This window comes from Bombus bifarius, unplaced genomic scaffold (assembly GCF_011952205.1).
Source record: "Bombus bifarius isolate JDL3187 unplaced genomic scaffold, Bbif_JDL3187 scf7180000008023, whole genome shotgun sequence".
In the NCBI taxonomy this organism is placed as follows: domain Eukaryota; kingdom Metazoa; phylum Arthropoda; class Insecta; order Hymenoptera; family Apidae; genus Bombus; species Bombus bifarius.
Window position 1 is genome coordinate 612,096 of NW_022884396.1, and position 419,166 is coordinate 1,031,261.

Here is a 419,166-nt window from a genome sequence, read left to right on the forward strand (position 1 = left end):
GAAAGAAAGAAAAGAAGAAAGATGGAAGAAAGGAGGAAGAAGATGAGATGTTGGATGAAAGATGAAGAGGAGGGTGGAGTGATATAAACAGAGCAAGAAGAAAGGAAGAAAGTCGAGGAAGAGAGAAAGGTGGAGGCGAGGCGTGTGTGCAGAACGGAGGCAATGTCACCGAACTTACATAATGTGTCCTGTTTCTTCAATTACACGCGCCGAGATATCGATGCAGCGTACATTTAGGTCGCTTGTACCTGTATATATATGTATATTCGAGAGACCTTTGCTCCTGCCATAACTGTGGAGGATGGAAATGGCAGTTGCAGAACAAAAAGAATGTGGGACGTTGTTCTTTCGAACGCAGATACGCCCGATGTATTTACTCTTTGTATTATTGTCTCGTTTGTTATGTACAAAGTGAGAGGAAACCTGATTCCTTTACGTCAAATCCTCCTCCGTTTCTCTAAACCAACGAGTCGAACAAATCTCTAGCCATCTTCTTTCTCAATCCATTCCTAACTAAAACCATCGTAACCATTAACCGAGAAACTTAAAACTTCCTCCGAGCGATAGAAACAAGCCAAATTCAGCGTTCTATGTTCCTTGTATCGACAAATCGGAAAAATCTCTAGCCACGTATCTTCCTACGCTGGTAATTTAATTCCCAATCTTGTCGCAATGATCACCGCTGTATCTGTAAACTCAGAGACCTAAAATGTCCTTCGGGAACAGTCAAAATCCTCCTTCTCAGCCCCATCCTCGCCTTGGATCTTCCTAAACCGACAAACGTCGAAGATCTTCGAAATAGCCGCAGAAAATGTTCGTTATAGCCCGTTTTAAATTCACCAATCGATGGAACCTTCGATGCCAACATAACGCAAAGGAACGGAGACACAGGGTAACCTACGATAAATGTCAGATCGGTGGCAAAGATCGTGGGACGAGGCATCGAACCGCGTTACGCCCGTTTCGGCGCGTAGTTCTTTCCTCGGCGGTCAGAACATCGGTAAAATCCAGCTATCGAAAGCAGATCGATCCACGCAACGTCGTCAGCTCCCTCGAGGTGTTCCTCGGCTGGCTAACTTTATCGGGCTCGCTCTACTTTCCATTTTAATTGCGAACACCTGGGATTCTTCGATGGAATCCGACGACTGGAAACGAATGGCAGATGCGACGTGTCCGCGCGAATGGTGGGATCCTACGTCTGTAAACGTCGCCGGCGACACTTTCCACTCGAATGGTTCGTCGACGCGACTGGCAGACGTTTTCTAGGTGAATGGAACGGGGATTCTGGATAGTCGGTTGATACCAATCGACGGAGAAATGGGAGAACGAAGGGTGATCAGGTACGGTTCTGACGTGTTTGAAAGTCTCATTACGTGGTATATGTTGTACCAATATCGAGGAGATTAGAGTGGTTTGCAGAGAAGGGCAAGAGGATGTGCTTAGAGATTTTGGAGTTGTATCGATTCGATTGGTTTCGATTGAATCTTTTATGGATACAACTAAAAGGAAGCATCCTAAGTACAGATTCGTTTCATCCTGTAAATATTATAACGTATTACGCGTATTCCGTATATTTTTCAATTTTGCCCAAACGAATAAACGTTCTGTCTATAATAAAATACCAAAACTGTACCGTTTGGCCAGTATGAACGAGCAGAATATAATCAGGAACGTTCCTGCGTGTTTCTTCTACGATATAAACTTGGCATTTGTTACGTGTATCGGTGCAGTCTAAATTTAGTATTGGAAGAAGGCTAAAGGCACCCTGTATCCTATCTAGACGACTGTTCGAAAGATAAATTATTTAAAAAGATACCGTAGCTGTACCATCGCGAGAGTCTTTACATTCCAAAACTGATAATTTTCCTATTATCGCAACTTTTACGATAACTTTTATTTTCCAATTTGCAAAATCGCGCTGTATCGTAAAAAATTCGCGAAAACCAAATGTTCCGTCTCCGTCACTCGTATATCGTGTAGCTTACCAAATTTCCTTGTTGTCAGAGGCGCGGCAGAAATTCCTCTCGCGGAGGGATGACCGATGCGTGTATTGGCGCGGGTGAGAGGTGGAAAGCGAGAAGAAGAAAGGTAAGAGGTGCGGATCCCTTCCCTTTCGTTCAGAAGCTTGGAAGAAGACTCGAGAGGAGATCGGTGTAGTCGCAGTGCATCGGCTGCTACACGCTGGCCGAACGTTCGACGTCGGACACCTTCGCCGGGACACTCATGCAACGTGCGACAAAATGCCGACCACGCTGCCCGTTCTGTGTAAGTGTCGTCAACGTGAACAGGAATCCGATTTCGACCGCGTTCTACCGTATAGCGTACGATTCGAGGCCGATTCCTCCCAGGCTACGCTCGACTTCGACAGAGTCAGATCGATTTACCTGTATGGGAAACGTAGGTCTTTTCCCTCAGCGACAGGTAAGAGCTGTCCATTGGTTAGCCCAAGAAGGTGTAGAAATCGTCCCCAAACGAAGATCGAATCGCGTGTTAACGGATGACCTTAGAAGGTGTTCGGTTGACGAGGGTTTGACGTGGTTTGACATGGTTTGAGGTGTCTGGCTCGTAGTTAATTCGTGGTGCTCGATTAATGGTGGGTTAATGAAGCACTTCGTAATTGATCGATGGTGTCAGCTCTATGGTTATTTAATTCGTAGGTGTTGGATTACAACGTGTACCTAATTTGTACAGCAGCGGTTGTTTGATTTGTGGTGTGCGGCTTGTGGTTGATCTGTTAGTCTGGGATTAAGGTTAGATATTTAACTAACGCTTGGTACAAAGTGTCCACAGTTGAATAGTGGTATTCGGTTTATGGTTGTCTGATTCATAGTTGTTGCATTGTAACGTTTAATTTGTTTGTATTCGATTTTCAATTCGAAATTAAAGCTACATGTTTGATTAACAGTTGGCGCCAAGTATCTGTAATCGAATCGCTATATTCGATTTATAGTTGTTTCATTCATGAATTATCTGATTCGTAGTTATTGGATCACACCGTGTTTGCTTCGTATGGTATGCTCATTTGTTCCGAGGTGTACAGTTTGTGGTTGATTCGAGGAGTCCCATTTTTTATGTACCAGCACATCTGACTTGCGATATCGTATTTATAGTCGGATTGAAGTCGATTTTTACTCGCGTTAACTTTGTGTCGTGTCTTGCATTAGCATGTATCGAAAGGTTCGACTTAAATCTTTATTGAAACGTTTGGCTCCTATCCGAAAGATGATCGAATGTAAGGAAAGAATGTCTACGAGAAGTGACAAGTATATTACAATGACGGCAATGGCTATATTTACGCGTTGGTTGATAGCTTTTGTGTCCTCAGTGACGGTCGAAGAAAAAAGCATAGCTATTGAGTAGTTTGACAGCTATATTTTTAACAGAAGTACGAAGCTGATGTTAGTTAAAGATAAGAGAATGTAAAAAGGGACGAATAGATACTTTAATACTAGAACTACCTTCGGTGTAAATGAACTATCTCAAGGAATAACGATCAAGTATCTCTGACAATCCTTTAAATCTTAATTTAAACCGTAATTAATAAAATTGGATAGTCAGATGCTTCCCGGGTACGATCGGCGCATATTGGGGCCATTTTACAAGACCACATTATGTGTCCGGTATTTTGTGGCTAAAACCTTATGAACGTATCACAAATTAATAAAATTAAAAATGTCGTCTATAGGTCAAGGTAGTGCAGCGATTAGACACAAAATAGCAAAGTTCACGATTCCTAAGTACAGTCATGCTGGCGATTTCTCACGAGACTTGCCTCGTACTGTTTATACTTTGTATCGTACGTAACTGCAGCTGTGTATCTCGCCAAAAAATCAACAATTTTCGGTTCGTCCCGAGTCACTTTCGCAGGTTTGCCTCGTACTGTCTGCACATAAATTTCTAGACGATGAATATTCAGGAATTATGTCAACATGAATATTCTATAAGTACGAAGCACCGAGTGTAAAGTAATTTGCTTCATTTTCGTCTAATTCTCAGTTCATTGATACTTCTTAACAGAATTCAGAAATAACGAGCTTTAGAGGGATTAATCTATTGGAAGATCATTGTTTCAACATTGCGGCTGTTGTGTGGGCGTAATTTATTTCGTTTGGCATTTACTTGGCGAATAAATTGGTGAAATAATAGATCTGCCTTCCATGATATAACAATGAACTCTGAGATATTTTATTTACACTTCCTCTGGAAAGTTTGCAGCGTGCTAAGAATCGAACGGACAGTTCCTTCGAGAAATAAATATTACGATATTATTCTTCTATAGTATCGAAGCTAATCGTATCTAATTATATGTGAAAACGAAAATTCTATAGTTACGATATTCCGATCTGTCAGAAAAACACACGGAAAGGTATGTTTCGTCGAAAAAGAAAAAAGTGTGTCAAACATTTGAACCTGATTGTGCATGCAACAAACTTGGAAATAATTTTCTTTAATCTGCGATATATGTTAAATCTGCAGTTCCGCCTTCGCGCGATACAAGTGAAATCCTGGTGATTCGTGAACTGCACGAGAGACAGGAACACGTAAATATGTTCTCACGATTCTACTCGGTGTATACAACGAAATTCTGTTACGATTGTACGAATGAACGAGAGATTCAATTGATCGGAAGTAACATGCAGATTGTCACGATAGATTAGATAAAATACAGATTGGAATTTTTGCTGTCGTAACTTCTTAAGAGTCCTCGTGCATCTGATCGAAGTTCCTTATTAGTTAAAGTATTATCATTCTGTCGTGACTTTTTCATTTTTACGAGTTACGCTCTTCGGATATATTTTAATTATCTTCTTAATTAAAAGTTCTTAATTAATGTCCCGGAAAAGAAGGTAACATTCTTTGTTAGCGTTTTTATCTTTCTTTTTGAGCGTTTCTTCCATTTTAACGAAATGGAACCTTTTCTATTTTAGGTGAAAAAGATATTCTAATTTGTCGATATATTTAATGGATCGCGTGTAAATTACGGAGGGATGATCTTGTAATTATTTCGCTCGTTACAGTTCATTCTTTACGTCGTCGAATATACATGTAGAAATTGCGTAACATCCTTTCACAGATAAATTCTCACCGTCAGCCGTGCATCAATCAGTAGCTGATCGAATTGCAATTGAATTTAACGTGGCTACTGGTTTCTTCGTGACGACAGTGAGAATGGAGCGTGAATGAAACAAAGAGCTGAATAGAACAGTAAAAGCAGTACAAACTTTGTAATAGTCAACTTCGATGAAGTTGAAACAAATTACACGCGAAGTGCCGAATAATTTCTTAATCGTAAATATTATTTGAGAAATATTAAGAAATTGAAGAAATTAGGTATTAGCAGAAAAATTACTGAATACTTGTACATCATCTAAAATATTATTTTGCGTTTTGAAACAAATAAAATCTATTTTAAGTAACATATTTGTTCTTTTTAAATTGGTATAATTTTACACGATAAAAAGTTGAAAAGTACAGAAAGGGTAAGAGATTGGAGTTAAGTATGAAAAAGAAGAAACAATCTCAACGAAATAAATTAAAAGAAAAGAATTCTAACTTTCGAAAAATTAACTGAATTACGTAATAAGTATACTAAACAGTATCTAGATGGCAACGAAACATCTGTAATTAAAAATGCAAACGAGTGACTTTTAACATGAAAACTTAACCGAATGACCTGGTCTTTCACGATTTACGGTATGCGCGGCTTCCAACTTCTTAGCCATCCAACTTCGTGACCTTTCTTGCGTTCATCTTTTTAATGCCAACATCTACCGCGAGTATAGAGCCTCGCAAGAAACATTTTTATCTCCCGAACAAGAGTATCAACCGTGTGGAATCCATGGAACTCTGATTCTGAACAATAATTGCCCCTCCCACGACACGCGATCCCGTTATCTCGCATTCTCAATGACATCATTGAGCGCTATACTTTTTTAATTAGGTTACACGCGAGAAAGCGTCCGAGACAAAACCTGAAACTGCTCTCCTACGTCTTTTTTTTTTAGATGTATTTTTAGACTGTATACATTTATAGATTTCTATATTCTAATGAATTAATTAAAGAATATCTTTCTATGAAACAGTATTATACTATAAATATTACGCGATAAAATTCCTTAATTTTTAAGTTAAGCCGCGAATTTTCGACCAAGCTGTAGTTATAATTATTTTATTTTAATTATAAGATTAGAAATTCTTTTTTTACTTTATTTATTAAAATTTACAATCAATTCTCGCATTGAGAATTTTCAGTAATTTTTTCTGGCGTGGCGCAGTGACATGGCTAATTATTTATAATAAGTTAATACTTATTATAGATTGGAAATAAAACGAAAACTATATCTTTTTCGAAACACGTATCAATAGAAATACCTACGTTAAATAAGAAGAAACACGATAAAAGTACAGAGAAATCTAATTGAGGAATCTAAATTGTCGTAAAAATGAAACTGAATTTTGAGAGAAGTACAATCTTTAAATTATATTTCCTTCGAATGGATCTACCAATTACGGCTTAAATATCTTGAAACAAAAGCAGACAGTTCTTTCACAAGATCAGTTTAATTAACATGTACCGCTGCGTTTCGTAAAAAGTAAAAAATTTGCGTCAAGATTCAGTTACCTGTGTAAATAAATCGAAAAGGCTGATTTTTCTATTCTTCTTGTCAAGTCTATAAAAATATTGTACGATATAGCCATTATATCTTAAATTATAGTCACTGGAGTACAGGTTAATGATGTACTCAGTGCGTCACTAGAATTTCGTCACAAGGATTCTTTTCGTAATAAAATGGAAGCAAATGTCTGTTGCAGTAACCAGAGTGTGCGTCAGAGACGATGGAAATTCAGTGTTCTGAGTTAATGCAACTCGCGGCCCGCAAATATGAATTATAATAGTTGCGACTATACAGCGGTGACGAAACGTCGCCAGAGATTCTACTGACAGAATCACGAATTACATAGAACGAAGAAGGCAGAAAAAAGACCAGCGATCATTAAGGAACAATAGGTGTTTCTCCTAAATTATCTTAAACGCTAAATTGTCAGGTCAAGTGACTAAGGCAGAGACTTTCGTGATAGACTCGTCGCAATTCAATTTTCTGTTTGTGTTCTCGAGACAAACAGCGAAAAGATTTTAGAATCTTAATGAATCACGGCCTTTTCACGAAATTACAGTTGAAACGAAGATTAATTGGACATTTTAACTAGTTTTTCGGACAAACGATAGCTCCAGCTCGAACAGTTAATTAAAAGAATAAATGTATATACAGGCTGGTTGGTAACTGGCGGTACAAGCGGAAAGGGGGTGATTCTACGCGAAAAAAGAAATCGAAAATATAGAATAAAAATTTTTCGTTCGAGGCTTTGTTTTCGAGAAAATCGACTTTGAATTTTCGCTCGGTACGCCTGCACTTTATCGCGTCTCGTTATAACGGATCTCACTGTAGATCGTTGTCTCGATGTAAAAATTAAAAAAAAAAAATTTTTATTCTATATTTTCGACTTCTTTTTTTGCGTAGAATCACCCTCTTTCCGCTTGTACCACCAGTTACCAACCACCCTGTATATATATCTGTATGCGTGTTAAAATTCTGCTTTAAAGTATTGGGTTGGCAACTAAGTGATTGCGGATTTTGTCAATACCACATAATGACAAAATCCGCAATCACTCAGTTGCCAACCGAATAACTTTAAATAGTTTTTGAGACGATTAGTAGCTTGTGGTCAGAGAGACGAGGAAAACGAGAAGTTAATATACGAGGATGTTACTAAATTGTATTGGTCGGATAATATTGGTTAACAAATTTGTTAAATAACTAGTGGCCTGTGGTTAGAGAGACGATGGAAGTACCAAATGAATATGTACGTGTTAGAATCTTAATAAATCACAGTCTTTTCGTTAAATTAACGTTGGAAAAATTCTGGTTGGTCGCCTTAACCAATTTCGTTTGAACGAATAATAGATTGCAATGGAAGGAGCAATGAAATTAAAAAACAAATTATTACGATCCTAATAAATCACGACTTTTTCATCAAACTGTCATTATAACCTGTTTCTTGAATAAATTGATCGCCACTTCTTTATTACGCATATAAATTTAGTAAACCGGGTATCGACGAAATCGAGACGAGCTGGCCTCGGTCAGTTTCTCAAAAACGACTGCGAGGACGAGAAAACAAATCGATTTAATTAATCTAATTGAAATAATTATAAACGACTGTCTAATCGATTACGAGAGACGCGAACGTTTAACGCTATTAATAGCGTTAAAAGCCCGTCATCGGATAACGCTAATCGGTCGTTTGTGCTCGCTAACATCTCGAAAATTGATCGAAATTTCCTACTTTTACTTGCGCCTTGGCAAACTTTCGAATTCGTTTCGCGACATAGAACGCCTTCTTTCTCTTACGACGAACAAAACGCGCCAGCTTTTTCAACGCACGTTCAAATATTCTCGAAATAGAGCGCTCGAGTACTGGTTCTAACGTATAAAATACTAAACGAGTCATCTCGAGTGGTTCGCTTTCGAACTCGATGGATGCCTATAACCGGATCGTGAGGCTATTGTCTCGCTCGACTTTGTTGTTTTACATGATTGGATGACAGTCGAGGGAAAGATGGTCATTAGAAGCGACGAGCTGTGAATGAGTGTATCGATTAGAGGGGAATCGTAAAGGGGCGATGTTATGTTGTTGCGGGGGATCCGGCGTTGGAGGAGCAGCGATGTACGCGTATATAACGCGAAGTAGAAAGTGGAATTCGCGGATCGGGAGGAGATGATAAGCGGCTACGCCATGCGTTTCCTTTGCAAGCGTTGGAAATGGAAATAAACGCTGCTGTATCGACCGAGACATTGGGAAAACTTGCAGATCCGAAGCTTGGGAATTCAAACGTTGAAATTAATCTTACGGGGTACAAGAGGAATTTGAAAAAGTTTGCAGATTAATCTCTCGAAGGACGCATTTTTTAAAGTCAAAAAGATATAACGTTTTTCCGAACAGGTACCGATGTATCCTACGATCGCGGATCGAGAGTATAACTGCTGCGATTCATCACGCGGAAGACGAGAAGAATTTTAAAAAGTTTGCAAATTAACCTCTCCAGAGAGGTATTTTTTAAAGCTAGAAAGATATTTCTTCGTGCAAAGACGTATCGATATCCTCGATGTTTCATAAAGTGAACATAATTCCAGTGGTTAACCGTGTTTTGCATATTATTTTTCTCAGACTACATACACGATTTTTATTCTACTTGGAATTATTATTATTATTATTATTATTATTATTATTATTATTATTATTATTATTATTATATTTTTAATCATTCGCCTATGTAACATCTCTAGTAGAGGCACTCCTCTTTGCACAGATCTCGTGACGCTGGTCTTATGCAACATTCACGGCAGTCTTGAACATGAAATTCCAAGGAGGAGCTTCCTGTCACGAAGAGCCATTGATGGTACCAGGGGGAGGTATTGCGTTCGTTTCGTTTCGCGTGTATTCACGCGGATGCGTGCGTACGATTAAACAAGCCTACGATGTCGTTTCAGGAAGTTCTTCGATCCGGAAGAAGAGGGAGCGTTCGACAGTTACGGATCTGCTGGTGGCCAGTACGATCCATACCAAGAGAAAACAGGTAGATTGTTCGTTTCTTGTCTTTTTTTTTCTATGAAATTCCTTACTAATTAACGCGTAGCGATTTTAATGATTTAATTTTATGCCAATTAACCGTAAAATCACGAAATTCGTCGAATCGACGAATTATCTTGTTTTATCGAGATGCAACGTACAGAGGAATGTAACTTGAAATTGTAATTATCTTAACTTTCGATCTCGTAAAATGATATAAAGTGACATGTAATCGAACGAGATGATATATATCGTTCGAATGATCATTTTTCAAGTATCTTATTTCAACAATGTCCGAGTCTATATCGCCGTGTGTTACTTAAAGTGTGAAAAATTTGTAACGTCTGGATTTAATATCGCTGCCAGATACTGTCAGCCATCGTAATAATTGATAACTGGTTGAACAATGCTACCTAACAAAGTCGATGGCACTGTGAATAGAAAGATCCTTAACAAGGAACGACGATAACTATCTGTAAAGTGATTCTATGAAAATAATCAGTCGGAGAATGGGGACGGGTCAAGGAGTCCCTTCGTTTTCTCGCAATTTCTAATATAAAAACTAAAATTGACTTTCCATTAAATCTCCACTGCGCGGATGAATTCTCGTTAACATTTCTCAATTTTCATCTTTAGATTTTATTTGCCTGCAATCACAGTTACTTTACTCTTATGTCCCCAGCAATTAATAACTCGTGACATCATTTTTATTCATTGACACGATTATTTAATACGTCTACAGTCAACAAAGAGCATTGTCATAGGAACGGAGGTGCGAATAAAAAGGACTCGCAATATGCTAATTCTCCGACGCTTAGGCGGTATGATGTTATTCATCTTGTTTCTTTTTCTTCGATTAATTACGCGTTGACACCGATTCCATCGATCGATGCCAGTGTTGTTAAAAACAGACACTCGTTATGAATGATCGATCATTAGAAACGAGGATTCGTGTTGCAAAATATTTCCAAGATTCTCGTTATCTTCTGCATTTCTGCAATTTTATATTCTCATATTATACGTATATTTTCAAGATTCTACGTGGCTTCTAAGCAGCCTCACGAAAAGTACAAAATTACTGCTCCTCTCGACAAGCGTAAGACTGTTTAACGCAAGGTACAATCAATCTTACACCAAGCCGAAGAACTTCTCACTACGACGATGATCTATCAAAACGAGGCAAATTAGTATCGACACCTTTAACATTAAGTACAGAAATTACGAGGAAATCGATGGGTGAATCTAAATTGCTATACGAAGGTCCTCCATTAAAGATATAATTGCGAGTTACAGTCTCTTTTACAGGTACGAAGGAAAAATCCTGATTACCGAGATTATTAATAATTTTTCTTTATTTTTCCATCTTCGCAAAGTATGAACCTACATAGTTAAATACCGAGTGATAGACGTTCCGTTGGATTAAAAAGCAGAGTCGTCGGACGAGGACATTATCAAGTGGCGTGAAAGGCGTTAGGTATGACGGATGATGGAAAAATCGCGCCATAGGTCACGTGAAACCTCTCGCGACTTACAAGAAGCAAACCGAAGAAATCACGTGTGGCGCTGTAAACGAAGCGAACACGTCCTGTTAAATGTCACACACGCTGGATTATCCTGACGAGGTGTTTTTCACGACCTTGACTCACCACGAGCCATTATGCTCCTTTATGTAAGGCCTGGCACGTGATGATTCAGTTTCTCCACGTGAAATCTGTGTTGGTCGAAGCTTTCATTTTAATCATTGTTTATTCGGTTTTGAATATTTCTTTTCTGGCTGAGCAGATATTTTACATTTACACTTTCTACGATTACGTATTATCTTATCGAATTATATATGAATAACCTTGTCCTCTTTAAATAAATTCTGTTGCATACTGCACGGAGAAATGAAAGAATAAAATTCAATCGATAATTTTCTCATTATTTAAAATCTACCATGATTGGATTTATTGTAATTTTACTTTATCTTCGAAGTTGAAGAATCGACGAAGAAATGCATATTGAAATAAATATTTTATGGAACATAGAACAAAGAGATTTAATCGAATTCCAATGATTCTTTACTTTTACGAAATGGATCACTTGTATAATTTATCTAAAGATCTGGTGGAGTACAAAAGAATTTTTTTAACGATTTTTCACTAAAAAGTCTAAGAGCCTGAAATTTGATATTTAGTTGTTGAAAAAGTGAAAGTTTCTATGCTTTGCAAGAAGTTGGAGTTTTAAACAAACGTAAGTGTGTTTGCTCGAACAAACAATTAACAGGCCATTCATAATCATCGTAACATTTACCATAATTCAGAATGTATACCTTTCGTTCTTAGCATATACGAGCACAATCATCGCATCGTTCAAAGTTCATTGAAATGCTCACAGTCATTCGATGATATTTATTTAATGTCATGCTAAGACGATCTGCAGATGCTTGCCATTCTCTCCAATTTGTTACTACAATATACGATGTAATTTTGGAATATCTTGTCGGTTTTATCGTCGATAATAACTCGCAATATAAAATCAATGGCATGGCTATCCAATTCATTTGGCTAATATTATTCACGTTTATTAATTCGACGCTTCTTGTTCGACTATTAAGCGAGCAGTGAATACTAAGCGATTGTATGTTCTTTTCATTTTTTTGTTTTAGATTTGTCAGACATTAGGAGGAACGTGCCAGGAGAACCAGGTATTGATTATCCGGCATACACGACGCTCCCTCAGACAGGTTTCACGTGCGAGGGACGCTCACGAGGTGAACTAAATTGCTCCTTTTTCTACCTTCGTAAAACTCAGTATATGGTTAATACATCATTCCGGAATAAAAATCTTTACAAGATAAGAGATTTATTCGCATAGAATTTCATCATAAAGTTGATATAATTCTTACTTACTATTTATATCGTTACACATAGATTGAATTATATTTTTGTAGTTAATATAACTAATTATAGTTGTAATCCAATTATCTTGAAACAAAGGTACTTTGTATAATATAACTGTACGATAAGTTTTAGAGAAATAGTTAGAGCAATTAATTGTTAATCTAACAAGCTAACAAGTGTCTTGTAAATATCTCGATTCTCGATGGATTTCCGATTTTTTCTTCTAGAAATAATATTTCTCTTTCTCTATTCCCGGAAGCAATACATCGGCCACGTTATTTTACAATTTTGCATTCGTAATTTTTCGCTGAAATACTTGGGATTTTCAGATAATATAAGACAAAAGATTTCTGCAGTGACTGATATATAGAATCGAAGCGAGTATGTTTCTAGATGCAATTCAATTCCTCGGAATAAAATCGAAACAGATCTACGTACACCTTTACCCTCAATTTCACTTCATAATGCTGCGAATTACTACGTACACGAAGAGATTCTGTTCGAACAGCTAATGCAACCACGTCAGAATTAGTCAATTTTCACATAGCAATCAATGGTATGACCGCTTGATCTTAACCATTCAGGTCGAAAGAAAGCGGTTGAAATTGGCATCTATATTAATAAAATTCATAGATTGCTTGAAATTGAACGTATTTGTCGTGAATATTTTTCGAATCAAATGAAAGAGAATATTCACTTCCTCCGTGAACAGAGCAGTAAAAGTAAGAAAATTCTCGATACAATAATATGCTTAATAATAATAATATAAAATCTTTTTTAAATCTCAATTTCCTTTTGGGATTCGTATGTTTAATTACATAAACTTTCTCATTTATGAAGAATATTAAATCAACCATATGAAACTGCAATGGTATGACCGTTTGATCTTAACCGTTCAGGTCGAAAGAAAGCGGTTGAAATTGGCATTTATATTAGTAAAATCCATAGATTGCTCGTCCGATTGTTCTGCCAGAGTTCGTAGAAACGAAATTGAACGTATTTGTCGCGAATATCTTTCGAATCAAATGGAAGAGAATATTCACTTCCTCCGTGAACAGAGCAGTAAAAGTAAGAAACTTCTCTATATAATAATATACTTAATAATAATAATAATAATTTCCTTTTGGGATTTGCATGTTTAATTACGTAAACTTTCTCATTTATAAAGAATTTTAAATCGATCGTATGAAACTACGATCTTCGGTATTACCCTACTAAATTTAAATCCTGCAAAACGACATTTAGTATACACCAATTATTAATAAAAAATATTAAAACAAACGGTTTTCAGAGTGTACGTATCCCATTAAAGATCCACGTGCATCAGCTTTATCCTACGACCGATTACCATTGATTCACACGTGTTTCACGCTTTTCCACGTGCAGTATCGATGTCAAGGATGTCTCTCACGCACACGATGCTAGCACGTGCGACCTGTGAAATCCATTCGCAGTATTTTCTTCGGTTTCGCAATAGGTCAGCGTTGCACTAGCCGTGGGGCGAAACTTGTCGCAAAAAATCGCACGAAAATGTTTGCCGATGTACATTTCAGCTGGAAAGGCAAACGTTCGCGTCGCCCAACGAAACGTATTTATCTTCGGCTACGCGTGTTCGTTCAAGATCTGGTATGAATCTTCTTCTTGCGTCTTATGAAAACTTTCAGCTCGTGGAACGTTGCCAGAAGCAAAGTAACGATAACGATTGAAACTTAGGAGATTGTTGGAATTGTTAGAAAATTTTTATACAGAGTCGAAGAAGAGAGGTTCGATCTCCTGATTTGGATTAGATTCGAGTTCAGTTTGGATCGGGTTGATAGAAATTGAAACTTGTCAAATCCATACAGTCGCTAAAAATCTTCCAGAGAACTGTTGATATAATCTGACTGATAAAAATTAGGGACTTTTAAACGTTCATACCGACGAGAAAATAATCTTTTGTCAGTTTCACGATTCTTTGCTGTGAAAATAACAGGTTCGTTGGCGATTTCGTCCACAGACTTAATTACAGTTATGAACAACGACCATTTAGATAAGTGGCGCGAATATGAACGAGTTTCAGAAGGCAAAAGAAAGTACAGTCTCAGTGTAATACTCTGTTATATAGTTTCTTTATTGAGCAATATCCTGATAATCTTGTACAGTTATACGATGTTCCTGCAGAAGCAACAGAATGTCGGCGAAAGCGACTCAACAATAAGATAAAGGCCAGACGGATAATCCAAACGATTCTGACGCGAGGCAATCGCCGTTCAGAAGCTTAGTATGCTGTTATTCAGCTGGTTACAAATCGGCACGGTGTTTGACTTTTGCCGATGGAAAATAGCGAAAGCTTAATATTTTATCTTACTGTATGGGAATTTTTCAGGAGGAAGATTTCAGTTTTTTCTTTCCTTTGAAAAGGGAATTACTTTGAAGTTTTTTAAAAATTAATTTTTTAATTCTGACGTTTGATTAAAAATTTGTATAGAAAGAGGAGTTGAACAGTTTCAGTTTCGAATATTAAATTAAATTTATTCTATATGCGTGTGTGTAAAGAAATTAGCCAAAACTTGCAACGTCTTCTTGCAACGCATGTAATTGGGATCATCGCGAACTTTACAGAACCTGTCATTCTTTTCCAAATTTATCCGTGTTTAATGGAAAAGTGTTCGATTTTTGGTCATTTATTTCGTCCTAAATTTATAGAATAAAACGTCACGCGATTCGTGTTCCTTTATTTCATCCTGTTTAGTCTTTCTCCAAGTTTTAACAGCTTCTAGCTCGCTGGATGTTGGCCGTATCAAAAATTTGTCCAGAAGATGGAAATTGTTTTTTTACTTATAGGTTTGCGACGTGATTTTTCCTGGTTGTTGGCTAGCTTAGGCGACAGACAGTACAAATATGATTACCCTAATATGATTACAAAAAGGAAATTAAATACTCACATCCTCGATCTCTCTTTCTATCGACTCTATTACGATAAATTGTTTGGTTTTCTCGTTTGGTTTCAATAATTTGTTGTTGGTTTCTAAAAAGCTAAATCACGCTATCTTATAGCGAAATTGAAAAAATGTCTAACACGTCCAACTGGCATTAAATCAAACGCAATTCTAAAATAAAAATCGAAGCCTCACGACTTCGACTTTTCCTTCTTTCCTGAAAGAAACCTCGGTAACTACTTTTAATGCGTCATCCATCACTGTTACGTTCGATACACACGATATCCATTTTCTTGTCGAAAGAAATCGTGGCGAGCATTCATAGAATGAAGAAAGCAACTTAATTGAAATTTCCAAGCAGCAGGTCATGTCGCGATGAACACTGGGGCGTCTTTTGTATCGCGAGTCTAAACTCGCGGAAGAAACCGCGTTATTAGATAATTCAAAGGAAGAGAGAAAGATGTCGAACAAGCATAGAAACGTCGTCTCGCGTCCCTTACGTAACGCGCATCGTACTTAAACATTGCTTATTGCACGATTATCTTAAATTGAAAAAAACTGAATAAAGGAAGATTTAGGAGACAGGAGCACGGATTGACCAAGTATCGATTGAATAACGAATCGAATTGTTCATATTTCGTTTTGGTGAATCGTTGAAATTCTTTTGGAAGATATAGTGTTATTATCAGAATGGAAAATAAAATACCCAGTTAGTCGTATTGAAATATCGAAATTCAGGGAATTGGAATCTAAATTTCTCTACTAACTAAGAGAAAAATAGGAAGAAAGAATTAGAAAAATTTTTCAAGTACGTGAAATGTTTCAGTCTCTTATAAAACTATGGATTAAAAATAATAATTGAAAGAATGATAGAGAGCTTTGGAAATGTCTGCCATCCGAACACTCGGATATTCAAAAAGTGGAGATATTGCAGATTTTGTATTTCGATATCGAAGGTTATTACGGAATCTCATAATGTAAAAAAATAAACATTTCTAATTTTCCTTAGGGTACTACGCGGACGAGGTGGCGGGATGCCAGGTTTTCCACGTGTGCCACGACGTATTGGTCTCCTCCTTCCTCTGCCCCATAGGCTCTGTATTCAGCCAAAAGCTGCTCACCTGTGACTGGTGGACCAAAGTAGACTGTTCAGCTAGCAGCAAATACATAGACGTGAATCGTAACAGTTACCAGCAAGATGACGACGAGATGATTCGAAACGCTTACGCAATGATCAGTCTCCAATCAGGAACAGACGTGACCAAGGATGGTCTGGTGGATCCTGATCGAACTGGAAGCGTGGTGGACTATCAAAGAGGTCCAGGAAGAATTCTCGACTATTCTTCAGTTGACACAACAGGAAACGACTTGAGGACCAATTTCGAAGACTATCGCAGACCTGCCAATCGAGATTTCCTGCCACCCTATCAGCTCAAAGACAAAAAGCCGGAAATTAGTGGAAATTATCAAGGCAAATTCTATTCTAGCGAGAAATCCAGGTCTCCCTACGAAGATTCGCCGATTATTCGAGTTCAGAAGATCAACGATCCAGGATATGGAAACCAGAGGAACAAAGATTTCCAGGAGACCTATCGAAGGCCCAACGAGTTCACCAATCAGTTCCAACCATCTTACGCACCTACTGTACCGACTGTCACCACTACAACTAGGAGATTTTACTCTCCAACTGTCCCTACCACATTCAAATCGTCTACTTTGGCATACAACAAGTTGGACCAGGCGATAGACAGCTCTGAATATTATCTTTCGCGCAGTAGGTCGAACAGCTTCGTCACTCCTCCTACCAGAGTCTTCTCGAACGACGACAAGAGTAGACAGGATTTAGGAAGAGACTTGAAAATATCTGAAGCTGTTTCTTTGAGGAAACCGAACAGGGATGACGATTATAGTAGACAGGAGAGTTACGAGTATGATTACGACGATGTCAATAGCGACGAAACGAAAGACGAACGTCCTAAAGAGAGATTTCAGGTGAGAGTTCTCGACGATTTTAATTACAATCGTACCAAAGTGTCGAACGGAGGAAGTTCTTTGTTTGATAGGGTCTACGCAGGATTCAACCACAACAGCAACGACGAAGAACCTCTGGACGACTTCGAAACGAGAGGTAGCATTGGTCTAGGCCACGCGTTTCATCAGTCGTTCAGGGGAATCTCCGTTGACGAACAGAATCCTGCGAGAGACGAAACCAAAGTTTATGGTGAAACTCAAAGAGGAATTAATTTCAATAAAGAAGAGATTAAATACACCTTGGTCAGACCGGAGCCTACGCGTTATCCCGGAGAAAAGAAAGAGGAAACGACTGAACAATACCAAAGAAACGATCAAAGAGACACCAAAACGAATAAGGAAGAATTTCTGAATAATTTCAATACTTTCCCATCAACGACCGCTTCGTCAATTATCGAAAGTACCATCAAAGCAAGCACGAATCTTCACGAACCACGTTCTTCGATATCAAATAGATCGAGTGATTTGAACAATTCTACTGACGTAAATTCCGAATTTTTTAATGAGAAACATTCCATCGATATAGAGGACAGTGGTTCTCAAACGCCTAGACCAGTCGAATTTCTAGAATCTCCTCAAAAGACGCAAAGTAAGTTCCAGATAAAGGTGCCAGATATACCTGAAGGATCCACTTTATTTAATCGTTACACGACTCAAAATGATGAACCTAGTTCAAGGACGACTGAGATACCGAGGTTCCAGAGCATTGGTTCTGACGATTATGTCGATCAGTCTACTTCTTTCGATAGAAACACAGGAGTAACGAGCAATTATGGAAACGTAGAGATCTCTGAAGACTCCAGTTTGCAGAATCATGGTAGTACAGTGGCTAGACCCCTAGTACCCTCCACTGGGTCGTGGTTTTCTTCCTCTTTTTCCGATCAATCGAATACCAAAAGTCCAACGAAAGATTACACCAGGCCCGAAGAAGGTGAATCTCCTCACACAAATCATTTTGATCCTTCTTTCAAATCTACGAACGACACTGAAGAGAAACTTGAGGATAATAAAAAGAGTGAACTTCGGTTTACCACAGATGATGCTGTTCAGAATTCCAGGACGATTTCTGTGAGTGCAAGCACCGTGTCTCCGCCAAAGATTATAAAAGCTATAACATCTTCAGGTTTCGTGAACTCCTCAGGAAGTGTTTCAATAATTAAAACCCCCGAAGAATTGTCGACACAGGGACCGATCGGAATTTCGACATCTCCCGTGACTAAATCTGTCGATATTGAATCTTCGGTGTCAACTTTCAGACCTGTAACGCATAGGAGCATAGAATCAGGCAGAAGCTTGGAAGAGAAGTCGAAAGATGACAGAGATAGCGTAGAAGCCTCGACCGTGAATGCTTTACTTGGATCCATCATGCCAGAAACTCTAAAGCACATCGAAGAAGCTATAGAGAAGAATAATTCGCCTTACCAAGTGACGTTGACGATGAACAAAGGCGCGGAGCTGATACCTACCGGACAAGATATAATTAGCAAACTGATAGCCCAACAGGGCAAAGAAACGTCGACTCTCAATGACGAGATACACGAACTAGAAATAATTAGATCTTTGGAGCCAGAAGTTCATAGAATGACAGAGTTACAGATCACTGCGGCGAATATTTCGGACGCGAGAAATGCGTCTAACTTCGGAAACGATTTTATCAATTCCGATCTAACCGATTTTAAGGCAAACAACCCGAATACAGTCAGTCTTCTTCAACTGATGTCGGAATTAATGAAGCATGACCGAGTTCCTCGACCATTTTCCCTGTCAGTCGCTCAAAATCCGGAGCTACAGACAGTAAATTCGAACGTGCAACAGCCGGATGAAGCGACATTTAGGTCTCAAGAGAGTTCTGCGCTGCCGAACTTGAAAACTTCTGCTCCTCGATCGAAAGAAGGGATTCTGGATCAGCTAGAGCAGCATTTCGGAGAACCTCTTTACAGAGAACAGAAAAAGATATTTGATCTTCCTGAGAAACAGAGATCGATTGATTTCCAGACCGCAGTTCTTTTTAGGAACACGAATAAATACGAGGAATCCAGCACCGATAAGACGATCGTGCCGATTGCTCAAACGAATTCTAAGATAGATATTAGGTCGACGACGACATCTACGCCGAAGACCACGTTTGCCACGAAATCCGAGAAGACTGTGGTGAAAACAGAATTTGTCCCATCGATTGGATTCTCTTTTGACACCGACGAGGGTAGAGAAGAATACGTTGAGGCTGTTTTAGGTGGCCTGATCGAGCCACAGGCAGCAGAAAGTCAGAAGAAAGAAATTATCTCGAAAGAGAAACCAGAGGGAGAGACGATTTTGAAAAAGAATGAAACAACAAAAAGTGTCCCAGAAGAGGTTTAAGGGTTGTTTCTAGGATGATTTTTCCAAGGATGAACTTAGGTTTAGAACGAAATCTGTGATGTCCTGCCGTTTCGTGCTTTCTATGATAGATCTTCTCGACTATCTTTTTTCTTCTCCCTTAATCGATATTTTTGAATATTTTCTCTTTTATTCTCGGGGGTATTACGAGTTCGAGACTTTTGTAATTAACGTCCCTTCCTTCGTGATTGAAAAATATAACGAATCATTGAATACAGAGGGATTATGGTATAATAATTTGAAATGGGGGATTAATAGTTTTTTTACCATTTATGTTGCGAGAGAATTAAACAATCGAGAGGATTACAAGTACGAAATTTGTATGAAATTAACGTTCCTTGTTTCGTGATTTAAAATTTCAACGAGCTTTTGATGGAAGTCTTGGAAGACGGAGATTAATATTTCTTGTTACCATTTACATCGTAAGCGAAGAAAAAGGGCTGATATATAATTAGTTTCATTAACTCTTTCTAGGATATTCTTACTTTTAATTAAAGCGACTAACATAACAGTGAGTTGGGTGTAAAATGTCTTTAAGGTTTTAAGATAGAACTAGACGTAACATGTATAAAATGGTAATTATATTATCGTTGTTGATAAGATCTATCATTGGTCTTCAGAAAAACAATATCGTTACTATTTGATAATACAAAATACGTTTTACTAACTTGATAACCTACCAATGACAAGGAACAGGGTTTCGATACTGTAAACTATAGATTCGTAGATGTGTGTGTTAATGTATGTACGAGTGTGCAAGAAGCAATAGTAATTATACGACTATTAAATTGTACCTTATGTAACCCAACATTCTAATGATTCTTAAATATATCCTATCGTTGCGAAGAAGAGCTTCTTTATTTCCTTTTGAAATTCCTTTAGACTTGAAAACGTTGAATCTTTTTAAACTTGGTTATTTAAAATTTACAATTCGATAAGTGTGAAATTTTTTAATATCCTACGATTCGAAATTTTGAAAACTCGAAAATCTGGAGTTTGGAAACTAAAAGATAAGAAAATTATTCGATTAAATATTTGTTAAATACAAACATTCAAGATTTAAAAATCAACGTTTGGAAATTCGCAAGGACTGCAAATTTCTCCGTTGTTAATTAATTGTATAAAAATACTTTTCTCTAGTTTGCCTCTATTCGCAAAACGTTGGTTATTTGCCATGGCAACATCGATACATCAAGTTTCGTAATTCGTACGCGTTTAATCGATTCATAGTGTACAGTGCTAGGTTAAAGTGCTCAAGCCTCCTTATAAACAGTCTACGAATCTTATCGAACGATTAAGTAGTCAAATAATTAACATTTTGAGTCAGAATTATTATAAAAGCAAGAGCGATGGCACAGCTATTTTAATGTACTAAAAGAATAAAGATTTTGCATGACACGTTGAAGTTATCAAACTTTTGAAAATTCTTTATGAGGATACCATTACGAAAGCTTTAATTGATCAAATTATGGCTGAGTCAGAAAGCGAATCTGTAAAACCTGACGTCGAAGGCGAAGACGAAGAAGATGAAGATAACAAAACGGATGCCCACAGTTTACCAAGTAAACAATCTTTGATACACATGGACTATCGGTAATAAAATAAATACACATTTCTACGATTTAATAAACACAAATGATTAATTGAAACAAATGATTAATTTTGATAGGATAATGTGGATACGGGACAGAGTGATGAAATTTTTGGGTATAAGTGGTCACGAGCTGCTCTTCTACAAACTTCTAAATGTAAATAACAACTTATATCGAAATTATTGAAAAGCAATCGAATATTCTTTAGATATTTCTACCGATCTGCAATAAAATAACATCTCGTCCTTTTCGAATCAAAGCCACGAATATGCAAATTCTAGAATGGTCCGTACAACGAAAACGAAATCAGTGCAGAGATTTATTTCACTCGAAAGAATCGGTATACTTGAAGACATAGAAAATCATTTCTTTTTAAACGATTTTTCATACTTTCTCGTCAACTTTCGCCTTTACCTCACCTTTGCCACGAGAGAGAAAATAAACGCGCGATTCGAAACTATAGGCAAACAATCGATACTTCGAGGACAAGCTACTCAATTTTCTGCTACTGGATCTCTATGGTGTGACCGATCTTGAGAGAAAGGTGATCTTTTTCTACTGCACCTATTCCACTGAAATCATCCACGTGGAAGTTCCGGTCTGGGAAAGTAAGTAGTTCATCTTTCTTAAACTAATTACAGCGAACACGAATCAGATAGATTATTGTATCGACTCTAAGGATATAAATTACTTTGTTATTGATGGATGATAGGCAAGCACGGTGTTGGTAAATTAGCCGCTTTGACGGCATTGTCGATGAAAAGGAAAAGTCGTAAGTTGAGAAGAAGAACCTTTGGTAAATTTTATCTTTAACAATTCAATTTTGTCGTGCACAGTTTGGTAGAATCCTGTTACATTCCATCCTTCCAATGGATTACTGGTTTGGTAAATCATATTTCCAACGATCCAAGTGACTTTTTTATCCACAATTTTCCACGTTCTGTTACGTTCTGTCCTTTTGATAGTTCACCTTTTTGGTAAATTGTACTTTAAACGCTTCAAACGAATTTTCTATGCACAGTTTGTTAGATTTTTTGTCTCTGTGGGGTCAATCAAAGCGTAGGATTGTCGTTTATGGATTTATGCTTCGATCAAAGTGCCAAAGCACGTGTTTGGTATTTACAGCTAAGCTACTGGATTGATAGTCGCGCGTCGAACGTACGACGAGTTATAACGTCAATGATAATCCACAGGAAAGGCGGAGAAAGTTTCACAAAAGGAAAGAAAGAAACGAAGAGTAAAGAAAACAAAAGCAAAACCGTCCAAGCTCGATCCGCTTGCTCTTTTGCGTCAAGTCGAGGTATCCACGATGACAATTCAATCGGAGCAAAAATCAATGATAAGTACTCGTATCGACGAGGACACGGAAGATACAGAAGACGAAGGGGAGGAGGACGAGGGAAGGGAGGAGGAGGAAGAAGGAGAAGAAGGCGATTCTCGAGAAGCGAAAGAGATAGGAAGTGGCGATACAGTTTTTAAAACGAAAGACCCGGAGAAAAGTGCTTCGATCGGTAAATTACACGAATGTTATTGCAATTATAAAATAAACATATTCGATGAAACGATCCCGATTCTTCTAATTTTTAGACACTCCAGGCTTCGTACCACCGCCAGGAGAAGAACACAAATATATTATGACCAAGGTACTCGATTACATCCGCGTACGACATTATCGTTCGTTGATTAAAACACGAATACATTTTAAATACGAAAGAAACGAAAGGAAAATCTGTTGCACAGAAACTAGTGGAAAAAGTACGAAAAATACCAAACTTGCACATGATATGCGGTAAAGTGGATGGTAGCAGAACAGACTTGCATGACGTTACTTTATTCTACTTCCTGAGGACTATCGACGAGGGTATACCAAACTTCGATTCTTACATCGATTGCGATGAACAAATAACGCAGTATTTGGTAGTTGGATCTCTACAGGGGAAATTTTTGGTTTCGTTGAACAGGATGCTCGTTGAGGTAGAAAAGTATATTTGCAATAATTTATATTTTTATTTCAGTAATTTTATTTCAGTCCAGATAACGCACCAGTGTATTTATTTTATACTTTTAAATTATACATCGACAAGATTCTGCTTGCGAAAACTTTTACACGACAGATTTTTATCTTGGACATTCTTTGTCTCGACGATATATGTTAAAAGTATACTTTGATCACAGACTTTTGACAGCCATTGTATATTTGTCTCTTTTTTCGTAAAATTCATATTCTTCTTCGTCTCGTAAACGTATTTATAGTTACGGAAATTCCATCTATTCTTCTTCTTCTGTTTTTTTCTTTTTTCAGGTTTTTAAACCATTGGTTCAAGCTCAATTCAGAGGACCACAACTTTCAGAAGCACTCAAAGAAGAAGAGCCTGATATAGACGAGGAACGTCCTCCAAGTTTAACGGACATCATGGCAGCTCGAGTATCTAATATTACTTTCTTTGATAAAAATACTGAATTTCGTCTAAAGTATTTAAAGATATTGTACATGTAACCTGTGCGTAATGTGACACTTATACGTAGCTCGTAACGAAAACGATTTTTATCAAATTGTTCAACTTTTTACATGATAACGGATTCCAGTAGTAAGAAATTAGATTTACAATATAGTGGAACCTATATGATAAAAAATGATTTATTAAAATTGTCGAACAGAGTTCAATCTTCAGAAGACCGTCAGAATTCCGCAGGATATCTATAGTCATGGCGAAGAAAGAGGCTGATAAAAACGCAGAGGACGACGACGATGACGATGAAATAGTAGAACCGAAACATTTTCAAACGATAGAGAGGGCGAAACTGAGACGAAAACGCATCAGAACTGTAGTCAATTTCGAAGAAGCTAGAAGCAAAACGGCGTCCAAAGAGCCAATTGTACGTGTGTCGGTCGATCAGAATAGAAACGATATCCTACATTATTTAGATAGATTGATATCTAACGTCGAATGGTTAGTAATTTCTCATTATTCGTCAATATACCGCGGTCAGTTGTCGATAAGCTTTGAATCCTTACGCATTTTTACGTATTTTGCACAGTCTACATATTTTTACACCTTGAAATTCCTTACAAATGCGTAAATATTCGGAATCTATTAGGAGAGAACATTTCGCGATTTATAAAATCTCGTGACGCTTTACAAGAATATTTGATTACAATTTATTTTTCGTCTCGATAAAAGTAACTTTGCAATTTTTACCAAGTTCTAACATAGAAATAAATTAAAAAAAAAAAGAAAAATGAATAAATTCGTGACTGTTCGTCAGGACATTGGAAAACATCGAAGGCGATATTTTGCTGACGATGCCGAATATAGCGGAACTCGATGATCCTAATGTTACTGACGAGATGTTAGAAAAGAACAAGGAAGTGATCGAGCAACTGGAAAATGTGATTATGCTGTGGGGAGTGCACATAGAAAAGGTAAATGAAATTCTTGCCAGACATTGATTTCAAGAAAATTAGACACCTTTTCAACGTCTATATCACGTTATTTAATATACAGGTGTTGGAATCGTTCCAACAAAAAGTGCCACAAGGTAGAGGTCCACTAGCAGAGTGTGATTACTGGAAGGATCGAGAAGTAGGATTGTTAATGCTGGTGGAGCAATTAAAAACTCCTATGGCCAAAAGAATGTTGAGCTTATTGAGCAATGTCCTTTCGCCAATCGCCTCGAACTTTGATTATTTTTATTCAGACTTATGGAGATGTTATACCGAAGCCAGGGATAATAATCGATTCCTGCAGACTATTTTAAGACACTTCAAGGTGAATTATGAAAGGGCATTATCGTGTAATTTTGATTAAAAGTTCATTCGATAACTGATATAATAACTAAGACGTATCGTAGTTGATGACAGAGTCGGATTGCTTCAAAACAATCAGTCAAGCCATTCCTCAGCTAATGGAGGGAATGAGAATGATTTGGATTCTCTCGAGTTATTACTCGTGCGAAGAGAAAATGGTTGGTCTGATGGAAAGAATTTCATGGCAACTCTGTCAGACTGTCATAAAGCATTTATCCATCAAAGACCTATTCAAGTAAGTTCCGCTTCAACGAACTTTTCAAATTATTTCCAACATTTTACCATATTTTAGCGAACAATACTCTGTGGATTATTTATACGTTTAACTCTTATTGCTATATTCTATTTTCTATATATACAGAAATACTCGTTTACAAATTTTCTTTCTCTCTTTTTGCCCAGTAGATAAAAATGTCTCGTCGTCGCGTCTACTTCGATTTAATTAATTTTGTTCCATAGCATAGACACAATGTTGAAATTGCGCTCTTAATATAGAAAACCTCAGAAAGTGATTCTACAACAAACGGAAGACGCTCGCGCGATGCTGAAGAGTTGGAAAGAAGCTTACTTGAAGAATCGAGAAGATATCGAAATCTCTGGCAGAGGAATGCGCTGGGAATTCGATCAAAATCGATTGTTTAAAGGAACTGAATACATTGCCTCCGTTTGCGATGGTTTGAACCAGGTTGCAAACGTTCTTCGAGACTTTCACAATATCTTTGGACCTGATTTAAAATCGATCATCAGTGATCCAGCTCAAATCGACACTATAATAAAACGTGTTGATAGATTGATCGTCCTAATATTGGACGCAGACTTCAATATTTTCGACGAATATAACAAAGAAAATTGGGAAGCTACTATGTCTTTGTTTTACGAAGAGGTACATTTCCTGGAGAACGAGGCTAAGTTCTTTATCGACGAGTGCTTCCTGGTATTGAGAAGCGCGGAAGATGCGCTTCATATGTTGCTCAAGTTCAAGGACACCAAGACTAGAGACACAATTCATCAGCAGCTGTTGAGAAAGTTTGACGTTATCATGCAACAATTCAGCAAGGAAGTCAGTATCGTTGAGGGGATATTCAATAGAGGCAAGATATTTATTTTGGTTTTAGCAAATCTTGAAACATATTACTGGCAAATTAGTTTGTAAACGTGCTATCAAATTTTATAGCTAACGTAATTTGAATAATAGAAATGCTATAATGTACTTTATGGATATGGAGTTTTATAAGGAAATAACGAATACAGAACATGTTTCGTTTTATATTATTTATCAAGATAAAAATCACAACGTTTGACAGATCAGGTTTCATGTTTGTACAAAGATGCGTTGTTGTAAAACACGTGTCTGTAAAAGAAAGACACTTTTCGGACAACCTAATATCAGCCTGTCTAATGCAAACTAAAATTTATTTGCTATAAAGAGTCGCTGTTGTATTTTTCGTATCTGATAAGAGAAACGCAGGAAAGTTTTTTTTGGATACAAGGAGATAATGCTATTTCTAAATCCTTTAGACTGAATTCTTTGTCATTTTATAACAAAGTTACACTGTCAAAGGGTTAATTGTCCCAAATTAACAGTTACAAGGAAAATACGGAGATACAAGAAATTGAATCATTAGCAAATTATTTCTAAATTATTTCTAAATTATTGATAAATTATTCGAATAAAAATTCTTTACTTCGTACGAAATATTTTTAACAGTGCATCGTATGGTATTATGTTTAGGGAAACAAAATCCTCCATTATTAACGTACCATCCTCCAATGGCTGGCGCTATATACTGGGTGAGACAGTTATTTCACCGTCTAAGAAGGCCAGTCTTGATAATCCAAAACATTGAAGAGTTGAAACACAGCAAGCTGAAGATTCTAGCTTTCAGTCAATACTACGAGGTGGCCAAACAAATGAAAGCGTACGAGGAATCAAAATACCAATCGTGGGCAGATAAGGCCCAGTACGTTGTGTTGGACACCATGAAGAGGAGTATCCTGAAGATGGAACGTTCTGAACCGGAACAAGGTTAACAATTTTACATAAACCAACCTGACGATTCGCTACTAAAATCGTCGGAGTAGCCGAAATAATTAATTCGTAATAACGAAGAAGAATAACGAAACCCTAAACGAGAAATTTTGATTGAAAAAGAATGATCACGCGCAGAAACATTTAGCGCGAAAAAGTTAACATGCAAATGAGTCAGGAGTTGAACCTTGTTGCAACAATTGTTAATTTTACTACGAAACATTTTATTATTCTGTATCTTCAAATCTGTTTAACGAAGAGAAGAATTTGTTACAGGTGTATTAACATTCCCAAATATCGAGAAAAGCACGAAGAATCTGCAGACAATTCACTTGCCAAAAGGACAAAAGAGCAGAGATTTTGGATCACCTGGATCAACTCCTCAGGGATCTCTTCAAAAGGCCGAACCTGTGATGTCGAAACCAAGCATCGGTGACAGAATCTTTTTTAATATTAGGCCATCTGTCGAAGATTTTCTAACAGTTTGCGAATCACTCTGACAGAGACGGCTAGTTCTGTGGGAACGAAAGGACAGGTTAAGTCAGACACGAGAGCCGAGGTGAAAGCATCGCTTCAATCCCACAAAGATCAAAAATCGTGGACAACCTCCTCGGAAAAGCAGGCTGTCCAAACGCAAAAGATTACTTGGATGGAATTTATGAGCGGATCGATTCTCGTCGAGTGTCAGCTTCGTTTCCAAGTGAATTTCGATTGGGAGTTCTTCGAAATTATTCACGAGGTATGCTGAGAAAATTTTCCCTCGCTTCCTGTTAATTGATATTTGATATTTTATATTTTCGATTACAGGCTGAGTTGATGGAGCAATTAGGTTTCGAATTAATCCCCATAGTGAAAGATGCTAGTATCCAGAAAAGTCGACTAAAGAGCGACCTCGAACTGATGGAAAAAGTGACCAACCAGTACAACGGGATGATCGATGAAATGGACAAAGCTGATGTACAAAATAATACAGAAATATTCATATTCGTTACGTTCAATGAATCTGTCCCACTTAGTTAAAATATCCTGCTTAGGATTCTTTCGTATTTAAGGATATATTGAAATATATGGATTAAATATTTTAAATTGAATAAAGAAAAACAAAGATGGCACAAAGAAGATGATAAAATTCTGGTTTTCTTCGATTTCGAAGTGGTGGTAGATAGGATTTTTTAACTAAGAAAGGCAGAAATGGTTTGCAAAAATCCACGAACGAATTATTTATCATCGCAGATACAATTATTGAGGAACACGTTACTAGATGTTGAGAAACATATTCAGCCTGGAGTAATGCGTTTTAATTGGAACTCTTTAAATATCTCTGACTACGCTCACGATTGTGAAAAATTATTGAAAAATCTAAACTCGATCGTGGATCAGGTGAACCACATGAAGAGCGATCTTGATAACAGAATAAATAACGATCTTCAGAGTTACAACCTCTTTTCTCTTCCACTGAGAATCTGCAACAGCGAAGAATTGTTACCTTGCAAGGTATTTTCTTATATTTCCTTTCATCTATTTTTCAAATCGTCCCCCTAGAATTTTATTCATCGCGCCCGATATTCCTCTCGGCACGAAACACTTTGCCATTCAAGCTACAAATAAAGTAAATAGGGAAGCGAAATATTGAAAACGTTTCTCTTTTTCCTATTTTTCGAAGGTTTATTTCCAAGAGATAGAAAATCGAAGAATCGAATTAATTGCCGCGATGTCCACGATATATCAGTCAACGAGTCCGATACTGATAAAATTGGAAAGTCTGGTATTGGAAACGTACACTGGAAAAAGCCCATCTATGCAGCTGCTTTACGAGAAATACGAAAAGAAAATATTTTGCTCTTTTATCGCGTAAGCCTTTGTAAACGATTCAACCGGTTTTTACTTGAAAGAACGAATTAAAATAGAAAATTATTTAAAGATAACTCGTTTCATCTTAATACAAAACAAAGTTCTTTTTTAATTCGTTGTTTCAGATTGCCACTTCTTAGCTTTGCTTCGAATCAAATTTTCTCAATCTTGGTTACATGTATTAGGTTGTCCGAAAAGTTCCTTTCGCTTTATAAGCACGACATTTTTTGTTTTATGTCATTTTATTGAATTACGTTTGATCCATTTTATTCTATTACTATAAAATGGATCATACACAAATCCATAAAATAATATAAAATAAAAAATGTCGTGTATCTATTATTTCACTTGTGAAACGAAACAAACTTTCGGGACGATCTAATATATGACAATCACGACGTGGAACTCTCAATAGAAAATTAATTTCTTATCAATGAATAAAAATTATCTTAAAAATGGTTAACTAAGTTAATGGTACATTATCTTATAGAATAAATCACGAGAAACGATCCCATAACAATATTATAAATTGCGCAGATGTATACTGAAGAACATAGAGACTTTCAACAGAAGTCTAATGGAATGCAAGCCGATATTTCAAGTGGACGCCATTTTAATAGCTTCAGAAGCTGTTATAAGACCATCTCCTGGCGAAATTTATGCTACAATACTACAGAACGTGAAGAATTTATTGGAGAAGCTGAAATTATTTCCTAGATGGATGAACGGGACCTGTTTAGAGTGCAAACCGCAAACGAAGAACGAGTACGAAAACTTCGCTACAGTGACATTCTTTGAGGACGTCATGAGTATTAAAGTAAGTTATTCGTGAAATTTAATCAATGGAATTTAATAAAATCAAACGAGATCAGAGCAGATAAAAATCCGATAAAGTAGAATCAGTACAGATAGTAAAAAATATAAATACAAATATTTAAGAACATAATGTCCCCTATATGATGTCATTTTTAAATTACAAACAATTCGATAATTTTCATTCGATTCGGTCTCCTCCAATAATTATATTCTCTACGATTATGATTGTTTACACTCTTGAAGTAATTGAGGAATACGCGGCAAAAGTACGATAAGCCGATTGTTGTTGATTCTCTGACTTCATAACCTTACAATTACGATTATACATTTGCGATTATCTATTTTACGGATTAAAATTTGCCAATGTATGAACTAACATTTTTGTTGTTTATGTCGAGTGTATAATCTTGTGAATACGTCTGCGTAGGTAGTGAATGATAATATACTAATGGTTCAAAGGTCGGCGCATAAAATAGCGTTGGAAGCTTGGCACTATTTGCACAGGTGGAAGAAGTATAGTAATCTATGGTCTTTCGACAAGAACTTAGCTGCTGAAAAGTTCGCAGCAACCGAACCTACTCTCCACCAATATGATGATAAGTTCTCTTTCTACGACAATATTCTCCAGGAATTGACTGAAATGGATCTTTATCACGATTTTTATTGCGTACGGTAATATCTGTCTCATAATAGATTACTCTAATTCTTAGAAAGTCAAAGGATAAATTCTCACACTAACTTGGTACGCTAGGAAAGATTTACTTTTGCATATTACGTATCTGTATTCTCTATATTTATATAGATAAATTTCCAAAAAATGCGTACAGACACGAGCAATCTAATTAGAAGCATTAACGTACTTGACAATGATTTCTGTTAATTAGCATCAATCTCAGTTTCCTGCTTTCTGGTATCAAACAACACGCTAACGAATGGAAGCAGGTTCTCGGTCATTTTCTGCTGCATCAAACGGTTCACGATATGAACAGCTTACATCTGATAATCGAAAATTACCGAAGCGAAGTGGAGCTCGTAATCACTGGATTAGATCGTTTCACATCTGTCATGCAAGCGATCTCCGACATAAAAAAGACAGCGATTCAAGCAGAAGTTCGTTATACGACCTATCAGGTTTGTTTTATAAAAGTGCCACTACAAAATTTCAAAATAGAAAGAAGCAGTAAAATTTGAATATGCGATTTGGTTCTGCCTTTGCATGCTAATTAGATTTCTGAAAAGTGTAAAAACAAATATATCCGAAGAAATAAGAGAATGGTCCCGAGTGTGATCTTATACTATCTGACTGGTGATTTTATAAAAATCATACTAAATGAAAATCGCGTAAGAACGAACCCGATTATGTTATATTTTATGATCGTATTATATGAAATTTACAGGAAACCTTTCGAACTTTGCGCAGTCACGGGATATCTTTCCCTGAGGAAGACGAACAATTGGCTTACACTCTGCAACGTGACTGGGAGTCTCTATATTTGGGCGCTTTATACAGAGCTTCCACTTTAGCAAGTACTTCTGATAGATTTTCTGACATGACGCAAGAGCAGATTAATGCATTCGTGAAAGAACTCGAAGAGTTCGCAGCAGACTTCGAGGCCAATGGCCCTGGCAGTGTCGGCGAGGATCTCGAACTTGGACTGCTCAAGATGGACGTGAGTTTCGTATTTTTCCTTTTTGTTCTTATCGACATCTTCTGTTTCGTATCAATTAAAAACAGAAAAGAAAGTAAATTTCATAGTACTACTAAATCGATACGATATTCTAATATTTTTCTTTTCTTTACGCTGTAAAACAGTCCGATCGTGTCATTTATAACTCAGATGTATATAAAATCTAAATCGCGTATTATTTTATTCGAAAGAGCTAACCAATAGAAAATTATTTAAAAATTATTTTATTCGGCCTTAAAACTAATTATTATGATTGCAAATATATTGATGAAACTAATATATTTGACATAGACCGTTGAACGAAACTCTTTGCGCATCCAATTTTCATCGATTTGCACTCTTCTATTTTTAAATTTCTAATCTCGAATTGCCCAGGAATACGGAAAACTGATCGCAAAATACGAAGAACGACGTCTTAGCCTGATCAATTCGGAAATACTGTTCGATCTGCCAGCCACTGACTATTCGGTTTTCTTAAAAGTCAAAAAGGACTACGAGGGCATGGAATTATTATTCGAATTGTATCAGGAACAGAAAAGTATGAGAGACGTGTGGGCGCAGACGCTTTGGGTGAACCTGAATCCTCAACAGCTGATGGATGGGATGGACCATTTTATCAGGGAATTTCGCAAACTTTCGAGATTCGTGAAGAATCTCAGCGTTGGACAGGCCTTAGATGCGAATATGAAGAGCTTCAAGAACTCTGTGCCACTGTTCATCGAATTAAAGAACGAGGCGATGAGGGAGAGACACTGGAAGCAATTAATGGAGAAAACTGGACGATATTTCGATATGGACCCAGACAGGTGCGGTGGTGGTGAAAAATAAATGACAAAATTGTGGATGGACAAGTGTCAAATTTGTGCGAAATATTTATGATGCTTTCAAAGTGGATTCCTGCGTGCGTGTGTGTGTGTGTGTGTGTGTGTGTTTTAAGTTATTAAGTGTTTTTAGAGGAATTTAAAAATAGAAGGAAATTTTGGATCAGATAGATAAAATAGGAAATCAGACAGCTTTTGGCTCTTTTGTACATTTTTTAGAAAGAGATAGAAGGAAGGTTTTATAATTAGGTTTAGGAAATAGTTTAATATTAAGATCATTTTATATGATCAATCATAATTGTATTTTGAGTATCGTGTTATGTATTACAACTGTAGGATTAGAAGTATTATTCTGAAATTTGTGTGGTAAAGAAGCTTAAAGCGACGCTTAATTCGTTTCTTTACAGAATTTTTGTTTTGCTAACTGTTCATAGTAACACAAGACCTAGTGTTTTTGTTACAATATATGTGAATCTTTTAAAACATGGGGGAAAAAGAAATAGAGATACTGAAAGGGTGAGTTCATCCCCAATGACGTTCCGATCGAAGGGAATTTTTGGTCACCGTTGGCTCATAATTTAAAATTTTAATTTGCGTATTTACGTTTAAGATTCACTCTGAAGAACATGTTCGCTATGGAATTAGGAAAATACCAAGAGATAGCCAAAGAAATCGTGACGAATGCCGTGAAAGAGCTCGCTATAGAAAGAGGTTTAAAAGATTTGGCTGAAGTCTGGAAAAACATGGAATTTACTGTACTGAAACATTACAAAGGTACGTCTTGTAAATCTTTGCTTTCAATATTATAGCGAGTGTTAGAAAATGTAAATAAAGTAAGGAAATTAAAAAAAGAAAATTGAAAAAGAGATCGACATAAAATCGTGCTTTGTACGAAACTTCGAGGATAATATGAGGACTAAATTTGAATGAAGTGATACGAAATGCACGATTTTTAGGTACCGAGGATCGAGGATTCATTTTGGGACCAATAGACGAATTAAATCAGATTCTAGAAGACAACATGATGAACGTGAATGGCATGGCAGCCTCTCAATTCATCGGCCCTTTTCTCAGTACAGTGCAAAACTGGGAAGTCACGATGCACACGATCTCCGAAGTTATCGAATTATGGGTGCAACTGCAGAAAAAATGGCTGTACCTCGAGGGCATTTTCGTAGGCGGTGACATAAGACTCCAATTGCCAGACGAAGCGAAGAAGTTCGACGAAATTGACAAATCTTTTAAGAAAATTATGACGGACACTTCGAAGAGGCTGAACGTTCTCCAATGTTGCATGATTAAAGGTGAAATTAAAGGAAATTGTTTTATTTGAATTGTTTTATGATTTTGAAACAAACTGCTCAGATTAATTGTAATTAGATTGTTTGGTTTAATAGAAAATTCTGCATACATAAATTATGCAAACGAATTAAAATTCTCAAGAAATTAAAATACATAATTTCAATGCTTTCGTCGATTTCGATCGATTACAATCACTTTATCAAAATAAGAACAACGCTTTAAAAAAATTAGTTTAAATAAATTATATCCGTGATCCAGGTCGACAAGAAGAGTTCGAATCGATGATTCTTGCACTGGACAAATGTCAGAAGTCGCTGACAAATTACTTGAACAGCAAACGAGCAGTTTTCCCGCGATTCACTTTCCTCAGTGACGACGATCTGCTGAGTATCCTTGGGAGCGGCGAACCCACCGCCATTCAAGAACACGTGGGCAAGATGTTCGATAATTTGGACAAATTCCGTTTCGAAATAAACAATACCGAACGCGTGATAGCCACTGGCTTGATCTCTTGCGAGAAAGAGGTGATGGACTTCAGAAACGTGGTTCTAGCCGAAGGAAAAATCGAAGAATGGATGGTGCTTGCATTGGAAGAGATGAAAAGATCGAACCGATTCTTGACGAAAAAGGCTATCTACGACTATGGGAAGGTGAGTCTACTTCAGCGAATTTACTACAGAAAATTAGGAATTTTTATACTTGTGCCAAGCTTGCTACAAGCTTTGGAAATACGACGCGTAGTAGAAATATCATTGTATTGAAAATATTTTCCTCTACTTGCCTGAAATTAAAACTAAGCTACAGTTATACAGTGGCTGCTTAAAGTATTTATACACCATTGTATTTATTATGGTATTCACGTACTAATTAATCGCATCCAAGTACATTAAATTCCGTATGATTTAGTGCTATCAATGTTACAAAATTATTGAAATCCACGAGGTGTACCATTTTCTATACAATTACCATACTGTAGCGTCGATTTAAGAAAATCGAATGGAATTCTCCAGGTCAGAAGACCTAGGACAAAATGGATGCTAGACTTCCAAGGAATGATGATCCTAGCGGCTGATCAAATATGGTGGACAGCGGAGGTGGAGAACGTGTTCGAGAAAATGTCTCGAGGACAGATGCGTGCAATGAAAGATGTACGTTTCTCTTTGAATTAAATTAATAAGGTTCCCGTATACGGAGGACTCGGATACATCGATCGTCTCGTTTACAGTATTTGAAGCAACTGAACAATCAACTAAACGAAGTGGTAACATTGATGGGTGGTGATACGCTGACGAACAATGATAGAAAGAAATTTGACATGGTGTTAACACTCGATGTTCATATGAGAGATATCGTGGAAGGTTTCGTCAGAGACAGTATCATGGATCCTTCGGAATTCGAGTGGGAAAGTCAATTAAGGTTCCTCCTTATTCGCTCCTATTTTTCTTATTTATTTTTATTCGTTATCTTTTCTATTTTATTTATTCCTATTAAGTACCAATTACGACGCTTAATATCTGTACAAATTTTTATCGCGTATCAGAAGTATAAATTTCTTGCAAAGGTTTTACTGGGTTCACGATCTGGATAATGTTTGGATGTACCAGTGCACCGGAACATTCGAATACGGCTACGAGTACATGGGACTCAATGGAAGACTCGTTGTTACACCTTTGACAGACAGAATATACTTGACCATCACACAAGCTCTCTCGATGCACCTGGGTGGAGCTCCTGCAGGTATAGCGATTCACGCGATGAAATTAAGAGAAACGATAACATTAAGATTGGAAAATATAATTGAACATTAATTAATTAATCATTAATAACTCAGAAAACAGAACTCGAAGTGAAAGACTTTGAAAAATTCTTTCAGATATATTCTAGAAGACACAGTGATTTCTAAAAGTATCTACTTACGAAATTATTTTTTAGCGGTTGTTAACAATCCTGATGTAACTTCTCAAATTTTTATTTCATAGACATAATTATTACTATTACTAACAGATTTAATTTTTTCTAGTAAGAATGGGGGATCAAGTACATATTGGTATTTACTTTAAAAAATACCCAGAATGTAGATATTTTTTTATTTCTCCAGGTCCTGCTGGAACGGGAAAAACGGAGACCACGAAAGACTTGGCTAAGGCGTTAGGATTACTGTGCATCGTCACAAATTGCGGTGAAGGAATGGATTATGTGGCGATAGGAAACACACTGAGTGGCCTGGCACAGTGCGGAGTATGGGGTTGCTTTGACGAATTTAATCGCATCGATATTTCTGTCCTATCGGTTATCTCTACTCAGCTTCAAACTATACGCTCCGCTTTGATGGCAAAAGCATCAAGATTTATGGTAAGAAAATATAAAGGAACGATATTGCAAATTCTCCGAAACTTCTTATCAAGTATTTTAGGTATTTTAAAAAACTCGTTGTCTGCATCATTTATCTATCTTCTTACGTATAAATCGTATACAATAAATCATCTTATTCTCTCTAACGTATCAATATCAATTTAATTTTTTTTAATTGAATCGCATGTTTTTACTGTCGCTATCTTATGTCACCTTTGGAGATAAATCCAACGATACGTATGACAAGTACATTCGAACAATAATTTGTCTCGAATATTTCTATAAAAAATTGGTAACAAATAATAAGTTCGCCCGGTATCTTTTACTCGTGGCGCGTGTCCCACGACGCGAAAGATAAATCGAATTAAATTTATTGAATCGATATGCCCCTGTTTACCGTAATGATTACCACGGTATGTAGATTAGCGCGTACATCAAACTCGATTAGTCACAGTCTAAAAATTTCATGACTATGTATTTCGATATTTATCACTATCCTTTCGTTGGCATCTCTCGTCACCAGTACCAATAAACCAAATTTACGTCTAATTAAATTTAACCACTCTCTGCGACCGCAGTTCGAGGGCCAAGACATAGTGCTCGACTCGAAAGTGGGCATATTCATCACAATGAATCCAGGGTACGCGGGTCGAACGGAACTTCCGGAATCGGTGAAAGCGCTGTTCAGGCCAGTGGTGTGCATAGTTCCGGATAACGAGCTGATTTGCCAGATAAAGCTGTTCAGCTCCGGCTTCTTGACCGCCAAAGTTCTAGCCAAGAAGATGACTGTTCTGTACAAATTGGCACGCGAACAACTGAGCAAGCAGAACCACTACGACTTCGGTCTGAGAGCACTCAAATCCGTGCTCAATATGGCCGGCCAATTGAAGAGGACTTCCGGTGACCTGGCTGAAGACGTGGTACTCATGAGGGCGCTTCGAGACATGAATTTGCCGAAATTTATATTCGACGACGTCCCATTGTTTCTGGGATTAATCGCTGACCTCTTCCCAAACCTCGACTGTCCGAGGGTTCATTATCCTGATTTTAACAATGCTGTTAATCAAGTACTGGAGGAGCAACGATATATTATCTTGTCTGAGCAGGTAGTATTTTTTACTTTCGAACAATTTCATTCGAAAAGCATACGAGTAAGAACAGTAATAAATTTATATTTGTCGATTTCATGATTTTCATATCGTTTGATGGCTAAAAGAGTATTTTACATAGTCGAACAAAGAAGACGATCTGCTATATGCAAAGTTACGTTACGGTTTGAAAATAAAAAAAATTAAAGTTCTCGATATACAGGGTGGTTGGCAACTGGATTCTACGCGAAAAAAGAAGTCGAAAATATAGAATAAAAATTTTTCGTTCCAGGCTTTGTTTTCGAGAAAACCGACTTTGAATTTTCGCTCGGTACGCGTGCACTTTATCGCGTCTCGTTATAATGGATCTCACTGTAGATCGTTGTCTCGATGGAAAAATTAAAAAAAAAATTTTTATTCTATATTTTTGACTTCTTTTTTCGCGTAGAATCACCCCCTTTCCGCTTGTACCACCAGTTACCAACCACCCTGTATATAGATATAGATATAAATCATTGGACACTTACAATCGCCTTCCTAAAAATTACCATGGAGCGTATTATTCCATCAGTATCGTAAATATTCCAATTGCGTAATATAGCGAATAATAAACATTCATGAAAGTGTCCCAACTGTACAGATTGACAAAGTGGTGCAACTATACGAAGTAATGATGACCAGACACTCGACAATGGTGGTTGGACCGACAGGAGGCGGGAAGACCGTCGTGATCGAAACTCTTTGCAAAGCTCAAACTCGTCTCGACAAACCTACCAAACTCTACATTTTAAATCCAAAGGTACTGCATCGCTATAATTAACTCCTCGATGCTCACAATCATAACACGAACACGTAATAGAAATATGCCATTTGTACGAGTCCGTGATATATTTAGGATCAAGATCGATACACCTGTCGTTTTATTTTCTACGTAATAAATGAAATTGTACTCAGGCGTGCACCGTGAACGAACTTTATGGTGTGTTGGATCCAGCGACACGCGATTGGACAGACGGTCTCCTAAGTTGTATTTTTCGGGAAGTGAACAGACCATTGAACTCGAACAAGGACGAGAAAAAATATATTTTGTTCGACGGTGACGTAGATCCACAATGGATCGAGAATATGAATTCCGTGATGGACGATAACAAATTATTGACTCTGGCCAATCAAGAAAGAATCAAGATGCAGAATCATTGTAGTCTACTGTTCGAGGTGATTCTAACTAAATCGGTCGATCGCGTGTTACTTTTACGTGACACGATTTAAATTAAATAGGATACAGAAAGAGAGAACTCGTTGGTCGCCTGAATAACGATTTTCACTGAAGTTTTTTTTTTATAAAAGGTAGGCGACCTGCAGTACGCCTCGCCAGCGACTGTATCCAGAGCCGGCATGGTGTACGTAGACCCAAAAAACTTGGGTTATCAGCCTTACATGGACAAATGGATACGGAGCAAGAGCGAATCGGACCAGGAGCTACTGAACGGAATGTGCGAGAAATACGTGCACGGCGGGATAGCTCTCATTATAGAAGGAATGCTCGGGTTACAACAAGTTACACCGCTTAAGATGATCATACCACAAACCGGACTCAACATGGTAGCAATTAAAGTTTTATACGCTAATTAATTCGTCCTTTTATGTGAATGCAGAATGTCGAAAAAGAAACTGCGATCTAGCCATTTGTAACTTATCAGAGAAAGAATTTGTACGATTCAAGATCGAGCATTAATGGACTTTAATCGAATGTTACGATTAATATGGAAAAAGAAAGAAAATTTGGATCGCAAGATTTAGGAGATGTAGTATTGGAAAATGACGAATAGAATCGAAGAATCGTTCCGAATAATTTCAAAAAATTTAACTAAAAATTTGCTACAATTTCCTAATTCTCTATCCAAAAGTTTCCTATCCTATCTGGTTCACGTTGACAATATATAATTTTTTCGCTTGATTACTGTAAATTATGGCAAAAATCAAGTATAGAATTACTAGTGAACGTCTTTCGTTCAGGTAATACAACTTTGTTACGTATTCGACGGTCTGCTCGCTATTCTGGATACTCGACCAACTCCTACTACCAAGACCGAGGAAGAGGAAGAAATAAGGGCAGAAGCGTTATTCTCCAGAGGGGAAATTCTCGAGGCGATGTACATTCAAGCTTGCTACTGGTCCTTAGGAGCCTCCCTGGTGACTGAAAACAGGCCTGACTTTGACGATTACATAAAGAAAACTTCTGGATTTATGCTTGTTCAAGATACCGTTGAAAAACGAGCTACTGTGCGTGAGTTTCGCAAACTAACGATATTTTTATTTCTATACATATGCATCGTCAGCCAGTCGATTTGTGTTCAAATTCCTGGCAATTTGTTTGAAACTATGAAAAACGAGCAGAGAACTCATTGGACAATCTAAGACACGTTGAACTCGATGCCATCGTAATTTATCATCTTTTTCGTTTAACTAAAATAAATAAACACAAAATGAATAAATTCTCGAATTATCACCAGGATACATACCCGTGACGGAGAAATTGTTGTACGATTATTTCTTGGATTTGGAAAAGAATATATGGATCCCATGGAGAGCTCTGGTCCCTAATTATGTCCATGACAGGGAGAAAAATTTCTCCGATATTTTGGTTCCCACCATAGACACTCTAAGAACTACGTGGTTCGTTAACATGATGAACGAACGAGATCGGCCAGCTCTTTTAGTTGGCGAAACTGGTACTTCGAAAACCGCTATAATTCAAGAATTTCTTCGAAATCTGAGCATCGAGAAATACGTGAGTTTTAATATATACGTAGGATTTAAAAACGAATAAAAAAAATCGGCAGAAAATTAATCAATTTAACGCGAAAGAAACAATATAGAGAAAAGAAGAAATTTATCGTGAAAAATCCAATATCAAGTATACATATATTGCCTCATCGTTTCACTTCTCCGATCTCTGATGCTATTTCCATTAGAATCAACTTCTCATCAATTTCTCATCGAGGACAACTTCGATGGACGTGCAAAAAAATATAGAGGCTGTTGTGGAGAAGAGAACGAGGGAAACTTATGGACCACCTCCTGGTAAAAAGTTGTTACTCTTCATCGATGACATGAATATGCCACTGGTGGACACTTATGGTACCCAGCAACCTATCGCGCTTCTCAAGTTTTTGTTCGAAAAGGGTGGATTTTACGATCGTGGAAAGGACCTTTCTCTAATGTACATGAAAGATATGTGTAAGTTGATTTACCGAGTTTTCTCTATCAACATTATATCGATTTAAAATTCGGATTACGAAGGGTTTATTATTTTACAAGGTTATTTAGCGGCTATGGGAAAGCCTGGTGGAGGAAGGAACGAAGTGGATCCAAGATTCATCTCCATGTTCTCCGTCTATAACGTTATATTTCCAGCAAATGAGACGCTTTGTTACATTTACACAAGCATACTGAGCGGACACTTGCAAACATTTTCAGAGGAAGTGCAAGCAATTGCGGAAACCCTGGTGCAAATTACTCTGGACCTCTATCAGGTATTTCTCCTTTAACGAAAGACTGACTTACTCTGCTCCTTTCTCGATTCTTAAAATTTAACCAGACATAATTTCTCACTTTCCTATTTCTTCAGAAAGTTACTGCGGAATTATTACCCACGCCGAATAAATTCCATTACATTTTTAATATGCGAGATTTGTCGAGAATTACGGCTGGACTTCTTCAAAGCCATCCTGATTATCTTCCAAAAGTGAAACAGATCGTTAGACTTTGGAGGAACGAGTTCGCCAGAATTATATGCGATCGTTTGATAAACGAAGACGTAAGTAATAGAGGAAAGAAAGGAAATCTTCGTATGTAAATTAGAATTCGATCGTAGGACGAGAGTATCGTAGCTACATACGTGAAAGAGAAGATCGAAGAACGTTGGGAGGAAGAGCCTGACGTTATCAAATATGTAATGAGGGATCCTCTGCTATTTGGTGATTTTAGAAACGCGATTAACGAGGGGGAACCACGATTCTACGAAGATTTGTTGGACTACGAGGCTGTCTACAGTTTGTTCCTAGAGGTAATTAACATTCCTTGGTAGAAAACAAAAATTTCCGTCACTTACTGTTATTTGGGCGAAACCAGATACAAAAAAAAAGCTTTATAAAGCATTTTTTGCTTACGCTTTTGCAGAAAATCACCTCGTTTTTCGGTCGTACTATTATTTTCACTCCACCTTGTATTAAACTATTTTCCACAAAATTGACTTTTCAGATCTACGAAGATTATAACGAGAGAAGCGCGACCACGTTGCAAATGGTCCTCTTCAACGATGCGCTCCAGCACTTGACTAGAGTTCACCGTGCACTCAGAATGCACAGAGGGCACGTTTTGGTGATTGGCATCGGTGGAAGTGGGAAGAAATCGGTGATCAAATTAGCAGCTTACGCAGCCAACTTCCAAATTTTCGAAATTAGTCTATCTCGAGGCTACAACGAAGCTTCTTTTCGCGATGATATGAAAACACTGTACAACAAGGTTGGCGTGGACAATCAGAGAATCGTGTTTTTATTTACATCTGCTCATGTCATCGACGAAAGTTTTCTGGAGTTGGTAAACAATATGTTGATGACCGGTGTCGTACCAGCGTTGTTCACCGACGAAGATAAGGACGAAATCGTCAATTCTTGCAGAAATCAGGCTGTAGATGCTGGCTTCGGTGTAACCAGGTTCGCTTACAGTTTTTCCAGTCGAATTCGTTGGGCGAGAAAATTTATGGAACAGAGATTAATACGAAAAGAACGAAATAGTTTCTAATTAATTACTTTGACTCCTCGATCGTGAAAAGACAAATAACAGAGGTATTCTTGCTGTGCTTCAGAGAAAGTGTATGGTCATATTTCGTGAAAACCAGCCTTCAAAATTTACGGATAGCGTTGTCGATGAGTCCATCGGGAGATTTATTAAGGACAAGATGTCGAAGTTATCCTGGTCTGGTGAACAGTACCACCATAGACTGGATGTTCCCTTGGCCTGAACAGGCTTTAGTTTCCGTGGCTAATGTCACTCTTAGAGACGTATGTAATTGCTTGGTCAATTTTGAACGACCCAATTCGAAAGATCTTTTATTCATAAATGCAAAACAATCCACAGTAATATCTAGAACGTATGAATTGTACAATTTTTTTCAGCATCCAAACGTATCACAAACTCACAGAGATGCCCTAGTAGAACATATGGTGTTCACTCATAGGACAGTCTGCGACTACACGGTGGAATTTCAAACGATACTACGAAGAAGAAATTACGTGACTCCCAAACACTACTTAGATTTTATAAACAATTATCTGTATCTGTTGGTAGAAACGAGGGATTACATAAATTCACAATGTGATCGACTTTCCGGAGGTTCGTAGCAAAGGCTTTCAACCTTTGCACCGCGTTTATTATCTGTTCGCCGAAGGATTAAAAATTAAAAATCGACGCTGAAAATAGTCGGAGAAATTAATTGATCGCAATTACATCGTAAAGTATCTTCAAGGGAATATTCTAACAAAATGTGAAATTGTATTATTTTGAATTTTAAAGGTCTGCAGAAGATCGCGGAGGCCTCGGTGACTTTGAACGAGTTAAATCAAATTCTGGCCGTGCAAAGGGTAAAAGTAGCTGATCAGACGAGAAACTGCGAGCGACTATTGGCTTCCATAGGAGAAAGTACGAATATTGCGATGGAAAAGAAACAGCTGAGCGAGCAGGAAAGACAATCGATAGAACAACAGAGGAAGATTATCGACAAGGAGGAAACGGAAGCTAAACAGGCATTGGCTGACGCGCAACCTGCCTTAGATGCAGCCAGAGCGGCCCTTGGGGAACTCGAGAAAGCAGACATTACTGAAATAAGGTTTGTTAACTTTTCTTTCTGTTTTGCAAATATATAAAAAATATATATAAAAAAGATATAACAGAAATTTAATTTTTTGCACTGTTGGAAAAACATTAGAGAAACTTGAGTAAACGTCGTTACTAACTTTAATTTCCCTTGGGAAAACACAGCTCTCGAATAAAATTTCTAGCAGAAATTCATTTCCTTGGAACATCGAAATAAATATAGAAACATGTGAAAAATATTAAACGCGTAAAAAATGTAAAAAATATTAAAAATATTTTTAGATCGTTTGCAACTCCGCCGGAACCTGTGCAAATCGTCTCGGAATGCGTGGCGATGCTGCGAGGCATAAAGGACATTTCTTGGAAAGGCGCAAAAGGAATGATGAGCGACCCAGCATTTCTGCGACAATTGCAAGAGATGAACTGCGATAAAATCACGTTGAAACAACAACAAGCAGTCAAAGCTCATTTAAAGAAAACTACTAAATTGGATCAAATGCAGCATATCAGCAAGGCTGGGTACGGATTGTACAGATTCGTGCTCGCTGTGCTAGATTATTGTGCCGTTTTCAGAGAGGTACGATATTTAAATTTCAACGTGTTGTAGGAGCGAGATAAATTTCTCTAATTCGTAATTCTAACAAAGCACAGTTGAAACGCGGAATTTTGAGAAAAGGAAAACTGTAAATTAGAATGAACAAGCGAAATAAATGTCTGAAACTCGCAACTTTAATGAAACACAGTTAATATCCAAAGTTCCAAATTTGAATAGAACGAAGTAAAGTAAAAGTGAAAATTTCATCTCAACGTTGAATTCGTCGTATTTCCTCAGGTGAAACCAAAGATAGAACGCGTTAAGGAATTGGAAGCTGAATCGGAACGAGCACGAAAGGCCTTGGAAAGGGAAGAACGAGAATTAAGGAGGCTCGAGAGAGCCATTGCCGATTTGAATACAAAATATGAGAATGCTATGGAAGAAAGACAAAAATTGCAAGAAGAGACAGACTTGCTTCAGAGGCGTTTAATAGCTGCTGATAAATTAATTAGCGGATTGTCTTCTGAAAATGAAAGATGGAAGAAAGATTTGGAGACGCTGCATGGTCAAATAGAGAAAATTACTGGCAATTGTTTGCTTTCCGCTGGATTTCTTGCATATTGTGGACCATTTTCTTACGAGTATAGGAATCAGATGGTATACGACGACTGGTGGAACAGTATAGTGCAAAAAGGAATTCCATTCACGGATACGTTCAAGATCCAGACGGAACTAAGCAGCGACGTTGAAATTAGCACGTTAGCAAGATACTTTTATTCTGCCTTTTTGCTATTTTTTATTCCACTCTTTTCTCTCGTCTTTTTATTTTCATAAATAATAAAAAAGTTCATTAGACGATTTATTTAAGATGGACATCCGAAGGCCTACCACCTGATGAACTATCCGTGCAAAACGGAATTCTAACTACGAGAGCATCGAGATTCCCAGTTTGCATCGATCCTCAGCAACAAGCTCTGAACTGGATCAAAAAGAAAGAACAGAAGAGGAATTTAAAGATCCTATCGTTCAGTGATTCAGACTTTTTGAAGCAAGTGGAACTTGCAATAAAATACGGTCTCCCAGTTCTATTTCAGGACGTCGATGAAATTGATCCTGTTTTAGATAACGTCCTATCGAAGAACATACAAAGTATTTCATGTGTATTTTATGTTTAAAAATAAATGGACATGGGAGATAAAATTTTATTGCAGATGTGGGAGGTAGAATGTTCGTGCTCCTCGGTGATAAGGAAGTGGATTATGATCCGAAATTCAGGATGTACCTCACTACGAAGATATCGAATCCCATATTCGATCCTGCTGTATATGCCAAGACCACCGTGATCAATTACATGGTGACCCTAGGGGTTCGTTCTGAAAATTTTTCTTTCATTTTCATTCCATCCATCTTAAATTAAAGCGAAACGATAGTTCGGATAGCTTAGAAAAATCTCTTTTCAAAAGACTAGTAGAATGTCTAATAAAAAAAGAACCTTTGCCGAAGAGAGTGCGAAATGAAACGATGGTTACCACGATTTAAAAGAATCTCTGCTAAAAAAACAAATATCTGACTACTAAGGAATTGTACGTACAAAAATAAAAGAATTAAAGAAATGAAACTATCAAATTCTAGGGACTGGAGGATCAACTACTATCAGTGGTCGTTCGAACAGAGAGACCAGACATCGAGGAACAACGAGAAAGCTTGATCATCGAGACCAGCGAGAATAAGAACCTCCTGAAACAGTTAGAAGACAGTTTACTTCTCGAAATTGCTACGAATAAAGGCAATATGTTAGATAACATCGAGCTGATCGAAACTCTGGAAAGCACGAAATCTAGCGCCGCAGAAGTAATGAGGAAGTTATATCTAGCTGAAGTGACAGCTTCTGACGTGAACAAGCTCCGAGATGGATATCGATCAGTGGCAAAAAGAGGAGCGTTATTGTTTTTCGTTTTGGCCGACATGGCCATGGTAAATCCGATGTATCAGTATTCTCTGATCAGCTACGTGGAGGTGTTCACTTATTCGCTGAGGAAAGCACTGCCGGATCCAACGTTACAACGTCGTCTGCAGAATATTATCCCAATGCTGACGAAGAACGTGTACGACTATGGTTGCACGGGAATTTTCGAAAGGCATAAATTATTGTTCTCGTTTCAAATTTGCACGAAATTGGAGCAAAGTATAGGGAACGTCAGTCAGCGGGAATTGGACTTCTTCATTAAAGGAAGTATCACTTTGGAAAAATCGCCAAAAATTAATCCTACGGAATGGTTACCAGCTGCTGGATGGGCGGATTTGTTGAAACTGAGTAACGATTTTCCGCACAAGTTTGCAAACATTGCGGACGAACTGGCTTCACACGCGGATGACTGGCAAGCTGTAAGTGGCGAGCAAACTTGTTTCTTCGAACGTTTATTCTTATAATTTTCATTGAGTCATTCGACAGAATCGTACAAATTCTCAGATTAATTAATACCGCGTTGCTACTAAATATGAAAATTTCAATATTACCAATTGATTTCAGACGCAATAAACTCAGTGTTACCATTTTAAAGGACATGTAGGTATTAAATAAAAATCTTTCAGTGGTACGACTTGGACGCCCCAGAGGCTCTGGACTTTCCTCTGGGCTACTCCGCCAAATTAAAACCCTTCGAGAAGCTTATGCTGATACGCTGTTTCCGCGTCGATCGAGTTTATCGCAGTGTGATCGATTACATCAGCGAGATTATGGGAGAAGAATACATCACACCCCCACATATTAGTCTCGAATTAATCTTGGAACAAAGCACGCCTACAATGCCTGTTATTTTCATTCTAAGCCCTGGATCTGATCCTTCCTCGGAACTAATGAAACTGGCAGACAAACACGGTTGTGGAGGCGGAAGATTCAAATATTTGTCCCTTGGACAGGGCCAGGAGAAGGTAGATTATTTAATTTGTTAATTATTTAACTGACCCCTGTAGGACCGAAGTTCTTTAGACTTTGAGAAAAATTGATGCATACTTTCTTCAATTTGACGTTTCAGACTGCGATAGAGTTGTTAGAAGTTGCAGTGTCTAGAGGGCAATGGTTAATGTTCCAAAATTGTCATTTACTGTTAAGTTTCACCAAAGAACTAGAGAAACTGTTGGACGAGGTTGGAAAGCCTCATCCCGATTTCCGGTTGTGGCTCACGACTGATCCGACTCCCACTTTTCCTATCGGAATATTGCAGCAATCTTTGAAAGGTTATTACAGAGTAAACAAATTCCTCGCCATTTCTTCCTTTCAATAAGCTTTTATGAAATAATGTTCAATTTCTGTTTTTAGTGGTCACGGAGCCACCTAGTGGATTGAAATTAAATCTTCAGAACACTTATTTAAAAATCAGACCTCGAATGCTTGAAAGTTGTGCACATCCTGCCTACAAACATTTAATTTACGTATTAGCTTTCTATCACGCGGTTATTCAAGTGAGTCAGGCCAGAATTAACCCAAGTATTGCTTAACCGAGTAAGAGCGAAGTCTCGTATATTACGATGAATTGACTGTTTGATTACGCCCGGTAGGAGAGAAGGAGATACGACAAGATTGGCTGGAATATAAATTACGATTTCAATGAATCGGATTTCAATGTATGCTGCATTATTCTGGATACTTATTTGACCAAGGCGTTCACAGCGAAAGACCCCAGGCTCCCTTGGAACAGCTTGAAATATTTAATAGGAGAAGTATGTTTTATGCATGACTAGCCATAGCTTTGTCTTTTACGATATTTAAGAAAGGTAGTTTAGTTTTAAACGAGATTATCTTGTTTTATCACCTGTCGTAAAATATTCCGAATATGACACGGATTTTCAAACTTTTCGAGTTAAAGAATCTGCAGTTCTTAGATATTTGCCGAACCTTGAAACATTTCACAATTTTAAGTAGAACTTCTTCCTCTTTACAACTTCTCAATGATTAAATTCAAAAATTCGGATTTTATACGAATTCAGGTAACTGTCTAAGAGAAGCTCTACTCTAAACATCTATTTTTCCCATCTTCAGCTAAGAAATTCTAAATTTTACGAAACTTAGGTAATGTACGGTGGACGAGTGATAGACAGCTACGATCGTCGAGTATCCGAAACCTACATGGACGAATACTTCGGAGATTTCCTTTTCGACAGCTTTCAACCCTTCCACTTTTATCACGACGAGGAAGTCGATTACGTGATCCCTCCGGTAGGCGAATTAGAAGATTATCTCGAGTTCATCGAGGGATTACCTCTGGTGAACAGTCCAGATGTCTTTGGACTGCACCCAAATGCCGAAATTGGCTACTTCACTCAAGCTGCGAAAGAAATGTGGAATAATCTTATAGAGCTGCAACCGCAAACTGGTAAGCACGTAAGCACCAAGGTAGTTTGATAATGATAATTTGTCGTCTGAATAATTGGAGAGTTCATAACAAAAACAAGCTTTGTCATTTTTTCTTTTTTTTTCTTTTCGAGCGAGCAAAAGAATATTGTAGATGTCTCGAACAATCCTACTTTATGTTACAATGTAAATTACCTGTACATCGTAGAGCAGAATCGTGTAATTGTAGATCTTTCGATTAAGATAAATTTTTGTACGAGCTACGTTCGAGTTGGATTAATATTATAAAATTGAAAAATTTCACAAGCTTTCGTTCGAAATTGTCCAATTCTCCAAATTTATCGTTCTGATATCGTGCTATAAAAATGTATTTCTCTCTAGTACGCCTGGATAAAAGGAGTAAGTTTTTTCTACGAATAACGGTCTACGAATAATTCTCTTTTTGACCGAATTACTAGAAACATTATTTTATTATTTAGAAGTCAGCGGAGTTGGAATAAGTAAAGATGAATTTATTGACAACATTGCGAAAGACATATTGAATAAAGTTCCTGTCGAGTATGATCTCGTTAAAGTGAGGAAACATTTTGGTCCAACGATAACTCCAACCACGATTGTTCTTTTCCAAGAATTGGAGAGATTTAATACGTTGATTAGAGTAATGAAGAGGACATTAACGCAGTTAAGAAAGGTCTATACTTCCTTCCTTCTCGTACAAGCGTAGATCAACTTTCAACATTTCAAAGCTTCCGCGAGTGCACGACTTTATTGATTTCCGAAATAAAAGAGACGCGCTAGAGTGAAATTTCTCCTGTGATAGGCCAAATGTGATTTACTTTGATAATCTTTTAAGGATTGCATATTTTTATCAGATATATTTATATACCGTTAGGCTATCGCCGGAGAAATTGGAATGGACACGACCCTGGAAAATATATCCGCGGCATTATACAATGGCGTATTGCCGCAAGAATGGGCCATACTAGCGCCAGACACGAGGAAAAATCTTGGTGGATGGATCGAACATTTCGAGAAGAGGATACAACAGTACACTAATTGGGTGAGATATTACAGTCAGCACAGATTTCACGATTTATTGATTTATCAAAAACATTGAAAATTACCGTTCATTGAAAGGAACCGTTCCTAATAGATTTTTCCAAAATTCTTAGTCTTCGACGAGCGAGCCTATAGTTCTCTGGTTAGCCGGACTACACATCCCGGAAACTTATTTAGCAGCTCTCGTGCAAATGGCTTGCCGGAGAAATAGTTGGTCCTTGGATCGTTCTCTCACGTACACAGCAGTATCGAGATTTACAAGACCTGAGAAAGTAGAGGAAAGACCCGACCAGGTAACCAATAATTCATCATACATCACCATCCTGATTTCAAAAGTTGAACGAATAGAAATACAGACAGACAAGCGTTTATAAGAATTCCGATTGATATTTTGACTGATTTATAGTAATGGTATTTGAATTTTGTCAAACTATACAGATAAATAATAATTAAATACCGTAGGGTTGTTACGTGAGTGGATTATATTTGGAAGGGGCTAGATGGGATCTACAAGAGCAATGTCTTAAAAGATCACATCCAAAAATTCTGATAGAAGAATTACCAATTCTCATCATCATTCCAGTAGAAGCTCATAGACTCAGACTTCAGGTAATGAAATGATTTTAATTTGCGTAAAATTGATTGAAATTGTTTAAATAATTAATATGTAATTTCGTGAATTATAGAATACTTTCAGAACGCCAGTGTACACTACGTCTAATCGAAGGAACGCCATGGGGGTAGGTCTGGTTTTCGAGGCAAACCTCGCCACCACGGAACACATATCTCACTGGGTATTGCAAGGAGTTTGTTTAGTGTTAAATACCGATTAAATGGCTAAGAATTATATACGATTACAGTAATAATTATTATTTTATAAGAAACGCAATATACAAAGACATCCCGTGTACAGTAAATATCTTTATAAATATATTAAATATATTGAAAGAAATCTTTCCAAAAATACCAACCATCACATTATATTTATGTAACTTTGTAATATTTTCTTTCTTATTTAAAATATCCCATACACCAATTTTTTTTCACAAAGATAATCCTTCAATAGAATTAAAATAGGCGATAAATAATTATGGAAAATGCAGATGTATTTACATGTATATACAGTATACTATTTATTGTATCCACTTATGAACTTGATCTGAGGTAAACAGAGATTGTAAAAGGAGCTGCCGATGAAATCATCCAAACGTTGCCATTTCACCCAACGGTAATTCTCTAATTGTTCTGTTCCTGTTGCTCGGCCAACGAAATGCGGATCCACGATTAACAAATAGGTGTTGTTTGCACCCTCGTGGATTCCTACAACGCACTTACTTGAACAATCCCTATCTCCTCCCATCATGATTGGACTACCGAATTCCTCGAAGTGACCCTTGATAACTGGAACTTGGTCCCGCAAGGCTCTACCATTTGGAACATGCACGATTTTACTGAGAACCTCGTACAAGTGATTCAATACAAGGCATACCTATAAGATAACTGAAATTAGCTTGTTTACTTCTATTTTTGGCAAAAGAGTAGATACTGCTTATCGGCCGTATCGCTAATGGACATATGGACATAAATGTTAAAAATGAAGTTTTCCGAAATTGCGTTTAGAACAGTTTAGTTAGCTGCAGAGTATATCAGAAATCGTGGTACGAACAAAAAGAAGATATTTTCCTGCAAGTACGGGTGAAAGATCTATCAAATTAGTATTATCTTTTCAGCTGTTTCTTATAAATAAAAGGTAAGTCAAGTGCGCTTGTATCACTTGATAAATATTCAGTAGGAATAAAAAAATGTTTTTCAGTGGAATGAATAAATTTGTATCTAATACAATTTCTGAATATAAAAATTCGAATTACTTCTGCAAGGAAAATCAATGCCTCTCTTATTTCATTTCATCAGGATTTATGATACAGGCTGTATAATTATTATATATATAATTATTCTGTATAATAATTATTCTTGCAAGATATCTTTTCGGTAATTCTTCGCACATAGGCTTACTTCGAAACTCCCTATCCACTCCCTCGATCCAATAAATGATTGTTCCTTATCATCCAGCGTGACGAGTGCTTCCTGTATACGTCTGATATTTGGGACGGATTGGTCCAAGTTCCGATTCCTTATAACCCACGAGCATATTGTTTGCAGAGTTCTATATCCACATCCCCAACCCTAAATTCAATATTTCATCGTTTTTCTCTCTTCTCCATTGATATTCTCCCCAAAAAATAAGTTCAAATTACAGACCTTATCGTTAAAACCATCGCAACCATAGTGCCAATACTCGTAATCCCCTTGAACGAAAAAACTTTGACCGACTTCCGGCGCAGGGATATCACGATGAACGTTTCTCAATAAGTCGCTCGAATAATCGACGGTCATCGTTATCTCACGAAAATCATTGGACAATTACCCGTTTCGTTCCATCCAACGAGCCACGTAAAGCCACTCTACTTTCGCGTCTGTCGTAACCGCTTCGAAAAATCCTTAAACAGACCGTGGTTCGTACGGAATGGTAAATAGAGCGCGAAGCTTCGTATTTCCCGGTTCAGCAGTAATTCGCGGCCATTCCGTGTATTTTTCCTCCAACAACCTAACCTATCCAACTAACTTGCTCACCGTACCGTCATCGTTGCAATAATGATTCAGTGAAAGCGACTGACGATCGAGAAAACCTTTCGTAATCTACGATCTACGCGTCCGCATCGTCGTTCGAAAGTCGTTGTTTCACGAGTAGAAGAGGAAGCGCTGCCTTTATGATAGGCGTTAAATCGTGGCGTCACCTGCGAATACCTTCTCTCGTTTCTCGTCTACTATCGTCGTTCTCCTCGTATAAACGTATATTTGATACGGACGTGAAATCACGTACTACGCGGTCACGCGCACTTCGTTACGCGTTCCTCTTACTGGTTATCAAATACACCGTTCTTGGTAGCTCCGTGTGGCGTTACTGCGAGCGAAAAAAAGAGAGGGACAGAGTGATCGGCGTGAAGCTGACTGATAGAATGGACACTGGGATTTCATAGCAAAATGCCAATCAGACCAGACGACTGTGTGTGGATAAGACAAACGGATAAATAAGTGCGGTAGCAGCGTAAAATAACTGCGCGAAATTATACACGCCGAACAACAATTCGAAACTGTGCGGTGCTAGGGGCGAGTTATAGTTTACCTCCGGAGAAGATGAGAGCGATAATATTATGCACCTAATGGGTAAGTCGCGTAAATCTTGCCCGTGAACCTTATTCAATTAGCGGTAATCTATTCGAATGTAATTTCTTGATTTTATACGCGGTGGCATCGTGTCAATTTGACAGGTACACAATAGACTTACCGTTTATCGATTTTCCGCTGATTAAACAATAAGAAAGAGCATTTATTTCGCGGGAACAGTTTCGGGGTTAGTTCAATGTTTATATGTCGTTATTTTGGTCGGTCATCGGTTTCTAGCAGGTTCGAAGGTCGTCACTTGGGAATATTGCCAAGTATTTTAGGTTATGTTTATTATGTCACCTTAATTAGCAAGCAATGCTTCAGAAAAGTTAGTTCGAATGCTTTAATGAGATAGATAGGAATTTCTAATTTATACCTTCTTTTCGATTGAATAAACATACGATTTCGTAAGCGCGATGTTCTTTTACGTTGTAGACGTTGCTTGTTGTACTTTACATTAGGATGACACATACTGTCACTTTTTTGTTTACCAGTGTAAAGTTGAGAGATGATTCAGATATAAAGTTTGTAACAAAACGAGAAATATGTATGGTGCAGTGCGCGAAGAGGTCTCTGAAAGTTGGTTACACACGTATGATCTGAGCAGTACAATGATTCCTAATGTTAGTTCACCAATGGATGATGAGGAGCATTTTTGCAAGATGATCCTGTATAAAGAAATCAAAGATTCAAGGTAAGTGTTAATTTAGAGATATTTTTACAGATCTCCTGTACCAATTTATTTTTTGTTTTCCAGAGTACGAATATGGGACATTGTCATATTGATACCAAACCTCTTGTTTCTTTTATTTATCACAGTGAGATTTAATAGAGCACGGCTTAAATTACGAGCAACGAGTAGTCCAATATTTTTAGCATTTTATGGACTTGTCATTTGTAATGTAGTGATTTCAGTGATAAGATGTATCGTTTCAATGACTGTAAATGCAGCAGCCACCGTTGGTGGCAAAGCAGACAAAATACTGTGGGTAACAGTGAGATTTTTCCTGTTGTCCACAGAGATGAGCGTGGTTATATTTGGTTTGGCTTTTGGTGAGTTGATTTTGCTTTTGTTATTTAAGATTGCTTATTTAAAAAACTCCAAATACATAACTATTTATTTGTAGGACATTTGGATAGTCGCTCAAGTATTCGTAGGGTATTACTTGCCACGTCATTTATAGCATTGGCTTTTACCATAACCCAAGGAACCTTGGAGCTAGTTTTACCAGATGATACATTCCATATCCCTAGTAGAGATTTTTATGTATTTGGTCACGGGGGAATGATGTTTTGGTTTTGCAGCAGTCTTGTTTTCACAATGGTAAATCTACAATGAAATAAGCATCGATGCATATTCACTGCAAACAATCCTAGTTATTATTACAATCTTGTTACAGATATATCTTTTTATATTAATACTGCCATGGACACGGTTACGAGACCGTTTAACCCTTCCAAGTATGTTGATCAACCTCATCATATTCGGTGCTTCATACGTATCTATATATCACAAAGTATCTTTTTTTTTGCAGCAAAAAAAAGTTTTTACATTTATGCTGGTACGTTAGCTATGCTCGACTTAGTACAATCAATTGGTGCAGGCTTTCTAAACTACACACAAAATCCGGTAGGATTATGTGTCGTGGATTTCACTGCTGCAGTTTATTTGACACTTTTTACACCTTTGGTTTATCATACATTCCTGTCTGAATTTTTTGGGTAAGTTACTACGTATGTTCAAAAATAATTTAATATCCGAGAAATTGCGGACAGGGACAAATGAAAAATTTTGTTACAGAGTTTCACAACCTTCGATAATGTTTTCATACAAGGCACAAGTAGACGATGCAATGGATGAAGACACGGTGTCGTTGCCGCATCAACAGAGCTTCTCCTCGTTAAAAACAGACAGCGATTATATTTATCAGGTCCATACTCCATCTATTCACATGCCCTTGTATGGTTCGCAAGTGTTAAAATCATCCAGCTCAAAACATGAAACCTCCCTGCACTCCTTAGCATCCACCAAAGACTCCAGAAGTGGTAGCGGACGTATCTACGATTCCCCAGCCGCTTTATATCGATCCACATCCGGCATCAAAAGCTTTTCCAGACGCCTGAGCACAGAAAAAAGCACTTCCGACCTCAAGAACTATCCCCTAACGAAATCCGACAATTTTATCGATTCCAAAAAGAGCTCGCTAGACCTAAAGTTGACTCACCATACTTGGGAAAGCAGGTCTACGTCACAATTCAAGTACGGTGGGCCTAGTAGCGTCTCAAATTTGCTTTTCGCGCCAAACACCGCTAGCAGCTTCTTGTATAAACCCCGGTTAAACGATAGCAATACTAATTTATTCTCCTTAACAAGAAAGGGTAGCTTGACGCACGAACGACAGAGATCTGAAAGTAACGTATCCAGCCAATTTTTTGAAATTCCACCGCTAGAAAATACGTTGCAATCCATTTTGGATAGCAGTACGCCTCATCAAGAGTCTTTGACGAAAGGCAATACTACTGCGCAAGATTTGCAAAATATACAAAAGAAAGAACCGACTCCTTTGAAGCAGTACACTGGCACTGCAATGTCTGAAGTCGATGTTGAAGACACATTGTCTGATTCAGCAGATACTTCAACCGTCACGCAACATTTATTATCTAAACCTGTTTCTTCAACAAGCGAAGAGGAGGTATACGAAAAACAAAGGAAGCAAAATACAAAGAAAAAGGAGTCTGGTGGACTGAGTGATTATTTATTATCTCTGACAACTTCGAACACTCAGAACAACGAGAAAAATATCGAAGTAAATCCTAGTCTTTCTCCCCCCCATTACACTAAATCTTATATGCAGAATGAATTGCTGTAAATATTTGTTTTAATAATCGGTGTAAAGTCTAAGTCACTAGTTTTATATAAGAGAATCTTAATCTTAAACTCAATTCGTTTGATCAATTAGAACAAAGTGGATTATCCTTTGACATGGAAGAATTATAACGCGTATTTGTTAAATAACAATATAGATGTATCATAGTGTAAAATAGAGGTGCGCACAAGATGCTTTATTATGTGTACATATATAGCATGTCTAGATTTAATTAAACTCATTAATGTAGCTGATGCACTTGGTTTTATTTATTTACACTAACTTGGCAGTGGATAACGCTAATATTTTTGTTTTGTGTTGCAACCAACATATTCCTCACATCAAACCCTATCGTTCGCTTTTTTTACCTTCAAAGAAGAAAAAAAACAGAAAAGACAAAGACACAAAAGAAAAGTGGGATATATGAATTATTTGCACTCAGCTTGAAAGTACACGAACCTTATGTTATGTATAGTAGTGGAAATTTTCACTGTATAATGTCTTTGCACGAAATCAAATTTTTATCAATTTTAAAGATTTTTAAAGTTTCTAGATCTTTTACGATCATCCAAATTTTGTTTATGATGAAACGTTCTATATTGTCCGCTGCCACTTCTCACAGCTTTGTTAAACGGTGCAACGAGAACTGTTCTTTTGTTCGCAGAATCACAGTGTCTATGACTCGACCCAGTTCGACACAAACTCCACACCGGTGAATCCACTGTACGCGGCGTCTCTGCAGAGTCCGGATAGCATAACCGGTTACAGTATAGATAGTCAAGAAGGCCAAGCCCAGGTGAACGGTTATCAACAGTGAACGAGCTGATCGTGTCTGGCGTGATTCGACTTACATTTACGGTCACGAACATGGATTCAACGATTAGTTCAACGATCGAGTTCAATTTCATTGAAAGTGAACTACTGCGCGAAATCCATTGAAAAAAAAACCGTGTTCCATCGTTCGATTCTCCCCTTTAAAGAATGAAACTAGAACGAAAGAACCCCGTACGATTTCACTGAAAGAATCTAGTCGCTACGAACATTTTTAGAACAGTGCAACGTTGATGAATCATTCTTTTGATTTCACTTCTATTTCTTGTGATAGCATCAAGATAAAATAAGCGGTCGTGTGCTATTTGAAAAAGGATAAGGTTGAGTTTCTTATTCTCCGTTCAGGCGAATACAGTTTCGTACTTAATCGATTAGATGATTCGTACTGTTAGGGAAACTGTTTAGACGATGTACGAAAGAAAGCATTTCATTATGTCGACATCGAAATGGTCAGCGAGCTGCTAACTTCTCGAGACAGATTTCATCAGTTGAATTCGACTTTCGACAACTTGCTTATCGTTTCTCCGTCCTCTTCACCAAAGACAGGCCTTCCCGGTCTCTCTGACTTTAGCGAAAGATCTGAGCACGATCCATGGTGAACCTCCCTCGCTATTTTCCTACTTTTGCAATTAAGAAAGCATTTTATGAACGACGAGCAAGGACAATATTGGAGAATGGTTCCCGTGACGAGCATAAAGATTTACTCGCGAGGATCGAAACATAAAAACTTAGAATTTTAAGGAGAACTCCTCGGTACTTCGTTGAAACTATTTACGAAAGACTCCATCCATCGTGTAATATGTATATACACCCTGTATTCTAGTGTAAAGGATCGTGCTATTTATATACTAATATATTATATATTATATATTATATATACAAGAATACATAACGTTATATTTATCGATATTGTATGTCCGTATTTGTGAACGTGCTAGTTCTGGCAGAGCCGCATCGGACACGACAAAATTCGTCTGCCTTTTTCTCAATTTGATACGTAACACGAATCATTCAGAAACCAGTGGCGATAAGTACTCATTGATTTTACTCTAATTAATATCCTCAGAGCGTAATGCGTTAAGACAATTGCGTTGATACGATATAATCGACATTTTGAGGCATTCCAAACGGTTCCTTTTAATCTTTCTTCCCCCTCGTATAGATCTGATCCCTTTACATTGCCATGTTTAACGCGAACCAACGATTTTTGTACCATTTTTAAATGTACTTTAGTCAGGAACCAAAGTCTCAAGATTCGAAGTCACTCTTCAAAAATGTTCGTTCGATGTGGTGATTTTAAACTCGTCTCGATAATTCGATTGCTCCTTTAGAGGATCATTGGCGGTTATGATCGAACAGCAATATACACATTACACATCCTTTCGCGCATTTGCTAACGTTCAGATCCGTACGGATCTGTGTAAATACCACGAACAGACTTATCAAAAGCTCTCTGGAGGCCGAATCTCTCTGTCAATTGCAATGTCGATTCATTCACACTTACACGTACACGTAATTAAACACACTAACTCGTTCTACTCTAATTCTACCAGGCGTTCTCTTCTAATTATGTCTGACCATCGTGATCAGGCTTTTTTTTGTAATTGTCGGGTGGAATGTGAAAGGCAATACTTCGGATCGCGTAACATGATTATATATTTAATGAAAATAAAATTACATTTCAATCGAACGCTTTCAGACTTTTCTTTCTCGTTTCTACGAATCCCATCCAGTCAAGCCTCGTACAAACAGAAATACGATTACCAGAAATACCGTATCCGAATTCAAATCAATCGATTTTTAACAAAAAACGAGGAAGCATCTTCTTTCTATACGATTGGCCAATTGTTGGGGTACAGTGTTTCTAGCAACTGTATCTCAGTCTATACGAGCCATTACGCATTAGAAAGAAATTGATATATTTTTCGTTAAGCTACAATTAACTTCAGTCTAAAGTTAGACCGATCAATAATTAACTAATAACCAAACCATCGTCCAGCGATAATTTTTACAAAATCATAGGATGACAAATAGAAGACCAGATTACTTGCGAACAGATCGATATCAATATTATCTTTCCACTGAAGCTAAAGCCTTCAGCTTCTATCCCTATTGCTATCTTTAGCCGAAGACTATGTATAGTCGTTGGAGCTAGAAACTCGTAACACCGATATCACTGAGTAACTTCACGGTGGTTTCCAGTATCTCATCAACCTTAACATATTTCTCCCTTTATAAACCTTGATCATTTTCGACTTAACCCTTTGGATCCGACGAAAAAAGCTGATGAGAGTTGGTAATTAAATTGATAACAATTTTTTGATATCGCGTTTTGTCAAACGAACGAGATTTTGTAACGACATCGACTAGAAAGGTTTGCAAGGTGGATAGACTCGAGCCACTTAAATTTTCGCTACACGATAGGATCGCGGCTATAAATACAAAGTGCATGCATGCGCATTATTCGCGCTCCAACTTGCACTACCTTTTCATGGACAAGGCTACCGGGCAATGATTAGTCACAGTACACCGATCATCGGCTCTTTCCGTTCGATTGAGCTCCGTTGCACAATATCAGAGTGCAGTCTTTCTCGCACGAGCCACGAAAGAGTGCATCAACACCCGTTGTTTACAAAAACAGGCAACAGGCTGGTGTTCCTTTCGTTTTATTTTAATCGCCAATCGCTGGGCGCTGGAACAAAATTTTAACGACGGTTTTGGAAGGAACTTGATATTACAAAGAAAAAGGTCGTGTAGATTTTTAACAACACTTTCTTCCTGCCAAAGAGCAATGAAATATTTAAAGAAGTCTAGCCAGTTATCTCTTCATTCAGTGGATGTATACTGAATATTAACGATGTATGGTGTTGAATAATTAAAAGAATTCTCGATTAAACAATTATCATTCTAGGCTAAATAATTGATAAAAATATCATGAAGGTATCTTCTACTAAGGGAAAACAGTTGATACATTAATAAACGTCACAAACTATTCGCAAAATATTCGACGTAGCTTCAGCCGGAAAAGAAAGCACGAAATTCCCCTTTATCACTGCCAGAATCGGTTTCAATAATTCACACCCCTAATCGATAATACCGAATTGATCGTAAAATATTCATAGTCTACGTACGTACAAAGTGATACTGCCCGAAAGGCTCAATGAACTCAACAAAATTTCGTATATTAATATTTCTCCCTATGCATGTATATTTTCTTATTATATATATAACATATATATAAACATATATATATATAATCTTTTTCGAAATTCTTTTTCTTTTCGATAAGTGAAATATTTGTTCCCCCTCCGCTAATGCCCGAGAAAGAGAGTTTTCACCGAGTCGCGAAATATCTTGCACGAGACTAAGTTCACGGGATATATCGTACATAGTTATCCGCGAAGGGGCGAAGAATTTGTTACGTAAATGAGTTCTTGACCAAGCAAAGGCGTGTTATCGAGATCGAGTAGAGCGCTGCTTCTCTCCTAATGATAGCGGCCTAATTAAGTCTTGCTTGATTTTAATCAACCTCCCGACGCTAGATGCCGAGCAGTTTAGACAATGTCGCCGGCTGCAAAAATAACAGGCAACTGGCCTAAATACGTCGTCAGTCGAAACTAGATAATTAACGACAGCTTTTATAATCTGCTGTTGGATGTTTTTCGCGAAAGACAGGAGGAGAAAGAACAGTGTACTATTTGGTCGAATCGATGAAACTGAATGAATTTTGCGAGGTGTATATAATATGCTAATGTTGAGATGATACGTCAATGGTCCTGCGACGTATTCAGAATCCTTGATACCGATCGCTATACGTTCGAGGATTCGTGCTATAGAGAAAATGCGGTTTTGGCCAGCATCCAAAAAATGGGATTGTATCACGTCGGGTGGCGTTTAATACGTGTCTACTTGAGTAGGATGTAACACGCGTGATATCGCGAAACATAGCTCGTTTCCCGGTACATACTGTAGGACGCTTTCATTCAGTGGAAATGTTCGGATTTATCGCGTAGAATCGTTAATTACAATTACTGCTGTGAAATTACGTATGGTTAATGTGAAGATTAAATTTCTAGGAAAGTAACATTCTGTTTATCGTAAAAGTGCGAGTCTTCTTCTTATAAAATCACCAATTATGTATAATTACATTTTTAAGAGAAACGTAGCTAAAGAATTCGCTTTACAAAGAATAACAAAACTTTGCTTTGAATTTCTTGTTCGTTACATAATTATAATTCTCGCGTAAAAGTATCAATTATGCTTAATTTTCTAAAAAAAAAAAAAAAAAAGAAAACAGCTAATATTCTACATATTAAATCTAAATACCAAATTATTGAAATTGAAGTAACGTTTAATTCGGACTTTTTTCTTTATTCTGATATCGTAATTTTGATTTAAATCGCAATCTGTTCTTGGCAAAATATCATAAGCTTTCCATTTGCAGTAGAAACATAACTCTTACAGAAGGAAAATAGAAGAATGGAAATGTTATTTTACGACATTGGGTGGTAAGCAAGGTTAATTGCCATGTGATGTTTCTTTATAGGCGACACTTGCCGTTTATTACGCAGTGAGACACGTTTTTCTCTTGCAATGCTCTTTTCTACTTAAAGAGTCGTACACGTTCCTCCACGAGCGCGGCAACTTTCTACCAGACTTTTCGTTCTTGGAAACTGGCCTGCACCCTCGAAAGGCTTAAGAGCGCGGAACAATTCTTCACACAGAGAACAGTCGGCTTCTTACGTACTTGAAAACAAGTTGCAACATTAGGGAAAGGCGATTTTGAAATATTATTGAAAGTGAAATCTAATGTTTATTTATGAATCTAATGAAATACGGGAAAAAGTAGTTCGACTTTCGATATCTATCGAGTCGAGTAAATTATTTTCTTCTCTGAATATTATTCCCAAGAGATTCGAATACGAATCTCTAACATGAAAATTATTTCGACACGGATGACGCTCTATTTGATAGCATATAAACCAAGAAAAACTACCGTTTCTCATTAACAATTCGAGATTCTATTTTCCCTGAACCACAGAAGAATTTTGAATAATATTTTATAAAGGAGATACAATTATTTTTTAGACATCAATTTTTTTATCAACTAGAATATTCAAAAAATAACGTAAATAATTCAATAACGACGATACTGTGAATTGACCCGAAATCAAAGGTCCTGTAAATCTTCCATTTCAATTCGACACAATTTTTAAAGAATTTCCAACTTTCTGTATAGCAACATCTTTCTCCAAGTTGATTTATTACTCCAAAAACCATGTTTCGAACATTGAAAGCCATGTCAACCGAACACCCTTCTGCTCGACGATTTCTATTCTGTTTTTCCCGTTTGGATGGTCTCTGTTCTCCCACGGAGCTTGCGACGTGTTTCTTATGCCGGCTAAACGGCGCCTGAGAACCTACTTCCCGACGTTCAAGGATACTTTGACGATCAAACAAGAAACCCACGTGGACGTCTGACGCACTCCTCCAAAACTTCGATTCTACCATTAAGTTGGACGTATGCTTTCAAAATAATACAAAGTTGCTTTTTCCTTTTTCTAGATATTACGTATTTCGTACTTCGTTCGATACAAAAGTATAACCGAATGCTAGTGACTTTGATTCTACGATATTACGCTTACGTACGATCTCAATACGTTTTCATCGCTAAGTCATTTTCTATTTCGAACGCATATTCTGAAACATTTACTTGCGTTACTTGCTCTTTTAACAAACCTGTGTCGTTCATTAAGCGCGTTTCGTAAAACTCAAGAATTTGAACAAATCTCAGCTTGATATTCTCTTGCTTTAAAAGACTCTTTCGGAGATTAAAAGTCTGTCGCGTTAAAGGAAACTGTCGTCGTACTTATACTATGACACCGATTTCAAATTAATAACAAAATCAACAATGCGGAACATACGAGAAAGTGATTCCAAAATTCTACATGATAATGTAACGAGTGAGTACAAGCCTAGTCGATGTCAGGGTAATCCAGGGGATTTGATCGTCCGGTAGAAAAGGGGATTTCATTGCTATCCGAATAGAACTTGACACGGGCATACACTTTCGGATAAACGCGTGTTCGCTCGTCTCCCATCATCTCAAATTGCAATCAATAGATAGGCGACGAGACGGCGCCGAAACGTGTCTTTATCCAACATGGTCAGAATACAAATAGAGGGTGTCCTAAAAGTCATGAGACAGGATCGCGCAAACTCCCACGTCCTGTTGTTCGAACCGATGTCACTTTCGCTACCATACAATGCTAACGCGGATGTGTTTGCTCAACCACTCGAATGTTTGACTTTCCTACACGCGGGTTGTTCCATGTTTTAAATTGATTCGAACCGAGATATTCGGTGATGAAGCTTCGTGATAACGTCGATCAGATTTTTATTTGACAATTTCTGCTTGATAAATTGAGCGAAATTTGTAACGGATATTTTGAACAAACATTTTTCAAACGATAATTGCAGGGATATTGGCATTTATGAAAGTTTTAAGAGACCTCTCGTTCTTTGTATTTCGATATCGAGAAACGATATTATTTAAATAACGAGAGATCGATCTTTGATTTCCTCAATTTATAAGATCCGGTGTTTGAGGAATAAAGATCCATGTATTTAGATATCTGTATTTTGGTATAGAGAAAAGATATATCTAAATAAGAAAATAGCAATTTTCAAGTTTTTAAATTTACGATATCAAGTTTACGGTAAAGACCGATTTTTGTGGTCAAATCGAACGCGGAAATATAATTGAAATAATAAGTTCTTCCGTATTTTTAGATACTAACATTCGACGACCGTGAATTTGTCACGTTTTGAAATTTATAAATATACAAAAATCGCAGGAAGAAGATATGATGAGCACGCTTTTGTCAATTTTTTTTTACTCAATATCGCCTTATGAACAAAAAGAGGTATTTTAATATATCTTGCAGATTGAAGAATAAAGAAATTTTTTGTCCAGAATAAGTAATATTAAATCGAACCTAGCCAGACACTAAATCTGTACGTTACTGCTATCGACACTTTGACTAAAGATTTCTGATTGATTCCGCCTCGCTGAGGCGGCTCTAAAGAAACTGTTCTCAATTCCTCGAGACGTTATATCCAGCTGAATCTCTTTGTAAGAAATTTTACAGCATTTTCTCACTCTCTAACTATCTTCGGAAAACATCCCATACTATACAAAGGGATATAATTTGTACTCTTAAAAAATTAGAAACCATCCACCGTCTAACGCATAATGCATCGATAATACCTCGTCTTTTTATGATAATAGCCTTCTCACGGTATTAAAACTCTTTGCTCGTTCGAACGGTAAACATAAAATGTTTAATAAAATCTCCTTGCAAGTACCTACACATACAAATTTCGTTGCTTTGCGTTATAGATAGTCATCAATCTTTTAATTAATAAACTCACGATATTTTCTCATAAAAATATCGTCGTAAAGGCTATGGCTTTAAATAAATCGTTTAGAAATCATTATTCGTTAATTTCGTCACTTTTTTTCCAAAGATAGTGATCGATCTACTATTTCATAGACACGTGTCTCTATACAGATATTATCAGAGGCGTTATGATTTTAGGCAAATGTCGTGAAACATTTCCATGAAGCATCGATCGATGTAATTTGAATGAAAGGTTCTCTTATTCGCAAGAGGAAATTCGTTTTTTTCTTTTTTTTTTTTATATCATACGGACAGCTTCGTAATAGCCAACGATGTTTCAAAGTATTCGCATTTTCCACCGTGAAATTAACATTAACTGATATAATTCCAGTGTCACTGTGGAAAACTTATTGTCGGCCTTTATGAATTCATTTTGCGACGACGCGGATTCTCAGGCGGATAACAAAATGCGAGCGACGCGACGTAATATCTCGGCGGCTTTTAAATTTGTGTGAACGGCGCGAGAACACCAGCCGTAATTTTCGTCGTCGTAACGACCGGTAGGCTCTCTGTATTTCTCGCCTCTTTAATTACTTCGATAAACAGTTGTCCCCTCGTGTGAAACGCGATCGAATAGGGTAACAGAGAGAAAGAGGAGGCAGAGGAGGATTAATGAGAGTGGGAGGTGATTTAAATACCCTCCACCGGGTTTCTTTTGTACTGTCGTGGAGGAATGTTTTGTTAAAAAAAGGATAGGGGAGTATCAAAGAATATTTCCACGGCTTCGCGATACGATAGACGAACTTTGTTAACGACATGTTTAATTAGAGGCGCATTTATTCAGAAAATTACAATGTCGGGCGCATAAGTAGAAAATGGAAGGATAAATTCGAAAATTCAATTAATCGTACGATGCAAAGTTTTATTTCTGCTTTTTCTTGGAAAAAATATTTCCACGCCCTCGCGATACGATAGACGAACTTTGTTAACGACATGTTTAATTAGAGGCGCATTTATTCAGAAAATTACAATGTCGGGCGCATAAGTAGAAAATGGAAGGATAAATTCGAAAATTCAATTAATCGTACGATGCAAAGTTTTATTTCTGCTTTTTCTTGGAAAAAATATTTCCACGCCCTCGCGATACGATAGACGAACTTTGTTAACGACATGTTTAATTAGAGGCGCATTTATTCAGAAAATTACAATGTCGGGCGCATAAGTAGAAAATGGAAGGATAAATTTGAAAATTCAATTAATCGTACGATGCAAAGTTTTATTTCTGCTTGTTCTTGGAAAAAATATATTTAGGATATATGTATTAGTTATATGCTACGTTAGGAAATACAGATATGTTAACAAATATTACGTCATATTATATTTAAGAGATAGCGAAAAGGACAATTTGCTAAAGTATATACTACGTAATCGAGACTACTACAAAAGCAAACATTTTCCTACCAGCAATTTCGATCAATTTCACCCTACGAGAGAACATTGCCAACCCTATCTAACTTTCACGTTGCAAACTTTCTTCGATTCTTTGCTGCCCTAAGCCATTAAATACCAATGTGGTATTAATGGAATTTTTTATTTGCAACTTCTATCTATTTAATTCGCGTTGTTCAATTCCGTAAACCATCGTAATCACGGAAGAAACTTTTAAAGACTCGTTTAATATCTTTTCTCGTTATTTCTTCATTTACCAGAATCTAACAATTTTATGAAATTATAAATTGAAGCACTTATAGTACTACGATAAATTATTTCAATTATAATACTTACGCCGCCATAACAAACCAAATTTTTCAAATCAAGGATATTCTTCATTTTTGTATCTCCCACTGATACAATGGCCTTCTTGATAGAACACCAAATTACTGTATTAGGTTGTCCGAAAAGTTTCTTTCGTTTTATAAGGTGATAATAGATGAACAACAATTTCTGTTTTATATTATTATATTATTTATATTATTTTCGTGCATAATTCAATAAACTAATATAAAACAAAAAACATTGTGCGTTCCACAATTTTTACGCATTATATCACTGCCTGGCTCTTAATAGGCTAAATCTCCTTGTAGCCAATCACTATACGCGTAACAACGTACATCGATCACGTATCGATCTTCTAACATAAAGACATTACATGTTATATACAATGGTCAATCCTGCGCTGGCCATCGGAAGGAATTCTATTTGATTTCAATCCTCCTTTCGCCTGATCAAATGCAAACAAAAAGAAATAAATCCTACCTTCCTATATATATATTCCAATAATCCTTCCGTGCCAAAGCTACCTATCCAAATTTCAAACTCTGCTAACAAACAAAATGAATGAAAAATATTTTCAATGCTCGGGGTCGTGGTGGAGGCGAAGCACCTGGCCTCGGTCCTTCCAAGCCCGGGAAATTAATGAAAAATATTTTCAACCCTCCACGTCATCGTGGATGCAAAGCACCTCGCCACGATCGTCGTCCTGGCTAGGTAGGATGGGAGGTGAATGGGCACGAAGACAAAGGCGGGCCACTCGAGGACGCAGGAACGCGGAAGCGGGCGCAGCCGCGGGTAAGTTGAGCGCGATGAGCGCCGACGCCGGCGAGGGCGACGCCGTGGACGCTGTGGCGACGCGGGGATGTCAGTAGAGATGCCGCGTCCGCGAGCAACGCGTATCGACGACGGTGTCAGTTAGCCCGACGGGGTAGCATCGGGGTGGTTCCAGGCGAAAGTACGGCGAGGGGCGCGTCAGGACGCGGCTGACGCTCACGCGACCGACCGAGCGTCCTGCGACTTCCGCTTCGACCGATTCGAACCCATTTTCACCGAGTTCTTCTTCTATTTCATCCAATTTGTCCATCGAATCGTTCGATTGTCGTAAACACGACACATTTAACGAGACATTCTCGTTCGATTGTTTCGAAGAATTTTGTTCATCGAGAAGAAAAATTAAGGATCAAGAAGAAACGAGTGAGATGAGAGACCAGAATGCCAGGAACGATGTGGAGGAAGAATTCAGAGATAAAAGGAGAGAAACGTACGATAAGTAGACGCCGTTCGGCGACGATCACCCTACGCGTCCCTTCTTTCTATCCCCCGAACGCGATCGATTTTATTCCTCGCCTTGGGATGAACGATTCTTCGTGCACGAGCGACTGATGGCTAACCTTTGAGCGCGGCTAACAGCAAGGTAAACATCGTTACTGCGGGCGACGATTTTTTAAACGCTTCAAAAGTGCCACTCTTCTTGTTGTTCCTAGCTTCTGATTAAACAGACTCGGTTAAGGGCGATGGAAAATGGTTTTAGCCTCGTTTCGCTGATCGAGGTGGCTGATCGTGATCGATCCGTTGATCCGTTGATTATTTGGTACGTGGACTGGCTGGGGGAGTAATCGGGTGTACGTATAGCCGGAAACTGCTATAACTCGCGAAGTTAAAAGGCGGGAACGACGATGCTGGAAAGCAGCCGCGAGCGTGGAAAACATCGGTGAATCGAGGAACGTGTGTCGCGGTTTACCGTAATCCGGAGGATGCCGTAGCTTTCTGCCGGGAGTTCGGTGAAGTAGCGAGCAGTTTTTGAATTTTTGATTCGCGTACTCGTTGGAGACGGAAGATTCCCTCGGAGAATGGCAGTTTCTGTTTCCTTCGGAAACGTATATTTTCCGAGTCGTATTCTTCTGGAAATACGAACGAAAGAAAAATTCTGTTTTTGATCGTTGCGATCTAGCATCGATTATCGAATCACGTTTCCCCGTCGAAGCAAACAATTAAATTCTTACAGCGCAAAGACCAGCATCGGGAAAGTAAGGAAGATCGAGGAGCACTCGTGAAATGGGAATATTCCAACTTTGATCGAAGAACACGTTCGAAAGTATCCTGGCTCGATTGTCTCAACGATGAATCGAGAAAACGAGGAAGTACGTTTAAACTTCTAATTTCAAGAAATACTTGGCAGAACGAGCATTCGAATTTCGTTTCTTTTAAACGTCCCTTTCTTAACTCTTCTTTGCTTTGTTTTCCCTCCAAGTTCTCAGTAATTTTATTACTTTTAACATGGTTATTAATTTTCACAACGTTACATTTTTTACTTTGTCATTATTTAGAAAAGAAAGAGAAAGATGAAAAATTGACGAGAAATTTATGCGAAATTAATGGATAATATCTAATTCACGTTCGGAAGGTTTTTAGAAATAATTGTCTGAATGATAATGTCTCTGTAGCAGCGACCAGTCTCGCAAACGCTTTGCGGAGTTTTGCAAAAAGAACCAAGTTGCAAATGTTTGGTTCTGTCCGTGTTAATATACGGATGCCTTGCCGCAGTGACGTGGTGTAGATGCGCGAATGTCACCAAGGTACGTCACTTCCTCTGCATTACGGAAATCCAATCCGAGCATTGTACTACGAAAATTTAACAATTCGATTCACTTGACCGTTCGTAAATTAAGAAAAGAAGGGACTTTGAGTGGTAATTGTTCGTAGGTGATAATCAATTTCTCGAGGTACCCAATTAAAAGCACGAGACACGTGTCTCCCTGTGACGATAGCTACATATACATTCTCGTAAGTATATAGGAAAATCAATTCGAAACATCCATATTTATCACAGAAAAATCGAATTTTTCAAATTAGTTTGTCATAAAAATAAATTTAATCAACCCTGGAATATTCGAAATCGAAACGTGGATTTTCATTTAAAATTCGTTAAAATTAATTCTTTCTCCTTAAAATAATCTGAACGAGCAGCTTTCTGTAATCTGTTAACCGGCGAACATAGTAAATTTTCATTCGCAGAGATTAAAGTCCATCTGACTAAAATTAACTTGTCTTGATCAACTTTGAATTCCATGAATTTTTCTTAATCTTAACTTTGCATTTTTTCCAAATTTCTATACTGGCTGTTCCAAGTTTCCCTAGCCAAACTTTGTCGGTATATTCCGTCTATATAAATACGTATAAACCAATAAATTGAATCTTTTATCGTTGTCAGTTTCGTATCGACAGAAACGGTGAATATTTTGGAATGGAATACGACCAGCCAAGGATTATATTCGACTTAAACTTATATTCGCGTTACAATATAATAACCACTGTGTATTTCACATTTTTTCTTATAATTGTTTGTACATTGTTCTTATAACAATCTATATTTATATAACGTTCTATAAAGTTAAAGTTTGGCCATTAAACTCTGCAGAATTTTTTCGGACTTTTTATTAAAAGATAACTTGACGGATTAAAATCCAGAAAGTATCGTAAAGTGGAAATTACGAGAAGGGAAGGCGACAGGATGAGAATTTACACGAAATATTTCATTCTATTGCAGGTGGCATTCATGGGGATGCTGTATTTGGTCTATTTGGTGGAATGTTATCATTCACCGATCAGGATCGATTTGTTACACGCGGAGAGCCAGGATAGCGTGTTATTGAAGATCTTGCAGCTAAAGTCGGCACAACCGACCATCTGGTGGAAAGCTGTCTCGTACCATTACGTGCGACGTAAACGTCAAATTACCCGGTACAGAAACGGAGACAATTACACGACGACGCAGGTAACGCATAATGCGCAACGTGCAACGCATATCTCGTGATCCAGACGAAAGGAAGTCGCGGGATGGTAAATCGTTGATACGCTTCGCGCGAGCCTCGCCGAACCTTGCTGCGAGGACAGATGGACCATTCGCTCTTTCGCCTTCTTTCTTTGCTAAAATTCTTGCTTAATATTTATTTCATCTGATATTACTAGTAACTTTATACGATATCAACTCTACACCCATTACAAATTCATAATTTAAGGTACAAAGAATTTCTTACGAATCGGCTGCCGTGACGCTTGAGCTGGTTCGGATAACAATTCGACGAAAAAATGTTTCAAGCGAAAATTCTTTGGCATCAAAGGAGTGATTCGGCGATCTATACTTTTGCTCAATGGCCCATCTATCCCCGATTTATCCCTCTTTCTGACGCTTTTCCTCTTCCAGGTCTACTACGAAAGGATAAACACCCACGCCGCCACATCTTTCTACTATTACGACTACTGTGGCGTAAAGGACATCAGCAAAGAGTTGATCCTGAATCCAAAAGTGCCGATCACGAAGATCAATCTCAGCAAAGGATTCGCCTTCTCGAACATGAGATCGGCGACAGAGTTTGAAGAGGCTAGGTCGAGATTCTTCGCGGAACAAGTATTGGATAAATTGGAATGAACCGATTGGATCGTGGATTTTTGTTTTTATTTTCATTTGTGCGAAATTTGAAATTTCGAAAGTAGAGTCCAGGGTATGGTACTTGAGTTTTACACTAAATGAAACGAATCTTTATCCAATTTCTATTTCTCTAATTAAGTCTGTGGAAGACAAATTTGCGTAAGAATCCACGGTCCATGAATGATTACAATTCTTGATTGACAATTATCCAGTGAACGAGTGCGATTCAACGAATTAAGATGCCATATTGTTCGAAGGAACTGAGAGACGACTACATGGAGATGAAAGAAGGTCTAGATCTCGGATATAATTCAAACCCCACGATGCTGGTGGCTGTTCTTGGCAACCCTTGGTTCACTAATCGCTACGTCTACTGGTGCTTGAGTGCTCTATTGCTCAGCTGGCCTTTGAGAGTGATCATAGAGTACAAATCGCAGTATGCTGACTATCAGGTGAAAAGCTACTCCATCAACTACTACTTATAGTCGTAGTTCGTCTGATCTGAATCTAATTTAAATCCCAAATAAAAATGACATTATCTCGAATGATATGAACAAGTCGAGGAACATTTTGATCGATATCATCGAGTTGTCGAGTAACAGAAACGGCATTACAATTCTCAGATCACCAAGCTCTTCGGAATCAACTACGACACACCAAGCGGAAGCGAGCCAATACACGCATCCATGAGCCAACAAACTATCAACCAGCCCGGCTCGTACATGCTGGCACCGAGTTACAGCGAAGCGCTTCTCATGGACCCAGCACCGGACCAACGACCAGCCGAGTCCCAAGACGCAAGTAGAATGGAAATGGTGCCGAGTTATTCGGAAGCGTTACTCTATCAGCGGGCAGAACAAGGCTGCGTCGTAACACAGGAAGTGAACGAGGATTCGAACCGTCGAGTAACGTCGCGCGAATGTACCTGTCCCTGCCACGCCGTCTCCTCTACCTTCGAAATGAACGCGCAGGAAGAAGGATCCAGACAAGACGAAGAACACGGCCAATCGGTGGATCAGGCCAGACAGCCATTGATAGAAACCGCGATCGAAGTACACCCTTCGAATTGCACTTTGGTCAGCGAGACAGAGACCGGCAAGTGTGGAAGCTGCGGGAAATTCTTGGTCGAGGCACAGCTGGAGAGCTTAGAGATGTCGAGAAGCGAGTGTAACGTAGAAAACCCTGAGACAAGTTCGATGACGGGGTTGCAGAACGTTAGAAGAGGCCCGAGGATCAGTATGATGCCTAGAGACATGTCTGAACCGAATCTTAGGTCCAGATCGGAACTGATGGAAGTTGACACGAGGTTCCTTAGATTGAACGGACAAAGCTTGAGGAACATTCTAGAGAGCGACCAGGAAGAAGAATTTGGTATCGAGGACAGAGTGGAAGAGATTAGTGAAGATAAGATGAGCGAGCCAGAAAGAGGAAGAAACTTCAGGTTATCCCTTTGTTTCCTCGACGAAGCCAATTCCAGGTCTACAGTGGCTGTAGACGCGAGTAGAGGCGCGATACCGAAAAGGATAGCCAGCAGAAGCAGAGTAATCGCGAATCCCATGTCGAACGAGACTTGCGGACTGCCCGATTCGACAACGTATTTTTGTCTCAAGTCGATTCTTAAACAGAATAAACGGAGATACACTCTGATTACCGCAAGGGAGCTTCAGAATCTCTCGGACAGGGAGGATGACGATGTGATCAGACGTTTGGAGAATCGATCGTCGTATCACGAAGGCTGTATTCCGAATTCTGCTTCGAAGAACAGTGCTGAAGAAAAATTCGATCTGTTCTCGAGATCGAGAGAAAGCTTGGATGCAGCTTCTGGAAGGAGGAAGAAACAGTTATTGGAGAATATCTCCACGGATAAGAATGAAGATGGATCGAAACGTGAAAGCAACAGGTAAGTTTTTGATTAAGAAATTTGTTTAAAATTGGGAAGAAAATTGCTTAATGGCTTAGTACCAAGGCTTTATTTATAATCTATCTGGTTAAACAAAACTTGGTTAAACAAACCGAGACAACGAAACAAAGCTCAAAGAATCCTCCCACGAATTGAAATTTTCCCCCACAGAACTCTCATCTTTGCGAGTCCGATACAAGAAGTTTGTCCTGGCGATCCTTTCGGAGGAAAAGACGTAGTTCGAACGCGACAAGAAGTAGATTCCACCTCGCCAGACGAGTCACCAAACCACACAGTTCTCAGCCAACTCGGACGATCTCTCACCTGTGACCGGAAATCAGCTCGACGTCGATTCCAAGAGTCTCGTAGACAACGTTACTCGGACAGCTCCCATCCTTCTTCCTTTTCCTGTCCACTTGATCGTCAACATCCCTATCCATACGCTTTCTCGGCGTCCACAGACGCCGTGGACAACACAGAATTCGACAAAAACGTTCGACAAACCTCAGCTCGCGTTTACCAACACGCAACGTCTTTTCCACCTTACGAAGGATCGATTTCCGGCCACAGCGACAAATTTACCGATCAGCAAGCTACGATACACAGAATTTCTCCGATGAACGTTCCTAGGTCATCGAACAAGGCAGAACTGACCCGTTCATTGACCGAAAGACGAACGAAAACGGTTCGAAACAACGCGAATTTTCGACGAAGCTTTACCGGAAGAGTAGAGGATTACAGAACGGAGAACAACAAATGGGCGAATCTGAATATGGAGACGTCGTTATAACGAAGGGACACGAGATGATAACTATAAATATCCGTCCTGCCACTTTTCAACATCCTGTACATACAGCGTAAATGCGATTTAATCGGCCCCGCCTTTGCATCGAGCCGGAAGTTGCTCTCGAGTAGGAAGAAACTGATCTTTTGGTCGAACTTTGTTTTGCAATGATACCGAGTTTTGTGAATTTCCTTTGCAACATATAATACTTTTTAATTAGTCGAATCCAAAAGTATCTTACTCTTAAGGAGCGGAGATGCTTATTTTAAATTCGTTGTGTATATTCCAAGGTTATATAACAAAATTCATGCATATTTTTTTCTTACATTCGTTCACGAAAATATTTCAACACTTGGCATAAAAATTTTCATGCCAAAAAGCTTTTCTTATCGAAGGAACCGTAAAATATTGCAATGAGGCGCAATTTGTAAAAAATTATTCGTTATACGTTTTGAAAAAGAGTCACGAATTCGGTGTGCCTCAAAAACAAAGTTCAGCCGACTGTTTTGTTTTGAAATTCGAGCGTGAAACGCTGTCGATCTTGTCAATAGGGGTTGTGCCATGGACTGGAAAGAAAATTCTCTGTTTCTTAGAGGGATGCACCTTGCTAATGGTCGTGAGCGCGATTTATAATTGATCCAGCGTCAATTATGCGTGCAGTTTTTGCGCGAGCTTCATGAAATGAGAGATCCTCGAAGAGCTCTACAAGATCTTTCAATATAAAATTCAGGGGTAGGAAATTTGAAAATGAGAGCTATTTGTATACAGGCGTTTTTATCCTGTTGTGTTAAGTAAGATAGCATGTTTATGGTTATGTCCATGGGGTTTCAATTATATTTAGATCGTATTGTTCCACAATTCTCCTCGATGAAGTGTTTCGATTTTCGGCTAGTAGGATGAGATTGAACTAATCCCTCGTTATACTAAATATATAGAGCATTTTATATAAAGTAAATTAATAGAAATTAATAGATCAATTACAAAACATTGGACTAGATTGTTCGTAAATTGTACGATTCTTAATGAACCACATTTAAAATATATTATAGCCAATATTAAGGCTGTATAAGGCTGTATATAAAAATTAAAAAGGAGAAAAAATATAAATTAATAGACATGAATCAAAAAATCACAGATGAAACTCTGAAAAATAATAACTGTCGCCAAAATATAAATAAATAAAAATTCATTGGCACGAAAACGTAAAGAAAATAAGAAGAATGTATATATTATGAGGGTTGGTTTATTCTTATCCTAACTTCAAAGTACCTCTATGTCCTTCAGAAACATAGAGTATGGAAACCATACCGTGAGGTTAATTCGTACGAACTTACTGTTCGTAAAAAATGTTCGCTCAAACATAAGCAAGGAAAAACACGTAGATTTTACAAACAAGAAGATATTGAAGCAAAGTAAGAAATATAGGAAATCGAAATAATAATCGAATAAATCGAAAAGGAAAAATCCGTGCCGAAAAACGATTGAAAGTTTTCGCTTCTCCGTGCACATAGAATTACGAAAAAAAAGTACATAAGTATATATATACATATATACAATATACATACACACATATATATTTTTGTCTACATGTTTGCTCGCTGCAACAGAGAAGAAAGAAGCTATCCGTAATTCCGATCATTTTTACCGGTCTCTCGAAATTTTGACCGAGAACTTTGTATTTATTAGATATATATATATACATATACTATTATTATCGTAATATTATCGCGAGGAAACAAAACGCACCGTTAATGCTTTTAGGAGGATATTTTTCATATACGAATAATGTGTATTGATGCCAATTGCTGATCGTGATAATCATTGATAGAAGTCACTATATTAAAAGAAAATAATCATGGTATGATTAAGGGACTAAAATTTTTCTTCCATTTTCCATTGTCTCTAAATGAACTAACAAGTCGACGGTGTATTCTTGAAAAGTATTTGATTATTATATTCTATATCTTTTACATAGTACATAGATAATATTGTTTAATATTCATTTGATGCATATGAGGCTAGTCAACGAAAGAATTAATAACCTTAATTATAGCATGATTATTTTTATCTAGAATAAATTAAACACACAAGATTCTGGTATCTGTAATATATACATGTGTTTGTACGTGTAATTTTACACGATGATTCGCCTTTAACGAAAAGCAAGATGAACTAATTGTAAGTGCTACTTATCAACCCATTCGATTTTAATCTATTTATTGATAGAAAAAGAATAACTAAATCTTTAATCGAAATTTGAATTCTTTCAAAAATAACGAAAAATATGTATGAAATACTACATGATCGTATAAATCTTTTTTCTAATGTAATACTCAATTTTGACATTTATTCTACAAAAAACGTATATTCGAATGGGTTGAGATTCGTTAGACGCATCGTAGAAATATCTGAAATTCGAAAATTCGAATACCGGTTAGCTGTTGAGTCTGTACTTACGATTTCCGGATTCTAATTACGAGAACACCGACAAAATTTGCTCCATAGTCACTAAATTTTCGTCCAGCTAACAAAATCTTTCACAAAATCACCAAAATTTCCAAAATATCCCGATATTTATTCGATTTTCGACGCTACCGGATCACACGACGTACACACGTTCGCATTTCGAACTACCAAATCACCGAGAATCACAATTACGATGCGAGAATCGCAAGAATATCGCGAGAATCGCAATCAAGTCTCGCCTGTCATTTTAGCGCGAAATTCAAACGAACAAAAGCGTAGTTGAACCGCTATATAGACGTAGGCTTATTGCAATTTGTTAAATGACGATCGACGAAGCATGTGATAATGAAATTCGATACTCACGATGTATGTATGTATAAATGTTAAGCATCTCAGGATAACGCGTGTAACTACTTTTTAAGTTTAAAACGAACAGCGTATGACGAATTTTTTGCTCTGCGTACGATAGAACGTTCGATAAATACGTCTGACCAAAACTAACTGCAAAGAGGCACTTTCCGTAGCAGCGGATATCATGACTCGAATACATAATGCAGAAACTAAACGCAAAATATTTAAAAATACAGTTACATCGTGTTGGAATTTGATGATATAATTAAAATATAAATAGTATAATTAATTAACACGAGAATTAAATTACAACTTAATAGCTGTAGAAAAATAATTTTATTAAATAGGATGCACATTGATTAACATCAGAATTAAACGTTAAAATTTGAAAGTGTCTCTTCCAACGAAATATTCGAGCCTTTAACGTTTGAGAATTCAACGTTCATCGATTCATAAGTTTATAGTGGCAGATATCTAGGCTTTAAGATGTAATCGACGATTTTGAACATTAACTATCCAAGTTTGAATAGTCGAATGGTGTTTATCCTTAAACGTGAATTGAACTTTGCGTTGTTACGAATCAACCATCCGTCAAAGCATTTCGATTAAAAATGAATATTACGAAAATTTGGCTATAGCAAGAAAGAAATTGTACGCCAAGAAGGCTTTCGCGGATTATTGCTTAATGCTCACACGATCTGAAACCGTGGTATTGGAATACTCATTGCCATGCAATGTTTAAGAACATAAACGTACCCATGCCGTCTCAAAAAAAGTGCTCTTCTAAATAAAAAATTGTTAATATGCGGTGAATTCTGTCCATTATTGCGCGATAATTGGGTAATGCGTTTACATGCGTTACGTACACGCATATTCGTTTGCGTAAAAAAGCCTGTAATTGTATACTGCTGCATATGTAATTATTATGATTATTATTAACGACGATATACAAATCATTCTTGTAAAAACAAAAAAAAAAAAAGAAGGAAACGATATGGTATAGTATAATAAACGTTGACACAAAAAAAGGAACTTGTTTCCTCGAAATATTTACTACTTTTGATTAATCTTTTACACACATATAAAAACCATTATGAGGAAAAAGTGAAATAGCGAAATGGTTTGATTCCAATGTATTTTTCTAAAACGTGGGAGAGTATTAATAAAAGTATAAGTACAGACACGAATGAGATAATAACAAAGATAGGGTAAAATCTTTATCATAAAAAAAAAATTATTACGCATAAAATGACCGATACATTACTGGCATATTATACAATCGAATATGACATTAATATATCGGACTGTTAAAACAATTATTCGTGATACACGGTTTGCTGTTGTTACCGACGTTTATACACTTTACTTTTTCGTTTTACTTTGTTTTTTATAAACATCCATGGGAAAGGAAAAGATAGGAACCTTTCTTTTTTTACTTGTGCCCACTTTGCTTGCCATATTAAACAATAAAGTGTCTTTACATAACCATAATAAATATATATTTGTGTTTCTTCTTGTAAACACTTGGTGTGAACAGAAATAACATATAGGACTCTTCATTTAGTTGGACTAGCAATATTGGCAAATAATCGCATCAGGCTAGTTCTCAACGATAGTGAATTGCGCAGTAGCTTTTTTTCTTAATAAAGCTAATTTTTCACATAACCATTTTGTGTGTAGTAGACTCGGTAATAAAGCGTCTTACTTCGCCAAAGTGAATATGTATTATCGAATTTAAGAAGATACACACCCTGTAATTGGAATATATAAGTACGATAATATTTACAAATATTAGATTTTTTCAAAGATATATTTTCATTTACCTGCCCTGGGTATCTATGACTTCCTGCGTAGACTTCTTCTTGTGAATCTCTCCTGAAAATCTGCAAAAACAATTAGCATAAAAATACTAGAACCATGGAAATTTTATTTCTATTTCTAAAGTTAAAAGGTAAACTGATATATTTACAGGTATTATCACGCTTATAGGTGGTGGCAATGGTTTGTAATCAGACTGAATTATACCATTTGTTACTCCACTTTCTAAATCATCTCTTGTTTCATATTCATCATCCTCTTCCTCTTCCTCTTCAGACTCACTAATATGTACTGATACTTGATTTGTTTCTGGTTTTGACCATTCAAAATATAGTCCAAAACCTATATCATAGCCATCCGTTGCAAATTCCCAAAATAAACACAAGCCATCTTCGTGCGTTGGCACCCTAACCGTTACGATTTCCCCATGACCAACTTTAATAACTGCATCACCATCTTCTCTCCTAATGAGTTGCTTGAAGGCATCTACACCCTGTCTAGTCCACATTTCTGGTGGAGCTATAGGTGGGTAATCATCTGGCAATTCATCAGAATCTTCTCTGTTCAATGTGGCCGTTTCATTTGTTTCTTTTGGCTCTTCCTTCTCAGCATTTTCTGTTGTGGCAGTGTTTATTTCTGGAATTTGATCTTCTATGACTAATTGGTTTTGATGTAATTGTTGCATGTACTGATGATAATGTTGTTCTTGCAACTGTCTTATTAGTACTCCTTGTTGCTCTGGATTGCCAGGATATTGTTGCTCCGCATACATTTTGAATTGGTAATATGTTTGTTGATTTAAGGCATCTTGAATTTGTCTCCTCTGTATTTCTTCCTTTAATCTAGCTTCCTCCTCTTTCTTTCTTTGTTCATCTAATTCTTTTAACCTCCTTTCTTCTTCTACTTTTCTTGCTTCCTCCTCCCTTTTCAACCTTAACTTCTCTTCGATGTCCCTTCTTTGTGCTTCTACAACTGTTCTAAACAGGGGACATAGCTTGTCTAGCAAAACTATAAATCCTTCCATTGCCTGTTCCTTGGATATGTTTCCTAGATTTTGCCATGCTAAGCGTCTGTCCTTTCCAATTACATCCAACACACCCAAAGGTGGTGCATTCTCTGCAGTACATTTGCCATGCGTTACTTGCTGGGTAAAAGCCACTAGCTTTAATTTGTCTTCATAAGACAAATGGACAGCTTTGCCTTCCTTTTCTACAATTTTTACACAATTTGTATAATTGACATGTTGACATCGAAGGAAGATAATATTATCTATACATTAAACTACCGATGGAAAGAAAACATAAGTTACAAAATCAACAGTAAACTATATACATATACACCAATCAACAGTGAAGTTCTCATGAAATTTTATACTTCAAACTTTAGACGTGTTGGAAATATATAACATAACAATGTAACAGCACGTATCCGCACAGACATATGGTTTTTCTAACATAACTCAAAGAAGCGAATAGCGATACTATTTTAATAAACTGACAATATGATTGACTCACCTTTATAAAAATTGACTGCGATTTTGTACAGTTCCTTAGTTTCGAAACCCCATAGATGAGGCTCCCACCTCTTTCCACTCTCCTTGTCATTTTTGTTTTTCGCCAAGTCCTCCGCAGATATCGCCAGTTTCTCGATTTTCTGCTCTACCGAGGAAATGTCACCATTGGTGTCCGCCATTTGCAGTTGCATTGACACGTCAAATATTGTTAGAAGCACCCTAACCTTCTATTTCTAACAGTATGAAACATTTCAAAAATCTTTATAAAGATCACGCAACTAGAAAACTATTGCACTTGTAGATACGTATCAGCACACGTTACATTTACAATAACGTTTGCATACGTATAATTTGGTACAATATTAATAGCCTAAACCCTTCCCTTTATTGGTCAATTGCCACATTGCCACTGTATTATACCGATTATGATATAGTATTATCAAAGTCAAATCGACTTTTATAAATCGGTTTCTACATAACTAGAGCAATTGCGAAAAGAAATGTGAGCAATTAAATTAAATAAAACTGTTTAAAGAGATCATTTTCTAATTAAGCCATGTAATTTTTGTAGTATATAAAGTTCGTACTTTAAAATACGATTTTTAAATTTTCGCGGGTAATTCAAATGGTCTAAGGTGTATATCATGATCTCTTATATCTTCTTAATACAGTTTCTAAAATAACAAAGCACAAAAATATATAGCATAAAATGATATAAAATGATGACAGATAAGATACAGATAAGGAAGAAAAAGTTCTTACATTTCTGCCTTATAAAACCACATAACATGCATATGACACTTTCTTGTTTCTAACATTTAGAGAATAGGAAATACTTAATAGAGAAATGACAGCATGTACGTAAAGTAAATAAGTATGTATGTAAGTAAATTACAGCAAGCTGAAGATTCGCTTTATACGCGTAACAGAGACGCGTAATTACCAAATAAAAGCGTACCTATAGTTGCCGGTTTAATAAAGGAAGAATTTTATATAACCATTGTCTCCACTATGTTCGACAATAAAAAAAAGTCTAAACATAATTTCCTCATTCTTCATATCGAATTGTGATTGTGTAAAGTGTAATCTTTTTTGAGGTCGGTATTTCAGAACACGTAAATACCATCCCCACAACTCATCCGTAATTCATTCAAAGCGACTTCGAAACCTACGATGGCGCTGCTAGTTCTCTTTTCTGCCTCCAGATGTCTCTGCAGTCGGGAGCAACACGTTCAGTCAGCGACCGAGTGTCGAGAGTGTAGCTCGTTAGTATTGTGACTGTGACTCGCTTATCTGAGCGTGCTGCTGAGCGTAATGTAGAGGCGCGGGAGAGGCAAAAGCGTACGGACGCTTTCGATTCCGTGGGAGATCTGGTCGGTGAGTGACGGACAGATGCGTGCGCGACGAAGTACGCTTCAGCGGCTTCGGTGTCTCGCTGATTTCGAGTAACGAAGTCGTTAAGAGCGCGTGCGGGCAGCAAATTGTGTGCCTCTTTTTTTCTTATTTTTTTTCGACATGGTAGGGATATACCGTTATTCACGAACGTTTCTCCGTTTCGATGCCTCCCCTAAAGCTGCATAAATCGACGGTATACCTGGTATACCCCGAACGCTAAGCCGAAGATCGATTAAAAGAGAAAAACCGGTTCATGGAAGTTTCCTCGTGGAGAGAGGACAACGCGGATAACGCAAGCTAAGAAGCTGTCCTGCGGAGCAAGGTTAGGTGAGTACACTTACCAATCCGGCACCGCTTTAGTCGCGTGGTACAAAGCGTTTCACGCGTTCCTCCCGCTGCATCGATTTTCGACCGCGTATTCCAGCCAGATTCTTGCCCTGTCAGCCCGTAGTTGGACCGTTTTTACGGTTTGTTGTCCCCTGTCGCGCGTTTGGCTAGCTTATAGAGACGCTCGTGTATATCGTACTATGTATACACGGACAAAGGCGTAACCTATTTACATGTATACGGGGTGACCTAGCAATCGTCGTACAATCGGCTACAGAATGACTCTACGTGAAAAGACAAGTGGAAAATGTAGAATACCATTTTTCCATATGATGCTCCGTTTTCGAGGAAATGGAGTTTAGAAATCTGTCAAATTAAACTTGGCCGATTACCATCTAGGTATGAGCAAATAATCGACAGCAGATTATTCTACATGTAAAAAGAAGTTAAAAACGTACGATAAAGTTTTTCCGTTGAAGGCCATATTGTCAGGAAAATAAAATTTGGACGTGTTTAATTGGAAACTGATCTAATAGATACACGCGCGTGATAAATTTTCATAAATTATTTTTCTCAGCAAAAAAAGTATTACACGAACAATTTTATTTTATATTCTTGACTTGCTTCTTTACATAGAATCGTTCTATCGGCAATCGTACCACGATTACTGAGACACCCTGTATTTACACGTACGGCCTCTGTACGCCGACTCCTACGTGTGGCCATATCTTTGTGGGGCACAGGTGAATGGAAAGGACTATCCACGATGTATGTTATGTGAGAGAAGTTCTCGAGGAAGCGTGACGTGACGCGGTTCAGTAGGACGCGATCACTTTGGAGGAGGAATTGATCGGGTCGCGTTCAGAGCAGCGGCCGCTACTGACACTCTAATAAATCTGCGGACCTTTAAAGGTTTAAAACCTGATACAAATCGATGTTTAAATGCATCGTGATTACCGCTCATTCTGCGAAGAGTTTCGCAGAGGACGCGAACTCCGTTTGCATACAGTACTCTGCAAAAGTCTTAGACCATTCACGATAGGAATCTTTTAATGGCGATTAATTGTGTTTTTAAAGAATGTCTTCGCATGATGTTTTACAGAGATGAATATTACCTGTTTGCCGTTCCTTCTGACCCATACATTTTTTAGAAATACTTGAGCAAGTAGGCTTCTACATTAGCAACGTCGTGTATCATATTGTTTTGTTTCAAAGCCACTTTGCATTTCCAATGTTTTTTAGTCATTGGTATTCATATTTTATATTCATTCATATTTTTCATTCATTTCCATTATATTCGTTCGTTCATATTTTTATATTTATATTTTATATTCATATCTATATATAATATTAATATTTTATATTCTTACCAACGCGAGATGCGATTAAAGTCAACCGCAAAGTGGTTGTTACACTCGCTGTATTCACTTATCTCGTCGTGTTTTTAAACCAAAGATTCCGTTAATTTAATTAGGACAAAAACGGAAATACCAGTCACGATTACGATCTAATTCACATGGAACTTTTTTAGAAATTATTTTACGTACGAATTTTCACTATTTCGCTTCCTTTTATCGTCTCACGGGCCTCATTTAATACTATACGACAAATATTATTTTAATATCTGTTATTCATGGAAATGTTAACGAAAAACAGGCGAGTTTTAAAATTTGGAGCAATTTACAACGTGAAACGTTTCACGTGGAAAAAAGTCGACTAATGTTTTTCAAGCTACCGACAAAAGGGATCGCGGGGGAAAAAAGGAATAAAAACGCATCAGAAACTCGTTACCAGCAGCCAGTCGGTAGTTTTTTTTTTCGTTTTTCTGAAAACGATTCCATTGTGTTCCACGTCGAAACGAAAATCCAGCGAACGCGCATCCTTTGTTAATATTTACGAGGCATGTAATTACGCCAGATCGGCCGAATTTCATTTGGCTCGGATTAATATTACCACGCCTGCATCGAAATTAGAATTCTGCGCTCGAGTCAATCGTATTGATACAATCGCACCGATCTTATTCCGATTAATATCGCAGAAGAAACGTAAAATTGGGTTTTTACTAAGACAGGAAAATTTTCAAAAATATTATATACAATGTCTTGAATTTACTTCGATGATTGTATACTTTATATATTTTTGCGAATCAAAGCTTCTTGGGATCGAATATAGTTTTTGTAAGGACTGTAAGAAATTTTCAAGATAAGAGATTTAGGAATCATGCACAAGAATTTCGTCGCATTAAATCGCTCGAGAAATTGAAATCGGTCTTCGTAAAGGTGAAAAGATTTAAAAAATTTGTTCGCGTACTGTCTCATCCGACATCGTTCTAAAATGGAAAATCACGAACGAATGTTCAGAGCAACGAATCTAAAGCCTGTTTAACATTTCTCACGTTCGTACCACGTTAACATCTTCTCCTATTTTTTCATCATTATTTAATTAATGCGCTCATGACACGACACCAGGAAATGATGGTTAATTCAATTTAAACGCGGCAGAATCTGGGTTAGTTCCAGATTAGAATTAGATTAAAATTAAGTTAAACCTCCACGGGGCAAACTGTCGCCGTGTTTCCGGGAAATTTCATTCTACAAAGATAACCTTGTCGGCAAATCGTTTACACGTCTCTCAACAACGATGGTATCGAAATTAACATTTTTATCGTATTCCTTTTTGATCTCCAACTAGACAATCTATATATATGATGATTCGAAGCAGTTGGTAGCGTTTGTGCATTGTCGACCCAGAAATTTTTTGGCACGGTAAAATTCGGACATCTACTTTGCTAGCGCACCAAATTTGAGGACACGAAACGCAACTTAAAAATACCCAACAATATGCGATCGTTTCTAAGTGACAGAATACAACATGAAAAGACTAAGTTGCCTAAAAGAAATAGATATACGTACATATACAAACTGTATTAATTCGTTAACTATTTTAGAGCTATCTAAATATTTGCTAATTAACATTACAAACTATGGTTACTAAATTAAACACGTAAATACCATTTAAATATTTAGACATGTAAGTAATACTTGTAATTATATTAATATCCTAATCACTAATACCCTACCAGCAGATGTGACGATAGACAATAAATAAAAAAAAAAAAAATTGCAAGCACAAGAATTGAGTAGGATGTAGCTTCCGTAGATAGAAACGAAAATTTTGAATTAGGTTTGCTATCGTATTATCGTACTATCGGGACTTTGGTAGGTTAAGCTTCCGTAATTTTCTTTCGAAGAGATCGAAGAGACGAAGAGCAAACCGTGAAACGTAGTACCGTAAGTTTCGCGTTTTAAACGCAGTCATACGTAGTGCAATTATTAATATTCGTTTTCTGTAAAAAGTTGGAATTATCTTTTGCGTCTGATAGCAGAAATGCAGGAATTCTCAAAGATAAAGAGACAATTATTTCCCAACTCGTTCGTTCCGAATTCTTCTTCATTTTACCACGCTGTTCGAAGGTCGATACAACGTGACTGATGGAAAACAGACTTTGTCCTATTCCGCGTATAATTGTTAAAACTATCCGATCTACCCTGTCAAGTTTTACACCAAGAAACACCATGACAAGATTTTATTTATCTAAACCATTGTTCATACCAACATCTAACGAGGTGCATTATCAACGTTGTATAATTAATTTGTCGATGTAACGAATCGGAATTAAACTCTGCAATTTGCGAGCTTTCAATCGGCGCATCTGCAACTCAGGACGTATTTTATAGCGAGGACCTCGAGTTTTGCAGGCCAAGCACCAGAAGACGGTACAGTCTGTTTAATCGAGTTTGAGCCTGTTGGCCAGTCACCTTCCAATTCCATTTACGAAGCAACGCGGCAGAGTCAATTCCCTTTAACAAAATCTTCCTACGAATGCAAGCAACGCGCAGTTTCTACGTTTCTTATCTGTCGACGAAAACAAGAAACGTTGCAGAACTTTTTATCTAAAAGCGAGGCTCTGAAATATGGTAACACCAATCCGGCGATCGTAGACGAACGCCGGTTACGTTTTCGTCATTTTTCGAACGAACAAGTTTAGAATAACAGGTTTCTTAGATAGAGGTTGACTCTCTGTTCTGTAACTCGCTGTATGGTAGGCATCGTAACAGTAGTCGAAGAATGAAGCTGAGTCGAAGTCCTTTCACATTGTTTGAAATATACACGAAGAGGGTGGATCGGGGAACTAGGCCAGGCTCGAGTTCCTTTCTCGGTGAATACGAAGGAAATTCGCAAGAAGGAAAATAGTATAGCTTCTTATGATTGTATCGTTCGTCGAGAGATGAGTTCTCGTTGGGCATCTTGAAGAGATCTCGGGAGAATAGAACCCTGCGGATCAATACAATTTTCGCTGGAAATTTATAATTTTTGTTTTATCCGCAATTTTTAATTAAAATGTACCTTATAGAAACTGATCTAACTTATAATCTTCTTTTTTCTTTCTTCCTTTTTTTTTTCTTTTTTTTTTAAGTGTCCCTTTATCGAATATTCCTAATTTTATACTTACAATTATTTGCGTTTATCTTATGGCAATACTTTAACACAATGCGCGGATTTCGACGTACTTTTCGATGCATTTATCATAATCGCTAGAGTAAATGTTAATGTTGTATCGGTATAAAATCAACTGTTGATACTTGGGTATAGGTAGATCCAAAGGATGTCTCCTTCAGAGGCTTCTGGATAAACCAAAGTAACAACTTTCGCAAGTTGGTTCTCGTGGCCTTTTATACCGTGTTCATGTGCTTTGGAATATCTTTTAATTTCCTGTTGGAATTTTTTCCTTGTGTTATCTGTTATCTGTTCCTGTTTCTTACATATCACGGTGCATTTAATACACTTCTTGGAACAAACGATCGCAGTAGACTGTCTATTTTCTTTACTTTAGGATATTTGACAGCCATGCTCCAGATTTGAATTCAATATGTCCATATAGGTTTGGCGATGGTCTTGTATTATAGATTCGCAGTTTACTGTTTGTATTCAGTTTGGAGTTGCTGGTTATGAAACAGTTCATAATTTCCCTGTTACTTTTTATTTCTTTCGTTTTCTCTCGCCTGTGTATTTTCCAGATTAGTTTGTTGTCCAAACAAAGACCAAAATATTTGAGGAAATTTGTTTGCTGGATTTCTGACTTACGAAAGTTGGCCCTTTTGTCTTTTCTTCCTTTAACGTAAAAGTCACGTGTGAGCATTTTATTGACTTCATTGTGATTTCGTTATCCTCCGTTCAGTCTTCCAACCTGTGACGTAATTTCTAATTTCGTAATCTGATTTATAATTAAAAGATCTGTAAAAAGAAAGGTGTTCTTCCTTAAGGTTCTTTCATTTCGAGAAATAAACCAGCGTCTGGCTGGTTTTGAGCGATAATATAAGTATATACCTGTTATTAGAATTTCCATATCTTGAAAATTAATGCTCGTAGAATTGTCAACTCGCCATAATTCTTATCGTAAATCTAAATTATGTTGAAACCGATAACCCTGGACAGTCTTTCGCAACATCAAAAAATGAAAAAACCAGCGAAGAAGAAAAATACACGGATTGATAAATTCTCTCTCCCTCCCCCTCTCTCTGCCTCCATTTCTCTCTCATGTAGCACATTCTCATAATTGTTCTTGACCACCCACGTAATATGGGACGATCGTGCAGCCACACAAGGAAGCAGTTCCGCGATGAGTTGCACAATTAATAACATTGTTCAAGGTTTTGAGGGCAATGAAATCGAGCGCAGTATCGGAAGAACGTACTTGGCCGGATTTATTGAACGCGTGCAGGCATGATAAAGTCTTTGACGCAGAAACTAGTCAATAGCAGTGATAATAGCTCCGTCGAAACTTCGTTTATCATGGTTGACTAATGAATCGCAAACACAATGAATTGCTCTCCTTTTACTTAGAAACGAAAACATTTATTTATTTATTATTTATTTAATTTGTCAATACTTATCTACTTATCTAGGTGGTTAAATCGTTCGGTAGAAAATTACAGAACAATATAAATCAAAGAAGATAGAATTCGGTGAATTTTTAAATCACAGTTACCCGTAACAAATAAACTTATCGTTAATTAACGACTTATTTACAATATTTCAAGCGTAGAAACGTTATATTCGCTTGCAACTATCTACGAAATTATTTGCTTTAAACGCAGCTTGATTATAAACGGGTTAAAGTTTATCATTATTTTAATGAATTTATGCTAACAGCAAATCATTTGATGACGCTTTAATAGCCATAAATTGCGTGCTTTTTAATTTCTGCCTGATTTATTGTCCAATAATTACCTCTGTAATATTTCTTTATATTTTTCTTCCTGCAAAAGGAATGTCTGAATTATCGATTCGCTTTTACTTCTATGCTTTATCATTACGAATTTAAATGTCGAATTTATTGCAATATCATTTGACTACGTTTTATCGTATTATTGTATTTCATTAATATTCATCCACTGTTTTATGCATTGTAAAATGTCCGGATATTGATTAGCGATAACGTATATGCATTCTCTGCACGTTTACGCCTTTAAACTTTTCATAGATGCATAAAACTCTGCAGTCTAATAATAATTAGCTTACCTGATCGTATTTTAACCAAAGAATAACGCGATACGGGAACCGTTATTTTTTCGATAATCGATCGAACAAAACTATTTGCTAGTAATTCGTGTTATTAAGTTCATCCCACGAGCATTTTCCAACGATATTGTTTAAAAATGGCAAATAATTGGAAATACTATAATACACGCGCCTTGGTGGCTACTTCGTTATTCGACGACTGGCCTTGTAGCTACCGAATGTGTTTCGCTTTTAAAGGAAATTGCAAAACGGTCTTGGTATAAATCGTGAGTTTATTATCGTTCCAGCGAAACAATTGTTCCATGAAACTTGAATGCCTTGGAACTTTGTACTATTTAATTTCACATCGATTCGTAATTTATTATCACGTGCTGTCCTCGTTATGACATTTCGCTTGTTTCTGTCTCTTAACGTTGGCTTGGAATTTTACTCGAACGTAATCTTCGGAAACGTGGAACTTGAAAATTAAAGGACCGATAAATAACTTCAATACATAAATTTGTTTATCCGTAGAAGATTAAAAACCCCGATTAAATATTACAGATAAATATTTATGGCACCTACCTTAAAGAACACAACATAGCTTCGATGTTTTTGTAGAAAAAGAGATACCATCGAGAGTTCTTCTCGCATCAATTGGCTTTTTATTTAATACCAATGAATCTTTGTTTGGGATAATTTTATCGTAGATAAACGATAAATAACATAGCAACAATTTGTATTTGTATATAAAACGTACGAATTGTTTGCAGAATATTTTCCCAAATGTAACAAAATAAGTAATTAAATTTCCTTTTTTAAAAAGTGGCCATTTAATTTTCGATTACGATGAATAGTTATCTGGCGAATTCGTGAATTATCCTTTCGATTGCAGCGATTTCGCGCGGCACGGGCTTTCCTTGCTAAAATAATTACAACACGGTTCTTTGTTAGTCGCTTTCACCGTTTCGAGGGCATACACGAGACGAGGAAACGGCTCGAGACGATCTTGGCTCGCGTGCCATTGTCTTTTCCGCTAGTACTTTCGTGGATCGGTTATTTGTTCAAGCAACTCGTCTATCTGAACCGAAATGGAACGAGTTTCTTATCCGGCTTGTGAACAGAACGCATGTTAGACCGACAAAAGTTAATTCGTTTCGTTTGCCTTCGGTTACTTCTTCTCGTGTAATTTTAATATATTTTACACCTCTGCTATTACAACCCTTAGAAATTAATCTCACAGAGAACAATGATTTCTGTGTAAATATTCTACGAAGGTATCCATATTTGTCATGGAAAATTTTACCACTTTCTTGTACCGCGTAAAACTTCATCGACGATTCAAATACGTTTTCTCGTAATTAGTTGGCTCGGCAGGAAAAGATTCGTCTTCGTCTCGCTGAGAAAATATTTGGCTTTTTCTTACTGTACAAACCGGTTCAACGTAAAATTCAGAGAATCAAAGTTCACATGGATACGTTTAATTTCACATTTTCTAGGTTTTGGCTTTTATGAAATTTCAGAATTTTTTTTTTTTATTTAATATTTCACATTCACAATTTGTCCAATTTGGACATTTGGTAGAATTTTTTAGCTGTTTGATTATCATATGGGTGGCTACCCCCAGCGGGGTACCATCTTCGTGTTTGTTAGGTTATATTCTTTATGAAATTTCAGAATGTTTTAGATTTATTTCAAGGTAATTTCAGAGGCATATCGAACCTCGCTTAGGTAACAACGATGACAATTTAAAAAAAATCCAATGGATTATTTATAAGAGAGCTGGAAGATAATCGTAAATATTTATTCGTCAGACGTTTCTGCGAGTATTCGAATACTTTCTTCGAATACTCTACACCTCGTGGCAATAATAATAATATCTAAACGTTCACGAAGATACTTAGATGTACAGAACAGCGTTCTTTTTCAAATAAGAGTGGACTAGAATAAAAGACAAGTAACACGCTTCACGAAGTCGCCTGAATCGAAAATATCCTATTAAGTGATAGGAGGAAAATACGAGAAACCAACGGAACAAGGGGTGAATAGGGTGGAAGTCTGTGAAAAGCCAACCGGTTTTCTCCGGTTCGTTGTTTAAACCCGAAATCCAGCGACGTTGTAAAACACGCGATTATTCTGTCGTCGAACGGTCGACGTGGATAATGAATCAGACGGTGGCACCATTACGGCAAGGCCAATTAATCGAAACATATTACGTTCCTGTTTGCAGTGCGTCAGAAATATACGCGAACTCGTACGACCTGTTTCTCGATTTTTCACGGCCTGTGAATATGCGTTAGACGACACGATACGTACATTCAATGGTCGATTATTGAAATTACGTTAATTATATTCTACAAGTAGAAAATATTATGCAAGTCTTCTATTTCATATCCTTTGGCTTGGAACGTTGGTAGAAAATTTCCTTGTTTACCGGAGTTGGAGTAACTTGACAAATTCCAAAGCGATACCGTAAATGAATTGTCAGATATACGAGAGACGATCGATATCTAAGTAAAGCTGAAATTATTCGAAAACCATAATCTACTGAAAATCAGGTTTCTGGGCTTATCGAGCCTCGTTTAGGTAACAACGATGACAATTTAAAAATAATGGAATGGATTAGTTATGAGAAAGGCGAAAGATAATCGTAAGTTACGATCGATATTGTAGCAAAAACTGATTGATAGAAATTTTTCAAATTTCCTCGTTTACCGGATTTGACAAATTCCAAAGCGATACCGTAAATGAATTGTTAGATATACGAGAGACGATCGATATCTAAGTAAAGCTGAAATTATTCGAAAACCATAATCTACTGAAAATCAGGTTTCTGGGCTTATCGAGCCTCGTTTAGGTAACGATAATGACAATTTAAAAATAATGGAATGGATTAGTTATGAGAAAGGCGAAAGATAATCGTAAGTTACGATCGATATTATAGCAAACACTGATTGATAGAAATTTTTCAAATTTCCTCGTTTACCGGATTTGACAAATTCCAAAGCGATACCGTAAATGAATTGTTAGATATACGAGAGACGATCGATATCTAAGTAAAGCTGAAATTATTCGAAAACCATAATCTACTGAAAATCAGGTTTCTGGGCTTATCGAGCCTCGTTTAGGTAACAACGATGACAATTTAAAAATAATGGAATGGATTAGTTATGAGAAAGGCGAAAGATAATCGTAAGTTACGATCGATATTATAGCAAACACTGATTGATAGAAATTTTTCAAATTTCCTCGTTTACCGGATTTGACAAATTCCAAAGCGATGCCGTAAGTGAATTGTCAGATGTACGAGAACAGATAAAAAATTCTACCAAATGTCCAAATTGGACAAATTGTGAATGTGAAATTTTAAATAAAAAAGAAAAAAAAAGAAAAGATATACGAGAGACGATCGATATCTAAGTAAAGCTGAAATTATTCGAAAACCATAATCTACTGAAAATCAGGTTTCTGGGCTTATCGAGCCTCGTTTAGGTAACAACGATGACAATTTAAAAATAATGGAATGGATTAGTTATGAGAGAGGCGAAAGATAATCGTAAGTTACGATCGATATTATACCAAACACTGATCGATAGACATTTTTCTTGGTACAATCGGTTTCTTTCCTCTCGAAGAAATAAGCCTTCGAAGAAGCGAAGCACGGGCTTACAACATCGCGGATCGTTTCACAGCTCGTTTTACGATTTCCTCTTTCGTAACGTTTCGTCGTGACAAAAAAGGTTGCTTTAACGGGCGTGAAATAATTTATTGTCACGAATGGCAATCCACTTTCGCAGCCGACCGGAAATCGTCGAACCGTTCACGAGGGTAGTTGCTGAACTTCCGACCCTCCTTCTTTTCCAACCGACAAGATCGGAAAATGATTACACGCCGAAACTTTTCTACTCTCGATCACGAACTTTTAAATAAGGTAGCCGTGGATCTCGTAAATAGTTCCATTCCAGATGATAACGAACGACCTACGATCAACTTACCATATCGTAATAATTATACTGATATTACGCGATTTAAAGGTTATTTAAACGCCTTTATACGTAGATATTAGAAATACGATACTTGAGATACCATGGAGTACACGTTACCCTAATTACAGAGGCTCGTGAAAGTATTTGAACTGTTGTTAAAACACTCGATGAACTACCGTTATGCGTAATACGAAAGATTTTGCAATTTTATCAGCTCTATAACGAGATACGACTATCATGATTTCACTCTATGCACAACGTACACAACTACGCTTGAATCACGAGGAAAATACACGGATATCGATAAAAAATAAAAATATAATCGAGACAGAAATTGAAGATAGTTTGAGACGATTTAAGAGAAACAATTTCTTCTTTTAATTTATCAGGTAGGATTTTTTAAATAATCGCGGTTAAGAAAAGAAAATAGAAAAACATTATTTATGCAAAAGACTTGAGCGTAAAACAAAGTTATATTAATACGTATCGTTTTATTATACGCTATGGAGGAAACATATGAATAAACAAATAAACTAATTTGTCGGTTAATGGCATTAGCTGTCTCGAGGGATTGTCACAAACTCCACGGTGATTAGTTTTATGCTAATTTTGCATACTGCTCGACGATAACATATCGTTTATCTTGGATTGCAATGTGTATCCGGTCCCGACGTCACGCGTTTCGGAATTCGTTGAATGAAATAACTATAGATAAGCAATAACTATCTGAAACACGGGAATACACTTCGAAATTAACTTGTCACCGCGTAATCACTGACATTAAGGAGACAATTTACATGCTTGTATTATAATTATAACATGTTATTTAGTCTCTGACTGATAAGCCAGATAATAATTCATTACACTTGCAATTTTAAAATGGAATATTATCATTTCGTTATATACTATATCGTTACTAAAATGTGCTTATGATTTTATGCTTTAACTGATATTTTATTTGCTTGATAAGAAATTGGGAATAGATTAAACTATCTTTCCTCCGCAAGACAAATATTTCTAGATAATTCGTCGGATATTCGTCGTTTGTTAATTTTCAAAAGGAACAAGTCTTACGCTCGAATCGAATAATGCATATCGCTGTTTTTATCTATTATCGTATCTATTATCAGAAGAGATATTACGAATTCGAATATACAGAATTCGCCGTTATTCAAAGCACGATATCGAGTCACTTCGTTTATTTATTATTTCTCTATTTCGTCCATTTTACCAAATTGATTTTCTTCGATTAAAAGAAAACGTTCGATATTTTCGTCGCTATCGGAACCTCGCGATATTTTCCTTAATTTTCTTTCCCTTGCTTTCACCATTGAAACTAAAAATATTCTTTTCGGAACGAGAATAAATCATCGAAGAAATGTGGCAAATCCAAATTCGTGGAATTTCTCGCCTCTCAGAGAACGACGTATTAAATCCTCTCGCTTATCGCGCAATTTTGTCAGATTGGTTTCCTTCGATTAATAGAATCGTCGCGCTGCACATTTTTATCGATATCCGAACCTCTGGCCAAAATTTCTTTCAATTCTTTTTCTCGTGTTTTCCTCGCCGACAAAAGAAATATGTTTTCATAAGCCGTTTCGAGGACTCCGACCAGCCGCGTTAACTAACACATAGACGAATTCGCGACACTCGATCAGCTCCGCGAACGACCATAAACGAAGGCGTAATTCATGCCCGCCTAAAGTGGTCTTTAAGCTGATCAACGATATGGTTGAGGACCACTAAAGTGGCCTTCACTTGCTGAAGGATAAGATCATCGATTTCTTGCGCTCTCTGCGTACTATTTCAGCCGATGAGAAGTTTAACGACGATCGCGATCTGTCCAACGGATATCGTTGTTTCTGTCTTTTTATTTACGCGAATTTACGCGATTACCACGGATTCACTGTAAACAGCTGCCGCGAATATATCCGACATTTAACACTGTGGATAGTTGGAACAATTAGCACGCCTGGTTTCTCAAATGCTCGTGTATTATATATTTCTCGCATTTATTTAGAGCAGGTTTACACGTTACATGAAAATTGATGAGAATTCGAGTTTCTAAATGATATGAAATGAGATATTATGCGGGATATTCTTTGGAATACGTTCGTTGCACGATGTTGCTGAATTCTCGAATCTCGGTATTCGATTTAATCAAACACAAATCAACATTCATCTAATCACATTATATTCACAGATAATAATTCACAGATGGAGTGTCACGGTTTCAGAAAAATCGAACCTGATTCGCGTACTCCATTTCGACCGTCACTGTTTCCTTTCTTTTCTCAAATAGTCTGAAGCACATCACTCGATACGTAATTTTTCATTCGTCGCAAACTCGATTAGAAATTTAATGTCATCCTGAATATTTATCTCATGGCTCTTTTCTTCTTTAAAAATCACAGGCGAAGATCGTTCTTGCCAGGCACGTAATTTCGAACCTATGGATTGCAATCTATTCTCCATCGAACGATTTCTCGTCTCCCATAAATTCGATCGCAAGATCGAACATCCACAGGTGCTTCTATTTATCTCAACTTCTTCCTCGAGACAAACCTCTTTTCTTCGAAGCCAAAAAAAGAACGCCTATATCTTCCTTCTAAGTAACTTGGAACATATCGATTGGAAACTACTCGATCTTGGTTCGATAAGTTCGCTCTGTTTTTTCAAAATTCCGCAATTAGATCTAAGCGTCCGATGCTTGCCAACTTACAGTTTCGTTGCTCGACGAATTCTTCTCTCGAGATCAAAAACGAAGACTAGAAACTTCTCTTCCAAACATCCTCCAACTGCTCCACTCCGAGTGTCACTCTTTGCTCGTCCTGTTCCTTTGGATCGTAACTTTCAGAAATTTCAATTGCACACGGTCTTGCTCGAATCTCAGTCTGATCCGTCGAAAAAGCTTCTCTTCGCGACGTTGTAAACACAAGGAGGCAAGGTTTTCCCAAACGTAGGTAGAGAAGTGGAGGCGCAAAAGTGAAAAATCAATGGACCTAACTTCCTTCTTTCCAATCCCTCGACGCTCCAATCTCTTTGCTCTACTTGAACACAGATACGCGAAGGAACGCGATCGATTCGAAGAATCGTAAAATTCTTCGGGATCAGAGAGGCGTGTCGGTCGCCGGTGTTACACGTAGCCGTTCGCGTCCAGCTTTAAGGCGGCTTCGTAAGAAGGCAATCCTTCGTCCGAGATTTCTTGTTCCGTGGCCTCGTTGCATTCCGTGGATCTCACGGTCGTGCTCAAGCTTAGTAACGTAGACACCATGGAAGGGATTATAATTCCTGGCGTCTCCGCACCTTCGGGCTTCTTGTCGATGAAGTTGGGCAGGCTTCTTGAGTCGAAGATCAGACTGTCGTAGGTCGGTGGTGGTCCAGGGCCAGAGTTTGGCGTCACAGGACACGAAGGGGGTCCGTAGGTGCTCTCGTCTAAGTTTCCCTCGCCTGTCGATTGTCTATCGCAGCACTGAAAAAACGAACATCAATATCGAGGAGTTTTAGAGTTTAGTTTTAGAACTTGGCGGAGATCGAAACGAGACGAGCCTTATTTCGTTATGAGAAACAAGTCTGCGATTCGAACGAAATAGTCACGAGGCAGGATGCTAATAAGCGTTTAAACGCTAGACGATTAATGTCCACGTGTCTAACAATGAACAATTAAAGCTTATATAATCGATACGCGAGTAATTATTTAATTTGTGCGAAATCTGGCCAATCGATGGTGGAATATTCGTCACGCATCAGGTAGATCTACCAAAAGAACGTTTATCTAATTTTCATCGGTATAGATATACATATATATACGTATTTTCGCGAATCACTTAAATTGTAAAGATCGTCTTTAATATCAAATTAACGTAAAACGTTAGTATTAAAGGTGAACATCGTGTTACGTCGCGTAACACTCTACCTAGCCGAGGCCACACACCGCGGGCAATATGGCAACCAGATGTCTTCGGATACTCGCAGCGTATCCTCCATAGTTTCAAGTACCTTCCATAAATCTCATAGATTTCCTAGAAAAGGTCCTTCAAACCAAACAAACGTCTGTTTCCGAAGAATTTCCAAAGACTATTGTCTACCACGGCTTAACTAGGGAAAGTTAGTTTTTCTAACGTACGATGCAACTTTCCTTCCACTAACCACTTTCTCTCGAGGGCGGTTAAGACCCTTCGTTTAACCAATTAACAACGAAGCCTATTTCCCTCACTCTCTTAACTAACATCGGCACCAACAAATCCGATGGTCCCGTGCGCTAGACACACCCATCCTTAGCTTTCCTCCGAGACAGCATCGTCTCCCAAGACAGTACTGATTTTACATCCTTCGAACGGTCAACATCCTTTAACCGGGTATACACACCAGTAGATCAGTCACTCACTCATCTCGTACATACGCACCAGCGTAACTGCCTTCGTTATAAGTTGTTGGAATAAACGGTGAAATATAACTTACTCTACTGCGTCATACTCATTTAACCACCTCTGTTATCTTAACCGAAACAGGGGAACGACTACTTCGCGGCGTCGATTCACCGAATCGTAGCGAGAATTTACGCCTCTCGCTGACGCGTTTTTCTCGCGACCGCGTCTCTCCGCGAACGGTCGTAACACATCGTATTAATTGTATAAGACGAAACATTCTTAGAGATATCACGGTAGGGATTCCTCGAGGATGACCTATTTTACTTTTACTTAAAATTTTCATCATTTTTTTTTTTTTTTACTTTTTTAACTTTCAGCTTCTCTAACTTTCCTCGTGAATTAATCTAAAAATTGTCAGTCTTTCGACAGAGACGTAACACACAGTTTTCATTGGATAAGAGCGCGGACGAAAGTCGAGCCAAGCGTGAAACGAAGATTCCTGATCGATAGGATCGTATTAGTTTAGCCAGGGTAACCGCAAACGATTTCACCGCAAATGATAGAGCATCGCGCGATTAGTCAGTTATACGGCATAATATAATCATCGCGTAATATGTTCGTATCGCGCTTAGCACAAGGCCGGATTAACCTGAACAGGGTTGGTTTTCGTCGAAAACGAGGCTACCGATTTTAGCTATAGTCTGTCGGGAAACACGGATAAGATATCCGTTTCTCGGAACGATCGAGTAGATCCGACCATCACCTAAATCCAACCCGATCTGATCGGGCCACGGAAACTTCGGTTCGCGTGTGCTATTTTAACTGAATCTTACATAACGTGCCTTTTAAGTGCACCACGTTCGTGAACGCGAATCATAATGAACACGGTGTATACCGTATTTTGCGTTGATAAATGCTTGAAATTACGACCGTCGTTTTCTCAAAGTGAGATCTTGCTATTGTTAACCCTTTCTGCTTGCCTTCGTGATATTTGCTCGAGTCGAATTGTTTCCAGCGGAGTGCACTAACCCTTCGTTGACCCGACTTATTTCTATTTGCCTATTTCTCGTCATTGTCGTTATTCTGAACGTCAGATGAGAAACAATGGATGAAGCTACGTTGTCAGATTTTTTACACAGGCCAATCGATCGATTACGTTAGCGAAATTATCCTTTCGTCTCTGTTAAATTATACCATTATATAAATGAAAATTTCACCGTGTGAGAAGAAAATTTTTATTTCACAAGAACGTTATAGTGGTGGTTAACGTGAAATGAATCGTCTATTCGTATAAAGAAGACGTGTCAATTAAGCTATTTGATGTGCATCATGAGAAAGGTTACTCACAGCAGCGTGCGCTTCCGTGGTGAAGACCTCGAGGCTATGCACGTCTGGCTCTGTCCTCCAGTATTGCGGGTACTCTTGCGGTCGGTTCTTCCGGATGCTCTTGTGACAACAGTAACACATCAGTAGGACGACCATAATCACGCCGCTGAGCATCGCCCTGCAAGAAAACAGAGCCCGTGCCGCGAGTTAGAATAACGTGAGCGTGTAGCCAAGAGAGAAATGAGACCATCGAGCGTATATTTATCGCGCGTCAACCTCTTCCCTCATAGTTGTGTGGCCGTTTTAAATCATCTTCAGCCACGGTTCATCGTATTATCGATTTTAGACGAGATTCGTAGACGCGCAGCTTCTCTTATAGGGTGAATTTTGTCGCGAATTAAACGGCGTACTCTTAAGACTTTTATAATAGAAATTTTGGTTGCTTATGAATGGGAGAATTACGTATGGTGGATTTAGAGGAAACGTAAATATGCAAAAGACGCGTAGAGTGCAGGAAATATAGCGGCGTATAGAAACGCGTATGTTAAAATGCGAGGTAAATTTCTCGTGAATTAATTATTCTGAATTGTTCGTAATAGAAAACTTGTTTACCTATACGAGGAAAGAAATTTAAATATGTATATAAGAATCTAGAAAATACATATAATTCAGAAACATAGGTATAAGATGAAGGTCAAAGTAAAGTATATACCGACAAGTTTTTGTTTCAACAGTTATGTAAATATCAATCTATTTGTAATGTTTTTTCATTTGTATATTTACAATAAAAATTCTCTACTGGCGGCAACATCGTGACAAATGAAGAAAATAGTTTTCAAGTAACGTATCGTGATAAACAGCTACGGTTAATCGAATGAGATATAAATTATGGGTTGACGTTCGTTCGTTTCGTCTTTATTCCTTATCCAACCACGTGTATGTCAGTATTTTAGAACATTTCGTTTAAGTCGATCGCTCTAATATCGTTTCAAAGATATAATATATTCTTAAAAACTTGTTTCGTAGTGCGATCGAGCGGCGAGTTCCTTTAAAAAGCTTTTAGCATCCCTTAAAATTCCACCCTTTCTGCCCGCAACATCATATCAAATAAAAAAGTACTAGAAATATTAACAATAATCGATTTAAACGAATCACCCTCTATATTGTAGGCGACAGAAATGAAAAGAAACTTCGAAATCGAGGTACAGATGTCAAAGAAGCTATTCCTCCGAAAAAAGTGAGTAAAAAAAATCTGTCGCTGATTGATTTAACACAAACTCAGACAGCAAAATATCAGTGTGGCTAATATTCGCTAATGTTAAACTTGGAGATTGTTGTTGCGAGTGCGATAATCGCTTTCACTAATCCTCAAAGTGTCCTTAATGGCTTTAACGCTTTTTGAAAGTTAGAAACTTGAGCGTAATGGCAGACGGTAAGCAACAGTCTCCGCCGTTGAGAGTCGTTTCACGCGGATAAAAGGACGAGTCTGCGATTTCACGGTTCGTCGAGACGATTTCTGCGACCACGAGCTTCACCATCGTGGCAAACCGGTGATTCGATGGCCGTTGTTTACGATACGCCGCGTATTAAATGATCACGGCTACTGTAATACAGTTGTTCCTGCAATTATTACGGTGACGAAGCCACTTCCTGTGCAAACCGTTCTCTTTATGAGTCACGAGCCAACTCGACTTATTTCTTCAATAAAAATCACGGAAATGCGATATTTTCAAAATTTGCGACGTCAGTTTTGATACAATTTGTCGAATTTTACAGTCGTTCGAGGATTCGCGAATTCTCTTTCCTTCTTTGCTACGTCTTTACTATATAAATAACGATCTTATTATAATAATTTTGAACGATTTAAATCAAGTCGAGCGTAGAATCTTCCTCTCTAAAGAATCTCTCTAAAGTTGCTTGAAAATTGATTGAAACGTCCTTCGTTTGTTCCAAATTGAAATTACGAAATTTATAAACTCGTCCAGAGATCCGACCGAGCATCTTCTCTTTCAATTTCCATCGAATTTTCTTTTCTTCTTCTTCGATGAGGTTTTAGTATTTCTACGATGACATGTTCGATATTGAATGAAAGTTTCGCGAAGTTTTTTAATACGAAGGCTCGCAGTACTAAGTACGGTATGTCCTGTTTACTTTCTTTTTCTTTTTTTTTTCAAAAAGTTACTCGCGCGTTTGTAGCGTAAGAAGTTGAAGAAGATGATGAAGTTTCGCTGCTTATGCTAATCGAGTTTGAGAAACACTGATCTAGTGGTTTACTCAGTAAATACGGTCTATAACATAGAAAGGAGGCTAAATCGTGCTTACCGGATGTTATCTTTTCTTTGCTCTGCAGGGAAGAACCGTATGAAAGTTGCGTGGACTTTAATCAAGCAAAGAGACGCCGTTAGTTGATTAATATTATAAATTGCAAGTGATTTAAAAATAATAAACCTATGCAAATTCATCTCTGGCGTCCTTAATTATTCCTTATCAGATTCTCTGTTTAATCATGTTACGAAGATAATTTAAAATTTAAATAAAGCTTATTTACGTCGTTCGTTGTTACATAACACCGATCGATGAGTTAATGAAGCCGTTGAAAATACAAATAGCTGGAACAACTCATCCTGAAACGTATTCCTATTAATAGCACTCGAACATCATAAAAATGGTTCAATTAAAGGTTGCTCGATCTAGAAGTAGTTGAAATAAATTTTCTACGGTTATCTAAATAAATAAATTGATTCCCGACAGAAATATTCAATGATAGAACTTTCCTAGAAATATTTCAGATAAATCGTTCGTAATTCCGTAGAAGAGTGTTTAATATAAATTCACAGAGATTTCGTAGAAAAATGTTCGAACTAGGCTCTCCGTAATTAATTTATTTCCATAAAATAAGATAAATATAAAATAAACTTTTTCAACCTTCTTTCTAATTAGATGAGAAATATTTAAAAGAAAATTTAGTATCGTGGAAAGATATTGGATGACGGGATTCCGCAAGAAAATATATCGAATAAATTCCATATTATCATAGCAGAGGAAAATATCTAAAGTAAATTTCTTTCTATAGACAAACGTTGGCTGAATTCCCCGCGATATTGTAAAATAAATACCTCACAGTCTTGAAACTAAATTCTTTGTAATATTAACGTAACGATATAGAAAAATATTCATCGATAAATCAATGATCAGATTCCACGGCCAAATATCTATAATCGGTTCACTGTTCATGACTCTGTAGAAAAGTAATTTTAAATAAATTCCCTGCGTTTATTTCTGCATAGAAAAATTTTTCATTATTTCATCGAAGAAAATTCCAGGCAAATTCTCCGCCAAGGTACAATAGAACAAAATATTACCGCGGGATACCGTTCGACTAAATCGAAAACACGCGTAGAGTTTCCCCGTGTGACGATAGAAAGTCGTTGAAAGCTGTGGATTGCGGGATTGTGTATCGCCGATCGTATCGATCGACCGGTATTGAGTATCGTGCATCGAAAGCCGGTTACTCACCCGCCGAGAAGAATGTTAACATTCCCATGCAAATCGGTCTCGAAGTGACTCGTCTTACTAGCCGCTCCGCTTGCTGTCGTGGTGACATTGTATTCTGGTAAAATGGCATCTTCATACATGTTCGTGATATTACGCTTGTTCGAAGTAGCTTCCATAGCGGCCAGCATTGTCATCGTTCGCCGAAACGCGGTCCTGAAACGTTCCTTTTCTCACATGGTTTGTCCACTTTTATGCCTGTTCTAAGAACCACTTTGCGTATCGTGTTTTACGATTGAATTCTTACGTTTTACATAACCTGAGAAACCTGAGAAACCTAAAGCATCGATGTTCGATGTTGTCTACAAATCTGTACGATTCGTCGATATTTATCGAAATTGACGAGCTTGAGATTTATTCATGACAAGGATAGACCTTAGTGTTTATTTACAATAGGTTCTTGTCATTGTTATCATTTATTAATAGAACGATTGTAAAGCCAAGATACACGCACAATTGTGTATATATCTATACATGATGCAAGAAATAAAGGGGAATAGAAAATACGAAGAGAGAAGTAGAAGAAAAGCAACGATAATAGCTACATAATACGTGTGTAGCGTAAAATTGGATATAACGTAATCGAAAAAATTCACCAGCTAAAAACATAATTTAGCGTGTGCGTAAAGCTGGATATATAAAGATTTCTTAGAACAATGACTAAAGAGAGCCACGGAACAAATCTATTTTATTTGCAAGCGTATTATTGGTTAGCTTTAATTTATTCGACTGTTTTTACAATTATAATAAAGATAGCTATAAAAGTTGTTTGAAATTTCCTAAAGGAAAAAGATAGAGAACTCTCGCTTTAAGCTTTCCTTGTGAATTCATTTTCGTTGTTGAGATTCACGATTGCCTCTAAGTCAATCGTTGAGACACGACTACTTTTTAAAACGATATTCGTACAAGAACCTTTTGAAAATGGTGTCGTGGTTTATCGATCATGCCCTTTGCGGAGATTCCAGCTAAAAGCCACCCCTTACCTTTTCACCGATGGATTCGAGCCGTAGGACATTTTGGAGCGTGTTGCTGTAGTCACGATATACTCGAGCTTGGTGGTACCGTCGTGTCGTTTCGATGCCTGCCTGACGCATTTGCATCGAATTATTCGGCCTTCGATCTTCCTGGCTTTCCTCGATCAAAATGCTCGTTTTTGTCGCATACCGCAGACTCTACCTGCGCAATTTTAATTCGTCTTTTTTTAGCCTTTGATCCCCTGTCCTCGCCTTCCCTTCCAACCTGTTGGTCCGCGTTCCTCCGCGATAGTTGACCTCGTATGGTAGCACGAACAGGAACAAACTGTTTTCTTTTATAGTTTCATTTATATCGAAAGATATTTTTAAGAAAGTCGTGTTTGGGATATTCTATGATATAAAATATTTCAAAAGATCCTAAGATGTGGAAGAACTTTTTTGTTATAAGAAGCTCAAAGCATAAAAGAAATTTTAAAATGTTAGATATATGTATGTGAAGTTACACTTTTAGCAGATATAGGATTCGTTTGTTTTGTCGGTTAAAATCGTACTTTTCTTAATGGTAGAATCAGTTTCGATGTAGATGATAATACGTTACTTCGATATCTTGTATATCAACAAAGCTGGAACATTAGCGTGCTGTCGATCGAACAACAAGATAATTTCCCGAAGCCTGTGGATCAACTGCGCTCCGCGGTTCGATTTTTTCACAAAGGAAAACGATAGAGTAGTTCGTTTGTTTCAGGGCAGTTTAAGGCTAAAACGAGAGAAAAATATAAATAAAATTATAAAACGCGTAGACTTTTTACAGAATGGTCTGTCGTTGTGACTCGTAATTGAATATGTAAACAGTCTCGTATACTCTGCTGCGATTTTAGATGTGTAATAATCTTATTAACAGCTTTAACGTAAGAGGATTATTAACATATTAACTGATTTTAAAGAATACATTTCCTAAAAGAAAAATCCTAAAAACTGTTGAGAAAACTAGTCTCTTATAATCGTAATATCCATCGTAATATTGCTAATGGTAGCTATAAAAGTTAATCTCACCTTCGATTAAATTTTATTCCGATTTTATTCCGACTCTGCTAATAAAAACGTATCGTCGAGGATTAGTTAGATGGAAGTTAATAACCTGTAATTGGTCAGGGAAAAAGTAATACGCGATCGTGACGAAAGAAATTAGTATGAAGGCGAGGTGAATGGAAAGCTTCGATTAAGATTAAATACAAGGAATTTCATATGGAAATTAAAATACGTCCTAGTTTTATAGACGCACATTGCCCCAATGGAAAACAAAGCGAATATCTTGAATACAAGCATGCATAATTAACTCCTTGACACGGTATTAAAATAGCCAATGGTGCGTCGTGTATATCAAGATTTCGTGCGACTTTGAATTTTTCATTCGCTTCTCTCTCTCTCTGTCTCTCTATTCTCTTTCAACGATTTTCATTCAGCGTATTTCAAACTTCTACTTTTAGATATTAGAATTTTTTTACACGACCACTTTATTTATTTCGGTTGATCTTAATTGCTCGACAAATTTTTTATTTAAAAATATATTCTTCTAGACTAATGTTCTATTTGTAGTTTTAACGGGAGAAAATGTGATAAGTACATTTTTGTTTATTTTCTGATTTTGATGACATTCGGTGACTAGAAAGATATGTATTTACCTAACTTAATGAATATTAACCTGCCTAACTAATGTCATTAATATCGTTACAAATGTCGAAAACGATAAGCGAAAGACACATACTTAATTGCAAAATCGAATGGAAGAGCAGCTTCGACGCGGAGAAGATTGATAACATAACGAGGTTCAAAACTGTTCTCTCGCAAAGAACAGGAAATGTGTTATTATGTTTTTCATCTATAGCCTAGATTTCTTAGGTTAGAAAATTGCGTATTCGATAAAAGCTTCGTGGAACTGGAAAAAGTATAAAAGAGGTATTTTGTTTCCTTTTATTGCATAAAATGTCTGATGCACGCGATGCAAGATAAATATTCGAACGAACAAAGCTTCTTTATAGTTCTTGCGCCGTTTGTTTCGTCCTTCACCGGTATACGATCGATTTATGCCAAGCCTACTCAATTGACGAAACTTTCAGCTTAGCCGACTATGAAACGATACCTGACGACCTTTCTTTTTTAATGTCGTATAAAAAGATACAAAGTTTATGATGTAATATGAAATCTGTAATTAAAAACGGATTATCACGCTAACTATTCACCCGTTAATCAATGTTATTATTAAATTGAAGTATTCCAGAATATGTACAACATCGTCAAGTACTTCTTTCTCTCCGCGATTTTTTCTTTTTCTTTTTTTCTTTTTAACGTAACGTGCATGTACGACAATCAATCGGTTGCAATCAAACCATCACGAATAATTACTATCATCGGTCTCTCATTATATCCGTCGCCAAGCATGCACCGTCATTTCGTATTCCGTCGTATTTATTTTTTATGCTTGAAGCCTGATTTACATCGATACAACATTTCAAATCTTCTAGCAGGAGCTGTGCATTGGGATCGCACTTGGTCAAGGATAATTTAAAGATAGTCATTCATCGTTGAAATGACTACATAACTCATCAACCTACTCGGTAGATCGAAACCTACACCACCGCCCTCATATTTAATCTCACTACTTCGACAAGAAAGATCGAGTTGCAAAGATATAATCGATGATACAACAAGCGTTACGATCCTTTTTATATTTCACAAAGTTTGTGCCCCTTTGTTTTCTTACCTACGTTGTCCTATTTTTCCATTGATTATTTTACTTAAAACCGTAGGACGCAATGGCGTTAGGCTGGAAGGCTAGCGGTTTATCGTGAAAAATTTACGAAATAAATTTTTTAACAGACATTGGCTTAGACTAGACCGAAGAAGAAGAAGAAGAAGAAGAACTTATGGCTAGAGTGCAGATCTTTATGCAATTTCATACTTTTATGAGTATAACTAAAGGAAAATGGGAATTTGTTTCCTCCATGAAATATCTAAATGAATATTTTGCTTCGAATATTTCCTCTATTTTTCCATATTATATGTAACTTTTTTCACTTTGAAATTTTCTATGATTACACGAATATCCGCAATGTACTTATCAATCGCCTTGGCATACTTGATTCGGCTAGAAAAAAGATTATGAAACTACTACATCATACTAACTCAAACTTCTGGTTTTTAAAGATTCTGTATGGATAGTTCAATATTTTTACATTCTATCCGCAAGTCTTTTTTCTATTTTTGATTATTTTACTGCACCATAATGGTATTAAACTCACACTTTGTAACCCAAAATTTTCTCACTTTCACGTATATATATATCTAATGCCGACCATACTTTGAAACCTCCAAAATACCGGAACATTCCTTCTATTCCTTCTTTTTCTTTCTTTTTTCTTCACAGAAAAGATCTAACGCTATCAAATACAGTCGACGTAAATTACCAAACGTATTTTCCACGATGGAAACGCGGCATAAAGCGTGCACGACGTGTACGTACAAGCGTTCCCTTGGTTCCCTTCGGTACTGTCGCGTGCCACTTCCGTTCTCCATCGAGCCCGATGTCGTCGACGACGACGACGACGAAGGATCGCGAGATTAAAAAAATGAAAAAAAAAGTGGGGAAGAAATGGTTGGACGAGGAACTCGATCCGCTCCCGCGACCGTTTCGTTTCAAACTATTACGCTGGTCATATTATACGCGTTGCCTGGCTACCAGTCGAGGCGACGCCGCGACGTTCGCCGTCGGCGCACGCCGCGAAGCGTCGTGACGCCTCGCGTGGCAGGACGAACCGATCCACTGACGTAGAACTGGGACGTGGCGGGACTAACAGGGCCAAGGTGTCTACATTCCACCTTTTCATAATCCTTCGTAGTCCGCGATATCCTCGAATTTTCGTTCCAATTAGTTTCCTTTCGTTTCGTCGTGTTTCTAACTTTAGCAACTTGTGGGATATGAGTATCTTTATAAAAAAAATTCTACGCCCTATTTACCCCTTCATGATCCACGTTTCCAAAAATCCTTTCTAATCCTAAGCTTACGCTTTAATAAAAAGTGTATTCTATCGAAATATCACGCTTCTAGGTACAACAATTTGGGCTGCACGTGGATGAGCGAGTGTCACTCATTTGTGTGTCACTTTTGCATTTTATACATGTAGATTGTATCGTATTATATCAGAATCTTGAGAGAGTAAGAGAGCGTATTCCACAGCCTGAATCGTCGCTATTCACATTGTTACACTTAGCATCGATACATCTAACGATACTTGTGGCTCAACATTGTTTGAGGTTTCCGGGTAAGTGGCGTGTCCAAAAGGAAGAGGATTCCAACGTTTCGCCCAGCATCGCAGTTGGTTACATGAAGATATTGGCACTGATACCGGTGACTACCAAGAACAGCGTGAACAGCGTATATTATATTATATTTCACATTTTATATTACGCATATACGAAATGTGTATGTCAACGTTCAATTCGTAATCAAATTAAAATTGATTTGATACCGTACTTGATACATTATCAGTTTGAAGATAATTCAATGTCAACACTTATCCGAACGTTATTGCGTCTATTAGAGTTTGAGGCTTCCCGAGGTTTCGCCATCCTTTCAGTTAGCTTCATCGGGATTCGCAGGACGCGCTATCAATCCTTCGTATTCAATCGTAACGCTGTTAAGTACAATAACGTTGTTAAGCGTGATAACCCAAGCTTCTCTTATGGCGCTTTTATGGTTCGGTATTTTCATCGAGATAACGACCATTGGAAAATAATCTGTGATAATAAAGGAAAAAGAGTTACATGGTAACCTGACGTAGAATCATGGGTTATAGAATTGTTGAATCCTCTAACGTTGTGAAACATAGTGTTTTGCTAATTCCTTAACATAATTTATCGAGTTAATGCAGTTGAATTTGCGAGCTGTTTAGTGTCATTGTTCGTTTGTTGTTCTGCATTTTCAATTTAAACGATATCCTGGAAAAATCGAACTGTACCATAACGATGAAGGCTTCCGGTTTACCGCACGTCCAAAGGCCTGCGAATTGTGGCTTCTTTTACTACCAGTGAGTTTTACTATTGATTATTTGATATATATCTCTAGACATAACGCGATGGAATGCTTCTTTTGTTTATTTAGAACATTTTATTAGTTTGGATACGGATCAACGGTTCTCACGTGATATCTCACGTGAACATGGATATCATTATTGATGCCAGGAGTCATGTTAACAGCATTCTACTCTATGATAGGGAATATCAGCTCGATCCGAGACCCGAGAAGTTCCCAACTGACTTACACACGAACGTATGACACGATAGATGTATGGTAGTATCATGACAAATGTATAGTAGACATGTACAATATCACAGGAGCGGCCTGCAACTCGAATTAGTAATGCAAACAGTATATGCAGTACATAAGATAGTTATACGGTATCTGGCAAGCAGATCTGATAATTTTTTAGATTCCTAGAACTTTGTAACGTTTCTGTTAAATTAATGTTATACTAACATTGTGAATTCGAAATCTCTAAATTCAATTGAACGTTAATTCTCCACCCTTGAAATTACAACTGCTTTTTACTTACTTTACTTTAAAATTTAGTTTACTTTTTCCCGAAGCGTTGCTTGTATACGATATCTCGAATAATCTTATCAACGTGATCAAACGTTCGTAAAAAATTCTAAGAAGGAAAATCTTCGAATGCAATAAAAAAGATATCAACGTTGGTAATATCAGTGTCGTCTAAAGTACTGTGTTTCCTTTCTCAAATCGTCTGTAAATAATATTCCATGCTATACTGCTTGTATTATAATTACAGCTCCCATTAAAAGAAGATTAACACGTGGCGCTCGGTTTCTTCTTAATCAGTTGTCTGGCCAGGAACGACGAATTATTTTCGTGGTGCACGACACGCCTTAGAAGGGGTCACGAGACCTAATTACACAAAAGCGTGGTCCCCAAGTGTGAGTCACGTGTTCCACCGACGCCGGAACGTGTATCGAGATGGAACAGCACGTCTGCTTGAAACAAAAACCCTTTGTAAGCACGAGAACTTTTCTGTTCGAAGAGACGTCCCCTTTTTAGGGACGTGCATTGCACACCTCGACTCGCACGCCCTTTGTGCTAAAACGTCCCCGTTTTGTTGGGCAATTCTACAGAAGCTCGAAGGTTTAAATTCCCGCGTTTAAAAAAGCAATTCGTTCAAGTTTTCCTTTTTGTCTTTCCTATCGTCGTACCGGTGAACGAATACTTGAACGAAGATTTTTAAAATGATAAAACAAAATTCTCGAAGGAAAAATCTACGATTAATTTTTGCCTTTCGTAAACAAATTATGAAAGATTGTTACCCGAAAGAGAAATATTCCTATTGATATAGCGTTCACTGTATATCACGAACGAAGCTATCGCTCGTTTAATCAATCAGAAACACAAAAGACAAAGGCGTACTTCGTACAACCGACTCTTTCTCATCGGTCTCCCCTGTCTTCAACCCCTGCACGACAATCGACGTGTCCGCATAAAATTACCGTGAAACTTTCGCCTGTCCTTCGACTCAATTTACCATATAGGTTTGTTCCAATCGATTCTCGGCCAGCGGTTGTTCGTTAACACGAAAACTTGAGCCTCCCGATACGCAATAGCGGTCGAGGCGAAGTTAGTCCACAGTCCACGGTTAGTAAAGGCGAAACTACGGAATAAGTCGCTACTCGCTGGTGCTCGATGCTTCAACATACGGAATACCGTTTCCCGTTTTCATTGAAAACGAGCAATTACTCCGTACTCGATACTTTCTTACGGAATTATGTGCGAAGGTAAAAAATAATTCCAGTCGATTCTCCATTCGTTTTTACTTCGATCGGTTAACGTCAGAAAGCTACCGCTTCGTTTTAAATACTCTGTCAGTTCAGTCATTTTCGACTCGCTTAGTCGCATCTTTTTCATTACTTAAAAATCTCTTTTGCAGAATGACTTGTCGAACGATGAATAAGTTTCTCTTAAATTTGTAAGTATATTTAGACCGCAGATTTCTATGCACTTGTAGGATATTTGAAGACGTAAAATTGCACACAATGCAGTTAATATGAAATAATATATAATATCCAGAATATTGGTAACGAAGGAGATCTTTCTTTTTAATTGCATTGTCAAAAACGTGAATTTTCGTAAAAATTCGTCTTAAAACGTTAAAAGTCTTGGAGCTTGTTGGCGCGATACACAAGAGATTCGAGGATCACGCTAGAATTAGGCAAATATCGAAGTATTTGCTACCAAGTGTCTTCTATCAAATTGCTGTAGTTGGTCAATCGTTTGATCTCTTGGTGCGAGATTAGGCTTGGAAACTCTGCCAGTTTTATTTCGGCTTGAACGTAAGCCGGCTCACCGAGATTCGCAATTTATGGCTTCGTTCATGACCACGGTAAATGAAAGTGTAATGGTCGGTCGATTCTCAGAAAATAAATCGCTAAGATTCGCTAGAAAATTATTTTAATAGGCAACGTTCCATCGGGTAATAGCTTGGAAGCAATTCAAACACTGTTATGTTTATCCATGTCACAAATGCGAAAGATACACTCGATAAATAATTTACATCCTCGACTATAGTGTAAAAATCTAAGTAATCTAAAGGAAAGGAAAAAAAATCGATATCAAAGTAAATATTATATAAAAGCAAATATGTACGATATATACAGTCAATATGATGCGATACCGCACTCTACCTTCGATAATTTTAGAAATCAATATTTCACGAACTCTCGTATTTCTCGTGCAAATAATCTATTAGGTTGTCCGAAAAGTGTCTTTCTTTTTCAGACACGTGTTTTACAACAACGCATCTTTATACAAACATGAAACCTAATCTGTCGAACTTCATTGTGATCTTCATTTTGATAGAACAAAATGGATCATACGTAATTCGATGAAATAAGATAAAACGGTAAATGTTGTGCATCCATTATTTCCTTATAAAACGTAAGAAACTTTTCGGACCATCTAATATAAAATATAAAAGTACTACTATTCATAAAATTTTCTGCTTGGATTATATCTTCCCTAAATATCTTTATTTATTTTTGTATTGGCGCGAGATACGGAGCTTTGCTAATTCGAAAAAAGTAGTTTTATTTCACCTATTATTCCGTAATATTTAATATTGATATTTATTGCAAAGATTATTTCATCGTGTTATTTATTACATCGCTGTGTTATAAGAATTGAATTGATCTAATTAATTTGCTTAATAGTATATATTTGCTCGTTAAGATCATTTTCACGGCTCAGAGAATTCGACTATCGTAGCTTTTAAAATTCTTCTTTCGGACACCAGCGATTAATTCGCATCTTGATTCCATAGCATAAAAAGAACGATATTATATATACCGCGAACCATTAAGACACCTACTGATATTTATTTTTATTTTACTTTCATAGTCCTTATTTTCCAGTTACTTGAAACATAACATAACGATCCACCTCTTCGCTAATTATTATTAATAAAACGCAAGAGGAAACTCGAAAAAATTCAATCACGCGAAAGTAATAACGAGTTGCAATTAATTTGTTTTACAGACTGTCGAGGATGGTGGGCAGCGTACCGAGCGGATGGATGAGGAAGATCCTCCTCTTCCTGGTCCTGACGACCGGGGTCCTCCTCATCGCCATGTACGCGCACGCTCCGCCGCTTGCTTCTCTCCAACCGTTCTCGTCACGACGGTGAGTACGCGATAATAACGATGCACCGGGTAGCCAGGCGAACGAGTCGATACTCGGTCCTATTATCGCCTATTAAGCTTCACATGGTCGCCATGCCGTTCTCGAGACGCCCGGATCGGCGCCATTCGATCGAACATTCTTTTACACGCCGACGACGATCTTATCGTTCCCAACAGTCGTCGCGAATCTAATTAGAAAGAAAGAATGCAAGGTTTCAGTCTTTTATCTTTTTTTAAATCTTTTTTTTTCCAGTCACGTCTCGTCCTTTTTATTTTCGTTTCTCGTCCTTATCGGTTCCCATTATTGATCCAATTATTTATATACGCGATGTTCGTGTTATTGGTTTTTAAAGGAAAATAGGAAGGAACGAAATTTTATTGTCTTTTTTTCTTATACGTAATACGATGACTTGATTTGGTTTCTTAATTTATCGTTGATTTCACGTAATGACGAAACCACGAATGTGTTTAGATTAACAGCTGTAATGTGATTTCTGTGAAGGGTTGTTGATAAGAACACGATAGGAACGCGTTATAAAAACGGTACATTTAGTAAATTTTTCTACTTAACTTTTCCTTTATAATAGAAAATTGTAGCTATCAGTTGGAAACAATTCGTGGCCTTCTCATTAAGCGATAATCATGACAAATTAAAGAAAGCTATCGAGGCCATCTTTTTTGCATGCGATACACAGTGAAACTCCGTCCTTTTCTCTTTTTCTTATCGATGGAAAAAATTGCTGATAGCGTGAAAATATTGCACAAAGTAACCCACGAAATTATTCACATAACACTTATCGCAGAAACTCTTTACGGATATGCATTATGCGAAGCACGAACAAATTTTAACTTATTACGATATACCGACAAAATTTCGAAATATTTCGTATAACCCGCGTAGTATATTCGGAAAAATTTTTCATGGCAAATGTTCGAGTAGTTTCGCGAACCACTTTATATTCCTTTGCTTCTTACGATTCCACGAATCCCTCCCATACCCCCCCAAAAAACGGACAAGCCGTTATTTATTTAATCTTTATTTGTACCTTTTGTTGCCGCATATCTCGTTTCGTTCATTACCTCCCGCACAACCGTGATCGACGTCAAAGACTGAAGGAGTTGCAACGAGGCTTGGTTACTTTCCTGGTCGGTAATGAAAGCACGAAGAAACCCGAGGAACGGCTCTACGAGTATCTGGAAGAGCCTAGGTAACGTCTTCCTGGACCCGGAGAGATGCCTGTATTTGCTAAAAAGCTTTCTCTTTTTTGTACCTCTGCCCAAGAATTTTGTCCTCCATCTCCAAACACCATCCGCGATTTTTCTTCTTCCCTCGGGGGATGATCCGTCATCCGCTTCATCGACTGTTCTTTGGGACACCAGCTGGCGCCCGTCTGCTTCTCTTTCGTGTTCTCTGCATGTTCATTTATCCGTTCATTTCAACCTTTGACTATTTCGTTTGAATAATCTGACTTGATCTTTTCATAGTAGTCGTCGTGTTCGATTATTATGTATGAAGGAGAAGCGGATTTTTAAATCTCTGAATGTAACGTGATTGTAGGTATTCGGATATTTGGCAACTGTTAATTCGTCTATGATTGTCATTATCGTAGATACGTTGTCAATTTTATTTGTACGAATAAGCAAATACTGCGTGCTTTACGCAACCAGGAAAAACTGCATACGTACATCGACGTTCCAGTGCAACGATTATGCAACTGCGAGAAAATGATTTTTCCGGAGACGAGGAAAAGTAATTTTATTTGACGAAAGTTGGAATTAAACGACGAAGGAAATGTTTTATAAGATTACGATAAACAACTTGATCTCACTTATCGTTATTGCTACGAAGTGCGATAGCCAACAAGGTTATTTATATCTCGATAACGACGTTACCGCGATGTGTAGTGGCCAGGAAAATTATGAAACTTTTATAGTAGAGAAATTAGATATGCGTGAGACTGGTAACGCGTTTATCTCGAAATTTTCACTTACGTCATTATTACATTGGAACGGCGATACGTATATCCTTAAAACGTTTAAAAATAGAAGAAAAAGTCAGAGATCAAAATTAGACGTTGTTTACATATTCAATATTGTTGCACTACCTTTACCTTCATACATCGATGCAGTTACAAAGTATAACAGTACCTTTTTTTAACATACTTGTTGCTGCTGACGCATGTGTTACGTCAATTCGGTTATTTCAGTTGGAAATATGTCGTGACAAAACTACTTGCAATTACAAAAGTAAACAGAATATTTATCGAACGACTTTACCCAATAAACATTAATTGAACGGTACGTTTGCGATAATTATTAAAATACGGACTATATCGAAATAGAGACTAACAAAGAGGATAAAATTCCAAGAATACAAGGTAGTTATTAGGTGCAACAATTATGTTAAGGGGAACCACGTATAATTTTTCTCGTACGTACAAATCAATTCTTTACATCGTTCTGTGTAATTATAGAAGTGTTACGGTTGCACGATATAACAGTAAAGAGTATTTAAAAAAACTGTCTCTCTTCGTGAATCGCAATCGTCTCTTCCGTTGCAACGTTCTCGTCATTTCCCAGCCAGGAAACGCAAATAAATGATCGTCATTGCGTGACTTGTTCCTAGACGGTTTATTTAATTGGAATCTGTATATACACGTATTTTTCAACGGTTGTGAAATTACAAATTAACAATTACACCCTTTAACGTTTCGCTCTTATCCACACGGATAGGATTACATCTTGTCGTAAATTAAGCCATAATTGACGTACTTCCATTTATACACCATACACGTTTCAGGAAACAGAATAATACTTGTAGGAATCATGAATAAGTCGTGAACACGTCGTTATCCAGCTTTTACGCCTTTTAATTAACGAGAGATTCTTTGAAAAATACGAGTATAATATCCAGGGTTCCTTTTTTAATATTATACCAAGACTTTCACGAATATTTGTAATTTCATAATTAAGCGTCTCATGAATATTTATCAGGCTGATGTTATCTGTTCGATGGTAACATATATTTCAGGTTGTGCTTCACACGCCACTGCCTCGATCCTCGTCTTCATTCGACTTGCATTTCCCATCTTCCGAGAATCTCCCGATCTATCCGAAACGTTTATCTAATCTTCGTGCTGGATCCTTGTTTCGGTTATTTTCCAAATATTTCTGTCTTGTCGTCTACCAAATTGAAGATAGATCTCTCAGACCTCGCGTTAATTTCGCAATCTCAAAAAATTAATAACGAACTTCGTGTATACGTTTTTATGTTTGTTTCTCTATGAATCCTTAGAATCAACGAAATTCCAGCGAAATAAACGAATTATCGTTAGCTCTGGAGTAGAAATGTATCTCTTCGATTTTGTAATTCTTTCTTAACGCGTTCACCGAGTTGAAGAGAAATCAGTTTCAGTTACACCGGTTTTAGTTTTTGCAAATATAATTGTGGTATAGTTACTTTCGATAAATATGAAACCACATTAAAGAGATAGAAGGTTTAGATAATGAAATTATGTCCAAGTGTTACCTCCTTCCCTCGGGTAACAGTTTTCGTTTTCAATTTTACTGAATTTCACTGGACACTCGAGGTTTATAAGAATCGATCGATCGGTTATTCGTTAATCATTTCTACGCCCGTAGATTTTAGTTCTCCGCCTTATGAATCTTTATCACGGTCTTTCTTCTCCCTTCTTCGATTTTCCTCCAGCACTGCACCATTTTCCTGTATGCACACGTCACCTGGCACTCAGTTCCTCGTGTTGTGTTTCTCATACAATTTTTACTGTCGGGGTATTTTTTCATCTCACTCGCAAAAAATATATATTTTTAACCGCGTCGAATAATAACACGCCATTTAACTCATCGCATATTCATTTGGCTTTGTTCGTTCACGTAACATTTTTTACGCGTTGTATCTTTTTCGCATAAATCTCAAGATCCTTTTGATACAAATGTTCGAGACGATCGTCGTATCTCAAAATAAATCGGTTTCTCCAATAAAGCTTGCGAACATTGTTCAGATATAATTACCATAATTTTATGAGAAACAGTTTTAGAGAACGAAGGAAGAAACGAGAGAAAGAAAATACCGACATTAAAATATAAAAGCCACCCTCGTGTACGTTCACCCCTACCATTGGACTCGTACCGCTTCTACCAACCCTGTCTGTTTGTCTGGCTATGTTTCATCGCAAATTATCCATTTGGTGCTTGTTAAAGTATCGTAAAATACGACGTTCCAAGGAAAAGTTAGGATAACAGGTGAAAAACAAAGGCAAATCGATGTCTTCTTTAAAATCTAACGATTCTTGTTGGATCGCAGAACGTTTCAGAGTCCGTGGTCCTGGGCCTGCGTCGCTGGAAGATGCGAGAGGAGAGCGGTCAGATCCTCGAGGACCTCCTTGGCCAGCTGTATCGCCCTCTGCGGCGGAAACACCAGGCTTCTCTGGCCCAGACCGACAGGAAACGTGTTCCTGGGCGAAGATAGCGTGATCATACACCTGCAGCAAATCGAATTCGTCACGGTGAACACTAGCGACCAGGAGACGAAGAATCTGTTGGAGCACGCCAAGGATGTTTTCATCGGTGAAGATTCAATTTTTAATTTTCACCAAATATTATTATATAATTTTATATTTTTTTTATCGACAAATTATGACAAAGAGTTTGTTCACGAATGGACTGAATTTTGAAGGATGTCCCCGATCGAAAGTCTCGGAACATTATTAACCATTTATTAACCATTTATTAACCATTTTGGGACCAAGGCTCGCAATATTGGACGCTTTGTGTTGTAGAACGATATCGTGCGTTGTGGCTGGACCTTCTTTTCGCGTCAAGTGCAAACAAAGCGACGAATGACGCAACGCATGACTGTGGATCGTCGATGATACATGACGTAATCACGTTTCGTTGCTTCGGCAATGAATTTATTTCACTTTTCTGTGGAAGCAAAATGCATCTAACGCTGTCGAACGTGTATTCGAAGCAACTTCTATACCCGAACTATTGTCATCGAAATGATATAATTTAGGTCCTAAATCAGTCGACTATGTAAAATACAAACCATCGTTTGCTCCTCGTAATCTTTGAATATCCTGCGAGTCGGATTGCGAGTCAGAAGCTAATTAGTATTTTTCGTTTCTTCTTTTTAAGCGAAGAATATCGACTCAGAGTCAACAACAATACGTTTATAGTCAACGCAAATATGCAGCCATGCAGACGTCTTTCGCTATCGGTAGCGGCGAAAAGTTTACAAACTACCCGAGTTAACTAAACTTCGCTACTGATAGATTTAGATAAATAACTTCATTTACCGCACGTTTGAAACCACGATATCGCTACTGACACTCAGGCCTCCTGTTTCAGGTAACATAAGAAGCCTGATGAAGGTGCCAAACGCTAAAAGCAGATCCGGGGTGGACATGTTCGTCGTCTACCTATCCGCCGGAAATGGCAGAGCGATAGGGCCGAACTTAGACACGGACGAGTCGTATACCCTGGAGCTGATGCCTAAGGGGAAGATTCTCGAAGCTCAAATAACAGGAAAAAGTTTCTTCGGCGCCAGACACGGTTTGGAAACGCTTGGCCAAATGATCTGGTGGGACGAGTCTGCTGGAAGGGAAGGTGCCTTGCGAGTGTTATCTCGCGCTTCCGTCGAGGACAAGCCAACGTTCCCCTACAGAGGTTTGCTGGTCGATACGGGAAGACAGTTCTTTCCCATCGAGCGACTGAAACGCGTGATCGACGGAATGGCGGCATCGAAGTTGAACACTTTCCATTGGCACCTATCAGACTCGCAGAGCTTCCCCTTCGATTCAGCCCAGTTCCCCGAAATGGCCAGATGGGGCGCTTATAGCGGAGATCAGATCTATACGCCCGATGATGTGAAGGATCTCGCGGATTACGCGAGGATCCGCGGCATCAGGGTACTCATCGAGATCGACTCTCCGGCACATGCTGGCGCTGGCTGGCAATGGGGTGAGTTTTCAACGGTTTTAGGGTGGAATTGTACGGCTGCAGGAAGGATATGTCTGGTTTGAGACGATAGGCTGCGGCTCGAATGCTGGTGGTTAAAAAAGGAGAAATAAAGGGTGGATATATAACTGTCGCTGAGAAATGTCTGCACGATTCGCCTATCTCTGACCGAATGTAATTTAATTACTAATGAGACTGCAGTTTTTTGTGCATTCATGGGAAATTCCAAGATGGGTATAAATATACAGAAGGGTAAAATTCAAAGAGCTCGATTCATTCTTTTCGTTGCATAAATATAAATTTTGCATAATTATCTAAGGTCTAGTAATCGATGTTTGAATTGAACCTAAAGGATTAACGTACACGTAAATTTGCCTGATTTAAAATTCTACCGTCATCTTTGTTCGTCTGTTAAACCTTTTTCTTTTTATTTATTATTAACTTAACTGTAATCGATATAACACTGTTCTTCATTATCGAAACGTCCGACAAAAAAAAAAAAAAAACACGTAATATCCTAAATGACCAAACCAGTCGGGCCTGAACGCATCATCAACTCATCTCAGGCCGGCGTTGATCTTGTTAATTTACTCAGGGACGGAGTACGGTTACGGGGAGCTGGCTCTCTGCGTTGATCAGCAGCCATGGTCGTCGTATTGCGGCGAGCCGAATTGCGGCCAGTTGAATCCCATCAACGAGCACACCTATCGAATATTAGAGGGGCTGTACAGGGAGCTTCTGGACCTGACCGAAATTCGGGACATCGTGCACCTTGGCGGGGACGAGGTGAACCTGGATTGTTGGGCACAGTACGGAAACATCACGGCCGCGATGCAAGCACAGAACATGACCGATCACCATGCTATGTGGGCCGAATTCGAAACGAAGATGTTGCAAAGGTTGGTGAAGGCCAACCACGATGAAACGCCAAAGGCTGTGATTCTGTGGAGTTCCCCGCTGACAAAGAGGCCTTACATCACCATGTACTTCGATCCAAAGATTCATGTGATCCAATCATGGGGAGGTAGCAACTGGCCGGAGACGCTAGATCTTCTAGAAGACGGTTTCAGGGTGATTCTTTCTCACGTGGACACGTGGTATCTGGATTGTGGATTTGGAAAATGGAGGGAGATCGGAGAGGCCGCCTGTGGCGAGTATCGTACCTGGCAAACTGTTTACAATCATCGACCTTGGAGAGATTACGCTCAGCAACATTTTAGCCTCGTTTTGGGCGGAGAGGCAGCTATCTGGAGCGAGCAGACCGGCGACGCGTCCTTGGGACCTCGACTATGGCCCAGGGCATCTGCTCTCGCTGAGAGATTATGGTGAGTGTTGGCAATCTAAAATGTAGATAAACGAAGATTCTTCTTTCGATAATTCGATTGATAAAAGAGAGAAATCTGTGATAAAAGAATGCCATATATCTAAAAGAAATATTGAAACTTTATATGTTCTTAAGTATCTCTGTCGAAAAAAGATTTAAATCAAAGGAGAACGTTACGTTGATCGATACCGAACATCGTTTTAAAGTCTTTTTTCTAAACTCCGTGATATTACAATTATCGAAACATGTTGTCTTTTCACTAGCTATTTCTTCAAATTTTATTCAATTTCGTATAACGATAATCACGAAATAAATATTTGTTATACACAGGAGCGACATGCCAACCAACGGTTACTCGACAGACGAAAGCGTATACACGAGGCTAGCCGCACACATGGAGCTTCTAACCAGCCGTGGATTGAAAACAGAAGCCATGTGGCCGCAGTGGTGTTCCCAGAATCCCGGCAAATGTCTCTGACCGTTCGCTAGCCCGAACATAATCGCCTTCGCCTGGAATTGTACGCGTAGACACGATAATTGCGTGAATGGAAGACGTTACACGAGGTGGTTCTGCCCGCCACTTTCGCTAGAACACGCCGAGCTTGTAGATCGTTGCAACATCACCGTCGATAGGAGCTCGTTGATCGTTTTAACCGTGACGAGACCGAGCCTCTCGAAACTATCGGTCGTTCGATAACGATTTTCGTTCTACGAACCGATCCACAAAGATGTGGACGTCACGTGAGAGACATAGGACGACCTAGTGCGGAGTACTCGAGAGAAGCAATCGTCGAGAGTGGAAGAAGACGATGAAATTCCTCCTAGAAGTCAAGAAGCCAAATTGAAAGTCCTTGGTGATTCCTAGTTGGAGAATTTATTTCTACAGAAGAAAGGGAAGGAAGTATTCGAGCGTTTCACTGGCTTTATCATTCTTGCCGGACGTTGAAGGCACAACGACACAAATGTTCTTGGGTTTCGTTTTTCTCCCTGGTACGAAAATGTTATAGGCAGAGTATTTGATATTTGTACGAGACTATGTACGACAGATTATACAGGAAGGTAAAATGAACAAGGTCAATTCAAAGATACACAGAGCGCGATTTTTTAACGTTACACGATGCCTGGTCGTAGCTCGATGCCATACTTTTCGTTCGAAGTGCCTTTCCAATTGTAATTCTACTCGTTGTTGTACGATTTCATGTGTAAACACCGAGCGCGTTCCTATTGAGAGATCTCGATGTCGGGCATCGAGATCGTCGCATCGTCCTCTCGTCTAATCCTACCACCTTTGAGTGTCTTTTCGATGCTGCGGAATTTTTCTAAGGTGCTTTTGACATTTAATTTTTCATTTTAGCGATTATAAATTACGCGTCTTATTTAAAGTGTTCTATATCGCAGGATAATTTAGAATATTGGAGGAATTTTATCCTAATATCAATTATCTTAATTATTATACATATATTTTAATTTCCTTGTTATGAGCTTAAACGATAAGCCGAGGAATACTCCTATTTTTCCAATAAAAATTTGTATATACAGAGTGAATTATAAACGTATGTCTGTATTTCAAGCAGGAATCAACACGCTAATATAAATAAAAAACGCCACCTGAATATATGTCTAACGTACATTAGTTTTCGAGTTATGGATGGTTGAAGAAGATTTTGTAAGCTTTCGCTCCTATATTCAACCTATACTATCTGATTAACGAAAACTCTCATTTCCTGTTGCTTCTACTAAGAAATTAAGTACGACAAAAAGGTCGAGGCAAAGACATACCATGGAATAAAGCATAGAAACGGCATTCAAGGTGGTAAAATTAGAAAAGACAGTCTATACACTCGGTAAACGAGAAAAAAGACGTTCGACATAAGACACTACCGATCCTTACGCCTACTTTCCTCCATTAAAGGATTCCTGTGATCAGGAGACTGGAAATATACCATTATTTGTCACACGATAAAGCGAAGCGTGGCCGTCAGAAACGGAAATCACGGCGCCAATCCGCATAGGCTTCCCTCTTTAAACTGCCAGATCTAGGTCCTACATAGAACAAAATCCCACAAATACCAAACCGTATTCCAAATGAAGGCCATAGTCGAGTAATAAAATGAATTGTGTAAGAGGAAACGTTCAAGGAATTCCATTCTTTGGCAGCATATGCGTATCCCTCGAAGCCAAAGAAACCATGATACTTTGTACGATAATTACCTTCCCGTTCGTAACGAGGACCGTGAAGAAGCCCTGTCAGATTATTATATATAAAAGAAGTTTCTTGACGAACAAACATCGGGAATCCAGAGAGTCGTTCAACAATTCTTGAAGAATTGTCGCGGATCTGTAAGACCGAGCGTCCAATCCGTGCTTCGTGTCTTTTCTAATTAATTGCAAACACGTTCGGAGGAGTTCGTCTTGATGTTAACGAGATACTATCTCCGAGAGATATAAAAATGGCCTATTGATGACGAATAGCCGTGAAAATTTGTAAATAATACGATCATCGTATTGGAGGTGGCTGAAGAGCAACTAGATAATTAATAGAATGATAACGGGAGGAAAAATGAATCGTATGTACTTACTAACAACTTACCGACATCGATGGCTGTAAAATAGAAGTGATTTTAAGCTCGACCCTGCTGGATCCGGTGCGCAAAATCATCCGCTGTGTGTGGCGTCTTGCGTGACGTTTGTTGGGTATTTTCGATCATTTAAAAGATTTGTAAAGGATTTTTAAAGGAAGAGAAAAATAACTTAGTACGTTGTATGTAAAATTGTTTCGGTGTTTAAAAAACGTTAATGGAGAAACGTTGAAAATTGCACGCGGATGATTCCCCAAGTTGATCTACGAAGGAATGCAATCTGTTGTAAAGTGTGATTGGTGTAAGTTTAACATAAAACAAATTTTGAATACACCGGTTCTCGTCGTTCTTTTGTACCCCGGAGAATTTTTCCTCCTCCATCTTGTCCGTCCTGGAAAATCCGATTGTGATTTCTCATGTAAGCGTAAAAATTATGCAGAGAAATTGTTTTGGTAATTATCGAGAAATTGTAAATTGAAATTATAAATTTCATAATTTTTACTCTGCTCCGATAGGAAAGACGGAATATCATTCCTGCGATCGATGAAAGTTTTATCTTTGTTCAGGTGTTGTTTGATTTCTAATCATCGCTAAAATAATAGCTTTAGTCTACCTATACTTGTGATACAATTGGATGATCGATTACTCCTTGGTGGTTCTATCAATATTGGCTGAGAACCTCGAGAGACTGTTTGGTCTATCATCGTCTTGATGGATGGTACATGTGATGGCCAATCGATTTGCTTTATTGCATTTATCTTCTAAATTGTACAACACAATTTGCAGTAAGTAGCGACATTTGTGCCATCGCCCCTTAATAAATACAATTAGTTTTTGAACAAGATATATTATTATCGATCAGACGTATAAGTTCAGCTAAATTATTTGTAACCACCATTTGAAGGTCACAGGTGAATTTATTGCCTATTTTCAGGGGACTTGTATCGTAGAATTAATCAGCTTTAGAAGTTATTCAGAAGTTATTTAGAAGTTAGTTATATATTAAAGAGCAGAAGATCGACAAAAATGAACTTATCGTATTTTTCTAGTATGATCTTTATTTTAGTTTTTATTTTGTATCTATATTTCTGCAAATAAATGGAAAGAGTTTAATAAACAAACAAGTCATTTGCCGGAGAAATAATACGTGTTAATTATTTTGAGAGAGGATTCGTGGATAAATATTCACAGTGAAGAAATCGAAGATACGTGGCTGACACGTAGCTGACTTATTCTACTTCCAGTCTGTCCCTCCTCCAGGTGACTATAGCAGTATAGCTATAGTAAGGAGAAGACAAAGGGCGAGGCATGATCGCAAACATCCCCGTAGCCATGTAATCCACGAGCTGGTCACTTCAATACCAGATTTCAAAAGGTTCACATCAGTGTTTCTGTGCTACTCATTTATTCTTGCCATTCAATACTTCAAAGATATATTTGATATCACAAAATTTTCCTAACGTTTCACCAAACTTACTCTGGACCGTCAACGTTTTAATCAATTTTGTCATCTCGAATGACATTAAGTGTACGAAATGACATCGACTGAAATGGAACCAGTAGTGAAGGTCAACGCAACGTCGAACATCGAACGTTTCTTCATCGAACAAAAACAGAAATGCGATGGATTGATGACAGAATGTAAGTCTATTAACGTGACTAATGTTTTTTATATTCATTTTCTTTTTTTTCCTATTCCAAGAATAAAAAGGAAACAATGAAAGTTCGATGAGAAAGACGAAAGTCGTGGGTATAAAAAATAATCTTTTAATCGTGTACATATCTTTAACAAATAGATCAGAACATAACGTCACAAAACGCAACGTTACAATTTCGCCATTGCCCGCCACATTTTGATGGGCTACTTTGCTGGTCGTATACCGAAGCCTCAACCATCGCCATTCTACCTTGTCCTCCTGAAACTGGCCTGATATACCAGTTAAATTCCGCAGCGAATAATCTGGAGTCGAATGTTCGCGTTATAGCGATGGCTACGAAAGCTTGTCTTCCAAATGGCCAATGGTACACAAATTACGACAATATTCCCGGGAGTAATTACAGTTTATGCGAGTTGTCCGATGAATTCACTACTCGTTACCTCATGGAGACCATCCTGGAAATAGATGAGATGACCGATCCTCGAGACTACAGGAACTTTGAATCTTTTCTCTTGGCTGTAAGAATTTTCAGCTTACACGTGTCTATTTAAAATGAACTTATTTGAGATTTTCTTGTCTATATTTTTATCGCGTAAAAGAAATTTTTGCCAACTTCCTCGCAAAAGAAGATTACATCGCTAAAATTTACAAGAAAGTGAAGTCATTCCTTTTCGTAACTTTGGGAATTATTTCTGCCATTTATACCGTGCACTATAACTTTTTAAAACATCTATTCTATATTTAATATATTTTATAGTTATATTTGACCGACGAATTTTATATTTAATAAAGTTATAAGCTTTTCAAAATGTAATTCTATAGATTTAATTTCTGCTTTTGTCGTAGAAATGGCTGCCTATCGTCAGGCTTGTCTCTCAAATCGGCTATACCACATCTTTCACTATGCTGGTTATCGCGATGATTATTTTCTCTCTACTCAGGTACTCGACTAATTGTGTTTCTTTCCTTGTCCCGGTTCTTGTTGTAACAATCGACTGCCTCGCTTAGAAAACTCAGAAATCCCAGGAACAGGCTTCACATGCATCTGTTCGCCTCTTTCATAATGCGGGCGTTCATGGCACTGATCAGAGACTGGATCTTCGTCGATGGCATTAGACGGACGGTGGACGTTGTTTATCTCGACGAGAAAAACGCTTTTATCAAGCAACGAAACGTAGGCATGTCAAATACTCGATTAAAAGAGATAGTTAAACTGGAAGAGAAATTCGATGGAAATCGATGTACAATTAAGATAATCAGTTTCAGACGATGATTTGTAAAGGCATCACGAGTGTGTGGCAGTATTTCATCGTTGCTAATTATTCTTGGATCCTGATGGAGGGTTTGTACCTGCATAATCTGGTCGTCTGGGCATTTTTTGCGGATAGTTCAGCCATTAATTTGTATATTTTACTGGGCTGGGGTAAGATTATACAAACGTAATTTATTAATTACGTATTAATTAAGTACATAATTATTTGACGATGTTGCAAGACCATTCGAGTACATTTCAAAATTAAGATAAACTGATTCGACGTCGTTGTAAAATTAATTCAAAGCCTTTGAAGGTGGTTTCGAAAAATTTACGTCAAATTTACATCAAAGTAATTTAGAAAGTCATTTTAAAATTGCATATTTAAAAATCCTTCGAATTATTAAAAAAAAAAAAAACATTCAAGGTCGTTTAAAGAACCCTGACATGCACACAGTGACATAACACGTGTTCGATAAAGATCGCGTAATACACGTTAGAAATACGAAGGACAGGAATAGGACGTGATTTTTATTTGTACAATTAAGGATTGCCCGTTTTCGTGGTTGTTCCTTGGGTAATAATACGAGCCACGATCGAGGACACATTTTGCTGGACCACTCACCAAAATCCTTCTTTATTTCTTCTTATAAGGATCCCCATCGTAATATCGATTTTGGTAAGTGACGTACCTTTCAACGAGGGATTAGGCTCGTTGATTTAAAAAAAAGATTCCTACAGAAGATGCTATAGGAAAATATCAGCGAATAAGAACTATGAATTAATAACGCGATGAACTATATGTTATTAGTTCAACTTTCTGCTGTTCCTCAACATTGTACGTGTCCTGTTCATCAAATTCAAGACGTCCGTACATTTGCAACGGAAAAAAATGCAGTACAGGTAAATTTATAACTCGTACTCTTTCCTTCGTACTGATTTATCGCCGCTCGATGCGCAACTTTTTGTATTGAAGATGAAAGAACGTACTTTTATTGCGATATAAAAGAATAAATGGATTATTACAGTGAAGAATATATAAATTTGTTTCTCTTACACAGTAGGTGGGCCAAATCTACTTTGGTATTGGTGCCCCTGTTTGGTGCTCATTATACTCTATTTCTTGGGCTCTCCTATCACAAAGATAACCGCGTGGAACTGGTCTGGCTCTTCTTCGATCAATTCTTCGCCTCGTTCCAAGTACTTCTATTGGCCTTAAAAGAAAAGAAGAAATAAAAATTTGTAAAGTAAAAGTACGTAAACTTAGAAAATAAGAAAATGCACCATTTCTTCAGGGTTCTTTCGTGGCGCTGCTTTACTGTCTGCTGAACATCGAAGTTAGAACGGAAATAAAACGAGCCTGGACGATAAGATGGTCGAAAAAGGCGAACCTCTGCTTGTCAACGTCTCGAGAATCGAGAAGAAGAAAATCTACTCGTCAATGCAGACAATCGAACGATTATGAACATCCAACGGTCACTGGTGCCACTGCGAGGAATGCATTACGATCGAATGATTATTGGCCAAATATGCTAGAAATGGAGACAAGATAGAAACAGCTTTAAAAAGAAACACTTTTATATCTGCGAATTTTATATCTTTATATCCAGCTTTTCGTGTATTTTATTCATTTGTAAATCTTCGGTAGATCGAGGTTCTTCTATGTATAATAATTAATTTCGTATTATAGTATAATTCTAAATTTTACAGTTGGGCGTATTTCGATTCTTTTCTATTTTTGTAATTAACAATTCGTAGCCTTTAGCTTTATATATCTTTATATCACTTCATTACAACCAGAAAATCTGATCGTTTAAAGAAAATTCCAATGTAATATTTTTAACGTTGAGGAATATGTATCGTAGAACTATGATATATTTTATGCAATTGGTAATACAATGAAAATAATTATTCCTATCATTGGTACAGTGCATATATCTTTATTAAAGCACACCTGTCCAACAAAATACGTGACTTTTTCAACCGATAACGACGACTGTACGTTCCTATGTACCAACAGGCACTGAAATATCGATCATACCGTTCCTGATGCCACCCTGTTCGTGCTGCACCCTTGCGTTTATCGCTCGCTTCGCGATATTTGTTCTTTCAAGAAACAGCTTTTTTAATTCAAAGATCTCACCAGATTTTGCCAATTAATTTCTTTTCTCTTCCATATTCGACTCCTTCGATATTTCTCAACCCATTGTCGTGTAACATCGCGTACACGTAATATCGTGTCACACGCGTGAGAACGAATTTTGACTACAGTCCAAAAAGGATACATTCAATTTGTTTATTTCTATGAAAAAATGTGTTCACTGACGCTTCGAAAATTTAATCCTTGTCTTTTATTCACCTTCTCCTTAATTGCTATGTTCGCCTTTCAAGTCGTCCGTCTCTTCGTTCAATTCTCTACACAGTTATACAATTACTCAGTTACAATCTATCCAGCACGCAAGAAACACCAAACGAGCGTATAATAGATAGATAGAGAGGAAAACCATAACAACCCCTTCTTTGAAATTCGTTGCTTTGAAAAGTCGCGTGGCAAAAGTCACGTGCCAGGAAGGGGTGAGGAAAGGCGTCGAAAAGACAGGGGTTGAGTAACGAAGCGTGAACTATGTCATGACATGCGCGACCAGAAGAAACATTAATCGAAAGCCGAACAATTCAAGTGCGGTTCGCCTCATCTCGTCTCTCGTTACGACGATGTAATCTGCAACACGTGTTGCATGGCATAATGTATATTATATCGTCGTGTGAATGTGATTACTCGCAGCACTGTTGAATCCTTTATCGTCGAGCCCTAGTAATTTGTCAGAAGAATTTGTGTAATTTCTACATTTGTATCTCGTAGTTGGATAAACCCTTTTACGTTAAAAATTTTTTATTCGCGTTCCTTTTTATCGTATTGTATAATATCTTCTTTGTCGACAAAAAGGAGTTTCCGATTTTCACCTGTTTCAATCTTGCTCTTACGTAAACGAGCGAAGAAATTTTTAATGATTCCAGGAAACTTTTAACATAGAATTGAGACAAGAAATAGCGAGTATCGATAATAATTTGATTATATTTCGCTCAGACTTGACATGTTTTCTTACGTTAAAGAGATACGGATGCATCGAAAGTGACGCAAAGGACGGAGAGTCAATGACGAAGATTGAGACTTTAAAGCGAACTTAATTAATAAAACATCGTAAGAGGAAAGAGAACGAATGCGGATTTTTGTAGAGTAACTGTCAAACGAAACACAAAGTGTCGCCAATTCTTTCATCGTGTACCTAAAAGAGATCGAAGCAAGTAGCGAAAGGAAAGGAAGAAACATACACTTTGTTGAAATCAATTTCTCTTGCCCCAGAGATATCAATACAACAATAAAACGGAGAAACAAACACAAAGCATACAAACTGCTGTCAAATAATTCAACGCTGTATGAAGATCACTGTGCCTCGCTTAAAATCCTCCGATCAGAAACGCAAAAATTGGACGATTCTGAAGAGAAGGGAGAAGAATGCACCTTGTTAAAATCAATTTCTCTTTCTCCAAAAAATACCAGATGAGAAGACGAGAAAACAAAACCAAAGCATACAAACTGCTGTCAAATAATTCAACGTTGTGTGACGATCACTGTGCGTCGCGTAAAATTCTCCGATCAGAAACGCAAAAATTGGACGATTCAGAAGAGAAGGAAGAAGAATGTACCTAGTTAAAATCAATTTCTCTTTTCCCCAAAATATACCAATATAAAAAGACGAAGAAACAAAACAAAAACAAAGAAACTGTTGTCAAATAATTCAACGCTGTGTGACGATCACTGTGCCTCGCGTAAAATCCTCCGATCAGAAACGCAAAAATTGGACGATTCTGAAGAGAAGGGAGAAGAATGCACCTTGTTAAAATCAATTTCTCTTTCTCCAGAAAATACCAGTATGAAAAGACGAGAAAACAAAACAAAAGCGTAGAAACTGGCATGAAATAATCGAACGCTTGCCCGACAATCACTATTCCAAATTTCTCACCTATAGTCCTCCGATCATGCACGCAGAAGCTGTACAATTCGCATGATCGATAAAATGGTCCATCCATTCCCGTACTCGCATCCACGAGGAGCAGAAGCGTCCCATGGCCCGTGACAGCGACGCGATGGCGACCGGTTTGGGGCGGTCTCACCCCCTGTTTCTCGCGATACCATTGGAGAACCAAGGGGATGCTGCACGAGAGAGACGAATGAACAGAGACCGAACGATGAACAACGAAGGGATGTTTTCAGGGGCGTGGTTTCAGCAACATCGAGATGATCCTTGAAATTGTTCCTCGGGGTGCATCCTGTCCACGCGACAGCCAGAAATCTTATCAGAGACATCGTCTATCTCGTCGAGTAATCGTGTTTGACTGATTCACAGGGTGAAAGGTATTTTTGTGCTTGGATGCCTTTATGAGAAAAAAAGTTTGGAAGATATAAAGCATTGAATACAGTGGCGTGATATGTTTTTGAAGTATGTAAAGAAATTGATAATCTGTGAGTGACGGTGGTCAGTTGAAGTCTCAAGTAATACAGGTGTAAGTTTCTAAATTAGTTTAAAAGTTTGATTAATAGGAATTGGTATGTTATATCAATAGGAAGAGAGAGAGAGAGAGAGAGAGAGAGAAGTAAACATATCGAGAAAACTTTGCTTTAGATTCATAAAGATTTTTGATGTGTCATCGAAGTGCTTTTTCAGTGAATTACTATGTTTACTGTAACATGGATGCGTTTAAAGATAATTTAAATAATCGTTCAATTATTAAATTTGTTAAATATTCGTTGAAAAATACATAGTGTGAGCGGAAAGGATAGTGTCGAGGTGTAAAAAGTGTGTTACAATATTCCTTTTGGCAGATACATTTACTCGATACGAGGTATAATACAATTATAAAGAACGAAATACTTTTACAGAGGGAAGACAGTAATTTTTCGACGTTAATTATCGACGAAGGAAAAATGAATTATTTAAAAAAATTGGAAGACTTATCGAAGACGGGAATAGAAACTGTGCAGTGATCGTTTGGTGAGTTTCTAAACTTTACTTTGCTTTTGCTTGCTTTTTAATCGAATGTCTAAAATTTAAAATCGATTTTAATTATAAAAAATGAAATAGAGCGAAGAGCCCGCAACTCGAGTTCCGATACATTCGTCGAATAATAAAATTTGCATGAAAAAGGTGAGAATCGAGGCGGGGAAAAGTTGGCAATAAAAGTGAAACGGCATCGAAATCTGGCAAATTTCATGAAATATTGAAGCAACCGCGAGAAAATGTCCATACGAATTGCCGGTTTACCATAAGAATCAGATTGAACGAGATCGGGGGTTGTTCTGTGTAAATAATTAAAAAGGGATGGGTTGCGTGTCATGCGAACCAGCCAAGTTTTCCTGAATAATACAATGACACTTTTCGTCGGTTTCCATCGAATTTCTCGGAATTTAAGAGCCCCCTGAGCATCGAAACTATTCTTTCTTTCATAGCATCCTGTTTACCTTTGGTTTTCCTCGTTTATTCATCCGTACTACGTCTTTTTCTTCGACCGATTTCCTTCGATTCTATACGCTTTGCATCTACGAGAATTTTAAAGTACTATTCAGATATTATTTTTTTATTTGATATTTCACGATAAAGAAAATTTATACGAAAGGGCGTGTGCGTTAGAGAAACGATTAACCCTTTCTATTGTCCGTTGCACTTGTTTTCACGCTTGTGTCGAATACGTATGGCAAATATTTGACCAACTTATTACGTTTCCCCTTTATTCCGAATTTTTCCTCAACGCTTATTCCCTTGAGATTCGATTACACGTCAACGGTTAACTCTGAACATCGTCGAAACGACGACAGAAACTGACAGATTATTTATTAATCTACGTTGAATCTACACGATCGAACGATATATATTACGTTTCAGGTTTAAAGCATGAAAATGGATGCTTCACTGGCAATATCCGTTCTCAATAATTCGAGCCTTTATCCGCGAAGAAATTGAATGTTAATTTATTAAGGAGAAGGAAGAGGAAAGGAAAATTATCTTTCTTCTGGCAAATTCCTATTGATCGAAGGCAAAATGGCGAATGGCGGTCACGGTGTGGTTGTAAACGGGGTTGGTGCACCTGGTGCTGGCACCCTTTCGAGGGAAGAAAGACGTCGACGCAGAAGAGCGACGCAAAAATATCGAACTGCACACGCCACGAGGTAAAAGTTGCGTAAACGTACGCGTAAATTATCAAAATACCTCTAATTATCGTTAATTGTCGTCATCTCCTATTAATCTCCTATATTTAATATATTTAAACTTTCATTTTTACACTTGCTGCGTCTCTCTGCATCGTCTAGATCGCTTAAAGCTTCCAGTTTTGATCGAAAGATTGGTATTTTATTAATTTTGACTAACAAATATTTTCTAATCTCGGAGAATGCTGCTTTGTTATATCATTTGAAGTATTTGTTGCATAAATGTACTGCATCGATCTTGCGAAATTACCGAAACTGCTTTAACCATTTAATTCCAACCGCTTCCTCGATTTTTCCTTCCTGAACAATCAAGATCTCAAGTATCAAATATAAATCTTCAATTGTTAAAATTAAAATAACGACAAATTTTCGACGAATATTTTGATATCTTCGTTGCAGAGTTGGAACTTCGCATGTTAATTATTTATTCGTCACAGGGAAAGGGTTCGAGTAGAAGCTTTCAATTTAGCCTTCGCAGAGCTTCGGAAGCTTCTGCCAACTTTGCCACCGGACAAGAAACTCTCGAAGATCGAGATCCTACGACTGGCCATCTGCTATATCGCCTACTTGAATCACGTCCTCGAGGCTTGAACCGACCAGGAGTCACTCTATTTTTGCAAAAACCTAATCCTGTGTCATCCGGCATGACACTTCGATCACGGCAGAAGAAAGTATAAACCTTGCCAGTTTTAATATTTTATTAATATACATATACGTAACTCGATCTTTTGTAGATAATCGAATTGATAGGAACTTGTAATAATTAATCTTATTAATACGATATTTATGCTGCAAATGTATATTAAATTAATACGAATCGCTTTATCGCTCTTCTTAAATACCATGAAAAGATTGCGATTAAGGAACACTCTCATAGAAACTGTGTTTATCCTAAAATATTTTATACGTTTCGAATATTCCAATCTCATTTCTTAATTTCCCAGGTAAAATAAAAATAACCAGGCATTTCTGTTAAAGCGTTAATAAGACTTTGTTAAATGATATTAGTATTTTGTTGACTGGCTGTTTTATAGAAAATCTAGCAACTTAATTTTATGCATGAAAACACGACGAGTTTACTCGTGACTGATCAACAATGCGTTAAAAGGCGATCATCTCGTTTATAGAACTAATTTCTTGTAAAGAAGAACCTGTTCCATGATAATTCCTATCATTGTCATTGTACTTCAATCGTTTCAAGTGTCGCATACTCGAAGGATATTCAAGTGCAACTATTCGAAATTGCCCGGAAGAATGCCCGAAACTCTTAAATCAATCTCGTTTCGTGAATTAACCCGATTCCCGAGGGATCTTCACGCCCCACGAGTCCACGTATCCTAAATTCTCCGTTCTGTTCGTATAGTCGTACAATCGAACTCACCGAACCTCCCTATTTACCGACCATCATCGAACGAAACAGACTTTTCCACTGTAACGCAACGAGACGAGCTGTAACTTCACGGCTCGTCGATTTCACTTCTCGTTTCTATTTTTTTTTTTCTGCAATCTATTTCCACGAGATTCGACGTGAGAATAATAGAAGTGGAATTTTTATGGAGTTTAGCTTGGTCAAAGTGCATTATGATAATGAATTGCACTCGATTTTCTTTGCAAGGGAAGGACCTCTCACAAGGTACAATGTTAACTTTCTGTTTTCGTATATTAGTATATTATTATATTAGTATATCCTTGGTTACTGTGTTGATCGTTAAGAGAATAATTAAATAAGAATAATAAATAATCAGGTGAGGGAACGAAGATGATAAAACAAAACGACCGTAAAAAGACGTTGAACCTCAGAGTTTGATACGAACACGTATCGATTGTCTCGTGAGAAATGAGATAAAAATAAGAAATATCCCATTATCCATTGTGGTTGTCTTTTACTTGTGTTAGTCTTAAACAAAGCTCTACAAATTTCATTTTTACTTTCTTACGAGTCTCATGTGAAAAAGTTTCTTTAACTCGGCGCTTTCGCCACGGCATCCTCGGAACTGAGAACGTTTTCGATACACAAGTTGAAACAATTTCTGTTAGTAAGAAAAAAATATACGCGTAAGTATTCCAGTACTTCATACAGATAATATACAGGGTGGTTGGTAACTGGTGGTACAAGCGGAAAGGGGTGATTCTACGCGAAAAAAGAAGTCGAAAGTATAGAATAAAAAATTTTTTTTTTAATTTTTCCATCGAGACAACGATCTACAGTGAGATCCGTTATAACGAGACGCGATAAAGTGCACGCGTACCGAGCGAAAATTCAAAGCCGATTTTCTCGAAAACAAAGCCTCGAACGAAAAATCTTTATTCTATATTTTCGACTTCTTTTTTCGCATAGAATCACCCCCTTTCCGCTTGTACCACCAGTTACCAACCACCCTGTACAATACGGTGTAGAACGTATGAATGAAAATAATGATTTTGTGTCATGCTATATTAGAGATAATTGAGGACATATACATATTTATGTACGTTATAAATAAATTAAATTAACTAAAATATAATATTCTGTATTCGATTCAATAGCAAAATCAAAAACATTTAGGACGTTGATAATTTTTCACGTATACCGGATACTATTATTTGATTACATATTAGTGCAATCTCTTGAAATGATCGTAAGCACTCGAAACTATATTAATCGATCATCACTCGCGTCTCGTGCATAACGCATAAGGTCAAGGCAAGTTAATACAATTTCTTCGTTATAATTCTCTATTCATGAAGCTCGTTCTCACTTTTAATAATTACATATCGAGAAACGAGTCACGTTAACGTCGCGCGTATATATCGATCGAAAAATTAAATAATTTTTAACATTTTCTATGTTAATTTCTACAAATAGATTAAAATAAGAACGAAGAATTACGTGGCAACAACAGAGAAAATAACCATATTGAATCACATGATTGCACTTCCGAACTTCATAGATCCAACTGAGCATCGATTCAGACTTATATGCAGCTGACTTTGAAACACGTTGCTGATTGTTGTGCTTTCTGTCATTGCAATTTGTCGACAAATATACGATACAACACATAGCATGGAGTATAACATAGAAAGTGCCATAATCATTGTATGCATAATCATAGCGATCGTTGGTCTGTACCGATCTAAGGTGAATACGTAATGGATCTTTTTTTGATTATATAGTATAAAGCATCACACTGTTTCTTTTGAAAAATAAAAAAGTATATTTGCTGGTGTGTTTATTATTTCATATTTTAAGAAGTAAATAAATAATATAAATCAGCGAAGTATTGATTTTTAAAACAATTGAATATTTTAAAAATTATCTTTAAGAGAATTTAATCTATTTACTAAAAGAAAAAGATGTTTATTTATTTGACATATCTGAAACAATGAAAATCTATTCATCGAATATTACTGGCTAAAGCAAGTATAAAAATATAGAAATGCAAAATGAAATTTTCACTCAAATTGTACACTGTAATTACTTTCGTTCTTTTCGTTTATCATTCAGAATGCATCGTCTTATCGTATAAGACATATCCGATCTCCATATGTCCAATACGTGTCCATATGCAAAAGAACTGATAACAAACATCAAGACGTGCCCTTTTCGACGCCATTCAACTCTTACTTCAAACGTTTTTCTCGTGCAGTAAATAATTTTATTATAACGTGAAGTAATAAAGTAAAATGCTTCATGCTATTTAAAATGGGCTATATCTATGGCTTTCCTCCATAATATCACGATAATTACTTCCTATCTGATCACGAAATTTAAACATATCGTAAATAATGCAATTGGAAGTGTTAGTGGAAATTAACATCATTTTTCGAGAGAAAGGTTTAACGCGACCTATAGTTCTGTAGTACAGAATACGACGCAAGCAGAAAAGATGTTAACCTTTGGTCCTTCAACTTCAAGATCAGGTCGAATTTTGTGGCAACCTTTCACGTCAGGCTCCACTATACTGAGAATGTACAATCACTGTACTGTAGAGATTTTGACTCCAATTTTGTTTCATACCATACGCCATACCTAAAGGATAAATTAAATTAATTAGAAAATATTCTAATATTCCATGTACGACGCAATATCAATTGAAACACACCTAGTACATCACCGATTTTTCACATATGTTTAATAAAACAATTAGTGCAATCTTCTGAAATGATCGTAATCGTTGGAAAGAATATTATTCGATCATCACTTACGTTCCGACGATATCTTATAAGGTCACGTCAAGGTAAATTATCCACTTTTCCTCCATCATAATTTCATAGATTACATTATATCGAAAACATGAAAACTTTTCTTATATCTAATAATTGAATATCCGATATTCAATATATCCGGGAATCGCTAGCACCTTCAGTTGCATAGAGGAATGAGTCACGTTAATATCGCGCGTAGATATCGCGCTGTAGAACGTTGAACAATTTTTAACATTTTCCACGTTAATTTCTAAAAATAAATTGAAACAAGTATGAACAATTACAAGGCAACAACCAAGATAATAACCATATTAAATACCATTGCGATACTTCGAAACTTCATAGATCCAGTTAAACATAAATTCAGATTTATATGCAGCTGGATTTTGACTACGTTTCTGGTTGTCGTTTTTCCTCCCATCATAATTTACATACAAATGAACGATATAAAACAACACATGGCGTATAACATAGAAAGTGTTACATACATGTTCCAATATATCATCCATGATCTTGGATACATAAGCATAGTGATCATTGGCCAGTACCAGTCTAAGGTAAATTTTTTCAATTACTTTGTATAATTTGTTTCCTACGAAAAATGAAAAAGTATATTACTAAGTATATTTATTTCTTATTCTGTATTTGTTAGCAAATAAATAATATAAGTAAACGAAGTATTAAGTTCTCAAATAAGATGAACTTGATTTATTTGCTAAGAGAATGTTTATTTACTTGACACATCTGAAATAATCAAAATCTATTCACCGACTATTACTGTGCAAAAACTCGAAAAGGGAAAATTACATTTTTACGTACATTAAACGATTCAATCGCCTCTAAATTTGTCGTTTATTATTCAGAATGCAACGACGTTGATAGAGCGCATTGACAAAGTGGACAAAATTTTCAAGGAACTAGGAATTGAAATCGAGTATCGCAGTTTGTTTCGTCACATGATGATCGTCGGATCCTTCTGGTTATTAAATGCGGTCATAATATTTGCACTTTTCATAAAGATGTTAATACAACGCTCCGCACTGTATACCACAGCATTTCTTATATTCATTTACTGCTACATTACGAACGCCCAATCAATCATTTTATACGACTACAACACTGCCGTATAGTACGTAAACGATCTTCTTTGATAAAATCATTTTCCGTGCACCTGGAAGTTTAAACGTTGCTACTTTTCGAAATTCTTTTGCTATTACAGTTGGCTAGGATCGCGATTTAAAAATATAAATCAGCTCATGGAAACGTTTATCTTGAAGAATTCTCAAGTAGAAACAGAGGATTCCGATACGGAAATCATCTTCGAACCGAGTCATAATTTTCGAAACAGATTCGAATTGGACGATTGGTTGTCCGAACGAACTGTAAAAGTTTTACAAGTAAATTCCACTAACAACACTCGGAAGTTAAAACAAAGGTCACTGTCCGACGATAAAATTCGTTTACTTCAACGAATCAGGTAAATAAACGTCGAATCAATAACAATTACAGCCACGGATAATGGCAAGTATAAAAACACGGAAAGAAAATGATAAAACAATATTTCTAGACGAAATTGTCTTTGGCGATTAAACCTATTGCACCATTTGAGCTTTTCTTTTAAAATTCTGAATCGAGAGTTCGAGAATTCTTTTGTAAAATGTATCTGTAATTTACACTTCCTCTTGTCTTTTGTCACTACATATTGTTATGAACTTTTGGACAAATAAAAAGATTTGAATATTTGCCAACTTGAAGATTCGCGCATCTGCAAGTGTGCAACATATCGAAGATGGTGAACCAAATATTCAACACCCAAATATTAATATACACGACAGTGATACTACTAAATTGTAGTATATCTGTCTACTTCTTGTACATGCAATTCTCCAGACCATCTAATAGCATAATTTCGATAGAATTAATAATGATGTACGTGCTGAACAACGTCCTTGCTGCACTGAAAATCCCTCTAATGAGCTACGATTGCGAAAATACAATGAGACAGGTGAAAACTTTGTTCTTCACTTCTTTTAATCCCACTGCGTGGGCCAATCTTCAACAAAACGTATTTTCTTATTATTCTGCAAAATGTCATTAATTATGAATAACAGCGTATTGCAATTGGTATATTATCGTTAGAAAGAATGCTACTAATTTATTTCCTTCGAATACTGTCGATAATATACACTATTATTCGTGCGTTAATTTAAAAAATTTTCCACTATTTATTTTTCCAATAAAAGCAGGTTTCTGCAATAGAAACAATTTTCATATTCTTGTAGCGTACGTACCAGACGGTGAAGTCATACTTTTGTGAAATCTTTGCTTAATTAACCCTTTGCTTGAGCTCATCAAGTTGGATTACTTTTTGTGAAAGGAAGTAACAAGTTTCACTCGATCGATTTTCAGGCTAACAAAACGATAGGACTCCTCCACGCATGTCCTGTGGACGGGAGAAACGCAGAATTAACAGATGAGGTAAAAAAGTGGAAATTTTATTCATTTACAGATTAAAATGAAATTATCGTAAGTAACGTAGAATTAATCTATTGGTAGATCCTCCAATTTTCTTGGCAAATATCTTACACGCAACTTGAAAGAACAAAATCGGTTCATTATATATTAAACTATGGGTCCGTTCGATACGTTAGTATACTTCTTTACATGGATATATTTCTCCTTGAATTTATTACAAATTTATTCGTATAATTTTTACAGTGTCTCAACTTCGTAATATCTTATTTGGTGATTATGATACAATGGAGCCAGCACTTGATAAAGAAGGATTCAATAATAATCACAAACAAAACCACCACCTTTCAAACGTTACAAGAGAATACGAGCATAGTAATATAATAGTATAACGTTGGACACTTTTCGATAGCGTCTTGTTATGGAATTATAAAAGTCGCACATGAGAACTGTAATTAATCCTTAATAAACTGCACCTCATAAAAATGACTTCTTTCACACAATCACCTTAGGATTTTAAATCGTTAAAGGTATGTTGAGGTACGAGGTACAAGATATAACGTGATAAAATTTAATGAAAAGAATCTTTGTTCTTCGACCCTTCAACATTTCACGATATAATGGTACATAAAAATTGAACATTTTTGGATGCTTTTTATTTCGCTATGTCGTTGCGAAAGCATAATTTATTAAAATATGCCCGAAGCAAATTATTTCTTGGCACGAGCGTGTTAATATTTTCCTATATAAAATAACGAGATGCATCGAGAGAAGTGTTTGTATATCAAAAAGTATATATATTTCCCAACAAAATTAATAACAACAGAGCATTCCCTCTTCAACGTCATTTCACTATTGCTTGATAGCTTTTTGTCAGGTAGTAAATGATTTTAAAGTAATATAATGCGAAAACATAAAGTAAAAAGCCTCACTCTATTTTGGAGTATTTAGGAATAATTTCCTGTTTTCTCATTAATATTATGTTATTTACTTCCTATCTGACTGCGACATACAAACATATATAATGCATCAATGCAAACATATTCATGCCACGCAATACCAATTGAAACATCTCAAGAACATCAACAATTTTTCAAGTACATCGAATATAGCAATAAAAACAATTTCCTAAAGTGATCGCGATCATTCGGGATTATCATCATTATTCTACCAAGAAATACCATTTGTCGATAAGGAATGAAATCAAATTAATTGCTATTTCTACTTTATAACTTTCTACGTTCCTATGACATTCTATTAATGAAACTCTGCCTTATTTCTAATAGTTGCATATGCAATATCTGAGTCCCTATCAACTTTAGTTGCACAGAGAAGCGAGTCACGTTAATGCCGCGGGTTAATATCGTTGAAGAAAAGTTAAAAAATTATTCACGTTTTCTACTTGAAATTTAAAAAATAGATAAAAGCAAGAATGAAAAATTACGAGACAACAACGAGGATAATAACCATATTGAATTACATGGTGGCACTTCGAAACTTCATAGACCCAAGAAAACACCGATTCAAATTTATATGTAGCTGGATTTGGAACACGTTGTTAATTGTTGTGTTTTCTGTTTTCGCAATTCATTCACAAATACAAAATATAAAATATTAGGTTAAGTAAAAAGTTCTGAGCGTTTTTCGCTAGATGTCTTTAGTGAGCCATATCTCACGATGTGCACATCGCATCGAGTCATAGTATACACCGATTTCAAGGTGATATTACGCATCAAAAAGGTTCTTTGTCAGTTTTGTGTTCGGTGAAGCCAGTTGTGTGTTACAGCGTTCGAAAATGGAGATAAAAAAAGAGAAAATTCGATACATTCTTCAGTACCACTACGACCAAGGTGAAAAGGCGGAGCAGGCGGCCAAAAAAATTTGTGCTGTTTATGGACCCAGTACAGTATCGAATGCAACAGCAAAGCGGTGGTTCCAACGATTCCGTTCTGGTAATATGGACGTCGAAGATGAGGCACGCTCTGGTAGGCCAATCGTCGAAAATGTGGATAAAATCATGGAAATCGTCGAGTCGGACCGGCATGTGAGCACTTATTCCATTGCCCAGGAACTGAAGATTAGCCAGAAAACCGTTTGGAACCATTTGCATAAGGCTGGTCTCAAGAAGAAGCTCGACGTATGGGTGCCACATGAATTGACGCAAAAGAACCTTTTGGACCGAATTGATGCCTGCGATTCTTTGTTGAGACGTAACGAAATCGACCCATTTTTGAAGCGGATGGTGACTGGCGATGAAAAATGGGTCACATACGAGAACAACAGCCGAAAAAGATCGTGGTCCAATCGCGGTGGGCCGGCCCAAACGATCGCCAAGCGTGGATTAACGGCCAAGAAGGTTTTATTGTGTGTTTGGTGGGATTGGAAGGGAATCATCCATTATGAGCTGCTCCCATCGGGGCAAACACTTAATTCGGACCTCTATTGTCAACAACTGACCAGACTGAAGCAGGCGATCGACCAGAAGCGGCCAGAATTGGCCAATAGGAAAGGTGTTGTGTTCCATCAAGACAACGCCAGGCCGCACACATCTTTAACGACGCGTCAGAAGCTCCGAGAGCTTGGCTGGGAGGTTCTATCGCATCCGCCGTACAGTCCAGACCTGGCACCAAGCGATTATCACCTTTTTAAGTTTTTGCAAAATTTTCTTGATGGTACAAAACTGGCCTCAAGAGAGGCTTGTGAAAATGAGCTGGTCAAGTTTTTTACCAATAGGGACGAGGACTTCTTCAACCGCGGAATTATGAAATTGCCTTCAAAATGGACAAAAGTAATCGAACAAAACGGCGCATATTTAATCTAAATCGAATAATCTTGACTATGTTAATTTCATCGTCGAAATAAAGCGAAAAAGCGCTCAGAACTTTTTACTTCACCTAATATCACATGGTGTATAACATAGAAAGCGTCACATACATGTTCCAATATACCACGCATGTACTTGGATACATAAGCATAGTGATCATTGGTCTGTACCAATCCAAGGTGAAAACACAATGGATCTTCTTTTAATTATATAGCAATGAAATTTTTACGCAAACTTAATAACTTCGTTACTTTTGTTTTTACTCGTTTATTATCCAGAACGTATCGGCGTTGATAAAACAGATCGACAAAGTGGACGAACATTTGAAGAAATTGGGAATTGAAATCGAGTATCGCAGTTTGCATCGCCATATAACGATCGTCGGATCATTCTGGTTACTAAATGCGGTCGTAGAATCTGCAATTTTCATAAAGATTTTAATACACAACATTTTACAGCCTCCGGAAGCATTTATTACCTTTGTTTTGTATTATATAACGAACGCCCAATCAGTCGTATTATACGACTACAACACAGCGATTTAGTATGTAAACAATTAAAAAGCAGATATTGTTCATCATCTGTACCATCATGCTTCATTGGATTATATTCGATATTTTCATTACATTTTACTCTAAAATATTTCAATATAATTCTTTTCCCTATCTTTCAAAATTTTACTGATATTACAGTTGGCTAGGATCGCGATTTAAGATGATAAACGAGCTTCTCGAAACGTTTCTCTTGGAGAAATACAAAGTAAAAGCAGAAGACTCCAATACGGAGACCATCTTTGAACCAAGTCATAATTTTCAAAATAGATCTGAATTGCACAATTGGCGGTCCGAACGATCTTTAAATGTTCCAGAAGTATCTACGACGAGCTGCGTTTCGAATGTAAAACAAAAGATCGTCCAAGAAAAAGTTCATATACTTCGGCAAATTAGGTAAATAAAAATCGAATTAATAACAGTTACAGCAACGGATCTTTATCAGTTTTTTATGTTTTCCATTGAAAACATAAGATAAAACGGCGACGAAAGACAAAGCTACTTTATAAAAAAAAATTTTATTCGTCCAATGAACCTATCGTATTATTTGATACACCCTTTTAATTTTGCGCTGAGAATTTGTAAATTTTCTTGTTTAACGCAACTCAGATTTAAACATTCATTTGGTTGTCAGTATATACTATTTTACATATTTCGTCAAATATATAAAAATATGAAAATTCGCAAATTTAAAGGTTCGTGCATCTACAAGTGTGCAAAGTATCAAAGATGGTGAACGATATATTCAACGTCCAAATATTAATGCATACGATCACGACACTGCTACATTGTACTATATGTGTCTACAGCTTCTACATGAATCTTCACAGAGGGCTTAATTTTATAATAGATCAATTGGATATGACATCAATATATATGTTGGACAGCGTGGTTGGAGTCTTGAAGATCGCTTTAATGAGCTACGACTGCGAATATACAATGAAACAGGTAAAAACTATATTTTTAATTCTTTAACTCTGCTGCGTTGGTCATTTTTCACCAAATCATATTTTCTTAAATTATGAATAATAACTTGCTATTTGGGAATTAGTACGTCGTTAGGAATAATACTAACAATTAATTTTGATTCGTTTCAAAGACTATGATACATACCACCATTCGTTCATCGATTTTAAAAGGCTTTCATTACTCGATTTTCCAATAAAAACAGATTTCCCTGCAGAACAATTGTCATATTTTTGCAGTATACGTATAGATATAGTCATATTTTTATGAAACGAACATGTTGTATGTTATAAGATGTTTACGTTCTTTAGCAGGAATGAAATAAATTTTTCCACTGTTTTGGAAAAGCAAGTAACAGTGCTTGACACGATCAATCGATTTTCAGGCTAACAAAACGATAGGAAACATCCACGCGTATCCTGTGCACGAAGGAAACGCAGAATTAACAGATGAGGTAAAGGATGGAAATTTTAATCATTTACAGATTAAAATGAAATTATCGTAACTAACGTAGAATTAATCTATTGGTAGATCCTCCATTTTTCTTGGCAAATATCGTACACCCAACTTGAAAAAACGAAATCGGTTGATTATATATTGAACTACGGATTCATTCGTTACGTTAGTATACTACTTTACATGGATTTATTTCTCCTTAGATTTATTAAAAATTTATTCGTATAACTTTTACAGTGTCTTAATTTCCTAATATCTTATTTGGTGATTATGGTACAATGGAGCCAGCATTTGATAAAGAAGGATTCAATAATAATCACAAACAAAACCACCAGCTTTCAAACGTTACAAGAGAATACGAGCATAGTGGTATAATAGTATAACGTTGGACACTTTTCGATAGCGTCATATTATGGAATTATAAAAGCCACACATAAAAACTGTAATTAAAGATTAATAAACTGCACCTCATAAATAAGACTTCTTTCACACAATCACCTTAGGACCTTCAATCGTTAAAGGTATATTGAAGACGAGGTACAAGATACAACGTGATAAAATATAATCAAAAGAATCTTAGTTCTTCGTTCCTTCAACATTTCAAGATACAGTGGTACATAAAGATTGAGATTGTTTCGATGCTTTTATTTCATTACGTCGTTTCGAAATCATAAATATCGAAATATCGAGATGCATCGAGAGAAGCGTTTGTATATCAAAAAATATGTGTTTCGCAACAAAATTAATAACATCAGAGCATTTCCTCTTCAACGTCATTTCACCGTTGCTTCAGAGGCTTTTGCCAGGCAGTAAATAATTTTAAAGTAATATAATGTGAAGACATAAAGTAAAAAGACTCATTCTATTTAGGGTGGTTAGGAATAATTTCCTGTTTCCCCATTAATATTATGTTATTTACTTCCTATCTGACTGCGACATACAAACATATATAATGCATCCATGCAAACATATTCATGCCACGCAATATCAATTGAAACACCTCAAGAACATTAACAATCTTTCAAGTATATCGTATGCAGCAATAAGTACGATTTTCTGGAGTGGTCGTAATCATTCGGGACTATAACAATTATTCTATCATGAAGTACGATCCGTTGATAACGAACGAAATTAAACTAATTGCTTTTCCTACTTTATAACTTCCTACATTCCTATGACATTCTATTAATGAAACTCTGTCTTACTTCTAATAGGTGCATATGCAATACCTGAGTCGCTATCACCTTTAGTTGCACAGAGAAACGGGTCACGTTAATGCCGCGGGTTAATATCGTTGAAGAAAAGTTAAAAAATTATTCACGTTTTCTACTTGAAATTTAAGAAATAGATAAAAGCAAATATGAAAAATTATGAGACAACAACGAGGATAATAACCATATTGAATTACATGGTGGCACTTCGAAACTTCATAGATCCAAGAAAACACCGATTCAAATTTATATGTAGCTGGATTTGGAACACGTTGTTAATTGTTGTGTTTTCTGTTTTCACAATTCATATGCAAAAACATAATATAAAAAATCACATGGTGTATAACATAGAAAGTGTCACATACTTATTCCAATATACCACGCATGTACTTGGATACATAAGCATAATCTTCATTGGTCTCTATAAATCCAAGGTGAAAACAAAATGTATCTTCTTTTAATTATATTAATAATGGAATTTTTTTTTTGGAAGTAATGGAATTTTTACGCAAATTTAATAACCCGACTACTTTTGTTTTTGCTCGTTTATCATTCAGGACGTATCGGCGTTGATAAAACAGATCGACAAAGTGGACGAACATTTGAAGAAATTGGGAATTGAAATCGAGTATCGCAGTTTGCATCGCCATATAACGATCGTCGGATCATTCTGGTTACTAAATGCGGTCGTAACATCTGTAATTTTCATAAAGATTTTAATACAAAACTTTTTAGAGTCTCTGGCAGAATTTATTACCTTTGATTACTTTTACATAACGAACGCCCAGTCAGTCGTATTATACGAATACAACACAGCGATTTAGTATGTAAACAATTAAAAACAGATATTCTTCATCATCTGTACCATCATCCTTCATTTGATTATATTCGATATTTTCATTACATATTTACTCTAAAATATTTCAAAATAATTCTTCTCCCTATTTTTCAAAATTTTACTATTATTACAGTTGGCTAGGATCGCGATTTAAGATGATAAACGAGCTTCTCGAAACGTTCCTCTTGGAGAAATACAAAGTAAAAGCAGAGGAATCCAATACGGAGACCATCTCTGAACCAAGTCATAATTTTCGAAATAGATTTGAATTGAACAATTGGCGGTCCGAACGATCTTTAAATGTTCCAGAAGTATCTACAACGAGCGGCATTTCGAATGTAAAACAAAAGATCGTCCAAGAAAAAGTTCATATGCTTCGGCAAATTAGGTAAATAAAAATCGAATTAATGACAGTTACAGCAACGGATCGTTATCAGTTTTTTATGTTTCCCATTGGAAACATAAGAAGATACGGCGAAGAAAAACAAAGCTACTTTATAAAACAAAATTTTATTCGTCGAATGAACCTATCGTATGATTCTACACTCCCTTTTAATTTGGTGCTGAGAATTTGTAAATTTTCTTGTTTAACGCAATTCAAATTTAACCATTCATTTGTCTGTCAGTATATATTATTTTACGTATTCCGACAAAAAAAAAATTTGAAAATTCGCAAATTTCAAGGTTCGTGCATCTAGAAGTGTGCAAGGTATCGAGGATGGTGAACGATATATTCAACGCCCAAATATTAATATACACGATTACGACACTGCTATACTTTACTATATGTGTCTACAGCTTCTACATGATGTTTCACAGAAATCCTAATGATATAATAGATCGATTGGATATGACATTGGTATATATGTTGGACAGCATAGTTGGTACTTTGAAGATCGCTTTAATGAGCTACGACTGCGAATATACAATTGGACAGGTAAAAAATATAATTTTAATTCTTTAACTCTGCTGCGTTGGTCATTTTTCACCAAATCATATTTGGGAATGATGTTGGGAATTAGTATATCGTTAGGAAAAATACTAACAATTAATTTTGATTCATTTCAAAGACTATGATACATACCACCATTCGTAGATCGATTTTAAAAAGTTCCATTATTCGATTTTCCAATAAAAACGGATTTCTCTGCAGAACAATCATATTTTTGCAGTATACGATATGCTCATATTTTTATAAAACGAACATGTTGTATGTTATAAGATGTTTACGTTCTTTAGCAGGAATGCACCAAATTTTGACACTGTTTTGGAAAAACAAGTAACAGTGTTTGACACGATCAATCGATTTTCAGGCTAACAAAACGATAGGAATCATCCACGCGTATCCTGTGCACGAAGGAAACGCAGAATTAACAGATGAGGTAAAAAAGTGGAAATTTTATTCATTTACAGATTAAAATGAAATTATCGTGAGTAACGTAGAATTAATCTATTGGTAGATCCACCATTTTTGTTGGCAAATATCGTACACGCAACTTGAAAAAACGAAATCGGTTCATTATATATTGAACTATGGATTCGTCCGTTACGTTAGTATACTTCTTTACATGGATGTATTTCTGCTTGAATTTATTACAAATTTATTCGTTTAACTTTTACAGTGTTTCAACTTCGTAATATCTTATTTGGTGATTATGATACAATGGAGCCAAAACTTGCTAAAGAACGATCCAATGATAATCGCAAACGAAACCACCACTTTTCAAACGTTACAAGAGAATACGAGCATAGTGGTATAATAGTATAACGTTGGACACTTTTCGATAACGTCATATTATGGAATTGTAAAAGTCGCACATGAGAACTGTAATTAATCCTTAATAAACTGCACCTCATAAAAATGACTTCTTTCACACAATCACCTTAGAATTTTAAATCGTTAAAGGTATGTTGAAGTACGAGGTACAAGATATAACGTGATAAAATTTAATGAAAAGAATCTTTGTTCTTCGTCCCTTCAACTTTTCATGATATAATGGTACATAGAAATTGAACATTTCTGGATGGTTTTATTTCGTTATGTCGTTGCGAAAGCATAATTTATTACAATATGCCCGAAGCAAATTATTTCTTGGCACGAGCGAGTTAATATTTTCCTATATGAAATAACGAGATGCATCGAGAGAAGTGTTTGTATAACAAAAAGCATATATGTTTGCCAACAAAATTAATAACATCACATTATTCCCACTTCAACGTCATGTCACTATTGCTTGAAAGCTTTTTGCCAGGCAGTAAATGATTTTAAAGTAATATGATATGAAAACATAAAGTAAAAAGCCTCATTCTATTTTGGGGTGTTTAGGAATAATTTCCTGTTTCCCCATTAATATTATGTTATTTACTTCCTATCTGACTGCGACATACAAACATATATAATGCATCAATGCAAACATATTCATGCCACGCAATATCAATTGAAACACCTCAAGAACATTAACCATTTTTCAAGTATATCGAATGCAGCAATAAGTGCAACTGTCTGGAGTGATCGTAATCATTCTGGATATAACTATTATTCTACCGTGAAGTACCGCTCATCGATAACGAATGAAATTAAACTAATTGCTTTTCCTACTTTATAACTTCCTACATTCCTATGACATTCTATTAATAAAACTCTGTCTTACATCTAATAGTTGCATATGCAATACCTGAGTCGCTATCACCTTTAGTTGCACAGAGAAACGGGTCACGTTAATGCCGCGGGTTAATATCGTTGAAGGAAAGTTAAAAAATTGTTCACGTTTTCTACTTAAAATTTAAAAAATAGATAAAAGCAAGAATGAAAAATTACGAGACAACAACAAGGGTAATAACCATATTGAATTACATGGTGGCACTTCGAAACTTCATAGATCCAAGAAAACACCGATTCAAATTTATATGTAGCTGGATTTGGAACACGTTGTTAATTGTTGTGCTTTCTGTTTCCTCAATTCATGCACAAATAGAAGATGGAAAATATCACATAGTGTATAATATAGAGAGCGTCACATACGTATTCCAATATATCACGTATCTACTTGGATACATAAGCATAGTGATCATTGGTCTGTACCAATCCAAGGTGAAAACACAATGGATCTTCTTTTAATTATATGGTAATGAAATTTTTACGCAAATTTAATAACTCGATTACTTTTCTTTTTACTCGTTTATCATTCAGAACGTATCGGCGTTGATAAGACAGATCGACAAAGTGGACGAACATTTGAAGAAATTGGGAAGTGAAATCGAGTATCGCAGTTTGCATCGACATATAACGATCGTCGGATCATTCTGGTTACTAAATGCGGTCGTAACATCTGTAATTTTCATAAAGATTTTAATACAAAACCTTCTACTACCTTGGACAGCACTTATTGTCTTTATTTACTGTTACATAACGAACGCCCAGTCAGTCGTATTATACGAATACAACACAGCGATTTAGTATGTAAACAATTAAAAACAGATACTCTTCATCATCTGTACTATCATCCTTCATTTGATTATATTCGATATTTTCATTACATTTTACTCTAAAATATTTCAAAATAATTCTTCTCCCTATTTTTCAAAATTATACTGTTATTACAGTTGGCTAGGATCGCGAATTAAGATGATAAACGAGCTTCTCGAAACGTTCCTCTTGGAGAAAAACAAAGTAAAAGCAGAGGACTCCAATACGGAGACCATCTTTGAACCAAGTCATAATGTTCGAAATAGATTTGAATTGAACAATTGGCTGTCCGAACGATCTTTAAATGTTCCAGAAGTATCTACGACGAGCGGTGTTTCGAATGTAAAACAAAAGATCGTCCAAGAAAAAGTTCATATACTTCGGCAAATTAGGTAAATAAAAATCGAATTAATAACAGTTACAGCAACGGATCTTTGTCAGTTTTTTATGTTTTCCATTGAAAACATAAGATAAAACGGCAACGAAAGACAAAGCTACTTTATAAAAAAAAATTTTATTCGTCCAATGAACCTTTGAACCCAACGTCCAATGAACCCAATTATTTGATACACCCTTTTAATTTTGCCCTGAGAATTTGTAAATTTTCTTGTTTAACGCAACTCGGATTTAACCATTCATTTGTTTGACAGTATATATTATTTTACGTATTCCGACAAAAAAAAAAAATTTTGAAAATTCGCAAATTTCAAGGTTCGTGCATCTACAAGTGTGCAAGGTATCGAGGATGGTGAACGATATATTCAACGCCCAAATATTAATATATACGATTACTACTCTGCTATATTTTACTATATGTGTTTACAACTTGTACATGACTCTTCACAGAGGGTCTAATGCAGTAAAAGATCAATTGGATATTATATTGATATATATGTTGGATAGCGTGGTTGGTACCTTGAAGATCGTTTTAATGAGCTACGACTGCGAATATACAATTGGACAGGTAAAAAATATAATTTTAATTCTTGAACTCTGCTGTGTTGGTTATTTTTCACCAAATCATATTTTCTTAAGTTATGAATAATAACTTGCTACTTGGGAATTAGTACGTCGTTAGGAATAATACTAACAATTAATTTTGATTCGTTTCAAAGACTGTGATACATACCACCATTCGTTCATCGATTTTAAAAGGCTTTCATTACTCGATTTTCCAATAAAAACAGATTTCCCTGCAGAACAATTGTTACATTTTTACAGTATACGTATCGATATGCTCATAGTTTTATGAAACGAACATGTTGTATGTTATAAGATGTTTACGTTCTTTAGCAGGAATGAAATAAATATTTCCACTGTTTTGGAAAAGCAAGTAACAGTGCTTGACACGATCAATCGATTTTCAGGCTAACAAAACGATAGGAAACATCCACGCGTATCCTGTGCACGAAGGAAACGCAGAATTAACAGATGAGGTAAAAAATGGAAATTTTAATCATTTACAGATTAAAATGAAATTATCGTAAGTAACGTAGAATTAATCTATTGGTAGATCCTCCATTTTTCTTGGCAAATATCGTACACCCAACTTGAAAAAACGAAATCGGTTGATTATATATTGAACTATGGATTCGTCCGTTACGTTAGTATACTTCTTTACATGGATGTATTTCTCCTTGAATTTATTACAAATTTGTTCATATACGTTTTACAGTGTTTCAACTTCGTAATATCTTATTTGGTGATTATGGTACAATGGAGCCAAAACTTGATAAAGAACGATCCAATATTAATCACAAACGAAACCACCACCTTGTACGAGAATACAAGTATCGTAGTATAACTATGCATAGTGCTCGATAGAATCGTATTGTAAAATTATGAAACACGTAGGTAAAGTCTGTGAGTGTTAAATATTAATACAATGCGTCTCGTAATTAACGTTCCTCTCGCAAAACCGCCGTACAATTTGCAATCCTTACACATAAATATGTTGAGGTACAAGGTACAAGACATACAACGCGACAAAATCTAATTAGGAAAATCGTCATTGTTCATTTCGTTAACGTAACTATAAAATATACATCTAATAACGTATAAGAAATGATAGTATTTGAGGACTTTACGAGACGTAGTGTATGTGTACTGGAGCTTGATTCGGTGTAAAATACCACAACTCGTATGTGTCGTAACAAATATATTTAAAGGAAAAAACACTTACGATGAAATAATATTTTTATTCCCGTATGAATTACAAAAATATTCTTATCTCTTCGTTATTTTACCAAATTATTGACATTTTACCAAATTATTACCCAATTATTATCATCAGTGTCATTTGCACACCTTGGATTCCAGGTGCTCCACATTATTCTCAAAAATCGGTATAATTCTTTTTATTCTCTAATCAAACATGATCCATATTCTTAGAAAAACCTAAGGAAAAAAACATTGCATAAGATCATATCCTTCACTTTCCCAACAGTAATATTCTTACTTTTGCGATATTAATCGGACAGTTCTACTATGCGCAATTTCATCCTATAGACTCGTCATTAACTGTTCCTCATAGCAATTTCATCCTCGTAACGATATCGATCCAGATACGAGCAGGCAATTGTTGTGCTCGTTATTACTTAGCAGTCTATTTAACATTCGTGACACGATAATGATCCTTCAAAACTATTCCGAAAGGATGGCAAAGAAGTAGAGTGTTCAAGTTTATCCACTGTTAAAGTTCTCGCGACTTTGATCCGCGATGTTCAAACCGAAAACTCTCAGGCAAACCATAGTGCCGTCGTTAGTGATGAATTTTCTTTTCGGGATGGGCATCAGTGACGTTTTTAGCAAAAAACCATCGAAACTGATAGAGTACGCGTACACCCTGTGTGTTTTGATACTGGTTAATGTCGTTGGTATATTAATGGTACCTTATTTCAATAAATATTATATAATTAGCATGCTCAGCTTAAGTCGAGTCGCGTTCAAATTACTGATTTATGCGAATCTTTGGACGTTAAGCACGTTGATCGCCGCCAGCAGATTAAATGCGCAGGTAAATTGAGCGCTTTGTTTCGAAAAAGTTTTATTTTAAATACAAAGACCACAGGGGAAGACACGATACACCTGTGTCATATTTTTCGGATGTTATGGGGCACCAGTTTTGAAATTCGGTAGATTATAAACACTCGATAATTACTTTCAGATTGACCGTGTTATATTTTTATTTTGGATTAGATATATATCTAATATATCTATATTTCTTAATTGAAAAAAAAAAGAAAAAATAATATGTACAGCAGTAAATTTTCATCCGAGATAGTTTTAAAGAGTCGAAGTTCCAATACCATACGACCGGTTAATTTATTCGTAATTTTAATACGTCTTTCGTCTTCTAGAAATTACGTACTTTGATCGCACTTGTAGAAACGAACGATCAAGCAATGGAAAGAATAGGATTGCCACGAATGTATCGTACGCTGTTCATGTATCAGATAAAGGAATTCGTGGTTTACGGATTTATCACAGTCGTTTTCGTCGCAGTCACTTCCAAATGGCATTTTGCAACATCCACGCCAACGATGATGAAACTGTGCCTTTCCTTGGTAGCCCACGTTCCATTCGTAGTCATCTACGTTTCCAGCGCTACCTTCGGCTTTTGGGTCACGTATGAAACCAAATATTCAAAAACGATTAATTATTCAATTATTCAAATATTCCAAAATATTTAATCACGGTAGAATTCCATTTATAGAAATGAAATTTTAATCAGTGCTCGATTAAGTGAACTCGTTCCAATTATACTTATGCGTTATCGTCTATAAAGATGTTCTGTGAATCATCCGCTAGTAACGAGAACCGTGACAATGATGAACCATTTACTACGCCACAAATTACGATAAATAGAGTTCTACTATGATAGTGTTCCAATGAAACCATAAAAAATACAATGTATAAAATGTAGGTGCTTGAGGTTGAAGCTTCACCAACTGAATCAATTGCTTCATAGTATGTTGGCCACGATGACACCGGAATCGTCATTGCATAAAAGATTTCTACAGACGAAGAACGATTTCGAGAACAATAAATTCTGGTCGTTTAGGAATGAACAAGGGAGCCATGGAAACACGAACAAGATAAGATCAATAAAGTGAGATTCTGCGTTGAGCGGAAAACCGCATAACGTTCTCTGTATCGTTTCTCATATGTTATACGTTAATCTGTCTAGCGTGGCAAGAGATAGTAGAAAATTGTTTAATAGGAATATTTGATATAACGCGTGAGAGAAGATTGGAGATTGCGCGTTTGCATTTTCGCAGCGATCTTACAAAATTGTTAAAAATTGTTAAAATCGATAAAGAACTTTTCGTTCGAAATATTTGAGGAGAAACGTTTCTGTCGAATTGTACAGTTGGAATGTATCAGGAAATTTAACTGCACTGCGGTAAATATATCGTCCCGAAATTCTTCAAATTTAGTCTTTACAGCAGACAGATAAAACCGTAGAAAAGAAATAGATTAGGTTTTACTTCGATGGATAATTTAATATCGAGGAAAGTATTAAACGTCAATTTTTAAGAACGAAATATAATATAAATTTCAGTTTTTTTAAGACGAGACTGTGCGATAAATAGTTTTGACAATATTAAATTATTCATTCATACGAACATACATTTTTTTCGAAAAGGCAAATGCATCTAAAGATAATCAAGATCGTGAAAGTCGTGAATGACGCGTTCGGCATGCAGATTCTGTTGCTGATGATCACATCGGTTATCTTCACCATTACTTTCCTCTACATATTGTACAGAATTATATGGCTGGATCTGACCATGGATGAACTTATAAAAGAACTGGTCTCCGTGATTTGCTGGTTCCTAGTTTACGCGTCGCAAATCTTGCATGTGAATCACGTTTGTGCTAAAACGAACTCAGAGGTACAGCATTTTATCAGAAGAAACTATCGATACACGTCGATAAACGTTTGAAAGCTTAAAGATGTTAATGAACATAGAAGAATATTAAAAAAAAAAAGAGAGAAAAGTATTATTTAAATATGTTTCTCAAAATATATATCTAAAATCGTGCAAGATTAAAATAGTTGAAAGAAATGAAAAAACATGGAAATTCCTATTATTAATTGTTCACAGGTAACAATTATGGGCGATGTTATTTGCGACCTGTACGAACCATCCACCAGCAACGAATTTCGAGCAGAGGTAAATATTCAAGACATATATAAAAAGGTATGTTGTAAGATTATAAAAAAAAGCACATCCACTAAATTCAGATGAAAAATGACATTTTTAGATTCGAAATTTCACCCTACAACTGATACAAAATCCGGTGGTATTCACGGCTCGTGGATATTTCAACCTGGACCACACGTTTATTCAAGCAGTACATGGACCTTTAATTAAATAAGAAATAGAATTTAGAATTTACAAGCTATAATTTTAAATTTCATTGCAATTTTAATATATAGCTGTTAGTGAGTTATATCATTCTTTAATTAACATTTGTTTTTTCAGGTCATTGGAACGATTACCACGTATCTGATAATTATGATACAAGTGGGCGATGTGACGAAGTCACAAACCGCGAAAACTCTAAACAATGAATCCGATGAGATTTTATTCTAAGAAATGTATTTCGGTGGAAATTGTACTCGACTTAAAGTTAAATCCAATTTCTCTCAGTTCTTTTATTAATATCATATAATATCAATTAATAAAGTTACGAATTGTTTTCATCGATTATAAATCGAATTGTAAGTTGAATTTTCCGGCAAAAAATGATAAATTCGTCGAAAGCACCAAAATAGTATCTTGAACTCAAATTTCTTCACCAAGTTACTCGGATATTCGCCCTGACAATTTTCCGCCAATTAGAACGTGGACAGGGATGATACCTCAATTACACTACCCCCTGGTACGCCCTATACGATTCCAGATGGAGGCGTTAGCCCGTGAAATTTGGTAATCTTGAAACTGGATAGCTCGTAATTCGGTGAAAATAGCTACTTCTTCGAACAACCCCTAACCGATTTTTACTTAGCGAAAATAGCGATTAAACAGTCTTGGAAATCTGAATTAAATTACTCTTCGAAGAATCTAAAATGATATATTCAGAGATGAAACTAAAATGTTTTTCTACTGACTTTCAAATTTTCGAAACTCTGCGTGATTTTAGTAAAAAATGAAAGCTTCCAAAATTGTATTACCACGTAATATTTTCAAGTAATTGGATAGGAGGAAAAGAAAAGAAATTTGCATTAACCGTGTAGTCTAGTTTCGATCACTTTCGACTCAAACAAACGTATTTTTCGTCAGAAAATATCCGCAATTTAAACACAATTTCACGTTTCGATTTTACGTTAAACATCTTCCTAAAATATCACAAAACCTTTTTCTTCGATAAAATGAAAGCAGTTGGTAAATTATATTCCAAACTTTTCTGTCTGATCTCTGTACTCCTTTGTTAATTCTCGTTATTCATTCGTCGCGATATAGCTTTTCTTTCTTTTCTTTTTATTTTGTGTGTATGTGTTTATGTAGTTCATTTTAGTATTGCAACTCACGCGGCACGGGTAAAATACACGTTTACAACGGGTATAACATTAATTGAGAATTAAGGGTGCGAACGAGCGTAGCCGTCAGGAGCCACCTGCTACCGTGGAATACTGGTGGGGCTAGGAGAATTGATATATTGTACCCAAGGGGACAGAGAGACCAGTTTAGATGGGTGCAAGTACCGTGTCATCCCTAATCCTCTCCCCTCTCGTTAACTAACATTCGTAAGAGATATCTGGGCTTTGTTGCCGATTAAATTATTCCAGTCAATGCGATCGAATCCACGATAGTGTATGTCTGCATGTATAATATAATGTACAAAAGCGTATCATTAATTTTAAATTTCGAATTTTATTCTAACTGACAAATATTACATTGTCTTCCTTTCTACTCTACATACATGTATGTATTTTATAAAAAATATTATAATTTCTTTAACGTCAGTTTTAAAAGCAAATTTATTCTTTTTATATAAATTTAAGAAATATAATTTCTTAATAATAATTTTGCAAAACAATATAACAATAATAATAATAGTGTTAATATTTGTTTAATATCGATGGCTGATTTTCATTGAACGGAAACAGAGAGATAGATTTTCTTGACCAAGGCATATGGTATGGATTAAGATGGAGATTTTAGAAAAGTAAACTCAAACAGGCTGCTACGATTCTAATAATCCGCAAACGTCGTTTATCATGTCGAAACGGATTTACCCTAACAACAGGACACTCCTACTTGAGGGTGCGGGTATTCGATCACATCGTATCCTCGCCAAACGTTTACCCCGCATGTTTATTGATATTGAACAGGGCGCGCACGGCGGCGTAAGAAAGCGGGGAATATAAAGATAGTCGATTATAATAACAAATTATATGTACATATTTATATTTACAATATGACATAGTTATTGTTTCTTCTTTCCGTATTTCAATTTGTTTTTCAGTTTCTTTGGATTTATTCCATATACCTTTAATCTTTCCGGATTTAATGAAGCAATGTCACTACTAATTTTTTCGTCCTTTGCCCCATTCTTCTTCTTCTTTTTGTCGAGCTTCTTCTTCATCATCTTCTCCTTTAATTTTGTTTTTTTCGAATGTTTGACATTTGACTCGTGATTTTGATCACTAACTTTCTTTCTAGATGAAAATTCTTTATCGATAGGTTCGTCTGTAGTTTTTTCTTCTTCGTGAATTTTATTTTCGGTGGAATTTATAGATTCTTCCACCTTATTAATCTTTAGCTTCTTTTTCTTTGGCTGCTCACGCTGTTCCTCTGGCTTCCGCTTTTCACATTTCACATGTTTCTTTGATTTTTCTTCTGTTACATTAACGTTATTTTTTATTTTTTCATCACTTTCATTAGATTGTTTGTTATATTTAGATGTTTCGTGATTAATCTCGACAGTGGCTGAATCGTTCTGATCGTCTTGTATCTTTTTCTTCTTCTTTCGTCTCTTCTTTTTTGTTTCTATGCTTTCATTAACGCTGGTAGTAGTTGCGATCTCTTTTTTGTCTCCCTCTTCGTCATCCTCGGCTTCCCTGAAAAATGTTAAATACAGTTTGTAGTAAATAGTACAAAATCAGTTTAAAAAATTTCCATCCTTCTTGCCTTACTTGTATAGACTTGTAAGTATCTTTCTTTTAAGTGCCTCGTTCTTGGCCTTCTGTTTATACATTTGGACGTCATTTAGTTCAGCATGTTCTGGTCTGTACTGAAGAGCTTTCTTCAAGGAACACCATTTATTCAATTCTTTATCATCGGCCATCAATATCTAATAAAAAGGACGTAGTAAGGTGTCTTACAGAAAAATAAAGTCGTTAAAAATAATATTAATATTTACTTACCTCTTCTATGCTCAAACCATAATCGTTTGGCACAACTTCTCTGTATTTAAATCTACATGGTATGTCACCAATCATATCTTCGTAATCCAATGAGTAATACTTATCGAAATATTCTTCATAAGATTTATGTTGTTGGGGATCAAATTTCGGCTTTTCTTTTGCTATGAGTTCTGCAAACTTAGACTTTCGTCTACGTTTTCTTCTTTTAGAATCCATTTCCATTTCTTCCTGAACTCTTTTCAATGGATTATAATCCGCATCCATCTGAAATTATATGTAATTTTGGTTTATTTTCTTGGAATAAAAATAATTAATATAAATCAATTACATTAAATTCTGGATCCTCGCAATGCGGTCCTTCATATCCATCTTCATCTGCCAAATTTTCTGTATTTGGATCATAATTATCCCAGGTATCCTCGATTCCTAGTTCCTCGTCAATATCTTGAAACTCGGGCTTAGCATTCCCCTCGGGAACCGCATAGTAATCGTCATTAAAAATTTGATTCATTTTTTGATCATATTTGGCAGGATCAAAATCACCCTCCAAATCAATATCATTAAATTGAATATCGTCATTCCCTGTAATTTCCTTCAATTTCTCTATTTTTTCTTCGATTTCTTTTCTCTTTAATGCTTTCAACTGCTTAAGTTCCTCTTGTTTCCTTAATTTCTCATCTTCTTTCCTCTTTTTTATCTCTGCTCTCTTTTCGGCTCTACGAGTATCTTTCCTTCTTAAAGAATTCTCCATGCTACGCGGATACCGTTTAATAAATTCCTGATCAGGTTCTTCAAATCTAAAATTATATTTAAGCTCAAATTCTTCTTGCTTTTCAATGTTTTTCTCATCTTCTGACAAATTCTCATCACTGTCGTGAATTACGTAGTTTCTGCCTTCATTGTCATCTTCGTCGTCATCCGATCCCGTATTTTTATCTAGATATTTATCATTAAGCACATAATCCCTTAAGAATTTCTCATTAGCATCTAAATTAGAGCTAGACCAAAAATCACGCAGAGGTTTAAGTACCTGCTGCTCATTTTCATTTATATTTGTCCTTTGTCCTTTCAACCATTCCTTGTAATCTGCCTCTTCCTAAATAATAAACATAACATCAGTTTTGTTACAAAAAATAAGAAGTGATCAAGGGCAGCTTACTTTTGCTTTTTCACTTTCAGATTTGGTTTTCGGTTTTAGCAAATCATCTTCCTCTTCCTCGTCGTGCAATGCGCCTTTGAAACTTTCTTTTAGTTCTTTTTGCTCTTGTGCATATGTGATTTGTTTAGTTTCTGCTTTATCTTTTTTGAGTATACTTTCATCCTCACTGTCGCTAAATTTCCCTTCCCTTTCCACGATAATGTTCCTTTCATAATCTCTCAGAAAAATAGCTTTTTCTTTTTTAGTTTTTTGCTTCTTCTTTTCAATATATACTTCCTGTGCCTTATTAGTATCATCAAAAAATGTTACATTTTGGTTATAAATTTTTGGGTCTTTATTTTTTAAAAGAGCTAGTGTCTTATAAAAATCTTTATCAAATTGCTGTGTCAGCTCCTATGAAAGAAAAATGTAATTAATAAAATAATACAGAATTTTGTTATATTTGTAAAATATTGTATTATACATTTTCTTCTTCTTTTTCAGAAGAACTCTCACTGTCAGAACTCTCATCTAAGTTTGTATCGTCATTAACGTCTCCGTATTTTGTTTTTACTGAAATATATTGGATTGTTAGACAAAAATATCCATTAATGCATGAGGTTATAAGTCAGTTATATGTACTTACACTTATTTAATTCTTCCTTCTGCCGCCAATTGTTATAGTTTTTAGCATAATCCGTATTTATTTTTAATTCTTCATCAGAATCAGAATTATTACCGTTAAATAAAGTAATCATTATGTTAAGTATTAGAAATTTAAGTGAACAATTATATATTATACATTCGATTTCTATAACATACAATACTTCATTAATTCTTGATGTAAAATAATTATAAAAAAGTGTTACTTTCTTTATAAGTGAAATTTACCAAATTACGAAAAATAAAAATTGTTCTTCTGACAGCATATACAATATACAATACCAGAATACCAGAATACCAGAATAAAATGGTATGGAGGTTATCTTATCGAGAAACGAAAAGCCATATGTCGCCTTCCTCTGCTTAGGGACTTAATAAAAAGTTTTTATTCTTGAAATAAAATATATTAAATCATTATCTTATTGAAAAATAAGTAAACAATTTTTATATCAACATAAGAAAATTTTATAAAATTATTATTTTTTTTTTATTCTATTAATTAAGAGGTTATATGTTCATTAAAACTATTCTAATCTCCAAAATACTTAGTCATATATATATTAATGTTATAATTTTTAATTAATTTAGTTATTTAATGTAAATATAAACATATATATTGACAAATATAATTAAAAAAATCAGTTTTATTTGGAAAATACATAAATGTACATAAAAAGTTAACGCTTTTTAAACATTTGCTGTAAACTTTGTACACAGGTGCTCTTTTAGGTATTTAAGTGACTATACATAGTATATACATTATTTTGATCTATCAATTAGCACAGACTAAAGTTACATATAAATTTTATTATATACACATATATACAGAATACAAATGGAATATTTAAACAATATTACAATAAATATTAAAAATCTTTAAAATACAAGTGAAACAATAATGTTTTACTTTATCATATGCTAACCAAGATATATTGTTATAAATATCATGTTATAAATAACATATCTCATCTAATAATCATATCATATATTTGCAAATTTGTTCATACGGTAAATTTTTTACAATAATGTCATCCCTTTCTAATTTTACATCAATACTGTAACTTTCAATGTGAAGTTTATATACTACACCCATCATGCCTTTGTATTTTCCCCAAAGAATCATGACCGGCTTTCCAAAGGCGGGTATTACGGTTTCTAGATATTCCTGATCCAATTTTATAACGTGATTCTCGACTTCTTCAGGCGATTTCAATTTGACCTTCCCAACAAAGTTGGATTTTTCAACAGACTGAACTATTCCTTTAGACTTGTAATATTTGTCTCCAAGAGTCTTAGTAATTACTTTCACCATCAAACCCTCTCTTAACCATCCTTCTCTACTATCTTCATCTTTGCTATATTTAGATGTATGTTTTTCTGATTTTATTGACCTTGTTTCTTTGTCCATATACCCCTTACTTGATTCCTCGGATTTTATATTCGAAATCATAGAGACTGATTCAGTACTAGTTGAACCTTTATCTGCTTTTTCTATTTTTATAATAGGAAGCAGTTTTGGCTTTTTATTTATTTTCATGTTAAGAACTAGTGGTGTATCATTGTCAACTCGTGTTAACGGCTCTTTAACAGTTTCAGATTGTCCGTTACTTTCTTGCTGACCCTTTTCTACTTGTTTTTCTACGAACTCCATCATCCTTTCTTCGTCATCTTTATCCATTTTTTGCTTTTTAGCTTTCCTTTCTTGAGCTGCTAATGTTTCTGGATCTCTGTCGATATATGTTACATACCAACCTAAGGACAGAGAAATCAATGATTAGAAAGAATAATTGATATTTCTTGTTTTTTACAGAACATATAAAATATCACACTTATTAAAATTACCCTTTTCTGTTTCATCAACAACACATTGGCCAGTACGTCCAAGCCATTTAACAAATGCAGTTAACGTAAGCCAGATTGTAGCATTCATATGTATATGTCCTCTATCTGAGATATATTCTTGATAAACTCGATTAGCTGGTACACGTCTGGTACCAAATTGTCTTTTCAACAAGTTTAAGTAACCATGAGAAAATTCTTTTGAGAATTGATCCATATACCGGGATGCATTGTCAGCAAATAGTAATAGCTGTCTATGATGAGATTCTGACATGGTATGACACTTGAATCCATTTTCGTCTCTGCACTGTTTCTGACACATTTGACAATACCATCTCAATTTTTGCAAGCCTTTTGCCTTAATTTTATTAGCAATGTACTTTGGTGTTCCCACTTCGTGTTTACCCATTTTCTTAATCGGCAGTGAATTGATCTACTATAACTGATTAATTGACGAAGTTCAATCAAACTGTATCATAATTATAAAAAGAGTTTTGGAACACGATCATATAAACAGGTTTTTACACCGATATTCCAAAAGCAGCCGGATACAGAAGGGAAATGTCCGACGACTGAGTCATGAAAAATCAAAATGGAAGACAATAAGATTCTCGTTGTGCGCATGCGTCACATACTATCAATGTCTCAGACAGAGACAGAAATGTTTTACTTATCTCTGTCTATCACGCAGAACGAAAAGTTCTGTTGCATTCTATGTTGATTTTTCACGATTCAATTTTCGGACGGTTTTCCCTAGGGAGTGTCAGAACCTGTTTATATGATCGTAGTCTGTATCAGACTGTACTATTAAATTAAAAACACTGTTTTGCGAGGAAAAAGTTGTTGCAGATTGTAGTTATAAATTCTAATATAATATCATTACCCTTGCTTTTTCAACAAATTGTTAAATGTCTTTCATATTCTGTATATCGGAAAACTATGCAATATTATAACATTAAGAAAAATATCTTTCACATAAATATAAAAATTTATAATAGGTTATTTAACACATCTCCATAATATTGGTAATTTTTGGAGCACTGTTAAAAATGCTATAGAGACATCTATACCACAGACGAGGTACTTAATCAATGTTTTAATAATTTACCGACCGTAGGTAACATTTGTTATTATAAAATGATTTGGATAATAAAAGAAATGTATTTTTAAGAAGTATATATTAATAAAGATATAATTGAAATTAAAGAAAAAAACTTTAGGTTAATGAAAATGTTGTATTAATATAGTGGAATAATAAACAATGTAATTAAAAAATTAAAAGTGCTGTATTTTGTATATTTGGAATTTTTTACTCAATACAATACATATACATATGTACATAAGGCTGTAAATCATGTTTAAGTCTTGTACTTCTCATCTGAACATCTTTAAAGTTATAAAATAGGAACCATCATCTAAGGACTCTACTTAATTTATACGCAATACACGCCTACGATTAATCGATTCTAGACTCGCCAATTTCTAACATTCTCGCAGGAACGTGTAAATTTAATCGATCATTAAGTAACCACATACTCGTAGTAACACGTAATCTGTAACTTCGCTCCTGGTACTACGCCACCCGACTCTAAGTTCAATTTCATATTGCACTTTGGCAATAGACCAGACACAATGTGCTATGTACGACGCGTAAATGTAGACATGCAAACAATTCTTCACGCATTGAAGTACAGTACATTTCATAGGATTGGTAGCAAATCACTGTCGAATTATTTCCGAGTCGAGAATGATAAAGAACTTGATGTCTTCACGTAGTCATGGATCGCATACTTTTTTAAATACCAAAAAAGGAAACTTTCAAATTTTATTTCAATATATCGTACAATATTTTTAAGTTTATTATACATAGATACTATAAAAATTTTATCTACTGATGAGATTATGATCGTATCTACTTTATCGACATGATCATTGGCATAACGTAATTGAGGATTACAGGTGAAAGTCACGTTTTTGTCTTTTTCGAATATGGCGCGTTTTACGATCCGCGTATTTTGGCGCTACACACTTTGTAGCAGAAATGTGCATGCACGTACACATGTAATACGCTCGAATTCGAAACTTTTGATCGTACTTCCGAAGGCCGAATATAGAGCATCTATTTCGAACCAGCGCGAACTTGAACTTAACCAGTCGACGTAATCTTGATTATAGCGGCATGATAGCTGGGAAATTAGCAATTATGGCAGAGAATGATAAGACACGCTTCCTGCACGAAGTTTAACGAATCCTAAATAGGGATCTGGTTGAAATTGTTTCATACGCAGATTGCGATACAATTATAGTATCTAGTCTTAACGTCGAGTGTTGTAAACGTACTTGTAAATTTAATCGATATTTAAGTATAATTATAATAAAAGATCGAAAAAAAATAAAATCCTTCGCCTGCTTGTTCTACGATGGTGTACGACGAAGATTCCAATACTTTTGCTACGAAGTATTTTCACTTTCTTGCCTCCGAATGTTAAACAGATCTATTTACAGACATTTATATGTTCTCGATTATCCGTTCCGATCGAACGAAAATGGCACGAAACGCATGCAAAGATCGGTAACTACGATAAAGTCACCAGATAACACGTATGCGAGACGAACTATCACGTTGCACGTGAAAACATAACCGTATTCTACGAGAATGCACTCGTGATGCGCAATGTGCATACATACAGGCGTTATTCGAGTTCGTCGAGGATTTCAGTAAGCGAATGATCTTCAAATATGAAGAATATATAAGCGATTATAAGTAATATGAAATGCTTATTTATTTCATGGGGAATTATTTGCGAGCGCTACTATGTTATTCTTGTACGGCGTATCGAATAGATGCAGATTTTAAATAATTATCACAAATAAAAGATGACTTGTTATGAGGCTGCGGGCTTTTATTGCATTTATGGGATATTTAAAAATGTAGAAATGTACACAGTACATGTAATATACAGAAATATGTAAAATATTCAAAGTAGAATATTTATTATGATATTTAGCGTATAATATATACTGTGTATAAGTTCCATTTATTTAATTATCGTCATAAAGATATAAAAGCGCACGAAAAATTCGCTAATAAACTATTGTTACGTGATTTTGTATAACTCGTCAAACGTAATAATTGGCGAACTATAGTGGAGTTAACCGAAGACTAAACTGATTAATCTGAGGCACGAATCTCGTTTCCAGCGAGCGGATCAAGGATTTTCTCGTTCCTTAATAGTTGACGGAGGTGTTAGATCAGTCGGGCCTTCGAATTCTCGAGTTCATGGCCCGCTCTTATGCATATACGTATCCGTTAGCTTGGTGGGATGGTAAGCTCGTGCGCGGCTCGATGAACCGACTCGGCCAAAACCTACCGGAATTATTAACTCCTGTCAGTCTGGGTAGCTCGATGCAGCAACGAGCACTTGACTGCTTTCTCCACTTGTTAAGATTATTTTAACAAAGAATATCCATCGATTTCACGCATATCAAATCCTACGAGAAAGACAAACGTTATTTGGACCAAACAACGATTCTTCTTCGATATAAGTAAATAAAATGTTTATATACAAGAAAAGAATAAGGCGTTTGATTCTATTTAGTGGATTGTAATCACGTTTCATTTATAAAATATAGAGACTACATTCTATGTAGCGGATAGTAATCATGTTTCGTTCGTAAGATACGCAGATTGATGAATTAATTGTTTTACGATTGTTATCGTTCTACATTCGAGCGAGCTCACATTCCGTAGATTATGTTAAAGTGTTTGTAGAAGTTTGATGAACCTTTAAGACTCGTGAGTGGATTTTGAGAGAATCGGAAGACATGGAGGAAACAGAGGAAATCGAGGAGAGTACCAACTCGTGTTCGACGTCCACGTCGTCCTCAGCGACGACGGTGCGTGGCAAGAAACACTGTACGGAAATGCGATCTGAGAAACCCGTGTACCTTCGACAGAAAGGTACTGTGAAAGGATATAATGATTGTTAATAACGGTTAGGGAATTTTTAATTACTTAAAATTATTATAATTATTATTTTTAATTATTTATGCAAATAAACGTTGCTTATTCGCACGTACAATTTTTCACATTTTCAATTCCAATTTTTTAGCATAGCTCACCTTCACCATTATCCGAGTCTGACACTTCTGAAATCCAATTTCGCACATTGACTTGATTGATTAACGATGCAGTCATGTATCATTGTCTGTAAACTTTCTTAATTGCACGTGTTAAGATAGAAAACACGGTCACGTACACTTTCGTATAATTATTTGTACATTTCACTTAATTATTCGCGTTATTTAACACTGAAGCCTGCTCCGTGGTCTTTGAATTTTGCGTCTCGAAAGACACTCTTCGTTTAACAAGCAGAGAGATTTTTAACGTTTCAAGAGATCCATCAACAACGTTCCTTTCATACTCTTCTCAAATTCAAGAGATTTGCTAAGAACGAAAGAAAACACGATTGAATTTAAAATAATCCAAAGAAGATGGCATTTTTTAATTGATTTTACAGAAAATCGTATCCTTCGAAGGTACAAATTTCTTATCGGTAAATCAAATGTTACGTTGTACGTTTCATTTTGCCGGTCTCGTTCAACACCGGAAGAAACGAGCGAATCACGTTTTTTCTCTGTGGTATTGCGAAACAAAGAAGCACAGTTTTATAGAAGAAGAAGTAAACGGAAACGTTGCAGAGCGATGGAGAGCTTGACGACGAATGAATTAAATTTCACCTTCCATGGGCCAATTCGTCGATGCTTCGCCAAGAATCGTCAAGTGTTAGCTGACGAATTAGATCGATGGATCGCGGGTGCAAATTAAACCGCATTATATCGGTAGGTGTAATCGACGAATGCAGATGCCTGTTCCGACGTGAATTCGTAATTCGATAGACTCGATTACACGCGAGCACGCGATTCTGAAAAGTACGTTCGAGACGTACACATACTAGAGAACAGCTCTCCGTTATCCCTTAATTCGTAGAACGAATAATCACGTGTTATTCGCTGTTAATAATAATAGAGAATATTATTTACGTAGAATAGAATGTATAGGTATGTCTTTGAAAGAGAAAATAAATTTCTGTAGACTCAGTTGTTTAAGCATCGAACAATACGAAGCAAGGAGTTACTATAGACATTAAGTAGGAATAAGTAGAATGAAAAAATAAGTAACTATGAAAATGAGGTTTATATGATTGTGTTTGAAACGTGCGCTTTTTACAGTAACACGCGTAATTAATCAAGTCATAGTTTTAATTATTCTCATTTCTGTTGGAGTTATCTAGGTCTCAGATAAATTCGCTCAGATAAATCTTTCTATGAATATCTTATTTTAATTATAACAATTAGATTTTCATATTTTCTCGAGATCGTCAGTGTCTTTTATCAGGAAAGCTCCTATTGTATTTTGTAGCATCGTGTCATTTTGGATGACATTTATAAGCCTCGTGACGCGAAAGCCTGTGAGACCAAAATTTTCATAAAACTTTATATAAATCCCTGAGATTTCAAAAATTGATTTTTTATCGATATTGAAATGGTTCGTCCTATATGTATATATCGATTTCCGTGAAAAATGTATGACACGTACTTTTTATTATGATACACAGTGAAGGTCATTGCTTAAAAAAATAATAATAATAATTACAATAGAAATATTTGAAACCAATCGGAAAATGTATATCCGAAGAAGTTGCAAGACATTTATTGTAAACATACGCTTAATGAAAATTTAATCTTACTAACATAGGCTTAACATTTAAGCTCATTAACATAGTCAATAATTGACTCTTCAAATACTTTAACGATTGTAACTTCTATATATATATTTTTAGGTCCATTTAAAATTTTGTCAATATAATCGAGCCGTGTCTCGCCATTGTGCTAATGAGTTTTTAAAAAGTTTCCTGTATCATAAAAAGTTTCCAAGAGTGTTTGAATACTTTCGTGAGCCATTATACGTGTATATGTTAATACGTGAGTATATTTCAAATCTAGAAAATCCATTTGTCTAAAAACGATGTTTCGAGTAACGGGGATCGCAGACAGGTACCAGAACTATTATTAGAGAACGAAAATGAAGCTCGTAACAGCGTATAGGCTAAAAAGGATCCGATCCACACGTACATACGTTTTTTTAAAGCTCGCGTGCCACGCGAAACGATTCGCGTGAAACAATAATACACGTCGAGTAAATGGCATACGTGTAAAAAAGGAACAGTGAAATGGTAAATGAAATGAGGTACGGATTACTTTACGTTATAACGCGATTACTTCGGTGAAACAATATCGCTCATTCTTCTTCTCGATCTTCGTTCGCTCTAGATACAAGATTGCGGAAGCTAGCTTTACATCCAGTGATTCGAGTAATTGCAACAATTGCATTAAAAATTTAGCCCTATTAGTGTCTCTAATTTTGTGGTAAGCTACGTAGGTTTCCTATTAAATCTAATACACAGTACATAGTCCGATGTCTGATCAATTTTAACTGTATTTCTTTAAACAATGATCTGCACTTTTTATCATAATAAAAATTACGTGTAATAGATTTTTCAGGGAAATCGATATATACATATAGGACGAACGATTTTAATATCGATAAAAAATCAATTTTTGAAATCTCAGGGATTTATATAAAGTTCTATGAAAATTTTGGTCTCACAGGCTTTCGTGTCACGAGGCTTATAAACGTCATCCAAAAGTGACACGATGCTACAAAACACAATAGGAGCTTTCCTGATAAAAAATATTGAAGATCTCGAAAAGATATGAAAATCTAATTGTTATAAATAAAATAAAATATTCTACCTCGTTCTTCGCATATTATTCAATTCCAAACGTACTAATGTCCGTGTTATCAATTACATCTCAATTGCCATAATCTGACATCTACGAATCCAATAGAAGCTGCACGTGTTTCAGACCGCAAGTTTCATCCTAAAACAGATGATTAAGTTGCTTGCGTGGCACATCGTACACCTGGTAGAACGACAGACAGACGTTATTAGGGCATGTCTATCGCTTATCCTGGCGAGTAAAGTGTCTTTGGACGTCCGAATTGACGAGTTTCGTGCGGCCAAAAGTTTCACGGACTCGTCGCGATATCAAGCTGGGATCGGCGTATATAAAGGGACCTGGAATTCGGCACGAATCCCAATTGATATTCGATTGCTTGGTGTGTCGGCTGTGCCAGTGTGCAGCGGGTGACAATCGTCACAAGTTTCCTTTCACCCTTCGGTTATTTAACACTAGAACTACCAGAGCGGACAAACTGACAATCTATAATCCTCGAAATAAATAATCTTTCTAGAAATAAGTTTTCATTCTATCGTTTCAAAATCATTCCTATAGGAATATTTTCTTATCATTGAAGTTCTTATCGAAATTTTAGACACAACTTTGCGAACGAGGATTTTTGGAGGCTTTGAACGCTTTTTGGTGAAGTGCGAACTACACAAAGTGTAGTGAATTAGATGCATCAACAAAGTTTTTGGATGTTGAGCAGTGTAACAGTGTTACCAGAAATCGTAAAATAAAATTAAACGCCTGCAGAAAGTTCTACAAGTACCGAAATTTTAATGTCAAACTTTTTTGGCCGTGTTCTTTTGATTCTCTTTTTATCTTGAGCTCAAACTTTATGTATTTAGTAATATGAATGGTGCTACCAAAAATCGCGAAATGAAATTATCTCGTAATCGTCCTTCTGCAAGAATATTTCTTCCTACTTTTCGTTTCGATTTCCTCGGTACAAGCTTCGTGCTTTAGTGATTGGTAGTTCGAGTGTTAAATGTTTCATTTTCGAAAATCTCTCGCTCTTCACGATTTAATCCCCTATTTTATTGTTAGAATAAATTTGTTTGCTATATTATGTAAATTCGTTTATCGTATACTTCGTAAATGATTCCAGCGTGTTCGTTGATGTGTGAGATTGAAATTTAAGAAATATGTTGCTGTCTGTTAGAGCAGCCAGGTGTGCGGCTCTGATGGGAGAGCCTGACGAACTGTATCCAGGTGGAGAACTCGAAGGATTATTGTGCATGAAGCAGGAAGGATCGACGAAGATGATGTTTTGAGCTTTTTCTGTTACAGAGAAGATCATTTATCCGAGAAGCACTAGGACGTTGGTCAAGACTGCTGTGATTGGAGGAAAACCTATCGAAGAGAAGATTTGCATGGTAATTCGTTAAATGAAATCCGAATTAAAATAGAAAGCAATTGTTTGAGATACTCCTCCTGGGTGATAGACCCTTTTTTATTAATTTTTATCATTTTTATTAAGTATATTCTTTTTTTTAATGTTATCGGTCTTATTAATTTTGGACAGTAAGATGTGCATTTAAAAGCATGAAACTTTGTTAGAAATTTAAGCATTCGGAAGATTTTTCGCTCCTTTATACGTATATGTACAATTTTGAGCCGTTTTGACAGAAAAATATTATTTTCTCAATGTAATGTCTGTCTTTCTTTTACGTTTTGTATTATAGACCCTGAGAACGTTGGTTTTCGGAAGTTGTGCCAGTCCACCGAGACCGGAATGGGCAAGAACCGGATTCACCCTACGACCTTACGGACAAAGCTTGGCATTTGGATTGCGAGCACCGAGAAATACGACCAGGGGTCTCGTAACTGTTGTACAGGCTACAATGCTCAAGCATTTCCTGTTTAAATGTAATAGACAAGACACTCATGCTAATCCAGAAAGGTAAAATCTGTTCAACGTGTAGTACACCAAAGTTCCACCTCTAGAACCACTATATTCCTTATAAATTTAGGCATCTTTAACATTTGCATCCTTTAAATTGTATTTTACGCGTTAATATAATAAACGCATAAGAATTCGCATTCATCGGTTATCTGTAATTAATCATTTTCAAATTTCTGACCGAAGAATACTTTAAATAATCTTATTTCTGTACAAATTAGCATGCTGAAGCCATCGTACGATAGACAGATCGATGTCTTGACATTGACGATAGCAGAGATCATTTGGCGTTGCGCCGGTGGATTCGCCGTGCAAAGTACTGGTTATTCGCCAAATCAGAGTGTCACGGGAAACGCAAATGCGCCCAGGGCCGTGGTAGCTTTGCCGCAAGAGACGCCCTATGTGCAACATAGCGTGCAATACTTCCAGGATGGTCTCACGGAGACCGTACGTGAATAAATAAAGAATAGAAAATGGAAATTTTTTCCTGTAATTGAATCATAACGAATGTCAGCATAGTGGCCAATTACGTTATTAACGATTACGTTTATACACGTTACGTTAATATGTATTAATATATTACTAGAATGTGTTAATAACGTCGCATTAGCGGGTCATTGGTTTCTCGATAAAGTTGTAGTTTGCGTTGGATTATTGGCACTGATCCAAACAATGGCTTTATTCTCTTCCACGAATTCATAAGACAGTTCATATATCTTGAAACCTTTTATTTATAGCTGCACCTGTTCGAGTTTGATTCTTTGGGAGACTTGGAGATATTTATTAAAAGATATTTATATTTGGTAAGCTTAGGTAAATATTCTGTTAGTAACGTGTCAAGAACTTTTATAATTAAATTGTTTCGTGTGACATTACTCTAGTTTCAAGACGAGGGTGGCCCTGGTGCTAAATTATTATTGTACAGCGCTGTGCTTTCCAGAGGACTTTCTAAGTAAACTTTTACACATCTATATACATTACATTATACATCTATGCATATATTTATTCTATACCATTGCATATTTTAATAAGTTCACGTAATAAGTATCATAATTAGAATGTTTGTTTAAAAAGATTGCTAACTTGTTTAACTTTTGAGTATAAATAATAATCTCTCTATTCGTAGACTTCCTACTTTTTAATTCGTATAATGTTTCATAAAAATAAACAATACCATGGCTGTCAACCCGATCAGAGTTGATTTGTACCTTGTCGATCGTTAATTTTACAATTATAAAAGCTATGTTTAAGAAACGATCTATTTTTACCCGTACAGGGTACAAGCCGATCTAGAAGATCCAAAAGGCTCGATACTAAGCGGCTGTCCAGAGGAAGGTCCCATAAGCGTTGTAATTCTCTCATTAACTGGTCGTGCTTCGCCTCATCTGCATAATGGGGTGCTACACGTTGGGGATGAAAACACATACGTGAGTAGTTCCTTTGTTCCTCGTTCCCAAGCTTCATTTTGACATTCCGGTGTAAATGTCAAGGCTATACCACAATGGGGTGTCCTTGTGAGGAGCGAAGTAGGATTTCTAGTGCACGAGGGTGATGGACAATTGAACAAACAACCAGGATCTCGTTTGAAAACCCCGAATTTGCCAATTTGGGTTACTCTGTGTCACGGCCATCACGGTGTCTTGTTCAATACCAACCGGGAATTACTTAGAAATTATCACGCTGAACGACGGTATGCTATTTCTTCTTTTTTTAATCAAAACATTTATCTGATTATCTATGGTAATTGATAGAAAGAATAATATTGTATCGTAGAAAGAAATATATATATAGTTGATTATCCGACCACGGATTTTTATACAATTTTATATTTCTGTGAAAATGTATATTTCGTAAATTAAAGAAACGTAATTTGAATAGAGATTTGTTTCACCCTTTAAGTATTACAATAAAATTTTATTTTACAAACTTTATATATCTTCACATATTATGCACATTCTTTTACGTATTTAAATTTCTCATAAATGTATACAATTTGCAGTTCACTGATCGCCTTATATTCCTCGTTAAGTAATTTTTTTCATTTACTTGTGCAAGTTTCGAGATTCAATACTTCACATGCGGTGGCAGCCACGCCATTTTGACCGTGGACACCAGGTCGAATTCCGGAAATGATTCAGAGTTCGAGGGCCCAAGCAAAGAATGCATGGACATTGCTGCAACACCCTTGGAGAAACTTATTCGTTCCAAGTGAATAATTACTGCAATTTCTATTCATTTCTGAATACTTCTCATTACACAGTGACTCATAGAAATGTTTGAACATATCATAGAAAATTTTTATGAATATTATATGTATTGGTTTAGATTTTACCAATGTAATCAAAGTCCTACCAGGTCGTATGCCATACAAAATCTTTCGTATAACACACGTAATATATCCAGGAAAAGTTTCTATACACGTTCAAACCTTTTGTCTTTTTTTTAGATGGCAGGATGCTTGCATACAGTGGAATGGAACACCCTTAATGTGAATGCATCAATATGTGTCTCTATAAATTTAGTTGAAAAATAAATATAACGTTCTAGGCTCTTTGTTTAGATCGTAGTAGATTATATACATTATAGTTATGTTTGTAAAAATTTCTGTGCTTCGAGAAAAAAGATTATTCCCATCGATCTTCTACTTTTTACTTTTACTTCGGGCAAGAAGATCCTCCTAAGATATTACTCAAAAATTTTATGAAACAGATATCGACGTTTCGTGCATTCATCCAACACTCTTCAACACGCGATCGCGTGAAGCTCAACGCCTTCTCAATCACCTCACGATAAATTCCTCTCTATAAAATCTTGCATACAGCCAACTTTATCCTCTAACCAACTACTCTACTTTTACCTAATAAATATTTTTTCCATTCACTAAAAGTCCATCATCCGCGCTCGCATATAAAATTCAACGAATATGTAAATTCTTGCATACAACCAGCTTTATCGATTAGGTATACGTGTTATTAATTCTCTACTTTACATATTCTACTTTTACGTAACTTAAATATTTTTCCATTCACTAAAAGTTTACCACTCACGTACATACGTACATCACGTATTTTCAAGAAACCAATGAATTTTCTGCACTTTGTCAATATTTAAGACGTCCATCCCTTCTTCATCCCTTTCATCATCAACCCTATTCGCAACAATTTCCATGGCGTTACACACACTGAAACCAAACGAGACACAATTATCCCTTCCCCAGAAACATTCAACGGTACAATTAAAAGTACATATACTGTACAGAAATGGCAGAACAATGGGCCGTGCCCCATAAACAGTCACCGTTCGAATCGTTCCATCGTTTTCCCAGACACAAAATTTTCGGCTTTCACGTAAACCAGAAGAAGGAAAGAGAAGGAGCAGTTGCATGTGCAATGGCAGACACGTAGTCGTCCAATTTCCTGCCAACGAAAGTAAACACCTGTTCGAAGCAGGGCCAGGAAGGCGCTCGGTTGGTCGTCGATTCCCCCTTCCTAACAATGGAGAACCGACTTCCCGAGTGCCGGTCTACCGCGTCTCTTTGCTCGTCCATGTTTCGTAGTAGCGAGTTCTGCCGGTCGAAAGCGAACAGGTGCTAGTTTTAAAGCATCCTCTGTTACTATTCAAATTAATATTTAAAAAATATATAGTACATGTAGGAAACTTAATATTGAAACAAATATTCAAAGAATCTACGATATCTGGGAAAATAAATATCGAAAGCAGCAGAGTCCAATTTACGGCTCTTCAAACGTGAAAATCGAAGAAATAGGAAGGAACAGGGTGAAAGAACTCGAAGATTATTCCTTCGATACTTATTTGCGGATATTTGTCCGTGGTGTATTTTTGAAAAATTCACACGTGATATGTAGTTAATATTTTTTGTTTAATTCACATGTAACGTAAGCTATAACGATTGTTTAAAGAAGACGACGCGACGCTGACGGTGTTTTCTTCGCGATGTTACCGCAAAGCTTTAGTCTGTGATGAAATGATTGCAAGAGGGGTTGAAAGTATCATTTTTCAAAACGTTATGTTGACTACAGTGAATTGTTAGTGAAGAACGATGATGATTTGAGAGGAATGCTCGCTGCCGATCGTTGATACGCGAAACAAGCGAGACGGAACTGGAAGTTTGAGTGGTAGAGAGTGAAATAGTGCCACTGCTGATTCTGATCGTCTAATAGGATTCTTGTGGTAAGTGGTCGGATCTTATGCAGAGGGTGTGGATGATGAAGCAGCTCGAAAGTTAGACTAATTGCTCGATTGTTTCCAATACAAAACGCTAATTATACGGGTCAACAATATCTATTCGATTCATGCATATGAAATGTTGCTTATACGTATACTTTTATGATCGATCTTTTTAACATTAAATGTACGTAATTCACAGAACGTTTCTTTTCTGGTTGATAATTAAAGATAGGATAAAGTCTCCGCAAAATTTAAATTTAGAAAGAAATATATTTTATACGCAGTAACCTGATGTATCCCCTTAATTAAAATATCATGTCTAACGCTCTTTCATTTTTCAAGATATATTGAAATATTTGATATTTCCTGTGCCTTTATCTTTCAAATAAAGTTATATCGTGCAACCTGTGTTAAACAACGACTAAACATTCTTAAATTGGACGATAGGAAACAAAAGTGGCATAAAGAGAATAATAAAACTATTCTGTAGTTTCTAAATAAAAGATAAGCTATTTTAATTAAATAAAGCAGAATAGACAATCGCTAAATTAGAAAGAATAATATTTTATACGTGCAATAGAATAACCTAAACAAGACGAAATATTTCTCCTATTGAAATTCTCCCCAATATACCACGTCTCTTCATTCCGTCAAAATTTGAATGCTGCTTAATTATAGATTGATGTTCCACTCGTTTTTCCTATCCAAAAAAATAGATTCGTTTCCGTACTTTCGATCGTGAAAGTGGCCGTGTCAAGAGTACATAGTTAGAAGCACAGACAGAACAACAGTACAGTGATTCATCGAGCTGTTTCTTGAGTTAGCGGCTAGCATCGAATCGGTGGCATCGCGGATCGTGAACAGGAGGGAGGACTTTACGCCGGTTGCCCATGGCAGTGCGTTTCAGGTTACGGTCGGTGAATTTGAGGAGTACCGTGGCCCACATAACCGTCGTATCCGGCTTGTGTATACCGTATAAATCATTTGGCCCTACCTGGATCCATTTTTTCCTTCGATTTCAAGGATTATTTCCGCTTACTCTGCCGAAGAATTGCTTTTACCGCTTTGTTCCAACTGATAGGAGACGTAATTGCCGGCTTAAGCGGAGATACGTCGATTACCTCGACTCGCCACGATGACCATAATTCTCTTAACCAATGGATTTCAATTTCTCGGAGGTTCTGATCGATGATTCTGTAATTACTGATTGTGAAGGATCTTAAAATATCGTGAATGAATTATTGCCAAACATTTCGTAGGCAACTTAGTTTTCAAAAATAAACTTTTAAATAGATCTACAAAATTTTAAGATCGCGTTTCGTGTAAACTAATTATCACCTCGTTTAATCGTAGTTCGTTATGAATGACTAGAATCTTTTCCAGCAATGGATATCAATTCTTTGAGTGTTTTGATTATGTGATTCTGAAATTAAACGAGTGAAAACGTTAAAATTAGTCTCTAGATAGATTGACAATTTGATAGACCGTGTCTCGTGGAACATACTTACCTTCTTGTTTTATTATCGTTCAGTATTGATGACTAGAACTTTTTCAAGCGACGTATTCCAATTCTTTAAACTGATCGATGATCCTGTAACTATTTATGGAAAAGAACATAAAGATAAATTGTTTTTACAGGTCACATTCGTTACAAGGTATTTAGCTTCCTGTTTAATTGTTATTCGTGTTTCGAAATAGTTCCGTATAAGGAGACTACGCCGAAATAAGGCGAGGAAAAAAAATTGTCGAATCGAGGAAGCGGTAATCGCGATTCTCAAGCTGCCGTGAACTTTTTGCAATCACGAGCCTACTTTTACCTCCTGGATTCGATTCACTTTGCCCTTCTTTGGTTTCGAACACGCAGAATCGACAAACTATCGCTCTCGCCACCCCCACTCGCGATGCTAATGTCGTTCCACGTATCTAGGTTTCACGTAATAAAGCAGTTTCTTCGCATGCTTTCTAACCACGCGTTATGTTCTCCAGTTGCGAATGCACATGGTCGTTTCTTTTTTTATTTCTTTATTCTTTGTGTCTTTTCGATCCGCCACTCCGTGGATCCAACATCGATCAGACAAATGTTTGCGCTCGCTTTTCGTTTGTAGGAGATCGTCCATAGTCACGCTACTTACGCGAAACGAATCTTCAATGACGTTAGAACTATCGATAACGATCAGATATGAAATTCGTGTCAAAGAAAATCAAAATGACAGGGAAATATATGAAAAGACGCAAATATTTCTCCGTATTTATTTTATCAAGAATTATTCAAATTCTCCAAAATGCACCGTTCGTAGAACTACGCCTGAAGCATGCTTACAAGAATTACTTCGAAGTATTCGTATGAAAATAATTTCCACGAAGGGTGTTAACATCTGATGATAAAATGATAAACAGCTGCAAGCTAGATTAGTAAAAATAATTAAATACGACTATATATCCTAAAGATTGTATGTAATTATATCGAATCACTATGACTGACTACGAATGACAGTCACCTTTTTCGCTGAGCTTCTCATAATACGTAGTTGTGTCTCATATGAGTAGCTAAACGCTGCTATAAATGAATGATTACAAATGACTATAATTAGAAACAATTATGACTAATTATAGTATAAGTAACTACATATGATTCTAATTGTGATTAACTGCAAATGGTTACAAGTAACTGTAAACGGTCATGGCTAGTTAAAAGCAAATACGAATGTGTAAACAACGATTGTCATAAGTGACCACCATCACATCGACTATGTCACGTTAGCGACTCTAAATTGCTATAAGTGGCCTCGAGTAGCTGTATGACAACGTGGTTATCACTAGAGGTGGGTCGAAATCTGATTTTTAGACTCGTGATGCTCGAATCTGAAACTTTGTGAGATGTCGCAGTTCTCGAAGCTTCCGAAAGTCCATATGCTTTTCTTCTCTTTTTTCTAAGGAGTATCTATTTTTTCAGCAACCACAATTTCAACAAATGTTTCTCACAAAATCACATTATTTTTCCTCGATATAAACGCTGATAAGAGATCGGTGGAATCATGCCGATTAAAACGGATCTGAAGTCTAAATACAAACTCCACTGGATTATCATTACTTAAATAAAAATAAATTCACCTTCGTTGCAATATTCTCATAAGCTGCTTATACAAATTACTATTGACTTGTAGTTCGAGAAACATTTCGTATTGTTTTCTAAATGTTTTCCGAAATTTCGAGGTTTCGGAGTTTCGAGGTTTCGAGGTTTCGAGTGATCCATCTTCATTTATTACTATTACATTTCAACATTACAATATCATGATTCACTCAAGTAGCAAATTTTGAATACAGTCTTCGATTACAAGGTACGCTGTCTAACTTTCAAGCTGTTTGTACACTTATTTGCAATGTGCAACGCGTAATCATAAATTTTGCATCAATTTGCAGATGCATCGGCCGTTGCCTGGATCGGTGAAGGATGTCCTTGGATCGCCATGAAACACAACATTCTGAAGATCCTGCCTATCCTCTTCTGCACGTTGCATTTACACACCGGACAATGTGGGTCTTCTTTTGACTTTTCTCACGCCACCTGCTTTCGCCCCTTTCGTCCCTTCTGTTCCGCAATTCGTCCGCCATCTACCTTCTTCCTCTTTCCATTTTGGTCGCGACCTTAATCGCGCCGCACCGTCTTCCGTTTCATCACACGGTTGATCGCGTGCGAACACGAAGGAATTGCGGTTGCAAAAGGAAACTGGACTGTTTGAATTCGACGTATACGAATGTTCTCGGTTTTAGAACTGCTGCTAACGAACGAGTCAATATTTCTACGACTTTACAGTGATCACACTATGCGATTCGATAGATTTTATATTTCTTAAATTCGATGCAGATGAGCGAGTTTTGTAGCGCGAACATTCCTCGTGCGTTTCAATGGTACGATAGAATTCTATTTGTTTGAATTCGACCTAAAATTAAGTGAGATTTTTATTATTATGAGATTGAATATGTACATGTACATACTAGTTCGTTATAGGTTAACTTCCTAATGATTTGTCAAGTTTTTCTTTCTTCTTCTGCTGTCTTACTTCGTGATCGAGTTTCTATGTAAACTATTTTTTATTTTATAATAAATAATACCTTTATTCTTACTTATTTTCTCGCGAATACTTATTTTCCTCGCGTTACATTACATCATTAGAAATACAAACCTCTCGAATCACATAGCGTCACCCACGAGAAACGACAACAATATCGCGTTGCTTGTCCACGCCGTGCCTCGTATTTCTAATGACGAAATCCAGGCAAATGTAGAATTTCTACATCGAAAATAAAAATTTGGCGGATCCAACGAGGAAATCCACACGAACGTACGATTCTTCTATTGCAAGTAGAAATTTGTCCAATCAAAAAATGTCACTAATGCGAGGACGTAACGACGCGTTACATCGCTTGTCCGCAACAAGCCTGTTCGTTTCCCTTCGACGATTCTCGCGACATGTCCAGTCGTGGATAAGGATCGAATGACTTAGAAAGCCGTTGCATTGCGACAATCGAGATATCCTAGTTTTAATGTCTCCGTTTCCCTTCCTCGATGGACATTCGTAGAAATTGCCAGCCATTTTACGCGCATGGTAATTAGGCCGTAATAAAAGAGAACCAGCGATACTTTCGAAACTCCGTTTTGTTACGCTCTTAACTTTATAATTCGATTCGTTTTTATCGACCGGAATAACCAGATTCAATTAAAACTTGCGAATCAGCAATAGGTAACCGAAGAGCATTCGTTGGAATGGTAAGCATAGGAACACGTTTAATTAATTTCTTCGTAGAAACAGCTGTTTATTTGTACCATGACTGAACCTTATCTTGTACAATTGGGTACAATTAACGATAATATACGTGAGTTTTTCCTAGTTACAACCGTATACAAGTTTACAGTATGTTCTTACAATCAGTGGCTTGTAGAGAAGGTTGATACGTTCCATCGTGCAATCATTGTCTCTCATTTACATGACAATTCGTTGTTATCTCGACAGTCAGGAAGTTTGTTGAGACAACGCTTAAACGAGCGTTTACTTTTTCCCCTCGCATAATCGTGCGAACTGGTTTTATTTTTCTGCTTTTTTTATCCAGCGCGTAATAGAACGATGAACAGTCGCAATAAAGTAATTCGTTCCGATTTACTAGTTCGACCATTGACGCGTGTCTGTGATGATGTCGAAGGAATTGATTTCTAATTTAACACAGGAAAGTTATTTGCTATAGCTCGTATACAAAAAGAAATACAAAAGAAAAGAAAAAGAAATATTGGAATTATTAAAAAGGAGTTATTGGATTTTAATTATTGGAATAATTGTAAAAGGAAATATTTCTTTCTTCCCTAACACTAATTTTTTCTTTTACAAGATACAAAATTAGCTTCTCTATAAAATTTTTGAAGCTTTGTGTATTACGACAAACAATTTCGTAAATCCTTAACTTTGAACGCAATGTTTTTAAACCATAAAAATTCTATATACTCCCTTCAACGTGTCAGAAGCAATACCATGGTTTTCTTCTGGAAAAGTCTCTAACTGAAAAGGGAAAAAGATTACGAAAGGCAACGCCGGAACGTTGCATCGTCGTCGATACGCCGTGAGTTGGCAGCAGGCGGAACTCCGCTCCAAGGGAGCGCACACGTCCAATTCCTCGTGCACGCGCTCCTGTTAAATGACTTCTATATACACATATTTTTCGTAGCACTCACATATTTCCACTTATTACCATGTATTAATTCGGCTTTTTATCCGTGCGAAGCATTTGCAAATGTGGACGGCCACATATACCAAATGTATAGACGATAGACACGATCACGTCTACCAAGTTGACCATCGAAATGTAGGTTTCTACTATGACATGTTACGGTCCTTTGATCGAGAACAAAACAAGTGTAGTTCATTGATATACGAATGTCGATGGATAGAATAAAACAGAACTTACATGTTGATTCTAGTAAATCGAATATCGTAAGATTTTTATAGAGCCAGGGTGGATCGTATCATCTCGTATAAGAGGAACATTATAGTTTTTCTGTTCCCTTTTAGAGGATTCATTTAAGAGATCTAGTTATCGACTGGTTGTGTGGTTACTTCGGAAAATAGAAAAGCATCACGCATAATACAGCTAAGTTGGAAAAATAACGGATAACAGGGGCTTTGATGCACAACGAATTAGAGGCAATGATCGCTTTACACTAACCGTCTCGATCTTATTACGAACGGTTATCTTGATCGTTTTTTACTTTTCAAATGGCTACTACAGAAATTCTTCTTTTCCTTTTACTCAACAAAAGCGAGGAAATTAAATCGTTCTGTTCCAATCAGAGAACTTCTTTGCATTTAATTACGAAAACAGTTAGAGTTAACTAAGGATTAAACGTTTCATTTATAAATTTAAATATCTGTGAACATTCTTCCAATTCTTTTGTTTAGAATTACTCTTTTAATAAACTAATTACTCAAATGTAATTTCTAGATCTACAATTTAAATATTTATACAACGATTCTCCTTATATAATTTTTCTTACAATCTTTTTAAATTTAAATCTTTTACCTTTATAACTATCTTTTTAATAAATTACGACGACGAAAAATTTATCGGTAGGAAGACCAGCGGTAAACCGCTTCTTTAAAAAGCCCGGAAACCCGAAAACCACACAATAGCCGTATATGGATCAAAGGAACATGATCGTTCTTCGTTCGAAGCAGCTAAAGAAATGCATATTAACTCTCAATATGGTAGAACCTGTCTCCAGCTATCGCTATATTTTACATGTCACTTCCGCTTTGCAAGAATCCTTCTCTTCCTGTTAATATCTTCCAACGTATCGCATATTATTAAAATTCAATATATAATTAATATAAAAATTTGATGTAAACACGTATATAATTTATAACATTTGACACTTTCAAGAAAATTTGCATGTAGAAAAATTCGTAAATAATCGAATTACTTTAGTATGTAATTAATATGTGTATGTGTACGCGGATTCATAATCCAAGCTAAAAATTCTATTCTTCTGTCTGCTTAAATTAAATTTAATATCCATACAAATTTCTGATTCATTTTCTTTATGATGATCCAGTACAATTAATGGAATTAGCATGGTATTTATTTAAATATAGTGATCCGTGATGCGAGATGTTTTCTGGAAAACGGTGCCACCGCCGCACATCTCTTCGTCAGCGAAGATTTGCCGGTCGGTGACACCGTGGGTGTACTCGGAGTGCTGGGTGATCCTGGACCACAGGGTGACATCGAACTCAGACTCCAGGAGCACGATAGTCCAGTAACTTTCTCAGCGTATTCGAAGAATCTAACTCTCATCAGGCCACTAGATAAAGAAGGCATCGATGGACCTGCCAGCGTTTACGTGAACGTAATTTGCGAACGGAAACATACATTAGATCCTGTAGGTTTAACATATCCTCTTTACTCTACATACACAATTAACATTTTAAGGAACGTAGTTGTTCTAATTACTCGCATTTGTTGCAGGGTTTCGTGATACCAGTCAATATTCGCGTGACTGATGCCAATGATAATGCACCTCAATTTGTAAATGCGCCTTACGTTCTAAATATCTCTGAGGTGAGAAATTAGATATGTTTGACAGACAGAAATTTTCTTTCATTCAGAAGGAATACTTTTTTTTTTATTTATTGACGACAATTTTTGACATATAGGTCACGGTAGTTGGCACGAGGGTTCTTCAAGGTGTGAGAGCCGTGGATGCTGACCAACCAGGGCCATTTTCTACTGTACAATATGCCGTTTTGCCTGGACCGCATTCGGTAATTTTTTAATTCCCTTCTATTATATCTTATTCTTTTGTTTTACATAGAAGAAATCTTAACGAACTTTTGTAGGATTACTTCGTGTTCGTGAATGCTTTAGAAGGCACCCTAGTTCTAAGGAAACCGCTAGATTATGAAACTCTTGCCAATTTTTCCGTCGATATCCGTGCACAGGTAAGTAACGATTCCTTAAATATAAATATTAATTCTCCAAAAACTCTGTTAATGCGCTTTAATGTTTTTTTCTTTTTTTTGCTCACAGGACCAGGGCAATCCACCCAAATCATCGACTACAACCCTTTATGTTAATGTTATCGACGCGGATGACCAAAATCCTGCCTTCCAAAATGACCAATACAAAATTCTCATCCCTCGAAATATTAAAACGGTAATTTTGATAATAATTGAACATTTTTTAACAAGTCGATGTTACGTTATACTTTTCCACTGAATTGTTAATGCATTATAGATTAAAAGAAGTAAAGATACGATGAAAAGTAAGCGATTCAAAATAATATGAAATAGTACATGATTCATTCTTTCAGAGAAGGATACTGAAAGTTGATCCAGCGCCAATAAAAGCAGTAGATCAGGATGTAGGAATTAATGCTCCGGTTCAGTATACGATTCAAGGAGGAATTCTACCGTTCCTTACACTGAATCCGGAAACAGCTGAAGTCGCCATAACACGACCATTATACGAGCATGAACTTTTATCACCAGCAACTATCGTGGCAAAGGCAAGCATTGTGACAGTAGAAATTACTTAATAAAGTATTATAAATATCTGCCGTATATGTAAATCTGTTACTAATTACTTGTTGTTTCTATTTATTGATACTTAATAATTCCTTATTCATGTTCTCAATAATTACAGGCTACGCAGATAGACAATCCAGATAAATATGCTCTTTCCACTATAGTCGTTTCTCGAGAGTCGGATTGGAACGTGGAACCCACTGCTGGTAGGTGATTTTTTAATCTATTCTTAAGATCTCAAGCTCTGATAAGGAACAGATCTAGAATCTCGTGGCCCATCTCGTCGTTAAGAAAATAAAACGATTAAATGGAAATGATATTAATTAGGTGGCAGATTACCAGTGAGATTCATACGAAAGGATCATGAAACTAGTATTCCAGAAAATACCCCTCCAGGAAGCGTTTTATTAACGACAGGAGTGAATAAAGTAGATTCAGTAAGTCAGAATCAGACGCGGGAATTTATTATACCCATAACGCAAATGTAAGTCATTTCTCTGCTTTTAGAATTTAAGATTCTGGCTTGTGGGAGCGATGGAAGATCTGGAAAGATTCTCCATCACTAATTCCGGTGAATTGATTTTAAAAGGCACTCTCGATTATGAGAGGAGGGTCCAGCATAGTTTTTTGGTTCGTGTCACTGACGGCCATCATGTACGTTTAACAACAATTTAATCGTTAAAATAAAACTCGACTTTTAATATTGGAATATTTATCGTTGTAAATGAATATACATATATGTCACAATATTTAAATACGATAGTTTCAATTAAGATTGGTAATAAAATATTTATTATTAATTATTTTCTACTTTTATTATTAAATTTATTATTAAATGTCAACACTATTTAAATATGACATTACAGAACGACACCTCACGCGTCAATGTTTCTGTTGAGGATGTAAATGAATGGGAACCCAGGTTTCGTCATCCCAGGTACGAATTTCACGCCGCAACTTTGAGAGAAGGATCCATCGTCGGTGAGTTAACATTCTAACTAATATATATATATACAATAATAGAAATTTTTATTTTCATCTTCATTTATGTATATATGTTTCTTTAACTATATGATTCTTAGGAAAATTGGAAGCTGCTGATGGTGACAGAGACGACAAAGTTAGTCTATCTCTTAGAGGTCCAGATGCAAGGTACGATAAACATTTATTTTTAAATAAAAAGCAAAACTTATTTCAATTTTACAACAATAATAAATATTGAATGATTATACAGATCCTTCGAGATACGTGATAATGGAGAATTAATTCTCAGATCAGCAACAACCATTAATGGTACTTTGGCCAGGTTAGTGGCTGTTGCCTCTGATTCTGGTCGTCCGCCGAGGTTTGTAGAATAAAATAAATGTATTTACGATTTGATACGATATAATTCGTATAATTATTTGAATTTTTTTCTTTAAAGGTCTAGTATGATCCCAGTGATCGTGCATATACCAAATAGTGGCTCGTTGCCAATTGCTGCAAGAGCTGCACCTGCTTGGTTGGGCAGCAGTGTTCTCCTGGTTGCTGTTTTTGGCGCTGTCTTGGGTCTACTTGGTGTTATAATACTTGTTTTAATTTTGTACATATATAAAAAGTAAGTAAAGCTGATTACTTGAAAGATTATCTTATTTCTTTCCTTTAATATTTTCCCCGACCATAACAGGACGTTCTCATAGGGCATTCTCTAAAATGTTTATTAAATATTCTCTTCGGCTATTAAGAATTATTTTCCACGTCAACCTATAGACACTCAAATTAAAGAAGAAAGCTGTAAACTGATCATTATTTCTACATTTTTATATATAAAAGAAATTGTGTATATCAACGAACAGTATTCTTAAACTAACGATACGCGTGATTCTAGATTTTTAAATCCTTACAACGTGTTGCAGTAAAAGGCCAAAAGCCAGTGGTTCAGTAAGTTCAGTAGGAACTGGCTACAGAGAAAAATCACCAGTTCCCTCTGCTCTGAACCCGACTCCTCAAGTACTCGGGGCAAATATGCTTCAAGATGCCTTGGAAGTACCTCGAAGAGGAAATCGAATCGAGAACGCGCGCAATATCGATGAAAACGAGGAAGAGGCTGAGACTGGAGACGACCTAGAGGAAGATGATCATGTTGATCAAGAGATTGTAGACGACAGTAACAATAGTGAATCTCGTGAAGTCAAGAATGATAACAATGACGTCGAGAATCCGGTTTTTGCAGCGAGGAACTACAATGCCACTATTAAAAGTAATTCGAAGCAATGAATTAAGAATTACTCGGAATACTATTAAAATTTATAATTAAAAAAGAATATATTAGCCTATTAACTTATTAATTAGCGGCGCGCCTATTTTAAATTCGCTTCATTTTAAAATTCTTATAAATTTCTATTCTCATACAATTATTATTTATTTACGTAAATTAGGTGTAACATCGGCTAGACAACTGCCTCTTTACGCAAGACATAAGGTGGCCCCAGCTCCAAATCCTCCAGGTTTATCAGCAACCTCCAACATCCCCAATATCGGCGGTTTAGTTCAGAACATGAACGACTTAAGTTTAAAAACTAATCTAAATGCTGACTCTTGCAAATCTTCCAATTATTCCGGAGATCTCCCAGATTCTTTGGTACCTGCGTGGCCAGCTTGCTCCGTTTCACAGAGAGTCAAAAAATTATCGTGGGACGATGACGATAGGGTATCGTATCTTTTATTATAATAAATATTTAGATATTTCAATGAATACATTTTACGTAGAACACAATTAATTTGATTTGTTACAAATAAAAATATCAGTAGATACTAGAACATAAGAAGAAGATAACAAAAAATAACTAAATTTCTCTAAGTACGAAATTATTACGTGTAATAATATTTTCTCTCTATTTTTTAGACAGTGGATAGCGTAGAAGTGGCAGCAGAAACAATGTCCAGAAACAGTCAGGTCGGAAACGAACGACTTAATCTCACCGTGTACTTTTAAATCACGCGAAAAATGAAAGACTGAGAAATAAAATGGTTTCAATGACTCCATCGTCTGTCAAACGAAAAAATTACCAATAGACCACTTCGATAAATAATTCCTTTATAAATAGACACTATTAAAATGCGCTATATAATTGCCAGATACTGAATCAATTCAAATAGAATGTACATACAAAATGTATAGAGAATTATACTATATAGTTACAGACGAGTTGCATTAAACGATAATGCAAGTACGTTCTTTACTTATAGTTATTTTATTAAAGAAATGCAAACGTTAACAGGTTTTCTAATGTTCTAACGATGCTAATACCTTTAATTTACATTTAATCCGACCAAAAGAAATACAGAAAATTTTCTAAATAAATTAAACTTAGCAGAGGAAAATTTTTCTCTGTGAAAGACGTTCGAATAACGGAGGCCAAGTTAAGAAAAGGACAAAGTTCCGTTTCACGCGAAAAACCGTGTCAGTAGGACGATCTGGAAGAAATCCCGCGTTCCTCGCGATTCTGCCTAAAAAGTATGTAAAAAGCAACAAAAAAATTTCAAAACATACTTGAAAATCCTCATTTTATATTTAACATCTAATAATTTTTTAAAACTACATTATGCAGCAGTTTTTCAAAGTTCTCGAATATTTTCGTTTCATTTTTCATTGTATAATTCCTTATCAGCTATAGGTATTTCTAACGATTACAAAATTCGATATGGTTTACAAAAAAGCTAGTTAACTTTTACCTACAAGACGAAATTCGATTGAGATAATTAGTAGATAATTACAACTTGATTGAAATAAGAAGCAAATGAATAAGAAGAAGGAAAATTTGTGGAAGAAGTAATCGCAAAAATACGAGGACACAGCCAAATCAAACGAAGAAAGTGACTCATTCTTCCGAAGAGGAGAGAGAAAGTGCCTCGCAGAAGAGTGCACGAGCCTCAGCTCTCGATAGTTTTACGTGACTTCTGAACAGAAACGGATCGAACAGGTGAACAGCATTTAGGAGAAAACAAGAGTGGCATGATAATAACTAAGAGGTCGTTTTCATTTTATAGATATTACGTAAGTGAATTTTCTTTACTTACATTTTTTCTAGTGTATATAATATATTATTTTTTAATATATCTTTTATATATACGTATAGCAGATGTAAGTATACATTAAAAATTGACAATTCTAGTAGTTAATGATTAAACTGCGGATGTTTACGCACTTTTGGGAAATTACTTAGAGATGTAAAAATCTACACAATGAATATAACATATAAAAATAAATAAAATATCCAATGCGAAAAATACTTAGTATAATGTTAAATGTATAATTTAATATTAGTATTAATATTAAATATATTTATTTCGTCTCTATTTCTTTAATTATGCTGACAAAAATATAAAATTGAGTAAATATCCGCAAGCTATTAATAAATAATTCACTTAAGAAAATAATCGTTCACACCGTCATAATTTATATATAATATTTATAGAATATATAAATACGATTTTCTATTTAATTGTGAGCGATTAAAAATTAATTAAAATACGTTAAGCAAGAAACGATTTGCATGACGCAGTCAATCGTCCCGGCTACTTAAACTTTCTTAAGGAAAGTTAAAGATAGTCTTCACAGTCGAAATAAAAACGTCAATCCGTATTTCCGTATCCGTATTTTTCTTAATTCGTTCCCTACTTTCAGGTTTATCATGAAGCATAAAATGTCTCTTAGTCTATTTCTTCTCATAATTTTACAACTATGCCTCGGTATAGAAATTCCAGGTATGTGAAAAGAACTAAATCATTTATATAAATGAAAAAATGTCCTAACAAAATTATTCGTGTATTTTTAGACGATATGTACTCGATATCTGCTCTAAATTCATCTAATGTTTCGATAATCAGACCACCAGAACTGTGGAGCGAGATTCTAGAAAATTGGATTGTTTCTGATTCGAAATTAACGAGGATGTCGAAGGTGATGAAACTAGGAGATAAGAGCCTAACTATAACGAGTAAAATATCGACGCCAAATAAACGAGAAGTCTCTGAAACCGACCTCTATCTACTCGGTAAAATTTTAGTATTAATGTAATTATTATCCATCCGTTCAAAAATTATATAAATTATTCTCCGTTATATCTAGGTGCGATAGAGAAGCTCGTCTATAGAGTGGATTTTCTAGAAAGTCGTCTCAGAAGAGCGGAAGAACTCCTGTATTATGTGATTTCCGGAAACATCAATAAAAAAGGTAAATTACAGTGTTTTTGCACAATAATTTATAATAATATTAATTAATATTACAAATTACCAGCTGCAAATTATAGATTTTTTCTTTAATAATTTATCATAAAGTAGAATAATTCAATAATTTGTAATTTTGTACAATTTACTTGTAACACTTGTCTTACTATCAAACTTGTTAACATTATGCAACGATATTTATCAATACTGGTAACTTGTAACTTGTAGAATTTCGCTAATAATATTAATTCAATTGTGTAAAAGAGCTCAGATTTTCTTCACTCTATCTCTTCATTATAAATTCATTATCCTCTTCAGAGCCCTGCCCTACTAATTATACCAAAATTGGTCAAAACTGCTATCACTTTAGTAATCGTGATTTTGACTGGAAGTCATCAGCTAGTCTCTGCCGAGGAATGGGCGGCCATTTATTGGAATTCGACACGGAAGACGAAAAGCGCGATGTGTTAGCAGGCTTGCAAACAAATTCTAAATTAAAAGGGAAAACCTTTTGGACAGGGGGATTGAATCCAGGTCTTCTTTGGATTTGGGCTAGTAGTGCAAAACCAGTTTACCAAAATACTAAACAAACTGTCCCTGGTGATGGCAGGTAAATTTGTTTGTTAATTAGTTCTGTTAATTAATATTAATGATTAATCGCACTTATCGTAGTTTTAATATATATTTGATACTTTCAAATATTTGTAATTCTGCGATTGTATATTTAGGTGTTTAAAATTGTCTTACAATACAACGTCCAGATTATACTCTTATCAAAGTGATGATTGCGGCGCTAGACACAGATACGCTTGCAAATTATCAAAAGACGACGAATCAGCAAACAAAATTGAGAAAACTGCAAGGATGTTAATGAACGAATAGCATTAAGTATAGACTGATATGTAGTAACGTGTAATTAGTTTTATTTATTTTATGTACATCTATTTAATTCTAAAGGCTTAAGATATATGTACATATTTAATATAGTTAAAAAATACTTACTATATGCTTCTATTTGGTATAACTGAAACACCTTTTTCACGTTAAGTATGTTAAATTTCTTAAATATATATTGTTCAATTGTTCGCGGAGAGACACGATCGCGAAGAAACAAGAGTCATAAATTTTCGTTACGATTCGATTCGACGCCGCGAATTGGTCGATCCCCTTTTTTTGTTTAGGATAATAGAAGTGGTTAACTGATTATAACACTGAAGTAACAGATTATAATATATACTTTATTCCAACAACTTTGTAGATATAAATAATTATGCGACGTGCGTACAGACGTATTCTCAGAGACGTGTAAATAGTAAGTTACAATTGATGACTGATCATTGAACAAAAACCAGTCAAGACATTGACTGATCAACAGATGAAAAACCAGTCAAGAGATGTTGACTGATCTAAAGCAGATAAACCAATGAAGTTCGGTGACGATGCTGTCACAGAGGAAAACTATTGCTGGATGTTGATTGCCCCACCACCGGTCGCTTACGGGTGGAAATGATCGTTGAACATGGGAAAACCCATCATTCCCATTTTTTACATGATGAAACAATAACCATAAAAACCAAAATAAATAACCATAGAAGTCAAAGAAGAACAATAACCGTCTCGACTTGAATATATTTTATAACAATTAATTATATGTGCACAGCCAGTGGCCGCTTCGACCGAGGGATGGATTCTGGTTTGTATAAAGTCACCGGACGTAACGCATATCTTAAGTACATACATTTTTATAACCATCCACCGTTTCTCTTTGTACATTGGTACATTAAGTTCAACTAATATTATAAATAATGCAAATTATGTAAGTACAATAAATTAGGAATGATTAATCAAGCTCGTATGAAACAACATTTCCTGAAAAAGAAATATTTTATTGTTGAAACAAGAAAATTAAAAATAAATTTCAAATCATTTTCATATTAAGTACAAACCTTGTTTCCGAAACAGCCCGTGCTTTTCTCAGTCAATTATAAAATATTATCTTTCCAGTTCTGCAGAATTTTCAATTAATGTCATAGACTTTGCAATTTTGTGGGCCAAGACGAGGCTTTTTTTTCCTTCATTTGTCATTGCAATAACGTCGTTACTGTTAGTAATCAGACCACCATTCTCAAGAATTAATTTTTTAGTCTCCTCAGTATTAGATTCTGCAACACCACAACAACAGTCGTCGACTACAGCTATCGCATAGCCTAACCGAAGACCGTCTAAACATGTGGATTTTACACAAATGTCGTAAGCGAGACCACATACGAAAACATAATCCACGCCCTCTTTTTTTAACATTGCGTGCAATTCCATTGATCCCTTAAAATTATTATCGAAAAATACGGAATAAGCTTCCATATCCGGGTTTTGACCCTTACGTATCTAAAAAAACAAATATAATTAAAATGTTAATAGTTTATTTTCATTTTATAATAAATTTTAAATTAGGATATTTTACTATAATGGAAGAGCGAAGATATACATATACCTGTATGGAACCTGGTGCAATCACAAGATCTTTGTGTAATTCTGCTCCCCATGTGTTCATCACACAATGTTTAGGCCAAAGAATCTGTTCCAGATAAGGATCCGCAAATATGACTGTATCAAATAACTTAGCATCTTCTCTTTTCATCTATGCATAATTAAAAACTTTTAAATTAAAAATTTTTAACATTTTAATGAGAATAGAGTTCATGCAAAAGAAATATAGAAAACTTCGATTTTTTATAGCAAAATAGTAAATATAGTATGTAAAATACACAAATACGTGAAATATGATTCGAACGAAACACAATAACACAATTGTATGAATAAAGATAACCTTTTTCTGGAAGAACCGCTTTTCACAGATCGCAACACGATAGCATTGTAATATATATTATACTATTATCTACTATCTATATATATTACCTATATTATAAAATTGTTTTACATATGTATTATATGTTATAATAAGTATTATAATTTAGATATTTTATATATTTTGCACAAAAATTCACAGTCTAATTATTAATATTATGATACAATGTTGTTGCAATAAAATGATAAATTCCAACTTTATACCTTTGAATTAGGACATAATTCCCGTAAATGTAAGTTTTCGTAAAAGCTGATATGATTTTCCGGATGCCAATCTAACGAGTAAATAATTTTATTGAAGGATCCATTTTTCAACAAATTATTAATTGGCTCCACCACATCAGCTCCATCCTGTTTGGCTTCGCAAGTACGAAGAGACAAAGTCCCATCGATAAAATCATTTTGAACGTCTACTATCAAAAAAGCGGTTTTAGGCATGCTTAATTTTCTTGTCCATTCACCAAATCTGTTAATTGAATAAAATACATAATTTTATCTAATTCAGTGTTAAAACAGAAAAACGAATATTATCTTGGTCCATAAGTTCTTGCAGTTTACATTCCCTATTGAATGCACATAAACCATAACATTGCTTATTTGCTATATTCGACAGCTTTTGTTTCCTTCTTTTATGACAAATATAAAACTTTATATGAAAGTTTGACCGAACTTCAGTTTAAAGACATAAAATTATTACCTTTTTTATTTGTCATTTAATAATCTTCGTCACGCAGAAGAATCCGCACGTAGAATCATGTAATCACGTAGAATACGCAGAAATGCAGGTCGTAACTTTATGAAAACGCTAAAAACACTCAACTTTACATGCGCATAACTTTTAAATTCCTAAAGATAAGACTCGTATTTTTGGAGTCTATGCGATAATCTGGATGAATGGTGGATCATCTATCGCCTTCTTCAAAAAAAAATTACGGAACTGCAAAACTAACTCACAGATTGGTTTGCACCAAACAAAGGAATTCTTTGAGCAAAAAATTAAAAATCTATTAAAATATTGTAGAGAAACTGTAAATAATACTGGAAGGTATGTATCCTTACAAAAAAATATTACTGGTTGGTTGTTAGCATTCATAATAGTGAATCAAGTACTTACTAAAGTATAAGGGATAGTATAATTTTTTGTATTTTAATAAACTACTTCAACATTTATTTATTAAAGATGTTGAGCATGCAAAGAAATGCGTACCACAAATTTATAATCATACATGCAAGATACATTAAGATTAAGTTTGGATTAGATTTATTTTAAGTTATGGACATAATATTTCAAATAACAATAGAACGTTTAAAAAAAAGAAGGACAGATTGTTCTGTCTTATAAACAGTAGTGGAGTCTGTTCAACCTGCTTACGTTACAGATACAAATACATTATAGTGCAAATAACCATTTCACCTGATAAAAACAGTGCCATGGATTAATGTTTTATTATGCTATTTACATAATTCAGTACTCAGGATTGAACAAGCTATTTCATATATTATAAAATTACTATATAAGAAATATATTATATATAACTAAGTATATTATGGATTTCAGCTTTTTGTTATTATTTATTATCTAAAGTTTCAACTGTTAGCTGTACTAGTATGTATTTTAGTAATTTCGTTGACAAAACTCTGTCACTTATTTTTTGGATCTAAATATATTTGTCATTAGTATGTACATGTGAGAAAACATAATATGATTTTCATTATTAAAAGATACTCATTAGTTGTTAGTTAAATCATGATTACTTAGTACTAGTATTACTGATCAAGTCACAGGTTTAATATGTACATATTAAATATAATACATTATTTTATTGAAATAGTGGCAGTATATGCTTGCAGAAGTTCTCACCATTTTTTAATGCTATTTCAGTGTTTTTCAGAATTATTTTGTGTAAGGTATAATTACTGGGACTTATGAGTCAACTTAATATAACTCAATTCCAATAATTAATTTGTATTTTGTCCCAATTATTCCTAGATGCTTTGAATTATAACAACTATTATTATTATACGAATTTATGAACTTCATCTAAATGAACCAATTACGGCATAGCATGTATGTAAGTATATATATATACATACATATATTCTTCGCATTACAAAAAAGAAAAAGATAACAACATAAATTCATATTTACCTCGTTAATTCTTCTTCTTTCAACACGCCGTCTTTATCTAAATCAAATAAGTCGAAAATCTCCCGAATCCTCCATTCATCTTTTCGAATATCATCATCCTTAAAAACTAATGAACACATTGCACGAAAATTTGCAAAATTAAAATCACCCTCTGGATCTTTCAACATATACATCAAAGGATCCATCATATTAATAACACGTAAAAAGAATACGTAAGAAGTTTATAAATAGGGGTACTTGTCTACTCTTGATATATGTTATATATTCTATTTATTTCTTTCCTAGAAATACGTCTGTAAAGGTTAGTTTCCAAATATCAACCACGCGTGACTCATAGCATTTATGACCAATACAAATGAGGATATCCACCGGATATTGAAGCAAATGGCTAATGCTAATTCTGAACACATTTTATTACCCATAATCGTTTCTTTACGATAACAGTTTTCAAATTTCTTATTTAAAAACCTTTTCACCTATCATTCACGTTTAGAAATATACTTTTAGAGGTGGTAAAATCCAGGGTTTCTCCTTAAGTGAAAACAATATATTTAAAAGTATGTTTTATGTGATATTAAATATGCTATTATTATAGCTTACAGATATATAGATGTGTAAAAATCTACAGAATACGCACAATATGCACAAATATAGAAAATATTCAAATAACTCCTTATGAAATGTATAGAAGAAAATAAATTTCTATACTGATTTCATTTCTTCAGTTATATTCATAAAAATATAAATTTGCATAGACATATTCTCAACAATAAGACTCGTTTTTTTAGTATATTTTCGCAGTTTACTAAAAAATTTACTTATTTTTAAATGCAGTATCGATAAGTAATTCACGCAGTTGTTCGAGTTGTTAACGAGATTGTAAATTTCAAAAACAATAGAATTAATAGAGAGGAAATAGAGAAGTCTCGAATCGTTTTAAAGTCAATGATCTTCGTTTTATATGTACCAAAAAATTTCGGGCAACGAATTTTAAGAGTCGCAGATGTTATAATAGAGTTCCTTGGAAGGATCTAGCCACAGAGTGGTGATCACCTGTTTTTTCATGAATGTTACTGATCCTTTTCGGTTTGGTAAAAATGAATTTGTAAGTCTATAAAGAGTTTGAATAAAATACGAATTGTCGGACAAATAACAAAAAACAATAACAATCATTATCGATATAATTATATCGTCCAAATCAAGCAAAGAGAAACTTAACCCTTTGCATTCCCAGCAATTTTTAATATGACCTACCAGAAACTCTGAATCATCTTTATCATGGGCTACCAGCTACCCCGTATTGTACAATAATTAGTACAATTTATTTGCCATTCATAGTAGATTAATGGATAAATTGAATATATGATAAGCTTAAGGTACAATTTTTTTTATTATTTGGTATTAAATCTCAAAGTATCTGTCACAGTGATCTAATACTTTGTAAGTTTTATTAATTAAATTTGCTATAAATATTATTATTTAAAAAATTTGTTAATAAAATATTTATAAAGACTCTTATTTTCATAGAAAATAAAGAAAAATACTGCTATGTCAATAATTGGAAATATATTTGAAATAGTAGCTCTAAACATATTTATCTTCATTTTCTATGAAAATATTATATTATTATATTATAGCTATTAAATACAGTTATGAAATTTGTGATGTTTTGCTTCATAACAAACAGATAAAACTTTATATTGAACTAGTAGAACTGCTAAATAGAGCCTGCCTTGTTGCAGTAATTTCAGATGCTAGTTTCTTGATAAAAGGATGTCCTATCTTACCATCATTTGACAAAAAGAATTCCTCCAACTTTCCAGGAATATTATCTCTTTTTTCATACTCATATGCTTGCATAATTAAATCTAATCTGTCTAAGTCTTTAACATATTTTGCTTCTGGGGTTTCTTGCTTCTCGTATTCCTGTAACCATTAACAATATAATAAGATAACTTCCAAAACATATTGGAAAAACCCCCAATACCCTAGTCCAGACTTTTACTATAGCTGCCCTTAAGCAATAAAAATAAGAAATAGTCTTAATGTTCCAATCTGACTTTATGACGATGGGTTTGGGCTCGAAGTGACAGCCACTAGACTAGACGTAGCCGTAGTAAATGATTATATAGCTCTCCTTAAAAACAAAAACTGACCCGAGAAACGGGGACAGGAGTATATAAGGGCAGCCTCTTTTGGATTAAGGGAGTTAGTTTGTTAGTTAGTCGTTGGACGAATTTGCCGATTGAGTTATCGGGAAGTTACCCGAATCGAGTAGCACGTTGATACTTGTCCTCCCGTGGACCGTGGATACGTCTAGTGACCCGCTATGTCACTTAGAGCCCAAACCCATCGTCATAAAGTCAGATTGGAACATTAAGACTATTTCTTATTTTTATTGCTTAAGGGCGGCTATAGTAAAAGTCTGCACTAGGGTATTGGGGTTTTTCCCAACATTCCGGACGGGAAATCCCGCAGTCTTTCCATCTCCGACATATATATATATATATATATATATATATATATATATATATATATCAATTTTTCATACACGAAATATTTCCAATATTGTAAGTCCTCTGTCTCCAAGGAGTTCACAAATGTTTTCCATAGCTTCATCCTCTAATTTATGTTTTACATCAGGTGGAATACCACAATGAGGTGTTATATCTCCCACAATACACTCTGCCAAATCATGTATTAAAGACATCTGCATGATTCTACATTTGACAAAAAAATAATTTATAGAGATAAAACCTTTATCAACATAGTTGCTAACTGCATGATATAAATAATACCATTTCATACTTGACTGTATCTAAGTTCTCATCATTATTCAACAGAAAGGAAAGCATGGCCATCCTATACATGTGACCTGCGATTGTTTCTGGATCAGACACATTCTTATGAACCCATCCTGTTCTTTTCATATGCTGAAATCATAAAACAAAAATCATATTAATCTTTGATTTATAATTAAAAGGCACATGATAAAAAATTGAGATTATCATTAAAAACAGAAAAATGTATAAAGTGAATGTATAACACATAAACATTTAATTAAATTAATAAGATAAGATTAAGATGATAAGATTGATAAGATGTTGTAAAATAAGAATGATTAAAGAATATATGACAACTTTTTACTGTTTATTTTTTTACATTTTATATTATTGTATATATATATATATACAATATATAATCAATATATAGTATTTAATATATTGGAAGAGGTATAATTTAGTACAAAAGTATGACATATAGCTAATTAAGAATGCCAAAAGTGGCCACTTGTGTACAACATACACTAAGTCTTAATTAGAATTGTACACCTTTTAAAATTGAATAATATTCTTAAAATTGGATCAACGGCTAGATTTTTTTACAAGTTATTAAGAGATAAATATTACGAGATAAATATTACAACGTTCGACAGATTAGGTTTCATGTTTGTATAAAGATGCATTGTTGTAAAAGACATGTCTGTAAAAGAAAGACACTTTTCGAACAACCTAATACAATAAATGACAAGTACCCTCGGCGTCGCAGCCGCGCAAAAGGTAAGAGAGCCCGCTAGCTTTTGTTCTAGCGAGGGAGAGATCATAGCTTTCTGCACCCTCCCATAGTTACGCTGCCTGTTCCTATTATAGAATTAAGGTAATTGCAATCGCAATCGCAAGATATTGAGACTGAGCCTTAAAGTGTTGATATCTGTTTTTCCATAGCCGAAGGTAATGAAGGACAGGCGGTCGCCCCAGACGTTCGAAGTTCGCCTTTTTTCACATATTCTATTTTAAAGAATACGCTAATATCTCTATTCGTAACAGTATGTATACATCAAAATGGTAGATTTATAGCTATTTATCACAAGGACACTTTACAAAAATTTGGATTTTGATTATAGTAATAAATTTGATCTTACCTTCAATCTGCCTACCAGTTCCATGAATTCTTGCAATTTCTTGATATCCATAATGTATTATTTACAAAGCAAAAATTTTTTTCACTTAGATTGTTCAGTCATACACGTCTATCACTAGTAATTATTAAAACGGAGATTTTATGTGTTGTTAAAATGTTGATCAATTTCACAAATGATTGTCAAATATCAAAGCAAACGATCATAGAAAGACAATGTGATTAAAGAATTACAATTAGTTATTTCTTCCGTTCCTTCCACTACAACGACCGTAACCACAATACTACCAACCATACTACCTCACTGACTACAGTTCTATGCATAATATACTTACCCACGCGTTAACGGCAGAGCATATACATATACACACGAACGCAAACTCATCGTTGCCTAGGTTACATAATTTTCTAGTAAATGAATGTATTAAAGATGACAATCCATAGATATAATGATATATAGACAGTGCATTTTAGATTCGCGCGAATCAAAGAAAATAGAAGTTATGTATATTTTTCTTTTTCTAATTGTACAATTGTTTTATTCGTATATCTTCAATAATTTAGGCTAGCATATTTAAATAAAAATAAAAGTACTAAATCTAAATATTGATTTTTTTATTAAAGTACAAAATAATACTATATATTTGTTTTTTCTTTGTTTGTTTTATAGTGTAGCTTCGTTGAGAAAAATCTTAAACAGTTCATGGCTAATTAGATTGTCTTTAAAAGAAAATGTTGTAGAATATATATAATCCGTAAAAATTATAACAATCTGATAATAAATATTGCCTTAGCCTGGTAATTTCTAATTTTAATCACCTTTCATCAGCACTGTCTGGCACTCTTCAAAGGTGAATATCTACATACATACATGCATATATAAACAGAATACAAATTATAATTGTTGTGCGCGTTATATGGATATGTGATATATTAGCTTGAAAATATATAATTTCCTTTAGTTGTTCAAAATAATACCTTTTTAAAAATATTCGATATGTCAAAATCAACGCAACAATACGCGCATTTTTAATGGTACAATTACTCTTTATTTTTTTCTCGATATTATCCATAATTTTCTTTAACGATATTACAGTCTTATTATACAATATTATAATTCTTTTAAAATATTAGATGTTCTTTTTGTTTAAGCAAGAATAAGATTGGGGTTATCAAAGTGAAGTAATAAAATAACAATCGAAAATCGTGGTAAAGATAATAAAAATTTCGTTTACTTGTGAATGCTACCTTTAACCGAAGGAGCGAGCTAGATAATTGAAAACAGGCACATCGTTCAGTCAGCTGACCTGTCTTGTGATAGCAGGCTCGATTGTGAAGCTTGACTCGCTGTAGTAGGCTGGACTTACCTCGATACGTTTCTCGTCTCGTAAGTTTCTTACTGTCATTTAGTTTCGTTGATTGTAGATTACCATGCTTCGCCTTGATTCACTATATAGCCAGAGCGATTATAATGATTTCGTACTATATAGAGGAAACCAAAGATTTTTGCAGAAAAGACTGGCGCGTATAGTATCGATCGTGCCAGTTTGAATGCGCCATCGTTTTTCGATCCGGACATGAATTTGTATGTTTTAATCGATGTCCACGATTAAACGGTATCACCGATATCGTATATAATTACACGAAAAACGAGCTAAGCTGTTCTATTTGACGACAAAATACATCAATTGGATTCGACATTCTTATTAAGTGAGCAGACGTCTCGCGGGCTTAAAGAGGGCTACGCCTACTTTTTAAATGAACTGCTCACGTGAATTTTCTGATGAATGGATGCGTTAGCTGACATCAACTTTCTCGCCGATTTTCGTCGTCGTAATTGACTTAGGCCGCGTGTAAGAGTACTCATTTCCGGAATATACTTATTGTTCACGAGCGTTGTCTTTTTATCCTCGTTTTTGTCATATTTTTGTCGGTGTGTGATTAGTTGCTGTTGATTACATGTCAGACTGAAATGATATCAACTTAATCTTATGATCATATCTCACAAATTGAACGTAATTCTGTAAAATTGTTTTTAGATCAAAACTTACACTTCCTTGGAATGATTAACCATATATACTTTGCATTTTATTATAATAATATTTTTTTTTATAGAAAATGCATAATGAATACTATTAATTTAACTTTCGCTCAAATAAATGTTTCTCATTATATGCTCAGTATGTAGGTTTATTTATATTTTATAATGCAAAATATTTTCAGTTGTTCGTCGATTTTACTTGAATAACAATTTACAATGTCGAACCAAGGGTTATCAAAAATTAGTAATGAAGAGAGAGAATCCAAATTTGGCTATGTATATGCTGTATCTGGTCCTGGTTAGTATACGATATATATTTTTAAGAAATTTATTTATGTTTTCAATTTTAATACATATATTTATTTTCCTACAGTGGTTACAGCTGAGAAAATGTCGGGATCAGCCATGTATGAGCTGGTTAGGGTAGGATACTATGAATTAGTAGGAGAAATTATTCGTTTAGAAGGTGATATGGCCACTATTCAGGTATAATAAACTATTTTGATATATTTAAAAATTTATCATATTATTTTTACAATGTTATTATGTCATTTACATTTATATTTTGTTCCAGGTGTATGAAGAAACCAGTGGTGTAACTGTAGGTGATCCTGTCTTACGTACTGGAAAACCATTGTCTGTAGAACTTGGTCCTGGTATACTTGGCAATATCTTTGATGGTATTCAGAGACCATTGAAGGATATCAATGAGCTTACAAGCTCTATTTACATCCCAAAGGGTATTAATGTACCAGCATTGTCAAGAAGCACTGTTTGGGAATTTAGTCCATGTAATATAAAAAGTGGCAGCCATATTACTGGTGGAGATTTGTATGGTGTGGTTTATGAGAACACATTAGTAAAGCACAAAATGATCTTACCTTCAAAAAGTAAGGGAACTGTAACTTATGTTGCACCTGCTGGCAATTATACAGTATCTGTAAGTTATATGTTAATAAGTGAGCAAGTCAATTATTCTAATTATTTATCTGATATATATTTTTTACTTTACAGGATGTTATTTTGGAAACAGAATTTGATGGTGAAAAACACAAGTATACTATGCTTCAGGTATGCAAATAATTTTTTCTTTAATACTGATATATACATGCTAATATGATCTTGCATATGCAGGTATGGCCTGTACGTCAACCTCGTCCAGTTACTGAAAAATTACCAGCTAATCATCCTTTGCTTACTGGTCAACGAGTCCTGGACTCACTTTTCCCGTAAGAATTTATTTAATTGCTTTATGCACTATATATAGTACTTATTGATAAAAATTGCAGATGCGTTCAAGGAGGCACTACAGCAATTCCGGGTGCTTTCGGTTGCGGTAAAACTGTAATTTCACAAGCTTTATCGAAGTATTCAAACTCCGATGTTATTGTTTATGTCGGTTGTGGAGAACGTGGTAATGAAATGTCTGAAGTATTGCGTGACTTCCCCACATTAACAGTGGAGATTGATGGAGTTACTGAGTCTATCATGAAACGTACAGCTTTGGTTGCTAATACGTCAAACATGCCTGTAGCTGCTCGTGAAGCATCCATTTACACAGGTAAATGTATTTCTATTAATAAGAAAACGACAGTACAAATTTGATGACAACGTATTTCACTTTCCTATGTCAAATATTTCAGGCATTACTCTATCAGAGTATTTTAGAGATATGGGTTACAATGTATCCATGATGGCTGATTCAACATCTCGTTGGGCAGAAGCTCTTCGTGAAATTTCGGGTCGATTGGCTGAAATGCCTGCTGATTCCGGTTATCCGGCCTATCTTGGAGCTCGTTTAGCTAGCTTTTATGAACGTGCAGGAAGGTAAGTTTTTTCATTTAATATAGCGATATACGTATATATTAATTGATTATATTGTTAATGTTAAATATTGTTTGCAGAGTGAAATGTTTAGGTAATCCTGATCGTGAGGGTTCTGTCAGTATAGTAGGTGCCGTATCACCACCAGGTGGTGATTTCTCTGATCCTGTTACTAGTGCAACCCTGGGTATCGTGCAGGTACTAATGCACTTAATGTTTATTTTCTATTTGCATAACTTATTTTTTTATTTCCTTTTTACCCTTATAATTTGCTTTTTTGTCCATTTCTTAGGTATTCTGGGGTCTCGATAAGAAACTCGCACAACGAAAACACTTCCCATCCATTAACTGGCTTATTTCATACAGTAAATATCTTCGAGCTTTAGACGATTTCTACGATAAAAATTTCGCGGAGTTTGTTCCTCTGAGAACGAAAGTGAAGGAAATCTTGCAGGAAGAGGAGGATTTATCAGAAATTGTACAGTTAGTCGGTAAAGCTTCTCTTGCTGAGACAGATAAAATCACTTTAGAAGTTGCAAAACTTCTAAAAGACGATTTCTTGCAACAAAACAGGTGCGAATTATCATTTTGCCATAGTCATGTTAATGTTAATTAATATTATCGATGTTCATTTTTACTATTCTGTTTTTACGTAGTTATTCAACATACGATCGTTTCTGTCCATTCTACAAAACTGTCGGAATGTTACGAAATATGATAGCATTCTATGATATGGCAAGGCATGCAGTCGAGTCTACGGCACAATCAGACAATAAAATAACGTGGAATGTCATTAGGGATAGCATGTACAATATTCTCTATCAGTTGAGTTCTATGAAATTCAAGGTAAGCATAGGTTAGGATGGTTTTACTTATATATTTTAAAAAGTGTGTAACAAATGTTATATATTTTTTCTTCAGGATCCAGTGCAAGACGGCGAAGCAAAGATCAGAGCTGATTTTGATCAGTTATATGAAGATATTCAACAGGCATTTAGAAATTTAGAAGATTAATTGTCAGAAACATTCATACAAACATAAGTTCTCTACATTCAGGAACCTTATGCTGGTCATTTAAGGATGTCCTGGATCTACTAAAAAAAATATATAGAACATTCGTAATCACGTATCGCACATTAAACTGTTATATTAGTTTTCAATAATTACAAGAAATTGTATATATAAAAAGTGTTACAAATATAAAAGCTACAATAATTTTATGTGTATTAACCTAACATTTAAACAGAAAATTATACGTGATGGCTGAATCACTAAGGTTATAGGACGTCCTTAAATGTATTTCCAGCTTCTATAAGTATTTATATATTAAGTGCTATACCAAGCTACTTCAAATCCTTGAAATGAAGTTATATGTAATTAATTTAAATTGTTGGAAAAAAAGATGAGATGCCTGGCGACTCAAGCTTCCGATTTTATTTGCTGTAAATTGAATTTAATCATGGAAGGATCAGTGTAAAGAAACTGTCATATGTATGTAAAATGAGAGTAAATGCATCATAAGAAGCTTTCCATTCATCCTTATATGTTATTCTTTTAAAAAGAAAAAACATAATCGTTCTGTATTTTGTTGTATCACGGGATGAAATGGTAGCTTTTTACAAAAGAATGGAATTTCAATTAAAGAGTATTAAATATTGTATTATAATAGTATATTATGTAAATGTCGCGTTAAGTGACGAATGCAGACGTTACATAAAAGTAGATGTTATTTTAAATGTTGAAACCGTTGAAATATGGTCTGAAAGTTTAAAAAAAAGGGTGTCAAAATGTTAGAACTGTTGAGGTGCAGGATCTTTTATCGTTGAAAACAAAGTATAAAGAAAGACGCATCGTAAACAGTGTTCCAGTAACTTCGACATTTCCATTGTACCATATGTAAAAAACAAATAAACACTATGCATAAAAAGGCCAAACTTCGAGATTGTTAATGATTAAATAAAAATAACAGTGTTTCGATAAATTTCATTTTAATAATAATATAATATAACAATAACCTTCGCGGTATGTACATCAACGATATATTACAAACCAGTATTTAATTTTTTCGATTATTCCGACACATCATCATAGAGTCCAAAATCCTGGGTTGAAAAAAATATGTTTATTGCTATATGCGTACGTATATCCATATGTACACACACGTGTATGTATATACATATATAAATATATATACACATCCATACGTGTGCGATAGTCTATTTTATATTCTCATTATTTAGATCATTTTCTTTTACGGAAATACCTACTCTACGCTCATTAAAACATTATTAAAAATAAAAAATATTTAACGATCTCTGTAAAGATACAGTTGTTATATATGTATAATTTGCATCGCATTTTTTTGTTTGTATTGCAACTGAATGTTCTTCTTGCTTCTTTTTTCAAATTAACTTTGGTTACATCGTTTGAAATTATATATCCGAAAGTTACAAATCAATGCTCAATATTCACAGCCTTGGCTCGTTCGTCGTACACGAGGTAATTCAATCCAATGCATATGCATACATAAATATAAAATTCTTTTTTTTATAGGTTCTATGAGGAATAGTCATAACTTCACCAGTATTCGATAATTAGCAAATATTATCCATGATATACTCATGAATACGCAATCAAGATCTTAACAGGGCAAAATGTTCAAATATCCAATACCAAATAATTTAATAAGCATTAAAGAGGAAAGTTCAATTTAAACGCAACATGAATGATGTCGCGTACAAGTATACAAGATTATAATGATAGTTACGACCATACCATTAGGACCATGCAATATACTTCAAAGAACAGAATTTCAATATGATAAAATTTGGTGTGGTTCCTATGAAACCAAAAATTGTAAGAGTAAATAGAGTACTTCTTCTGACCATTGTATGGTCAGATTGTATATCCTAATATTTACAAAAGAAGCATTGCATTACAAACTAATAATCTTTTAAGGACTCAAATGAACAACATCAACATTCGTTCCTGTGGAGGGTGACATTTGTGACCTGAGCTGAAGATTCTCACGTTTCAATTGTGTAACAACTTGTTTCAAAGCAGTTATTTCTTGTCGTAATTTTTCGTTATCGCGTAAACACTGACCTAACCCCTGATTTGCTGCTCTTAATTCCGTTATATACTCACAGGCCTTTGATAAAATTCCACCTTTGCTCTACAAAAGAAACTCGTGGAAAAAATGCTATTGTTAAATGTTTCTATAACTGCAAATTCCATAAGTTCTATTTTAATACCTGAGTTTCATAATTTGCCTTTCCTTCACCACTGCCACTACCAGTGCTGTTTGCACCTGCATTACACTCGGGAATAATTTTTCCCAATTTTGTAATCCAATTGTTTATTTTGTCTCTTCGTCTACGTTCGACTTCATTATGAGTTGCTCTTCTTCTGTCATCTCTCTAAAGTATATATTACAAATAAAACAAAATTCAAAGAGCTTTAAGGACTGAAAGAAAAATATACCTTTTTCAAAACAGTAGTACAATTTCTTGGTGTTTCTATTTGTAATGTAGTGGTTCTAGGAACCAGTGATCTAGATGTTTGCGCAGTAGTGAAAACATCATTAGCATTTCCAATGACATAAAATTGTCCATTCAACGGGGATGTTAGGACCTGTACAGTATTATTTCCTGGTTGGGTAACTGGCAGTTCTATTTCATTGCCAGCAGTAGCGCCATTTACTTGGACCACTCTATAAGCAAGAGCTTCTTGGTAACGCATTCCATCTTCCCCGACAGGTTCTCCTGTAATTGTTTCATAATTCAAATTTTTGCAAATTAATGACTAAGCTGCTTAGAAGCTATATGAATCAACTTCATAAATCGAAAAGTAGAGAAAGCTGATAACTTTAAACATATTTCTTTGAAATTTACTTTACAATTTGCAATGAATAAGCTTAATAAAATATTTGATATATTTTTATATATATCTAAGTTAAAGGAAAAAGTGCAATTGATCAATTTGACTTCTAATCGAACAAAACTTAATTGTCAACTTTTGAGATATAGACATTTTTGAATTTATGACAAATATTTATTTACCTTCGCAATCTACGATTTCCGCTTCCTCAATAACAATTCCCGTGCTCCCGTCATCCTTCGCGTGAACAGTGCTGTAAAACAAACATAAACACATTGAAGAATGGATATGTAACTTATCTATAGAATTACGTCTATGCCTATTACTTCCACGACCGTTGTCCTAAGTCTTGTAAGTGCGCACAGTGCACTACGTGATGACCTTGAGGAGACCTCGAGCGAAACAGGAGGGATAGGTGTTCGCATTATCAGCCAGTCGATATTTAACATAAACACTACCTGACATCCTGCTGTTCGAGATGCTGCTCCAAAATATCCATTTTTTTTTCTACCAAAAACGTTTGAATTTGTCAAAATTCACGTGAGCTGGTCACGGGACACGGCAACGAGGTCATGTGGTGCACAAGATGGCGATTCTTGATTACAACGCCATCCTACGCCACTCGATTTGATTACAATTTTCAATTTTGTCCAAACTATACCGATTACAGATAATTGAAATTCCTTAATAAGCAATGTATACGTGTAATCATTTTATAAATAATTAAGACTTCTAACGTAAATAAAATTTTCTTAATAAGAATAATGAATTCAAAAACTAAAGTTGAATAGTAAACAAAATTGTAAAATATTGTTCGATAAACATATGCAGAAATTAAAATTGAAAAACAGGGTGCAAGGTACATTTCTTTATTGAATTTCTGTTTGTTACATTGATCATTATAGCCAACATCTATATGAATAAATACTTAACCTATATACATCAAGGTTACGTAATTTATGGTTTCAAACATTATTTACTAATAAAGAGAAAACTTACCTCTCTGATACTAGTATTAATTGTGATAGGGATGAACAAGTTCGTTATAGTTACATATTCGTAATTTGATAAAATTAGGAGACATGTCTTTCCAATAATTAATAATGATATTTTATAATTACATATAAAAATATAATTACAATAATGTATAGATATTCGTTTTTCTTAAAATATTTAAAACAGTGCGTAATCAATTTCAAAATTTGCAAAATCAGTAAATTAAAATATGAAAACTTGAAATTTAATATTGAATTTAAAGAATTATATCAAGCAATTATATGTCCAATTCCACTAATAAAATAAATTTAACCAGTAAAAACAAGATTTGGAAACTTATTTATAGTTCGTTATATACGATATTATGAAATCTGTTATGGTGAATATGAACAGTAAATTCATTGAAAATTGTGATTAAAGTTAATCTATGTTTATATGTATTATGTACAAAAATATGTATCATATTCCTAATAAAATATTAGGATAGAAGAACACAATATGTAACAGAAGAATTAAATTTAAAATATATATATACATATGCATGTGTAGTTTGTATTTATGTAGAATTGAGAAATTGTTGATGACATCTGGTTAACAAAGAATGTATTTATATTAAGAATATGAAGACAATATAACTAGATTTTTTATTCATCTAAATTTAGATGAAAGTACTTTCGTTTCACGTTTTTAGAACATATTTAAAAATTTGAAAGTCATTTCAAGGATCGCTGTAAATACGAATAGCAGGAACTACAATGTATCCTGTAATAGTTTGATTGGTCAACGAAATACAGTTCATCATGGAGTACGTCGGTACGTACTTGACGATTTTCGTGATTTTTATTAGCAATTTCCAAGCAATAAATATTTTTTTACATTTTTTTTTGTATTTATTATTAATTATTTTTAAATAAAGTAAATATCTACATCCTAGAAAAATCTTACCGTGATATGTTACAATCAGGCAATTGTATATGTTGGATTAATTTCCGTACAAACAGTCATATATATTTTTGCTATGAATCTTGCATAAATCTAATTTGAAATTATTTAAAAAATATGAAATTTAACATTTATATATTTTTTCGATGAATTGCGTTTTCTCTGTTCTTTCTTTTAAATACGTGTCATTTTAAACATAACCTTTCATTTATACAATTTTTCCTTTTGTAGTTTATTCGATTGCTAAATTTTCATTGTTTTTTGTAATCTACTAATGGTTTATTAAAATCTTATTAATATAACTGCTCATTTACTATTATAATATCATATTATATATGACATAATGATGACAGTATTTGTATTTAAAAAATATTAAGTTACTTATATTTTACAGATGCTGCAAAAAGTAAAAGCAACGACAACTCTTGTAACTCAACTCCTTGTGCTGAACTAGTATCAAATACAAATTCTAATGAAAATTTGCTGGTAGAAAAAAAGGACTCAACAGTAAAACATCAGATTCGAGGCATACAAAAGAGAGATAATAATATTGCAACTACCTCGCATGATCCACCCCAAGAGAACATAGACTTTAAAGTGATTTATAATAAACAAAGGATTAATGTAAATTTTCCACTTGATGGTACAGTGGCAAAACTGAAAGCTTATCTTCAAAATATCATATCTGTGCCACAATCTATGCAGAAGGTTATGATTAAAGGACTAGCCAAAAATGAACAAACATTAAGAAGTTTGGGTGTTACAAAAGGTAACTTTTATTATATAATATAATATTCCCTCTTTTGTGCACTGATTTTTATCAGATATTTATTATATGTTGTGTTATATAATTATACTTTTAAGGTGCCAAAGTGATGGTAGTAGGGTCAAAACTAGATGATGTATTAGCCATTTCACTTCCATCAAAACAGGATTTGTTAGATGAAGCTGCTTCCACTACAAATAAAGAACCTTTATCTCAGCAAAAAATACATAGGAAAGTATTAGATAAAGGTATGCCTGATGATGTGATGCCTGGTATATTAGATAGTAAGGTATGACATATACTTTAATTAAAGTAATAATTTTTATTAAATATTGTGTATTTTTATTTAATTGTTTTAACTTTTAGGAACCTCTACCAGAATTTCCATTGGCTGGTATGTTAAATAAATCTGGCGGTAAAGTTAGATTAACATTTAAATTGGAGCAAGATCAGCTTTGGATTGGTACAAAAGAAAGAACAGATAAAATACCCATGAATTCCATAAAAGGTGTACACAGTGAACCAATACATGATCATCCTGAATATCATATTATGGTTTGTACTTTAACATAAAATTGGCATGCTCTGACATAATTAAAATTTGTCTATTTTTTCAATTTTTCACAAAGGAAGTGTTGCTACATTAATATAATATGAACCATATGATTTACACAAATATTTTTTTAAATTGTAGGCTATACAATTAGGCACAACAGAAGCTTCGAGATACTGGATATATTGGGTTCCTGCACAATACATATCCGCTATAAAAGATGCTGTTCTTGGCAAGTGGTGCTACTTCTGATCGAACATTGATGGAAGTTTCGGTCTCTTCAAAAACAAAGCGTAATCAGGTGTAAGCATTGATACAAACACGACTGTACTAGTCACACATTTTTAACAGTAAGTAATAACTTATTTTGCGTTGGATAATAACTGATATGTTCTAATAAAAGTATTCTTTCTTTTTGTTAAGGAAATTTTCTTAGATAATTTTTAACTTTGTTAAAAATGATAAAAATATTTTATAAAGATTAATACATTTTACGAATTTATAATTACCATTTCTGATAGCAAAAAGAAATGTTTATACAACATTGCGATTTCTGGATTATTGAAATTTTTTAATATATTCAAGTAATGCTAACTGTAACCTTAATTTCTCTGAATTATATCGTACATAAGATTTGTAAATATCATAAGTTTTTTAACTCTTAGGAAAATACGTTATATTAAAAAGAAACATTTTATTACCTTAGGTAAAAGAATTGTCATTTAAATGAACAGATTAAAGAATTTTAACTTTTCTGTTTATTTAAATAGAAATGCTTGGATCTTTAAAATAAAGTGAAATGTTTGTAAAATTACATTTATAGGAGGAAGTGAAGAAAGAAGTTATGATGTTGCATTTACAATCTTTTGAAGTTCGTCGAGAAATAATTCAACTTTTTAGTACATTTAATGATATTAAATGATAAATTAAAATAGTTTAGATATTCAAAAACGAATTGTTTCAGATCTATTTTTATAGTTACAATTTATGTCGAGTATCAAAGCTGATTTTATAAATGTTAAGTTTCAAAACAAATTTGTCGCAGATTAATTTGATTCAATTAAAAAAAAAAGAACAAGAAGGTACGAATTATAAACGAAATTCAAGTTGCAATAAGCTAAGTTATTATCAAGAAATATAGTCCGCATTTTATAAAGATGGAAAAAATGCAATTTTTGGTACGATGTTACTGTTCGATTACGAAACAACGAATTTGTCAAAATATATTTGCACGCGTCTTGATATTGGCCTATAAAACAAAAATTGTCCAAGGGAATTAGCCGTCTCAAAATTTCGCTGCGCACTAGAGTTCAAGTGGACTGTATATCTCGACGAGCATTATTAAGACGAGCATTAAATTATTATGTAACGTTAGTATTATAAACTGCTGTAAATTAGGTTTTATACTGTACATGTACACAACTGAACGAGAACCCGGGAAAACGACAAATCAAACTTGTATCTACCGTAATATCTACATGGAATTCATAACTATTTGCACATTCGAAGAACTATTTCAATGTCCATTTAAAACAAGACTTGTACATCATGTTGTGTGATTTAATAAAAATAAACAATTTTAAGTCTTCTCAAACGTGATTTTCTTTCATTTTTTTTATTTGTAAATTATATTGAAATATAAATATAATAAATATTTGTTACTAACTCACATAAATTATTCTTGTAAATAAAGTATAATAAAGTAATTTTTAAGTTTTGGATCGAACTCGGGCTTCTTACCCGCATAATTGCGAGAAATCTAGATTCCCTTACGTTTGTTCGTTATGAACAGGAAACTCCTTATTATGGCTTTAAATTACTCGAGGCTAAGCAAGCTGTGTTGCAAGGTTTACTCTGTTTGAAGTAAGAAAAGAAAAGAATTATTAGAATTCTGCACGAATCAAAAATTAATTATAATTTCGCAATTGATATAAACCTTTGTATTTCGGTGAAACGTATGTATGTAAGTGGTTCAAGGTTGAATACAGTACTTGTATGCGTGTATATGTCAAGGCAATACATATGATGATATAACATAGTTCGTGGAAATCTCTGTTTCTACAATTTAAATCGACGTCACTTTGATGTCTTTTCCGTGACTGTCATTTTTACACATAGTGTAAATAATGAAATAGCACGTTAACTCGTTACTATTAATGGTAATATGATTCTAACCAACATGTAATAAGCGTTTTCTACACAATTGAACAATGCTTTCTCTGTGACAGAAAATCTATGACCTGATGAATGAAGTGTGATCACTAATTAAGCAAAGTGTCAAAAATTAGAAATAATTTTTAAAGAAATGAGCAGAAAAATCATAAATTCTATTGTACAATTATTGCTAATGACAGAATTAATGTTGTCATTAATTTGAAATATGAGTAACCAGAAGATAAGTGGAATATGTATTATCTCCTAAGCAGATGATATACATAAAAAAGGTATCCAATATCAATGGTTACTTAAATTTATATTGAATCCTGAATACTTGCCCTATTAGTAATGGAACAGAGTGATAATATATTAGAAGATATAGAAGAAGCATTTCTTGTTTTAACAGAAAGCTTCCTGGAGCAAGGTGCATCGCTAGTAGATCTTAAGTCTGCTAGTTTAGAAAATAACATAAAAAATAAAAGGAACCATATCTCACATTACTTGTGTTCTAAAAAGGTTCTTCTTGCCTTATTTACACCAATATTTTGTAGCATACTTTTTAAATATTTATATTTTGATATAATCAGAAGCATTCGTGAAACTAGATGCTTAATACCAAATAATTATTTCATATGGGAATTTACAAGACCGATATCAAATTGTGATTATTGTCGAGATGTTACTTCAGCACTGATCTTGCCAAATTTAACAAGAGAAGAATTCAAACAATATGCCTATTCTTCTAGACCTATGGTGATAAAATATGCTGCAAGTCATTGGCCAGCTTCAAAGGTATTTAGCTGGAAATTCTTCAAAGATTTATATGAGAATATTGATGGTGCTTATGATTCGGTAGATGAATGTCAATTCTTGCATTTCAAAAGTAATCTTACCAATTTACGTGATGTTTTTGCAATGACTGAAGAAAGAGCTATGCAGTATAATGGTAAAGATCCTTGGTATGTTGGTTGGAAAAATTGTCATCTTCAGATTTTGGATATTATGAAACGGTACTACAATCTACCTCATTTTTTACCAGAGGATGCGGAGGTTCCTTATTCCAATTATGTTTTTTTAGGATATGAAGAAGGTGCCATTATGCATGTACGTATAATAGTAATAATATATGCACACTTATTTTTAATTATTTTTAGTTAATCACAGGTTTTATTTTGTTTACAGCTAGATTATATTTCGCGTCTAATGTGGCAAGGGCAAATTATAGGCAATAAAACGTGGAGCGTCGCTCCGACTCCGGAATGTGATACTGTTTGTACGCGTTTTAATTTTACTGTTTATGCTGGAGATATTGTTTTGTTGGATACAAGAATTTGGTATCATAGCACTTATGTGAAAGGAGGAAACTTTAGCTTGACAGTCACTTCAGAGTATGGATAGATCTTTATATGTATATGGCAAAATTGTATTTGATCAATTTTACAGACTACATAGATAGGATTCTATGGAGTTGAAAATTTTTATATTATAAAATTGAAAGATCCAAAATGTTTTGCCTTGTTAAATTATTGCATTATATTGATGCTTAATTAAATATACATAAAGTTTTTATATGCACAAAAATTTTGATATTATAGGACATGCTATTAATGAGTAGCATTACATTATGTATGAAATTTTTATATAGTAAAATTTTTGGAGGTGCCATTTTTAATGAAAGATATATATATTTACTAATGCATAGATTAGAATGTATAGAAGATTAAATTTTGCAATATTTTAGATTGCCTATTTATTATAATTATTATGTATCGAGTTATATACAATTTCTGGATATTTATTGGTTTTGCCATAGTTAAAAACTAATGGAAATAAGAATTAACGAATTTTTTGGATACTATTAGCACAAATGAAAAAACAATTTGTACTGCAATGTAAATGGCCATTATATGTTTGAAAATTATTTCTGTATTCGTATATTTGAATTTTTATACATGTATATGCATTTAAAAATGCATGTAGCACAAGCTATTATAGAACATTTTACTTCCAATAAAGAGATACATACAGTTAAACACGCTTTGGCTAACGAAATTTCGTGTAAATTTAATGCATAAACTTTACTGAAAGCGATCAATTGTTATTTATTTTATATTTAATTATATATATGTATGTACATGTACAAATATATTCAACCTATAATTTTTAATAAAATATATGAATATAGATAAAGTGTTTCAATGTGACTTTCCCTGCATACTCATATATAGCAACTTTTATTTTATATATTCATTTAATTGCATAAAACACAACGCGATAGAATTTTTTTTTATAAATCGTTTATACAGTTTGACATTGCAAGTATAAATACTCGCAAACTTTGAAGCATAAAAGTACAATATATCGTGTTATATTTAAAAATTGTGGATAGCATAGGAAAGATAGAAATATTGTTTCATTTAATTACACACACCAAAACGACATATATCAGAACCTAAAGTGGAATGCATATACCTGTTGCTATGCAATACAGCATATCATACATATAATACTAATTGAACAATGCTGATGTTACATCATCATTTTCAGACTTCAAGGTTGCATTTCTACTGATCCTTTTTCTCTGTTGCCTGTTGAAAACTTGGTGGACTTTCCTAAGATATATACAAAGGAACATTTATTTGTAGTATTAATTTTTGATTCCCAGATAATATTTAGAAATTATATAATGAATGTTCTACTTACATAGTATGCAGGAGGTGGAACATAGGCGCACTGGGGTCTGTTTGGATCATAATATGCACTTTGAGCAGCTTCTGCTGCTTTTGCATCTGTAAATGATAAAAGGAATAAAACACTTATATAACAAAAACATTAAATTTTTATTTGAAAATATATTTAAATTTATGATAAGTCACATACATTTGTACATATTTGAAGTAGTAAATTTAAATTGATCTGGCATTTTTGATTTTTATAAAAAATATTGAGACAAATTGATTTTTTAAATATTTCGTAGTTTGGTCTTTCTATGATTTTAAGAATTTTATTTATTTTATAACAGTACTGATAAATTTTATCATGTAGATAAAATCATAAAGCAAATCACTTTCAATATTTTCACATGGATCTTGAGATAGTTTGTTTAAAAAATTAATAAATTAACACAATTTTTCAAACAGTAATAGAGTAGCAATATTTTGTGAAAGGACACTTTGGTTGAATGAGTCATTGAATATGCTAAAAATCTATATTCTTCCTAGTGTTATTTTAACAAAAAAGAAACAAAATTAACGATTGATATACTGTTTTGATAATTTACAGTAACGAATAAACAAATAAAAAATAATTAACGAGCGATAATAACACTCGCGTATTTTTGAACTATCTCTGACAACTATGTGATAATAACTGAGCATAGTGAAAGTCAACCTTACTGCAGGTCAACCAAACCTGTTGTGCAATAATGTTGCATAATATTTAATACTTAAAGTTTTTCAAGTGAAATAAAAACTATAGTATTATTGTTCGATTATTTTACAAATGAAATATATACGATTTTTATAATAAAGCAATATTTCAAATTGGTGGGTTTAAATAAAAACAGCAAGTTATATTTGGCTAAATTTTAATAACATAATATGTTCTTGTATTATAATGATCATCACAAAGCTATATATGATCGAAGCAGCAAAAATATAATACTTTAATATACAATAATAATTGATAAAAAACAAATATTTAAAAATAATTTGATATTCACTGTTATGTGTATGTATTATATCATATGATCCTCATGTCATAAAGAATAGTATAAGATACAAGTTTATTCATATGTTCCTTCTTTGCACTTTTAATATACTAACTTTAATATTTTTTTATCTTTCATTTATTATAATTTATTTTAAAGACTTTCGAAAATTTGGCCATTATTCAGATAAAGTATGATACAAACATGCATACACAAAACATGTAGCCTCATATGTTTAATAATTAGTAATTAGATGGGTATGGATTGTAAGGATTTTGTTGTGGGTAATAGCCAGACTGTGTATAATTATTACCTTGAGAATATGGAGTATATGGTGGAGGATTTTGTGGATAACTGTTATATGCTGGCTGTCCATAGTTCGGATACGCACCTGCTTGGGACATTGGTTGGGCATTATAACTTGGATTAGCCCACCCAGGTGCTCCATTTTGTTGAGGTGGTGTCCAATTAGGTTGTTGACTGGAAGTGCCCCATGCACCTTGTGGCGGTGCATTTGCATATCCTTGATAAGGTGTATTTATACCAGGATACGGTGGTGGCATATCCGTCATATATACACTGTTTGCTATACAATATAAATTTACATTCCTTATGTGTGTATAAAACATTAAAATTGTGCTAATTGTAAGAAAACTAATAAGGTTTTTATTACATTGAAAAAATCTTAGAGAAAAATAGATGTTTAACCTGGTGGAGTATGTGAAAATGCATCATTTTGTGGAAGCCACCCATAATAGCCAGTCTGTGTTGCTTGGTAAGCAGGTGGTGGAGCTGCGTACCAATTTGATGTTGGTGGTTGGTATGGTGGTGGAGCATCATTTGCAGGTCCATTACGCTGAGCTACAAATAGGTAAAAACAGTTATATACAAAGCATCGTAATGTTCATAGACAGACAATAAGAGAGAATTATTAAAGTTTATACCTGTTAAGATAACTAATTATAACGAACTTACCCATTGCTGCTGCTCTTAACATAGCTTGACCAAATTCTATTGCACCACCACTTTTGAAATGCAACTTGAACTTGCATTCTCCAATCCAATTGCCATTTGGTTGAGCACGGCATTTACCTTTGATGTAATTAGCACCAAATATTGGCTGTTCTATTTCAACATCACATAGTGTTATAAAAGGAAAACTAAATGACTGCATCCTTTCTTTGAGATCTTTGGCATTAAAAATCATTCGATGGGTGGTCAGGTATAATCTACCATATTTGGTACCAGCAAATTCCACTTGTTCTGGTCCATGGAATTCCATTGTGACATTGTCACAAAATAATAATATGCTAAATAAATAAAGATTTTATTTGTTTATATCGTACTTAGTATAATATAGAAAGAACTGAAATGACGATGATTTGTATTAATTCTAACAATTTTACTGCAAATATTTGATATATCTTTGATGTAGTAATCATTATTCAGAGAAACGATTATTGATAAAAAGGAAGTTACATTCGGAAGGCCACGACGATAACTACGTTGTAAAAACGTCATAAGCAAGAACATGTGAAACAACGATCACATTATCAAAAGTTGCTAACATATTTTATAACTTACCATTCTCCGGCGTGTATTAGAACGCCCCCGTTAGCGTGCGCTGTATTTAACGACATATTTTTTTAACGTTTTCTCCAATACTGTTGAAATTTCCAGCAACAATCTTCCTTCATCAGCTGATTCATAAGTGATAAGTATGGCGCAGTGCGCACGCGCACTTATCTCAATACAATATATCTAACGATATATATATGCGCACAATACGTATATGGTGAACTTATATTTCACATAAATGCGTAATCATCTTTCTCAATTAAAATATTTTTGATGATATTGTTCAAAATACTTTACTAACTGATAAAAATTTAAACATGCATAAAGTATTACATATATATATGCAAACCTATACTAAAATATGATTATAACAAATTGATGCAATACCTTAGCGCTAAAGCAGAATTGAAACGCGTATACATTTTCGTATATATGTCTCGAGGATATACTTCATTTACAATTTATGTTTACTCTAGAAACTAATATGAAAAATAAGGGGAACCATATCTCTCGATACTTGTGTTCTGAAACGATTCTTGCCTTATTTAAATCGATATTTTGTAGCATATCTACTCAGACTCAAAAGCATTCGTGGAACTAAATGCTTAATACCAAATAATTATTTTATATGGGAATTTACAAGGTCTATGGCTGGAAATTCTCCAAAGATTTATATGGGGACATCAATAGTGCTTTCCGAGTTGAAACATCGTCATGATTTAACCCAAAGTGTTGAAATGAAAAAAGTTTAAATTCCTATATTCAAAATTCGCGGTAACACGGGGGTTAGAGACGCAAGTGCGCACGCAGAAATCAATGCCGCAAATTTTCAAAGCATGCGCCAGTGCACGAAGACAATCACGTCTGTACTACGCGTAAAGAAATAAATAAGGCAGTGATCAGGTGCAATTAACCGATTGGCAGGAAGTGCATGGTGTAGTGGAATCAGACGGTTCTTTTTTAGTAAAAGCCGCCCAGTTGAAATTCTTCCGAAAACAATGAAATCATAAAACAGTTCAACGGCTAATTGATTACTGTTTTTCTCATTCTTAATACGCGTCGATCACGGCAGACATGGATGAAAATTTGAGCCGGGGCTACGTGCAGTTAGGGAAGGCGAGGGGCATGAACGAATTCAAATTTTCCAATGGATTCACTCATCTGTCACCGCCTGTTGACAAATGCAACTTCATCTACTTCGCCCTTATACTTGGCGGCATAGGATTCCTCTTGCCGTACAACAGGTCACGCCGCAATCAGACACTATATTCCTCCGTGTGTCGGCAATCGAGTGTCAAAGACCTCTGTATCTTTAATTTACGATCTTTTCTTGAAAGTAAAATCGAACTTACGGTATACGCTTGTGCATGCTTATGTCGAACACCAAAACCATGTATACCTTATGTTTTGATATACAGTGGACTTGCATAACGCTGATTCGTATAATGCGATGAGAAGATCGTGACAATACTCGTGAAGCGCGATAAGCTGTATATAGCGGTTAGAAAAAATATTTGAACCTTCTTTTTTTGCAATGAAGAATTTTTCTTTAACAGATTTTATGTACTTCATTTCCATAGCATCAAATTTGTGTAATCATGTAAACATGCTACTAAATGATACGAAATGTAATGTACTTGGATCTGTTTAATTTATTTATAAATGCTATGATAAATACAATGTTATGCAAATACTTTTTGTAGCCACCGTATTTATATATGGGGAAGCTAATGGTTATAAAGGATGTAAAAATTTATCTCTTATCCTCGTATACTGGTATAGCTGATATCAAAGAACGATTCGTATAACGCGGAATATTGCATAAAGATCCACTGTACTTTTAATAGTGATTCTAGATCGTAAATGCTTGTTGAAAATCGATCAATGATCTCAGGGATGGTCATATGAGAATATTGCATGGCTATACTTAGTAGTAGATTGTTAGTAAAAGATATTCCTAATAAAAAATATTAATTAGGTGAGTTTATTATTCATGGAACGTAACGTCGATGTTTCTGTTTCTTACAGTTTCATCATAGCGGTGGACTTTTTTCAAGCGAGGTATCCCGGAACTACTGTAATATTCGATATGTCAGTTGTCTACATTATCATGGCCTTTTTCGCGGTTTTTGCAAATAATATTTTGATCGAAACATTGTCCCTAAACACACGGATAACATTTGGTAAGAATTAACAGTCAGTTAACATTTAACAGTTAACATTTTTGTATTAAAAACATGAAAAAAACATTTTGTATGAAAATATGCTATTATTTAATACACTAATATGAATTGTAGGATATCTGGTAGCCTTCGTCACCTTAAATTTTGTTGTGATTTCCGAGATCTGGTGGGAGCCTTTTAACGTGGCTACTTCTTACACGATTAATTTAGTCGTCGTTGCAATAGTATCGCTGGGCTGTACCGGTAAAGAATGCTTTGTGTCATGAATCCCATGAAAATTCACATTTTATATTAAAATTGCTATTTTTTAATTAGTTCAACAATCGAGCTTTTACGGATACACTTCCATGCTTCCCAGTCGATACACGCAGGCGGTGATGATTGGAGAAAGTGAGAAATAAACACTCAAATAATTGTTTTGTCTAAAGTATCGAATTGACGAAATATTAAAAAAAAACATGTATTTTCTTGCAGGCATTGCTGGCCTTTGGGTATCAATCAATCGAATATTAACAAAGTCTTTGCTTGACGATGAACGTAGCAACACATCCATGTTTTTCGTTTTATCGAATAGCACGATTCTAATGTGCTTCTTACTAAACCAAAAAGTTCGCAAGACTGATTTCGTGCAGTTTTATATAACATTATGTCAAGAAAGAAATCGAATTACATTAGAACCGACGGAAGATGTTGGTTTGGTACGTATCAATTATTATTAACCAACAATTTTAATTAAATAATATTAAATGTTTTTTGTGAATAGATGGATCCATTGGATCAGGTCGGGGACCCTTCGAAAGGTCAGTATGGGGTTCTAAAGATTCAGACTAGTCCTTTAGGAAATGAATCTGCAAGTGGAAACACCGAGCTAAATGGTAAAAATTACAATTTATTTCTAGTGCGTCGAATAACATTTATTTGTGGTAATAAATCAATAGTTTTTATTTTTAGGAACAAATCAGTATTCACCATTCTCATTCAGTAACCCAGTATATGAACCTGGCGCGCCATCAGGAAATCCTCCTGGTAGCGCTGGTCCTACATACAAAGTTGAAGATGTAGTTGTTATGAGGGGAACGTATGGAACTCAAACTAGTAAACCGTGGTCTGAAATCAAAAGTACCATATTCTTTAATTCTACATTTTTATTATACCATAAAATTAATTTTTCTTCACGAAAAACTAACATATATGATATTTTTTAAGAGGGTTTTCTTGCAAGACTTGAAGTAGCAAAGATAATATGCCCATATATGGCTAGTATTGGTCTAGCATACTTTGTAACACTTTGTTTGTACCCTGGAATTATGTCAGAAATTATTTCTTGTGAGCTTGGATCATGGATGCCGGTAATTTTGATGACAGCGTTTAATGCTTCTGATGTATTGGGCAAGGTATAAAGAATTTTAATGTCTCGAATATATATTCGCTGAATATACATTCACCTAAAATTCAACAGTTTAAAAATTTAACAGTTGCGCGCATATGGATATCTTGTTATTTAATATTTCAGATACTTGCTTTGATTCCTTATGATTGGAAACGTACCCAGTTACTATCATTTGCGAGTGTTCGAGTTATATTGATTCCTTTATTTCTACTTTGTGCATTACCTAGAAGTACTCCAATATTTTCTGGAGAGGGATATCCATTGCTACTTTCTTGCTTGCTTGGCGTGACAAATGGTATCGTTGGATCGGTACCAATGATGCAGGCACCTACCAAAGTACCGGAGGGACATCGTGAATTAGCAGGTATTATATACTATACGTATATTTAAATTTTCATTTACGATGATGACTCATTTCTTATAACGCTACTGTATCTTTTTAGGGAATATTATGACTTTGTCGTATACTACAGGTTTGACAGTAGGCTCGTTATTCGCATACATACTGGATACTCGTTTCGAGCTACCAGTCCAGTCGAAAGATGTATGCTTTAATGCATTAAATCCATCAGTAATGCCACTTAATAATACAACACCAAGCATTTTGACAACTATTATGTCTTCCGCATTACCCACGTTAGAAAACGTTACACCAAAGGTAAAAACTACTGTAACTGTCTTGTCAACTGTTTTAACATCCACTTTGATGTCTAATAATACTACCGTTAGTACATTAACTACTGGTGTGATGGAAACATCCACGACTATATCCCCGAAGATGTTTGTTAACGTTACCGCTTCAGTTAATAATGCAATTTTACAACACTAGGATACGCACGTTTGTGTGCTGTGTTGAATCTGGTGCTCTATCTAAATAAATTTATTCAAATAATTTATTATGATGTAGAATCTTATTTATTGATTTGTAGATTATAATTATTTATTCGTTTGAATTATCGCAGTATTTCCCGTACAAAATGATACCGATAAATTTGTAAAATGTTAAAGAGATTTTGATTCCACAGAACGATAGTTAAAATCGCCAGATTGAACACACACACAAAAATTCGAATTCTCGATCCTTATGATTTCGTAAATATTGCAGTAATTATTTACTCGAGTTTTTACCGGAATTTATTAACGAGTAAAGGATATTTTTAACAAAAAGAGTGATCAGGAGTCAATAAAACAAACACGGAGTAATGTTGTATCCACATTACGTCGAATAAATACTTCTTTTTAACTCCTGTAGAATAATTAAGCCAGAAAAAAGCTTTAAAAGTCTTCTTCGATGATATTATTGTGTCTTTTATATAATTGTGGCTAATTTTATAGCCGTCTACTTATTAAATTTTATTGTTAAACGCAAAAAAAAAGATTCAAATATATAGCTGTAAAATTTGTTGCACGTGAGAAGGAGAGCAAAAGATCTTTTTAATCCTTAAATAATATGATGACGAATAATCGTAACTCGACAGAGACAATCCTAATGCGTTAACTCATAGTGTTCCTTTATTTATTTAGGTAATTTTAAGAATTAAGAAAATAATATTTCTCTTAAAGTTTCTGTCTAGATAAAAAAGAAGAATCTGCTACTGAAAATAGTATTTGACTTCGTATCATTTAAGGATTAAATCATATCCTTCGATGAGTTGTTTTCTAATTTAAAACTTGTTAACTTTATGTTAATCCTAGAACTGTCCGGAACGACACGAAAAAGAGGAAAATTATATCCAAACGATATTCAAAGTCCTTCCTGGTAGTTCTGAGCACTGCACTTGTTAGATCAATGGTTGAGACGTAGCAAATTTACGCGATCTAGTTATCGTGCAAGTATATTCTGTAAGAGATTGTTATATGTCTGCGTGAATAGTTAATAATTATAAATGTAAGATATATATACTTACAACATTCTTCCGTATGAAACGAAGAAAACGATGAAAAAAGAAGAAAAGAAGAAAAGCATGTGTTTTTTTCGAGCGCGTAGTTTTTTACCTAAGTTAATACGCCCAGAAACATATCCATATTGTTGCCTGGAAAGGTTTATAATCAAATATTCTCAATCTTTGTAGCCACTGAATGAAACTTTACACACTGGATAGGTACACTCTGCAAAAGATCATATTTTCACGCGTTCTCATATAGAAGTTAAACGTATAATTAAAAAAGAGAAGAAAGGGTAGATTCTTTACCAGAATTCTTTTCACTATTTCTTTCTTAACGTTTGTTTTATATTAAATCACATAATGAAGCTCATCCAAGCTCGTGAATTAAATGGACTTAACCGACAATTTAAAGCTCGGAAGCATTTTTACGAACGTTCCAACGATGAATTACACTTCAAAGTATAAAAGATTAAATCTTAATAGATAAATGTATATGCGTAATATTCACCAAATGTACCACCCATCCAAACAGCTTACAGTTGTATTTCATATATTCAAGATATATCTAGAAATCGTTTAGAGATGAAGCATACATACACACACACACACACAAACACACAACATACAACACACATATGAACCCGGGATTACACGTAAAACATGCACACGTAAGAATTGTCTATACATACCCATACACACGCAAATTCGAGGTAATGCAAATTAATCATATCAATCTTCGATTCGTATCATCGATTCTATCACAATTTCTCTTGTACGATGGTTTGTTTTATCCGATCGCAATCCGGATGCACAAAACGTCGACACCTTTTTCAGACTCAGTAAGTGACTGGAGTAAGATTGTTAAGATTCGCGGAAAACCGACAAGTCGTTACATACATGTCATGTGTATATCTTTACTCTCAACATATCGAGATATGGAGTGGGGTTTTGAAAATTTATCGAATAGGAAAATTTGAGAAAAGTGTTGGGGGATCTTCAGTACAGGGAAAAAACGAAAACACAGCACGTTCCTTTCTGAGATATTTTTTTATGAGATGAATTCCAGTTTTACAATCGCATCGTAGGCGAGAAAAGATATTTTAGTGGTTCGTTAAGCGACTACGGTATATTTTTTATTGCCCTTTCATTAGTATCGTAAACTTGCAATATAAGTTCCATGATATATCTGCTAAAACCTATGTCAGAGAAAAGAGATGAAAAGAAAAAAAAATGCACGTGGGAGAAAGATACTCCAAAGGTCGAACGTAATTAGGGGAATTTATACGAGGATTACTAAAAAAAATCGTAATAGAATTATGAAATGAGTGATGAGGTATGATTATGAGTGTACAGTATAAGAATGCTTCTTAAACGATTGTGTGTAGAAAATACGGAGAGTCCTTTTGTTTGATAATCATATTTTTCATTAAAATGTAACTATCCGTATGTCAGATACGACATGGAGTAATATTCTGTACAGCCTTTAATATATATATACTCGTTAAAAGAGTACGTATACAAAGAAGGGCAGATGTGATCAATTTTTACATTAGTCTTCTACGTATTAGAAGTTACTCCACATCGTAATTAATAACATGTACAAATAATAAATATGTATATATATATATATATATTATATTCTTTAATATATCTTATCCAAGTATAATACTCTTTACGAATCAAACATTACACTCTTGATCACTATCATTAATCGATACTGTCTCCTATATTAGTTTCCCTTACATCAATTAATCGATCTCGCTTTTTTTCTTTCCTTTACTAAAAAAAGAAGGGGACAAATTAATGTACTGAATGCTATACGTATTATCAAAATACTGTCACTTAATTGGTAATAATTCGCAATAATATTTGTTAACAAATTTAAGTGATACAAATCTCTTTTTTTTCAGATTTTCCCTACCTATTACAATAAGCTAAGGCCGGTTCATTAGATATTAACCAAGCCGGTTTAAGAGTATAATCACTATAGCGGCTTAAAAAATGATTAATCAGCAAAGTGATTATGCCCTTAAAGACCGTCAAACCTTTATGTTTCCTTTACAGTGGAATGAAATGGTAAACGCCATTCTATCACAGTTAAATAAATTGAATACGCTAAGTTAAATGTACGCATAGTTTTCAAACAGTCATTTGAGATACTTAGCAGCCCAGTCTGTTCGACCATGAAGACTTCCGCTGCCTTTTGTGTTCAGCACAGTTCCGTATGCGATTGGTTGATGTGTTCCTTTGTTTGTATTTTCTATCGAACCCATAATTGTTAATAGTAATACATTAATAACCGAGATTCAATGATCAACGTTGAAAGTATCTGACCAAATGTAGAAGAAATATTTGTCTTAAAAAATGGACAAGGTTAAGAATACTTACTGATATTCTGTGTACCATAAACGCTGGGATAAGGCAACCTTAAAGTTTGATCGGTGAGGTATCGATTTCGTGGAATATAATATTGTCTCGTCTGATTCTCGACAGAGTTCTTAGGTACCCAGAAGGAATCGGTGAATTCTTCGTACTTTTCCATCGGTTGACCAACCAGGTTCCGTATTAATCTAGGCCTGTTCGGGTCGGAGTCACCGTTTCTTCAAAAATAAAAAAGAAAACGAGAAATCATTAGACGAAACCTCGGTTAAAATAAATCGATTAAAAACTTGAATCTCAGGAATTCATCGATTTAATTTATTGAACATCTTTTGATTTACAATGGAAGGCGGATAGTGTACAAAGTATAAAAAAAATCCAGTCTGAGAAAAGGATTCTCGAAAATCAGTCATGTCCATTAAACAGCATCTAATTACGAGTAAATAAAAGAAATAATCTCAAAAGAAATATCCTATCGTGTCCAGACACGTGAAACATTTGCGAAGCTCGTTTTCCCAGATCATACAATACAGCAACGTACATCCCAGTATCGTCAGCAAGCAAGGGATCAGGATTTGCTTTAGTAGATCTCGAAACATTCGATACCTGGACGCTAAACTCGCACTTGGACCAGCGACGTATCGAGCCACAGCGATGTAATGTTGCTTCCCCGATGCTTTTCGACCATTCTTCACGTTTGATGGCTGCAACTGATTCCAATTGATGGTCGATGGCTCGTTCCAAGCTGGCAGCACCCAGTTCCCGTTGCTCTGCTGCGTGTTCTCTGGCAAATAATTGGCATTCCAATTGGCACGGTTCTCTTTGTATAGTCGTTCTGGGACTAGCTTTGCGTTCACGTTCTCAGGAATGATCTTGCTACTGACGTGGACAATTCAAGGATTAGATTTTATATAGAGTTGTATCGCGGTACGCAGGGAGGATTCCTACTTAATACGCAGCTTTTCGATTTAGGAAATTCGAGCAACGCACCCCAAGAGCTCGGCAAACTCGTCCTCGTCCAATTTTTGGGGATTGCTTTCGCGCATGTAACTATTATGGTTCAACAAAGGTAGTATCGTTTGCTGTTGCTGCTGCTGCATCATTTTCTCTTGTGCTCTGTAATTAAGTGCAAGCTCGTTTGATATTTTTAAACGTCGATTTCATTGCTCTTATCATATGAAGTTAGAACTATCGATATTCTTTATCAAAACCGAGTCCTTGATGGAGGTTTTTCTCAACATTATGTTAATTATTTCGTATCATAACGATTTTCTCATAGTGATTCATAAGTTCATAAGAATACTATCAGGAATCGTAAGTTTCGCAACTTACGACAACTATGACGCACTTTATGCTCGTCACTTCATTTATTGAAAGAAACAAATACATAAAATGAGTTAAGAGGAAGATTCTATGCCTCAAGATAAAACGGAAATCGAGAATAGCAAAATTGCATCGGATGCTTCGTTTTCCAGAGAATCGAATTTAAAAACTTTTTGTTTTTACTTGTCGAAATTAAATTTTAATATAGAAAAACATATTGGAAAATCGCTGGCAATGTGTTTTTGACATTTATCAATTCAAGACAAATTCGATCAAAAAGTATCGAGATCCTTGTGTAACTCTACCTTCGTATGTTAAGGTATAAAGATATAAATATCGATTCAATTCACCTGGATTCCATCGAAGTCCTGAGTACTTCTTGCTGGGCGTAATTGTACGGTTTAGGAACAGGGGGTGGAAGATTCACTTTGTTCAAAACGAGATCTCGTTGAGATGTGACACCGATCTTTGTACTATTAATCATACGCGGGATGTTCGTTTGGAAATAGGGATACCTATAAAAGCATTATTTCAATGGCTATTAGTTATTTCTTGTTATAGTCTACAAGGTGGATCAACTAAATGAGATTACATAAGTTTCTGCCTAATTTATCGTTGTATGAAAAAATCTGTTGAAACAAAATTATCACTAATACAATAAAATAAATACTATTAATAAACCGTTAAAAAGTATAAGTAAAATTAAAAGTAAAAGTACAACAAATAAAAGTCTAGCAAATAATGGTGAAATATTATTTTTGTAATTGTCCGTTCCATTTAGCTGATCCATTACAGGATGAATCGAATGTACAGATATTCTCTAGGTAACTTGTAAAAGTTTTACCTTAGGGATTGCTGTGCTGTAGGCCTTTTAATAGGATTCCACTGTAACATATCTTCCATAAGTATTACTGCTTCTTGGCTAGCATTTGGTATTAAAACGGTTAACGACGTGCGAGAAAAGTTTGGAAACTTGAAATTCATAGCGGCAGCCAGTTGATATCCGTCTGGCCAATCATCCTTCTCCGGCGTGCCAATGACGGAACATATTTTAAAGATTTCGTCGATTTCGCTTTTCCCGGGGAAAAGTGGCCGAAACGTGTATAGTTCGGCCATGATGCAACCCACCGCCCAAATGTCGATCGGGCTGTTGTAAGTCGTGGAATGGAGCAGCACTTCCGGTGCTCTGTACCTGAAATGAGATCCTTAAATTAATTAAAAAGAAAATTCTTCGTTTCTCTTACGGATTTCAATTCATATTCGTTTCTATTATCGTTATTATAAATATTAATATTATAAATATTAATATATAGTATTAATTTTAAGTACGGATACAACTGAAAGATAAGATATTGTCCTTCTCTGACTCAAAAGATTAAAGGGAGATTAAAAAAATTTCTTTATTATGTCATCCGTTATTATTCGTTAAAAATCACTTTACAATTTTCTTATTCATTTTAAATAAGTCGTCCAACGGATGAGAAATATAATTTTGTCAATTGTTCGTGCGATTATTGTTAATTGAACGTACTAATAATAATTATTGATTAAACGAATGTTTGAGTAAATAGATATTACCATCTGGTGGATACGTAATCCGTGTAAGGCGGCCTTGAACGTATTTCCCTGGCCAGGCCGAAATCAGCAATCTTCACCAGTTCTGGCCCCATACATAATAAATTTTCAGGTTTCATGTCGCGGTGGAAAAAGCCATGTTTATGCATGAACGCCAGTCCTTGAAGCACCTGATACACTATGTTCTTGATTACCGGCTCAGGGAAAAGTTTGTCCCTGTTGCATAATACATTTACGAAAGTCCAATTCGTTAAAAGTTGGATAGATAATTTAATAAAATTTTTTTACCTGTCCTTCATTAATTGGTAAAGATTCTCCTTCATATATTCGAAGACGAAATACAACACGTCGTTTTCACGAATTACTTCCTTCAATTTGACTACATTCGCGTGACTAAGTTTTTTCAAGGACTGCAAACGAGAAAAATATTTAAGTAATTTCTTTTTCATTCTGAAAGCTGGAATTATTTTAATAACTAATTTCCGTCAGCGAATAAAATAGTTATAAATTTTAGATACAATCAAAGAATATATGGAATCTAAGAATTCGCAAAATAACACGTACATTTATAGGAACGATTTATTATCTAGACTATGAATTTTTATACAAGTTTATAGATTTACTTGCCAATTGATAAAAAAGAAGACAAGCTAAAAATTACAACGCATACTCTACTTTGTATATCTTACAAATTTCTGCATACGATATTCCGTTCAATACACTTTTAGAATTTTAAATTTTGTGTATAATGCGCCAAACATCATAGTCCAACGATAAGATCAAATTACGAATTCTCTTGCTAGGATCTATAAAATAAATTATTTTTTTTTTGTATTACTTTAACTTCGCGCAAATTCATCGCCTCTTCCCACGAATAATATTTCCTCTTCATTCTTTTTATGGCAACCTTTTCCCCGGTATCGATGCGTTCCCCGAGAACAACGGAACCGAATGTTCCATCTCCTAATTGGTTTAATGTTATATATCGATTCATTTTCATCGATGTTCGAATCGTCGAAGGTTTACAACATTTCTTCAGCTTGCGGACTGATTGTTCGTCTCAAAGTACTCTGGATGCATCATATTAATTTCTAAAACAAAAATTGCCACTTTTTTTCATGACCTTGAGGAAATTGATTCAAGATTAGTTTCAAAGAAATTAAATTCTTAGATTGAATTTTCCATCGAAATAATATTTCGACAGATTGTTTTCCTAATTCCACATTCGCAGTACTAGTACCTAATAATATTATTAATGATTAATAATAATTTAATCTTTAACGATTAAGCACGCGTGAAATATCATGCGAATTTTGTTTCATCATCTTATCCTTATTTATAACACCTACGAACATTATCATCTTTTTACTTTCCGCTCAATAATGATCATAACGATAATAAATATCGATCATGATTATTAAACTTATTTGACTTTATTGATCTCCAAAATGAAAAGATGTATTTTGGTAAATTCCCAATCATAATAATAATAACGTGATTTTCACTAATGATAGCTCGTAAGGATTATGATAATGCAATGTAGTAATAACTCAATAGCCGAGTAATAATCATTATTCTTTTTGCATAGTACGTAGTAGATGACGTACGTTAAATCATTATAATAGTTATCTAAAACTACTTAAATTTACATGAATTGTTAGTTAATGTCTTTATTAGAGTGCCCATTAGAACGTTCGATAAGTAATATAATTATACAAAATGGATATTCATTTGTTATGAATTTGTTATGACATTTCGTAATCTTCATTAACAAAGCGACTTTGATGTCAATATGTAGTTGCGTTCACCTGGCTCTTATGCAACACGAGAAAGAATCAAAGCGTTCTTTTACTGTTCCTTTCAGCAAACGGAAACGCACATTTTTCCTGTAGAAATGTTTTTAAATAATAGATAAGTATTTGGTTAGATTGATCAAATTATTAATTTATTTATCTTATCTTTCTCTCAGATTTCGTATCGTCAGTGAATTATTACTAATTCATCGCTAATTCGAAATAAGACTTTTTCATATTACATGACCCGAAATAGAAAGATTAAGACCCTACCAAGGCTATCTACGTAGCGACGTTTCATAGATGCGTATTAGACTCGTTGATAGCGATAATGGCAAGTACGTTTGCATGCAGCGGTCATTGCGAAGCAATGTGCACCTGTTCACGAAAAAACAATCAACAGAAGTTTTCGTCGCGACGACTGGACATTGCCAGTAATCCTTGCAGCTACGAACGAATGTATCGATATAGAAAAGAAGCGTCTTCCTCGTCGCTCGACATTTTAAAATAATGACAAAACAAAATGTATCTTACTGTACGCTTCGTTAATTGAACATCGACGTAGATCACATTGGTCGTGTCTAGCAGATTACTCGTAGACACTGGGCTTAATTTTTCTGTTAGTTATCTATACGTTATAGAAATTAATATATTAGCTATCTATGTGTTCATCAATATTTATTTGTCTACCTTTTATAATCTGCGATAGAGAAAAGGAAAAAAGGAGAATTTTATCAGATTAACTGTTATTTCTCTCTTTCTTTTATCTTTTTTTTCCTGGAGAAATAAAATTCTATATAACGGGTAAATTATTGTATCTGATAAGGTCTATTTATAACATCTATAACTATTATAACTAAAAGTTTATTATGTTTTGAGATTAATTTTTATGTGTCCTCGTTGTTCAATGATATTCGTCGATATCGCAGTGATGATCGGCACGATTTGTTTGATATCGAAGATAACAATAACAACAATGAACGATCATGAAAAATCTTTACTAGAGAAAAATCGTGCAATTGATCGAAGGAAAAGCTGTACACACTTCAACTAGCTTATACCACTTGTTGTAAGTCGTTGGAGTTAAAGTTTCACCGCTAACGGAAATGTTATCGAGAAAATGCTGATATACAGCTCGTAAAATATGAAACGGTACGCCGGTACCGGCATGTACCATCGCACTGAATTGTTAACTGAATTTCATTTAGTTTGAAATATTGACACTTGTTACTTCTTAGATATACGAGCATATTTTGTTAAAGACACGTGTACTTTATACGTCGTTTATATGGATAAATGTGTAATTAAGTACATGAATAAATAATTTGGTGACATTTTTTGTCCGTTTGTCAATACATGTAAAATTGACGTAAAGGAGCATTATCGTCAATTCGAATAAAAAATAATAAGATAAAAAAATTATAGATAATTTTAAATGCATGATATAAATCGTTAATCGCTAACAATCATTGCTGTTTTATAACTGGACTTCGGATTGTGTCTTTACGTATTTATGGAAAATTTGAAGGCACAGGCACGCGTAATGTGCAAAAATTAATATCCAAGGTACAGTATTATCTGTAGTAATATTTAATACGACAAACAAAATTTCTGACCGTGTTCTATCCATTTAGTTATATTCATAAAAATATCAATTCATATAAATCCGCAGTCTATCGGCAACTAGAGAATTTTAAAACGTTGAAACCTCGGAAATTGAAAGATTTCGAATTTAAAATTTTTGCAAAATAAAAAAATTGTATGTTGCAAGAATTAAGATTATACGTGAGTAGTTTCGACCAAAAAAGGTACGGTAACCCAATTACGTTTTAGAATGATTTTGTTCGATGAGAACAACGCAGGCCAACATCAAGATTAGCATTTTCCTTACGTTCGCATGTGGACAATTTTCGTAACGGGTCAGTCATGCGAGAATATAGATTTTCTTAGGTCTTACGATTCAAGAGACCGGCTAAGTGTATGTATAATAGGCCATTACTCAAGTTCTGACCTTCTATCAAAAGTTATAGCGTTACTTTCTCATTTTCTACGATTAGCAATATATTTCTAATTAACTTGACAGCAAAGTTCTGGGTAATTTACACGAGCCTGTTATTGTATAATAAAAAAAAACGCTGGATCTAAGCAGATTAAATAATAAGATATAAATATTAATGAACTAATAAGTGATTAATTGTAATTCATTTGCTACCCGACATTCAATATTTTTATTTCAAAATCATATTGAAAAATGTTACGCGAAATACTGATGCAAGAACAATTAATACTAAAGAACAGTGTGGAATAACATGGAACGCGATAAGTCGAATTTAAATAGAATAAAAATTTCATCTCGGTAAATTCACGATCAATTGAATCTATTCGATCGTTTACAATTCTTCGCCAATATCTGCTAACATTATACAATATACAAAATATTATACAAATAACCAACACGTAAAAAACAAAACCGATCAATCAACGTAGGATCGTACTATAATTAACACCTGTTTTAATATATTTTGCACATTTTAAATATATTATTTAACTGCGCGTTCTTAATCCTCAAATATTGAATTTACTTATAAAAGGATTACTTTGGAAATTTTTACGTTCAATGCGAACGTGGGACAAAATTCAAAAGTTTTGAAATCTGGCGAAACGACTAAAGTTAAGCAAACGGCTCAAGTTTATCGTATCGCAGTTTTACCGGAAGCGTTAGGAATTGGAGACGTTGTCCGTTCGAATTTCAATATTCACTGTAACTTGGAAAGCGCGAACGAATATGATGATTTTAATTTTTACTTACGACGAAAACCATCTGGCTCACCAACATTCCACGTACGTGATTACTTTTCTGCGCAATGTTCCTTCGCAAACTGTTAATCGAGCGGCCATGCTTCACCGTGTGTAGTCATGGTTACAAGTACTAACTGAAACTTGTACCATTGGTGGTTGTTTTAACCCCTATTGTGATAATTCGTTGGCTGATCGCATTCTTTTTCATTGATGAAAATAAAACAAACATCGAATTTTACATCTGTTGTAAATAATTCAATTATAAGCAGAAATATTATTGGAGAAAAGAAGATGGTAGATAGCGAAAGCAGTACCATTTGCAAAAAGTCAACCAGTATTTATAAAAGTCTAAAGAAATAGGGTAATCGAAGAAATTCGACATAAGAATCGTGCAATTAGTATTTAAAACGGTTGCTTATAAAATTAAATGAATATTAAATGAATATACAATGAACAATTTTATAGACTTAATATTTGATTTAAGGTTGAGATGTTACCGACTATTGCTAGTTCATAAGTACAAATAAATAAGTAACGAATAAAAACATTTATAAACTGAAAATGATATGATGTAAAAAATACCTTATAAGAGATATAGATGGTTAAAATACAAAAATATAAGTAAATGGTAAATATTACATGTTTGCCAATGACAAATTGCAATGATATTTAACCTTTTCGATTGTATTTATAACGAAAGTGAGAGTATCAATTTTTAGATATGTATATTAAAATTATTAAATCGGATATTACTACATATCGCTAAAACTCGTGCAAATATATATATATTTCGAAATATTTTGATGTAACTGAATGCACTTCGAAATATTTTTCACTTTTGTTTTACGTAGTACTTAATAATACTAGATTAGGTATATCAAAAATACAGTGATAGAAACAAACAGAAAGCAAGTCTTTTGTACAGATGTTAATACTGTCGAAGAAATTGTATTAATAATGACACAAGAAACTAAGAAAGGAAAAAAAAAGCAAGTAAAAAAAGAAAAAACAAACCAAAAGGATGAGAAAAGTGAAGAAAATGTAAAACAGGACACAAGTGAAAATATCAAGTTGTATGTGAAATAAAAATCAATCAATTAGTTTAAAACATTATTGAAAATACAATTTATTTGTGTAAAGTGCTAAATTTACAAATATTAGTTACTATGAGTAAAATGCTACGTCTTGTTTATTAAAATTTTTAATGTAAATTGAACATAAATATTGTTGTATAGGTTAATATGTTTAGACATTCTCATATTACGATGTGATATGTTACTTTTTAATATACATATATCATTTCTATATTTTTTCTTATGTGATATATTTTATACAGTCTACGTTATCTATAAAAGATTAATTTTACATAACTTTTCTAAAATGTATTTTACTAATTTGGTTATGATAAATTATTTTAAAAATATATGAATAAAATTTATGAGATTTATTATTTTGCAGAAAATATGGGCCCTCTGTAAGATTTCCTTATCAAAGGGTATGGTCTCGTTCTGCCCTAATATTTGCAGTATTATTCATAGTTTGGTATAGTAGTCGACAGGGTAAAGAAATTTATTTGGCTAAACAGAAAGAGATTTTATTAAGTCGCACTGTGAATGTTAGATGTTCAAGCGATTATGAAGCTGAAATAAGTACATATCCTGAATGTGTACCCGAAAGATGTGGAAGGATAGTTACAGATAAATTAGTGTCATCGACAGAAACTGATGTTTTGTTGAAAATGGCAGTAGATGGTTTGAATTTAGCTGGTTCTGATGGAGGTGCAAGTATTTTGGACCTTCATTCTGGTGCTCTGAGTAAAGGTCAAGGCTTTATAGATATTTACACTTTACCAGAAGCAAAAGAAATATTCAATAGTGCTGATCTTGCAATTTATAAGTATATAAATTCTTCATAGTTATTTAAAACAATATTATCTCCAATTTTGTAATTCTACAACATTTGCAGAGTAGCAAAGACTAAGATACAACATGCAGTAGCGCATAACTTTGGAATACCTTCAAACAAAATATTTTTAACAAAGCCTACGTTTTTTTCCCGAATGACTAATGTGTCTGCAAAAACGATACATGACGAATATTGGCATCCTCATGTTGATAAGGTGCATAAATTATTAAATAATTTATAATTTATCTATTTTGAAATTTTAATATTTATTATAGGAAACATATGAATTTTTCCACTATACTACTTTACTTTATCTGAGCGATTTTGGAAGGGATTTTGAAGGAGGTCGATTTATGTTTGTCGATAAAAATAATGTAAAAACTGTGATAGAACCTCGTAAAGGTAAACGATCATTGCAAAGAAAAAATACTGTTAATAAGCGAGAAAAAATATTATTTCAAGTTTCTTTTATAGGTAGAGTATCTATGTTTACTTCGGGTAGTGAGAATTTACATGAAGTTGAAAGAGTACAATCAGGAACTCGATATGCGTTAACCATATCTTTTACGTGTGATCCAAATGCCGCAATTTCTGATCCAAATTATCGAATAAAATAGGAAAAGTAAGATCATTGTATAAGCAAAAAATATACATTCACTATAATTTTATATTAGAAATTTACTTAATTTAAAATATTCCTTCTAATAGAATATCTCATTCCAAAAGAAGTTTATATGTAACTGTATGCATATATTAGATATTTATATATCAACATATGTGCGTGCAAACTGTTCAATTTATATCTACAAGAATTACTGAAATCGAATTTCAGAAGAACGTCCTTAAACAAAGTCTTTTTTATATCCTTTATTTACTTATCAATATGATACAAGAACATATGACGAATGCACAATGTATACGCCTGGTGACAATTAAAATAATTATGAACATATACATATTTATTATTTAACAAACCAATCTCTTAATGCTAATGAAAAAATATAGTATAAATGGTTGCTTTTAACAAAGCATTAAGTATGTTATGTGCAATACATTTTTAATGTATATAAATATACATAGAATATATGTATATTGAATTTCATCACTGGAATGTCTCTGTTTTGTTACATTTATCCATATAGACTATAGATTATTCAAAAGTGTAAGAGTGGAAAAGATGTATAAGAGTTGTTTTATCGTTATCTTTGTTAAGTGTTTTTTGTACATATTCTTTTCCTATTTGAAAGTATCACATGTTTTTAAGAAACCTAAATTTGAAATAATATTTGACACAATGAAATTTAATAAACCATCTTTGTGTATACATATTTTATACTATATGTTTAAGTAATAGTATTTGTCCACTATATAACCATTACAAAAACCTATAGCAAGAATTCCTGAAATATACTATAAACTTATAATAATAGTAATTTGTATGTGCAAAATTACTATAAAAAAGGGACCACAAAATTATTCCTTTAACTTGGTACCTATTTTTCATTCCACAAATTGAAATATCTACGATTAGAAAATAGAGAAATTGGCTACATAACTTAATAATACAGATGATATAAACAATGCATATACAGATTTGAAAGAAGAAACATTTGTACAAAAGTAACTTTACAGAAAATATGTAGGAATCATTAAATATTACACATTAAGTTTTGATGATCTCCATCAATATCAATGTACATTGAAAGTTCTCTGGAATGTACCTATGCAACTTTTTATGTACATTTAAGTAATGATATTAATATTATAGAAAATTCTCTGAGTTTAATAATTTCTTCATAATAAACTTCAAATAATTTTATAAGTTGAGATGCATTTTTTACGATCCTAGAATATTCGCAATTTGTGATGCGCTCTTTCCTAATAAAATGCTCCTATGATTTCCGGGTAGTTCTATAACTTTTACTTTGTTGGAAATCTATAAGAAGATTAAACATATTATAAGAATTTAAAAGACGAAACATATATACATCAATAAATTAACGTTTTATGTGTAAACATAATAATTACCTTCGATAAACCATAGTCATTGTTTAGAGGAACAAAGCTATCTTTGGCTTTAAGTAATACAATATCTCCATCATATTTTTCGGGTTTATAAAAGAAAGCCGCCTTCAATTTCTTGTAGAATAATAGAGCAGCACTCTTTAAATCTTCAGAGTCCAAATTTTTGTCGTCTATCAATTCGACCACTTTGTTTAATACAACCTCAGTTGTGTTTATATTTTTCAGCATGTCATATAACTAGGAAAAAGAGAAAATAGATAAAATAGAATATCTAATGTATGATAAAATTATGAAACAATGTGTGTATGAAAATAAAAATACCTCAAGGAAAGTGATGTTGCTCCTGAACTGCCTGACAAAATACGCTAAACATTTTCGTAAACCATCTGTAATCACTTCTGCACTTTCTTCGGTAGCACGCTTTCCAAGTTCCACAGAATGTAATTTTATGAAATCCGGCGAGCCGTCGATGAGAGTTAAGTTTGTCTTATGTCCAGCTTTCTGTAATTGAACAGCCATTTCCAGGCCAATGCAAGATCCAAAGGAATATCCTATTATGTTATATGGTCCTTCAGTTTGAATCGCTCGCATTTTCTTCAAAAAGAAAGTCGCTAATGCTGATACAGATTCTAATGGAGAGTTTTCTATACATTGGAAGCTCCAAGCAGGTCGATTCAATTCACTGGCCACAGTTTTAAATGGTGCAGCAACTCCTTCGATAGCGGGAACAAAGAATAATGGCTGCCCAGCCGAGTTCGCTGTACTGAGTGGAACAATAATCTTGACAGGTACAATCTCCGTACCTTCAAATGAGAGCAGACCAGCAGTATCTTGTATGGTTTCCTCATCATCTGAATCAGCACCAGCGTTTCCTGCTTCTACCCCAGAAGTATTGTCTAATTTTCCTAACTTGTCGAATGTTAAATTACGAATTTCAAGAGCAGATAATACTATATCGTAATTCCTTTCCATGGTTTGTTTAATTTCTGTTCCCATCAAGGAGTCCATTCCAAGATCAGCCAAGCTAGTACTACCGTTAACAGTTTCTAATGCTTTAATCCCCAAGATATTGGCTATTGCTTGGACAACACTAACTTTATTTGCGTTTTCTACCGCATTATCTTTACTTGCCGTAACAAGTGATGCCAGAATTGGATGTGGTTGTTGAAGGAATATGTCCATTGTTTCGAGACAATTTTGTATACGTTGCGGCAAAGTACCACCAACTTCAGTATCATTAAAACCACCCATTTTGTCTAAAATTAGACCAACATCACCAATGGCTCCCCATTGAATGGCAAGGCCAGGTAAACCATTCGCTTGTCTTTGTTCCATCATCCTTTCCATAGCAGAATTTGCAAGACCATAATTAGTTTGACCCACGTTGCCTCTTCCACTTGTGACAGATGAGAATACAACAAAATAATCTAATGAGGAACATTCTCGCGATACTATATCCAGATTCTTGGTTCCAGTAATTTTAGGTAATGCTGATATTACGAAATCAGATTCAGTAAGATTTTCAAACAGGCCGTCTCGCAAAACAGCAGCCAAATTGAATATACCACCAACCGGGGCTAATGCTTTACTTTCTTTTATAAGTTGTTTCGCTCCATCCAATGTTCCTATATCTGCCGTTGAAATTTTAATGTGTGCGCCCATATTGCGCCAACGACGAATAGACAATGCCTGGAAGCCTGTAGTTACTCCAGACCTCGATGTGAGGATTAAATATTTCGCACCACGTAAAATCATCCAATCTGCTAATTCTAAACCAAATCCACCAAGACCACCAACTAATATATACGACTTATCAGGATTCAAATATGTGCGTGGAATAGCGGAAACTACTTTTTGCGGTGATTGCACAACTTTCTGCTTTTCCTCGTCTCGAATCTTCAACAGAACTTTACCAATATGTTTACCAGTAGCCATATATCTGAATGATTGTTCAATCTGTTGTTCTGAAAAGACCGTGGATGGAAGTGGGCGAACAGCACCACTTTTTATTCCTTCACTGACAAGTCTTACAACTTCTTGTCTCTCGGGGCCATCATCTTCGCAGATCGCATCCAAAAGTATTCCATGGAACGAAACGTTCTTCAAAAATACGGACATGCCCAGAGGCGAATCATTCGACAAATCGAATTTCCCAATTTCAAGGAAACGACCACCCTGAGCAAGGCATCTGATACTAGCTTGTAATTTCTCTTCAGCTAATGAATTAAGCACTATGTCTACACCACGTCCGTTAGTTTCATTAAGTATCAGTTGCTCGAAACTAGTGTCTCGAGAGTTACCGATATTCCTATCAGTCAATACAGGAAACATTTTCTTCAAGAAGTCTCGTTTGTCTTGTGTTCCAACAGTGGTGAATACTTTGCATCCTGCGTGTAAGGCTATAGAGATACTCGCTTGTCCAACACCTCCACTACCAGCGTGAATCAGAACACTGTCACCGGGTTTCATGTGACCTCGAACACAGAGAGCATAGTAACTGGTAGCATAAGCAACTGGAACGGTCGCTGCTTCTTCTAAAGACCACTTATCAGGTACTTTCCACATGAAACCAGGATCAGCTATAACAGTGGTTGCCAAACCACGTGCTGGCACCATAGCCATAACTCGTTGACCCTTCGAGTCACGTCCAGAAAATTCGAGACCCAATATACAGTCTTGCGTAGCTAGATTTCCGGGAAGAGCATCTGGCGGCAGTTTCCCAGTTGCCAACATGATATCCCTGAAGTTTAATGGCGCGTAGTACACGGAGCATAACTCTGTATTTGGGAACTTTTCTAGTTGGTAATAGCTCAATGGACTTTCAATCCATCTTAAGCTGCTCAGGTCGCCTCTGTTCAAAGCGTTAATATATGCGTGTTCAACTTGAAGAGATGATTCATTTTGCTGATCTAATTCTATATGTTTGTAGCATCCCCATTGACCTCCCTTCAAAATATTAGCGAACATTTGTTTGTCCAGTTGTTTAGCATAAAATTTATCATTTAAGTTAAATTTGGGCATGTTCTTGTCTTGAATGAAAACGTAAGATGCTTTTGCACCACCATCTTCATTAAGCATACAATTCATAAATCCAACCATACCTATAAAAAATATCACATGTTATAAAAATTAAGATTATTTTAATAATTGATAGAAATTGTAATTTTGTCTGTTATGTTATAATTATCTGTATATATTGCAAAAAACGTTTAATGACACTTACCAAATAATTCTTCACCTTGACAAACGAACAAAGGTCTCTGATTCTGAGCCACAAGATTTTTCAAAGTTGCCTTAACACCTTCTACCCAAGAGAAATTCTTTTCCGTTAGTTGTATGACTACAGGATCCGGTCTTATTTCCTTCTTTTTGAGTAGAATATAAGATTTTCCAGGAATGACCTGTCTTGCTACACACACCAAATCTGGATCTGCCACGTTAAAATCAGTTTGAGCTGTTTCTTCCAAAAGTATGAATCCTCCGTTTATTACACTGTCTTTCAAATTTTTCAATATATTCAACGAATTGTCAGTTAATACATTGCTAGCTACTACAATGTGCAAATCTTGACCAACTGGTTCTTTTTCCGCATTGTGTTTTACAATTTTTATATTTTGTTTTAAGCTGGTATATCTTTTACGCAAAACTGCAGCCAGTTGTAAGTCCCCCTAAGAAAAATATCCAATAAGTCTTACTTTTTTAAACTGCAGTTGTAAAATACTTACATTTACTAGAGGTTCTCCAGAACACCATGTCTTTATATAGGGCAAGATTAAAGAATCCACAGGACGATCTCCAGATACTTCGGTTATTTTCAGTTTGATTCCACTTATATTTTCATATATCGTTAATAATAATATAGTAAGAGCATGGACTTTAGCCTTTTCTGGATCCTGCACTAATGGTTGAGAATTTTCATATGGTATGAACAAACATCTTTCAAGTTTAGGAGGTCGAATCTGTTGCTTCTTTGCAATCAAAGAGGCTTTCATCTTTCTGATTTCAACACCGCCTGATTTAATAACACCAATATTTGGATAAGAATATACTGGAACACCCTCATCTTCCTTATAATTTTCAACAAGCTCTAAATGAGCAGTGGGATTGATGGCAACGTATTGCACACGAACTGGCACATATAGCCCTCTACAATCCTTTTCAAGGATGCTGAATTGAAGCATGGTATCCATGAAAGAAATCCAGTCATTCCAGAGAAGTCTACCAGAAACACCACCATTATGGACAATTTTAATTCCTTGGAAAGTTCCAGTATAATTATATCCTCTGAGTCTGAGTTCCTTGTAAACGTCAGCTGTCTTCAATTCTACGACAGTACTTTCATTTTTTACAATCGGAGCAGGTATATTTAATAACATTTTATCAACGTTTTCTGGTACAGAAACTGTTCCAGTTACTACCACAGATCCACTTTCACAAATTTCAAAGTCTCCAGTGCCCAGGAATATATTGATCGAAAATTTCACAGTGCCATCCATTGGCATAATGGTAGCTCTTTGGAATTTTACATTCTCAAATGTAATCGGCAATTTCTCGAAATCTGTTCCACGCATTTTTGCGTAGGTTTTCCAGACAATCACTAGATAACCAGTAGCAGGGAAAAGAATTCTTTCATCGATACAGTGACCAACTAGATAAGCATCTGTTTCTTTGGACAGATTCACTTCCACTACATTTTCACCAAAAGATGCATTACTTCCTGCATAGTCAGCTAAATTCCATTCTACAGAATGGTCCCATTTAACCAAGCTATTAATCATTGGTGTGCCACGACCAACTGGATAATTAACTGGTGGATACAATTTAGACACTCTGGGTTGTCCTCCTGCTAAATATAACTTTCCTATATTTTCTAGGAAGAAGTTCAGATTGTTTGCATGACCTCGTTTATGTAGCCCAATATTGGTCACAGTTGACGGTAATGATCTACGCAAGATTGCTTGCAATAGACAATGTGGTGCAATTTCGATAACTATCGCGTTTTCTGGGATATGACCTAATGCTTGATAAAATAGTACAGGCGACAATAGGTTATTCACGTGATAGGCAGCACTACTAAGTTGTGCCAGTGGAGTACCCCAAGCTGATTCCGGTATTGATGTAGAAATCCACCTGGAAGTTCTCTGTTTCGGATTTGTTATAATTTTCTCCAACATTGTACGAAGCTTTTGACCCACTGGGGCTACATATTTGCTATGGAAAGCAACACCAGAGCTATTCACCAATTTTATAAAGATGTTATCTTTTTGCAGATCATCTGCCAATTTCTTGAGAGATTCGATTGGACCAGAAACTGTCACAGAGTCTGCTGAATTGTTGCAAGCTGGTGTTACGTCAGGTGGGCATCGAGCTGCCGCTTCTTCCCAACTTAATCCTACGGCAGCCATTCCTCCTGGCTGTAAGTTTGAATCTTTGATTGTTTTTCCTCTCCAGTATGCAGCCAGAACCGTTTGTTCCGGAGTAAAAGTGCCATCTGCGTAGGCACATCCTAATTCGCCGACAGAGTGTCCAACAATACCATCCGGTTGAATACCTAAATACGTTAATACGTCCACAAGAGCGACTTGAATGGCTGCAATGGACACGAATGAGTATAAAACATTTTCGTCAAAGGTTTCAGCTGTTCCATTTTGAATAAGATTCATTAGATCAATTCCTTCAGGTTTTAGAGCCTCAGCACACCTTCGCAAACTTCTTTGGAATATGTCGATAGAGAGCAAATCTTTACCCATACCGGGCCACTGAGATCCCATGCCAGAGAATACAAACCAAATAGGACGCTTTTCATTGACATATGAATCAACTTCTCGAGTGCTGGCATTTCCCATAATGGAATATCCTCGATAAAGATGACCTGCTACATTATTCGCGTGAATATCATGAAGCAAAGCAATGAACTCATCGTCTTTTTCGTATTCCTTGGCTTTGTCCAGAAGTAAGTTCACAGCCTCTGATGTACGACCAGATACGGTAACTAGTTTGGGTACTTTATTGTCTAAAACTGGCGACAACTTTGGTTTAGGATTGCTACGAAGAAGAATGTGAGCGTTAGCTCCACCAAAACCGAACGAATTCACAGCTACGAGTCCACCTTTCCATGGCATGTTCTTATCAACAACTTGTATACTTCCGTCGCTCAATGCCGGTATGTCTGTATTCGGATTCTTGAAATGTAGATTACCCGGGATTACACCTGTTTCCATGGCAATTAACAATTTTGCCATAGAACATACTCCACTGGCAGGTTCTGAATGTCCCATGTTAGATTTAACGGAACCAAGTAATAGAGGACCTTTTCTACCTTTGCAGAACAGATTTGCGATCGAATTGATTTCTTGTGGGTCCCCGACTTTGGTTCCTGTTCCGTGAGCTTCAACGTAAGCGACGTCTGCAGGATTAACACCTACTTCCGCGTAAACTTCACGCATCAATTTATTCTGCATGTCTCCACTGGGAAAAGTGATTCCTTGAGCTTTGTTACCGTCGGTGTTGGTCTTAGCATGTAAGACAGTGGCATACACTCTGCGTGCATCCCTTGCTTTTTGCAAAAGAAGAACCGATACAGCCTCTGATCTAACATATCCTTTGCCATCACTATCGAACGCTTTACACGCACCGTCCGGAGATAACATGCCTAACCGATGAAACTGAAGAGAACTGGTAGGTTTTAGAAGAAGATTACAACCACCGACTATAGCTGCGTCACATTCACCTGAACGAATTGATACAATTGCTTGATGCATGGCATATAAAGACGAAGAACATGCGGTGTCTATTGCATAACTAGGACCGTTGAAGTCGAATGTATATGAAATCCTGTTTGGAAACATAGCTCTGCAGCATCCCGTTAATCCGTATCCTGTAGACATATTTAAATCATTATTTTATTATTGTTACTATTACTATTAAGTTATTAATTATTATTAATTATTGCCAGCAATATTAAGTTTACCAACCGTTAATTTGATCCGGATCTTTAGACCAAAATTCATCTGATTCTGAGGACGAGACACCAATGAATACGCCAGTTTTGGATCCCTTAATATCATTTGGATTGATACCAGCATCTACAATTGCTTCATAAACTACTTCTAACAGAAGACGTAATTGTGGATCCATTACATGAGCCTGTTTGGCATGAACACCAAAGAAGGTAGCGTCAAACGATTTGAGATCCTTCAGTTTACCAGTTCTCTTGGGTAGACCAAAGAGTCCGGCAGGCCAACGACGTTCATCATCTGTGATCATGTCGATACCTTCGAATAAGTTTTTCTTAAATTCTTCAATGTCTGAGGATTCCGGGAAACGGCCTAAAGAAATGTGAAAAAAATTATAAATATTAAATCGTAAGTAAAATTATATAATTCGAGATGTATTTATATATATGGCGATGTAATTACTCACCTGAAAAACCGCTAATGACAATTTCATTATTTACATCGTATGCGTTAGTATTGCTGTTCAACATAGTCGGTTCTCTCACAATGGGAGTGTTTGCACTTTCAAATTGAGCTGGCATTGTGATAAATATGATATGATCAACTTTTTCTTCGTGTATTCTTTATTTTTGCAGAATTTAGCAGACGTATGGAGCCTAGTGGACTGTAAGCTGAAAATTAGAAATAAAAATATGATACTTATTAAAAAAATTATATTTTAAATATTATACAATTTGCTATATCAACTTAACTGTATGTATATGCATTTACATATATTATATAATTCTTTCTCTTTTAACCGATTCACGTAACAGAATAAATTTATCGATATTTATGTAACATTTTCTTTTAATTTAATATATTAAGAAATTCTAAAAAAAAAAAAAAAAAAAATGTAGCGATTATATAAAAATACCGATTAAGGAGTATTATTTCGTTAGTTAAAACCGAAATTCTATAAATGTAGGACAGCAATGACTAGTTGTCTTATTAAATATTTCAGACGTCTCAGCAATTGTATTAGATTATCGTAGTATCTCCTCTGCGACATACGATTAATTGAGTGATTTCAATTGGATTCACTCCCGGATAAATCAGTTTAGTAGTGACTATGCTCGCAAGATGCAACATTGCTTGCCCGGTGTCATCAACGTACTTAACCTTTGTTTTGTATATACATATTTAATACTTATTTAATATTTATTAAATTCATGTTCAAAAATATTATACAACTATTTTTTATACCCATGTGTAAAGCATACATTTTTGATATACGAAACTATTCATGTAACTATTGAAAAAAATGAATATAAAAGACAAATATCTCTTCGTTATTCTATATTTCCAATATGCTAATAAATATTTAATGTCAATTCCATTCAAATGTCAAGACTGAATGCATAAAATGCGAAACGGTCGAAATTAACATTTCCCTATCTTCATGTAATTATCATTTCCCTATCTTCATGTAATTATCCGAGTAGCTTTCGATTGAAACGTAATAGTAGAACACGTGATACAGCGATGACCTGACCCCAACGTTGAGATGCGATATAAATTATATCATCACGTGTTATAAACTGTTACATCATAATTTATTAACATATTTTATGTGATAAGATTTGTTGACTGTACATGTCATTTATGTATGATTGTTAATTACGATCATATCATACGATACTTGTTTTCCTATATCACCTTGATCCGTAATATGTATTAAACAGATAATAGACCGATTTATGAAGATTTATGATTAAAAAGGTCATGTGATGCACGAAATATGGTGTTTTTCACGAGAACACTTAATTACAGTCAAATTAAAAGATTAACACGTTTTACGTTGTTCAATATCTTTTATTACTGCACAATTGGTATTTGTCACGATATAAATTATATTTTCATAATTCCTAAATTTATGAAATTCCTCTTATACAGTAAGTTGAAATAATATAACAATTCGAATGCTCAACAATATATATGTATATATTTTTACAAACAATGAGAAAATCTGAAAATTCATTATGGTACTTGAAAATGTACATATATTATTATTTATTAATAATATATTATTATTATTTATTTAATAATATATGAAATAATAACAATAATATATGTAAGAATATATACGATATTACTGGGTTACTGCGATTTAGTTAGTGTTACACTTAATAAATATGTATCTATCTATAGATAATGTACGTTATTGAGAATATTGTGAATTGTTTATGTAAGTCAAGAAGTTTCAGTGAAACAATATCTGATAGATATAGGACAGAAACATTTCAGGTATATATGTATATATGAATATATTCTTGTATGAATAACGTATTATAATGACTGTAATCGAATTAATTAACAAATTTTTTATTGATATGCCTAATTTACATTATGATAAGTTGTTATAGTGGCGCGAAAATAATTATATGTAACTTTTATTCCTTTCTCTTTCCTATACATTATACGCTGATGTAATACATCACAAGAACTTGAACTTTATAATCCCTGAAAAAAAAAAGAAACTGAAATTCTTTTTAGATTAATATTATGCCGCGAATCGCTGAACGAAAAACATTTACAATCCTCTACTTTCAAATTTATCTCCAGAACATTTATTTTTTTTGCTTCCAGACATTAATTGCGTATTACATAAGTTTTTTTGTTGTCACGTGCCAGCCGTCACATATCAGGATTCGTATATTTTTATATTTCTAATCTTTAACCTGGCATCACCTGATCTTGGAAACTTGCAATAATTCGCCATCTTTTCTCTTTTATGTATGTTTTATTTTCATGAAACTCAACATCTCTGACGTTGGCAATGTAATATACAGGGTGGTTGGTACAAGCAGAAAGGGGGTGATTCTACGCGAAAAAAGAAGTTGAAAATATAGAATAAAAATTTTTTTTTTTTTTTTAATTTTTCCATCGAGACAACGATCTGTCAGTGAGATCCGTTATAACAAGCCGTGATAAAGTGCACGCGTACCGAGCGAAAATTCAAAGTCGATTTTCTCGAAAACAAAGCCTCGAACGAAAAATTTTTATTCTATATTTTCGACTTCTTTTTTCGCGTAGAATCACCCCCTTTCCACTTGTACCACCAGTTACCAACCACCCTGTATATCAAGAAAATATGCACGTTTATGATTCCACTTTCTTCTTGATGGACACGTGAAGAAAAGTGTCTTATGAGTTCAAATCGTACAGGAAAATAAATATTACTAGCCTTCAAAATATGCAAACCTTATGTGAATTTTGAATGTACAGTTTCTCTAAAATAGAAAACATGTTGGTACAGTTTCTACATTGTTATTTACCATTACAATAAAATCGATTGATTAAAATTTCTTTGAAATTTTAGATTGTTAAATTAAAAAATTAATAAATTATTTAAATGTAATAAATTAGAAATTTACCTGATAAAAAATTTGAATAAAGATTCGAGCGTGCCTCATAAATATTAAATATATGATGCATATGTTAAATAATCGAATAATTCGCGTCATACAAAACTCTTCACGTCATTAAATACATATTGAACACATTTGGTGGCATTATGAATTACGTAAATTAAAATCATTAAAGCAATACTTGATGAATATTAGGGGAATTATTAAACTAATTCTGATCTTATATCCGATGCTGTGTTTTGCTTTACTGTTACTTGTACTATCGCTCACAAAAGTCTACATATATGTACACCTATCGAATTTTGTGTATGTTACTTACCAAAGAAATTAAACACGCACCTTATTAATGTATTCATTAATTAATTCAAAAGAAATTAAAAAATTAAAACATTAACTAAAAAATTTCGGGATAAAATCACGTCGAAAATTACAAAATCATATATTTTTGCAACGTCAAAGAGATAGTAGTATATTATTGATGCTGAGGAAATCTACAAGACATTAATATAATATTAATGTCCACCATTTTTATGATTTTATGTAAAATTTCAAATGTATGTAATTTTTGTAGCTTCTAATGTTTTAGTTCTTTTGAACGCGATTAAATTGTGTTACATTTTAACAATATGTATGTGTTTCAATCTGTCAAAAAAATTCGCGCAGTTAATATTTTTACTATAATATTTTAAATTTGAAAGGTATATATGTAAATAAACTTTTGTGATTAACTGTGTATATCTTTACTTAAATACATAATAAGACATAGATAGATAGTGCAAAGAATAATGTATTTAATTATCACTAATTAATATTAATAATGTTATGAAAGAATAGAATAAATCGTGCTACACGCTGGTCTCAAGTAATTTTATCGCGTAAAAGAATACGGTTAGGTAAAAACGTAAAAACTGATCACTCAGCATTAGTGCTTTACATGAGTTGGTCACGTGTTGTGCTGCGCAGGTGATTACAAGCTGTAGGATCAAAATATTTGTAGCGAATCGAATTTTGTACACTTTTATGTAAACAAATGTCTTTAATCTTATTCGTTATTCGAAAAAATTACTGATATTTTTTAAACGATCACAATTTCTATCTTCTTTATAAGAAAAAGAATTTCTTTTTCTGTACCAAACATGAGTAACTTGAATCATTTATCAGTCATGAGTTTGAGAAGACATACAAAAGCTATTAAATCATTTCATATTTTTTGGAAATGAATTTAAAACAAATGAACGTAAGAAATGAATTGAAATACAAATTTTATAGTAACAAAATAGAACATTTACTAGGACAACAGATGATTCTTTGTTTATTACTGTGGCATGTACAAAAACACCGCATTATTTATGCCTAACATATTACTATCCGGTCATTACATGCGTATAAGATACAATCGTAAGAACTTGTACAAGTAGATTTGACATTGACGTCAGATAAAACACGTTATTCGCATCAACATTCGTGTAAGTATAACTAGGTTCTGTTCACGTGAAAAATATACAAGTTAAAATATAATATTATAATAAATACGATATTATAATAAATATAACAATAATAATATATATAATAAAATAAGATAAAATATATCAGAAAAAAATATACTCTATGAGATATGATACAAATGATATCGCAATACACATATGCCGTATAGAGATAATGCCTAAAGAACAGCTAAATTAACAATTCGTTCTTCGTATAAACTTCCTTGTCATTGACATTATTGCAAATAGAAACTTCACGCGTAATCGTAATTTATCAGGTAAAATCTAACCGCGATTAGATTTGTTACGAGTGATATTACGAAAAATATAAGGATCAAAGATTCCATGAAAAGTGAAAAAATGAACAGCTAGTAATACAATTAATTTTTAAGACTCTAAATAATATTATGAATTGTAATAGTTGACTGAACTACAGAACCCAAACAAATTTAATGCACCTATTATTGCTGTTTAATTCGTGGTATAAAATTTATACAGTTGTTACGATATTACGAAAGTGATTATCTTATGTTTCTACGAATGAAATATTGTATTTCTGTTACGCTTGTATGACTAAACAGTTCATACAGAAATGATAACAGTTCAAATGAACCAGATATACTAACGGATTTTTATATTCTGACATCATGATTGTTGAAAGTTGATTAATTTTCTACTATGTTTTTAAAAATGTAGGAGATAATGTATCTATCATAATAATTCGAATAATATTGCTAATAAGTCAATAGTATTTTGATAAATTTATCAATGAAAAACATTGAATATTTAAAATTATTATACTTTGACATCGTAATGATACTTTTATAATTAAAATATTTAATTTCCAACAACACATAATCAATAAGTTGATCAATTTTCTATAATGTTTCCAAAAATATAAGAAAATATATAGAACTGTCACAGTCATTTAAATAACATTAATAAATTGATAACATTTTAGTAAATTGTCCAGTGGCAAAATGATAATCTTAATTGAAAATAAAATAACACTTACCTCGCACGTGGGTATAATCCTGACAAATGTTGTGAATTCTGTTTCTTTTCCAAAAAGCCTGCGTACTCGACTATTGTACACCACCGACTTGGTATAATAAATAATATAGATCTTGACGAGCAACTTGTAATAATGGGAATGAAGAGACTACGGAATGTGTAATGATATTTAACTACAGAAATGGCCCTAGCTGTTTAGTAATTTTTTTTAGAAACGCGACGTGCGATTTTCCTATCAATATAACCAGTACAAGTCCAGTGTGCACGTCGCAGAAAACTGGCTAGCGTCTAGCCTGTGAGCATCTCGTTATTATTGAATTGGACAGACCTTATGGTCTGACATCAGACCATATGGTGTCGACCAATAGGAATTCACGTTTCCGGTACGCACGCGCATGAGAATGGACCAGCGTTCCGTCTTCCGTTACGAATATTCCGTTTTTTCCCTGATTTATATTTATCCTTGCGACTAATACAACACTTCGTTTTATATCTTAAAATTCGATTGATTGGATACATGCATAATGTTCATGGGTTGTCACATGTTAACTTTGTCGCGATTTTATTTTATATAATACTAATATTATCATTGCCGATAACTAGCACAGAATTGTTGTCGGTATACACAGTCAAGATCGATATCCTAGTGCAGTAACGTAATCGGCGGATTTTCAAAACATTTATAAATATTGGGATCCGTTTATCTCCTCCTATTATCATTTTTTTCGAAATATATGTATATACGTATATATTGTGTAGTTTATATATAATATAATGCATATATAATACAAATTGTGAGAAAGATTCGTGAAGGTCATTACGTGTACTATTTGAAATGGTTAGGATTTTATCAAATCAAGAACGCTAAAAAAACATTTATTCCTCGCGTTTATTTTCATCTTATGATAATTAATAATAAAATGCCATTTAATTTTCTAACTTTTGCAATGAAACTATTGATCTTATATAACATATTAATATTTTAACAGATAAGAGATGATTATCCAACTTTCCTTTCCGTTAAATATTATATTTGTTCTTAAAACTATTATTGTAGATAATACAATTTTGTTTCATGAAATAGTAAATTGCTGTCATTGAAAGAAAATGACATAAATTTAAATATTAATGAGTTATGACTCATGGTAAATACGCATATTATGTTGTTTTTTATAAATAAAAAATATCATCTACTTGACACGAGTCTATTTTAAAATAAAGTTAGATTCATATATTTAATAATTAGCATATCGTGTTTAATTTTTTATTGATAAACGAAGAAATGATAAAATCTTACGTGATATGATTTCATAAGATCATAGTCGAAATAAGACTTCTCTTACATATTTTGATAGGAAAATGTGAGGTAAGATGTGTGCCCCTTCTTGCCCTTTATTGATAACTCTTTGAAGAGGTCTTTGCCATTGCCTTTAGTTACAAGTCTGCTTGCCGCGTGTTATATCACGTGAACTGAAGAAAGAAACATGTAACCTGTATAACTTTAATCTTAACGAGACTTTTGTACCGCGATCCAAAGCAAACAGAGTCATTCTAGTTATCTCCCTTACAAAAGGGACGTTCATGAATAAAAACGTGCCAGATTGCAATTGTCACTCTTCTAACTCGCACTTATGTTGCCAAAGATGATCATGTGTCCAAATATAATATAGCCTTTTGACGAAATTATGAAATGTAATTAACACGCGACGATAAAGTGATTATGCAGATAGAATCTCGAAACTCTTATCACACAAGGTCATAATCCTCTTTTTTTACAAGAGAAAAATTTATAAATATTTTATAATATTAATTGCGAAATGTTATGTACAATTAATAAAGAAGTAAAAACAATTGCGGTATGGTAATATAATATGCTAAGAAATACATGAAATTCTAGATTTACTTTTAGTTTTACTTACACATGCATGTAATTTGTTTTTTTTATATTTGTCACGTTATTCTGATAAATGAGTGCGAAGCTATCAGTAATAAGTATTTTTATGCGATCTTTTCCCCGTTTGACCCTTGTGTCGTATACTTCAAACTCATTTTTTAGTCAAACAAGCAGACAGGTTTTCCAATGCTTGAAACTTCGATCTCGAATGTAAATAGCTGTCATCTGTCACGTTACGTTTACTTTTACTTACGTAAATTGGTCTTGTATGCATCTTTGCAGGAACTTAGTAACCAGCGGCAAAAATGAAGTAAATAAAGTACAATGGCATATATGTATGTAACTCCATTGTTAATTTGTTTGGTTTTAGTTAATATAAATTGGTAGAAAAAACCATCTTAATGATTCATTTTAATAAATTTTAATTAATTGTGGAATATTTCATATTATAACATTAATTTTTTCTTAAATTTAACTGGAAGGGAAGAACAATAATTGTCAGCTATTTCATATATTATAATTTGTTATACATATTATAGAATATATATAAATAATATATACTATATATATTATAAAATTATAAATATTATTAAATAATACAAATAGATTTATTTATGAAAATTTTTTCCTTTTCTTTGCTGTTTTTCACTTTCTTCTTCCAACTTCTGAAGCTCAAGCTCAAGCGCTCGTTGTTTTTTACGACTTATAGGTATTTTTGAAAGCCATGCTGTAATTACATATAATTAGAAAATGATAATATTTATAACAGCACACGAATACACACCCAAGAACGTGTCTTCTTCTTCGCGAAAAACAGGATCTTTCGAACTTAACGCGTTTATTAATTCCCCATGTGTCAGTGGATGAGTTCTTAGTTGCACTATTCGCTTTGTAGTCATTACCTACTTTACAACAATGTGCAATTGTTGTAATGAGAAAGATTATAAAAAATGTACGCGCAACAATTGCATAATAATAATAAATAATTCTTTCGCCAATACCTCATTAATAGACGCCAATACCGTGCCAATAGTAAAACCATCGCAAATTTTAGCCATTACAGATGTGTCGAATTGTCTATTAATTCCAGGATGCTATAAATATAATTATATATCTACATACATGTCCTTTCCGATAAAAAATTAACGTGCATCGGAATTTATAAATTAATGAAAAAGTCATACTTTGTATATTAAATCTTTCCATATGAGAGACATAGATCCATAATCTGGTCTGGGAATATATATAATTTTATCATATGTTTGATATAAGAGTTTCTGATCTCCATCCCATGGTGAACTTGAAGTTCCAATAAGAATCACTCTATCTTCATTTGTAATACTTTTTACTAACTTAGGAAGATCTTTTTTTAGACGTTTTGGATCAGTTTTATCTGTCTTTGACACTTTTTTAACAAACGGCTTCTCTGCTCCTTCCATGAATATCACTGATGGTTGAAGCAAACGTGACACCTTCATGTGAAATGAATCTAGAATAAATATTCATTCTCTAATGTGTTTAATCATCTCTACCTTTCTTAGCGTACCTTTAATATTAAATGCATAAGCATAATCAATCCTGATTTGCCAGGATATTTCCCAGCTATGTTAGCTGGTGTAATATCAAATAAAGTGGCTCCAAGTTCTGTGCAAATTGCATTTACTAACATTTTTTTGCCACTGCCATGTGGACCAGCTATTAACACTGATCTTATTAGTGGTGTAAGTTCTCTAAGAGTATTGTTTCCCAAAGGAAGTATACAATATTCAGCTATCAACTGTCTTATGTCTCCTATTAACACATTTAATACAAAAATTATTACTGAAGGGATTACTAAAAGAACTTAAATCAGAATGGGGAATATAATATGTGACTATAGATTTAAATTAATATAAAATACTTAACCAAGTGCTGGCAAAGGATCCTTTCTTTTTTCTCTTAAATTATAATTTATGAAAGACTTTTCCCCTTTGAAATTACAAAGTGGAATTTCTTTATGTAACTTAATAATTCCTTGAGTTAACAGTTCTTCAAATAAAGATTCTGTTGTTCTATCAGGTGTCAAATCCTTTTCTTTCCTCTTTTTATTTTTTTTTCCACTGCGGCGAATTCTTTTTTGAGTTTTTTTAACACGTTTGCCTTTAAGACCTCTATCTCTGTCTAATGCATATTGTAATGCTTCTATGTCATCTTTAAATATGATAAAATTGTAGCGTCATTATTGTTTTTATATTTTGGTTACTGTAATGGTATAATTTACCTCTAAGTGCTTGGTCAACTGTAATGCGTACTTCATTTTCTACTTCCTTGATTGTTTTATTTTCTATCATGTCTAAATATGGTAACTGTGCCATATTTACAGCTTCATCTTTATTCTTCCATGTTTCTTGATATTCTTGATTAGCATGTACCAGCTCTGACAAAAAGTTGGAAGGAACTGACTTGAAACCTTGCTCAGTTTCCTCTTCTGATTGTTCAACGTCACTATCCTTCTTCGATTTTGATCTTTTAGATTTCTTGGATTCCTTTGATGATACTGCTGTTGATTTACTTATAGTGCTCTCAGTTCCCTGTATATATGGAATTACATTCTACTTCAACTTAGTTACATCAAAGAGTTATTGCTGATATAGAGCAGATTTGAAAATGCTGTACACGCAATACAAGTGTAAATACTAATTTTACCTGTCTGCTAAATATGACTCTAGATCCTCCACTCTCAGCAGATGGCAAGTCTGGAATTTTTCCTGTCTGTTGAAAATAAGTGTTTACCCAGTTTCGGACTTCACTCCTTATATTTTCTTCTATTATGGCGCTTTTTCCTTTACGAATTCTTTCTTTAGCTTCGACCACCAAATTTTCGTATAACTCTTGATATTTAATTTGTTTTTCATATCTCTCTTCTTTAACTTTCTCAGCCTGTCTAGCATTTTCCGTAATTTCTTGACTCGGTTGAAGCATACCTTTAAAAATAGACAAATATAAATATACATACACACTATTTATTATATATGCATCACTTATTATTTTAATAAAAAAAAAAAAAATACCAATTAATAACATTTCTTCGAGACGTCGTTTCCGAATTTTGCATCTAGTCACGTATCCTCTCCAAACTTTTTGAATTTTTATTACAGCCGTCTTTTCGCACGATTCTTTTATCTTTGCATCTGCTTTAATCGCAGATTTATTCTTCATTTGACGAATTTCTTTCATAAATTGAAATCTTAATCGGCCTTGTCTAGCGCGTTCGTGAGCCTAACATTTGCATAGATAATATTTAAACGTACATTAATATACAAATAGTATTATCATTCTTAATCTTATATAAATTCGTACCTGTATAAGTCTTATCGCTTCGGATTCAGTCATATTTTTTGGTGGAACTACTTCATCCAAAACACCTATACCTTTTAAAATACTTTCTATATATTTCCGTTTTCCTTCGATCTCTTGTAAACACTCACGTCTAAAATATCTTGGAATTTGAATTTCAACTTCTTGCGGAGTAACGCTTAATTTTATTAAAATATCATCGAAATAACTATACTCTGAAAGATCTATTTCGACTAATTCATGTTTTAATTCTAAAATTCTACCAAGGCATGAGACTAACAATTGTTTCATTAATATTCGTTTTTGCGGTTGAATTATTTGATCGTAACACAATTCTAATTTATTATAGATAAGAATATATCTTACGTATAATTCCGAAACCGTATTATGAGCTTTTTTACGATCCTTTTGCGACTTAGCGTTTTGCAAATTTGTATCGATTTGAAGGAGTTCCTCCATATCAGTCTGCGCGCTTTTCCAAAGCTCGTTATATATCATACTTGACATAATCGAAATATCTTCTCTTTTCTATTTAAAAATAAAATTACAGAAAAATAAATCGAATGATAATGTGAACAAACACTTTGCTTTATTCGTCTTTCAGGATTGTTAGAAATCGTTGGTATCGTAGCAACCATCAATTAAACTAGCATGTAATACGTACAATTCTTTTAAAAATACTTATTTAAAAATGGTTTTATATTTAAATACATATTTGTTATAAGTACATCTAACTTAATTTTTTTACAAGTGTTAGCATAATGTGTTTAATTATTTGTATAATCATTTTACAACTGTTTGGAATAGTTATGTTAAGTAAAACATGCGCTTATTTGAAGTAAATAAATATACAATTTTGCGACACATATAATGCAAAGATCTGGAACATGTTTACATCCTCCTGTACAATCTAGTACAAGATAATTTTTATTAGATTTACAAGAAAAACAAATTTATACAAATATATTTCAATTCAAATTGTGTTTTTGAGTGCAACATAAAAGAGGGAGTTCGACGCAACCGGCTATTTTTGTAACTCGTAACATGCTTCAGAGCATTCCGGTTGCCTGTTTCAAAACGTCATCTTAAGTGATCATTTGTTAACGAAAATAATTTCTGTAAATACGGTTCATCACCGATTAAAGGTGGTGATGAGAAGAAAGCAATTGCAGTAATGGCGTCGGCATTGGAGCAATTTGTAAATAATGTGCGGACGCTCTCAAAACAAGGTACGACAGATGTTCAAACCTTCCTTATATTCTTATGAACCTAACCTCCAAGAATAATCCTAAAGGTTTATTAGAACGTTCTGCGTTACTCTATAATGATCCTTTCCTAGAAAAATAAGATTCGAGTTCACAATATTTTCTCATTGTGGTATCGAATAACTCATCCGTTTAATTTTATTCGGATCGTATATAAATCTGATTTCTATATTAAGTATATCTATGACTAAATCTTAAATATGTATATCAACATTTTTCTTTACAGCGCCATATAAACCTTTTTCTTAAATTGTTTAATATCAAGTGTATATAAAAAATATATGCATTTGTTAAATCAATATTCTATTGTAAATAAAATTATAATATTTTTTGAAGTAATTGTTAAATAATATTATTCAATTGCCTTATGTTCCTTAGGTAATTTTAGAGAGCTGTCAGAAATAATAGCTAAAAGCACAGATGTTCTAATAAAAAATGGACAACATTTAGATAACGTTTTGGAAACCCTAAATCTGCAGGAACATTCATTAGGTATTTTGGCAGTATTATGTGTAAAATTTTCACTGCCTAATCCTAATGGTGCAAACAATGCTGATGCTTATAAACCACTATTTAATCAGGTTCAGGAATTTATCATTGGTTGTAATGGAGAACAAGTTAGATTTGCTTCTGATATATGTAAGTTTCTAACCTTTCTTCTTTTGTATTGGGAACCATTAAAATTATAATGAAACTATTTTTATAATTGATTTCTATCATTTACATTATAGATGCAGAATTATGCCATTTATTTACTCAAACATTAGTTGAACTGCAAATACCATTGCGTGGTATTGAACTATTGTGCCGTGCAATACGTAAAATACAACTATTCGATAGCCAGCTTACTTCAATACATGCTGATCTTTGTCAACTATGTCTTCTCTCTAAGTGTTTCAAACCAGCACTTGAATTTCTCGATATAGATATTACTGGTATCAACCAAGAGGAAGGACAATTTGATTCAAAATACTTTTTACTTTATTATTATTATGGTGGTATGATATATACAGCATTAAAGAATTATGATAGAGCATTATACTTTTTTGAAGTGTGTGTAACCACACCTGCCATGGCAGTTAGTTACATTATGTTAGAAGCCTACAAGAAATATATTCTGGTCTCTTTAATTTTGCATGGGAAAGTTTTGAATCTACCTAGGTATACGAGTCAAGTAGTTAATAGGTACATGAAACCACTGGGTCAACAGTATCAAGAATTGGCTACAGCTTATCAAATGAATAGTTGTGAAGAGGTGCAGAATATTATCACCAAATATCAACAACTGTTTACAAGAGACCATAATATGGGACTGGTGAAACAAGTGCTCAGCTATTTATACAAGAAGAACATACAAAGATTGACAAAAACTTTTTTGACTCTTAGCTTAAGTGATGTGGCTAGTAGAGTTCAATTATCGGGACCTGCCGATGCAGAAAAATATATATTAAACATGGTAAATGCACTTATTATTTATTTATATATTTATTTTATATAATATATATTTATTATTTATATAAATAATTGTGTGTATATATGTATAGATGTTACATAAAGATGTTTTATATTTATAATCATAGATAGAAGATGGTGAAATTTTTGCAACAATCAATCAAAAAGATGGTATGGTAGTGTTTCATGATGATCCAGAAAAATACAATTCACCACAGATGTTGGCAAAATTAGAAAAAGAAATGGCAGCATGTATGGAATTGGACAAACGAGTTCTTGAAATGGAAGAAGAAGTTGTTCTTACACCGCAATATGTTCGAAAAGCTTGTGGACAAAATGATCAAGATGATCAAACACCTGGACCTGCTCCAACAAATGTAACAAATGTGCAAGGCCAATCTAAACATAGCACCTATTCCATGTAACATATACACGTCGTTGTGCGTTATCTTTATTAAAAAAGAGAAAAAAACGAAGTGAATCTTGTTGAAAACGAAGACTTGAACATTTTGAAGCCTGTTTTGGATGAAGATAAATATCCGAAATTTGGCGAAACATAATCTATTTTGTACAAAATAAAAAGAACATTGCTATGTATCATTATACCCTTCCTGAATTTCTGTAAAAGTGAAGATTGATTACTAAGTTGTAAGCTATGAAGTGTCTGCAAGGAGTTGTAAACTCAAACATTCTTAATTTTCTAAGCCTTTTACAATTAATTTTTGTACAAAATATACTATGCATAAAGAACGAAATTTAAAACTCTTTCCTAAGGAATTACTTAACATCTGAAGCAGGCTTTATGTGCAAACAATATGCAACAAAAACAAAAAAGATTGTACATGTTGTAGTTACAATATTGTGATACACAGCTACAAAATTACCACATTTTCAACATAAACTACATTTGATTCATGTATGGGCATTTTCATGGGAATTCATAAAAAAACTTCATCAGTACTGATAATGCAACAATGACTCATGTACATACATTTCTCACAAAAAGGAAAGTGATGAAATACAAGTGTACTTATCATTTTCGAAAAAAAAAATATCGCTCAATGCACAACTGTGCCAGGTAAGTACACTACGCTTTTCAGCTCAGTAAAAATCAGTTGTCAATATATATAGGGAATTTAATATACAAGATATACATTTATTATTGCGATTATTTTATTTCGAATTTAAAAAAAAATATTTGGGATAAATGTCCTAGATTATTATGGAAAATATTTCAGAATATTAATTATATTTTGTGCTAAACATTCTGGAATGTACAGATGTTTCTTTTTGAAACTAATGTTTGTAATATCACCATCTTTTTGTTAAATGATAGCTAAATATCCACAATCAGTTTATGGTGTATATTTATTTTTTATAGTTTTAAGCGCTTCTTTTTTTACATATAATAATATGATGAGACTTTATGATAATAATTTTTTTATTTCTGCAAAAACCAGTCGAAATATCTCTTCTTTACTTTCCAATCCATCAATGAATGTTATTGTCTTACAAAAATCATTGTCCTTCATTAATTCGTCTTTATGCTTTAAATATTCTGGCCAAACAACTTTTTCGAAATAGCCAGGAACATCTGGTGGATCGTATACTCTTCCTTTCCTTCTTTCCCAACATTCTTCTTTTGTTAATGTTATGAAATATTTACGATCACATAAATCTGAAATAACCTTACATTTGAAAAGTAAAAACCCATCTAATATTAATATATTTTTATTAACTGTTTCGGAAGAACTATTTTCTGTAGGTGACGATTCGATCAATTGTAAAACATCTGAACGCATTTTGTTCATATCCATACTGGTTATTACTTCCCAGTTTAAATGATTAAGTTCATCAATTTTTACATGACGTGGATCGTTTTTCGGTAAGAAATAGTTGTCTTGGTATATCACTACTGAATTTTTTAACTCATTATGAAGTCGATTAGTTAAAGAAGTCTTTCCACTGCATGTTGCACCCGAAATACCAAGCACAAACCATTTCTTTGAAGACATTTTGAGTTTTCTCTAGTAATAATAATTTTACTTAAAATCTAGAATAGGTTAACTCATACTAGCCACGTACTAGGAACATACATATAAACAATGGCGGTCTAGTTACATAAATTTTATTACTTAATCAATGATAAAATACACACAAGTGTGTCAATGTTTCTCAACACAATGTAGTTAGCAATATACAATATAATATTTTCATTTACATAAACCTTTTTATGTATATGTTACGAATCATGAAGTTTACTTGATTTATTACTCGAAAAATATGGTTTAACGTGATAAATAGTAAACAATACTAATCCACCAACGAAGCATAAGCCAGACACTGCAGGAATTATTAATGCAATATTGTGAGAACCAAAAAACGATCGTATTCTATTATCATCTATGAATGGTAAACCAATAATCCATATAGTGTAATAGAGAAATAAAGAGGAAGTTAAAATTAATATCACTTTACCCCTTTTACGATCGCTATTAAACATTTTACATTTAACAATTTACAGTAGATTAAACATTTATCATATAAACGTGCAAAAAATAATATTGCTTTACAGATGAAATACAATTAAATGTCTTTATATATTGGTGACTACCATAATGCCATGTATACTAAGTAAAGTTCATTAATTGAAATTCGTTTACCTAATATATAATTTAAGAAATATAAAATTATCATTACTGATCCACGTATTCTTTTTCAAATTTCTTAAAATCTTCTTCAGTAAATGCAGTGGCTTCAGGTTCCTTAGGTTTCTTTTCCTTTGGAATATATCTCTTTCTCAAAGCTCTGCTTAATAACTGATATAAAATTTTTTGATTAGTAAAATTTATTTCATGAGTAATTAAAAAATTTATGCAACTATACCTTATTTGTTGTATTTGGATCAATACGATTAGTGCTAAGCAATAAAAGCCTCTGTACATTTTCATCTGTAGGATCTACTTTTGCAGCTAATTTTTTTTGAGTTTCATAAACAGTTACTTTGCTTGATCGGCCAAGAATTGTTCCGAGATCTTAAGAAATATTTACTTTTCATTAGCTGATAAACGATAGATTAATCTTTTATTTCGAAGGTTATAAATACCTGTTTTATCGTTTTTAGAAAATATCCTGTGTTTTGGAGGGATCAGATCCAGCGAACCTTTATATTTTACGTGTTTTCTTTTCTTTTTTTCTATAAAATAAATATTTTGTGTAATATTAAATATATATTTATAACCTATACAAATTAAAATGCTGGATAATAGAATATATACCTTGCTTTACACTTTTTTCGTAACCCAACAATTCAAGTCCTTTTCGTACAAGCGAATTTGACATATTTGTAAAATTTTAAATTAATTTTTTTATGTATCATATGAAAATATCAAGTGTTAAATATCATTGTACACATACAGCTACAATTTACAATAGAATCGAAAGAAATGAACTATAAGTATGCCATCTATACAGGAAATATATTTGATAAGTATATAAAATACAGAACTTTTTATTTCATCGTTTTATGTTATTAATTAATATTATTTTTTAAAATCTTAAATTTTATTAATTTGTGTACTTTTCGAAATATAGATCATACTTTTTATTACTTTGTATATATAATTATTAAATATAATTTTGTTTTTAAACAATAATAACTTTTAAACATATAATTTGGAAATTTTTGTTATTTGTTCATTATAAATTGATGTAATTTATGAATCTTTTGCCAATAAACCGTGGATTCAAGAAGCTAAAGATCTTCTTCGAATAAAAAGATCGTAACACATTTGTATTAAATTTTAAAAAACATTGGTCGTATAGATAAATAATAAATGATGATTATAAAATAAAAATTTATTTTATACAACTTAAAATAATGTAAAATGTTTATTGTAATAGGTTGTAAATGCAGCTATTGTAATAGATAAAATAAATAATATAATACTAATGTTCTATAACTTGCTAATGCTTTATTCCTCTCAAACTGCTATTACTATATTTTCTGTATTTAGTTGCACCTATACATAGAATTTTACTATCTGCGTTGTTTATCAAAGGATTTGTACTATATTGTCTGATCATAGTCTGAGTTAGTTGTCAAACATATTCGAATGTCAGTTGTACATATGTAATCGATTACTAATGCTAAAAAATTAATTTTCTAATTTCTGGATTTGTAAAGAAATTAGCAATAAAAAAGTTTACTTTTTAAACGTCAAAATGCACGACGCTTATGAAGAAACCTTAATATTAAATATTTCTGTTCAAATAGAATCTATGGCTGCGTACGGTAGGAACCATATAACCTTAAAACTAAAAATTTTTAACCCTAAATATATAATTTTATGTGAATATATTTAGCATTTTTTGGATATAAAATTATTTTTTATTGCATCTTTATAAAATGTATTTCTTGTTATTTATTTTGAATATATATTTAATTATAATATTTTTTTATATTTATATGCAAGTGTAGTGAATAATAGCAAAGTGTTTCAGATGACAATTTACTGATTGGAACAAGAGAGGGTCATCTTCTTATGTATAATGTACCATCTGTATTAGATGACAATCACAAATTAGAATTGTTACGTCATAGTAAAAACTTCAATAAAAAGCGTATCACTCAGATAGATGTTGTACCAGAATATAACTTGCTTATAATTTTAACAGGTATTTTTATTTTGATTTTTTTAATCAAAAATGGTATACTTAATTTATTGTATCTTTTTGTAGATAATATAGTATGTATTCATGATTTAAACTCTCCAAACTTTCAACAACTTTATCAATTACAAAAGACTCGTGGTGCCACATTATTTGCTTTAGATATAAAACCAAATCAAATTGTAAATGGTGAAAATCAAACAGTTGTGCACTTATGTGTTGCTGTGAAACGTAAGCTACAATTATATAACTCAAGAGGAAAAAAATTTGAGACATTTAATGGTTTTGAATTAACTGTGCCAGATATTCCACGTGAATTATGTTGGTATGTGTTCTATGTTAGATACAAAATAATTTATGTATTCTGATAGAATAACAAAATATCTTAATTCTATCAAAGGTGTGGTGAAACATTAATTTTGGGTTTTCGTGGATTATCATACACAACTTTGAATTTAAATGGAAAAACCAAAGAATTATTTCCAACTGGAAAATCTCCTGAACCAAGTGTTACAAAATTGTCTGATAATTCCTTTGTACTAGGAAAAGACTCTCAATCATTTGTTATGGATACCAGAGGAGAACTGATTCAACATAATCCAGTAAAATGGTCTGATACACCAAGTGCATTAGGTATAGAATATATATAATTGTGTTAAAAACATTTATGTAACTCTTTCTTGAATTGTGTATAATAATATAAAAATTTAATTATTTTAGCTTGGGATGATCCTTATTTACTTGGAATTGTTCATGACAGATTAGAAGTATATACTATAGAGGGTTGTCTGCATATTCAAACAATAAAAGATCTAAACAAAGCTAGGCTTATATACAGATGCAAACAAGGGAAAGTTTTTGTAGCATCAATTAGTCATGTTTGGTGTGTGAGAGCAGTTGATGTAACACATCAAATTAGAACATTACTAGAGCAAACTCAGTTTCAGTTAGCAATAAAATTAACTGTATGTTAATAGTAGCTTTAATTATTTGCTTTGTTCTAATTTAATGAAATTTTAAAATAAAGTTTTTTGTTATTTTAGAGCTTATCCGATATAACAGAAGAAGAAAAACATAAACAAATATATAAAATTCAAACATTGTATGCTCATCATCTGTTTCGTAACAAAAGATTTCAAGAAGCAATGGATCAGTTCTTAAAAATAGGAACAGATCCTTATGAAGTGATAATGTTATTTCCTGATTTAGTTACACCATCTAGCAGTAATCCTGAAGTCAGTGATCCAACTTTGCCTAAGCTCCAAGACCATGATTTAGAAAAAGGTCTACGTGCATTAATAATTTTTCTTACTGAAGTTAGATATAAGTTAATGGGCGGTAATGCAAAATCCAAGGATAAGGATAACAATGAGGAAAAATCTGTAGTGAATGGAAAAAAGAATATGACAGCAGTAGCTACAGAACAATTATTAAAGATTATAGACACAACTCTGTTAAAATGTTATCTACAGGTAATTTAGAATTTCTAGCTTATAATAAGTAGTGTCTAATGTCGGTTAATTTGTGTTTATGAAACGTTTTTACAGACTACTGATGCATTGGTAGCACCATTACTCAGATTAAATCATTGTCATTTAGCAGAAGCTGAAAAAACTTTATTAATGCATCAAAAATATCCTGAACTTATTATATTATATCAAACCAAGGGACAACATAGAAAAGCATTGGAGCTTCTGGAAAAGCATGCAAAAGAGAATGATTCTAGTCTAAAAGGCACTGCAAGAACGATACAATATTTGCAGCAACTTGGTAAAGATCATATGGATTTAATTTTGAAGTTTGCTGGTTGGGTTTTGAATGAAGATCCAGAACAAGGACTTCGAATTTTCATGGAAGATATGCAGGTAATGCATATCATATAATGCTCTTCAATTCTTTTGTAAATTATATTTATAATTCCAGCAAGTTGAACTATTACCAAGACCAAAGGTATTGGATTATCTTCTATGTCATCACAAAGATTTAGTGATAACATATTTGGAATATGTAGTACATGTTTGGGAAGATACTAATCCTTTGTTCCATAATGTTTTAATACATCAATACAAAGAAAAATGTTTAGCGTGTATGAGTGAAAATGCTACACCAGCCGAAAAACAAACAGCCCAACATATAAGACAAAAATTGCAACAATTTTTAGAAAAATCTACGCATTATACTCCTGAAACGATATTAGTACATTTTCCATTTGATAATTTGTTCGAGGAGCGTGCTATTATTCTTGGAAGACTTGGACGTCATCAGCAAGCTATTTCAATATATATTAGTCTTCTTAATGATATAGCAAAAGCAACTGAGTATTGTTATAACGTATATACTAGATATCAAAGTATGTGTTAACTGAAGCATTAAAACTATCTATTTACAAAAACGCGCAATTACTTTTTTATTTCTAGATCAAGAAATTGTAGATAAACAAAAACAATCCGATGGAGCTGATGAAGTCTATGTAATGCTTATTCAACAATTGTTGAAACCCGACGATAAGGGAGTTTTAATCACAGGTAAAATTTCGACGTGTGCAATATTATGTCCATTTTAAGATAACAGTTAATAGTTAATATAATAATATTTATAATATATTAAATATTATAAGAAACACATTATAGGATGTATCCCAGAAATGCAAAGAACAGCAGAGCCTGATTTGGAAATGGCACTTGAGCTGCTTGAGAAGCATGCATCAAAGATAAATCCACTAAAGGCATTAGAGCTTCTGCCTGATACAGTTCCTATAGGTAGAATCAGGTACTTTTTAGAAGTCAGTTTGCAGGAAAAATTAAACACTGCAAGAAGGATACAAGTATTAAAAGGATTACTTTACGCTGAACTCTTGCAAGTACAAGAGCAGCGTATGCATTATGAATCACAGAGCGTTCTTATGACGGAATTCAATATATGTCCAGTATGTAAAAAGAGATTCGGCAATCAGAGGTCAGTATTTAAATACTATATATAGAATAATATTGACTGTGATTGTCGTACAAAGAAGTTACTATATCAATTATTTTTCAGTGCGTTTGCGAGGTATCCGAATGGCGATATTGTACATTATTCGTGTCAAGATCGTAAGGCATAAGCTATATCTAGTTAAAAAATGTATTTATATTAATTATTAAGTGATGTAAAATGTACATTGTGACGTCCTTCTGCTTATAATATGTATATAAATGTATACATTTTCCATTTACCTTTCTATTTATATTTGCTGTGATCTGCTTTTAAATTTATTTTTTATTGTAATACCATTTAATATTTTTATCTTTAAGAAGAAATGTCAAAAAATTAATTTAATTACATTATATATACATACATGTTATTTTCAAGACACAATTATAAACAATTAAAGAAATATTATTTTTCAATTCTTCAATTTCAAACGTTTGAAAAATATCAAATAAAAATGTTCCAATAATTAATTTTGAATTAGGGAATGATGAAACGTAACGAAAGAACGAATGCGATTATTTATACTGTACATGTATGTTTTACTCTTTTATTTAGAACTTTCTGCTATATTTAATATTTCTTGAACATTCAAAATAAATTTTCTCTCGTAATTGAATGGTTGTCATATAAATTTTCGTAATAATGTGTAACGGAGAGGATGGGGCGTGCCCGGTCCAGAATATGGGTAAACGGGACTAGTGATGTCATAAGCTATCTTGTATTCCTACGCCGGCTGTTACAAGGCAGGTACGGTACCGATACAAGTGCACTTGTAAACGTTTTAATCATATAAATTTGTGCAATAAAAGGTCAAATGTACTTACTTTCTTAGTTACTCTCACGAAAAAATCATATTATAGATATTAAACAAAAAATTGCTATTCATACATTTTTAAACGATATAAATATATAATGAAGTAACTACATTAATAAAACTTAATAGGAATATTTTCTTATTTCGTAAATTACTAACGCATAATTTTATAAAGACTCCATAATTATAAGAAGTAAATTTGTTTCCAAGACAATTATTTAACAAGTATTCTATTGGTTATAAAATGTATGTTATCCAAAAACAATACATAAGAAGAAGACAATGCACAAGGAAAACGATTATTTGTTTATTCCACAACTAAATGATCAATACACTTATATTAATAAAAAAAAAAAAAAAAAAAAAAAAAAATGCACATCTTTAGCATTTTTGAAAATGATTTACAATATTCATTCCGATGTAACATTGTTAGCCGATAATTAAACGAATGTTTAAAAAATCATTTCAATTGTTCATAGAACTACCAGAATAATTCAAATGAATAATTCGTAATTTTTCATAAAAATTCTACAGATTCAAAATGGCACATTTTTGGGGGCATTTTCCATGATTTGTTACAAAGTACATGGATAATTTTATTTTTCCGTTACATTGTACCTTTCATTTTCATTTCTTTATCGTTAAAAATATCATCCTACGAAAATTATACATCGGTTTGCTGCAGACATTCATAATGTTACGCGTGCTTCTTATTGGTGGATGAGAACTGGGACTAGCTACGCTGGCGTAGGTCGACGCCGTATGCGCTCAGTCAGTTGCGCGCCGGTCGAGTGTGTGGATGGATTTGTGTGGATCGTTATCGGTGGTTTTTGGTGTACATCGGCAGGTTTTTATGCGAGTACTGGGATAAAACGTTGTCGCAGGGTATCCTCACGAGAAGGTATGTACACCATTTCCTCTGGTTTCAGTTCGAAAACACGAAAGCGATCAAGTTTTACGATCGGTTGTCTCGTGACGGCTCGGACTTTACAGATAAAAATGGCGTGTGCCGCCTTAGCTTCCCCGATTTCTCCTTACTTTTGAATCGTTACACACCATTTCGTTACACGTATCTTTTGACAGCGCTCGAACGACACTCATATTCCAATGGTACGTGAGATCGTTTGTCATTTATCGTAATCGCTTCACTTTTTACAATTTCTTCGGTCAAGTGCTGCATTGATTCTAGTAATAACGAACCTGTGCCCACTGTGCTATTAAATAAGCTATTTCGTTTCACCTCCCAGATGTAAGAGCATTCGTAATCTTCTTACTTTTATGTATAGCTCTAAAACTGTATGCAGTTAAGATACAAAACTTTTATCAAAGAAATGAAAATGAAAGATACATAATGTAAGAAGAAGTAAGATTATCTATGTATCTTATAACAAATCATAGAAAATCCCTTAAAAATGCATCATTATCAATCTAAATTTCTATGAAAAATGATGGGTTGGTCATTTGGATTATTATGGTAGTTCTAGGAACAATTCGCTTGATTGTACGACGAATATTTCTGTTAATACCACGAATACCCGTTATTTCTTTTGAAGTAAGATCATTGTGCTTTCGGGTTCGCATTTATAGCTTCTTTAATTTCCGCTACATGGTGTCCCCTGAATGGTTTTGTTCACCTGTCAAGACGCCCTATCTGTCGGTGACCTAATTTTGCTCTCCACTGAAAATCTGTCAAGCATTGTACCATCGTTCGCCGGAATATCAGACTACTTGTTTGCCGTATAAAATCGAACGCCGTTTTCATCGCTGACCTAAAAAATATACGCGCGGTGTTTTGCAAATGAGTAACGCGAAATATTCAAGATTTTAAAGATACGTGTTCGAATAAATTTTACGCTCTGTAGTTCTTATGGTTCGTCATTGTATTCTACGTTGAAAAATAATTCCTTGGAAAAGTTAACCGAAGATAATCTAATCATTTAGAAGTGCGTATTCGGGGCTGTTTTATCTTGATAACACAGTAAAATGGACATTTGACGACGATCGTGTTTATACTTCGTTTCAAAATAACTTTTGGAAAATGTCATGCGTGCGAAAAGTGTAGACGTATAAAATTCAAAAATATCCATACCTGTGATATAGATACCGGTGAATAATTTTTATTTATATTTACCCGGAACTCGTACCAACATTAATAAAAATGATCCAATCACGCGGCATAGTTATTTAATTGGTGACGGTGTTATAAATTGCCAGTTCGTTCGGTATAAATGATTTCGTCATGATACCGAATTCGGTGCTGAGTCATTGTCAAAAACCTTCCAATCGTTCGTAAAATATTATAATAAATTTTTACACACAAAATATTAGGAAATTATTATATCGATTCTAACCGCATATATCTATACATACCGTTTTTATGTTTATGACATTCGAGACTGGCATAGTCGATACATATCTCGAATCGAATATCTCGAAACTTTTAACCTCTAGTTAAAACGGTTTCACAATTATAAATGATAAGTTAACATCTACAAAAGATTATATATTACATAAAATATTAGTAACGTGGAAATAATAGTAATAATTGTTTGATAAATCTAATTTTTGATTTAGTAATAGCTGTTGGTTCTCTGTAAGTGTTGTGTTTACAGTTACGTCACCGTTGCCGGGCTTGGGCGTGTGCGCGTCTTCGGCATAAATTAATAAATTAGTGTCGTGCCGATCGCTTCTTCCGGATTACGTTTTCGGCGACATCTGCCTGTTTCATTCAAACCGGAACAATGCTCGTGCGTTAAAACGTTACGTTGCGCAAATGATATATAATTGCACGGAGGTAAACACTTATCTTATTATTATAAATAAATTTATACAAAATTCGATACTTTTTGTTGACAGAATTTTGTGAAATAAATCCTTAAGTGATCATACATACTATACACCATTTATGGTTATCTTCTTATGAATCAGTCTAACGACTAAATATATTAGAAATTTTTATAAATATATTAAAGATAATGTACATATTATATATATAATATTATATTATTATAGTATAGTATAGTGTATATATACAGCATTCTCTCGTTTCCGGTATTTGCTACAGTTCCCGTACTTGGTAACGTGATCCGGTAATTGTTTGAAGCAGTGTAAACATTTTTTGCTAGTGGTTCTTAGAAAATTTTTACCTTGCATCAAGAGTGGTCTCTTGACAAAGTCTTTGGTAATCATTGTATAATCATTGGTAATCATAATTGCTTAAGCATGTTTTCATTCGTTCAATGCCCTACAGAATTTAGGGAATCTTTTTAGAAAGTGGAAAAGGTCCTAGAGTGTAAAGGCTGCATTGTGATCATTGGTATTTACTCATGGTATAGTCGTTAGTTTTAATGGACGTCTTTTAAATGTGATGGTTCAGAAGCGAACATTGATGCATTTTCAAAGAAGTTGTATGTAAATTATGTTAGCGTATGATGTCATCAGTCGGTATAGTATATATGTACTTGTGAATATGGTTATTTATGATCAACACTAGAACATTCTTGCACAATTGAATTGATATTATTAGTGAAATTTTACAAGTTATAAATTACCAATGTTGACAACATTAATATCCGAGTATAAAGTATGTACTTGTTAAGACTAGATAGATCTAGTTTAAGCAGCGGGTTAATTGTCGAATATGAATTCTATTAATAAACGACGCAAATTTAATGGTACTGCTTCGGAAAATTGTATTTCTGTCAAATTCAGTTAGACCAAATTTATACTGCTTCGCTGTAGACAAACAGCGTAAATTCGTTTTTATCGTCAATTTAAATATAAATATTATTTTTAGATACTAAGATAAACATATTTGCAGATACTATAGGCATGTTACATTGTCGTGTTCCTGGAGGACAGATTACATTGCTTCCTTCTAAAAATACCCAAGGGACGTTTTCAACTTTTCTGCCCTGATTGGCGTATCCATACGTTTATCATGCGCCATAGGGAAACGATATTGCGGCGTAACATTTAATAAGTGCGGGAGCACATACATATACATGTACTAAGGACATTGCACCGCGCTCATCAATTTTCCAGCTTCCTTTCAGCGTGTACCTTTCTATAGACGCGTTACCTAATTCCTTGCATAATTACGATCATATCGTTATTTAACGATGGATCGAAACTGAATTTTTAGATTCGCGAAATTGTCACATTTTCTGGGATTTCGAGACCCTGGAAGCTCAGAATGCTTATTTTTTTCTTTTTTTCTCCCGAGGAGAAATTTTATCAGGAACCTAAAATCTTAAGAAATCTTTGTCAGAAAATCGAATTGTTTTTGAAGGCGAACTGCAGCATAATTAAATTTTTATGTTTTACTGTTTCGCAATAGAAATTGTGAAATTATACGTGAACTCGATTTCATTATTATTAATAAAAATAACATAAACTAAAATAAATTCGTAAGTTTTGAGGAGTTTCCAGTGTTACGTCTCCAACTCTTATCTGATTAATTATCTAGTTTCATTTATAGTTAAGATTTTAAGATCGTTTCACTGTTATGCAATTCGTATTTTCTCACGCAGGAAACTAACTGTACACGACGAGATGGAGATAGTTCGTGAATGGAATATTCCAAATTCCCGAGTTTCTTGTGCCACTTACTGGCACAGAGTGGATATTTACATTACATATATGTATTATATTATGTTACTTATAGGTCAGTGGGAAATCATATAGCGCGCAAAAGGTATAAAATATTTTGTAATCCTTTGTTTCATGTATTATTCATCAACGTTAAAGCGTACTTATTATCTTGAGGTGATTCTTAAATTACACGGTTCGTTTCTTTGAATAGGTTTCGTAGAAAGCTCGTAAAACAGCAATGGGCACGAAATTTATTTAAATTCGATAACATCTGCAATATCCGAGCAACAGAATTGCGTTGTTGATTTTTTCTTTTCCCCTTTTTAAAATGCCGTAAATTCACTCTTTTTATGCTTTGCGGATTCAGTTGATTTACATTTTCATTGTGTATTGTAACAGAATGTCGAAATTTTCTTGACTGTAATAGTAAATAGAATTCATTTTTTCGAAAAAGTAAAACCGTACAACGTAATCGTTTTTTTTTTAAACGCACGATGAGGATTCGTAGATCGTAAATTGGCACGGAATCTCTAATTAAATAATTCTACAAATTAATCACGTCTTTCTTCTCTATTTACGTAGTTACATATTCGTAGTTTTTTTTCGTTGTATCTTAAATTAATCTTCTTATCTTTTACTTTTATCCCTTTATTTTTATTTTTTTCACAATTTGCTAATTGCCATTTTTATCATTTAATGTATGTTTATTTATCTTTCTATAATATTTTTGTATGGAACTTACGATAAACGATATCGTAATATCGTGGCAAAAATAATTGTACAATATAGATTTAAATTATGTAAAAATTAAATTATGCAAATTATGTAAATTATGTAATATTATAAACAAATATTAACTGCATCTTTAACGCAATTGTGTGCTCGATAACGTCCCCACTCCCTTATTGCTTTTGTTTTTTCCTTATCTAAAGAAACTAGTTCTCGAGATGCGTCGCCGATCCAGCTGCGTTGAAGTTTTTATCGCGCGATCGGCTAATTAACCGATGTTCGATTTCTTAATTGAAACTGGTGTAAAACGACGGGAAAGTTTTTGTAACTGGAAACATTGATACTTTGAACAAAAGTATTTAGTATATAGATTGTACATAGTAGATAGGTAAAAGTATATAGATTGAACAAAAGATATTTTCACTTTTTCCTCTCGAATCGCGCGCTGTTATTATCTACAGTAGCTACATATCATCGAACCTACGATATTTTCTCTATTTCGTTGTTCTCTCGATTCGTCGCATCGTTCTAGCGATGAATCACGCCCGGTGTATTTATAAGCGGGAGGATTTTTCATTTTGCGGGGACAGAATTAAACGAAGACGTCGATCTATTTCGAAAGTTGTTCTTCCTTTGATTAGCTACTCTTTTATCGGCGAATTTCGCCGCTAAACTATTTATAGTCTCGTTTGAACGGATCTAGCCTTTTTGACACGAGAGAAAACAAAGTTGGGAAATTAGCATTACACGCGCTTTCATATTATTTGTCTAAATTATTTACAATTCGAAAGAATCTTCTCTCGCGATCCATGCTGACTGTCTTGTTCCTTAAATTCAACTATTTCCAAGTTATACCAAGTCAACCGATCATCGACCTAACTACGATATTATACATCGACCTAACTACGATATTATTGAAATATTTCCTACTCAACGAAACTTCTGCAATCTATTGCACGTATGCTCCTAATTAGAAAATTATTTTTAAGCTATCCGATACAAACGCATTCGACGTTCTCTCTAGTTTCTCAAGTTTCTCGAGTTCGATGAATTTCGCTTTCTAACGTTTGCTAGCCGAAAGCGATCGCCTTGAGTTCGACGTGCAAATTTTCGGCCGCGGTTTTAAGTGGTAAACGATGCGTTGTAGCAAATGGCGTTCAAGTAAATGACGGAGGTAACCAAGTCGGCCGACAGCGGATTAACGTAAATGCGGACGTGACGTAGTTTCGTCCACAGCGGTGGACTACTAGTCGTGCTCTATGCACCAGCTTCCATAGCCTTAATCGAGGCATTTTTTCGGCCTTCGTGCACCGTTCGATTTATTTTCTCATCCGCCGAAAATACGTGGCCGGCCACGAGTATGGGAACGGGTTGTTAAATTAATTTTAGAATAAATAATTTCTGACAGCAACAACTCGAAAATTTCACCACGTCTAAGAATATAATAGAAGTAGTTAAGGGTACCGAGTAGCTGAAGCGTTTTTGTAAATAGCGCATCATAGAGCGAAGATGTTTATTTTTACTATGAGATCGTTTGCACGGAACAGTCGGTATAACTGTATTTATTGATCTCCACGAGCTTGCTTGTACGCAGACGGGCGCGAGGATCGAATCTGCTTTTCTGAATCCCTACAAGTTGCAGGTTTTTGACCTTTCCATGCTGCACGCCGAGTCATCCTCGATAAATAGGAAAACACGCCAGCTGCCAAGGAATTTCAGATGCGAGCGCGACGATAATCGGGCCCACCGGAACATACCATGCACGTGGACATATTTTGTATCGGGCTCGTCGTCTGATCCACGCGAATCGTTAAACGCAACTCGAAGATCCGATGTGAAATTACTGGGGTGAAATTGTTAGGGGCGAGGTCAAATATTTGATACATGAGTTGAAATAAATAGATGCTGGCACGAGTAATCGAACACTTTGAGTTATATGGGAGGCAACAAAGACTCTTATCTAATAATTTCGCAAGCAATTTTGCGAGTTGAAGAAACATCTGTACACGAAAGTTATTCGATCCTCGTACCGAGTAATGTTTATTGAAGTAATTTTTATTCTGTACAGTCACGACAATGTACAAGGTAACAGTTTTTACTTATTAATTCATTTTTATGAGAAATATCTTTGAATATTTACTTGCATTAATGATTTGATAGAATCTAGGACGAATTAATTAACACGACCTTTCTCGCTATTCGATTCACCCAGTTTAGGTATCGGAGTTCCGGATCGCTGAAAATAGTTTCACTGGTCCAATATTGGATTCTGTGGCACGCAATTCGGTAGCCAAAAAAGGAACGAAAACAGACCACGGATGTGAATATTTTCACCATTTTCCCATTTTCAGCATATCGAAGTTTCAAGCTCAAGGATTGGATAAATCGAAGCATAGATACGTTTAATACACGTATGCTCGTACATTTAAATATACGCAAACCAGAGACCTCCAATTTTTACGAATATTAACTCTGCACGTTGAAATATCTCGTGGTCGAGTACGAACAGTTACTATGATATAATGAAGTTGCGAATTGGAGTGTTAAACGATGCTGTCATACCCAGGCCTATTATAGCGCTCTGTTCTTTTCGATACGAATCGAACATGGCAAAAGTTGCGGTCCGTTTTTTCTCAGGCTCCTCGAATATCAATGTATTTCGATCTTACTTTAATTTCAACCGAACGAAGAATAGTTTTAATATTTTGAAAAAATCCGAGCGAAAATGAAATCCTTACCACTACGATTAATCCTGAAATTTAGGAAATTGCCGAGGACATTTGCCTCGAATTTAAGAAATTATTCAACGATAGGAAAATACGATTTGATCGAAGATAATTCGAACGCTTCGAATAGCGAAGCTAATTTTTTTTTGCTCAAACACCGGGTATCGATTTTACAACCTTACTATAATACGGAGGCTACTATACTTGGTCTACTCTGTATTCGACTGATCGCATCGTCTAGTCTCGCTCTTAACCTCATTAACCAATGGACCCCTCTTCCGAGTCGAATAAAGTCGCATTGTTGACGGCCTCCGCTGCAGCCGGGGACAGTGGAAATCAGGTCGCCCCCCAGCCACCTCGATTTTCATCGTTCATTGTCCCTCTGTATTCGTTATACCTCGGTTATCCCACTTACTGGGTAATCGCGTGGCAAATAATCCAGAAGCACAGAGATTAATTCCACAGAGGTCGTGACTCGAAAAACTTTAATGCCAAAGCGCTTCACTAACGCCTGTCTTATATACTTTGATAATTATCAATGTTTCATTCACCTTACCGGTTTCCATGATTATTATACATGTTGTCGGCGATGCGATTCTGAACAACTTGTTTGTATACATATGACTGATACTCGCGATATACTATCGCTACCGTCACACTGAATTCTACGCGTAGTACAGAATATAGAACTGCGTATATAATTGTACGTACGGCCGTGACAGCGTGTGCGCTAATATTAGCAGCCGGATAAAATAATATCTAACCCGTACCTAATCTGTATCTTTTGTTTGTAGTTTAAGTAGGTTTGGGTTAAATGTCGTTTTGCCAGACGGCGGCCAACTAATACCAGGGCAAACGCTGTCACGGACTCGTAATTATACAGGCAGAGTTCACTGTAGTGGTATCGACAGTTTTGTCTATGTCTGGGAAACTATGGCCGAGCGGTGGTTATACGTATGGGGAAGAGTTGTTCGAAATGTCGATTTCTACAGGGTGTTAAAAAATCATCGAAATCGGTGGGATGCACGAGATACCGATAATCAGCCGTATCGTCGATTTTCTCTACTTTTCGTTTTTCGGTGTTTACCAATTCGGCGAGTAAGCGGCTCGAATAAAAACAACGGTAGCTGTCCGGTGTGAACGCTTCGTCTTCGACCAAATATAATGTACTTTTCGATGTACCGCAGAATTTTATGTATGTAATTAGTTCGTACGTGTCGTGAAATGGGAAAGGTTGAAAGTCGTCGAGATATCCTGTTATTGCCTTTGAACCGGCTAAAGGAAGTGGTATTATTTCGAGCCAAGTTGACGCGGTTCAAAATAATAACCAAGTCCTTTACGTTCTCTCGAGTGTATCGTAGTAGTACTTGCCGGGTAGTACCTCTCTGGGATAGTTGTACGCAGGTACAAGCAGGATATACATACTAAATGTACCGTGTGGTTATGCAAAAAATGGTCGATCAAAGTCCCTAACCGTTTCTCATTTCATCTCGTACTTTCCAATTATGCTACGGCTATTTTCGTCTGACATTTAAGTATTGCCGAACTTTCATCTACAGAGTGACCATCGATCACACTCTTGAGCTAATCAACTGATCGATTAGAATCGATTAGAATCGTAGATATGTTGCAAATACGAGTTAGAAGCTAGTGCCTCTGGCAATGTCTATGCGGTCTTTGTAATCGAGCTTTCCTTTTTCCACTTAGGAAGATTAGAAAGATTACCGTCATCGATAGACTCGCGAGAAAGTGTCAGATTAAAATTAATTCTTGAATATATCAGAGCGAGTTGCTCTTTGTTACAATTTTGGACGATCTTGCCGCGTCCTATGATTTTGAAAGATGCTTGAGCTGGAAATTTTTGTTATTCTATCCTGCTCTACTCGAGGTAGGACTCGCTAAAGGAGATTTTTGCGTCGATAACGATGCACCGTATTCGCTCGCGTCGCAGTTAAAGAGACTAAAGAGGAAGAATTAATTAAAACTTCATTCCATTTCTCATTCTCGTGACGCTACTAATTCGTAGTCATATGAGAGTGTTATTAAAATAAAAATTAAGAGAATACTTGCATTTGGTTAATTAATACGTGAAAGCCATAACAAATACGATGATTTTATATAGTCTTTCGGTCTTCTTCCATCCAATTATATTTTTCTAACGTTGAAAGATATCTGTAGATCTTGTGAAAATACGAAAAAGATCTTACTCGTACGCATGATTTCTCGTTTTGGTTTCACGCGAAACGTCTTAGCACTCTACGAATTCTTCTCGATGTGAAAATATAGAAATTAAGTAATCAAACTTCGCGATAGACTCGAGAATGTTACAAACGGTTATTCACGATGGAACACCCGGTATATAATATATATCGTAAACATTGGCGCCACGGTGACTCCGCTGGAAAATCAATAGCCTGGCTGTGTTCGTGGCGAGTGGTAAGTTCATCTTACCTTCAGCGTTGCGGCGTTTGGGTCTATATCGTGCTCTTTTGTGCACGATATCGAATGGTGTACCCAGACAGGTACGCACCTGGTGGATGTGCCTCGAGTGTGTATCTATTATTACGAACAGAGAACCGATTATAAACTCGGCGAATATTACGAAACGAACAATACGGTGTTAAGTGGGATACGTTTACGAGGTTCAAAACGAATCGACCTTTTTTTTCCATTTGTTTACTCGATCTGACGTAGTACGAAGCGGGAATATATCTTTTCTTTTTTTCAATAGAAAGATATTTACTACGTATAAGTAGCTTTTCTTTATGTTAAGTAAATTCTTGAAAACGATCTTTTATTTTTTACTACGACAAAGCTACGTACCTGTAATCCTTTCGTGACTAACGAGACAATTACGTTCCAAGGTAACTTCTAGAAATACTGCTGAGTTATTACTTATAATTTTTCTGACATCACTGAGAACTTTTGAAACGTGTCTCGTTATGAATGAGATTTCTCTACGTCTCATCCCGCGTTTCTCTTCGTTCGAAAGATCTTTGTTTCAACTAATAATATTTATGTCAACGTACCGCTTATTTGCTCTTAGTCTTACTCTTAGTCTTCCTGTCGAAACGCAAAAATTGCCTCGGCAGTGTTATTTAGAATGCAAGTCTAAAATAATTGAGTCGATGTGTTATACGCGTCAGTAGCGTCGAATGTACTGTTTCCTTTAGCTTATTTTTTTCTAAATCTGAACTAAGTCCACGCAATTATATCATTACGTTACTCATTAAAGATTTCAGAGTAATATAAGAAGTAAGAGAAATACGAATGTTTCTAATTGCACAAATTATAGGAATGCGGCCGCGTCAGAGTTAAAAAAAAGAAGGAGACTCCTTCGCGAAATTGTTAAAGTGTCTGGAGGAGCCTCTTTTTGTTCGATCGGCTGACAACTGTGTTACGACCGCTATATTAATCATCCACTTCCTCTAGCAAACGAATTTACAAGCGGTTGCGAGAGTCTCTTTGACCGGGCAGAAGGTCGTGGAGCTTTTTCTTCCCAGTCAAGGTGAAGGTGAAAACTCGGTGCTGATGAGATTCTTTAGAAAAAGACAAAGAAGACGACGATTGCCGGTGGTTGCTTACATCGAGGAAGCTTAACAAGGAGTTCCGTGTATTTGAGACTGTCGAATCCTTTGGCAACGAATGTTTGTATCAGATGTATCATGTGCTAAAGGATATTTCAAAGTCAGACGAATGTGTTCCACGGATCGTCGTATTTCTCTCGGAAGCAAATATTTTAACGGTACAAAGCTACGATCGGAATGAAAATGAAGACGAAGGTCGTCACTAAACGGAAGGGCATAGCAGATTTTTCAAGCCACACTTTTGTCAGACAAGCGTTGAGCTGCGAAGAAATGCGTATAAAGGGAGTAAGTATGCGAATTGTAGGATTTTAGAGGTTGACGGTGGAAACGGAAGCCTGGCGCTCTCACGTCGAAGGACAAAGAGCTTGTTGTCTTGCGGTACCGTTTCTTTCAGTTATGTTTCCACGACTAGTCGTAACTGGGACGGTCCTAGTTTCCTTGATTGTAGTTGGACTTTGCCTACTCCCTTTTTTATAACTAGCTGGTCGCCTTGTTTGATCGATTACGTTAGTTCATGTTAAATACGCTATTATGTAATATTATCTCGATGCTTTGGCCGATCGATTAAAATTTAAAAGATCGTCCGAAAAGCGTCTATTTAATTTCTTCTATGGGAATAACGAAGAAACAATTCGTTAGACATCTCGACGATTCCAATGTCTCTCGCGACGACGAAATCTTCAACTTTTAACTTCCCTTGCTTCAACCGTCAATTATCTATAAAATTTTTTTTCGTAAATTTGTTGGACAATTAATTTTAGAGCAAAATTAATTAAAATAGAGCAAGAGAAAAAGACGACGATGCGAAGACGCAGTAAATCGACGTCTATAAGTAAGAGAGATGAGAAGTAGAAGAATGGTTCTTCCGTTGGAAGTATTGATTTATCAAGAAGTCAACCTACCGCGGGTTTCTTCTAACGAAAGAACGTACGTGTCGAGTAATTTTATAATTTCTTTTTAAATAGCGCGTATCGCTCTCTTAGCGTAAAACAATTTATTTCCGTAAATAGATATAACTCGGAGTAACACAGTGGTATTAATAATACACGTGAGCAATAAATAAGAAAATGTTAACAAGTACCAAAAAAAAAAAAAAAAAATAAAAAAGAAAGGAAAATTTAAGAGCAGAATCTACAAGCGAAGATCATAACATTTCTCAATATAATCGCATTTTCTACCTCGCTCTTTTATCATTCTCGTGCTTCTTTTTAGAATGTAAACGGTTACGCGAACTACGGTTTCAGCCTATGATTATCACAAGCTAGCTACGTAATAGGTGTAATCATTTAACATTTGTGTACGCAAGAACTTTTTTTTCCAAATCACCTTGCAAGCAACGGTATTGCAGCTATTAATTTTCCATGACATCCTGTGTCACTTAGAAGTTACTTGCTCCATCATCTGCGTATATATTTGAATACTTGAAGCATCATGAATATAGTTGGATAGATTACAGAGAGCTAGGAATTAGATGCGAAGAGTTAATGAACGTTACAAGCGATCAAACTCGAATAAAAAATATGGAATTCTTCCCGGTACTGAAGTTCTTGCACGAGTCAATCCTACACTAGAGCGAGTAAAATTAACCTTCCTCGATGATCGTGTCATTCACTTTTGTGATTCACTTCACCCCGCCCACTGTTAGCCGTCGAGGCAGAGAGCTAATCTTTATACCCTTGCCCCGTTGGTTTGCTTCTCCTCTGCTTTCTGGCAACGCTCATTAAAGTATACCGGTGCTCGCATAATTGCTCTTAATTTACCGTAAGTGTCTGTCAGACACTAAAAGAATTTCATTCATCATTCTCGCTTTACTTTGTTCTGCTCCTTCGGTCTTCGGTCCGTTCAAACGATCGGTAAATTGGGTCGACGAGCAATGTCGATTCTTTTTGTCGGATTGCTCGTGCAAAATATATCGGCTGACTTGAAAATACTATATGGAAAATTTTGTAAGTATCGAGCGAATGGAATATTTTCGTTAAATTTAGCGAACGATCGAAGATGTATGTATTTTCGTGTCGGAAGATTCTTTTGACAGGGTCGACGTAGGATTTTTATTCTTTCGTTCAAACCGATCCAGGAAAGTTTATCGAAAATGTCGTAAACCAGATAGACAGAGAAGCTTCATTTCGTTTGTTAAATCACAGTGGAACGGTTTGTATAATTGGAGTTCGTAAGATGGTGGAGTTCGTCAATTTCCTCTGCTACTTATGATTTTTCGCATAATAGAAGCTCACGTTCAGATAAGTGAACTCGATCAGCAAAAGGTCAGTTAATGGGGCGTTGACTAAAATTTCGTTCCATTAAACGGCGTTCTGTTATTGTCACGGGAAATGAGATTTTGTGTTTTACTATGATAAACTACATGTCATTGGGGAACAGCGATCTTCCTGTACGGATTCATTTGTCGATATCCTCGCGGAGATCGATCAGTCTATTTAAAAAATCGCCCTGGCATTTACGAAGTGACTCAGTATTTGACGTTTGGTGATAATGGAGCTCAAGGTTTCTTTCAACGTCCAAAGAAATAGCGATTTATATATATTTATTTCGATCGAGACAGCGAAAGTAACAGTATAACGTTTATATTTATATTGGAAAGCGTTGATCTAAATATTGCACTGGAAACGCGATAACTTCTATTCTACGATTTGACTAGCTGGATGCGTTACGTGTCTAGTAAATGTTCTTTAAATGGCATTGCTCGGATGATTCATTCATTCCACGTTCGAATTACTTTTCTGATATAATCGTGCGGTTAGCGAAGCACAAGGAACATAGCTTGGGACGATTTTATTAAAAAAGAAATATAATAGATCAGCGTCAAATAAGTACAATTTTTTTAGCCATCGACGAAACATTAATTTAGATATGTCCGAACATTTTCGCCTTTCTTATATTCTTCAAAATAATTATCATCTTCCCTTTACACTCGATCTAAACTGAATACAATATAATTAAATGTTCGTGTCACTGTTACTACATTCCATTCAAAGGATAATCGTACATTTCGGAGAATATTGGATAGCTGTTACGACCGTTCGCGGAGAGACGCGGTCGCGAGGAAAACGCGTCAGCGAGAGGCGTAAATTCTCGCTACGATTCGGTGAATCGACGCCGCGAAGTAGTCGTTCCCCTGTTTCGGTTAAGATAACAGAGGTGGTTAAATGAATATGACACAGCAGAGTAAGTTATATTTCACCGTTTATTCCAACAACTTATAACGAAGGCAGTTGCGCTGGTGCGTATGTACGAGATGAGTGAGTGACTGATCTACGGGTGTGTATATATCCGGTTAAAGGATGTTGACCGTTCGAAGGATGCAAAATCAGTGCTGTCTTGGGAGACGATGCTGTCTCGGAGGAAAGCTAAGGATGGGTGTGTCTAGCGCACGGGACCATCGGATTTGTTGGTGCCGATGTTAGTTAAGAGAGTGAGGGAAATAGGCTTCGTTGTTAATTGGTTAAACGAAGGGTCTTAACCGCCCTCGAGAGAAAGTGGTTAGTAGGAGGAAAGTTGCATCGTACGTTAGAAAAACTAACTTTCCCTAGTTAAGCCGTGGTAGACAATAGTCTTTGGAAATTCTTCGGAAACAGACGTTTGTTTGGTTTGAAGGAGCTTTTCTAGGAAATCTGTGAGATTTATGGAAGGTACTTGAAACTATGGAGGATACGTTGCGAGTATCCGAAGACATCTGGTTGCCATATTGCCCGCGGTGTGTGGCCTCGGCTAGGTAGAGTGTTACGCGACGTAACAATAGCAAAAAAAAAAAAAAAAAAAAAAGGAATGCTATGAAAATCACAAGATAAAATAAAATCATCTTCCAATCGTGTGGATAATTTGAATTTTTCAGAGAATTTTTAAATTATCGATGCAAATGTAATTTAAAGTACGCAACTCTCGTCGTTAGAACCGCGTACGAAAGTGCGATATCGGGGAAGGGTAGATTCGAGAGGAACAATCGCGTATCAAAGTTGAAAAAGACGAAGCAGAGATCACGATTAGACGAGCGTAGTTCACGTAGGCGGTTGAAATTCGAAAGTACGGATATATCCTGAGGCATCCGTGACCCCGTTGAGTCCTACTCTTACGAATCAAAGGTTAAGCAACGCGTGCAGGAACAGAACCAGGCAATTTTTCTTCTTTCTGGCTAACTCACGTGTCTACTCGAAACAAAATTTTTCTTCGTTAACACTTTGACTGTCACGTTGGTCATGTATGACCGGCCACGGTTTCTCCACGGTGATGCCACGGTGGTCGTTGGTGACCGGAGCGCTTGACCTTCTTACAATTGTAAAAATTGAATGAAAATTGACAGTTAGGACATTTTCAATATAACCGATAAATAGAAGATACTTTGAAATAAAAAGTGCCCCATTGAACAATTGAACAATTTTTATTAGAACATCGATAAAAAAAAAAGAGAACAAATCTTGCATCTAAGGTGCATTGTGTTTACATCCATATCTTTCAGGGGTAATCTACGAATATTATTATGAACACAGCTTAAAAAATAATCGTAAATGCTGCTTTATAATCGTATAATTGAACTTAGAAGTGTGAACATACCTTACTATTATATATAGAACGAGCAAGTACCGTTTACCAATATCTTCTACACGTTTCAACGATATATTCTGCGCGTTTTGCTTACGACGAAACAACGAATGCGAATGGTTTGTTGAAATAAACGAAGCCTTCTTATAATATGTCGCTATCGACTGTTACCAAAGCGCCACGGTGGTCACCCGTGACCACCAATAAGATAAACTGTCCATTGGAGAAGAATGTTGTCTTACATCGTCAATTTATTATTATTTTGCCATTATATGCTCTGAATAATAAAAATACCCTCGTGGCGTCCTCAGCGAAACGTTTGATTTCGGTGTGGCAGTCAAAGTGTCAAGAGATATCCATGTGGTCTTAAGGCGTTCTCTCACTTGGCTGAAACTCCGTTCCGCGCTCGGCAACGAAATGTCACCGTGAAAGAACGACGCCCGTATCCACTTACCGTGGTTTTCCTTGAGTTTTTGCACGGCTACCCGCGCGAATACGTCGTAAGGTCGTGATATATTAGTCGCCGTGCACTTGTTGGAATCGAGGGAACTTTGAAGGACGTGGATCAAGAGCACGAGCCCTGTAGATCAGGCGAATTTAACTTAGTACGAAATTTAGCATCCGGTATATCCTGCGGATGGAATCGAAGCTGGACGATCGTACGAAAACCCGGAACTGTGTTCGAACAACAACTTTTATAGGTGTACGCGATATGCGAGAACTTGATAAATTTTCACAAAAGAAGCGACGAAAAAATAACGATTTCCGAGGATGTCTGCGAAATTGGAATATCTTATCTTGGAAAAATAGATCGAGATTAGAGGTTTAGGTGTTTCGTAGACGAATCGAAAAAGTTAGAATAAATGTTAGAAAGGAGAAATGTTCTAGAAAGAAAGGTTCGACTGTAGAACGAAGAAACGATGATTTTCGAGGATAATATTTTCACGTGATTCTCGAAGTATCGACACTTTAGATAGGAATATTCGATTATCCGATTATTTCGACAAGTACATTCTAATTGTAGTTTTAGATGATAACAACTTTCTTTTTCTTACGATAAATTCTTACGATAACGATTACCATGAAAATTACGAAATGCAGTTAAGCTACTCTACTAACAAGAATATTATAAAAAGTACATCTAAACCCTTCGCCTATTCTGCATTCTTTTAATCCATTTAAAAATAATCCCCAGAAAACTCGAATAAATCCAATTATTCCACACCTACAGCTCCACCATCACGCAGCTACGTATCGTTCTCAACTACGTACTTGGAGCGTGCAACTCGTTTCGTGCAACATTCTCTGCACAACTTAGCGTAATTATCTTCTCTTCTTTTCATCGCTACTCGTATGCAAGTACGATTCTCCTTACAAAGAACCAGAGGAATCTGAATTTCTAAAGAGACTCTGCGTTTTCTACTTGGCGTTGTAAGGCGCATTGAGCACGTGTGTACTATTTCCAGAGTACGATTCACGCAATCTCCGCCGAGATAACAATCGCGAAGCAATCTTATTTGCACGGGTTTGTCTCTTACGTGTTTCGTGTGTAATCTTGGTCAAATTCAGTTACAGTCGCTGGAAATCGATCAAAGTATCTGGACATTTTACGAGCGGTACGTATATCGTACTGTAATTAAAACACCTTTGAGATTAGCGGAGGCGAACGAAAGTGCAACTTTTCGATGCCACGAACGCGTGACTAATTCTAGATGTGTACGGAATAATATACCGTAGAAGTTATTCCTGGAACGGCAAATAAAGATTCTGCAGCAGCGTAACCGTGCATATTCTTCAATGAGAAACGGTGAACCTATTAATTGCGGATAAACGCTTGCAGATATTGTTGATAAGGCTGCAGATAAGCTGGAATCGTGTAAAAGACGAATCGCTATCGTTTAACATATATTAAGAATGAAACGGTGAAACGATATACGCGAGGTTTATGTACAGCGATTCACGTAGGTTTTCCAACGCTCCTAGTAATTTTTTATGTACATTTGTTATGTACATTTTTTTATGTTAAACATTTTGAAGCAGCACTGTCTTTTGCAAATAAAGTTTTTGGTACCGAAAGTTATGTTCAAAAAGAGAAAGAAGGAGACGTAAATGTCTATTCTATGCGTACACAGGAATCATCCTCTTTATTTTTCAATTTTTATTAACGAAAAAAATCAAATAACACGCACATCGATTATTTCTACGAAACGGTCGACTACTGGAAGCATACGTTTACTGCAAGATTCGTATCTATGTGACTTCTTTTCGAACAACCATACTCATCGTTCGATGAGAAAGTAATTCATTCGGAAAAGTTAATTATAAAAATTTAAAATTCAACGAGACTGCACGGTAATTGGATGTTCGACGTTCGCCGATTCTGATGGAAATGGTAAAGCACGCGTTTGAGACGCGAGTCCTTTTACAGAGCAACGTCAATCCGAGAATGAATAAAACATAATTGCGCGCATGATTTCATCCTGTCGATCGAGCAAACAAACTTTTATAGCGTATCGTTGATTGAAATTACATAATCGAGGCTTTCGATTGCTGCGAGCGAAGCGCGATGATAAGAATTCCATCGACTGTTCGCGCAATTTCCCTCAAATTCTTTCAGTTTGCCGAGGTGTTCTTTATTCTTCCTCCTGGTCGACAGATATAGTCGTTGGAATTGAAATTGCGCGCTTAAAACTACAGAAATGCGTAAATACTGTCTTATCTGTTAGTTTTATTTTAAGGTTGACGACGATACGTCGCGAGATAATTTTTCGAAAAAAGCTACTAGACTGTTATAATTTCCTGCAACGATTCTATGCAGTCGCAAGAAGAGTAGAGAAACGAGGTATTTTTGTTCTCGACGAGCAGCGCAATGTTTATCAGATACGCTGCGCCACGTTATTGGACCGAAAAGTTATTTTTGGTCGTTACATCATATAAAATAAGACTTTTTATACTACCTGTATAACTGGTCAACAGTTTGTAGATTTTTAAAGAGTAAATATAATACGAAGAAAGGTGTAATGAATCGTCTTTTAGCTACGTGTACGATTGTTTGTATAAAGTCGCAAGAAAAATGCAAGGCTGACTGACGTATCATTATCACGAAAACTCGAGGAACTAGGCATTTATCAGATTACGTGGCGTTATTAGACTGAAAAATTATATTGGATCGTTACATCAGAGACTTTGTACGATGATTGCAAAGAACGGGTTTATCGCGATCAAATGGAAGGAAAGCAACGTACGATCGTATATTGTCAAGTGCACGTACCGCTTATTTCCAGACGTGTACCGTGAACAACTCGTTGCTTTACGTCCTGAGATCGTGTGGGAGTCGCTCGACGTGCGATTACATCACGCGAATGATGTCACACGTGCGAAATATGCACCAATGGCGTACGAAGCCGGCCACAGACGAATGAATAAACCGCTCGTCCCGTTCTTCGTATCCGCGAATTCGTTCCTTCCTGATACCGTAATCCGCAATTGAAACAAATTGTCGTTGGCTAGGTTGTTGATAGCAACTCATCGTTACGTCGACCAAATATGCTAATTACGTATGTACGTATATATGCAGAGTTATTTTAGCTGGAAGTTCTCGGATGGTCTTTTGTGTAGAAAAGTGGACAAAATGTTTAACATGTTTCGTATCAAGTATTTTTGCTCAGCGACTCTAACGAATTGAATTTAGCTCGTTTAATAATCAATCGTGATGACCAAACATCATTAACGTTGTCACCAGTAGAGCCAAACGTCACCGATACATAATGTATGATTTATAGATGTGCGTGAATGTACAGTGGCTACGAAAAGTATTTGAACGTTGAAGTATTGAATTAAGTATTGAAGTATTGAATTTAGCACGTTTAATAACATCGTGATGACCAAACATCATTAACGTTGTCACCGGTACAACCAAACGTCATTGATACATAATGTACGATTTATAGATGTATGTTCATGTACAGTGGCTACAAAAAGTATTTGAACATTAAAGTATTCAATTTAGTATGTTTAATAACATCGTGATGACCAAACATCATTAACGTTGTCACCAATAGAGCCAAACATCACTGATACATAATGTACGATTTATAGATGTGCGTGAATGTACAGTGGCTACAAAAAGTATTTGAACATTAAAGTATTCAATTTAGCATGTTTAATAACATCGTGATGACCAGACATCATTAATGTTGTCACCAGTAGAGCCAAACGTCACTGATACATAATGTATGATTTATAGATGTGCGTGCATGTACAGTGGCTACAAAAAGTATTTGAACGTTATTTCCGAATGAAGCGCCCCGTTACAAGCTTTTACATATTTTTGTTTCTTTTCATAGTATCAAATCTTTATAGCCGTGTGAAATTTTAATATACTTGGACCTATGTAATTAATTAGTGCGTAAATGATATAATAAATACAATATTGTAGAGTTCTCGTAATAATTACTTTTTACTTAATAGTGGCTAAGAATAAAACGTTTAATTACCACGTTTGTTTGATTTCATCGATTTCTAAAATTAAACAGAAAAAAAAGAAAGAAGAAAATGCAAGAAAATTTTGTTCGAATATGAAAATTCTTTACGTATAAAAATCGGAACGTGATGTTGCTTTGTTCCAGGAGCACCCTTTCGAAGGGTAAGAAAGAAGTGAGTTGTTGGTCCGATTGACAAAATGACGACCGACATCTCGGTGGTGCGCGGGGGTTGGGACCCCACGCTACAACAAGAGATTGTCGATGAGTACGAATACGACGGGGGAAACTCGAGTTCGAGACTTTTTGAACGTTCACGCATCAAAGCTTTAGCTGGTACGTTCTCTTTTCCTTACTTGTTATCTTTATATTCGTTAACAAAAACGAAACGTTTCTGTTTGATAAATGGTTTCCAATTTTTGTAGTATGGAGTATTTTCATTCATGAATTTTGAAAAAACGTGAATGTGATCGAAAAGTACGGTTGGTGCATAGCAGCTTTATTTCGTAAATTCGTGTATATTATACGTAACTTGTAAGATGCAATTTGTAAATGGCCATAAGAGGCATACTTTGTATACGAATAAATTTTAGTAGATCGTTGATGATTTACACGATGATGTATCGTTAATTATTTGTGAAATTAAAACGTCAAAGCTAGCTTTGCCACATCCTTTGATATAGATACTGGGTTGATAAGTGCACGCTTTAAAGTGTGTGGCTATCGTAGAAAATGTTTAGTAGTAGCCTTCCGGTGAATCTAAAATCATTGAGTGAGCACTTGAGGGTATTATAAGAATGTATAGAAAAATAAATATCGCAACAGATATCGTGAGATAGATAGCCTGAATTTATTAGAAATGAACTACGATACAGTTGTGGACGACCTGAGAGGTAGAAATAGAAAAGCGATTTTAAAACATTGCAATTTAATAAATTTTCTATACTTACGTCCTTTTCTTTAATCAATTCTGTAATTAAAATGTTGTTATAATATTTACTCAATTTTCTATTTTCGTGTTTCTTAAACCAGGTGAACGTGAATTGGTACAAAAGAAGACTTTCCAAAAATGGGTCAATTCCCATCTGGTTCGGTGTTCATGCCGAATTGGCGATCTATACGTCGATCTTCGAGATGGCAAAATGCTCATCAAGCTTCTCGAGATTCTCTCCGGAGAACGTTTACCACGACCTACGAAAGGAAAAATGCGAATCCATTGTCTAGAAAACGTCGATAAAGCGTTGCAATTCCTTCGGGAGCAACGAGTGCATCTAGAAAATATGGGATCTCACGACATAGTCGATGGAAATCCTCGTTTGAGTCTTGGTCTCATCTGGACCATTATCCTGCGATTCCAAATTCAAGACATTACCATCGAAGAAACGGACAATCAAGAAACGAAATCAGCGAAAGACGCTCTACTTCTTTGGTGTCAAATGAAAACTGCTGGATATCACAATGTAAATGTACGAAATTTCACTACATCCTGGCGCGACGGTTTAGCCTTCAACGCCATCATCCATAAACACCGTCCGGATTTGATCCAGTTCGACAAACTTTCCAAATCAAATGCTATTTACAATTTAAACAACGCGTTCAATGTAGCCGAAGACAAGCTTGGTCTGACCAAACTTTTAGATGCTGAAGACATATTCGTCGATCATCCTGACGAAAAATCAATCATCACTTATGTAGTCACGTATTATCATTACTTCTCAAAGATGAAACAGGAGACCGTGCAAGGTAAAAGAATAGGCAAAGTGGTTGGTATTGCCATGGAGAATGATCGTATGATACACGAGTACGAAAGTTTAACCAGTGACCTATTGAGATGGATAGAAGGCACCATAGAGGCTTTAGGTGATCGTCGGTTTGCTAACTCTTTAGTAGGAGTGCAATCTCAGCTCTCCCAATTCTCTAATTATCGTACTGTGGAGAAACCTCCGAAGTTTGTCGAGAAAGGCAATCTGGAGGTGTTGCTGTTCACTTTACAGTCGAAGATGCGAGCCAATAATCAAAAACCATATACGCCTAAAGAGGGTAAGATGATCTCGGACATTAACAAAGCGTGGGAGAGGCTAGAAAAGGCGGAACACGAGCGTGAATTGGCTCTGCGTGAAGAATTGATTCGTCAGGAGAAATTGGAACAACTAGCAGCTAGATTCAACCGAAAGGCTAGCATGAGAGAGACCTGGTTGTCCGAGAATCAACGTTTGGTTTCTCAGGATAATTTCGGTTTCGATTTAGCTGCTGTGGAAGCTGCAGCCAAGAAGCACGAGGCCATCGAGACAGACATCTTTGCTTATGAAGAACGAGTTCAAGCTGTTATGGCTGTTTCACAGGAATTGGAAGCTGAGAATTATCACGATATCGAACGTATTAATGCTCGGAAAGACAATGTTCTTAGATTGTGGAATTATCTGCTCGAATTGCTTCGTGCTAGAAGGATGAGATTAGAGTTGTCTTTGCAGCTCCAACAGAACTTCCAAGAGATGTTGTACATTCTAGACAGCATGGAAGAAATAAAAATGCGTCTGTTGACCGACGATTATGGAAAGCACTTGATGGGCGTCGAGGATCTTTTGCAGAAACATTCTCTGGTAGAAGCTGATATCAACGTGTTGGGCGAAAGAGTGAAAGCTGTCGTTCAACAGAGCCAGAGATTCTTAGAACACGGAGAAGGTTATCGACCGTGTGATCCAACTATCATTGTTGAACGCGTACAACAGCTCGAAGACGCGTACGCTGAATTGGTACGCCTGGCAGTCGAACGCAGAGCCAGATTGGAAGAGTCTCGTAAATTGTGGCAGTTCTATTGGGACATGGCTGACGAGGAGAATTGGATAAAGGAGAAGGAACAGATCGTATCGACTGGAGACATTGGTCACGATTTGACGACTATAAATCTGCTGTTGTCCAAACACAAAGCACTGGAGAATGAAATCCAGTCTCATGAACCGCAATTGATGTCTGTGGCTGCTGTTGGAGATGAACTGGTTCGTCAGAAACACTTTGGTTCTGATAGGATTCAGGAGAGGCTCCAAGAAATTCTGGGAATGTGGAATCATCTCCTGGATTTGGCTGCTTTCAGAAGGAAGCGCTTGGAGGAGGCTGTAGACTACCATCAACTGTTTGCAGATGCCGATGACATTGATATTTGGATGCTGGATACACTACGACTCGTCTCATCGGAAGACGTTGGCAGAGACGAAGCCAATGTCCAATCGTTGTTGAAGAAACACAAAGATGTGACAGATGAACTCAAGAACTACGCTACAACTATCGATCAGCTTCGTCAGCAGGCATCGTCTCTTGGTGAGCAGGATGCTAAGTCACCGGAAGTGCTGGAAAGACTGGACTCCATAGACTCCAGATACAAAGAACTTATGGAACTCGCCAAACTTCGCAAACAGAGATTGTTGGATGCATTATCATTGTACAAGTTGTTCAGCGAGTCAGACGGGGTGGAGCAATGGATCGGTGAGAAGAATAGGATGTTGGAGACTATGGTGCCAGCGAAGGATATCGAAGACGTTGAGATTATGAAGCACAGATACAATGGTTTCGAAAAGGAAATGTATGCCAACGCTTCTCGAGTTGCTGTGGTCAATCAACTCGCAAGACAATTATTGCACGTTGAACATCCCAATTCTGAGCAGATCGTTGCACGTCAGAACGAGTTGAACCAGAAATGGGCCGAGCTCCGCGAGAAAGCAGAGAACAAACGTGACGAATTGAACTCTGCTCATGGCGTACAGACCTTCCACATTGAATGCCGCGAGACAGTATCTTGGATCGAGGATAAGAAACGTATCCTTCAACAAACAGACAGTTTAGAGATGGATCTGACTGGAGTCATGACCTTGCAACGTCGACTAAGTGGAATGGAGCGCGACTTGGCAGCCATCCAGGCTAAATTGGACGCCTTGGAAATGGAGGCTCAGAATATCCAACAACAGAATCTGGAAGATCCTGAGGTGATCAAGGGAAGGATTGATCAGATACACACTATTTGGGAGCAGTTGACACAGATGTTGAAGGAACGTGATGCAAAATTGGAAGAAGCAGGTGATCTTCACAGATTCCTCAGAGATTTGGATCACTTCCAGGCTTGGTTACGCAGGACACAAACTGATGTGGCCAGCGAAGATACTCCAACTACCTTGGCTGATGCTGAGAAACTCTTGACACAACACCAGAATATTAAGGAAGAAATTGATAATTATACCGATGACTACCAGAAGATGATGGAGTACGGCGAAAGATTGACCAGCGAAGCTGGTGATGGTGATACACAGTACATGTTCCTTAGGGAGAGATTAAACGCCCTGAAGATGGGCTGGGAAGATTTACGCCAGATGTGGGTCAACAGAAAGATCTTACTGTCCAATTCTCTTAATCTGCAAATCTTCGATCGCGACGCACGCCAGGCAGAAGTGCTTTTGTCCCAGCAAGAGCACATTCTCGCTAAGGATGAAACGCCGGCGAACTTCGAACAAGCGGAGCACATGATCAAGCGTCACGAGGCGTTCATGACCACGATGGACGCGAACGACGAGAAAATCAACTCCGTGGTGCAGTTCGCCGGACGACTTGTCGACGAGGGCCACTTCGCGGCGGACAAAGTCAAGAAGAAGGCAGAGAGCATTAACGAGCGTCGTCGAATAAACCGAGAGAAGGCGAATCAGTATATGGAGAAACTCAAGGATCAGTTACAGTTGCAGATGTTCTTACAGGATTGCGAAGAATTGGGAGAATGGGTTCAGGAGAAGCACATCACCGCTCAAGATGAAACTTATAGAAGTGCCAAGACGGTGCATAGCAAGTGGACAAGGCACCAGGCGTTTGAGGCCGAAATCGCGAGTAATAAGGATCGTCTGCAGCAATTACAACAGGCTGCTGAAGAATTGATTCAACAGAAGCCTGATTTAGCTGAGATCATCAAGCCTAAGGTGGCAGAATTGGCTGACCAGTTTGAGGAACTTGAGACTACTACTCATGACAAAGGTGAACGCCTGTTCGACGCCAATCGTGAAGTCCTTATTCACCAGACTTGCGACGATATTGATTCTTGGATGAACGAACTGGAGAAACAGATTGAAAGCACGGATACTGGTTCTGATTTGGCATCGGTGAATATCTTGATGCAGAAGCAACAAATGATCGAAACTCAGATGGCTGTGAAAGCGAGACAGGTTACCGAGTTGGACAAACAGGCTGAACACTTGCAACGTACGGTGCCTGACGACAAGATGGAGGAGATTAAGTGCAAGAAGGAGAAGGTGGCTCAGAGATTCGCCCAACTGAAAGCACCATTGATCGATCGTCAACGTCAGTTAGAGAAGAAGAAGGAAGCTTTCCAGTTCAGGCGCGACGTGGAAGACGAGAAGCTCTGGATCGCCGAGAAGATGCCTCAGGCTACCAGTACGGAGTATGGAAATTCATTGTTTAACGTGCACATGCTTAAGAAGAAGAACCAGTCTCTGCGTACTGAGATAGAGAACCATGAACCCAGAATCAATCTGGTCTGCAACAACGGACAGAAACTTATAGACGAGGGCCACGAGGATAGTCCTGAGTTCCAGAAATTGATACCCGAGTTAACCGAGAAATGGAAGGAGCTGAAGCATGCTGTAGACGACAGGAACAAGCATCTCTTGCAAAACGAAAAGGCACAGCAGTACTTCTTTGACGCGACAGAAGCGGAATCCTGGATGAGCGAACAAGAATTGTATATGATGGTAGAAGACCGTGGCAAGGACGAAATTTCAGCCCAGAACTTGATGAAGAAACACGAGTCTTTGGAACATGCCATGGAAGATTATGCAGAGACCATCCGCCAGCTTGGAGAAACCGCCAGGCAGCTCATTAACGATCAACATCCTCTTGTTGACCAGATTGCTGTGAAGCAATCACAAGTAGACAAACTGTACGCTGGTTTGAAAGATCTTGCTGGCGAACGACGAGCTAAATTAGACGACGCTCTTCAATTGTTCATGCTGAATAGAGAAGTGGACGATCTTGAGCAGTGGATCGCAGAAAGAGAATTGGTAGCTGGAAGCCACGAATTGGGTCAGGATTACGATCATGTGACGCTCCTTTGGGAGAGGTTCAAAGAGTTTGCTCGAGATACCGAGGCGATAGGCTCGGAAAGAGTGGCGGCAGTGAATGGAATTGCAGATTCTCTAATGGCAAGTGGTCACTCCGATGCTGCTACTATTGCAGAATGGGAGGATGGTTTGAACGAAGTCTGGCAAGATCTGCTGGAATTGATCGAGACTCGTACGCAAATGCTGGAAGCTAGTAAAGAACTGCACAAGTTCTTCCACGATTGCAAAGACGTGCTTGGAAGAATCTTGGAGAAACAGAACGCTATGTCTGACGAATTAGGTCGCGACGCTGGCTCAGTCTCAGCTCTGCAGAGGAAGCACGCCAACTTCATGCAGGATTTATCCACGTTGCAGAGCCAGGTGTCGCAGATCCAAGAGGAATCTGCTACGTTACAGGCTAGTTATTGCGGAGACAAGGCTAGAGAGATCACTAATCGTGAAGGAGAGGTAGTTGCTGCTTGGAACAATCTTCAATCGCTTTGCGATGGTAGAAGAACGAAACTGGAGGATACCGGTGATCTGTTCCGATTCTTCAACATGGTTAGGACTCTGATGATTTGGATGGATGATGTAGTTCGTCAGATGAACACTTCGGAGAAACCTCGCGACGTTGCTGGAGTGGAGTTACTAATGAACAATCATCAAAGTTTAAAAGCCGAAATAGATGCTAGGGAGGACAATCTGATGGCGTGTATCAATCTTGGGAAAGACTTGTTAGCCAGGAACCATTATGCTAGTAGCCAGATCAAGGAGAAATTGGCAGCTTTAACTGATCACAGAAACGCGTTGCTGCATAGATGGGAGGAACGTTGGGAGAATCTACAACTGAGTAAATATATAGATATTTTGATTGAACTATTATAATTTATTGTGGATTTTTATGCATTTATAGGAAATTTCAAAGTACAAAAAATCTTTAAAATATCTCAGATAGAATATAGATTATAAGTAGGTGAAATACATTTTTTAATAGTGTTCGTAAAAATACGAATCTACATAAATATCCGCAGTCTATTTATCGTGTCAGAAATGATATGGTCACCTTATTAATGATGTCTGCGTATTATTGTAGTTTTGGAGGTCTATCAATTCGCAAGAGACGCAGCGGTTGCTGAAGCATGGTTAGTCGCCCAGGAACCATACCTTATGAGTCAAGAACTTGGCGTAAGTAATGTTAAATTAATTTCTAACATAATTCTTTAACGATGTTAATAATATTTGATGAAAATTAATGATATAATAAATGTAATTGTTACAGCACACGATCGATGAAGTGGAGAATCTGATTAAGAAGCACGAAGCGTTTGAAAAATCGGCAGCTGCTCAGGAAGAAAGGTTTAGTGCCTTGCATCGACTCACTACGGTTAGTGTTTTTTCTATGAATGAGAAATATTGATTTGTACAATTTATTCAATGAAAGCATTTGTACGTGCTACAGTTTGAGTTGAAAGAAATGAAGAGGAGAGAACAAGAACGAGAGGAAGAAGAAAGACGCAAGAAGGAGGAGGCCGCAGCAGCCGAGGCAGCTCGATTAGCTAAAGCAACACCGGTAACTAGTCCAGACGAACCACCGAGCGAAAGGTACCATTAAATTTTAATAATTTTCATTATATGTTTTGCTTCGTATTTAGCTAGTAAAATGAAAAATATTTACAATTAGCCAGTAATAAAATTATATGTAGCACTGGATCTAAGATATAATAAAAAAATTATAATATAAAACGAATAAAATATTGTAATGGTAACTAGGAAATAATATTAAGGAATATAAGGTATAACAGAGTATAATGATTTTTGCATAACAGAGCCGAAGCAGAAGGTGTACCAACTGGAGAACGTCCCGCCGGAGAAGACGAATCACATGGTAAGATAATAACACATGTACTGCATAATGTCTTTTTATCTAAAGACAGTTTGATAAGAGTGTTGTATACGTTGCATTGTAATGTTCACTTTTCAGTGCATTAGAGAATACGAATAGCAATAATCTATTCAAAAAACCGATTAAGATACCTAAGAAAGATAACATTTTCTTTAGATGCTTTAAAACGATATTATCAGTAAATATCTCAATCTAATGTCTTGCAAAAACAACGATAATGCGGGATTGATGATCGTTAAGCGCTCGATTCTACTATAAAGAATGAATAGAAACGTTTTTTTTCTCTTCTTTTTTTTTATTGTTGTACTAATACAATATGTATCGTCCGATTTTGCTTTCCACGTATTTTGTACACTTAACTCTCAGGCGACTGGTTTTACAAACTGGTTTATTTGGATAAGCATGAAATTGCTAACAGCACGTTTATTTTTGCCTTTTTCTCTTTCCAACCTATTATCGCCATTGTGACTCCGTTCCAAATGGAAATCCAATGAATCCCAATTATCGATTCTATCCTATAACGCACCTTAAAATGCGGCACGGAATGCACAAATCGCAGTGGCACATCGCAAGGCTTCTACACGTACACCACAACCTCAAGACAAGCCCAAGGAAGGTGAGTGTCCTGATGAAACAAATATCGTCATCTTTTCGCTAGAAATTTTGTCTTTATTTCCAAATGATTATTTCAAACAGATTGTTTTTTTTTTTACCTTTTATGTGACTATATATATATACATGTGTATCTATTATATGATCAACGTCATATAACGTATTGTGTTTGTACCATTTTGATGACCATTTAATGCATTACACATCTGCTAATTTATTTATCGTATTTTCTATTTCATTTCTTTGCACAATTCATTTTTACATCACTCGATTTCTTTCATTGTGGCTAACGAAAAGTGCAAAGAATTAAAAATCTTTTTCAGAATATAGGGAAATCATTGTATGTTACGATACAGTATATCTTTTACTAATTTTATTATCGTTTCTTAATGACAACACTCTATTAAATATCAGTGCCTTTTTTTTATAGAAGACGATTTAGTTTTTCGAGAATGTCGTGCAATTATATGTTGCCGAATGTTTGTTCAGCAGTAGTAACTACGTATCTGTAGTTGGTCTATAAACGAGGCTCTGATATTTGATGATTGAATTGCACTTTATATATAGATCCCGCTATATCGATCCTTTAAGCTGGTGATGGAGCATAAAATCAAATCATCTGGCAGCGTTTTACAGCAGATTTTCTTTAGTTTCTTTCCACGGAGATATTTGCCCGAATTGTGCAATTATATTTTGTAAGAAATAATGTAAACCTTTTACTCTTTGCAGAAGCATAAAAACTAGCTTCTGAAATTGTAATTTGATCTTTACACAATTCAGGTCATTCTCATAAATTTCACATGTTCTGTCTTTCAGCATATTCGTAGGCAAATTACTACTGTTTCTCGCTATAATCGCAGCTACGAACCTTTACTTGCTTTTATTAACTATTTTTAGCAGGTGATGGAGTTATTCTACCTGAGACACACGAGTATTTAAAAAAAAAATTATTAATAATATTTCAACCGACATCACGAATATTTTTCAATTAAAATTGAATTTTGCATGATTATGCAGACATATTCAATATTTATTATATCGATTATATACATTCCTATCATACACGAGTTAATATAATAATTTTTCAAATAAAAGTGGTGGGTACAAATTACGTAAATTAAGTTCCTTCTCTCGATTAATAGTATACAACAAAATTTAATCTTTATTTGAAAGGTAAGCACAGACAGTGACTTATATGAAAGTTAGTATTCAAATATAACTTGAACTTTGAAGTATGTTTGTATGTGTATCTAACATCTTTCCTATGCAATAGCAGATGCTTTTAGAGCAGCTTGTCTGTTTATTGTTGATCCATCGTAATCTAAAATCCTTATTTCATCTTTGTTTCATTCCACAGTGCTTAACAATCATTCATTATATCTCTCGGAGTGTTCTTTGCTTATTTTAACAAGTAATTTGAAAAATGTATTGTTCAGTTGGTCGTGTTAGATGTTTTGCTTTCATAGAGTGATTCCTTCACTCTCAGTATAATACGATTCCAAAGTATAGCATGTTATAATCGGTGTGATGGTATATAGTGCATGCTCAGAAACCTGCACGTCTATCCATGCGAGGAGAAGAAACACCACCTGCCACCACCCCCTTGAAACCTTCGCAAGGTCTGTCTAGTCCAACAAGTAAGTCCATTTTAAGGATCAATGTCTTCTTTATTTGTCATTCACAAAAAACTTATAAAATACATCATACTAAAAATTATAATCCAAAGATCAATAGGTCGTCTAATAATACTCGAAGAATTCTTTTCCAGAATTTCATCGCATTAAAATAATTAATTCCAATATTAAAAAAAGAAGTACAAAACACAGAGAATCTCCCTCTGAATAAGATTAAACTTGGTAAAGCTCTGTTTCTTCAGTGGCGTTCACGAAGATACGAATTTGCATATACATTGGCGATCTAACGATTACGTGCTAAAATAGTTTAGCTCGTCGCTTGTATCGTTTAATTTCTCTCTTGGACCCGCAGGACAGACGCCTCCAAATTCGTCGATGAATTCACACGCCTCCAAGATCCTCAGAGTCTCGTCGACAGAACGAGACATGGAAATCTCACTGATCGCGATATGTCGAATCAATTGGTTTCTATCGATGACGAACAGTCCCTTAAGGCATATTCCTTCTTTTTCATCCAGTACTCCGTACATTCTCGATATATTCTGATTCTTATCGGATAAAAAGGGTATTTTCATTTCGCCCAGACCACCTTGCTTCCGGGGTGTAATGATCCATGCTAGATGTGCGTACGGAGAATCCGTAGAAATGGCAATTACCTCGCAGCCTGTTTGTCATTTCCAGCGAAATTGAATATTTGAATTCCTTGGTGTTATATAATAATTGTACGAAGTAGAGAGAGATGCAAAAGATAACGAACAGAGTAACACATTCAATTTATGAATGTATAATTATATATATGTCGGAGATGAAAGAACATCGGGATTTCCCGTGCGGAATGTTGGGAAAAACCCCGATACTCTAGTCCAGACTTTTACTATAGCTGCATTTAAGTAATAAAAATAAGAAATAGTTTTAATGTTCCAATCTGACTTTATGACGATAGGTTCGGGCTCGATGTGACATAGCGGGTCACTAGACGTAGCCACGGTCACGGGAGGGACGTGTACCCGACAGAGGTATGAAATGATCATATGGTTCAAAACAAAGATTGACCCGAGAAGTGGGGACAGGAGTATATAAGGGCAGTTTCTTTTGGATTACGAGTGAGTTAGTTTGTTAGTCAGTCGTTGGACGAATTGCTGATTGAGAAGTTACCCGAATCGAGTATTACGTTGATACTTGTCCTCCCGTGGACCGTGGATTCGTCATCGAACCTGAATTCGTTGTCACCATCATCTCGACCATCCTATCGCCATTACTCATAGCCTCTTGTAGTGCCCCCATTTGTACCGATAAATATTAGCTACATCCGCGACGGTAAAGTAAGTAAAGGTTCATCGAACGCCCCAAAATGCCATCTTGACTCCGACATATATATATGTATATTTGTATCTTGAATTTCGAAATTAAAAGAGGAAGGTAAAGGAAAGAAAATAAGGGATGAGTAGCGTATACCTAATTTATTGAATTCTTCGATACGATCATTGAATTGTATGATTTCCGTAGGGCAGATAAAAGTGAAATCGTAGGGATAAAAGAGCAATATCAGATATTTTCCCTCGTAATCTTTCAGGCATATTTCTTTCATTTTTAAGTCAATTATCGCGATGCCTGACCAGGCTGGTGCTGTAGTGGACAGCGCTGGTACCACGTGTACTTTTGGTTCATGCGGCTTTTGCGGTTGTTCGCCGCAACACAAGTCGCTCTGTTCTATTTTGCCTCTAAGAAACGGGTCGAAAGTCGTCATCATGCTACGTTATAGTGAAATTAATAGCCGTATAAAATCGATATTTCTTTCTATATAAACGCGAATATTGGCTAATATCGTTTCCATGAGCGAAAACAAAAGTTGGCAGATTTTCTCTATAAAAATGTCAATGTCACGGTAAACAAATTTCGAAAGTTTCTTCCCTCCTTCTGAAAAACACGATGTTCCACAACAAAATCTAATCCTCACGGTATTTTTACTCTTCTTTATCGTCGTCAACAACCGCATACGTTGGGTTGATGCGACGTTAAAACTTATTAAAAGACAACGTTGCGAAGAGGAAACGAGCCATTTGTACAGTATATTTCTTTTTTCACATTCACAATTTGCCCAACTTGGACATTTGGTAGAATTTTTTATCTGTTTGATTATCATGTGGGTGGCTACCCCCAATGGGGTACCATCTTCGTGTTTGTTAAGATATATCCTTTGTGAGATCTGCTGGATGTTTCCTTTTTAGTCTTCTTTCTATGGCTTTTGTACAGTATATGAACTGTCGTTATTGATTTAGGATTTTCAAGGAATACGTTAAAGCCTGTTCTGAGCGCTAGATTTCCGTAGCAATAACATCTTTATACAATAACTTTGTAATATACGGAAGATATAGGGAAATAGAAAGATTGTAGAATTTTAGAGTTATGTCTTTCATAGTAGATTATTAATTACAAATTAATATTACGAGGGAAAAATATGATAAGGTTTCATGAAACAGATACGTTAGCAAATCAATCACGAATATTATCATATCTTTCCCGCGTCGACTTTGATTAATTTCTCTGATTAAAAATCATCATCATCATCTTTTTTTACTTCAGTAGTAATAACACCTACCTGTTTAATAAATTGTCCAGCAGTTAGCAAATCTGGCAAAGTAGAGAAACGGTGAAGTTAAAAGATTGAAAGGATCGCTGTAACAAACAATTTAAATAAACCAACAAAAATCAATTAGAGATCAAATAGCTTTTTCGAACGTGATATAAATTCACAATCGAGCAACATTCTAACAATATCGCGATCATTTTGCAGTAAATACGATTTAAACATTGGAACCTCGTTCTTGTTATCGTAAACTCGTCGATCGTGCTTTGCCTAATTATAGTAATAAAAAAAAATCATGTTTGATAAAAGATTCGATGGAACAAATTTTCGAAAGCGGATCATATTTTTGCCAGAATTTGTATCTTGGCGGATAAAGTGAGTCTCGCATGAGCATGCGTTGCATGTGCAGCAAAACGATGCGAATTTAACAAACGTTCCTGTCCCTTACCTTCCTTCGACCACAATTCTAAAATAAAACTAGGCTGTCGATGTGACTCGATGTAAGTAGTTAATAACGTGGCGTGTGTTACGTGTGTCGTGTTAAAAGCTCCGAAAGGTGGAAGCGGTTCCGAGTCTGGTACTTTAAGACGTAAGGAACGTAGTCGCAGCAAGTCGCCGTTCAGGAGTTTCCGCTGGAGAAAGTCCGCCAAGTCGCCGAGTTTAGATCGAAGTGGCGTGAGTGACGATGAGCGCAGCATTTCCGGTAAGCAATTCTATTCAAACATCGTGCACACTGGAGTTTTTCTGCTACCGTTATGCCTACCCACCATTTTAATTACGATAATAGCTCGTTAATATCTCTTTAAGTTCGCTTGACAGTGATATGAATTTAATAAACGTTCGGTCACAGCAAAGTAAACTTAATGGAATTAACACTAGTTGATAATCGATCGAAATATATTAATAAATTAATTAACATTTTATTTAGGTAGTGATACGAGCCTCTGGAAGATGAACTTTCATATCGTCGAGCAACTATTAAACATTTTGCTATTCCAGCTTCATTGATGATCGCAGGAAGCGTTTCCTTAATTTCCTGAATTGTGTACGTGTGTCTGGAATACGTGTACGAGGGATGTTGAATGAAACATTAGGAATCTGGGCTATGGAAACGTTAATAATGTATGCATCCTTCTAATCATACGTGATCAGAATCAAGTTTACGATTGGTGCTGTACGGTGAATGCGTGTACATGTTTGGGTATCTCGATTGCATTCCGGCATTGTTTTATAACGTCTATCTGATTAACTGTTCAGGTCTTCCTACTTGAAATGGATTCCACCCAATGAATGTATAATTGTGTTTGCAGTTGTGTTACACGTTCGAAAGGAAACTGGATGTTGTAACGTAGATTACGTTCTTTTCTCTTTAACTCTTCGCATACTATTCGCCAAGTAGTATAGTTATTTTTATCTTCTGTCGTTTGTCAGTTTGACTTTAAATTAAATCCGATTTTACAGAACAACGAAGTCCCACCGATGATGAATTCGAGGGCGTGTTGCAACGAAAGCACGAATGGGAGAGCACAACGAAGAAGGCGTCTAATCGGTCCTGGCACAAAGTGTACATGGTCGTTCGTGGACAGAGCTTGTTTGTATATACCGACCAAAAGTCATACAAGGCAGCGCCTGATCAACCGTACAAGGGAGAGTCTCCTCTGGACCTTAGAGGAGCGACTATTACTGTGGCGAGCGATTACACTAAGAAGAAACATGTCTTCCGAGTAAAGTGAGTTCTGCTTCTAGTCCCAATATGACAGAGAGTGGGAAGAGGAGCAATATTTGGTTGCTGTTTGGCTTCACGCTAAGAATTTATATCAACGATTAAGGAGATTTTACAAAAACTTTTGCTACAGGGCCTGCAACTTTGTGATTTAGTTTGACATAATTGCCAATATATTCATAGAAATTACATAATATGATGAATACATATTTTGCTTGAAAAAGTTGAAAATCCTGCTCTCTTCTTCCTGTGATCATAAACGTACAATTTAATATAAATACGATAGAGAAGTATCGATTAAAATTTCATATCTTTTAGGTCACAAAGCGGATCAGACTTCCTATTCCAGGCTAAAGACGATGCTGAAATGAACGACTGGGTTACCGTGTTGAACCAAGCAGCACAGGGTACATCAGGTGCGGGTACGTCTAGGGCGCACACTCTACCCGCGCCTACACAAGCCGAGACCAAGCGGCGTAGTTTCTTCACTCTCAAGAAAAAGTGAGTCTCTCGTTAGAAGTATCTGAAAAAAAATTCGGCAAAAAGGCGACCGGATGACCGCGTGGGAAGATACGTAACGCCAACATATCACGTAAAGTAAAAAAAAAAGAAAGAGATAGAAAGAGATTGATGGAATTCGATAGGAAACGAAATATCATTAGCTAAACGCTTCGTTGTTCAAATCTATTATTTTCGTTTAATCGTCGTTTCTTCTTAAATCGATTAAAAATTTTATAAAAACTTCTCGTTATTCATGTCATCTTCCGTGTCATCTGTTCTTCATGCTGATGATTGTCAAATCACTTTCTTTTACCTTTACGAGTCCATTACGAGTGCTGTGTCAATTTTTAACGCGAATCATTGTTAGTAAGCATCGTTAATTGCTCGTATTGGAGCATATTTACAGGGTGTGTATGTTTAACTATGGACTTTTTAATGTTTTTTCCTTTCTCTTGCATTAATCATTCAGTAATCTTCGTTTTTCGCTAGCTTCTCGTCATCTGTGCATTTCTGAGAGCTAAGTAAAACTCCGGTTAAAAGTTCCAGTTAAAAAGCGTGTTCCAAAATGTAGGTATTTTACAAATATTTTGCTTCGTTTTCAAAATATCATTGATCATCGTTATACGAGTGGCAAGGTGATCACCTCGGACCGATGAATTATTCACGATTGTTCTAAAGATTCGAGGTTTTCCCGTGTCATTACCATCTCACGGTATACGTTTAACGCTGGCAGACATTTTTCCATTTCATTCGATCACATTTTGCATTTATCATATTTTAGAAAAGCCAAAAAGTAGAAAGTGTGAAACCAATGAACTGTAAGAAAACAGTACACAATTGGAACAACATTTAGAGAGATTGCGGTGAGTCGCATAAATAATCATTAGATCATTTTTACCGTCGTACTACTGCACGATTTTCATTGATCATCGTTTACCAATTTTCTTTTCTCTATCCTTCTGTTACACCTTTTTTTTCTTTTTCTTTGGTTACATTTAATTAGCATATCTAAAAAAGTACAAGAGGAATGTTCTTCCAATTGTGAATGCGGAATGATATATATTATAATCGAAGTTCTCTACAAAAAGGAGAACCTGTACGTGCGGTGCTTAACTGTGTTTCATATGCGCGACCATAAAAAGTTCCTTAGATAACGTTCAAGTCGCTAATTACAGTCATAACTCGTTATCCGTTATACATATATACTGTGCTCCATAATTATAAAACTACCCAAAGTTTTCAATTTTTGTACGGTATGTCTGCTAAAAATGGGGACTAACTATAGAACCAGCGTAGCAGAATATTTTACTATAAAGAATTGAAATTAAGGTAAAATAAAATGAAACTGTAACAATAATTTCTACAAGTTCTTCTTTTATAATTTTTATAACTTCTGTTTGCTTTTATATGCTTCTAATTAGATTTGGCGTTGTACCTATATAAAAATTGAGAATCTTAGGCTGGTCTTATAGTTATGAGATGCAGTATATATTCTTTCGAATGATAGCATTTATTAATTTTGAGAAAGATACGACAGCAATTTGAAGTGAAGTAAAAATTTGACATAAAAAGGGAGTGTTAATTTTTACTTTACTTTTTGCAAACACTATTGATTCTGTGAAAAATTCTACTCTCTATCTATAGAATCTAGTGAAGCTATGCATAATTGAGTGCTAAAAAGATTTGCCAAGTTACATGTTCCGGCATTAGTAAATTCTGAAGTTATTCTATTTGAAGGTTCTAGAATTTTATAATTATATAAATTATATAATTTAGCAAAGTCGATAAATGTCATTTGGATATAAACGTGTATGGATTATAGAAGACCAAATGAGAAACTAGAACGCAAATTAAAAAATGAAAAATACCGTATTTCAGTAAAGGATAGTTTTAATTTCACAAAGTGTAACGTGAGCGGATCAACGAATTGCGATGGATGATTATCATCCCTAAGCGAGCAGCTGTACTTTAGCGACAAAACATTTCCAGACATGAAAACCGAATATATGAAATGTACGAGTCAAATTTTGTCTCATTCGGGAAAAAACAAGAGGAAGAGAATATGAAACACAATCATTTTAATCATGTCACCAAACAAAGCTCAGTTCACAGGCGCTTTTTATCAGCATTTTTCATTGCTTTTTCATGAAACATTTCTTTCGTTCGCTCTAGTATAATGTATTGTTATTATTATATATATGCGTAGACACACATGATTTATTGTATATCATTGTTGGATTATATTGCTGCCATCCTTTTGTCATTGCTTCGTTATGTCATCATACATATTATATCATTTGTTCACGCTTCTTTGCTGGTCGGAAAAAAAAAAGAAAATACTTTCAGAGAAATCATCCTGGTTATCAGTAAGATATGACACTGTTGCCTTCTACTGTTGGAGGTAAATTTTGGCTGTACACGCGACTTACATAAACGCGTGCAGCTCCTAAATGATAGAGCTGATTCGTGCATATGTACTTTAATTGCCCAGATTTGTGTGTAGTATCCGTACTTGCTCATGTCAAACCTTGACAGATAGTGTTATAGCACTCATTTAGCAGCATTAAAAGATATTTTGAGACGTAGTATTATTATTCCCATATATACAGGGTGACCTGTTTCAACCTGTCCATTTTACTATTTAAAAATTATGTGTATTAGGCTAAATATTGAAATCAAATGCAATTATATTTCAAAGCAGATTTGAAGACTAAACATTCAAAAAAGTGGAAAGGTAAAAAACAGGCTGCGCTATATTTCCTTATGGATACTTGATACGCATTCTTGCTCAATATCGTGCGTATTAAATTTTAAAGAGGCTAGAGCGGTACGATCTTTAATTTTGTATACTTTAGTTTACCATCGAAAAAATATGTAATAATATTCTAAATGTTATTTAAGAAATATCTTTTTAGATGAAGTTCGCTAGTTTAAAAGGAAACTTAAATCTTGATATATATATATTGTTTCTTTTTCATTTCAATTTATAGAAATCTTAAAAAGTTGTTTAAGAATTTGTTTTTATTGACAATTTTATGAACTATAGAAAGAGAGATAAGACTGATTTAGCTCTACGCCTCGTGGATAAGAAATTACCATTGTTTTCCAAAGAAACACTACGCACACATGCCTTCTACGTAATACGCGTTAACATTTTTTAATTTAATGTTTGCTTTGTTTGCCAATTTTCAGCTAAACTGGAGCAGTGAAGTTCGGTATAAGCCGCTCAGCACAACACACACAGTTTAAAAGAAATGTTTCGTCGCTCTACGTGGTTAACAAATAAATAAAAAGGCAGCGCTGATTGTAAGAATTAGGAGACATACACGCGGACATGGTGTTTGGAAAAAAAAAACGAGAAAGAAACAAAATCGAAGGAAGACTCGACTTATTATAAGATCCGTGTCGATTTTACGAAAAATGCCTACCATCTTCGATAACTATTCATCACGAAGAAAAAAAAAGAAACTAATAGAAAATATTTAAGCAGCTGTCTGTATGTATTTAAAACATTTCACGCGCGTGTAGGCCATTTGAAGTCTTTAATTGCGTTTTTTTTAGTTTCTTCAAGGAATTTTCGGACACTTTGCAATATATCGCTAGTTGAGAAAGTGACACACAAACACATACAAACATTCGATGTCCCACGTTAGCGTGATCGAGTTTACTTGAACATGGATATTAATTGTCAAAATTGATTGCCCATCTTTCTCGCATACTCGCATAGTGAACTACTGAGTACAAGTTTTAGATTTTGTAATTTAATACGTGGGCGTATCTTGCGTTTTGATATTATTTTACAATGTAGCCAAGGCGATCCTTCGTTTGTCTGTAATATTTAGTTGATACCATAGTTGATATCAGTTACTGCAAAAGTTCTGCATATTATAAGTCAGATAAGAATTCGATTATAAAATTAATTCAGACTGTTCAGGATAAGCCAGTAGATCACATTTTCAAGCAATGACACGTAACGAATCGAATAACAGCAGTGAAACGTAGCTCGATAAGTGATCTATTTTTTACAGTATGTATTTGCTAATATTGCTTCGAACAATTTTCTATGTTTCTACGAGTCGCGTAAATGCCATTTTTGAACAGACGTTCGCTGTTGAAGAGGAACTCGAGAAGCAATGCCTTATGAGATATAACTCTCGTTTAATTGAAAAGTATCTTCTAGCCCTTTTTATACTACATAGATAAAAATTTGTAGCAGCTTAGAGTGCTATAATGTTTCTATTTTAGAAGAAACTCTTATTAGAGCTTGTGCAGTAATTTGATACGCGTTGTTGCTCTCGTCTTAAGAAGGAAAGAAACGTTGTTCTTTAATTCATGATATCTGCCCTGTTTTATCAATTTAAGCAGCTCAATCGATGCACGTGTTCATTTGTAAGGTCTGTACACCGGTATATACACTTTCTCTCGCCCAGCACCTCTTTTTTTTTAATTTCGTGTTTCTCCGCAAACGATTCGTTTGCGTTTCGATGACTGCCATATATATATTTAAGCGGCACACTAACTTGGGACATAATACATATATAAATATATAAATAAATATATAAATATTATATATAAATATAAATATAAATTAGCTTTTAAAAAATTGTTAAATATATGCTACGCCCTAAGGGAATACGCATTGAGGATTATAAAAAAAAAAAGAAATGGAACACACATTGTTTAATAATTTTAAGAGTTTCCTCTTATATACGATCCCAAAATATCACGATTCGACGAAATTAAGAATAGAACGAAGAGATAATATTTAATTGTTCTTTATACATGTTTCTGCGTGTGAGATGCAGTTTTTATCAAGCGAGCTTTTATCAACGAGAAGAATCGGGAATGGTATCGATTCCATTTGAAGCGTCTCGCTTGATATTAACTGATATCGTATTCACGTTGCGATTTACGCGATTGTTAACTTTCGTATTCTTTATTATTTTCCTTTTGTCTTGTCTTTTGACATTTTTAAATATTTATCACGGTTGTTTTTTGTTTCATATAGAGTGTAAGAATGGTTTAAGGTTGAAACTTAAGAACCGCGTTTTTGACCATCTTTTTCAGTGACGATTATTTAAGAACTATTCATTTTTACTAAAAGCTCTCGCCCTCTTTTCTGTTCAGATGTTGTCCATTTACAATGCGACTCATTTCAATCGACGTCGACTTGTTCCATTTTTCTTGGAATGCACTTTTTCTTGACGTGGTAATAATCATATTTCTCTCGACGATACCTCTGAGTAGCACATGTTGGGAATACGTTTGTAAAACGTCTCATCTTTTTTACTATATATTGTACTGTGCGCTTCACTAATTTGTACATACGATCATGAGTAACGCAGTATACGCCTAGGCAAGAAGAACGAAATGCAGTAATTAACGATCTTAATCAAAAGAAGAAAGAAACATACAATGAAATCGATGACACTGTTCGCTTTTTTCTAGTTTAATGCATGTGCATTTAGTGGATATTTTTTAAACTATTTGGAGTCGCATTGCTACACTACACACAACTTAATATTTCATAGCTATGTGTTTTATATATAAATATAAATATATATATAAATATAAATACGAGATAACGAAGAACAGTAAATTATAAGAAATAAAAATGATTATAATAGAAAATATATAATAATTGTAAAACTATCTAATAATTATAGTTGTACGAAATCCTAAGAGTATTTCCATCCTCGTCCATGAATCCTGATAAGATTTTTAGATTAGAGATTAATAAGATAAGAAGGAAGGCAAGATTATAATTTTATAATACCATTTTATCTTAGACAGTATAAGCTTTAAATCTTTGTATCTTTGTTTGGGTCAATTTCAACTTTAAAAATTTGTTGTTTTTGTGAGATAAATTTTTTATGAAGTACAAAGTTACAAAATTATTACAGTTGAAAATATGACAGAAATTTTATTATTCGCTGTACATATATTTCGTATTCTATTTACGTATTTAGTAATTAGAAATGTAAAAAAACTTTTTTTTAATCATACGCTCTGCTTGAATAGATGTGCCGAGAGCAGAGGGAGACCTTGATGGTGTCGCCAGGAAATGATAGTCATTATCTAATGTAGTTTTATTATTACATACATTTGAGAGTCACCGATAAAAGTACTTACTTCCCCAATGATGACTTTCAATTTTATTACGAACCTTTTTTCCCATTGATAACTACGTTGACAATTATGCTCCAATTTATATTTGAATAATATTAATTTGTAGCCAGTGAACTTTACGAGTGTCTTAATTACGTTTTAATTGTTTGTAATTGTAATTATTTTGAATATAACTATTATATTTATTAATTTACTCAAATTAGATGCATTGATAAAAATATTGTTGTTATTCAAAATAGTGCGTTAACAATATCTTCAATGATTTTTAAAAATTGTTACCAAACAATTTAAACTTAAGCGTGTTCCAAAACGCAATCAATAATCGTCACGAGGTATGGTGGCGTCTTCAATGCGCGACATCTTCCTTATTGCAGGTTTTATTTATTATACAGAAGATGCAATTGTACAAAATTTAAAAGAACTTGAAGATATTACTTTTTTTTCTAATTTTTACCTTAATCTAATATTATGAATTCTTACCTTGCAAAAACTTTCGAAATCATTCTGTTTAAAGATAAATATACAAATGACGAAGCACGCATGCGCGTTAAGACGCATTATATTAGACATGCAGTTCTTCATCTTGATATACTCTACATAAATACACACATTGTCGTAATATATAATATATATATATACGTATATATAAGGTGTTTCATGCAACGAGGTCAAACTACAACTCTGACCCCCTAGGAAATAGAAACATTTTTTTAGAGAGTATTATGATGCTTACGTCGAAAATTTATTAGCTTAGAAAACATTTTAACTTTAATTCTGAAGTGCAGAACTGACTGTACGAATGACAAGGAAAGATGTGACGCAGTAACCTTATGTTTATTCTAATTTATTTCCTTCTCTTTCATATGATGAATTTCATGAAACTGAAACGAAATATTTTTTAAGATAATTACATTACACACGACTAATATAATACACTCTTTATACGGAATAAAACAAACTCATCGACTAAAATATACAAAACTTTAAGTTCCATTTTAAAAAATAGGGATAACCTTACAGTTTTCAAAACTACTCAACTTTCACAGTAGATGTGTAAATACTTACATCAGGTGGTGATTCACTCGAAACTACTTAATTTTACCTAATGAAACTTTTTTTCTACCCTCCATCATTTCAGAATTATAGTCTGGGCCAGTTGCTCGAGACACCCTGTATATCTAGTTATATATATTTGTACATGCCATGATTAAAGAAAGTCAGTCTGAGCAAGATGGCCGGCCGGACGACTTCGGTCTTCTATTATTCCGCATTTATTTTACATTTTATGTTGTTAACGAGTTTTAATAACGGACAGAGATTCGGTGAAAAAGCGAAAACCCTTCACATTACCGAGGACTATGAATCTTATGGTTATAGGCAGCCTCTTGTCATAAATCGGGATGATTATTCCGATGTCAGGGAAACGTCAGCTAGTCGAACGCGCAGGGATGTTCCGCTATTTCCAAATAACAATCCAAACATCACAACGAAGGTACGATATTATATTTTAATATTTTACCAACAATCTGTTTCTTTTGATCCAGTTCGCGCATCGGCAATGCCATCGATTTATTTCCCGCATAAGTTAGGTTGTTTTTGTTCTCTTATCATTCCTTGTGCATACTTGTTACTCGCCGATAAGGTGCGTTTTTAGAATTTTATGCGGCAGCTAATAAGGCCGGTATACATAGCGCTGCCTTTGTGCTTTCAACAGCGGAGAACGTAATTGCCGTATTATGTCCCTTCCGGACTAAATTTAATCAATCTTGACGAAACGGAGTAACGCGTCATGGTTGTTCTGTTATTGACACGCAGAGGTCAGTAACCGCTCTATCCGTCTCCTTTATTTTCTGCGATGGATTCTCATCTTTTTCCTCCATTTTTCATTTTTCTATTTCCTTTTTAGCGATCGACCGAAACCCATATTTCAAATAAAGCACTCCAGTGTTTGTTATCGAAAAACCACGGTCTTTTGTTCGTCTTGTATCGTGTCAGCTGAACGAACAGTGCCTACTGACGAATTACTCCAATTGAAATCAATGACATGTTTCATATTTATCATATTGTGTGCTCATGAATTGGAAATAAGGTTGTCCGACGAAAAGAATACCTAGTAGCGTTCTATATTTAGCTAAATCGAAATCGTAGAAATCATTGTTATTACAACTGGCCACAATTCTTTTTTCTTTGTTTGTAGTGGCTCGTCTTATCTTATTCGATAATTATTGAATTCGATAGAAGTGTACTTTGACTTCTTTTCTCGAAACTATTTTTCGTACGGGTTTTACGTAAAACCTATTCGAAATGTTTTCACGAAATATACGGCGTGATAAATGAAATGAAATAGCGCAGTTTTATTTTCCCTCAAGGACAGACGTTTATATTAACAAATATGAAATGTTCTGATGATACATAGTGTATAAGCAAGCGTGTGTCAGCTACTCATAGGTAATACGTGTCATTCCAGCGAATGCAATTAAATCCAAAATAAGATTACAGACTAAAGTATTTGAGTGGATGACAACAAAAGAATACATATGTATTATATTAGTCATTTAAGTTGATAAATTAAACTATATTAACAAAGCTTACGGCATTAGTCACTCGTATTAGCTCGTAACTCGTATTATTTATCTTTTACTACGAACTCCATCTAGGGATTCAATTACTTAACAGAATAACAATTATAATAAAACCCGAGCTTTCTAATCTGAAATTTTGTAATGAATTGAAAAAAGGAAAAGTAACATTCTTTTTATATTTATGTATGTTCTAATACATAATTCATTATGTTAATTATTTACGTTAATTGAAATTATTTCAAAATGAAGTTAAATAAATATTTTGTCCGCAAGGAAATAATATTTTATGATAAGTAATATGTACAGAATAGATGTTAAATTAGTGAATAAATATTGCCAACGATTTTTCAGAAATTCCTTTCACTTTTTTTCACATGTGTAATGTAATCACACTGCAGAAATCCTTGAAGTTATTTAAGTCCGGGGGAAGAGAAAAATAAAAAATTACTTCGTACATTTTAGAGCTTACGATGCGAGCTGACGATATCTCAAAATTTTATTGTACAATTCGTCGTAATAAATTAACGATATTCACCGCTTGTCTATCACGTCATGCTAATATATTAGGTAATCCATAGTTCATTATTAGAATCGTTAGATCGTAAAAATTTTCCTGTATGTATTTTCACAGTAAGGAGTACGCAAACATTTTCCACGAAGTGCAATAACTAATACATTTGACATTCATTCAATCTTCACTGAGTGCAAAACAAATTTTGTACTACATTTTTTTATATTTATACGAATCAACGTATGTATATAAACACGTTAGTGCGATGTTTTCCTCCATATCATACTTGTACTTTTCAGTTCATCCTTATCTTTATCTATGTTGTGACTGATGATATCTCTGATAACTTCACGTTTGGAATTAATGTTTCAACTTTTTCTTTTCCCCGCAGATCAATGCATTAAATGATTCCCATCAACAGTTGATAGTTCACTGGGTAGGAGAAAGATCCAATGTGATAATATGCTTGGCAAGGGACAGTACACCGGTGATGAAATTGCAGAGCAGCACAGCTCCAACACCTACTAATCCTAGTGCTGTGTATATAAGTTATAATTATGGCGACACGTTTGTCAATATAACTGAAAAATTTCGAATTGGAGATGATCAGTATGCTACCCTGGACAAGTTTACCAATCATCCAAAATATTACAGATTTGTAAGTTCATATTTCATTAGTATTATCTTCCAATTTTCATTTATAGTCGAAGAGCTCGTAATTATTTTATTATTATTCTAGTTTATTCCATTTCCATTTCACTCATTTTATCGTTTTAACATGATTCAACGTTTTTTTCCAGTGTATCTTTGTGGACAGTACACACAAGTTACTTTTCATTACACCAGATAATGGAGAAATGATAAATAAGGTGCGAGTACGGTTTCATCCTAGTGAAATCTCGTTTTATGAAATGGACGTTGATATTGTCCTTGCTTTGGACAAAGTCAGTCCTGTGCCCAATGTAAGTTTTCATACTCTTCCATTAAAAGTAATTTTCAGTTTAGAAAAATGATTCTTATGCTTCTATTATATTGGTTTCAGCTATGGTTATCATCGAACACTGGTTTCACGTGGATGATATTGCGTCCTTACGTGAAAGCATTCTTTTGGTCGCCTGCACCGGCTTTGATAATCGAACGCATGCATTCTGATGGAAGAAACACCGTTTACCAGATTGATTTGCAGAATAATTTGCTAAAAGACTCAGTGACTCGCTTAATCGGACCGTCGACAGTGATTATCTCAGAAGTGGAAGATTTTCAAATTAGAGGAGACTATAGATTTGCTACTTCAAAGAAAATAAAGGCACGTAATAAATCAAGCTTATAAAATTTTATCCGGTATATATCTTGACCAGATATACATTGCGAATAAACAAAATTTTTGCTTCGCAGAACGGAACGGAACATCTGGATCTTTTCGTATCTTACAAGAACTTTAGCTTCGTCAAGGCCGAGTTTAATACGCCTTTGCCAATTAAGAATTATCATGTCGTCGATGTTTCACATAACAGAGTTTTTGTTACGGCTTCTCACGATGAAACGCATGTCAATCTTTATATATCAGAAATTATAGATGAGAAGATGGCTACGTTCATATTATCTCTCGAGGGAATTTTTACGTTTTTCCCGAACAGTACCTGGAAAGACAGTTGGTTAAAGTAATTATCTCAATTTATTTCAAGCAAACAATTAGAAGGATAAGGAACGAGTGACCAATTCGTATGTAATTTTTTCCAGTGACGTAGCGGATGAAACATTTACCGATCTGTACAAAGTAGAAGGTCTCCGCGGCATTTATATAGCGTCGCAAGTAAAAGGAGCACCAACATCAGGATCTATTGGACTCGAGCATTTAGTTTCCGTGATAACATTCGATCATGGCGCGACATGGAACAGTATAAAACCACCTGCTGCCAATCACGAAGGTTTCTATATACACTGCGGTAAAAATTGTTCGTTGCAGTTGAGCCAACGTTTCAGTCAGCTATATCCCGTGACAAGATCGGTATCTATTATGAGTTCGAAGTCTGCTCCTGGTATTATAATGGCTACAGGAGTGATAGGGCCAAATCTCAAAGGTCACCCTGCTCTGTATGTATCGAGAGATGCTGGGCTTACTTGGAAACAGGTCCTCAAGGACTACTACTTTTTTAACATGGGAGACCATGGTGGTCTGTTGGTAGCCGTTAAGTACTTCAAGTCACGCGGAGAAACCAGAGACATTTCTTACTCTATTGACGAAGGGGAGACCTGGCAGTCGTACGAATTCAATCAGAAAATGTTGCGCGTATACGGACTGATGACCGAACCAGGGGAAAATACTACAGTTTTCACGATGTTCGGTTCAGGTAGTGGCCAGCACCAGTGGCTAATAATCAAGGTTGATCTGAGGAACGTGTTCGAAAGAGATTGTACCAAGGATGATTTTAAATTCTGGTCGCCGACGAGTACGGATGAACCGGTGATGGCTTGCGTGTTAGGCCGGAAAGAGGTCTATCAAAGAAGAGCATTGAAAGCTAATTGTTACACGGGGATGGATTATGATCGACCAATAAAGACGGAAATATGTGGATGCGATATTAACGATTATCAATGCGACTTTGGCTTCGTACGAACTGGAATTCCTTATCACTGTATCAGAGATAAAACCATGACTCTCTATGACCCTTATGCTGTACCGAGTACCTGTGAACCTGGCGCATTTTATAATCGAACAAAGGGTTATGTAAAGATGGCCGATGATGAATGCATAGGTGGTTTAGCGCGAAATTTCGAGCCGGACGAGATTCCATGCCCTATAGAGGAAAAACCTGGATTCTTATTGGTAGCTCAACGTGAGCATATTTCGCGAATCAATTTATTAGACGAGAAATTGGTAACACTACCTATTCACGATTTAAAGAACGTTATAGCGATCGAGTTCGACATGAGGAACAATTGTCTGTACTGGGCGGATATTGTCAACGACACTGTGGGTAGACAATGTTTCCAAGATGGTGTAAGTTTTCCCGAAATTCTAGTAGAAACGGATTTAAGTTCCATAGAAGGAATGGCTCTCGATTGGGTCTCTAATCTCCTGTATATCGTTGATGGCGTTAAAATGAGGATTCAGGTGATCAGGACAGACATTTCTACCATGGGAAGAATGCGAAGGACCATCCTAGGACCCAACAACTTGCAGAAACCCAGAGGAATAGCTGTTCATCCAATGAATGGGTATATGTTTTGGACCGATTGGGCTCCGGGAAATGCTTCTGTATCGAGAGCCAATCTGGATGGAACGGATGTGAAGAGACTGTTTGTGGAACCAAACGTCGAATGGCCAAATGGAATAACTATCGATCACATAGCAGAACGGATCTACTGGGTGGACGCCAGGCAGGATTACATCGGATCTAGCGACTTCGATGGAAAGAAATTCAAGAAAGTGATCTCTAAAAGTGACAAAGTGTCACATCCATTTGCTATAGCAGTATTCAAGGATAACATGTATTGGGATGATTGGAAGCAATCTATGATATTCGTCGCAGATAAAGATCATGGTTTCGGCATCACTTCTATCATAGGTCAATTGCCTGGTCTGATGGACCTCAAAGTATTCGCGCACAGCATTCAGCAAGGCACCAACGCTTGCGTTAATAATACTTGCTCGCACATTTGTGTCGGAGCACCTCATGGTGGTTATGTCTGTCTTTGTCCTGATGGGATGGAAATGATCGATGGCAAGTGTATGTGCCCAGGAGGAATCACCCCGTTCGCCAATTCCACGTGTCCCAGAGTAGCCAGTACGTGTGCCCCAAATCAATTCGCTTGCGCTAATGACGTATGTATTCCATCATCGTGGCGGTGCGATCGGGACAATGATTGTGGAGACAATTCGGACGAGCTCGGTTGCACGTCACAACACACCACGTGTACGCCAAACTTTGAGTGTGATGACAACAGATGTATCTCGAAGCACTGGGTCTGCGACTTCGATCACGACTGTAAGGATGGTAAAGACGAAATGAATTGCAACTATCCACAATGTACGGAATCACAGTTCAGGTGCGCAAACGGTAGATGCATATCACACAGATGGCGCTGCGACAATGAGAACGATTGCCGAGACGGTTCCGATGAGAAGAACTGCAGCAAGAAGGTATTCCCCGGCACATGTAGATCCGACGAGTTCCTTTGCAAAAAGGATGGAGGTTGTATACCAGCTAGTTGGAAATGCGATGGTGAACCAGACTGTGAAAACGGAGAAGACGAGAATGAATGTAGCGAGATGGTCTGCGAACAGTGGCAGTTCACGTGCAATGTGTCGCATACTAAATACCGTTGCATATACAGTTCATGGCTTTGCGACGGGGACAAAGACTGCGCCGATGGGTCTGACGAGGTTAACTGTACCACTCAGCAACCACCGTCACTGGCACCAATTCTCCCTAACAGCGCTTGCAATAATTGGATGTTTATGTGTAATAACAAGAAGTGCGTGCCATACTGGTGGAAATGTGACAGCGTAGACGACTGTGGAGACGACTCGGATGAAATGGGTTGTGGTAACGAGGATGTTGAGGAATGGACGGTGGTATATCCTACGGAACAGGCTAAGGTCTGTCGGGAACATCAGTTCCAGTGCTTAAATGGCGATTGTATACAAGATTCGTGGGTTTGCGATGGCTCCAGTGATTGTACTTCCGGTGAGGATGAACTGCACTGTGGGGACAGTGATCAGCCTTCCTGCAGAGAGGATCAATTCACGTGTCGTATGGACGGTGCATGTATTCCCATAAGGAGCGTTTGTAACGGCGTGGAGGAATGTCCAGATGGTAGTGACGAGTTAGGTTGCTCCGGAGAACAACACTCCAGCCCGGCAGCCACGCCATCTTGTTTCTTTGGTTTGTTCCCCTGCGACGAGATACGATGCTTCCCTCTGGCATCGTACTGCGATGGTAAACAAGATTGCGTGGATGGTTTCGACGAGAGCAATTGCGAGAAGAATAGTTCTCGTGTTTACCAGGTGCTTGTGATGGGAGTGGACGAGCGATCGGTCACTGCTACCAGCTTGTTCTTATATTGGTGGATGCCATTGCCCACCAACGTCAGCTTCGAGTTCCTACCTTCGATAGCGTACGCTGTACCTGGAGCGAATTGGACCAATGCTAGCCACTGGATCGAAGAAATGGAGTATCAATTTAACAATCTTAAACCATATACTCGTTACAACATGACAGTTCACGTTAGAATAAAGGGCCAAGCCACGTCATTCCCGCCAGCCAAATATTTAATCGCCACAACGGGTGAAGGTGTCCCATCAGAACCTTGGAACGTCACCGTGACTCAAAAAAATGGAACCACTGTAGAGGTCACCTGGAAACCACCTCTGCATCCGAATGGACCTATTACCGGTTACGAAGGATTCGTAACGCCACCTATACCACCTGTACGATTCTTCAGGCAAAAGACTTCCGCTTTATTAGACATGCCATTCGAGGCAGGAAAGAATTATTCATTCTGGGTAATAGCAAAGAATAAGGAACGAGAGTCTGCCTCGTCTAACGTGGCAACTTTAATCTTTGATGGATCCACTAATATCGACAATATTGAGGATCTTAAAGTGGAGGCGGTCACCAATCACTCAGTGACTCTGTCATGGAAGAAGATGAAAGATGTTTCCTATGTCATTACTCCGAGAGGTCCGACGAAATACCCTGTACTACCGCCGACTATCAAGACGGAGAATCGCGTGGAGATACTGAAACTGGCTCCAGGAACTATGTATAGTTTTGAAGTCGGTGCCAAGAGGAAGAACTACGTTGGCAAGACAAAGACTGTTACTGCGACCACGGAGGGCACTCCTTTGCCGACTGTCACGAACCTGGTTGCGCAATTAGTGAAACCGCACGGAACGTCGGTAAAGCTTACTTGGGATCCGCCTAAAAGCACCAGGAAAATTAAGTGGCAGTATGGAATTCATTATGCAGTGAAAATGAAGGAATTTTTCCAAAGTAATAGCCTTGTAATGTAAATCGTAAACATGGAACGATCGGCAATTATTTGATTCATTAGTTGAAAATTAACTGTATTTTCAGAATATAGGTATTTAACGACAAACCTGTCAGCGACTATCAAAGAACTGGAAGCCTGTGAGTCTTACGTGTTTGCGGTGGGCGTGAACGGAGATTATGGCGCTGGGCCATTGAGTCAACCAGTCTCGGTATTCACACATTTCAATCAACGGGCTCCGCCAAAGAAACTAAAAGTTACTCCAACAGAGAGGCTTGATACCATAATTATTTCCTGGAGCGCAAGTTGTCCTAACATCGACGAGCCAATTAGATATACGGTGAATAAGAAATTTCAACGATATGAATTATTGCATTATATCTTTCCCTTGAACTGAAAGAATATTCTTGCTATATCGTAAAATTAATTTAGAGAAACTACCTAAGTATTCGTTTGTTTAAAAGTTACTACTTTTAAAATTACAGATCACCGTAACAGAATCGACGCTCAAAAAGCATTTTGTAGTGACTTTGCCAGCAACGAACGAATCTGTTATGAAGCATACATTCAACTCGATTAAACACGGCGGCAAGTATCAAATAACGATATCCACGGATGTCGAGAACGCTCTACCCAGTCAACCGGTTTTCTACACGGCACCAGACATTCCACCTCCTCATCAAGTGAAGGTTCTGTATGATGAGCAGCGCTTTGTTGTTTACTGGCAAGAACACGATTTACCAGATGCTATGAGAGACGAGAAGTATCATTACGAGGTTTTGGTGGTGGAAGGATCACACGTAATGAACGATTCGATCGCCAAGATATATAAAAGCGATCAGCCACCGTACATATACAAAGATGTGAAACCGGATACCATTTACTCGTTTGCTATTCGTTTAGTCACTGAGGAAGGCTACCAGAGTCCTCTGAGCGAAGTGTTTAGCACCGTACATAGCGCGGGTAATTATCTGAATATAGTTATAGTCGTTGATTTCAATAACAAATTACCGTAAATTTTACTTTTATATACAAGCTTAAAAATTGTGATATTTACAATATGGGACACCTCACCGATTTGGCCGAGTGTCAAAATATGTTGCTGTATTCGGTTTGTAATATATTCATTTCATATCATTATCATATTTTAAATGACTTATTCAATATCGGCGAGGTGTCACTGTTATTATATAATTACCAAAAAATTATCTAACAAATATTGGTTTAATTAATTTAATTTTAAGCAATTTAATGTAATTAACAAGAAATTAATCTTTTTAGAAGTATCATCGTTACCAGTGACTATAGATACGGCTAACATTATTTCGTATGCGATAACAACATTTTTTCTGATCCTTGCTTTGGGAACTGCGTTGGCATACTTTATCATTAGACACAGAAGATTACCCAATAGTTTCACGCAATTTGCTAATAGCCACTACGACACTAGACGCGGGCAGGCCACCTTCCCCGGTACCACAGACGGCTTAGGTGAGTCTACAATCCATTTAACAGTATAATTTAATGCAGTATAATTTAAATTGTTGATAATATTTATCTAAGAAAATGTAAGATTTTCAAAATTTCCAATTTTTTGTAATTTCAGAAGAAGAAGACAGTCCCGTGATCCGAGGCTTCTCCGATGATGAGCCATTAGTAATAGCATAAGCTCGCGAAAAGTATCACACATAACAACATAACACGCTCACACTACGAAGTATAAACAGGTACATTACACCCTCTATATATATATATATATATAATATATATATAATATATATTCTATATATTATTCTATATATATATAATATATATTCTATATATACATATATATATATAAAATATAAGTATATATAATAATTACATATTAGGAGAAATGTGCCAACACACTATTGATACGAAAAAGTTCGAGATAAGAGACGACCTGGTCATAAAAGTAGAAAGCTTTTATGAAAGTGGCTCAAGACTGACATACACACACATATACACACACATGTACACAATCTATACTCGTAGAAAGTAAACCAAGATTGATCGAGAGCTCTTCGGAACACTTACATGAAAGGTTTGTGACTATAACGTGAGAAAAAAATATCACACGACCCTCTGTTTGTAGAGTACTATTATACGTGTACATGTTATATACATAGATTTGATTAAGTATACGGATGATTAAGTTTACGTCATACCGGTGGGCCGTAAGATAAAGATGGGAACTGTTGTTCGTTTAATATCTATATAAAGGTGAGACAAAAAGATGTGAGAGTAAGAAATGACGAGAAAGAGGTAGAAAAAAATGAAAGAGAATTTGTATATATCGGAAATATTTTGTACCAACTGCCCAACAATTTTAAGCTTTTCCGAAAGATGCCATATATGACGTTTACTATTGGATTTGTACTATATGTATAATGAGAGAAAATCGTTTCATGATTTGATCAATGCTTTTATTATATGATTTGCGTTACTTTTCCTTATTTTCTATGACATAACATCGTGTAAGGCTCGTTTTCTAAAACGCGGAGTTCCAGTCTCTCAATCAACGCAAAATATTTTGTCCCATTATACAGCAATTAATGTCAGAAAATTAGAGGCTACTTTTATAACGAAATCATACAGCAACTATGTAACAAAATCAGAGGCTACTTTCGCATTTGAAATACTCGTTATTAGCTCCGCTGTTTTGTAATAAATCCTTTTTCTTCTCTTTGTATACACACGACGTTAACACGAATGAGCTTGTTCATAGTGATGACTAATATAATATGATCGTATACGTTTATAAAACAGTCAGGACAAAAGCTTGTGACGATGGTGAAAGTTCCGTTAGCGATAGAAAAGACAAAAAATAGAAAGACGAAAAGAATAAGAATAAAAATGGTTGTGTCTTCGCATTAAACAAATTTGTGATTGAGAAGCATTTACTTTTAAACAATTGTGACTTTAATGTAACTCGTATACTCTATTTGGTCGCTATAGTCCGACGAAAAGAAAGAAAAAGAAGTAAAGAGAAGCCAGTTTGGATCGTTACAAGGCAGGCAGGGTTATAGATGGCACTATTAGATGCATGTGAAACTCGAAATATGTGCTGCTTATTTTTAACTATTTTTTTTAGAGGAGATGTTATGTAAACGGAAGTCATGGTAGCACGATTATGAAATTACCTGTGCTATCATAGATTTGTAAATAACGAATACTTGTTACTCGATCAGCTAAAAAGAGAGAAAGAGAGAGAGAGAGAGAGAGAGCGAGAGAGCGTGCGAGAGAGAGAGAGAGAGAGAGAGAGAGAAAGTGTGAGAGAAGAGAGAAAATACGTATCTTAAAAACATGTTCGGCTTTTTTACGCGATGAAGCCGAAGGTTTAGTATAAGCACGCAAGCTTGTCATTTTTAAAATTTTCGAGGTTGTCTTAAGTAAATTTCATATTTTATTCCAATGATATGAATCTGTGAACACTGTATAATTTTTCAAAAGTGAGATTAAGATCGACTTTTGTCTGGTGCACAGAGTGTTGGAAGAAGGTAGTTTAGAAATTAAGAAATCAGTAGCGAACAGCATTATTAAATCGATAATTTCATCGTTATATTTTTTAACAAGTAGTAATCTTATTTTTATGAAGCATGATATCATTAATAATATTATAGTGTTGTTAATATTATAGTATCAATAACAATATTAATATGAAATTTAACATTAATTTAATATTTTTCAATCTTATTAGTACTATGAAGATTTAATAGATTTAACATTACCTCTTTTCACATCCTGTGCAGAATTCTTTTTACGAAATTCTCCCGGATCATTTTACAAGAAGACTTTGCATTGAATCTTTTCTCAAACGATTCTTTGATGATTTAATGCTCAACAGAGACAAGACGCGAAACACGTGGATAAGCTACTCGTCATCACTTAGGCCCATGTGAACAAGAAGTGTTCTAGCAATACTATCGAGATCCATTCTATCTATTGTAAACACACAAAAATCAAGGTTTCTGTTAATCGAGGTCCGTTTACATTAATCTCAAGTGCACTGTTCTGAAAATTTTCGTGATCGTAACACGACAATATTTTATATTCTAAACTCGCTATTGTTAGCCTTTATCGAGTTTGCGAAATGATTTTACAGCCATGGCCTTTTCGAATACGTGTCATTTTTGAAAGAGATATTCTCCATGTTTTTTATATTATCCGTCTTGGCTATGATATTCGTTCGGTGATCGATTAAGCATTTCTAAGCAACAATAAAAGACGATTAAGTAAAAAGACAAAAAAAGGATATATCACTGTGTAAAACGACGAAAGATTGCCGGATCGAGTGCTTCGAGATTAAAAAAAGAAAAAGGATTCCAGCAAATTTTGTTCTCGTTCGTTTGCTGCGACAACATACGTGACGCGAAACAAAAGAGTGGAGAGCGAAACATTTCGCGAGAGCGAGGATGTCGAAAGAAACGTAGGTTGTACGTGTAAATCTCAAGGGTTATATAGGAATATAACAGTGATATATACATAATATATAAATATCTATCCGTATACATATAATATATTTGCGTGTAAATAAATGAATTTAAGGCATATGATTATCATAATCTTTATTAATTTTATACCATTATTCCTTTCCATCCAAAATAAACAAAGGATGATATTAAACTCTAAAAGACGTGAAATTTTGATGTTCTCGGTTTTTACACGTGGCAATCACCGTTCATTTCATTTCTTTCTTATCTCCAATAGAACGGACAATTTAAAATACACTGACGGAGAAAAGAAATTATTAAAAAATTGCTATTCGTATTCGAATATTAAGAACTCTTTTACTGTATACATTTCTTACTATGTTTTCAACGATCATCGCTAACAATAATTAAAATCGTTCTGCGTCTTAATATCTCAAGTAAATTAATATCTATCAATAGGGAAACGAAGAAATAATTTTCGATACAGACATTTCTATCTGAGGACTGGTTCTCGGGTAATTTGTGAAACGAGGTTGTCGTCGCTCTACTTTTTTTGGCAATGAGACGAAGTGGTAACGTTTCCGCCGATTGTCAAACTCTCCGGCCAAACTTCCGTTCTCCATTTCAGCCGGAAACGATGAAATTACCAAAATCAGTAAAGAAACTACAATACATGTTTCTTGAATTAACGAAACGTCAGTTTCAGTGTACCATTTCGTGTACAAAAGAAATTACAAGAAGAACCTAATTACTTACCCGTGTGTCAAGAATGACATTCTAAGAAGGATACAATACATACAAGTATCTACTCGATTAATTTTTGTTAATTAATTTTTAACTCTGAACCCACCATACGATGTTTATCCTGGAATTATCTAATTTTGATTAAACTACAAGTCATTAAAATACAAATCGTATTTCATAATACCAATCTTATCGCGTGATCATTCGCTTCTGACATTATTAATAGAACGTCTATCTAGAATTATTATTTAAAAAAAGTTGGAAAATCCGATAGAGGTGATATAAGAGCCCGCATTAAACACTGCTTCGATTTATCCAAGAAGCAATTTCATCTTCGATCAGCTTCGAACTTTCACGAAACTCGTATACACGTGTGATTTCAAAGATAAAATAAAAGCAAATATAAATCGGCGCTAGGAGATGTTTCTCCTCGTCCCATCCTCCCAGATACAGCAACTATTAGGTCGTCCGAAAAGTTTCTTTCGTTTTATAAGGAAGTAATGGATGCACAACATTTTCCATTTCATATTATTTTATCGAATTGCGTTTTATCGAATATCGATCCATTTCGTTCTATCAAACTAAAGATCACAACGTTCCACAGATTAGGTTTCATGTTCGTAATAAAGATGCATCGTTGTAAAACACGTGTCTGTGAAAGAAAGACACGTTTCGGGCAATCTAATAAATCCAGAAATTGGATTTAACTGAATGAAATATAGATCCGAGTGGTTTATCTTCGTTTAAAAGCGTAGCTCGCGCTTTTGTTCGACGTATGGAGGAGTTTCGAAAATTCAACATCGGCATCGCGTTCGATGCGTCGTTACGCTGCGGGACGCCTGTGAACATGGCAGAAATCTGGGCTACGCACGTGCAAATGTACCGTAATAATAATTGTTTCCTTAATTACAGCCACGGCGTATGATTATGCGTACGGTTCGTTCGTCGCGTTCTTTTTTCACGAAGATCGCGCCGCTCCTAGAAAAATTGGTTCCTTCGCAACCGTTTCGGCGACGTACGGATGCGAGCAATGATTCATCGAGATCAGCTAACGTGTCTCTTTGAAATTGCGCGTGAAAGTACGACGGGTTTGCAGTGATGAGATCATCGAGAGGTGAAGCATGGGATCGCGTGGGTGACCATGTGGTTCGCGTTAAAATTCCCAGTCTTTTCGTAGTATTTTCTCGTCGATAAACGAATCGAAGTGACGTTGCAAGCGATTCGAGGGATTTGCGTCGGGAAATATGCGACCAAGCGTTGATTAGCATAGGACGATAATCGAAGCGAAAATGTTTATGGATTTATAGGTTTTATGGTGCGAGAATACAGAGAACGCGTATAATATGGAAAAATAAGCAAAGCATCGAAACGAAAGCGATCAACTTGTGACGATATTCAAGAAATGAAATCGATCTTTATCTAAGTTCTATTTCTGTTAGCCACGAAATTAATGGAAATATAAATTTACACGAAGATTCGTAGTCTAGTGATTATAATTGGCAGCGTGAATGTGTCAAGTGTGTGCAGGTTTCTTAATTTTTAATTGGACAGTATTAGTTATAATAAAATGTAGAGATGTTATATTCATGGGAAGCTGTTTCATTTGAAATTCCATTTAATTTCAACTTAGTTAACATCTTCTTTAATTAATAAATAACACCTCCGACTCGTAGTTGGTCATTTGCAAAGTGTAATTGCCACTTGATAAAATAATTACGTGCCCGTCACGCCTTATACAGGCAAGATAATAGCGATCAACGAACAATTTAAGTACACAATATCTATATTCATGACGTACGAGCAAATCGTTGTGTAATTCGTGTAAGATTTGTTTCAAGAATTATTTGAACCGTCGGTGTTAAATTGAAGCAAAGTAACAGTAACGTGCCGGTGATATTAAAACGGCATGAACAATTTCGAGGCAGTGAAAAAATTGTGCGTTGTAGATAGAAGATTCATAGTGCTCTTGAATTACACACACACACACACACACATATATATGTAATTTACAAGTTACATTATAATATCCGGCCATATAATATAATTAATAATTTCCAATCGTTCGGTATCGTTGCATGTGCATCAATCGTTAAACAAAAACAAAAAAAAAAAAAAATATTAAATCAAAATTCAGATGGAAATGAGCTGGGATACACGTTTGACGCGGTTGGAAGATTTTTAGCGATAAAACGTAAATTACGAGCAGAACGCTGAGATTCGCAAAGTCTCTACTGTTGCGCTGACATCGTTCCCTATCCTGGTATTGAAATCACTCTGAACTCTGAACCATGCGTTTCCTGATATGCCTAACGCTATATGCTATGCTATAAAAATGGATCGAGCGCTTTACGTCAGTTCTTTTCCTTTCCTTCTTCTTCTTCTTCTTCTTTTTTCTATTCTCATAACAAAAAAAAAAAAAAGTCTCCCAAAATTGCGATCTTGTGGCGAAAAAATGTGCATAGAAACATCGATAGCGATTATTAAAAGACTAACCGATTATTTTACGATCGACTTTAGCCATCACAATCTTCATAGACATCTGCGCTAATTGGTATTCGAGTTACGATTGTATTGTAATCGCGTCTAGCTATTATAATTTTATTTGTTTTTACAATTCTTCTGGTTCGCGAGTTCTCTGTAGAATGTTCGTTATCTTCTTTTACATTCTATTGCCGTCGTTTATCGACTTGTTTCTCTGTCATTTCTACCCGTACACTGTTTCCGTTTTACTTTTAAAATTCCGCCCAGATGATCCGACAGTTTTTCCCCCAGTTTTCTTACGTCCATATTCTAGTTGATTATTATTTCGTTGCAATTTCATTTATTATACTTATTATCTATCGATAACGAGCATCGAGAAGATCGCAAATGGTCGTAGACGGGCTCATTAACGCTGCAACTAGACGCTTGGAATCCTATCGAGAAAATGGAACGAGTTTCAGTTGTAAAACGATCGACCAGGAGCCATGAATTTAATTGCTGAGCAAATAGCTGCGCACTGGAGAACAATGGGCCGTTCGATGCGAACAGTTACGGGAAATTAGCCCGTTAACATGGCGCATTAACATGTTACAACGTTAAAGTGTTAGCGCTTACAGCGAACGACAGACACCTTGCGCTTCGCTCGAGTTTCCCGGTTTCGATACAAATCGTTTCAAAGCTTTCCTTAATTGAACGCGCGGCTGCCAATTAAAGCGAAACGTTAACAGGTCGGAAGTTGTCTTTCCTGACAGCGAAGGAGAGAGAAAGGAAGAAAGTATCGTCGAATTTTAAGCATCTTTTCGTGCCTTGCGTTATGATACAGCGAGTATCTCGATTTTATCGTTGCTTGTGTCAGGATGGAGAAGAGGAAGCGATCTTCAACGCGGCTACAGGAACAAAGTTGTACATTTAAATGAAATAATAAGAAACGGCAGGTCGAAATCGAAGTTGGTAAAAACGTTGAATTTTTTCTTTCGATATTTAAAAGAGGCGACAAAGAAGATTCTCTTTGCCCGGATTAATCCGAGCCGAGAAAAGATTCGAATTTGTATCTAAGAAATATTCCAACCGAACGATATTTAAGAATGTTTAAGATGGAAATACAGGATGGTGGTCGCTGGTAACGTTCAGCGGTGCGCGCGGTTTTAAACGAGCAAAACACTAACACAGAAAAGACGAATAAAACGACAGATAATATTCCTAAAGTTGTCGGGAATAAAATACACAGATCTTAAGATATATTTTTCCATTAGCCTTTTATCTCGCTATACTTTGCCGATCGAGTTTTTCGATCTCCGCTGAACTGCCGATGTCGCTCATCGGAGGCTCCTAAAGCCAAGAGATCAGCTTCCCGGTAGCCGCGCGAACAGAAACAGCCTTTCCTATGGAACGACCATTGGGTCACAACGAACAATAGGTGGAAAAAAATTGATCGATCGAGAAAGCAGGAACGCGAATACGTTGGAATAGCAGTGAGCGTGCAATTGCACGGCGATTCTGAATATCGACACGAATCTCCGCTTTCGAGGCAGCGGTATTAGCCGCGTGAATGGTGTTACCGGTTAAACGGGAGAATCGTGGGAACGAGAGGCGAATGAAACAGACCTAGAAAGAGGAGGAGGAGGAGCAGCAGCAGCAGCGGGAGAAGGAGCAGCAGGACGAAGAAAGGGAAGAAGGAAAGAGGAAAAAGACGAAGAGGACGTGCAGCAAGGTGAAAGAAATACGGTCGGTAGGGAGAAGGTCTTCTCCGCCGTAAGCAACGAGGATATCGCGATCGTGAATAGCAAGGACACGAACAGCGTTCGCGAGTAGCTTCCCAGTGAAAGAAGGGATATCCGAGTCCCCACTATTAAATGGCTCGACTCTGACGCGGTAAGGAGAAGCTACATCGGGGGCGGTAGAATACCACCAGCCTCAGTGCAATTTCGACATTCGTCTCGCAGTCACTTGTCACAAAAGGGCGATCGTTTTACGATCTTGTCCGACTCTTGCTCCGATTTTACGATCTTCGAAACGTGAGAGAAAGGTATGCACCACCAAAGGATGGTGATAGAGGGCGAAGGCGTTTGATGGACGCGCGAAGAACCGCGGCACGCCGTTCAAGTTGCCGAAGAAACAGATAAAAGATGCGCCGGATCGTTTAAAGAGAAATTGTAGGATTTCGTTGTGGAAGAGAAGCGCGTTTTCTTTCGCGAAGAATCTACGTTTCCGGATGAAATTATCGGAGAGACCGGATCGAAGGACGAGCGAAGATAGAACTGTTTAGAGAGAAACTCCGAGGCTACGCTTTTGGCGAGCAACTGGAACGCGTGGAAGAAGTTGGAAGGAAGAGTTTGTTTAGAGAGAAATTGAATCGTATCTCGCGAACGACTACGGCTATTTGGCAAGGTACCCAAGAATATCGTAAATGAAGGAACAGTCTAGATAAGAACAGAGAGATTTTTCTCCAGAGGGTTAAATTTCCGCGACACTCCGTGCTGGAACACGGCTGTCCCAAAAGAAAGACAAAACGTTGGACGATGTGGTCGGAGAACATCGGAGAGCGATTCTCGTCAAGGACAAAAGGGTAAAGTTGCACAACAGGATATTACGAAAGAATTTTTGCATGAAATTTGAAGGGAATAGGATAGAGGCGTATTACGGTGGGAAAAGAAGGAATTAGAAGATGTAAACATTGGAACGATCGTGATCGTTTGACAAATTGGACAGCACCGCGGAGATCGGTAGCCTAACGCAATTGCCATAAGCACAGGTTCTGGCGTACCGATAAAAGATAATTAGCCTAGCGATAAAAAATTGAAAGGAGTAAGTTGACTTGCAAAAACATCGATAGGAAGAGAAAGTAACTAAAGAACGGCATCTCTAACAAGCTGATTGCTATGAATCTCGACAGATTTCAATTACAAATAAAAGAACCGTTTTGTGTAAGAAACTATTACGATCGAGCGTCGTTATTTTTATTTTGACCATCGACCAAGCTGGCAGAAGCGCCGTATAAAGCGATAAAAATAGAAAGGAATTGTAAACGAAGACTCGTAAAAGTCGGGCTTCCATTAGCGCGAAAGGAACAAAGGATTTGACAGCGAAATAGAAACGAACTGCTTGAGTTTGCATTTTCGTGGAAAAGATCGAGAAGCAGCGGACGGTGAAGGAAGTGACCTGGTCAGAGGATTCTTCTTCAACGACGAACTTCCACAAATTGAACGTTTCCTGTGATTTTACTGGAGCACGAACGACCGTGTCCACGAACATGCAAGACCTCTTTGATGGCACGCAATGACACAAAACGCGTATTTATTTCTTCGTCGATTAGCGTGTCTACCTAGAAACGCGTCGTGCCGGAAGCCCATTGCAGAATCATCAACGTCTCTTCGATTCGAACATATCTCGGTCACAGAATCAATCTGTCATACATAATTGAACGAAACAAGGAGCATATTGCCGCTTTTTCGATATTCCTTTGATTTCTTTCCTTTGACACGATTCCGAGATCATTTACCGACGATGATAACAGGAAAGACGATCTCTTCGGTTCGAATAGAACGTGACGAAGGATCGAGGATTTATCAGACACGTGACACGTACGCTGGAAAATGATCAAAGAGGAAGGACACTGTATTTCTGCGATGTTTCTCTGCTTTCATGCATCTGCAGCATTCTAAGGTCGTGATACTTTTCCAGGGAAATTATTTGAAAATCTGATCTTTTCAGATCGAACAGACGCGTTCGAATGATCGACGATCTGTCGCAAACTATCCAACGACTCGTTACGAAGAGAAAAAGAATGTCACGGTTCTAAGATCGCATCTTCAGGGAAATAATCGATAAATATAATCCCTCGATCGGAAATAGAACACGATCGAAGGATCAGCGATCCATCATACGCGATCGACCGAGAGGCGAAAGGAAAGAGAAGAAACACGCTACTACCTTCGTAACCGTTTCCTTGATTTCTTGCATCCAACACGACTTCAAGATCGCTCCGCGACAAAAATAATTAAAAAACATAATTCCACGCAACTTTCCTAGGCGTTAGCCCTGGAGCAGCAACGATCGGATCGATAAGAGCAGATCGTATAGTCGTGGATGGCGAGAGACTCGAAAGGACAGCCGCCGGAAGCGAAGAGGAAAAACGACGAATGGTCGGAGAAGAGTAAAAACGACACCGGAGGAGTCGGTCGAATCAGAGAAAGCAGCAAGAAACGATTCGAAGCGCAAAAAGGGATGAAACGTTTCGGGGCTTATGAGGCGTGAAACCAAGATCGCGAATCTCTTCAGCAAGTGGTTGGTTTACGGACGAGCGGACGAGTACATAGGGAGGAGACTCGTACGTTATGAGGCGAGGATGATCGTCGAGCAAGTCGACAAGTTGGGAACGAAGCGAGTGTTATAGTTGGACAGGCGAAGAAGAAACAGCAACTGCAAGTTGAAGCTTTAATTATCATTATTCTCTTTGTCTCGAAGAGCGTATTTGAATGGCAACGATGAGAAATTTAAAGAACATTCCAAAGAATTGAAGATTTCGTTCTTTGGAAAGGAGAGACTGTTCTTCCTGGAAAGAAGAAAACAGGAGAAGAGATAATCAGCTGCGGGGAAACCATACGAGTCTGACACGGTATTCGCATCTGCAAGAAGAAACTCTGACAGGTGAGTAACGAAAATTGGTTATTATTTGTCTGTAAAAAATAATCAAACTCCGATGCTTCTCCGTTTACTCTTTTTACTCGATAGAACGATTGATTCAATAAGATGAACGTTATTAGTCGTACGAGATCTTTAAACGAAACATAAATCGGGATAGCAACCGAAATACAAAGTTTTAAACGTTTTTCACAACACGATAATATTCAGCGATAAATTTAATTAACAAAATGACGAAGGTTCCTAATCGCGTGAGACAGCGATTTCGCAATGAAGCTACAGAGAAATAGGTATATCAAGTATTTTTAGAAACATAGCGAATATTAGGTGAAAATTATTTGTCCTACATGACGAGGATTCAAAAATGTGTAATCGGGATAACGACACAAGTGGGAAGAAACGTGGTGCGTTTTTCCAAACGTGTTCCCGTTTCACTGAATTCTAATCAAATCTGTTAGACACGACGAAAGGGGAGAGAAAACATCGGCATACCAGAGCACTCGTGATTTGCACGCGTTATCCGGCGCACAGCACGAATCAACCTCTGAAATACGCGTTCACGCCGGCTACTAGACTCTACGACTAAAAGAGCAACGTCGATATCGTAGATTCTGTAGCGTAGAATGTAGGTAGACAAGCCACCTAGTTTTATTGGATGCAAAACGATAAATTATCCAGTAGAAAGTCTGTGACGTGCAGTAAGCTGTGAATACGTCTTATCTCTCGATAGAAAAGGAAAGCCAGTAATCTGCATACAAATCGAAACCCTAGACGAATCCGAAGGCATTGAATTTTCTTACCGGGTATAACGTTGACATTTTAATTTGACTTTTCATTTGATTCGGTAATTCTCATCTGGCTGGTTGAGAATCATAGCGATGTAGCTCAGTTTTATAAAATACCTTGTTATCGCGAATTATCCACCTTATGTATTGTCAGGATGAAAATTATTTTCATAGGATACAAATTTTATTCCATAACACGTGCAAATATAATGTACTTATCGAGTAGCTTCACTAGTTTTTTTGTTTTGATTTTTTGAAAATCTTTTCGTTGATTCTCAATCTAATAGTGAAATACGCGGCAAAAGTTCAGATCGTATCGATCGTCAAAGACGCTACCAATTTTTCGCGATTCCATATTATTACGAAATGTTCGTTATATTTTTTCATATCGTGAAAAAGCATCGTAGCAAAGAATAAAATTGTAATTTAATTATTTACGAAATCAAAGGGACGATACCTTTAAAATATATAACTAAATTCGAATTCTCAAATGTTTGGCTCGTATCGCTGTGATTTTCAGCTCGCTACCATAGCGTTTGATAATTTTCATATTTTTCTTACACTTTCCCTGGATATACAAATAGAATCGATTCTACAGCAAGAATGATAGACTTGATTTCACGGTGGATCAATGAATTCGATTGTTTCACGCGTGATTTGAGCGAACGATCCAAGACAAATCGTTCACCTTGACCGTGAATCGATGTTCCGTTTCAGGAACGGAAGTGCCGCGATCGACGCCAGCCAGAAAGTTGTCGTTCGCGTAAATCGAATCGATACCGTGTCGAGACTGCCGATTCGATCGGGATAAAACGAAACGAAGCGAACCAGCGTGTTCCTCTGGAGCGAATAGAGGAGGAATCGAGAGGGTACGCGAGGAATAGTCACGACTCCAAAGTAGGTGAGTATCCTGGAACTTATTTAAGAAGCAAAGATTCTATAAACGGTTTACGAAAGCTGGAAAAATAAATTCTTGCAAGTTAAAGTCATAATATCGAGAATAAAAGATACCAATACGTTGGAGAAATTAAGAATCCAAATCAGTAAGTTGCACAGTTCAAAGTTGGAGTTTCTCGAATTTTGGGAAATTTCAAGCTGAAAATTTTGATGTTGGTTAAATTAATAACTGCAGTTTCGTAGAAACTAGAAAAATTAAAAGCTGGAATTTTTTCAAATCGAACCAATTAACAGCTAGAATTTGTTATAGTTGGAGAAATTCAAAAATGTGGTATCTAAAAGTTGGAATTTAAGGACATTGAAATTATTCACTTGAGACTTTTCAAAATTACGATTCAATTAGAATGTTCTATCTCTCTCTCTCTCTCGATGGAAATAATATTTAATAATACACAGTAGACGATGTTCAAAGAGATCTTGAAAATTGGATCAATGAATCAGTGGATTAGTAGAGTTATGGGTTGGCGATATTTTATGAATGATATATTAAGGTTTTTTTCAAGATGAAATATGAAATATGAAATAACGTAACACCGTATTGAATAAAGTAAACAGTAAATACTTAATGACCGACAATCTTTCAAACGTAATTTACGAATTCTACAAAGTCACGATCGATGCAATCAAGCTTGCAGTTGATTTTATCGCGTGTAGAGTACAATGCTCGCGGCGAGTCAGAATGTAGGTGGCCATTATGACGATGGTAATCAGAATTTCATGCAGGAAATCGTCGGTGAATGATGGCATGGTACTGCCGTTGTTTACAAACATTTTTTATTTTTTTTTTACACGCGATGTAATTAACGACGGTATAATTAACGCGCACTTTCGCGAGAAGCAAAACGCTTCCTTCCGATCGAACGATTTATTCTTTCGATCAATGCCACTCGCCTAACGCCATTTAACGCTTTTTTCGGACATTGACTAGCCGACAAAGAGTATTCTTTTTAATTGCTATACTTTTCCTAATGATACTACCTGATATTTATTAATTAATTAAAGTTATCGAAGTAGTCGGTATTTTAGATATTTCGGTTTCTAGATACCTGAGTATTTTTTATTATTTTAATATTCTTTTTACAGATATCTGATGATCTACGAATGATCGTAAACGATGATAAAAAAGATTCATTATAGATAATAGAAATTTATATATCGCTACAGAATATTTCTTTGCGAAATCGATACAACTGGTATTTATTCGAACAAAAGTATACGCGATTGATGTTTGCCAATTACTTCTATCATCCTTTATAATTAACTTTTGTAATTCATTTTTATACAATGCTCGTCTATTTTATATCAAGTTTGTATAATAACTTAAATTCACTCTCGTCGAATATATTCTTAAAAGAGATTCTTCCTCTTACTTGCGATACATTTTATACGAACAGCATGTGGGAATACCAGTTGTTGAAAACGAGTTGGCACACGTTATCCCCAGGTTTCACGTGTTCGTCAATTATCACGAACGCGACGGCAGCAATTAGTACCGTTTCAAGAAGCCAGAGTTACTTTTTCCTTCTTCGGCTGTTGTTTCTGATTTCCTCGAAACTTTCGTTCTCTTCACGATCGATAACCTTCTTGCCCATCAACGTCACGTTCGTTTCGTCATCTTCTCATAAAACGATTTCCTCGTCCTATCATCGGCAAACTTCCCCAACACCGCATTAATCTTTCTCTTCCAGTAAATTCCAATCTTACTTCATTTCGTTTCACTTGTTTTCACTAATAAATGAACAGTTCCCCCAAAAGAAAAAAAAATCCTACAATACCAATCTATGCAATTACATGAAACGCGCGTTACTCCCGGTTTATCAATGGAGATCGGATACAGCGTAAATGCCGATCGAATACATTAGGAAAGCTTGTTTCCTTCGATTCGCATGCATTCGTTCAACGTTATAAGCCGAAAGCTCGTTTACTACATTTTTATTTAAATTCTGTGCACGCTATACTTGGACGCGCATCTACATAATTCTAATTATTAAAAGAGCATGATCTAAAGTAAGATGTTCCAAAGACCGGATGCGTGTCCTGCTCAGATAGTCGAACGAGAATTTTCGTAGCCTGCGGCCCACGAGTTCAAGGTTCTAATTAGCATCGTTCTCGATCCATTTTTCAGCGGATCATCCTGGTTTGGTTTCCTGCGAGATCCAACGAGCACATGCAAAACAGCTACTTGGCGGGATCGGTTGGTTGTCGAGCGGCTCGCGTTAAAAAAGGTTTTCGATAGATAACGGTCCGCTCGTTGCGGAAGCGCTCCCGTTCAACGATCCGCGGACGTTGCTCTTAATTATTTATTACGCGTCGATGACGTAACCCTCGGGGAATCGTTACGGTGTCAGACACGGTGGAAATTTTATTAATTCGAATCGTCGCTTCATCGTGGAAATCTTTCTTCTTCTTTGCTAATGATTCTTTGTTTCTTATGTATTACATTTAGATACATGGGATTATCAGTCTTTTTCCTTCTAGTATTTGACCCTCGATTCGCATACTGGGTCGTTTTCCATCAGTGATTATCATTAATTTTTCATTTTTCTCATACTTTTGTTTAAATTTAAACTCTGCTTGAAAAAATTAATTTAGCACGTAAATGTCGATTAAAAAGTACTCGGGCGATATTCTAGAAACTTGAAAGTATGTTCAAGAATTTTGGAGGATTTTTTAAAGACACGAAAACATAGAAGAAATAGATTTCGTGGACTCGAAGGACGTTTCATGCGGGCGACACGACGTTGGGAAAAGCGAGGTTGCAGGCTTACGTGGTTAAGTATGGTGTTATATTTGTTTTTAATTGAAGTATTTAGTCCTAGTTTTAATCTTCTTTTTTTTTTAGATTTCTTTTTCCATTGAAAATGAGTGATCATAAGTAGTTTTCTTCTAACATTTAACCACGCTATTTACCATGTTTTCGAAGATTAGATTCGTGTTTCAATTTTAATACTTTTAATGCACCAGGCTTTCCAAAGACAAGATTCAATTCTTATCAAGTTTATAAACAAATAAAGATTAAAATTCCACTTTGATCTAGAAATAGATTAAACAATGACACCTTGATGGTATTCTCTTAATTTTTGCCTGCTTCTAAACCGGATTTCGCAAATATTCCACGAATTGTGTTTCGAGGACATGTTTTGCCACGCGCGTTTCTCATATTCTGCTATTTTGAAACGTAAGCTTTCATCAACGTGTCGTCACGATAACGATTAAGAGCCGCAGATGGATTAACGTTTCTCCGCGATTTCCTAGTAATTTCCCGCATCTTGGCGTCCTCGCTAATCGATCAGGACTTGTCATGGGAATCGTTCAATCTCCACTCGTCGACGATGATTTACAACGCGAGACAGACTATTACGATCGTTCTATAATAATGTGAGATTTCAGTTGAAAGATTCATTGAACGATACAAAAGAGACGATCACGTCGAATTCCATTTTAAACAACTAATTGCCTATATACAATCGAAAATAATCTCTTCTAATATTAAACGCTTAACTTTTCAAAGAAATTCCCAGCACACTTAAAAATTACAATCGTCGTGCCGTAATCTTTTCTTGTCTAATCATGAAACACAGGCAATTACGTTAAAGTTTATTAATACTCGAATTCTTCCTGCATTTTCCACGATGATAATGAAAGCCTGTTCTCGAATAGTTGCCGACCATTGTTCCGCGGAGGCGGCATTAATTACTCGTGTTCCTCTTTTGCTTTCTTCTTTCCTCGTCGTCGTAGCGGTCACAGGCACGCGTCGAAATGGTCTGGCGACAGTGAGGTCGACAGGCGTCGTTTGGCAACAGATGGGAAAGGTATCTATGGCCGTAAGAAGTGCCGCTATGTCCCACATCGGCTGCCTACGATTCTGGCACGGTAACCACGTTCCCTTATTATATGTGCACACCTTCCGGCAGGTGGTTCCCGAGATTTGCTTCTCTTCCTTACAGGGATGCGTAGAGTTAGATTTATTCGAATATCGTATGCTTCCTGTACTATGTACTATGAAAAGCGAAAAGAAGATAGGACAATTCACATGTGCTGTATTCACGAAAGAATTGTCGTTCGGAAATGACGATTAGACTGCGGACTATTTTTGCAAAATTCCTATTTTTCCAAAATTCCTATTTTTATAAACGCAAGTGAGGACGTGGAACTTTCACGCTGGTTTCATCTGTTCGTTGTTGTTAGAAAATAGATGTATGTACATGTGTATTGTACTAGCGAGGAATGAAAGAGAGGAAGACAAGCGCATCGCGTATGTGTCGAACGAATGAATGTGCGATGAAACAAATTCATTGCTGTTTGAGATGTACAAGAGAATAGAGGGCTGTTCGTTAATATTTCAAGCTATTATGTTATGTATAAGATAGCTCTTCTGTTCTAATAAATTTTGTATCTCATAAAAAATTAACAATTGTCACGATGAGTATTTTGTATTTTGGATATTTCATGTATTTTTACATTTTACGTGAATTTTCGTATCGTCGAACATTCGGTAAACGCATAAAAATCCGCGGTCTAACGACGATAATTAAACATCAGACGTACACGCTGATACAATCTTTTTATTCGAACAAGACGTTGAAATTAGTACAAAGCAGTGTAACACCAGCTGTATTTGTACCTAACGTTTTTCTCCTTTCTAATTTCCCTCGATACCTCTAAATCGCGTGCTCGACTTACCAGCTTTCCTCGTTAGGGATGGTAATTACAGCCATCTTGATCCTTTTTTATTATACTAGCACGTTGTTAAAGGTATTTAAATGTAACAGACCGATGCTTACGTATGTTCAACGCTTATATTTTTGTTCCCAGATTTCGCGAGATATCCCACAAGATATCTTCAAGCACGTACTTGAATTTTTTTTCACTCGTTGACACGATAATCCGTCTCGACCTTCTGCTTTCTTTTTCCAAATTTTGAAGCGAATTTCAGATCGCACAGCTGACCGGAGCACAAGTATCACTATGAGCATATTACGAGCAATAAAATTTCCCATGAACGTACAACCATAAGCGGTATAATTATTAGCTGATACATTATCGCGCAAGAAGGTACAGTTTAAACAAATTTGCGACAAACCAAACGACGAAATTGTTCCTATCCAAAACTGTCTGCAAAAGTTCTTTCTATATCGACACCATCGAAGCCTTTTTGGTATTCTATTTTTTTTTCTTTTTTACGCATACTGGGTGCTTTATTTATTTTGGACGTTATCTTCGAAAACGAAATACAGAAACAGATCTACTTCATCTACAATTTACGTTAGCGTTTTCTTCACGAAATCGTGCAACTATTGCACCCTCTTGCATCTGACATTTGACGACAAAAGGGAGTAATCTAGCGTCCCAATCCGATCTATCTGCACCGTTGAGTCGATGGCGTTAGCACCGGAAGTGGATGTCCGCCTTCTCCGCGTTGTCGCGTTCACGCGTTTCTCGTTTCGACCCAACGAATCCAAATAGACGCTCGTTCGTCTACCAGAACCAGTTTCCCTAAGACCAATATCCCTATGCCGTCGATTACTGTCAACGTTATTTTCGCTTAAAGTGAAATTTCGTTGTAAATCTGAAGCTCGGCGTAGCGTAAATTTAACAGGGAAAATTAGTAGAGTGAATTTAATTGCCTGTTAAAATGTCCGAGCGAGTAATAAGTTAGCAGAGGAAATTGAAAATACCAGGGTCAGGATCTGCTGTAAAATCGTTTGGTAATAAATTCAAACGGAGAAACGTTATATTTAGAAGTTAATTACACCTGTAAAAGTATTGTTTAATGTTATTCGTGGAACAATTTCAAGCTAATTGTATTTGTAGAAAATGTCCCGGATAATGAAGTCGAAAGATCGACAATTACGTGGAAATGTTTTACGAGAGAATAAGATTGTTTTTTTTCAAGTTACATTTTAAAGAATCTTATTTTTATTCTTCCAATATCTGTCATCTCATCGACACTGGTTAACACTTTTCTTTTACATCGCTTTTGATGAATATAAATTAAAAGATCGATTCTCTGAGAAAGTTTTGCATATCGCTATATGTACGCGACTATTCTCTAACAAAGTTTTGAGAAAGATCTTCGAAACGCGGACGTTAACGGACAAAAAGCGAATATCGAGCATCTTGAGTGACATTTAGAACGCAACAGCATGTTATCCACGTGGCGAGTACTGTTGCCTTTCTTGCAGAATGTATCGCCATTAGGAAGCAAGTGGTGCTTGTAAAAACAGATCTTCTGCGTGTTCGACGATCACAATCGCGATGAACGTACTTACCCTTGGAACCGGTTTCACGGTTTCTGCTAGGATTACAAAGGTATGTCGAAGTACTATGATCCTTTTTTCTCGATTCTAGGTCGAGATCCATCGCGTGGCTGTAATTGGCACGATAAAAAGAAAAGGAAGAAATAAGAGAAAATAGAAGGTAAAACGTTTTAATCGTGTCAATTATTGTCACGATATAAGGCAATTTTTGTTTTTGTTTATTGGAATTAGTTTGAAACACGTTGGAATTATATTGGATATGTCAGCAATTTGTATCGAAATTATCTTCGTACTCGACCTTCTTGCATAGCGCTTCGCTGGCGAACTGTTAGATCTGTTTTCGGAATAATATAAACTCGAGTTAGTTTCTCAGGTTAAAATACCATGGTATAACCGTTGCCCACGCATAATTAATGGATCACTCATTTCACATCTCGCGTTCCATATAATTCAAACTGTTTTCCGTGGGTTTGGTTCAGGGAAATGTACGGTATCCGACGTTCCTGCTTTCTGATACGATCAAACTCCACGCTGTATGTTCGTTCGCCAGTTCGTTGTTTGAGAGAACGTGCAACCTAAATCACCATGTGCCATTTTATATTCGCGGTGTGGAATATCGTAAACAGTACCTGAGAACAGTACCTTTCGGATATAAGTCAGGAAACTTTGAAAAAAGGACGAACATTACGAAAGCAAATTGACAGAATTGATAAATATCATTTACGTAACAGATAAACGAGAGAAGCGCTGAATATTTGATTTTCACTGAATTAGATTTGTGATAGTAATGACACGACTTTGGTAGTTAGCCATGGCATTCAAACGACCTTGGGAAGAAGCAAAGCGACCTTGATAATTACTAACGACTCGTAAGTGACTTTCAGTGCTAATATCGCGACGTCGATGACGGTTTAAGAACTTGAAGCGACTTTGAATAGCGATGATTCGACTTTGAAAATTATTGATAATCTTCGAATGACCTCGAGCGTTAAGGGCAAGCGATCTTTCACGACCTCGTGGTTAGCGAGGAAAGTATATGCAATATATAAATTTGTTTTTTTTTATTAATTTTACACTCTTTTTCGTAATCGTTCAGATTATTAGTCAACCTCAGCATACGCTGCATTATTACGTGTAAAGTACACGTAATATCGTGGTAATTGTTTTCAATTTTCAGTTCAGCCTAATATGAGATATATCGAGCTTATAATTCACCTGACGAAAATTTAAAAAATGCTATATAACGATTCACTTCCGTGATTGTACCGTTTAAAGCAATTTTTACGGTAATTAATTCTTTATCAAAGCGATCTTACAAAGTCTTAAGGTGTTAGTACTTTCAAAGAAATATCCTGTAGGATATAAATTAAAATGTAAGTCAGACTTATACAGTCAGAAATAATAGGAAGGCAGAAATATTTGATTGATGCGACTTTCGGACGATAGAACAATCGATTTTTATTAAGGGGGTATTCTGGTCTAGAAATTTGAAAAAATCGAAAATTTTTTTTCATATTTCCAAAGTTTAGACATTCGAGAGTATGCCCTTAAAAGGATTTTTCAAAATTTCAATTATTTTACGAGTTACAGCCATTTTTGTGACGCAGCATCTGCTCCGGTCCGACCGGGACCAATGTGCAATAAACGATAGACGCTGCTCGAATAGCTACGTCTCAAAACTTTAAACGCGTTTTTCTCGAAACTACTTTTTTCGAGTTGGCGTGCACGATATCTCAAGTTCTAACGAACCGATTTATTTTAAATTTGGTCTGAATATTCCTTATATACTCCTCTATCGTCCGGACCGCGCTCAGCTCAAAATCTTTAATATTACTATTTTTTAAACGTTCGGAATTGTCAAAAAAAACGTGCGAAATAAGACATTTTTTTTCAAACGGCCGTCATTTTGTGAAAAAATTTTGTGTTGACTTTTTCAAGATTCAAACGATAGCGGCATCCATACTAATTAAGAATCCGTTCGCATTTTTTGTTTCGGATGACCAGAAGGGTTGATATCGTGCACGCCACGACACCCCATTTTCTTGGCAGCACCTACTTTACCAGCTCATAACTTTTTAAATATTGAATTTTTTTTCAGTGAATTTTTTACGTAATCTCGAAATATCAATAAACAAATGCTAAAAAGAAGGGTAGCAAAAATATTTGTTGTTACGCTTGTACAGAGCTTCAAAAATCGCCCGAAATTCATGCCTCTAGACCAGAATACCCCCTTAAATCTCATTTCTTCGAACAGAGAATGAGAAAATTGTCAGTTTGATTAAATATTTAAGGGCTGCGTATCTTTTTGGCCGCTAAGCTACATAAATTTTCGGCTGATGAGAAGGTACAGTCTCGCTTTCGTTTGTTTATTTTCTAATACACACGCGTGGTTTGGTGCAACAAGCGCCAATGTAATATTTTTGCAAAAATCAGTTAAACTCTGTACTAAGTTCGTAAATAATTGGGCACTCTATATAAAAAACGCCAATTTCAAATTCTATGTGGAAATTACTATAATGGCACTGTATATACGTCGACGTAAACATTTTTCATAAAATAAAGTTTCTGCTAAAAATAGCAAAGTCAACGTAGATAAAACAAATAGCATGTCCTTTAATTCTTCCTTTTTGTATTAGAAGAGAAATTTGAAACAGCAGAAACTTGAACACGAACTTTTTATTTATTTATTTATAAGCACCGACGTTGATATTTCCTGCATCAAGCCGCAGATATAATAATTCGTGACAGGAAAAGAGTATCTTTTAGTAATAAACATTCCGTTCGGATATTTGAATATTCGGATAACGAAGGCTCTACCCTAATACAGATCGTTTTTCCTCTAAACGAACGTTTCCATCTTTTATTTCTTCCTTCATAGTGATGGTCGTAAACCGCCAAATAGCCAACGAAATTGCGTAAATTGCACAAATTGTATAAATTGGAAATTATTCGTGCAATCGAGTATCGCAGAAGCTTTCCTTCCTCAACTAGGTTCAGCGATAAAAGTTTAGGCAAAGTTCGTTCGTCGAATCGATGTTTTATTCATCGTGTGGATCACATTAAGCCATGTTTCGTAGGAAACAGTCGTAGAAATCTCGAAAGTCGGTGAAATTTTCCAGTCGAACTTCCTGTACGTTTTACAGAACCCTAATAATCTTTTATTCTCAAGCCATTTAACTAAATTATCCAAACAGTATGAATTCGATCTCGCTGGCGCGTTACAGTTTCCCGGTCGACTTCCTGCAACGAAAGCAGAAAAACAGATTTGATCGTAACGGCGACTGAATGTAACGCAGCTATGCAACTCACTCGCAATGATTTAACGCGTCGAGTATAATAAAGCTCGCTATTACGGAACAACGAATCAACCTTCTTCTTAACTAATTACGCGTAATTCGTTAAGTGTCAGGGTTTCCCATACAACTTTTTATCGTCGCGTGGCAGCGAAACACGCGATCGCGGTACGATGTGAACACGCTTTGCTTTAATTTAGAACGCAAGTATTTCTCTCCAACGCTGTTACAACTACGCTCTCGTCGTTAGGTGGTATTGACAAAATCCGCAAATCGCTTAGTTGCCAACCCAATAGAACACCAGAGCATAGTTGTAACATCGTTGGAGAGAAGTACTTGCGTTCTAAATTAAAGCAAAGTCAATGCCACCTAATGAAGAAATCCGCAAATCATTTAGTTGCCAACCCGATAGAACTCCTGTTAAGTCTTTAACAAAAGAGAAATCATAGTAGTCCATCTTGGTTAAAAGATATTTCTATCTTTCGTACTTGCTGTACGCATCCCCTGTACTTTTCTGCCTACGAATTTCCCGTAAACGCGACAAATTTCGCAACATCGCCCGACATATCTCGCATATCGTGTGCGGTTACGTCATACGCGTAACCCCAATCGAGCGTGGTGGTTCCGATGCGCGCGTCCTTCCCCGTTTTCGTTGGCTCGTCTCGACGAATCATCCAGGAGATTCACCCAATTCCCGAGGTGATCGGCCAAGGTAGTCACGAACACGCTTTAGCATACACGTCGCGCCGCGCAGCGAAGGTTATTCAACCCGAGCAGATCTCGTTCGTAGGCAACGCGGAGTAACGGGTTCCCGATGACTCGTGCATGAGGCGCCTCTCCACCTTGCCGGATTACCCGGTGGTCAGGCTGCGTGCACGCCGGGCCCACCGCTTCTCCAACCTTCGAGTCGTAGATTCAGTCAGCCGTGCACCATTGTCGAAACATCGTCCTGCTGCACGACACGATCGCGATTCCTCACCGCGTCTACTCCTCCGCCAATGATCCTAGTTTCGTCCCGCGATCGCTAGCTTTGTCTCGTCTTCGTAGAACGTTCGAGTTTCAAGTCGGTTCGAACAGTGTTTCTCCGTTTGTCTTTCAGTTTGACGAGTAGTTTGCCTTCTGTAGTGTCGCGTTCTGATATTTTCTTTGGTGTAGCTTTCTGCTTTCCTTCGTATCTCGTTATTGCGCGTGTTTGGTGATTAAATGCGGTTTCCAGGAGGATTCTGAGATTCAGGTAAGAGAAATTCCAAGGTTTCAGACGGCTTGGTCTTTGATTTCGATCCGCGAGAGTCAAAGGAGCGCGCGCTTCGTGCGTTTCGCTGAGGATTCGCTCGTCGATTTATGTTTATTCAAGTTCGACAGGTTTCCGTCTACGGTGGTTCGTACCGGAACTGGTTTCACGCCATAAAGCGAGCAATTTAGATTTTGTAATGGCGAAACTCGAGTACCAACTATTTTACAGGATGATCGTGTTCGCGTAATTAAGTCGTTTTTCTCTCGAGACGGTTTTAAGCGCCATGGTGGAAGAAGGAAGAATTCCCTTCAACGAGAAGAAGCTTTCAAAGCAGTTTCGAGATAACAAAGCTAAGATGAAAGAGAAACGCAAGAAATATTCTCTCAACGATCGAGTCTCTCGAGATTTAAACTGACCAACCTGTGATCGATTTTCCACTTTCTAGAAGTCTATCAATGTTAATCTCGGAATACGTAAATGGTATTCAATTTTTCGCAAATCGAACGATTCATCTCCATACGGTTGTCGGTTTAATTTCCCTATCGTTCGGTTATCGCAAAACGCTAGACGAGCTATGGAAAAAATCATCGGCGCAAGGACATATTCGTCTCCATTAGCCTCGTTAGGATTTTAATCCCATTATCCAATTTCCATCGTTCTACGTTCCTTGTACAAAGCTACAAGCTATGAAAATCATTGCCAAACGTGGCAGAACGTTCAGGAACCCGTCGACCTGGAAACGCGACGACGGCCACGGTCCATTCGGAGGAAATACCGTGACGATGCATCGCTGAAACGACATTCGCGATTCGCGACACACGTATCAAAAGTATTTCGACTTAACGGTACGTTGGTTGTAATCGAGCTACGAACACTCTCCGACGATTTGCAGTGGCCTCTGACACGCTTGCCGGCCTACACCGTTGGCCATAAATATATCAGGACACCCAGTGATTACGTTTAATGGAACGCCGAAACGAATTTTACTTCGCCTTATAATACTTTTCCTTGCAAATAGACCGCGCGTTTTTCTTCATTCGTAGGAAATTCGAATATGCAAAAGTGGGCAGAATGCGTGCGATATAAAGCATCGAAAGTACAGTAGCGGTTATAGTATTTAGTAAAACAATTTTCTACCTGGCTTTCATTTACCTAATTACCTCCATAAAAACATGAATTTGCGTAAATAACCGTAGTATATTTATTTTATAGGATACGTATGGTAGCGGACGAAAGAAAGCTTCACGGCTATACAGTACGAAATGTACGAAGACTATAATCTTACGAAACGCATTTATATTTGACAAGAGCAACGAACGAACGTAAAATATACTGCAAAGTAGATTATCGTTATCAACGTAGCAGAAAATCGTCAGTACGAGCGTTATTGACGCTTATAGAGCACCATACTTTTACGCTCTCTTTCGTCCGCCACTGTACAATGCGAGTCAAATAACAGATTTATAACGAAATAACTGAAAAATAAAAAAGTAGTCGGTAACGTTCGATTTGTACGGAATGTCTGTCAATGTTGTGACGCTTACGGCCAGGTGTGTACGTCGGAGGATGCACAATGTGCTCACACCGACACATTCAAATGGGGGGAGGGGGGGACTAAGAAGATTGATAGTCCAGGTACCGTTACCGGACACCAATATCAACGAAAAAGATGCAACGGTACAAAATAAAAGAAAAAACACGATACTTTTACGGCGTTCGAAGAGAAACCACCGGGGAGCTTGGAACGCGCTCAATGTTGGGCACCGATTGAAAGGAGAATGTGGATGTTGGTCAGGCTCGGTGTGCACGACGAACGCTTGGATTTAATTGAGATGGAATTTCGGCTGGTAGGATTAGGCTGAACCGGTTATAGTATTCGATGGAGTTTAATTAGGATACGTGATTTGGATGGATTTTAGAGTTTTTTAAGTAACTGCTGTAGCATTCGATTGGATGGGACTAGAATTTCTAGAGTTTAAGTTCTCCATTGCTTGTATTGGTTGGCAACTAAGTGATTGCGGATTTTGTCAATACCACCTAATGACAAAATCCGCAATCACTTAGTTGCCAATCCAATAATATTTCCAAGATGAAGTTGGTATTTTTAAACATCTCCAGTGTCTGTTTTAAATGTTCATCTTTAATTTTTAAGCTTTTGGAGTATCTGTTAGGTTGTATAAAATTGACGAAGAAATTGTACAAAGAAGAAAGAGTTAATTCAAAAAAGGAAGAAAGCAGTAAGAAAGAAAAGTAAAAAGAAAGAGAACGTCTTTAAAAAAAGGATTATTCACATTTTATCGCAAGGTTTCGATTTGCATAAAATAAAGGCATAAAATAAAATTGAGTATTAAACGGTGTGTTCCTTCGCGTCTGTGCCGCGAAACGACCGCAAAACTCCTCATTTCCATGCGATCGGCATCGCGAAGCGAACGACCAAGACGTGGCTATCGAATACGAACGATCACCTCGATCGAGACCTTCGTACGCAAATCGACGATCAAACATTCCCGACGTGTCCCACTGGAAAACGATCGAGCCACCTGTTTCGATCGTCATTGCGTCATTGCTCTGTAATTTATCGTAACGTACATTCATTTTCGGATACGTTTCGTTAAGTGATCGTTCCACTGATTCATCTTACGAAGTTGGCTCACCTTCGATAAGGTCGAGGTTAATTTCTGGAGGAAGAAGCGCACGTGCTTCCTGGTAAAGCTACTAAAATTATTCCATTCGTGATAAACTCTGAATAAAAATCGAGTGGATTATTGGGTCGAGGATAAACCTGGTCCTTAATTCTTTTCTTTATTATTCCTTTTTAATGCTTCGTTTTTGTAAGCAGAATGTATTTTCTAAGATATCAGGTTGTCCGAAAAGTTTCTTTCGGTTTATAAGATGATAATAGATGAACAACAATTTCTGTTTTATATTATTTTATCGAATTAGGTTTTCGTTATATTTCTATTATTATATTCGTGCACAATTCAATAAACTAATATGAAACAAGAAACATTGTGCGTCTATTATTTCCTTATAAAACGAAAGAAACTTTTCGGACAACCTAATATAACAATCGACGATTAAAGATAAGTATAAGCGAGAGAACGTTCAATTGCAGAAAATCATAGGCAAAGCTAAATTCCAATAGGAAATTTATATCTTCGAAATTTTAAACACTAGAACATTGATTCGCTAAACGTCAAAGCAGACAGTTGCAACTATATTTCTAAATATTAACGTTAAACATTGAGATTACTTGCGTTTATAAAGGTTTCAACATTTGTAATATCATTTTTTGGATTGTACGACTAAGAATTACAAAATCCATGATTAACATCACTCAGGCAGGAAGATATAAATACGGACGAGTTTTACGGATGAAAAATCATTAAATGTACCGTAGACATTACGCAGTCAAAAAGATACAAATACGTGGGTAGATGAAACTACTATTTCTCGTTTTGTTTCAGTGCAAAAATGCGGATGAAGCTGTTAAAGATCGTGGTGGTCCTGTTGCTGTCAGGATCGGGCAATGCCAGGCCGCAGAAAACCGGTAAGAATCAACGTTTCTCATGAACATAGTTACGATTATCCATAAAACGTGAATCGTTCGAGGGAAAAATATTTATTTCATAGAGGAAACGTTAAATATTTTCGCGTGAAATAGTCAAGAGGAAAGGGATATTCCGCGAACACTAGACGTTCTGATTGTCGGTTACTCGTCGCAAACAGGCTATGTACTTATTTGATTGCGAATCCTCTAAGGGAAACGTTGCTAGTTTCCATGAAACTTTCCATTTAACAAGGCGAAGTTTAAAGTCTTTAATCAAGCGACGCGCTATACAATTATCGAGGATGACTGTCTTTCGTGTCTGTTAAAATGTTGAAATTATTACGATAGCACGGATACGACGATAGTTTTATCTTTTTCCTAACGAGATTTCCTTTCGAGGCTTCCTTATGATGGAAAAACGTGGGGGCGGATTTTGCTCCATCGTTTTCTGTATTTTGTAATCGTAGCTGCTATTAATTACATCATCCTGAAAGTATACGTACACGTAGAAGATAATTCATAGGTGTAGCTATACCAATAGCCTAAATTTTCAACTCGAAGTCGTTAACTTTTAGGTAGAAAATATTCAATTATTAAAAACAGATGATATCGTCGAATTACGAATTTTTGCTTGTTAAACTCTCTCCCAGCTCTCAATTCCCACAGGTAATTCTCAACGTTTTCAACATATATTTTATTCTACGTATACTCCTTTATATCTTCCTGTCGTTCTTTCGTTCGCGAAAAGGAAAAGCTTCGTTTTATCGCGAAATGCAAATTTCTCGTAAAGCTTTGTATCTACCGAAGCTACTGTGTCCAGTAAATTCGTGTTTCACCATATCGATCGTATCGACCACGTTCCGTGTCAGAGGAAAGCGCGGTGTGTAGCACGTGATTACGCGAACCAGTCTGCACGCAGATTACACGTTCACCAGGAAATGTAATTCCCGGAGTCGCAACAGAAATTTTCTATCCGAACGACGATCGTCCACCGATTCCTCCTTGTTTGTTACAAAATTTTATTTCGTAACATAAAAGTTTCTTTCTTCTTTTTATCCCTCTAACTAGGTTTTTATTTCGCTGGCCAATTACGGCTGTTGTAATCTTCCAATCAATAATCTGTTGTTTTCTAAGAATTCATAACAACCGTTGTTACGAAACGACTATTCAGTGGGATAACGCGCGTGCAATGTGTTTCGATCGGATTTTATCTACAGGGCGAATATCGTGGGAAACTTGAGAAACCCAAGTGGATTTAATTAACGTTATAATGTAAATGTAATTTTCCTATCATATCGTTGTATATACTTGTTATTTCATAATTTTCGAAATGTTATATTTTTATATTAATGCTAATAGAAATCTCTCTTCCTCTCTTTCATTCGAGAACTAATTATACAATATAAAATATACAGGGTGGTTGGTAACTGGTGGTACAAGCGGAAAGGGGGCGATTCTACGCGAAAAAAGAAGTCGAAAATATAGAATAACAATTTTTCGTTCGAGGCTTTGTTTTCGAGAAAATCGACTTTGAATTTTCGCTCGGTACGCCTGCACTTTATCGCGTCTCGTTATAAGGGATCTCACTGTAGATTTAAAAAAAATAAAAAAAATTTTTATTCCATATTTTCGACTTTTTTTTCGCGTAGAATCACCCCCTTTCCGCTTGTACCACCAGTTACCAACCGCCCTGTATATAACGTAATTATATTATTCGCATAAAAATATAATATAATATAATTTTTCCCCATGCTATCCCGGAACAATTCTCATTTCGTGCTTCTACAAATATTATATCATTATCTTTCTATATTTTCGAATAATACGTACAAAGTAAAAGTTTATTTCAGAAATGAATTAACTTTTAATTAATTTTCAGAAGGATCGATTCAAGTTCAGCCATCGAGGCCAAATCCTGAGCAATGGAGAGGCTCCGGCGTGCCCCACACCGTTCGAGAAGATAGCAGGTACAGGTGGAATTCCGGAAGTAGTACTATTCCGTACATTAACTTACATTATCGCGATAATGTTAATCCTCCTATCGAGTCTAACGTCGAGGTAAGTGTCGATAAAACGAGACAACCGGCATCAACGCGCTTTCTTCGGCCGAACTCGAACAACTTCTGGAATCCCTCGAAGTTTCAACCAAGAAACTCAGGAAAGATAATCGACAAACAAAGTACGAGCATGTTTCATGAACGATCAATTAAAGGCGACCATCTAACCAGGTTTAGAAACACGTCTCGTCGTCAACCTATAGTGCCAAAGAATCATAGCACTGTTTCAGGTGATTCCACTAAAGAATCAGCCAATTGCTTCCCAAAAACAGATCAGAGACTTAATGTAGGTTATAGACGCGTACCGCTTCCAAATTCGAGAATTTCGAACACGAAGATAGTCACTAGAAGAAATTCCACGAAAAATGGCCCTACGCGAGATCTCACGCGCGATAGTCCGCGGAGAAAGGCGAATGATATGTTGATGAATAATTCAGGATCCAATGTCGTAACCTTGAGCCAGAATTCGGAATTCTCGGGTCAGGAGGAAGTGTTTTCGCTCACGCTGGACAAAAAGGTCGAGTCCACGACTGCGTTCGATCACGTCGCGGCCATCAGAAAGATCACAAGCATGTTGACTCGCAATCAGACTACCTCTAAATTACCTTTAGAAAACAAACACGGCGTAGACGTTGGTATTCCGTCGACTCTTTCTTTGCACAGCCATTCCAATCGTTATTGGGGCTCCAAGCATTCCAACAGAACAAAAATTCGTCGTCCTCAAGGTCATTCCTCTAATTCGAACAAAAAGAATCAGAATAGGCTTCATTTAAATAAGATGCACGTCAAAAGGAACAATTCTTCTATTTCTAACACGAGCTTGAAGAATTGGCCCAATAGTGCCATTCAAAACGACGAAGATTTTCATAATTACGATCAATATACCACGATAGAAGAGGATGTGAAGCCAGAAGAGGTGGTTGAGAAACCATTTCCATTGAGAAATTCCACTTTCAATTATCACATACCTGTTTCGAATCCCAATTTTCAAGAAATAGTTCACTGGTTGAAAATCCCGGCTTTTATGACGAATGGTAGTCATATAATGGAGAGTGATCAACTCAATAGTCCAATTAGCCTTGCTTTTGATCCAGTTTATCAAAATCTGGAACCGAATAGGCCTTCTAAGCCGAATATCGTTCCACAGCTCAAGCCTGGCTTCATTTATCCTCTTCGTCCTCCGAGCTATACCGCGGAGAAGGTGCCAATTTGGCCACCGAGTGGCCCATCGAGGAACAAGACTCAGGATCCTTTCGTTCACAATCCACAGACTCAGGTTTCTCAAAACACAGTTGTTCAATTAATAAATACAGACTCGAGCAGGCCAAATAGGACGACTCTTGGGACCAAAGTGCCTCCAGGATTTATCAGGCCAATTCCGCCTGATCCTTCAAGTCCTTCGTCCTCTTTGACCTCTTCAGGGTCTGGTTCGTATCCCCCTTTTGCCTCTTTAGCTTCGTCAGGATCTGGATCGCACTCTCCTTCGTCGAGTCTCTCGCAATTGTATCCTTCCACCGCAACAACTTCGAAGCCAGGCCCAAACGTTCACATAGGCTTTACCTCTTACGAGGACAACGATAAAGTACCTGATCAAAAACCTCAGACTCCGATGGTAACCTATGACCAGAGTTGTCCTACGATTCTAATAAACACCTACACGAGAATCAATAACACTATTCAAAGCAAAGAAGGCTGTACAGACTTGAACATCATCATCAATTCCCAAGTGTTCAACACTAACGCCTTCAAGTCTACACCTCCCCCTCTGCCTGACCAATCCAATCCTGAAAATTACCAGGTTTATGGAGACTCAGACAAATATGGTAGCCAAATAGGTTCAGATACCAATTATCAAGCAATACCTATCTACCAACCCAGTTCTCCAGGATCTCAGTGGCCTCAGAACAGTTACTACGACTCCTCAAAGTACCCACAGAACCAGAATCTTCAGCAAAACGACGTTTCCAACGTGGAGGTGATTCAGGATACCCAGATCAGTATTTCAAGTCCAGCTGAAGTTTCTCCTCCAGTCGAGTCTTCCTTAGAAGCAGTGGAAGAAACTGATCCGTTAAACGACAGTACAGGTTCTTCGGCACAAGTTGGCTCAGACGTTGGTCAAGCAAACGATTCTCCAGGTGTGAATTCATTAGTCCGACCAGCTGTGACACCAGCTGCGTCAAATCCTGGCTCCTCAGGATCTACTAATATCTCTCCGGCAGGTCTAGGCACAGGATCATCTTCTATTCCAAGTCGTCCAAGTCACGACGATGACGACGACGACTTTGACTTGTCCCCGAGTGGTATCATGGAATCCATAGCTTCGGTGTTCACTTATTTCACGTTTGTCAATCCCTTGCATTATGGGTTCTTCAGCTTGGCAGCTGCTCCTTTCACCGCTCTCGCAGCTGGAATGCTTGGTATCGTTACCTTTATCTATCCTTGGCTGTTCCCTGCTTCGTTTAGCTTTAGCAGGGCTAACAATAATAATGGCGATAGCCTTTGGTATAATATCGAAGAAGTGGTGATCCAGTCTTTGGAGAAGTATGGGAGGATGAACGAATGGAAGAGTAAGAGGAAGAAGAGGAAGAGATGAAACATTGGAGAGTTTCAGATTCAGGTTCTCCTGATAATTTTTCATCATGCGAAGATTTAAGTTTGGGTTTTTTGAGACAATTTAGAACCTCGTGCGTTGATATACAGGGTAAGTTAGGATAGTTCCCGAAGAAACGAAGGGTGTCACTGTTAGAACCAGGTGGATGTTAGGAACATATGGCGTATATAGGATGATTCAATGGTGAAGTTTAAATAGATCATATGGTGGTCATAATTGCAAGTTACCAGTGCTAATAAATTCTCCTGCGAATACAAATAGAATAACAAAATCTATATTCTATACGTTAGTTTTACAAATTACAAATTAAAATAATAAAATTGGGCAACAGAAATCTATAACCTACAGCTTTTCATTTTACGTATCCGTAGAAAATTTCAAGGCACAGAATATATTAGTTTATGAAACAAATTTCTGCTTAGATCCCATTTTTAGTAGGATTTATGAAAATATAAATTTTCAGAAATACAAGTGGTCTGTATATAAAGAAACGAAGAAAATACAATTATTGGATCAGCCTGTATATTGCATAATTATTAAAAAGTTTTCTTATACTAGAAAGTTTTAGAATCTCTAGTATTTAATATCTTTAATACTAATATTTTTTAAAATAACTCTTAGATTTTATTTATTTAATTTATGAATCGTTTGAAGGGCAAAGGACATAGAATGGTGTCTAGAGAATAGAAAATTAACCTCGCCAACGGTAGCTTTACTTAATTATGTTAATAAGTAAGTATACAGAGTACGAAGAGATTTCCTAGCAATAGAAACATACACACACAGAACAGTATTACAGATGTACTTATGCTATACCTTTAATGATAATGATTTACTTTTACGTTACTTCGAATTACGTACTTTTCTTTAGAGTATCTAGGGCATTGCTAGTATTTGTGCCAGTGAATTGTAATTGAAATAAAACCATTGGAACGAACAAATTATGCGTTTCTTTCTTTCAATACAACCAATAATTTATCACATTTCATATGTCTTTCTTATCAGCAGAATATAGTTATCTTCATATACCTAAGAAATAGCCTTATCAAATTCCAATCCTATATTCCAAAAATCATTTGCCATTACAATCATTCCAAAGAGATTATTGAAAATTACTCTGTATCATAAGATCCTTGAAAATAGTTAAAATAATAGAATCTATTTTAACATAAAGATTAACAAAACAATCCTTTTCCTGAAATATTTCACAGACTTATAGAAAGGTAAGGAACAAGCATCCATTGATCACTCTGCTAACTAAATTATTGCTATTTAATGTAATTTAAAGATATCTCAATTGTTATTTAAACTGCCAATTTAATTTACCACAAATTTGAAGCTTTAATTTTCCGAAAATCGACGTAATCTTTCAATCTTCTTTCAGTATCCATTCGAACGACACGCAACGTCACCTGAAAGACATGCACCACATCGATCAGTCCTTAAGAACGGTGGCCACTCAATTACTAAACGTGACCAATCCCGAAGAACCGCCAAAGATCCTCGACAACGTGATCAAGAGGCCCATTGCGAGTCAAAAACCAATCGAAAGAAACGAAGCCACTCCGATCAAAGAGATATACGTGAACAATGGTCCACCTGCTAATATTGGATTTGGCAGACCGATCAATTCCAAGTTCAACTACTTCGAGACGAGTCATCCAGGTCAAGCAATGGCCATCACCGAAGAAGAACTCGAAAAAGAATTAAGTTCAACGCGTCTGATGACTGCTTATAAGAATCATGCAACGACCACTGGTGGAATTTCCACATGGATCCTTCTAAACCCACCGTCGACAACGACGAAGACGACAGAGATAGAAAAGAAGACGAAACAGCCGTTTCAAATGGAAGTGAAAATGACTGTGAAACCAACGACTTTGATGGAGAGAGTGGAAACCACTGAAAGAGTGACAGAGAAAGTTACCATGCCCGTATCCACGACATTAGTCATGGATCAGTCTTCTACTACAAAGAAATCTGTCTCAGTCGACACGAAGAAGAGCACCGAATCGAAACCAGAGAAAATTCAAACCACAGAGAAGGTAGAGTCCATGCAGAGTACCACTTTGAAGGTTCCACAGACTACTGCGAATAATTTGGAGAATAAGGAGGCTGTTGTTAGTACCACGAAGAAGATACAGATTTTAAGAACGACACCTAAGCCTAAGATAGCTACCACGAAGACTACCGTATTATCTAAACCTTCTGGTTCGAAGCCTTCTAGACCTAGTCAACAGAATAGGCCTAAGCCTCCTATGAGAAGAACTACTACCGTTAAGCCGGATTCTGCGAAAAATGAGACTGTTTCTACTGGCAAGATAGAGAAGGTTACTTTCAGACCGGTTCAAATGATCACCATTCCAAAGAACAAGGTAGAAAGCACCGAGAAGCCTATGTTCGTGACCAAGATCAAAGCGTCTATCGCGATGGACACTCAGAAGACTAGCACGCAGTCTTCGGCTTCTTCCATGGCCACCAGTTTAGAAGTAACTACGACCTCTAGACCGACTACGATCGAGAATAATCTAGTGGAGGTGTCTGTGAAGCCGAAACCAGTTGGTACAAAGGTGAATAACGTATTGAAAGTCCAATTGAAGAAGCCTCTAGACGAGACGACAAAGATCGAAGTAGAACCCATTAAGGTGAATGCTCCCGTGTTGAAGATCGAGAAAGTGGAAAAGAACGAGGTTAAGAAAGAAGAAGAGAAGGAAACAGAGAATCTGGACAATAGCAGGATAGATTTAATGAAATTTGATTTTAATCCTGAACTGACCAAGATCAACGTAAACACAGAAGTTTCTTCGACTTCAACGAGCACCACACAATCGACGACGTCCACTTCGACAACTAAAAGACCTAGGAACAATCCTAAGAGGAAGAAGAATAAAGTCAGAAGGCGAAAGCCAACTACATCCACCACTACAACCACTGTTTCTTCGGTGATATCTAGTACGACAGAGAAAGATTTAATAGAGGAACCAATCGCTGAAAATGGTATACAGGAGTCGAAGATAGTACCTGAGACCAAGGTGGCTGGTAATTGGACGAAGACAAAGAAGAAGCCAGCTTCGACTCCCATTAGTATGCAGATTTACAACTTCCTGAGTCGAGAGGTGATGCCTAGTTTTGGAGTGATGTCTTTGGTGGGATTGGGACTTGGCCTGGCTTCTTACTTCTTGTATCCGCTCGGAGGAACCGTCACTAGAAGAAACTACGACGTTGAGCCTAAATATAAGTATAATTTCGACGAATACGGTGGAAACTATGGTCAAAGGGAAGAGGAGGTCTTGTCTAAAGTTCTTCAGGGTATGACAATTGACGAGAACAAGTATCCTGGCTCGAAGGACTATGACAACAATTACTATAGGTACCAACATTATGACGGAGGTTATGACGCTCAGCCAATCAAGAAAAGCGATCAAAGGTACCCTCCTTCATCTGCAATATATCGTCCAGAGAACACAGCGTCTATACATAAATATAAGAACACTGATTATCGTTATTCGGATAGTACAAGCACTCCAAATTACTATGACAGGTCTAAACATCGCGAGTACGTGGTTGGATCTGCCGCTCCTGGCACAGCCAACCGACAATTCGTTGTTGGAAGCATTCCCAAAGAGTACCCACCTTACGAAGAGAAGATTCCTTCTTTATCGACCCCAGGAAAGCTGGCTAACAGTTACGAGCCTACAGAAAGTGGGCAGATACAGTTCGACCACGATGTAAACCAGAACTTTAATTTTCCTGTGGGGTCTGCTCAAAACTATGGTCCAGTACAGACAGCTAGACCAGATGACACTTACGAGGAAGTTGAGATCACACCTACCGCGGTTGCTGTGGAGCATGGACCTAGGTCTCTGAAGCTTAAACGGTCTCTCCTGGACTTGACAAAGATATCTCCAACGGAGACACGTCGTTCTAGAAAGAGAAGGGACTCCGTAATTCAAGTTATACCATCGAAACGACAATTGGAAGAGGAAGGGAAGGAGCAAGATTTGAGCAACGAAATCCTTAATATCATTGACTCAGCTATACCCGAAGAAGACTATACTCAGAAGAAGAAGAACAAGAACAAGGAAATGGAAGATTTTGCGAATAAAAGAAGAAAAGAGAAAGAGGACGAAAGGAATCGACTGAAAGAATCCACTACCAACAGTCAGATTTTAAAAACGAGCACAGCTGCCCCTGTGGACACTTCTACGGTTTCCACAGCGGCGAAGGAGACTACCGAGTCTCCTACTTTTTCTCCGAGTTCCACGGAAAGCGATTCTGAAAGTAACACGACGAATAATCCGAAATCGACCGAAAGCACCAGCGAGTGGATCGATCTGACCACGGCGAAGCCAACCGAGCAGAACGGTTTCAATCTCTTCAGTTTCGTGAAGAAGATCGCCGAGATCAAGTTCAGGCTCGGTCTGACGCTCCTTAAACACGCCAGCGAGGGTTTTGCCAGATATCTTGGCCACGTGCAGAAGAGGATCAACGGAGAGGAGTGAATAGGCTCCTTCCAGGAAGCTGAATACAATGGACTCGAGTGACGACCGCGATTTATACTGTCACTAGGTCAGCACGTACCTTATTCTTCGAGCACGTCAGGACATCGTCTTGAAAACGGAAGTCCCTCGTATCTTAACATCTGTTCGAGAATTTCGAGAGGGTGGAGACGATTTTCGGACGTTTTATGGTTGGAAAGGTCTTTCCACGAGGGTGACTTTCTGTAGAATCTGAAATACCTTCGTCGTTTGTTTTTTCTTTTTTCTTTCTTGTTGAATATTCAGCGTTTTTTTTTTTTTTTTTTTAGGGAAGAAATGTTTGTTTCTGGAGGAAGAAGGTAATTTTTTGAGAGCAAGGTATTGTTAAATTTTTACAATATTGAGATAGCAGGATTGTAAGATCGGGGAAGAATTAGCATTTGACTGGAATTATGTATATTTTGTATTTTTGCGTAAGAGATTGATATCTCTTGTTTTAATAATTTGCGAAGATTCCTTTAACATTTTTATAATATAAATGTTTTATATTATAATTTGACATTTTATATTATATTAACATTACATAATATTCGAAGAAGGGTGTTTCTTTTTGTTTGGAAATGAACATTTCTTCTTTGTTACGAAAATGATGAAGTTATTTTAGCTCGTAGAACCAGACAGCTCACCCTCTGTTAGTATAATACTCTGACGATGAAGAGAACTGCTCTTTCTATATGTTTTAAATAATTCTTATTGCGTAGAATCATAATTTTTGCAAACTTTCTTAGAAATGTTGCTTCATCCATTTATTAATCTATAGTTTCATTAAAATTTCTGTCGTGTAATTGGGATCAAGAGAAGAGGAAGAGTTGTTCCTGGACGTGAATGAGTACGACAAGCTTTAAAAATAAATGTTAAGGAATAGGATTTCTCGCATAGAATCTAATTTCCATTAAAAGATATATTCCAAGAACGCTTTCCCCGAATTATAGAAACGTTTTTTAGGGAACGCTAAAGGTTTTGATAAACTTTCAACGAAAAATTCTATTTTTTTATTCTCCAAGTGACTCTTTCGTTCTTCGATCGTATCTTTCGTTGGTACTTATGCTTTTTATTAAGTATTAAAGCGAACGACGAAATGTAAAGTATGTTATAAATACGCATATGATTAAATAAATAAATAATAAATAAGATGCATGTCTACATAATACCCTGACATGTGTGTATATGTCATATATACGAACGAAACTAGTAATAAAAATCTAATTTTTCTATCCGCAAGAACACATTCGTTTTTCTATGAGAAAATTCAACTAACCGCTACTAAACTAGAGAACCTGATTAACGTACAAATAAAAAGTAAAGCACTTACGGAATAGATACTTAAAATTATGTGTATAGATCTATCATGTACATTTTCTTAAACTCTAGTATGTTAATTTACTTTTTATATTTTCTATCCGAAGTCTGTTCTATTTTTTCTAAATTCTTTTTCTTGCTAAATTCTCTTATTTATATCTTCTATTCTCATTCCTATTCCCACGAATTGTCAGAGAGTTTATTTCTCTAGATTGGTTTACCTATCGTAGTCTCGTTCCACGGACTCGATGTTCGTTCGTGGGATTGAGATCGCGAATATTCGTCACTGAATCATCCTCATCGAGGAGCCTCGATCCGGAAGTCATTAGGTCCCTCTTTCGTCGGCCAAGAAACATGGGTATCATCATCGCCATCGTTGCCGGTAATATTCCTGCAGAGGAGCAAATTTACTCCAACGAAATCAATTCCCTTAAATCTTAGCTTCTGATCTTAGTTTTTGATCTTCTCGTTATTTTCACAACGTTTAACTTCTAAACTTCTAAATCGTCGCTTAAATTCTACGAACTTTAAAATCTCAAGTTCACAATTCGTGAATTTTCTCTATGTAAGGAACATGATAAATAACAATGTTTCTCTGCGTCTCTTCAAGAATTTTGATCCTTCTGTTACTTTAAATAATCGCTTCTAAATGCACAATACTACTGTTGCTATGTTACCACATTAATTCTATTTCCTACAGACAATTCCTATGTTCTACTTCTCTAAAGTAGTTAGATAAATTAGTAACAAATGACAAACTTACCAGCACCGACAGCAGCCAAGACAGCAGAGCTAGATGCTTGATTTCCTAACGTGTTTCTGATAGGTCTCTTCCTTAGAATCATCGGTACCGTTTGCCTCTCCATTTCGTACTCTCTTCGGCTCTGGTCCACGCTCTTGAAGGTCTTTTCCACTTCCAGAAGACCTCCGTGCGATGTTGTCGTATTTGTGCCGTTGATCGACGGTAACACCGTCAACCTGACCTAGGTAAACGATATTTCATCAAGCGACTGCCAGTTTCCGATAAATATTACAAAACCGAAGACAACGCGATATATATATATGACGTGTTGAATTTCAAAATTGCCCTCCTATAAGATATGGAAATATAAAAAATCTATCATGTTTTTCACCCATGCCTTTGGGTCTTCAATTGTAAAGAAAAAATGACGACAGAATTTTGTTCTAATATATTCTCTTCTCCAAAATTCTCCTTTTTGCTTCTACTATATTTTAGGTAGAATAATCCTATTTTCTTCATTTCTCGTTCTTACTAATGAAACCTTGATTCGTTCATGGGATTTAATTTCGGGGATTACTCAGCTACGTTTCGCAAACACGCAAATGATTTTTCGTTTACGCAAGCCTGGCTCACGTACTAATAAACATGTTACGAATCGCGAGTTACGACGCAAAAGTGAAAGAATTGCTCTTTCCTCCTTCTGCGAGTTATTATATTGCAATTATCATTATAGGTGACTTTTAGTCGACTCTGTAACTCTGTTTCATCCCTCTTCTAGGACACACACGAGAGAATCAAGAAAACAGTTATAATTGTCATTTTGTCAATCGATAATTTATAAAAGTTGCAAGCAAGGGGTAATACTTAATTTTAACGAGAAACATCCAAAGAATCTTTCCTATGCTCAAATTTTCTCAAACGTTTTTCCAAGTATATTACAGAAACTTCTTTGATCATCTAGCCTAACCTGTCTCTTCGACGTGACCACGGCGATCGCTGGATCAGGTTCTCCCTCATTTCTATCCACGCTCTTAGTAACGTTCTGTACTTGACCTATCGAATCTATCTTCATCGACCTTTGTCTGGACTTGGAGTAGCCTCTGTTCGTCGACAGTAATACCCATTGCCCATCCCCGTTTCCGGGATAGCTCTGTGGATGATTGTTTACATATTGATACTGAGAGAATCCTGGTCTCTCCGTGGGAGGCCGTAGACGATCGTCGAATCTCGTTGGAAAATCATGCCAATCGTTACTCTCCTCTCCTTGGTTTTTATCAGCGTATCTATCCAAATATTGATAACTCGGTTTCGTTGGTTGAGGTCTGTTCCAGTTACTTGGGAAATTGGCTGGACGATTGTCGGTAATTATGTCGCTATTTGGACGGTCAGAATAATTGTTCCAAGACGGCCTCTCAGGAGGCCACTTTTGAGCCTGAGTTTCTTCAGGCTTTTCGGTATAGTAAGCAGGACGAGTTGTAGGCTTTTGCCATGGTTTCTCGTTGGTGTTCTCTGGCCAAGTTGGTTTTGGCTTTTCATACCTGCAATTCGAACGTGATGGTATAAATTGCTTTGAGAAAATGAAAATGTTATTCGATTCTGTATAATATGAAATATCTTTTCTGGCTTGTTAAATCCCTTGTTAAGTAGAAAATATATGTTTATCATTTCTGACGAAGCTGATTTTGCCTTTCAACGGATGGTCTGGTATTTACTTCAATTAGGACGACAATGTAGAGAATAGAAAATGAACGACTTCAGTGCAAAATCGCAGGCAAATTTACCATGGCTTATTGTTCTCGTAGATTGGCCTGACAGAGTAATCCGAGGCCCAAGGTTTCCCAATGCTCGGTTTGTCCCATGGTTTCACTTCCGGCCAGGGCCGCTGCGTACTTGGAGTCGCTTGCCATTTAGAAATTTTGCTTTTCGACCATGGTATTGCCTCCAAGGTAACCCAACCATTTCTATCTTCGTGCGAATTCGCTCCGTAATACTTGTTCCTCTTCAAGGTGTCGTTCAACGTCGCGCTTAACTGAAACCGTCAATTACAGAACAATCGGTTAAAAAGCCTGTAAGCGATTACAATCTTCGTCTCTCATAAGCAAGAAAAATTCAGATTATAGAAAATTGCAACACTAAAATATGAATGTATCATCTACTCATTCCCCAGATTTTCTTTTTTTTTTTTTTTGTTATGACACAATATTACACCCTTCGTCATTAACTTAATCAACCCTTAAACAATTATCTTACCCCGTCTTCAGTGGACGTAGAATTTATAGTATCCTCCTCGTCCTTAATATTTTGATCGTAACTCGTATTAGTCGACTGTGTAGTAGTTTGATCATCCACCTCAAGGGACAGAGCTTCGGCAGGTTTCACGATCCTGAACGGATATCTTTGATACTTGTCCGTGCTGCTCTTGATCTTACTCGCGTACTCCTCCAGGAACTTGTTCAACACGTCCGGATTGAAGGTGGACGTCTCAAATCCGTTAATCGACTCGTCCTCGCTCCTGGGGAAGTCTTTGATCATCCTTTGGTTGCTGTTCTGAAAGACAGACTTTGCCTCCTGGTGTAATGGACTTCGCGTGGCCGCGATCGGTCCGTCGAGTACCCTCAGACTTTCCCCCCTCGTCCTGAAGAGCTCTGATGCGTTTGTCTTCACTTTCGCGACGTATCTCGCGCTGCACTGCGAGCCCCTCAGGGTCAATGTCACCAGCAGCAGCAGGCAGATCGCTCCTCTCGCTGCCATCTGCAAGGATAAGACGAGGAGAATGTACACGCTTTTGGTTTAGAAACGTTTTCTGCGGATATCGATCTGTTCGTGACTAGTAGACAAGGAGATAAATGGGTTTTCTCTATTACGGATTAGGTTGGTTATTTATCTTTCATGGTGGAAAATATTTTAAGGAAAAAAGGAACGATTTTCAGTTTGGAGCTATTAGAGGAGGCGTATTAGGGGGTTTATTGGGATCCTTTGAGGAGTGGAAAGAATGTATTTTGTGGAAGTAAGACATTGGGAATTTTTGTATACGAGGTGTTCGGGAACAACGTCACTCTTTATTTATTTCCATTGGAAGAGATATTTTCAGAAATTTCTTAGGATTTTTCATTTAATTAATAGGAATGTTGGTTGTATCCTGTGGAACTAAATGGATACCTTTCCAAAAATTGAATATCAAGTAAGAAATTTGGTAAATAGCGAGAAAATACGTTAGGAGTATTAAACCTGTAAATAAATTCTTTGTTAATTGGAAGTTCTTTCGCGGGACACTTTGAAACTACCAGTAGAGTGGTTTGAAGATAACCTTTTCTGTACGAAAATATAGTTTGAGAGTAACGGTTGATAAATAGTTAAAACATTTCTAAAAACACGAAATACGTAAGAACTAACTTATGACAAATAAGAAGAGCCATGCTAACTATCATAGAACATTCGTCGCAAGAAGATAAGACCAAAAATCATCGATCGTGCCATTACAGATAAACGAGAGTGGTCCATGAAACATTCATCGTTGCATTGCAAACAAAGAGAAGCATTAAATTAAAAAAAAAAGAACAGACCAAAGACCATCCTACTTAAAAAAAAAATGTATCGCGAAAAGGACCATCCCTAAAAAATACCGATCTGCTCGAAAGCTACGAAAAATAACAAACAAAAAAGAAAAAGGTGAAAGATAGAGAACGAAAAGTAAATCACGTCGCGACACTAACCGTTTTCGATAGTCTTCGTCCAAGTTCTGCAATCCTGGCAGCGACTTTCGGCTGCAGCGAACCAACGAACGATCGTAGGATCGGTTGGAACCAAGGGCAGCCAGGAACCCGTTAGAAAACCACGAAGTAAGCAACGTGAACCGAAAGGTAGCTGAACCGCGCGTCGACCTCCACTGTTCAAGGTCCGAGATGGTTCTGTCGCGGAGACGTTGCCCTCGTTTGCTTTTAATCCAGGTCCCCACTTCCTGAACACCTGGTCCATTTTGCGTCTCGCTCGTGCAACCACGTGCTGCAACAAGCTCGTCCACGCTCCGTACGCTTGGTCACCTGGAGAACGGACGTGTCGGTCGCGTCCACCATTCTTCTCTTCATCTCGTATCTCTGTTCTTCTAGCTGCTGATAATTGTCAGTTGGGCATCTACGCGAGGATTTGGCGAGCTAACTGACACAGATCTTCATCTCGTGCAGTTTCGACTTGTAGCTTTTCTTTTTTCTATCTTTCGTTGCTTTACATCTCATCGATAAATTACGTTTGTTGACGTTTTCAAGTTGCCTATCATCGGCGTAATAACTTTTTTAGGCTGACCGTTCCTCGTACACTACTTTTCCTCCATCGGAATTACCATCCTTCAACCTGCGCTTGTCCTCTTTCCACTGATAAAACCAGGATCGTGACAACGCGGTTATCAGTACCACCCGACGTATATAGTAGTCGTCGGAGTATTTCGTAGACAAAACAGATTCTATCTACGCTTCATTTTTTTAATTGTCTTCGTAGGAATAAATATTCGCTGTTTAGTTATCGCATAGACACGCTATAACGAAAGAAACGGCCACAATATCCGAAACTACTTGGCAGACGCCTGTGCATGACGATGGTTTAATACGTTTCTCTTTCTGGAATTTTGAACGAATTTTTAACTCGCCGATGCTTTCCAGTTCTCGTTAATTTTCAATTTTCCATACTTTTAAACGGATATCGTAAAACGTGGAGCGTTAGGTTTCTCGTAAGTTTCTGAGGAGTTTAAGGAGCAGAACCATGCAGTCCGTTTCCTCGGCTCTTGTTGACTTCAAGGTGCGAATAGAATCCAGCGAGCAAGCCAGGGTTCGTCACGCACTAATTGTTTCCAGCGTGGACAATCAACGGCTACTTTGCACGGTGGTTTTTCTGGTTATGATTCGGAATGTCAGCCGTTCACACTGGCGGAGTTCTCCATTTTTCTCAATGAACAATTCTTGTCGATTCATAGATATCTTGCCGGTAAATGCGTTTTGTTGACCGAGGATCTTTAAAAACCGGTTCCTTCGCACTGACACTCGCTATCGAGCTTCCTCCAGACCATAAAAGTATCGACGACGTTGAAGAAGGCCTTGATCAACGAAGTTCCAACGAAAATGGCCACTCTCCGGAACGATCCTTCAAATTGAAAAGAAAATTAAACTCACAATATCGATTTTCGAAGAAATTTCTAACAAAATTGATAGCAAAAATAATCCTTCCACTCTAAACCTATTGGGTTGGCAACTAAGTGACTGCGGATTTTGTCATTAGGTGGTATTGATAAAGCCAATAGCTCCTAACGTTAAGAAATTCGTAGATCATCGACATCTGAGAACGATGAAGATGAGAATGAGAATTGTGTTCTTTCCGATAGTAAGATTAGATTCTAATAATGAGAATCCTTTCACACGGATTTCTAATAAATACAGCGGCACAAGACGAATCCTTTTAACCAGAGAATTAAACTCCGATATTAAAAAGCGAATCGATTGACAATGAAAATAGTTTCAATATATTCGGCGGCTCTTCCACTTTGATAGTGGCGTCTTCGATGGTTACGTTATTAGAGGGAAAAGATGGCTAACGTCGATAAAAGTCCCTTGCTATTGTTTCACAGACGAATTTCGTCGTCTTGCCATATGGAATTCGTTCATCGATTAAGGACACAGGGAAAAAGGAGTAGAGGAACGAGCATGACGATGTTCATGCTCGATAAATCACCAATTCCTTGCTGTTTTATAGTCAGAGGGAGTCGATCGTTTCGCTGTTTTTGCGCTTTCTCGGCACAGAAACCCCGTGAGTTTTTCCCCTTTTTTATCTCTTGTCACACCATGAAATTCTTCCACCTTGCTCCGCCAGTGAAACGTCTCTAACGTTTTCCGTTTTACGAGCAGTTTCCGTACCACGTGCTCGGATTTTCACATTTTTGCATCCTCGACCCACAAACCTCCCGTTAATTTCTTTCTTCCAACAGGAATTTCTTAGGTCAGGTCAATGATTCTGCAGGATTCTCTTCGAGAATTTCTTACCTGCTTCGTTCTCGGTCCATCAAACACTTATATTTTGCGAACCATCTTTTCTTCCTCTTTTTGTTACAGATATTTTTATTAGAAATATTTTCCTATAGCGTCGCTACGAATTTCAACAAATTCCATAGGATCGATAAACGGTAAATTGATTTTTCTTCGTTGGTCGGACGTGAAACCTTAGATCATCGACTCGACGTCGATTTTCGGAAGATACAAAGCGACATGGAAATGCGAATGGAGGACACGATGGAAGATACAAGATACGAAATACAATAGGAGAAGGAAAAATGCGAGAAGATCAAAAGTTTGAATTTGATATTAGGAAATTTATTCTATGAAAGATACTGAAACTTCGAGTTCAAGCTGTTGGCAATTTTCCATGCTTTTTAAAGAAACTCCAACAGTTTTCGAAACGCTCCGAAAGATTTGATAGAAACTCGAAGAATCTTTGTATTATGCCGAAGACGAAGATCGTTCGATTCCACTGGACTTCCGATGGACGCGCAACGAGCCAGGATTTTTCCCTTCCGATTCCGGTCTGACGGTGCGGTCGCTTGGCCTACTCGAAACCGGAATTGGGTCGTTCTCCGGCGTAGATAACCGCGAAAACGAGCAGCAGGACGCGCATTGGAAAAAGGAGAGAACAGACGACTGTCAAGTGCAGGGATCGTCTACTTTCGTTGTCGGCCGATCCAAACGGAAGGGGATATCGTGTGCAGAAACTCGTGACTCGTGTGTCGCGTGTCCTGTGTTTTTTTAATAAACCGACGGATTTTTCTAGAATTACGAGAAACATCGAAGGAACTACGTCACGAACGAAAATAGCGAAAACGAAGAGAATTTTGATATGGTAAAAATGAAAAAGTGACCAGGTTTTGTAAATGAAACATTTGTGACGTTTTGCGATTGATCTGGAAAAATTGTCGATTGAAATTCTTGAGAAATTATCAATCGACGCTAGAAACTCACAGTTCCCTTTTTCTAACATTTTTCTCGAGTACTCTAGCTGTTTTTATCGTTTGAAAACAATTTATCTGATACTATTTTAAATAGAATACAAAAAGGTCTCGTTTCCCTTTAAAACCAAAGACTCGCGAATGTTCATATCTGCTAGCGAAAATAATAATCTTTTACGAATTGTTAATAAATCAAAATTAATTCTCTAGTTTCTCTACCGTTAAACGGAGGATAGTTAAACACAAGTTGCGATTATTATTTGAGCCTAATTTACGGAAAAATGAGATTCCTTAATAAAGAATGGTTTAACCTATTAATTACGATATCTTTTGATCAGAGTAATTAGAAATTGGCGAACGTGAATCAATGTTGGTCAAGCCGGTAAATAAATGTGCTCGTATAAAGTATGTCAAGTAATTTTGTAAATGTAAATAGAATAAATTAGAATAATTTTTAATGATGATGGAACGATGATGTTTTAAAATGGCAAAAAATTCTTAAATATATAAATCGAATATAAGATGTGGCAATAAGATATCGACGAACGAAATGACAAGTACTTAAAGCTTCCACTTTACCACAATAATCTCGATCATTTATAAATATTTCTTATCGTATATCGTAATAGATTTATGCTCGTAATTTAAAAGATTAAATTACACCTATATATAAACTGCGAAGTGTAATTGATCTTTGAAAGAAAACGGAACGAAAGTTTCAGACGAATGTTAATTAAAAGGCGACAGTCACGATGACTATTCGGACACGAAGAAGTCGTGCATAGGATTGGTATTGTACAGGTTTATCGTGTATCTAACATCTGCTTTAACCAGTTCCTGGGCACGACTTGACCTCTGTTTGAAACAAGGCCAGACTCTCGCCGCTCGCTGATAAAACTCGCCTTAGAAAGTCTTTTCACCCCTTTCCGCTCTTTGCTCAGATTCCGTGAAGCCGTGTAATAAAACATTTTTCCTTCCTATTTTACGCCTCATCCGTAGAAATCCAACCAGCTGGTCGGTTTCTTCCTTAACGATCCATTTGTTTTACCGATCGACTTCCTTTGCCTGGTTACGACACTTATCTTCGAACCTCTTCGTCTCATTCGCGAACATCACGAATTACTTTTATTATTTCATGATCGAATCGCTCAAATTGATTCGCTTGAATATTTACTTATTTCATTTACTTTATTTATTAATTAAGGGAACTTATATTTATGGATATTTCGATAGCAGAGTCACAGGAGATCGAAATTTCTGAAAATTTCATTCTATCGCGGTAGGGATAAAATCGGAGATGTTGAAAATTCCACATCCATCTCTGGATGAATCTTCTAACCTACTAAAATCACCAGCTCTCTTATAGCTACGTTTCACTGCCAGTATAATATACTACGAGTGTAATAAAACGAATAATACTCGAAACTCGGGAGTTTTAGCGTCTGAAAGTTAAGACGACTTGAAAATGTTAAATCCACTTACGAACGACTTTTATAGCCCGATAGAACCGTCGTAATCGTAAGCTATAGCCACGTATAGAATCGTTAGAAAATTTCACACGTGTACAATCCAATAAGCCGATAATCCTACGAAACTACGAACACAAGGTCGACATATAGGCAAAGTTGTAGCATCTGAAAGATTGCCTAATTGAACGTGAAAATGTCGAGATACATCGTTAATCGTTGCAATTTCCACGACTTAACGAGCGAGCAACGGTGAAACCAGGGAAAAGTGTAGCTGGGAAACGCGTTAAACGATTATTTCTTTCATTGCAGGTTTTATATGCGGCCAGCGTGAAAAGTGTCCCAGAATCCATCCGAGAAATCCGATATAACGTGGTCGGTTACGTGGGTCTATTCTATGAGTTTCGTGACTTCTCGCGTTAAAAACCTTTCGTTATTCTCAAGTGTACTTTCCATGGAAACTGGTTGTCGATGCGTGAATATCGTCCCGACATCTAGGCTATCCCCTTTCGCGGTCGTTCTTTCTTCCTTATTTTTCCGGCCACTTTCGTTCCGACCTCGCCAAGATGTTAACGTACCGATAATGAAAACAAGTATTAAGCAGAGAGAAGACAAGCTGCTGACAATCGTAATTATCTGATCGCCTAGAAACTATCGCCGATGAACGTTCTGACGATGAACTTGTTTACACAGGCTCGCGAAAATACTCGAACGCTTATGGTTATCCTTTGCGAACAGACTGCGGATTTTGATGAATCCATTCGAGCAATTCGAAGATATAGAATGGCAACGTGACATACGAAAGTATAAATAAAGTATACAAAGTAGAGTACTTATTATAATATTTAGTAGATGAAACGAATTGAGATAAAGTTTGAAAATATACTGGGTGGCCGGCGAGTCGGTCGCTACGATTCTTCATTTTCTTTCTCGATTTCAACGTGAAATGTTTTGAACCAAAAGTCAGCGAGTTTTCAAGCCACTACAAATGTCGATACAAGGAGTTTAGGTTTTCCTTTTATCGATTAACCCTCGTTCGAAACACTTCCCTTGCTAAATTATCTGGTGTTTGAAATATCGTGGCTACCGCACCACCCTGTATGTAGAAATTACAAGATATTTGTAATATTCGTATCATACGCGATGGTAATGATTCGATAGAAATCCAAATAGTCAAAAGTTGATAGAAACGATAAGAAAAATTTGTACGCTTAAAATAATTTACCTCGTCGTTAATAATAAATGGTGTATTTCGATGTTAACGACGTGATAATTTAACAAAGATGTAGCTTTGTATATCTTACGTATAGGGTGACTCGGGAATAATACAGTGCGTTCGATAAATCGTTCGGCAAACGGTGCAATGATAGAGTGAAACGTTTTTCTGTTTGTTCTGATACGAGTTGATGAACTTGAGCGAATGGGAACATACCGGATGGCCTGTGTCTTAGGACAACAGGCTACCAGAATTCGTACTATAAATGAAACCTTCTGTACAATTAATTTTAGACGCCAAAGTGTTGCGAGAATACGTTGTCGAAATCTTTCTGTAGCGTCCCCTTCGCCCACGCCTCAGCTGGAACTAAACGAGCACTTTGTCAACGGCAATTGGAGTAAGGCTGATGATTAAGAGACGAATTTCACCTTCACGCTTTTTAGAGAACACGTCGACTCTAGTTTCTCGCGTGTTAAAGACGCCGAATCGCCGAAGATCCTGTTTAGTGCAATAGACACACCGCCGTAGAACATCTTAAACACATCCACCATTTTTCGTTCTACGAAATACGCCAACGCAGAATGGACCGGCAGGTTATTACGACGAAACTGTTATTCCTCATCTTGTTGCTATTCGCAAGCTCAGTCCGCGCCAAAGATCACGCAAGATCGAGCAGCCTAACTCCAAACGAGGCGGTGAAGCCAGTGGAAGAATTCGTCGAGGAGTCCTCCACCGAAGACCAATTTTCGTTGGAATCCGCGACGACCACAGAGTCCGCCACAACTGTACAGACCTACCGGAAGCTGACACTGTCCATCAATGCCAGGAAAAACATTTCCAGAGAATTCAGACCCAGTGTACATCTAGGTGTGGTATCGTAATTTTGAGTGAATGCAGAACAGAGAGTTTGAGCGAAAGATTCGTGCGAAACGATAGTGAATCGAACGGATGTTTATCGATAGCAAGTGAGTATAGATTGTTGCGCGTGTGAATTAGGATGTATGGCGGACACGTGTAAATTTGATTGAGATAATCGAGCGTCATGCGTGTGAGATCTTCGACCCATCTTTAATCCTCCTATCTTTATATTTCCACTTTGTTCTTATTGCAACAAATGGAAATTTATCTGTCGCTATATTCGTAATTCTAATATTCAATGAACCATTCGATACTACGCTTAACAATTTTTCTACATAGGTGAAATTAAGGAATCGAGAATCAGTAATGTTCCCTTCAACGCTGTTCATCATTTCAACTTCGACAATGGAGTGGATCCTGCCTCGTATCACCGACATTTAAAAGATTTCCAAATAGTCTTCCAGCCTACGGCGAAGACTCTGCAAACTCTTCAGGCTGGTAATCAAGGGAATTCTTACCAGAATTTATTCGAAACTGTCGTTGCACCAACTGAAGAGAGTAAGAAAGATGGGACGACGCAGAATGGTTACGTCAAATTTCAAGACGATGGGTTGGACGCTGTCAGAGTCGAATACGACGACTCTTCGAAGGATCAAGCTTTCCATCAACAGTTCTCTCATTCGGTTACGGAAAATATGGGGGCGCAGTACGATTCCGCGGACCAACAAATCTTCCAGAATTTAGAGAAGCCTGTTTTCGATCAGCAAACGTCCACCGTTTGGGGAAAACCGTCAAAATTTCAGGCTGAAAGTGAGAAACACGAGGGAAGCTTTTCAAAACCGGAACTGAACGCTGATCCTTTAAAGATGTCACATTATACTGGATTTTACGATCATCAGAATCAGCAACAGTCAAATCTGAAAAATTTCGAGTTGTTCAGGAAGCCGAGTAACGGGGTGGTCTATGTCCAGGAGTCGTCGTTTCTCACAACTAGGAAGTATCCTTATCCTATCTATCAGCCACACCGTGGATATCATCAGGTTGATTTTATCAACGACGAACGTCCGTCTTATCCTGTTAAGAAAAGGTGAGCGTTCCGTCGACTTTCCACTTTTCCTTCGCTTTTGAAAATATCTTCCAAGTTGCTACTTCTCCTCTGGATCCGTGTTCTCTTTTAAATCGCGATTTCCCACTGCAACAGCCAAAAATAATTTAGACATCTCACAACTTCATTCATATCGTTTACAAAGAGCGAATCAATGTTCGTCGCGATGAAAATTTTCTAAATACTAATGGTCACGTTAAGATGAACGAGCGTCGATAATTTTCAAAGTAAAATTAAAAGCAACGATACCTCGAGAACTGTATCGTTTCCAGCGGATATCTTTTTCACGAGAAAAAGTACACTTGTACCTTTCTTCGTCTGTCAGTTTTGCGACGCCTAAATTATCGTTCTCCTCTCAGTCCTTGCAACAATACCAAAATTCCTGAATACATAAAAATAGCTGCTTTATTATTGGGTTGGCAGCCAAGTGTCATTAGGTGGTAATGACAAAATCCGCAATCGCTTAGTTGCCAACCCAATACTTCAAAGATGTTATTCGCTCACGAGATTCTCTTCGCAGAGTGTCCGTCTGGAAAAAGATCTTCCATTTGATCGGCGCTATTCTGCCTCTCGGTCTGCTCATAGCTGCTCTGACTCCAAATGTCGTAAAGGTCGACAACACTACGTGAGTGCACTCTCGTTTTTTTCCGCTCCAAAAACGTGTCTACTGGAATTCTAATCACGAACGAAACCCTTTAGCCAGCCTAACATCGTTTTGTCCAAGTGGAGGGTCGCTGACCTTCCAGTGGAACATAAACACGCGAGATACACGGATCCCTTCAACGACTGCGAGGAAAGATCCATTTGTGATATGATCTTGGCTGGCGGTGACGCTGGATCCACCGTGTTGCAGAACATTTTATGGAACCTGGCGACAAGGTAATTGTTCGATTATTAAAAATTAAGAATAAATGGAAGAACAGAATTTTGGGCGAAGGTCGAGTAATTTTCTTTATACTTGTGATCGTGAAACTTACGTCGTTATTTATGTATATTAATCGAAGATTGGATAATTGTTTAATCGTTTGGAGTAAATTGGAGAGGAAAGTTTTCAAGACGCATAGAAAAGCGTGAAATGCAATTTTAGTCGTGAGATTCGTCTACGAGTTCTTGTAAATCGTTCACTGTATAATTCTTCAATTATTTGGAAAGTTGCGAACAGAATATGGGGACAATTTCACGTTGGGAAAATTAAAAATAGAATTTAGTGAAATATCGAACGATTTCGTTTATAATCGTGGTTGCAAGACTTGCGTAGAATTCTTGAAAACCTGTAAACTAAGAAGCAGCGACAAGTGATAGTACGCATAATGTTTAGTAGGTTAAAAATCGCTTTATTAGCTCTACAAAACGTGGTTCGTTTACTCTGAGCCGATTCATCAGTGGATTTTTAATAGCTTGTCAGCCAGTTAATGGTGTCTATGCAATTAGAAAAGTGGAACAGCGAAGGCGATGTTTAAAACGCGCGTGAGTTATCCGTTCGGAGACAATTTTTGTTTCTCTGCGTACCGAATAAAAGAAAGAAAAAAAAAAGAATAAATAAAAGAAGAAGAGATAATTTATTTGTAAAGAGCTGTTCCAACTTTTTCCAACGATTTCTAAAATATGAAGAAGAGAAAATTTCTCTTTTATTCCATTTTTAGAAATTTGAAAATTATTTATAAATTCTTAACTGTATCGTTGTGCTTCGACGTGATGGATTTTTTTTTTTTATTGTTAGAACATCGACAACAATGGCGAAAGAAAGCGGGCTTCACGATGTTTTCGAGGCGGTGAAGAAAAAGGATTGTACCAACGTCCTTTGTTAATCTCTTCTTTAATTTGCGATGAAAGATATAGAGCCGGACGAGGGTAACAGTGATTCCCTGCATTATAATCGCGGATGTGAGCAATTTTCACGGTGAAAAATTGAAACCTGCTAATGTTTAACTTTCTCCAAGCGATCGTATTAAAAATAAGACACAGAAACGGACTCGTAGAAACCTGGCAGAAAGTAGCTGCTAAGTAATTACTGCTACCATTCCGACTCTTCATACGTCGATTAATATTTCTATCATTCGAAAATAACCGTAACCTCGAGATTATTGGTGTAATGTGAATTTTTATAATTAGAAAAAAATTGGGAACAACAAATTATTATTCTGCCCAATGTGCTTCTAAGAATATCAAATTTATATTTTCAATAATTCGATACTTTCTTCTTACTGAATCTCCATTCGATTATTTCAAGAATAAAATACTCTTGGCATACAATATTTCGATCAATGTTATAAATATTTCGATTCTTTTCAATTCAACTCCGTCAATTTGCCAACGTGTACAAACCAATTTCATAATTTTCTATTCACGTGTTTCAATTACAAAATGTATTAGGTTGTCCGGAAAGTGTCTTTCTTTTACAGACACGTCTTTTACAACGATGCATCTTTGTACAAACACGAAACCTAATCTGTCGAACGTTGTGACTTTTATTTCGATAGAACAAAGTGGATCGTGCGCGATTCGACAAAATAATATAAAAAGGAAAATGTTTCCTATTATTTCCTCATAAAAGGAAAGAAACTTTTCGGGCAACCTAATATTATCATCTAACGATAATATATTTAATTGTATTAGAAAAAAAAAAATTTTAACAATCCTCGATCAATATGTATTAATAACCACTCGGAAATCGAACTGATCTGTCTCACAATTTACAGCAGCATTTTAAATTGAAATATTTGTACAACGAATTAGTATACACTCCGATTAGTTTGTATCACCAGCTATAACACGTTCCTTTGCTCGAGCGTCGATGAAAGTGACCAAAGCTTCACCGAACAAGGGCACCACGACCGAATGAAAGGATTATTCGGGAATTGTTGGTGCGAGTGCGCTTCTCTTCGGCGCAAGTGAAAGTAGTCACAGTGTATAAGTGGGTCGACAATATTCTACGCTAGTTTGAGTCCGGAATTTATGTCCCTGCGACGAGATACGGGTTATCGGCAAGTGCAACGAGCTTTCACACGCGTCTCGAGTACCAATACCTCAACCAATTCACGAAAATCATCCTGTTCATCTCATTTTTTTTTTTATTATTTTCAATTCTTTTTCTCAATTTTCGTAATTTGAAATTATTATTGAAGTTTATGGAGAAGCGAATTATGGAGAAACATCGCGCTTTAGATAGAAGTTAACTGGAAGATCGAACGATGGAAAAAGACATCGGTCGGTTGAGGCGCGTCCAGGGCTGAAAAATACCGGGTGGGACTCGAATTTTGGGTCGACCGATTTGCTTCTCCATTTTCACTTGAGGAATGCAAGAAAGACCAGCGTGGATCACCGTACTGTTACCTGAACGATTGATTAATGACAGCCTGCTTCACTGAATACGATAAAACATATCTTCGTTTCCTTTAATCAACGCCCTTTCACTTAATTATCCATTCGATAGTCAACACGAATTTCTGTTAATCGAATAAACGAATTATCATATCTCATTCGAACTCTGTTACAACATCCAACTTCGACGTTAAATTAATCAATGTGACACCGACGATCTCGTTTACACGAAAATTGGTATAACTTTACTTTGTAAGTTGTACCGTCGTAAATTTCATAAAACGACGAATTATTCTTATACAGGATGGTTGGTAACTGGTGGTACAAGCGGAAAGGGGGCGATTCTACGCGAAAAAAGAAGTCGAAAATATAGAATAAATTTTTTTTTTAATTTTTCCATCGAGACAACGATCTACAGTGAGACGCGATAAAGTGCAGGCGTACCGAGCGGAAATTCAAAGTCGATTTTCTCGAAAACAAAGCCTCGAACGAAAAATTGTTATTCTATATTTTCGACTTCTTTTTTCGCCTGGAATCACCCCCTTTCCGCTTGTACCACCAGTTACCAACCACCCTGTATATTCGATCGCACCGAAGTAAATTCAACCGCGCGTATAATATTTCCACGACGCTTAACCATCCATACAAAAGCCGACGTACAGAATACCAGCATGTGAGTGAAACCGATCTTCCATTTCCCACGATCGTCATCGTGTCCAATTAATGGCACACACGCGCCACATACGCAACAAAGCAAGGAGCAAAGATAAAACAAAGAGCAGAATTCCAGCGCGTGTCGATTCAGAAGTAAAACGTTTTATTCGAGGGACGGACAACCGTGGAAAGAAAGTCCAGCCAATTACGCGCACTTATCTCTAATTACCCTAGCCTCTTTCCTAATAAACACACTTTCGCGGAACGTCGTCCACCGCCTTGCGGTGGCTCGTGTGATCGTAAGATCGCGTTTGAATGGCAACGAAAGTGAGCCACTTTTTATCGACGGTTCTACTTCTGACGAGGTTATCCTCGACGAGTCGACGAGCTGGTAAAAAACCGACGAGCAGACATGGAGTTTCCGGTGATCGCGCCGGATGCGGATATTCCCTCGATACTTATGGCGATTTCTTATCGTTGCGAGAACTGTGTTAACGAGATCACTGACTTTCGTACGATCGAATGGTCAAGAAGACACGGGAAAATGATTTCTGGAAACTTGCGATTACAACGTCCGTAAAGGGATCTCACCGTTTCCTTTTTCTCTTCGTTTTATCGACAAAGCATTTGATTGTTTGGCGAAATTTTAGAAATTCTAATTGGAAGAATCGGAGATAACTGATTCTTAAATATCGAATGTCAAGCAAATGGATCATTTGAAAGATCGGTAAATTGTATTATTACGTAGATCGAACGTTGAGAAAATGGGCCGTTTTGAAGATCAATGCTTAAGGTAGTTCGTTGGTAACGATAATTTTATATATCAGGTTGTCCGGAAAGTGTCTTTCTTCTACAGACACGTGTTTTACAACAACGTGTCTTTATACAAACATGAAACCTAATCTGTCGAACGTTGTGATCTTTACTTTGATAGGACAAAATGGATCGTACGTAATTCGATAAAATAATATAAAACGGAAGAAACTTTTCGGACGACCTAATAGCAAGCTACATACTTTAAGAAAATGAAGCATTTTCCGGATTATTTCGTGCATCTGGAATCTTGAGAAGACGCATAATTTGGAAGATTCAGGTAATGGCTTATATCGGAAGAAAATCATTAATAAGGGATTTTGTTGAAACTTTGCACAAGTGTTCGTCAGACCTGCCTGAGAATTTAGCCACAATTTGTTCGTTTCTTACTATAAGAGAGAAATCAACTCTTTTATTCGAACCGATTCTTCTACGTAGACGCTTGTAAATGTCGCAAATGATCTAAAATATTAAAAAATTAGAAGTTATACCGTGTCTCGAGATTTGTGCGAAAAATTTTTCAAAGAAATCATTTTTTTACGTGTATTATTTGTACGTAACGTATAATTTCTGTTCACGTGTGGCCGAAAACGTGTTTATATAAAACGCCCATTGTCCCTTTTTTTTAAAATAATCACGAAAAGGTAATAATGTACATTTCTTAAGAATTGGAACGAATCTTAATATCGACAGATTACTATATTCGAATGCTATGAAATAGAAGAAACTGGAAACAGATTCACTAATAATTATTATACGTAATTACGATAATGATTATCATCGTATAAGAAACTCTGGCGTGTTATTTACTTAAGTTTCATTTCCACTGTAGGTTCTTTACACGAAATTACGGGTGCTATATTAAGTGGTGTAATTTTCGAGATTGCGGGGTTTTGCTCCATCTTATTGCGAAGGTCGGATCAATTTGAAAAAGATGAAAGAATCATTATGCTCGTTAAGGTGTTCCGTGCCGCCTGTTTATTAGCTGTCCCATTTTTACAATATCAAAATGGTAAGTGGAAACGGCTGTCCTACGTGTTAAATTGACGCGCGAAAATTAAACGTTCGGTCGTCGATGAATATGGAAAACGAGAAAGATTAACGCCTCCTACAGGGACATTAACAAACATTTACTTTGCTCACAAAGAAATTTGTAAAAAGTCTCAAGAAACTCGAAAGACGGGTATCCCAAAAAATAAGGACAAGAGCGAAAAACCTAAATTTATTTGTACTATTATTTATGTTTTTAAAGCTATTAATCGCTAAACCACGGATTTTTTTATATCCCCCAAAATATAATAGAAAGAAATAGAACGTAGGTAGAAAATTCGTGTTACGTGCAATCTGTACACTTCTGCGCTTTCAAACTTCCCGTAAACGCGTAACAATGCGCAAAAAATTTAATGATCGCAAAAGACACGCATTGCGAAAGAAGAAATTTGTCCATGAATTTTTAACTGTCAATCTACATGCGCGTCAACGACCCAGAAAATTCTCAAAATGCTCGATGCTCGATCCCGCGTCCGACACTTTCACTTTCATCCAGCTTTCTCCGCTAACGGGGCATCTTCCTTAACAGTCATCGTCGACCCTTTGCCGATTGGTGGGAAGGTTTCTGAACGATCATCCTCTGAACTGTGACGCTTATCTTTCAACGCTTGCAAACAGCGGTCTTTCGGGCGTGGGTCGTCAACTATGACGACGCGTAGGCTCATCTTCGAGGTGTGTCAAGGAAAACGAGTGCGCAACAGACACCGAGCGATATTGGAAAACCAACGATGCCATCGTCCGTCGTATCCAACACAATGGAAACGATCACGATCGTACGCGTCTATAGTTCTTAATGGCACGAGGACGCGAAATTCTATCGAAGGACGTGAATCCGCTTATCGGCTCGATACCTGCAACCACAACATACTAACAAGTAAGGTACACGGTAAATAAGGTACGAAAGGTACACTGTGTATAATTTCTGAAAAAGAGCACACGAAAAAGTATGTCGGTGCCTCGATAAATTTTCTAAAGTAAACGAATCGTCGTTGGCAGCTTGTAAATCGTTTAAGCTGCCTTTGTGAGAAAAAGAAAGTAGCCGATCGTTTTTCTAGCTCGACAAGGTACGGCTGCGACCTTTCTCGACCTTCCGGAATGTGCGCAGCATTTATGGAAATGATCGTACCGTGGCAGTGGCGGAGTCACGGCATGCAGGAAATTCGTCGACTTTCGCTGTTCAAGGGCGGCGAGGAAAGTAAAACGCAGCACGCTCAGTTCTATTCTCGGTTTGCCGAGACTATGCCGTGTAATCATTTACATGACCAAGAGCCAGAGACGGCGGTAAAATACGAAAGGGAGAGCAGTTAATGACACCAGCCACCTGTTAGCTGGCCAAGTTTCTCAGGATCGATTCTATATAACCGAATGACTATGATATAGACTGGTAGGTGATTGCTAGACTACGGTTATTTATGCAAATTCATGTTTTTATGCAAATAATTAAAAGAACAGGTCCGAGACGGTGATTCGTTTCATCGTTCATCGACGAGTATTCTATGAATTTTTGTATCTTTAAATTTACCATAAAAATCCACGGTTTGACGATTATTCAGCTATGTAACAAAAAAATAATCCGTTTTATACGCACGTGGTATCTGTGGAGTGTTTCTACGACGTAGAATATAGACGTCAGGGGATACAGAAATGGGACACAAGTTTTCGATACCTCGAAATGAAATTTAGCCCGAGGGCGAAGTTTAAGTCGAAGTATACTTTGTTACTATAGGAGCGGATTATTTGAATAGAAAAGAGAATATGTGAAGTGTGTAGGATTGTCGAAACGATCTTCGTACTATTTATGTTCTCGAATAGGTCGATCATATCGATCGTGTTTCGTGATTCGAGTTCTATTGGCGTAGTAATCGAAGTCCCTCGCCATTCTCTCGTTCTGTATTTTTATTATAGCCTTTTGGTAAAAGTTTAAACGTTCCACGTTCGTACAATATCTTTTTCTTCCTGAGTTTGGCTGAAAAAAATCCGGAATTCTCTATAAAACTCTTACTATACTACAAAAAATGGAAACACGAGAACGTGTAAGAACGTTCATTTACATTTCGACTTATTCATGATAACTATATTTCAGAATACTATATTACATCACTATAGTATCGTTCATTAATAAAACATAACGTCTACATAAATTTCTAATTGCAAATTACAACCGGATTCACTTGTATAGTTCACGAATTGTCCATAGTAAAGGATTCATTGAGAAACAGAATTTTACGATAATTGAATGAGTTTTAGAATAAATATGTAGATTTTAATTACGAATCTCGAATACAAGCATATCCGTGTTGATAGAATTTGGCCATCGTACTACTACTAGTGGTGTATCATAGTCGTTTATCCGCATGCCAATCTACCGACATGCAAATGAGACTAATGATCCTCAACCAATGGATCGATGTAATCAGATATCGCTGACGCGTTTCATATGACGCTAGTGTTACCGATTAGCATTAGAGTTCATGTTCGATCAGACCGCTTACAAGTCGTTCATTGAATTTTTCTCTTATCTCCGTTTCGCATCTGCCTTTGGCAATTACAAAATAGCAAACAAGTAGAAAAATATATTCTGTAGTGTGAAAGTGACGCATAGATTTCTAGATCGAATAACGATTTTTAGAAATTTATTGTGCCTGCTTTATTGCAGCATGAAGAACAAAGAATTGCTGGTACATTTTCAAGACGAAACCTTTCCGTTCCAAAATACTTGCAAAGATAAAATATTGTAAAAATCGTCGAAATACAAAGGACTTGTAGCGAAACGTTTCTATGTCAAAACATCATCGAAAATATATCTAAGCTAAAAATTGGTCATTGAGAAAAAAAAGGAAGCAACACGCGTGGAATTAAAAGTTAAGGAACTAAGAAATCCGATCTTTTGCATTAGGTCGTCCGAGAAGTTTCTTTCGTTTTATAAGGAAATAATGGATGCACAACATTTTCTCTTTTATATTATTTTATCGAATTACGTATGACCCATTTTGTTCTATCAAACTAAAGATCACAACGTTCAACAGATTAGGTTTCATGTTAGCACCCAAAAAGCAAGCTACCGAAACGTCCTATTTATCGACCAAGTTTTCAGGACAGAAAAAACAAATAAAAACAAAATCACATAGAAGCTCCGCTCCCCCAGAAGCTTAAACCCAAAAATTATATTAAACACGAAAAATGTAAAGCGCCGACACATATTATAGCATGGCTACGTCGTACCCGTTGCGTATCGGCACTTTTGTCTAAAACGTCATTACAAAAATTCACCGTTTATTGTGAATACCAAAATGTATTTAAAATTGTATCTTGGGTTTAATAAACATCTTAAAAAAAAAAAAAAATTAGGTTTCATGTTTGTATAAAGATGCATCGTTGTAGAAGACGTGTCTGTAAAAGGAAGACGATTTTCGGACAGTCTAATAGCATGCTGAAATCTATTAATAGAAAACGATCAAGATTATTAAAAATGCATCTAATCGTTCGTCATCCGCAAGGCGAATTTTCATAAAAATCGAGTTGCAAAGTGCGTGTTATTTAAAAATTCAGTAACGGACAGGAGGTTACGCGGCCATGCACCGACGCGATGCTCTTCTTCGTCGTCTTCATCGAATCGATGGACTTTCACTGGCAGGTCTCTGAACCCGGCGAACGACGTCTCTTCCGGTTTGGCCCCGTCGCGCCGTTCGTGAACTTGAAAACCGGACCGGCCACTGTCTCAAAGTTTCGCGAACTCACCTTCCCTCTCCTCTCCTCTTCTCTGCTCGCCAAACCCTGGTCTGCGAAACCTTGCACAGCTGTTCGTGCATTTTACGGAACGCTCGTGAGGAGAAAGTGGCGGAGGAACGTGGAAGAACCGATTGGAGTGGAGAATTTTCCTATCGCCATTGTAATTCATGCTACTGACCTTAATAACGATGGTAATCTTTGTCGTACGTCGCAGCAATCGGATATATGTGAAATTAAAAGCAAGTAAAAATGTAATGAAAAATAACGTGGAGAAGGTGAGATCTAGCAAACGGCTATTAGTCTAATTACGTGAACAACATGTTCATGTAATTAACGTCGTTATAGTAACGTATGTATACATGTAACAGCATAGTGAGCATCACTGAGGAGGATTTCAATGACTTATGCTGATAGATCATTTTCACGTAAATTCTATTTTCATTTTTACGCTCTTTGTAATCAGATCGTGGATGTTAGCGAAAATTTAGTCGATTTGAAATTAATTTGAAGAATTACGGAATAATCCGGATGGTTGTCGATTATCACTAGAGTTCGACGAAGTACCGATCAGTAATGTGAAGTGGAATGAAAAAAATCATTGACCTGGATTAGATGGACGAATCGTCGAGTAAGAATGTTCGTAAAATTTCTATTTTCGTTCGCGAATGAAAGGTGATTGACAGTCGTCAAGCTAAGGCGATAAAGTTCTAGTTTGAATTCCTGGATTAGACGACAATCGATTTCTCCTGGTTTCAATGATTTGAAAAACGTACGACTTCCTACGGCAGGATTTAAAAAAGAACTTTCAACCGGACGATTTCTCTCCAAGAGATTCTTTTCTTTTTTTCAAATACAGATTTTCACTCTGGATCCGAATCTACGAACCCGAAAGGTAAAATTTCGATTTTCCGATTGCTTCCGTCGCTCCAATTTCAAAATTGCTAATTTTTTTTTCTTATAAATAACTAGTAAAAAAAAAAAAAAAAAAATACCGAAAGCTAGAATTTCAAAATCCCAAAAATCGGCTTCCATGTGCATCGTCGATCGATGGATTTCTATCGATCTGTGCCCAATCAGATTCACTTCCGTCATACAATTTTACGATATACAAAGTTCCAACAAACTAATACCGTTAAAGTATCGAAAGGCAGAGGTTGGAAATTCTTAGAATCCAGTGCCATATCCGTTGGCAATCGGTTTCCATTGACCTGTACCCGACGATTCGGAAAATGTTCCGATCAACCGGGGGAGAGACGCTGAACGTCGCGACGGAAGAAGGCGAAGGCGAACGCGGGAAGTAGGTCGGAGAGAAGTGCCGGTCCTTCGTCGGAGACACGAGGAGCCGCTGACTGAGCGCCTTCGTCAGTCTCGCGAAGATATTCCGGGAGTCAACAGGTGCGTAGGAGCAGGCCTTCTCTTTCTGCTTCTTTAAAAAAAAAAAAAAAAAGAAGAAACATCTATCTTTGATCCTCACGTGCCACGCGAATCGATCGTTCGTCAATTTCGTTCTTTACGCGTCTATCATGCGGATCTAACGACGTATCCACGTTATATTCTTCCTCCTTTTTCCCTCGTTTCTTTTTTTTATTCTTTGCCTATTACTTCGTGCGCTCTCTCTGGACACGATCTTCCCACTGGATCTTTGACCATTGGATCAGCTGGATCAGCACGATCGAAGACACGCAAAAATGGACAGATTTAAGGTATTTATTCTTTTTGAGTTTGCGCGTTGCTAAGACTTGACGTACAGGTATCTTCGCAAACTTTCTACAGAGTTTTGTTATTTTTTTTTTTTAATTTGACGCGCTTTAAAGATTTCATATGTAACGTTGATTTTGTTCCGTGACAGAGGTCTTGTAGTTCTTCGTGATCTTGTGTATGGATAAAATTTGCCGTCTATCGACTTTGTTAAGTATCGTGAAATTTCTGACATTTGATGCGTTTTATTTGTTAACAGCTTTTTAGTATTCCTTCGTTAAATCTCCGTTAGCGTTTTGCATGTAATATTCTTCTAACTTTACTTCCTGAGTTCTCTGTTTACTTTGTAGTCCCTTGAAATAGTGTTACGACTTGCTACTCAAGCTTCTCGAACGTTTCTTACTTTCGATATCTTCTTTTCTTCGAGTTGCAAGATATTTCTCCAGCACGTCGTTCTTTTCACTGCTCACATTCTTGCAATCGCAAGACAAACTTCCACTGTATCGGCCGCTTTTATCTCAAGCGTAAAAGCGATTCTTTATTCTCCACATCTTAACAAGCCTATGGAATACGTAAACAGGTAAACGTTCCTCTTACGCTTTTCCTCCACCTTCGTCAAATAAATCTTCGTCTCTTTAACAATGATTTCTCGCGAAACAACATTTCCAACAGGCATTTTTGAAGCCTGCGCATCTCCGTCGTATCGCAAAAATAATTCCTCTCGTTTTTTAAATTATTGTCAATTTTCTACATCCTTCTTCCGGTTCTTCCACCTCGCAGTTTCACATTTCTACCGATGAACGCTCGGAGGCGATTTCAATCGAAGAATCACCGAGCAAACACTGGAGGAGGACCAAGGAATTAAATAGAAATAAAAAAGAAAAGAATAATCGTTAATTGGCAGAGAATGAACGTCGATCCGCGAGCTTTCTGGAGCGGAAACGCAATGTGACACGGATCGGGGGCATCGCAGTCCGCGTGGATCGTGCGCTTCCTTCGCCGACACATTAATTGCGTATCGTTCATTAGTTGGACGTTGCAATTTTCATGTTCCCATAAGCTCGATAATGCACGAACCTTCAATTTCACGCTTCAACGATGTACGTATGTTCACCAACAGACTGTTAGCGATCTATGATTATTTATCCTTCGTGAGTTTCTCAGCCGTACGATCAATTACCATGTTCGATTTTGGATAGTTAGATCTGCATAGTTCGCAAGAATCGGAATATTAATTACTTTTAAAACTATAGGTTTTTTATATCGTTCCTTCGAAAAAAAAAAAAAAAAAATAGAAAAATGGTTCAGAACTTGTCCCGATTAATTTATCTATATTACGTCCTACTTTCGAAATTTTAGAATCTTAGAAACCTCGAAAACGAAGAGAACGGGTATATTGTAACCCTATTCAACGAAGGAAGATAAGACTCGAGAATCATAAACGTTCATGAACATAATCGCGATGTCGTAAAACGATGAATGGAGACTTTAAATTTGCAGACTTTGAAGTATTACGAATCAACGAGTATTATACAAAAGAATATATTCATTCGATTAGGCGATAGGCGAAAGAAGGCTATTACGATAAGAAATATTTAAATCGATATTAATCATGGATTAATCGTTTGCTTCGTCAGCACAAAATTAATACGCTACGCTCAATTTATAACGACTTTTACGAACATTTTTACACGCCATTTCCATCGTTACGATTGAAATTAAATTCACCGCAACAGAGAAATAATGCAGATCACTGGTTTTTACATCGTCGAAACCACAATTTCCATCGAACTAAGTTCAATTCTACCTAGGCACGACTATCCGTATCCAAGTGGAAGAATAAGAAAGAACTTAAGATCGCTTCGTACCATTTGCGAACATCATTGCAAATACCATCGCAATCCACGACCAACAGAAAACCCATTCCACTTTCCTTTGCATATTTCAACACAAAGATGGTTGCTGCAAAAGGTAAAGAGTCTCAGCGAGGTCGTGCACGCGTTAAGGTCACGAGGGGTTCGATCGGTTAGCAGTTTCTCGGCACCAGCCATTCGGCCGTGAATCGTCGAACGAAAGTCACCAGAATGGAAAAAGTGGATCGTCTCGTCTTCAACGCGTGGACGCGACGCGTGCAGGCCGACCGTGTGCGAGACGTGCCCGGGGAAAGCACGTCGTTCTGTTTCACTTGTTGATGCGAGACCAGCCTTCTCGGTCCAATTGTTAATTTTATTTCGATCCATCTTTATCGTCGTCTCTTCGGTGTCTTTGTCTTTATCGGTATGTTCGAGAACCGCACTTACATTTCGCTCCGTTATTTTTGCGTTATTATTTGAAAAAATTAAACGGTAAAAAATGGTCGAAGAGTTTGGACGAATTCCGAGATAATCGAAGACTACAAGGGAAATAACACAATTCATATTTTCCGTCCATGTACGAAACAATTTTAAGATTATGTTGTCGATTAATGTTATGTTACTAGATTTGAATTTTTATTTGATTTTGATACTGAACATGCGTTTTTCCACCCTCTTCGTAACTTTGAAAATATCGTTAGAATATTGAAATATCGAAGATATTAAAATATTGCTTGTCTTGATATTTATACAGGGTGGTTGGTAACTGGTGGTACAAGCGGAAAGGGGGTGATTCTACGCGAAAAAAGAAGTCGAAAATATAGAATAACAATTTTTCGTTCGAGGCTTTGTTTTCGAGAAAATCGACTTTGAATTTTCGCTCGGTACGCCTGCACTTTATCGCGTTTCGTTATAACGGATCTCACTGTAGATCGTTGTCTCGATTGACGTTACTTTTTAAATTTTTAAATTTTTATTCTATATTTTCGACTTCTTTTTTCGCGTAGAATCACCCCCTTTCCGCTTGTACCACCAGTTACCAACCACCCTGTATATTTCGCTTTTATCAAAGTTTATCGGATGCGTGTTTGAATTTAACCGATTCTCGCCACTTTTAGCTACTTCATGTCGAAATATTTCTTCTGAATCGTGAGGTAACGTTGAAATAGAAAATCAGTAAGAGCGTATTTGTCGCGTTTCTTTTCTTGCGATATTCAACTAATTATTAATCTACGTGGAAATTTTTTAATGGATTTTTTATCGTAAAATTGTCCGATGAAAAGATTATGCGTTTTTTATGTGTCTCCGTTTTCATGGACGATATACGCGATGTTTAAGTTTCAAGTAGTAACTGTGAATCGAGCGATTGAGCTGTTCATCGTGATTTTCTCTTCGTTATTTACTTTTTATTTCATACACTTATATATTTTTATACTCACTCGTGCTAGCTCATGCTTCGATCTTTTTCCTTCTATTCTTGCTCGTGCTATTTCACATTTCTATTAAATCTAACGCTCTATCCGACAACAAATATCATTTCGTTTTAAAGCGCAATAATCTCAATGTCGGTCGTTTTCACGCATCAGCGTTTTCAATGGATAATGTTTGTTCCAACCTGATAAAATATGAGCGAGCAATGTCCAGAAAATTGCTGCGATTTGTCGATACTATTCAGTTCGTAAAGGAAATTTCAATCATTGAATAAGTAGTACGTTATCTCATTGTCATTATCGTCAATTCGACAATTTAATTTTACAAACATAAGTACTTCGCCATGTCTAATCGATTTATATTTTCTCTCGTTACGATTTAAACGAAGCTTTTCCAATCATTTGCGAAATTTTACTCCTCCAGACTTTTCTCCATGTCGCAGCCACATCAAGTCGATCATTGGTCGTTGCAACAGACCGTTGTATCGCCTGAACGACATGGTGTTTCCTCGATGAATAATCATGGGATTTATAATAGAAAGTATCTAGACACTCGGTTACTGCATCGCTATTTTCTAATCTTCGCCGAAGAATCCGGGAGATTTCAACGAGCCATTAAATTTCTCTCACCGCGATTGCCTCCTGCGACGCGATTCTCGTTTCTGTGAGGCGCATTCGTCTTTCAACGCAACTTCCTCAGCATAATTCATTGCAAGGTCGTGCGGTAGATGTTAGCGGAAGAACATTTAGGTGCGAGACTGGTGGATCTTCATTTGCATTACACTGGTGAAACTTTCGTTCTAAAATAGCTACATTTCAAGAGAAGCCTAATGTATTTTCTTCTTTCTTTTTTTTTTTTTTTTTTTTTTTGGAAATTAATATCAACGGAGGGAAATACGATTGCATTAATCAGGACATTTTGTAAAAATTCGATCGACTCACGAAATTGTAATTTCGTGACATTTCACAAACGCACGATGGCAACGTCTCCGAATTCCGACACGGTAGATGATAATGTAACTGTACTTTGAAAAGTATAGAACCGCAACTACACTCATTTCCAAAATATAACGTGTAAAAGTACACGTGGAAAAGATTATAACAGAATTTATCAGTTAAATCGAACGTGTAACTTTATAAATGTTCGATCACGATGTTCCATTCAAAAAGAACACGATGGTAAATTTGCAAATTACTACGATAGAAATCGATGTCTGTAACTATTAATAATTAACGAGTAATTTCTCAAATTGCATTTATATCCTGCAATCAATCAAATTCATAAAAATTATCGCAAAGATATAATAGCAGAGTTTAGCATTTAAATCCGATTTATACTTTCTCGTGGCAATTTTTTCTATACTTCGAAGTATCTTGACAGCAAGGCTGATTCTACTTCCTAAAATAGTTTAAACAACTTAGGCTTGCTAGGAATAAAGAGGAGGCGTAAAGGAGAAAGTTCGATGACTCATAAAGCGTAATACGGATCGCATGTTATTCCTCTTTTGTTCGATGCAATTAAACACGTCTTTTTTGCTGATTCTGAACTATCCTTCGAAAGTTAGTTTCGCGAGTTAAGAATTTTACGAAAGGCTCGCGAATTCCTCGTTTCTCGTTTTATAGAAAATTTTCTTCTCCATCGAGAGTACACGTGGAAATTTTATTCATCTGCTGTCTTTTTTTCTTTTTACCAACAAACAGCTTGAACGACGAAACGTCAACGAAAAATATCTATCATTGTTGGAACTTTTTAAGATACGGACACTTGTCGAACGAAACTAGTTTGCAATGCTACACAGAGTTTATAATTCATTCGAAATAATTTCTTTTGATCTTCGAGCTTGGCTCGTTAACATAGACACAGTTTCGACATTACTGTTTTGGTACTCAAATTTTTCGATCAGGTTTCACTGATAAAAAATTCCGGCGGCGCGATATGAAAAGTGAAAGTGACCCTAAAAATCTTCGAATCACTGTCACCAAGCCGATCGCATCTCAAACCTTGCGTTTTCAGCTTTACATACATCACTGTGCATAAGTATTTCTTCAGCTGGTGCAATTTCATCAAAATATTATTTTATGACGGTAATACGTTTCGTAAGAAAGAGATCAAGTCCGATCAGAACTTACTCTGACCCAAACCTAATTAAAACTTAATTTACATGCAATGTAAATTACCTATTCGATGTAAACTCACCTATTTCCCATTGTAGCAACGATCTGTTATAAAACGAATTTCTCATAATAAAGTCGACGATAAATTCAAACAAACCTCTCACTTGCCACTTTTCTCAAACTAATCATACGCTCGTTAATCGCAATCACGCGTCAACCTAATTGTTTCACCATCTTTCATTTATTACAGACGTATTCACACCCACTTAAATAGCGAAATCATGAAACTCGCCTATAAAATCTTGACACAAAGAGTCTAAATAGGCTTCGTGAGCATAATCGAGCACGTAACATATGCCATACAAAGCTGTACGTAGACGTAACGCGTAAAAGCATGTAGCTTGGGATCGAGGAGGACATAATGGACTTCCGGTAGGCCCGTTTCCATCCAGATACACGGCCATGTAACGAATGAATCGTTACATAAACTGTATTCGTAGTTAATCCTTCGTACTTACTGCCAAAAATTAATTATCTTACGTATCGTTATTGGTTAATCTTAATTATCGTCTAAATTAATCTACTAATTTCTGATAATCTTTCAGAGACCTCAAACTTAGACACTTTACTCGCTTCAATGGCATTTCTCAAACTTGTTTCTAAATATATCGACCACTACATAATTCTGCAAAAAGTATTTCCCTCGTTTTAGGTGACGTTCATTCTGGCGTTGATGACACTAGCCATCATCCACATCAGCACGGCTGATCTACCGAAACCCAGCTACGCTAGAACGATGCTGAAAGTATCACGAAGCCTTCCAGGCGAAACAGAGGAGCTGAAAGTACGAACGAGCGAAGGGAACGTGGCAACTTTGATCGTGAAACGTCGAGACAAATCCTACCCCGAACAACAAACAGCGAACGAGCCTGCTAAAACTCTTCAAGATCCTGAAAATCCTAATCCTCAACTAACCAACGAGAACGCCACATCGTCGGACGTATCTGAATCGATAAAAACCGAACCAAAGACCAAAGAGGACATCAGAAGATTGGAAGAGGCTCAAATAGAGCAACTCAGAGCGAAACTGTCAGACTCTGACAGCCAAAGTGGCTTCTCCAAACTTGAAAACGTATCCGCGAACGAAGAGACGAACATCGGTGAAAAGATTCGACCAGTAAGAGAACAGAACATCGATTACGGAAGCTGGACGCCTCTGGGTACCGATGGAAGGGCTGTTCAGCTTCAGGAATCGACGACGGAGGAATATCTGAGCTGGAAACCTCTTCAAAGTGATTTGAAGACGACTACCGAAGAAAGGACCAATTACGCCAGATTCGATCCAGCGTTTCCTGCAGGTGGACTACTTCTGCCGCGACATTTTCAGGACAGATCGGAGAGGAAACTGCAGTTGGCCGACCAGAGCGAGGAAAAGACTCGCTACACGTTTTTGCCTCATCAGATACGATCTTCGAGAACGAATATCGGAGCAAACGCGTCCAAGAACAGAGATGGCAAGAACGTGCCGCCAGAAGTAATCGTCAGGTCGGAGATAAACGTGAAATCAAATCCAAAGAGGTCACCTATGACGCTGGATAGGGATGGTACCCCTGTGATTCATGGCAAGAGGGTTCCCGACGAACCTATCGATAAGATTCAAACGTGGCGCAACGCACGAGTGATTAACAATAAATTGATACACGATGCAACATCTACGGACAACCTGGAAACCTCTTCGAGTTTTTATCCGGCGGAGAATGCTGTGGAGAGGCAGAGGTTCGAGAGATTCTTCAAGAACGTTAACAGGAGGTATGTCGAGGGTATAAAGATGAAAGAACATTTTATAATCGAAAAATAGAGCTGGCTTCTGTTGCACACGTTGAACTAATATTATCGGTAGTTCAACCAATGAAATTATTAGTAACTGAACTAGTTTATTATTTTGTTATTATTATTATTATTATTGGTAATAGCAACAGCGGTAGTACGTAGTAGCAATTGAACTAATATTATTAGCGAAAGTTCACGAGTCACGGGTTACGAGTTAGCTACTTGGTTATATATGCTTCGAGGAAATACACGATAAATATCGATATATTTTTCGTCAATTTGTCCGATAGATACGGCAAAGACTACGAAGAGGAAGGGAGAAACGTGTTCTTCGAGTGGGATCCAAAGAACTACAAGAACGAAGCGTTGAAAGCAGAGGTCTACGAAGCAAGAACAGACAATTACCGAAGCAACTCTCACAAAAGGATGCTACACCCTGACGGCGTGTCGATCTATCCGGTTTCGCAGCTCTACACCCCGGAAAGTCAAAAGATCGCGCCAGTCGCCTTGAAGCCTGGCGCCAGGGCACCGGTCCTTCAATACGCTCATCCAGAATTGGGCGTGCAGCCTGCAAAGATCCTAAAAAACGAGAAAAGAAGGCCGGACAATTTCCCGGAGAACCAATACTCCTTTACCGAACAAAGACAGAAGAAGAAGTACGTCTTAAACGACAAGAACATCGTGGACACTTACACGACGAAGAATTATTACCCTAATCAGCATTTCTATGGTCTGAAGAGACCGAACGACGCCCCATTTTGGGTGAAAATCTCGGAGAACCTGAAAAATCAATTCTCCAATGGCGTGGAGAAGGTTTCGCAATTTACTCGACCAGTGATCGATCCTCTGGTGGAAGCTACGCATAAAATTTCACAGAATTTAGGTCTTTCGAACGGCAAAGAGGCTGAAGACAAGGTCGGCACTGTTGCTTCCGGTAGCAGTATCCTGATTCCAGCTCTGGGACTCGTGGCATCAGGAGCTGCTCTCGGAATCGGTGCTGTCGCTGTTGGAAGATACCTAGACGTTGATGTTCTAAAGAGATCTAACGAAGCTCTAGGCAGCGAGGTGGAATATCAACGAGCTTTGGACGCTAGTCAGCTAGCTACTCAGCCTTTGTTGAGGGAAACGGATCGACAGAATAATGGCGGAGATTCGGAGCAGGTAGACAAATATAGCGGAACCGTGTACTTCCTCGAGAACGTAACACCGAACGAAGAATTGAAAGTTGATCGCGATGGTGGAAATTCAAATAATCGGAACGAAGTTTTGTTGATCGTGGAGGGAAATGGGAAAGTAGAGAACCAAGAGACTAAGCCGGAAATGGAGGAGAACAAGCAGGCGACGGGATACTCGAGAAGGAAACGAAGTCTCGATTATTTGGACATTTTCCAAGCGGAAGGGAATTTAAAGAACTTAATCAGAAATAAACGTTTGCAACGAAAGGGACCCGATTCGATCAGCGAGATCGTAGAGATCGATCTTCCTTCTCGCGAAGGTAGCATCGACGTCACGGAGTTTCTTATTCCAAATAGAATAGCGAACGATCGAAGTAATTCGAAAAAGAACAGCGAGGATTCTGCTATTTTGATAATCGAGGATGGCTCCACGCCTTTGGACTTCCTCCAGAAAAATCTGGCTAACGATGTGTCTGATAAAAATGATTTGGTCAGCTTGGAGAGGGTCGTAGAAGGTTCTGTGAGCGACGAAAAAGAGTCTGTAGACGGAAGGGGCGAAAGACGAAGGAGAAGAAGCATCGAAAGCGATCAGGAACTGGAAGACGCACTTCAGAATCTGGAGAACGCAGAGGTTGCTGAGGTAGCTCATATCGATGGTGACTGGACCAACACACCCTGTGCCAAAAGGATATTCTGCGACGCTATGATCGAAAGGGGCGCAGATGCGGTTATTTTGATGGAGAAAAAAATGGCTGGTCTTTTAGGCTTGTGAGTATCACGTCAACTTTCATATCGAACTATTATGGTCATTTCGAAAAATTATTACGACCTGTAGAATTATGTAATTTGGTATCGAATTGTGTTATATTACAGTTAGTAGAGAATGTTACAGTCAGTTACCTATAAAGTTTTACTATGATACGTAGTTTCAGAACCAAACTATCGTGGTATTTTCCTAGCATTGTTATGGTACACAGCTTTCAGATTGAACTATTATGGTTGTTTCCAAGAATTATTTTCTTTTTAGCAAAAAGGTGAACGTAAAGTTACAAAACACACGGGAAGTTGTTTGTTCGTGTGATATAATGACGGTTCTCGCCAATTAGCATATTATTTTGTAGCTGGCTATGTTTGGTGTACGGCCTTTCGGTTTCGTAGATCTGAGAAATGCCGATAGACCTCTTTTCTTCCTCTTCGCCGCTTCTTTTAGAAGAAACGAGTCTTTTTACGGATACGTACTCCTTCTAGAGAAAGGAACGCATTTTAAAAGCTTCGCCGATTCGTCTAAGAAGATGTATAGATTTTTCAAGAAAATGGTAATCGGTTTTACAGAATGGAAATGCACTAGAGAAACTGCACAGTGGAATGGACAGTAGAGATACAGTGCATTTATCTGAACTTGTCCGAACAATTTACAGATTGCAGTTCATATAATAGAATTACTTCTACCTCCTACTAGGAGATCACGTTCAGATCAATGATTTTTCAGACCAGCAAACGTTCAATCGATCGAATATGAAATAAAATTTCGTTCGGATAAACCGAGTTCTACTGTACGCGTTTCAAGAGCGAATCGACGTTACTCGCGTGTTTAATTTACAAGAAATACCGTATCATCGAATCATTGGAAACAGATAACTTAATTCTTTAAATATTCATGAGTGCCCAGTGAAAATCGATCGCACGGTCGTGATTTCCAGTGAAACTATGCTCGAAACGAACATGCAGCTATCTCGGGGTAGAAATCGTTTACGATCGATAACCAGGAGCGAGGAATGAAACGTTCAGATTCGAGATCAATTTGTCATCGTTTAATTTTCTATCGTTTCTTACGCGGGGCTTTTCCCGTGACACACGCGTACATAGTCTGGCTCGTCACGAAGGTACACGACGTGCGCACGCGCTCGCGCACGCGTGTATGCACAGAGTGAAATTGTGCTAAGAGGTAAAAGTCGAATCAGTCAGTAGGACGTCGCCGGCGAAAGCTGGGAAGAAAGTTATCTGTTTCTCGCTATGGTTCCGTCCAGCCGGCGAGGTTCTTTGATTTTCACGACTCGTCCCGGGATAATGGCTTTGTTTGAACTGGTTTCAAATGGAAAGGAAATTGCAGATACTATTTCAAGGATTTGAAGAATCGGTCTGGAGTATTCTTTGGATAGAGGCAGACTTTTTAAGGTTCTTTTTCTTTTTCAAAAGCTCAGAAAATCTACATTTGTTTTGCCTGAATATCTACATATTCGTTTTAGAAAAAGTTAAAGGTCAATGTTACAAACGGTATTCATCGTCCTATGGTATCATTTAGTTATTTCATGTGGCTTTCGTACGACTATAAAAATTTGATAGGAATTTAAATTACCAAAATAAAATGTAGAATCTGATAAAAAGGACGCTTCATTGTGAATAATTTCAGCCACTCTACGTGAATTTAAATACGCTGGTATACACAACTTTTACGCTACATAGCTTTGCAAGGGATTAATTTCTCCATTTATTAATCGCACCTATTCGATCAGACTTTCTAACTCGTCAATTTCACCAAAACAACTTCGATTTATCGTCACAATTCGATAGGGTCAACTTTCGATTCTACCATCTGCTTGTCATCGTCTTTTTCATTCGATCCTACGATTTATTAACGATCCAATTACACATCGTTCCGTTAACTATCAATTACACCGTGCCTATCGATAGTCTGGCAAGATCACGGTCGCCTCGGGCTTTTTCTAACGAATTGCCGTCAACCATCAGCCATTAATCGCTTGAATTTGTGCGATGTTCACAGAATTCAGCCGGGAGCAGCTGTCCAAGTGTCCAGCCACTTCCAGCAGGTCATGGACGCGGTACGAAGACACGATTGTTCGAGCTTTCTGTGTCCCCAGGCCAGGCCAGGAAACGTTTTCTTCTAAACAAAAGAAAAGAAGAAAGAGGAAGAAAGAGAACTCTTCGCTTAGATTCCTCTTGTAGATTCGTCGACGGACCGTGTACTTGCCCCCCGTCCTCAGCATCGGAGAAAAGCGGAACTGAGAAATTGTTAACTTCGCGACCGGTGAAAGCATTCGCCGTATAGTTCGATTCGAGTGATTCGGGATCCGGCGATTCGACTCGCACGTTGATTTGGTTTTAGAGACGTTTTCGAGAGTTACTTTCAATCAGAGCACGAAAAGTGGGAATTTTTTTCAATCGGAGTGCGAACGTTTCGATTATTGGGATTCCATTCGAGGTGATAAAGGTTTGGCTGTAGCTTTTACAAAATTTGATGGCTGAGATTCGATAGCAGGATTAATTTGTAGATCAGGATCTAAATTATTGAGATTTCTTTGAACGCGTAATAGAAACTGCATTTTTCTCAATTATTTCCCCAATTTGACACAAATAAATAGAATCTGGATGCCCTTAAAAGCATAAAAGAAGCTTGACTAAATGACAAAGTTCGTTCGACTTTCAGTCAATTTAATGGGACTCGCATTCATGTATGTATGTAATGGAACATTTATTTTAAATTTCTGAAGCTCAGCAAAGTTTTTAATAGAACAGGGCGAAAATGGAATCACGAATAATCTCTGTGAAAATTGTAGGGAACATTGCGAACTGATCGTTCAGTAAAAACTGTACATATTTGCCACCTTATTTAATATAAACTTAGGCTGGTAATTTAAGAAACTAGAGTTAATTGATTTCTATGAAACTCGAAACGACATAGCTCAAACTTGACCTAAATTATTCGATGCTACTAGATTGCATTGTTTCAACGCGATGAATTAGATAAATCGTTTGAGTTACGTTTTAATTAGTTTGGGTCAAATTTGAGCCTTCATTGGGTCCTTTTCGAAGGAATGGATTTGGCTTGAGAAATCTGAATAGATGGATTGATTTCTTAAGAAAAATCGACAGACAAATTACTAATCGATATGTATAATATTCTTAAGCGATATATTTATTTTGTTTCTTCCATTTTATCGTTTCACCTGCCTAATGGAAACAGCCTTAATTTGTAAAATAGGAATAAATTATACTTTCTTGCAATACTTCTGGTAAGATCATTTATTCTCTTGCTTTACCGACTGCAAACAATTATCTGAATGGTACATTACCGTACCACATGCAAGAAGAAACTTTAACCAATTTTATATACAGATTAATACTATTATATGAAATAATTTATATAGAAATCCTTATCTATCATTTATTCTCCTCATCTAATTTGCTCCTAAATAATACTGATATACGTGAGTTTTCGTTTTAATTATATGCCCATAATTTTCTTCAAAAACTGAAACTTATTTTCCTCATTTAAAACGAAAATAAGATCGAGACACGAGAAATAAAAGAACAACAGTAATAACTAAAATGAAAGTTGATTAAAGCAAATAAAAGTTAATTAAAAAAACTCTCAAGTTACCTTTATCCACGTACTGCAAACAAGTGTATATCTACAAACGTGATCCAACGTTTCGTATCCAATTTCAGCAGCGTATAAATGCGAACGAAAACATAGTACGTTCCATGGTAAAAGTTTCTCAATAAAGACAATTAATTATTCAAGGAAGAAGATAGAAGTTAGTCAGTAAGCACTTAACTTGAAGACAGTTTGCTAGCAGGCGAAGACGATTAAAAAAAATTGTCTATCCTCGTAGACGCGAAACTTCGAAGCTTGCACGTTTCCAAGTTGCAACATTTTCGTATGAAAAAAGGTGCTGAGGTGGTTTTTCACCTGCCAAGAGGGGCATGCGCACGTCTTCTTTCGTGTAAAGAACGAGAAATTCGTGACAGTCGTTTGATCGTGCAGCTCGCGTGCGTGCACTTCTAACGGACTTCGACACAGGTACACATTTAACGGTAATTTCCTAAATGTTACTCAATGTTTCGCACATCTCATGGGGTACTATGCAATAGAAAAATGTCATAAGAATTAAATTATGCAGTAACTCTCCAATTTCATCTGGGAAAGTATTTTCCAGTTACAGAATCATCCTAGATATTTATAAAAGCTACATCGGACGAACTTTCACGGTCAGTTACATTTCATTATAAAAGATATAATCATTCTATAAAATTTTTAATATATGTTACTATTCAATGAACGTAAGATTTTATACAGAATTTTACAAAATTACACTACTTATCGAATAGATACTTTGGTATTCATATACTCTCATAAGATTTTTTTTATCCGAAAGAACAAAACTCTATTACGAAAGAATTCCATAAACAATTGAAGAATTTGATAAAGTGATTAAAAAATTGAATCGTCTACAAAACTTACATTTTGTACAAGCGACACCAAAGATTCTTCTGTTGATGATTTCTTCATTGCTCCCAATTTGTCATCTTAACATTCCTAAAAAAAAATATGAAATACAAAATTGTATTGTTTGTTCTAAAATAACAAGATGATGACATTAGTATGGCTAATATAATAGACACTCGTTCTTTTATTACATAAGATACAAGATTATAAGATTTTTTATTTTATATAATTTCTGGATATTATATTCGCCATTTAAACAAATTTCTCTGACAACATTGACTTCCAGTAATATTTATAATTATTGATGAATTATTTCCTCCAATTAAATTTTTTTACTTGTAAATTTTGATGCACATCCGTGAAAGGAAGACAGTGTGGACTAACGACGTAGCGAAAACGCGAATAATCCCCGTTTTTCTTTCATTTCCACGAATGTTGAAAGTAGTTACGAGTGATTACAGACGAATAATCGTAGTAACCAAAATTAGACATAACTTTGAGAAAGACACTGAACTACATATTCACGAATAATTAATATCATAATAAGCATTCTGACTGAGCAAAGCGACATGCGCTGTGAAAAACGTCCTGATAGTTTTTGAACGTGAGAACAGGTGGTTCAGTTACGAGGAAAAAGGCACCTATGGATACCCAACGAGGTAATTTTAAATATTAATTGCAGAATTCTTTGGTTTACCACCTTAAAAATAGATATTTTTAGAAATTATATTTTTAAGTAATCATAGAGTAATCATAGATTCTGAAATATTATTTAAGTACCTCTTTGTGATAGATAGAGATATAGATTTAAACAATGTGTACGCTTGGAATTACAACCTGCTGAAGTTTATGGGTATCTGGCCGGAAGAGAGGAAATGGAACCGATCTTCCAGTTACCTCGTTCTTTTACCATTTCTCACGATGATGTGCTTCGCATGTGGTCCACAAACTATTAATCTTTCGATAATCGCGGCTGACTCTGATCTGGTGATTGAGAATCTATCGAATAACATTACCTTTATGGTTTCGATTATGAAGACTTTGACTGTTTGGATCAACGGCATACGTAAGCATTTCAGAAAATTAATAAATATGGATATATCATTTTTTTTTAAATAAAAGTACTACCACATATGCAGCATATAAATCTCAGTGTACTGTTCTATTTTATCATATTCTCTCACCTATTTACGTTATATTTTAAAATATTCTTTAATCTTATTCTAATTGTTACACAAAAAGATCTATCAAGACGTATTCTATCTGCCATTTCCTCCTCTTCCAAGCGTTAAAGTCTCTGCTAGGATATATGGCCAATGACTGGGACGCAGTGACGACTAATATCGAACGAGAAACAATGGTGAATACCGCGAGGATCACTAGAAAGATTACAATAGGAAGCACATTGATGGTCAACATCGTAATTCTCGCTTTTGTGCCTGCACGATTGTCTAGCATGAAAAACAACGACATTGCATTATTCCTTCGTGGCTATTACCCGTACAACACTAGCATCAGTCCAAATTTCGAATTGACGATGATCGGTCAATACGTGGCTGCCATTTATGCTGCAAATACGTACACAACTGTAGATACTCTCGTTGTCCTGCTGATTTTCCACGTCTGCGGACAGCTTTCGATTTTGAGGCAAGATTTAGGGAAGATTGATTCGTACGATAAGAAAAATATAGAAATGAAGATGCAGAAGATTGTCGAAAAGCATGAATATATAAATAGGTTCGTATTAAGGAAATTTGTTATTTTGTTGAAGATACTAGGGAATATATACAGCGAAGAGAACAAATTAGAATAAGCGTATACATGGAATATCAATTTTCGATGTTTAAGTTCATCAATGTAAAACCATTGTATGTTCGTCTTTTCTTTTCTTCGTCTCAACCTTTAAACTCATAATGTTGCTGTCATTTGCTAACTATTAATCTTGTCATGTGTACAACTAAGGTTCGCCGGAAGGATAGAGAATTCCTTTAACATGATGCTTCTGTTTCAAATGCTGAGTTGCACCATTCAGATATGTTCTCAGTTTTACCAAGTTATTATGGTACGATGAAAAACATGCCTTTTTTCTAGTGTATATAATATAAAAAAATTTCAAAAAGCATTACAAAATAATACATCATTTTTCTCGTAATTTAATGTGCAGTCGTTAGGAGAGAATACAATGGAACACATGATTTTGCAAATTTCGTTCCTATTGATATACGTAGCTTACGTGATGTTGCAACTGTTCCTATATTGTTACATGGGAGAAAAACTAGCAGCCGAGGTACTTTTTAGAAAAGAAAAATGAATGGATTGTCATATCTAGAGGTGGGAAATTATTAAAATGGCAATTTTTTAGAGTACAGAAATAGCTAACACAGCCTATAATACCAAGTGGTACGATTTACCTCCCAAGAATGCAAGAGGGCTTGTAATTATTATGTGTCGTGCCAGATCTTCACCCTTACAAATTACAGCAGGCAGATTTTGTTCCTTTACTTTTGCGCTTTACTGTCAGGTAAGTGTAAACGAGTTATAATACAATTTACAGGTAGTATTTTTGTGTACTATTTTTTCGGAAATGAAGATGATTTTTGATCTTTTAACTGGACTGATGTATGTCGTTCTATGTCATATGAAAGGGTTTGTGGAGGCAATGGGCTTAAAAAGTTGCACGTCATCTCATTTCTAGAAAAATTCTGCAAGTATAAACAAACGATATACGCTATTCTATTGGTCATAGGAAACTGTACAACTTTTCCCTGATTATTTTTTTCTACTACATAGCATTGGGAAAATACCAAGGAAAAAGGTGACTAATAAACACCCTACAGGTTTAAGATTTAGTTTCGATATAAAATAAGTAGATGAATGTAAGTCTTTATATGTGAAAATATTCCAAAACAAGTTCCGGAAAAAGCAGGGATTAGAAAAATATGTAATGCAGATCTTCTATCCAGTGTGTGAAGATGAATAATAATCAAAAATATGTATACATACAAAATATCTCATACGTATATAAAGATATGCAGAACAACCTTCTTTTTGTGTTCAGGTCTTAAAAACGTCGATGGGATATGTTTCTGTTCTACACGCAATGAAAAATCAATAATAGACGATCCCATACAACTGTGAATTTTACAACTGGCCATAAACTTGAAAGAAGCGTTAAGAAAAGAATAGTATTTAGTATATATCTCTAAATGATAAATTATATCTCGAAGCAACGGGAATTAAAATGACGAGACAAAAAATTAGGCACTGTGTAAAGTAATAAAACAATTGATTATTAAAGAGATTCCTCGGGAAACCTTGAAGATATTATTTTTCCCTCTTTGTGCACATCCATACTATTCCCATAACATTTGTTGAGAACGAAGAAAAATTGGCCACCATTTGCTTTGATGCGTACAGATAAAAAATGAGCAGGCTTCTCGGTTTGCTGGCAAAACATTGCACGTATGTGTAGTTTAGTGAAGTTTGGTACGATTGTTCCTAGATCCTACGCCAACGAGTTGAATCTATTCGATATACCTATACTTGTACTGCATAAATGCTTTTGCTATACCCATTTTATACCAAACTATGAACACACATATCAGCAAAGGTTTACAGAAAGTATGTGGTTTGCTGTGACAGCAGTCAGGTGAGTACACAAGTTAGCGGAATGATCTTCGCGTCATTCGCATCCCTTACGCTTGGTTTATAAATTCGTGCGTCGATGCAAGGCAGTGACAGTCACGCGTGTGACACGAGCACATGATTTTCTGTACTTCCAGGTCAGACCAGTGGTACGCTAGTAGTGTTGGAGCAGAGTAGAAAGCATTTATGGAGAGTATAAGGGGAGCTTTTTTTAGTGGGTTGACATTAGCATTTTGCAGTTCCACATAATTCATATTATGCACAATACGCGTAAAGTGGTATTTCTGCTGTCCTTCGAAAAAATAGACGAAGCTAAGTAATATTGTCTTCTAAAAAAAAACTTACCGTTTGGATTCCTCCTCTAGATTCGGCTAACCGTGTACTAGCCCCCCTCGTCTTTAGCCCTTGGAGAAAATCGAAACTGAGAAATCGTCAATTTGCGGCCGGTGATAGCATTCGTATAGTTCGATTCGGGTCATTCGAGATCCGTTCGTTTTTTGGTTATACTGACGTCTTCGACATTTACCTACAATTAAAGCACAAAAAGTGGAACTTTTTATTCAATTGGAGCGCGAACGTTTGGATTATTGGGATTTGATTCATGGTGATATCGCTTTTAATAAAATTTGATGGCTGAGCCAATTTCATCCAATTGCTATCCAAATAGCAGGTCTAATTTAGTGATCAGAATTTGCAATATTTCTGGCGAGACCGTTTATCCTCCTATTTTATCGACTGTAAATAATTGTCTAACTTGTACATTACTGTGCTGTATGCAAAAGGTAATCATGTTTGTGTGCAATTTAATAGTATTATATAAAATAGTTTATACATCACTACACCCTTTCCATCTTTTGACAATTTTCTACCTTATCCTTTTAATTAAGAATGTGCTTTCTTATCCTTATTATTAAATGAACCTTCATCTATCTGATATTTTCCTGACTCAATTTCTTTCCATATAATATTGATACGTATGTGTTCTCGTCTCACTTACATGATAAAGATTTTCTTAAAACATTGAAACTCAATTTCTTGGTTGAAACGAAAACAATATCGAGGCACGAAAAATACAAGAATCGCAGTAATAATTGAAATTGAAATTGATTGAAGTACAGTAAAGTTAGTTAAAAATGTCCTACGTTACCTCTGTTCATGTACTGCGAACAAGCCTCCGTTTACAAATGTGAAGGAGTTTCGCATCGAATTTAGGTAACACATAAATGCGAATAAAAACGTAGTATGTTCCACGGCAAAAGTTTCTCAATAAAGTCAATCAATTATTCAAGGACGAAGACAGAAGTTAGTCAGCAAGTACTTAAGTTGAAGACAGTTTGCTAGCAGGCGAAGACGATTAAAAAAATTTGTCTATCCTCGTAGACGCGAAACTTTGATGCTTGCACGCTTACAAGTTGCATCATTTTCACATGAAAAAAGGTGATGAGGTGGTTTTTCACCTGCCAAGACGGGCATGCGTTCTTCTTTGGTGTAAAGAACGAGAAATTCGTGACAGTCATTTGATCGTGCAGCTTGCTTGCGTGTACTTCTAATGGACTTCGACGCAGGTACGCATTTAACGATATTTTCCTAAATGTTACTTAATGTTTCGCACATCTCATGGGGTACTATACAATAGAAAAATGTTATAAGAATTAAATTATATAGTAACTTTTCAATTTTATTTGGAAGAACATTCACAGTCAGTTACATTTCATTATAAAAGATATAATTATTCTATAAAATTTTTAATATATGTTACTATTCAATGAACGTAAGATTTTATACAGAATTTTACAAAATTACACTACTTATCGAATAAATACTTTGGTATTCATATACTCTCATAAGATTTTTTTTATCCGAAAGAACAAAGCTCTATTACGAACGAATTCCATAAACAATTGAAGAATTTGATAAAGTGATTAAAAAATTGAATCATCTGCAAAACTTACATTTTGTACACGTGGCACCAAAGATTCTTCTGTTGATGATTTCTTCATTGCACCCAATTTGTCATCTTAACATTCCTAAAAAAAAATATGAAATACAAAATTGTATTGTTTGTTTTAAAATAACAAAATGATGACATTAGTATGGCTAATATAATAGACACTCGTTCTTTTATTACATAAGATATAAGATTATAAGATTTTTTATTTTATATAATTTCTGGATATTATATTCGCCATTTAAACAAATTTCTCTAACAACATTGACTTCCAGTAATATTTATAATTATTGATGAATTATTTCCTCCAATTAAATTTTTTTACTTGTAAATTTTGATGCACATCCGTGAAAGGAAGACAGTGTGGACTAACGACGTAGCGAAAACGCGAACAATCCCCGTTTTTCTTTCATTTCCACGAATGTTGGAAGTAGTTACGAGTGATTACAGACGAATAATCGTAATAACCAAAATTAGACATAACTTTGAGAAAGACACTGAACTACATATTCACGAATAATTAATATCATAATAAGCATTCTGACTGAACGAGGAGACATGCGCTATGAAAAACGTCCTGATAGTTTTTGAACGTGAGAACAGGTGGTTCAGTTACGCGAAAAAAGGCCTCTATGGATACCCAACGAGGTAATTTTAAATATTAATTGCAGAATTTTTGTCGTACCACCTTAAAAATAAATATTTTTAGAAATTATATTTTTAAGTAATATATCATAAAGAGAAAAAGAAAAGTTATAGGCATATTTAACCTTACGATTGTGAAATGTTTTTTAAGTACACATTTATGATAGATAAAGATATAGATTTAAACTATGTCTACGGTTGGAACTACAATATGCTGAAGTTTATTGGTATTTGGCCGGAAGAGAGGAAATGGAATCGATCTTCCAGTTACTTCATTCTGTTGCCGTGTATCGTGATGGTGTGCTTCATTTGTGCCCCACAAACTATTAATCTTCCGATAATCGCGGGTGACTCTGATCTGGTGATCGAGAATCTATCGACTAACATTACTATCACGATTTCGCTTATGAAGACTATGGCTGTGTGGATCAAAGGCAAACGTAAGCATTTCAAAAATGTTTTTTTTAACAAAAATACTACCAAATATCCACTTTGTAAATATTATTCTACTATTTTATTCTATTATATTCTGTAATCTATCTAAATTATATTCTAAGACATTCATTTATCTTATTCTAATTGTTACACAAAAAGATCCATCAAGACGTATTCTATTAGCCATATTCTTCTGTTGCAAGCATTAAAGTCTTTGCTGAGATGCATGGCCAATGACTGGGATACAGTGACGAACAATGCCGACCGAGAAAAAATGGTGAACATCGCGAGGATCACTAAAAAGATTACGATAAGAAGCATACTGCTGGCCAACATCGTAGTTGTAGCTTTTTTGCCCGCCCGATTGTCTAGCATGCTATACAACGACAAAGAACTGTTTTACCGTGGTTATTACCCCTACAATACTACGATCAGTCCAAATTTCGAATTGACACTAATCGGTCAATTGATGGCTGCTCTTTATACAGCCATAACATATACAACGGTAGATACTTTTGTCGTCCTGTTGATTTTTCATGTTTGTGGACAACTTTCGATTCTGAGAGACGATCTAAGGAAGATTCATTCGTATGATGACAAAAATGTAGAAATAAAATTACAGCAGATCGTGCAAAAGCATGTATATATTAATAGGTTTGTATTAGAAAAAATCGTTCTTTTGTTGACGATGGAAAGAAAGATTGAAGAAGCACAGTAATGAGTATGAATTATAATCAGAAGAATCATGAAATACTAAGTACCGAAATGAAATTCGAGAATTTAAAATCTTTCTAAGTCCACCTTTTACTTTCTTTCCCTTAACCTATAAATGCATAATGTTAACATCTGACAATTATTAATCGCGTCGTATGTATATTTAAGGTTCGCGGAAACGATAGAGAAATCTTTCAACATGATGCTTCTGTTTCAAATGCTCGGTTGCACCACTCAGCTATGTTCTCAGACTTATCAAGTTCTTATGGTACGAAGAATAAAACATTCATTTCCAAATGGATAATGCATTGTCGAAGGATACAGCAAAAAGTATTATAATAACAAAATAATACATCATTTTTCTCATAATTTAATTTATAGTCACTTGGAGAGGAAGCAATAGAACATATGATTTTGCAAATTACGTTCCTGTTGATATACGTAATTTACGTGATGTTGCAATTGCTCTTATATTGTTACATGGGAGAAAAGCTAACTGTCGAGGTACATACTTTTTATAAATCAAAAATGGATCAATCGACGTTTTGGTAAATAAAATTTGCAATTTTTTTCAGAGTACAGAAATTGCCAACACGGCGTACAATGCCGAATGGTACAATTTACCTCCCAAGAATGCAAGATGGCTTGTAATTATCATGTGCCGTGCCAGGTCTTCACCCTTACAAATTACAGCTGGCAGATTTTGTTGCTTTACTTTAGTGCTATACTCTCAGGTAAGCGTAAAGCGGGTATAATTCAATTAACGGATACCAATTTTCCTAAAATTCTCTGGATAAATTGCGACGTATCCGAGAGATACAATGACTAATTTATAATGTTGTGCCAATTTTTGGACAGAGATTGTGTCCATATGAAAAATGTTCAATTTTATTCAAATAGTTGCAATATAAGAATTCTATATACATGTAAAATATAGGTATCCTGTTTGAGAGAAGTATTAGATGATTCTTGCTGCAATTCTGTCAGGACAGATTCTATCCTTGGAAGATATGTATCGATAAAGTTTAGTTAGTAAATCCTGGAATACATCATATGTAAGAGATATAAAAATATCCCACAAATTGACTGCTTAGATTCTAGCGTATTAAGAGAGGAAGATATATCGAAAAGTAGAATAAATGCAGCGGTGATATATTGATCTTAGGACATAGAATTCTAACCGAGGCAAAAAGTAGATATATAATATTACGTTAAGAAAAATTAAGGTATACACAGAGGATCCACGTATTTACCAGCTGTAGGTATATGTGTATACGTCCCAGACATGTCAGAGGAATATAGATAGGAGTAAATCTATAGATGTGACGATATTCCAACAGAAATTTGGGAATGAGTAGGAGTTAGAAAAATATGTAATGATATCTCATATTTACATAAACGTATACAGAGCAATCTTTTCTTTGTGTTCAGGTCTTAAAAACCTCGATGGGGTATGTATCCGTTCTACTCGCAATGAAAAATAAATAATGTACTTCTGCAAATTTTACAACTGTCTATCAACTTGATAAAAGAAGAGCTACGATAAGAATATTTTAGTATATTTCTCTAAATGATAAATTATATCTCAGAGCAACGAGAATTAAAATGGTGAGACAAAAAATTAGGCACTGTGGAAAGTAATGAAATTATTAATTACTAAAGAGATACCTCGAGACCACGAATACTTCTCACAAAACCTTTCCTTCTGCACCTGGATATTCTCCAATTCTTTCCTTTTGTTTTTTTAAAGATATTACGTTTAGGGTGCTTCTTTGAGCAACGTTAAACCTATTCGAAGTCGATTGCTGAGACACTAACCGTAGACATGCCATTGATAAATATTTAATAGGTTTATGAACCGTAGCTGCAACTGGTACTTTTGTTACTAACGTGTTCGTGTTAGATATTATCTTCATTCGCTGCTATTTTCCCCATTTCTCAGCAATTATGCGCTATTTTTAAGCGAAAACTTGGACACACTGAGGATACACGACAGTCTGTATATCAGCACGGCTAGCTTTAATCAAAAACAATGATGTTTCTGCTATTGTGTTACGAAAATTACTTTTCTAAACATTTGTCGATAGCGAATAATCATTTGCATAAACATATAAACATGGCTACGTATACCTCCTTTGCAAATATTAAAAAATCTTATATAATACACGTTAATTGGCACGGATCATCAAGAAAACGATTAATAAGTACTTGGCGAATTTTTTAGCAGATTCCTAGATAAATTATTAAAATTAGATAAAGTGGCGTACAATACCCGCTTGTTGCGATGGTCAGGTCTAATATATTGTCAGGACGATCAGGTATGAGAGTGGATGTTTGAAATTGGCACGTGCGAATTTTCGCGTAAGCGGTGGCTCCTCAGTACGCGGCTACCATAGCGATTTTGAACAGCGAAGGAGACAGTGGAGCGTCCGAACATCCGCTTGTCGATCATAAGTGATCGTAATGCGTATCCGTTCATTCATCTCTTTCGTTTTTCACCCGTGAATGCTATCCTTTCTTTTTCCCCGCTTGCAGAGTAATACACAAAGCGAGTCAGAAGCTGATCTAGGTGCACTTCATCCAGCCACGTTCCCTTACGACGTCAGCAAGAGTCAAAATGTTGAGATCGCATGGCCGGGACAATTCATGGGCTCGGTGCTAAGCGCGATATGCTACTCTTGTTTCGACACGTTCCTTGCGGTTCTCGTGTTATACTTGTGCGGTCAATTAACTGTTCTTAGGATGGCTCTCGAGGATCCAACTAACGTGACAAAGCAGAATAATTATGCAAGCTTCTATGAACGACTGGGATTCATTGTGAACCAGGACAATCAGTTGCCTAGGTTGGTAGAAGCGATTTATCAGTACGCTAAAAATGTTTGCGCGAATTAAGAAATGAATATTAGAAAGATATTTCTTTCGCAATCCAATTAGTGAAAGGAGATTATCTCAAAAAAAAAAAAGAAAAAAAAAGAAAATAGGAAATGTTAGTCGATTTATCAGATCGAAAAATCGTTTAGGATATAACTAGTAAACAAATTTAAAGAAGCGTTTGTTCCAAGGTTTGCCGTGATCGTGGAAGATCGTTTCAATTTCACGATACTCGTTCGGGTTATAATCTGCACGTCGTTGTATTTTCTGACTGGATGCCGTATGACAACCGTATGCTAAAGTTAATATTATATTGACATTTGTTCGACGAGGAAAGAAATTGGTACGTAATGCAGTTTCTTTTCCGTTTTAGACCGTAAATCAGGTGCAAGTGGACGTGCCAATAGTTGGAATGATATTTTTCATCATACACGTAATTTATACTGTGCTGCATCTTCGCACTTATGACCATATGGGTGAAATGCTTCGTGGACAAGTGAGTTATTTATGTATAAATAGAAAATTTGTCCAAAGGTTAAAAGTTTCATTTCTTTCTTCCAAATTACGCTTCCAATACTCTAATAGAAGATTTGCTTTCAGAGTGCTGGTATTGGACAATCAGCGTACGATTGCAACTGGTATTTACCACCGAAGGACGTCATTTCATTAATTATCGTGATGTGTCGAGCGAAAGTATCGTTTCAAATAACAGCTGGAAAGTTCAGTTCCTTCTGCCTCGAACTCTTTGATACTGTGAATCAAACGATCATGGAACTAAATTATTTTTTCACGGACTTCTACAAACATTTAAATATGCATCTGAAGAGTTCGGAATAATATCTTGTCAAGTTCTAAAAATTTTTATTTGATATCTTACCATATGGTTAGCTATGAAATATCGACTGATAGATGAAAAGTAACATAATCGTATGGTTGACAAATGTTTGTTCTCGTTTAGGATAATAGGAAACACAGCACACTGCGTATTTTATAAAATCACACTCCTTACGGAATAAATATTTTGATATCTATTCAGAGTTCTGTATCAAGATTCATATAATCTGATAAAGATACTTTTAACCGAAGGAATAGAGATTTAGTACGAAGAAATTGTACATTCGAAGAACTTGATAAAACCATAACAAAATTGAGATGTTGATAAAACTCACACTTTATAGAAACAGTATCTCTCCCAAAGATTTCTTCCTAAAACGAAAAGTTCCTGAAGAGAACTTGCTGAAAAAAAAGTATGGAATAGAAAAATGCATTTCACATTTTAAGATTGCAAGAAAATGGTGATATTACTATCACGAATACAATACGCATTTGCACTTTTACAACACAATATAAAAGAGCACAAGATAGATATAAATAAATATGTAGCGTAGAACTATCTATACGTTTTATCACTGCAATCAACAGGGAAAGACTGCTCTTATACAGATCTGTGAAACTACCTGAAGTCTTAATGTATAAATGGGAAATTTGACAGATCTGAATTTTCTAAGTTAATTCTAGTGATGCATTAAACCTAACCCTTAAGTGTAAACTATATAAATATAATTCTATTAGTTGAAAATCTTAATTTTATGAATTACATATTTTTTATTTTATAAAATTACTGGATATTGTATTTATCATTTAAACAAATTTCTTCGAAAACGCTTTCTTTCAATAATAGGTGTTTATTACTGGTGATATATTTGCTCAATACAATTGAAAAAATTCTTTTGCTTGTAAACTTTGAATCGTATCCATGAAAGGAATATAGTGTCGAGTTAACAATATTGTAAAAACGCAATGCGTTGCCTGTTTATTCCCTCGTACTGTGGAAGAGGTTGTGAATAATTGCGGATGAGCACTTGTAACAGCCAAACTGTAATGATAGATCCAACTTACTTAGAGACAAAGTTGAGAACGGCGCTGAACTACGCATTCACGAATAATTGATATCATAACGCGCATGAAGGAGACGCGCGCTGAGGAAAACGTCGTAGTAGCTTTCGAACGTGAGAACAGGTAGTTGAGTTATGGGAAAAAATGCCTCTATGGATATCCAACGAGGTAACTTTACAATTTTTCAAATTTAATTAAACATATTCGAAAAATATTGCAGTGCCTGCAGATATTTTTGTTTTATCAAATTAATTTACAAAATATCCTAATTATTCGAAATAAATAAATAAATAGGTAAATGAGAATAATATGCAAAAGGGAAAAAAAGAAAAAGGAAATTTATATTTTTAAGTAATATATCATAAAGAAAAAAAGAAATACAGTATATTAAATTTGACGACCCAGAACTATTCTTTGGATGATAATAATTTAGATTCAAAATACGAGAAAAATGAAGATTATATTCTAAAATAATATTATAGATAGTGAATAAGAAAAATTGTAGGTATATTTAATCTCAGGGTTCTGAAATATCTTTAAGTACCCATTCATGACAGATAGTGATATAGACGTAAAGTATATATACGGTTGGAACTATTACATGCTGAGATTTATGGGTATCTGGCCGGAAGAGAGGAAATGGTACCGAGCTTACAGTTACCTCGTTCTTTTACCGTGTATCATGATGCTGTGCTTCGTATGTGCTCCACAAACAATTAACCTTCCGATGATCGCGAGTGACTCTGATCTGGTGATCGAGAATCTATCGACTAACATTACCATCACGCTTTCGCTTATGAAGACAATAGTTATTTGGTTCAAAGGCAAATGTGAGTATTTAAAAAATTAACAAAAATACATTTATCGTGTCAATTTAACTAAAAACACTATCAATTATCTACTTTGTAAATCTTATTCTATTGCTTTATTTTATCATATTCTGTTACCTATTTATATTATATTTTAAGATATTCTTTAGTCTTATTCTAATTGCTTCACAAAACGAGCATTCAAGACGTACTCTATCTGGCATTTTCTTCTCTTGCAAGCATTAAGACCTCTGATAAAGTGCATGGTCAACGATTGGGACACAGTGATGAACGAAACCGAACGAGAAACAATGGTGAACATTGCGGTAATCACCAGAAAGACTACAATGAGAAGCACATTGATGGTTAACATCGTAGTTCTCGCTTTTCTACCTGCACGACTATCTAACATGAGATACAACGACAGCGCACTGTTCTTTCGTGGCTATTTCCCCTACAACACTAGCATCAGTCCAAATTTCGAATTGACGATGATCGGTCAATTCGTCGCTACTGTTTATGCTGCGAATACCTACACAGCTATAGATACTTTTGTCGTCCTGTTGATTTTTCATGTATGTGGACAGCTTTCGAATTTGAGAGACGATTTACAGAAGATTCATTCGTACGATAAGAAAGATGTAGAAACGAAGTTGCGGAAAATTATTCAGAAGCATGAATATATTAACAGGTTCGTATTCTAAAGATATTGTTTTATTGAAGATGGTAAGAAAGCTACACAGTAAGGAGAATAAATTATAATAAGCGTATTCATGAAATATTAATATCTTAAATCAAAATTCATCGATTTAAAATTTCTGTACGTTTATCTTTTATTTTCTTTGTTTTAACATGTAATTGCATAATTTAGCCGCCGTTTAGCAAATATTAATCATGTCGTACGTACATCTAAGGTTCGCGACAACGATAGAGAATTCTTTCAACATGATGCTTCTGCTTCAAATGCTGGGTTGCACTATTCAAATATGCTCTCAGTCTTATCAAATCATTATGGTACGAAGGTAAAAATATCAAGGAATTTTCTAAAATAAATACATCAGCTTTGATATAATTTAATTTATAGTCATTTGAAGAGGAAGCAATGGAATACATGATTTTCCAAATTACGTTTCTGTTGTTATACGTAGTTTACGTGATGTTGCAATTGTTCCTATATTGTTACATGGGAGAAAAACTAGCAGCCGAGGTACTTTTTATAAAAGGCAAATTAGTTAATTGACGTTTTCGGTGATGAGAAATTATTAAAATTCGCAATTTTTTCAGAGTACGGAAATAGCTAACACGGCGTACTACGCCGAATGGTACAATTTACCTCCCAAGAGTGCAAGATGGCTTGTAATTATTATGTGCCGTGCCAGATCTTCACCGTTACAAATTACAGCAGGCAGGTTTTATTGGTTTACTCTAGCGCTATATACTCAGGTAAGTGTGAACGAGTCCTAATACGATTTACGAACACAAACTTTCTTAACAATTCTGTGATAAATTGCGAAGTATCTGAGAGCTACAGTGACCAATTTATAACGCATTGTCAATTGTTGACATAACAAAAATTATAACGAGTATTAGATGATTGCTGTTCAATTGCTGATCAATTCTAGCAGCACTGACTACAGGCTCAGAATGTATCGATACAATTTAGGTACCAAATTCTGAAACACATCCTGTGTAAAAAACACAAAAATATCTCGCAATTTAAATGCTACAGGTTACATTCTAGCGTATTAAGAGAGATGGATATAGTAGAAGAAAAAAGCGTACGAGTATAGAGAATATAGAGAACTAAACTAAAAAATAGATATGCGATATGGTATATAAATTAAGAGATGAAAAAATATGTACACGGTGTTCACGGTATTTCTAGACAGCGTTCTTATCGTAAACGTTAAGTATGAGGATAAAATGAATAAGGAACAAGTGTTACTGTTATTTGTAAGCAACATAATGGCGTATGTAATTTTTTTATATGTGTGATAATATATGTGCAAGTCTTTAGATGTGACGATACTCCAGAAGAAGTATAGGATTGAATGAGAGTTTGAAAAATATGTAATCCAAGTCCCTCTTTTCGGGCTGCGAAGCCGAAAAATAAGTAAATGTATGTAGGGGAGAGTCGTACGGTACTGACCGTCGTACAATAGCGACCAAAATTAGTTCTACCTTTTTTCACCAGGTATTAGCAATTTTACTTGAATGAAAAAATGAATATAACGATTCTGTGCAACATATTTCGGAATCATATTGTTTGTTCCACAGCTTTCGCTGTTCTGACATTTTAAACGTGTACATTTTGACGTGCTGATATTTTATTTGTCAGGTAAGTAAATAATTTTTACTATTTTTTTATTATGTATACTATATCTAATCTATTAATTGTAATTACCTGCCCCAACTTTCCAATTTTCTTTGTATGTTATATACATTACAATCTAAAAGGTTTCCACATGTTTCTCGTCCAGCATCCAACAAATCAGTAGTCGACCAGTACACATCAAATTCTTTTTATCAAGTTCAATCAGTTGGCAACTGAAATGAAATAAAAAAATGTTGTCAATTCTACATACTGAGTTTCACAAAATTAATATCACTCCTTTTATTAAGTCCATTTGTATCACAAACATATTTTTTAAATTCTGATTATTGCTGATTCTAGCCCAAGATATAACAAAAAAACTTAGAGTGGTCGGTAGTGTAAGAAAGCTGCAAAAGCGCAGGCATCACCTGCTTCTCTTTTATTTCCTCGTATCGTGGAGGAGGTTGTGAATAATTACAGATAAATACATACTTGTAACAGTCAAACTGTAATGACAGATCCAACTTACTGAGACATAAAGTTGAGAGCGACGCTGAACTACGCATTCACGAATAATTGATATCATAATGCGCATGAAGGGGACGCGCGCTGAGGAAACCGTCGGAGTAGCTTTTGAACGTGAGAGCAGGTGGTTCAGTTATGGGAAAACAGGCCTCTATGGATATCCAACGAGGTAATTTCACATATTACCTAATAAATATTGGTAAAAACCAGCGAGATTAGCAGAAATTTCTCTTTTATCACTTTAATCGTTGAAAATAAGAAGTGAATAATTGAAAATAATACAAAATAACTAAAACTGGAGACTATAATTTTAGATATTACTATGGATAGTGGAAGAGAAATATGACATATTTAATCTTGCGACTGTGAATTATTTTTTAAGTACCTATTTATAGATAGAGATGTAGATTTAAACAATGTGTACGCTTGGAATTACAACCTGCTGAAGTTTATGGGTATCTGGCCGGAAGAGAGGAAATGGAACCGATCTTCCAGTTACCTCGTTCTATTACCGTGTATCATAATGCTGTGCTTCGCATGTGCTCCACAAACAATTAACCTTCCTATGATCGCCGGTGACTCTGATTTGGTGATCGAGAATCTGTCGACTAATATTACCGTCATGGTTTCCCTCATGAAGACTCTGACTGTTTGGATCAACGGCATACGTAAGCATCTCAGAAAATTACACAACAACAAATTAAACAACAAATATGGATTTGTCTTCTTTTTTTAATTAAAAATACTGCCCAATATGCAGCTTATAAATCTCATTGTACTGTTCTATTTTGTCATATTCTCTTATCTATTTACGCTATATTTTAAAATATTCTTTAATCTTATTCTAATTATTACACAAGAAAGATCCATTAAGACGTATTCTATCTACCATTTCCTCCTCTTCCAAGCGTTAAAGTCTCTACTGAGATACATGGCCAATGACTGGGACGCAGTGACGAATAATATCGAACGAGAAACAATGGTGAACACCGCGAGGATCACTAGAAAGATTACAATAGGAAGCACATTGATGGTTAACATCGTAATTCTCGCTTTTGTGCCTGCACGATTGTCTAGCATGAAAAACAACGACATTACACTATTCCTTCGTGGCTATTACCCATACAACACTAGCATCAGTCCAAATTTCGAATTGACGATGATCGGTCAATACGTGGCTGCCATTTATGCTGCAAATACGTACACAACTGTAGATACTCTCGTTGTCCTGCTGATTTTCCACGTCTGCGGACAGCTTTCGATTTTGAGGCAAGATTTAGGGAAGATTGATTCGTACGATAAGAAAAATATAGAAATGAAGATGCAGAAGATTGTCGAAAAGCATGAATATATAAATAGGTTCGTATTAAGGAAATTTGTTATTTTGTTGAAGATACTAGGGAATATATACAGCGAAGAGAATAAATTAGAATAAGCGTATACATGGAATATCAATTTTCGATGTTTAAGTTCATCAATGTAAAACCATTGTATGTTCGTCTTTTCTTTTCTTCGTCTCAACCTTTAAACTCATAATGTTGCTGTCATTTGCTAACTATTAATCTTGTCATGTGTACAACTAAGGTTCGCCGGAAGGATAGAGAATTCCTTTAACATGATGCTTCTGTTTCAAATGCTGAGTTGCACCATTCAGATATGTTCTCAGTTTTACCAAGTTATGATGGTACGATGAAAAACATATCTTTTTTCAAGTGTATATAATATAAAAAAATTTCAAAGAGCATTACAAAATAATATATCATTTTTCTCATAATTTAATGTGCAGTCGTTAGGAGAGAATACAATGGAAGACATGATTTTTCAAATTTCGTTCTTATTGATATACGTATTTTACGTGATGTTGCAACTGTTTCTATATTGTTACATGGGAGAAAAACTAGCAGCCGAGGTATTTTTTAGAAAAGAAAAATGAATATTGCCGTTTCTAGTGATGAGAAATTATTCAAATTTTCAGTTTTTTCAGAGTACAGAAATAGCTAACATAGCCTACGGTACAAAATGGTACAATTTACCTCCCAAGAATGCAAGATGGCTTGTAATTATTATGTGCCGTGCCACGTCTTCGCCCTTACAAATTACAGCAGGCAGATTTTGTTCTTTTACTTTTGCGCTTTACTGTCAGGTAAGTGTAAACGAGTTATAATACAATTTACAGGTAGTATTTTTGTGTACTATTTTTTCGGAAATGAAGATCATTTTCGATCCTTTAAATAGACCGCTGCATGTCTTTTTATGTCATATGAAGCGATTTGTGGAGACTATGGGCTTAAATAGGTGCATGTCACTATCGTTTCTAGAAGAATACTGCAAGTATAAAAAAAATGATATACGCTATTATATTGGTCACAGGAAATTGTAAAACTTTTTCCTGATAATTTTTTTCTAATAAATGCCATTTGGAAAATACCAAGAAAAAAGCTGGCTGATAAATTCGTGAACACCCTATTTGTTTAAGATTTAGCTTAGATATAAAATAAGTAGATGTGTGTAAGCCTTTAGATGTAACAGTATTCTCAAATACGTTTCGGAATGAGCAGAGATTAGAAAAATATGTAATGCAAATCATTTATCCGGAGTGTGAAGATGAATAATAATCAAAAATATGTATATACATGTATAATATCTCACATTTACATAAACATATACAGAACAACATTTTTTTTTTATTCAGGTCATAAAAACCTCGATGGGGTATGTTTCTGTCCTATACGCAATGAAAAATAAATAATAGACGATCCGATACATCTGTGAATTTTACAACCGTCCATCAGCTTGATAAAAGAAGCGTTACAAAAAGAATATTTTAGTATATTTCTCTAAATGATAAATTATATCTCAAAGTAATGAGAATTAAAATGGCGAAACAAAAAAATTAAATACTGTGTAAAGTAATAAAATTATTAATTATTAAAGAGATTCCTCGAGACCACGAGTGCTTCTCAGGAAACCTTAAAGATATCATCTTTCCCTCTTTTCGCAGATCGACATTTTTCCCATCACAATTGTTGAGAACAAAGAAAAGTTGGTCACCGTTTGCTTTGACGCGTACAGATAAAAAATGAGCAGACTTCCGAGTTTGCTGGCAAAACAATGTACGTGTGTGTAGTTTAGTGAAGCTTGGTACAATTCTTCCTGGATCCTACGACAACGAGTTGATGATCCTATTAGATATATGTATACTTGTAATGCATAAATGCTTTTGCTATACCCATTTTATACCAAACTATTAACACACATATCAGCAAAGGTTTACAGAAAGTATGTGGTTTGCTGTGACAGCCGTCAGGTGAGTACACAAGTTAGGGGAAGGTTCTTCGCGTCATTCGCATCCCCTATGCTTGGTTTATAAATTCGTGCGTCAATACAAACGAGTGACAGTCACGCATGTGATACGGGGATATGATTTTCTGTGTCTTCAGGTCAGACCAGTAGTACGCTAATAGTGTCAAAGCAGCATTAATGGAGAGTGTAAGGGCAGTTTTTTTTAGTGGGTTGAAATTAGCATTTAGCAGTTCCACATAATTCATATTATGCATAATATGCATAGCATGGTATTTCTGCTCTCCTTCGAAAAAATAGACGAAGCTAAGAAATACTTTCTTCTAAAAAAAAAACTTACCGTTTGGATTCCTCCTCTAGGTTCGGCTAACCGTGTACTTGCCCCTCGTCTTTAGCCTTGGAGAAAATCGGAGCTGAGAAATCGTCAATTTTGCAGCCGGTGATAGCATTCGCCGTATAGTTCGATTCGAGTCATTCGAGATCTGTTCGTTTTTTGGTTTTACCGACGTCTTTGACATTTACCTACAATTAACAAAAAGTGAAAATTTTTATTCGACTGGAATGTGAACGAATTCATGATGATATAGGTATCAATAAAATTTGATGGCTCAGATTGGATAGTAGGTTTAGTTTAGTGATCGAAATTTGCAATATTTCTGGCGGAATCGTTTATCCTCCTATTTTATCGATTGTAAATAATTGTCTAAGTAGTATATTACTGTGCTGTATGCAAAAAGTAATAATGTTTGTGTGCAATTTAATGGTATTATATAAAATAATTCATACATAACTACACATTTTTCTATTTTTTGACAATTTTCTACCTTATCCTTTTAATTAAGAAGGTGCTTTTTATTTTTATTATTAAATGAACCTCGCTTTGTCTCATATTTTTCTGATACAATTTGTTTCCATATAATGTTGATATGTATGTGTTCTCGTCTCACTTACATGCTAAAGATTTTCTTAAAACATTGGAACTCAATTTCTTGGTTGAAACGAAAACAATATCGAGGCACGAAAAATACAAGAATCGCAGTAATAATTGAAATTGAAATTGATTGAAGTAAATTAAAGTTAGTTAAAAATGTCCTACGTTACCTCTGTTCATGTACTGCGAACAAGCCTCCGTTTACAAATGTGAAGGAGTTTCGCATCGAATTTAGGTAACACATAAATGCGAATAAAAACGTAGTATGTTCCGTGGTAAAAGTTTCTCAATAAAGGCAATCAATTATTCAAGGACGAAGACAGAAAGTATCCAGTAAGTAGTTAAGTTAAAGACAGTTTGTTAGCAGGCGAAGACGATTAAAAAAATTTGTCTATCTACGTAGACGCGAAACTTCGAAGTTTGCTCGTACTACTTGGAAGTTGTAACATTTTCACATGAGGTGGTTTCTCACGTACCAAGAGGAGCAGACATTTTTCTTTCGTGTAAAGAACGAGAAATTCGCGGCAGTCATTTGATCGTGCAGCTGGCGTGTGTGTACTTCTAATGGACTTCGATGCAGGTACCATTTTTAATTATTTTCGTGAATTTTACTTAATCTTCGGATATGTCATGGGATACCTAAAAAGAAAAATACAATGAAAAATAAATTGTATAGTAACATTCGAATTTCGCTTTAAAAAGTTGCAACATATCTCAGTTAATAGAATCACCCTTTATATTTATAAAAGATATACAACATGAATTTTTGCTATCACTTAATTTTTATTATAAGAAATATGATCATTCTAAACTAACTTTAATATCTCGTAGTATTCAATAAGCGTAAGATTTTCCACGAACTCGTTTACTTTTGAGGATTGAAAACAGCCATTGGATGGAATCGTTGGAATATGGAACTAATTGGCATCTGGCCGGAACCGGGAAGAACTGACGAACGATTGTCACATTTCAAGGCTCTAATTTATTTGTCCATAATAACTATATTTGGAACTGGACCGCAGAGTGCGAACCTATTTTTCATATGGGGGAATCTTGAGTTGGTGACAGAAAACCTGTCAACAGCTAATATTCCTGGTATAAACGCTATGATAAAACTGATCTTTGCTTGGTACTACAAAGACTGTACGTATAAAGAGGACAAGCGATCTACTAAACAATTACAATGTTGCGCGCTTAAATTCTATTAGATTTATTAGATCACATTTCTCGCAGAACAGCGATTTTGCTCTGGAAATATTACCAGTCCCCTCAATATGGGCAAAGAATAAACTTTGAATTTAAGAGAAATAACTACACTGGAATCTTTTACGTTTTTGTACAGATTTCTTTTTGTTTTTGGTATTTAAATCACATCAACTGCTTGGTTATTAGCGATTATATTATTTTATATTTTTTTGATATTATGTTACTTGTGTACTTATTGCGTTACTTATGTTACTTATATCTAAAAACTCGGTAAGGTCTTTTGTTTCGTTAATATATATAAAAGTCGTCCTTTAGTGGTGTTATCTTGCAAAAATCTTGTTGTTTACACATTGAAGTGATACGAGTTAATAGGCCATTTAACAAATTAATTGGATTATATTTCAAGCTTTCAAACCTATCATGAAGTCTTTCTACGATGACTGGCGCAGTGCGAAGACGGAAGAAGAAAAGACAGCGATGCTGAAGATGGCTAAACCTGCGAACTTTATTTCCGTCTGGTGTTCAATATTAACTCTCACAATGGTCACTGCATATTTAAGCCTTCGATCTATTAACGTCTATCTTTCTGATAGATTACATGAAAACCAGGATCATTTGAGCTTGTATCCTGGATATTTTCCCTATAACATTCGACCAGTACCGATATTGTTAATGACCAATTTTGCTCAAGTAATTGCGGGATATTCAGCTACTATTTGCTATACCACTGTCGACACTTTTATCGCTATGTTAGTCCTGCATATATGTGGACAATTTGAAATTTTAAGGAAGAAATTAACAAGATTGATGGGCGGCGAGGAAGGAAATAGAAGCATAGATGAGTTTCAAAAGGAGTTGGTTTGGATTATTACCAAGCACGAGCATCTGAACTGGTGAATAGCATATCTCGATATTTACTAGCTTTTTACATATTAGATTATTATATAATAGATTTCTAAAACGATCCTTATAACATATTCTAAGGATATTCCTTAACGTATTAAATGTGCATTATTTTGTTCTTAAGAACAATACTAGGAAATTTGAGTTTTCCTTTATACTATGATAATCTCAATTCTTCTTCAATACCATGATGTATTTTGATATTACCATATTTCAATACTTAACGTGTATCCAAGGCTATCATTTGTTAATATTCCAATGCTTAAAATTATCCTATCCTGGTATTATCAATATTATAATATTTCATTTTCTAACATTCCAACCTGAAACACTAATCTCGGTAAACATTTTTATTAAAGGCTTGCACAGACGATCGAAAAATGCTTTAGTCCGCTATTGTTGCTACAGATGTTACTGTGTACCATCGAAATATGCTTTCAAGGTTTCTTGTTCTTCAACGTAAGTTACGTTTACTATATTCTTTGTACTCCGTGGTTGTAAGATCACAGTAATAACGCAAATTAACCAGGTATTGATTAAAAACGAAAATGGAATCTTCAACTTTCAACTGGTTTTCTTTGTCCTCTTCGTCTGCTTCATCCTTGTACACGTGTATCTTTATTGTTACATAGGCGAGATGCTTCTCATTCAAGTAAGTAATCCTTCATGCCACTGTAATCAACATATTCATAACTGAGTTCTGATAGATCCGATCTCATGCTCCTTGTAAATTGGAAATCGTGCATAGAGTTTTAATGTCTGACTCGTCTCTCAAAAATCAACAATTATCTGAATCGTGTTATAAACCATGAAATCCGAACCGTAATAGAATACATTTTTATAGCATCGCTTGTTACTAATTTATTATTGTCCAAATAAAACAAAAATGATAAATGTGAACACAATACTTTCAATAATCATAGAATAGATACATAATAATCTTACAATCATCTGTTTGAAGAGATAATAGGCACACACACACGTATCTAGATTTGTAATTTATATTTAAAAAAAGTACACAGAAATACATTTCGTACATTTCGTACATTTGAACGAAAATCTCACAGACGTCAAGATAATTATAATTCTTCTTAATTCATCGATGCTCGACGAACAAACGAATGAAGCAGAGACTCATGAAGGAAGTAGAAAAGTTACTTTGGATGGTTTCAGAGTAGAGAAATGAGCAATAGCGCGTACGAATCGAATTGGTACAACGTCTCACCTTCTCAAACCAAATGTCTTCTATTCATCATGAACCGGTCCACTCGTCCACTTTGTTTGACTGCAGGCAAATTTGGTATCTTCTCTATGGAACTGTTCAGTACCGTATGTACAAATATCGACTCATAAACCACGGCTATCGAAGTACATAATTCACTTTCATCAGTAAAATCACTTAAATCTTGTTTTAGATTCTGAAAACAGCGATGGGATACCTTTCGGTGTTACTAACAGTTGCAAATAACGATTAGACTTGTTTATCCGTAGTCAAGTTGCAAACTCATCCTTAGAATACGTACTCTGATCTGTACGATTGTTCATCTACAACTATTTGAACGAAATGTTATTACAGTTACGACATATCACGGTACCGTATGTAAAACTTGAGCGTATTAAACGTTACAACACAAGACTAACCGAGAAAGTGAATATTCTCTACATCACAAAAAGAAAATCCGCGATATAAGTAAAAGTTTCGAGCTTCGAGTTCAGCTCGATTAGAGGTAAACTTTCCTTTGCTGGTTGATAGATAAGATAATTATCGAAGACAAAGTTTCACAGACGAGACAGACCATCGAAAATACAATTTCTATGTTTCGGTTCGTCAGCCCTCGATCTTATCGTTGCCTAACCGAAAGAGTTCGAAATTGCAAGGTTTGTTTCGCTTCGCAAACTTCCAGATTGCGCCTATTAAAAGTTCCATGAGAAAGATTTCAACATCACGATTGTGAATGCGTAATGAGCGGCACGAAAGGCCTGCGCGTAATCTGCAGGACCAGTTATCGAAATATCCCCGCTGAGGAGACAACTAGAACAGAGACATCGCGTCGATTCAGTCGGAATTTAATCCTTTCTACCGATGGAAAAATTTCAACTTTGAAATTCGCCACTCATTGACATTTTTTAAAAGATTCGTTTCAAGAATTATAAACTGTCGAAAATATAATTCAAGTAACACGATTTCCACAGTAGTGAAAGATAAAAATTCGGTATTTCTTCAAACGAATTATAGTATTCCATAATTCCAAGTACCAAATTCTAAATTTAATAACAGCCCTCCTATAGTTCTATACATACAAATAAAATTGTAAATATTCCAAACAATGTTCTGTTCTCAATGCGTTCAAGCTACGATGTAACGATCGTTTAAAATTATAATTGCTGATAATTACAATATATCCATAATTAATACGTTCTCAAAATTACGCGAGGTATCGTTCGAAAGGAAAAATGGACTTTGCAATGGGATGGAATCGTTTCAACTTGACGTTACTCGGTGTGTGGCCGGAACCGAGAAAAGTATCAAGAGGATCACGATTACTTTCGAGTATAATATTCTGGTTTACGACTATTGTGACGTTTATTTTCATCTGTGCACCACAAACAGCAAATCTGGTATTGAAATCAACTAATTTGGACGAAGTAATCGAAAATTTGTCGATTAATATACCGATTGCCTTTGCATTGGTTAAGCAGATCGTCCTACGGTATTATAAGAAAGGTAATTATACCTATATATATTTCTATTTATATTTATATATATTTATATGTATATTTATATATATTTACTTACATATTTATTTTTCCAAATCTACCTAATCAAAAAAATAAAATCTAAACGCAGACTTATTTCACCCTTGTAATATTTTAAGGAATATTTTATGTAGCAGTATGAATGTGCACTCTATAGATTTTTACAAAACTTCTCATAAATGCATAAATATTCATAGTTAATTAATCTTTCAAGGTTCTGAATCAAGCTTTTTTAATTTTGTCCCTTTTAGTATCAATACGTTAGACCATACGTGAGCTAATTTAACTAGAAACACAAAGATCTAATTACTGATGCTTCACCCAACTACACGTCAATATTTGTCTAAAATATGTGACGATATCCACAAATATAACATACATATAACAATTAATATCTCTTTAGCTCTGACGCTATTACTCAGCCAAATGTTCGACGACTGGAACGAGCCAATCACAAATCAAGATCGTCAAACGATGTTAAAGAACGCGAAAATTAGTCGAATGATATCCATAGTCTGTTCCACTCTAACGTATCTCATGCTTTTCGCTTTTATATCGCTACAAATTTGGAGTAATATGCAAAGTGCGTCAGAAGCCGATCTAGGAGGACTCCTTCATCCAGCCACGTTCCCTTACGACACACGCAAAAGTCCAAATTTCGAGATTACATGGCTGGGACAGTTTATGGGCACGGTGTTAACCGCGATATGCTATTCTTGCTTCGACACGTTCCTTGCGGTTCTTGTGTTGCACTTGTGCGGTCAATTAACTGTTCTTAGAATGGCACTCGAGGATCTAGCTAACACGACGAAGAAGGATAATAATTACGCAAGATTCCATGAACGACTGGGATTCATTGTGAACAGGCACAATCTGTTATCTAGGTTGGTACAAACGATCTATTAGTGAACTAAAAATGTTTATTAAAATGTTTATTAAAATGGGCCTTAAAAGAAGATTTATTTCTCCCGCCAATTATTAAAAAAAGAAGAAGGAAAAATAAATTAAATGTTACTTAAAGAAAAGAAAATGTTAATAAATTTGGAAAATGAAAAATGCAAAACAATAATTTAATTAAATTAGGATTTAAAGAAGCATTTGTGATCCAAGGTTTGCCGTGATCGTGGAAGATTGCTTCAATCTCACGTTACTTATTCAGACTGTAATCTGCACAGCGATGTTTTGTCTGACTGGATATCGTATGATAACTGTATGCTGAAGTTAATATTACATTGATATTTTTCCGACGAGATAAGAAATTGCTATATAATGTACATTCCGTTCCATTTTAGTCTGTAGATCAAGAGCAAGCGGACGTACCAATAGTTGGAATGATGTTTTTCATCATACACGTAATTTATACTATGCTGCATCTTTTTATTTATTGTTATATAGGAGAAATGCTTCTAGGGGAAGTGAGTTATTTATATATAAATAGAAAATTTTATTAAAGAACGAAAGTTCAATTTCTTTCTTGCGAAAGTAACGCTCCACACGCCCTAATACAACATTTACTTTCAGAGTACCGGTGTTGGGCAAGCAGCATACGAGTGCGATTGGTACGATTTACCACCGAAGAACGCGATTTCACTAATTATCGTAATATGTCGCGCGAAAGTATCGTTTCAAATAACAGCTGGAAAATTCAGTCCTTTCTCGCTCGAACTCTTTAATGCTGTGAGTCAAACGATCATGATTCTAAATTATTTTCTAATGGATTTTTACACACATTTAGACATGGATCTCAAGAATTGACAGTGGTATTTTGTTAGGTTCTAAAAACGTCTGCTGGATACCTTTCAGTATTGTTAGCCATGAAGGATTGATTGTTCGAAGAAAAGTAACGTAATCGTATGGTTGAAATATATTGGTTCTTGTATATGGAAGAAACAATAAAAAAACACAGTACACCGAGCATTTTATAAAATCACGTTACATATCGTATAAATATTTTGATATCCGTTCAAAAGTTCATATTGCGATACATATAGTCATATATAACAATACTTTTATCCGAAGGAATTGCACAATCATTCGAAGAATCTTTTGGTAAAACGATCAAAACATTGAAATATTCATAAAACTCACATTTCTTTGAAATAGCACGAGATTCCAAAGATTTTGCTTTTGGTTTTTTCCTCGTCGTTTCCACTTCACCGTTTTAACTTCCTGCAAGAAAAAAATATGAAATAAAAAAATGCATCCTATATTATATATACATAATATTATAAGAAAACAATGATATTGCTGTCATTAATATAAAAAAAAAATTTGCACTTGTATAACATAACATAGAAAACCACTAGATACAAATAAAAAGCAAGCGATATGTCGCGGAGAGCTATCTATACGTTGTATCACTGCAGCGTACAGGGAAAGACTGCCCTTACATAGACCTCTGGAACTACCTAAACCCTAAGTGAAGAATATGACAGAAGAAAGTTTGATACTGGACTACGTACTATATTGAAAGTATTGGCATTATATATAACTACACATTTAAAAAATTCGCATAGAATAGAATTGAAATTTTTAATTACGTTATATTTTATTTTTATATACTAATCCTACAAATATAATATAATAAACATGCCACATAAATATAACCGGTACAAATTTAATTCAATCTATTTCATAAACATAATTTTACAAACTATACATTTTATATTTTATAGAATTCTTGGGCATTATATTCATCGACTAAACAATTTTTTTTGGCAACGTTACCTTCTAGTAATAATTGTATTTATTCATAGATTATTTGCTCGATGTGATCCAATTTCTTTTACTTGTGAATTTTGACAGAGAGAGTTGCAAAAACGCTGGCATCACTTGCTTCTTTTATATTTTCTCGTATCGTGGAAGAAGTTATGAATAATTACAAATGAATACATACTTGCAACAGCCAAACTGTAATGATAGATTCAACTTACTTCGACATAAAGTTGTGAATGACACTGTACTACATATTCACGAATAATTGATATCATAATGCGCATTCTAACTGCATGAAGGGGTCATGCGCTGAGAAAAACGACGGAATGGCTCCCCAACGTAAGAACAGGTGGTTCAGTTTTGGGAAAAGGAGCCTCTATGGATAACCAACAAGGTAATATTACGTATTAGTTAAAAAATATTTATAAAATGTAGCAGTAGTTGTAGAAAATTTTCTTTTGTCATCTTAACTGTTAAAAATAAATGGTTATGTATGTGAAAATAATACAAAAAGAGCAAAAACGAGGGAAATCATATTTTTAAGTAATATACATACACCGCAAACAGGAAAAGAAATATTGTATATTAAATTTTGAGGTCGAAAACTATTTTTTAGTTAACAATGATTTAGATTTAAAATACCAAAAAAATGGAGACTATATTTTTGAAGAATATTAGGGTTAGAAAAGAAATGTTATATATATATGCAACTGGCGACAAGTTCAAACCTTTCGGTATCCCCTCGACCAGTATAAATAGACGACCATGTCCTCCAGACACAGTCAGTCGCGGGAATCAATATCATTATCGAGTCAGTCAGTCAGTCGATCGCACGAATCAATATCAGTATCGAGTCAGTCAGTCGAGCGAATAAATACAACGAATCAGTCTAGCTAATCAGCATAACAATTAGTATCAGTACCGCAGTATCGCGTAATCTTATAACGAATATCATCAAGCGAGCAACACTTGCGATTAACTTTGTATTCTACACTTTAAAATATCTGTAAATAGAGTTAATCGAATTAACTCGTTTCCTTATTATTATAACCAACAACGCGTCTCACCGTCCAACCCCAAAGTTTTTCCTGATTATTTTTTTGTAATACACACCATTTGGAAAATACCAAGAAAAAAGCTGGCTAATAAATTCGTGAACACCCTATATGTTTAAGATTTAGCTTAGGTATAAAATAAGTAGATGTGTGTAAGCCTTTATATGTGACAATATTCTCAAACAAGTTTCGGAATGAGCAGAGATTAGAAAAATATATAATGCACATCATTTATCCAGGGTGTGAAGATGAATAATAATAAAAAATATCAGAAAATATAATATCTCACATTTACATAAACATATACAGAACAACATTTTTTTTTTTTGTATTCAGGTCATAAAAACCTCGATGGGGTATGTTTCTGTCCTATATCCAATGAAAAATAAATAATAGACGATCCGATATATCTGTGAATTTTACAACCGTCCGTCAGCTTGATAAAAGAAGCGTTACAAAAAGAATATTTCAGTATAGTTCTCCAAATGATGAGTTATATCTCAAAGCACTGAAAATTAAAATGACGAGATAAAAAAATTAGACACTGTGAAAAGTAATAAAATTATTAATTATTAAAGAGATTCTTCGAGAACACGAGTGCTTCTCAGGAAACCTTAAAGATATCATTTTTCCCTCTTTTCGCAGATCGACATTTTTCCCATCAAAATTGTTGAGAACAAAGGAAATTTGGTCACCGTTTGCTTTGACGAGTACAGATAAAAAATGAGCATGTACTTCCCGGCTTGCTGGGAAAACAATGTACGTATGTGTAGTTTAGTGAAGCCTGGTACAATTTTTCCTGGATCCTACGCCAACGAGTTGATGATCCCACTCGATACATGTATACTTGTAATGCATAAATGCTTTTGCTGTAGCCACTTTATACCAAACTATCAACACACATATCAGCAAAGGTTTACAGAAAGTATGTGGTCTGAAGTGACAGCAGTCAGGTGAGTACACAAGTTAGGGAAAGGATCTTCGCGTCATTCGCATCCCTTATGCTTGGTTTATAAATTTGTGCGTCGATGTAAGTCAGTGACAGTCACGCGTGTGATGGGGGACATGATTTTCTGTGTCTTCAGGTCAGACTAGTAGTACGCTAGTAGTGTCGGAGCAGAGTGGAAAGCATTTATGGAGAATATAAGGGGAGGTTTTTTAGTAGGTTGACATTAGCATTCTGCAGTTCCCCATAATTCATATTATGCATAATATGCATTACCTGTCATTTCCGTCCTCCTTAAGAAAAAAAGACGATGCTAAGAAACATTTTGTAAATTAGAGATCGTGCATCGAGTTTTAATGTCTGACTCGCCTCTCAAAAATCAATAATTATCTGAATCGCGTTATAAACCAGGAAGTCCGAACCGTAATACATTAAATTTTTATAGCATCGCTTATTGCTAATTTATTATTGTCCAAATAAAATAAAAATGATAAATGTGAACACAATACTTTCAATAATCATAGAATAGATACATAATCATCTTACAATCATCTTTTTGAAGAGATAATAGACACACGCACGTATCTTGATTTTTAATTGATATTAAAAAAAAACACACAGAAATAGCTTTGAACGAAAATCTCACAAACGTCAAAATAATTATAATTATTTTTAATTCATCGATGCTTGACGAACAAACCAATAAAGCAGAGGCTCATGAAGGAAGTAGAAAAGTTACTTTGGATGGTCTCAGAGTAGAGAAATGAGCAATTGCGCGTACGAATCGAATTGATACAACGTCTCACCTTCTGAAACCAAATATCTTCTATTATTCATCATGAACAGGTCCACCCTTCCACTTTGTTTGACTGCAGGCAAATTTGGCATCTTCTCTATAGAACTGTTCAATATCGTATGTACAAATACCGACTCATTAATCACGGCTATCGAAGTACATAATTCACTTTCATCAGTAAAATCACTTAAATCTTGTTTTAGATTCTGAAAACAGCGATGGGATACCTTTCGGTGCCATTAACAGTTGCAAATAACGATTAGACTTGTTTATCCGTAGTCAAGTTGCAAACTCATCTTTAGAATACGTACCCTGATCTGTACGATTGTTCATCTATAATTATTTGAACGAAATGTTATCATAGTTACGACATATCATGGTACCGTATGTAAAACTTGAGCGTATTAAACGTTACAACACAAGACTAACCGAGAAAGTGAATATTCTCTACATCACAAAAAGAAAATCCGCGATATAAGCAAAAGTTTCGAGCTTGGAGTTCAGCTGGATTCGTGGTAAAGTTTCTTTTGCTGGCTGAAAGATAACATAATTATCGAAGACAAAGTTTCACAAAAAAGACAGACTATGGAAAATACAATTTTTATATTTCGGTTCGTCAGCCCTCAATCTTATCGTCGGCCAACCGAAAGAGTTCGAAATTGCAAGGTTTGTTTCGCTTCGCAAACTTTCAGACTGCGCCTATTAAAAGTTCCAACAGAAAGGTTTCAACGTCACGATTGTGAATGTATAATGAGCGACACGAAAGGCCTGCGCGTAATCTGCAGGACCAGTTATCGAAATATCCCCGCTGAGGAGACAACTAGAACAGAGACATAGCGTCGATTCAGTCGGAATTTAATCCTTTCAACCGATGGAAAAATTTCAACTTTGAAATTCGCCACTCATTGACATTTTTTAAAAGATTCGTTTCAAGAATTATAAACTGTCGAAAATATAATTCAAGTAACACGATTCCCACAGTAGTGAAAGATAAAAATTCGGTATTTCTTCAAACGAATTATAGTATTCCATAATTCCAAGTACCAAATACTAAATTTAATGACAGCCCTCCTATAGTTCTATAGATACAAATAAAATTGTAAATATTCCAAACAATGTTCTGTTCTCAATGCGTTCAAGCTACGATGTAACGATTGTTTACAATTATTATTGCTGATAATTGTAATATATTCATAATTAGTACGTTCTCAAAATTACGCGAGGTATCGCTGGAGAGGAAAAATGGACTTTGCAATGGGATGGAATCGTTTCAACTTGACGTTACTCGGTGTGTGGCCGGAACCGAGAAAAGTGTCAAGAGGATCACGATTACTTTCGAGTATAATATTCTGGTTTACGACTATTGTGACGTTTACTTTCATCTGTGCACCACAAACAGCAAATCTGGTATTGAAATC

The 419,166-nt window shown here is 35.9% G+C and overlaps 49 protein-coding genes across 80 annotated transcripts; 33 read left to right on the forward strand and 16 right to left on the reverse strand.

Annotated features, from left to right (window-relative positions):
- The first annotated feature begins 846 nt into the window (after window positions 1–846).
- LOC117207181 lies at window positions 847–20,686 on the forward strand. The gene is made up of 6 exons (XM_033447126.1): window positions 847–1,340; window positions 2,005–2,265; window positions 9,371–9,473; window positions 9,552–9,637; window positions 12,278–12,382; window positions 16,440–20,686. The coding sequence occupies exons 2-6, from the start codon at window positions 2,241–2,243 to the stop codon at window positions 19,817–19,819; spliced, it is 3,699 nt and encodes a 1,232-aa protein (XP_033303017.1). The 5' UTR covers window positions 847–1,340; window positions 2,005–2,240; the 3' UTR covers window positions 19,820–20,686.
- Window positions 20,687–22,738: 2,052 nt separating this feature from the next.
- On the forward strand, window positions 22,739–32,449 carry LOC117207163 (dynein heavy chain 10, axonemal-like). Its single transcript, XM_033447105.1, has 20 exons — window positions 22,739–22,940; window positions 23,017–23,072; window positions 23,170–23,403; window positions 23,732–23,854; window positions 24,088–24,380; window positions 24,697–24,853; window positions 24,936–25,199; window positions 25,282–25,472; window positions 25,733–26,301; window positions 26,970–27,263; window positions 27,543–27,698; window positions 27,770–28,005; window positions 28,074–28,223; window positions 28,500–28,760; window positions 28,930–29,117; window positions 29,655–29,934; window positions 30,361–30,605; window positions 30,818–31,064; window positions 31,331–31,603; window positions 31,997–32,449. Exons 1-20 carry the CDS (start codon window positions 22,739–22,741, stop codon window positions 32,447–32,449), a joined length of 4,872 nt encoding a protein of 1,623 aa, XP_033302996.1.
- A 477-nt stretch (window positions 32,450–32,926) lies between these two features.
- Window positions 32,927–49,944, forward strand: LOC117207165 (dynein heavy chain 10, axonemal). Its single transcript, XM_033447106.1, has 38 exons — window positions 32,927–32,958; window positions 33,053–33,216; window positions 33,399–33,746; window positions 34,003–34,394; window positions 34,755–34,892; window positions 34,970–35,160; window positions 35,306–35,481; window positions 35,843–36,096; window positions 36,675–37,202; window positions 37,825–37,983; window positions 38,139–38,399; window positions 38,532–38,786; window positions 39,201–39,471; window positions 39,698–39,975; window positions 40,160–40,424; window positions 40,506–40,720; window positions 40,816–41,004; window positions 41,062–41,253; window positions 41,448–41,902; window positions 42,055–42,250; window positions 42,365–42,581; window positions 42,762–43,074; window positions 43,344–43,638; window positions 43,894–44,354; window positions 44,465–44,745; window positions 44,808–44,962; window positions 45,229–45,981; window positions 46,189–46,527; window positions 46,632–46,833; window positions 46,916–47,058; window positions 47,155–47,316; window positions 47,666–47,969; window positions 48,329–48,346; window positions 48,427–48,638; window positions 48,840–49,007; window positions 49,120–49,299; window positions 49,469–49,615; window positions 49,693–49,944. Exons 1-38 carry the CDS (start codon window positions 32,927–32,929, stop codon window positions 49,837–49,839), a joined length of 9,456 nt encoding a protein of 3,151 aa, XP_033302997.1. The 3' UTR covers window positions 49,840–49,944.
- A 107-nt stretch (window positions 49,945–50,051) lies between these two features.
- On the reverse strand, window positions 50,052–52,429 carry LOC117207146 (ufm1-specific protease 1). Its single transcript, XM_033447070.1, has 4 exons — window positions 52,353–52,429; window positions 51,266–51,504; window positions 51,020–51,190; window positions 50,052–50,495 (listed from the first exon to the last, which is right to left on the reverse strand). Exons 2-4 carry the CDS (start codon window positions 51,398–51,400, stop codon window positions 50,136–50,138), a joined length of 666 nt encoding a protein of 221 aa, XP_033302961.1. The 5' UTR covers window positions 51,401–51,504; window positions 52,353–52,429; the 3' UTR covers window positions 50,052–50,135.
- On the forward strand, window positions 51,990–57,619 carry LOC117207145 (transmembrane protein adipocyte-associated 1 homolog). 2 transcript variants are annotated; one of them, XM_033447069.1, is made up of 8 exons: window positions 51,990–52,231; window positions 52,726–52,925; window positions 52,989–53,284; window positions 53,359–53,555; window positions 53,632–53,692; window positions 53,767–53,953; window positions 54,033–54,162; window positions 55,763–57,619. In XM_033447069.1, the coding sequence occupies exons 2-8, from the start codon at window positions 52,777–52,779 to the stop codon at window positions 55,913–55,915; spliced, it is 1,173 nt and encodes a 390-aa protein (XP_033302960.1). In that variant the 5' UTR covers window positions 51,990–52,231; window positions 52,726–52,776; the 3' UTR covers window positions 55,916–57,619. The 2 variants fall into 2 exon arrangements, with proteins under 2 accessions (XP_033302960.1, XP_033302959.1); XM_033447068.1 differs by lacking the exon at window positions 55,763–57,619 and having other exon boundaries at window positions 54,033–55,352.
- Window positions 57,620–65,969: 8,350 nt separating this feature from the next.
- Window positions 65,970–73,251, forward strand: LOC117207148. Of its 6 annotated transcripts, XM_033447073.1 has the most exons (10): window positions 65,970–66,519; window positions 66,590–66,696; window positions 67,111–67,246; window positions 67,550–67,681; window positions 67,809–67,889; window positions 68,653–68,880; window positions 69,310–69,513; window positions 69,792–69,986; window positions 70,158–71,434; window positions 71,606–73,251. In XM_033447073.1, exons 3-10 carry the CDS (start codon window positions 67,226–67,228, stop codon window positions 72,222–72,224), a joined length of 2,757 nt encoding a protein of 918 aa, XP_033302964.1. In that variant the 5' UTR covers window positions 65,970–66,519; window positions 66,590–66,696; window positions 67,111–67,225; the 3' UTR covers window positions 72,225–73,251. The 6 variants fall into 6 exon arrangements, with proteins under 6 accessions (XP_033302964.1, XP_033302963.1, XP_033302965.1 ...); XM_033447072.1 differs by lacking the exon at window positions 66,590–66,696; XM_033447074.1 differs by lacking the exon at window positions 66,590–66,696 and having other exon boundaries at window positions 65,970–66,366.
- Window positions 73,252–76,507: 3,256 nt separating this feature from the next.
- LOC117207149 (Golgi resident protein GCP60) lies at window positions 76,508–78,777 on the reverse strand. Its single transcript, XM_033447080.1, has 4 exons — window positions 78,368–78,777; window positions 77,005–78,062; window positions 76,859–76,918; window positions 76,508–76,786 (listed from the first exon to the last, which is right to left on the reverse strand). Exons 1-4 carry the CDS (start codon window positions 78,555–78,557, stop codon window positions 76,685–76,687), a joined length of 1,410 nt encoding a protein of 469 aa, XP_033302971.1. The 5' UTR covers window positions 78,558–78,777; the 3' UTR covers window positions 76,508–76,684.
- Window positions 78,778–79,608: 831 nt separating this feature from the next.
- On the forward strand, window positions 79,609–119,808 carry LOC117207143 (probable beta-hexosaminidase fdl). Of its 4 annotated transcripts, XM_033447059.1 has the most exons (9): window positions 79,609–79,743; window positions 79,889–80,088; window positions 97,501–97,568; window positions 109,451–109,594; window positions 110,703–110,801; window positions 113,918–114,180; window positions 114,964–115,575; window positions 116,168–116,897; window positions 117,227–119,808. In XM_033447059.1, the coding sequence occupies exons 3-9, from the start codon at window positions 97,510–97,512 to the stop codon at window positions 117,372–117,374; spliced, it is 2,055 nt and encodes a 684-aa protein (XP_033302950.1). In that variant the 5' UTR covers window positions 79,609–79,743; window positions 79,889–80,088; window positions 97,501–97,509; the 3' UTR covers window positions 117,375–119,808. The 4 variants fall into 4 exon arrangements, with proteins under 4 accessions (XP_033302950.1, XP_033302952.1, XP_033302949.1 ...); XM_033447061.1 differs by lacking the exon at window positions 97,501–97,568 and having other exon boundaries at window positions 79,615–80,088; XM_033447058.1 differs by lacking the exons at window positions 79,609–79,743; window positions 79,889–80,088; window positions 97,501–97,568 and adding an exon at window positions 107,588–107,694.
- Window positions 91,802–104,837, reverse strand: LOC117207144. 5 transcript variants are annotated; one of them, XM_033447064.1, is made up of 5 exons: window positions 104,378–104,837; window positions 100,867–101,059; window positions 99,848–100,039; window positions 96,353–96,509; window positions 91,802–94,107 (listed from the first exon to the last, which is right to left on the reverse strand). In XM_033447064.1, exons 2-5 carry the CDS (start codon window positions 100,896–100,898, stop codon window positions 93,772–93,774), a joined length of 717 nt encoding a protein of 238 aa, XP_033302955.1. In that variant the 5' UTR covers window positions 100,899–101,059; window positions 104,378–104,837; the 3' UTR covers window positions 91,802–93,771. The 5 variants fall into 5 exon arrangements, with proteins under 5 accessions (XP_033302955.1, XP_033302953.1, XP_033302954.1 ...); XM_033447062.1 differs by having other exon boundaries at window positions 104,322–104,837; XM_033447063.1 differs by lacking the exon at window positions 104,378–104,837 and adding an exon at window positions 101,123–101,247.
- A 1,285-nt stretch (window positions 119,809–121,093) lies between the features above and the next one.
- LOC117207166 (secretin receptor-like) lies at window positions 121,094–123,994 on the forward strand. The gene is made up of 9 exons (XM_033447107.1): window positions 121,094–121,116; window positions 121,264–121,651; window positions 121,980–122,074; window positions 122,142–122,307; window positions 122,394–122,556; window positions 122,934–123,064; window positions 123,197–123,288; window positions 123,447–123,585; window positions 123,681–123,994. The coding sequence occupies exons 1-9, from the start codon at window positions 121,094–121,096 to the stop codon at window positions 123,936–123,938; spliced, it is 1,455 nt and encodes a 484-aa protein (XP_033302998.1). The 3' UTR covers window positions 123,939–123,994.
- Window positions 123,995–126,433: 2,439 nt separating this feature from the next.
- Window positions 126,434–129,796, forward strand: LOC117207214 (helix-loop-helix protein 1-like). Its single transcript, XM_033447175.1, has 4 exons — window positions 126,434–126,948; window positions 127,325–127,436; window positions 128,325–128,608; window positions 129,085–129,796. The coding sequence occupies exons 3-4, from the start codon at window positions 128,481–128,483 to the stop codon at window positions 129,236–129,238; spliced, it is 282 nt and encodes a 93-aa protein (XP_033303066.1). The 5' UTR covers window positions 126,434–126,948; window positions 127,325–127,436; window positions 128,325–128,480; the 3' UTR covers window positions 129,239–129,796.
- A 3,486-nt stretch (window positions 129,797–133,282) lies between these two features.
- On the forward strand, window positions 133,283–135,688 carry LOC117207195. Its single transcript, XM_033447145.1, has 7 exons — window positions 133,283–133,389; window positions 133,696–133,961; window positions 134,052–134,309; window positions 134,588–134,837; window positions 135,242–135,310; window positions 135,389–135,478; window positions 135,551–135,688. Exons 1-7 carry the CDS (start codon window positions 133,291–133,293, stop codon window positions 135,686–135,688), a joined length of 1,170 nt encoding a protein of 389 aa, XP_033303036.1. The 5' UTR covers window positions 133,283–133,290.
- A 2,520-nt stretch (window positions 135,689–138,208) lies between these two features.
- LOC117207221 lies at window positions 138,209–140,476 on the forward strand. Its single transcript, XM_033447200.1, has 7 exons — window positions 138,209–138,307; window positions 138,407–138,672; window positions 138,821–139,075; window positions 139,375–139,627; window positions 140,031–140,099; window positions 140,177–140,266; window positions 140,339–140,476. Exons 1-7 carry the CDS (start codon window positions 138,209–138,211, stop codon window positions 140,474–140,476), a joined length of 1,170 nt encoding a protein of 389 aa, XP_033303091.1.
- Window positions 140,477–141,647: 1,171 nt separating this feature from the next.
- LOC117207222 lies at window positions 141,648–143,910 on the forward strand. The gene is made up of 7 exons (XM_033447202.1): window positions 141,648–141,746; window positions 141,870–142,135; window positions 142,284–142,538; window positions 142,835–143,087; window positions 143,464–143,532; window positions 143,611–143,700; window positions 143,773–143,910. Exons 1-7 carry the CDS (start codon window positions 141,648–141,650, stop codon window positions 143,908–143,910), a joined length of 1,170 nt encoding a protein of 389 aa, XP_033303093.1.
- Window positions 143,911–144,956: 1,046 nt separating this feature from the next.
- On the forward strand, window positions 144,957–147,444 carry LOC117207167. The gene is made up of 7 exons (XM_033447108.1): window positions 144,957–145,241; window positions 145,341–145,606; window positions 145,754–146,008; window positions 146,328–146,580; window positions 146,984–147,052; window positions 147,130–147,219; window positions 147,292–147,444. Exons 1-7 carry the CDS (start codon window positions 144,957–144,959, stop codon window positions 147,418–147,420), a joined length of 1,347 nt encoding a protein of 448 aa, XP_033302999.1. The 3' UTR covers window positions 147,421–147,444.
- Window positions 147,445–148,076: 632 nt separating this feature from the next.
- LOC117207204 (putative gustatory receptor 28b) lies at window positions 148,077–151,383 on the forward strand. The gene is made up of 7 exons (XM_033447164.1): window positions 148,077–148,632; window positions 148,976–149,244; window positions 149,542–149,727; window positions 150,265–150,514; window positions 150,728–150,796; window positions 150,888–150,977; window positions 151,109–151,383. Exons 1-7 carry the CDS (start codon window positions 148,336–148,338, stop codon window positions 151,217–151,219), a joined length of 1,272 nt encoding a protein of 423 aa, XP_033303055.1. The 5' UTR covers window positions 148,077–148,335; the 3' UTR covers window positions 151,220–151,383.
- Window positions 151,384–153,007: 1,624 nt separating this feature from the next.
- LOC117207175 (protein KRI1 homolog) lies at window positions 153,008–156,069 on the reverse strand. Its single transcript, XM_033447121.1, has 7 exons — window positions 155,781–156,069; window positions 155,619–155,707; window positions 155,156–155,548; window positions 154,325–155,092; window positions 153,997–154,260; window positions 153,766–153,923; window positions 153,008–153,690 (listed from the first exon to the last, which is right to left on the reverse strand). Exons 1-7 carry the CDS (start codon window positions 155,890–155,892, stop codon window positions 153,057–153,059), a joined length of 2,418 nt encoding a protein of 805 aa, XP_033303012.1. The 5' UTR covers window positions 155,893–156,069; the 3' UTR covers window positions 153,008–153,056.
- A 691-nt stretch (window positions 156,070–156,760) lies between these two features.
- LOC117207179 (DNA/RNA-binding protein KIN17) lies at window positions 156,761–158,225 on the reverse strand. The gene is made up of 2 exons (XM_033447125.1): window positions 157,640–158,225; window positions 156,761–157,549 (listed from the first exon to the last, which is right to left on the reverse strand). The coding sequence occupies exons 1-2, from the start codon at window positions 158,043–158,045 to the stop codon at window positions 156,774–156,776; spliced, it is 1,182 nt and encodes a 393-aa protein (XP_033303016.1). The 5' UTR covers window positions 158,046–158,225; the 3' UTR covers window positions 156,761–156,773.
- Window positions 158,226–160,772: 2,547 nt separating this feature from the next.
- On the forward strand, window positions 160,773–168,922 carry LOC117207196 (inactive ubiquitin carboxyl-terminal hydrolase MINDY-4B). 2 transcript variants are annotated; one of them, XM_033447146.1, is made up of 11 exons: window positions 160,773–161,182; window positions 161,409–161,597; window positions 165,734–165,819; window positions 166,129–166,346; window positions 166,568–166,793; window positions 167,084–167,149; window positions 167,228–167,298; window positions 167,623–167,773; window positions 167,837–168,036; window positions 168,402–168,554; window positions 168,793–168,922. In XM_033447146.1, exons 2-11 carry the CDS (start codon window positions 161,462–161,464, stop codon window positions 168,836–168,838), a joined length of 1,353 nt encoding a protein of 450 aa, XP_033303037.1. In that variant the 5' UTR covers window positions 160,773–161,182; window positions 161,409–161,461; the 3' UTR covers window positions 168,839–168,922. The 2 variants fall into 2 exon arrangements, with proteins under 2 accessions (XP_033303037.1, XP_033303038.1); XM_033447147.1 differs by lacking the exons at window positions 160,773–161,182; window positions 161,409–161,597 and adding an exon at window positions 165,430–165,655.
- A 554-nt stretch (window positions 168,923–169,476) lies between these two features.
- Window positions 169,477–182,364, forward strand: LOC117207126 (protocadherin-like wing polarity protein stan). 2 transcript variants are annotated; one of them, XM_033447024.1, is made up of 18 exons: window positions 169,477–170,537; window positions 173,955–174,068; window positions 177,674–177,960; window positions 178,047–178,139; window positions 178,235–178,342; window positions 178,418–178,519; window positions 178,608–178,733; window positions 178,891–179,085; window positions 179,223–179,310; window positions 179,432–179,541; window positions 179,612–179,758; window positions 179,971–180,085; window positions 180,187–180,256; window positions 180,339–180,449; window positions 180,528–180,701; window positions 181,000–181,343; window positions 181,522–181,793; window positions 181,989–182,364. In XM_033447024.1, exons 2-18 carry the CDS (start codon window positions 174,002–174,004, stop codon window positions 182,076–182,078), a joined length of 2,499 nt encoding a protein of 832 aa, XP_033302915.1. In that variant the 5' UTR covers window positions 169,477–170,537; window positions 173,955–174,001; the 3' UTR covers window positions 182,079–182,364. The 2 variants fall into 2 exon arrangements, with proteins under 2 accessions (XP_033302915.1, XP_033302916.1); XM_033447025.1 differs by lacking the exon at window positions 169,477–170,537 and adding an exon at window positions 173,098–173,356.
- Window positions 182,365–183,564: 1,200 nt separating this feature from the next.
- LOC117207132 (oxidized low-density lipoprotein receptor 1) lies at window positions 183,565–185,436 on the forward strand. Its single transcript, XM_033447036.1, has 5 exons — window positions 183,565–183,850; window positions 183,922–184,140; window positions 184,215–184,319; window positions 184,631–184,922; window positions 185,041–185,436. The coding sequence occupies exons 1-5, from the start codon at window positions 183,778–183,780 to the stop codon at window positions 185,192–185,194; spliced, it is 843 nt and encodes a 280-aa protein (XP_033302927.1). The 5' UTR covers window positions 183,565–183,777; the 3' UTR covers window positions 185,195–185,436.
- A 93-nt stretch (window positions 185,437–185,529) lies between these two features.
- On the reverse strand, window positions 185,530–208,321 carry LOC117207128 (nicotinamidase-like). Its single transcript, XM_033447029.1, has 6 exons — window positions 208,308–208,321; window positions 189,327–189,524; window positions 187,382–187,643; window positions 186,804–186,950; window positions 186,259–186,697; window positions 185,530–186,181 (listed from the first exon to the last, which is right to left on the reverse strand). Exons 2-5 carry the CDS (start codon window positions 189,512–189,514, stop codon window positions 186,305–186,307), a joined length of 990 nt encoding a protein of 329 aa, XP_033302920.1. The 5' UTR covers window positions 189,515–189,524; window positions 208,308–208,321; the 3' UTR covers window positions 185,530–186,181; window positions 186,259–186,304.
- LOC117207134 (HD domain-containing protein 2) lies at window positions 190,931–193,555 on the reverse strand. Of its 2 annotated transcripts, none has more exons than XM_033447040.1 (4): window positions 193,249–193,555; window positions 192,135–192,259; window positions 191,878–192,046; window positions 190,931–191,252 (listed from the first exon to the last, which is right to left on the reverse strand). In XM_033447040.1, exons 1-4 carry the CDS (start codon window positions 193,297–193,299, stop codon window positions 191,022–191,024), a joined length of 576 nt encoding a protein of 191 aa, XP_033302931.1. In that variant the 5' UTR covers window positions 193,300–193,555; the 3' UTR covers window positions 190,931–191,021. The 2 variants fall into 2 exon arrangements, with proteins under 2 accessions (XP_033302931.1, XP_033302930.1); XM_033447039.1 differs by lacking the exon at window positions 193,249–193,555 and adding an exon at window positions 192,862–192,945.
- LOC117207127 (V-type proton ATPase catalytic subunit A) lies at window positions 194,481–199,043 on the forward strand. 2 transcript variants are annotated; one of them, XM_033447027.1, is made up of 13 exons: window positions 194,553–194,631; window positions 194,747–195,097; window positions 195,468–195,583; window positions 195,659–195,771; window positions 195,860–196,225; window positions 196,300–196,356; window positions 196,420–196,514; window positions 196,575–196,846; window positions 196,929–197,112; window positions 197,190–197,307; window positions 197,402–197,682; window positions 197,766–197,955; window positions 198,031–198,478. In XM_033447027.1, the coding sequence occupies exons 3-13, from the start codon at window positions 195,502–195,504 to the stop codon at window positions 198,121–198,123; spliced, it is 1,851 nt and encodes a 616-aa protein (XP_033302918.1). In that variant the 5' UTR covers window positions 194,553–194,631; window positions 194,747–195,097; window positions 195,468–195,501; the 3' UTR covers window positions 198,124–198,478. The 2 variants fall into 2 exon arrangements, with proteins under 2 accessions (XP_033302919.1, XP_033302918.1); XM_033447028.1 differs by lacking the exon at window positions 194,747–195,097 and having other exon boundaries at window positions 194,481–194,631; window positions 198,031–199,043.
- Window positions 199,091–201,601, reverse strand: LOC117207133 (upstream stimulatory factor 2-like). Of its 2 annotated transcripts, none has more exons than XM_033447037.1 (5): window positions 201,447–201,601; window positions 201,171–201,241; window positions 200,593–200,873; window positions 200,364–200,528; window positions 199,091–200,284 (listed from the first exon to the last, which is right to left on the reverse strand). In XM_033447037.1, the coding sequence occupies exons 1-5, from the start codon at window positions 201,485–201,487 to the stop codon at window positions 200,063–200,065; spliced, it is 780 nt and encodes a 259-aa protein (XP_033302928.1). In that variant the 5' UTR covers window positions 201,488–201,601; the 3' UTR covers window positions 199,091–200,062. The 2 variants fall into 2 exon arrangements, with proteins under 2 accessions (XP_033302928.1, XP_033302929.1); XM_033447038.1 differs by having other exon boundaries at window positions 201,315–201,585.
- Window positions 202,649–205,839, forward strand: LOC117207131 (ubiquitin domain-containing protein UBFD1-like). 2 transcript variants are annotated; one of them, XR_004487471.1, is made up of 6 exons: window positions 202,649–202,797; window positions 203,321–203,695; window positions 203,791–203,981; window positions 204,059–204,247; window positions 204,387–204,595; window positions 205,069–205,839. XR_004487471.1 is itself a non-coding variant. In XM_033447035.1 (5 exons), exons 1-5 carry the CDS (start codon window positions 202,785–202,787, stop codon window positions 204,495–204,497), a joined length of 879 nt encoding a protein of 292 aa, XP_033302926.1. In that variant the 5' UTR covers window positions 202,649–202,784; the 3' UTR covers window positions 204,498–205,839. The 2 variants fall into 2 exon arrangements, 1 of the variants encoding a protein (XP_033302926.1); XM_033447035.1 differs by having other exon boundaries at window positions 204,387–205,839.
- On the forward strand, window positions 206,211–208,435 carry LOC117207129. 2 transcript variants are annotated; one of them, XM_033447031.1, is made up of 4 exons: window positions 206,211–207,194; window positions 207,328–207,361; window positions 207,442–207,506; window positions 207,585–208,435. In XM_033447031.1, the coding sequence occupies exons 1-4, from the start codon at window positions 206,751–206,753 to the stop codon at window positions 207,798–207,800; spliced, it is 759 nt and encodes a 252-aa protein (XP_033302922.1). In that variant the 5' UTR covers window positions 206,211–206,750; the 3' UTR covers window positions 207,801–208,435. The 2 variants fall into 2 exon arrangements, with proteins under 2 accessions (XP_033302922.1, XP_033302921.1); XM_033447030.1 differs by having other exon boundaries at window positions 206,211–207,506.
- On the reverse strand, window positions 208,321–211,867 carry LOC117207130 (WW domain-binding protein 2). 2 transcript variants are annotated; one of them, XM_033447033.1, is made up of 6 exons: window positions 211,696–211,867; window positions 211,087–211,421; window positions 210,820–210,972; window positions 210,503–210,697; window positions 209,106–209,191; window positions 208,321–209,014 (listed from the first exon to the last, which is right to left on the reverse strand). In XM_033447033.1, exons 1-6 carry the CDS (start codon window positions 211,749–211,751, stop codon window positions 208,967–208,969), a joined length of 873 nt encoding a protein of 290 aa, XP_033302924.1. In that variant the 5' UTR covers window positions 211,752–211,867; the 3' UTR covers window positions 208,321–208,966. The 2 variants fall into 2 exon arrangements, with proteins under 2 accessions (XP_033302924.1, XP_033302923.1); XM_033447032.1 differs by lacking the exons at window positions 208,321–209,014; window positions 209,106–209,191 and having other exon boundaries at window positions 210,282–210,697.
- An 896-nt stretch (window positions 211,868–212,763) lies between these two features.
- LOC117207136 (equilibrative nucleoside transporter 4) lies at window positions 212,764–218,145 on the forward strand. The gene is made up of 10 exons (XM_033447042.1): window positions 212,764–212,933; window positions 213,718–213,872; window positions 213,987–214,115; window positions 214,188–214,262; window positions 214,347–214,570; window positions 214,636–214,747; window positions 214,824–214,991; window positions 215,079–215,266; window positions 215,386–215,626; window positions 215,706–218,145. The coding sequence occupies exons 1-10, from the start codon at window positions 212,764–212,766 to the stop codon at window positions 216,089–216,091; spliced, it is 1,848 nt and encodes a 615-aa protein (XP_033302933.1). The 3' UTR covers window positions 216,092–218,145.
- Window positions 218,146–218,321: 176 nt separating this feature from the next.
- Window positions 218,322–227,749, reverse strand: LOC117207138 (serine/threonine-protein kinase ICK). 3 transcript variants are annotated; one of them, XM_033447043.1, is made up of 11 exons: window positions 227,600–227,749; window positions 227,028–227,216; window positions 223,264–223,516; window positions 222,714–222,835; window positions 222,429–222,641; window positions 221,695–222,042; window positions 221,201–221,365; window positions 220,518–220,643; window positions 220,134–220,406; window positions 219,537–219,748; window positions 218,322–219,417 (listed from the first exon to the last, which is right to left on the reverse strand). In XM_033447043.1, the coding sequence occupies exons 3-11, from the start codon at window positions 223,423–223,425 to the stop codon at window positions 219,296–219,298; spliced, it is 1,743 nt and encodes a 580-aa protein (XP_033302934.1). In that variant the 5' UTR covers window positions 223,426–223,516; window positions 227,028–227,216; window positions 227,600–227,749; the 3' UTR covers window positions 218,322–219,295. The 3 variants fall into 3 exon arrangements, with proteins under 3 accessions (XP_033302934.1, XP_033302935.1, XP_033302936.1); XM_033447044.1 differs by lacking the exon at window positions 227,600–227,749 and having other exon boundaries at window positions 220,134–220,403; window positions 227,028–227,293; XM_033447045.1 differs by lacking the exon at window positions 227,600–227,749 and having other exon boundaries at window positions 218,322–219,408; window positions 227,028–227,292.
- Window positions 227,750–227,846: 97 nt separating this feature from the next.
- LOC117207139 (2-oxoglutarate and iron-dependent oxygenase domain-containing protein 3-like) lies at window positions 227,847–229,590 on the forward strand. The gene is made up of 5 exons (XM_033447047.1): window positions 227,847–228,090; window positions 228,476–228,913; window positions 228,983–229,136; window positions 229,198–229,324; window positions 229,397–229,590. The coding sequence occupies exons 1-5, from the start codon at window positions 227,975–227,977 to the stop codon at window positions 229,537–229,539; spliced, it is 978 nt and encodes a 325-aa protein (XP_033302938.1). The 5' UTR covers window positions 227,847–227,974; the 3' UTR covers window positions 229,540–229,590.
- A 186-nt stretch (window positions 229,591–229,776) lies between these two features.
- LOC117207135 (fatty acid synthase) lies at window positions 229,777–244,136 on the reverse strand. The gene is made up of 8 exons (XM_033447041.1): window positions 243,813–244,136; window positions 238,370–238,574; window positions 237,922–238,275; window positions 234,673–237,824; window positions 234,171–234,615; window positions 231,269–234,048; window positions 230,951–231,184; window positions 229,777–230,858 (listed from the first exon to the last, which is right to left on the reverse strand). The coding sequence occupies exons 2-8, from the start codon at window positions 238,482–238,484 to the stop codon at window positions 230,760–230,762; spliced, it is 7,179 nt and encodes a 2,392-aa protein (XP_033302932.1). The 5' UTR covers window positions 238,485–238,574; window positions 243,813–244,136; the 3' UTR covers window positions 229,777–230,759.
- Window positions 244,137–246,265: 2,129 nt separating this feature from the next.
- Window positions 246,266–249,723, reverse strand: LOC117207205 (dynein regulatory complex protein 11). The gene is made up of 10 exons (XM_033447165.1): window positions 249,045–249,723; window positions 248,756–248,963; window positions 248,391–248,668; window positions 247,966–248,275; window positions 247,611–247,895; window positions 247,252–247,496; window positions 246,890–247,177; window positions 246,707–246,799; window positions 246,490–246,607; window positions 246,266–246,432 (listed from the first exon to the last, which is right to left on the reverse strand). The coding sequence occupies exons 1-10, from the start codon at window positions 249,546–249,548 to the stop codon at window positions 246,314–246,316; spliced, it is 2,448 nt and encodes an 815-aa protein (XP_033303056.1). The 5' UTR covers window positions 249,549–249,723; the 3' UTR covers window positions 246,266–246,313.
- A 349-nt stretch (window positions 249,724–250,072) lies between these two features.
- LOC117207153 (COP9 signalosome complex subunit 3) lies at window positions 250,073–252,779 on the forward strand. The gene is made up of 4 exons (XM_033447086.1): window positions 250,073–250,270; window positions 250,685–250,945; window positions 251,038–251,762; window positions 251,887–252,779. Exons 1-4 carry the CDS (start codon window positions 250,216–250,218, stop codon window positions 252,181–252,183), a joined length of 1,338 nt encoding a protein of 445 aa, XP_033302977.1. The 5' UTR covers window positions 250,073–250,215; the 3' UTR covers window positions 252,184–252,779.
- Window positions 252,780–252,988: 209 nt separating this feature from the next.
- Window positions 252,989–253,889, reverse strand: LOC117207154 (nicotinamide riboside kinase 1). The gene has a single exon (XM_033447087.1). The coding sequence runs from the start codon at window positions 253,771–253,773 to the stop codon at window positions 253,183–253,185; it is 591 nt and encodes a 196-aa protein (XP_033302978.1). The 5' UTR covers window positions 253,774–253,889; the 3' UTR covers window positions 252,989–253,182.
- A 235-nt stretch (window positions 253,890–254,124) lies between these two features.
- LOC117207155 (active regulator of SIRT1-like) lies at window positions 254,125–255,206 on the reverse strand. The gene is made up of 4 exons (XM_033447088.1): window positions 255,037–255,206; window positions 254,865–254,954; window positions 254,645–254,793; window positions 254,125–254,577 (listed from the first exon to the last, which is right to left on the reverse strand). The coding sequence occupies exons 1-4, from the start codon at window positions 255,098–255,100 to the stop codon at window positions 254,455–254,457; spliced, it is 426 nt and encodes a 141-aa protein (XP_033302979.1). The 5' UTR covers window positions 255,101–255,206; the 3' UTR covers window positions 254,125–254,454.
- A 621-nt stretch (window positions 255,207–255,827) lies between these two features.
- On the forward strand, window positions 255,828–259,641 carry LOC117207174 (vam6/Vps39-like protein). The gene is made up of 11 exons (XM_033447120.1): window positions 255,828–256,052; window positions 256,262–256,435; window positions 256,499–256,754; window positions 256,830–257,062; window positions 257,150–257,394; window positions 257,473–257,901; window positions 257,977–258,294; window positions 258,353–258,779; window positions 258,847–258,954; window positions 259,060–259,384; window positions 259,466–259,641. Exons 1-11 carry the CDS (start codon window positions 255,983–255,985, stop codon window positions 259,527–259,529), a joined length of 2,649 nt encoding a protein of 882 aa, XP_033303011.1. The 5' UTR covers window positions 255,828–255,982; the 3' UTR covers window positions 259,530–259,641.
- A 1,325-nt stretch (window positions 259,642–260,966) lies between these two features.
- Window positions 260,967–300,602, forward strand: LOC117207159 (spectrin beta chain). 8 transcript variants are annotated; one of them, XM_033447093.1, is made up of 13 exons: window positions 260,967–261,114; window positions 281,031–281,219; window positions 281,916–287,822; window positions 288,066–288,157; window positions 288,252–288,356; window positions 288,432–288,574; window positions 288,799–288,857; window positions 289,435–289,491; window positions 291,026–291,124; window positions 294,256–294,411; window positions 295,170–295,437; window positions 295,750–295,932; window positions 299,125–300,602. In XM_033447093.1, the coding sequence occupies exons 2-13, from the start codon at window positions 281,084–281,086 to the stop codon at window positions 299,126–299,128; spliced, it is 7,209 nt and encodes a 2,402-aa protein (XP_033302984.1). In that variant the 5' UTR covers window positions 260,967–261,114; window positions 281,031–281,083; the 3' UTR covers window positions 299,129–300,602. The 8 variants fall into 8 exon arrangements, with proteins under 8 accessions (XP_033302984.1, XP_033302989.1, XP_033302987.1 ...); XM_033447094.1 differs by lacking the exon at window positions 260,967–261,114 and adding an exon at window positions 267,384–267,403; XM_033447098.1 differs by lacking the exon at window positions 294,256–294,411.
- On the reverse strand, window positions 291,412–292,918 carry LOC117207161 (peroxiredoxin-2-like). Its single transcript, XM_033447103.1, has 2 exons — window positions 292,577–292,918; window positions 291,412–291,785 (listed from the first exon to the last, which is right to left on the reverse strand). The coding sequence occupies exons 1-2, from the start codon at window positions 292,869–292,871 to the stop codon at window positions 291,412–291,414; spliced, it is 669 nt and encodes a 222-aa protein (XP_033302994.1). The 5' UTR covers window positions 292,872–292,918.
- A 2,677-nt stretch (window positions 300,603–303,279) lies between the features above and the next one.
- Window positions 303,280–312,843, forward strand: LOC117207160 (sortilin-related receptor-like). The gene is made up of 10 exons (XM_033447102.1): window positions 303,280–303,553; window positions 305,546–305,812; window positions 305,955–306,116; window positions 306,197–306,460; window positions 306,550–306,815; window positions 306,895–311,153; window positions 311,238–311,491; window positions 311,637–312,114; window positions 312,433–312,642; window positions 312,758–312,843. The coding sequence occupies exons 1-10, from the start codon at window positions 303,293–303,295 to the stop codon at window positions 312,817–312,819; spliced, it is 6,483 nt and encodes a 2,160-aa protein (XP_033302993.1). The 5' UTR covers window positions 303,280–303,292; the 3' UTR covers window positions 312,820–312,843.
- Window positions 312,844–324,985: 12,142 nt separating this feature from the next.
- On the forward strand, window positions 324,986–349,487 carry LOC117207150. The gene is made up of 4 exons (XM_033447081.1): window positions 324,986–325,157; window positions 339,468–339,550; window positions 341,430–341,517; window positions 345,603–349,487. Exons 2-4 carry the CDS (start codon window positions 339,475–339,477, stop codon window positions 348,718–348,720), a joined length of 3,282 nt encoding a protein of 1,093 aa, XP_033302972.1. The 5' UTR covers window positions 324,986–325,157; window positions 339,468–339,474; the 3' UTR covers window positions 348,721–349,487.
- Window positions 349,488–349,842: 355 nt separating this feature from the next.
- LOC117207152 lies at window positions 349,843–355,154 on the reverse strand. 2 transcript variants are annotated; one of them, XM_033447083.1, is made up of 6 exons: window positions 354,511–355,154; window positions 353,048–353,548; window positions 352,579–352,826; window positions 351,765–352,335; window positions 350,819–351,038; window positions 349,843–350,446 (listed from the first exon to the last, which is right to left on the reverse strand). In XM_033447083.1, the coding sequence occupies exons 2-6, from the start codon at window positions 353,546–353,548 to the stop codon at window positions 350,277–350,279; spliced, it is 1,710 nt and encodes a 569-aa protein (XP_033302974.1). In that variant the 5' UTR covers window positions 354,511–355,154; the 3' UTR covers window positions 349,843–350,276. The 2 variants fall into 2 exon arrangements, with proteins under 2 accessions (XP_033302974.1, XP_033302975.1); XM_033447084.1 differs by having other exon boundaries at window positions 350,308–350,446; window positions 350,819–351,033.
- Window positions 355,155–360,919: 5,765 nt separating this feature from the next.
- LOC117207168 lies at window positions 360,920–364,229 on the forward strand. Its single transcript, XM_033447110.1, has 5 exons — window positions 360,920–361,325; window positions 361,656–362,403; window positions 362,942–363,046; window positions 363,121–363,300; window positions 364,142–364,229. Exons 1-5 carry the CDS (start codon window positions 361,040–361,042, stop codon window positions 364,227–364,229), a joined length of 1,407 nt encoding a protein of 468 aa, XP_033303001.1. The 5' UTR covers window positions 360,920–361,039.
- Window positions 364,230–373,338: 9,109 nt separating this feature from the next.
- Window positions 373,339–386,114, forward strand: LOC117207151. The gene is made up of 4 exons (XM_033447082.1): window positions 373,339–373,691; window positions 379,797–380,893; window positions 381,205–382,857; window positions 384,872–386,114. Exons 1-4 carry the CDS (start codon window positions 373,677–373,679, stop codon window positions 384,993–384,995), a joined length of 2,889 nt encoding a protein of 962 aa, XP_033302973.1. The 5' UTR covers window positions 373,339–373,676; the 3' UTR covers window positions 384,996–386,114.
- Window positions 386,115–388,131: 2,017 nt separating this feature from the next.
- Window positions 388,132–396,422, forward strand: LOC117207169. The gene is made up of 11 exons (XM_033447111.1): window positions 388,132–388,403; window positions 388,624–389,074; window positions 389,300–389,399; window positions 389,502–389,645; window positions 389,700–389,858; window positions 393,727–394,015; window positions 394,133–394,664; window positions 394,878–394,992; window positions 395,106–395,228; window positions 395,300–395,458; window positions 396,156–396,422. Exons 1-11 carry the CDS (start codon window positions 388,187–388,189, stop codon window positions 396,210–396,212), a joined length of 2,346 nt encoding a protein of 781 aa, XP_033303002.1. The 5' UTR covers window positions 388,132–388,186; the 3' UTR covers window positions 396,213–396,422.
- An 807-nt stretch (window positions 396,423–397,229) lies between these two features.
- LOC117207192 lies at window positions 397,230–398,515 on the forward strand. The gene is made up of 5 exons (XM_033447143.1): window positions 397,230–397,567; window positions 397,787–397,886; window positions 397,969–398,091; window positions 398,196–398,367; window positions 398,463–398,515. The coding sequence occupies exons 1-5, from the start codon at window positions 397,230–397,232 to the stop codon at window positions 398,513–398,515; spliced, it is 786 nt and encodes a 261-aa protein (XP_033303034.1).
- A 1,928-nt stretch (window positions 398,516–400,443) lies between these two features.
- LOC117207170 lies at window positions 400,444–402,005 on the forward strand. The gene is made up of 4 exons (XM_033447112.1): window positions 400,444–400,991; window positions 401,172–401,322; window positions 401,385–401,507; window positions 401,582–402,005. The coding sequence occupies exons 1-4, from the start codon at window positions 400,564–400,566 to the stop codon at window positions 401,762–401,764; spliced, it is 885 nt and encodes a 294-aa protein (XP_033303003.1). The 5' UTR covers window positions 400,444–400,563; the 3' UTR covers window positions 401,765–402,005.
- A 1,424-nt stretch (window positions 402,006–403,429) lies between these two features.
- Window positions 403,430–411,191, forward strand: LOC117207171 (odorant receptor 4-like). Its single transcript, XM_033447113.1, has 11 exons — window positions 403,430–403,807; window positions 404,048–404,498; window positions 404,724–404,823; window positions 404,926–405,048; window positions 405,124–405,282; window positions 408,393–408,513; window positions 408,983–409,469; window positions 409,839–409,938; window positions 410,009–410,131; window positions 410,653–410,808; window positions 410,895–411,191. Exons 1-11 carry the CDS (start codon window positions 403,591–403,593, stop codon window positions 410,952–410,954), a joined length of 2,097 nt encoding a protein of 698 aa, XP_033303004.1. The 5' UTR covers window positions 403,430–403,590; the 3' UTR covers window positions 410,955–411,191.
- A 639-nt stretch (window positions 411,192–411,830) lies between these two features.
- LOC117207193 (odorant receptor 13a-like) lies at window positions 411,831–414,141 on the forward strand. The gene is made up of 6 exons (XM_033447144.1): window positions 411,831–412,204; window positions 412,640–413,120; window positions 413,347–413,446; window positions 413,529–413,651; window positions 413,758–413,913; window positions 414,009–414,141. Exons 1-6 carry the CDS (start codon window positions 411,934–411,936, stop codon window positions 414,060–414,062), a joined length of 1,185 nt encoding a protein of 394 aa, XP_033303035.1. The 5' UTR covers window positions 411,831–411,933; the 3' UTR covers window positions 414,063–414,141.
- The last annotated feature ends 5,025 nt before the right edge of the window (window positions 414,142–419,166 follow it).

Coding starts and splice junctions, on each gene's coding strand:
- LOC117207150 (XM_033447081.1), top strand. CDS start 339,475: ATGCGGATGAAGCTGTTAAAGATCGTGGTGGTCCTGTTGCTGTCAGGA. Junction 339,551..341,429: donor TGCCAGGCCGCAGAAAACCG/GTAAGAATCAAC, acceptor ATTAATTTTCAG/AAGGATCGATTCAAGTTCAG. Junction 341,518..345,602: donor ACCGTTCGAGAAGATAGCAG/GTACAGGTGGAA, acceptor ATCTTCTTTCAG/TATCCATTCGAACGACACGC.
- LOC117207170 (XM_033447112.1), top strand. CDS start 400,564: ATGGTCAACGATTGGGACACAGTGATGAACGAAACCGAACGAGAAACA. Junction 400,992..401,171: donor AAGCATGAATATATTAACAG/GTTCGTATTCTA, acceptor TGCATAATTTAG/CCGCCGTTTAGCAAATATTA. Junction 401,323..401,384: donor CAAATCATTATGGTACGAAG/GTAAAAATATCA, acceptor TTTAATTTATAG/TCATTTGAAGAGGAAGCAAT.
- LOC117207160 (XM_033447102.1), top strand. CDS start 303,293: ATGGCCGGCCGGACGACTTCGGTCTTCTATTATTCCGCATTTATTTTA. Junction 303,554..305,545: donor ATCCAAACATCACAACGAAG/GTACGATATTAT, acceptor TTTTCCCCGCAG/ATCAATGCATTAAATGATTC. Junction 312,643..312,757: donor CGGTACCACAGACGGCTTAG/GTGAGTCTACAA, acceptor TTGTAATTTCAG/AAGAAGAAGACAGTCCCGTG.
- LOC117207161 (XM_033447103.1), bottom strand. CDS start 292,871: ATGATGACGACTTTCGACCCGTTTCTTAGAGGCAAAATAGAACAGAGC. Junction 291,786..292,576: donor CGAAGAATTCAATAAATTAG/GTATACGCTACT, acceptor AATGACAAACAG/GCTGCGAGGTAATTGCCATT.
- LOC117207204 (XM_033447164.1), top strand. CDS start 148,336: ATGTTCAAACCGAAAACTCTCAGGCAAACCATAGTGCCGTCGTTAGTG. Junction 150,515..150,727: donor GTGCTAAAACGAACTCAGAG/GTACAGCATTTT, acceptor AATTGTTCACAG/GTAACAATTATGGGCGATGT. Junction 150,797..150,887: donor GCAACGAATTTCGAGCAGAG/GTAAATATTCAA, acceptor TGACATTTTTAG/ATTCGAAATTTCACCCTACA.
- LOC117207196 (XM_033447146.1), top strand. CDS start 161,462: ATGGAGGAAACAGAGGAAATCGAGGAGAGTACCAACTCGTGTTCGACG. Junction 166,794..167,083: donor AGGATGGTCTCACGGAGACC/GTACGTGAATAA, acceptor TTTTATTTATAG/CTGCACCTGTTCGAGTTTGA. Junction 168,555..168,792: donor GAGAAACTTATTCGTTCCAA/GTGAATAATTAC, acceptor TCTTTTTTTTAG/ATGGCAGGATGCTTGCATAC.
- LOC117207222 (XM_033447202.1), top strand. CDS start 141,648: ATGGTGTATAACATAGAAAGTGTCACATACTTATTCCAATATACCACG. Junction 141,747..141,869: donor TTGGTCTCTATAAATCCAAG/GTGAAAACAAAA, acceptor TTTATCATTCAG/GACGTATCGGCGTTGATAAA. Junction 143,088..143,463: donor GCGAATATACAATTGGACAG/GTAAAAAATATA, acceptor ATCGATTTTCAG/GCTAACAAAACGATAGGAAT.
- LOC117207171 (XM_033447113.1), top strand. CDS start 403,591: ATGGGTATCTGGCCGGAAGAGAGGAAATGGAACCGATCTTCCAGTTAC. Junction 403,808..404,047: donor TGTTTGGATCAACGGCATAC/GTAAGCATCTCA, acceptor TCCTCTTCCAAG/CGTTAAAGTCTCTACTGAGA. Junction 410,132..410,652: donor GCGAGATGCTTCTCATTCAA/GTAAGTAATCCT, acceptor GGATGGTTTCAG/AGTAGAGAAATGAGCAATAG.
- LOC117207127 (XM_033447028.1), top strand. CDS start 195,502: ATGTCGAACCAAGGGTTATCAAAAATTAGTAATGAAGAGAGAGAATCC. Junction 196,847..196,928: donor TGAAGCATCCATTTACACAG/GTAAATGTATTT, acceptor CAAATATTTCAG/GCATTACTCTATCAGAGTAT. Junction 197,956..198,030: donor TGAGTTCTATGAAATTCAAG/GTAAGCATAGGT, acceptor TTTTTTCTTCAG/GATCCAGTGCAAGACGGCGA.
- LOC117207205 (XM_033447165.1), bottom strand. CDS start 249,548: ATGTCAAGTATGATATATAACGAGCTTTGGAAAAGCGCGCAGACTGAT. Junction 248,964..249,044: donor AAGCGATAAGACTTATACAG/GTACGAATTTAT, acceptor TGCAAATGTTAG/GCTCACGAACGCGCTAGACA. Junction 248,669..248,755: donor CGAAGAAATGTTATTAATTG/GTATTTTTTTTT, acceptor CTATTTTTAAAG/GTATGCTTCAACCGAGTCAA.
- LOC117207129 (XM_033447030.1), top strand. CDS start 206,751: ATGGAACAGAGTGATAATATATTAGAAGATATAGAAGAAGCATTTCTT. Junction 207,507..207,584: donor AAGAAGGTGCCATTATGCAT/GTACGTATAATA, acceptor TTTTGTTTACAG/CTAGATTATATTTCGCGTCT.
- LOC117207174 (XM_033447120.1), top strand. CDS start 255,983: ATGCACGACGCTTATGAAGAAACCTTAATATTAAATATTTCTGTTCAA. Junction 256,053..256,261: donor AGAATCTATGGCTGCGTACG/GTAGGAACCATA, acceptor AAAGTGTTTCAG/ATGACAATTTACTGATTGGA. Junction 257,063..257,149: donor TGATACACCAAGTGCATTAG/GTATAGAATATA, acceptor TAATTATTTTAG/CTTGGGATGATCCTTATTTA.
- LOC117207126 (XM_033447024.1), top strand. CDS start 174,002: ATGAAACACAACATTCTGAAGATCCTGCCTATCCTCTTCTGCACGTTG. Junction 178,520..178,607: donor CCGTCGATATCCGTGCACAG/GTAAGTAACGAT, acceptor TTTTGCTCACAG/GACCAGGGCAATCCACCCAA. Junction 179,542..179,611: donor GAGTGAATAAAGTAGATTCA/GTAAGTCAGAAT, acceptor CTCTGCTTTTAG/AATTTAAGATTCTGGCTTGT.
- LOC117207130 (XM_033447032.1), bottom strand. CDS start 211,751: ATGTCGTTAAATACAGCGCACGCTAACGGGGGCGTTCTAATACACGCC. Junction 211,422..211,695: donor CTAATACACGCCGGAGAATG/GTAAGTTATAAA, acceptor TTATTTATTTAG/CATATTATTATTTTGTGACA. Junction 210,698..210,819: donor ATTTTCACATACTCCACCAG/GTTAAACATCTA, acceptor TATATTGTATAG/CAAACAGTGTATATATGACG.
- LOC117207132 (XM_033447036.1), top strand. CDS start 183,778: ATGAAGCATAAAATGTCTCTTAGTCTATTTCTTCTCATAATTTTACAA. Junction 184,141..184,214: donor AACCGACCTCTATCTACTCG/GTAAAATTTTAG, acceptor CGTTATATCTAG/GTGCGATAGAGAAGCTCGTC. Junction 184,320..184,630: donor CGGAAACATCAATAAAAAAG/GTAAATTACAGT, acceptor TATCCTCTTCAG/AGCCCTGCCCTACTAATTAT.
- LOC117207165 (XM_033447106.1), top strand. CDS start 32,927: ATGGGGGAAAAAGAAATAGAGATACTGAAAGG. Junction 39,976..40,159: donor ATCTGAGCATCGAGAAATAC/GTGAGTTTTAAT, acceptor TATTTCCATTAG/AATCAACTTCTCATCAATTT. Junction 41,903..42,054: donor GCTGGCTTCGGTGTAACCAG/GTTCGCTTACAG, acceptor GCTGTGCTTCAG/AGAAAGTGTATGGTCATATT.
- LOC117207143 (XM_033447058.1), top strand. CDS start 107,603: ATGCTTCAACATACGGAATACCGTTTCCCGTTTTCATTGAAAACGAGC. Junction 107,695..109,450: donor TTACGGAATTATGTGCGAAG/GTAAAAAATAAT, acceptor TTTGTTTTACAG/ACTGTCGAGGATGGTGGGCA. Junction 114,181..114,963: donor CGCCAAGGATGTTTTCATCG/GTGAAGATTCAA, acceptor CTCCTGTTTCAG/GTAACATAAGAAGCCTGATG.
- LOC117207144 (XM_033447064.1), bottom strand. CDS start 100,898: ATGTCCTACGGCTCGAATCCATCGGTGAAAAG. Junction 96,510..99,847: donor GTTAACATTCTTCTCGGCGG/GTGAGTAACCGG, acceptor GTTTTCTTGCAG/GGCGATGCTCAGCGGCGTGA. Junction 94,108..96,352: donor CCACGGAAGCGCACGCTGCT/GTGAGTAACCTT, acceptor TCGTTTTTTCAG/TGCTGCGATAGACAATCGAC.
- LOC117207167 (XM_033447108.1), top strand. CDS start 144,957: ATGAAAAATTACGAGACAACAACAAGGGTAATAACCATATTGAATTAC. Junction 146,009..146,327: donor CATATACTTCGGCAAATTAG/GTAAATAAAAAT, acceptor GCAAATTTCAAG/GTTCGTGCATCTACAAGTGT. Junction 147,220..147,291: donor ACTATGGATTCGTCCGTTAC/GTTAGTATACTT, acceptor TACGTTTTACAG/TGTTTCAACTTCGTAATATC.
- LOC117207139 (XM_033447047.1), top strand. CDS start 227,975: ATGACACAAGAAACTAAGAAAGGAAAAAAAAAGCAAGTAAAAAAAGAA. Junction 228,914..228,982: donor GCTGATCTTGCAATTTATAA/GTATATAAATTC, acceptor CAACATTTGCAG/AGTAGCAAAGACTAAGATAC. Junction 229,137..229,197: donor GGCATCCTCATGTTGATAAG/GTGCATAAATTA, acceptor TATTTATTATAG/GAAACATATGAATTTTTCCA.
- LOC117207138 (XM_033447043.1), bottom strand. CDS start 223,425: ATGAAAATGAATCGATATATAACATTAAACCAATTAGGAGATGGAACA. Junction 220,407..220,517: donor GAGTTTGCCGAGCTCTTGGG/GTGCGTTGCTCG, acceptor TGTCCACGTCAG/TAGCAAGATCATTCCTGAGA. Junction 219,749..220,133: donor AGTGCGAGTTTAGCGTCCAG/GTATCGAATGTT, acceptor TTATTTTTGAAG/AAACGGTGACTCCGACCCGA.
- LOC117207195 (XM_033447145.1), top strand. CDS start 133,291: ATGGCGTATAACATAGAAAGTGTTACATACATGTTCCAATATATCATC. Junction 133,962..134,051: donor GACTACAACACTGCCGTATA/GTACGTAAACGA, acceptor TTGCTATTACAG/TTGGCTAGGATCGCGATTTA. Junction 135,311..135,388: donor ACGCAGAATTAACAGATGAG/GTAAAAAAGTGG, acceptor ATCTATTGGTAG/ATCCTCCAATTTTCTTGGCA.
- LOC117207148 (XM_033447073.1), top strand. CDS start 67,226: ATGAATCGAGAAAACGAGGAA. Junction 69,987..70,157: donor CGCAGTATGCTGACTATCAG/GTGAAAAGCTAC, acceptor TACAATTCTCAG/ATCACCAAGCTCTTCGGAAT. Junction 71,435..71,605: donor TCGAAACGTGAAAGCAACAG/GTAAGTTTTTGA, acceptor TTTCCCCCACAG/AACTCTCATCTTTGCGAGTC.
- LOC117207133 (XM_033447037.1), bottom strand. CDS start 201,487: ATGGATATTTTGGAGCAGCATCTCGAACAGCAGGATGTCAG. Junction 201,242..201,446: donor CTCGAACAGCAGGATGTCAG/GTAGTGTTTATG, acceptor TTTGTTTTACAG/CACTGTTCACGCGAAGGATG. Junction 200,874..201,170: donor GGAAATCGTAGATTGCGAAG/GTAAATAAATAT, acceptor AAACAATTACAG/GAGAACCTGTCGGGGAAGAT.
- LOC117207159 (XM_033447093.1), top strand. CDS start 281,084: ATGACGACCGACATCTCGGTGGTGCGCGGGGGTTGGGACCCCACGCTA. Junction 288,158..288,251: donor TTATGAGTCAAGAACTTGGC/GTAAGTAATGTT, acceptor TAATTGTTACAG/CACACGATCGATGAAGTGGA. Junction 288,858..289,434: donor CGGAGAAGACGAATCACATG/GTAAGATAATAA, acceptor CACAAATCGCAG/TGGCACATCGCAAGGCTTCT.
- LOC117207152 (XM_033447083.1), bottom strand. CDS start 353,548: ATGGCAGCGAGAGGAGCGATCTGCCTGCTGCTGCTGGTGACATTGACC. Junction 352,336..352,578: donor TACGAGAACAATAAGCCATG/GTAAATTTGCCT, acceptor TTCGAATTGCAG/GTATGAAAAGCCAAAACCAA. Junction 351,039..351,764: donor TGGTCACGTCGAAGAGACAG/GTTAGGCTAGAT, acceptor TCGTTTACCTAG/GTCAGGTTGACGGTGTTACC.
- LOC117207153 (XM_033447086.1), top strand. CDS start 250,216: ATGGCGTCGGCATTGGAGCAATTTGTAAATAATGTGCGGACGCTCTCA. Junction 250,271..250,684: donor GCGGACGCTCTCAAAACAAG/GTACGACAGATG, acceptor TATGTTCCTTAG/GTAATTTTAGAGAGCTGTCA. Junction 250,946..251,037: donor TAGATTTGCTTCTGATATAT/GTAAGTTTCTAA, acceptor TTTACATTATAG/ATGCAGAATTATGCCATTTA.
- LOC117207151 (XM_033447082.1), top strand. Junction 380,894..381,204: donor TTCAAGAACGTTAACAGGAG/GTATGTCGAGGG, acceptor TTTGTCCGATAG/ATACGGCAAAGACTACGAAG. Junction 382,858..384,871: donor ATGGCTGGTCTTTTAGGCTT/GTGAGTATCACG, acceptor CGATGTTCACAG/AATTCAGCCGGGAGCAGCTG.
- LOC117207181 (XM_033447126.1), top strand. CDS start 2,241: ATGCCGACCACGCTGCCCGTTCTGT. Junction 9,474..9,551: donor ATTGATGGTACCAGGGGGAG/GTATTGCGTTCG, acceptor ATGTCGTTTCAG/GAAGTTCTTCGATCCGGAAG. Junction 9,638..12,277: donor TCCATACCAAGAGAAAACAG/GTAGATTGTTCG, acceptor TTTTTGTTTTAG/ATTTGTCAGACATTAGGAGG.
- LOC117207169 (XM_033447111.1), top strand. CDS start 388,187: ATGGGTATCTGGCCGGAAGAGAGGAAATGGAACCGATCTTCCAGTTAC. Junction 388,404..388,623: donor TGTTTGGATCAACGGCATAC/GTAAGCATTTCA, acceptor TCCTCTTCCAAG/CGTTAAAGTCTCTGCTAGGA. Junction 394,016..394,132: donor TGTGTGGATCAAAGGCAAAC/GTAAGCATTTCA, acceptor TTATATTCTAAG/ACATTCATTTATCTTATTCT.
- LOC117207131 (XM_033447035.1), top strand. Junction 203,982..204,058: donor CTGGTATATTAGATAGTAAG/GTATGACATATA, acceptor TTTAACTTTTAG/GAACCTCTACCAGAATTTCC. Junction 204,248..204,386: donor ATCCTGAATATCATATTATG/GTTTGTACTTTA, acceptor TTTAAATTGTAG/GCTATACAATTAGGCACAAC.
- LOC117207166 (XM_033447107.1), top strand. CDS start 121,094: ATGCGATGGATTGATGACAGAAT. Junction 122,075..122,141: donor ATTATTTTCTCTCTACTCAG/GTACTCGACTAA, acceptor TGCCTCGCTTAG/AAAACTCAGAAATCCCAGGA. Junction 123,065..123,196: donor CCATCGTAATATCGATTTTG/GTAAGTGACGTA, acceptor ATATGTTATTAG/TTCAACTTTCTGCTGTTCCT.
- LOC117207154 (XM_033447087.1), bottom strand. CDS start 253,773: ATGTCTTCAAAGAAATGGTTTGTGCTTGGTATTTCGGGTGCAACATGC.
- LOC117207134 (XM_033447039.1), bottom strand. CDS start 192,930: ATGATCTCTCCCTCGCTAGAACAAAAGCTAGCGGGCTCTCTTACCTTT. Junction 192,260..192,861: donor GCGCGGCTGCGACGCCGAGG/GTACTTGTCATT, acceptor TTATGATTTCAG/CATATGAAAAGAACAGGATG. Junction 191,253..191,877: donor CAATATTGGAAATATTTCGT/GTATGAAAAATT, acceptor TAATGGTTACAG/GAATACGAGAAGCAAGAAAC.
- LOC117207136 (XM_033447042.1), top strand. CDS start 212,764: ATGGATGAAAATTTGAGCCGGGGCTACGTGCAGTTAGGGAAGGCGAGG. Junction 213,873..213,986: donor AAACACACGGATAACATTTG/GTAAGAATTAAC, acceptor TATGAATTGTAG/GATATCTGGTAGCCTTCGTC. Junction 214,116..214,187: donor AGTATCGCTGGGCTGTACCG/GTAAAGAATGCT, acceptor TTTTTTAATTAG/TTCAACAATCGAGCTTTTAC.
- LOC117207168 (XM_033447110.1), top strand. CDS start 361,040: ATGGACCGGCAGGTTATTACGACGAAACTGTTATTCCTCATCTTGTTG. Junction 362,404..362,941: donor TCTTATCCTGTTAAGAAAAG/GTGAGCGTTCCG, acceptor TTCTCTTCGCAG/AGTGTCCGTCTGGAAAAAGA. Junction 363,047..363,120: donor GTAAAGGTCGACAACACTAC/GTGAGTGCACTC, acceptor GAAACCCTTTAG/CCAGCCTAACATCGTTTTGT.
- LOC117207193 (XM_033447144.1), top strand. CDS start 411,934: ATGGACTTTGCAATGGGATGGAATCGTTTCAACTTGACGTTACTCGGT. Junction 412,205..412,639: donor CCTACGGTATTATAAGAAAG/GTAATTATACCT, acceptor ATATCTCTTTAG/CTCTGACGCTATTACTCAGC. Junction 413,447..413,528: donor CTGGATATCGTATGATAACT/GTATGCTGAAGT, acceptor GTTCCATTTTAG/TCTGTAGATCAAGAGCAAGC.
- LOC117207214 (XM_033447175.1), top strand. CDS start 128,481: ATGGCGAATGGCGGTCACGGTGTGGTTGTAAACGGGGTTGGTGCACCT. Junction 128,609..129,084: donor CGAACTGCACACGCCACGAG/GTAAAAGTTGCG, acceptor TATTCGTCACAG/GGAAAGGGTTCGAGTAGAAG.
- LOC117207155 (XM_033447088.1), bottom strand. CDS start 255,100: ATGTCAAATTCGCTTGTACGAAAAGGACTTGAATTGTTGGGTTACGAA. Junction 254,955..255,036: donor CGAAAAAAGTGTAAAGCAAG/GTATATATTCTA, acceptor TTTATTTTATAG/AAAAAAAGAAAAGAAAACAC. Junction 254,794..254,864: donor TTCTAAAAACGATAAAACAG/GTATTTATAACC, acceptor ATATTTCTTAAG/ATCTCGGAACAATTCTTGGC.
- LOC117207192 (XM_033447143.1), top strand. CDS start 397,230: ATGCTATCCTTTCTTTTTCCCCGCTTGCAGAGTAATACACAAAGCGAG. Junction 397,887..397,968: donor CTGGATGCCGTATGACAACC/GTATGCTAAAGT, acceptor TTTCCGTTTTAG/ACCGTAAATCAGGTGCAAGT. Junction 398,368..398,462: donor TGTGAATCAAACGATCATGG/AACTAAATTATT, acceptor AAATTTTTATTT/GATATCTTACCATATGGTTA.
- LOC117207149 (XM_033447080.1), bottom strand. CDS start 78,557: ATGCAACTGCAAATGGCGGACACCAATGGTGACATTTCCTCGGTAGAG. Junction 78,063..78,367: donor CGCAGTCAATTTTTATAAAG/GTGAGTCAATCA, acceptor TAAAAATTGTAG/AAAAGGAAGGCAAAGCTGTC. Junction 76,919..77,004: donor CTATAAGCGTGATAATACCT/GTAAATATATCA, acceptor TTGTTTTTGCAG/ATTTTCAGGAGAGATTCACA.
- LOC117207221 (XM_033447200.1), top strand. CDS start 138,209: ATGGTGTATAACATAGAAAGCGTCACATACATGTTCCAATATACCACG. Junction 139,076..139,374: donor CATATACTTCGGCAAATTAG/GTAAATAAAAAT, acceptor GCAAATTTAAAG/GTTCGTGCATCTACAAGTGT. Junction 139,628..140,030: donor GCGAATATACAATGAAACAG/GTAAAAACTATA, acceptor ATCGATTTTCAG/GCTAACAAAACGATAGGAAA.
- LOC117207175 (XM_033447121.1), bottom strand. CDS start 155,892: ATGATTACTTTATTTAACGGTAATAATTCTGATTCTGATGAAGAATTA. Junction 155,549..155,618: donor CTGAAAAAGAAGAAGAAAAT/GTATAATACAAT, acceptor TTTCTTTCATAG/GAGCTGACACAGCAATTTGA. Junction 153,924..153,996: donor ATGGTTTGAGCATAGAAGAG/GTAAGTAAATAT, acceptor CCTTTTTATTAG/ATATTGATGGCCGATGATAA.
- LOC117207135 (XM_033447041.1), bottom strand. CDS start 238,484: ATGCCAGCTCAATTTGAAAGTGCAAACACTCCCATTGTGAGAGAACCG. Junction 234,616..234,672: donor CTGGAGAACCTCTAGTAAAT/GTAAGTATTTTA, acceptor TATTTTTCTTAG/GGGGACTTACAACTGGCTGC. Junction 230,859..230,950: donor ATGACTATGGTTTATCGAAG/GTAATTATTATG, acceptor ATCTTCTTATAG/ATTTCCAACAAAGTAAAAGT.
- LOC117207146 (XM_033447070.1), bottom strand. CDS start 51,400: ATGACCGTCGATTATTCGAGCGACTTATTGAGAAACGTTCATCGTGAT. Junction 51,191..51,265: donor GCGATGGTTTTAACGATAAG/GTCTGTAATTTG, acceptor TATTGAATTTAG/GGTTGGGGATGTGGATATAG. Junction 50,496..51,019: donor AGTGGATAGGGAGTTTCGAA/GTAAGCCTATGT, acceptor GTTATCTTATAG/GTATGCCTTGTATTGAATCA.
- LOC117207145 (XM_033447068.1), top strand. CDS start 52,777: ATGTATGGTGCAGTGCGCGAAGAGGTCTCTGAAAGTTGGTTACACACG. Junction 53,556..53,631: donor GCAGTCTTGTTTTCACAATG/GTAAATCTACAA, acceptor ATCTTGTTACAG/ATATATCTTTTTATATTAAT. Junction 53,693..53,766: donor AGACCGTTTAACCCTTCCAA/GTATGTTGATCA, acceptor TTTTTTTTGCAG/CAAAAAAAAGTTTTTACATT.
- LOC117207179 (XM_033447125.1), bottom strand. CDS start 158,045: ATGGGTAAACACGAAGTGGGAACACCAAAGTACATTGCTAATAAAATT. Junction 157,550..157,639: donor TGTTGATGAAACAGAAAAGG/GTAATTTTAATA, acceptor CTCTGTCCTTAG/GTTGGTATGTAACATATATC.
- LOC117207128 (XM_033447029.1), bottom strand. CDS start 189,514: ATGATGGATCCTTTGATGTATATGTTGAAAGATCCAGAGGGTGATTTT. Junction 187,644..189,326: donor AAAGAAGAAGAATTAACGAG/GTAAATATGAAT, acceptor TTCAATTAACAG/ATTTGGTGAATGGACAAGAA. Junction 186,951..187,381: donor AATTATGTCCTAATTCAAAG/GTATAAAGTTGG, acceptor AATTATGCATAG/ATGAAAAGAGAAGATGCTAA.
- LOC117207163 (XM_033447105.1), top strand. CDS start 22,739: ATGACAATTCAATCGGAGCAAAAATCAATGATAAGTACTCGTATCGAC. Junction 22,941..23,016: donor GGAGAAAAGTGCTTCGATCG/GTAAATTACACG, acceptor TCTAATTTTTAG/ACACTCCAGGCTTCGTACCA. Junction 29,935..30,360: donor AGGACGTCATGAGTATTAAA/GTAAGTTATTCG, acceptor ACGTCTGCGTAG/GTAGTGAATGATAATATACT.